The sequence below is a fragment of the Fundulus heteroclitus genome, chromosome 14 (assembly GCF_011125445.2).
Source record: "Fundulus heteroclitus isolate FHET01 chromosome 14, MU-UCD_Fhet_4.1, whole genome shotgun sequence".
Classification (NCBI taxonomy): Eukaryota; Metazoa; Chordata; class Actinopteri; order Cyprinodontiformes; family Fundulidae; genus Fundulus; species Fundulus heteroclitus.
The window spans coordinates 14,764,502-15,326,893 of NC_046374.1; the positions used below are offsets into that span (position 1 = coordinate 14,764,502).

The following is a 562,392-nucleotide window of genomic DNA, read 5'->3' on the forward strand; positions in this document are numbered from 1 at the left end:
CGGGTCCCAAGAGCCTTCCTGGCACTCCAGTCAGCCGCTGCTCCTCTGACTCCGCTGGCGTCCTTGGCTTCGATCGCCATCAGACCTGCCCACTCTCCACAGTGGAAGATGGAGGGTGGACCCTCCAGCTTAGGGCTGGACGATATATAAAAAAAAAACAACATATTGATAAAATAGAAATCATATTGATAATTATCAACAAATTCAAAATATATGTTTAAGTGCAGCCGTGGACATTTTATGCTGTTGCTTAGCGACCTATATTTACACACAAACATTGAATTCAAACTTAACCCTTTATTCAACCAACTTTTTACCAAAACTGTGTTACGAACCGAACTGAACGGGTGGACTCAGTATTCAGGCTAACAAGCAGAGATTTCAGGTTCAGATGTTTAATTGCTCTCAGACAAGCAAGACAGGAAATAAGCAGGCTCAATTGTCAAAATGGCAGTCCAAAAACCGGTACACAAAAAGCAGTCCAAAACAGGCAGAGGTACAGACAGGGATAAAGCAAGCTCGGATAATCCTGGGACAGAATCAAGTCGGTAAAACGGTAAATCAGTCAGACAGGGCAGGAAAAACAGGTTCGGGGATCAGGCTGGCTCAGAATCAAAAAAACACTCGAGTTTGCATCTACAGGTCAGTCAGAAAAGAAATGCTGGAACAAAACTCACCAAGTGGCTCGAAAATGATCTGGCAGAGAACTGAAGACCGAGGCAGAACTATATAGTGGAGTACACAGGTGAAATAGAGTGAAAACTAATTACAGGGAAGGCAGATGAAACTCATCAGGGCAAGAAAGCTGACAGATTGCTGAGGGGAGACCAAACAGAGCTGATAAAGTGACAGGTGGAAAACAGGTAACCTAAACAGAACAACATGTCTAAATCAAAACCAAACAAGAAAGACCCCAAAAGCAGAAACTTAACTAATAAATCTGATAACATAAACCAAGACAAAACCCAAATCGTGACAAACTGCAAGTTTTAAAATTGAAAAACTGAAGAACGCATGCTCTCTGAACTCTGATGGGGGCGGAGCTTGGTGACAGAGACTTCCTAGTTCTGCGTTTGTGATTGGTTGGGAGGATATAATGACTGTAATATTAACCTTCATGACTAGAAGGAACAAACAAAGGAAGGAAAACTTTATTCTATCAAGCTTTTTATTGACCCTTTTTTCTATCATCGATATACGTCTATCGATCGATATTGTTATTGAATTATCGTCCAGCCCTGCCCCAGCTCGTCGCTCATCACCCTGCCCATATGTCAGCCTCTGCCGTACAATCTTGGCAACCTGCTTGTTGTCGGTGCTCACCTCTACCCTTTCACTTCCCCACAGTCCACGACCAGAGACTTCCCAGTTCCACTTCCTCATTCCCCATCTTCCCAACCTTCAATAAAGCATTCACTTTATGCTGTTCTCTACGTGTTTGTTACTTCCAGGTCAATCATGGAAAGTATAAACATGTCAACTTCATCACTGGGTTTTTTTATCAGAATAACGATATAATATGGTCAAATCAGCAGCTCATCAGACGCAACCCATGTCCATCTCAGCCCCCAGATCCAAATCCTTTTGAAAAACTAATGTGAACAGAAGAGAAGAGAGGACACTGGACTCTTGAGTGCGTAGAGAGATTGTGCAAAGTGAAATGGTAAAATATCCAGTTCTCATAATGCTCCAACCAATGGTGGCTCTTGCACGAATGCACCTTTCCTGTACTGCCAAGCCCAGCCACTCCCGACCATCTCTGAAACATTTCACAGCGAAGCCTCAAATCAGTGGAGATACCAACCTGCACCGATCTGCCCATCTCCACCCTCTTCTAATGCCGCCCTGGGCAACTGCCCTGTTAACCATAATCAAAACCCATCTCTGGCTCCAACCTTGTCAGATATTACAGCAGAAAACTAAATGCAGTCTTGTTAATACAAATAAATTGTCCCATTGGTGTTTCTTGTTTTTATTTTTTCAAAGCAAATACTTACTTACAAATAAACACAAATAAACACAAATAAAATCTGGGGTTGGGTTTTTCTTAAATTGTCTATAAGAGTACTGCAATACAAGATTCTTGTATTTCAAGGCTTGTATCCAAATCTATGTCAGCCCTGCCTTTTAATCTGCTGCATGTGTGTCAAATGCTCGATCAGAAAGTGTTTTAGTGTAAACCAGGTGGATTTAAGATTAAATCCCCAGAGATGCTTTTAGAGCAAAATGTGTTGCACAGTGATGGTGTTGGGCTGCAGTCCTGCCGTTAAAAGCCTGTGTGCTGCTGGAGCGTCCTTGACGAAAAAAAAAAAAAATAAATAAAAGGCATTAACATAAACCCTCCCTGCTCTGGTAACTCCGGAGCCCAGCTGTGCTTTACTTAACAAGCGTATGAGATGAAAAATAAAAATAATTTAAAAAAAAAACCCCGCTGTGGGTCACTGTCCTGCTTTTGGGTGTTTTTTAAAAGTTGTTGGAGGCTATTGCTTGGTGTGACCAGAAGGGGAGGATTGCACTTCAAATTCCCCTGTGTGTACAGCTCAGTCCTCCAAAACATTGATCTGCATCTGACCTGGAATGCGCCTAGGTGGACGGTAACCTGACCAGCCAGCTTGATAATGTGTAGGAATGAAGTTCTGCACATTATCAATCTGGGACTGCTTCCATTGAATCCGTCTGGGGTAAGGAGGGACATTCAGCAATACTCTCCGAGCTGATTGGGTGAAGCAACACCTAGTGTTGGTTTTAGCCAATCACGGTATCAAATTAAAGCATAACAGTCATGAGAAACCACAATAATGTAAGCTAGTCAAGGCGTTTCTTGCTGTTCTTCTATCAAAGATGAAATCATGGATTCTGACAAAACAGACAGCTAGGTGCTGCTTCCTCCTGCGCCGCCATGTTTATGTTGGCTCGGCTGTGGGCTCCTCAGCTCTTGCTTTCCTCACACAGGTATGTCGCGCCTTAAACCACCATACTGCAACGTGATTGGCCCGAACCGTTTTTGGTTCGGACACAAACGGTTGAAGCCGGAGATGGTACGAGATGGATTCTCTTGTGTTTGTGAATGAACAAGTACCACAAGAATTCAGCTTGCAGGCAAATAAAGGGTGGGCCTCCATGTGCTTAAAAACAGCAGCGCTCCAACTGCAGGTCGCTTAGGTGTGAGTCGCCAGAACTGACAAAGACTCTTGGATAGGTGTCCAAACGTTTTCAGAAAGAACTGAGCGAATGTCCGGTTGCCTCCGATTTTAGCCTGTTTACTGTTAGATTGATTTAATGTTATATGGTAGTTTTATGAAGAACCCAGTTTTGGATTTTAATTAACTGTAAATTATATGTCAAAGAAAACAGAGACCTAAAATATATAATTTGGCACTTTGAATGAATTTGTATAATCATTTAGAGTTTTACTTTCTGAAACGAATCAATTATATTTTTGCTTATACTCTAGGGAAGTATAATCGAACAAAGTATCAACCACACTGTTAAGATAAGGATGGGCCACCTAGCAATTAGTAAAGGAAAACTCCTCTTCAGGTAAACTTTATCAGGAGTTTAACAGTAATTCATGTTGTAACAAAATGCGCCTTGCGTGAACAAGCGTGGATGGAGCAGACAGCTGTGCAGCAGGGAACGTCAGCGTTTTTTTTTTTAAAAAAAAAGGGCTAAATTTAGAAGCAGCCTTTCTGCTGCCTCCTGAATAATAAGTTCAGCCCTCCCTGACAGAAGCTGAGCTGAGACATAACGCAACGGTAAGGTGGGGAGCTGTTACATAGACAGCTCTCTCTCTCCCAGGAGGAGAGGGTACACTTCCAGCAGGAGCAGATCTGGTTCAACAGCTGCCGGTTGAGGAGGGGAGGAAACGAGAATTTATAAAAAGGGAGGGGTCAGAAAAGCTGGAAGTTGGGGTGGAAAAAGAAGAACAAGCTGAAGGAGGCAGACATGGGGCGGTGCTATAATGTTTTTATATGAAGGACAGTATGGAAATCAACCCAAACACGAGCTCTTCTCTCCCATCTCTGGAAGACTGAAGAAACAGGCCAGGCTGCTGCTTTGCTTTCTCCTTCTGCGCAAAGAGGCGATGTGTGTGCCTGTTCTCCTCACACATGGGACGAGAACGCTGCGAGAGCTTTAGATTTTTTTTTTATTGCATCTGAGAAGTGCTTTGTCGCTTTAAATCGCACAGGAAGCACTAATAAATTATAAAGCCATCGGAATATGCGCTTTTATGCCTCTCCGGTCAGTCTGCCAGTGCGTATTTACTCCAGACAGGAATATAAAAAAAATATTTCTAGTCTGGATAGTTTTGTAAAGGCCTGCGGCTTATGTTCAACCTTTCTCTGATTGCTTTTTTTTTTCTTCTTAAATTCAGTTTTTAACCCTTAACAACCGTCACCAAAGGCTGCTGACAGCGCAAAAAAAAAGGGACAATCCTTCCTCATCAGATAAAGCGCGGCACGTTTCAGTGACCGTTGTCCTCCGCGCAGGGAGGACGTTTGCGCACAAGGCGAGAGACGCGCAGGGGGGCCAGCATCAGGTGCCACGAGGAGGGGGAAAAACGACAAAACTTAGAAAAACGACAAAAAAAGAAAAATAATAACAAGAAGAAAAGCAACTGAATTTGTCAAGGACAAGATGACGGACGGGCCAAGACAGCGGAGCAGCACGGCGGGCTCCGCCAAGGATGCGGCCGCTCCGAAGGAGTCTGGCGGAGTTGCGCTCAAGAAGGAGATCGGACTTGTGAGCGCCTGTGGGATCATAGTTGGTGAGTGACTGCTTCCCCCTCGCCTGCTTTATTCTTGCTTGTGCTTCACAATAATATAAAAAAAACGAAGCTGCTGTGGACTCAGAGTAATGAAAAGTAAAGCTTTTGGTCAAAGCAGGTGTCCACACCCGTCAGATTTATTTATAAGTAAAAACTGAAATGACAACCCCTGAAAGCTTCCCTTTTATCACTAAAACTTTCATCATCTCTCTCTAACTCCCCCACCTCTGCTGTTCACACAGGAGTTTGTAGACTCACATGACTGGCACGCTTGCAGGTCTGTGGGGGTACATGTTTCCACACATATAGAGACTGAAATGTTTGGCAAATAAGAATATTTGCCGACTCCATGGGTGGTGTCTGTGGACATCAGGGTTCAGGTCTTGCAACTCAACTAGATTTAGGTGCTGCAGCCACGTTTCTGGGTGGAGATGGTGTATTCAGGATGTGTAGTGCTTGTTTTCTGCCATTGGTAGCATTTTGAATGTGTTGCCGGGTTTCTTTTTCTGAGCAATTCAACGCATCTTACTCTTCCAACAGATTTATAGACTTTTTTCCAGCTGAGCCATAGATGCATGCTGCTCCTCCAGAGCTAGCTTGGTCCTCTTGGTTGCTTCTCTGATCAATGCACTCCTGACCCAGCCTGTCGGTTTATGTAGGTGGCCACGCCTTACAGGTTCACAATTGTGCCCTTTACAGTTTTAGACCATGAACTGAACATTGCTCTGGGAGATTCATTCATGACCTAAATCTGATTTAAACTTCCCCACAACTTTCTCCTTGACCTGTCTGCTGTGTTCTTCAGTCTTCGTGATGCTGCTCGTTCCCTGATGTTCTCCAACAAACCTCTGAGGAATTCACAAAGCAGCCAGATTTACGCTGGCATTAGATTACACGCAAAACGGTCTCTTTGTAACATTTAAGCAAGACAAAATGTGAAAAAGGGCAAAGTTGTTAGGACATTTTTTTTTTTTTTTTTTTACAAGACACTGCAGTTCAAAGAGAAGGCGCTCAAAGGCAGAGATAAGACGTTCCCTGCTGGTGCCGTCGTGTTTAATAGCTTTTGAGTTGGACTAATATCAATCAATTAATTTTGGATGAGCAGGGTTAAAGTTTTAATAATGCAACAGAAAACCTGCAGCGCTTGAAACAGGACAAACAGGACATGAAACAACAGCAACAAAGCAGCGTAATGAAACAATCCAGCAAGGAACAATAAAATACCAGGAGCCTAAATACTGAAGCAGGGGAGAGGAGAATGAAATTGATTGCAGGTGAGTTAATCAGGGGATTAGGAACAGTTGTGGAAGAGACCAAACAAGGAAGGCAGAGGGAAGGTGAGCTAGACACAAAAAAACTACAAACCAAGGGGAATAGACTAACACAGATCTAAGATAAATAAATCCAAAGTCACAAAAACAGAAAATGTGAAAAAAATAAGAAACTAAACACAAATTAATGAACTAATATGGTAACAAAGAAATAGACTGAATTTGGTAAGACCTGTTGAACACAAAGAGTCCCCTGCTGGAATGCCTTTTGATTGGGGAGTTGTGGAAAGAGACGAGAACACTGGAGGCACAGGAGGCCGGCGACGACATCGTCAGGAGGCCGACCAGGAGGCGTGGAGAAGGCACAGTGGAGCTCTGGAGACTGGTCAACGTAACTCTGGAGAGTGACGTGCATGGTGGAGGGATTCTCAAAGAAGCTCAGAGCTTTAGAACAGGAATGTGAGACAGAGTCGAGCCCATCCAGTCCCCCTTGTTTAAGAACAGACATGAGATCTGAGGATCAGGAACAGAGGGAGAAGTAGAGCCACAGAAGGCTGAGGAGTAGTTCCTGGAGACATTGCAGGACTGCACAGAGAGGGTTCTACTAGCTATTGTCACAGGTGAGGAGGGAGCTGCTGTGGAAGCCGCCCTGTGCTGTAGACTACTGAGGGATGCTGGGGATGCAGATGGTGGCCCTGGAGAGACCTGGGTGGGATGAGGAGATGGTGAGGGGCTAAAACAGGCGGGGGCGGAGATGATGTGTGGACCTATGCAGTGAAGTGTCTCCTGTCTTCCACCTTAGACCGTACCTGCACTAGTTTAGTTCCCCAGCAGGCTTTCTCCTGCTCCATCTCAAGGCCGTATTTCTAGATTATCATGTACGTTTTTCTGTGCCTTGTCCAGCTGCTGCTGCTGGATCCACCGCTGCTCAGGCCCATCGTGCGCTTGGTCCATTCTTTGGCTGGGTTCTTGTCATGTTTTATACGTTGTGAGTAGGCATTGTGTCGGTTTTAATAGTAAAACATCTTGAGCAGGAGGAGCAGGACATGAAGCACGGGTGAAGTAACGGGCAGAAGAATCCAGGCAGGAACCAACTAGGAAGGCTGAGGGAAGGGTGAGAAATGAGCACAAAGGAAGCAGAGCTAGACACAGAAACTACAAACCAAGGGGCAAAACACTGATCCAACAGAAATAAACCCAAATGCATAAAGAACAGAACCAAAGAATGAACTAAGAAACTATACAAAGGAATGAACCAGTATGGCAACACCTTTAAACAACAATGAACACAGAGAAATAAGCACAAAAACAACTGAAAACCAAATAGCCGCGCATCGTATCAGTTCCTGGGAGGTCACATTGATCTGCATTGTTTCATTTACTGTTAGGATCTCTGTTTCTCCAGGCTTATCAGAAAACACTGCAGCCAAAGTACAGCCTAACAAGTTACAATCCCTTTCAGCACCTATTTTATATGAATATTCATTAAATAAAAACAATCTGCAGCATCCTATCTCTGCCATCAGCTTCTTCATTAAAGCTAACTTTGCACAGAGCCTGTGTAATGACGCAGAGAGGGTGACGGGGCGGCGCTGGGGTCGGCCAGGCTGAAACAATGCAGAGGACAAACATGTAAAGATAACTCCATCAAGCCGATCAATACTGACTCATGGGCTCAAAAACATGCAGCAGGATGTCCAGACGGAGTCAGGCTGATCGTCACTGGATGGAAGGAGGTGACTCAGTCGGGTGTTTCCAAGGTAACGGGAGGAAAGAGAGAGGGGGGGGGGGGGGACTGAAGGTGACGGCGAGAGTGCGAACAGCACAAGAATCGCTACAAGAGTACAAGCCAAAGAGGCTGGGAAAGGATAAGAAGATATGAAAAGAACCAGTTGGAGGTTTAAATCCTGCTTTTTTTTTATTATTTATGAATTAATTAATTACCGAGTCCATCTTTTAATTTTCATTTGACCAAACACTGACTGATTATCAAGCACAAATGCCCCACCTAACTAACGATCTTTTACTCTAAAATCTACTACAACAACAAAAAATTAGGTTTTATCATCAGAGCCAGAAGAAAGCTTTTGTGTCTTCTTCCAATCACACTTTCCTGTCGATCATAGCTGGTGCATAAAATAGAAAGAAAAGCTTGGTGTTTTTTTCGGCTCCCCTTTTAGTGGGCTTAGTTCAGCTTCTGTGCAGTTAGCATCGACAATCCAACCACAACAATATCACAAGATCAAAGTGTGTTAGGCAACCCCGGCACAATGTCCATAACTGAAGGTGATCAAGCCTTTCAGGCTGTGGTCGATCCACTAATTCAGTGCTTCAAAAGTCAGAATAAAGCCCACATGGGGAAAGAAACATCAGATTCATATCCAATATAGGACCACATATAAATGTTGTCTAGTTCTGATTTGTTTTTATTTTATTTTAAATCAGGTTTTAGAGAGTTATACAAAATCAGAGTTGGGTCACCTTTGGGCAAAAAAGTCAGATTTGGGACACCTTTGTTTGCAGCAAAGCAGAAAGGCCTTAGCCACAGATTGAGGTTTCTGCTATAAACGCTCCAGGTGGGGTTGGAAATGGAAATGGAGTGACTAAAAATACACGAGTTTGTGGAAAAGCACATGTTGATCACTGTTGAGTATAGTGGAGGATCTGTGATACTCTGGTCCTCTTTCTCTTTTAAAGGCCTCGGGAACTTCAGACCCTACTGACTTTACCCGTAAAGTGGGAATAGGTCATCTGGGTCTTTTAAAAGCCTGATCAACCAAAAACATAATATGTCCAAATCAACACAGAAGTGGTTCATCGGACACAAAATGACCTTCTTTCAGGGCTACATCAGTAATCAGGCTTAGAGAAAATCTGTGGGCTGAGCTGAAAAGAAAAGAAAGAATAAGGAAGCCACGACTCCAAAAAATTCAGCGATTGTGCAAAGAGGAAGATTTCTCTCAGTATGCTGCAACACTGTGAAAATGTTAGAAGAATAAATATTTTTGCTTTATTCGTCCCCCTTAAGAAATTTACAAATATCATAATTTGAATTTTTCTAAATTGTCTAGTGTGAGAGTGCCAAGTAATGTGACACAAGGAGGTCATAGCTCTGAGAAATTAAACGTATTACTACAATTCAACAGGAGATAATGATTGCATCACTTAATTACGCTCTCTCCATTCATCTTCTAAACATTAACGAAGAAGCTGGCAGAGCTGTCCCTCCAGCTCAGAGGATTTACAGCTGTTCAGAGTCCTCAAAGTCCTCAGATCGCTCACCTGCGTCGGTGCCAAGGCGCTCGTCCTTGACCGAGTAACTCATTCATGCTGTGTGAGGGACAGACGTGAGCTCGGGGGATCTGCCGGGTTCCTGTCGCTGTGAGCGCCGCCCGCTGGGTTTCCGTCACAAGGTGCCGGAGTACAGAAGGACTTCAAACGCTTTTATGGTCCATTGTACATTTTTATCTAACACATAAATCCAGTAACGTGCACCGCCACCGATTACGGATTTCTAGTGAACTTTTGGTCCGCTGAGAGAAGGACTCCACCCTGATAATGCTGTTTTATCAGCTGCCGGGGGATCACAGCGTCTTGCTGATGTACTAGTACACCTTTGTTACATTACACACCGCAAGTTCATTTTATTGGGATGGAGTGAATCATTTTAGGAAATAACATTTAAAGGTTGGTGTGCAGCTGTATTTAGCCTCCTGAGCTGACTTTCTTCCATGGGCTCCAACCCTGTCCCCTTCATCTCTGAACACCTTGGTCGCTCCCGTTGAAGAAAAGCATCCCACAGCATAATGCTCTCGTTAATTGTCTAATTGGTTTTCTACACTCAGCACTTTCCATGTTTGATGGTGGTCTCATCTAACCATTGCTTTGCTTGGTTTTGGCAACTTTTTATGGCTTTCTGTCAACCAAGGCTTGTTTGCATGATCTGTTCTTTGTGTCTTTTAATAGCACTGGTTCTTAGTCATCATTTAAGCTTAAAAATAGCCTGTTTTTACTGCTGCAAAGCCTCCCAAATGATCTTGGATGTATTAATGGCATTAAACTGTTTGTTGGCTCCCTCTTGTACTCTTTTGCCAACTATCGTCTAGTCCAATTCAAGCTCATAGGTGTGTGCCGGAGCCTGCAGACTTGGTGCTGACTCAGCTTGGTGGCTGTTTGAACACTTATTGCTGAGGAGGCAATGCGAGAATTAATCTAAGTGTGTTTTGAATGAGCTGATTAGATCTGCATAATGAGGCTCTGCACAAACAGAGCTTCTCGGTGGTTGCCGGCCTCAGCCACACGAAACAGGAAGGCCCTGACAAAAGGCGACATTTTTGGAATCAAAATGTGCATCAGCATGCACGTTTTTCACTTTGATTTTTTTTAGCATAAAAGTTCACTTAAGTTCTTCTGTATTGCTTGCAAACCCTACAAGAACTATTAACGTCCGTGCATCAGCTTTCACCTAGCCCAGATTGGGTTCAGGAGGGAACCCCAGCCACATCCTCCAGCTCATTCTGTCGAAGCGCACCCAGACCAGACGGGATATTTAAAGTCCCTCCATCAAGTTCTGGGTCATTGGGCCCACCCAATGGGATGTGTCTGGAAAACCCCTAAAGGGAAGCCACCAGGGGGCGTCCGGATCAGATGCCCAAACCACCAGAAGCCATTGCTTCTATGCATCATCTCCTTTCAATGCAGAGAAGCAGTGGCTCTACTTTGAGCTCCCTCAGGATAACGGATCCCCTCACCTTATCTCGCTGAGCCCGGCCACCCTCCTTTTATTTTGTATTCAGGATTTACCGTGATTCAATAATTACCATTCGTGTGCTTTTCTTTCTTCTTCCTATGCTTAAAAATTGGCAATAGATTACAAAATGTTGTAAATCATTTAGTAAATTTCATTGTAAAATATATGTTTTAAATGACAGGAGTTTAATGCACGACTGAGGCTGCAGGTTTCTTGCAGCCATAAAGATAAATCAAAGTTCACCAGAAGCAGATACGTGCTCTTCCTTTGTAAAACACCTGTACAGTCATAAAAAAAGAGGATACTAAAATGTGTGAAAATAGGTCCCGCTGATCTCTGCAAAAAAAAAAAAAAGGTAAGCTGATATTTCCAAAACTAAGTAATCTGATGGCTCGGGGGTTTTGTTTTGCTAATACGCTGCTTCTTAAAAGTGACGCAGGGAGTTCGGTCGCCGTTCAGAAACGGCCAGCTGGTTGGGAGCAGTCTGTGTCAATAGTAATAATCAAAAAAAGAGAGAAAAACGTCAACCTAGAGATAAATGGGAAGAAGAACAGGAAACATGAAGATTCCCTAACAGTCAGCAGTCCAGCAGACGTCTGCGCAGCAGAGCCGCACATTACGACGAATGCACAGCTTGCACATTTGATCACCTCTGCACGGGATCAGAATCAGACTGCTGGTCAGCCGACTCAGTAAACTTAACCAAAGTTTGTCTCACAGAAGAAGCTGATCTGAGAGGGTGGAAGCCGTAAAACCGAGGGCTGAGTCAGCACAGAGAAGCTTTTTTTTTTTTTTTTCTGTGGTGTTAAGGGTCGGTGCTGTAGACCCCTACTGTTATAAAAATGTCAAGGTAATCAACGGAGGGCAGGAATCTTTGTTCATTCTGCCTGTAAGTGGAGTTGCAGAATCCGACAGGTGTCCGTAAAACTGTTAGCTGGAAAGAACAGATATAAGCACATGTCAAAAGTTTTAGGCTTAATTGACCCTTAAACCTGACCAAAGGCAAGCCTTACCGCTGTCATTTCAAACTGAATCTTTGACCTGCTCATTTTATGTGTCCAGACTCTTTCAGTCATAAGATCTAATCTCATAGATTTTAAAATACATCCAAATTTTAGCACTTTGTTTCACCGACACTAATTAGTCATACTGCTTACTACGCTTTATGGGCAGCGCTAGGAGCGAAAGTAGACCAACAATGTGACACTATCATTCATAACTCTGACTTTTGTACTGTTGCATGCCCCTCAGCCGATCCTCCAGCTCGTCATGAGCCGAAGCCAGCGATCTTTGACTTCTTCCTGCCTTACGCAGAGCGACATCCCAGTAAATCCTGAGCCTGACTGGATGTTCCTGACCTCTCCTGGCCATCGTTGTATCAGAGGCAGCAGCTCTTTCATGTCGGCCAATCAGCGTTCCCTCCGACTTTCCGTGAAAACGGTCTGTCAGGACATTGTTCTCCGTCCCCCCCCCCCTTCTGCGTCCACCTCTAATCCCTCTTTGCACTCGTTCACCCCTGCTTTCTGTCTTTCTCATATCTCTGCAAAGTCAGCACAATACAACCCTATTTCTTTTTGACGCCCTCCCATCCGAGTCTGTGAGCTTTTTTCTGCTTAGTTCCCCTTTAACTGCTGTGCGCTAATGTGGCGAATAAAATGACAATCATTTGATAAATTAGGACAACATGCAAAAAGTTAGAGACACAAAAATGAGTAAATAGCCCTAGTTTAAAAAAAAAACTCACTTGATGCAGGTAGAGACAGAAAGACATTGGGGAAAGAAAATGTTACCTGAGGTGAAACAAAAATTGAAGTAAAAGCATCAGCAGGGCCTGGTGCTTCACGATCGGCTTTAAACGGCCGGTTGTTGCATTTATTCGTACTAAATTTGGCCACCGCCTTCCTGAAAACGCCACTGCCCTGCGCGCTGATCTCGGTTGATCACAGGAAAAAAAAAAAAACAATGCAAACAGAATTAGCTGGAGCACAAGCAGACTGAAAATGTGTTACTGTATGTGAGGTTTCGTCATACTGTACAGAAGCCTTGGTGTTGATTGATGAGGACAGAAGAATGCCCTAAAAACAGGGCTGTTTAAAATGGGGCCTAGGGGCAATTTGCAGCCCTTGGAAGGATTTTGTGATGTCTTTTTATTCACCGTGTATTTTTTGCTTTCATTTAAAAATTTCTAGAAAGCCAGACCACAAACACTGAGCCAGTTTTTTTTTTTTTTGTTTATTTTAAGAAAAAGACTTGGGCTCACCGATTAATTAAACTTAACAAGACAATGTCAAACAGAGACTGACCACATTCCAAACCTATTGATCACAATCATCAAAAAAATTTAAACCAACAACTAAAAAAACAGTTTACAAAACCTTAGGAAGTAGTAGGCTATTATATTAATAAGGCAAACAAGTGGTACCCTTTTTATGTCTCAGATCTACAATGATATGCAGATTAGTTTTTCACCACCGAGTGTTTTTACATTTCAAGTTTGAGCTGAGAGAAACGTTTAAAGCTCATCCAAAGCCTGCTGTATTTTACATGATTAACAGAAGAAAAAAAAACTTAATATGTGCTTAACCCACACTGAAATCGTACACCTCTCTCCACCAGGTAACATTATTGGCTCGGGTATCTTCGTCAGTCCGAAGGGAGTGCTGGAGAACGCCAGCTCCGTGGGTTTGGCCCTGATCGTCTGGATCATCACGGGCATCATCACCGCCATTGGAGCGCTGTGCTATGCAGAGCTGGGTGTCACCATCCCCAAATCAGGGGGGGACTACTCCTACGTGAAGGACATATTCGGAGGACTGGCTGGGTAAGCGTGCACGTTCAGACACCCATATGGCAGGAATAATTAAATGAGCATTCAGCCACGATTTTGCGTAATGGTGAATAGTTGGTGGGATTTCTCCTGCTTTTTAGCATCACTACAACCATAGATTGAGACGGCCGCTTATTCCTTACAGCACTGACTACTCCACAGTCACTGTTGCCCCTGTTGTTTTATTCCTATTGGTATTTTACTTGGTACACTTTAAGGCAAAATTAATCTACTAAATTCATTTTGAGATGAGATCTTATAAGTCACATTTCAATTCAATTCAATTTTATTTATATAGGGCCAATTCATGAAACATGTCATCTCAAAGCACTTTCCAAAGTCAAATTCAATCAGATTATACAGATTGGATCAGATTAAACAGATTGATAAAAAGGTTTCCTATCTAAGGAAACCCAGTTGATTGCATCAAAGTCTCGACAAGCAGCATTCACTCCTGGGGAACCGTAGAGCTACAGGGAGAGTCGTCTGCATTGTACATGGCTTTGCAGCAATCCCTCATACTGAGCAAGCATGAAGCGACAGTGGGAAGAAAAACTCCCCGTTAACAGGAAGGAAAAACCTCCAGCAGAACCGGGCTCAGTATGAACGGTCATCTGCCTCGACCGACTGGGGGTTAGAGAAGACAGAGCAGAGACACAACAAGAGAGACAAAAAAGCACAGAAGCACACATTGATCTAGTAATCTGTTCTACATTAGATGGTAATAGCAGGTGATCTGTCTTCCCTAGATGATTTCATAGATAACAGAACGCCAGACCAGGTGTACCTACTATGAAGAAAAAAATGACAGGGAACAACAAGTTAAAAGCTGAAATATAAACAAGCAATGCAAAACTGGAGAACAGTAGGAGAAGGGCCTTATGCTTATGCTTAGTTTGTTTACTCTACTACACGATGTAGGCCCACAATGCAATGCCAACCTGGCTAGGGAAAAAATGTTTGGATCGTTTTTTAATTGACTAAACACCTCAACGTAAAGTTGTAAGACTGCACCTGATCACCAGGGTTGGGGAAAGATGCAAAACTAAATGTGGTTACACATGGCTCAGGTGACATCCAGACAACAGCCTCTCTGTGTTCATCCTGAAAGCCTGTAAAAGCTTGGGAACTGAGCAAAGTAGCAAAAACAAACAACATTATAGAACAATGTGGCTTGTGAGCGTGGATTTCACACGCCGCTTGCCTGGGACCAATCTGTAAACACAGATCGGAGCATTGTGTTGTTTTTTTTTTCCCAGTTTTCAAAAGGACACATACTATCAGGGAGGAATTTAACCAGACATAACAGCCACAGATTGTTTTTTTGTGTCTTTGTAGAGCGACAATCAATACACATCAATGAGCATTTACGTCCAGGGACTTTGTAGCTCGCGGCTTCGGATGCTTGGTTTGAAGTGCTTCCCCGTGCCCCTTGTTTGACACAAATAAACCACGTTCAAATGCAGATTGTCTTTGTTGTGTTCATGTACAGCATGCGCGCATGCATGGGGGGCTGAATGCGTGTCTCCGTGTCCATGTAAATGTCAATAAATTGAAAGGCCAAAAACGTTGTTGTTGTTGTAGCCGGGCAAAGCTGCGTTCCTAGAAGCGGACAAACGAAAGGATATTAGTTCAGGTACAAAGACCCATTGTTATTTCACGCCCGTACGAGACAGGATGAAGGAAGTATTTTTGTAGAATTTGCTCAAGTTCGATGCAAATGAATAATAATCACACAAGATGAATCTTAAAATACCTCCCGTCTGTCCACGCGTACAGGGCCGTGCAAGAGAATTCATATCTGTTGAACTTTTTTTAATGTTTTTTTTACCTTAGAACCACAAACCTGAGTGTATTTCATTTGGGTGTCATGTGACAGACCAATGCAAAGTAGCACATAATTATAAAGAGAACGGGAAATTAAACATGATTTTCCGAATTTTTACAAATAAAAATTAAGAAAATGTAATTACATTCTACTGGCCTTACTCTGAGGACCTTTTAGTAAACAATCCTCTGGATCCACTTCTTGGCAGAAATCACCCTTTTTTTTTTAAAGAAAATCCAAATCTGGGAAATTTAATCTCAGTATAAATCAAGCTGTTCTTTGAAGGCCTCAGAGGTTTGTTGGAGAGTATCAGTGAACCAACAGCAACACGAAGACTAAGTCACACGGCAACAAGGTCACAGAGAAAGTAAAGCAGGTTTAGGTCATAAAACATTTGACAAAGCTCTAAATATTTCACTGGCATCAGCTCATTCCATGGCGTGAACATGTAAAAAGTGTGGAACGACTGTAAACCTACAGAGCAATGGCTGTCCACCTAAACCAGGGGTGTCAAACTCATTTCTATATGGGGCCACTTTGGCGTCATGAAGTCATTAAAAGGGCCGGTTGCACGTGTATAGACGATACTTTTCATTTCATAATTTCATTCCAGTTCACATAGAAGTAAAAAAAAATGCACAGTAACATAAAAGTAGCAACCCTAGGCCCAATTTATACAGTTTATCTGCAAAAAAAAGTTGATATTGGGGTGAGTTACACTTACAGGAGGCACAGATTTAGCCACTTTATACACTTTAAATGGATATATGCCTCTACTTTATGACACGATGTGCCTTTTTTTTTGGCTCTTGAGGGCCGGATAAATTACCTTGACCGGCCGGATTCGGCCCGCGGGCCTTGAGTTTGACACCTGTGACCTAAACTAACAGGCCAGGCAAGGAGAGCATTAATCAGAGAAGCAGCCCTCTGGAGGAGCTGCAGATATCCACAGCTCAGGTGGAATAATCTGTTGACAGGAAAACATTTGGTTGAGCAGCTCACATATCTGCACTGCAAAAACAGAATTAAAAATTTGTAACATTTTTCTTGAAATTAGTGTATTTGTCCTTGATTTGAGCAGGTAAATAAAGATTATCCGCCAATAGCAAGAGTATTTTTACCCCTAAAATAAGATAATTAGATATAATGCACTGGAAATAAGATGATGGAGATGAATTCTTCCTATTTTAAGTGCAAAAATCTTATTCCTTTGGCAGATTATCTTATTTACCTACTCAAATAAAGTACAAATACACTCATTTCAAGAAGATTTCATCTTATTTTTAGTTCTGTTTTTGCAGTGTGACCTTTGTGGAAGAAAGGCATCGTTGAAAGGAAGTCTTGTTTGCAGTTTGTCAGAACCAAAGCAAAGGACCATGTAAACACACGAAGGAAGGGGTTCTGGTCACAGTGTCACTATAATGGAGTGATTTAGATCAAGACATATTCTGTATAGCACAAATGCACACCACCCTTTTCAGATTGTTATTTGACAAACATTACCCATAATGCACCTCTCTCTGTGGCTCTCACATCAGATCTGTACAAAATAGTTTGCCGATTGTGAAAATGTGAAAATGAGTGTGAGTATTCCTGCAAACCGGTGTATATTATCTGTTTTTCAGTTTACATTTTTCCCGTTTAGGAAATATTAAGGAGAAGAATCCCAGGTTTTACCAACAATGCTTTTGCATGCGCACGGTTAAAAAGAAGCTTTAAAAACAAATAAGGTGCCTCGGTTCATAACGTCATGTTAGCGTGTGCTCAACGACTCCCCTAGAGAGTTGTCTTTGTTCGATGTAAAGTTTATTTGGTACGATGTTCAGCAGTATCAGCAGGCCCTCTGAACTTAATCTGTTTAGTGTGAAAAAAAAAATGGAACACGTCTTTGAAAAGTGAAGTTATAAAAGAAGACAAAAGGCACATCAGAATAAACAGAGCGGCTAATGTGCGTCACAGCACCCGTGTCTTTTATCTGCACTGCTCTTTAATCTACATGCATGAGAACATTCCAGGGGGCTAAAGTCCCATTAGCACAGTCAGGTGTAATGATCCCATCAGAAGATTGGAGCGGGTTTCGTGGAAGTACCGCGTTCCTGGTTTGTCCTCCTGAACTGCGATAAACCCCAGAGAGCTCTTCTGCCGTCCCTCATCCCGGCTCTGTGCATCAATCAGTCCGAGTGTCACCGTTTGTTTCCTTTGCTTTGTTCCTAGGTTCGCTTTGCTCTTATCTTAGGTGCAGGTCTTCTAGTTTGAATCAATATTCATTTCTTAACATCTGAGTCAGCTGATTTGCTGCTTTGCACAGGACTAATGAATGTCCTGCCCTGGGTCGTTTGAATATAAATAATGTCTGTCTTTTAATCCACTTTTGATGAGCGTATTGCATATTATGATGATAATGTTTCTCAGAAGAATGTGAAGCAAAGTGAGGAGTAGCCTAAATGGCCTAAGGTAAACTCTGTTGTTGCACCAGCAAACTAGGAAAAAAATGGGAGGAAGTCTTTGCTGACCACAATGAAGTAGGTCAAAAAACAAAAAGCTTATGGTGTTACAACATGGGATTTCCACCATTGTGTTTCTTTTCACAGCTCTCAGATACTCATACATTTCAATTCAATTCTATTAAATTTTATTTATATAGCGCCAATTCATGAAACATGTCATCTCAAGGCACTTTACAAAGTAAAAATCAATCAGATTATACAGATTGGTCAAAAGTTTCCTATATAAGGTAATCAGTTGATTGCATCAATTCTTGACAAGCAGCATTCACTCCTGGGGAACCGTAGAGTCACAGGGAGAGTCGTCTGCATTGTCCATGGCTTTGCTGAAATCCCTCATACTGAGCAAGCATGAAGCGACAGTGGAGAGAAAAACTCCCCATTAACGGAAGGAAACCTCCGGCAGAACCAGGCTCAGTATGAACGGTCATCTGCCTCGACCGACTGGGGGTTAGAGAAGACAGAGCAGAGACACAACAAGAGAGACAAAAAAGCACAGAAGCACACATTGATCCAGTAATCTGTTCTACATTAGATGTAGAATATGCTTTCAATTTGAGAAGTTTTCTATCTTTGCAATAAAACATAAAGAAAATTGCCTTTTTAATTTTGCTGTATTAGTGATTACTGACTGATCAAGCAATACAAGGAGCATTGTCACAGTAAATTTAGTGGATTTAAGATAAAGCAAAGCATAAAACTATAACATCTAAAAAAAAAAAATCCTTGAGCTGCAGATAGCATGTGTCTTTATTACTGTGTCTCTTTGCTTTAGGTTCCTGCGGCTGTGGATCGCCGTGTTGGTCATCTATCCGACCAACCAGGCCGTGATTGCTCTGACGTTCTCCAACTACGTCCTCCAGCCTCTGTTCCCCACCTGTTTTCCACCGGAGAACGGCCTGAGGCTGCTGGCTGGTGTCTGTCTCCGTGAGTAACATGTTGTTGGATACACATACACCCACAGACACGCACAGGCCTCTATCCAGACCTTTATACAGCTCTCTGCAACATCTACAGCCACAAGGACCAGTAGCTGTTCTTTCTATAGGGTGAAGGTGTATTGGCAGTCGCCCAGGGCGGCATCAGAAAAGGGGGTTAGTTCCCTATAAAACAATAACGTAACTCATCCTGGGACATCCTTGCTTCTTTTAGCTAAAATCTCCTGCCTTTAGCAATGTAATCAACAAGGTTGCAGGAATCCGATTTTCTCACATTAGGACTGTTCTGATGCTGTGCTTGGGGGAGAACATACTGCAAAACATGTTGTCATAATCAGGTACAATTTAAGTTACAGGTACAATTTTATACATGCATGTTCTTAACGGTCGTGTGTAGGCATATTCTTGTCAGTACTTGCATATCTATTGAACTATATGGATAATAATGAGTCAAAGCTCAAAACGCATCTATAATCTATTCTGTTGTACGCTATTTTATTAAGAGTTTATAGTCTTTTCAGTCAGACTTAAGATCTACATTGGCCTCGGATCCTGGAAAGCTGAGCTGAAAGTCACTGGAATAAACAAATACACACATTTTGGCCTTATTACGTTCCTGCCTTCCAGCTTATTTGCTGCCTTTTATGTGTTGAACAGTGTAGATCCTTGAGATGTTATCTAACGGAGAAGTAATTCCCAACAGTTCACAGACATGAGTCAAATACTGCAGGCAGGCTTCAGACACAGGGACAGACCAGCATGAATGCTTCAAAGTGAGGCGACTGTGTTGGTTTCCAACCCTGGGCCAAAACATATTTGAGCCAATTGCTGGTTGCTTTGTTCTTTTTTTAATGCATTTGATTAGGATCGAATAAATCAGATAAGATCATGGTTGTTGCATGTCTCTCCGAAACATTTGCCTGGTGTAATTGAAAGAAAAACAAGAGTGAGCACAACTGGAAAAACTGGAGCTGTCATGCTCATTTTGGCACAGTTCAGAGGTCTGATGTCTCCCTTTGCTTTCAAGGTGAAGCGCTAATTATGTGGGTTGTTTGTTTCCGACTTTTCCTCCTGAAAAGTTTTTACTGAGTTGTCCTGAGTGGATTAAATCTTTACTAATGAACAAAATAAACTCAGCAAACGGATTAAATAACATACTGCTTTGTTGTCAGTTTATAGATAAAGTTAAGTATGTGCAGGAGGCTAATTCCTGCTTCAATCAACCTTCGGAGTTGAACACAAACATGAAGTTTAACAGAGGTGGCTCAGACGACAGAAAGTTTTCTCAGAGCTAGCATATAAGGTGAAGGTGAAGGAAGGGAAGGTTTAGGTTTTATATTAATGCAGATCTGCTCTTACTGAGACTGCTTTCACCTTCATGTCAGCATAAAAATCTTTTAGAGCAAAACACAGCTACAAACAATGAGTGAAAGCCTTAAGCACACTAGGTTTTTTTGCAGTTCACTTCTTGCAACAAGCATGCTTGCATCCATGATACCAGGTTCTCTTTCTTCTAAAACTGTGGTTTTTAAATGGTGGAAATATTACAAAATTAAACAGGACACTAACTATAAAGCCATTTTTTCCCCACATATCTGTGCATAAATCTAAAATTTGGATTCCCTTACCACATACAGTACAGGTAGTGACATCAAAAGGCAAAGCATAAATGTTTCTATTGCAAGTCCCTTCTATAAAAAGAGATTTATTATATTATTTTCATTTTTCCTTTTACCAGATAAAGCAAAATGTTTGCTGGCTCTTTTTTGTCAAAACAGTGTAGAGGACGATTTGAGTACACACAGTTGTTGTTTTTTTACAATGTTCCAAAAACAATGAAACAAACTCAGCCATACCTCGTTCCATAATCCTCTGCTCAATAAAATATAATGTTTTAGAAACTTTCAGCTAAATAAATACAGTTAGAATATGTCTTCAGATTGGACAATTATTTCATTAATTTGCACCACCACAGCATCTGATTTTAGTGATGCTATTTGTGGAATAGAAGTACATATTAAATCTTTGCTGTGAACTTGCTGAATGCCTGTTTGTATTTCTAATTATTGTTTTAATCTACTTATTCCCACAAAACATTAAAGATAAACAGAAACTTTAAACCACTGTTAGTATTAAAGATTCAGTCAAAACCAGTATCAAGCTGAACACACTTTATTATCGCTCACAGCCGAGCTTTGTGCTTGGTTCTTAAAAACGGGATATGAACCGCTCAGGTTGAAAGGATGTCAACAGGCCAATTGCTCCAGGAGAGAACCGCCCACCTCATCATTTTTCTGCGCCGTCTGAACATTTTGTACTTCTTTGTACTCATGACACATTGACCCATATTTAGCTGACTGTCTTGTCCCATTTTTGAAATCCTTTTTTTTTATATTTGTCAGGTTTTGTAACATATTACCCTCAAATACCTTTAAAGCCCGATAGGTATGTCTCTCTGAGACAGAGCTTATTAAGCTGCTTTTAGAGGAAAATAAAAAACGATGCATCTCTGTCTGTCCGTTGTTGTTGTTTAGAGCAGAAGTAGGTGAGAGGTTAGTGGTTCCCGGCTCACAATGAGGTCACCCGTGTTTATAAGATTCACGAGCTGCATCCGTTTATCTCTGCATGTTTTTGCTTTGCCTAAATTTAGCCAGTTGGAGCGCTATTTATCAGGAAAAAAAATTTAATCAGTTTCCAACAGTTTTTGGCCAGTTTATTAGTTTATAGCAGCCGCCGTCAAACTTTTCATGACAAGAACTACCTTGTCAAACTTCCCGCTGTATTGTCAAGGCATTTTGATCACTAAAAAGAAAGAACAACAGCACATTTGTCAGGATGTGCCTCAGAGCATGAGGCAGACTGACGGAAGAAGCCTTAACTGAGCGAAAACAACCAGAGAGCTTATATACAGGGGATGAGTGGAGAGAGGTATAGCAAAACAGGAGGTGAGGTGAAGATGAGGGACAGCTGAGGGCAAAGAGGGAGCTGAGGAGGGGAGAGCAATGAACAGAGAGACACAGAAACACAGGGAAGGAATCAGACAATGCAAAATATACAATACAACAAGAATAAACCAAGAACATAATCACAAACAAATGAACTAAAATAGCTACAACTAGAGAATATAAACAGCAAAGAAAAACAGAGACATGAAAGAAACCCAAAAAACTCCATCGCCTAAAGATGAACATTTTGTCCATTTATAGTGCATGTCTGAATTGATAACATCCTAACTCCAAGCTGAAAAAATAAATAGGAAGGCCCTTTTGACAGGGAATGACGGGGGTTTCACCAAACCCTCCTTATATAATACAGCTCCTGTGGAGGTAAAGTTTAGCGACAACTCCAGTGCTGAACAGTTCATTTGGGATTACAAGTGGTAACATAATTGGTTTAAAGGCGTTCCTAGATCCAGTTTCTAGCACTGAAAGTTTGGTACGTAATGTGTTAATAAATAAATAAATAAAATAAAATAAGCCCATAAAATATTCAGGTTTTTAAAATGACATGTTCATGTGTTGATTTCTAATCTTTCATTTTTATATTTATTTATGAAATAAAAAGGTAAACACCACAAATCTACTTTGTTTTGATCATTTGACAAAGGATATGAACAGAAATGTTTGTTTCAACTGGGGAACAAGTTTATACACCCTAACTAAATGACTGCCACCATTTAGTTGACATACCTTCAGTGAGGAGCTTCTTTCTGCCCCGAGGAAGGTTTGCTTTCAGCTGTGAGGGGATTGAGGATTTTTTATTTTACACGTGCAGCAGGTTTCAAGTTAAACAGCGTCTGAAAGAGATCAGGATCTGGGCTTTGACTCGGCCTTGGACTTTTAACTTCTTGATTCTCAGTCAGTCCTCTGTGGTCTTGCTGCTCTGTCTTCGGTCACTGATATGATGCAGAGTCCAGTTCTGCTCCAGGTTCACAGTTACCTTGGCCAAACAGCAACATGTTTTCTCATTTTAACTTTAACCTACACACAGCTCCGAGAACATGGATGATTGCAACATCCGGTGTGGCAGCAACAAATCAACAGCTTTGTTTACAACTTGTGGATCAAAAAGGTTTAACCTGTATTTACTTTAATCAGGCCGGCTTGAGACTGAGTAAGTTCTGCTTTACTTCCCCGATCCTAGTGTAGCCACTGGCTGGTCTCAATGCTTCTAGTCACCCCCCCAACCCCCGTGAACCACAGCTGTAATTCTGTTTGGAGAGGAAAATACCTAAACATTTAAATTCCCTGCAGTTCCCCCTCACCCGCCTGGAAGCGTCTCCCACCGCAGACAACATCCGCGGCCAGCGTGCACGGCCACACTCCGTGCCGCCCTCTCGTTTTTGCACCCAACACGAGGGCGCGCTCGTACGAGTCCGGCTCGTGCGTGTGCGCTCATGTGCATCTGTCTTTGTTCCCTGTAGCGCCAGCTTCAGAGTTATTTAATGTGATGAACTTAATCCAGGCAGCCCCTCTTATTTAATGGCACCCTGTTGGCTCGAACCCAATGCCCTGCTTAACTCAGCAGCACACAACAAATCCAGTTTAGCATTGTGTGTAGAGAAATGCGGGCTGAAAGTCTGTACTAAAAAGGTACCCGGTTAGGTAAAGTGTAGCCACGCAACAACTGTGGCCTTGTATGTTTTTATAACACATAGAAAAATGTTAAGTACAGCAACAGAGTCTTATGAATGACTTAAATAACAATTGCTACAAGATCGGCATCCTAACCATAATAAATGATCCATGTACAATTCCTTTTAACAAAGCTGATGCACATCTCCCTCCACATCTGTTTGGACCCTAATTAAAGATGCCTAAAATTTAGCTTCTTGGTGACGAACACTCAGGGTGAGCCTGGACGTGCAAATAATGCTCACTGTTAAGTACGATGGAGGATCTATGATGCTTTGTTGCTGGTTCCTCTTCCAAAGGCTCTGGGAACCTTGTTAGGTTGATGAGGTTGTCCGGGAACTTTAGCTCAGAGATCCATGGCTCCTGTTTCCTGGGGCGTAAACATGATGTGACAATGAAGCTCCTTCTTCTTAAGCCACTCTTGAAAATGGGAAAGACGTGAGAGGGTTTAATTCAAATAAGGTAGATTTACACTTCATATGTCAGGAAATGACAAGAACATGGCTACTTGCCGTAGCTTGGCTACATCTAATGTTTAAGAGAGTAAACTTGTATTTTTTGCAGTCAAACCTATTCTAAACCAGGCAAAGGTAGATAATAAACATAAAACTATATATTTAGTATGCAGATTAGCTACATTAGGCACAGCTGGGCACAAGTCCAAGAGCTACTTAGCAGCACAGAGCTTCTAATATGGGTTTTGATACGTGCTGAATATGCATCGACACACTGCAAAAAGGGAACTAAAGGTAAGTAAAATCCTCTTGAAATTTGTATATTTTCCTTGATTTGAGCAGCTAAATAAGACTATGTGCCAGTGGGATAAGATATTTGCACTTAAAATAGGAACAACTCATCTCCATCATCTTATTTCAAGTGCAGGATTATCTAATCATCTTATTTTAGGGGTAAAATTACTCGTTCCATTGGCAAATAGTCTTATTTAGCTGCTCAAATCAAAGGAAAATATACTAATTTTAAGATAATTTTTACCTACTTTTAGTTCCCTTTTTGCAGTGCAGGCATTCGTCATATGCATACGCTCCTTGGCTGTTTGCTGGTTTGATGCCAATTAGTCACAATAGTCCTCAAGGGGCTAAACATCTGTTACTGTGAGAAATCAGGTACACACAGTGTGAAAGATGGTAAAAGAGATAAAAAAAAAAATATTTAAATGAGACTGTTAGAGCAGCAAATGTTTCAGTGGCATTATGCAACTGTGGTAAAATATCAGTTTTAAAGCTTTTTGCACATGTTTGCTACAGTTCCCAATAAATGTGAAGGTATTAAAACCATCTGTAGTTCTTCAGAAAACAATAGTTGCACAACCAAGCTATAATAATATTTAATTCCAGTGTTGTCATTTTAATGTTTCTGTCTCTCCGTTTAGTGCTGCTGACCTGGGTGAACTGCTCCAGCGTCAGGTGGGCCACAAGAGTGCAGGACATCTTCACCGCTGGCAAGCTGCTAGCCCTCGCCCTCATCATCATCATGGGAATCGTCCAGATCTGCAAGGGTGAGCTTACCGCTGCCGTCTGTACTCCCCAGAGACCTCAAAGCCGCAGCGTGTTTTCACGAATCTGAAACACGGCCGCACATGTCCGCGCTCAGTGGGGACATCCCCAGTGACTCCGGACCGTATAGACTCCACGTGGATTAAACTGGGGTTGTCGAGTTGCTGGGGTCCTTTAGGTTAAAACCCATACAGCTAATGTCAGCACAAGTGTGGCTGTTTGTCCTGCAAACATGGATAGGGGCCAGTAATTCTAAGGACAGCAGGAGTAGGCCCCTGAAACAACAGAGCGAGGCACTACAGTGCCCAAAGTGTCGAAAGTCTAGGAAGAAGTAATTGGAGAAATTTGTTGGAAAATTTAAAGACCTAAAAGCTTTCACACCCCTTTAAGGTTCTCACATTTTGATATGGTCAAACAAACAAAATAGAAACACTCCAGGGTGCTTTTCTGGGATTTTAAGTGTTTTCCTTCCAGTGAAGTAGAAGAAAATGTTAACAATCTGAAAATCTGGGAGCGCATTTTATCTCAAACCCATGGGGGTTCAGCTTCAGTCCTCAATAGCTGACATCTTACATATTTTAGACTGAATCAAATTAATGGTTCATGAGAGAGGACCTGATGATATCTTGAAGAGCTAATTCAGTCATTTAAATCACTTTGAATTGCCTTCAAAGTTATCTATTCAGCTAATTGCAGTCCATTTGTGTGCATCTTGATCCCAGCATAAAGCCAGCTATTCCGTGAGGCCTTCAGTGGCTCGTAAGACAAGGTCAGTGAATAGAATCTGATGACGGGACAATTATCCACTTAGTCCAAGGTTTGCAATTGGGCCCAACAAATATCTAGAAGAAGATGTTTTAGCTCTAGTAGATAAGACCAGAGAATCATGAGCAAAAATGTTAGTTTCCAGATAGTAGAGGCACATTTAAAAAAAGACCTGCAGCTGAAATTACAGTAAAAAGTTGATTATACAACATATTGATTCAAACGTACATCACACTTCTATGATTTTTATTTGTGAAGTAAATGAAACCCATGTATTATTTTGCTTTCAATATGTTCTGCTTCGGGTACATCTATCCCATAAAATTCATGGAAAGTACAGTGAAGTGTCTGGCTTTTATCCGACGGCTTCATGGTACGTGAATACTTTTAAAGGCACGGTACGCGAGACATAGAGGCATAGATTTCACCTTAATTTAAACTTAAACATGCCCCTCAAAGGTATCAACGGCTGTCTTTGTTGTCTGTTTAGACAAAAGCTTCGTGAGGAGTCGTTATAAACCATTATTTTTGCCCACGCCCTGATCGTTTTCAGCTGGAGTCCCTCACAACAAGCCTGAATAGTAATAAAAAAAAAACTGCTTGTTTACCCCTTCAGCGAAACAAGTCTATAAAACCAGACATAAATGATCAACAGCATACCCTACCACGTGTAATTGGGGGTATGTGGCTTTGTAATGTATCACAGAGATGGTTGAGTTTTTTTCTGAGGCTGCTTATTATAAAATAAAGCATCATGAGATGAAGAAGGGGTTCCTGTCCCGCTCCACCTGTAGGAGAGTACTACTGGCTGGAGCCGGCCAACGCCTTCGAGCCCTTCCAGGACTACGACGTGGGTTTGATAGCCTTGGCGTTCTTACAAGGCTCCTTCGCCTACGGAGGCTGGAACTTCCTCAACTACGTCACGGAGGAGCTGGTTGATCCCTACGTGTAAGTCGATTTTTTTTTTTTCCTGTTTTTTTTTTTTTTACCAGTACGTTTTTTTTTACTTCTGGAGTTCAGAAAAATGCCTTTGCTCAACTGGAAAAAGGCGGATGGAAAAGCAGCTTGTTGCCGTTTGGGGTGATCAGGGGTCACATTCCGACAAGGCTTCCCAAGTTTAAGCCTTTTCCCCTTTAGTTAAAGCTGCCTGACATTAATCCAGCCTAATTTAGCAGAAATGTGCTCCTTGCCGGCCGCAGATATCGAACAATGTACTCCATCTCTGTTCCTCTTTTGTCCCGCCTTTCCTTTGACTCGGCTGTGTCTGGTGTCTCCTCCAGGAACCTTCCGCGTGCCATCTTCATCTCCATCCCCCTCGTCACCTTTGTCTATGTCTTCGCCAACATCGCCTATGTCACAGCCATGAGTCCCCAGGAGCTGCTGGCCTCCAACGCTGTCGCTGTGGTGAGTGAGTCCTGGGCCTCGGTTCAGCCTGCATCTTAGCGGCTGCTGCCCTCTAGTGATCGTCGGTGGTCACTGCACGCGTCAGACTGTGTTGCTGTAGCCTCAGACCTCACCCGTCTGTTCCTGCTTCGCAGACGTTTGGTGAGAAGCTGCTGGGAGTCATGGCGTGGATCATGCCCATCTCTGTGGCTCTGTCGACCTTCGGAGGGGTCAACGGTTCCCTCTTCACCTCGTCACGGTCAGTGGGCCTGATGCAATGTTATGTGCATTTAATAATGCTCGTGTCTTATTTTCCACAGTCGACAGGTTAACAAATCCTCCTGTGTCCGTGGCTTCAGAACTCCACTCCACCAGGGCCTGCAATGAATTTGCAAACTTCTTTACTGAAAAAATCCAAAAGATTAGAGGATCTGTTTGTACATCCATACTAAGTTCAGTACCAACGTTGTCTCCTACCAGAATTGATTTTGACCAAATGTCCCAATTCAGCCAAATAAACTCCAAAAGCTTAGAGCAGATAATTCAGCAGTTAAGTTCCTCCTCAAGCTGCCTTGATGTTCTCCCCGCAGCTTTCTTTAAAAAAGTTTTACCTGTCATAGCGTCTGATTTGACTCAGATAATAAACGCGTCCCTTCTGTCAGGTGTTTTCCCCCAGTCCCTAAAAACAGCAATTATCAAACCACTGCTGAAAAAGAACAATTTAGACAAACTTCTACTCCAGAACTACAGGCCCATCTCAAACCTCCCCTTTATCAGTAAGATTATTGAAAAAGCTGTGTTTCAACAATTAAACACCTTCTTAACAACGACCAGCCGATTTGATGTTTTCCAGTCAGGTTTCCGTGCTCACCACAGTACAGAGACCGCCCTTATCAAGGTTTTTAATGACATCCATATAAATACAGACTGTGGAAGAACCACCGTGCTGGTACTATTGGACCTCAGTGCAGCATTTGATACTGTTGATCACTCCATTCTGTTAGAGCGCCTGGAGAACTGGGTCGGCCTCTCTGGTACAGCTCTCCACTGGTTTAAATCCTACTTAAAGGACAGGGACTTTTTTGTATCAGTAGGTAACTTTACATCAGAGATGACAAAAATCACATGTGGGGTTCCCCAAGGGTCCATTCTGGGTCCCCTCCTCTTCAATATCTACATGCTCCCTCTAGCCCAGATAATAAAAAATAACAACATCAGCTACCATAACTATGCAGATGACACACAGCTCTACATCACCATGTCACCAGGTGACTATGAACCAATTCAGGAACTGAGTAAATGCCTAGAAGAAATCAATGCATGGATGTGCCAAAATTTTCTCCAATTGAATAAAAACAAAACTGAAGTAATAATATTTGGACCAATAGAGGAAAGATCAAAAGTTAGCACACAGCTCCAGCTGCTTCAGCTAAAACCACCAATCAGGCCCGAAATCTGGGAGTAGTGATGGACTCAGACCTGAACCTCCAAAAGCATCTAAAGACAATTACAAGGTCAGCTTTCTATCACCTGAAGAACATTTCTAGGATTAAAGGACTAATGACTCAGAAGGATCTGGAAAAACTAATCCATGCGTTTATATTTAGTAGAATTGATTACTGCAACGGTGTTTTCACACGACTTCCTAAAAAGTGGGTCAGACAGCTGCAGCTGATCCAGAACGCTGCTGCCCGCGTCCTCACTAAGACTAAGAAAGTAGAGCACATAACCCCAGTTCTAAAGTCCTTACACTGGCTCCCTGTATCTCAGAGAATAGACTTTAAAATACTTCTGTTAGTCTATAAATCCTTAAATGGCTTAGCACCTAAATACATCACAGACTTGTTATCAGTGTATCAACCCTCCAGACCACTAAGGTCTTCTGGCTCCAGCCTACTCCACATACCTAGAACCAGAACTAAACATGGAGAAGCAGCATTTAGTTCCTATGCTCCGTTTATCTGGAACAAACTTCCAGAAACCTGTAAAAGTGCGGAAAGCCTGAGTTCTTTTAAATCAAGATTAAAAACACATCTGTTTAAAATTGCCTTTGACTGTTCTAGTTAAACAGTTTTACTGTTTTTAATGTTCTTTTTTGTTACTACATTCTATCCCTACTTGCTTTTATTCTATTTTCTATCTACATTTTATTATTTTGGTATATCTTAATCATGTAAAGCACTTTGTATTGTCTTGTGCTGAATTGTGCTATATAAATAAATTTGCCTTGCCTTGCCATGTGTTGGCTTCCTCGGAGGACTGCATCATCCCTCCGGGATTCACGTTGCATGATGTTCATTAAATCAAGACAGTATGGGGCAAAGGTTTTTGGTCGTCCATCTTTAGGGTCATTTACTGTTCCTTTTGAGGTGGTTTTAACATTTCTTTATTGTTCCTGAAGCGCATTAAAAGCTTTTCTTTAGAGTTCAGCTTCTTTTTTGCTCATTTTCGGCCCAGCGCCCGACCATTTCACTGAGCAGACATTGTAGAAGACATCATGATACGATCTAAAGAAATTCCTGTCCAGATGAGAAACACAGAAGTGATTGACGTCTATCAAAGTGATTGACGTCTATCAGTCTGGGTTGCAAAGCTATTGCTAATGCGTCGAGTCTCCAAACAAGGAAAACAGTGGTGAACCTTTGAGGAGTGACCGGTCGATCAAAATCACTGCAAGAGTGCATCAATCATTCATCAAAGAGGTTACAGGAGAACCCAGAGGAAACATCAAACATTCAAACAATTCAAAGATAGCGGCGTCGCTTTATGACTTGGATGACTTGAAGTAATAGATGGAAGCACAAATCATAAATCTGTGAAAGGAGGATTCATTTATGACCGTAAGCTCAAGCACACCTGGTTTATGATCCACACCAGTGATTCCCAAAAAAAAAGAAATAAATGAAATAAACAAAATGAATGTTTTGGAACGTCAAAGACTGGATTTAAATTCAATTTAGATGCTTTATTGCAACCTTAACCATGACACCTTTGCTCAAAAACCTTCCAAACTTGCAGAAGTAAAACAACTTTGTAAACAAGAGTGGCCAAAATTATGCTTTATATATAAAGGTTATATTGCCTTTATCAAGTTGACCTAAACACTTGATGCAAATGGTGGCAGAGCCATTTTAGGGAGAGCGTACTCTTTCATACAGGGCCAGGCTGCTTTTGATGGCTTTTCTTTCCCTTTAAGAAAGCAAATTAATTTTAAAAAACATATTTTGCATTTACTGACATAATCTTTGATAATAAAATGTGTTTGATCTAAAGTAGAAAAACAAAAGCAGAAGAAATCTGCAAAGGGGAAAATACTTTTTCACTGCCCTTTTAATACTGTAAATCAAAAATAAATATCCCCTCGAGGCTTATAGTGACTCAGGCACCCTTGTGTTACCAGTTGCTATGCAACAAAGAAAAAAAGCTGCATATCTTAGTTTTTAAAAGTGCAAAATGAATCTCAGAATCACTACACTGATAAGCTCTGTACTTCCTGAGGCCTCTGCAGTCAGATTCTCCTTCAGTGGCTGTGGCTGCATCGTAGACTTCTGTCCCTCTGTGTTTCTGTGACAGCTTGTTCTTCGCTGGAGCCAGAGAGGGACACCTCCCGAGCCTTCTGGCCATGATTCACGTGAAACGCTGCACCCCCATCCCGGCTTTGGCCTTCACTGTGAGTACAGCTCTCGTCTTCTCCACTGTTCTGTCGCCACCTTTATCCTAACGCGGCCGGTCCTAAAGTCCAAGTCGTCCCAAGCTGCAGACAGCCACAACCTGTCCGTCTCTACTCTCTTAGTGCCTGTCCACTCTGCTCATGCTGTGCACCAGCGACATGTACACGCTCATCAACTACGTGGGCTTCATCAACTACCTCTTTTATGGAGTCACTGTCGCCGGGCAGATCGTCCTGAGAATCAAACAGCCCAACATTCACCGGCCAATCAAGGTGCGTTCGTGTGTTTTATTGGCTTTTTTGTGTTTGTTAGAAACCTAAAAATAAAAATTGTAAGAGTAGCTGTCTTAGAAATAGTCTGGTAAATGTCAGAATATTTTGTGCATGGTCCCAGAAAGATGAGAATGCAACACAGGTCAGAAGCAAAAATAAATGTTATAAACCAAAAATAGATCAATTATAATTCAGAAAACCGTCCGTTCAGAGTGAGGAGGTGCCTGCCTTCAAAGCTCCTACAGCCAGATTATCAGGATGGGAATCATCGTTGTCGGACTCCCTGCCTTCGCCTGCCACACGCATAGCTCTCAATTTCAACATCCGTCCTGTGATGCGAGTGTTACTCTCCGGTTCATCAAGGTGAAGGCAGAGCTGAGCCAAAAAGCAGATCTATTGATTTACCTTCAGACTCTCGCCTACAGTCAGGAGATATGGATCTAGACTGAAAAGGGAGAACAAGGAGTCAAGTTTTTGCTTGCTCCTTTGCACCAAGAGGAGTGAGCTGATGTGGTGCAGACATCTGGTCCAGATGCCTCCTGGGAGGCTCCGTTTGGAGGCTTTCTGGACACGTCCTTCTTTGTCTCACCTGAGTTATGGAACAGGATCAAAAAACAATGATTCAATGAATTTGGAGTGGCTTAGTCAAAGTCTGGATTTTAATCCAACTTAGATGATTCAATGCAAACTTAAACATGACATAAATGCTCAAAAAACCCTAAAGTAGCAGGAATAAAACACTTCTACAGTGAAGAGTGGCCAGCCATATCAAAAGGCTATATAATCAGCTGATGTGGTGTGGACATCTGGTCCGGATGCGTCACGGGTGGCTATGTTTTTGAGGTTTTCCGGACACATCCCCCTGTGAGGTGATACCAGGGCAGACTAGGAATTTGTCTGCCGCAAAACCTCCTTAGTTCTTCTTGGCATAAATTCAACAAGGTGTTGGAGACATTTCTCAGAAATGATATGGGAGGACACCCCGGGGGAGACTCAGAACTTGCTCGGATGTTGCTGGGGACAGGGATGCCTTGGTTTCTCTCCTGGACTTGTTGCCCCAATGACTCGATCTCGATAAGCGGAGGACAATGGATGGATGTTGTTAGGATCTGAATCCTCCATCCTTCCAGTTCTGCTGAACTACACATCTGGTGACTGAGGACGTCATCGCAGTACAGTGAACTCCTTGTCTCGTTCAAGAAAGCAGCTTGAGATGCTTTGCTATCAGAAGATGGATACAATACAGCCATATAGGGATTAATATGGTCAGCTACAATACTGAAGTGATGCTAAGTTGATGCTCAGGGGCTAAAAGCGTGCCGAGCAAATATCCCCTGCAGCATTACGCATCCACCATCGAACTGAACTGTTTATCCAAGCCAGGATGGCTTTCCATGTTGTTCACATCAAATTCTCACCATCTACATACTGTAAACGCGATGCATGTCAGAAAACAACAGGCAAGACAATAATTTAACAACAGCAGGGTTCTACACAAACACATTCTGTAAGAAATAGCAGGAAAACCCATAATAGCATAAAAACTGAGCATGTCTCTCTAAATTGATGTGCTTCATATCTAAAAATGTATATAGGACGTTAAAAATGTCAGCATAATGATTTAAAACAAGTTAAAACCTGTACTTAACATTGTTTTACCAGTTTCACTTTATTATTATACCCTTAAAATGCTATTTAAGAAACTAGCAGATCACCTTTACTAGGACAATGTCTTTCCGGTTAAATATAAACAATATAAATAATATTCAAACACATGTGTTATGATATTACTACAGTACTATGAGACTGTCTCTGTGAGTTTTAAACATATAGAAATGTTCTTCTCTTTAGATCAGCCTGATCTGGCCGGTTATATACCTCATCTTCTGGGCCTTCCTGCTCATCTTCTCCCTGTACTCGGAGCCCGTGGTGTGCGGCATCGGACTTGCCATCATGCTCACTGGGGTTCCCGTCTATTTCCTGGGGGTCTACTGGGACAACAAACCTCAGTGCTTTGATGCCTTTGTTGGTAAGTGAGATTATCGCAAAGAGACTCTCTGCGTGAGACTCTGCATGTTGTCAAAGAGAAGCTGTTAGAACGTCCACCGAGATTTTACAATGTCATGTTTTCTGAACTTCAAAGATTTTCCATCATCGCACCGAACGGCCAAACATGAAAGCATGAATTGTTGTCGGGTTTTCTCAGCGAGCAGCAGGTGCTGCCGTTGTTCTCTCTCCTGTAGCAAAACACTCACAGGCAACACAGTCCTCGCTCAGCAGTCGCTCTCAGCTGCTGTCAGCAGGAGATTTTGACTCCTCTACATCCAGAACATCATGATACTGTGTCTTGTTACTCAAGGTTTAACACAGAGTGAGAATCCCCTATTGGTTCATGGTTAGTCTTGACTGGATGTCTGCGTTTTGGGGAAGAAGATGGGTTTTCGTATGTCTTATTTTCTTATTAGTCACGTTTTTAATTTTCCCTTTCAAGGACAAACAAAGGATTATTCTATTACATTCTGAATAAATTATTGTGTACACAAGTATAGACAGCGTGGGGATGTCCAGCTGGCGTAGTGTTCAGAAAGGTGACGGTTTCTGTTTCCCAGAGGTGAAAGTGGTTTCGTGTAAAATGTTCAAATCAAACGCAGAACAAAAGCAGAGCTTGTGAAGATGCTGACTGAAGCTTGGGAGAGAGTGTCATCGTTCACAAAAAGTCCTAGACCAACATGAGCTTAAAGGCCAGTCATTAAGGCAGAATCCATTACTCCACACCCAACATTAAAGGCCAGATTACAGTTTACGAGTGAACCATCCCAACGGTGGAGGCAGCATCATGTTGTGTAGGTGTTGAACTGCAGGAGGGATTGATAAACTTTACCAGATAGACGGCGTCTTGAGGAAAGAGACTTAGGTGGAAACGTTGAAGCAGCATCTCAACACATTAAACAGGAAGTTCAGGTTTGGGCAGAAATGGATCTTACAAGTGGACAATGATCCTGACATACAACCTAATTAGTTGTAAATAACAATGTCTTGGACTAACCATTACGTTGATCTCAGTCCAATTAAACAAATGGTGAAGAGCTAAAAAGGTATGTGCGCGTAGTCTATAAACCTAGCTCTGTTGCACCAAATGGGAACTATTGAAAGTATACATAAAATATTTGGATTCAATAATGTTGTTTCTAGAAAGTTCTGCCAAATATTAAAGGGGACATTTCATGCTTTTCAGTTCTTCCTTTTGACAGTGAAATAATTCAGTTGTGGCCTATATAAAGCGATGCTTTGGTCTAATTTCCTCATTAATTTACCCCCACATTACACATTTTCACCCCTGTTCAATGGACTCCAAATACACAAGAAAATGTATAAAAGGGCTAAAAAGGGGGATTTATGCATGGCATGTCCCTTTTAAGGGAATGATTATGACCTTCTGACTTTAAAGACAAGCCTTTTTTCTCTCCCTCATTATTCTGCCATTTTATCAAATAGAAACAATCTTGATAATCCTAACAGGCCTACAACAGGAATGTTTAGTCTGATTTAATGTCAGAAAGTAAGAAAAAAAAAGGTTATGCACCTTTTTATACAGTCTACATCCACATCTGGCTCCAACTAAGAGGTAATTCTTCTCTAATGTCTTATTATAGTATTTTTCATTTTCCATCCCAAGTTCTCTCAAAGTTTAAAACATGAGCTAGTTAGAAACTCAGCATGTCCCAGAATAAAATGTTTTCTGTTCGGTTAAGCTCCCTGTGACCAGCTGACGTTATTTTCACTGCTTGCCTCTTCATCCCCTTCTTCCTCTTCTTCTACCAGACAAAATGACGTACCTGGGCCAGAAGATGTGCGTGGTCGTTTATCCCGCCGAGACCGGCGGCAGCAGCGGCGGAGGCGGAGAGGAGGGGGAGGAGATGAAGGAGGCGAGGTCTCCCCTGTCGAAGGAGGACGGAGACAACCACAAAGCCGAGGACTGTTGAAGCCGACGTCGTTTTATTCCCAGCCAGCCCCTTCAACGCAAACACATCTGCAGACAGACACGCCCATGTGGGTCTGCGCTACAAGCGCGGACGCAACCCACAGCTTGTTTACTGATCAACACTTTATCTCCCAAGTGTGTCTTTTTAATCAACTACAATCTGTACCAAACGTCACGCCTCAGCCGGGTAAGTCTGAGGTCCGTCAGAAGTGCAATAAAGAAAGGCTAGCACCTTCCAGGTCCTCGGGCGCTCACACCAGCAGACACCTTTAACCTTTTTTTATTATTGTTTTTGTCCCTTTTTTTCTATTTCTAGTTCCAGAGACTGATGCTGAACCGTTTCTTTCTGGTTTATCTTTTTTTTGGTCGCTTTTGTAAATCTAGCTTTGTGTCACATTCAGCACAACGAAGCTGCGTTCTTGATCGTCGACACGCGCAAATTAAAAAAAAATCGAATTCAGATCCTTTCATGTCGCTCCATTTATGTTTTATTTCAAGATGACTCCATAATGCCTCATTTTTAAGTAATTGTTATTATTGCTCGTAAAATTATCCTCGTCTAATCATGTTTATTATTTTCTACGATGTGAATTTAAATTTCCTCGATGCTCTGTTTCTCTAATTTCCATTTCGCTTCATTTTTTTTAAATTCCTCTTTACTGCAGATGTGTATTGATTGTGAAGTCGATGTGGGTTATTGCGCTGGCAAAAAGTGCACAGCTTTTATTACCTGCCTTAATCAGAATTACAGTATTGTCTGCTGTGGTGCAATTGTAGCCGTGTTTTCAAAAGATGGCGAGAGATCGGTGTGGTTTTATTTCTTTTGTCAAAACTGCAACCTAAACGTGACACTAAGCAAACGATAAAGCGTTTTAAATGATGTTTCCTGCCGGGTGAGAAAAGAAGTCGCGGTAATTTCTGCCACACTTGCCGTACAAATGACATGCGAACATTAAAAAGTGGCTTTATAGTTTAGTTCTGTGTTGGGTTCCCCCTTTATGCTTTATTTCGATGCACAAACGAGAGCTTTACACAAAATTGTTCTTTTACAAATAACACAGTAAGCTAGAGGCCCCTTTTTTTTAGTGCAATATTCTCGTATAGACGCCAGTAAAACCCCGAACATGCACCCCATGGATGAACTCTTATGGGTTGTTTGGGTTTCTATTATGCTGTATTTTAAAGGAAACACACACTGCTGCGCACACAGAGACCGATTACTCAGTCGTTGTGTCTCAGGGCATTCCCACACACACTGCCATGAAAGCCGAGCACGTCTGAATCTAATCCAGTGTAACCGTGCTCTTAGCCTTTGCTTTTAGAGATTTATTTTTAAAGGTTTTTAATCCTAAAAGGAGATGAAAAGTGTCAAAAAAAAAAGATGAGAGCTGAGAAGATAGGATGAGAGGTTTGGCCAGTTCTGGGTGTCATTTGGTATCGTTAAACTGTAAGGGTAACAGGGCGCTGTAGGTCTCTCTTTATTAGTACAATCGTATGTATTTTTATTGGCCTGTACGGTTATTGTGAATTCACGAAATATGAAGATGTCACCGACGTTTTAAAAGTTTATAATTTGGCTCCTGGTCAGTTTGGCCCTTCTCCAATTCGTACCCACATGTCATGTTCGTGTGAGTAAACCTAGAGTGTCGCTTTATGTATTTAAATTATGGCAAAGAATTATGGAGATAAAGAGTCATAACATATTAATTATGTCCACATCTTCTGTGGTTTTGATCCAGGTATGGCCCAAATGCCTCTTCCGAATTCACATGTCCATGTAGCAGACTACACTTTGATTATATAAGATTACATTAAATCATCGGTTGTCCATGTGGGCACCAAACGTCTCCAATAGAGGAAGTAATTGAGGCATAGCCGGTACCAAATGTAATGTAGTAGACGGCTCCTTTGTATCCCCGAAACAGTCTGGAATGAAACAACCGAATCTTCAGAAGCAAGAAATGTGCTTTTGCGGTTTGGTGAAGAAATTTGACTCCACGCATTATCGGGTGAAGCAGAGGTCAGGCTTGAAAACATTCCTATCTCAGAAGTCAAATGCTGCAACCTTGATTTGAACTTAAACCAATACGGGGCTTGCTGTGCGGTGGAAGAGTTACCACCACACAACACAGCGCTGTGACAATAACCTTATTGTTCTGTATATAAAGTTCTCTCACTTCTGATGCCTCGTGCCGATTGCGGTCTCCCTGTCATGTGAGAAAATCTATCAAATATGTTTGAACTATAAATGTACACAACAGTGGTCAATGTTTGACAAGAATAAAAACCATACACAAGTGGACCCGTGTTTTCCTTTTGTTCAATCGAGAGAGTATTCATCAAGAGAGAGGCGCCAGTCGTTCTTTGGCACCAATTTGTTGTCTCTATATATCTCTATAAGTTTCTGATCTTTCTTTCAGACATTTGATATGGGAAGAAATATGAATGGAAAACCATTTTCTAATCGTTTGCCATGCAGTCAATATTTTAGAATCAGAATCAAGTTTATTGCCAAGTAAGTTTGCGCTTACAAGGAATTTGACTTGGTGTTGATGGTGCAGACAAAATAGATATATATATACAGAATCTAGAGCTCCAACTTGGAGCTCTAGATTCTGTATATATATATATCTATATATATATCTATATATATATAGATAGATATATAGATATATATATGTGCAGAATTTAGAGCTCTAACTATTTATAGTTGGAGCAGAGGTCTCCCCATACAAGAGAGCAGTTGCTGTAAAAGAGGTTTTTCTAATGTAAAACTAAGACAAGATGATGAAAATTGACTGTATTTAGCATCTAATACTAGATAGAGTTAGCAAAAGTGGGGAGTGTAGGCCTAGTGGTTAGAGCAGCACGCTTGCACTCTGAGAAGGATGCAAGTACCCGGTTCGATCCCCAGCGCGTGCACACTGGGTCCCTGAGCAAGACCCTTAACCCTAGGTTGCTCCCTGGGCGCCGCACATGGCAGCCCACTGCTCCCCAAGGGGGATGGGTTAAAAGCAGAGAACAAATTTCCTTGTAATGTATGTTTCAATGACAATAAAGATGATATTACTATTACAAAAAGAGCGGCTTTAGAGTGAACTCTCAAATGAGCGTATATCCCCTGAAATGTCCACATTCCTGTTTTTTTTAGCATGTTCCTTAACAGAGACTAAAATGCCAAAAAGGACAAGCTGAGGAACTTTGTGTGCAATCCAGCCTTTCTGTTATCTGCATAAAGTCCTGCTCTCTCTGGCAGCCTGAAGGAGCCCCTAAAATACTTCATATTGCTAAAAGTATTTAGTCACCCTGCTCATTCTAGACATTTCTGCAGGAGCAGCTCGCTTTCAGGAGCTCAGTAGACCTAAGCAGCTGCATCCAAGCCTTACATCACTAAGTGGCATTAAAATCGGGGTATGGAGTGGTGTAAAGCACACTGCCACTGGGCTCTGGAGCAAGAGACCTATTCTATGGGGCGATCAATCACGCCTCTCTGTCTGGCAACTGAAGAGCCAAATCTAGGTTTTGTGGTTCTTACAACAAGAACATTACCTCACTAACTGCATTATGTCAAGTGTAAAGTTTGGTGCAGAGGGGACCCTTTATCAGCATTGCAGCTCCCCACCGTAGCTCTAGAGAAAGGAACTGGTGATGTTTCAGCATTACAGAGTCATTTTGGATCATTTCACACCCTAAACTTTGGAGGAACCATTTGGGGATGATGCCTCCATGTTCCTACATGACCATCCACCGGTGCACAAAGACCATAAAGATGCGGATGAGAGTTTGATGTGGAAGGACTTGACTGGCCTGCACAGTCCTGATCTAAACCCAAGCAGAGAAAGCCAGGCCTGTTTGTCCCACATCAGTGTTTGACCTCACAAACTCACTCTTGGAAGAATTAACATTTCCCATTAGCACGCCTGTAAAATCTGTCTCAGAAGAGCTGAAGCTGTTATATCTACAGAGTGGACCGACATCATATTAAACCATATGGATTAAGATGTCAGTCAAGTTTATGTGTGCAAAAGCAAACCACACAGCATTATCTGGCATTAACTTTGCATGATATAGAAAACAGCTACCTTTTAAACAGCTTCTTACATGTTTGTGATTCCTCTAATTTGACCTCCCTGATCCAGAAAGAGTAAATAGGAGTCTTCTTCTCTCAGTAGCAGAGTCCACACGATAAGTGTTGTCGCCCGCTCTACATGTTGGTGTTTCACCTCCACATAAGGGTGAGACTCTGAACATCAGCGGTTTTCTCTGTGTACAGAGGACAGCAAACTCGAGGCCTTTCCAGAATCCATTTTATTTTATTTAATGACACTGGACGCGAGCGGGAGGTAACGTTAGTGCAGACAGCTACGAGAAAGGTAAACACACTGCTTTTTGTTTAATCAGAACAAGGTCATATAATACATATTCAATCTGTGACACAGATGGAAAAAGAACCACAGGGGTTCATGATGGTCTTGCTGACACTTGAGCAGCATATAAATCTTCTTTACTTGCCCTTTTCTCCAACATAGGGTCTGATTATTGGTTGTAAATGATGTCTTTGAGAGTTATTTTTGCTCTCAAAAGACAGAAAAAAGTTCAACCAAAAGCCTGCCATCTGTAGAATCGGGAGTTCTTGTGTAGTTTTGGGTTAGTCTTGGGTTTTTTAAACACCATGCGTTAGTCTGCAAACTGTTCTTCTTACACTTACATCGCTGCTTCATGAGAGCAATCTGTTGGGCTCAATCAAACCCTGTGTTACTTGGTGACAATCTAACTCTAAAAGGTAGGACATCCCTCAAAGAGCTCCAGCATGCCTTTAAGAGCAAACATTACTTGCAGAGAGTGAAAAAATAAAACATTTAAATATCAGTGTCTTAACAGCCACTCAGCCAAGTGTTAACCCCAAAAGCTTTGGCCGTTTATTTTCTGAACACAAACGCTTTGGCAAAAACACACTAAAGGCTGTAAGGAGCTGCAGAACAAAAGCAGAAACTGATTCAACTCAGTCAGTGACTCTTTGGTGCCTTCAGTGTCGCCAGGTGATTGCGCAACCGCTTCAAATAACACTGTGATTTTCAAAGGCATCGTGTCAGTTTGAGCTCGTTGTTCGACGGGGCTTAAAAGGTGAAGCGCAGCGGGCGTCCTCCTCTCAGGGCGAGTACCAGGTGAAGAACGGAGCCGCCCTGGATCTTATAGTCGGCAGCTGTTTTCTCATCGTTCCTGAGCAAGGACAAAAAATAAATAAAAAACAGGCAGAACAGTAAGCATAGACAACGAACTCACTGTGGCAAATGCAAACCATTTCAATGGAGTGTGTCCATCTTCTATCGAGATATAGAGCCAAGTTTGTTTAATGTATTAATTTAGTTATTTAAATGGTGAAGATGCACAAAGCACCAACATAAGTTTGTAAAACGACTGTCTTTAGCCCTTATCAGGAGGAACGTCCCCTAAAACTTTACTTTTAAAGCCTACAAGCTGTACTGTTTGCATTAAAAGAGCTTATTTCCTCATACTTTCATTAATGCCCCAAATCTGACGGTACCAATAAGAATAATTCATGATTGCTTTTTTTTTTTTTAACTAATAAGTCATTTTAGAAACCCAATTTGCTGACACACAGAGAGCTACTCTAAAACTGTAAGTTTGCTGAATGGACGTGGCTTTTTATTTGAAACACCGAAAGGGAAGGTGTGAGCACTCTATTACTGTTCTCTTACTCTTACTTCCCTCTAATAATTTCTTCATTCAGTCGGATTTCTGAAATTTAATAGTTGAAAAGGAAAGTTGAAATTTATCCAAACCCTCCATAAAAGGGTTTCTCTGCAAGAAACATGTTTTATCCCTGAATGATGGGGGGGAAATGGCCTCTTCAGGGGAAGGGACGACCTAGAGCTGCACAGTAGCCGGAAAACATGCCGTATGGGACAATGTTGGTGAACATTGTGATGATAGTCTGACTTGCAATGAATAAACAAACGTGTTAATGTCTTTCTGTTTTGGATTAATTGCAAACATAGACCTGAATATAACCTATCAAGCTAATGGAAAAAACTCTCCATTTCAGAAACACGGTTCAATTGAAAAGGTTGCATCCCGCTACACCTACTGTTTTGATAACGCTTCAAAAATCTTAACGCCCTCCAGGAACATTTCTCTCCCTCTAGCTGTGGCTACTACTTGTTTACCCACAATCATGCCCTTAGATCAGAGGTGTCAAACTAATTTCTATATGGGGCCACTTTGGCATCATGAAGTCATTAAAAGGGCCGCTTGCATGTGTATAGACGATACTTTTCATTTCATAATGTCATTCCAGTTCACACAGTAGTAGTATAAAAAATGCACAGTAACATAAAAGTAGCACTCTTAGGCCCAGTTTATATAGTTTATCTGCAAATAAGTTGATATTGGGGTGAGTTACACTTACAGGAGGCACAGATTCAGCCACTTTATACACTATAAAAGGATATATGCCTTTTTTTTTTGGCTCTCGAGGGCCGGAAAATTTACCTTGAAGGGCCAGATTTGGCCCACGGGCCTTGAGTTTGACACCTGTGCCTTAGATGATTGTGCAACAGTAAATGATTTTTTTTGCCAAATGGGCTAAAGATTGCATTTTAACATACAATAATAAATCACTAGCATTAGCTTGGCGTGGCTTATTAGGCCTAAACACAGGTTGTGAGAAAAGTAACAGCAGGACATATAGTAACATTATGATTCCTGCATCAGTGCAGATTCACCAGTAAACACAGTCAGAGGCCTTGCCTCACCTGTCATCATAAAGAAAATTAATAGGTTCAATAATTATCAATGCTGGTATGTATGATATGTGGTGAATGTGATGTCTGTGTGATACAGTCACATTTCTGGGTTTAAGCTAAACCTTGTGGTTAGTGACTGTATTAACTGGGATTCGGAAAACTATCAACTCACTAGGGCTGTGCATAAAAATCGATATAAAGATTAATATCGATATTTTTAAAAACGATTTAATATCGATATTCTGGCTTTCAATATCAATATACCTCCCAACCTCTAGGGGGCGTTATTACAGCGCAACCATTACAGTTCACAGCGAAGGAGAGCAAGTGAGACGAATTTGTGGAACGGCCGACAGGATTTTAGAAGCTCCTTTGTCCCTAAAATCAGATGTTTGGGCACATTTTTGGTTTCTGTGACACGTTAAATGCATTGAAGCAAATGCACTTTATTTTCCTGTTAATATGTCTGTGATCAATAAATAGAACATAAACATAATATTTGGCTGATTTTGGTGATTGAATCACTGAGCATTAATTCAAAGTAATAAATATCGATATTGGAATCAAATCAAGCTGAGCTGTGTATCGAGAATCGTATCGAATCGGCTCATCCTAGATGATACCCAGCCCTACAACTCACTATTAACAAAAAAAAAATATATAAGTAAATTTAAAAATGTTTGCATTTTCAAAAAAATAATTGTTGGAAGTCATTGCCTAAAACTGCTGTCCATGATAGATAGATAGATAGATAGATAGATAGATAGATAGATAGATAGATAGATAGATAGATCTTACATCTGTTTTCCACTGTAGATCAACCTCTGTTGTTGGGGAGGGATTCCCTCTTTCTCTTCCACTCGTTCTTTAATTCGCTCCACCTGGATTGAAATATATTGCATTAAAAAAATACCCGAGTGCTCGAAAACGCGTTAAAAAACTGAAGTTTCTAGTCTGTTAAAACATAAATGAGGATGTGAAATACCAATAAATACCTTATCTGTAGGCTCTATGTCAATCTCTATCTCCTTGCCAGTGAGAGTCTATGATAAAAACACATCGGAGGGTTACAGATAAGCTAATTACGACTGACTCGGTGAGTCCGTGGTAACAAGTAGCAGTCAAACAGTGATATTTGTTTCATGTAACTTACCTTCACTTTAATCAACATCTTTGATGAGCGACCTTTATTTAAATAAATATACACAGATGTAACAGTATAACAAGTAGCACGCGAACTGGAGCGACTATTTAACCTGCTGCGAGTTTAAAGAAAAATTATCTTTCAGCTTTTCTTACGGAATAGTAATTGTTCCTGAAATCCAATGGTTGTTTCCTGTGTGTTCACTAAATCCTCCGCCGCGGCTCGTGAGAACAACACCGTTCCGCTTAACTTGTTGCTCGTCTGCTTCGCTTTACAGTAAGAAATAAAACAAAACACTCAGTACCAGGCCTGCATTCACGCGAGCAGCACACACCTATAATACATTTCCAGATGTCCTACTACCTATTTTTTTTAAAGTATTTACGGCATCGGCGCGGCCTGACGTAAAGCGACTGTCGCGTTTGTAGTTCTCGCCGGCTCGCGGCGCGTTCGACTGGTCCCGTTAAAAACTACAGCGCGGCTGCGCAGCCGGTGTCCGGCGCCGTAAATCCTCCCGCGCGTCCAGAGGCGAGAGGAAACGGGGCTGCGCGGTTTATTTTATAACAGAGGTAGTTTTCTAACAGTAAGTGCTTTCCTTTGATAAATATGTCGCAGTTCTTGGTGTGATGGCCACCCTGTGCTTCTCGTAGCCGTCTTCCGTACATATAACGTAGAGGGAGGCGTAAGGCTGAACGCCAGCGTAACCTTGAATGTTGACGAAAGGGGGGAGTGAAGGGTGGTCTGATATGTGGAAACAGTTAGCATGCTTTATATACATGTTTCTCCATGAAAAACTACAAAACTCGCCTTTTGAGGAAGAAATGCATTTACTGCCCGTCTGTTCGCTCTCCTTTTTATCCTTTTTGGAGTTTAAAACTTGTTTTCCTACTTTAAAATAAAGGTTCTGGAAGACCTCATGTCTCTGTGTGAATATGTAGTGTGACTCTGGGAGATGGCAGATAGGAAATGAGACAGAAACACGCCTCCATCTTGACATCCGATCTCTGTTTTTATCCCCTAGACTTTCCTTCTCGGACCAACATTTGTATTTATTTTTAATTTTTTTATGAACATCCTGTTTCAACGATGCCTCGCATTGAGAATGACATCAAGCTGGACTTCAAGGACGTGCTCCTCCGGCCAAAACGGAGCACGCTCAAGTCCAGGAGTGAGGTGGGTCAGGCTCAGTGGACAGCTGTGGGTTCCTTCCTCATACACTGCCATCTTTTCAAAGTCGTTGCACATTAAAAATAGTACTGCATGCATTCGTCTTGTAGTTCCCCTGATAGTCCTAAATAAAACCCATCAAACTTTGACCAAGCTTTCCTGTCCATGGAACATAAAAACTACCCCACAGCATGATGATGCCACCACCATGTTTTTACGATGGAGAGGGTGGATTCAGAGTGATGTGTGTGTGTGTGTGTGTGTGTGTATATATATATATATATATATATATATATATATATATATATACACACACACGTGGGCATGATACGTGCAGAGTGACATGCACTGTTTTGTTTTTTCCGCCACATATTGAGTTTTGTCTGTACATGGTAGTTACTAGTAGCCTCGTGTCGCAGACAGGACATTTATTCCTTGGCCTCTCGGCTGCATCTCTGCTCAATGCTTTCCTTTTTCCAGTTAGTTTTAGCGTTAGGGTGTTCAGAGCTTGGAATATTGTTGTACATCCTAAACTTGCTTTACACTTCCCTGCAACGTTAACACGGACCTGTCTGCTGTGCGCCTTGGGCTTCATGATATGCTGGATTTATACTGTAATTAAATTACACCCATGTGGACTCTCTTTACTAAGGATGGGACTTCTGCATGCAGTTAGTTGCGCTGGACTTTTATTTGGGGGTATCAAAGGAAACTGGGTTGAATACAAACACACACGCCACACTTTTCTGATTTTTATTTGCAAAACATGTCAAACCATTCTTTATTTTTTTTTCCCCGCTTTAGAATTATGGACTACTTTGTGTTTGGTCTGTACTAAGGCTGGGTCTTTATCGTATCCTTATCGAGAAAAGTTTCTTATCATGATAAGAATTTGGATTTATCTTGACAGCAGTAAATTCCAACTCGTGGTATCTTTAAAAAAAACTCACTATTGTCAGGGTTGTTATTGTTGCTATTTTCTCCGCTGCTGGTTTATTGAGATAAATATTCACAGATATATTTAAATGCAGTTACTGTGTGCAGTCTGGTATTTAGAAAATCACATTTCTTTATAAATCCACATTTCAAATTCAGTTTTAATATAGGTTACATTTTTAAATGTTTTTTTTTTTTTTTTTTTTAGGACGGTATTTGTGCTTATTGGGCTATAACTGACATGCAGTCACAGCCACAAAGTTACCCGAAAAAGGCTGCAGGAAGCCGTAAACAGGCTGTTATCATCACTTCTGTCGTTTCTACAACTTTACCACATTATATTGGGATATTATAACGTGAAGAAATGGGGAGAAGTTCAAGGAGGAATAAACTCTGGGTTGATATGGTGTAATTCCTGAGGGCCTCTGGTAAAAAAAAAAAAAAAGGCCCGTCTGAGAAGTAAATATGCGCTCTGATTCTGTGTAGGGAGTGAGAGGTGATTATGTGGTTATAGGCTGGGTCAGAGTTCACAGAAGCTCCTTTGATGTCTTGCCCTAAAGATGGCGGCGCCAGTCCAGTTGATCCAGAACAACCAGACCAAAACAGCTTTTTTTTATTAAACGGGTTATACCGAAGTTTCACCCGAAGCTTAATTTCTTTGTTTAAAAACGGAGCATCCAGTTAAACTTATTTCTATCAATAGTGGAGTAAGGCCACTACGACTCTTTCCCATCCTGACATCTTGTTGCCTCCTCCGCTCCAGGTGGACCTCATGAGGAGCTTCAGTTTCAGGAACTCCAAGGGCAGCTATAGAGGGATTCCCATCATCGCCGCCAACATGGACACCGTGGGCACCTTCGAGATGGCCCTGGCTCTGCACCAGGTTGATGAAAATGTTCAGCACACATAGAGTCTCAATTCAATCCAATTTTATTTATATAGCGCCAATTCATGAAACATGTCATCTCAAGGCACTTTACAAAGTCAAAATCAATCAGATTATACAGATTGGTCAAAAATTTCCTATCTAAGGAAACCAGTTGATTGCTTCAAAGTCCCGACAAGCAGCATTCACTCCCGGAGAAGCGTAGAGCTACAGGGAGAATCGTCTGCATTGTCCATGGCTTTGCAGCAATCCCTCATACTAAGCAAGCATGAAGCGACAGTGGAAAGAAAAAAACACCCATTAACGGGAAGGAAAAAGACTCTAGGAACCACCAGCAGACCTGCAGTCTGAGAGCGAAGTGCTCTGTTAGGAACATACGGGGTAATCAGAGCTCTGATATATGATGGAGCTTGATTATTAAGGGCTTTATACGTTATAAGGAGAATTTTGATTTAACAGGAAGCCAATGAAGGGAAGCTAAAATTGGAGAAATATGATCTCCTCGCTGTTGTTTATCGGTACCATGACAGTCGGTTGGGGGAAATGTACTGAAGCAACGCAGAGATACTCGGTTTTATGATCAGTTGCTGGTAAATGAGGGGACTCCTTGTGAGGTCCAACGCATGTCTGCCTCAGTGATACAGAATGTTCTCTTGTCCTTCCCATATTGAGGCTAACAGAAACAAGCCGAGATGACTGGGGCACGTGGGATTTCTGTAGAAACAGATATTTCTAAACATTGTATTTTTTTCTGTAAGATGTTGGGTGTTTCCTGATTGGTTTTCTGTTCATCTTCATCTGTATTTTAATGTATTTTTTTTACTTTATCTTGTTCAGTTCACTCTCTTCACTGCAATCCACAAACATTACTCCCTCGACGACTGGTCAGAGTTTGCTTCGAAGCACCCTGAGTGCCTGGAGGTATTCCCGATTCCTCGCTCAATAGCCATCCCACGTATTTTCCGACGCCTCACCTGGGACGCGCCCTCCCTCTGTTTTGTCCCCAGAGCGTTGCCGTCAGCACGGGGACCGGAGACGGCGACTTCGACCGGATCTCGGCCATCGTGGGGGCGGTGCCGCAGCTCAAGTACATCTGTGTGGACGTGGCGAACGGCTACTCTGAGCACTTCGTTCACTTCGTCAAAGACGTCCGGCAGAAATTTCCCTCGCACACCATAATGGTCGGTGGTCCGCCTTTACGCCAAAGCGCGGCGGACTCTAAAACGGCTTGCATTTGGGAGACAATAAGGCCAAAAGCTTTGATTTTTGTCCTCAGGCAGGAAACGTGGTAACCGGAGAGATGGTGGAGGAGCTGATTCTGGCTGGAGCTGACATCATCAAAGTGGGCATCGGACCAGGTTGATCATCATCCTGAATTTTCACGGTTGCCTCTGCTTTGACGTCAACATAACATCTCAGTCAAATAAAAAAAAAAAAACTTCACGTTGCATTTAGCAGCAACTGGATTTATTCAAAGCTGCGGACGTTTCAGACTCTCTGTGCCTTCGTCTTCAGGCTCCGTGTGCACCACCCGTAAGAAGACCGGGGTGGGCTACCCGCAGCTCAGCGCTGTGATTGAGTGCGCAGACGCAGCCCACGGCCTGGGCGGCCACATCATATCCGTGAGTCTACTGTAACATTTCAATTCCTCAAGACACTCAATTGACTCCATTAGTTTTCTTCTTTATATTTTAGTTTTTACCTAAAAAAACCGATGCCATTATAAATTGTTTAAAATCTGGCATATTCGGTACAATCTCACTGAAAACGAATATGTCGTAATAACCAGGTTGCATAATAAACTAAACGTTTTGAGCAGCCTTTTGAATCTGTTTCAGCGTTCATGCTGCTTGACGATGATGCTAACAGAGACTGAATGCTGAAACTGAGTCAAAAGATCAGCAAAGTATTAGTTTGCAGTTCTTTTTATGCCTTTTACCTGAGGCGACAGCCAAAAGACACAACTTTAGCTCAGGAAAAACTGATTTGAGCAGCCTGCTGCTACAGAAACTGCAGTCTGGGTTCACAGTGACAGCCACAGCACGCCAACTTTCCAGGAACCTGTAAATCCCAAATGGTCGTTAGGAAAAAATTAGAGCTCAAACAGACAAAAAATACCAATATTCAGGAACAGTTAGCTGTTGTTGTCTATACGTTTGCACCTTAGTTTAGATTGTCTGTTTGGGTTTAAACTAAGCGACTGGATTAGGGTGTTAACCTACAGAACCGTTCTGACTCCATGTATGGGTGTGGTCCCAGTCAAACTGTGTTGTGGCTTAGTTTGGTATGAATTTTTTATTTTTTTTTGTTACTGGTTGGGAAACGTTAGCTTTGAGTGCAAGAAAAACAAACAGAGACGGCAGACAAAGGCTCTCCAGCTTAAATGATGGTCCAGATCTGCTCTTAAAACTCAGCCAAAGTCGTACCTGTTTGTTCCTAAAGGCCAAAAGAAATCTGGATTCTCATCCCCATGACGACTGTAACTATGCCTCCACGTGAGGAGCTCTCATTAGAGATGTAGAAGTGTTTCCAGTCGTCTGGTCCTGCCTTGTTTTTCTCCTGGCCTGTTCTCGTTTTGCCATGATTAAAAGGAAGCCTTGCTCACACGATGATGCATGTTGTCTCCGTTGTGTCCCGCAGGACGGAGGCTGCACCTGTCCAGGAGACGTCTCCAAGGCGTTCGGTGAGTTTCGTTGTTTTAGCTGGTCAGCTATGCTTATACAGCGCCGTCCTCAGATGAAAGCGCCATAAACATTCAAAGATCACATAAATACAAAAAGCTATTTAAATGGTACTCTGAAACTGGAAACAAGCATGAAAAGACATTTGAAAAGATCTGAAGGTTTGAATTATTATGGAAAGTGTTTTTTTCCCAAGATTTTACTGTGAAGTTTTTCTATTCATTATTGCAGTTATTCCAACATGAGCTTATCCTATGAGAGACAGATAGACATACACTGACATGATAAATTCAGTTCAGTTTAAAACGAGTCAAGACAAAGGGATTCCCACCCACTTGTCTCACGGCGTCCTGTGGGCCTCTCCAGGAGCCGGAGCGGACTTTGTGATGCTGGGGGGGATGCTGGCGGGCCACTCCGAGAGCGGCGGGGAGATCATCGAAAAGAACGGCAAGAAGTACAAGCTGTTCTACGGGATGAGCTCCGACACGGCGATGAAGAAGCACGCTGGAGGCGTGGCCGATTACAGGTGAGAGTCTGCTCTTAAATCCGGGGCTTCCTATCAGAACATCACAGAAATGTATTTATTTATGACGAATGGTTCGTTCTTTGTCGGTTTTGCGCCGGCAGAGCGTCAGAGGGGAAGACGGTGGAAGTTCCCTACAAGGGTCCGGTGGACGAAACGATACGAGACGTCCTGGGAGGCGTCCGCTCCACCTGCACCTACGTCGGAGCGGGCAAGCTGAAGGAGCTGAGCCGTAGGACCACTTTCATCCGAGTCACCCAGCAGCTCAACACCGTCTTTGGCAACAGCTGAACGCCCACCGCCGGCCTTTGACTCCGATTCACCGCCCGACGTCTGGATTCCGGTTTTGTGTTCATGTAGAAAGATAACAGAGCTGATAGGGAGCAGTTGTGAACTACTGGCCTTTTAATGCTCGATTTTTATTTAGTGTGACATTTTTAGAAACATTTTCCACACGTTTCTCTCTCTTTAGACTTAAATCATACACCAGACATGGCAGTTACCTAAAAGACCAGAGCTTATCATTCCTTGCTTTAAGTTTCTTTTATTTATGCGATCTTTGGTTTGTTCGTGACCTGAAAGCCTGACACTGTTCTGTTCCCTGTGCCGAGGTTCTGCTGCCAGCCATGTTCCCCAGCGTTATAATTTTAAAGCAAATGTCTTAAATTATTTTAAAACGATTTATATTATATTAAAATGTATTAGCAAATTAGAAAAAAATGACCTATTTTAAGAAGATTTATCATTCCAGCACCCATGTTTTGCACTTTAAAATAGCTTTTTTGGATGCTTATTGTAATATTGGACCATTTATAGTGTATGTAATAATTCAGTGTTGAATTACCGATCAGTACGAATATACTTCCAGTTTAGCTCCTGATTGGTCCCCTTTTTTCTTTTATTTAAGCACTTATTCCAGAAAATGTGTGCTTTATTATAGACTTTATAAAAATAGTTCATTCTTAGGTTTGGAAGCTCTTCAACATCATGTCTGAATAATTTTCACTCAGTTCATGAAATTAGTATTTCAGACTGTTCTCATCTTTTTCTCTGTTATGCACGACTGCCGTGTATTAAATGTGTTGCCATGATCTTGAATAAAACTGACAGGTATTTCTTTCGCAGAGAGTCAATAAAACATTTGAGGTTTCAGGATTTCTCCGGCTTTATTATTTTCTAAAGCAATTTTAGCATGAAGTAAATTGTTTACCTGCATTTGCTACCACCAGATGGAGACAAAGACTAAATGGATAGAATAAAACATTTGACAATGTTTCTACATGCAAAGCAAATCACAAACCACATTAATGTTGATTTCTCTAGCTGATGATAGTAAACGGACTACTGTTAAAAGTCTGTAATAAACATTCAAGACTTTCATGAGTCCATCTGTGATTATATTTCATAATATAGCCACATCAATCATAATTAATGCTCGCCGATTAGCAATGAAACCTGGATCCATGAGCTACAAATATTTAGCAAAGCTCACAAACAACTTCTGTGATGAACAGGTCGCTGAACTGCCCTCCACAGTAGGAGCAATTTGTCCGGTTAGACTTTAAATACCTTCCACATGAGCATTGTCGTTGAAGCTGGGAGATGTTTTGGGTATTTTCCTTTCCCACAAACAAAAGGGACCGGGTCCCAGTCGTCGTGTGTTGCCTCGATCGTCAGTATTTCCTTTCTCTGGTGCTGTTCAGTTCTGCTGGAGAAGGAGAGCCTGGAGGCCACAAAGTCCCAAATGCATTGACTATTTTCAGGGTAGAAGGACCATTTCAGACACCCACTATAACAAAAAGAAGCCAGATCTCAACAAAAGTTGTCTTTTCAAGTAAATCTTTGCTTAATCATAACCGAGACCAAAGATGCTTTATTTATGTATTTTAGTGTTGTTTCAGAAGGGCATGTTGGAGATACGCGCCATCGCAGGTATAGATGATGGATGGATGCTGCAGAAGGAGAGTTCTCCAAATTTACACTTATGTTGTTTGGAAAATAGTGTGATCATTACAGTTACGTCTTTTTTTTTTTCTTTTTTTTTGCTTTTTGTTTTTCATTCGTGATGTGAAGAGAAATCCTAATACCAACATTTAGGGGCTTTTACTTCATGTTTTCTTTTCGTTCTTTCTTTAAAAGTTTCTCTTGAACTACAAAATGATGGTCAAGTTCAGGATATCGCTAATTGCTTTGTTTGATGGTGAGACAGCTCCGTGGTAACTAGGAGAACTTGGTGGCATGTGAATCCTGCAAGACATAATATAATAAGATGGGATTTGAGATATAATAAGATGGGATTTGAAAGAGTTTTGAAGATTTCCAATTTTTTAAACTCTGTTATATCAGAATAAAGTTTAAGCTTGGTTAATAATACCAATTCCATAGGTAGGATAGACACTCTGCATCAAGTCCTCCAATTCTCTGATTGTTTGAGCAAAGGGCCTCCTAACTTAATATAAAATACGGACCTGGAATGCCCTACCTGATCATCTGAGGGAACCACAGACTATTCAGACTTTTAAAAAAGGAGTAAAAACATTTCTTTTTAGCAGGACATATGACTTTTAACATTTTACAATTATGCTATTGATTTTATTCATAAGTGATTCATAAGCGATGCTTAGTTTTAAATTTTGATTTTACCCTTCTATGATGATTTTACCTGTAGCACTTTGAGACTTTTCTTAAATGTAAAGTGCATTACAAATAAAATGTATTATTATTATTATTATTATTATAAAATACCCACATGTGTTCATTAAAAATGACACTATTTTAAACCCTTCATGAATACCACATCCCTTATCTGTCTATACCAACTACACGATGATCCTTTGTTACAACCTGTCTCAATAATGGGTTGAATTTATACACAAGCTAAGGAGAGATTAGATAAAAGAAGCGAAACAAAGAGGCCAGACCATAAAATCTGCTTTAAAGTGAGATATTTATCAATAAAAGAAAAGAACCAGAACAACTTTCCCCTCACTCTTTGTGATTGATCATAACTCAAACAGACTCCATGTGTAATCATGGTTTAATAAGTCACTGTAGTCAGGCTACTTAACAAACATTAACATGTCCTCTGATCACAAATGATGCGATGTGAGTGAACATGTTCCAATTATTCTGCTTAGCTTCACTTGTTTTATTTTTATTTTTCATTTAAAATGTCTCTACCTGTGATAGGTCAGACAATTTGACTTTTCCTCTTGTTTTTTTCTTGTTCTGTTTGATCCCATTTTCCATGGTTACCAATCAATTGATGTATGCCTGGTATTTAGTATAGAATAGCATGTGTGGTGCGATTTTATAATATGAGTAGGAGCCCCTCTCATATACGACACGTATATGAGAGGGGCTCCTATTATGAGTTTCTTTTTAGCTTCATTTATAATATGGACTTATTCTTTCCATAATTATTTCTCCCTAGTCTTGAGAAAACGCATTGAAAGAAAAATTAAACAAAAGGAAGATAATTACTTTACTTTTTTACTTTATTTTCTCTCTTACACATTAGTGTGATGTTTTTTGCTGGACGATGTTTTTTGCTGGACGATATTTTTTGCGATTCACATTGTTGTGAAGTAAAATTGCATGCATGCATTTAACTAACACTAGATGAAGACAGAGATTAAATTGATAGAATGGGGAATAAAGTATTTGTTACATAATGTGGCTGCATAAAAAAAACAATCTAAAAGCACGCTGACGCATCAGCATGATGATGAATGATTACAGATGGATGTATAAGAAAAACATTCAAGGCTTTCATTAATCCACTTCTGATTATCTTTTAGAATATATTCACAGATAATTATCAGGTATGATAATTACAGTTTCACTCACCCATTGGTATTAACAGCAAGGATGAACAAACTGCAAACAGTTTAGCAAAGCTCACAAACAACTTCTGAAGTGAACAGGTCACTAAACTTTTTTCCACAGCGGGAGCAATTTGTCTGATAAAATGGAGAAGACCTTCCACATGAGCATTTTCTATCAGGCTGGGAGGTGTTCTCAACATTTTCCTTCCCCAGGCGAACAAATGGCACTAGATCCCAGTTGTTGGGTGTCGTCTCAATCGTGATTATTGCCTTTCTCTGGTACTGTCCACTTCTGCTGAAGAAGGAGAGTCTGGAGGCCACAAAGTCCCAAAACACTTCCACCATTTCAGGTCGCTGGTCCTCCTCATCTCCATCCTTTTTCTCAGATGTGAGTGATGTGGAGCAAACTTGAAGTTGCTTTCCTGTTGTTGTGGTGTCATCATCGTTATACTCAAAAACCGATGAATTGGAAGAAGCATAAGGCCCATTATGGTACTTTGTTGTAACCCAACTCAGGCGTTTATCTTCATACCTCAGACCATAGACCGGTCCATTCTTCAGGTTTCCTGCAGACTGTTTGTCACACAAACCAATCATCCAATCAGCCTCATCAGTGAGACCGAGCATCCATCTCCGGTAGATGGGAACTGCCAGGGTGCTGCGGATTAGAAGAGTGGCAGAACATTGACCCAGGTCGCTGTTGTAGAAAACTGTCCTTTTGTCACTGGACAGAGACATGCAGCAATTGGGGGACTGGGGTTCAAAGATCAGATCTGAAGAAGCATTGAGGTCCTGCTGACTTTCTGGATCAACCAGGGACAACAATGATTCTAGAAAGTTGGACGCTTGGTTCACCATCTTCTCCCCATTCTGTCTAATCTCCAGAACCAGTTTGTCCCGATGGCTGCCAGGCTCCAAGCCTTTCCTCAGATCCACGGCCTTGGCCTTCTCCACATCCTGGTTCACCTGAGAGTACATCTGCAGGAACCTGAAGGTGTCCTTCTCGTTCTGGGCTGCCTCCATGCTGCTCCTGCTGGTTCTGATGGACACCATCCGAGCAGAGACCGAACTCTGGACGCTGGTCAGAGAAACGTCCCTCAGATTAGTCACGGCCTCGATGAGGCGCACGCTGCAGCGGGCCACCTTCTCTCGTTCACTCTTCTCCCACTTCTCCAGACTCATGTTGTCATCCTCGGTTTTCACTTGTAAGGCCTCCTGCTCAGCTTTCAGCTTCTCCAGGAGCTCTTTGTGGGCCGTGGAGAAGGTCTTCATGTTGTGTAGGCGGTGCTGGTCCTCAATGGCGCAGGAGACGCAAACACAGGTCTTGTCATCCAGGCAGTAGTACTCCAGAAGCTTGCCGTGCTGAGGACATTTGGTGTTTCCATCTATAGCCATGGGCTCAGTCAGAGGATGGGTCTGCAGCAACACAGGTGTGGTCAGGTGGGCCTGCAGGTGCTGGACGCACATGGAGATCTCACATTTCATGCAGGTCTTCCGTGCTGCTTTCCTGTCCTCCTCTGTGCACATGTCACACAGAATGCTGCTTGAAGCCTTCTGGACGTTGTCAGACATGTTCTCAGATGCAGGAAATCCCGTTAAACTTGGTGGGATGTTATTCAGAGTGAAATTTAGCAGAAGACACACTTCTTCCTTCTCTTGTGGACTGAAATGCTACCAGTGAGTCTAATTTCAAGGAGATACTTGTTTGTCGTTTGAAGGCTTGGTTATCACAGCAAGGCAGCAGTTCTGTTTCACTTCCTCTTAGTGGGTGGAGACTGGCATTTTTGTTTGCTGAGTGGTTACCCTTTCTTTCTAGGTTTCGTTTCTTAGCAAGAGTTTGTCCACAGACAGATATGTTGGAGCATCTCGCAGTGAATGAATAGGGAATGTTTTATTAAAACACAGGTTGACATAGTTAGTCCATTTTTAATTACTCCCAAATCCTTTAGGGTATGATGTGTGTTTTCTACACATTTTAAGCTTTTGTCTGCCAGATTACACCCAGTATAAAACAGCATTTAATTAAACTGCCATTAGAGGTCGTATTTCAGACTCTTGCAAAGATATTCCTATCCCCTGAACTCTTTAATTTGTTGCCATGTTTGCACAAAGTATTTTATTTGGGATATTATGTGATGAACCAACACAAAGTAACACATACTTTAATCATGAAGAGGAAGGAAAGTGATAGCGTGACATGTTTTTGTTTTCATCCCACCTGAGTGAATTTTATTGTAGATGCACATTCCTGCGTAAGTAGCTGCGAGTCTTTAGGGCCCATTCTCACACATGAAGATAGTTTGATCCGAAGTGTTTCAGTGCAGCTCTGGTTGCTTGTGTAGGGTTGCCATCCTGCTGTGATGTTTTTACAATGGGGCAAACATTATTCCACAAAATTGCTGTGTCCTCTACATAGTTCCTGACAAACTGCAAATGGGCCACCTTATGGCTTTCTTTCATCTGTTCTTCACTAAAAAATTACCTGCCCCCCAAACAGTGTACATCCATGGATATTTTTGTCACAATTTGTTGAGATGAACCCAAACACAACCACACACACACACAGCACTGTTTTGAGAGTTATTGAAGAAGGGGTGAGTTGTGGAAGATGAGAACCAGAGTCTTACTGGGCCGGAGCAAGTGGATGATGACGGCAGGAGCAGGCAGACGGGAGGAAGCTGGAGGATCGCAGATGAGCCCTGGGGCAGAACCCAGGGCCGGCAGGTGAGCTTCGAGACGGGACCCGAGCTGGCAGCGCTTAGGAGCGGGATACTAATAGGGAAATCTTTGACTGGATGACGAGGGAGAGTCAAAGCTCTGACAGGCAGACGTGGGAAAATCTCTAATTGACAGACGTGGACAGGTTGACACTCTGACAGACAGACGTGGGAAAATCTCTAATTGACAGACGTGGACAGGTTGACACTCTGACAGACAGACGTGGGAAAATCTCTGACTGGCAGGCGAGGGCTGGGTGAAGGATGATGACGATCCGGCGGGGAAGAACTGACTGTGGAGGGTTTATATGGAGAGGCTGGCAGGTGGAAAGAGTCCGGGCTGATTAGGAACTGACAGGTGTAGATGATTAGGCAGAGTGGAGACAGAGCTGGGTGGGAGAAGGAAGGTGCTGGAAAGGCTCAGGGTGCAGCAGGCAGAATTGCACCCTGACATTTTTAACCATTACATTATGCTGCCCAGTCCCCACCTCCCCTAGAAAAATGTCTAGAAAATGTATCTTCTGATGGTGCCAACATCTTTACATGAAGCACGCTTTGTGTTTCAGTTACACTTAAACACTTTGGCAGGGGGAAAAGTTATTAAGACCCAGAAAGGAGGGAGAAACAAATTTCCAACCAGACTTTGTGTTGTGTTTAAAAGTTTGTTTATTAAAGATCAGGCCCGTATTCACAAAGATTCTCAGAGTCCTCTCAGAGCGCTCCCCATCTTAGCCTAAAATTTCCAACCTGGGTGTTTCAGTTTCAGAGTGATTCAGTTAGCTGAGACTAAATAACTGTTTATCGTAGCAAGGAGGTGTGGTTGACCCCACTGATTGGAGTGATGCTGTCTTTTAAGAGCTGGGATGAGTTGATACAAGAAGAACAAAAAAAATCCCCAAACATGCTCCTAGGATTCACTGGAGAAAAGTTAACCGATTAGATTTGATTAAGAAATCTGTGACATGAGGATAAAACTTAGCAAAATTAAAAAAAATTGTCACACAACATCAAAATGTTTAAATGCACCTTATTTACATCCTCATCATTATTTTGATTTGCTTATGTTTACTCGACATACTGGTCATTTTACTACTTCATCTATTTGATATCAATATGTACTCCCCTGTCAGCATTTTTACTCTGTTTGCCTGCTTGTTTGAAGTGGCTGGACCTGACAAAACACCAGACATAAATGAAGGAAACAAGGTGAAAAATTTGAACTGGACAGAGAGCAGCTCTGGGAGGAGAATTGAGCAGTGCCGAAAGGTAAATTTGTACCACATTTACAGTGCAAAGTGAAGCGCATTTTCTCTGCTTTCACGCACCAGCCTGGAAAGTGATAATCGCTCTGTGCAGCAATCAAAAGCCAGAGAGAAGATGGCATCACAAATGCAAACTTCTCAATGACTGTTTAGGCTATGGATACTGATGTCATCATGTACAACACAGAAAATACTTGATCACCCCTTTTACATATTCCCTCCATGTATATAGAATGTATTGTAATGAGTGTGTATTTATGTATATATCTTTGTAACTATGAGATTATTTTTCAGTCTATATGTCAATAAATTCCTCTGTACTGTGCTATTTGTACATTTTCCAGTTTTATTTATCATTATATATTACTCCTATTATTTGTTTCTCTTCAGTAAAGTTACGTTGCTAGGGCCGCACCTTTAACCCGCGAGGCTGCTGAAACAAATTAATTTCCCCATATTTGGATGATAACGTTTTTCTTATCTGCATATTAATAATTGGATGATTGTTATAGAAGTTGATGCGCTCGTTTCCTGCACAGTTTAGGTGCTGGATAAGCCAACGGCTCTCTAGGTTTACCATCATATTTCCTGCTATCAAACGACAAAGGAATAAAGCAGAACAATGCCCTTCTGTCTCTTTATGATTGACCATAACATAAACAGACTATCTTTATTAATGGTTTAATAAGTCACTGTAGTAAGGCTCCTTACCAAACATTATCTCATTCTATCATCACATATGACACAATGTGAATAAACACATTTTGGTTGTTGTACAAAGCCTCATTTGTTTTATTGATTTCATTTAATTCAATTGTTTAATAAGTTGGAGACCATTTTACTTTTCCTCTTGGTTTTTATCTTGTTCTTTTTTTAATCACATTTTGCATCTTTACCGATTATTTACTGGTATTAAATATAGAATAGTGTGTGTATTGCAGTTTCACTACTTTTAATGATTGCTGCTTATATGGGGGGGCTCCCGAGAGCAGCTTATGATGAAATCCATAAATGGACATTGTGGTCCCTCGCCCAGACGCGGGTCACTGGGGCCCCACTCTGGAGCCAGGCCTGGAGGTAAGGCACATTGGCTAGCACCTGGTGGACAGGCTTTTATCCATTGAGCCTGGCCGGGCACAGCCCGAAGAGGAGACATGGGTCTCCCTTCCAATAGGATCACCACCTATAGGAAGGGCCAAAAGGGTCGGGTGCATTGCGAAATGGGTGGCAGTCGAGAGCGGGGACCTTGGCATTCCGATCCTCGGCTGCAGAAGCTGGCTCTTGGGACGTGGAATGTCACCTCTCTGGTGGGGGAGGAGCCTGAGCTAGTGCGTGAGGTTGAGAGGTTCCGAGTAGAAATAGTCGGACTCACCTTGACGCATGGCATCCACTCTGGAGTTGCCCCTGGTGAGAGGCGCCGAGCTGGAGTGGGCATACTTGTTGCCCCTCATCTCGGTGCCTGCACGTTGGGGTTCACCGCGGTGAACAAGAGGGTGGCCTCCCTCCGCATTCGTGTGGGGGGACGGGTTCTGACTGTTGTTTGTGGTTATGCGCTAAACAGAAGCTCGGATTACCCACCCTTTATGGAGTCCTTGAAGGGGGTACTGGACAGTGCCCCTCTTGTAGATTTCCTCGTTTTGCTGGGGGACTTCAACGCTCATGAAGAGAGCGGAGGAGCTCTCATCCGACCACTACCTGGTGGTGAGCTGGCTCCGATGGTGGGGGAGGAAGACGGTCAGACCTGGCAGGCCCAAACTCATTGTGAGGGTTTGCTGGGAACGTCTGGCAGAGTCCCCCGTGAAACGGACCTTTAACTCCCACCTTCGTGAGAGCTTTGAACACGTCCTTAGGGAGGCAGGGGACATTAAGTCTGAGTGGACCATGTTCCACACCTCTATTGTTGAGCCGGCAAGTCGGAGCTGTGGCCGCAAAGTTGTCGGTGCATGTCGCGGTGGCAATCCTCGAACATGCTGGTGGACACCAGCGGTGAAGGAAGCTGTCAAGCTGAAGAAGGAGTCCTGTCAGGCTTTATTGGCCTTCTGGGACTCCAAAAGCAGCTGATATGTACTGGCACTCAAAGCAGCAGGCGGCTCGGCTGGTCCCTGAGGCAAAAACCTGGGCGTGGGAAGAGTTCGGAGAGGCCATGGAGAAAGACTTACGTATAGCCTCAAAGCGATTCTGGTCCACTATCCGGCATCTCAGGAGAGGGAAGCAGTGCAGTACCAACACTGTTAATAGTGGGGGTGGGGTGCTGCTGACCTCGACTTGGGACATCGTGCATCAGTGGGTGGAATACTTCAAAGACCTCCTTAATCCCACCAACACATCTTCCATTGAGGAAGCAGAGTCTGAGGACTCTGGGTCGGGTTCTCCTATCTCTGGTGCTGAGGTTGCCGAGGTGGTTAAAAAGCTCCTCGGTGGCAAGGCCCCGGGGGTGGATGAGATTCGCCCAGAGTACCTTAAGGCTCTGGATGTTGTGGGGCTGTGTTGGTTAATGCGGCTCTGCAGCATTGCGTTGACATCGGGGGCAGTTCCCCTGGATTGGCAGACTGGGGTGGTGGTCCCCCTATTTAAAAAGGGGGGCCGGAGGGTGTGTTCCAACTACAGAGGAATCACACTCCTAAGCCTCCCTGGTAAGGTCTATTCAGGGGCTCTGGAAAGGAGGGTCCGTCGGACAGTCGAATCTCGGATTCAGGAAGAGTAGTGTGGTTTTCGTCCTGGATGGGAACACTGGACCAGCTCTACACCCTCAGCAGGATCCTGGAGGGTGCATGGGAGTTTGCCCAACCAGTCTACATGTGCTTTGTGGATCTGGAGAAGGCATTCGACCGTGTCCCTCGGGGGGTCCTGTGGGGGGAGCCCAGGGGAGTATGGAGTACTGGGCCCTTTGATAAGGGCTGTCAGGTCTCTGTATGACCGGTGTCAGAGTCTGGTCCGCATTGCCGGCAGTAAGTCGGACTCGTTTCCGGTGAGAGTTGGACTCCGCCAAGGTTGCCCTTTGTCACCAATTCTGTTCATAACTTTTATGGACAGAATTTCTAGGCACAGCCAAGGTGTTGAGGGGATCCGTTTTGGTGGCCTTAGGATTGCGTCTCTGCTATTTGCGGATGACGTGGTCCTATTGGCTTCATCAGGGCATGATCTACAGCTCTCACTGGAGCGGTTCGCAGCCGAGTGCGAAGCGGCCGGGATGAAAATCAGTGCCTCCAAATCCGAGACCATGGTTTTGAGCCGGAAAGGGGTAGAGTGCCTTCTCCGGGTTGGGGAGGATGTGCTGCCCCTAGTGGAGGAGTTCAAGTATCTTGGGGTCTTGTTCAAGAATGAGGGGAAGATGGAGCGGGAGATCGACAGGCGGATTGGTGCAGCGTCTGCTGTGAAGCGGGCGCTGTACCGATCCGTTGTGGTGAAGAGAGAGCTGAGCCAAAAGGCGAAGCTCTCGATTTACCGGTCGATCTACGTTCCTACCCTCATCTATGGTCACGAGCTTTGGGTCGTGACCGAAAGAACGAGATCCCGGATAGAAGCGGCCGAAATGAGTTTTCTCCGTAGTGTGTCTGGGCTCTCCCTTAGAGATAGGGTGAGGAGCTCAGTCATCCGGGGAGGACTCAGAGTAGAGCCGCTGCTCCTCCACGTCGAGAGGAGCCAGTTGAGGTGGCATCCTAGCCATCTGGTTAGGATGCCTCCTGGACGCCTCCCTGGTTAGGTATTCCGGGCACGTCCCACCGGGAGGAGACTCAGGACACACTGGAGGGACTATGTTTCTCGGCTGGCCTGGGAACGCCTTGGGATTCCCCCGGAGGAGCTGCCCAAAGTAGCTAGGGAGAGGGACGTCTGGGCCTCCCTACTGCTACCCCTGCAACCCGACCCCGGATAAGCGGAAGACGATGGATGGATGGATGGATGGATGGATGGATGGATGGATGGATGGATGGATGGATGGATGGATGGATGGATGGATGGATGGATGGATGGATGGATGGATGGATGGATGGATGGATGGATGGATGGATGGATGGATGGATGGATGGATGGATGGATATCTAGCTGATGATAGTAAACGGACTACAGTTAAAAGTCTGTAATAAACATTCAAGACTTTCATGAGTCCATCTGTGATTATATTTCATAATATAGCCAAAACCATCAATCATAATTTATGCTCGCCGATTAGCAATGAAACCTGGATCCATGAGCTACAAATATTTAGCAAAGCTCACAAACAACTTCTGTGATGAACAGGTCGCTAAACTGCCCTCCACATTAAGGCAAGGCAAGGCAAATTTATTTATATAGCACAATTCAGTACAGAGACAATGCAAAGTGCTTGACATGAATAAAATATAAGAATAAAAGCAAGTAGGGATAGAATGTAGAAACAAAAAAGAACATTAAAAACAGTAAAACAGTTTAACTAGAGCATTCTAGAGTAGGAGCAATTTGTCCGCTTAGACTTTAAATACCTTACACATGAGCATTGCCATTGCAGCTGGGAGATGTTTTGGGTATTTTCCTTTCCCACAAACAAAAGGGATCAGGTCCCAGTCGTCGTGTGTTGCCTCGATCGTCAGTATTAACTTTCTCTGGTGCCGTTCAATTCTGCTGGAGAAGGAGAGCCTGGAGGCCACAAAGTCCCAAATGTATTGACTACTTTCAGGATAGAAGGACCATTTCACCCAGTATGACAAAAAGAAGCCAGATCTCAACAAAAGTTGTCTTTTCAAGTAAATCTTTTCTTAATCAAAACCGAGACCAAAGATGCTTTATTTATGTATTTTAGTGTTGTTTCAGAAGGGCATGTTGGAGATACGCGCCAGAGCCCCACAACTGCGCCGTCGCAGGTATAGATGATGGATGGATGCTGCAGAAGGAGAGTTTTCCAAATGTTCACTTATGTTGTTTGGAAAATAGCTAAAATAGTATGATCATTACAATTTTCTTTTTGTTTTTCATTTTTGTGATGTGACATAAGAGCAATTCTGATACCAAAATCTAGTGGCTTTTACGTCATGTTTTCTTTTCATTTCATCTCTTGAACTACGAAATGATGGTCAAGTTCAGGATATCGCTAATTGCTTTGTTTGATGGTGAGACAGCTCCGTGGTAACTAGGAGAACTTGGTGGCATGTGAATCCTGCAAGACAGATATAATAAGATGGGATTTAAAAGAGTTTTGAAGATTTCCATTTTTTTAACGCTGTTATATCAGAATAAAGTTTAAACTTGGTTAATAATACCAATTCCATAGGTAAGATAGACACTCTGCATCAAGTCCTCCAACTCTCTGATTGTTTGAGCAAAGGGCCTCCTAACTTAATATAAAATACCCACATGTGTTGATTAAAAATGACACTATTTTAAACCCTTCATGAATACCACATCCCTTATCTGTCTATACCAACTACACGATGATCCTTTGTTACAACCTGTCTCAATAATGGGTGGAATTTATACACAAGCTAAGGAGAGATTAGATAAAAGAAGCGAAACAAAGAGGCCAGACCATAAAATCTGCTTTAAAGTGAGATATTTATCAATAAAAGAAAATAACCAGAACAACTTTCCCCTCACTCTTTGCGATTGATCATAACTCAAACAGACTCTATGTGTAATCATGGTTTAATAAGTCACTGCAGTCAGGCTACTTAACAAATATTAACATGCCCTATGATCACATATGATGCAATGTGAGTGAACATGTTCCAATTATTCTGCTTAGCTTCACTTGTTTTATTTTTATTTTTCATTTAAAATGTCTTTACCTGTAATAGGTCAGGACAGTTTGACTTTTCCTCTTGTTTTTTTCTTGTTCTGTTTGATCCCATTTTCCATGGTTACTAATCAATTGATGTATGCCTGGTATTTAGTATAGAATAGCATGTGTGGTGCGATTTTATAATAGTTGCGCCTTATATGAGAGGGACCCCTAATTGAGTTGCACTCTTTTACTGGACTGAAATAAGAAATTCAATCACTTCCAGATCATCATTTTAATATATCATGATTATGAGTTTCTATTGTTCATCTATATTCTATATTGTTCATCTATAGCTTCATCTATAATATTGACTTATTCTTTCCATAATTATTTGTCCCTAGTCTTGAGAAACAAATTGAAAGAAAAATGAAACAAAAGGAAGAAACATAAAGTTGAGGAATTGATTTGATAATTAGTTTAAACTGCAGTCATTTTTTTCTCTCCTACACAGTTTTTTGCTGTAAAATCTTTCACACTGAGTAAATGAAACGTTTTTTCTCTGGCTTTATTATTTACTTTATTAGTCACATTGTGTTTATGAAGTAACATTGCATGCATGCATTTAACTAACACTCGATGAAGACAAATATTAAATTGATAGAATGGGAATAAAGTATTTGTTACATAATTTGACTGCATAAAAAAATTATCTAAAAGCACGCTAATGCTAATGCATTAGCATGATGATGAATGATTACAGATGGATTTATAAGAAAAACATTCAAAGCTTTTATTAATCCACCCCTGATTAAGTTTCAGAATATGTTTACAAATAACAATTAGTTATAATAATTACAGTTTCACTCACCAATTGGTATTAAAACCAAGGATGAGCAAACTGCAAACAGTTTAGCAAAGCTCACAAACAACTTCTGAAGTGAACGGGTCACTAAACTTTTTTCCACAGTAGGAGCAATTTGTCTGATAAAATGGGGAATTGTTTCCACATGAGCATTTTCTTTGAGGCTGGGAGGTGTTCTCAACATTTTCCTTCCCCAGGTGAACAAAAGGCACTAGATCCCAGTTGTTGGGTAGCATCTTAATCGTGATTATTGCCTTTCTCTGGTACTGTCCACTTCTGCTGAAGAAGGAGAGTCTGGAGGCCACAAAGTCCCAAAACACTTCCACCATTTCAGGTCGCTGGTCCTCCTCATCTCCATCCTTTTTCTCAGATGTGAGTGATGTGACACAAACTTGAAGTTGCTTCCCTGTTGTGGTGTTAGTTGCTTTCTTCGTCCCAAAACCCGATGAATTGGAAGAAGCATAAGGCCCATCATGATACTTAATTGTAACACAACTCAGGCGTTTATTTTCATACCTCAGACCATAGACCGGTCCATTCATCAGGTTTCCTGCAGACTGTTTGTCACACAAACCAATCATCCAATCAGCCTCATCAGTGAGACCGAGCATCCATCTCCTGTAGGTGGGAACTGCCAGGGTGCTGCGGATTAGAAGAGTGGCAGAACATTGACCCAGGTGGCTGTTGTAGAAAACTGTCCTTTTGTCTTTGGACAGAGACATGCTGCAGTTGGAGGACTGGGGCTCAAAGATCAGATCTGAAGAAGCATTGAGGTCCTGCTGGCTTTCTGGATCAACCAGGGACAACAATGATTCTAGAAAGTTGGACGCTTGGTTCACCATCTTCTCCCCGTTCTGTCTAATCTCCAGAACCAGTTTGTCCCGATGGCTGCCAGGCTCCAAGCCTTTCCTCAGATCCACGGCCTTGGCCTTCTCCACATCCTGGTTTACCTGAGAGTACATCTGCAGGAACCTGAAGGTGTCCTTCTCGTTCTGGGCTGCCTCCATGCTGCTCCTGCTGGTTCTGATGGACACCATCCGAGCAGAGACCGAACTCTGGACGCTGGTCAGAGAAACGTCCCTCAGATTAGTCACGGCCTCGATGAGACGCACGCTGCAGCGGGCCACCTTCTCTCGTTCACTCTTCTCCCACTTCTCCAGACTCATGTTGTCATCCTCGGTTTTCACCTGTAAGGCCTCCTGCTCAGCTTTCAGCTTCTCCAGGAGCTCTTTGTGGGCCGTGGAGAAGGTCTTCATGTTGTGTAGGCGGTGCTGGTCCTCAATGGCGCAGGAGACGCAAACACAGGTCTTGTCATCCAGGCAGTAGTACTCCAGAAGCTTGCCGTGCTGAGGACATTTGGTGTTTCCATCTATAGCCATGGGCTCAGTCAGAGGATGGGTCTGCAGCAACACAGGTGTGGTCAGGTGGGCCTGCAGGTGCTGGACGCACATGGAGATCTCACATTTCATGCAGGTCTTCCGTGCTGCTTTCCTGTCCTCCTCTGTGCACATGTCACACAGAATGCTAGTTGAAGCCTTCTGGGCGTTGTCAGACATGTTCTCAGATGCAGGAAGTCCCGTTAAACTTGATGGGATGTTATTCAGAGTGAAATAAAGTAGAAGACGCACTTCTTCTTCCTCTTGTGGACTGAAATGTCACCAGCGAGTCAATTTTCCCAAACAGGAGATACTTGTTTGTCGTTCAGACAGGCTCAGATCCGACAGTGGTGAGTTTATCAAAGCAACACAGCAGTTCTAACTGTTTCACTCCCACTATGACACTGAGTGGGTGGAGACTGGCATTTTTGTTTGCTGAGTGGTTCTCCTTTCTTTCTAGGTTTCGTTTCTTAGCAAGTTTGTCTACAGACAGATATGTTGGAGCATCTCGCAATGAATGAATAGGGAATGTTGTATTAAAACACAGCTGACATAGTCCATTTGTATTTACTCCTGAGGCTTTTAGGGTATGATGAGTGTTTTCTACACACACATTTTAATTTCACCCAGTTACATAAAACAGCATTTAATTAAATTTCCAGAAGAGGTTGTATTTCAGACTCTTGCAAAGATATTCGTCGCCCATGAACTATAATATTTTGTCATGTTTGCACTAACTTTAAGGTATTTAATCTGGGATATTATGTGACAGACCAACATGAAGTCACACAAACTTTATTCGTGAAGCTGAAGGGAAGTGAAAGTGTGACATATTTGTTTTTATCCCACCTGAGGGAATATATTTGACACACTGTATCACAGTGCACTACGCTTCATCACCAAATCATCATACTGGACTGTTACGGCTGTAAGTGTTTGCTCCTAGTGGTGCAGACTGGACTCCACACATATGCAAAACTGGCTGTGGCAGCACGTGTCTGGGGTTGGCCAAATGGACTTTGGGTTCGCCTCCAGCATGCTGGGCTCCTGATTGGAAAATCACCCGAAGTAATGGACCAATCCAGACCTTCCACCACCTTCACAGACACATTCAAAGGGGAGCCGCATTAGGAACAGTTAACAATGTTTGCTCTTCCCGTGCGGCCTGGAACTTCTTTGTGACACAATTGTGTTCAGACACTAGTGGTTGGTTACCTTTTGAATACTGACTGTTTGTGAGTTAGCCAGCTGTTGATTTAGTTAAGTCCTGACTCAGATGTTTTGTTTGTTGTAGGTTTTATACCTGAAGGAGTTGGGCAGAGCGCCACTCCCAGTTCGTGTTTTTCCGTTGGGTTTGTTTTGTTCAGAAACTGTTTTATTTAAATCCCATTTGTTTGTATTAATTTGGGTAAGCAACATGTTGGATGTTGTCTCTTTTTGTTAAAAGAAACCTTATAAATAAACCTTTAATTTCATTTCCATCTATAAGACTCTTTTATTATGTTACCCCGTCTTCCTGCCTAAAGTGGACGTAACATGGACCCATCACTGTGAGCTGTACTCTCTGCTCTCATGGCCTTCTCTACACCAAAGGAGACTGAAGCACAGGCTAACGTTCATTTATAAGGCCATTTGGGGCAAACTGCCGTCTCCTGTCTCCTGCCAACAGTGGTTACAACTCAGGCTCTTCTCATTGACTTCTCCTCACTGTCCCGAGGTTCTTCACAGATCTGGGCAAAACCTCTCTTTCCATTGCTGCCCCACAGGGCAAGGAATAATATTCAAAGTTGTCTGAAGCTTCAGGATCACATTCCCCGAGTGCCTTTCAAACGATTCTAAATAGGTCCCTGACTGAAGATTGTAGGTGTTATTCTTTAGTTGAACTGTAAAATTGTTTCATCTGTGTCTGGGTGTTTTTATATGAATGTTTCTGGTGCCGCCAGGTCTCCCTCGAAAAAGAGATTTTATCTCAAGGGACTTCGTGGTAAAATAAAGGTAAAATAAATGTTCTAGATGCAGCTTTCTGTGTAAGTAGCTGTAAGTATTTAAATAACCCAGCTTCTGTGGATATTTTTAAATTAATACTTCAGGTCGGCCAGTTTTTCCCCCCATTCACCCTGGAAAAATGTCTAGAATACGTAATGGTGTCAACGCCTTAAAATGGAGCAAGTTTTACGTTTCAGGTACATTTAAACATTCATGCAGGAGGCAAAGCTAATAAGACCTAGGCATAAAGGAAGACCCCATGTCCAGCGAGTCGCCGTGTTGCCATTAAAAGTTTTATTAATAAAAATCAGGCCCGTATTCACAAAGGTTCTCAGTTCTCTCAGAGAGCTCCTGTCTTTGCTATCACCAGATGGAGACAAAGATTAAATGGATAGAATAAAGAAATGTGGCTACATACTAAGCAAATCACAAACCACATTAATGTTGATTTATCTAGCTGATAAATCAACATCGTGAATGGATGTCGTGTTCCCTCGCCCGGGCGCGGGTCACAGAGGCCCCACTGTGGAGCCAGACCTGGAGGTGGGGCACATTGGCGAGCGCCTGGTGGCCGGGCTTTTGCCCATGGAGCCCAGCCGGGCACTTACCGAAGAGGAGACACGGGTCCCCCTTCCAATAGGCTCACCACCTATAGGAGGGGCAGAAGGGGTCGGGATGCATTGCGAAATGGGTGGCAGTCGAGGGCGGGGACCTTGGCGTTCTGATCCTTGGCTGCAGAAGCTGGCTCTTGGGACGTGAAATGTCACCTCTCTGGTGGGGAAGAAGCCTGAGCTAGTGCGCGAGGTTGAGTGGTTCCGACTAGAGATAGTCGGACTCACCTCGACGCATGGCTCTGGCTCTGGAACCTGTCTCCTTGAGAGGGGGTGGACATTCTTCCACTCTGGAGTTGCCCCTAGTGAGAGGCACGGAGCTGGCCTCCCTCTGCATACGTGTGAGGGCACGGGTTCTGACTGTTTGTGCTTATGCGGCAAACAGCAGCTTGGATTACCCACCCTTTTTGGAGTCCTTGCTGGGTGACTTTAACGCTCACATGGGCAATTACAGTGGGACCTGGAGGGGCATTGTTGGGAGGAACGGCCTATCTGATCTCAACTCGAGTGGTATTCTGTTGATGGACTTCTGTGCTCGTCATGGATTGTCCATAACGGACACCTTGTTCAAGCATAAGGGTGTCCACATGTGCTCCTGGCACCAGGACACCCTAGGCCATAGTTCGATGATGGACTTTGTTGCCATTTGATCTGACCTGCAAGCCCATGTCTTGGACACTCGGGTGAAGAGAGGGGCGGAGCTCTCCACCGACCACTACCTGGTGGTGAGTTGGCTCCGATGGCGGGGGAGGAAGACGGTCAGACCGGGCAGGCCCAAACGTATTGTGAGGGTTTGCTGGGAACATCTGGCAGAGTCCCCCATGAGACGGAGCTTTAACTCCCACCTCCGGGAGAGCTTTGAACACTTCCAGAGGGAGGCGGGGAACATTGAGTCTGAATGGACCATGTTCCGTGCCTCTATTGTTGAGGCGGCTAGTCGGACCTGTGGCCGCAAGGTTGTCGGTGCATGTCGCGGCGGCAACCCTTGAACACGCTGGTTGACACCAGCGGTGAGGGAAGCCGTCAAGCTGAAGAAGGAGTCCTACCGGGCTTTTTTGGCCTGTGGGACTCCGGAAGCAGCTGATGTGTACCGGCAGTCCAAGCGGCAGGCGTACTTCCGTACGGCTTTGAAGCGATTCTGGTCCACTATCCGGCGTCTCAGGAAGGGAAAGCAGTGCAGTACCAACACTGTTAATAGTGGGGGTGGGGTGCTGCTGACCTTGACTCGGGACGTCGTGCGTCAGTGGGCAGAATACTTCGAAGACCTCCTTAATCCCACCAACACGTCTTCCATTGCAGAAGCAGAGCCTGAGGACTCTGGGTCGGGTTCTCCCATCTCTGGTGCTGAGGTTGCCGAAGTTGTTAAAAAGCTCCTTGGTGGCAAGGCCCCAGGGGTAGATGAGATTCGCCCTGAGTACCTTAAGGCTCTGAATGTTGTGGGGTTGTGTTGGTTAACGCGGCTCTGCAGCATTGCGTGGACATCGGGGGAAGTCCCCCTGGATTGGCAGACTGGGGTGGTGGTCCCCCTATTTAAAAAGGGGGACCAGAGGGTGTGTTCCAACTACAGAGGAATCACACTCTTAAGCCTCCCTGGTAACGTCTATTCAGGGGTTCTGGAAAGGAGGGTCCGTCGGAAAGTCGAATCTCGGATTCAGGAAGAGCAGTGTGGTTTTCGTCCTGGCCGTGGAACACTGGAACAGCTCTATACCCTCAGCAGGATTCTGGAGGGGGCATGGGAGTTTGCCCAACCAGTCTACATGTGCTTTGTGGATCTGGAGAAGGCATTCAACCATGTCCCCCGAGGGATCCTGTGGGGGGTACTCCGGGAGTATGGAGTACCGGGCCCTTTAATAAGGGCTGTCAGGTCTCTGTATGACCAGTGTCAGAGTCTGGTTCGCATCGCCGGCAGTAAGTCAGACTCGTTTCCGGTGAGAGTTGGACTAAACCAAGGTTGCCCTTTGTCACCGATTCTGTTCATAACTTTTATGGACAGAATTTCTAGGCGCAGCCAAAGTGTTGAGGGGATCCGTTTTGGTGGCCTTAGGATTGCGTCTCTGCTATTCGCAGAAGACGTGGTCCTATTGGCTTCATCAGGGCGTGATCTACAGCTCTCACTGGAGCGGTTCGCAGCCGAGTGCGAAGCGGCCGGGATGAGAATCAGTGCCTCCAAATCCGAGACCATGGTCTTGAACCGGAAAAGGGTAGAGTGCCTTCTCCGGGTTGGGGAGGATGTGCTGCCCCTAGTGGAGGAGTTCAAGTATCTTGGGGTCTTGTTCACGAATGAGGGGAAGATGGAGCGGGAGATCGATAGGCGGATTGGTGAAGCGTCTGCTGTGAAGCGGGTGCTGTACCGATCAGTTGTGGTGAAGAGAGAGCTGAGCCAAAAGGTGAAGCTCTCGATTTACCGGTCGATCTACGTTCCTACCCTCATCTATCGTCACGAGCTTTGGGTCGTGACCGAAAGAACGAGATCCCGGATACAAGCGGCTGAAATGAGTTTTCTCCGTAGTGTGTCTGGGCTCTCCCTTAGAGATAGGGTGAGGAGCTCAGTCATCCGGGGAGGACTCAGAGTAGAGCCGCTGCTCCTCCACGTCGAGAGGAGCCAGTTGAGGTGGCTCGGGCATCTGGTCAGGATGCCTCCTGGACGCCTCCCTGTTGAGGTGTTCCGGACACGTCCCACCGGGAGGAGGCCCAGGGGAAGATCCAGGACACGCTGGAGGGACTATGTCTCCTGGCTGGCCTGGGAACGCCTTGGGATTCCCCCTGAGGAGCTGGCCCAAGTGGCCGGGGAGAGGGACGTCTGGGCCTCCCTACTGAAGCTGCTACCCCCACGACCCGACCCCGGATAAGCGGAAGAAGACGGACGGATGGATGGATGGATGGATGGATGGATGGATGGATGGATGGATGGATGGATGGATGGATGGATGGATGGATGGATGGATGGATGGATGGATATCTAGCTGATGAGTAAACGGACTACAGTTAAAAAAAACTTTCATGAGTCCATGTTTGATTATATTTCATAATATAGCCACAACCATCAATCATAATTTATGCTCGCTGATTAGCAATGAAAGCCAGTATCCATGTGCTACAAATATTTAGCAAAGCTCACAAACAACTTCTGTGATGAACAAGTCGCTAAACTGCCCTCCACAGTAGGAGCAATTTGTCCGGTTAGACTTTAAATACCTTCCACATCAGCATTGCCATTGCAGCTGGGAGATGTTTTGGGCATTTTCCTTCTCCAGCCGAACAAAAGAGACCAGGTCTCGGTCGTCGTGTGTTGCCTCGATCGTCAGTATTTCCTTTCTCTGGTGCAGTTCAGTTCTGCTGGAGAAGGAGAGCCTGGAGGCCACAAAGTCCCAAATGTATTGACTATTTTCAGGATAGAAGGACCATTTCACCCAGTATAACAAAAAGAAGCCAGATCTCAACAAAAGTTGTCTTTTCAAGTAAATCTTTGCTTAATCAAAACCGAGACCAAAGATGCTTTATTTATGTATTTTAGTGTTGTTTCAGAAGGGCATGAATCTATAATACGGACTTATTCTTTCCATAATTCTTTCTCCATAGTCTTGAGAAAACGCATTGAAAGAAAGATGAAACAAAAAGAAGAAACACAAAGTTGAGGAATTGATTTGATAATTAGTTTACACTGTTGTAATTTTTTTCTCTCCTACACCTCAGTGTGATATTTTTTTGTTGTCAGACATGTTCTCAGCCACAATACGATCCTCACCAGAGCTGCTCTTAGCATGTTTCTCCTGGTTTTAGGAAGTTAATTAGTTAATGTGTCACTAGTTCTTTATCAGTGTTGAAGCAGCCAGAGAGCTGCGTGTCACTTTTATTTCCCACCCACAAGTTGGTTGGACGGTTGGAAAACTTTATGGCCTTACAACAGTACAGTTGTGTCCTGTTGTTTAGAAAAAAAACTTCCTGTTCTTATCAATGATGAATGGTACAACAAAATACAGCAAAAATGTATCTTTAATTAAAAATAAAGCTGTACATGCTTTGTTTAGCACAAACCTTTCCAGAATAACATTACAACCACGAACCTCATTATGTTGGATTGTGATTTTATATGAGCCCGACACATGGCATTGTGTATTGTGAAGTGAAAGAGAAATGATACATGTTTTTTACTTTGTTTTTTTGCAAACAAGCAAAAACAGCATGCATTTGTATTCTGCCCCCAGGAATCAATGCTCCATACCACCATTCACAGAATTAAACCTTTGTAGTTTTTTCGGGTGTATGTCTCCAGCAGCTTTTTATATTTAAAGACTGAAATATAGCCAATTAGACTGCAAGTGTTTCAATTTAGGTATGAACTTTGACTGGCCATTCTATCACAAGAATATACTTGAATTTGAACCATTCCCTACATATTTATTGTTGAGATTTGTCGTTCTGTTTAAAGATGAACCTCACTATCAAGTCTTTTGCACCCTCTAGTGGGTTTTCTTCATGAAATTTCCCGTATTTAGCTCAGTTCATCTCACTCCTCTGTAATAACCAGCTTTCTTCTTCCCGCCAAAGAAAATTAATCCCCAAAGGTCAACGCTGCCATCTCTATGTTTCACAACGGGGATGGACCAGAGCACCTTCTTCCATATGTTTGCTGTGACCTCTAGAGGGCTGTTGACAAACTGCAAACTGGACTTCTTATAGATTTCTTTAAACAATGACTTTACTCTTGTCACTCTTCCATGAAAGCCATAGTTGTGGAGCTTAAAAGAAAATGGTTGCCATGTATTTAGTTATGGATATCAGAGAAAAGTGGGCTGAATACAAATGCATGCCACACTTTTTAGATTTTCTTTTGCAAAACTGTTTCAACTCCCTGTGTGTCCCTTTGACTCCTCCTCTATCACAAAGAATAAGGTGAAAAATGTGAAAAAGTCACTAGCCATCAGAAGTTGATGTGCCTCGGCTATTTTTGTCTTAAATGAGCTGTAGAAAAAACAGCTCATTTTAATTTTTTTTTTTTTGGTCGCCACCAAAAAAATAAAATAAAAAACAAATATTTTGTTGGACCACCTTAAGCTTTGATTGCAGCATGCGTTCGCTGTGATGGTTTGATTTATGGCTCAGAAATTCCACTTCGGCTTTTGACGAAAAAGACGAGGAGTTTGAAGGCAGGGTTCAGGACGACCAAGTAAAGAACGAGAACAAAAAGGGAATGAAACAAGAGTGTAGTGGATACAAACAGAATTAAAATGTGGTCAATGAGTCAAATAGTGATTTCTAATATGGAGCAGGAGCAACAAAGGAAAAACAAAACATGTAGAAATGTCAAAAATGGCAGAGCCACCAGACCACAAACAAGGAAAAGAGGGGGGCAGTCATGTTGAAGAGGGAGAAGAAAAGAATGAAGCAGGAAAAACTAGGAGCAAGGATGGATACAACTGAGAAATATATGACAGCCAGTACATATGAAGGAGCAGTTCTCACCAAGAATAAGAGAAGAGCAAAGACAAAACCATCTCCAGCCCATTTAAAAATACCCATGAGCAACTTCTTGTCCCATTTGTTGCCATTTCTTCAGTCGTCCTCAAGCCTCAAACCCAAAGTCCTGCTGTTGTAACAAAAACTCAAAGCTGGTGAGGCAATTTAAAAACGTGCTTTTTTTTAACAGACAGCAGAGAGAAGCAGATGGCTCCATGGCCTGGATTATGGAGCTAGACGAGTGGGAACGTGCAAAGGGGCATCCAGAGAGTAGCTCATTCTTCCTTTAACACGTGGAAACAGTTTGATCAGATCGGTTTTACTGAAGGGTTTTGGAAAAGGCTTTTCTAAAGGTTCTTTATACATTTGTTTTGTTCCTGTCCTTTCAAAGTCTTTGCTCTGGAGCATAATCCCCTAAATGGTGATTTGTTATTTCTGAACATTTATAACTTAAAATAATTTCTACATTATCTTCGACACACATACATACACTTAATTAAAATAGAAATAACCTTGATGTTTCCCAATTTCTGATATTACTGTGAATCAAACAATTTTTCTCTGTCTTAGGTTAGTTAAGATAGCATAAATATTAGGATTTTGCAAAACGTCAACATAGTAAGAGAGAGAGAAGTTATTTAGAGATGTTTTAAAGGGTTCATTCTCAAATCTGTTAATTTTATATACATTTACTTATAATTTGAATTAAATTAGAGTAATCATTTTAACTCTACGCCTACCTTCACGCTACTAAAATAATCATATATGAGTTTGACCTGTTATAAATTAAAGATTTAATTGATGACTTGCATCTAATTATTACATATATAGTGTTGAGACATTCACATCAATGTTGATCATTCTTAATAATCGTTTTATTTGGTACATTTATTTTTTACTGTTTTATTCAAAGTATCACATGCATAAATACCTATTATATACAGATTATGTTTTTTTGGGGGGTTTGGCTTTCCCTTCTGGCCCTCCATAAGAAACACACACAGGAAATCAAAGAAAAACATACGAAAAAGAACCCAAAAGATGCAAGCATAATGAGGCACTTATTTTCTTCTTACCCAGCTACACAGTGCTGCTCAAACTGTTGTCTTTGTTTGCCCTCCAAACAAAAAAACAAACTTGTTTTTGACTTTTAGACCTGTCAAAGCAATCCTGGCACAACTCTTTATAAATGACGTAATCAGCATTCGGCCCTCAAAATGTCCTAAAACTCAAAGAGTTTTTAGAACAGGGGCCTTGAAAAGTTCTTTATGTCACTGCTTAGTTACACATCTGATTGTGATAATATGATCAGATTCCTTATTGTGACGTACCGAGTAATCATAAACAAAATCTAAAAGAGACCATGCACAATCAGAAAAAAAAGACTAAATAGCTCACTCATCAAAAAATATATATATATATTGCTTTTAATATTGTCACTGTTTGGTTTCTGGTTATTTTAAGGAGAAAATCTACTTACATTAGCAATACTGTTACCCTGTCAAATGTCTAATTGTAAGAGCAAAGTCAAAAACATCCCAAAGCAACGTCTTCATTTTTGAGTCAACAGCACCAGCCGGCTTTTAATGCCAGCTGGCTGTGTACTCGGTCCTCTGCGTCTGCCAGAGCTCAGTGCCTTCGATAATACGGCGGATCATGGATGCTGAGGTGATAAGCAGGTGCCCGGCGGCCTGAAGGAGGGTGGAGGCGACACGCAGCACTTCCCTGAAAAACAACCAACATCATAGAGTCAGTCAGAGTTAGGCTGTGCGCTATTATATGTGCAAGAAAGATTTTATGAAAGTAAGAGGGTGGAAGAGGGGGAGAGACATGCAGCAAAGGACCGCGGGTCAGATTAGAACCCGGGTCGACCACGTCAAGGACTAAGGCCTCCGTACATGGGTCGCGCTACCCGCTGCACCACAAGCGCGCCCGCAAGAAAGATTTTCACAAGCTCTATGAACGCTGTCCATGGATGAAGCTGTTTGGCCTTTGCTGTACTGACCTGTATCACCTTTCTGAAAAGGGGGACTATCAGCTAATATTTAAAAAAAAGCTAATATTTAAAAAATAAATTCTGACAGTTTTTCTAGGCTTTCAATCACAGCCTGTAGGATGACTTTGAGCTATTTTATGAGCTAAAATATCTAGTATCACCTACACTAAGAAAGGTGTTTTCATCAGTTTAACGTTTAATATTTAAGCTTAAAAATGTAATTTGCTAACTAAAACATCTTGTTTGGTTTTAGAAAAATTTGGACCGTATAAAGGGTCATACCCCTTTATACAATCCATGAACCACCTACCTGAGGACCTTCTTGGGCCCCAGACACTGAAAGTCGGCGCTCACTGAGTACAGGCCTTGGAAGGTGGCCTTCACACTCAGGGAGCCAAACACATCCTTGGGGCTTATTTTGTAGAGGTCAAAGGTGACTCGTGCGATGTCTCTACCAGTGCGAGGCTTGTCCTGGTTCCTAAGCACAACTGAACCCTATGGGGACAGACAGCATCAATCAAACCCAGAGAAACTGCTAATGGAGGAAAGATTATTTATATATATATATATATATATATATATATATATATATATATATATATATATATATATATATATATATATATATATTTATATATATATATTCTGACATATTATCAGGAGATAGGGGACTCCAGAATAGCATCCAACTTACTGCCTGAGGTTTCCATGTCTGTCCAGGCTCTAGGGCCATAAGCACGGTGTTGTCAGGTAAGGTCATGAGGAACTCATCAGTTTCCACTTCAGTCCCGTCCTCTTCACAAACCAGGTACACGGATGCTGCAGAAATGGTCAGCAGCAGCGCCTGGCATACCTAACAGACGGCATTATACTCTTACAATGAGGCTAGGTTCAGGCATCAGCACAGCTCTTCAGAGGATAAACTACAAATACAAGCTGGATTCAGTATCATTTTCTTTGAATTCAGTATTATTGATGAGGACGTTATATTTATACTTTACAAAATATTTAAGAAACATGTAATTTAAAATATATCCTTTTCCTTTAACTCTACCAGCATCCACTCAACATCCTGTGGGAAACAACTCAAAAACAATGGAACCAAACGGGAAATAGTTTCTAACAGTGTCTTAAACGGCCCTTTAATTGCACGTCTACATGGATGGTGCTGGAAAAGCCAGTCAGTAGAAAGGACTCCAGTGTCATCATTCATCAGACAACAAAGAAACGCGTGGGTCCCCAAAACAGTTAGATTACATTAAAAAGTGCATTTATTAGCGTGTCGATGGACAAACAAAGCAGAAAAGGTGACTCTATAAGAGGGATGTTTGCCTTTCACAGGTTTAGATTTGTGTGACTTATGCACAGCTGAAGTTTAAAAAAAGCTGCACAGAAGCTGAAAGTGGCTCTAAGCTTTGAATTACTGAGTGCTCTCCAAACTCGTGACAAGACCTCCTTTGACATCAACTGATCTCCATTCATGGTTTTGACCTTTAGAAGCTTTTAATGAAAGCATCCTCCACTGAATCTACCATAAATTCATCTATTGATAAAACATGAAACACACATCACTCCCTGAGCCTCCTCACAGCTCAGGCTGATGGTGCTGTACTGAGCATAACTGCAGCGTACATCTAATATATATGAATACAAATATGTTGTAAAAACAGAGATGCTGAAAAGAGGCATCCTAACCATGCACATATGCTTCAGACTGCTGAACTGCTGAAGTCACAAATGGACTCTGTACCACATTCGTATATTGCACGGTTTTAATAATACTCACCTGTACACTGTGAATCGCACACTGTCTATTTCCCCTGCATTGTTTACATTGTTTACATTTAAATTGTTGATATAAATCACTGCTGCACCTTATCCTGAAATTTACTGCAATTTACTGTGATTTTTTTAAGCTGTATGCAAATGAAATTTCGATCTGTACGCACTTTGTGCATACAAAATGACAAAAAAAGCTGTCTAAGTCTAAGTCTAAGTCATTTCACCAGACGGTATGCTGTAGTTGCAAAACATAGTTTTAAGCTGATTGAAATCTTTCCATCTGTTAATTTCTCTATCATATCTAGTATTATTAGTGAACTTCACTTATTCTCACCCTCTCTTTCAGCTCCATCAGGGTTCCTGCCGTGATCCCTTTCTTGGTCTCTCTTCTGTTACAGCAGACTCTGAAAGGTCGCTGAGGCGGGGACCAGACCCGCTTGGTCATAGATCTGACGATTTATCAGCAAGAAAAACAAATAGCTTATATTAACATTTTTTTTTAAACTTAGGTACTGATATTTTGGTTTGATATATCATAAAAAGCAGACATCTTTCTCTATCACATATAAGCTTGACTCTGATCTCACAATGAATCCAAGCTATATCTTAACAAAAACTACACTTTGTTACGACTTTCTGTTTTTTTCAGTTGTTGTCCAAAAGATCATAACAGATTTTAACAATTTTTTTTGTCATTATGGCTTTAAACAATAAGAAACAAGCTGCCGACGTACTTTAAGAGTGAAGACGTGGTATCCATTGTCCTCACTTTCTTCCTCTCTCTTCTCCCAGCCTTTCCTCGTGCCCGTCGGGTGTTTTGGTTTGACAAAATGTCCTCGCTCCTCTGTGTGTGACCTGGGAGCTGGACTTTGCCTCAGACCTGTCGATAACGCAGAAGCAGAGCGGAGAAGAGCAAAGTTCATGCTGCCTATGACTGAGTCTGGCAAAAATCCCGCTGATAACCAATACTGGGTGGGGGCTAAAGCTAATCAAGTTAGACAGTTTCTGTTTAAATTAACATTTTATAAAAGGATCCCTCCGATGTGGACAAACAGACTTCTGTTCTTGGTCTGCTTTTTGTCTCCTACGACTGCCGAGTAATTTGCATTCATTAACAGGTCGCGTCTCAAAGCAATCTGATGAAGCCCTGCTTTTGCTGACACCACCGTCTCCACCCGTACTCGCCGTTATCTGACGGATGACGATAATTTGACTTTGGGAATGAACTGATCATTGCAGCGTACCTCAAGAGATCAACACGACGTCATGCAGTCATGGGAGAAAAATTGTTAGCACCCCTCTGTTAATCAAAAGAAAATCCCTCAGTGGTCTCTGGGATAAGATGAAACTGACAGAAGTAACAATAAATGAAAATTTACTGAAAATTAACCAATGAAAATCAGACATTGCTTTTGAAATGTGATTCTACAGAATCATTACAAAAATGTAACTAAGGAAACAGGCCTGGACAGAAATGATGGCACTTTTGTTTGCAAGCTTTGGAGTCAGTCACTGCAGTCAAACTATTTATGAGATCTCTGCACCTCCCAGCTGGTATTTAGGCCTACATCTTATGAGGAAACTGCTCCAGTTGTCTCAGGTTCGTAAGGTTGCCTTCTCCAGACGGTTTGTTTCTACTCCTTCAATAGATGTTCAATAGGATTTAGATCAGGACTCACAGGAGGCCACTTCAGAATAGCCGTATAGCCGTTCTTGGGTGGTTCTAGCTGTGTGCTTTGGGTCATTATTCTGTTGGAAGACCCATGACCTGCAAATGAGACCAAGCTTTCTGACACTAGGCAGCACATTTCTCTCCAGAATGTCTTGATAATCTTGCAATTTCATTGAACCCTGCACAGATCTGAGATTCCCACGAGCAGATGCTGCAAAGCAGATCCAGAACGTAACAGAGCCTCCTCCATGTTTCACAGCAGGGACAGTGTTCTTTGCTAGGTGTGCTTTACTTTTGTGAACATGGAGCTAATATGCCTTGCCATAATAGCTCAAGTTTTGTCTTATCTGTCCAAAGGAAATTCTCCGAGAAGCTTTGTGTCTTTACAACAAGCATTGTGGCAAATTCCAGTCTTGCTTTTCTATGATCTGCTTTCCACTGCGGTGTCTTCCATGAAGTCCACTTTGCCTCAAACAGTAACAGATGGTGTGATCTGACACAGATATTAAACCTTGACCTTGGAGGTCACCTTTAATCAATTAGGTGTTTGTTCAGGGCTCTGTGCTTACCATTGGTATGATCTCTCTCTTCAATTTGTCATAAATGTTCCTCCCGCAGCCACGTCCAGGGAGGTTGGCCATAGACCTGTGGACCTTAAACTTGTGTATAATAACTGTAGTCACAGGAACACAAAGCTGCTTGGAGAGAGAGTTTTATAGCCTTTACCTTTAACTTGCTTGTCTATGTTTTCGCTTCTAATCTCCCCTTTGCTTCCTGTGATCCATGTTCAGTGTGGTGAACACCATGTCATTTTAAATAGACTTACTGACTATTTAAAAGCTTGAAGACATTTGTAATGCCAGTTAGAGGACACAGTTCAGTTTAACATGTCCCTATGGTCAAAATATTTTAAATATTTTCTAGGGGTACCATAATTTTTGACCAGGCCTGTTTCATTTGTTTATTATTTTTAAATTATTTTGTTCAACAGCGATTCAAAACCAACGTCTGGTTAATTTTCAGTATATTTTAATGTATTATTATCTTTGTCAGTTACAAGTTATTTCAGTGACCATTAATGTGATTTTCTTTGATTAACAGAGGGGTACCGACAATTTAGTCCATGACTTCCATCGTGTGGACTTAAAGACAGATTTAAGTTGTAACACGCAGACTTGAGGTCAAACAATGGTGGTTCTGCTCGTTGCAATACTTTATCAACGTGTCTTCTGTGTTGTCTTTCACAACTTAGCTATTCAGAATGATCAAAAATGTACAGTGGGAAAAAGTGAGACTGAAAAAATCACACTTATCACCAATCACTTCTGGTAGCAATTTGCATTGCTTATATAGGTTGCCATGGAGACATGGTCAAATTACATTGAACATTGAATGACATTTAAATAAAAATTCACCCAATCCCAAAACAAGAAGATGCTAATTTTGCTGCTAGTAAGATGTATCCTAAAAGAAGCATTTATTTTTTTGAAGTGAGTCACATCCTCCTAGCACTCATAAAAACATAACAGATTATCTGTCAGATTTTGGCACAGAAGCTGACATCCCGTATGCCACAGTGAATTGCAAAAATCTACAAAAAAGTGTTATAAAAAGGTCAACATTATAAATACTGACGTGTTGCAAAAACTTAAAGATTAATATATATGGTACTTGTGAAATTGGTATACCCGTTGTAATTATACCACCTGATTAAAACAGCTAACAACACCAAAGTAACAAACTGGGGAAAATAAAATTTCGATTTAAACTCATTTTATTTATTTTATCTCTAAGCACTTTTTTTTGTCTAAACACATTTTATTTTTTCATGCTTTATTTTCTCTCTCTCTCTCTTCAAAGAAAGGAGCCGCCTGGCGGGGAACGTCACATCCTGGAATTTGTTTGAGTTGCGCTCGTTTAATAAACACTGTGTACCCGCCCGAGCGGGGTTTGACGTTCTACCCGCGTTTCGGAATCAGACCCAGGGAGCACCGCCCATTCGGCACATTCCATGCAATTATTCAAACCACTCCTGACTACTCGGCGAAGGCGGGAGGCAGAGAAGCGGAACTTTTAACAGAAGCTTGTTTAGTTCGGTATGTATACGTTTAGCAACAAATAGCGCTGCGGATAAGTGTACTATAGGCACTTTAAAGCGCCATATGAGGCGGTTAAAGTTATCTTAGTTGCTTGTGCAGAATTGCGCTAGCATACGTTAATTCTGCGTCCGTTGCCTGCAGCAACCTGAAGACTGCTAAGCTAACTTTTCTTAACGTCAGTTCTATTTATCTCAACAGATTCAGTGGAATGGCTCAAAGAAAACCAAGACACGATAGTAAGTAGAAAAGTGATCTTTTAGAGTTGTTTTTTTATTATTTATTTATTTTTTTTTTTACCGCGGAGAGTGGTAAACAACGTTGACTTTTGTTAAAGTTAGACGTAACCTATTGGCAGTTTACACTGTGCTAAAGTTACACTGTGTTAAAGTTAGTTTTAAAGTTTCTCTGTAATCATCAACACTTAGGTGTTTGTGATGCTTCCCGTGCAGAACAAATGTCCCTGCGGGTAAACATGGTGTTGGCTGCATCATGCTGTGGGGCTTCTTCAGCCGCCACAGGGAAAAGCAGCTTCAGGATCATCTTTGCTCAAATGGGTTTTATACAAATACGTGTAAAGCTTCTAAGATTTCCAGTCGTATAAACGTAGAAGACCATCTGTCGCTTTTTTATATACTTGCTAGTTTGCCTTGATCTGTCACCTAAAATTCCAGTAAAATTCAAGGAAAAAGTTCAAGGAGGGTTGAAATTGCTAGGTACTTTGAAGGACTTTATAAAAAAAAAAAGTTAAAAAAACAAAACAACTGGACTTCTTTCCAGTTGTTGTTTTTTTTTTTTTTTTTTTTTACTTTTTTTGGAATGACCATGACCTGGATGACTGAGAATCTTCACCAGTACTTTGACGGACATTATGGCTTTAAAATCACTGTTTGTGAGCGCTGAACATTTGCTCGTGTCTGACTTTTGGTTTGGTTCTTCTTCACAGACGCCAGCCTTCCTTTCGCCGCTCTCCAGCTGCTGGCCCCCCCTGTGCGCCTGGTGTCGGCAGCGCTCTGGAAGGTGCTGAAGCAGAGGGACGTGATGCAGTATGGGGTTGTGGAGGAGTTTGTGACGTCCGCCTGCGAGACCGTCCCTGGGCTGCTTACCTTGCGACACCAGGGCAAGCTGGCACTGGGCCTGAGAGCGCGGGTGACTGCTTACCGAACGAATTAGTGCGGGGATTATACTTCCTCAGTCACACGCCGTTTCCTAACCGTTTTTCCTTCTTTCCTTTCAGTTAATATTAGAGTTGTGTCTCAAATCTCCAGACGTCAACGTGATTGCGCCGCATCTGAAGAGGATCCGCGCTCCTTCCTCTGCCTCTGATGTGGTAAAGTGGCGCTGGAGTCCAGACTCACTCCAAAAGTGTTTTCTTTGTTTGTTTTACTGATAACTTCCCAGCGGTAACCTGGCCAGCCACATTGACAATGCGTGGCACTCTCGGTTTATTTCTACACATTAGCAATCGGGGGCTGCTCCCAGCCAATCCCTTCAGGGAGAGGAGACGTTCACCAAAGTTTGGTCTTAGCCGATCATGGAGATCAAAAGAAAACAAGCTGTAGGGTGAAACGACAAGAAGTTTACGCTGATTGTCGCTACTTCTTGCTATTCTTCTTTCAAAGAAGAAATCGTGGATTTTGGAGTTTTATAAACATGGCAAAATAAGTTTGTACAGGCATTTGTTGTGGGCATCGTTTGCACTCTTTCTGAGGCTTTTATTTTGTTGACATCGTATCCATATTGTCAATTAATTGTATTGTATCGACCAAAATGAAGACGTACGTCGTGATATAAGCTTTGCGCATATCGCTCAGCCCTAATTACAGCCGATTGTCCCGCCTTAAATCAAAATACAGCAACGTGATTGGCCGAGCCGTGCAGAGTCAGTTCTCTAACGGGGTAAAGCGGGACAAAGTGGATTCTCGTGAGTTTGCTGAACGCACAGATATCACAGGAATTCAGCTTGCATGCAAAGTTATGCCTAGTGATGGATTGAAACAAAGCCTACATTTAAGTAAAATGCAGACTTTAGCAAAAAAAAAAAAATCAGTCCAGGCTGCATATCGCCCCTGGGCCACACTTCGGACACCCTGACTTGATTTTGAAAGAAAGAAAACAATCTTAATGTCTCAGGGGGAAAAAAAGCTGCACATGTTAATGATAATAAGGGAGTTTTTTTTAATATCTGCTTTTGTAGTGCAGGTTTTGTGTTTATTCATCATTTGAGAGCTTTGCTTTATCCATCTATATGTAAAAAGTGTGATTTGTGTTTCTTTGTCTTCCAGAAGAAAGACGTGAAAGTCCAGAAAACGGTGGAATGTTTCCACGCTTTTGTTCAAACGCTGCTAACAAACCCAGCAGAGAAGGAGCACTTCTTTAAAGTGGGTACCCATCCACCCCTGTCCGTCTGAGGGGAAATATCTGGATAATCCTCGTCGCTTTTCTCTCCGCAGGAACAGTTTCCCATAGATTACGGCCCCAAGTTTGACCAAGAGCTGGAGAAGCTGTTGTGGGAGTTTTTGATCCGACTGGACCAGTTGCTCCCGGTTCCCAACCTCGCTCAGGTAGACGCACGTCCGGCCCCCCGTGGTGTTACTGTGTTTTGCTTCAGAGAGGAAGAATGACGGTGAAAACGGTGCGTTTTGCAGACGGTGTCGTGGCTCAGCACTGCCCCTCCCGTCCTGGAGGAGTGCGCGCGAGCGGCCACTCAGCCACAGCTCCTCAAGATCTTACTCCAACACCAGACCTGTCTGGGTCACCTGGAGGCAGCAGGTAGGGTCATGTGCTCAACGCAGAACTACAAGGTTCGTCTTTACTGTTCCCCGCCTGGGGTTAGTCGTCCAGCAGAGAGGTCAAAGATTCAAAATGACTTAAGGGTGGTCTCCAAGTTCCTTTCAAATGAGTTTAAGGAGCCGTTGAGGGGAAATCTAAGCTTTTATAGTCTAATGGGCAGTAATACCTCCTTCATCCACCGGCTACGAGATGGAGGTTGATCAGATGGAACGGGGATGTGGGCAAGAACAGTCTGTGTGACTTTAGAGCTAAAAGGCTGCAGAGGGGCAGCAGACAAAATTAAGAGGGGTTCAGGGGAGAAGGTGGCGTTATATTCAGTTTAGGGCTGGGCGATATGGATTAAAAAATAAATCTCCGATTTTATCATACCAAATCCAATTAAAAGATTTTTTTTTTCCTTTTTGTTTCATAAAAAGAAATCATTTTAAAACCTTGCTTTTATGCCAAGCATTCCGTCAGGGAGTTGACCTGAATTCAAAGTGCAACTAAAAACAAGCTGTGAAACATGCTTGTAAAACAAGATGGCAGCCGTGCCATTATAAACAATGAAAATATAACAAAACATTTGCTGCTAGTGGTATTACACATTGAGCTAAGAACAGGCTTCACTGCACTTGTGAATTTCAAACTAAGTTAAAAAAAAAGGAAATAAGTAAATGAAGTACCTCGTATTATGGTAAAAAAAAGTTTCCACTTAACAATATTTTGACAATACATTTGCCTAAACATATATTCAGCATCACATGCTGTTCTCTTCATGGAAACCCAATGAGTGTATTGGCAAAATAAAATCCAGATTTTCCAAAAATGAAATCTTAAAGAATTGTAAATTCGAATTAATCGATTTATCGCCCAGCCCTAATTCAGTTTAGATTTCCCACCAGAATGTGGCAGTGCTGGGAAAGAAGCAAAACATATGGGACTGGTCGGCTGGAGACTTTTATTACCAGTTATCTATGTTGGGGTGAATCAGAGACTGCCTCTAATTGGTGTTTTCATTAATCTTTCATCGACTCTTCTGCCGCTTCATTTGTCCATCCACGTGTGCGCTGATTTATCCGGCCATCTTTCCCTCCCTCCGTCCATCCATCCACCAAATCTGACAGTGGACAAATCCAGCCATCCACAGTCATCGCTCATGCAGATTCTCTGTTTATCTGGCTCTTGTTGAAATGCCTCCCATAATTTAAAACGAGACCCCGTGCAATGCGATTTTGGAAACGTAGGGAATCTTGATGTCAAAGCAAATAATTGTACGAACCCTATCGAGTCCTCTAACGAGTGTTGTTTCTGTTTGCAGCGTCTCTGCCCCCAAACATGGGGGACTCCATCCTGGCTTCCCTTTCTCTGCCCCCATCTGGAAAACTCCCGTCAAACCAACCAACAGGAGCCGGTCTGTCGGCCGCCGAGCGGACAGACGCCTCAAAGCCAGCAGAGACGGCGCCGTTTATTACGCCCGTCATCGGACTCATTTCTAACGACAGCGTTCCAGCCATGGTCTCTGCCAGGAAAAGGGCAGCGCACGGCCACGACCAGTCCAAGTCCAAAGATGCAGCGGGGGACCGGCAGGACCCAAGCAGGGAATTCACTCTGGTCAAACAGAGACCAGAGCCCGTCGGAGGGGACCCGGGGCAGAAACGGGTGGGGGAGGGGAGGAGTTCCTTCAATCCAAGCGGTGGAGGCAAACGCAAGCGGCCGGACGCCGCAGAAACGGACTCCGAGGAGGAAGAGATGTCTGAGGGCGCACCCGGAGAAAAACGGGTCGCCGGGGACCAGAGGCCCGGCGAGACCGCGGAGGACGGATCGGAAACCGTCGAGAACAACGACCGCAGCAGAGAACTCCTAAATGTTTACGCGAGGAAGCCCGGCGTGGAAAAGCTACGCCTACCCGAAGACCCGGCCCTCCGCGCGGCCTTTGCCTCCTGCCTCAGCAGCGACCCCAGGGTTGTCATCCAAAAACTGCCATTCTGTCCCGCTAGCACCAGCTGGTCCGGAGGAGGCGGCGGGTCCTTCTACAAGGAGCAGCAGAAGAAGACGTCCTCAGCGTGGAAACCAACCAGGGGCTGTCAGACAGCTGCAAGTCCTGGCCTGGACGACAAAGAGTAAGGCTCAAAGCTCAGCCGCTGATGGAGCTCAGGATCTAAACTAACTAGGTTCTCCGTTCTCCGCCAGGGACGCTTGTTGTTATCACTAAATGTTTATTTACTGAACCGGGGACGCCATAATGGCCGTTTCCAAACTTTACAACACATCCTGTCATCTGGAGTTAAGTTAAAATTATATCAACAAAGAAATAATAAAAAAAAAATTTCTATCGATTTACTATTGAGATTGCATCTTTTATCTTTGAGCTTATACCATCAGACGAAAGGGTCAGTTTTAAGCCTCGACGTTTTCCCCGTTTTCGTAGATTTTCAGTCACGCAGGGGAATCTCTAACGGAGGGGTTTCATATTCAGACAAATGTCTTTTTTTTTTTTCCCAGAAGCCTCAGCGGTGCAACCCTTCAGCTCTTTTTTTTTGTTGTCTAGGCGGTCGATTTAGTTGTTTAGGACGCCGAAGGTAAACTCCTAAACGTTGAAAACCAGCAGCAGCGGGTCAGAGCTTTACGGGGTCTGGTCAGTACGGGGAGCCGTCTAGGGGGGGAGAAGTTAGGACAATTCCAAGAGAAAGGAAAGATTATATAAATGTATGAGCTTTTGGTTTGATTTGGATTTTATTTCCCCTCCCATGAGACCCAAAACATCTTGCAACACAACTGGGATTCAAAATCTCTGCTAGAAGAACAGTTGGACTCCAAACACTCGTAGAGATTCGCTGACGTTTGACATTTGAGAAGTTCTTTTAAAAGAGTGTAAATTAAGATTCAATTACCCTGAACAAGAAGCACTCCTTTCTTTGAGCTCCTCTTTGGTAAATGGCTTAAAGTAGAAAGTTCTCCGTCAGCCACGTGTGCTCTGCAGTCACCGAACGTTTTGTTTGTGCTCGACAGAAACCAGCCGGTGCCGTCCGGTGGGAGCGGCTCTCCTTCCCAGCAGAGGAGTCACGCAGGTGATCTCAAAACGCCGACCGACTTGGTTAGACGGTTAAAAGACGCACCTGACCGGTTAGCGGTGAGCTGAAGCGATGCCCAGGCGGCGGCGTCCAGGTTAACGTTTGTGCTTTTGTGTGGCTCCGTCAGGAGACGACTACGTAGCGGACTCTGAGGACGAGGCGTCCAAGAACTTCAAAGGGAGGGTATGTGTGCTCCAGACGTTTTTTAAAAAGTGATGCAAATGTTTCTCTGGCCGACGTTATCTACGTTTCTGCACAGTGTTCCCGCCGCCCTAGAGTAAAGAAGTACTCTCCAGGTTTGGATAAGTAGAAAAAAAAAGAAAATAGCGTTTTCAGACTATATTCCCTGTTGCAGTGTCTACATGAGAAATATCAGTTTCTGAAAATAATGTGCTCAAGGTCGAGAAGTTTAAAAAAGAAAAAAACTTCTGGCTTTTGTATAAAGTGGGCAGTAATGTAAACTTTTTTTTTCTTCGTCATCCACCTCAGGACTCGTTTGTAATTGTAGACGAAGCTCTTTGAACCAATGGTGGCCACAGTTTTACAGCTTCACTTTGGTTTTAAGTCGCTATTCAGACAGATTACTAAAATAATCGTTAGTTGCAGGCAAGATTTTTGCCTTTTAGCAAACACAAACCACAGGTTTTTAATTTTTGCTTTTTTTTCTTCTGGCCACTCTTTCATAAAGCAGAGCTCTATGGAGCATGCAGCTTATTGTGGTTCTATGGACAGGTCCTCCAGTCTCTGCTGGGGAGCTCTGCAGCTCCTCCAGAGTTACCGCTTGTCTGTGCCTCTCTGATTAAGCCCCTCCTGAGTTGTAGTGGGCGGCCCTGACTTGGCGGGTTTCTTGTGGTACCAGGTGCTTTCTATTTGAAGATCAGGGATCTGGATATTTTTTTCTAACTTCGCCTTGACTTGTACTTCTCAACCACTTTGTCCCTGACTTGTTTGGAGAGCTCCTCGGTCTTCATGGTGTGATGCCTCCTGCTTAGTGGCGCTGCAGCCTCTGGGGCCTTTCAGGAAAGGCGTGTTTATTCTGACAGGTCACTTAGATTAGACACAGGTGGACTTTATTTTTGTAATTATGGGACTTTTGAAGCTAATTGGTCAGACCAGAACATTTTAGGGGCTCCATATTAAAGGAGGTGGATTCATGTGCACTTGCTAATTTACTTTACTCATTCTTTGTTGTTTTTCTAATTTCTCTTCACCAACTCAGACTATTTTCGTCACAAAAAAGGTTAAAACATTTGAATTACAGGGGAATGAATACTTTTGCATGTCACTGTAAATCCTTCTGCGCTACCACTCGTTCATTTATGTGTCCTCCATTCTTCTTTACACTTTGGATTTTCACCGGCTCCTTATTTAAAGCCTCACTATTTAACTGCGGAACACATTACAAAATGTGAAGGAACCCTTTATACTGAGTTGTTTTTTTTAACTCAGAATACCTAATGAAAACATTTCTATTGAATCCAGATGTTAAAATGTGTTTTATTTTGTTGCCTTTGCTGACATTGGAGCCAGCAGTCGGCGCCACGCTCCGTCACCAAGCGAGTTCAAACACGTATTTCAAACGCTGAAGCAAGTTGTGACAAATCAAACCGTCTCATCTCCCCCAGCTGTTCATGAAGCGATACTACAAGACCAAACACGGCACATACGTCCCCACCCTGAGGGAGTTCTGGAAACCCGGGGTGACCCGACGAGACCTGCTCTCCGCTGCCAGGAAACGCAGGTGACGAAAGGGGCTGGGAAACCTTAACGAGGCGCGGAGTGCCACTTTCCTTTTTGTTTTCATCCTAATGCACAGACAGTTTAACAGCTGCTTGAAATGTAGATGAATTTGAAGGAGGCATCATGGGAAACCCAACACAACAGTAGCCCTGTAGCTCTTTACGGCTCTTGTGTGCGTTTTATTCGTGTGTATGTTCACTTTTAATTATCCCTCTTTAAAATGTTAGCGCTTGGAGGCAGTTAGAACCCTAACTATGAAATATTGTCCACTAATAAAGAGTTTTGATTGGAATAAAAACGTTTTTCTTTTTATTTCTTATTCCTCCATGTTACATGTCATTTGTGTGCAAAACATAAAATAAAAAAAATGATTGGAAGCATGGCTTCCACCAGTCCAGGAGATGGCGATAGATTTCAGCCTTCTGTGCTTAATGTTAAGTTTTTACATGCGTTTCAGACCTTTCACGGCCTTATTTGTAACCTAGAAACTGAAAAACATATTTGAAATCTTCAATATCTTGATTTGAATGATCAGAAAAAAACCTCATCCAGATTAGCTTTGCTCTCAATCATGTCTGCCGACGATTTAGTGGGAAGATCAAAGTACAACATGAAGCTCTGCTGCTGCCAACAGAGGGCTCAGAGTCGGCAGCCCATTCCTCCCGTCACTGTGATGGTCTCTCCTGTGATGTAGGAGGCCTCATCGGAGCACAGGAAGGCGATCGTCCCTCCAATCTCCTCAGGTTCTCCGATTCTGAAGCCGCAGATGAATAAAGAGTGACGTGTTAAACGCGTTCAGCGGCTTCAGCGTAAAAGTGTTTAAACTGAACGTCACCTTTTAATGCTGAGCTGCTTTTTGAACTCATCCACGATGTCTTCGTTTTGCCACAACTGGAACAAAAAAAACCACGCTGTAATCAAGAACCCGACAGGTCTAAACACCCAAAGCATGTGTGTGTGTGTGTGTGTTTGTGTCCTCACCGCAGAGCTAAAGCGTGTCTTGATGATCCCAGGGGCCACACAGTTCACCCTGATGTTACTCTGAGCCAGCTCTGGAGCCAGCGCCTTGGTCAGACCCAGCAGGGCCGTCTTACTCACGCTGTAGGGGCCCAGGGCCTGCAGAGAGAGACGGAGCAGGTCACATCTCCAGTAATGGTGTGTGAAAAGCATTTTTTTTTTTTATTGCAAAAACTAAATTTCACAATTAAAAAAAACAAGCTTTAATCTGAGTAGATTAGTTAAACGGAGAGAAGATCACACATCAAACAGAAAGCAAAACCTCCTGGCAGCTCCGTTAATTTCTATTAAACAACCTGACTTAAGTAAATAAACTTTTAACTGGCAAGCCGTGACTTCCTGCTTTGCCCGCAGTCTAAATTGCACGACACAGATGCCCCGTTTTAATTAAAGCCACTCTTCAAAATGGAAAAGACGAGAGAACATGGAACCACACAGGGAGGAGGATGGTGAGGGAGCTAAATAAAAAACCCTCTAAAGCGCACCGTTAAAGGGTTGCCAAAACTGTCTCATCTACTTGCTAATCCAGTTGTTTGGGAGACCCGAGAGGAGAAAAGCCATTTCTTTGCCTCCATCACAATGTGGATTTTGCTAAACTCTACCGCGACTTGAACTGGGCGTGCGTGCTTTGCTCAGATGAGCCTTAAGCCTGAGCTTTTTCACAAACACCTGGAAGGGTTGGACCGCTTCTCTTCTGAAAGCAGCAGGAACCCGGTTCCAGCGTCCGGCACAAGGAGCTCGAATTTCTGGGAGGTTTTAAGTAAAGGTCAGTGGGTGTTCTGCAGGATAATCTGAAATATGGGCCCGACCCACATAGCAGTTACCCAGACTCAGAAACAACCTTGTTTCATGGACAGCCGAGTCCCCAGACATCAGCTCTAATTATACACGGTCTGGGATTAGAGGACGAGTCCAGAGCACATGTGAAGATCCAGAACTTTATCTACAGAGTAGCCTCTAGTGTGCCATCGGTGATTTAAAATTTGGCTGACATTATTTATGCTATGGTTGTGCTTTTCTAAATGTTTCAGAACTGCAATCATTTATTAGCACTTTAAATCCGTTTCTACATCAGGGTGCCCAACAAACGCAGAGGACACCGCTTCACAGGTATCGAGTGAAGTTATAGGAAACACGGTAACTTTAATCAACAAAACCTAACAGCATCCTGTTTGTATGTTTAACGCCGATATTTCCGATCGTGCATCGTCCCCTGACCTGCATCGGTTGGTATGCAGCCACAGAAGACACGAATATGACGTTTCCTCCTCTGAAAGAGAAATTCAGACGCATCAGACCCGTCGCAGACACACTTTTCCTGGAGCCTTTTCTCCACAAACGCAGCAGCCATCACTCACCCTCTCTTCTCCATATGAGGCACCACCAGCTTAGTCAGCAGGAAGGCAGATTTTACATTTACTGACAGAATCTGAAAAGAAACAAAAATCACACCATGATTCTTTTTTTATTTTATTTTTTTGAGCGTTTGAACAAAAATGTGATAAACAGAAGTTTAGCATTTGCTTGTTTTGAAATTTGTGCACATTGTGTAGCAAAAGCACCTAAGACCCTTGATGTTTTTGATTCTTTGTCACATAAAAGGCTTTCTGGGTTTTATGTTGAAGACATAGTGGGGAAAAGAAGGAAAATGATACATGACTAGCAAAGCTTTTTACACAGAGATCTGAAAGGAGTGGCGTGCATTTATAATCACCCCTCTTTACTTTGACTTCACCTCTAAAATAAATCCCACTCAAACGATTGCTTTCAGACGGCACCTAATCGTTAAGAGTCCGCCTGTGCTTAATTTAAACTCAGTATAAATGCAGCGGTTCTGTGAAGGCCTCAGCGGTTCATTAGAGTACAAACAGCATGAAGAACGTGAAGGAACACAGCCCACAGGTCAGGGAGGAAGTGATGGAGAGGTGGCCTCACACCTAAACAGATAAGCTGGACAAGTAGAGCGTTAAAGAAGAAAGAAACCGTAGTGCCGACGGTGACTCTGGAGGAGCTTAGGTGGGAAAAGCAGCATCATACTATACTTCAGCAGGAACAGAAAAGCTAGACAGAGTTGGAGGAAAGATGGATGGCAGTGTTGTAGTCAAGTCACTATGCCTCGAGTCCGAGTCCAGGTTCCAGTCTCCAGTGTTCAAGTTGAGTCAAGTCCAAGTCATTAAAAAAAAATCTGAGTCAAGTCCGAGTCGAGTCACTATTGATCCAAGTCGAGTCCAAGTTCCGCACTAAAGCATAGCCTACATGTTTAAAAAAAAAAAGAAATTCCACACTCCACCACATTGCACTAATAATTTAGATATTAAAATCATACACCAAATAATATTCTAATGACATATTGAAATTATAGCCTAATGATATAAAAAAAGTTGAGTCTTTTTCTCAATTTCCGAGTCAGAATGATCTGAATGTAGGAGTCCGAGTCCAAGTTCGAGTCAAGTCACGAGTCTCTAAATTTAGCTAATGACTCGGGCTCGAGTTCGAGTCTCGGACTCGAGTCCTACAACACTGATGGATGGAGCAAAATACAGAAAATAAACAAATGAAACCCGTTAGAGGCCGCAAAAGCCGAGGTTCCCCTCCCAGCAGGACAGCAATCCGACACATACAGACGGAGCTAACACGGAGTGGTCCAGACCAAAGGACGTTCATGTGTTAGAATGGCCTAGTCAAAGTCCAGACAGATGCTCAGAGATGCTCTCCATCCAGCCCAAATGAACTGGAGCCAAAAGTCTCAGCTGTGACGGCGGCAGAAGCGGAGTCCGCGAGGTACAGACTCTGGGTTGCTACGTACAAATGCACGCCACACTTTTCAGATTTTCATTTGTAAAGAGTTTGAGAGCCGGGCATCGTTTGCCTTCCACTTCACCACTGTGCACTGCTTGGTGTTGGTTTGTCCTTCACGTCAACTCCCAACCGAATACAGTAAGGTTAGCCGTCACAACGGGATCAGATGTGAAATATCTTTTTAAAGGCGCCCCTAATACCTTGTCCCACACGTCCTCGGTGGAGTCCATGATGTTTCCAAAGAAAGGGTTGACCGCTGCGTTGGACACCAGGATGTCAATGCCCCCACACTGATCCACGGTCTAGACCAAACACAGCAGCATACACAGCAACGGGGTACAGGTTGACAAACGATATGCAATGCTTTTTTTTAAAAACTCAAGGTGATTCCAGTAAATCCCGGTGCAAAACGGAGCCTCAATAAGCCTAAGTGCAGATTTGCACCAGCTTGGTGAACGACTAAAATCTAATTTTAAATGGGATTAGATAGTTGTTACTTGCAGATACACAGCCCAGCAGCACAGGCCGGAGGACAGGAAGGTGAAACGGCTGTTGAAGATAAGAGCTAACTTGAACAAATGAGTCTCCCATATGTAAATTACTTGTAAAGACATGGTTTCCACACGTCACAGAGGAGTCAGGTACTCTCTAAGTCAGGGGTGTCAAACTCATTTTGGCTGAGGGGCCGCATACAGCTCAATCTGATCACAAGAGGGCCACACGAGTAAACTCATTGCAAGATTAAATAGAACTAATAAATGTGGACTTGTTGTTGTTTTTTATGTTAAATTAATTTCACTTTTACACAATATATTATGAATAACCTCAGCGTTTTTAAGAAAAGTATGTGCAATTTCAACAATACTTTTACTCAGTTAAACATTTACTTGTGCATTATGCATAAGAACTAATCAGAGTGATTATACTATGTTGAAAAATATTTATTTACATTTTTTGGAACTTAAAAACACTGTCCTACATGACAAAATACATCAAACAGATAAAAATTAAGAAATTATTTAGATTTTTCCACACCTGAAGCTTGATCTGCTAATTAAAACACAGCGCCCCTCGTGGACAATATAGGAACTGCAGATTTTCAATTAAACAAAGTACTTGTTTTTTTCAATAATTGTTTTATCATTCTCTTCCTTTTATCTCCTCTTTCTTTCACCTTATCTTTTTTTTCTTCTTGTTCTTTCTTTCCTCTCCTACTTTCCCATTGTAGTGTCCATATCATTTGAGATATTCCCTGCATGAATCATGATAAAACTATTCACATTCATAAATAAAGCGGAACACTATGGCAAAATCAGTACTGCTCCACTTGTGAAAGTCAAATCTGATGAGCTCTTTTTGGCATTTTTTTTACAATGATAATGCATTTAGCCACCGGGACGGACTAAATTGTTCGGCGGGCCGGATCCGTATGTTTGACACCCCTGCTCTAAATGAAGCACAAACGTGTGCCTGTGGTTATCCAGGATCTACCTGAAAGCGTAAGTCTACTGTGGAAACGTTTATGAGCTGCTGAGAGTGAGACTGAAATATTTAGGGAGACTATTTGGTCTTTTAATGCCCCGAGGAATAATAAGTGCCTTAAATATGAAGTGATGTGATCTTGGAAAGCTGGAAACAACACGAAACATCGGTGCAAATCATCTGAATGTCCTCAGACAAAGAAAATGTGCATCCAACCCCCTCTCCCATCAGACTGAATGAGGCCCCTTGGAACGACTTCGCCAAAGCTGTCCACATTGGGCTGCGAGAGGAGGAAGCTCAGCTGCAGCTGTGTGAGGAGGAATGGGCTTCTAATCCCCCCCAGAGCAGAACTTTCTACAGGTCTGATCCGCAGCCACAGGAAATGTCTGAGGTTGGCTCGGGGGGGAGAAAAAAAGGTTCATGCAAATAATAACCAAGAGTTCAGTCACATTTTCCATTCACTGGGTAAAAGTTATGGGCACAACAGAAGATTGTTTAACATTATCGGGGCAGTTGTTGCACCTTTCCTCCGGTTTTACTGACCAGCACCACTGAAGAAGACACTAGAACTCACCAGCTGGACCAGCTTCTCTCTGTCCTCCCCTTTGCCGACATTACATGTGGTTCCAGTTACTCGGATGCTCTGGCTCTGCAGCAAAGCCACAGCCTTGTCCACGTTGGCCTGCCGCCGGCTGCTCACGACCACATGGGCCCCTCTCCTTCCCAGAGCCTGAGCCGCCGCCAGGCCGATTCTGGGGGAAAAGGGATGAGAGGGCCAGAGGCTTATCACGAACGGACAGCGGCTCGCCAAACTTTCCGTTCCCACTTTCCCTCACCCCGACCACAAACTTCAATGTGACAGAACAACAAAAAGTAGAACACGATTGAGAGGTGGCTGGAAAGTAAAATGGAATATCTATATAGTGAGCATTTGTATTCAGCCGTTGCCTTGAACGTTATCTTAGTATGGTCCGACTATGTGTCATTTAATCTCTGCGCCTCGTCCTAAAAAACCCCACGTCCCACAGGGAAGCATGGTGGTGGCAGCATCATGCAGTGGGGGTCTTGTTCTTCAGCATGGACGGGGCTGCTGCTCAGAGTTAAGGTCATGCTGAAGGAAAAGCTACCAGGGACGGCAAACAGCGTTTCTGCAAGTTTCAGTAACTTCAGTTTAGACCAGGGGTGTCAAACATACGGCCCGCGGACCGGATCCGGCCCGCCGAACAATTTAGTCCGGCCCTGTGGCTAAATGCATTATCATTATAAAAAATGACAGTGTCCTGTCTGGCAATGTGGCAATAAGATGCCACAAAGAGCTCATCAGATTTGACTTTCACAAGTGGACAAGATAAAAGGAAAAGAATGATAAAACAATTATTGAAAAAAACATGTACTTTGTTTAATTGAAAATATGCAGTTCCTATATTGTCCACGAGGGGTGCTGTGTTTTAATTAGCAGATTAAGCTTCAGGTGTGGAAAAATTTAAATCATTTCTTAATTTTTATCTGTTTGATGTATTTTGTCATGCAGAACAGTGTTTTTAAGTTCCAGAAAATGTGAATAAATGTTTTTCAACATTGTATAATCACTGTGATCAGTTCTTATGCATAATGCACAAGTAAATGTTTAACTGAGTAAAACTATTGTTGAAATTGCACATACTTTTCTTAAAAACGCTGACATTATTCATAATATATTGTGTAAAAGTGAAATTAACTTAATATAAAAATCAACAAGTCCACATTTATTAGTTCTATTTAATCTTGCAATGAGTTAACTCGTGTGGCCCTTGTGAGATCAGATTAAGCTGTAGGCGGCCCCTCAACCAAAATGAGTTTGACACCCCTGGTTTAGACGCTCGTTAGGGCTGGACGATAATTCAATAACAATATATATCGATCGACAGACGTATATCGATTATAGAAAAAAAGCATCAAAAAAAGTTCAGTAGGATAACAGTTTTCCTTCCTTTTGCATTCTAGCCATGTAGGTTAATATTACAGTCATTATATCCTCCCAACCAATCACAACGCAGACCCAGGAACCAAGCTCCGCCTCCTTCAAAGCGTTCAGAGAGCACGCTTATTTTTTCCTTTTTAAAAACTGCCAGTTTTGGTAAAAAGTTGATTGTATAAAGGCTTGAGTTTGAATTCAGTGTTCTTCATCTAAAAATAAGTCACTAAGCATAAAATGGCCAGGGCTACACTTAAAATATATCATTTGAATTTGTTGATAATTATCGATATCAATCAATATGATTTCTATTTTATCTATGTGCTTTTTTTTTCTATATCGTCCAGCCCTAACGCTCGGTTCTGCAAAATAACTTAAACAACCTTAAAATAATTTTAAATATACACTTTTTTTTCATGACATATGACCTGGTTGCAAATAATTATGTTTTGATGTGATTTTCTTAAAGAAGCAATAATGGGCTAGGGATGGAAAGAATTTACCTGACTCCGCCAGATAGATTTGCTCCGCATATCCATCTGGAAACCTTCCGTTGAAGTAATTTTGGGAAGGGGCGAAAATACTGGTTAGCTGATTGGCCTATGTTGGTGATAGACGGGCCAAATAAACCAATCAGATTTGTGGTTGCGAAAACACAACCACAAGCCAAGCTACTCTTGCTGCTGCAGGTAAAGGCTCGTTAGCTCAGCAAAGAAATACTCTGTAATTCCGATAAAACTTGCTTGATAGCCACGCTAACGCTAGTTTCATCGGCTGAAGCCGCCATGCTGTTAAGACTGAACTGTCGCGCTTCTCGTTGCGTCACACCTCAAGCCGCCTCAAAGCCAACGCTGATTGGACGTTCGTTTGGTGAACGGCTCCAAATTTTCTTTAACGGAGAGTAGCCAGACTGATCTGCGAGTGAAACCTTGAAAGCTCGCGAGATCACGATGGTCTCACGAGGCTAGGAAAGAATGTGTAAATAAACCAATATTATATAATTCAAGCCCCAACTAAAAGTAAGGGAATTTAAGAGCTTTTTAAAAGCCTAAACTTGAGATAATGAAACGGATTGGTTTTTAACACTTATCAAAGCACAATTTGCACACTAGACTTATACCCACATCACAGTCCAGACCTAAATGTGGCAAAGCTTGAAAGCTGACATTTATAGATGCTCTCCATCCAATCTGACTGAGTTTGAGATATTTTGCAAAGAGGAATGGGTCAAAGCTTTGGTCTCTATAGGTTCAAAACCTTGGGAAGACACATCCCCAAAAGACTTTAAGCTTACAAAGTATTTATTATTTTCCTTCCACTCTACAACTATGCACTGCTTTGTGTCGGCCAGTCACAAAAAGCAAAAAAAAAAATCCCAATTAAACACAATGTAGATTTTTGTTGTAATGTGGCAACATGTCAAAAAGTCCAATGGGGGATAAAAACTTTTGCAAGACACTGGAAGTTCAGAAGTGTCACTTGAAACTTAATCCTTGATACATTTATTTGAAAAAACACAGAGAACCTGAGGCACTTCATGTGTTTTTATTTGTTTTGGAAAACCAACTCGTCAGAGCAGACCGCAGTCACGTCCCCACAGTCTCTGTCAAAGCTGAGCCAGAGCTCCACTAGCAGCTCAGTGATTCTCACCCATCCGTGGAGGCTGTAACGACAGCTACTTTCCCATCCAGACTGCTCTGGGACATGCTTCTCCGGACAGAAACAGGGCTGGACCGCAGGAACCTGGATAAACCCCGAAACATCACCTGTGAACAGAGCAGCGCGGTTACTTCACGCACACCCTGGTTAACTGGGGCAGAGGTCAGGGACTCTGACAGGACTTGTTGTCAGACGGCAGTCAGGATCATAAAAGGTCGATGGCAAACTAAACCAATTTCACATTACTTAAGACTCAAAGCGTAAGGACTCATCGCTGGATCAGGAGTGATTGCAGTGGAATGTTTGATCTGTGTCCAACGATAACTTTGCAGCCAGTGCAGGAAATAAGTCTGATATCCAAATGCCACAAAGAGAGGATCGTCTCACCATGCAAAGCGTGCAAACTTTAACCAACGAAGTCGCAACGGTGAATTTTTATGATAAAATACAAAACTCGGCTACAACTCCGGTGATAGGACCTTTGACTCTTGCTACATCGCCCATCTTCCGGATAGACATATCGATGTCAAAATAAAAGCCGCAAACGCGTTTTCCTTTTTGCAACGGTAAACTTAGTGTTTTTACAGCAGTAATGTCAATAGATAGAATAATTTAGGTGTTCGTGTTATCGCTTATTAGTAACGTTACTTAATTGTCAGTAATTTCTTTTTTTACGTTTTGGAAACTCAATTCTCTTGATATCGGTCGATATCGACGCCCCTGAACGCACCCTCAAAACAGCAGCCAATCACAGAAGAGGTGCGGTTAAGACCGCGGAGAGGTGCCAGATTTTACAACGAGCTGATAAGACTAAGTAATGGTTGCCCAAAGTATGTGTCGCTTTAAGATCAGCGCAGCCTGCCTGCACACATTCTCAGTTATCCGGGTCATCAACAGCAAACAGGCTAAAGTCTGAGGCAATCGGACTTTCGCTCAGTTTCTTTCTGAGAACGTTTCGACACCCTATCCAGTCTTTGGCTGGGAGACATGTCTGCTTAACAAGAAATTATTTTGGCTTCATTGCCCAGTAGAACGAGTGCGTGAGCGCGTCCGCCATTGTATGAGTGGCACAAAGTATTTGACAAATCTACTATTAGGCGTGGTTTTCCGAATAACAAAGGCACTAATGTTTGCTATAAACTACTTAGCAATTCTAGCTTTTATGCACAAAATTCTGTAAATATTCTAATGGACACTGAAACAGTTATTGCACAATATCTGCAAATGCATACTTACAATTCACTTAAATGTGCTTTAATTCACTTCTAAATATATACCAAATCACCCAGTAAAATATAATTTGGGTTTTGCAATGTTTTTGGCCCAAAAAGCAGCACCGTGCAACTTTTAGCCACTGGGGGCACTAGACCTCTAACTTCTAGGTTTTGCTCCCATGAAGGCCAGAGGCCACACTGCACTGTTGCAAATTAAACAGTCTCCCTCTGTGTTTTACAATCTTATAGCAGACCACTTTGTGCCAGCAGACCAAGAAGTTATGGAGTTTTAAAGAGAAGGCCACATTCATCCCACTAGGTTAAATCCTACTAACCTGACAAAAGCCAGCTGTATGTCGCTCCGCCTAGCTCCACTCACATACATCTGGGACACCGCCATAGGAATTGCCTTTACTGAAGGTTGGGCCTTATCAAAAAATCTTGCATATGATTGGATAAGCCACTTGTCTGTCATCTTTATTGACGTGCTATTTCAACCACTCACACCGAAGCCAACCCGTGACGCTGATGAGAGCGACGCAGGAAAAAAAATATTAATAATAATAATAATGTGTTTGCGGCTCTAGTGGCATGCGTTTTATTGACAGTGAGCTGACAGGAAGAGGGGGGAAGACAGGCGGAAAAGCGGCGCGGGTTGGAGTCGATTCCGGGCCGACCGCGTCGAGGACTAAAGGCCTCCTAACATGATTTGCGCTAACCGCTCCGGGGCGCGTCCGCGTCTGTAGCGGACGCGCCCGCTGGTCGGGAGAAGAGCGAAAACATGGTTTCCACCAACAAAAGCCTGCAGAGCCGTTCTCTGATGTTCTTTTAATGAAACAATATTAGGTAGATTGGACAACACGGAAGAAATAGCAGCATCAATGTTAACGCTTGCTTCCTCGACGAGCCGCCATTGCTATCAAAACAGTCTCACGTCACATCTATGAAATGCCAGTCCTGCGTCCTGATTGGCCAGACCATAAAATTGGTTGGAGAAATCACTCTCTACCGGCGGTGTCCCAGATGTATGTGAGTGGAGCTAGGCGGAGCGACATACAGCTGGCTTTTGTCAGGTTAAAATCCTACATCAGAGAACCAAAAATGCACTGGATCAGGTAAGTGCCATATCATGTTTTGTTGTCACAGACTGCCATAACTTTGTGACCTCATGTGACCTAGAACATAACTGTGGGTCACATGACCCAGTGAGCGATGGATCCGACCCTCGCAAGTTACATAAGGCACGGTTCCACTGGCCCGGCCTGTTTGGCCTGCAAAAGAGGGAGACGCTGTAGCCCCTGTCCCCGTCCCCCACCCTGAGCTGACACTAAAGAAATCTGCGAGAAATGACAAATGATAAAAGTACATCATTGTAAATGAAACATAAATAAGAGGAAAAAATAATATAAATAATGTTTCCATATCTGTACATGCAAGTCTTTTTTCTTTTTAAGGATTGATCAACCGGGATAAATATCTGGATCGTACATAAAAGCAGAACCTGTCTGATCTCTGCTTGGAAACTGTATGAGTGTTCCTGCAGGTTCCTGGGGCAAAGCGCTCATTCTTCAAGCTTTTTTCAGTGACAGAGTTAATATTTACACCTTTAAATGAGATCCGACTGCAGGCACTGGTGACAAGCCCGAGGTTGAGGTCTCAAAAGCGGCCACTCGTGCCAGTGACAGACCGCTCCTTCTTACGGGTGTAAATATATTCATATTTACAATTTATATGAGAGCTTTTGTTTCAGTCATGATGGGAGGTGGACACGTTATTTTAAAAAGATTTTAACCGCAGTGGAAATTTTTTTATTACCCCTGGCTTACTCTCCCATGTGTCTCAGGGGTGCGAGCTAACACACCTTGCCCAGGTTAAGCAAATTTCTGGGAAAGGCAGCCCACAAGGATCGATCCACGCCTAGTGCTGTATTGACCTGAAAAATCATTTAATATATTTCATATTAAGCTAATACTTGGGTCATAACATACCCAGTGCTGTTTAAGGCCTTGGCGTTTCTTAAGAAGCTTTAGAACTAACTTTAGATTACATGTAGATAAGCTTGTTTTTTTTTACTTACCATTAATTGTGTGTAACTCTATGTCTTTGCTACTGTCACACCTGAATTTCCCCATTGTGGGCATAAAATAATTTCTTATCTTTAAGGTATGGATGTGAAACCCTTTAAAACATTAGGTTTCAGTTTAAACAATGTATTATTATTATGCAAATGGCGAATGAGATGCATATTAGGACAAAGGGATGATAATGAACTAATGGCTAACCATGAAATTGTGATGTGAGCCCCTAATTGTGTGGTTTTCCTGGGCTGTAAGTACTTTATCTCTCTGTTTTGTGCATGCCCATCACTGTGTGGTTTGGCTCATCCACAAACGAGGACAGGTTCAAACTCCCATGAACAATTAGGTCTGCTGAGGGGGATCATCAGGGTTCACCTTATTCCCTCCATCCAGGTCCTGTACAGGTCTGAGGTTAGAAGAAGAGCAGGGAAGATATCTGCAGATTCCACACATTCTGGACACAAACTGCTGAGACTTTTACATTCCGGTTGGCGCTGCAGAGTATTGTTTACAAAAAATAAAATTATTTTTTGGATTATTTTGCAACATGCCTTCCTCGTTTGAAAAAAGATAAATATACACATATGCATAATATACATAAAAAAAACACATTATATATATATATATATATATATATATATATATATATATATATATATATATATATATATATATATATATATATATACATACATACATACATATATAACCCTTTAAATCTCTTCATAGAGAGCAAAGCGGAACTGAAATGAAATTCGTTGTTTGTGTGCACAAATCTTGCAAGGAATGCTGATTCTGACTGTTTAGTATCTGATCGCTGTTGACGATATGATTCGATTAAACCTAATAATTTGCTAAATGTCAGACTTAAAACCAGGAAAAATCTGCACACCCTGTACCTGGATAAATGGAATGACAATATCGGGGAAACGTTTATTTATTTCAACTATTTAAATCACGAGGAGAAGTCATTACATCAAAGGCCATAAATTGAGCTTTAATTTCTGTCAGCTTTGATAATTATGGATTAATTATGAATAAAAACCCAAAATGGAGTTGGTCAGAAAATGAACTTTTACCTAAGTCCAATACAGAAATGGATTCAGGGTCAGTTCATATATTCTGATTAACCGAGGTGAAATGCTTCTGACATGTCTAACAGTGGTTTGACTCATGGAGAAATGAATTGTTGACCACATGCTGTCCCGTGGGTGGGCTCTTGAAGCACCGATTCCATCTGCACTGATTTCCACTGATTTATGATTGACCTCTGTTGGATCTGCCCTTCTTCTGACCCTAGACCTGTGCAAGTCCTGGATGGAGGGAAGGTCATCCTTGATTAGCCTTTAAGCAGACCTGAAGGTTTGACACACATTGTCTTGTGCAAATAAATCTGTAAACGAATTTCATCTTTTTGGCCTGAATAACAGAAACAGTTCACGCGCATTCAATGGAAATCAAATTTATTAAGTCGCAGTTGCGCCTGTAACTTGACCAAAAACAACCGAAAAACGCCTCTCTCAATATGGCGGCGGCGTTGCCCTCCGATTCTGAACTGACGCGCATGCGTCGTCAACGCGCTTACGTCTGGGATCGAACCCCAATGACCAAAGATTTTCACGCCTGGGAAAAAGAAGGATTCCTCGCGTATCCCCGCTCAAAGCTGCACGCCGATGGGAAGGCAGAAGCAAGGTATTCGTTTATTAATTATTTTTTAGCTTGTTCTGAATCGACGGCGTTGCGCTGGCGCTGATTTACATGGGTAACAGCTGGGATTCGGTGCTTTTGCTCCGGGACTATTGTTTTGAATTGAGCGTTAGCAGCGAGAGGAGGCGGTGTGGCTCTACCCAGCGGCAGTGAGAGTGAATCCAGGCGGTGAGTGCAGAAAACCAGGCCTCGCTGCTGTCCTCCCAGCCCAGGACCACATGTGGTAGCGTTCATTCTTTATGCCACACACCTCAGCCATCTACGCGGTGGCGATCAGCGCCTAAACGCAGTCTGGCACAGCCGCGTGAACGCGACGCCGTCCTTCGCGGCGCGCCTCCGTGCGTCTGTGGCGATGCGTGATTTGGTATCAGGCGGCGGAACCGGTTCGGTGGTTGTATCTCGTCAATGCGTGACCAGCCTTCCCGCATGGGTTGCAGGATCCGCATGAAGCCGCCCCGCACCGCTCGGATGAGTCCCGTCCAGAGCCAGCTGTGCCCCGGCGCCCGGCCGACGACACCACCGAGGGAAGTCCCGGCAGGTCTGCTCTGATCGGATCGGATCGCCTCTGCGTGGATCCGAAGAGTTGCAGTTTACCAGCGATCTGTCCGATGAGCCTGGAGCCATGTCTGTCTCAGTAAGTAACCTACACTTCTCCCCTCACTGTGCATTTATTATAGGAAAACGCTACCCTCACCGCGGTGGACAGTGATTTAAACATGATGCACACCTTTTATTGCTTTTGTATATTTTCATTACGGTATATTGTATGAGGATCCTCACAGCCTCCATTACTGTTTTTGGGAGGAGGGGGGGCGGCTCCCACATGGCTGGTTGGAGCCTCTCGGTCCCTGAGGGGGGTTTGGTTTGGTTTAGAAAATGAAAGGGGGTCTGACTCTCTGGCTTTGGGTTGGCAATTAAACCCTAAACAGCAAGGGACAGATGTGCCTCTCATCCCCTCCCCCTTTCCTCTCATCTTGCTCATTACCATTAAGCTCCCGTGTCCATTTGATCATTGATCCACCTCCGACTGCTTCCCCTTCTCCTCTTTTGGCCATCATTACCGGCCCAGCTGGGGATTTTCAGATTTGGCTTTTCTCTCTCTCTCTCTGTTTTATTTTCCTCCTGCTGACCGATTCTCCACTCTGTTCTGATCTGATATCCTGAGCTCTTCACCATCCAGCGTCATACGCTCTCCATTGGACTGCTCTAAACTATAAACTCTGGGCCAGCGCCCCACCTTGCCTCTCCATACGTCTATGTGATGCCTTCAATAGAAGCCCTTTGTACCCATGATCTTCACCATGGGTTTTAATTTTGATTAAAATGCACCAAAAATGATACATCTGGGGTTAATATTTATTGTTTTTAAAGCTGTGACCAGTCCAATTTCTATTTAAAAACAATAAACCTTTATCACTAATTTAAAACTAAGACACAAGTATTTGCATTACCGGTTAGTTTGGTTTACGGCGCTAACTGAAGGTGTTTTTTTTCCTGCGTATCCACGCTCAGATTTCTAAAAGGACAGCCTCCATGTGCTCGTCCAACCTGTTTCCTACAGGTTCAGGTTGACAACTAGCTGAGAAAAAAATAATAAAACAGCACGACTTTGCTGTAATATTTTCAGACTTTTTGCAGTCCGACAAATCTGATCCTGGGCCGATTCCTTTCTTCAATCTGACCAAATGTCTGACAGATGTAGGTTGTCATGCCCAGAAAAGTTTTGGAGTACATGTGGAGACTTTAGAAGTAAAGTAAAGTAAGACACGGAGAGTCAGCAGAATGACCCTGTGGGGCGTGAGCCGACCGGACTGGTCGGGTAATGCTGGGGGTCAGCGGGGCTGAAAAAGGCGTACGATTCCAGTCACCAGCCAGTTTCTACGTCCATCTCTTACGCTGATGAAGCATTGCACAAATTTGAGACTTGTGTGTTCGAATATAATAGTCAGAGGGTTTTATCATGTACTTTATTTCTCCCCCCAATCAAGTCAAAAATATATTTGAGTTGCGAGTCACATAAATGCGTTTATTAACAAGCAAAAGTAGGAAATGGACATAAACAGCCTCTCGGTGTAATCGTTTGTGAGACAAAGAGCTCTGACTGTGGGCTGTGGGTGAAAGTTTCTCCTGCATGTTGTTTGAATTAGTGAACTGGAACGTGCTAAAGGTTTCCGCTGTCTCGCCTCCTCTTCTCCAGACGGTTTTGGCGAAGGCGCTGTACGACAACGCGGCAGAGAGCCCGGAGGAGCTGGCTTTCCGGAAGGGCGACATCCTGATGGTCCTGGAGCAGAAGCAGGCCGACGGGCCGGGCTGGTGGCGCTGCTCCCTGCACGGCAAGCAGGGCATCGCTCCCTCCAACCGCCTCAAGATTTTGCCGACCGCCCCGCCGCCGGGCTCCGACCCGGCTCCCGGGTCCAAGGAGGAGTCCGTGTACCTGTCCCCCGGCCCTCCATCGGCTGCCGGCGGTGATGCAGACGGGGTCTACCTGTCCCCGCCTGCCACGGGCGGGGCCGCCGCCACTCGGACCGGAGAGCTACGGCGGGTGGAGGCCGGCCGCCCGCGCTCACACTCCAGTTCCGGCACTCGGCCCAGACCGGACTGGGATATCGGGGCGGAAGGACGACCGCGGTCCCCATCTTTAAGGGGGCGGGGCTCAGAAATGTCTGGAACTCTTTACCAGAAGCCGCGAAGCGCCGTGCCCTCTGCCGCTCTCATGGCTTCGGAGTCGGTTTACCTTTCCCCCAGCGGAGCGCCGAGGGCTGCTGATGAACCGGAAGACGCTACCTACCTTATTCCAAGGGACAAACCAACCCTGGGGACTTCAGACGACTGCTACCTGGTGCCCAGGGGGACGCCGCTTGCAGGTGACGATGTTTATCAGTCCCCAACAGGTGGTGGCGTGAACAGTGGGACCCCTCAGCCCAAAGCAAGCCAGGACGCACCCGGAGTGTACCAAACCCCCACGCCCGTCGGATCGAGCCCACAGCGGCCGCCGGCCACAGTTCTGGCCCACCAGCACCCGTCTTCGCTGACCCCCACCCAAGCGTCCCCCCGACCCTTGCTCAAGGGCGTTCCTCCGAGCCCCACTGCTGCCAGGGTCAAACCGGGCACCGCTGGTCACCGGGGGTCCCCGTTGTTAGTCAGAGCAGGGCAGCCTCGGGCCCCAGGGTCTCCAAACTTCGCCCGCAAACCCCCTCCGCCAGCACCCCCCGTGAGAGGGGTCACCAAGAAAGATGCGACGGCGCCTTCGTCGGCCGCCTCTGTCCCCAAGCTGCCGGCAGGGCCTGCAGGCCGGCAGCCAGCGGAGGACAGGCAGAGCAGGACGGCCCAGGGTAACGGAGAAAAGACGAGCAGCGGTGTGCAGAACAAAGCCGGAGAAAAGCAGGATTCCTCGCACGCCGCAGCGGACCAGGTATGGGGGCGGGTTTCCAGCTCCCCGTGGAGCTCTTCCTAAGCTTTCAGGCCTCACAGCCGTTCTCCTTCAGACGCTGTGAGCTCCTGCAGATGTTGACTCCATGTTGTCCTCTGCTGCCATGTCAGGTGTACGACACGCTCCCCAGTGGCAGGTGGCAGCAGCCCGTCCAGGCCACCCGCACAGAGGACGCCGATGGCATCTATGACACCCCACGCAGCGTCCAATCACACGCTGACCCTGAGACGGAGGTAAAGCAAGCGTTTGATTTCTGGCATGGATCTGCGTGTCTTAAAAGATGGGAAATAATATTCTGTGTTTTGAAAGAGTCAGAAAAGGCGATAAAGTCCATTTTCTATTCTTACCCTCTATATGTTGAGTGCCTTTATGGTCCTTAAAGGTAAAGAACAGGATTTTCTGAGGCTGTATGGAGCAGAGAGTACTCTGACTCTGCCCCTCCTCCACCTGTTGCTGCACTTTCCCTGTGCTTACCAGTTAGACAAGCATGGCTGGTTGTCATGCTGTCATGAAAAGCATAAATTATTACAGTGGGAAAACTAAAGGAGCATTACTCTTGAGGTGCTTTCTATTTGGCATATGAGCGACTAGATTATGATTATGCATTTAAAGAATAGGAAAAGATCTTTGTCAGTATTTGACCCGCTGATCTGTAGAAAAATTGGTCTTATTCCGACTCGGTGCATCACGTCAACTAATATTTCATGTTGTTCCCAGATCCAAACTCCGACTTCCGGGTCAAAAAGGGGAAAAAAAGTCACATTTTCAGATGTATCTGGTCTAGTTTGTCGTGTAAAACATTGTTGGCCTCACTTTGTTTGGGTCTCTTATGTTGATTCTCAGTCATCCAGGTCATGATCAATCCACAAAAAGGGTTAAAGGATAAAACAGCTGGACTTCTGTTCTGGAGCTGAAGACGTTTCTGAGCGTCTGGAGTCGTGTGAAGCTCCACGCTTTATAGACCTGCTGGCGAGGCCTCGTTAGAGCTTAGATTCACATGAGGGGGTGAAGGAAGCCATTTACGTAAAGGGAGAAAAAAACAACCTTTAAACAGAGGAGGAGGGCTCAGGTTCCAACACAGCGATAGGTTATAGGTCTGATTCAGTTTCACCCCAATTCACACCTCCACTCAAAAGTGACCACAACATTCCTCCTGTGAGCCAGGCTAACCAAGGCAAGGCAAATTTATTTGTATAGCACAATTCAGTACAGAGACAATGCAAAGTGCTTTACATGATTAAAATACAGGACAATAAAACAGAATATAAGCAAGTAGGAATAAAATGTAGATACAAAATAGAACACCAATAAACAGTTGGACTAAAAAAGTTTAACTAATGATGTTTCAGTAGAACAGTTTAACTAGAACAGTCAAAACAATCCTAAACAAATGTGTTTTTAATCTTTATTTAAAAGAACTCAGGTTTTCTGCACTTTTACAGTTTTCTGGAAGTTTGTTCCAGATAAGTGGAGCATAGGAACTAAATGCTGCTTCTCCGTGTTTAGTTCTGGTTCTAGGTATGCAGAGTAGGCTGGAGCCAGTAGACCTTAGTGGTCTGGAGGGTAATACACTGATAACAAGTCTGTGATGTATTTAGGTGCTAAGCCATTTAGGGATTTATAGACTAACAGAAGTATTTTAAGGTCTATTCTCTGAGCTACAGGGAGCCAGTGTAAGGACTTTAGAACTGGGGTGATGTTCTCTACTTTCTCATGAGCCTGACGACTCTCCATTATTGGGGCGATCAGTCCCAGGTAAATCCCAGCTCTAACGAGGCCTCGCCAGCAGCTCTATAAAGCGTGCAACTCCTCACTGCTCCAGACATTTTGAACCGAGGGAAGCTTCCTGGATGGGAAGCGAAACGTCTTCAGCTCCAGAACAGAAGTCCAGCTGTTTTACTTTGGGTTGGGTTTCTTACTGCAGAAAACGCTCTGCCCCTCTACTTTAATTTAGAACCATGACTACCCTAGAGGCCTGCGAAGGTTTGGTGAAGGGACTGCTCTTTGATCCGTCGCGCTTTTAAGTGGTCACACACACACACACACACACACACACACACACACACACACACGCAGGGTTTCCACACAGCGTCCTCCTGATAGTTTGCGTCATTCATGGCAGCGATTAGTTGAGAAATTTCTGGAAGCGGTGACACGGCTCTGGTATTCGTGTCTATACAAGCGCAGCAGGTCGTGAATGCAAGAGATGACTATCGAATACCCGGCCACTATTTCTTTTCCCACATTCCACCATTGGTCTGTCTCCCTGCCCCCCCCCCCCCCTCTCTCTCCAAGGCGGGGCCACACCTGTCTCTGTCTGCTGGGGAGAGCCTGTCTTTCCGGTCCAAATGCTGTTACTATTTTCTCCCCGTCACGCCCATGTGTGAGGGCCAAGCCATGGGTGTCCCACCCGCAGCACTACCACCACCCCGACCGCAGCGGCCTCCCCCTGTAATCTTAGCCCAGAATGTGAGCCAGCTGTCGGGCCGGTCCCCCTTTGTCCTGCTCCTTCTGGTCCCAAATGTAGATCAGACACGGCTTCATCATTATTATTGAGTGTCAACAAACCCCCAAAAACAAAGGCGATCAATAACTAAATGGGCCAGTAAGTCGCGTGCTGCATATGTTTGCAGATTTTACTTTTTATGCTAATTTAAAGGTCACCAGGCTGGCTCTGGTGGTTTAATAAGTGCAGCATTTTACTAATGGGTTGCCTTTTTAATATTTTTGAAATATCTTGTATGAGTCAAATAAAAGTGTTGGGAGGGAAATGTAAAAAAAAAAAAAAAACACAGCAAAAATAATTTGATTAAGCTAATACTTTGTTGAAGCAGCTTTTGATTTCATTTTAAGCATTCAAAGCTCACACCTGCCATCAGGTTTAGTTTTTCTGATTTAAGTCCTGCAGTCCATTGGTCAAAACCTGTAGTTTTTGCAGACGTGTTGCGTGAGATTTAAAGCAGCTCATTGTGCAGAGGTGTCTGCAGACAGAAGTCCAAGCCTTGCTCAAACCTTCCAAAACCACGTGAACTTTCTTTTGTCCCTGGAAAAACTCTTCAGGTGGATGAAATGCAGTTTTGACCCAAAGCGTTCAGGTACCTGCTGGAATGCTGAAGACTGACGTAATTTTTTTTATCAAAGGGATTTTTACGGGAAGTCCAGCCACACAGCTAATCGCCACCGGAACGGCGTCGGCAGAAGATTAGAGTCCTGAAAAGAGGCGGGGCAAGAGTCCAGATCTGAATGTGACAGAAAGCCGGAGGAGTCGGGACACTTGTGGGCGAGAGATTTGGGGAATGAGGATGTGGTAAATAAAGCGAGGATGTGGCCTGCTGAGAGGCTCCTACCAAAGGAAACCAAATGTTCAAACCTGAATCAGGAGGTGCAGGTTCTCAGTTATCCGGGTCATCGCCACCAGAATTGACAAAGGCTCCTGGATAAGTGTTGAGACGTTTTCAGAAAGAACTGAGTGAGAGTCCCGTCGCCTCCGATCAATCAATGATTTATTTGCATTTCCCCATATTTCTTAGCAATTTGTCAAATTTGGCATAACCAAGTATATATGATATGCATGCCTGTCTCATAATTAAGTCTTTTATTTTAAACAATATTCCAGTAGTTTTTGCAATTTTATTTCTAATATATTCAGTATGAGGCTTCCAACTAAGTCCGATGTCTAGAATAATCCCTAAAAACTTCAACTCCATTTATCTGTAACTTTACATTATTGTAAATCCGATTACAAGGACAATAACCTAAATTTAGTTTTTCATTTAATCACAACTTATTATAATCAAACCACTTTTTTAACTCAGCTCTTTTTCTACTATTTGTATTAGTTTGTCCATGTTTTTTTCCAGGAAAAAAGTTTGTATCATCAGCAAAATTCTGGATCCTGCAAAAATATAATTTAGGTGAAGTATAAATAATTTGACTGCGCCTTGTGGAAGACCACATATCACAGTTTCAGTTTGTGACTGCGTTGTTAATTTGTACATATTTTAACCCATTACTCAATGTAAGAGCCAGTTAATGGGGAATTCATATAGAATAATAATTTAGATTAAAAATTTATAAATATGCTTAATTTAAATGTAAAAAAATTTATGATGAGTATATTTTCTAGAATATATAACTTAATATAAAAGGATGCTTTTATTGTGAAAAGTAATTTTGGCTCCCACTACGTAATGCGTAACATTAATATTACCCGTATGCACGTTTGAGGGCAGATTGCAGTTGGATACGGTGGAAGCAACACAATTATTTGACCGATCTGTACCGAGCCTTTCATTTTTTCTGTAAGCGTACTTTTTGAGTTCTTTAAGTAAACATCATAAAAGAAGACTTTTCAGTTTCAGTCAAGTGATTCAAATATTGGTTGTTGGACAAACTGCAAAGGTGGTACAACGAACTTTTGGGACGCAGAGTGCCACTACACTCATGTTACTCTAACCACTGATGTGTAACCCCCTGTAGGCCATGTTGTTCACATTTCCCCAGTAGATGTTCATTTTACATATTTATTCCCTCCCTAACACATTTCTTTGGCTGTTGATGTTGGATAGAAGTCCTTTAAATGCGTATTGTTGGAATATTCACAGACGGCTCTTTCACTGTGGAACAATGTGAAGGTCAAAGGCAAATACAGTTTGTGAAAATGTTTTTTTTCTCCTCTTGTAGGTCTACGACGTCCCTTCAATCATTCTGAACAAACCGCCGTCACCCATCAAGCCCGAGGAAGACGAGGACGATGTCTACAGCGTCCCCACGCTCCCAGGCGTTCCTCTGGGCCCCGCCGAGTCCACCTACAGCCTCCTGGCTGACGACGCCGCCCTCGTCGGACAGGTCGCCTCTGTCCCGGGGTCTGAACCGCGAGCCGGCGGCGCCGATCAGAAGCGAGACTCCTCCGAGCCGGACGGCGGCATCTACGACATGCCTACCCTGACCATCGAAGTCCTCCCCCGTTCGTCGTCCTCGTCGTCCTCCTCCGCCTCCACCCGCCGGCACTCCGTGTCCAGCAACGGCTCCGGCGACGTCCAGTGGAAAGCCTCGCTGTCCAGCGCCGTGCACTCTCTGCTGGGCACGGCCTCCTCGCTGTCGTCGCGGGACCTGGCCACCTCTCTGGCTGAGATCCTGTCGTCCTGGAAGGCCAGCCACGCGGGCGACCCCCCGCCCCCCCTCCAGCAGGCCTGGGCCCGGCTCTCTGACCTGCTCCCGGCGTTGGCCGCCGTCGGGAACGCTCCCCCCTCTGACGGGCTCCTACCGCTGGTCCAGCGCTCCCTGGAAGAGTGCGGCCTCCTCTTGCAGGCTCAGGGGCGACCTCGCCTGTCTTCCCAGGAGTCTCTGTCTCGCAGGCCTTTGCCCGCGCTGCCGGTGCCTGATGGGAAGTCGTGCGGGGGCGGGATGGGTTCCCGTAAGGGCAGCTGGATCCAGGAGCGGCCGCTGCCCCCGACGCCCCAGCCCGTGTTTTCTCTGCCTCCAGCTCCGGGCGGCATAACCCTGACAATGGGCCCCGTCAACGGAGAGGATGACCCCAGCAACGAGTACGCGGGGATAGGCTTGACCCCGGCCCCGGCGCCGGTACCCACGGGAGACAGCGTTGGATACGTCAAGCTGCAGGTCAGTCTGCCGGTAGTAGCCGCTCGTCCCGCCGCCAGTGTAAACGTGTCCATGTGCGCCCCTGACTGTCCTCTGTTCGCCACGTTAGGGGAAACCAGACCTTCCTCCCGGCGTTCTCACTGAGAACGGACAGACTTTCTCTGGAGAGCCAAGGGTGAGTGATTCCCTCAGAGTCACGGGGAAAGTGAAGGTTTCTCTAGATCCATACGGTTTATCACACAATGAAAGACATCCTCTGGTCTTTACTGGGTTAGAACAATTATTTAAATCCACTTTCGGTGATTCTACGTGATCATCTTTAATTAAACAGAGATAAAACTGTGTGGGGAAAAATTAAACCGCATGAAACAAATACCTGCACCTCACTCTTCAGGTCCCTCCACGCCGTATTAATCAGGCCGATGTCTGGCCGGTTGGATTATTTTCTGCTGTAGCTTGGGATCAATGTTCTGTTGAACGACCCGTTTTGGCCAAACTTTCTTTGCTGAACAGCTTGTTTCACATATAGAGAGGAGATCACGGGCGACTCGATGACAGCCAGGTGCTCAGGCCCTGTGGCTGCAAAACCAGCTCAAATCATAGTCCCTCCGCCACCGTGCTCCTCACACTGCAAAAACGGAACTAGAAATAAGTAAAATATTCTTTAAAATGAATGCATTTGTCCTTGATTTGAGCAGGTAAATAAGGTGATTTGCCAATGGAATAAGATGTTTGCACTTAAAATAGGAACAACTCATCTCCATCATCTTATTTCAAGTGCAGGATGTCTAATTATCTTAATTTAGGGGTCAAAATACTCATTCCATTGGCAGATAATATTATTTACCAGCTCAAATCAAGGATAAATACACAAATTTTAAGAACATTTTACTTATTTTTAGATCTGTTTTTGCGGTGTGGAGGAAACGCTTGAGTTTATTTGGCTTTCATGCCCTGAGTCCAGACCTCTCGGCTTTGGCCCAGCTCCTTGTTCCAGAGGTGTTGCTGATCTTTCTCCTATGAAGCCTCCTCAACGACCCATACACCTTCAGCTGTTTTCTGGACTTTAATATTTAACATGCTAACTTTGGCACGAGGATTCATAGGTGGAGCTCTTGTGGGTTTTTTGTTTTTGTTTTTTTTCCAATTTCTCTGAGCAAAGTCTGATCTTGGGGTAAAAATTCTGAGATGTTCAATCCTGGGAAGATTGGCAGCTGCCAATGGAGTGTTTCCCCGCTTAAGAAAAACATTTCTCGCCGTCGATTACAAGACTTTAAATGCTACAACTCTTCCCGGGTTGATGGGGGGTGACGGGTGCCTTGGTAAAGCCACCTTGATGCAGCGTTCACAGACTGCCAGCACTCCTGTTTTTATACGGGGGGGGGGGGCTCACACCCTGGACGAGCATACACGACCGGCAGCACCTGGCTGCTGCCCCCTTGTCTAAACTCAGGTTTCTTTTCCGCTCATAGCCTTTGTAGCCTGACTTCACTTCTCACTTCAGTAATGAAAGTGGAGGATCTGGTGTGTTTTCTTTACAGTTGAAGGTAGATTTAATTCCAGGGAAAACCTGAAAGACATGCCCCGATATGTGCAACTCTCAAAATCAGAGCGGGCTTTCTTTCTTTTTCTTTTTTTCCCATGACTGTGCCGTTGGGTCCTGTTGTGTCACCCTGCCGTCAGAGAGGATTTGTGCTGCACTGAAGCACAAACAGCAGCTCCGCTGGGATAAGTCACTTATTCACTGCGAGCTGACAGCAGCGCTCTGTTTACCAGTAAGCACTGTGACTCATTAATCCGGCGGGCCGCAGCCGTTTGCTTCTCCACGCACCGGGAAGAGCCAAAATATTTACCCCCGCGTTACGTTTCTTTGCATCGGCTTCTGCAGCCCCGTTGATTGCTGTTTTTAAGAAGAAGGGCGCATATAAATTAGAAGCACGTCACTAGTTTTCCTGAGCGTCCGACGTCAGGCTCTGAGCTCTTGTTGTGTTGCTGAAGCTGAAGTCACGTATTCTGTGCAGTAGTCTGCATTTTTCCCCCCCTCGCTCCTCGCAGGGTTTCCTCGTCATCGCGGCTCGAGACGAAAAACAAGAGTTCGCTTGTGAGTGGCAACAATCTGGCCTCACATGGGAAGGACGCCGGCGGACAATAAGTGACAGAAAGCACGGTCGTTCCCTCTGCAGCGTCTCTTGTTTTGATGTACTGCGCGGAGTTGTGTGTTTCACTCCTCGCTTCTCAGACAGTGGAGTTACAGCTGCGCTTCTCTCTCAGGGTTATTTAGAGGAGCTTATTAGCACATGGCAGCCATGCCACGTGCTTTTTTTCCACACTTTGAGTTAGTCCCCCTGTGAATATGCATGCCTTGCATAATTGTGGGCATTGTGCTATAATTCCAAAAGAAATTGACATAATTGGGACAGTGCCATATAGCCTTGCTTAGACATGAATAATTTACCAGGCTGATCCTAGAGTTGGATGCAAATCCAGGATGTTTTTGTCCCTCCTGCTCCATTTTTGGTTGTGTGCAAAGAAGAAGGCCGATGTTGTTGCTTTTGAAATAGTATTTCTTAGATAACAAAATAGCCAAATAGATAAATAAAAAGATTGCTCACGTTTACAAGAATATATTTTGGAGACCAGAGGCCTATTTCACAAAAGCCGGATTTTTAAATCCAGGATAAGCTCTAAAGTCAGGCTTGAGATAGCGTAATCAGTACCGTTTCACTAAACTCGATCCTGGTTCAGGAAACGCGACCATTTCAAGCCAGGTGTAAGTAATCCAGCTAAATACGCGTCCCTGCCTGTCTACAAAAGACCGCGAGGTCTTCAAACCAAAGGAGCAATGTCATTTGATGGAGCCTTATCAGGAACCAAACCCCATGATACTCTGGAATGGAAACACTGTTGCTATTATGAAGGAAAACACATTTGTTTGGAGCTACTTATAATGCAAAAAAATAAAAAATAAAAAATGTTAAAGCTATATAGCCACGTTATATGCTTAAAGGAAGGAGACAAAAACCATTTGATTGTGATAAAATAAGGTTATATACACCAAGCGTCCATCCTGACAGTGTTCTTATGGTCCTTTTCGAGGGTAGATGTGGCGCCATCTAGCGGTAGTATCGCAAAACTATCATAATGCCGGTTTGCTTAATTAATAAATCAAAATTAAATAATGCCCGACTGAGCCTGACCCTCTGCAATGCCTTGCAGTAAAGCGGCAGCTCAGTGTGATCGAAGACCATCGATCTACAACAACTTTAAGAGACTCATACCAGAACATTTACTCAACATCAGGGAACTCCGAGCCTCTGCAGGTTGAGCGTCCGCTGCAGTGAACACCAACATTCATACTGTATTTCCAGCAACATTCCTGTCTTTTCCCTCTTGGAATCATATTTTTTTTTTTTTCCCACTGGATCTTGGACCTTTCTTCATTGTTTCGCTGGGAGATGCTAATAGCCGTTAGCCGCTTCCTTGTTTCAGGCGCAGTAACATACTTCCATTGGTATCATAAATAAGCACAAAAGGCTTTATTTACTAACAAGTTGAGCAAAAAACGGCAAAAATAATAATTAATCCGCCAGCAGGACCTGACTAACCTGACTCCGCCAGATAGATTTGCTTCGCATATCCATCTGGAAACCTTCCGTTGAAGTAATTTTGGGAAGGGGCGAAAATACTGGTTAGCTGATTGGCCTATGTTGGTGATAGACGGGCCAAATAAACCAATCAGATCAACGAAGCATATGACGTACTCGTCAACATGCTTTGTCGTCGCTCTGTTACGAGCGACGACAAAAACACAACCACAAGCTAGTGCTACTCTTGCTGCTGCAGGTAAAGGCTCTTTAGCTCAGCAAAGAAATACTCTGTAATTCCGATAAAACTTGCTTGATAGCCACGCTAACGCTAGTTTCATCGGCTGAAGCCGCCATGTTCTTTAGACTGAACTGTCGCGGTTCTCGTTGCGTCACACCTCAACCCGCCTCAAAGCCAACGCTGATTGGACGTTCGTTTGGTGAACGGCTCCAAATTTTCTTTAACGGAGAGTAGCTAGACTGATCTGCGAGTGAAACCTTGAAAGCTTGCGAGATCAGGATGGTCTCACGAGGCTAGGACCTGATAATCTTGTATGAAAACTTTGTATGCAACCAAGTGTGAGCTGCTGACTTGTAAACTTAAAAAATCAAATAATGTGGCTATGCACCTTTAAGCCATTTCCTCTGATCTATCCAATTCTGACTCTAGAGGGCGCCGTTTCGCTGACCCATAACTCCTGAAGAAGTAGTAGCAGACAGCCTTTGCAAAACAATGTTCACCTCCTATCAGATTATAGTAGTGGCGTTAATATTTAATACAAACATTGTTTGCGTCTAAAACACTAAGCATAGACTCTAACGCAGATTGAAAAAAGTAGATGTAGGATATCTGATTGCAGTGAAATGACCTATTTATGATAAAAATATATAAAATAACATGAAATTCTTTCCATTAACAGTTGTTAGGTCACTGAGCCTTATGGTTTCTGTAGTTTTTTTTCCCCCCTTTGGGGCTGGGAGATCGCCTATTTCGTGCACTTGGAAGGAAACATGTTTTTACTGGAGGAGTAAGCAAAGCAACGCCCCCTAGAGTCGCAGAATTTCGTGGAAGATGGTGTAACACCTGATTTTGTTGAAAACACATTTGCTTCTTCATCAGCCATTCTCATTCCTTCAACACATGCACTAGTCTATCAAAGGCCTTTCTGTCAAACTCAGAACAACAGCAGTCTTTAAAACACAATTGAACAGTAGCAATCCCTACATGGATAATAAGCTTAATAAAAGTTGAGGCTACTATCATAATTTTAAAATGATTATAGTAGTTTACTGAATATCAATGTGTATCAGTGTTTTTTTTAATGCAGGCTGAAAGCCACAAATAAGGAAACAGCGTGACCACTGACTGAACAGATAAGGCACCAGGATTAACTAAACCTGGTCTGGAGCAGGCTAGCTGCACAGAATAAATCTGCATGGTAACTTATGTGTTACTGCTTTTCTGAAAGTCCAGGCTTAATTCAGCTAGGATACCAGGAAAATCCCAGCTCAATCCTCTATCTTGCTTTTGTGAAACAGGCCTCTGGACCAAGAACACAAGGATAATCTGCCATATCAAGCCTTTCTGATGCTCATTCAGGACTTTATTTTGCGTTGTTTGCGTTTCTTCCAGGGCATTTGCCCCAAATTCTGTGTTCCAACTATTTATCAATGCCTGTCGTGTCTTGCAAAACATCGTCATCCTGTTACATTCTCCACATTTTGCCAAGTTCAGACTATAACTATGATTTTATGTAATAGAACAACAAAAGGTATTGCATAAGTGTCAAGGGGAAGGAATCTAGCACCTGGCTTTTTAGCATTTTTCCAAGTTAAAATCTGAAAAGTGTGGCATGCATTTTTTTTTTTTTTGCTAATGCTGCTTTAAACTTTAGCACAACTTTCACCCGGTGCTGTCTGCTGTGTTTTTGGGTTTTCGTGATACTGGACTGTTTAGTAATCAGCTGACTTCTGAGGGTAATTGGTTTGCACTGGATTTTATTTAAGGGGTGTTAGAGTACCACCAACAACTTTTTAAGACTATTTGGAAATAAATTAGTAAACCATGTATAATTTTTCTCCTAATTCATAAATGTATGAAAATAAGCCTGATAAAATACAATGGCGTTTGCAGTTTTAATGTGAAAAGTGTCATGGGGTATAAATAATCTCCCCAGGCATAATGAATTTAACTCTTCTCGTTTATATCTCAGATTACAATCGGTTTCTGTCGCTCCCCCCCCCCCCCCCCCCCCCCCTACAGCTGACTCCATCTCCCCCGCTGCCGCTCACCCTCTCCCTGGAGGACTCGGAGCTGCTGTCCTTCTACTCCTCTCAGAGCCTCGCCCACCTCTCCTGCCTGGCGGACGCCGTCGACGTGCTCTACAGCAGCGTGCACGGCAACCAGCCGCCTCGCATCTTCGTCGCCAGAGGGAAGAGTCTCATCGTGACCGCGCACAAGCTGGTGTTCATCGGGGACACCCTGTCCCGCCTCCTGACCTCCGCCGACCTGCGAGCCAAGGTGGGCAACGAGCTGCAGGCTTCTCTCTTGATACTCCCGTGTTAAACATGCCAAATGTGATCAAAGCCATGTCTTAGGCTACGCTCACACTGCAGCCAAATGAGACCCAAATACCGTTGTTTCGCCCATATAAGGCCCGTTTACACTACACTTTTTTTAACCGAGCCGAGACCAGTCCGAGCTCGGTAACCGAGATAACTCTTGTGTCTAAACGGTCAGCAGACTGAACTGGTCTGCTAACTGCAGACCAGTTACTGAGCAGGTCTCGGCCTGGTTTTTTTTTCTGGCCCGGTTTTCTGATAAAGAGCGCATGAGCAGACCGCGTCATCCCCTTACAGTCAGCTGACTGTCCGCGGGTTTTCCGGCGTGTCTGGCTGCACGTCCCGATTCACACTCCATTCAGATAAATTTCAGACATTCATAATAATACTAGCTTCCCTACCGTGCCACACGATTTCCAGAGATGATTCTGCTTAGCAGCGTGATAAACCTCAGTGTCTGTTCCTGCGTCTGTAAATCCTTATTAGACATTCTTTTGTCTTATCCACGTCCCAAAAGCTGACTCTGTCTAACCATAACATCCTGAATGTTACGGGCGCCGCCCTTTTGATTTGCTCGGTCCCGCCTTCAATCCCAGAGAGCGGTAGTACCGCAGATCGCCACTAGGAGGCGAGGAGCAACCAAGGAACCCGGATAGTGTGGTGTGTAAACAGTCGTCTAGGCTTGGTTAACTGATCCAAGCTCTGACTGGTCTCGGCTCGGTTAAAATTTTTTGTATAAACGGGCCTGATGTGACCCATATCTGATTTTTTTTTTTTCTTTTTTTTACCCGCCCAAAGAAAAATCTGATTTGTGCTACTTCCATTGTGCTATTTTGTTCTTCTTCTTACCTTTCTTCGTCTTGTTATGATGTGTTCTATTTGAACAAAGCTTTATTGAGCACGTCTAGCACCGATTCAATCCGTTATCACTTCCGTAGACAGTACGGCGATGTGACGTCTAGTTTCTGCGCCTCCGGGTCCCTTTGGGGTCGTGAACTGTTCAAACGGAGGTCGCGTTTAGCTAGCTTGAACGAAAAAAAGCAACAAATCGTAAACGAGCATCAACTCGTTCGGCGTGAACTGTGACCATCTGCTCCTCCCTCGTTTCAGATCACCACTTCCGGGGGGAGACTCTGCCAGTCGTTGAAGGCGGTCGTCGTGGCAACGAAGGGCGCCGCACAAAACTACCCGTCAGGATCCGCCGCCCAGGAGATGTTGGACCGCGTCAACGAGCTCTCCCATCAAGCCGCCGGTTTCTCCGCTCTGCTGCAGCGTCTGGCTCAAATCTCTTCTTGATGTTTCATACCACTTGCGTGGAAACTATATAAACACTACACCTATATTTTAGTGTTGAAATGCCTTATTTGTCTTCACACTATTATATTTCCTTACCTTTTTGTCTGTGAGGGAAGCCATGCCCGGCACCATGTGTTTTTTGCCACATTGCAGCTGTTACTCAGCTGGGGTTTTTGTTGCATTGGTTCTTTCTACAGAGAGTGTGTGTTTTTCTTATTTTTTTTTTTTATTTTTCTTTGGTCTCTGTGAGGTTTTTTTGCTTTGATGGCGGACGGTCTTGTTATTTTAAGTGTTAACTTATTGAATACTGAAAACCCTCTGAGGTCGGAGCAGTCCGCGTGGACCTGTTATTTTGGGAGCTTTGCTTTAATATGCTTGCCATATTTCCTTTTTCTTCGCACATGATGGCTGTTTTTCTTCCTTCCTGTATTTATTTAGCAAGCCCCCCCCGTTCCAAAAATAGTCCAAAAAGAAGGCCTTGTGTTCCTGTTCTGGCCTTCCTTTTGTACAATGATACCCGATAAGCCTTTTTTCATTACCCTGAAAGCATGTTGACTTTTGTATTTCAAAGCGTGCGCTACAGGAAAGTTCACCCAGTCCGCGTCTTGATCTGTGGAGTTCTGGGTCCACTTCCATCAGAGGGCAAAGTCTACGCCGTTACTCACAATTCCCACGTTTACGTGACGCGTCACTCGGCACATTCTTCAGTCAACCGTTATGCAGGTTAATATAGTGTTTAAGGACTCGGCATGTTTCAAAGAATGACTAATGACGGTTTGGTGAGAAATTACCTAATCCCGTTCTTTCCCACAGTCGGATAGAAACCTCGCTAAGGACAAGAAACCTGTTGACTGAGTTCACCTGTCGTGACACGTCTTGTTTGGATGTGCATCTTTGCTTTGTCTTTAATCTTCATTTCCCCCAAGATACCTACCAATGAGCCGTACTTATGCCTACTTTAGTAGATAAAAGAAAAAAGGCTGAGACCTATGCATGGGCGGTATAACTTCTCTCTTTACGGTGTCAGTTTTACACCAAAACCCAGACTTTTTGAAATGGCCAATGTGACCATGTTGAAGTTCACTAGGTTGACATCACTGCAATATTAGATACACTACATCATCCGACTAAGAGAAAACAGGCATGTTTTTGAAGTTTCTGGATGACACCCGGTCATCATGAGTATTGAGTAACATGTTGGCGCTATGGAACAACTCAAAACAGTTTGAGCAACATATTACAATCAAATCAGCACAAAAGGGCTTAAAGTTGGGATATGGTTTTTGATTAAAGGTTACGTATCTTTCATCTGGTCATTCATACGACTTAATACCGGACTCCTTTTCGTGGATTTCGAAAGATTTTCCTTTAAGGGCTGTGATGACATTGTCTTGTCCACCCGCGCCACCTTGTGGTATCCTGAAGTATTGCATAAAAGCTACCTTGCCTCCCCAGTTTTATTTATGAGTAATTTGATCGATAGTTAACCATATTGTTCCTTTGTTGCTCTATACTGTCCTGTGTATGACTTTAATTATATATATATATATATATATATATATATATATATAATCTCAATCATCTGGAAGATTTGAGCGGTGGATTCCAATGTTACAATGTCAGTTTCTTATCCAATATTTTGCATAATACACAGGTATGGGATTTTCTGTCGTACAGCTTATTTCATTGTTAAGAAACCGTCTTACTTTGAACACTACGTTTGATGTACGTCTTTTGTATTTCTGTTCAGAAATAGAGTTTTTGCAAGAAACGTCTTTTGTGATCTGAAATGTTCTTATTGAAATGTGTGTTCTTCATTCAAGTTCTTTTAAGGGTCTTATTCGTGGGTTATTACCGTAAAGCAGTATAAAAAAACACTTTTTTTCTGAATAAACCTTGCTAAATGCCGGCGGCTCGGGACAGCTAAAGCCCGTCAACTGTACCGTTGTGCGTTCCGGACAAGCCGAACGTCTCCGGAAACTGCCGAGGCGTGACGCCGAGCAGCAGCCGTGGCGACGTTCGTCGGAGTTCAGAAGAGCGGAGGGAGCAAAATGGCGGACGAAGATATTACGCTTGATGGAAAACCTCTACAGTCGCTCCGAGTTGCGGATTTGAAAGCTGCCCTGGAGCAAAGGAACCTACCGAAGAGCGGGCAGAAAAACACCCTCTTAAAGCGACTTAAAGGGGTAAGTTTTCGCCCGGGGTTTTGGTGTCTATGTCGAGTCCGGCTAAGTTCGGTAAGAAGGCGAGCGACGGCATCGGGGGAAGGGGGGTGGAGGGAGGGAGGGAGGGGGGGGATCAGCGTTGGAGGCCGTAACAGTGAGTGTAGAAGCGGGAATGCATAAATGCTCCACGCACACGGTGTTGCACGTAAACAACAGTGCGCTGTAACGGCTCCAACTGACAGGCCAGCTACAGCAGCCGCCGACTGGACGCGGTGACAGTTCGGCGGGCACCGTGTTGCACACTGTTCAAGCGTGCACCTGTCAAGTCGAGGCCTAAGCGGAGAGTAGCCAACAGCCGCACAGAGTGTACAGTACATGACAGTCCCCCCGTCCGCGCGCGCTGGCGCTGCACGTCCGTGTGTATGTGGGGGGTTAGGGGGGCGCGCGCGCGCGTTGCGATGTAAACATATTTACAAGCGCCCACCAACTACCGAGGCACGCGCTCTTTTCTATCCAGGAATGCTTCCCAAATATGTCGAGAAGACGTTGTTGAGCTGGACTTTTAGCCAATTAGCGGCCGGAGACGTAGTTTGCGTAAACACGGAGGATTAAGTTCTCCCGATCCCTTCTGCTGACGGATGCTTCTGATCCTTTATCAAACAGGAGCCATGATGCACGCGCTCTGTTATTACTTAAAAAAAAGGGGGGAAAAAGTTTGGTCAAAGTTTGTTTTTATTTACAAAAGCAACTGTCGAGCTATATATTTCATTGAGAGATGCATGTAATCCTATTCAGTACCCAGTTGACACAATATCTGAAAGTCTTTTTGATGTTTAATGAAAACAATCTAAAAAAAAAGGCAGCTAAGACAACAACTTTTACAGCATGGAGATGCATATTTACACGCTGAAGCGGATCCTTTCTAAAAACAAATAGCTAAACACCATTATTAAAAGTACATATTTAAATAAACCTTATAGTGAGGAAGAATTAAGGCGTGGTGGCAGATGATGAATATTGAACAGATAATAATTTGACTCGAATTAAGAACTGGCCCAAGTAACTCTCTTTTTTCCCCCTATTGAAAGAAATATGCAGCTCTGTGTGGAAAGAAAGTAGAATTTAAATAACATTAATAAGACCTTCCATGGTCTGTACTTTCCCATAGTGCACAGGGAGCTGGAGCCCAAGTCCATTGGCACAGATTTATATTTTTAGAATAATAAAAGTCCCAAATTTAGAATAAAATGCCCAGGATGCAAAAATATTGATTTTTATATATATATATATATATATATATATATATATATATATATATATATATATATATATATATATATATATATATATATATATATATATATTTGTCCAGGACCCTGTGGGTTTTTTACTGAGTGTGTGTGAAACAAGCAGTCTATACACACTCAGTCTTCCTATCTGAAAGCTTATCTACAGGTGTGAGACTATTCACATATGGCCTACATTCTTTTTGCCAGGATAGACTGGCTTTAACTCAATAAATACATAATTGATGAACGGTGATACAGAGGAAAGATCTATATTTAACAAAGGCTGATTGCATGCACGAGCAAGACGTTGTACGGCAAAATGACTTTCAAAGTTTGATTATTTGGTGTTTTAAAGTGTTTGATACCGGCAGCTGCTGATTTATCCACAGCCGTGGACACAACTGTGGTGAAGGCTGCTCTCTCGGTGTGAATATTGTGAGATGATGGATCGGGATCAGTTCCCTTCCCCTCCACTTCGTTCTCCCACGTCGTACTTGTGTGTTCCCGCGTCGCTCTCTCCTCTTCATTTTTTGTAACCGTGTAATCACACCGGTGTGTATTAGTTCATGCTAGTTTTTCTATTTTCATCATGATTTCGACTGTTTTTGTGTAATTTACAGTGCACCGTGTAGAAGGGTTGGTATATTGCACCACAAAGTATATTATATCACATTTTTATCTGCCTTTGTAGCTACAGCATGGGTTAACCGCTTAATTTAAACCCCCTGGTTGATCCTGCAGAAAACAGAAGTAAACTTTGAGCAGGCACACCACAAATATCGATTTATTGTTTTAATTGCAATTCTGTGAAACCGTTATGTAAGACGAGTATGTAAAGCTGTCAATGTATAAACTCAGACAAAATTAATGTGGTTGAAAACGCTTTCACATTTTTAAACATCGCTCACTGATACGTTTCTTTATTTACAAATGTTCCTCTGTCCTTATTTACATTTATACAGGGTTCCTGTTCTTAAACTGTTTAGACTTATTTCACATTAGGCCCCACAGGAGGCCAGTCACTTACAATGACTTCACACATTTCCTAGCCAGCAGGTCTCTCCTGCTGCAAACAAAGGTTTTCCATTTAAATTGTCGTCCCTTGTTGGCTTATTGTGTTTTATTTCTGTCTTTTACGCTTTGTTTTTGCTCTATAAACGAAGCGCTCTTGTGTATATTTACCATAACAAGACCACGTGACCGGAGGTACAATATTGTAAACAAGGAGAAGCAATGGGAGTCTAGCGAGGAGGAGCAAAAGGAAATAGGAAAAGTGTGATGGGGTCGCTGTTGGACCACGGCGAGTTGTCTACTGCAGCAGCCGCGTCAATCGTCGCCGCCTTGTTTTCTGATAGTTCAGCGGTCGGCAGATGGAGCGCAGCGGTGCAAAGTTCTTTTCAGGCTCCAAAAAGGACCAAGTAAACACTAGAAGGGGGGGGGGCGGCGAGATGAAGCCTCCAGAGGCACCGAGGCTTTCCATCCAGTTGCTCCACTCTTGTTTCTAAGGTCAGGATGATGGTTCAGTTTGCTCTGCTGCGCCATCAAGTGGACCATAAATGCACAGCAGGCAGTGTGAAGATTATTTGACACAAATTAGGTGTGAGGCGCTTTAAACTGAATAAATCAACGGCGTGTGTGATGCCCAGGAAGGTCTGGCTATTTGTATGATTTTAATCTGTCTCATGATGCAGTAGCCCTTGGAAGCAAAAGTGGAAACAAGGGTTGAGGCTTGTGATGTGAATCTGCTACGTTACTTTGTAACTGTACTTATAATTATGACCTTTATTTAATCAGGTAAAGCCTCATCCAGTTAAAGAAATCGCTATTTCAAGCTAAAACCAAGGAAACTGTAAGTCTAAGTGGGGATCTGAACCCATGACTCAGCAGTTAAAGCGCCAAAGTTTAACCACTAAACCACCAGAAAACATTCAGTCATACCAGGCGCAGCTGGTTGATAAAATATCTTTTAACTGGGCACAGATGGACTAAGTGAGCCAGAAGAGAGACAGCAAGTTTACACGAGTTGGGTTAAACGTTTTCCTGTCTGTTACACAACTCTCCCCTCTCTTGCTCATTTCAAAGCTAAAAACAACATTTAGATATTATAAGGGTACCGATCCGATACCCAGATCGGATGTGGGATGAATGATGCCGATCCAGTCGCTTCTTTTTTTTAATTAATGTCATACACAGCAATAGTTACAGCATTCTAGTCACTGTAATTCTGTGTTTGCAGAGCAGCAGCTAGCGATGAGCAAACACACAGCAAACATGGAGCAAGTGCCGGACCGAGCCAGCTCTGCTATTTGGAAACATTTCAGACTCGATGCGCCAACAAGTCCGACTGCAACACGCAATATACGCGACGTGAAAATTGTGAGGCGTGGTGATAAAGTTGGTAAATTCAACACCGCAGACTTTAAATAAGCGTCTCCAAAAGCACCGTGCTAAAGAGCACACGGACCTTTTTTTTTTTTTTTCATAAACACTGTTTATGTCAAGACCGAAGCCTTCACTCACACGGTTAATTTAACGGTAGCATCGGATCAGAAAACACTGGATCGGTGCATCTCTGTTAAACATGCTGCAAATGATCCCAAGACGAGGAGATGTGACGGGGGAATCAGCAGAAAACCTGAAGCATCAGCTCACTGGACACATCACTAGTAAACACTATCAGTATATTGTTTTATTTGAAGACATCCATCCATCTTGTAACACGCTTATCCCTGCTGGGGTCGTGAGGGGATGCTGGTGCCTATCTCCAGCTGTCAATGGGTGAGAGGCGGGGTACAACCTGGACAGGTCGCCAGTCTGTGGCAGGGCAACACAGAGACAAACAGGACAAACAACCATTCACACACACTCACACCTAAGGACAATTTAGAGAGGCCAATTAACCTAACAGTCATGTTTTTGCACTGTGAGAGGAAGCCACGCATGCACAGGGAGAACATGCAAACTTCATATAATGCCTCCCAGTTCTTTTACATCTCATATTTTAATAATAGACCTAAATTCAACTTACTTAAACTTGCAGAATCCCTCAGCAGCGTGCACTTTGTAAGGATTAGGTGGAATATGCAAATGACTGAACGTAACAACATGTCACCGTTGGTCTCAAAATTTAGAATTGTGCACGTCCGAGCCTTGATATACTGTAACGCCATTAAACAAACAGATATTGTTTGCGCTGAAAACACCTGTAAACTGTGGAAAAGTACCGTACGGTAGGTTAGAATGGACACTCAGAGGAGGGCTGAGTCTGTGTTGTTAAAGACGAGCTTTGTTGGGTTTTGCATACATTCAAAACGTGTTTTTCTGCTGCTACAGTAGTCTGGTTCACAAGAAACTGGACTCAGACAGCAAGAGTTAGATTTTATTTAGGGATAAACAGTTGCTCTAATGGACTACGGCACTTCTTTTAAAATAAAGTACATTTGTTTCTTTTGAATTAAAAGCTTTATAGGCAAGGTTTTAGAACGTACAGGTGAATGTACAGTATTTAAAGTTTATATCAATTATTTGCCTACTAGAAACATTGGGTAAAGGACCTTTTCAAGTGCCTTGGACTGGAAAGACTAACGTATATTGCTAAGGGAAAACAGAAAGAGTTTTATAATCTCTGGGAACCATATATGAGCATTATAGAGTCTGAGATATAATGTTTATAATGTTTATTTATCCTAAGTTCTGTATTTTTTTTTAAATGTTTTATTTATTTGTTTTTCATTATAATTTTTAAGCGAGATCCTTTTTACATTTGAGTACTTGATTTCAAATGTATATATTCCTTAAGCTAAGTTGTACAAAGGTGGAATTTGCAGGGTTAGCCTAGGTCTGTGTGTATGTGTGTGTGTGTGTGTGGGGGGGGGGGGGGGGTTCGGGGGGGTGGTATGTGTTAATGTTCTATTTTGAATTGTTATGCAATGCAAAAAATCAATAAATATATTGGAAAAAAAATTATTTGCCCACTTCAAAAGTTTTCCTACATTTGTACACTTGTCGTTTAGGTAGTCTTGAGGTAAAGTTGCGCTCCATTATACCTACAAGTCTACTTGTTTTAAATGCTGTGTAATCAAGGGAATGCAGGGTCTTGATTCATTTGTCGTTTTAAATATCTTTACTGCTTTACCCCTTGTAGGCGCTGATGCTGGAAAACCTCCAGAGGTCATCGTCCTCTCACAGTGGGCTGCAGCCCAACTCCCAGGTGGGCCTTTCTTTTTAATCCGGGTCAGTGTGACAACATTTCCTGTCATTCAAAACTCTCTCTTTGCGTTGGTCCGGCTTTCAGATTGGCGAGGAGATGTGCCAGAACAGTTTCATCAAACAGTACCTGGCCCAGCAGCAAGAGCTCCTACGTCAGAGACTGGCCAGAGAGGCCCAGCAGGGAGAGGAGGCTGACGGTACGACTCTTCAGTGGACGCCCAGGAGAGCTGAACGGGCAACGTCACTGTAACGCCTAACTTGTGTCCTTGTGTGACAGAAAGCCCAGCTGGACCAGAGGAGGACGAAGAGCAGTCCGAAGACAATGACAGCCCTCCCTTCGTCAGTAAGGTCAGTAACCTGAATAAAGGTTAAATAAATCTCATTTAACTTGAATTAGGCTGCGAAGGATACGTTTATGGTGCTTCACAAAAGAATAAACAGTCACGTTTAATCAGTTACAATATTATTGAAAAGTTAGTTTATTTCAGAAATACTGCGTGAAACACATTATATAGATTAATTACACAAAGACTGATGTTTTCAAGCCTTTATGATGATTTTCTGCTCACAGCTAATGAAAACACGATGTTTAAGATTATTACATTACAACAGACTAATAAAAAACAGTTTTATTACAAAAATTTGGGCTTAAAAAGAAAGTTTGAGACCCGCTTAAAGGTGGTCATTTCTAAAATGGTGCGTTCAATCTGACAATGAGCCCAGGAAGCTTGGTGCCAAACTTTCTCTGGACCTGAGAGGCTCCTCACACATTAGGCACGGGTCAGAAAAAGGCTCAGCTTAGATGCTGCTGGTCTTCTTCTACACGTCGGCCATCGTTCAGTCGACCCGTGTTCATCCATCACTGTGTGGTTTGGCTCATCCACAAAACAGGACCGGTCCAAACTGAAACAACTAAGGCTACGTTCACACTGCAGCCTGAAGTGACCCAATTCCGATTTTTTTGCCCATATGCGACCTTTATCTGATCTTTTCATGACAGTCTGAACAATACAGATCGGATTTTTTCAAATGCGACCCAGGCCGCTTGGATATGTGGTCCTGAATCCGATACGTATCTGATCTTTTCAAATGCGACCTGTGTCTGTACGGCCAGGTCGCATTTATCTGACCTGTACGTCACCGATACTCGACAAACGTCACTATTCTGCGTCCTGCTATGCAGAAGCAGGAAGAAAGACGACACCCATAGCGGACAACAATGCAAGGAGCAGTCAATGGAGGGAAAAGCCCCGGTTAGAAAATAAATTAATGACCGCAAAATGCGCGCCAGCATTATAATCCATGTTTACTTCCACAAACACTGAGGACGCTTGCTACGTGTGACGTCATTGCGTCCTCGAGTGCGCATGCGGGACACTTAGGTTGAACGCATTCAGTTCACACAGGAGATCACACACAAGTCGCATATATTTGGAAATGTGAACGACCACGTAAAAAAATCCGATTTCACAAAAGAAAAATCAGAATTGAGCTTTAAGATCTGCAGTGTGAACGTAGCCTTGGTCTGCATAGGGGGTCATCATCCAGGACCCGTACTGGTCAAGGGTCAGAAGAAGGCCCGCTAATATCTCTGCAGACTCACACGTCCAGGATACAAACTGTTACGTTCAGGTCGGCGCTACAGAGTGTGTTTATTTATTCAGCCATAGACCGGGTGTTCCTCCTGGCTGTCAACACTCAACAGTCCACAGATCAGTATGTTTGCACCAGTCCAACTATGTCTTCCTCTTCTGTAAAAACAAAAAAAAAGTTTTTATTTCCCTTTTTATTTATTCATGCTTATTGAGAGCAAAGTCAAACTGAAGTCAAATGGCTTGTTTTTGTGCACAAACCTGCCGATTTAAAGCTGATTCTGAGCCCCGTTGGAACGCATGCTCTGATTTATTTATGACTGGAGATCCCTTGGAAATTTCCCATTTTGTCAAGAAATAAAAACTAACTCTGAAGTGGAAATAAATAGATACATGGATTGCAACATTTAGTTTTTTTTTTACATCTCTTTTTGTACAAATTTGGAACATTAACAAGAATATTGCAAAAAAAATTTACAAAGAAAAATGTCATTCATTTGCATTCATCCCCTTTACTCTGACACCGCTGGATGGATGTTGATCAACTTGTTGCGTTAAAAAGTCAGATAATCTGCAAATAGTCAACCTGTATGAGATTTAATCTCAGAATAAATGCAGCTGTTCTGTGAAGGCTTCAGAGGTTTGTTAGAGAACATTAGGGAACAGGCAGACACATGAAGACCAGGAACGCAGCAGATGGTTCAGGGAGAACATTTAAAGCCGGGTTGGGTTGTAAACAGTATCTCCACCTTTGAACATGTCGCAGAGCTCTGATCAGTCCACCATCTTAAAGTGAAAAGAGTATGGCACAAATCAAACACATCGAGTGGTTGTTTAGCTGATCTGACAGGCCAGGCAGAAAAAGCCACAGTTTAGGTGGAAGAATCTGTTGACAGGACATCTATGAAAAGGAAACCATTCATGGCTCGAGCGTACCTGAACACACCCTTCCCATGGCGAAACATGCTTCCTGCAGCATCAGGCTGGCCGAGCGCTTTTCTTCAGCCGGCTCAGGGTTGACAGGAAGATAAATGGAACTAAATGCAAGAGAAACCCCTGTTAGAAGCTACAAATGACCTGAGACTAGGGTAGAGGTTCCCCTTCCAGCAGGACAACAACAACAGCCCTAATCCTCAAGGCCCCCCTGTGCGTGAAGCGTATTCATGGGTTAGAATGGTCCAGTCAAAGCCCAGGCCTAAATCTAAATAACCCGTGGCTGGACTTGGAGCTTTTCTGTCTGCAGAGGCTCTTCAGAAACATTTCAGCGTGTAGATGTGCAGTTGATAGGGAAACTCCAAGAGACTAGCTAAAGCTGCAGTAAAAGGTGGCTCCATGGAATATGCAGATAGTCATTATACAAAAATGTTCTGCTGGTTAAAACCTTCAACCATGTAAATATTTATCTTCTTTGTCCAAAAGCAAAAAGGGCCCCGGACCCAGCCCCCAGGTCCCGATGTGGGAGGAGAAAACTCTGGACCTGCTGCTGCGTCCCGCCACAGAGAGTCCAGTGAAGCTCCCAGAGCCAGGATGCAGCGGGCCCCCTTTCAGCAAGGACACAGGGAGCCCCCAGCCTCCTCCCCTCCCCGAGCTGTTGCCTCCTTCTCAGTGCGTGTCCAGGGTCAGCCGGACAGCCATGGGTATCCGGCCCCTTTGCCCCCGGGCCAGGAGAAGGAGGCGGCTACGGTGAGCGTCCCCCGAGCAGCTCATCCCGGCCTCAATCTCAGCCGCTCCGCCCGGAGTTCAGCCGAAAACCACGTGAAGGACGACAGCGACGAAGACGACGACAGCGACGATAGCGACGAAGATGAGGACTGGGGACCCGGTCCTGGGGGGGCGCGGAGGAGAAAGGCAGCGGTTCCCTCAAAGCAGCAGGTGGCTCCCAGCGTGTCGTCAGCCGCCGCGAGATCCAAACGCAAGCTTCAGCCTCCTCAGCACATCCCGCCTCCTCAGGTACACGACACTCCCATGCAGCTGCGTCACCCCACCCCTCCTCCCTCTCCGCCCCCTAACCTGTTCCCCCTACCCGACACTCCGAAGCAAAGCCCCCCAGACGATCAGGAGAGGGAGGCCGCACGTGACGCAGGGATGGCGTCCTTCCCGCCTCCCACCGTGCAGAGGCAAGACTCTGACTCCAGCTCCGGCTCCAGCAGCCCCGAACCTCCTGTGAAGCGCAGGTCTGGCCCCCTTTCACTGCTCATGCACAAGATGGAGTCAGAGGAGGCAACCTCATCTCCCGGGTTCTCCGGAGAAACGGCACACTCGACTGCGACGTGTTCCAGCGAATCTCCTCTTCAGCCGTCCGAAACAAAGATGCAACAGGAGGTCAGAGAGAGCGAAGAAGAGAGGCCGCTGAAGGAGGAGAAGGAGAGGGGACAGCAGCAGAAGCCGGAGAGAGAGAGTCTCAAAAGCCAGGAGCAAGAAAGGGAGAAGAGCCGCTCGGAGGAAGAGAGGGAACAGGAAAGAAAGGGGCTGGAAGAGGTGAGGAAGCAGCGGCAGAAGGAGGAACAGGAAAAGGAGAAAAGACGGCAGGAAGAGGAAAAAGAGAAGAAACGCAAAGAGGAGGAGAGGAGAATAGCGGAGCAGCGGCTAAGAGAGGAAGAAGAAATGAAAAGAGAGACGGCCAAGAACGACCAGAGAGCTGCAGCCAGAGGAGAAGATTCTGGTTCCTCCTCAGATTCTGACTCCAAATCAGAGTCCTCCTCCCGCTCGTCATCGTCCTCCTCCTCCTCCTCCCCTGCCAGGGAAACACCTCAGCCTGCCAGTCAGCTGAAGGTTGGTGCTTAATTGGCTGTGGGTGTGTGTCAGTCTCACAAAACGAGCGGGTACAGAATAATCTATCGAAGGCTTTGATTCCAACACTGAGGGTCACAGCCCTTCAAATATTAACCACTAAAAGGTTTTACTCTGTAGTATTAGAAATGCATTTAATGAGAAAAACCCTTTACTTATTTACTTCTGTTAAATCTGTCCCTGTATGTATGATATAGAAAAGAAGAAGATGCTCGCTTGATTACATTTCCTGATCCTACATATTAATCTGGGTGGAAACAACAGATGTAAATTTTTTTTGTCTCCAAAAATAGAAGCGATGCCAAATGGGCTAAATCTCTGTGACGTGGAGCCCTGATAATAACTATCAACTAGGGCTGAACGATTTTGGAAAATAATCTAATTGCGATTTTTTTTTTTTCTTAATATTGCGATTTAATGCGATTTTTTTCTTTTTTTTTTTTTTTTCCCCCAATTTCATTTATCATGTCTTTTTAAACATATACAAACAACAAATAATTTTGTTTCCTCGCCGTGCAGATTAGTTGCTAAAAGACCCGCAGCATCTAAACTCAGAGCAGTAATGATTGCGTTCTGCCTACAATATATTTCAACCAAAATTGCAATTTTGACTTTTCTCTGCGTTAACCACAAGCAACAAAAATGGCGTCTAAATAAAGATGTTTGTAAACAAGGACTATTTAAAACAAGAACTTTTAATGTTTCTATTACGGTAATCAGAATATTATTCAAGAGAACAGCTTTTAGTTGATTTGGACAGCAATCCTTGTTGAACATAAAGTGCAACCAACAAGCAAGTCTATGTATTAAACTGATTGACCTGTACTTAATGCTATGTATGATTATATAAACTCTAAAACAAGTAATAAAATTAGATTATCTCACTGCTGCAACTGTCTTCCCTTCCATGTGGAGGCAAACCCACTTCAAACATTTTACCAACACCTAATGGACGTGTCTAATTCACTAATTGTTACATAGCCAAAAATTGCAGACTCTGCGATTTGGAAATTACGTTTTTTTAAATCGCGATTATATAGAAAATGCGATTAATTGTTCAGCCCTACTATCAATAAACAAGTAGTTGGAAGTCCGCTTTGCAGCAGCCACAGCCTATTGTGAACACTGCTGGCAGGTTATGCTACAGGTGGCACTGATGTTAGTGTAGAAAAGCCCCCGATCAGATACTATCGTTATCAAAATCTTCAAAGGAACTCCTAAAGATGAGCGTAGTCTCCAGCGTTGCTTTCTAACAAACGTCTCTCAAGGCTACAAGGTTGAAGGCTATTTAGCCTTAGGTGTTGCAGAGGTTTGGGTTTTATTCACTTTCTTTGAGTCCTTAAAATAAACCCAAAGTTATTTGGCTTATTCTTTGACAAGAGCGTTGTTTTTGTTTGCCTTTCATTTGTCTTCCTTTCATTCGTCTCACAGAAGGCAGACCAACGACAAGAGGCAGAGGCTCATGAAAAGACTAAGTTCAGTAACGACTCGGAGAATCCTAACCTTTCTAAAAGGTAAGTGGTCATTTTTAAATAGCAGGTAAAGATTATCCAAGCCTAATGATGTCCAAATTCAGTTAACAGATTCATTTTAAACCAGTCTTTAAAGAGTAACGCGATCATTTTCATGTGAAGAGTTAAAGAATTTGTATGCGACACAAGCAAGTTGGAGAACCAGCGGACAACACAGGGTGAATGATAGTTCAGAGGGAAACATGGCGTCTTTAATGGGTTTTTATTTATTTTATTTATTTATTTATTTATTCGAACATGATACAAATATAAAAATAAAATAGTGCACAGTAACAAGAAGTGCATAAGAAAGAAGAGAAAATACAGATTTTTGTTTCAGTTAACATATCATGCTCAAAACGGACCGATCCAAAGTAAGTTGGATTTAATAAGCTGCACCAGTAGTTTGCACCATGTTTTTTTCTACATTAGTACTTTGTTGTTTATTGTGCTGTTACATATGATGTAATGCAGGATTTTGTAGAAGATATTGCTGTAATATTCAGTAACAAGAGTGTTTTGTTTGATTTAGTGCACTTGAGGTGTATGTCCAGACTCTGTAGGTATTCCTCTGAGTGGAGGTATAGTTCTCTGAAGCGAGCTTTGAAATAGTTATAGTAGAATAGAATAGAAATATATTTTACTATCCCAAGGTTGAGGAATTTAGGTATACTAGGAGCAAAGTGAAAGGTCAATGAAAGCTTGCATATAAACACAAGGATAAAAAATATTAAAACAAAAAGATAAGAGCAAGATGATGTACAGTATGGGCATTTTTACGACAAAAAAAAAAAATACAGTATAGTTATTATGAATAGCATGCTCAAATTAAAAAAAACTGAGTGGGTGTTTAAAAAAAAAACAACCTGTGTATGCATATTTGTGCATAGAAAACAAGAGACTGTACTATAACAGCAGGGATGTACACACTTCCAGTGCCTCAGTGTCAGTTTGTGTGTCCTCACACACGATGGACCGCCAGTGATGTGGACCAGTGTCCTCTGGGACGTCTTCCACTAGTCCCTGAAGAGTCCCCGCTGGATGGTACTAAAAGGACAGGAGAAACCCAAGAACACGATCCCCACGGTGCTTCCAGGCCTCTCCAGGTGGGCCAGAGCCTGATGCAGGAGGTAGATGAAGGCATTATCCACTACAGGAATTATTCCACTGCTAGGCTAACTGCAGTGGATCCAACAAGGACCTCTCAAGGAGGCGAAGATTGTTGAGAACCAACCTCTCAAAGGTCTTCATCGGGTTTTGAGGTCAGTGCTACTGGCCTGTAGCTGCTGAGGTCCTTCAGATGTTTGTCATTTGGCGCTGGTACCACACAGGAGGCCTCGGTGTGTGAACTGTGGCACTTTTTTCAGCTTCAGGCTCGCATTGAGCCTGGAACTGAACCTGCAGCCTTTCGCACCTTGATCCTCACCTGGGGTGCCGCGCGGTGGTGGGGGAGGGCCGCTATGGATGGAGTCTCTTGAAGCAGAGGGGCCAGGTGATGTCTGAGAGCTGAGAAGAGTGAAGTTCTGGGAAGGAGAGCAGCCAGCTAATGAAGATGAGGTGGGCTGCAGCAGGAGAGTCGAGGCTGGGGATGGGAGTGTCTGATGGAACCTGCTGGAGAGCTGGTTCAGATCATTCACCCACCCTAAATCACCTACAGCCGGGAAGTTTAGTTTAGTTTGTGATATGAAATGGTTTTCAGGCTCTTCCAAACCCCGCTCAAGTTGTTCTGTGCCAGCTGGTCCTCCATCTTCATCCTGTGTAATCCTTTTTTGTCTGTGATCTTCCTTCTCCTGGAGGAGAGCCATTATTTCACGGTTGATGTGGGGCCTTCAGTAGAGGCACAGTGTTGTCCACCTAGAGGTTAATGTATGTGTCTTCTCCATGAGGAGCACAGAGCTGGAACAGTCCCTCAGTCCCTCTCTTTACTGTGCGTCTGACAGTGGGTTTATACACAGGCTGGAGATGAACCAGGTTGTGATCTGAGCCCCCCAGGGGACGGAGGGAGACAACCTGTGTGCCTTCTTTGTGTTGGCTTACAGATAGTCCAGCGGCTTATTGTCTGTTCTGCAGCAGGTGGCACACTGAGTGAAGGTGGGGAGTGTTGAGGACAGCAAGAGTTGATTAAAAACCCTGGAGATAAAAAAAGGGCCTGGAGATGTTGTTTGGAGTCTGCTGGTAACAGTATGGAGGACATTGCAGGCTGCTGCAGAGTTAGTAGAGTGGGGCGCGTACGCCTTTATCATAACGTGTGTAAACTGAGGCGGTAGATGGCATGACTTCATGCTAACATCTAGCTGTTCAATATCCATACTGGAGCCTGTCCCTGATAGTTAAATCCACAGAGTTACACCATCTATCGTTCACAAACACAACCAGAACCCCTCCTCTCTTCTCACTGCTCCCCGTGGTTCTGTTAGAACAGAATAAATGAAAACTGTCCATGTTTTACTGTGTCCAGAGTTAGCGCGGTTAGCCACGTCAGGATAATTAAGCTACTCTGCCTATACCGCCCCTGAACAGCGCTTCTGGTTTTCCACAATAATGAGTTATCGGTCGGAGACACAGCACCGTGTTCATGGTTTCTTTGCCTATAATGACACGATTAAACCTGGAATGCGGCAGATTTTCACTCAAGTATTGCACTAAGATCCCAGGAGCAGTCGCTTGCTATAAGTGGTTCATTAACAAGCCGGTGCCCCTGTGATTTAGTAGGAAGTAGACATTAATTAGACAGACTAAACAAAGTCTTAATGAATGCTATTAATTATGGGGAACTGTTTGAATCAAGGTTTACAGATGAAGCAATCTTGTGAGTGTCGTGATTATTAGTGACTGACATCACTCGATTTTTAAAGACAGTTCTGAACTTCAAGTCTTTCTGGTGTTTTTTTTTTTTTTTTTATACCTGTTTCTTTTAAAAGTGCTTGTTTAATATGCCTAGATTTAAAATATCATATTTACAGATCTTTAAGAGGTTTACTTAAAGATTACAATAAAGCCTAGTTCTGTAGTTTTAAACATTTAACAACCAAATGGGGGGTTTAAAACGTGGGAGTCTGTAATTTAAACCAGCAGAAGTTGAGCTGGTAGGGCAGCTGAAATCAGTGATACAAATATATTTAAAGGCTTATTTGTCAAAGGTGTGAGCAAGTCTCTAGATAAATGAAACAAATAGTGTTCTTATGATCTAATAATTTGCCAAGACCGAAGAAAATTAAATCAGGATTTAAGATTTTTTTTTATATAGGTAAAGCCAAAATCGTTATTATCCCTGGCTGGTTTAGGTTTAAGGAAAATGTTCAGGTTGGCCAGCAGGTTTCTATTGACCTGAAGTGATATTAACATTTTGGAGATGCCCAGTCTGAGTAGAGACTTGACTCTGATAGAGACTGTGTGGAGGGAGCCAGAGAGGAGGAGGCCCTTCAACCTCCAGGACCTGGAGCTCATCATTAAATATAAAGGGTCAAAATACCAGTCAAAGCATGCAAAGGCTGCTCAGCAGTTCTAAGAGTTGGATTGCTGCAAATGGCAGAAATCATATCCAGTTTGACATTTTTATTAGAATTTAACTGTAAAAACTGAGTCCCTTCACAATGATTAATTTTTTTTTTAGAAAGAATGCTTAGGAAAACTGTTTACAGTGTCATTTTTAAAAGTGAAGAAAGGACATACTGGATAGAGCGAAAGATGGGAATGTTTTAAGTCACATTCAAACACATGTATCTATAAACTACGCTCTGGTAGGTAACTGGTGCCAAATGTGTTGTTTTAATACTTAATTATATAGAAATGACTGCTTTATTCTAAAGACGATAATATTTTTGACTAAAGACGTGCGCCACGTTAAAGGGACGCGCCGAGCTTTTATTTTGGAAATCCCGTGGCGGAAGCCGGCCCCGCGCTCTCCCAGGCTCCGTCGTCCTAGCCAACATGGCCATCGTGCATGCACCGCATCCCTGATCCCGACGCAGCGCTCGGCTTGTGGGACCCAGGAACGGCCGCGGCAGGTTTTGCGTTGACTTCAGGCCCCATCGGAGCCAGGCAGCCCGTCGGCCCGCAGCGTCGAGTCCGCCCCCCGGGAGTCTCTCTCTGCGGCCGCTCATAATGCTGTCCGAAGGCAGCAAGAACGGGTAAGAGGGAGCCGAAAGGCCACGGCAGGCTCCGGCTCGCTGCCTGTACTTTTCCGTCGATGGTGTGGGAATGGAAAAGGGATCGGAGGGTTTCCAGGCCGCTTTTTCTCCGGCCGCATGCCGCTGATTACCCGGCAGCTAATGCCTGGCTATGGAATATCACGCCATGCATTCACGTCGGCCTGGTTAGCGTGTTGCATGTTCGCCCATGTGAGCAAGACCGGGGGTGGGGGGCGTCGGTGAAAGCCTTTTGTTGGGTGGATGAGGAGGTGGAGGGGGGGTCTCCTTTTCTTCTCATCAGTGCCTAAATTAGCTGTTCATGGAAGGAAGCGAAGGACTACCCAGTGGCCTGAGATATCATGTGAGGAGGAGGAGGGAAAAACACATTGATTTCTCTTCCTTGTCTGTGTGTAGTCTCCAAGAAGACATCCGTGGTTCTTCACGGCCGTAATGTTCTCGCACTTAGACCTTTAACCAGTCGGGTGTTGGTTTTGTGGAGTTTGTGCGGCTGCAGCTGGTCGTCAGGGGAGATCATTAAAGCAGACATCTGCTGGCTGTACAGTGGTCCCTATGCTGCCACACAGGTCTCCATCTGGCACCAGCAGTCATGATCTTCTCCTGTGGGAGGTGGCGCTTTTTGTTTCACCTCCTCTTAATGGCTGATAAACGTGTTGGGCCGTATTATTATTATTAGTAGTAGTATGGGTGTTAGATCTGAGGAATTCAGCCAAGCTGCTGTTTTTTCTCTTTTTTTTTTTTTCTCTTTGATAGTTTGAACGGGGACGTCTCAAGGCACGTTTTACAGCTTATGAAACTGCTCTTCAGCTGACAGGCGGACTTCATTGTGCTTCCTCATTCCTGCCTCGTCAGATTGAATAGAAACCCGTTTCAAAAGGGGAGCGGGGGAATTGATTCTTCACCTCTTTGTGGAGACCTTCATTCACGGAGGCAGCCGAAGTGGTCCACACGCTCTCACCCCCCGTGTGCGGCGGGGTTGACCCTCCTGACCGTAAAGGGCTGAATCTTTAGTTACAGCCGCGCAGGTGTGCCTCTGGTCCACGCTTGGAGGATTGGACATCCAATCCTTAGGAAAGGGGGGGGGGGGGAATTGTGTGCCGTGTCCCTGAAAGTGAAAAAAGAAAAAGGAGGTTGTTCTTTTGCTGAAACCAAACCTGTGACTAATCTCTGGTGGTGGAGGTTGAACAGGCTCTGCTGGAGCCTATTACTACACTTCAGGCCCTCCTCTGAAAGACACTTTGAGAGGAGGGCCTGGGAGACTTAAGTCGGCATTTTATGGCTTATTTCCAGTCTGGCAAAGCTGTGACCTGCTGATTTTAATCTAATTTTTTGATACTATGATCTAAAAATATGTAAGAACCTTTTAACCTTTCTTGCAGCGGAGACGGAGGCAACATCTCAACGTGTGAGGGAGCTGTTGTTGTGTAACGAGGTTGTACTAATATAAAAAAAAAACACTAACGGAATTTTACATTTTAATCAGTTTTAAGCGTGTTATTAGCTGTTGGCTATTAGTTAGCCTTAGTAGCTGTTAAATGTGTCTTTTTTTGGTCTAATCTCAGAGAATCTAGATCATTCTTTCACTCTGAAGTTTCCACAAAGCTGCAGTTTAGTCCAGGATGGAGGCTGATGGCTAAACAGGAGAAAGAGGAGCAACTGGCTTGTAGCCTGAGCCAGCCGATGGCATGATGTAGTAAACATGCTTCTTCTACAGAGCTTTGACATCTTGTTCTCCTCCTGATTTAATTTTCTAAACGCTCCCCCTGATGTTGACAACAGCCGACTTGGCCGTGCTCTGACGTACGGAGGCCCCAGTCTTCGACGTGGCTGACCCGGGTTCAGTCCCGGCATGTCTCCCTCTCTCAAACCCCCTTTCCTGTCAGCCTAATTTGTACAAATGAGTCACTAGTGCTACAAAAAAAACCCCCAGAAAAACGATATAAGAAAAGGAAAAGAGCTAACTTTGAGCTCAGTAACACCATCTGCACTGAAGAGTGTTGTCAGCACACCGTGGTGATGTTCATCAGGCTTGATTCACTGAGTCTCCAGCCAGGCTGCGACCAGTCGGGGACGATTCAGCAGATTTCTCTGCACTTCTGGCATTAAAGGAGGCGCATCATTGACTTTGTTCTTTTTAGATCCACGGCAGAAAGCTCGCGGTCAAAAGCACCGGATTAGACCTGTTAAAAGCTTTAAAGTCTCTCATTGACAGTGTGCTTCTTTCAGATCAAAGCTCACATTATGTTCCCATTGTAGCAACAACAAGTATAACCAGGCTGTCGCTCCAGCTCAGTAAATATCTTGTTATTCCATCTCAAGAGTTTCTTTTCTTTCTGTTGTAGTGACTAAGCAACGCTCGGTTTAGGTTATAGAAGCACCTTTAGATTTGGTAAATACCATTGGCGTTACTGTGTTTATGTGCTTCGCATCATTTCTAGACGGAACAATGAGAGGAAGAACATTTCGCCGAGTTAAAGACTAATTCTTTTGCATATTTATTACATTACGTTTCCTGTTTCCGTTATTTTCAAGCCGTGACTTCCAGCGGCAGGAGCCTTCAGGCAGCGAATGAACGGGAGCAGAGATAAGACCCGGGGTGCTGGGGGGGGGGGGCTGGTTCCATTCTCCTGTCAAAACCACGAAGACAAAGGTTTCTGACGATGCTGCCAGAGGTGGGACGAGGGTTGGCTAAAAATAAAACGTTGCTTGGGTCGTTTTTAATTCTATCTGCCACAAAAACGATTAAAACGCGGCATTAGAAGAGCAGGACTGTGTGAGGTCTGCCAGCGCGGTGAACCTACAGCCGGGTGGATCAGATAGAGACCACCCACAGACGGGTTTACGTCTAGAAGTATGAGTGGGTGACCCTGGGTGTCGGCTAGCTGGTGAGGTATTTATAGCAGCAGTGACCCAGATCACCAGCCTCCAGCAGCCTTCCTGTTTCTCCTCCGTCTTGACCCACTCGTCCTGCTGCACCAACCCTCATACGGCTCAGTGTAAGGCCGAGGGGAAACGCCAAGCTGGACACCTTTTTTGTTTGGATTTATTTACTTAAAATAGGGGATCCGATTGGTCATTCTGTAAATGTTAACCCGCAGGCTTCTGCTTTACAGTAAATAGTAGCTGAGATGGGGGTATGCAGAGAACTGGTTTGACGTAGTCTGGAGAAGCCAGCGACCATTTTCCCATTTAGTTGACTCTACAAAAAGACGGCTAACGGCCCAAACCATGCCGTCCCTGTCCAGCGGTCATTGGCCGAGAGGCGGGGTACACCTGGACAGGTCGTCCGTCCGTCACAGCGCCATCAAGCATAGCTAAGGGCAATTTGCACTTTGTTGCCGCGAGGGCCGCTAGCATGCGGCAGCGTTAAGCGTTTCAGGGGGACTGCGGTGGTAACCGGTTCGTTTTCCTGCAGGGAGGTCTCCGAGCCCAGCACAGCCGCCGTCACGGAGGTGGAGGCAGACTCTGAGAGCCCCGTGGCCCAGCAGCCGGCTTCCGGCGCCGAGCCAGAGAGCAGCGAGAGCCGCATGGAGGAGGTAAGGTCACTGGGAGGGGACGGGTGTTTTGGCTCTTGGCTCTGCGTCCCACTAACCTGCATCCTCGCTCGTGTGAAAGCATGTTTCATTAGCAGCGCTCGGGGAGGGTCGCTCAAAACCAGCTTAGCCCCGTTTGGCCTGCACAAGTCAGTTTTCTGCCTTTTTCTTTCTACCTTTGATGTCCTTCAATTCGAACGTGCTTGCACCATTTAAACAGAGAATCCTAACAAAGAATGGGTCCTGTAGGCGATTGATGCTGCAGCGAGGGGCTGAGCTGGTCTTGGGTCTTGGAGTTATTGGAGATTAACTCATTCCTTCCGCCTGCTATTAATGTGACTTTAACTTCACAGCAAGCTCGTTCATGTGGATGGTCTCACACACGTCTGTTGTCTGTCTGCACGGCACGGCGGGGCGGTAGGCGGGGCGCCGACGCTGAGTCCGAGCGGAGAGATGCTGCTCATGTTTCCGGTCAGGACTCTCCTACTCTCCTGTGAGATAAAGGAGAGCGAGAGCGTTTGATTTAAAAGCTCTCACCCTGCCAGGTAGGGACTATTACCCATCGATCACGTTCAGCAGGGCTGCGGCTTTCCGCTGCAGCAGCCTCCTCTGGACTCCCTGCTGCCAGCCGTCTCTTTAGTTTCTCTCCGCGGCTCCAGACGAGGCTTTTCAGGGAGTTTTGCTCCGCGGAGCCGACGCCTCGGCCTGAATCCTGGTTACCTGAGCGCCTTCGCTAAAACAAGGCCGCGTCAGGCATCACAGGAGGCGGGCCGCACTGCTGTCATGGTAACTTGGTGACAGCAGCTGAAGTGAAGGCCAACGATAAAAGGATCACAGGGGTGGTGAGAGGTGGCTTCTTGTGAGGTTAGGGGACGCACCGGTCAGTCAGGCCGGTATCAGAGTCGGTCGAATTGATCTCAGTCGGCTCTGATTTGTAGCCAGAAGCTCAAATGTAGATTTATTTTAATGAAAAACGTCAAAACTGAGTGCTCCCATCACTCTAGGCCTCCACCACAGCATGTGCTGTGATTGCTTATGAAATTCAGATAATGTTAGAGACATAGACTTAATGTAACATAAAAACTGCGTAGTTTTCCATTTTATTCAAAGATGCTGCCTTTTTAAAACGACCTGTGGCACTTTTGTTTACTTCCTATAAAAAGATGGAAAATGTCAGGTCAGACGCCAAAGAAACATCTTCTCTAGTTTTTATTGATTTCCACTCGTTTGAATAGAAACCCATTTAGTTTCTATTTAGTTTCTCACTTAGTGTAGCTGGATCCACTTTGTTTTTCTGAGCGCTGTAACACGTGCATGTCAGACGTAACGCTGCACTCCTCCTACTCTAATCAGGACACGTTGCAGACAATCTGCGTCTTTATTAGAATGTGCAGAAACCAGCCGGCCCTCGCTGAAATCGACCTGGGGCTCATTTAACGGCCCGGTCAGGTCTGAGGGTTCAGTCCTCGCTCGCTGTGACGAGGCGCCACGCTGCGGCGGCGGCATTCAGTGTGTGGCTGGTATTCGCTCCACCTGTGGTGGTCCTGCATGCAGGGCGGACGTTAACAGGGCGTGCTCGTTGAGATGCATGATGGGAGCTTGCTTCTGTTGTCTCTCTCTCATACAGTTGTCACTTTGTTTGCATTCCCACTCTTCTCCTCTCTTACTTTCATTCCTTCCTGCTGCTGTCTCTTCTCTCTGTCCATTATTTGCCTCTGTGTCCCATTATGATCTCTCTCTCTCTCTCTCTCTCTCTCTCTCTCTCTCTCTCTCTGACTATATATTGATGGTGTGATTGCTGTTTTAAAACCCCATTGATTGCTTTGTTATGAAGGTGCCCATGCCTCTTCCATTGCCCCTATTGGTACCTGCTGAGTACTACTACTACCACCACCACCACCAACACCACCTCTTCCACTCCTCCTCCTCCTCCTTCTGCAACTCCCGTGGTGCTATGCCAAAGTGTGCCGACGGTAGCCGAGTTAGGCCCAGAGTCTGCCAGCCCGCCGCGCCGACTTAAACCCGAGCGTGGCCCTCCACGGACGAGCCGAGCTCACGCCAGAGCTCCACTGAGCAGCAGCAACAGCCGCCGCCGTGGCAACTGCAGCAGCTCGCAGTTGTCATGGTAACCCGGCAGCCGGGGCCGAGCCGAACAAAACCGGACCGCGCTGCACCACGCGGGCTCCGAGCCTCGCTCCTCCTGCCCGCCATCTTGAGGAGAAGGGCAGACCCGCGGCGTCGTCCTCAGGCAGAGGGGGGGACACTCCTGGGCTCCGGCTTGGATTTGAACTCATAATCCCACAATGCACTCTGCTTGTGCGGTGGATCATTGACTTTGGACTGAGAATCGATGCGGGAGCTGCTGCAATTATCAGGATTACTTCTGGCTGGAAACCTCAAACGGCCTCAGAGAGAAGATCTAGAGAAAAATACTTCCAGCCTCAAAGTATTGGACTTTTTTTTTTCTTTGGTTTGTTTTTTAATGGACTCATTTCTGACCCAGGTCTGTTTTCTGTGGACCTCTCAGTGGTGTTAAAGTAAGCCTGGACACGTCATTTCAGCAGAAACTGTTGCCCCGCTTTGACCGCACGTGAAAAGGTGTCAAAGCTGCTGTGGAAAAGACTTTTGGAGCCGCCAGAGAACCCGATCGTCCAGTCTGCCTGCAGAACTGACTGAGCCCAGTAAGCTGCGCCTCCTCCACCCGCAGCCACAGCAGAGGTAAACTGAACATCTGCCCACATGGAGTGTGGCATACGCCGCCTCTGCTGCTCCTTCACGTCCATCTGGTAGCAGTCCAGAGGCGACCCGTACCAACACCACCACAAGCCTTTGTTTTGTTTTACTGCTGGCCTGGATTGTTGTTTTTAAGGACCGTTTTGTCACCTTTAAGAGACTGAAAGACTGTTGGCAAACAAAACGCGAACGCTGGAGCTGCTGACGGATCCGCAAACGAGCGAAAACACCCGGAACGGCTTGGAGAGCAGATCAGAACCTCACCGACTCGCTGCTGCTTCATCTCAAAGCTGTTTTGGGACAGTTCTAAAGAAGTCTGGCACCTTGTTTGTTTTTTTTTTCCTCTCCTTCCCCATCCATCAGAGGTCCATCACACCTCAGAGACACTGACTCCACCCTAAAAGACTGGGACGAGACTGTGTGAGCAGCAGAGAGTCGACCCTGTTCTCGTCCGGTCCAGTGATCGGTTCCCGCCTGCTGGTTAACCTGCACACTGAAACGGGGCCCTGCACTCTCTGCTCTGCCTGCTCTGATTGGATCCTTGTTTCCTAGACACAGCGCACGCTGTCGTGCGGTTGGGCCGTAGTCGAGCCAGTAAGGAATCAGGTCTTAAATGGTACCAGGAAATGACTCGTCAGTATTCCTCTATTTAAAATGTCTACAGTTTTTTTTTTTAAAGGATTTAACAGAAAATGATCTATTCACTTCCCTCTTGATTTTAATCTTTTAAAAACATGTAGAGATCTGGGTTTTTATTAATAATATAGTTCAGTTTTTAAGCTGTTAATTTAGGCTTCTCATATTTGAACACACATAGCTGTGAAGCTAGATCGGTGCTGGATTAAGTTTTTAAGAGGGGATTTTTTTTTTACCTGCATTATTAATATTCATGATAAAAGATGTTCAGACTCGGTTCTCCACCTCTGTTCAACACTTATCTGGTTCTACGCTCGGTTAACGGCACAGCGCCGTTTTACCGTCTCTGATTAAAAACAGAATTATGGCATCTTTTACTGCATATCTTGACAAATCCAAAGCTATGAGCACATTTTATTACGTTTGGCTCTTTGTTTAATGCCCATTTGTGTCGTGTTATTGTTCTTAGTACCAGTCTTAGTAAAGATAGAGCTGCTGAGCATAGGTGGACGACTGTGGTCAGCCAAAGCCCCCGACCCTTAAAGTGGCTCAGTTTTAAATCTGCAGGTCTCAGTTACTCTAACACGCCTTTCCCCCCCACCCCCCCTCTTCCACTTTTCCTCTTCACCTCCTCTGTGTTGTTACCCGTTTGGCTCTGGACTCTGGGTTCTCACCTTGCCCCACACCCCTGGGGTTTCTGTATGTTCTTTCTGTCTCCCTGTCTTTCCAGAGCACCACTCCCAAGGCTTTTGCTGCTCGCAAGATATCCCTGTCCAGTAAGTATTGCCTTTACTTTTTTTTTTCCTCATCCCCCGGAGCACCGATTACAAAGCGGCAGCGTTTTTATTCAGCTCCCTGACGCTGGCTGCATTTGATGAAGTTCTTATGCATTGGAGAACATTGGTTTTGTTACATGTAACATTTTGCTCGTGCGGAAACTTTAAATCCAGTCGAACGGAATCGAGTTAAATAATGTGGGGAGACCTGCACACTTTTTCCACCGGAAAAATTAAAGCCTGATTGTTTTGCTTTTAAGCCGTCAAAATACACCCAGAACCCCTGAAATGTTTTACCAGCCGTCCTGTTTCAATTAATGTTTGATGAGCTGTGTTTAAAACGGGTAATTTTCATGGAACAGGCTTCACAGTGAAGATGAGCAGAGCTCCGTCTCCCTTTGGTTGGTTTGCCAAACTTAACACAGCTTGCTAGACCTAAATCTGTAAACTCTGGCATGCAGATATCTTCTTTACACGTTGAGCCACTCGGCTCTAACCTACGGACTATTAGCTCATTACAAGACACTCAAAGCTGCACAGAGCAGAAAGCTCCTTCTGAATGAGTTGTTGGGTAGTAGCCTGTTAGAAAGGCCTAGTTTATTTCTTCTACAGATGAAAACATCTGTGTGGAAAAGGCCCAAATGGGATTGAACGCACCGGACAGAAACCGGCCGATGTTCAAAGTAGAGACTCATAGCAGCCGTTGTTGTTACAGTAAAGCGTGCAAACATTTTAGCACAGCCGCTCTTTGGAGTAAAACAGGATATGGTAAGAGGTCTAGGAGTTCAGCCTTACTGTAAAATTAACTGTAAACACTATAAAACAGTTGAACACGGCAGCTGATTGCTTTCTGAACCAGGACTCTGTCGGCTTTACAGCATTAGAAGGTAATTATCGGCACGTCTGTTTTTAATGTGTCCATCAGAGCCAGATCAATGGGGGGTCGGGGGAAATAAAATGTGGTCGGCGTGCGTCTGCTCTGTCTTCAGATAAATATCTTCTTTCCTCTCGCTGCGTCTGGTTTACAGGATTCATTATCTATGGAGCGGAGCGTTTTAGGAGGTTAGCGCTCTGAGCTGCTCTGGCCGGACCGCTGAGGCTAAACGGGCATTTATGAGTTGTACCGACACGAGGTCTGAAAGGAGCTTGGTGCGGTTCTTCTCTGGGTTAATCGGCGCCGCCATGAACAGATGGCAAATATTAGTCGCTGTCAGATAGGTCAGTGTGTGAAGGAGCTGAAAAATTAGGGCTTGACAAAAAGTTAAATAGAACAGCTTTGTTTCCTTTTGCATTCCAGCCTATGGTGTAGGTTAAGACCACAGTCACTACATCCTCCCAACCAATCAGAAACGCTAAGCTCCGCCTCCTTCAGATTCTTTTTCTTTTTAAAGCCCGGGTTTTGGTAAAAGGTTGAATAAAGGGTTGAGTTTGAATTCAGCGGTCCTTACCTACAAGCAGGACATTAAGCAGCAGCATACAGGGGCCAGGGCTGCACTTAGAAATACATCTCTACAGTTTTTTTTTTGTGATAATTATCAATCCGTATTTCTATTTTATCGTTTTGCTTTTTTTCTATATCGTCCAGCCTTATCAAAAGTACAGTCATGATAGGTATCTGTTAATTTACCAGCTTTAATAGCACTTGAAACATGAACTATTCTAACAATCAGACCACTAGCGTATACAAAGTAATGTCATCAAGTTTATTACAACACAGACCTTAGACGTGGGATACTTTCCATTGGTGTGGCGTTCAGGTGCTCCCCGTTCCTCCACAACTCATTGTGCCTTGGTGTCCGTATTTGAAGAACTTGCCTTCTTAAACATGTTGGCACAGCAACACAAGCTTTAATTACTTGGTGTGAAGTTAACAAAATGCCTTAAACGTCTTTATTCAAACTCATTATTCAGAAGCTGCTGCCGATCTGGCCCCCCCGACTATTTGGGTCAAATAAATCCTCCTTTAGGCCGCAGGCATGCAGCGACTCGTTTCTGCTCCCTGGGGAGTGAGCCACCGGCCTTTTCCCGACGGTAAAGTGTTGTTGGCTACCCACAGGCAGCAAGGCATCTCCAGCCAGCACAGACGGAGGAGCGGGAGAGTCCGAAACAGGAGGCGCAGCAGGGAGGAAGAGGCGATGGGGCTCCAGCACCGCAGTCACCGTTAAGAAGCCGTCGATCAGCATCACCACGGACTCCCTGAAGGTACGGACGCCTCGCAGCAGAGAGGGACGTCGTCTGAAATGACGGTGGTGTTTCTCAGGCTATAAAGTGGAAGGAGATGATTTTACTGTCTGTAAATTAAACCAGAATCTCGTTCTTTAAGCTTCTCCGTCGATTGTCTTTCCTTATTTTAGTCACCTGTTAGATTGTAGAAACAGGTTTGAATCTTTTTGAACTGCAATGTCTCTGGCCTTCTCCCTCCTTCAGTCTTTGATTCCCGACATCAAGGTGAACCAGGAGGCGGTGGTGGACCTTCATCCCGAGGAGCTGCAGATGTCCGGAGACGAGGAGAACTCCGACACCGGTCGGAGCGACCCAGACAAAGGCCTCAAGATCCGGCGCACCGTCACGCAGGTCGGGCCGGTTCCTTTTCTTTATTTCCCCCGCGTGGTTCCTTAGAGTTAATGAGGTGAATGGGCTGGATATGTTCTACTGTTTGCATCTCAGGTCGTTCCCAGTGAAAACCAGGAGAACGGGCAAACGAGCGTGGAGGAAGACGCGGAGAAAAGCGAGGGCGAAAAACAGGACAAGCCTACCAGAGAGAGAAAGAGGAGCAGCGTCTCCGAGGAGGCGCCCGAAACGCAGATATCCGTCAGCCTGGATGGAGAGGCCAAGAAAGGTAAAGTACCCGAGCAGGAAGCCTTTACCAACATTTTCCTGCTTCTCCTTTTAGCACCGCAGAGTTTTTAAACTCATTTATTTTAAAATGTAAGGTTTTTTTCCCCATTTCAGTTTAGTTTTTTGTACAAAGTGTCTCTTCAGTTTCAGAAACGTGGAGCGCTCATAATCCATAAACGACCTTCTTTGTGTCAGCAACAAAACGGTTCTTTCAGATTAAAACCCTTTTTATGTCTGGTGAGAATGTGCAGCTCTGAGTCCTCTGCAGCGATAATTGATGCTCAAACCCAGGTAGAAACAATTACTGCAGTGCTTTGGCTTCTGCTGTTAGCCATTAAATGTCTTTTCCCTACCTGATGCCTTTGTTTTGGGATCGCTAACATCAGCTAAATGCAAACTAACGGGAGGTAACGCAACATGCCTGAATTCTTCCCTTTTGATTTATGGCCTTCAAATGGCATTTCTAATTAGTCATGAGTTCAAAGTTGGCTGAAATGTGTCGGGTAACGCGTTAAAAAAAGCCCTGCAGCTAGCTTTTCTGGCCACAGCGTTCCCACACAGTCTGGAAGAGGATGAAGGTGGTGTCCACATCCGCATAAATGTATCTGCCACCAATTGGTGGTGAACGTTTTATTTTTCTCAAAATGGTTTGAAAACATTTGGGAATGTGAGTGTAGAAAAGTCTCCCACAAAGAAAAAGCCAGAATGTGGGTCTTCATCAGCAGCCCTGGAACATCCTCGCTGTTAAACCCCCAGAGAGAAGCGCCAGCTTTCATGGTCATCATCAGACGCAGCAAAACGCTGACGCCTTAAATTTCCCTTGTGAGGAGATGACCCTGCTTAGCTTAAAGTTAGTCCAGTTTTTCAGTGAATTGAGGAAGCTTCAGTCCCCCCCGGTTGACGTTTTGACTCCCGTCTGTCCTCCAGTGACTCCCAGCGACAGTCTGGTGCGACGCTCCATCAGCCAGCAGAAGTCCGGCGTTTCCGTCACCATCGACGACCCCGTTCGCACCACCAGGCAGCCGTCTCCGCCTCGAGGAAAGGTGTCCAACATCATCCATGTCATAAACCTGGTGAGTCGGCTACTCGACTTATAAAGTACAGAAAATGATTATTTTTTAGCGTTTTGTATAATGAGGTTACAGAAAAATGTCGTCCCCCTCCACATGTAAACATGTTGAGCTTGAACAGGAGAGGAAAAAAGCAGCACATATTTCAGTAATGAGGCGTATTAAGCTGATGCCAGTGGTAACCGCATCGTCTCTAGCCCCATAATTACCGGCAGGAACAATCACCCAGGTGTTTGAGCTGCAGTCAGGTGTAATCTCAGGTGGAGCGGCGCAGCCAATGACTAACCAGACGGTGACAAGATGAGACATTACACCTTTAGTCACGACATTTTTCTGCCCTGTGTCATAGAGGCAGGGTCCATCAGAGCACCTAATGAGCTTTACAGCAGCTCTTTATCATTTTACCCCCTAGATAGCACTGCAGCCTGATGGAGAAATGGGAGTTATAGGACATGGCTTGTTTTTTAGTTCTAAACACTACTGGTGGCATGAATAGATGGACAATCTTTATCTAGATTAAAGACGATATGCTGCTGAGATCTAAACATCTATAGATTCCAGCTTGAAGGGTTTGATTTCAAAAGACAAAAATTTAATGCCACCAAATAAAGCATCTACAGTAGATTGTATTTAATGCAAACTGTTATTTCAGTTTTTCTCTTCCTCTTAGACTCCATAAAGTATTTGTTTAGATCCCAGAGTTTCACACATCAGTGTCTTACTGTGTTTCTGATGCTTTTTTGTCGTCGCAGGTCCGACCCTTCACTCTGCTCCAGCTGAAGGAGCTGCTGAACAGAACCGGCAGCGTGGTGGAGGAGGGCTTCTGGATCGACAAGATCAAGTCTCACTGCTACGTCACAGTGAGTAGAAGCTGCAGCGTCTCCGCTTTGGAGGCGAGGATCAAACTGCTTGGCCCAAAACAGACGCTTCCTAATTGTTCTCCAGTCGTAATCATTTCATCGTAGATTTTTTTATCAGTCAAAACGGTAACACACCTTGGCATGTTGAGCTAGCGGATGGGTCTGGATGCTTGCTGTCGTAAAAAGCTTCAGCGTGGCTCTTTCCTAGGGCCGGGCAGCATGGCTTAAAAATAAAATCTCCCCTTTTTATCTTAACTAATCAGATTAATCGATGTTTTCTTCCTCGTTTTTGCTTTACATAACGAAATTTAAGAAATTATGTTAAAAATAAACACTTTGTCTGGGAGTTGACCTGAATTTAAAGTGCAACTAAATCCAAGCTGTAAAACAAGATGGCGGCTATGCCGTTGTAAACAATGAGAATAAAACTAAATGTTTGCTGCCGGTGGTTTTTTACACGATTAGCTGAGAACAGACTTGACGTCACTTTTGTAACTTTAAACAAACTTTAAAAAAAAAAGTAAATTAAAGTCACATATTATGGTAAACAAAGTTTCCGCTTTATGATATTTTGACAATATGTTTTCCTAATTATATATTCAGCATTGCAGCTGTTCTATCGGTAAAATATCCTGATATTTCCAGAAATTCAATCTTAAAAAACAGTAAATTAGATTTAATCAATTTATCGCTCTGCTCTTCGTTTTGTTTTAAAGGAAAATGGCCTTTTAATTTTTATTACCATATAGGCGTGGGCTGATTCTCAATGTATGAGAACTTTCAGGAAGAAAAGCACAAAATAAAACTAAATGCATGTTTTGACCTTAAGGCTTTAATTCAGCCCAGAGGGGCAACAATTATTCCTACTGGGGCCAAAGAGTGGAACATCTGGAGAACGTTATCTGTGACATTTAGGCTACGTTCACACTGCAGCCTGAAGTGACCCAATTCCGATTTTTTTGCCCATATGCGACCTGTATCTGATCTTTTTATGACAGTCTGAACAACACAGATCGGATTTTTTCAAATGCGACCCAGGTCACTTGGATATGTGGTCCTGAATCTGATACGTATCTGATCTTTTCAAATGTGACCTGTGTCTGTACGGCCGGGTCGCATTTATCCAACCTACACGTCATTGATACTCGACAAACGTCACTATTCTGCGTCCTGCTATGCAGAAGCAGGAAGAAAAACGACATCCATAGTGGACTACAATGAGGAGAGCAGTCAATGGAGAGAAAGCTCCGGTTAGAAAATAAATTAATGACCGTAAAATGCGCGCCAGCATTATAATCCATGTTTACTTCCGCAAACACTGAGGACGCTTGCTACGTGTGACGTCATCACGTCCTCGAGTGCGCATGCGGGACACTTAGGTTGAACGCATTCAGTTCACACAGGAGATCACATACAAGTCGCATATATTTGGAAATGTGAACGGACACGCAAAAAAAATCAGATTTCACAAAAAAATCTGAATTGAGCTTTAAGACCAGCAGTGTTAACGTAGCCTAAGTTTATTTAGAATGACCAGGCTGGTTAAATACCTTTCAGAGGTAATAATAGTTAGAGGGCTGAGGTGGGCGTGGCAGGAGGTGACCGTAGACCGCTCCTGCTCCTTGGTTCTGATCTGGCTCTGTGAAAGTAAAGCTCCGTCCTGTTCCTGCAGTACGCCACAACAGAGGAGGCGGTCGCCACCAGGACGGCGCTTCATGGAGTCAAATGGCCTCCCAGCAACCCCAAGGTGCTCGGCGTGGACTTCTGCCAGCAGGACGAGGTACAGAAGGCTGCGTGCCGTGCATTAAAGGAGGAGACGGTCTCCTCGTCTCTCTGGCCTAAATGTCCTGTTTGACGTTGTGTTCTTATTCCGTTTAATTTCCTCAAAAACTTTCTTTTACAGCTGGACTATCACAAAGGCATCCGGAAGCCAGAGAAGGAGCCGGAGCAGGCTGCTCCGGCGGCTCCTCCTCCTCTGCCCCGCCTGCCCCCTCTGATGCCCGTGAGAGACCGGGACAAGGAGCAGGAGCAGCGGGAGCAGAGGGAGCGGGAGCGAGACAGGGGGGTGCGGGACCTGTGGGCCGAGCGGCAGAGGGAGATGGAGCGGCGAGAACGGGCCCGGGGCGAGCGGGAGTGGGACCGGGACAAGGTCCGGGAGTTCGCCAGGCCCGGAGAGGAGGGACGGCGATCTCGGTCCAGAGAGCGGGAGAGGAGGAGGAGGGAGAGAGCCAAGAGTAAGGAGAAGAAGACCGATAAGAAAGGTAAGGCGGAGCCTCCCTGCAGACGTTTGAGCCTGTTTCATGGTGACGGACCGTCTGCTTTCTCCCCCACAGAGAAAGGAGACGAACCTCCTGCTAAACTGCTGGATGACCTGTTCCTCAAGACCAAAGCAGCCCCCTGCATCTACTGGCTCCCCCTCACCGAGGAGCAGGTCAGGCACACACCTCCTCCTACATGCTCACCGTCTCCTTTAGGCTTTACGCTTCACCCACTGAAACTGTGTACCTCTAGGCCAACCAGCGGCTCCTGGACACCGTGGAGCGGCAGAAGGAGCGCGAGCGACGGCGCAAGGAGCAGCAGGAGGAGGAGGAGAAGAAGCGTGACGAGGAGAAGAAGGAGAGGCTGAAGGTCAGGGAGAAGGAGGCCGGTGGCGCCGCAGCAGCAGCAAGCGCCGCGGCGTCCGGCAGAGGAGGCGACGCCGACAGGGAGCGGGACCGCGGCCGAGACAGGGAGGCCAACAAGAGGAGGGACAGCAGCCACCGGTCCAGGCGGCCCTCGCTAGTGTCGGGCGGCGGCCGGCGCTCCCGTAGCCGCAGCAACCCCCGGGACAGGCGCCGCTGAGACGCCTGGAGCCGCGGGGGGGGGGGAGGAGGCAGCAGACAGGAAGTCAGGAGAGGCTCCTCCCCTTCTGCCCCGCCGGGCTGTAAAGGCTTCACCATGACGCCACTTTTGTCTTCCACACGCTTCTGTCCCCGCCCTCCTTTTTATCGTTCGCCGTGTGTGTTATAGGAACGCGTCCGTTCGTCTTCATCCTTCAGCTCCTTTTCTTTTTCCGTCTCCCAGTCGCCACCCGTCCTCCTCGTCTCGTCCTGTCGGCTCTTCGTGGAGGAGAAGTAGCGGAGGGCGCCCGCTTTTCCTGCCTCCTCATTCTGTCGCCGCTGAGGTTTCGGGGACCGCCTGACTTATTTTAGTTCTGTGGCTGCACAGTTTCCTTCCTCCTCCTCCTCCTCCTCCTCAGAGCCCTGTAATAAACCTAGATCCCCGACCGTCACCCGACATTTTCTAGAAGCCATTTTACTGTTCAGCACCACGGAGGCAAATCTATCGATGTACATACAGTTAGAAATAACCCTTAGTTAAAGTGAAAGCTATTTTATTTTTGAGATGGATTTTTCTCAGCCATAGACGGTTGTGGGGTTTTAGCCGGCGAGGAGCGTTCAGCTCGTCTCGGTAGAGGAGCGGCGCTACGCCCAGCTTCCTCCAGCAGGCTCAGAGCCGCCTGGCCGCTCACCTTTAGGAGGCTTAAATGCAAAGGTTCAGCTTCTCATAGAGGAACAGTTGCATTTTTAATATTTTTCATTTTCTTTTCAGTTCCAGTTTGCTTTTTTTTTTAGTTGTTTTTGTTTTCTCTCCATCCAAGTGCTGAATGTACCAAGAATTTAAGAAATCAATAAACTGGTTTACCACACCATCTCCTCTAATGTTCTCGTTTACTCGCCGTACCATAAACATGGCAGCTGCTTAATCAGTTCTCTGGCTATAGATACGAACACGATCAGCTCAGTGGCTTTTTTTATTTTTATGTGGCATTTCCTGAATACTGCCTTATCTTTTATGGCATGTTCTCTTGTCTTTCCCATAGTGAAGAGCTGCTAAAGAGTAGGCCTGTGTCACATGTTTATTCCCCAGGGAAACTGGAAGCTATGCATCAGAGTTCCCAGATGAGCTTCAAAGTTTTTAGAGCGCAGACCCACAGCATCACTGGTCCTCCACGCTCAGTGGGCTTCAGGTGCTTTTCCCCTTATTTTTATCTAGCTTAGGTTTCAGAAACCGAATCTCTCTCATCTGACCAAAGCACAGTTTATTAAACTCCACATATGTATGTTTGTGGTGAAAAATCTAATTTCTAATTTTTTTTTCTCCAGGAAAGCCTCCAAGGCAACTTTTTGCTTTGGAAACTAATTCTCCCCATTCTGGTGAGATAAATGTCCTCAAAGTTATAGTTATATTTCAGGGGATGTTGGTCATGGGTTCATAGAAGCTAGTCTTAATATATATCCAAAAAATGGAGGTTCTACATTTATTTTATAGGACTTTGGGGGCTTGATAATAGTAATAGTAACATCTTTGTCATTAAAACATACAACGAAATTTGTTTTCTGCTTTTAACCCATCACCCCTGGGGAGCAGTTAATAAGATAAGTGGTAATCAGTATTTTAAGTACTTGTAAGGTTTATTTTTCAGTGAGTTTATGCAGCTGCAATGGAGTGTGTTTGTGTTTTTCAAGGCTTTTTGGACAACAGGGGTGCCAATACTTGTGGGGAGCCAGAGACCAACCAGGGATATTTCTGTTAATGTTCACTTTTTATTGAAATTGTGACCGATGTCTGGAAGTAGTACACAATGGAAAAATACTTTAACACACGAAGTTCCGTCGTTTCTCTTCAGCTTGCACAGATCCGCGTAACAACTTACAGTAAAGTCAAATTTAAGTGCAAAAGTTTGCTAGTCATAAGGTATATATACAACATAATTCAGCAAAAATCCCTTTTGTTCTTCTACAGCAAACAGTAGCAACACTGGGGGTTAAAAAAGCAGTAGTTCCCTTTTTTTTTTTCTTTTTAATCTATAGTACAGTAATGGTCCGAGAAGTACAGCAGGGCGGCCCGTTGTGACGAGCCAATCGGACGACGTGAAATGTGACCAATGAAATGCCTCGACGTCAGCGGTTTCAGTTCAGGGGATCGATGGCTTTCTTTAAAAGACAAACATGAGAGCTGCGCGGCGTCTGATCAGTGCGCGTTGTGCGGGGGAGCGCTGCCGTGTGCGCCGCACACCCGGCTCATGTGACAGGAGTGGCAGAGGAGATGAGAGTCCAGAGGGAAGCACTGCGAGCCGGGCTTATCGGAGAGCTGCTTGCCACACTCCTGGGAGACGGGGAAGAGAGAAATGCTCGGATAAGGACAGGAATGCACACAGGAAGCCGGCTCCTTTTAGCCATTTCATATCGTTCCTGGAAAGGAGGGGAACTCACCTCGCAGTGGTAGCACTCAAAGTGGTAGTCCTTGTTCATAGACACAACCCTGAGGATCTCCTCGCTGCCCTGGGGAACAAAAACGCAAAGGTCACGGCCTGCAGCCTCGATCTATTCAGAGAGCCTTCACTCCCTCCAGGATAATCCTTCCCTTCATGCGTTTCATGTAGCCTAAACGTGAATAACTCGCAGAAACTTGGTCAAATTTTGTTTTCCAGCGTCCGTCAGCTTTGTTCTGTTCTCCACCAGAGCAGGAAATGATCCTCGGCTCAACAACGAGAGAGGCAAATCAAATGAAAACGTAAAAGGCCTCAACTCAAAAGAAAGCAAAAGCACATAAAGGGGGCAAATGTATTTCCAGAGTCAGGAAAGAAGTTTGGAGGAAAAGTCATTTTTGGTGTTGGAATACAAAGAGAGCCTGTTCAACGAGCCTCTCAAACAGAAAATCACTACAATATATGGATGGTGACATGTCCAGACAAACAGAGCACAGCCGCCTATTGTTGTACACCAATGGATTGTTTTTACACAAGACGTCTCCGGCGGGAACAGGAGCAGAACGTTTTTAAGAACAGATGTTGACAGTAAAACACACTTGTGTCGTCCACTAATCTTTTTATTTCGTGATTTAATGGCTGCTCTCTGCAAACGTCCAGCAGCGCGTTCATCCACAGTAATCAGCAGCTGTTCATTTCCCTTCAGTGTTCACGCTGCTTTGAGACGACTACCTGAGACCCGTTTAGACAGAAGTCTGCAGAGCGCTTCAGCCCTCACAGGTGACGCAAAGACCGATCATGTGGAGGAGAGCTGGGACTTTCAGCCGCTTCCCTTCACTACTGCAGCCGCCACTGGCTGCCTCTCTAACAAAGTCTCCTTGTTCCCCTGACCAGCAGAACTAGGGCAGAAATGACATCCACCAGAATGTTTTTATTATTAAAACCACTGCTGTAACCTACAGGTGGACTGAGAGCGTCACAAGTCGCGTTTTTGTCAAAACATTTTTAAAATGCATCAGAAGGGGTTGATTGAAACGGCAAAATTCGAATTAACTCACCAAATTTTGCTAAAAAAGCTTTTACAATGTGGTTTTTACCTTTTTTCGAAAAACAGTAAATGTGCTAAAGAGGAGAAGGAGACATTTGTGGAATCAGTTCTGACGTAGTGAACGTCTACCTCACATGACCGATCAGCTGTCTCTGCTGCCCACGTCTTCTCAGATATTCCCATAACACTCAAACAGGTCTGGAAGCAACAGCTACGTGTGGACTGACGAAGAGAAGACATTTCTTTGTCTCCAACAGTAAAAAAAATAAAGAAACTCAGCACATTAAAGTCTCACTCCATTACTGATCTGCAGTCTGTGCTAGTTAGCAACATCTACTTCCTGTTTACTACAGACAACGTGACGCTGTGCGTCTCCTGCTTAATTCGCTACAAACCCGTAAACGGAAACACGTCTGATTCGCATTTTCTTTTTTGCGATATTTCAAAAGTTCGTTCAAAACTTGCATGAGAACTGGATGGAAACCACGCTGCTGAGAGCGTTTAAATCTCTGGGTAGGGTGCCGGTTTGTTGGGTCGCTGGGCTTACTGCTCCAGCTTCTGTCCACCTGGTGAACTCCTGTTCCACCTGGATAGTTTGCCATCACTACTTTGTTACGCAGCAATACCAGAGTTCAGCGTTTCAGATGTAACGCCGTCAATCTTCAACAACTTTCAGCTGCGTCCTCGGCTGCCATGAGCTCTGGTTTATTCTTTCATGCCTTTTTTCCATGTAAGAAAACGATTACGACAAGCGTGAGCTACGACACTGAACCCGGCTGAAAAGGGAAATCTGCAGAAATGATTATAAATACCCTTTAAAAAGGGCATACAGGTTCAGACGTAACGGGTTACTCATTAAAACAGATAAGAGTCTACTCACTTCAGTCGGTAGGATGGGTTGCAGACAGGCGGCGCACTTTGGAGCAAAAGTCCTGCGAACGCAAACGAGGACGTTTAGTAGCTGTGGAAACATCTGCCACAGCGAGAAGACACTTCACAGCATCTCTGGTATGCGACGCGTCCACAAAAACACACAAAGACTGGAAATCCAATAAGCTCTGCTGTGTTTCTGACGACATCTTTAGCTTGAAAGATCCGCCGACATGCTGCTACATGCTAGCGTGACCCAAAAAGGCCGACATGCAACAGTTAAATGGTGGCGACTAAAAGGACTAATAAACGGTGAGCCTCACTTGTTGTAGTCTGCGACGCAGTAGATGTTGCTGTGCTGGTCCACGGTGAAAGGAACGCCGTCCAGAGCCTTGGAGCACACCACGCATCGGAAACAGCCGGGGTGGTAGGAGTTCCCCACAGCCTGCAGGATCTGAGCAGGAACAGGAGAGCCGCCATCATTCAGCATCCAGCGATTTATTTCCCTGGTCTGACCAAGGCTCACCGCTCCCTTTGAGCCTAAATGCACGAGAAGCCGTGGAGAACCGCGCGTGGGTTTAATGAGCCGGAGCCCTGTCGAAGGTCACGTACGACCGATAAACGCGCAGAGGCTCCGCTTCCAACACACACAGCGGTACGCTTAGGAGTCAGCCTGCCCCCAACACTTTCCAGGGTTAAAGCAGAAACGTCTCAAAGCTCAAATTTACACAGATCTTATTGCTTTAGGGCTGGATTTTAAATCTTAGATACAAAGACGGACTGTGACTGTATGGCAGACATTTCTACAGGGGCTTTACATGTAGAACCTGGATGGATGGATGGATGGAGAGGAGACGTATAGAGGAAAAGGCACCATGTCATAAAGGTTGGATGGTTAGAGGGAAGGAAGGATGAAAAGCAGGAAGTATACAAGGAACTAAGGAGGAAATAAAGGAAGGTCAAAAGGAGGAGGAAAGAAGGACATAGCACCAGGAGGAAGTGTAGATAAAAGGACATAAGGGACTATGAAAGTAAGGTAAGGAAGGGAGGGAGGACAGAGTAGGAGGACACTGGGGCGGGGAAATAAAGCCTGGAAATAATTATCCTTTTCCCAGGCCGAGTAGAAAGCTAAAAACCCCGGACTGAGGGAACTTGTTGCCTTAATTGCAGCGACTTCTGGAGCGATAAACGCGTCTAGGTCTCCGGCTCCTCGTCTCTCTGCTCCTGCAGCCGGCCGTGTGAAGCCCCGTTTCCACAGGCAGCCTCCCGTTCAGACGGGTTTCTACGCACGGCGCGGTTCACGTGAGGCCAAGCGTCGGGGCCCAATCTCTGCACACAGCCTCACTTCTTTATTTACCGAAAAGCCAAGGCAAACATTCCAGGGAAAATCTTATCGTGGGAAGCCAGAGAAGTGCCAACGGGAAAGACGTCAGCGCATTGCTGCGTCCCCTCAGGAGGGCTCTTCAAAGGACTTATGGGAAATGTGTGCATTCATCAAAAAAAAAAACAACAACACACCATTACCCCAGACTAGATCGGCAGGGCTTGGGTGGGATTTTCTTTAAATCTAACATAATTGAGCGTGGATGTTGGTGTGTGTGTGTGTGTGTGGGGGCTCACCTGCTCCAGAATGAGGTGACCACACACGCTACACTTCTCAGCAGCCGCCTGGAATCCCGAAAACTGTAATTAAGAGAAGAGCAGAGCTGATTGGCTGCTCAGACGACGGCCCCCAGCAGGGGGGGTGGGGGGGTGGTTGTCAGGACCCTGACCTCTGACCCTCACCATGTAATCCTCCTTACAGTACACGGAGCCGCTGACGTTGTAGAAGTCCTTGTTCCTCAGGGTCCGCCCTGCAGAGGGGTCACAGGTTTGGTTTAAAACGTGGGGGTGGGGGTGGGGGGGGCATTAGGGTGGAAGGGTGCAGCGGCGGCGATCCTGCAGGAAACTCACCGCAGGACACGCAGGTGAAGCAGCGAGTGTGATAGAGGTGATCCAGGGCCTGGCAGGCGTTGTCCGCCCCGTACACGCCTTTCCCACACTTCACACAGGTACCTGGTGGGTATGAGAAACAGGCCGATTACACACACACACACACACACACACACACACACACACACACACACACACACACACACACACACACACACACACACACACACACACACACACAGAGCGCTCCTGTTTACGGCAGCATTCCAGGAGGACGTGTCCTGAAATCCACCTCCACACAGAGTGTCAACACGCGTAAATCCCGGGCTCCGCACCACCCGGGGGGATTTTCAGGCAGCGCGGCCCCGGCTCCCCGTGCCAGGCTGTTTGCTCATCCACCCGTGGGTCTGTTATTAGTGGGGAACTCCACCGGATCCGGCTCTGCGGGCTCACAGAAGAGCGCTCTTTCTTCGGTGGCAGGGAGCTTAAGACGCGCCTTTGAGTTTCAGTCGACCCCCCCTCCCCTGCATTTAGAGCAATTTGGGATTTTTTATAATGACAGGGCGTCTTTATTCGCATCAGGAGCCAGAAAGCGACTAAACTGGTTAATTTTCAACGATCTAGACAATGTTTCCCCTCCAACCAGCAAATCTTGACTTTAATCTCCAATTAAACTTGTAATTGTGAATGAAGAGCCTTACAGATAACCAGAAACCCAGAAACCTCCTGCGCCGGGGGGAAAATCCAGCATCACTGTCCACGATGAAGCCCGTTACACGTCGATATGGACCAAGAGGGTGCTGAGCAAGAAATTACCCCCCACCCCTTAAAATCAACACCTAACTAAACTGAAACTTCAACAAAAAAACAAACGAAGAAAAAGGTTTTCTGATCAGACAAACCCGGAGCTTCTCAACCAAACACATTGAAACGACTGAAGCCTTCAGCAATGAGCCGCGTATCAATCATCAACATGTCCGGGTCAGAGTGACCCAAAAAGACAAACTTAAAGGTGCGCTTCCTGCACCTTTAAGTGCCGTGTTAAATGTGAGGCAGAGGCCCCCGGTGGTCTGACAGTCACCCTCTCTCTGGGACCTATTTAAGGCTGCTACTGAAATCCTTTCTTCCCTCCTGCTTCTCATGTGGTTGAGGGAGTGCCACACAAATCAGCAATTCCTCCTCTCTGCTGCTTCGGGCTTTAGGCGACCTCTTTGATGTCTAAAGGCAAAAAACACAAGGCTGTGCCAAAGCCAAAGAATGAAAGAAAGAAAAAAAAGTGGGAGAGGAGGAGGCTGAAACTTTTAAAAACGCTACGTCCCAAACAGCTGCAGTGAGCTGGACGGAAAACAGCCGCCTCAGGACTGTGGTCACTTTACGCCGCGTGCTTCCATCTGTGAAGCTGAATACCTGGAAGAAAACCAGCTAGAGGCGGGGAGAGGCTTCAGAGAAGGAGGCGCAGGTTCTCCGTCCGGCAGCATCAACCACCACCACCACCCAGAACATACAACCAGAGCTATAAACGGGTTGGTGTAAAGCACTGGTGTCAAACTCAAGGACCGCGGGCCGAATCTGGCCCGTCAAGGTAAATTATCCGGCCCTCAAGAGCCAATAAAAAAAGGCATATCATGTCATAAAGTAGAGGCATATATCCTTTTAAAGTGTATAAAGTGGCTAAAACTGTGCCTCCTGTAAGTGTAACTCACCCCAATATCAACTTTTCTTGCAGATAAACTGTATAAACTGGGCCTAAGGTTGCTATTTCTATGTTACCGTGCATTTTTTATACTTCTATGTGAACTGGAATGAAATTATGAAATGAAAAGTATCGTCTACACACGTGCAGCCGGCCCTTTTAATGACGTCATGACGGCAAAGTGGCCCCATATGGAAATGAGTTTGACACCCCTGGTGTAAAGCAAAGCCATGTGGTAGAACGGCCTAGTCAAAGTCTAAAGAAGAACAGATTCACAAAGCAGCCATATGTGAAGAGACCTGCAGATGTGACCAACACGAATGTCCCCCCCCCCCTCCCCCCGCCCTCCAGCGACCCAGAGTGGCGGAATGCTAACACACGCCGCACTTTTCAGATTTTCATTTACAAAGCGTCCCTCTCCGCCTTTTCCACTTGACTCAGCTTTGTGTTGGCGTGAACGTTTTTGGCACGGAGCTGTAGTTAAGAAAGGAGCTGACTTTCTGTTTCTACTTTCTTTTTCTCTTTAATATAAAAGAAAGGAAGGGGGGGGGGGGTTCCCCCCTCGCAGGTGTGCGTGAGGCGCTCAGAAGCTGCGTCTCCTACTGGCTGAGAGGAGCACAGTGTTGTGTGTCCCCTCCGGGCACGCATACCTGAGCAGACAAACAGGCTGCAGCACCCCGCCCCTGCACACGCCACGGCCGCGTTAAGCACACGCAGATGAACCGGGCCTGCCTTCCTGTGGCCTAAAGTCACTGGAGGTGGGAGAAACACGCCCTGCCGCAGAAAAGCACGCAGCGGGGCCGTGACTCAGCGGTGACGCGCCGTCTTTATGTGGCAGCGGGTCATTTTGGGTCCTGCTATGAGGGCTCGGTGCCAAAGACACACGGAGGCACATCTGCAACACCTGCCTGGTCTTTAGCTCACACATATAACATTACACCCCCTTCTTCCCCCTCCTCCTTATTTCAAACTCCCTGTCTGGCTCTCTCCTTTCCTCTCTTTTGCGCTCGGTGCGCTGTGACCCTGCGTGTCTCTGCAGGTCCCCGTGGCACCATGCGTCTAACCAGTGCGCTCCTGCAGCCATTAATCTGCCCATCTCGCCACGCAACCCCCTCATTTGGAGGCAGGAGCTGTGATCCGACACCAGACAGCGGTAATGACACGGCGGAGGCAGACGCCGGGGTGACCCAGCATCATCAGGGCTGTGATTGGACGGCAGACGCGCCAATCAGAATCCTGCTGGCCAGACGCGCACCTCCAGTGTGCGCTCTGAGGTCTAAGATCCCATTTTTAGTTTATTTAGGGAATATGATTCACATGAGATGTAGTTTATGAAAGCTTACATCCATCAGAGGCTCTGCTGGTGGTTTACAGGCCGATAACTCTTGGTTCTGCTGCGTTAAGGCAGCAGGAATAAAGTTTGACGTCCTGCTGACCACAGAACGGGGCAGACACCCTCTGCGCGTCTCTGGCTCTGACCGTGCGCAGCTTTAGCAGAAAGAAGAACAGAAACCATCTCACCGAAGAACTCCTGCCGGGTGTCCAGGCTCTCTCTCCCGGCGGCACCTCCCGAGTCCTCCTGGGGTCTGACCGGTCCGGCCGAGGAGGGCCCCGGCGGCGCTGCGCCCCCCTTGGAGAGCGCGGCCGGCGCCAGAGGCTGGTCCTTCAGCCTCAGGCCCTCCAGCAGACCGCCGCCGTCCCGGGCGGCGTCTCTCAGCAGCAGCCGGGTCAGCTCCTCCTGGTACCGGGTGCCGGGCAGGTCCGAGTAGCGGGCCCTCTCGCCCACCGCCTCCTTGCCCCTGGCCCCCGCCTGCTGATCCTCCCACCACTCGGGGCCTCCCTGGTAGCACGCCGCCGCCGGACTCCCCACGGCGGGCGGGTACGAGTGGCGGCTGTCGTAGGGCCCCGGGCGGCCTCCTTCCTCCAGGTAGTGAGTCCAGGCCTCCGCGGAGGCCCCCGCGGCTCTGCCCGGGGCCCCGTAGCCCGCCGAGGAGCCCGCGGGCGGCTGCTGCTGCTGCTGGACGGGGAGCCCCCCGGAGGCGGAGTAGCGGGAGTCGTAGCCCAGGCTGATGCCGCTGGTCCGGTTGCTGCTGCAGCGGCTCCCCATGGGGCTCCCCCCGCCTCCGCCGCTGGCCGTGCTGGAGGCGAAGCTGGACCGGGGGCTCACCAGCACCGACTCCTGCAGGCTGAACGACGAGCAGGGGCTCAGCGTGGGCCCGGGCGGGTAGAAGAGCCCCACGCAGCCGGCCGGCATGTCGGAGGGCCGGTGCGGCGGGTGGGAGAGGGAGGCGGGGCGCGGGTTGTCCCACAGGTCGCTGCCCGTGCTCAGCCGCTTGTAGAGCAGGGCCTCCTGCAGGGAGAAGCGCTTGTGTCTCTCGGGCTCGGGTCCGTAGCCCTGCTCCGCCATCACTCCTCCTCCTGCTCCTCCTCCTCCTCCGGGTCTGGATCCGTAGTACGGCGGCGGCACCGAGTGCGGGGGAGGCTGGGAGAGGAGCTGCTCCCGCCGGACCAGCTGCTGGAGCTCCAGGGAGTACCGCCGCTGGTTGAGGGCCGCCTTGGAGCCCGACGCATCGGGAGGCGGGCCGAGGTGGGGGTCCGCTCCGTCGGTCAGGTAGTAGGAGGCCCGCTGCTGGGGGGAGGGTCGCCTCAGCTGGGCCAGGGTGGAGGGGTGGAGCGGCTGCTCGCCATCTGGAGGAGGCGCGGAGGAGGGCGCCGCCTGGGCCGCCGGTGCGTGGAGGGGAGCCATCCCCATCCCTCCTCCTGAGCCTCTTTCCGGCGCGCACGCGTCGCCCGGGGTCGCGGGGCCAAGCGAGAAGCGGGCCGCGGCGGAGGGCGGCCCGGAGGAGGCGCCGGCGTTGGCGTTGCTGTTGTTGGCGTTGGTGGCGGAGTCGTGTTTCTTCTTGGAGCTGAACTTCACGCTGCCGGCGTCGGTGAGCTTCAGCTTGCCCAGCAGCTTGCTGATCGGCCGGTCCATGGTGGGAGGTGGAGGGGAGGAGGTGGGTAGGGGGGTCAGCGACGCCCCGCCGGGTGCGCGCTCCGAGATGAACCAGGAGAAAGTCTAATACACGAGGAAATGTTCCCGAACTTAAACAAAAACTGAAAAAAAAAAACAACAACTTCTGTACGCGCAATAAATACAACGGCGGATAAATTAGAAACTGTCTTCAGACATCTCGAGATTTTCAAGTCCACGTGTGACAAACCCACAGACACGGGTGGGCCGTGGAGGGGGCGACTCCATGGAAATAAAGGACAATAAAGCGAAGGCAGTCCGGCCAGGGAGCAGGAGGAACATGGACCCTCGCTGGAGTGACCTATGGAGGCAGAGGGCTTCCTTTGTGGACCATCTGTGTGTGCGCTCCTTCCGCTCCGACTCCCCGATATAAACAAACAAACGTTTGCTAAAATAATAATATATATAAATATATATGTTCATATAAATAAAAGAAACAGTCTTCCCGGCTCCTCTGAAAGCACAAAGCGGAGGAGGTTCAGCAGGAGGCAGACCGTCGCTCCTTCATGTGGCTCCGGCGCAGACGCCTAGATCGGCCCCTCGGTGCTCCGATGCTCGCCTCGGCCGACGTCCGCCGCTCATCTCCGGCGCTCACAGCCACAGCCTCCGCATCGCGCTGCTCCGGCGGCACGGCGAGCAGGAGGCGCCGACCCACCGTCCGCTCGGCTCCGGCTCGGCTGAGGCTATCATTCCCGAATGAAAGGGGAGAAGAATCCGGTTCGGCGTTAGCAGGAGCAGGAGCAGCAGGAGGAGATAAAAGTTTGGACACCGGAGCGGAAACGAGTTACACCGGCGCCCCGTTACTCCGGGCGACCCAGCGGTCCGGTGCTGAGCGCAAACGAGTCGGTCCAGATAAACAGAATCCCTCCCCCGGTCCGCACCGCAGAGTCCACCAACTTTGTCTCTTTCTTTCCCCTCAAATAATAACTTACTTACCTCCCCCTCTTTTTTTCTCTCAATAAGTTTGCTGCTAGCGACGCAGAGAGTCGTTTCCGGTTAGCCCTTTTCAAAATAAACGCCCCATCGACGACATTTAGCTCGAGACACGCGAGAGCGCGCGACATTCTTTGTAGGTTTTGCTTTTGAAGCAACGACTATTTGTTTTAAGAGACAAAAGAGGACAGATAATGTCTCGCCTGTGTGTTTTTTGAACCCACTCGGCGTGCCTCTGCCTTTATTTTGAAGGAGTCACCGGAAGAAGGCCGTTAGGTCGCGTGGCTATTTCGTTCAAAGTGAAGCGCATTGTTCTTTCATCAGCGGCGGTGTGTCTCCCTTCCCCAGCAGGCCGGGACACCTTTCTAAGGAGCCCAAGTGACGAAAAGAAAACAGAGCGACCAGAAAATGTGTGAATTCAGTTCAGACTGTAAACAGGAAGTTACGGTTAGGGGTTCATTTTAAATTGACAGACAATTGTAGTCTCTAGTATGAGAGGAATGTTTCAAAACAAGACAAAAATAAACATTTTTATCCAAACTAGTGGGTAAATCTCGTTCATGCATTTCATCTTTGATCAACAGTTGAAATCCCCAAGCTTAAATTTGGAGAAAATTAGTCCGAATTCCAAAAGTTTCTCATCAGCCTGGCATCTAAATCCAACATGGCTGCTTGCTTAAAAGATAGTGATGGTGGAATGTAACAAATCAAAGGTTATAGCTACAACTCTTTCATCAAAAGATATATATATATATATATATATATATATATATATATAATATATATATATATATATATATATATATATATAAGTATTAATTTTATTAAAGTAATAATTTTACCAAAAAAATATATAAAGTTAAAATTGTTGTTTAATAAATGTGTAATGGGAGTTTTGCACCGAGAAGAAAAAGGTCCAAACATTGAAAACAATTTCTGTCACCCCCATCCACCCCACTGAACTTTTAGGGAACACTTTGTGTTTCTTGAAGGGTATAAAGGTTCATTTGGGGAAGTTGTAAAGATTGCTCACCCTTAACCCTGAAGGTGCATTTAAGGAAAGTTCTTGAGACCTCATTAAAAAAGTTGTGTGTGACCTTCAGAAAACAATCCTTGGCCGTTCCGTTTACTGAGATTACTGACTAAATCCAAAAGAACCACTTGGACATGTTCCCCTAAAGGTTTTTTCCTAATGTTCCTGTATGGTCTGTATTTCCTGAGAAGTTGTTTACATGTCACACAATTTCCTCTAGTTACTGTATAAACATGTTGTACTGTCATTTTGCACTAAACTATTGACAATGGTTAAAATTTTTCCGTGGTTTTTATCACATAAGTAGAGCGCCAATTTATACTAACTCATCCACCAATTGTTTGTTATACAACACAGGTAATGAGAGAAAAAACAAAATTCAGCTTTAAACCCGTTTTAAGCATACGTTCAAAGGTGAACTTTTTCCTGTTTCCTTTATGAACCAAAGAGCAACCAGGTTGTAAGGTAAATTGCCCAGGCATGCGTCGTTCAGGCAACGGGACTACTTTCTAAGACCAGGCTTTGGAATGCGCGCATGGACACGGCGGGGCGTGCTGAGGCTGCTGAATTTTTGCGGCGTTTCTGAGTTCTCCAAGGACGATTCAGAGTAAACATCCCGCCAGTGTGTGAGTGCCGCCCGGCATTAGTCAGGCCTGATTCCGGCCTTTTGGTGGCAGTTAGCGGACACGCCGTAACTCAACAAGTGCTGATAAAGTGCAACTGTGTCCGGCCTGGCGTGCTTGAATGGGCTTGTGTTGGCTCTTCGTGCCCCCCCCCCCCCCCACACACCACCTCCTCCTCCCCTCCAGAACGGGTCCGCGGTTCACCGAAGACGCGGCGGCAGCCTCTGCTCTGCCCGGGCTCAAGCGTTCCTCCCCGGCCAGCAAGTGGGAACTTGTCTGAAAAGCTAACAGAGAAATTCTTCAGGGCTTAGTCCCGGAGCTGCTCATTCAAAAGCAGCACTTTGAAGCGCTTGGAGAGCGGCAGGCCTCTGTCAGTCATTGTTCCAACACAATTCACCCAGGAACATAATATTTGCGGATGAAGTGCAGCTTCTTCCACCTGCCTCCGTTCTTGCCTGCAGTTGTCCAATTATCTTCAAAGGACAGTTATGCACGCACAATTTAACCGCACAGCCTTTAGTAATTAAACCTATGAGGAATGTTGGGTGTTTTGAACTTAGGCATTCATATTCCTGTTTGTCATTCAATACAAAAACTTTATTGCAGCTGTTTTATATGCACTTAAGCTTCCACACATACTCTAAACACATCAAAGGAAGTCCAACCCCCCTCTCCCACTGATACATCAGACAGAAAGTTTACTGTCTCAGGTCTGTCAGTAAATAATTTCCATTCATAACCCATTTGTCCAAACATATAGTTCGTTACTGTTGTAGTAAAGCTGCCTGTAGAAAACTATCAGAAAGACCAAAGTAAACGTCTACTAATATCTTTTGGTTTTTAATGTTTTTTGGGGGGATTTTTAATGTTCCTAATGATCTAATGTGCATAGACCAATAACAGTACAGTTAACATTTTGAGTTGAACAACAATTCCTTTTTATTGTGTATTTATATTTAGAACAAGGTGCACATTTATTAATTTAATGGAGAACAAATCAGTTACTAGGGAAAAGTAGATACTGGCAGATACAAATAAAAGCGCGATAGAAGAGGAGTTGCCAACAATTTGGGGTGGCCAGGACATGGCATGGGGGGGCCATGGCCACCCCAGGCCACCCCCTGGTGGCGCCCCTGGCTGCTCCAAAGCGTTGACTCTACCGTCTACTTTGGAACTAATTTCGCAGAGTGATTAGGCTCATTGTCCATTTGGAGGATCTCTTTGTGCTCCAGCTTCAACGTCCTCGCGGTCTGCTTTAATGTTCTTTCCTCAATGATGTCGTCCGTTTCATGAGGCGCACCAGTCCCTACTGCAGCAAAACACCCCACACAACATGATGCTGTCGCCATCTGCACCTTACAGCTGGAAAACTGTTCTCAGGCTTGCAAGCTTCACTCTTTATTATTTATTTATTTATATATATTAAAAATGTAACGTCGGTTTTAATTAGCCAAATGCTTTAATTTTAGTTTTATCAGACCACAGGGCTTGTCTCAAAAAAAATCAGCCGTTGTCCCTGAGTGTATTTAGAAACCTGTAATTTGGCTAATCATTTTCTGAGCGGCCTAACAACCCAGGTCGGTGCAGGACTGGGTCCACTGTAGTTAACGGACGTCCCTTACGTCCTCCAACCCGCATCATGCCAATCCTGATGTTTTTGCTTTTATTCTGGGGTTGGTGCACATACTTTGCCCTTAAATCTTTAGGACATTTGATGCTGGAGCTCCCCATGGTGTTTAAACACTGAACTAAGATGAGCCAGCCCCCCCCACAAGTTAAAAGGTAATATATCTCCAAGCAAAAGGGACACGTTCTCTAAATAAACATGCAATTCTGTGTGCAAATGTTTAATGAGCAAGCGCCAAGCAGTTTATTTTGGAAGATTTACACAGATGTGGAAGAAGGCACATCTGTAAAAGGCTGGAAAAGGGGTGAAATATCTAATCTGCAGTAGCTACTGCATTTCTGATTCTTCTAAGTGAAGCAATCGCTTGTCAGACGGCCTTAATGGACATGAGCTCGTCGCAGAATATATTTAGTAAAGATGTAAAAAGTAAGCGCAACAAAAATATCCAATACAAAGCTATCAAACCCACCTGCAACCTTGCTCCGCGGCTAAAGGGCCTCTAAGACCATCCTAACTAATCGTTTTGTGTGGCCTTGACATTCAGAAACTCACCAGGAGTATATTGCAATGAAATTTAAGCGACAACTGTCATCAGTTATTGAGCAAGTCAGAATTTATTTAAAGTTTATTCAGAGAAAATACATCGTGTGAGCGTGATGTTAACTTATGTAGCAGAATGGATGGATTTGCATGCTAAGCGCAGCCACACTCTGAGCTGTTTTACTGATGAGGAAATGTGGCACACAGCGTGGTTAGAGTTTATGGATGCTACGACGTTAGCCTAACGAGGCGACCAGCATGCTTTAGTGTGGGGCAGGTGTCAGACCTGGCTCGCAACATTTGCCTGTGCTTTCTTACGGGGGTTCTTCTGTGGGGGACATCAGAACGTGCTGAATCGTATGTAGGTCTACAGAAATGTGTAAAAGCAAAATGGTGTTTACTTTGGAGAAAAAACCCCACGCCGGGTTCAGAATGACTGCTGTGGTCATGGCTTTAGCACTGTGATCTCTGTCCAGCTCAGCCAATAGAGTGTGTCTAATATTAGTTATTCTCATATGAACGCTTAACCTTCTAGCATATCTGGGGAAAAAATGATAAAAAAGGATAAAGTAGCCTACATCTAAGGATCTGAAGGGAAGTTTGAATGCACCCTTCATCAGCATCAGCATCATATTGAGTCTGGGCTTTTAATGACAAAAGCAACCCACAACTTCAATGAATTCATCTTGTCACGTTTGATTTATAAAGTTGATTTGCTATAATCAAGACCAGGTCAAGATTATACTTACAGGCTAAAATAGTTCCATGCTCACCTATTAATATGTAAATCTCTCTAAGTAAAAGGCAGAGAAACCACACAGCCTTTGCAGCCATGAGAAAATTTGTCTGATTGTGGATAATGTTATCAGAAATGCTGGAGTTCATTTGAATTGTCTGGCTTCCTCTCACAGACCTACATTGTCAGCGTGAAGCACTTTTTTTATGGTTAGGGCCATTCTAGAAGCCTAATGTTAGCCTGCTTTTTCTTCTTTTTTTGATTTGAGGTGAAGTTTAAGACTTTGCAGGTGATCTCTGCAAGTATATGGCAGTGAAACAGCTTCTCAGCATGACGCTTCCAGCACCGTGCTTAGGAGTTGGTTCAGTGTTTGTAGGTTTGAAAGCTTCACCCCCACTCCTCCACTCGTCACTGAGGCCAAACAAATCAGTTTTTCTCTCCTCTGATGATAAAATGTTTCCTCCAGAACATCTTGTATGTGTCCACAGATGCAAATATTCATTGCTCTTAAAGGTGTTAGTTTTAGAGGAGGGGACTACTAGATGATAATGTCTAGCTTGTTCCATTGTGGCATTCCAGTCCAGTTTAGGCATTAGTGGTTCCTGAATTGTTGCTGAACATTGTAACCATTTTCCTTTCATCTGAAGAGGACACGTTGAGTCAGATGGTTGAAACTTGGAGAGAGTGGAGCGTTCAACAGATCCCGAACGCACATATAATTTGGTTTTGGAGCAAACGAAACAGACTTGAATTAATCTTTTTTATTAGTCTCTGCTCAACCCCACCAACAAAAATCTCATTCATTCGTTTTCAGTTTAAGTTCATGCAAACGTATCTAGACATTGAGCTAAAGCTGTGTGAAAAATGTCATTATGTAAAGAATAAAAATAAAAGTAATTTTCTCACAGAACAATTCCTTAAACCCATCTAAAACCATCTAAGACCAACTTTCGAAGATTTTTCTTCCTTCAACTGTGTGCATGGCCTGAGGGACAACCGATTTGTGTCACTTTCATTATTCATACATTTTCAGTGTTTATATTTACTTTGGAGATTGTTCTGTTTTATCATGACGTTCTTTGTTTCATTAAAAATGACTTGAAAGGGGAGAGGAAAAATTACGACTTACATATATTATACATTTGTACGATAAATCTTTATTTTTTATTTCTTATTCCCATTTAGATTTTGTTAAACGGACAACTAGAACCCAAGTGAGTCTTTAGCACCCCCTGGTGGTCAGTACTGAGCTGTACAAACAACATGGCGGCGCCCATCAGGACTTTGTGCTGCTCAGGTGAGACAGAGGTTAAACTTTAAATATTATGTCTGTGTCTTCAGCTTAATTTTGATAGAAGAGTTTTGTAACCGACATCAGTTTTGTTTATTGGTCGTTGCTTTTTATATTTTTTTTATTTGCGAACAATGGATGCTAATTGGCAATGCTAACGCCGATGCTAACTGTTTGGCAGCAGGTTCTGACTGAAATGTTTCGAAAAATCAGCTTTTAGAGGGTTTCAGAGCGGTGATCTGGTTTCTGTCTGTTCTCTTTAAAGCCTTCAGACTTTCCAGCAGACACTTCAGCTCCACGTGTGGAGTACAAGCCGGACAGAAATGGAGGAAAGAGTAAGTTGTCCAGCCCCTATCAAACTTCATTGAAATTTCGCTCATTCTTAAAGATAAGCGGTTCGCGTTTACAACAGCATACACAATTTCTAGTTTTAACCAGTTAACTGCCTTCTGCAACAAGTTTAACAAGTTTCGGCTTGGTGTTTGTTTTGTCATTTGTCTGAAATGCGTCTGGAAACACAATTGAGTAAATTACATTTTAGTTGAAGGAGTGTGCATAAGGCTGACATTAGGCTGACATGAACATAAAGTAGTCTTTATGAAGGTTTATGACTGTTGTCATTAAGTCATTCGGTAAATTATGAGACTTTTAATGCAAAGTTGAATATTATTATAATATTCAGATTAGAAAGATCAGTTTTTTTTCTGTGCAGCCTTTTTGTCAGCAGCACAGAAAAAAACGCAATGTTGTTACACATGTTTACGCAATCTCATCACCAATTCTGTTTCTGTGCAGTAATTTTAGAGACGCTTCCTATAAACACGAGACCATATTGAAAACCTCGTGGCCGTGTTGCTGTTAAGTTATTTTTGTGCGTGCGTTTGCAGACATGGACTGTCCAGAAGCGGCACAGAATATGGACCAATGACAGATCTGCCTGACTGGTCTTTTGAAGGTACTGTATAGTAATCCTTTAGTAGATCTATATGGGGGGGGTTTCTGTAAGTGGTGACGCGGAGGCTCACTGTGGGTCAAATGGGAGCTGGTTACTTGCTTCTGCAGCCATTGTGCACATCTGCGACTCTTGTCTCTTGCCTCTAGACTTTTTTTTGGGGGCTAAAAATATCTGAGACAGATCTCTTTGTCAAACCCCGGTCCTCGAGGGCCGGCGTCCTGCAACTTTTAGACGTGTCCCTGGTCCAACACACCAGAATCAAACGGCTGAATTAGCTCCTCAGTTATATAATTGAAGGGAGTTGTCGGATGTTGAATGCCGCGTGAAAGCTTTACACGATACATTTCCAGATTTTTTTTTACCACGTTACAACCACAAACTTCAAAGTATCTTATTGGAATTTTACTCTGCAAATCAACACAAGTTATTGCTGATTTTATTTAATTTTTTCAGATGCGATGTGTGACATGCACCTTGTAGAACCCCATTTTGCTGCAGTTAGAACGGCGGGTCTTGTTGGGGGTATTTCTCTACCCCCAAAAAATGTCCAGATTTGCACATCTATATGCAAAGCGATAAAAGTGGGCTGAATACTAATCCAGCCCAGATTCATTCCTTGTCATGATGATTTTACGGTTTGGAAGTTTTTCGAGGGGAAAGAAATAGGATTCATACTTTTTTTTTTTTCCTATTATTCCATTTATCTTTGACCTCCGTTTGTGATCAGCTTCATCGTTTCTCTGACAGATGGACGTCCTGCTCCTCCTCTGAAAGGCCAGCTGAGAAGAAGACAAGAGAAAGAAGCTTTGGCCGTAAGCACCGATGTTAAATTTTCTCCTCTTTGCTTCACTGTCACTTAATTGTCCTCCGCCCTCATCGGTTCTCTGCTGCCTTCCCTCAGAGGCGTATTGTGATGCTGAGCTCAGAAGTGGACCGAGGAATTGAAGTCTGGGAGGAGAAGCAGCAAGAGGCCAAACGACTGGAGGAGCACAAAAAGTCTCTTTTACTCAAGCCCAAAGGAAATCTGTTAATAAAGAAACCTAAGAGTTAGGGACTGATTATTCAATATTCTTTTAATAAATGCTGTGTCTGTTTTGTCACAAATGGCCATGTACTAGTGTTTTGTTTTTTTCTTGCTGAAGATGAGGAAAAGATGGTGTGCACTGTTTTGTCTGAATTACTGCCTACTTCCACTAGATGGCAGCGTTCCTCCTCCCTAAACCTGCTCATAAACAGCATTTAGCTCAGGAGGAGGTTTGTTATGCTGGGGAAGGACTGGCGAACATAAAGCATCACTCATTCAGGTCCTTTACAGCTCGGTATACTATATATCCTCAGGACAGGATTGTGATGCATGAAATGCTTTATTTATGTGTCAGTTTATTTTTCCTTCAATCATTCTGCTAAAAAAAATGGTAAAGCAGCAGAGAGGAGAACTTCCTCTGCCTGATGCCTGCAAAGACATTTAACTGTGGCTGGCAGGAAGCTCAACCCCACGTTTTCTAGTTTTTAACTAGACTTTGAATAAAAGTTGTATAACTATAAAATGTTTATTTATTTCTGGACAACACTAAAGATCTGCTTTTCAAAGACGTTCTGAGAGAAGAAGACGGCAAAGTCACGTGAAAGGATGGTTGCTTTCAAACCCACAAAGCTCAGTCATTTTGTTTAAGCTAAAGAGAGGCTGATCTTTGCAGCACATGTTTTTGTCAAAAGTGATCTCTAAGAATCTCAACAGAGCCAGAAGAGCGCGGTTGGAGGCTACCGATTCAGCTTTAAATGTTCAAAGTTTGTCTTCCACCAATGCACAGTGCAGACACAGTGAAGGGTGGCACTTAAGACCCACCCTCAAGACCTTCCTGATATTTTCCTGCACAAAAAAGTCTGACATGATACATATACGGACATCTTTTTTTTGATCAAGTCAACAGATCTTTTTAGAATAAGGACTTCAGTTGCAGCTTTAAATTTAATGGGATAGACATGCTTTGAGTGGTCCCTGTTTTCTAATACCTAAAGTTGTGGTTCCTAAACCTTTCAATCGTTACCAAAACAATGGAGGAAGGCTACACAACTGGTTCCACTGTTGCCCTGCAGCAAGAAAAGGTCCTGGGTTCAAATCCTGGCCTGGGGTCTTTGGGCGAGGAGTTTGCATGTTCTCCCTGTACATGGGTGGGTTCTCTCAGGGTACTCTGTTTTCCTCTCACGATCCAAAACCATGACTGTCAGGTTAACTGGACCCTAAATTGCTCTTCGGTGTGAGTGTGCATGACTGGTTGCTTGGTTCTGTGTGTGCGTTGCCCTGTGATGGACCTGTCGACCTGTCCGGTGTCGCCCCACCTCTCGCCCATTGACCGCTGGAGGTAGGAACCAACAAATGTGAGCATAATGAAGAAATGTCTTACCTGCTCAAACGTTATTTACAAAAAAAGTACTTTTAATCTGACAAACAAGCCCCATCAGAACGTTTGAGTGTAAACAGACTTTTACAGGTTTTTGTTTAATCTATTTCTAAATACAGTTTTATCTGTCCTAAAACTCACTGTTCATGTCCTGTTCAGTGGCAGATATGTAAGGAGGTCACGCCACACGCTGCACTATACCTGTGCAACTTGCCATACTAGATAATTCCCCTGAATAAATTAATGACCAAGTAGGATATTTGAATTGAGCTTTTTCCAGGGTTTCTTTTAATCATTATTTAGTGTTTCTTTAAAAGTCAGTTGAGTTTTTTTCTTGGGTGATCTTGGCCTCTGAAGAGGTAAGCTGAGCAGTAAAGTTTGTGGGAATGTTACTCAGCTGCGTTTTTGTGTAGTCAACATTAAATTGGTGTGACTTCAACTCATAAAGTCACTGTTTACAATCCAAACCCACCCTTATCCACCCCCAGACTCTCTCTCTCTCTCTCTCTCTCTCTCTCTCTCTCTCTCTCTCTCTCTCTCTGTCTCTCTCTCTCTGCCCTGACTTTTTGTTGCAGACTTCAGCAAAGCCTCACTGTAATTAGGGCCACTGCAGCTGCTGAGTTGCAGATTCTTTCCTGTGGATATGGGAGTGTTCTCCCCACCTCCCCTACCCCTTATTTCACTTTTTTTCTCCTTTTTTTGTTGCTCACACAGCTGACCTAAGAGAGCCGAGGTTTGTGCCGGAGAAACAAAGACAATGATCAGAGACCAGGAGAAAGACAAAGGGGGATGAATGTCATCACACCTGCACCTTCAAGGTGAGAAATGCAGCTCCCCCGGTCTCCCCCCTCCCTCCCTTCCCCAGTCCACCAACTCCTCACACGTTGCTTTTCTGTGAAGGAAGGTCCTGATTCTCAGCAACACCCCCCCCCCCTTTTTTTTCCTTTCCTCCTCGTGTTGTTTTGGTTTTGGGGAAATGAGAAGCAGATGTTGCCTATTGTGCAGAAGTCAGCGCTGAAGTGAGGTACAAGGGCAGGGGGAGTTTAGGTGAGGCTGTTCTTCTCTGGGATGAAGGATAAAAGAGGGGGGGGGGGGGGCAACAAAAATGTGGTTGCACATGAGTACTGGCCCACAGATCCAGACGCAGGGTGGCGTTCCTGGAAGATCTGAGGCTGTTGTGCCGGCGGTGCAGGGGAGGTGGTGGTAGGGGGGGTTCTGATTCAGCAGCTTGGTCACAAAGGCCTCCTCCTGACCTCGGTGTTCCTAGAATAAGCGCGGGGTTTAGCCTCTGTATGTCTGAAGAACTGCAGATTCGGGACACTTTGAACTCTACTTGACTTATGGGAGCTGGCTCTGCAGCCTGTAATTATCCAAGTTTGTTGCTTTTAATACAGAGCACTGCCTCACCATCCCTATTTTGAGACAGTTTTCAGCGACAAAGGCCAGGATTTCTTCATCGTTTTCTAAGATAATTTAATAAACCGTCATGGTTTTCCAGTCTGTCGCCGATCATTACCTCATGGACTGCTGTGGCTCCGATGCAAAGTGTTAAAACGAGACTAAACGTGCCAGTGAAGCAACAGTAGAAAGCATGCAGCGCCATAATGACCAGAGTCCCATGTTGAATTGCAAGCAGCCACTTCCTGCCTGGCGTGGGGAAGGAGCGCCAAGAGCCTGATGGTGGTTCCTGCACCGCCCAGCCACGCCGTGCCGGCTCAGAAGCAAAATGGCCGACAGTGACAGAGGGGAGGAGGATGCAGAGCAGAAAAATGGATGGTGCGAGTTTGCTGCCAAATGTCACATTGGGGGGAGACAAAAAGCAGAGCAGGACTTTTCAGGGGGATGAATATCATTCCAGATGAAAACAGACGGAGGAAAGAGAAACTGTGATGCTGGGCAGAGTTTTTATGTAGGCCGTCTGTCATTGCTGTAATATAATGAAACATGTCCACCTTGTATTTAACTGCTACTTTTAAGCTCCAAAGGCAAGAGACACACTGCAAAAGTATTCACTTATTTTGCTACATTCAAACCAATAATTTAAATGTTTTTTTTCATCTAATTCTAATGTTAAAGATCCAAAGAAAATAGCCCAAGTGTTTGAAGTGAAATGAGAAAAAAAAGAATATAATACATTTCAAATTGACAAATGAATATGCATCCACCCCCTTTGCTATGAAGCTCCTAGGAATTTATAGTGTGCTGGTTTCCTTATATAGGACATTTTTGACCAATCTGTATAATCTGACCCAATCTGTATAATATGATTGAACTTGATTTTGTAAAGTGCCTTGAGATGATATGTTTCATGATTTGGCGCTATATAAATAAATTGAATTGAATTGAACTGAATTGTTTGGAGCTCTCCAAACAAGTCAGGGACAAAGTTGTTGAGAAGTACAAGTCAGGTCGAGGTTATAAAAAATATCCACGTATTTGATGTTTCCCCGAAGCACCATCAGATCCGTCGTCTTCAAATGGAAAACACCTGGTACCACAACAAACCCGCCAAGACAGACCTACCTAAGATCACAGACGGCAGTAATCAGAGAGCCACAGAGACCAGCGGTAACTCTGGAGGAGCTGCAGAGCTCCACAGCAGAGACTGGAGGGTCTGTCCATGGAACCACAATAAGCTGCACGCTCCAAAGAGCTCTGCTTTATGAAAGAGTGGCCAGAAAAACAACAACATTACTTTGTGTTAGTAATAGGAAGGCAGGTTATGAGTTACCCCAAAGTCTTCTGTTAAATTGTTGTATTTGTAAAATGATGTGAAATGATACATCTTCAGAGTTGCACCCTGCCTCTCACCCAGTGACCACTGGAGGCAATCACTCCTCCTTACATTTTATACTTCTACTTGTCCTTCTGTGAAGGGATTAAGCTGCTCTACTCGTGATGCCTAGACCCCCCCCCCCCCCCCCCCCTCCCAGTGTCTATTCTTGACTTTCAAGCTCCTCGTAAATTTGATCAACTACAAACCACCCATCACAGGCCTGCCCGTGGACCACAGCCAAGCAGAACCATTTCTTCTGGACCAGTCTAACCTCGTCATTCAGTGTACAAACTTATACCAAATTACTGTTTCGCAGAATCCATTTTCACACGAAGCGTAAATATTTGGATGCATGTCTTGCTCTAAAACGTGCAGCGGCTGTAAGAAACTACAGGCCTGGTTTGCGATCTGTTGGATTCTAGATTCAATTCAATTAAAGGCCTGACATGTGACTTTAACAAACCACCAGGTGTCACACTGCAGCAGGAGACTCCAAAACAAACAGAGACTATTCAGACTTCAGTGTGATCTCTGCTAAAACTTAAACTGATGATATAAATGTGATTGGATTTTACTCTAAACAAGAGTAGCATTAGATAATCATATTCAGTAGGGAAAAAAGGAAGAACTAAATGCTTAACTAAAAACTGAGAACTAAATTAATGCCTTACAGAAAAATCAAAAAGATATCTAAGTTTCAGAAGTGTTGCGTTATAATAGCTAATAATCATATCGAGTGGAGAAAAGTCTCTGATTTCTCATTTTGATGTTGTGAAAAAGGTGTTTGATCAATGCAAAATGAATGTGGAGGAACGTTTCTCAACAATCACAACATGAGGATGTTTCTTGTTGTTGAGCAACAGGTTTGCGCTCATCTCCGGAGGAATTTTGGTCCTTTCCTCCTCACAGAAGATCTCCAAAGCCTTCTGGTCTCCGGTCTCCCAATAGTTCAGGAGATCCGCAGATTTTCTGGGAGCCTCTCCTCCCAGATATGGTCTGCAGCTCCATCCATCGGATGTTATAGGTGGTGAGCTCATCCTGTACCCTGAGAGGGTAGAAAAAGCCTCAAACTATAATGTTTCCACCCCTGTGTTTGACTGTGGGGGTTGTTTTTGTTGGGTTAATCTCAGGATTTTTGAGAAGTATCCAATCAACTTCTGATCCACTTCATGTAAAAGGACTCCAATTATCTAAGGTCAACGAATAGAAATGCTAATAAGCCAATTAAACACAAGCATAATGAACAGTGCACTAAACCTCACATTTTAGATCTAATTAATATTTATGTTCCTACTATTCATTTTGCAACCTGCATTTGTATAAGGACAATTCATTGATCTTAATGCTTGCATTTTCCATATATTTAACAACTAAAAAGCTTATATCAGCGCCATTATTGTTTGAGTCCTCACATTTCAGTGTTTTATTGTTAAACCACACATGACACATGAACGAATAAGCAACACTGACAGATCCAGCTAATGTCACATCATCCTGGCCCATGTACATAATCAATTAGATAATTTAGTTCTATCAAAGGAAAACGTACAGGACATGGAACACAAGGAGAACAGGAAACAAAGCGTAGGCAGAAAAACAGGGAGACATCTAATGGGAGGATCCAGCGAGGAACAATAGCCAACAGTGAAGTTATATGCTGAGGGAAGTGAGGAGAATGACATTGGAAGCTGGTGTGATGAGGTTTTTAATGAGGAGCAGATGAGGCTGAAGGTGAGCAGGGAGGCTGAGGGAAGGAGAGTAATACAGATAGAGCTGAGCTGAAAGATAAAACAAAGGGAAAAGATAACTAGAGAGCTACAAGAGAACTAAAATCCAAATGAACAAAGAACAAAACACAAAAATAAACCTGAACCACTTAAACACAACCTGAACCAGTCAAAACAGAACCACTGTTTTAATTTAATTAGATTTGTTTTCAATAGAATGACCTAAATATAATAAAATACTAACTAGATGAATGGCTGTTCTTTAAATGATCAATTTAATCTTACATTATCTGACAGTATTTTTGCATCTCTGAAAGGTTTTGCGTATAAAGACAGTATTACTGGGAAATTTCCCATGAGGGACATTCACCGAAAGAAATGGAAACACCAGGTGACAGACGTAGGGAAAGAGGGCAGGAAAGACATAAACCAGATGTTGAGAGAAAAAAGGAAACATACTATAAATGGTAGAAAGTATGAGCCTCCATAGACATTGGGGGAAAATCAGCTTTTCATTTCGATGAGTTGCACCAACCAAGCCTAGATATACTCAGATCCAAGCCAGTTTGAGTTTGTTCAATACTGGATGTGAAACAAACTATTATATTGAAGCTGGTTTCATGATTAAGGACGATATGATAAAATGGCATATACTGAATATTATTTCTTTCCGTTAGAAGTTGCCACATCCATATATGAACAATATGCAGCACATCTGCTGACGTCAGTGTCATCAATGATTTCACACATTACCTTGTAGATTTTTCTCACGACAGATTTAACATCAGTTTCAGAACGGATGACACCAAAACACATTGCTTTTTTTTTTTAGGATGACCCACTGTTTCCTTATGAGGAAGTGATAAAAACAGTGAGAATGTCGTAATGGTTTCATGTGATGGCGGTTTGTCTGTCCACAGGAATCTGTCCTTATTTGTGTCGTCTGCATCAACAAATGAAGGAAGTTGAGTCAACCTGTGCTCAACCAATGGTAGGATAGACTCAGTTATGCAAGCTCAGCTAAAAATATCCATGTGTAAAAAAAAATTAATAAAAATGACAGACTCTACCAGCAATTTTTATGTAATTTTCACAATTTCAAGAGGATGCAGTCAGTCATGAGGCGTAGATGTGTTTTTAGGAGCAGTGGTTCCTGCATTGACTTCATCTTTGAGGAGCCGTTCTGAGAAACAAACCAGAAATGGGTCCTTTGAAAACACCGAAATGCCAAATTTAACTTCATTCTTTGAAAAAAGATTCACACCCCTTGCATCTTTTCTCACTTTGTCGCGTCACAACCACAAACCTCGATAAACTGCTGTGGGAATTTGATGTGACAGACTCATGCGTAGCTGTTAAGTGAACGCAAAATAACATGTTTAAAAAAAAAAAAAGGAAAGACCATATTTTAAATAAAGTTCATATTATGTAGTTGCCATGAAAAATCCCCTATATAATAAACAGAGTCCACGTGTGTTTAATTTAACGTGGTTACAAATCCATGTGTTCTGTGAAGACCTCAGATGTTCGTTGGAGAACATTAGAGAACAGCCTTGAAGAACGAGGAACACGGCTGACAGGTTTGAGGGGAAGTTGTGGAGCTTTTTAGGAGCTGCAGAGATTTTCAGCTGTTGATTGTGTACCCTAAACATCTGGGCCTTTATGAAAGAAGAAAGCCACTTGTAGCTTCCCACCAACCATTTGAAAGGAAGTACTCTGATCAACTGGGATCAAGCTGACCTTTTTGGCCTACAGATGAAACTAAGGCAGCAGAGTGAAAGATGGTGATGGAGCCATGTTGGTCTGGGGATGTGTTTCTTCACCTGGAGGAAATCTTAAAGACAGCACAAGACTTGAGACCGGGGTGGAGGTTCACCTTCTGGCAGGACAACAACCCTAAATATACATCCAGAGCTACATCAAAAGGTTTAGATCAGACCAAAGTGTCTTGAAATTGATGCTCACAGACAGTATGATCTGATATGGGGAGTGGTGGCCTAATAGTTAGAGCATTGAGCTTGGGTCCCAGAGGTTCTGAGTTCAACTCCCACAGACTGCCACTCTGGCTCCCTGAGCAAGACCCTTAATTAACCCCTGATTGCTCCCCAGGCGCCGCACAGTGGCAGCCCACTGCTCCACAAGGAGATGGGTTAAGATGCAGAAGTGAATTTCTCCATTGTGAGATCAATAAAGTTCAATTATTATTATTATATGCAGGTTTACAAAACGTATTTTTTACAAAGTATTGAGTCAGGGGGCCGATACATCCGGCGCCGCAGCAGCAGTGGGCTTTCTCAACAGCTCTCCTCAATTTTCCCTCTGAAGGACTGTAAAAGGATACTTCTTTTCTATTCAGTCATTCATTTCCCTTTCTCTCCACAATCATACTCTACTTTATGTTGTGCAGTCACATAAAATCCTGAAATCAGCAGTTGTAATAACTTGGGGGAGGGGGGAGGATGGGCATTTTCAAGGGCAACGAATGCTTTAGCAAAACACAAAGCAGTGCATTTTCTTCCATTGTTCACAGTGTGAACAATGGTGGAGCAGGTTGTTCTTGATCCCCTGATAGACCGAATGCTGCAGGGGGAATTCAGCCATTTGACTGAGCTGTGTTGGAGCGGGGATGCATCCACAAGTTGCAGGATGGTGGCTCTCAGGGACTGAACTTGGGCACCCTCAGTCTTGCAAGAAGTAAAACCAGCTCGACAAAGATCTGCAGCATTAGACTGGTATTCCTTGTTACTGCAGTGTTGATGGAAACACATAGACACAAACTCACAGCAAAAAGCTTTACAATGCTTAACCAAGTCGTCTCAGTCCTGATCACGTGACAATCGTTTGTGCAACTCTGCCCTCGCAGCCGTCTCTTATTTAGACCTCAGATTTAGTCTCATGCTGCGTTCCATTTACCTCAGATGTCGGAAATAGGAGCCGGGAATGCCGTTCACTCGAGTTAACAGCGTTCTAGTAAACACAATCAGAGGAGTTGGGATAAAAAAAAGAAAGGTCAGGATTGTAATATGCTGGCGGTTAGGAAAGCTGTTGTTTTGTTCGTAGAACACCTTATGAGCTGTACGTTCCACATGCAAACACCACTTCTGATTTGTTTGGTTCAGAGTTGCAGCCTCCACATGTAAGATTATTTTTAGATGCACTTTTACAGCTGCTGTCTTGTAAAATAAACATGTTTTCATCCCAGCTTGCTTGTTGATGCGAGGAGCTGTCACGTTGGATCCGACCATCCGCCTTAAAGAGTTTTTCCGGCTTTCCAAGGGGAAAAGTCGACTTTAGCGACATTTCTCGTTGACTGTTTCGATCGGAAACCAGAATTCGTAGGTTCCTACTGCAACTGGACCGCAGCAGTAGCGTTAGTAGGATCCATCTTCTGATCTCATTTCAAGCTGAATAAACTGTTTTCTGTAGCGCATTAGAAACATGTCATTTTTATTATTCCTTTATTTAACCAGGAAAAGTCCCATTGAGATTAACAATCTCTTTTTCAAGGGAGTCCTGGCCAAGATAGCGGCAAAAGATTACATTACAATTTACATTACAGTTTACAATAACATGTATCTAAATTAGAATTTCATAAAACAGTTACAAACCATAGATCTCATTTCCAAACTTTTGAGCAATCGTTTAAAATGTCCGATCGGAATCAAATCCTTCAACTTCCAGTCTTTCTGAAGATTGTTCCATGCTGTGGGGGCAGAGTACTGAAAAGCTGTCTTTCCAGCTTCAGTGCGGATCATCTCACGAGACACAATCAATACTGCTTTGATAAACCTCTAATTATAAACTATTGCAGCTCCAATTGTGGAATTTTGGACAACAATCAGAGCAAGACACACCCAAGCGTTATTTATGGACGCACGACATGTATCCAGTAATATACCGCTGCTATTAAAGACTCATTCGAAGCCAAACCACAGCCTCATATTTCCTCTTGTGTTTGTGACTCCTCGCTTTGAATCTGTGGTTGTTTACTGCCTTCGCTGAGAGCACACCAAGAGTTAAAGCAGAAAGGAATGAGGGGAAGGACGAGGCAAAGACACAGAGAGCAAAAACAGACAAGACATAGTTGCGGATGGAAGGAGTGGTTTGAGGCCCGAGCTCATAAAGGGAATCGTTTTGCAGAGTGTGAGGAAATAATGGAGGGAGGGAGATGGGGGGGGGGATATCCACATAAACGTTAACTTCTGCCATCCGTCATTTGATTCTGCAGTTTCTGTTCGCAGCTTGTTTTGCTTCGTGTTTTTCAACCATCAATTTCGGTCACACACACACGTACTGTCTGCAGAGACACCGGCTGCAGCGGGCAAAGATGTTTCTAAAATACCAGATGCTTGGCTGGGGCACCTTTTTTCTTTTTCTTCCTGCAGCGTTCCATCACTTTTTCCAGCTCGGTTCTCCAACACATGACTGCTGGCTCAGAGCGCAGAGCAGCCCACAGTGTAAACTGTGTCCAGACTGCTCCTCTGTGGGCCACCGTCATCCGAGCGCTGCAGCAAACCAACACCTGGAGGCAACCTGCTGGGAACTCACATATGAAGCCTGGACATATATATATATATATATATATATATATATATATATATTTTACATTTAAACACTGAAAGGTTTGCAGGAAGATCCCATGAAGTCCAAATTATGACAAACAGGAAAGCTGAATGTGTTTTGCCAACCTTAATATTGAAATCCAACATGGCTGCCTTGGATAAACAATGTTCCTCTAAAAATGCTGACGATTTTATCTCATTGATATCTCACAGTACAATATATATATATATATATATATATATATATATATATATATATATATATATATATATATGTTGTTATGGTGTGCTGTTTGAAAGTGCAATACATTATCAGCTCATCTTGCAAATTACCAATAATATATGAACAATGTTTCTTTGGAGTATCATTTAAGGCAGCCCAGGTACCAGGTCAGGGTGACTTGGTCCACTTTAGCGTCTATCAAACATGGTGGTGGTAGCATCATGCTGCCATTGGCTGTCATGATGAGTATGGAAACGTCTGATGTGTGCTCTATGTTTTTGCTTTAAAAGGATGTGATGCGACTCTACTCGCAGCCCAAACGTTTCACCTTCATAATTTTCCACCAATTGATCGCAGTCTGAAGATTATAAACCCTGGTGATAAGCCAGTTAAACTGCTACCTTTTCCTCTATTCATTTCATGATTGCTGATTTTATTCCCTCTAACTATTATAATAGAAATGTACTGCCAGCAGTTAGACTCCTGATCCAGAGTCACTCTCAAAGGATCCTCAGCTATGTTCACAGTAATCATGTAGATGATTTTAAGTTTTAGCACTACAGACCTGTCTCTCAATGAGAATCATCTTTCCTCAGATTGTTTTCTAAGGAATTTTCAGCAATAAATTTGTGTGTGTGCTATTAAAAAAGGTTTAAAGAATGTCCTATTATGTAGATTTATCCTTTTACTTTGGTTTGTATCTATCTGGGGCTGCATTAAACATTTTGATCTGATTTAACTGTTTTTAGGGCCATGTGTGTCAGTAATCAGGACGTTCATCTTCAGGGATTCACACGATGTTAATTTTTACAATAAATATGAGCTGCATGATTGCATCCTTGTAACGACGTTGAATGTTGACTGACTTGTTAGTGGTTGCTTTAGAGTGAAGACCAATTATCGACCTGTGCTCTTTTTTTCTTTCTCGAACTAATATTGCAGTTAACGCAATATTGTGTTTGCAGTGAAGTTCAAGTGTGCAGGCAGCGACCTTGGATCTTAATCTGGTTACATCTGGTCAAATAAATCAGTGCAACCATGTGGAAAAACCAAGAAGACGATCTGAGTAATTGGACCTAAACACTCTCTTTTCCTTCTTCTTTGGACATTTTTCAGTTTCAGTCAAGTAAACATTTTGCCATGGTTGTTCTTCAAACCACAGGAGGGACCGCAAAAAAAAAGAAAAAAGGTCTGGAAAGTTTTCTACGGCCATTTCTACAGAAGAGGAGCCATTCACATTTAAAGTGAAATCTGTTGGTCATCTGGAAAAGTACTTCTCAGAATCCTTTTATTGGCCTCCTTCCCCAACAAACATGTATTTTTAATAAAAAAAAGGAAGCTGAATTAAAAAAAAATTCCCATTTCCATTGTTTACCCTTTTTTTTGGGCCGTTCATTATTTCTCTATCTGCTGCTGCGATGGAGCAATTATGTGATCCGTTTGCAGCGTGAAACCACCAGCTGGGAATGTATAATGGAAAAGCAGCAGATGTTGATCTCACGTTGAGGGGCGAGGGGAACCGAAACGATGCCGAAGTTCAATAAAAAAAAAAAAACAATTGGGAGGAAAACAGAAAAGTAGTTAAAAACCTGTTTAGTTCATTTTTTTCAAATCTAATAATAATAATAAAAAAACCAGACAAGTGAAAAATCTCATTCCATTTTATTTATACGATCATCACTATAAATATCATTACCATTATCATTGTCATTGATCACTTTCAGTTCTGGTGTAAAAAAAAATAAAAAATAAAAAAAATAAAGATTGCTGAGCACCGTCTGAGTTGTGGTTCATAAACAGGTTGTTTGATAATCTGCGGCAACATCTGAGTGAGCTTCAGGTGTTTTGCTGTTACAGAAAACTCACATTTCTCTGATGGCTTCATGTCAACATTGTCATGGCATCGCCTCTGTCCAGCAGGACTCCTAATGACAACACGTTAAAGCCAAACGAAAATTCGAAAAAGTGACTCCAACTTTTCCAACACAACAATAATAACAATAATCATACTTATAATAACAATTTAAAAATAAAATAAAAATTGCACCGTATTGTGGGAACCGTTACTAGCTCTGCTCGTGTTTAACAATAAAGCGCTGGAATTTCAAGTTAAAGCATCACATTTAAAAATCTATTTTCCATCTGACTGCTTGCACTGAATCTTTTTTGTGTGTTTGTGTGCAAATTTGAATGCCTGAAGTGTGGAAAAACATTTTAAAATTTACTGACATAAAGAAGGATTACTGAACCAGTATAAGCATGTTTTTATTCTTTGGTTGTTGTTTTAAGGCATTCTGTCTTTTGGATTCATTCTTGGCTTTTATCATCTGAAAAAAAAGACACACAAAGACGTTTGACTAATTAAAAAGTTCAAGTCTGCATAAGTTATTAATAACAATGTCCATAAGTGTCAAGCCGTTATACACAACTCCATCAAATCCACGTATCTTTTACAAATGATAATTATTATTACAATGATAATAAAAAATGAGCATTTTTAATCAGAAAACAGAGAACAGAGTAATAAAAAAAACAACATCAGTACCAATACAAAAACAATTTTAGTACCCTCTTTTGACAGATGTTTTTTTTTTTTTTTTTTTTACAAAGTGAAACATAAAACCAACTTCTAAAACATTAATTGTTGGGAAGCGTAGCCTGGAGCAAGTACAGTTGAAACCAGATATTTGCCTACAGTGTATGAAAACTGTTTTATTTCTCACTGCCCTTAAATCAGACCATCGTTTTCCTGTTTTAGATCAAGTTAGGATCACTGAAATAATTTCTAAATCATAGAATGATGACAAGAGAGATCTTGGCCTGTACCAGAATGGGCTTGAAAGGTCACTCAGTGATAAAATTTAAGTATTTAGGCATTTTTTATGGCGTAAAGAGGAAGGACTATGTGGAAATAATGAAGCAACATCTCAAGATATCAGCCAGAAAATTAAAGCTAGGGCAATGGACCAAATTACTGTTAATTAATGAACGTTGAAGTCCATTAAGCTGCCTGGACATTCATTTATAATGCTATTAGGAGGAATGGGCCAAACTTCCAACAAACTATTGTCTAAGTAAACTATTGTCAAATTAAAAGGCATTTCTACCAAACACTAAGGACATGTGTGTCATTTTTTGGAATTGAACAAAACTTTCTAAAAAGCAAAAATCTTGAAATGAGTGTATTTGCCCTCGATTTGAGCAGGCACGTTTAAATGATCAGCCACAGGAATAACATGAATGCACTTAAAATATGAACAATTCATCTCCATCTTATTTCAAGTACATCTAATTATCTTATAGTACTCATTCCATTGGCAGATAATCTTATTTACTTGCTGAAATCAAGGACAAATACGCTCATTTCAGAAGAATATTACTTACTTTTAGTTCCCTTTTTGCAGTGTTGAATTATATCTGATAATGCAAAGAGACTTACAGCAGAAAATGCTCATTCTGATTAAATATCAGACAGTGAGGGGAAAGAAAGGTTTTGCCTTTTTTTTATGGTGATACATATCTGGTTTCAGCTATATTTCTGCATCTGATTGGATGGAAATGACAAATTAGTCGTTTTTGCGCTGAGTTTCTATTAGGGGTCTAATTTTAAGCCTTTTAAAGCGACAGCATCAAGGTAAGAAGTTTCCTTTGTAAAACCTAGGAAAGAAACCCCAATGCTGAGATGCTTGATCTCTGGGCAAGGATGAACATAAACAAGTGCTTTGGTCGCGAGATGAATCAGGCAGCAGGTCAGCTGGAGTCGTCGAGATAAAAATGAAGGGTGGGGGGGTTTGTGGGAAATTGTTGATGAGGAACGGCTCTTTGATCAGTTCCCCTCGTAATGTAGGTCTGAATTTCTCAACACAAACAGAACATGTAAATAGTTAAAAATACACATATACTTTTTTTTCCTGATTTCAGTTTCGTGGGCTTCTTTTTTTTTTTTTTGTGGCACTTACAAACCTCCCAACATGATGCCCCCCTTTAATCCCCCAGTCAGTCGTTCTTCCCCACAGTTGCGTCGCTCCTCTCTTCCACCTCCCCGTCGAGTTTCGGTCTCCGCCGCGCTCTCCCTCCTTCCAGGCCCCTCCCCTCTCCCCGCTCTGTCCCTCTTTGTGCAGTCTGCCTGTCGGTCCCCCCCCCGCCGGCCCGTCTACACCTTGTCCAGCAGCGATCTCTGACAGTAGAGGAGGCGTCGGGGCGTGCCGTACTTCCTGAAGAACAAAAGCGCCCCCAGCGTGAGCAGAACCAGCACCAGCAGGAAGAGGGGGATCACCACGCCCGCCACCCAGGAGCCTCTCTCCGTTTCCTCGATGATGATCACCGTCCGGCCCTTCTTGGGCTCCTCGCTGTCGCAGCCCATCCAGTCGCGCAGCACCGACTTGGGGTAGCCGGACTCCACCTTCATGTGCTGGTTGTTGAACTTCCAGTACTTGTTGGCCTTGTAGAAGTACGTGTAAGCTGAAGGGACACAGACAACGAAGAGGACAGGTGTTAATTCCCACAGGTCGACCGGTTCTGAGAAGCGGATAAACGGGTTAAAGGAGCGGCGTCCTAAACCGAGGAACGTTTCTGCGAACAGACGGCCGCAAACGCTTACATTCATCTTCGCTCATGAACACAGCTTTAATATTATCTGGGGCTCCACTCCACTTGCTGATGGGCTTTGGGTAGTCGCTGTGCACTCTGCCGGTCAGCTCGTTGAAACGGTAGTATCTGGATGGAACGGAAACAACATCTCATTAATACAAACCCAGAAAGAAACAAGCATGGTGTAAACAAAATAAATGCATCTAAGAAAACAAGCTTTTGGAGATTAAAAGAAATACAAAGGGCTTATTTAGAGAGTAAAGGGACATCTAGTTGATATAACTTGTGTCTGGACCCACTACAACCCATTTCCAGGGAGAACCCACTCGATTTTTACTTAAAATTCCCCTGGTGTTTCAAAGAGTTCACAATGACGTGTTTCTCAGGGTCTTTGGGAGAGAACCAGCTCCACAGCATTATGGATCCACCACCATACTCCACAGAGGACACCGATTCATCCTTTGTTTCACTCCAAACCAATGGTTGCTAAGAAGCTCAAAAAGCCCAGCTTCACTTGTGTTAGCATTTAGCAAACTCTACTCATTCACGTTTGTGACGGCAGAAAGGAAAGTTAAATTTACTGGGATCACTCCCAAACAACATGTAGATCGGGTCGGCTGGTTAACACGGAGACTTGCTAACTCCTGGACGCCTCTCCTCGCTGCGGCTTTCTTAACAGTAACCGATTGATTTCCTTCCTCCTTCCTTGCCATCCTGCTCTCTGTGAGCGGTGACAGGATAAACACCTCGGTGCCAAATGATATTTGTACTTCAGGGAAACCGGGAGTCATGGATTACTACTGAAATGTTCCTACCAGGGGTGCTGGCAGGATTTTTAGGCCCCATGACGAAACAATCCAAATCATCCCAAAAGCTAATATATATTAAATATATAATAAGTAGTAAATATTTAAGGTTTTCTTTATGGGGCCTCTGTCAGTCAGGGAACCCTTGGATGACTGACCAGTCCTCACATTTCTATATACGGCGTTCCTGCGCAATGAAAGCTATAAATGAATTAAAAGCTTTAGCTACAGTCATTTTAAAGGGATTGTTAGGGTTATGAATACTGGGTGGGGGATTTTTGTTAAGTTAAATTTCAGAATGTTTCACTTTTGTGATCAAAACAAAGCTTGAACTTTTCAAAATCTTTCCCGGAGAGATTAAGCTAGGGCACTAAAATATAAATTTCTCCACATCGTTACCGGGGAGGGTGATGTACACAGACATTTGACCAAAGTCAACATCTACTTTTAGGATGCTTGGAATAAGAGCTTCAACTTAGAGTAGGTCGCTGGATGAAATCAGGACCAACACTCACTGAGTTCCTCTGAAGAAGTACGTCTGTCCTGTAGGTGTGTAAAGGAGAGCAGCATCAATCTTGTCTTTGGGGAGACCAGTGCCCAGGTCTGTCAGGCTCTTTGGGTAACCCTTGTCCAAGGTGGCCTCGCTGTAAACCCAGTATTTGTCACCTGGACACATTAAGATAAAAACGATAAAAAACAGATTAGAGGTAAACCTGTCCTCTGTTCTTTATCCTGATGTTATGTGGAAACCTACCCTTAAAGAAGACAAACTTCCCATCCTTCCTCTCGTAGGCTGCGTTGATGTTTGAAGGAAGGCCTTTCCAGAACTGAGCAATGGGCCTGGGGTAGCCGGCCAACACCTTGTCGTTACGCAGACGCCAGAACCACTTGTCCTGCAAACGCACACAGACAGGCTCATTTACATCCTTTTTTTTAACCATCAAATATGACATTTATGTTGTTTCAGTGATGATTTAAGTCTCTAAAGAACCAGAATAAGCGAGAATTGATGCAACTTGAGGTTGCTACTTATGGAGAACGAGAACTAAAGACCTCATGTACCTTAAATACAAACTTTTCTCCTCTGAGGACAGCAATGGTGTCAAAGTGTCCCTCGCATATGTCGGGGCCTTCATCGGGCTTGTCAGGCTTGGACGGCCTCGTGGGACGAGGGGGAGGAGGGGGAACTCCAGATTTGGAACCTGTGAGGAGGTTTTGTGAGAAAGAGGTGAGAGATGGTTAATCTGATCGACTCCCTGGTGACGTATGGAAGAGACGCATGCACTAAGCTGGTTCCACATAAACATAAGACAGACAGGAAGGACGCAAGGAAGGAAGGAAAGAAGGAAAGAAGGAAGGAAGGAAGGAAGGAAGGAAGGAAAGACAGGAAAGGAAGAGCAGAAATAACGAGCAAAACGAAATGAGGAAGTAAGGACACAAGGAAGATAGCAAGGGAAGGAGAGACACGTTGAGACGATAGGATAGAGAATGGAGTGTGTAAGTGCAAATATTTTCCATGCTCCTATTTCCTTTTTCTAAACTTATCCAGATCAGGAAAATACTGAAATCAAACTACCGGGACACACTTTTCCAGACTGTCTGAACCCCGTTAGTTTCATATTTTAACCCTTAATTTTAATACTGTCCATATTAACTCATAAGTGCATCATTCTGGGAGAAAACCACCAACCGTAGATAGCCTGGATGCCTCTGCGGTCGTCGTCCGGCAGCTGGAAGTTTTCTGTTTCGAACCACTGATAGAAGGGGGCCATGATGGCCGACGGGTCGTCTGAGTGCTCCAGACCCAGAGCATGACCGAGCTCATGGACCGCCACCAGAAACACGTCGTTTCCTGTACAGAGAGCGTTAACATGGCAGAAATGAGTGGATGGATTTGGTTCTTACTGCAGAAGAACTCTGTTACTGCTCTTACCTCCCGTATCCACGGTCCCGGTGGTCCACGGCTCGTCGAGGTCAAAGTGTGTGTCTCCTCCGATGCCGTTGCCAGGGAAGTAAGCATGCGCCAGGAAGCCGCCCTCTCCGTCGAACGGCGTGCTGTCTCCGTGATAGCCTTGGGCGAAGGACAGCATGATGTCTGCGTACTTGTCGACTTTTCCTCTGATCTGGCTGAAGGGGATCTCTCTGAAGGTGAGCGGGATGGCGCTCTCCCAAACTCTGAAGGCCTTGCGGATGGCCTCATACGTGGCTCTCTCGCCCACTTTGGGGGTGTAGTTCTCTATGCTGTGTGGGAGAACGGAGGAGGGATGGTGTGAGATGCAAAGCAGACACAAGTATCAGACCAAAGACCTGAAAGTGTTTAATCTAGTATTCTGCTGGGGGGAAAGTTGCATTTGGCTCCACTGTTAAGGCATCTTCAAAATTCAGATAGTAAAAACATCAAATAAGAAGATAATCAGCGACAGTTCTGACCTGAAGGTGACCTCAGACTTTTGCCACTTCAGACCTTGCCTCGCATATCTCTTCCTCCTCAGGTTGGTTTTCAGCTCCGGACCGAACTTGTCCGGGACGCCACACCGTGGCCGACTCATTGCTCTGAAAATATCATCAATATTGTTATACCCGAAATATTCAGACTAATACATATATTTGAATTCATGTATGAATTTAAAAGAACTTCAACATTTATTTTGGCTTTGCTTTCCAAGTTCCCTGTGCAAGCCCTAATCTGTCATTTATTTATCTTTTATATATATATATATATATATATATATATATATATATATATATATATATATATATATATATAAGCTCCACAAAGATACACAGATATCCTTAGTTTACAGAAATTTCTGAAAGGCCTAGTCTCTTCAGAGGTAACTTAAATTAATAAATCAGACGGATGTCCTTTATTTAAATTACTTATTTTACTAGAATATAAGAATAGTTTGCTGGTGAAGATTGTCAGTCCTCCATGTCCTGTTCAATCCAAAAAAAAAATTTAAAAAACAAAACAACTAGACTTCTATTCCTGGAACTTCACATTACTGCAGACATTTTGAATTAAGAAAACTTCCTGGATAGGAAGCAAATCATCTTCTGCTTCAGAATACGAGTCCAGTTGTTTTTGTTTTAGAACAGGTTTTGTTTTTTGATTTTGAAGTACAGTACATCTATATAGGAGTAAGAATAGGAGTGTGACCTTCTGTGGAGGAATAAACCCTTTTACAGGTATATATATCTTGCTATTTCAAATGCAACAAATAACTAATATTTTGAAAGAAAAGTATAACACCCTAAAACATTCATATGAATGATAAAAAATATCAAAATTTCTGAATGATGAAAGGATCAAAATCACTGAACACTCACTCTAACGTGTTTTCATCTATGGATCCGGTGACAGTCAGTCCGTAAAACCTCTGCATGGCCGAGATCGCCGTTTCAATAGACTGGGTGGAGCGCATGGCCTGGGCTCTGACATCACCTGGAGGCAGGTAGCCATACTGCTGCAACCACGCCTAAGAAGGTGAGGCATCAACAGCACAGCAAAGACAAGAGAAAGACTGATGAGACAGAAATCCTTTGCACTTCCTTACATTAGAATTATTAAACTTGTTTTACAGGCAGAAAATAATAATTTGCCTTTATTGTCGGCGTTAGCTGACGTAAACGTCTACAGATAAAGTTTATATGTTTGAACCTCTTGTTAAATCATGAACTAACTTTGATCAACCACATTTTTGTTTAATTTCACAAGCTATACCCAGGTCTGATTCCTGACTGACTTTAAGAATCAAGAGACCATCCACCCAGCTATGGTCTATACCTGCTTATACCTGCTGGCATCTATCTCCAGCTGTCAATGGGCGAGATGCGGGGTACACCCTGGACAGGTTGCCAGTCCATCACAGGACAAATAACCAAACATGCACACACTCATACCTAAGGACACTTAACCAATTAACCTAACACTCAACACAGACTGTGGAAGGAGTACCCGGAGAGAACCCACACACACACAAGGAGAACATGCAAACTCCATGCAAAAAGAGCCTAGACTGGGATTCTAACCCAGGACCTTCTTCCTGCAAGGCAGCAGTGCTACCGACTGTGCTAAAATCTGTCTGACAACATAAAGCAGGATAAAAGACGACAAAAAGCAACAGATCATACCCTGATCTAAAGTGTTCGAAGAATAGATCACACGCCCAGTCGTTGGTATCTATCCATCTGGAAAGGGTTACTGAGTCATCTCTAAGGCGTTGGGACTCCAGGGAATCACAGTCACAGCCATTATATGCAAATGGAGAAAACATGGTACCGTACAGACCCTTCCTGTGGCCGGACCCCATTTTGGTGGTGTTCCCAGCCTACCAAAATATCTCCATGAACATCCAGAAGGTTGCCAGAGAACCAAGATCAACATCTAGTGTTCATGATTCATTCATTCATTCATGGCACCACGAAAAAGCTCTGAGGCCAGAACCCTGACTGACCTACACAACACAAAGGGCTGTCTCCAGTTTACAAAGCAGCTGAATGAAATGAGCAATTATTTGAAATAAGGACATCATTTAATCTGCTAATTGTTTCTTTCAAACTGCTACGACAAAACTGACATTGGCATGTGTGTCACCCTAAAGTACATGATGTTCACATAAATCAACACAGTATAACATTTAGAAACTGTAGTCTTGCTGATTCAGGAAGTGCTTCCAAATAAGTCGATCACAAGGATTCGAACAGCACTAAACTATCATGTTTCTGTCATGCTTTCATTTTAAATTTGTTGTCATATATCTTGTCTTTTGTTCATCAATCATCTCTTAGGAAAGGAGAAACGCCTCCTGAAATGGAACAATTATGTTATGTTTCTGGATATATAACGGTTTGGCCTCACAAGTGAAAGGCGTGGGCGTTAGTGTGACCTTCCACTGGTCTCAGAGTTTGTCTGGACCTGCTCCTCTGAGCTCAGACAAACATCATGGAGATGCAGGGAAACAAAGTGTTTGTGTCAAAATAACTTGTTAACCAACACCAGCATGCAAACCGAGAACGCTAAATTTATAATCTTATGCCTTTCTTGTGATTCAGCCATTACCCGCTTTACAAACCCTTTAAAGCGACACCAGCTCCTAAAAGGCTTCTGGGATGGGTATTGAACTCGTTGAGGGAAACTTTATTGTGGGTTAGAATGAGACAGAGGAACTAAAGCCAGATTAAACACACGCTCTGCAAACACTGATGTCATTTTAGTCACGATGACCCAGAAATCTGTCTAGACAACCGTTGCCAAAGACAACTGGCCGGTCTGATGGTGGAAAACGTAACATTTCAGCAACATTTGAGTTCTTCAAAGCTCAACCTTAAGTTCTACCAACAGCCGTCTGCTGTCCTGTGTTGACGTGTCCGCAAAAACCACAACTATTTTGTTTAGCACGTACAATGGTTATGCCTTTTCTTTCCATCGTTTAGTGCTGGTGGTCTACCGACACACTGCCAAAGAAGAAGAGCAGCTTAGATTCAAAGAAATGCACAATTATAAAACTCTGGGACCATTTAGGACACAGTTAGCTTAGCATAAAGGCAGATCATGGCTAGCTAGGCTAGCTTACTCTTTTGTTTTATCAAATGTTAAAGTCTCTCAGAGTGATGTGTTGTATCTAATTTTGTTCACTCTGCAGGTCTCAAAAGTACACAAGAGGGATTTACGGGGGTTTGACGGGGCCAATTGTTATGCTACACATATTTAGCTAGCCTAAAAATGCTAACAAAGAAACGCTAGCTTCTTCCACATCCGCAATCTATGCAGTATACACTGCCCTAGATTTTTCTGCAGTTTGTAATATCACAACTACGAACCAAAACAAAATAGCCTAAAGCATAATTGGGAAGTAGGAGGAATGTTATACACGTTTTCACCTTTGTTTTTTTAAATTAAAATTGTGGTGTGCATTTGTATTCAGACATCCTGGGTCAACGTGTCTTTTGTTCTCGTTGCAGCAGCATGTCTTTTGGGGTATCTCTATCAGTTTTGCACATCCAGAGACGGAAAGGTCTACCCATTCTTCTTTGAAAAATAGCAAGCAAGCTCAGTCAGATTGGAGGGAGAATGTCTGTGAGTATCCATTTTAAAGTCTTGCCACAGATTCTCAATAAGCCTTAGGTCTGAACTTTGACTGGGTGATTCTAATAGATGAACATGCTTTGATATAAACTCTTCCATGGTATCTCTTGCTTTTTGTTGTAGGGTCGTCGTGGCACTGAAAGGTGAATCTGTGGTTCAGTCTCCTGCCGTCTGTAACAGGTTTTCTTCTTGGATTTCCCTAGATTTACTCCACCCATCTTCCCATTATGTCTAACCTGCAGTATGATGCTGCCACTGCACATCTCACATCCCAGAGCACTTTCTTCCACATGTTAGCTGTGGTCCCAACATGACTTGTGGGAAACTGCACACAGGACGTCTTGTGGCTTTCAGTGGCAATCTTGTCACTCCTCCATCAAGGCCAGATTTGTGGAGTGTTTCCACTGAGTTAACACATATTTGCCTCTCTACCACAAATTAACTGGTGGGATTCCGATGAATTCCTTCTTTAGCATCAGCTAAACCTCAGCTGTCTCCCTTTTCCACCCTATGTGCTGCTTTTCTCTTCAGGCCCATCTCTAAAAACAAGAAAGACGTAGCAGTAGGGGAAGGGATGGAAATGTAAAAGCTGACGGCCTGCCGGGCCAAAGAGTACACAACCTGTGCACACACAGCCACTGTTAGTCATGTGGTGGGAAGCTAGGCCAGAGAATAAGGTTCATTTATGACAGGCTGCAGAGGGGCACCTAATCCCCCTTCTCTCCATCTCTGCTCATTCCGTCTAACAAGTTTTCTGGGGATTTCTGAGGATTATTTAAGCACCTAGTAAATTTATTTCATCCACTGACTCTCACAAGTTTACTTTCTCTGTCTCCGAGCTGACTGCACCTAGTGTGTCCTGTGGCTCCAGCCTGATGACGTGTCCGCTTCTATAAAAACAGCCTTCCCACAAACCATCAAGACCTCCACTTCTCTCCACTGCTCCCAAACTACTCTGCCCACCGCCGCTACCTCCGGTTGGCCGTCCAGGTATCCCATCATGCCCCCCTCCTCTCCCTGCTCTGGAACTCCCTGCAGCCTCCATCAAAGCTCCTATTTATTCAAACTCCTACATGGCTGCCATTGTTGGCCAGATAGCCTACAACACAGCCATGTGTGGTCAAAGGGCTGGCTGCTAGTTTAGTAAACACGACGCTGGGTCTTATGGTCTACATATATATATATATATATATATATATATATATATATATATATATATATATATATATTGCACCAGCAGGAAAGAGGACCAATCAGATGTCACTCAGCTGTGTGAGGTATAGATTCTGTAACCCTGCTATAACCTTATTCTTATTTTTGTCGCTCAGCAGAAAAATCTAAATCTGAATGACTGCCCGTGCAGTCCAGAAAAATGAAAAAGCTAGCGACAAAAACAAAACTGCATAAAATATACAAAAGGAAAACTATAAAAACACTCAGAATTACTGTAAAGGTACTGAATATTGTTTGGATATAAAAAAGTTTAGAAATACATGGATCTTTTCGTGTGAGGCTACACAAAAACAAACTGCACACTGAAAAGCTGAAAGAAAGCAAAAGCTGTCATCCTTTAAAGGTTTTTCTCAATAAAAACGGAACTTCTGATTTTTTTCTGACCCCTTGATATAGCATATGCTACCCCTGATTTAATGTGTGGGAATGGTCTGATTTGCCCTTCTTGCTGCCCCTCCCCAGCTGTCGATGCACACTGCCCTTCAGCTGGATGAAAGACGAATACGACACTTTTTCCTCCATTTGCAAGACATGCAAATTTGACTTTTTGAAAATAATTCCAGTCACAAATATTATGATGAGCAAATGTTTGGAAACTAAGGGAGTGACACCCATCAGTCTAATTAAGGTAACATAATTTTTAAACTGCAGTTGCCTGTTCAGCAGCAGAATGCAGGCTGGTACCAGACTAATTGTCATAGTCCCAGTATTACTATATAAAGAGTAGAACATAAAAAGTATAATATTCCACACAAGGCCCACTTAAATACTAATTTAGCAGGTGTTTGGTATGAGTATTGTTGTTGCAAAGGAATAACAAGCCAAACCTAACTGCATTGTTTTATAACTTGGGTCGAATTGTAATTTATTTATTTGACTTTATATCGGTCTCTAAGATCTATTTCAATGGAATACATTATTCTGCATATGAATAATATTTTTAGTAAAGTACCTTCAGACATTTGTTGTGACTAGGCACTCTAAAAATAAAACAAATTTACCTTAAGTTTATTCTGTATTTTGGGTTTAGGCTACATGTCTAAAGCAAAGTAACAATGCATATCAAGGCAATATCATAATGACATTGTTCTAGACTTTCATTTAAATTTTTTTACATTATATCAATATACTGTAAATCCACCATTCTTTTACTCAAATGTACATCACTGTAGAAATCTCATACTAGCTAGTCTCCTCTTTATTTTGGTTGTGAAGCTACTTTAGACACTCTAATGGGCAAGTTTCCACTGGAGTAAAGGGGAAAAAGTCACAATTTATTCAGTCTGTTTGGCCATACACTTTCAAACTTCCTTTTCTACCTTTAATTTAATTCACTTTTAATTGTTAATTTTTGCATTAATGAAGGTTTTCTATAATTTTCCGAAGTCTTTTTCATGGGTCTGAGGTTACAGACTCTCTGAGTAAATATTTAGGGATTTAATTTGACTTTTGGGGCCTCAAATTAGTTTTTTTTTTTTCCTTTGACTTATTTCAACTGAACGTAATAGTTTGTTAGTTTAATTTATTTAGAGTCCATTTTAAATTGAGTTTGCAAAATCGAGCCGGTAAAGTTTTGTGGTCCACAAACAAAATAAATAAATAATGAACATTTGGTTGCATTAACAAAAATCAGCTCGTGTGCATTCTTTGTACCACCAGCAGCATCAAACCAACATTGCTTCATTACAATAACATATTTCTCTTAAACAAGCTGCAACACGTCCACAGTTGAATAATAAGTGAAAAACCAGGGACCTTCTTCAGGAACCGGCATTTAATCCGTCTGCCCAACAACCCTGGAGAAATAAGTCAAAGCCACAAAAATGGCATCGTGACCATGATGCCGTGCTTGAAAAATGTAATTTCCCTATCGACTATCACACATCACAGGACATGTAGGCGGATGCCATACATTCTTGCGAGAATGGTTTGTTTTCCAGATTCAAAATAAAGCCAACCACAAGTTCCTGCAAGCTTTATAGACATGTTCTGAGCACGTTTATAGTCATTGTGGAACTGAAAACGAATCAGGAAAAAAAGGCGACGCGTGGGAGGTCCCTATTTGTGCAACATTAACCATAAGAGTATGATTAAAGATGAGATAGAGATTAGCTAAGCAATTTTGGGCTTTTTTTTTTTTTTCCTAAATCTCGCTGCATCTTCTTGCACAGAAAGGAGGATGTAAAAAAAGAGGGTAACACTGGAAAGAAACAGAGGTAAAAGCGTTTTAAGGGAGAGTGGACAGAGACAGAGGGGTTGGGATTAGGGCTGTGTTTAAATTTGAGGGCCTGAGTCAGTTGTTCCTCTCCCTCTGTGCCAATGGAAAAAAAGCCCACAATTCAGCTCATGAGTGGCTGACTTCTATATTACCCTCATTTCTTGGCATCGTTCAGCTAGTTAGCACTCACATCAACACCATCCAACATGGTTTCCAGGTTTTTAAAAAAAAAAAAAAAAAATATCCTGGTCAAACAGGTCAAATACTACGCTCCCCTTGATGATTCGTTCCGCATAATGTGAAACTGCAAATATTAATGCCGCAAAAAGACACTTTTATGAGTTGCCTTTAGAAAACGGTTTCTGACCTTTTCACTCTAATGCTGCATTTAAACAGAACTTGAAGGAATTTTACATGAGAAATAGTTAATTTATCTTTACCCACAGTTAAAGGTATAATTAGGAGATTTTGTTTTCCAACTCAAAATCTTTGAATATTCCATCTAACAAAAGCCTTCAGAGTTTGGCAATTTAGTTTTAACAAGAGAAGCTAACTTTTTGCACTTGTTTCTATCAAATTAAGTCTTGCTTTTCTTTTTAGGCAAAGAAAAGACGTTCTTCTGCAGCTAATACGTCTATCTTCGATTATGAAGATGTAGCTTTCATGACTACCTTCACCATAATGCCTAAATGCTCAATGGAGCAGTCTGTCATGTAGCTCTGGGGCTAATCACAAACCATAAAAGTGGGTTTGTCCAATTCAGTTTATTTATATAGCACCAATTCACAAAACGTCGATTCTATTAAATCACCCAGGCACATTGGTTAAAGTGTTTTCTGTCAAAGGAAACCCAGTAGGTAGCGTCAAGTCACTGACTTGCAGCATTCACTCCTCCTGGAGGAGCGCCTAGCGTTACTGGACAGTTGCTTGCATTGTGTCGTTTCCCTAATAACAAGCAAGCATGTAGCAACAGTGGGGAGGAAAACTCCCCTTTAACAAGAAGAAACCTCCAGCAGAACAAGGCTCAGTGTGAACAGCCATCTGCCACGACTGACGGGGGCAGGCACACACAAAAAGAGCACGAAAGCACTGATCCAGGTGTACTTTCTACTCATCACAAATTATGAGGACGGCTGTTATGAGGAGCCTTGATCCCTCATAATATCCATCATTCTTCATCTTCACCATATTCCCTCACCAAAACCGTTCCCACTGATGGGGACAATTATTCTCCTCATGGCAGGAACTGGGTCCAAAATCAGCTCCATTTGAAGCAGATTGTTGCACTGATTCAGTGTAAACAAATATGAAACAGCTGAAGTGGTCCAACATCTAAATGCAGCTGTTTTGATTGATGGTTTATACTGTTGAACATGTCATGGTATTTTTTTTAGTTTTTTTTTAGTTTTGCCTACAGTTCAGTGGACCTTTCATAATGTGTAAAATTATTCAAGTGTGTGTTTAGTGTTTCAATACTATTTTGAGCTGCTCTAGTTTTGAGCAGGACAGCCCTTGGTAATTTGGTTTTAAGTTTCTTTGGGTCTTTCCAGGTAAAATAAAGTAGAAAAATAGAAAAATAAAAAACATTGTAGGGGGATTAAAACAAGACACTGTTAACAGAGTTCAACCTCAGAACACTTCAGTGTTAAGACACTTTAAAAAGATTTTTATATTACTACTACAAATTACTTATATTAAGTATTACTGATACTTACAGCTACAATGTTGCATATGTCTGATAAGCTTTTTGCTGCTAAAGTGATGTCAGTAAATATTTTAATACATGGAGATGAGTATTTACAGTACACATCGGTACAGCTTTATAAACCTCATTTGAAACGATGCTTTATTTTAGGCATGATACTGAAAATAGCCCTTTATATGGTAAATTTGTGCTTTATTTGGTATTTAAAATCCTAATAAAGAAACGGAAAGAGATAATCACAAATGTGCTAAAATATCTTGATAACTATTTAGCAAAGCAAACATATTTCCAATGAAAAGCAGAAAAAAAATTCCCTACCTACTTTTAAAAGCATTGGTTCATTTCCTATAATCTCATCATGGTCTACTTTAAGGAAATGTGGTAATTTCTCTTCCATAGCTAAAATCTCCCACCAGGAAGTCACTCAGAGTTGTTTTAGTTTGTTCATGGGTCATAATATTATGTTAGAAAAGGTAACTGTCTCAAATGGGGTCAGAAGCACAATCAATAGAAATAAGATATCAAGTCTTCAAACATTAATTCAGAGCTCCTTAAATTATGCACAAGATTAACACATTTCTATGGTTATTTATATTCAAAGTCCATATAAGTGCTCATGTACAAAGAGGAAAAAACCTCATATGATTAAGTTCATGGGTTTAAATCAGTTTGTTGACTTCATCAGCAGCCAATTTATGTTTCCATCAGGGAAACAAAAGCTGTTTTCATGCAGTTCTCTGCACAGCTGGTAGGCAATGTGGCAAAATGACCAAATCACCTTCTTTCTTTTAACAGTAAAATCACAAAAAAAAAAAGACAAAAACACACCAGTGGATTTTGGCCAGTGAAATATTCCTGAACCTCTTGTTTACCAATTTGTGGAACTTTGCATCTGGAACATTGGAGATTTAACTAAGCACACTGATTTTTTTTTTTTTTTTTCAGACTCGAAGTACAATCAGTCTCAGACTATTTTGCCCGATTCCGGTTTTCTTTTGAAATCTAAAAGGTAAACACCATCAATAACATCCAGATAAAGTTAACCGCTGTTGATGGAGGTGGTAAATAAACTAAAGATCAACAGACCGTGACAGTTTCACGACTTCTCGTAATCTTGAGAGGTTCATAAACAAGAAAAACAACACTTTCCTAGTTAACAAACCCTTAAAGTTAAACCAATAAACTCACTTCATTTAGCTGTATAAGATGTTTTTTTTAATATGTTCTCCATCTAGTTTTCCCTGTCAACCAGTGTTTTTCCATGCTTGTGTCATTCTAGAAGCTGAAGCAGCTAATGGAACGTGTCATCACACAGGAACGTCGCTTTTTTTTTTTTTTTTAATCAGGACTTTTGGTTTTGGGTAATTAACTTTTTTTTTTCTGTTAAGCTACTTTGAACGTGAAGCACAGACCTGTAAAGTTTTTTTTTGGGTGACATTTTTTTATTTTCCTGCTTTTAAGTCAGGCGTTCGGTCCCCACATCTGGACAATTGATGCAAATCTAACCAGCTGAGAACTTGAAACCAAAAACCCCCTCAATGAAGTTTTTGATCAAAGTCGTTCAAAAAAAAAAAAAAAGAAGAAGAAGAAAGAAAAAAGAAAGAGGCCCTCTACATTATTAGAGTCACGACAGAAACTATTTCTCTTTCATGTCCTCTGTTAGCCCAAACTGGACTATCTTTTCCAAAGATGGACCTCTCTTGAAGTGCATCGGTTTCCAATTAAGCCGGCTCCCGATGATTATTTTCACAAAGTGACAGCGGCTGCCTGTCAAATCAGCAGGAAACAGTTTCTGAGCAAAGTTTTCTTCCTTTCATGCTGCATCACCAGCTGCTCCAGTTGTGATCAATTTAATGCGCTCCAGATGTGGCCTGAACAAATCTCTGATCCACAGCTGGGATCATAACCCATGTGTCTCCAAATGCTAATAGGAAATCTCAAAATGTGTGTGTGTGTTTTGCCAGAAAAGTCAAGTTCCTGCTATAGGACGTGTTGTTTTCACGGCTGACCACTTCCTTTGCGCAAAGTCTCCAACTAAGCATTTTATTTAAGTCAATAAAGCTTACACAAGGCAGAACGGTGAATGAAAACAGATGCTGGAGGAGCCATTTTATTTTCTGAGAATCTCGGAGGCCTAATTTCTCTCTTGGTGGGGCTCCTCCTCCCACTCAACACGGATTAAGCGTGTTTACTAGTCACGATGAAGTCAGAGAGGGAACGTCTGATGTTGAGAAACGCTGATGAGCCACAAGACGTCTCTGCCCCTTGACTTAAAAAAAAAAAAAAAAAAAAGAAAGATTTTCGTTCTTTCAAACAGCCAAAAGGAGTTTCACCTCCTTCAGATGAACCTTTATTCTCCTGAATTTCTATCTGGTCGTTGTTTCTTCTGTCGCTGCAGCCCAAACAGATGCATCAAACTTTTGATTACAGGTTTAACAGTGATGTCATCCTGAAGCCATAATTAAAGCTTTTCTTCTTCCTACATCAACAGAGCGCAGCATCTGCAGACATCTAACTGCGTCTTCATCTGATATGTGCTTGAAAACCTGCATCTAGCCCTATCATCCAGCGGGGGAGATGTGTTGCTGCAGGGACGGTCTCAGGCGCTGTCCTGCAGCAACACAACCAAGCTGTTTTTTTTTTCCTCCCTCTGTTTACAGACATCCATCAGCGTGTTCTCCTCAGGCCTCTTGTAAACCGGCTGACTTATCCACCTCGTCTGGCTTGACTCACACGCCAGCCGCTTGCGGTCAGTGACTAAGGTCTCCTGTGGCCCTTTCATGCACCCTGTGTCCAGTCAGAACTGCAGGACGTCCTCTTGTAAAAGTGTCCACTAATGCTTTTTTTTTTTTTTTTTAAGTTGCAGCAACTTACCACGTTTGTCCTGTGAGACAAATTGTTGTAACTTTGGGTTTTTTTCTTTTGTGCTGAATGCTGCATTTGTCAGAAACAGCTCCCATCTAACCCTCCATGGTCTCACATCACACCATGACTGTGACCCAGTTTCAGGGTTTCCATCCATCCATCCATCCATCCATTCAATTCTCCCATCCATCCATCCATCCATCCATCCATCCATCCATCCATCCATCCATCCATCCATCCATCCATCCATCCACTCATCAATTCATCCATCCATCCATCCATCCATCCATCCATCCATCCATCCATCCATCCATCCATCCATCCATCCATCCATCCATCCATCCACATCCAGCCAGACCATCCACCATCCATCCATCAATCCAGCCATCCATCCACCATCCATCCCCACCAACAGCCATCCATTCATCCTCCACCATCCATCCTTCCCCCCAGCCAGCCGTCCGCCCGTCCGTCCGCCCACGTCCGCCGTCCAGTCTATCCACCGTCCGTCCGCCATCCACCATCCACCAGCCATCCATCCACTCATCAATTCATCCATCCATCCATCCATCCATCCATCCATCCATCCATCATCCATCCATCCATTCTTCATCCATCCATCCACTCATCAATTCATCCATCCATCCATCCATCCATCCATCCATCCATCCATCCATCCATCCATCCATCCATCCATCCATCCATCCATCCACTCATCAATTCATCCATCCATCCAACCGTCCGTCCATCCATCCACTCATCAATTCATCCATCCATCCATCCTTAATTCATCCATCCATTCATCCATCCATCCATCCATCCATTCTCCATCCATCCATCCATCCATCCACTCATCAATTCATCCATCCATCCATCCTTAATTCATCCATCCATTCATCCATCCATCCATCCATCCATTCTCCATCCATCCATCCATCCATCCATCCATCCACTCATCAATTCATCCATCCATCCATCCTTAATTCATCCATCCATTCATCCATCCATCCATCCATCCATTCTCCATCCATCCATCCATCCATCCATCCATCCATCCATCCATCCATCCATCCATCCATCCATCCATCCATCCATCCATCCATCCATCCACCGTCACATTAATATAATCTCATGTATAATCCTACCTGTTGATGCTATGAACTTACACAGGTGAATAAATTCTTCAAAACAGACCCTGATCGGAGCGCCAGTCATTGGCAACACAACACAAGGCAAGGCTTGACTGCAGAATTATGCTTAAGTGGGAACTAAACTACAACGTCTTAAAGAGGACAACTAAAGTGCAGCTTGGTGCCTCCGTGCTGAGTCCTCCATATATTTTGACAGTATCATGTTCCCTTTGTACGTGAAGGCAGCTTCCAGCCCTCCAGTTTATACTGTAAAAAGACAGATGATACCTATTACACCCCCCCCCCCCTCTTTTTCTTCTTCTTTCTCTCTCAGAACAAAGCAGCTCAGCGGACACTTCCGACTTATAAAAGCTACAAAGCGACAAGATCCGAAAGTAAAACTCCTTTATATATAATAATACGTTCATTACAATATTTCGCGTCACTTACCTCAGCTTTTAGTACATTTGCGTTGACAGAGTGGAAGCAGAAGAGGCAGCAGGCCAGGCTGAGCAGCTGCGGCAGCATTCTGGAGACTGCAAACTAACTCCCAGAAATAAAAACTTAAAAACTTAGCAGTAAAGTAACTCTCTGCACCAAACTCTCCCCAAAATACGACGAGGAAAGTTAAAAAAAAAATAGGAGGAGGCGAGGAAAAGTGGACCGACGCTGCTTCAAAACGTGGCAGGAAACTTTTGTCGTCAGACCGCGCAAGTTTTCCCCTGCGCAAAAGCGGCTCCACTGGAGTCCAAAAAAGAAAAAAAAAAAAAAACAACCCTGGAAAACAACTCAGGAAAGCGCTAAAAGCATAAGGTAACAGCTGGAACTGTAAACTGTAGCTTCACAGTTTGGCCCCCGCTCCCTTCACCAAGGCTGCCAGCAGCTTGTGTGGACGTCGTCCACGGACAGAGGGGCACCACTGAGATGGATTTTCCCTGAAGGTCCTCCTCCAGATGTGCGCACGCCGATTGCGCATATGACATCTTTACGGCGTGTCCCTATTTTACTTCACAACATCCCGCAGCAATAAAATAATGAATAAAACATGCATTTTCTATATGCGAGCACATTCTGTTGGGAAAAAAAGTTAATCATTTAAACACTCCGACGGAACTGTTTTCATTATTGTGTATTTCAGTGGCGCAAAACAAGAGCCCAGCTGTGTATCTAGGTCAGTCGGACTGACCTATATAAGGACCGACTCAGTCCATCTTCCCATCTACTTGGGCCAGTTCCCTGTTCTTGCTAAGTCAAATCACCCCCCACAGCATGATTTTGCCACCACCATGTTTCACCTGTGTCTTTTGGGTGATTTGCGTTAGATTTCCATCACACGTAGCCTTTTGCATGCAGGCCAAAACGTTTAGATTTCATCCCATCTGACCAGGGCACCTTCTCCCCCACCAGCCTTGTAGTTTGTGGTTGTACTCTGCTGTGACCAAATATGAAAAGGAATAGGGTATGGGTAGTTTTGAAAGGCACCAAATGTCACGGAGCACAAAACTTTAGGGATTCGGGTTCATTATTGTTGAATTAGAAATTATTGAAAGAGGTTTTAAACCATTTAAAAAAAAAAAGTTTTATTGTACTGAAAGGCAGAATATTCCTTAAGTGTGTGTAATTTCTGAGGTAAAAAAATCCTAAATTCATTTTGGATTGTAGTGTCGTGATGTCATATGGGCTGTAAAGGTTGTATTCAATAATGCAAAGTGAGAAAACTGAACTTGAAACTGCAATTCACATTTGCTATTGACTCTGTTTTGGAAATTTCTAACTGCTTTGAGGAAGCAGTGCAGGAAACAATGTGACGGATGAAGAAACATCTACTGGCTGGTAAGCTTCAGATTTTTGTTTTTCTACTTCGTTCAATGCCACACTTTGTTTTAAGTGTCTATTGGATATTTGTTATGTGTAAGACTGTAAGACTAGGCCGATTCCAGTCTTCCTAACTGTAAAATAACAATAATCACAGATCAATCATAATTTAAGCTGGGCTCACTGTCCAGTTGGAAGAACCCAGCTTGAGATGTTGCTTCAACTTTTCCACATGATGTTCTTTCCTCGTGATGCCATCTATTTTGTAAAGTGAGGAAGCCCTAGCTGCTGTTTTCAGCCTTGCAAGCTTCTCCCTTTTCTCTCTAAATGTAAGTCTTTGTGGCCAAACATTTCAATTTCATAGTTTCATGAGGCCACAGGACACCTCCCCAAAGATTGAGATCTATTTCTTTGAGTGCATTATTGCAAACTGTAATCTGGCTTTTGTGTTACTTTTATAGGAATGGCTTCTTCATCCCTGAGTGTTGTGTCATTCAGCTTGCTTACGTACAGGACTTGTTCCACCGTGAATCAGGACCCATGGACACATTTTGCACCTAAACATATTAATCCATATTACTGGGAGTCTAAACCAATCTTGTTTCCTAAGAGTCGCCTTATGGAGATAAATTTATCTCCATATCGCCTTCCCTTGAATTTTGCAGGTGTACTGTGCATCAGTTCAACTTGGATATTCCTTTGGTTTAGAAGCTACATAACAAAACATCATCATCTGAGCTTTTAAAATGTATTTAATCTTAGTGTGTATTCATGAAGGTAATTTTGAATCAAAACTATTTGTGTATTGTAAGTGTGAATTTGAAGTCGCAGATATAGTCACATTATAAGTTTTGTAATCGTAGAATTTTAAAATAAATTTTTGATTTAAGATCAGACAGAGAGTAAACAATGTATGTCTTCAGTATGTATATACCCATCCTCCATTGTATCTAAGACTTTCATTAGTTTGGTCCTAGGAAGGTGTTTAAAAATGTTTGATCACATTTTTGATGACGTCGTGAGATGGATATTTGTCAGTAACCCTCCCCCCCCCCACCCACACACGTACACACATACACGTACACAATATAGACTGTGACACCATAGAATTATGTGTATAGATCTACCTCACTACCACAACTTGACATGCTGAGGGTAAAAATATCTAAGAAAACTGGCCAAGATTTAGTTTTTCTTGGGGTTATGTTATTGTTAGTTTAAATATGAAAAATAGACTAAAATAACTTTTGCTAATCTGTTTTTGACCACAAAAAAACTGCATGTATTTCAGCGTAATATTCTGCATTTAAAAACCCAAAACAAATATCTCTTGTTGATAGAGTTAAGTTTAATAACTCTTTGATTCTGGAAAGAAAGCCAACACAAACAAGTTTTTTAGACTCTTCTCAAAGAGACAGAGGGCAGAAGAGCCAGAAACGTGAGGCCGTTTTCATCACAGTCTCGGCTCCATCTGCGCTGGTTACCTCTGTCCATTTGCCTTTATTATCAGACATCAAGGAAGTGGCAGGCGGAGTCAGGGGTTCACAGCATGGGGGTTAAGAAACAAAACAAAAGGCAAGGGGGGGTTTACAACATGGGGTTGGCACACACAGAGGTGTAAGATTAACATATATAGCAAGAGACTCTTGGTCTAGGAGAACCATCTGTTTCTCCTGTGTGAAGTTAAAACAGTAGAACAGTCCTTAATAAAAAGATATAAAGAAAATGATTACATTCACATTTCTTCTAACATTCCCTCCTTTTAATCATTTTTTATTTACAATTGGAGCTTAACGTAACCTTATTCAACTACTCATTTCTTGCGTTCTGCATTTTTAATGAGACTGTCATTTTGTTAAGCATTTAACAAGGGAAAAGTTAAACTACGGGGTGAACTTCTTCAAGAGGGATTTGTGAAAGCATTTGATATCGAAACATTACATTTCCCATAGTCTTAGCAATCATAGACTTTAGGCATGGGATTACACAAGCAGTAAAAACACAAAGAATAATAAAAACAATAATAATGGGTGTCATTATTTTCAGTAAAAGGTGCCACCACGATCCTGAAAAGAACCAGGGGAGGAAGTCCACACTTAGAGGAACAGCATCCCGGGACATTGCTTGTTGCAGATTCTTTAAAGCAGACATAGCTTCAGTAATATGAGTTTCATTTGCATCAGAAATGTACGTACAGCAGGAAATTCCAATCATTACACATACGCCACCTTGGCTAGCAGTTTACATGTCCAAAACCATTCTGTTTTGCAGTACCATTAAACACATTTCCAGGTGCAAACACAGGTACGAGGACAGTCCTCAGGAAACACGTTCCGTCTCCTGCAGGCATGCTCTTAGCATACAGGGTGGATTTGGGCATCACTGAGCATACATAGAAGTTACTCATGTTCTTCTCCTCAGCCAAGACCGTCACATTTATCTGCCACAAGTTCTCTGGGTGATGGTCTGGGGGATTTCCCAGCCAAATCTTCATGGCAGTGGAGTGGATGAACCTCTTTCCTCTCTCACTCAGCGGATCTGGACTCAAACAGAGTCCAGCAAACATTTTTGCTAGGTTAACAGAGATGTTAATTTTACCCAGGACTCTAAAGAACAGGGATCAGTTGATTTCTTCACCGACGTTGAGACGAGTGGCCCTAAAAAAACCAAACCCCTTTGAAGTCGGACTTCACCACAGTTCCAACCTTAAGGCACTTAACACTCTCTGTAACTTACAGTGGCTGGGGTGAATTCAGGAAGGTCTTTCAGCAATCTTCACAGCTGTTGGCGTGGTCAGGAGTACTTGGTATGGTCCTTCCCACCTTGGGCTTGCTCAGTTTTTCCTTCTGATGACTTTGACGAACACCCAGTCTCCTGGTCTCACTGTTTGTGGATCCTGTCGAGAAAAAGATTCTCCTGGCAGTAAATTTGCATTGGACACTTCTTTAGACTGCAACATTTCTCTCATGTAGTCTGCTAGAGTTTTTTTTAATTTATTTTTTTATTTTCTTCCTGTATCTTTTAACCTTCTTCTAAGATAACAGGGCTTGTTACTGTAATTGTTTCTGCACGCACTGGTCATGGTCCAATTATTCCTGCATCCTCCATCTATTTCTTTTTTTTTTTTTTTTTTATTTGGGCTGAAAGCACCCTCGGTCGCTAGGACCGCCCCTGCCTCGTCGGAAACCTCCTCAACGCCGTTGAAGGGTCCGGTGGCTTGGAAAGCAAATATTTCTTCTGAATCACACATAGTATCTGCCCAGAAAATGTGTGTCCCACCTCCATATGCACCAACTCCCTTTTTTGCGTGTTTCTCTTTTTTGACGCACATATTTCATAACTGTGGTTACATTAGACGTTGTCAGTGTAACTAAATGTTTTTTAACCCACTCATAGATATATGGCTGGAAACCTCCCATCAACATGTTTTTTAGCTGTTGTTGATATGGTGTTTCATCTCCGTCAGCGGGAGGGATGCCGCTGTGAAACCTATATTCTTTTTCAAAGCGTATTTTGAACTTGTCTACGTCTTCCCCTATTTTTTGTTTTATGGACGCCAAGTGTCCATAATCTGCTCTTCTGTGGAAAACTGCTCGTGCTGCTTTTGCTAGAGCTGTCCATTTCTGCCTTTTTTCGATCCCCATTTGTGTTTGATGTTCAAATATTCCGCCTCGTGGGGTTTTGCCTGTATGATTCGCCCTTACTTTTTCCCAATGTTTTCCCACTGACGACTGTAAGGCTTGTTCGAACTCATTTCCATTTAAACCATATGAGCTATGAATTTCCTCCATGTCTTGGGTCCATATTTCTGGATCTTCCTGTGGAGAAATGACACCTTCTACAGTCTTTCTGGTTTCCTCTAACGACCACGGACGGAAAACTGGGATTGTTTGAGGCTGCTGAGCTCCTACATTAGCATTTGCGACCTGCACCATAGGATACAAGCCTTTGGACTGGTCTGTAGATAACGAATGATCTGATTTACTCAGTCCATCCAGGTCTGGGTACAGATTTGAAACATCCTCTGGGGGATTTGAGGGATTATACGGTGGTGGTCTGTTTTCTTCAGTTGCCACCATGGTTTGCATTACTGAAGTAATGTTCGGGCGGGTTCTTTTTTGTTTAGGGCCTAAACTTGCAGGAGACCACATAGGTGATGAAGTCGGGCTTTGACGCACCGCTCCATTGGCCACCCCACTCCCTCCTTCTGGTCGGGACTGTCTCTGCCTACGGTCTGCTTTATTTTTTGCTCGTGCAGCCTGCCTTTTTTGTGCTTGATTTAACCAACAGCGTGCAATTTCAAGCTCTTTTATTTTTTCCTGTTTTTGTTTTCCTGTTTTTGCACTAGCGCTTGTTTCAAGCCGACACACAACGTTTTCCCATTTAGTCACTTTCAACACACCATTTACATTATACTTTTTCTTCCACTTCCCCAAGTATTTTAAATTAAGTGGATCAATCTGATTCATAAACTTTTCATCCCCTTTTGGATTTCCCTTTGTACTTTGTCTGGAACCCATCCTATTTTACTTTTGCGTTGTGTTTATATCATTTCCAGGACCTTAATCCTGTTTTTTTTTTTTTTTTAAATATACCTTTCAGGACTTTAACCTGGATTTCCTTTTTTTTTTTTTTTACCTCTTCAGGACTTTAACCTGGATTTCTCTTTTTTTTTTAATCTACCATTCAGGACTTTAACCTGGATTTCCTTTTTTTAATCTAATTTTCAGGACTTTAACCTGGATTTCCTTTTTTTAAATCTAATTTTCAGGACTTTAACCTGGATTTCCTTTTTTAACCTACCTTTCAGGACTTTAACCTGGATTTCTTTTTTTTTCCTACCTTTCAGGACTTTAACCTGGATTTCCTTTTTTAATCTAATTTTCAGGACTTTAACCTGGATTTCCTTTTTTTAATCTAATTTTCAGGACTTTAACCTGGGTTTCCTTTTTTTAATCTAATTTTCAGGACTTTAACCTGGATTTCCTTTTTTAATCTACCTTTCAGGACTTTAACCTGGTTTTCCTTAACTTCTGCGACGGACTCAAACCGGCAGCTTCGAGAGACTCAAACTCTCGATTAACTTTTCGGGGATTTTTTAATCACCCGTAACCCTGAACGATGGACTTTAACCGATCGCTTTAAAACTTACTTGATTTGTTTGGCTTTCTCCCCGGTCGGAATCCCGTCAATCTTCTCGTTGGCGAAAGGAGACGCTGGTCCCAGCGAGGAAATTACCTCCCGGGACTTTCACCAGGTCCTTGCCACAGACCTGCAGTGGTTTACAGCGTGTTGCTCCTGTCGTCAGCGAGTCGATATGTTGGGATCCGCGTCACGGCCCCAGCTGATAGAGTTAAGTTTAATAACTCTTTGATTCTGGAAAGAAAGCCAACACAAACAAGTTTTTTAGACTCTTCTCAAAGAGACAGAGGGCAGAAGAGCCAGAAACGTGAGGCCGTTTTCATCACAGTCTCGGCTCCATCTGCGCTGGTTACCTCTGTCCATTTGCCTTTATTATCAGACATCAAGGAAGTGGCAGGCGGAGTCAGGGGTTCACAGCATGGGGGTTAAGAAACAAAACAAAAGGCAAGGGGGGGTTTACAACATGGGGTTGGCACACACAGAGGTGTAAGATTAACATATATAGCAAGAGACTCTTGGTCTAGGAGAACCATCTGTTTCTCCTGTGTGAAGTTAAAACAGTAGAACAGTCCTTAATAAAAAGATATAAAGAAAATGATTACATTCACATTTCTTCTAACACTTGTTTTCTTTTTGTTTGCCTTTTTTTGTCTTTAATGAGAGAGCTCAAGTACCAAAACACGCATGAACCTTATTCACATACACCATGGACAGGTCACCAGTCCATCACAGGGAGACACACAGGACACACAACCATGCATGCATGCATGCACTGGGAGAACATGCAAACGGCATGTAAAAGACCCCACGTTGGGATTTGAACCCAGGAACGTCCTGCTACTAACTGCATCACACAAAATAAGTGATATTGTTACTTTTACATGAGCAAAAATAACGATTTCACAACAAAAATCTGAGTTTTGAGTAAAAGGTCTTTAGTAAACATAAAAAAGCATTGAATGCTACATTAGCAATGTAGCATTCGATGCATTTAAAAAAACGAATAAGTACAGTAAAAACCATATGAATGAATTCCTAACGAATACTACTTTAAATGTTTTCTTATTGTATTTTGCCGTTCATAAATCCCTATTATTTCTGTGAATGAAAACCTACAGGACTTTTCTCAGCTGACACTGACCCCTGGTGGTAAAAACGCAGAATTTCACCCAGATTTATCACTCGGCAGCATCCTGTCGTGTAAATAGATGAACGACCAAGGTTTGCGAATAGTTAAATCGCCGATTAACATTTGATTTTAATACAAATTAGCCTTATGGTTATTTATTTTTTTCTCATGAATGAAAACAGGCCGCGTGCGTCACAAGCCCCGCCCATCCCGTCACGGGCCGCGTCACGCACGCGGAAGTAGCTTGTCCGAACTTGACAACAAGAGAGGCCGACAGCTCGGTAACGTACTCGTTCCTCGTCGCTTTTTTGACGATTTAACATCGTTTCCGCCGCTTTTAACCGACACGCTAGGATTCCTGTGGGTACTAAAATGTTTATTGTCGTGTTAGAAACACCTGTCTTGGCGTTTTGCGTTTTATTAGTGCGGCTAAACGAGCTGTTAAAAAAACAGGATGTGAGCAGCTAAGCTAGCTTGTTGTTAATCCATCAAACCGAAACTGGGTTTTTTTTTAGTCTCGCCTGTCGGGACAGAGTTTTATCAAGTAACAAATAAATGTCGGTGGGAATTTACCCATACTAGACGAAAATTAGTTATACTGTATAAATAAATGTAGAGGCTGTTTGTTATGAGGGGATTTGGTAGCCCTTCTTTTAACCGACGTTGTTGAGAAGATTAAAGGATGGAAGTCGCTGTTTGTCTGTCGGCGCTAGCGCGACAAAAATAGCCCGGTAACGATTATCTTTATATTATAACTTTAATCATAGATCATTTTTCACTAATTAAATTTTATTAAATGTCTGTCTTTTATGACATTGATCTTAAACCAAGAACAATTTTATGATGAGTATGCTAATAATGAGCATATTGAATCTATTAAAAATGGGCTGTAGCTAAGTAGGAAAAACTGTTTACAGAAAAATTCACTTCTCAAAAACATCTATGCACCTCTATGCAGTAAAGGCTTGTACAGGTCACTTCCACTGTTCATCGTTGTGTTTGAAAGATTGGTTTATTGTCACAGCTGTAAGTCAGAGGACTTCGCAATTAAAAAGCCGCGATGGAGGAGGACAAAACAAACAAATCAAAGTCAAAAGATCTCTTCCTGTTTAACAGCAATCCGGCCCCTCCTTCCTCGGTCCACCTGTAATTATATCAGAGCTATGCCGCATATCCAGTCACTGTGGCTGCAGCAGAAACACGGTGATCACCAAGGAGCGGTAGGATGCAGTATTTATTTAGTCAAACTGTAACAGTGCTGGGTAATAAAAAGACATATTGAGGAGCCAAAGGTGATGATAACAATATAAAGCTAGGCTCTGAGATTCAGTATGGCAGCTCGTGGCGCCATGACTGTTTTTACAAGATGGCAAACAGTGGTGTAAATTTGGTTTGCGTTATTTTATGCTTGTACTGAAGCACATTTGCACTGTTCATTAGTGTTGCAAATGGGGTTTGTACATCAGTGTAATTCTGGTTGAGAACTAGTAATTTTATTACCGCATTTTTTTCGGACTATAAAACGCACCGGATTGTAAGACGCATCCTACATTTTTCAGATAATTTAAGGATTTTAAGTGCGCCTTATAGTCCGAAAAATACGGTACTTGTGATCCGCACACATTGCTGAAAGAAATTGTTTTTGTTCGTGAAAACCTTTGGAGATGTTTTTTTTTGTTTCTTCTTTCAGCTTGCAGTGAACGAAATACTGCTTCTTAAACTGTAGTATTAAATTGACTCTATACGGTGATAATTGACAAAATCGCTCACAACAAAAAGGAATATTGTGATACATTTTCTCTCCATATAACCCAGTTCTACAATCTTAATATTTCAATAATAAAACTCGACTTTTCAGAAAAAGTTCAGGGATGATGAAAATGTTTCTTATTGTTGAGGGAATGGCGGGTCAGCCCCAGTTGATATCCTCTGTGTAACATCCAACCACAATATTGCAATTATCAGGCTTCTCTGCACCGTCAGGTTAGCTCAAACTCCCTAAATGATCAACGCTACAGCTTTTATTAATCTGCATCAGGCAGAAACAAAACACACTTGTTTCACTGCGTAACTTCCTCCCAGTGGGAGCCTGCATTATTACTTTAACAACCCTGCCGTGTTTGTATGATATAGCGTAACCTGTTTGATTATTTTAATCCACTTTACCTCTGGATGATCAGTGCACATGTTAAAGCGTAAAACCCAACAACTGCCTTTGTCGTTCCTATAGTGGGTAGATTGTTTTATCGTCTTCTTAATGTGCAAACAATGTAATGTTACAAGGAGATGATCAGTTCCTGAGTCTAAATATGTCTTTTTTTATTAAGGGGTGTAGTTTTACCTGGAAGAATGTGCATATTTCTGAGATGTCGTCCACTTCTATTTGGAAAAGTCCCGTTTTTCAAGTGTGGAAATCACTAATTGTAGTTAAATATGTTGCTCAAACTTTTAGGAAATTGTTGCTTGTCATTCATTGGCACAAGCAAGCCTCTCATGTGTGTTCTCTGTCTCTTTTCACTTTGCAGGTGAAGTCTTCCTGAACCTACCCCCCCTCAAAATGGCACTTCTCTGACAGCTTTTACTTTTTTTTCTTTTAACCCTTCCAAGTCTTCTCAGTTTTAACTCGTTTTAAAGACTTTCAAAGAGCAGACGTGCAGCTATGACGCTCAGTCACACTTTAGGCGCGCTCCTGGTTTTTTCCATAACAGGTGAGTGAAACATTACAGAAGTTGTTTTGTGATTATTTTGTGTTTCCTGACTTCAGCTCGTCAGCTAAAGCTTCTGTGTTATCTGCGGCTCGCTCCGTCTGACTGGTTCTGTTTTTGCTTTTATCAGCATGCAGCCTTTTTGAGCCTGTGGACTGCTTTGGTAAGCACACAAACCAGCTCCAGGAAAAATCCTGGTCCATCCTGAGTTTGTTAAATATGTTTAGTGCTTTGTTCTGGTTGAATTAAGTCTCTGTTTTGAACATATAAACAAAAAATATTATTAATGAGTGTGATAAGAAAGCCATGTTTGTAAAACTTCGTAACTGAGATAATATGATTAAAAAAAACAAGAAAAGCAAATAAGTTTCAACCATTTTCTAATTGATAAGGAGCAGAAGGTGGGAAATTCTCATTAAGTCCCACCGCTATTTTAGGGCTGGGCAATATGTACGATTTATATAATATTGAGTTAAAAAAAAAAAAAGAGACATAAGATGAGACTATATCGTTTATATTGAGATGGTCATTGTTGCGTTAGAATTACCGTATCCTTTTGTGTTCCAGTAGGTTTTTTTTTTTAGCTGTTTGTCATATTTATCTGCAGCTGTTTGTTACAAAAATTTTACCTGTGAGACATCTGGGATAAATCTTTGATTCAGAGAGGCCGTTTTTATAATTACTTTATAAAAAGATAAACATATTGAGATAAATATCGTATATCGGCATTCAGCCTAAAAGTATTGAGATATAATTTTTGCTCCGTATCGCCCTATTTAACTCCTCCTATATGCATATCTGTCTTCTTCACAGTGTATTATCCATAACAGAATAACTAGAAATCTGACTCAAATTTCATTCTGTTTAATGCTGCCGTCCCAGAATAAATGTCGTTTAAATGCTTCTAATGTTTGTTTTTGTCTCCCAGCCCACTGTGGGCATGCCCCTCAGGTCGTGGACAGTAAAGTGGGAGAGATCAGGAGTTCTGCTTACCACAGCTGGTCCTACCGCTTCGGCTACATCTCTGACTGCTGGGTCATCAAGGGTTCAGAGGACGAGCCCATTGTTCTCAGGTACTGATGCACAGAAGATGTATTACAGCGCCCTTCATTTTATTTACCTGATGTTGTTATAGGGCTGCTTTATTATGGGACATCTTTTAGTTAATATATGGCTAAATATTTAATAGGATTATATTGCATACCTTTATATGGGATCAAAATAGAAATGTGATTAAACTGCACAGCCCTGGTTTATTTTTGGTAGAAGTGAAGTAGGGCTGAACAATTAATCGCATTTTCAATATAATCGCGATTTAAAAAAAACGCAATTTCCAAATCGCAGAGTCTGCAATTTTTGGCTATGTAACAATTAGGGAATTAGACACGTCCATTAGGTGTTGGTAAAATGTTTAAAGTGGGTTTGCCTCCACATGGAAGGGAAGACGGTTGCAGCAGTGAGATAAACTAATTTTATTACTTGTTTTAGAGTTTATATAATCATACATAGCATTAAGTACTGGTCAATCAGTTTAATACATAGACTTGCTTTATGTTCAACAAGGATTGATGTCCAAATCAACTAAAAGCTGTTCTCTTGAACAATATTCTGATTAATAGAAACATTAAAAATTCTTGTTTAAAATAGTCCTTGTTTACAAACGTCTTTATTTAGAAGCCATTTTTGTTGCTTGTGGTTAATGCAGAGAAAAGTCAAAATAGCAATTTTGGTTGAAATATATCGTAGTCAGAACACAATCATTACTGCTCTGAGTTTAGATGCTGCGGGTCTTTTAGCAACTAATCTGCACAGCGAGGAAACAAAATGATTTATTGTTTGTATATGTTTAAAAAGACATAAATTAAGCTGGAAAACAAAACGTATTGAATCGCAATATTAAGAAAAAAAAAATCGCAATTAGATTATTTTCCAAAATCGTTCAGCCCTAAAGTGAAGCTAGAGTGAATATCTAAGCTGACTTGAGAGATAAATAAATAAATTAAAGGTGCATAGTGATGGTGAAAAAAGACAGAGAAGATACATGAGAGGCTTGCTTGTGCTGATGACAGAAATGTAAAAAAAAAAAAAAGTTTTCTTCAACAGGAAACGCATTTTTGACCGTTTTGTGGCGCTGACAGATCATGGGAACGTTGTATTTGTTTTTCACTCTGCCAATTTACTTGTTCTCTTTCACCACATTTCCGCAGCTTCGCTCAGTTCTCTGTGCGCTGCGAGAAGGAATCGCTTTCTATTAAATCGTCGGCCGGAGGAGGAGAGCCGATCGTCCTCTGCGGCACCAAGCTGCCGCAGCCGTTGGAGTTTCCGGGGGGAAATATCAGCCTGGTGCACCACTTCTCTCCACACGTGTTCCCCGTGTCGTCATTTATGCTGAACTACGCCAGAGGTAAGGCACCGGAGCGCGCCGTCTTTCGCTGCTTTTAAAGTTTCTGTCTCTCTTTCAAATCTTTGCCGTGCTCGTCCAGATTCAGGGGAGTGCCCAGAGACGTCGTTCCGATGTCCCCGGGGCCGGTGCCTGCCCCCCTCCTGGCGCTGCAACGGGCAGGTGGAGTGTCTCGGTGACGGCCTCCACAACGGCCTGGACGAGGTGGGCTGCGACGATTACGTCGACTACGCAGAGGCTAAAGCCGTGACCTACACGGACAGGAACGCCGAGCTGGACAAAAGCAGGACCGTCGACAAGAGCTGGCTCCGATCAACAGAGCAGTACAACGTCCCCGACTCCTGGTCGCCGCAGAGGGAGTGGCAGCAGCCCGTTCGAGGGCAGCCCACTCAGAAAGAGCTCGTCGTCACGCCCACTCCCATGGAGTGGCCCTGCGGGGGCCTTCTCCGCACCTTCTACGGGACCTTCTCTTCTCCGTCGTCCGCCAGCGGCATGATGTCTTGCCTCTGGACTCTGGACCCCCAGGACTCCAGGCCGCTGAGACTGGACCTGCAGCAGATCTCGCTGGGGCCCTGGGACAGGCTCACCGTCTACAACCGAGAGGAGGGCAAAGGAGACATCATCAAAAACGTGAGCTGGAAAACATGGCCGAGCGTTTCTAATGACTCTATTTGTCGTCTTGATGCGCTGTAACGTCTTTCTGCTTTTTTTTTTCGCCAGATCACCTACATGTTTAACTACAAATCTGTCAAAGTGGAGTCCCACACCGGGCTCATGTCGCTGGCTTTCGAGAGAGCCGCCGACTCGATGGGGAACGGTTTCAAGGCCACGTTCCACGTGGGCAGCTACTGCCCTCCGTGGGAGGCGCGATGCGGGGGGGCGGCCGGAGGCTGCTACACCAAGGAGCAGCGCTGCGACGGGAAGTGGGACTGTCCCGAGACCGGCAAGGACGAGCAGGGCTGCCGGGGCTGCGGCGAGAACCAGTTTGCGTGCGGGTTGGGCGGGCTAAGACCGCCGCCGGCCAGCGGCTATCTAGGCATGGCGGTGTGTTACCCGGCGACGGAGAGGTGCAACTACCAGCTGTACTGTACTGACGGCAGCGACGAGAAGGACTGCAGCGTCTGTCAGCCTGGGACCTTTCATTGTGACAGCAACAGGTCAGAGAACGCTTCAAACCGTGATTTATCAAGAATGAAAAACAGAATAAAAGCTACACGTTAAGACAGATTTCCTCAGTTTGAGCTTCTACTGATGGAGGCTGTTAGTTTCTTTGGGCTTTGCCTTGTTGTCCGTTTGTTATAATTCTTCTTTTTGCAATATGTTAATTGTAGTAAAACCTCAATCAAAGAGGTATTACTAAAACCCATTTTCTAAAACCCAATTCAGTTCAGCATTAACCTGCCAGTACAAATTTTAGACAATTTAGCTTTCTCTTTCAGAGCTCTAAGTGACAAAATAAATGTTTCTAAACCTTTTTGATTAGTTCAAAGGGGATTTTCAAGGGGATTTACAGTCAAGGGATATAAAGGAGTCTTACTTGATAATAAATGTCCAACATTATATTGGTGAGAAAAGCTCAGATTTTCAATCATTCAATTCATTTATTGTAGCTAACAATGAGCCTTCAGCAGTGTTCAGACCACAGTGTGCGAGAGGGAGCAGTCAGCCTCACACAGCTCTGCAGTAAAAGCTGATTTTTGCTGTTATTTTAAAGCAGAGGCAAAATAATGACGAGCGATACACTTTAAACTGTCTTTAGCGTCTTACATTAGCAGTTAGCATGGTTAGCCATACCAACAGTTGACATTAGTGTCTGTATTTATCCTGTAGAGCCAGCAGACCTTTAGTTTTAATGTGAGGTTTTTCAAAGATTTCCTAACAGGATAAGGATGATACTGAGGCTGACGGGAGGAACGATTAGGATAAAAACACATAATGGCGCCACGTGAGGCTGTATCGACCTGTTTTTGGTCTTGTCTGGCAAAAAAAACTTTTTAATATAAATAAAAAGAAAGTTCTGCCTAAAACAAGCAAATGTCTTGAGGGTTTCTAGCTGTCAGGGCTTGTAGAGCCCAGGAACGAGGGGGAATGTTCTCTGCTGCTGCTTTAATGACACCCGGCCCTTTCTTCCTCCCTCAGGTGTGTGTTTGAGAGCTGGCGCTGCGACGGCCAGGTGGACTGCAAGGACGGCACAGACGAGCTCAACTGCACCGTCACGCTGCCCCGCAAGGTCATCACCGCCGCCACGGTGGGCAGCCTGATCTGTGGCCTGCTGCTGGTCATCGCCATGGGCTGCACGTGTAAACTGTACTCGCTCAGGACCAGAGAGTACAGGTAACGTCTGGCCTGTGACCCGCTTCCTTCTGGGCTCCGCCGAGCACGGCTCTCTGTTTCCCCCCGGCCAGGCCGAGTCAGCGCTCCTACGCAGTCTGGAAAAGTAGATAGTCAGGGTTTTCCAGATCAGGGTGGGGGGGAGAAAAAAAGCATTTATTCCATAAATGTTTAGTCCATCCAGTCCTTTTTTCCTTCCTTATGTCCTCTCTTGCGTCCTGCTGTCTTTACTTCCTGTCTTCTTGTGTCCTACCTTCCTTCCTTTTGTGGTATTCTTCTTTCTTTTCCCCTCCCTTCTCTCCTCACTTCCTCCCAGTGTTTTTTTCCCCCCTGCCAAAGGCATAGATTTTATTTCATTAACATGTGAAGGAACCTTGTGTGCGTAGTTTAAGTTGAAACAGCATCTCCTGTGCTTCGTGTTTGGGTTGGTCGGTTAAAGCAGCAGATCTGCCTTTAGTCTCCCAGTAGAACCACCAGATGAATCCTCACTCTGCAGTCAATCACCGGAGGGAAAACTAGAGACGTTTATCACGTTCTGGCTTGTCTCAGACCAATGAATCAGGCTGAGCGTGCTTATAAGAGTGGACAACGCTTCTTACTAAGTCCTTAGGGCTCGTAAAACCCTCCGAACACAGGATGAGCTGCTCAAACCAGTAATCTGACTACAGAGGGTTATAAAACAGCTAGACATGAGGATTTAGCGGTTTCTGAGTTTCATTTGCTGTAAAACGGATGAAATAAATCCCTGTGCTGTGAACCAATACTGCTCCCATTTCCTGACATTGTATGAAGGTTTCTAAAAATATCTTTTCTGTTTGCAGCAGCATGTTTGCCCCAATAAACCGCCTGGAAGCAGAGATGATCCAGCAGCAGGCTCCCCCGTCCTACGGCCAGCTGATCGCCCAGGGCATCATCCCCCCGGTGGAGGACTTCCCCACGGAGAGCCCCAATGAGGTCAGAGAACCCGACGTCGCACTTTGTCTTTGTTCTGGACCTGATTAAAACGTCTCCAGTCGTTTTTTTTTTACGCTGTGCTGAAATGAAGTTGTGGGATGATTTCAAAGGGCTTATTTCTCCTGGAGCGCAGCTGCTCAGAGGGGATTAAAGCCGTGATATTTCCATTAGTTTGTGAAACGTCCTCGTCGTTGCTCGGTGAATTGGGAGAATGCAATTTTCAGCCGCCCTGCTAATTACAGGGTTCCTGCGGATCCTTAAAAAGTCTTAAAAGGCATTGAATTCTGTAACATAAAACTAAGGCCTTAATTGGCATTAAAATGTATTAAATCAGTCTTTCTTAGGTCTTAAAATTATAATAAACAGTAAAATAATTGACACAATTTTTTTAATTTACTGAACGGCTCAATGTAACCATTATTGGTTCCGTCCCAATAGCGGAACCAATAAAAACCGGACCATAACTGGGAAAAAGAGTTGGCACTGGTTATGTTGTGGTTTTTAAAACTGATTTATAGTTTATTTTAGTAGGGAACAAAACAACGTTTGTGAATTCAGTTCAGTAGTTGTTAAAAATATATCTGTAATTTGTGTTTTTTAGCTTTCTTCCTATATTAAATGTTTTTAAAAATTTTAAACATGTCTACTGAGCCAGAAAGTAATGGTTTATGTTAAAATAAACATTTGGGTGAAGTTGTCGCAACTTTCTTGTTTATCGTGAATTTGGTCTTAACTTTTTATTTCAAGTGGCATTAAAAAGTCTTGAATTTAACTTGCCTTATGCTGTAGGAACCCTGCTAATTAATCTGCTTTTCCTCCTTTTCCCAGACCTCCTCTCTTTCTCTGAGGGGAATCCTCCAGCTGCTCCGCCAGGACGCCAGCAGCTCGCCGCACCGCCGGCGCCGGCCGCGCTTCGTCCGCCGCGTGGTCCGCCGCATGAGGAGGTGGGGCCTGATCCCCAGAACGTCCAGCAGACAGAATCAGACCTCCGGCTCCGGCCAGCAGGAGGCGGACTCCGCTCCCTCCAGCCAGGAAGCAGCCCAGTCCTCCCCCGCCAGATCCTCGTCGGCCACGGAGGCCGGCAGCCAGCCGGTGCGTCAGAAACTCGGCCTGCTGGCTCTGGTGGAGCAGCAGCTGCCACCGCCGCCGCCGGAGGAAATGGCGGCTTCTCTCCTGCCGCCGCCGCCCCTCTTCTCCGCGCCCCCGCCTCCGTACGCTCCCCCGGCTCCCCCGCTGACCACCCCTCCTGTCGCCGTCCCGCCGAGCAGCCCCTCCCTGGCCTCCATCTTCCAGACCCTGGGCCTGAGCATTTCCCTCTTCAGAGCCTCGCCCTCCACCAGCCAGAGGGCCCTCTCTGCCTCCCCTTCCTTCTCCTCTTCCTCCTCCGCCTCTTCAGACGACGAAGTGTTACTCATCCCGCTGTCCGAGGACACCGCCTCCGAGGACGACGTCCCCATGCTCACCTGAACGGCTTCCTCCCCCCCTCTCCATCCCCCCGTCTCACTCTTAACAATTCAAACCCAGTCTTTCCACGTCTGTCTGACTTCGAGCACAGGAGCGTCCTCCCTGTGCACGTCTGGTGCCTTTTTTAAATCCTTTGACACTTTAAATCATTTATTGGACTGTTTTTGAGGACACCCCTAAAAAAAAAACCTAGACGACGGCCCCCAGTTGCCAAATTATGGATTAGTTTTAGACAAGCTCTCCATTAAATAATGCTTGGCTGCACAGATGAGGGAGACTTTTGCACAGGAGGGTTTCTCCCCGTCCAGCTGCTGTCCGACTGAATTATTTGAGTTCTTAGAACGGAAATGATTGCGTCTGTGTGAATGAGATTTAGGCGGCCAAAACGCGGCGCTCGCCTCCAGCGTGGTGTTGGCAGAAAAGCGTCGTTTCTTCCTTCCTGTCTGTTTAAGTGCCTTTTTAAGGAGTTTCCTGTAGACAGTTTAAGCAAATCGAGACATCCCACCGCACACAGAGACACCCCGGCCTCGTTATTTGTTTTTCACGTGGATGCACGTATCGGCACTGTAGTGGCTTTATTATAACCTAGGAGAAAAAAAAAAAAAAACTGCATGTGTGCTCTGCAAGCTGGCAATAACTTTTCAAATGTTGTTTTAGTGCAAACTCGTTAAAGTTAGACCCTTCCCAAGTGGATGAATGTAAGCAACAAAAAGTAAATGTTTTAACGACAATCTCTTCGGTGCCTGATTTAGTGACGTGTGTGCGTGTGTGTGTGTATGTGTGGGGGGGTGCGAGGCGCTCCGCTGACGACGAGGGGCCCAAATTCTCTAAGTAACCTCAAAATGATTAGATTGCTTTCTGCACAGGAGACTTGTGACGTGCCATTCGTGATCTTATCGGACGTTTTTAAGGTGTTTTTAATTTCAGCAAGCTACAGATCTTTGTTTCATTTTGTTTCTCTCCCTCCCTTCTTGTGTTTTTTTTTTTTTTTTTTTTGCTTTGTTGAATGTATTACGGTCGACGTGGCGAGTAGCCAGAGGTTTAAATGTGTTCATTGTATTTAGGTAAATAAAAGTAAGAAGTGGTTTTTATGATTTAATAAGGTCAACTTCACTGTATATAAGTAAAAAATGTGGCTGAGATTAAACGATTTGCACTTTTCTGTGTTGTGTGATGTTTGTTTATTGGGGGCTGGGAGGGGGGGGGGGTGTATTGACCTGAAAGTCGGTGCATTGTGCTTTGTATTCAGGAGTCCTGTGGCAATAAACACAACTCTAGAGGTTTAGAAGAGAGGATCGAAGCTTCACAGGATTGACGGAGTCTGAGAAGAGGCTGCGTGCTTCACGGCTGAGCAATGAGACCATCTGCAGCCAAAACCCAGGCAAGTTGTCTTTGTCCTCTTCTAAAGCGTCAGAGTCAGCATGGCTGCAGAATCAGCCGACCGTTCCTACAGCTAAAGGCAGAGCCGCCTTCGTTTGACTGCTAAAGCCGTGAGAACAGCCTGGTGGTAGAAACGTGAAGGAAGACGTTTCAGCTTTCAAAGTCAGAGCTATTTTAACTGCAGCATTCTTATAAAGCTTGCCTTTTACATGTAAACTATGCTAATATAAGTGTCAGAGGAAAATAGGAGGTAAAGACAGGTAAAAAAAAAAATGAAATTCATCAAAAACAAGATGAACACAAAAAGGACATGTCAGATGCAAACTTTAGAAAAAGGTGAACCAGACATGAAATGAAAAAACACTTTTTGAAAAACTGAAACTCAAGAAACAAATAGAATGGATATAAGACATTTAATACATACCAGATGACTTTAATCTATTGGAAAAGACTTAGTCTCAGAAAAGGTCATTATATATATATGTTTTATGCAAAGTTGCAACAGTTGAATACAGACAGTACTACTCCTCAGGAAATCATGGGAGACTGAGCTGGAGACAATAGACACTGAAATATGGGAGGAAATTTTTACTTTTACCTTGAAAAATATCAGTATGTAACAGATTTAGAGAAATGGTATATAATATCTTACAAAATGTCCTTGTATCTCTATATGTGTAGCAAAAACAGCAGGAGCCTCTCCAAACTGCAGGATGATGATTGGGACAAGAAGTCAGCCTCTAGGAATGCGAATAGGTTGAAACGTTTAGGCAAACTATGTGCTGAGGTTTGTGTGATAATCAAACATCAATTACAATCTGATCCAGTATTAAGTCTACTGGGCTCTATCGCAGATTTACTAACATCAAATAAGGATACTGAACATTTTTTCTCATGGAAGGCTGTTATGACCAACTGGGTGGGAGATGAGCCTCCTTCAGTACATTTGTGGAAATCCTTGGTGGCAGATTATGTCTCTGCACTGCAAAAACAGACCTTAAAATAAGTAAAATGTTCTTAAAATTTGGGTTTTTGTCCTTGATTTGAGCAGGTAAATGATATTATTTGCCAATGGAATGAGTATTTTGACCCCTAAAATAAGATAATTAGACATCCTACACTTGAAATAAGATGATGGAGATGAGTTGTTCCTATTTTAAGTGCAAAAATCTTATTCCATTGGCAAATCATCTTATTTACCTGCTCAAGTCAAGGACAGATACATTAATTTTAAGAAAATTGTACTTATTTTTAGTTCAGGTTTTGCAGTGTGGAAACTAGGATTTATCATTAACCATCAACAGGACCTTTTTATAGTGAAACTAGGCAGTGCTGGAGTACCTGGGAGGCCAAAGGGCAACAACTTGGAATATTAGATCTCATAAGAACATTGCTGTGGATGTATTTTGGACCAACTATGCACCTTAAATATCTTGTATCTGTACAGTACTGGACTGGCTAATTGTGAAAATGTTCAATAAGTAGAACATTCAACCAAACAAACAGGAAACGCATCAGAAACGAGATGGCCTCATAATTTTCCAGATTAACAACAGAAAATATCATTAAAAAAGGAGCCGTCAAATGCAAATTAACAAAAAAGCTGAATCGGAAATGAAACAATAAAGCAGTCCTTGATAAAAATGTAGAACCGACTCAGTAGAAAGGAAATGAGAAGGTTGACATTTTGGCAAATCTACCTATGATGTAACCCACATTCAGTCTGTAGCGACCTGTCATTTTATTTGTCTATTTTATTTAGACATCTTCATTAAAAAGGCTGCTGGACGTTTAATTAATTGCTGTTCTTAACCTACGCAGCCACATCCAGACTTGATCAGTCTTACATACGTATGTAGGCGCATAGATATATGTATATATATAATATATATATATATATATATATATATATATATATATATATATATATATATATATATATATATATATATATATATATATATAGATAGATAGATAGATAGATAGATAGATAGATAGATATATAGATATATAGATAGATATATAGATAGATATAGACCACTATGAATGTAAATAAGACACCATATGCCCATTCCTATTTCCTTTTTTTTGTATTTTTTGGTATTCTTTTTGATCCATTGTATATATGAAGATTCACTGTATATAACTGAATGCACCTTCCCTATTCTGCACCTTCTTGTATGAGCCGATGTGACAAGTGAATTTCTCCATTGTGAGATCAATAAAGACTATCTTATCTTATCTTATCTTAAAAATCAAAGTCAGCCTAATGATGTGATGCCATCTTTTGCTCCACCTCAGAGGACCGGGGTACGGCTGCTGCTGCTGCTGCTGGTAACAGTGCTGGCGGCTGAGCTGCCCTCAGTCCAGCACCGGTGTGTCTTTGATGAGGTCCAGGCTCAGGTCAGAGTGGTCAGAGCGCCGCCCACACAGCCCAGAGCCAGAGCCTTGACCGGGCACAGGCACCAGCTCAGCCCCGGCCATCAGACCAGACATGAAGTCAACAGGAGGAGCCCTCTGGAGAACGTAGGCCAACCTCCCTCCAGCCATTTTCAGCCCATCAGGATAAAAACCTGGACTGCAAGAGAAAGTTACAACCTGCCTGCAGCGGAGAGCGAGAGGCTGGAGAAAGCTGTGGATGAGGCCGTGAGGCTGGTGTCCTCTTTGCTCTCAGGTAAAAAAGCAGACGGCACACGTCGACGCGTCCTGGTGTCTGAAGGGAACTGACCCGATCTGTGTTTTAGTGAACAGAACCGGAGGGCCGTTGCTGCTGAGCCGAGACGTCAACAAATACTGCAAGTCTGTCTGGAGGAACTCGAGCTCGCTGAACTACAACAGGTTGGCTCATCCAGTGAGCCGGTGTGCTGATCACACTCAGCTTTCAGTCGCTTTCTCTTATGCAAAATCACCCGTATTTATCATTTTTGGACATTTTCATAAATGCTCCAACGATAAATCATACTGCCACGGCAGTCTAGCAGCTGCATCCAAGCTCCGACTCCACTGGGTGCAAAGTTGGTGTTGGATGCAGTTAAAGCAGCGGAGACGTGATGAACCGTTCCTGAGCAACTCCTGCCAGGCGGCGTTGTGTCAAGTTTAAAGTTACCTGCAGAGGAGAACTTATGGTCCGCACTGCAGAAACGGAACTAAAAATAACTTAATATTTTCTTGAAATGAGTGCATCTGTCCTTGAATTGAGCAGGTAAATAAGATGATCTGCCAATGGAATCAGATTTTTGCACTTAAAATAGGAACAGCTCAACTCTATCATCTTATTTCAAGTGCAGTACATCTAATTATCTTATTTAGGGGTCATAATACTCATTCTGTTGACAGATAATCTTATTTACCTGCTCAAATCAAGGACAAACGCACTTATTTCAAGACATTTGCACTTATTTTTAGTCCTGTTTTTGCACTGCGGGCCTGTTTTCATTTATAACAGAGTTGAATTGTTTTCAGGAGTTGGACTGAGTGAAGGAAATCTAAATGCTGCAGAATCCTAAGACATTTTGGACAATTTCATGCTCCCAAATGTGAGGGAGTAGTTTGGAGACGACCCCCTTCTGTTGCAGCTTTACTGTGCATCAGTGCCCTGAAACAATGAATACCGTCATGGGTGAGAGAGTTAGGTGTGGAAGAACTGGACGAGTCTGCACAGAGTCCCAATTTAGTCCCATTTTAGTCCCATTTTAGTCCCAATTTAGCATGAAAAAAAAAACAAAAAACACCTTTGTGATAAAATAGAGGCTTCACCTCTAAAATCAGGCTGACCTCACAAAAGCCCTTCAGGAATAACCATCAGAAACATTCCTAAACCCGGTGGAACGCCTTCCCAGAGAAGAGCAAACTGCTGTCCAGCTCCTCTCTCCAAGAGTCCTGCAGGTTTTAGATGCATCGCTGCTCCAACCTCCTCAGCCTATCAGGTTCTGCAGGAGGCTGCAGCTGGGATATTTATCTCATTCAGGTACAATGATCCATCTGAGCGTCTAAAGCATGCAGGAGCCCAGAGCCCCTGAGGATTGACTTTGGACATCACTGCTGCAAAGGATGGGCCGGCACCATGTTAATCCCTGTGGATTAAGAGCAGGATTTTATTTAAACTCGTGGGTTTGACTGCCGATAAGTGAATACTTATCCCTTATAGTGTGTTTTTTTGCTTCATTACTCTATCCTTTGTTTTTTTTAATTGAGTTCACTAACAACAGTTTCCTGATCCCAGATGTGGAAGAGCCAACAAAAACTACAGAGCTGAAACTTGTCTTGATGTCACAGTAAGCAGAGATGTTTTTTTTTAATGATCAGTCCAATAACTACTGCTTCTCTCCAGATGTTATCAGACCAACCGAGTGTTTTTTTTTTTTTTTTTAACCTTTCTTCTGCATGAACAGATCCCAGATGACCACCTGTCTGGATGTTACATTTACCCAGCGGCCGATTCTCCTCACAGGACCGTCGTCAGACCGGAAGGAGCCGGACTTCCTGACACCGACTTCCTGGTTTACCTCCACGTAGAAGCCACAGACAAATGCAGGGCGGAGGTGAAGATCCATCAGGCTACATCTGATCAAAGTTACGAGCACAGAAACATTTAACGTTTTGTGGTTTCATTCAGAGTACATTTCTTTCTTTTGTTCGGTTCTATCTTTAAAAGAAGCAGGCGTCACTTTAAATCACTCCAATTAATTTTGTCTAAAGCTGCAGAATATATTGAATCATTATTGTCATCGTAAAGTCAGTGGGCACAGCATCCCAACTGCAAGGGATGCACCGTTTGGCAGTATAATATGTTATTAAGCAGCTTATATTCACACACTCCATACCAATAATATATTTGGCCAGTTAAATGGACCCTAATTGGACCCTCATCTGATATATTTATAGTGTTTAAGGCTCAGAAATGGAAGGTCTTTAGTTAAATTCACCGTTTTTTTACTCTTTGGTTCCTGTTCACTCAGTCCAACACCTTAGCTTACGCCGCCCACTGCCAGACCGACAGCTGGGGACGACCCGTGGCCGGGGTGGTGGTCCTCTGCAGGGACAGGCTGGCTGGAGCTGCATACAGCCACCAGACTACAGTGCAGGTTGAAGCTAAATCGTGTTTGATTGCCCTACTGATCGCATAAAGCAACCCTGCCTGCAATTAGCTGAACTTGATCATCTGCTCTCCAGACTGTGGTCCACGAGATGTTCCATGCGCTCGGCTTCTCTAAAGATCTCTTCAGCTCCTGGCGGGAATGCTCACCTTCTAATCAAGGTTTTTAGAGACCGTCTGACTGCCTCACATCCTTGCATCTTTTGATTTCTGGGAGGCTAGACAAGAACGATTTCATACCAGAGTGAAAAAAAAATCTTATTTATGTTGATTCTGATCTCCATTTTCTTTCCTTTGAAGTAGGCGCTTCGTGTTCTCGCAGAAATAAAGCGATCCACTCCGACGGGTCAGGCCAGATGAGGATTCACACTCCGGCCATCATCTCGGCCCTGCGGAGACACTTGGTGTCCACTGATCCGGAGCTGGGAGGGCCGCTGGAGAACCTGGTACTGAGATTGGGCCCAGCGTTGACTAACTAACACGACCCTGTGCCCGACTTTAACCTTCATTCTTCAGGGTTTACCTGCAGGCAAGGTCTCCTCTCACTGGGAGTCCCGGGTGCTGCAGGGGTCCATCATGGCGGCGGCGCTGGGGGACCCGACCACAGTCCGGATCGACCCGGTCACGTTAGCAGCGCTCCAGGACACAGGATGGTACTCTGTGGACCTGAGCCGGGCTCAGAGTCTGGTCTGGGGAGCCGGTAAGAGCCAGTGATGGTACCCAGCGTGAACACATGGATCTGCAGGTGGAGCAGAGTTAAAATGAGCTCGTTTTGTTAGGGGAAGGAGCCACATTTGGCTCTGTGTCGACCTGCAAAGACGAGTCCTCGTCCTTTTTCTGCACTGGAAGGTAGAAGCTCTAAGCTTGAGTCTGGTTGAAGCGGGAACACGGTTCAGCCGCACTTTTCACTTTTTGTTTTTCTGATTCGCTCTTAGTGGAGTTGGATGTCACTTTCTTCACCTCCACAAGGGGGAGTGTCAGACTGATCAGTACCTGGAGGGGTGTCGGGTCTACAAACCCCTGGAGAATGGAGTAAGTTGTCGCCTTTAACAGTAAGGAAGTCATTGACTTATCTTCCTCTTGCTTACTTTCATTATCGTTAAACATTCTTTTTGAAAATACACTAAATATGTGTGAAGTTTTTCCCCCCTTTCAACCCTTAAAGCTTTTTTTGTTTTGTATCATTTCCCCCCTCATCAGAGTGAATGTTGGAAGGAAGAAAACATCAAATGGTGCCCTGCAGAGAACTGGAGCGGAGAGGTTTTTGGCCCTGATAGCCGTTGCTTTTTATCCAGCCTGGTCAGAAAGGTGTACGAGTGTTTTCTGTCACTGTGAAATATTAAAACCTCACAGGACGACGGTGATAAAGGGAGGACAAAGCCACAAGTGCAAGTGATTGTTTAAGGTTAAAACTTGGTTTTAGGTTTAAATGTTTGTATTACATGTTCTGTGGGATTGTTATCTTCTAGATCAGGGGTGTCCAAACTTTGACACTCACAAATCAAAAGTACTTGTGTGCCAGAAAAATGTAATAAAATACAGAACAAAAATTACATTTTTTTTCTTACCTCCACAAAATATGAACATGTGATTTTAATTAAACAAATTTGTCAGTTTTTCTGTAGGAGAGGGGTGTAACAAATAGTTGAACCAAAACTGAAAAAAGGATTTTGCCCATTTGCTTTATTTAAAGATGATAATCCAGTTTGCAAATTCTTTGGGTTTGATTGAAAATAGAAAAAAAATGTGTTTGTTTTCTCAGCAATAAGAGCAGGATTTGGGTCAGTCTTTATTGAAAGTGCTTGCTGTATATTTAATGAATAAAAAGCAGATTTTGATGCCCCAAAGTCTGCATTAGAGTTAAAGTCGTTGTATAGTTGTGGTCCTGTTTACTATGAAATTAAAGAGAACGTAATAAGGGTGGTTCTTCAAACACAAATGCTTTGTGTTGTTGCTAACATTTTCAATTGTAAGAGTTGAACTTGTCTGTAAAAATTCTGTCTTAATTAAAAACAGAAAGTCTCTGCCTGCATCAGGTGCTGGTGGGCCAAATCATTCTCGACTTGCAGCACAGAATCAGTCCAGGGGCTGCAAATGGGCCCTGGGCTACAGTTTGGGCACCCCTGTTCTAGATGGTAGATATATGGGCTACATAAAAACAGGAAATACATTAAAATTGTATAAAAATGGACAGAAAATTATACAACAATCGATTCAAGAATTTTCCATGAATTTAAAATAAAAAATACAAAAACACGGCTCATCTTCAGTTTGATCCCTTCGTGTGTGTAAAAGGATGGAGCTGAGAGTATTTTAAAGATGTCGTTGTTTGACAGCTTGTTGTCTTCCTGCCTTTCATCCGTACCAGGGAAGTGTTGCTCAGAGCCGCAGCTCTGCTGAGGGTCGCTGTTACAGGCACAGATGTTCTGGACTGAACCGGTACCAGGTCCAGCTCTCTGGCTCTCAGTGGGTGGACTGTCCAGCAGGGGGCGCCGTTCAGGTAACATGACAACCAAAACAGCTTATGACGGTTTTGTTTTTTAATAATTTGTAAGCTAAATTCATTTTAAAATTAAATAAACAAAACCAACACAAATATGATGGTTGCAAAAATTTCATATTTCAAATTCCACATTCTTGAACAATTTAAAACATTTCTTTAAAGGCATCTCTTCCAATGAGTCTATAGCGGTAAATTAAAAACACTTAAAAATAAATAGATCAAAGAAAATGTTGGTTGGTTTTCGGCTGTGACACAAACAGCTTTCACAAACTTGTCTGCATCCATTTTCCTCTTTTTTTGGTTTTAAATAGCCCATTTAGCAATGATTCTGATCTCTGGACATAGTGATCAGATCTATATTAATTTAAGAGCTTCAATAGCTATCCATCCATTAAACAGACTGCTACAAAAGATAGGTGTGTTGCTTTGCCTCAAATAACAGCTTTGTCAATAATCAAACCAGAAGGAAAGAATTTTGGCTGCAGTATATATAAAAAAAACTTTAGGACATCCAAGAGAGTCCAACAGGCACAAAGGTGTCACCACTGCAGATCTTGCTCTGTATCAACAGAGTTAGTGGTTCCACACCCAGTAAGGTGAAAACAGGAGTCACATGACTTAAGTAACCAATAAGACAGGAAGTGCTCACCATCAGAAGAGTTTGACCCTAAAGTTTATTCCCAGAATGCAGAAAGGAAATTGTAGATGTTACAAAGCCTTTATAAGTATTATCTTCATAGAAATGTATTTCAAATGCTAATAAAAGCTTTTGTAATTTATAAAATGTTTATACCGTTCTTTAGTCATTATAGAAAATGTTTAAAATGCTGAAGCCACCAAACGTGTGTCACTACCAAGACTTTTAGGTAAAACTGTACATTGAGGAGGTGTAGGTATAAAAATATGACATAATAAACGTAGACAAGATTCCCAACAATGTTCATAAGAACAGTTTTGGCTTAACGTCAGGCTCTCATCTGAGTTTCTGTACCCATACACAGCCTTTTTATGTGTTTTTATTCTTATATTTTCAGATTGAAGGATACTGGGGGGAGGTGTTTTGCCCAGACAGACGGTTGTGTGTGTACCCTGACGTTGCTCCTCCTCCAGGAGACAGAAACCCATCCTCTGGTCGCAGCACATGGCAAGTATGACTCTAAACAGAGAACCGGTCTGCTCTGCAGCAAGATGCTCCCTGTAATGAAGGAAGGTTTCTGCTCTTTGTTCAACAGCGACCCTGATGGGACAATCACTTCAGCCCACAGCGTCCCCTGGTCTCTCGGATCAGCTACGCAGGCCGTATCCATCTGCTTCAGTGCTGCTGTGTGCTGCTGCTGCTTGGTCGCTCTGCTGGTTTCGTACTGGAAGTGTCGGACCCGTGTGGCCAGGAGCAACACCGTGGCCCCAGAGGATCATGGTCATCTGTAGAAAACCTGTCTCTGAAAAAAGCAACTGTAACGCTAAAGCTGTAGATATTTTCAAACAGGAATGAATGATTGTAGTAGTTTATTTCCCGCCTCACAGCCGGTGACTGAAAGCTCAGTGAAAACCATGTCAACCTGATCTAATTAATTTTCACTCTTTTTAGTTTACTTCCTTTGCATCTTTGTTTTAAATTTAGAAAATTTTCTAACTTCTCACCTAAAATCAAATGATCTGCTTTTTGTCATTAATATTTGCACCTTCGTTGTTAATCATAACTCAGTTGAACAGTTCCTGGAAGGAAGCAAATATAAAGTAAAAAAAGGGAACGTTTACAACTTCGCACTGAGAGGTTTGTCGCTTCTGTTTTAGTTCAGCTGTAACTCATTTTTGTTGAAGGTGATGTTAGAAGGACACGATGAACAAAAGGCATGATAAGCAAACATTTAAAAAGGATGAGGTTGGAAGGGGTGCAGCGGCCGCCTCATATACAGAGACTATAATTTCACCACGCAGCTGTCCGCGGTTCACAACAGAGGTCAGGATCCCCCCCCCCAAACAAAATACCTCTTTGATATGTTCATGGGTCATAATCCAAAGCTCGACAGCCAGTCAGAGGCCTTTTACTTTTTTAGGTTCAGTTGATTTTTTTACTAATTTTTCTCAAAGATGTGGACCACTTTCCCACTTAGCCATTCCACAGATGTTGTTTATGTTCTTTCACCCGACACTAAAGAGACGCGTCAGCTCAGAGCCCCACAATGCCCAGAGCGGCCTCTGGCTTCTCTGAAGGAGGACATGGTGACCGGACTCAGGACGTCCTCAAAGTGCTCCTTTAGACACCGAACCATATCGTCAGTCTGGGGCCACAGTTCCCCACCAAAACCAGTCACACCCTGGCAAGAGCTCTGCTTTCCTTCCAGTCGTAGAACAGATTTCCAGAACTTCCTTAAGGCAAACTGGAAGTCGTTGTACTCCTGGGTTTGGGCCTCCCAGTCCGTCTGGCCACTGGCTGCATATCCGTCACAAACCAGCTGAAATAAATATTAATTTGGATGGTTAAGCAAACTTCAATCAAATACGTCTTATTTATTTACTATAACTGTCTAGCAAAGGCTCACATTTAAAGATGAATCAATTTCACTGTTAACATCAGGCTTATTATATGTTGCCTGTTTTTGGTTGCTCCTTTACAAAATCCTGTATGCATTCATAAAATGTTACAACAGAATTAACAGAAGCATATATACAATATTCTCAGCAATAAACTGTTATGAAAATAAAATGCCTTTAAGCATTAGAAACGTTTATTTCCATTTATTATAGGTAAACAAGCTTTGGAAAACGAGGAGGAGAAATGTCCCTTTTAAAGGTCAAGAGTTTTAGTTAAAGAGTTAAAGTTATTCAATTATGTGTGATTTACATAGATTAGAAGGCTAAAATATCCATAACAGACATAACCATATACATTTTAGTGTACAGCATAGGAAATAATTTTTCCAGTGTTCTCCTATCTAGCTTTCGTTAAACTCTCCACCAGACAGACGGGCGTTTTTTTTTTTTCAGCCATTATTTGTTCCACACAGGGATGCGGGTCTGTCTCGGAGCCACGCCGCTGGGGCAGACTTGGTACGGCGAGCTGGTCTTACAGCACTCACTCTTTAGTTTCAGGCACACGAAGCAGAAGGTTGTGCGGCAGCGAGGACACGTTACGTTTTTACAGTACATTTGGTTGTGCTCCACCTTCATGCCGCACACGGGACAGGCTCGTACCGACGGGCAGCTGGTGACGCCCTCCACCTCGGGCAGGCGGATGTTTTTACAGGTGTGCAGCAGCTGCAGGTCCCCGTTGATGCAGCCGTCGTTGTCGCAGCGGTCGGACCGAGGGCCCGGGCCCTTCCACGCCCGGTGGCATTGCCAGCAGAACATGTAGGTCTTCTTCTGGTCGGCTGTGCAAATGACGCACTCGACGCACAGGTTGGACAGGTCCTTCCTCTCCACCATGGTTTTACACTCTGGACACTGGTGAGGACAGCAGAAAGTTGAGTTTCAGTGTGTTATTTAGTTTAAAAAGGAAAGTTGAGCTGCAGATGTTTTGACGACTCACCGACTGGACCTGGCAGTACTTTGAAACAGACAGGTTGGCCATCGCCTGCTCAAAATGCTCCATTTCATCAGCGCTGAGGTCCGCCAGTCTGCGGACCTCCCGGTACGACCACACTTTATTGCACTGTTTGGTGCCCTCCAACAAAGCAGGACATCTGAACACATAGTCCCCCTTAAAAAAGTAAAACATTGCTCATTTGGAGCAAGAGAACAAAACTTTACTAAGGACCAGAGGCGGACTTAGTGGTCAACAGTCATGTTGACTTTTCTCTTCATTGGTGCTGATCAATCCTGATTTATCGGTATGACGGATTGCGGCAAAGTTAACAACACAAAGCGGGTGTCACTGCCTCGATGCAATCTGCTGGGTTTCCTTAGATAGAAACGTTTCAATCAATCTGTCTGCATAATTCGACTTAACTTCACTTTTTAAACTACCTTGAGACGACCTGTTGTGAATTGGCACTATATAAATATACTGATTTGATTTAACTCAACTCTAATTGTAGTTGATTAATTTACAATGTCTTTCTAGCCATTCGATAAAAAATAATTCTGGTTCCTTTGCTCTTTAGCTATGGGTGTAAGTAACATTTTTTAATTAAAACGCTGCCAATTTATAGATATTTTAGAGAAAGTTTCTCTTTTTAAAACATATATTGCAAGATTTCCAGCCCTAGGAGTGCTCGGGACAACCATGTTTGATCTATGTAAAATCTTTGAAGTTTGTGCAGTTGCTTTTATGTGTTACAGATTTCTGTCCGTTTTCTCAACATCCAGGAACATTTCTGATTTTTCGACCTAGAATTTTATTTTATTTATTTATTTCAGTTTCTTTGAGCAAAAATACAAGTAAGATTTACATTGAAATGTTAAGACATTTTAGTAGTGCTCAAAAGGAGTAGGTAGAAGTTCTGAGAACTTATAAGAACCTACCCCCAATTACAATATTCATGTCATATAACATACGCAGTCTTTTGATAAATGGCATTACTAATCAAAGCACACTTACATGAATACGGTGTCTTATTTTAAAGCAATTGTACAGAAGAAGATATCTAGCAGTACTTATTGAAAATGTTACAAATTATCACATTTAAATGTTTGGGTTACATGCATATTTTTTAAAGATGACATATTTATACCTGCTTTTAAATTGTCTTAGCGTGGTACTCCTTTTTATTTCTATATCTAATCCATTCCACAACACAACTCCTGCTTGGCTGAGCCCCAGACTTTTAAGTGTGGTGTGAATGCCACATCTTCTCAACACATATTCTCCTCTCAAATTGTAATTCTCTTCTCTACTGTTGAACATTTTTTGTATATTGACAGGAAGTAGATCACGGCTTGCTTTGTACACCACAGCAAGAGTTTTAAATTTGATTAAGTCTTCGATTTTCATTATGTGAGATTTTAAGAAAAGTGCATTAGTATGATCTCTGAATCCAACATTATGAATGATTCGTAAGGCTTTTTTCTGAAGTTTGATAAGTGAATCTAGATTACTTTTGTACGTATTACCCCAAACCTCTATGCAATAACTAATGTATGGAAGAACTAATGAATAACCGACATCCCCTTCCACATTTATGTGAACTGAGCTTTCAGCTCCAGATGTTTGTGAAAAAATGCCTCTGTCTGAAATGGGTTTTCAGCAAAACCAAATCATATTTGTGATGCCTATTATTGTTTTATGGAACAATATAACATTAATTTTACCCTTTAACTTCTTTTCACCTTATATTTTGGGGGAAAAAAATTCTCCCTTTGCAGAAACTTGTATATTGTTTCATGTCACTACTCCAGCTTTCATCATTTGAGAACTAAACATCCCTGATTTCTGTTTTACCCATAGTGCTTTTCAAGATATTCAGAATTACATGAAAGATTGAGATATATATTGGTTTCAGATTTTAAATATGCAACTTACAACTGGGTGGATTAAAGACGTTTTTCAATGTTTCTCCTGAAAATAATTGTCCAGGCTTTGAGTTTATTTGACCTTTGAAGCGGCGGCTGTTATGTTCACGCTAGTGGTTAAGACCCTTTCTGGTCAAAGAGTTAAGATTTTCTTTTGAGTATGCATGAAGTGTGAGAAGCATACCTGTTCGAGGAGGCTGAGACACCACCGTGTCAGGGAGTCAGGAGTGACAGCGTGGCCGCAGGACATTTCGGCTCTGAGAGAGCTAAAATCAGACGCTGAGGAGGTGAAAGAATGATGGCTGTCATTCGTTTAAACAAGATAAGTGGCTAAATGAGGCCATTTATTGACCATCAATGACCACAGCTCAGCTAATACCCCCTTTATATCATTAATATTCAACCATTTCTGCATTTATACACCTCATATGATCTAATTGTCCTTACATCTTTAGTTTGGATGACAATACTCTGTGGATAGATTTAGCATAAAAGAACCTAGGGGTCTCATGGAAACTAAATCTTCATCATAATAGCTCACTTTGTAACTGGATGAATACAGGGTATATAAAACGCTGCTAACTAATAATAATTTAATAATCCAGCATTTTCTTTTGCACATCTGCTTCTGTCGTATTACATTTAGCATTTTCACGGCTTGTGTGGTGATTCTAGTGCTGCTGGGGGTTTTGGGGCCCTAAGCAGCAGCCTAGTTTGCTTGTACCTTGGGCCAGCTTTGCATGTCCTTATTGTTCTTATTGCTGAGTCACAGAGAAAGGGAAAAAAAACAACAACAAATGAATAAAATCTTACACATTGGATCCAAGTCATCTCCCCTGTCTACAAACTTCAGAGTTTTGTCGCGTGGGTCGAATTTCTTCTCCAGCGAGTCCTGTCCCCGAACGCTCATGACGATTCTGTGGAAAAATCTGTGTAAACCAAAAAGAAAACAATGCACATCATTCATTCTGTTACACCTCTGACACTCTGGACAAAAACAGGCAGATAAACAGACATTTTCCACCAAATAGACGTTAGTTTCTCCACTTGATTTGGGTTGATATAATCACACTAGTTGTCTGCCAGTAGCCGTAATGTTGTGACTGAGTTGGTGCGGACAAGCCTTCTTAGCAGCTCTCCCCATATTAAAAATGCATTTTATTAGTAGTTTCGTGTCTGGACATGTTTTTAAATGACACGTGTTTCTCACATGCAGGTAGAAACAAAGGTAAGCAGTATCTGTGTGAAACATCCACAAGACTTTATGAGTTTAAAACGTTCTGTAACCATCCCTACGTTGAGCCAAGGACTTTCCAGGTCTACGAGTTATCACACGCAAAACTGACGTGATTTCTATGCCGCTGAAAATAAAGGCTTACAGAGTTATGAGTCACAAAGTGAGCATTTATCTACTGATTCATTAATTAGCAAATTAAACTACAGTGGTGGGTATTCCTTTAAAACTTGACTATATTCTTACGGGGATAGTTTTAATCAAATGAACCGTACAACATGCAAAAAATTATTTAATTGCTGGTGTTTATAGATCTGAGTCAATCACTAAACATAGTTTGAAAGCCTCTGACATGAGTGGCTGTAAACAGACAAATAAACACATTACCAGAAACAATAAAACTGGATCAGTCAGGGAAATCCCTTCCAGCTCACCCTGACCCTGGATTACAGGAACACTTTCCTAAATGGATAAATGATTTGGATCATCTTAGTCTGGTAAAAATAAAATAAAATAGAATAAAATAAAAAAAAAGAGGGGGAGCGAAAAAATTTGGTTGTAACGGAGTTGATGAAAGATTTGAGAAACATGAGAAGAAAACCCTTAAGAAGGCTAAAATCAGGTTATCTATATGTTGCTCCTAAACATGAGACAACATGCATTAGTTCAGTCCTGGGCAGCCATGATTTAGCTTTAGAAGAGTTTATCTAATTTATGAACACATGTTAATAAGTAGAAAGGTATGTTTTTCCTACCTTTTGTTCTGCACTTCTGACAACTTCCCCTTTAAGTTAGAACCCGGAAGTAGAACAGCGACGCTGCCAAACTTAGTTCAGGAGAGGAAATATTATTATTTAACGCAGATTTAAAGGTTTCCAGTGATGTTGTCTGGTGTCTGTGTGACAGCAGACGGTTCTGTTTGTGTCTGCCTGCCTCACCTCATCCTTCCGGGTTCAGACTGGCACCGAAAGCGAAAGTCAGCAGCGTTATAACCCTCAGATAAGCAGTCCGCTCGGTGAGTATCCTCGCGTTTCCCACACCTCCCATCGCTTCTCGCTTAAAGTTACCGCGGCTGTAGGAGGGAGCGGCCGGGACTTCAATCATTTGTCGGCGCTTTGATTCGGTGCATGGAGTCAACCTGTTGGAGGAGGAATGGAGGAGAAGCGTGTTTCCATAACACCTCCAAACAAACCCAGGAGCGCCGCGTTCACCTCCAATCTGTGCTGCTTTACCCTGGAAATGCCCCAAACATCTCACCTTAGCCGTACTATGAAGGTTTGTGTCCTGTTTTATGACGCTGTTCTAATGCGTAAATGTGACGCATGGTACCTTTTAGGCGGGATAATTGTTACTGGTCGACTGCAGCAACTCTCAAAGGCCGAGGCCGATTTTTTATTTATTTATTGAAAATCAGGTCTTAGGTGGGAAGTTGATTTGCTTCCTTTCTTTTATTTTTCTCTGTGGGACTTTTGTGATTCAGTCATTTCTAACATTATGAGTTATTGCACATTAGTTAAAGAAAATGCGTCTTTTGCACATGCCTGTTTTCCACCATCATCCTTATTGATCATTTATCCATCCCTCGGACAGCATTGGGCAGCCACTGTGTGACTCCCGGGGAAGATTCTGGGGCTGAGGGTCTGTTTGGATTTGAACCGGGGAACTTGCAGCAATTACAGGATGCCCTCTATCCACTAGGTCACCACCAAAGACTTTCTATGTCATAGTTTCTAAATAGTGATTCCAAATGTTTCCCAAACAAAACATGGTTCAATATTTTGTAAAAGTTAATTTTACAAATAAAGTAATTTTTGGGATGAATAAAAAAAAATCATGTAAAAAAAAACATGTTGCTGCACATCAGCCAGAAGCAACTTACTGTAAGGGATTTCTTAAAACTTTTTCTGGATATAGTACAAGTTTGATGCCATTGGTTCCTATTGGATGGATCCAACTAAGCCAGTACCCCTCATAAAAAAAAACAGGCTACCCCTGTCTCAATTTATTAAACTTTCCTGTTTTAGATCACTTAGATTTAGATCGCCAAATTTTAAGTTTGCTGAAAGCCAGAATAGTTAGCTATTAAAAAAAAGGATTTCTTTAAATTCAGAAGATTTCATGCTGTACAATTACTTTGTCTTCCACATGGAAATGCCTAGCTGTCCCAGCTGTGCTCAGTCCCACTGCTTACTTCTTTTATGTCACAGAAAAATAAAAATTAGCCAATTTAGCTCTTTTTCCTCCTTGGGTACATCCTCCAAAGGCCACAGTTATACCCAAGTTATATAAATAACATGGGAATGTGCGGCCATCATACTGTTCAGGGATGAGATGGGCTCTGTGCTGCAGAGATCAGTGGTGCTGAAGTGTGAAATGCGCTAAACAACCACAGAATAAGAGCAAATGACCTAGTGAAGATGGTGGCCAAAGCTGGTAAGACGGCACAGTGTCGTTGTCCACAGAATAACAAGTCCTGTGCCGACCTGGACTGAAAGACAACTCGGTGAAGCTGACATTACTCCAGTTGTAACCTAAAATGCCAGCTTACAGTTACAAATGCAGTCAGGGACAAAGACCTTAAACCTTGCAGACATATCTTGTAGTCTTATTAAACTTAATTTGAAACATTTGGCCATAATGATTGTTACATATGGAGAAAAAAGGGGGAACATTGGGAGAAACCATCTCAACGGTGAAGTACAGGAGTGGCAGCATCATGCTGTGGCGTTTATTTTCCTGCAGGAGGCGCTGGTGCACCTCAGAATAGATGGAATCATGAGGACTAGAACATTATGTGGAAATATTGAAACAAAAATCTTAAGACGTCAGCCTGGAAGTTAAAGCACGGGCACAAATAGATCTTCCTCTCTGGGACAGACCCCAAGCACAACACTAGATCATTTCCAAAGTGGTTTAAGGAAAACAAAGTACATTTTTTGGAGCAACCGTCACAAAACCTTGAAATCAGACCAACGGGAAATTGACAACACATATTTCGAAATATGCTTGCCATGATCCTGTCCTGCTTGTGTGTTGTCATCATGAAACATTTTAATTGGTTCTCTGAAGGATTTTTCTTGACACGTGAAATTGTTTTATATTAAAATCCATATTGCTGTTTATTTTTTTGTCCCCTCTCAATAGGATGAACCCACACACGTCCGAGAAACATTCAAATGCAAAGATGTCAAAACCTCGATTTAAAGTCCAGAAACATGAATCGCGTCACTCTAAAGAGATTCACACAGAAACTGGAGAACTTGGCTGTCTCAGGTAGGCGAGGTGCAGATCCTCGTGGAGGGATTCAGCTGGCGGCTAAAATAGCCTGAGCGTTGTTATAATTCTGCCGTGTTTTATAGATTACCAGGGCCTGCGCAGTCCTGGTTTGACCTGCTATCTGAACAGCGTCCTGCAGGTGCTTTTCATGACTGAAGAGTTTCGGGAAGCCGTGACAAGGTTTGGAAGCCCAGCTCTGTGCTTTTGGAGAAAACCAACGTTGATTATGTTTTTTTTTTTTAGTCAGTGTTTATAGCGCGCCATGAAACGTGCTATTCAGATCCAGGGTCTCTTTTAACCAGAGAGGATTAATGATGTTGCTGTGATAATCAGAAAGCTCACAATTCTGAATGTATTTAGATAAATAAATTTAGAAGTGTTTCTTAGAGTGATTTCTAGAGGGATTCTTTTCAAGCTGTATGCAAACGAAATTTCGTTCTGTACACACTTTGTGCATGCAAAATGATAATAAAGATATCTATCTATCTATCTATCTATCTATCTATCTATCTATCTATCTATCTATCTATCTATCTATCTATCTATCTATCTATCTATCTATCTATCTATCTATCTATCTATCTATCTATCTATCTATCTATCTATCTATCTATCTATCTATCTATCTATCTATCTATCTATCTATCTATCTATCTATCTATCTATCTATCTATCTATCGTGATATAAATAAGCTCTCTAAGCGCTAATTTCCTTCTCTCCTAACTGCGGTGCAGAGATTACTGTGACAACCAGACGACCATTGATCCCCACCTGGGCGAGCTGTTCTCTGGTCTAGAAGTAGAAATGGCCAAAACACACAACATCGCAAAAAGACTGGGGATCAGAGACGGTAAGGTGGGATTCAGCAGAGGTCACGGAGGCTACGTTCACGCTGCGGGTCTTCATGCTCAGTTCCGATCTTTTACCGAAATCTGATTTATTTGTTTTTTTTCTTGAGGTGGCCGTTCACGCTGCCATTAAATGCAACCGTCATCACACTTCTGTCTGAACGGTTCAAGACCGCAGATAACAGAAGGAGACGTCACACAGCGGCGCAATGTTTACAGAAGTATTGGTGAATGAAATTGTTTCTAGAAGTGTTTTGTTAAGATAAAAACACGGATACCAACCGGCATCTCTCCTTATTATTAGAAACCTGTTGAGCAATGCAAGCCGACAATATTAAGACCCCATCGTAGTAAGACTAAATAAGGTAAGAAGAAAGCAGCGCGGCTATTAATGGTCTCCTATGAAGCGCTGACTGCTACTACCGTTTGTGGATGTGTAGTGAGTACCACACATGGAAGTGGCGCAAATCAGATTTTTTTCGGGGGTGAAAAGATCGGATTTGGGCCGTTCACCCTGTCATAAAAAAGACACATATAGGTTGCATATTTGCAAAAAGATCGGATGTGGGTTGGGTTTCCCTGCTGTGTGAACGTAGCCTAAGAGACGCAGTGATCCTCTAAGTCCTGAGAAACGATTCATCTCTCTGTTTGTCTCCCCCGCACACTTCTGCTTTTAGTTTACGAGCAACGTGACGCTGCTGAGTACTTTGAGAAGATCCTCTGTCAGACCAGTCCAGAGGCGTCTAAGGTAGAAACACGTTTCTGTTTATTAGCATAAATGGACCGAGTAGCTCTGCTGGCGTTTGGCTCAGAGGTGATCGGTGTTTTTACAAATAAAAAGGTTCTTGCTAAACTAAAGAAACTAGATCAATTTGTCATAAATTCATTACTGATAATCATGTGTAGGTGCAATAAAATAAAACAATTCAGTGAAATGTTAAAGTTTTAAATCTCATTTTTAGGGCTGGGTGAAGTGGCTTATAAATAATTGATCTAATTTTATTTGACCAAATCCAATCAATCGATCTTTCCCGCCTCCCTTTCATTTCATTAAAACAAACAACAGAAATGATTTCTAAAAAAAAAAACTGCTTTTATTTCATTCATCTCGTCCCATAGTTGACCTGAACTGAAAGTGCAACTAAATGCAAGCTGTGAACCATGCTTATTAAACAAGATGGCAGCCCTGCTGTTGTGGACGAGGAAAATATAACAAAATGTTTCGCTGCTAGCAGTTTCTCACAGTGAGCTTTTTCAGTATACGTCTAAGAACAAGCTTCACTTCAAATTGAAACTAACCTAAGCAAACAAAACAACTAGATGAATAATTAAAGTGCCTCATCTTAGGGTAAAAAAGTGTATTTTGACAATATATTGTTTATTAAACAGATGTATAACATTTAATGCTATAACAAGACTATTTGTCGCTTCAGGACTGATATTGTGCAAAGTTTAATGCTGCTGCTTCAGCATTTTTTTGCCTGACGAGTTGCACTGGCAAAAAAAATAAAAAAATAAACAAATCTAGATATTTCCAAATATTTTTTTCTTCATAAATTGCAAGTTCAAATAAATCAATGACATGGATTTATCATCCCAGCCCTACTTTAATAGAAGATGTATCTGCATAGAAGATGTATCTGAAGTAGAAACCAATAATTATTTTCTCTTTTTTAAGCCTTGAAGTGTCACAGGAGCAACAGTAACTTCCCTCTTCTCTTTAGATCTTCAGAGGCGAGCTGCATCATAAAACCACGTGCCTCAAGTGCTACCAGACGAGCCAGTCAAGCAACTTCTTCTGGGTCCTACCGCTGTCCATGGGAGATCCAAAGTCTAGAACCTTCTGTGTGGTACTACATTTCCTTTTTAACCAGAATAAGACTTCCAGCTGGTGTTTCACTCAAAAGAGAAATAATCTACAGGGTTAACCGGTCTCCCCTGTTCGCAGCTGCAAGGTTTGAAGAATTTCTTCAAGGCTCAGAGAGTCAGCGAGGACAACCAGATCTTCTGCAGCCGTTGCAACAAAAAGCAGGACGCCGACACTGTGAGTCGGGTTTCCTTTTGTCCATGATCTGTTTCTCAAACGGTAGCCGTCTCCTCTACATGCAGCTGTTTTGGTCGCACCACGCAGGAATACGAGATGACGCACCGTCCAGATGTTCTGACGCTGCTGCTGAAGAGGTTCTCCTTTGATTATCGGCGGGGCCGCTACGTCAAGCTGCACTGCAAAGCTGATGTGGCCCAGGCGCTGGAAGTCCAGGTATGTCTGTCCCAGCATCCGCACACGCAAAGCGCTTTCAGGTTCTGTTTTAAGGCGTTCCCTTCCAACCCGTCAGAGTCGCAGGTACGACCTCTACGCGGTGGTTCACCACTACGGCGATCTGATGGGAGGACATTACGTCGCAGAGATCAAATCTTTTGAAACTGGAAGCTGGTACCGCTTCGATGACAACACTGTCAGACGTGTAAGGCCAGCGTTTTTTCTTTGTTCATACGTGGCGGAGTTTTAAACGCTGCTGAACACAACTTCTTATTTTCACTCTTCCAGGTCAACAAACCTTGTCCTGAAGATGCAACTCAGGACTCAAGGTAACTAGACCCCATGGTGGATATTATCTGAAGCTGTCAGCTGATATTTTCAAATAAAAACTGCCCTGCTCCTGATTTTTAACCATGTTGCTGTTCTCACATCCCGTTAACAGCTCAGAGACAGCGTATCTCCTCATGTACAAAATGGGTAAGTTTTTTTCAAACTATTTAGGGCTAAACTTGTTCATTTCAGCACATGTTAGAATTTGAAGTTAGTGCTCTGCAAAGGTCATGAATGGCTGACTGAAAGATCGATTGAAAACGTTTACCGTATTTTTCAGACTATAAGGCGCACCATACATTTTTGAGAAAATGTAAGTATTTTAAGTGTGCTTTGTAGTCTGAAAATTCAGTAAGTGAACATAAAACAACCGGAAATAAAAAATCAATACCACTGTATCATTAATTCAATTCAATTAAATTTTATTTATATAGCGCCAATTCATGAAACATGTCATCTCAAGGCACTTTACAAAGTAAAAATCTATCATATTATACAGATTGGTCAAAAATTTTCTATATAAGGGAACCAGCAGACTGCATCAAAGTCCCGACAAGCAGCATTTACTCCTGGAGAAGCGTAGAGCTACAGAGAGAGTCGTCTGCATTGTCCATGGCTTTGCAGCAATCCCTCATACTGAGCAAGCATGAAGCGACAGTGGAAAGAAAAACCATCAGCAGAACCAGGCTCAGTATGAACGGTCATCTGCCTCGACCGACTGGGGTTACAGAAGACAGAGCAGAGACACAACAAGAGAGACAAAAAAGCACAGAAGCACACATTGATCCAGTAATCTGTTCTACATTAGATGGTAGTAGCGGGTGAGCCGTCTTCTCTGGATGATGTCACAGTTAACAGAACGTCAGACCAGGTGTACCTACTATGAAGAAAAGAAAGAGAGAGAACAGAAAGTTAAAAGCTGAAATGACGACAGTCATTTCAATGCAAAGCAAATCTGGAGAACAGTAGAAATCAGTAGAGTGAGAAAAATAGGCCCTGATGTCCTCCAGCAGCCTAAGCCTATAGCAGTAAAACTATAAAGGTAGCTCAGAGTAACATGAGCCACTCTAGTTATAAGCTTTGTCAAAAAGGAAAGTTTTAACATTAGTCTTAAAAATAGATAGGGTGTCTGCCTCACGGACCAAAACTGGGAGTTGGTTCCACAGGAGAGGAGCCTGATAGCTAAAGGATCTGCCTCCCATTCTACTTTTAGAGACTCTAGGAACCACCAGCAGACCTGCAGTCTGAGAGCGAAGTGCTCTGTTAGGAACATACGGGGTAATCAGAGCTCTGATATTAGATGGAGCTTGATTATTAAGGGCTTTATACGTTAGAAGGAGAATTTTAAATTCTATTCTTGATTTAACAGGAAGCCAATGAAGGGAAGCTAAAATAGGAGAAATATGATCCCTCTTGTTGATTTTCATCAGAACTCTTGCCACAGCATTTTGGATCAGCTGAAGACTTCGAACTGCATTTTGTGGACTTCCTGATAGTAAAGAATTACAATAGTCCAGCCTTGAAGTAACAAATGCATGGACCAGTTTTTCAGCATCACTCCTGGACAGAATGTTTCTAATTTTGGCGATATTCCGGAGGTGAAAAAAGGAAACTCTGGAAACCTGTTTAATATAGGATTTAAATGACATGTCTTGCTCAAAAATAACACCAAGATTTTTTACTTTATTACGAGAGGTCAAGTTAATGCCATCCAGATTAAGTGATTGATTAAGAGAATTTAAGTGCAGAAAATTTAAAGTCATCCACCTTTTGATGTCATCAAGACATGACTACAGTTGAAGTAATTGATTGGATTCATCAGGATTTATGGATAAATATAGCTGAGTGTCATCAGCATAACAGTTGAAATTAATCTTATGCTGTCTGATAATTTTGCCGATTGGAAGCATATATATAGTAAAGAGAATTGGTCTAAGGACTAAACCCTGTGGTACTCCACAGGTGACCCTAGAGTTTGAAGATTTATTATTAACATGAACAAACTGGAATCTGTCTGACAGATAAGATTTCTAATGCTATATGATGATGCAGCTATTGCATAACAGAAGCAGAAACTAAGAAAAATGTTCTAACATTTGACAGGAATGTGGCAGCAACCAAAAGTACATTTTATATGTACAGAAAAGTTGTGTTTCATACTATTTACAATATGTCTAACACTTTTTAGGATTTATATTGTACCAGTCACCTGGCATAACCTGTTTTCTACCACAATATGCCAATTATTGGGCATCTTTTAGACCAAATAGGAATGATATTCATGAAATGAACGACCTGCACGGATCATGTGAGAGGAGGCCCCCTACTGGCCAATCTAAAGAATGCGCCTGTGTTGCTGAAGTGGTTTGTAGGAGAAAAACTGGGCTGCATGTATTTGGGTGGACATTTTTACACACAGAAACAAATAAGTAACCATAATATTATCCAACGGAGCAGTTTAAGATGCACCCCTTTGGTTGGTTTTCGTTGCAGATTTTTGCCACATTATGAGCCCTTCTGCAGAACCTACAGCAGATAATTGGACTCTGTTACCTAAATTATTTTTTTTTAAGTGGTAAACAAAAAGATTTGCACTTCTTATCAAGCGCTGCTTGAATTTCTATAGTAATTCTGCCAAAGACCTGTTTTTTTTTGTAATAAGAGGTCCTCTGCTGTTTGTTTGTTAAAACTCTGCCTGTTTCTGTTCAAAGCGAGAGGACGGGCCAAGAAGACTGATGGAAGTGCTCCTTCGGATGAAACGGGAGACGGGTGCAATGAGGCAGAACCGAGAGAAGGTCTAGTTTCCGAACATCTCCTGAAAACCGAAAGCCAAAGAGGAGCAGGCGTTCGGCATTTAACCAACGAGCTGACGGGAGAGGATGCGTCCAAGAAGAAACGTTCAGGCTCTATCAGAAGAGGGAGGGGACCATCGAACCAAATCCCAGCGCAGGTGATGCTACAGGGAGGCCCGTGGCTTCCAGCAGACACTGATTCTATGCAGCAAATGAGCTTCAGCAACAGAGACACATCCTCATATGAGACGTTTCATCAAAGACCTGTCTCTGCTACTAACGGTATAGGAGCAAACGCGCCCAGGGGAAGAACGAGCAAGAATGCTACAAAGACCGTAACAAACAACCATCTTTATAATCGCAGTCCTATAAGAGGAAGAAAAGAGTCTGCAGAGGCTCCAGCTGTGGCAGCAATACAAAAAAACGACCCGACCAATGCTAAAACCTGGGGTGTGGACAACTATAATGCAAAGTCAACGCCTCTTTACTATTCAGCCTCATCCTCGACAAGATCCTCACCGTCTTTCAGAACAGGAACTGGACCCAGTGTCCCAAATCATAAGGCAGCAGCAGAGCAAAGATCTCTGAAAGTAAAAACACAGCGAGTCTAGGCAAGGAGACTGTCAAACCGTCCAAACCCAAAATAAACAAAACGTGTTTAAATATGAAGGTTCTGTTGAGTATTTTTGCAACAGCGAGGAGCAATGACGGCACGTCATGAGAGCTGAATAGACGAGCATGTCTGAGCATGTATGATATTTTCAGTGCCGCTAATTCTCCAGATGCTTAAACTTATCACTGTGGGGAGAATTTGTGAAGCTGATTTAGTATTTAATTGAGGCTGGCTCGATAACACCGCTCTGATTTACGTTTAACCGAAGCTGTACGTTGGTGTACTTTAATACGGGAAAAATAGTGATTGATTTACAAAACCCTATATATATAAAAAACAAACAAACTCTGAGGCCCTCACAGAACAGCAGGAATTAAACTTCAAGAGATTAAACGATACACGGATGGAGTCCATTACCAGGACAAAAAAAATGCAACATGGATACGTTACAGCTGCAAAGCAGAATTTCAAATTATTAATCAAAGTTCCGAAATGTCAAACTTAGATAAGATTTTTCCAACAAAATGAGAATGTATAATAGAACCACAACAATGGGAAGCTTGTTGATAAAGCCAGCCAGGCTTCCTGTGAACTAGGCAGGCGCCCTGGAACGATGTAAATACGGCAGGTCCCACGCAGCGATCTACTAGCAAACATACCGAGGTGTGGTAATAAAACCCATAAAGCTGAGCAGGGAGGACTAGGAACACCTGGGTTCAGAGAGACTTTAACCAGACTCAAAGCATGTTTGTAGATCAGTTTAGGTGAAACCCTCGTCTGACAGCTGGAAGGACCTCTAGAGCCTCAGACCTAAAATCCATGGATGTGGTAACGTTCTTACTCTAAATTGAGAATGTTAGATAACGGTATGATTTATTTTCTTTGTATTTCAGTGACAAACCTGGTGAACTGCAGGGTTATTGTCGGTCTGTACTAAATGGCTCCTATCCTTGTTTTTCTGATAAAAGAATGTATCAAAAATCCTCTTAGTAGGTTAAACCTGCCAACTTATCATCCATCCATCCATCCATCCATCCATCCATCCATCTTTTAACACGTCTATCACTATTGGGATCGTGAGGGATGCTGGTGCTTATCTCCAGCTGTCAAAGGGCGAGGGGCGGGGTACACCCTGGTCAGATCGGCAGTCTATCGCAGCCAACTAATCATTATATGGCTTATAAAGGAGCTCCACTTTTAAACATTGTTCAGAATTCATGGTTCCCACCGTTACAGCAAGCGAACACCACCACACCACCACCACCATGTTTGACGGCGGGTTGGATGTTCTTCTTCTGAAGTGCTGGGGTAGTTTCACTCCAGATGTAACGAGACGCACACATTCCACAAAAAAAAAAATAAAAAAAAAAATAAAAAAATAAAATAAACATTGTTCAGGGCTTTTTGCTGTTGAGGTGAAGGATTTGGAAAGTTGCCTAAAATCAAAAGTAGACTTTTTATTATCGTCTGCGTAGCAAATTAAACGGGACATTTCCCAGTCATTCAGGTTAGCCATAGTTAAATCTTTGCACCCGACTCTGAAGATGATTCAGCTTTTATCGGAACCAGAACCTCACTTCAAGATGGTAATTTTTGTAAGCCCGGTAAGGTTCTCTTTGTGGGTCTCAGATTTTACCGATGTTTTCATTGCAACGTCAGCGTCCCTTTGAATCAGGGCCGTGATTTTCCTGTTTGTTCTCTTTTTCCCCTTTTGTGTCTTATGGCCAACATTTATGTTCCTCACATGTAGCTTTTATATATTTGGCTTAGAAATGCTATTTATCTGTTGATACTCTTTGACTTAAGCTGGCAATAAATATTCACTTTAAAATCAAAATGCAGTGTCTCTGATTTTCTGTGTTTGATAACTAAGCAGTAACTCGTGTTAAATAAGTTTAATTAGACCTAAGCGTCATCAAAGGGTGATCGGAGCCTCTGCAGAACTGTTGGGTTTACTGTAGGATCTCATGCCTTGTTAACCACTGCGGTCAAGTGAGCCCTCACTTGATTTTGTTGGTCTCGCAAACACTAAGGATTACGGCACAGACGGCTGGGACTATTTTTCAAAATAAAAGCAGCATGTTCGCGGTTTATCGACTACGTCTTTTCACACATATTTACATTATTTATGATATATTTATATTCATGCTTCATGTGTCATTTTTTTTCCATTATTCTGGCCTGCTGGTGAAAATGGAAATATATACTTTGGTCACACTCTTGAGCCTCAAAGAACTTATTTTTTCCAGGTGACTACCTTCACTTACAGATGACAGATGATGATCTCCAGAAGTCCATCTACATGATTTGTGATTTAAAAATAAAAACATTTAAAAACCCTTACATTGACTCAAGTTAACCAGTTTTGACAATATTAAACCTCCTTATGTTGCTCAACAACTTACATCCAAATGTGATGTAGAATTGAACAATAAGAGCCACTTGAAATCAGTATATATTAAGTAATTATTAAATAAGTTTCTGTCGCTCTAGCAACTAAATACTAGATAATCAATTGATGATTCCACTTCAACATGATAGTAGAACACCCCCAGATGTGGCTCAACAAGTTTCAGACAATTCTGATGTGGCATTTCAAAATAAGAGCCATTTGAAACTGCTATATATTAACTCATTGTTAACAAATTTGCTGCTACTGCAGCAACCAAACCGTAGATAATCAGTGGATGCAACCACTTCAGCATGATAGTAGAACACCCCCAGATGTGGCTTAATAAGTTTCAGACAATTCTGATGTGGCATTTCAAAATAAGAGCCATTTGAAACTGCTATATATTAACTCATTGTTAACAAATTTGCTGCTACTGCAGCAACCAAACCGTAGATAATCAGTGGATGCAACCACTTCAACATGATAGTAGAACACCCCCAGATGTGGCTCAACAAGTTTCAGACAATTCTGATGTGGTATTTCAAAATAAGAGCCATTTGAAATAGCTATATATTAACAAATTATTAACAAAGTTGCTGCCACTGCAGCAACTAAACCGTAGATAATCAGTGGATGCAACCACTTCAACATGATAGTAGAACACCCCCAGATGTGGCTCAATAAGTTTCAGACAATTCTGATGTGGAATTACAAAATAAGAGCCATTTGAACTTGCTATATATTAACTAATTATTAACAAAGTTGCTGTAGCTGTAGCAACTAAACCGTAGATAATCAGTGGATGCAACCACTTCAGCATGATAGGAGAATATCCCCAGATGTGGCTCAACAGGTTTCAGACAATTCTGATGTGGCATTTCAAAATAAGAGCCATTTGAAATAGCTATATATTAACAAATTACTAACAAAGTTGCTGCCACTGCAGCAACTAAACCGTAGATAATCAGTGGATGCAACCACTTCAACATGATAGTAGAACACCCCCAGATATGGCTCAACAAGTTTCAGACAATTCTGATGTGGCATTTCAAAATAAGAGCCATTTGAACTTGCTATATATTAACAAATTATTAACAAAGTTGCTGTAGCTCTAGCAACTAAACCGTCGATAATCAGTGGATGCAACCACTTCAACATGATAGTAGAACACCCCCAGATGTGGCTCAACAAGTTTCAGACAATTCTGATGTGGAATTACAAAATAAGAGCCATTCTAAATCTCTATATATAAAGTGATTTTGACCAAAGTTGCTGTCATCATTTAGTCACTCTGAACCAAGTTGTTGTCGAGGTTGCTACTTTTGTGTACGTTTTCAGAGAAAATTTTAACATAAAAGCTATCATTGAGATTCGCTCTGGGTTGGTCAGCAGCATATTACCCCCACTATACACAGTTTTGGTACAGAGCTTTTGCCTCAGCAACCAGCCTGGCGCCTGCTGCTTGGACTGCTGGTACCTATCAGCTGCTTCCAGAGTCCCACAGGCCAGAAAGCCAGACAGCTTGACAGCTTTCCTCATCACCGGTGTACACCAGAGAGGCCCATAGGGTGGGGCCCCGGTGACCTGCGACTGGGCGAGGGAACATTGCGTTCATTAGTTTCATTCATCATAAGGGGTCTTTAGGCTGCTCTTTGTCTGGTCCCTCATCTAGGACCCGTCTGCCTTGGGTGAGCCTACTAGGGTCATTAAGCCCCTGACAGCATAGCTCCTAGGATCATTGGGACACTCAAACCCCTCCACCGTGATAAGGTGGCAGTCCAGGGGAGGGGTAGTGCAATACAGTTACTCTTAATAACAAAATTAATAGTTGTCATGGTTTAGTTTGGGTCTGACTTTGTTCCCTGTTATTTTCCAGTTCCTCTTCCTCTCACTCAGCTCACCTTCCACTCCCTCAGCAAACAGTCACACCTGTTAGACTTTAATTAGTCAGAACTCACTCCACCTGCCAGCCTCCCCACATAAGCTTCCCTCAGTCTTCTCTTCCCCGCCGGTTCGTCATCATTCTCCACTCATTCCACGTCTGTAAGCCTACTTTGCTCCCTGTTTAGTTGCTGGAGTTCCTGCCACTTCTGTGTCTCAAGTGAAGTCTCTGCTAGCTGCTGGATTTAAGGCTACCTCTCTGCTATATGTAAGGCCTCTGCTAACTGGACTGCCTGCTACCCCTGTGCCCCAGGTTTGCTCTCTGCTCTGTTGCTGGACTGTCTGCTACCCCTGTGCTCCAGCAGCCCTACATCTCAAGAACTCTCTCTGGTCCTCCAGCTCCTGCTCCCATCTACACCCCAGTACAGCCTCTCTGGTTTGCTCATCCGCTACTCATCTTTCTTTCAATAAACTCTCAGAAATAAGCTCTGTGAGTGTGTGTGTGCTCTGTCTAGGTTCATCAAGACTAATCACGACAATAGTGGTTGCTACAAAAGATAACTTACCCGAAAAAACTAAATATTTTATGTTCATAAGGAAGAATAACAGTAAACGTTTGTACACTACAGATTGTTACAGTAGATTGCAGATTGTTCCTTCTGTCATGCTTGGCCCCAATAGGGCCAAACATGACAGAAGATGGATAGATGGATGACCCCGCTCTGAAAGTTTACGTGGCCTAACACTTCGTGGCGGAGGTGCTGTCATTGCCAAACGCTTTAATTTTGTTGTGATGCAGTTGACTGAAGAATATTTAGGAGTGAGGACATTTCATGACTGGATTTGTTGCCCAGGTAGCATCCTATCACAGTTCCACGCTGGAATTCACTGAGCTTCTGAGAGCAACCCAGTCTTTCACAAATGATTGTGAAAACAGTCTGTGTGCATAGATGCTTGATTTTACATAACTGTGGCTATGGAAGTGATTGGAACACCTGATTCCAATAATCTGGATGGGTGAGCAAATATTTTTGGAAATATAGTGTATGGCCAATGCACTTAAGGTTTTAACAGTCTTTTATTTTGAAATTCCACATCAAATCTTAATGAGCTTTGTTGAGCCACATCTGGAGGTGTTGTACTGTCCTGCTAAAGTGGCAGCATCAATTGATTATCTACTATTTAGTTGCTAGAGTGACAGCAACTTAGGTGAAAATTACTTAATATGTAGAGATTTCTAATGGCTCTTATTTTTAAATTCCACATCAGAATTGACTGAAACTTACTGAGCCACATCTGGGGGTGTTCTACTATCATGTTGAAGTGGTTGCATCCACTGATTTTCTACGGTTTAGTTGCTAGAGCTACAGCAACTTTGTTAATAATTAGTTAATATATAGCAAGTTCAAAGGGCTCTTATTTTGAAATGCCACATCAGAATTGTCTGAAACTTATTGAGCCACATCTGGAGGTGTTCTCCTATCATGCTGAAGTGGTTGCATCCACTGATTATCTACGGTTTAGTTGCTAGAGCTACAGCAACTTTGTTAATAATTAGTTAATATATAGCAAGTTCAAATGGCTCTTATTTTGAAATGCCACATCAGAATTGTCTGAAACTTATTGAGCCACATCTGGAGGTCTTCTCCTATCATGTTGAAGTGGTTGCATCCACTGATTATCTACGGTTTAGTTGCTACAGCTACAGCAACTTTGGTCTAAATTAGTTAATATATAGCAAGTTCAAATGGCTCTTATTTTGAAATTCCACATCAGAATTGTCTGAAACTTATTGAGCCACATCTGGAGGTTTTCTACTACCATGCTGAAGTGGTTGCATCCACTGATTATCTACGGTTTAGTTGCTGCATTGGCAGCAACTTTGTTAATAATTAGTTAATATATAGCAATTTCAAATGGCTCTTATTTTGTAATTCCACATCAGAATTGTCTGAAACTTATTGAGCCACATCTGGGGGTGTTCTACTATCATGTTGAAGTGTTTGCATCCACTGATTATCTACGGTTTGGTTGCTGCAGTGGCAGCAACTTTGTTAATAATTAGTGAATATATAGCAAGTTCAAATGGCTCTTATTTTGAAATGCCACATCAGAATTGTCTGAAACTTATTGAGCCACATCTGGAGGTGTTCTCCTATCATGCTGAAGTGGTTGCATCCACTGATTATCTACGGTTTAGTTGCTACAGCTACAGCAACTTTGTTAATAATTAGTTAATATATAGCAATTTCAAATGGCTCTTATTTTGTAATTCCACATCAGAATTGTCTGAAACTTATTGAGCCACATCTGGAGGTGTTCTCCTATCATGCTGAAGTGGTTGCATCCACTGATTATCTACGGTTTAGTTGCTAGAGCTACAGCAACTTTGTTAATAATTAGTGAATTTATAGCAATTTCAAATGGCTCTTATTTTGAAATGCCACATCAGAATTGTCTAAAACTTATTGAGCCACATCTGGAGGTGTTCTCCTACCATGCTGAAGTGGTTGCATCCACTGATTATCTACGGTTTAGTTGCTGCATTGGCAGAAACTTTGTTAATAATTAGTTAATATATAGCAATTTCAAATGGCTCTTATTTTGTAATTCCACATCAGAATTGTCTGAAACTTATTGAGACACATCTGGGGGTGTTCTACTATCATGCTGAAGTGGTTGCATCCACTGATTATCTACGGTTTAGTTGCTACAGCTACAGCAACTTTGGTCTAAATTAGTTAATATATAGCAAGTTCAAATGGCTCTTATTTTGAAATTCCACATCAGAATTGTCTGAAACTTATTGAGCCACATCTGGAGGTGTTCTCCTACCATGCTGAAGTGGTTGCATCCACTGATTATCTACGGTTTAGTTGCTGCATTGGCAGAAACTTTGTTAATAATTAGTTAATATATAGCAATTTCAAATGGCTCTTATTTTGTAATTCCACATCAGAATTGTCTGAAACTTATTGAGACACATCTGGGGGTGTTCTACTATCATGCTGAAGTGGTTGCATCCACTGATTATCTACGGTTTAGTTGCTACAGCTACAGCAACTTTGGTCTAAATTAGTTAATATATAGCAAGTTCAAATGGCTCTTATTTTGAAATTCCACATCAGAATTGTCTGAAACTTATTGAGCCACATCTGGAGGTGTTCTCCTACCATGCTGAAGTGGTTGCATCCACTGATTATCTACGGTTTAGTTGCTGCATTGGCAGAAACTTTGTTAATAATTAGTTAATATATAGCAATTTCAAATGGCTCTTATTTTGTAATTCCACATCAGAATTGTCTGAAACTTATTGAGACACATCTGGGGGTGTTCTACTATCATGCTGAAGTGGTTGCATCCACTGATTATCTACGGTTTAGTTGCTACAGCTACAGCAACTTTGGTCTAAATTAGTTAATATATAGCAAGTTCAAATGGCTCTTATTTTGAAATTCCACATCAGAATTGTCTGAAACTTATTGAGCCACATCTGGAGGTTTTCTACTACCATGCTGAAGTGGTTGCATCCACTGATTATGTACGGTTTAGTTGCTGCAGTGGCAGCAACTTTATTAATAATTAGTTAATATATAGCAATTTCAATTAGCTCTTATTTTGTAATTCCACATCAGAAATGTCTGAAACTTATTGAGCCACATCTGGGGGTGTTCTACTGTCATGCTGAAGTGGTTGCATCCACTGATTATCTACGGTTTAGTTGCTGCAGTGGCAGCAACTTTGTTAATAATTAGTTAATACATAGCAATTTCAAATGGCTCTTATTTTGAAATGCCACATCAGAATTGTCTGAAACTTATTGAGCCACATCTGGAGGTGTTCTCCTATCATGCTGAAGTGGTTGCATCCACTGATTATCTACGGTTTAGTTGCTAGAGCTACAGCAACTTTGTTAATAATTAGTATAGCAATTTCAAATGGCTCTTATTTTGAAATGCCACATCAGAATTGTCTGAAACTTATTGAGCCACATCTGGAGGTTTTCTGCTACCATGCTGAACACCTCCAGTAGTCAGCATGGTAGTATAAAACAGCAAAAATGTAGTCAATCTAGAGATTTTTAAATGCCTTTATTTTTAAAACACAAATGATGTAGATGCAGTTTGATGAATAAGTTCTGAAGAACATCATCTGTCATCTGTAAGTAAAAGTAGTCAGCTGTGAAAGAAAACAGTGTTTTGAGAGTTTTTTAGGCTAAAGAGTGTCATATAAAGTATTGCATTAAGCATGGAAACATTTTTAATATATTTAAATATGTGTGGAAACACGTGGTCGATAAACCGCAAACATACTGCTTTTATTTTGAAAAGTAGTCTCAGCCGCCTCTGCCGTAATCCTTAGTGTTTGCGAGACCAACAAAATCAAGTGAGGGCTCACTTGACCGCAGTTAATAACCCTTACCTGCTACAGCTTGCAAAAAGAATTTTGAATTAACGTCCTGAACAATTACAGGAGACAAGTTCAGACACACGTACACAGGTTTCACTGTACACTAAAATGCCGAAGGGAGAGCTCAGATTTCTGCAGAAACCACTTCATGAGCATCAGGACAGGTTCTCAGGTAAAAACGCCACGGGTCATTTACATGCCGTGCCGAAAGCAACGGCACCATTTTTAAATTCATGCCTGTAGTACAAGGATTAGTGAAGAAAGCTAAAAGTATTTAAATAAATAAGAGTTTTTCTGTCTTTGGTTAAATCATATCTTTTCTAACAAAGAAACACAAACATCTTTTTTATTAAATTGCTAATTGAAACCTTGATGAAACCAAAAATGTATTCAGGCTGCTTCTTTTTGGTCAAAGGACAACAAAATAAACTGTCAAATAATCTGGAGCTTGTGACGGCAGGACCGCCTCCTACAGACCTATAACATTTTTTTTAAAGGTTATGCTTTGGAGTGATTTAAAAACAAGAAGGCCTCCTCAGAGGAGAAGAAAAGGAATGTCAAACAGCATAACCTAAAATAATACCATGGATATCTCCCATAAACTTTGTTTTTGAGAAATTTTAATATAAGACCACATCCAGCTACTAATGTGGAATTTTGTATTTATTGATCGCTTTAAGAATGTCTGCAATTGTTTTTGATTAAGAAGAAATAGACATCGCTCAAACTTTCTGAACCAGTTAAGTATCTTGACGGCATATAATCCTTCCAGTAAAATAATATTCATTCGCATAACTTTCAAATAGTCTCAAGGATGTGAAAAGTGCATTATTACATCTACCTATAGTTCAATGTTTGCTTGATGTGTCCCTCAGGAATACTGATGGTAGCTGCAGAGGGTTGGGGTAACATGAAGCTTCACAGTTTGTGTGTTTCAGTCTAAAACTATGGTGATACTATCTCGCAAATGGTATGAATCTTAGTAAGTAGAACCACATAGATCAGCCTTGACTTTGTTATTTTTAGTGATTTCTACCTGGGGTCATTCTTGACATCTGCATTTTCTGCCTCTCACCTCTGACATGGCCACAGTAAGCTCATCTGCCTCCATCCCACTCTATTTCCCTATTCGTAAAGCAACCTTTTTTTTTATAAGGTTACGCCTTTAAAAATGTTGCATAACATTGTCAGTAACTCCTTGGTACCAAAATGAAAAATACCTGTAAATAAATCCTTAAAAGAAAACAGACCAATAGAAAACCAATGGTGTTCTAGGTTTTACATTCGGAATATTTTATTATGAATATACACAAAACTTGTCAGATAAATTGGATGAAACAACCCAGCAAACAGGCATGGTCTTTGTTGGACTTCGATTGTACTTGTCTTCGAACATTAACAATCATATACTGACCACAATTTTTTAGGGTTCACAAAAGCAGATTTAAAACGCTCAAAGTAAACAGAATAATGATCAGTTTTCAGATCTATTAGAACAAAATAATGATGTAATTACATTATTTGGTTTCAGATGCACACATTTCTTCTTTTTTTAATGTTGTGGCACACACAAACACCCTTAAGGGGCTTATCCCAAATGTAACTTCCTGCCACTGGCATTTGGCATGCCACTCGTCTATAAAGCTTTGAAGGCCTCTTGGCCTGGTTTGGCATCCTGCCTTTGACGGACACCTAAAGTTAATATGAAAACAAGCAACACACATTGACTGTCTTTCATATTGACACCAAGCAAATAACAAGCATTCAGAATCATTGCCCGCGCAGCAGAGTGCAACAAACTAAGCAACACAATTGTGTGAAGCAGCCAGATGCACCAACATACAAGGAGTTTTGTGATCATTGGTTGCTACTCTGCTTTAGATCTGAAGGCAGGGCTTACCCCATGATTGACTGCTCAAATACAGATCAGACCCCGCCCATCCCCTCATTCCTTCAGGCAGGAGATGTGCCCTACCAAGGCGTTAAACTAACAGACCGACAAACTCTTTTAGCCATACAATCATTGGCTTTTCAAACTGTGGATGTAAAGTTCCTGATTTAAAGTTGTTTTCAAACTGCTGGGTTTTAACTTCAGCTTCAGCTCTATTTGTTCATTTCGATTTTTAGACTGATCTCTTTTTAACTTTGTGAAGTTGCCTCTTATCTTCCTGTCAATTGTCTTTGTAGTCTCCCTGCCGGCAACAATAATCCAGGATTGTTAAAAAAAGGAATTAGCAACTCACAGGTTTGGTTTCTGAGTTCTTATCCAGTTGCGTGGTTCATTTAGGCCGTAGAGAATGGGGCGTGTTGATGGAAAAGATTTTAAAGCGGGCAGAAAAGAGGCAAATTGAGAAATGTTTTTAGAGAAACCTGAGAGTGTACCTCCTGACGTGTTCGGCTTGAACTAAAACCCCCTCCTACATCCTTTTCTATTTTGGGTTAAAGCTCAGACTAGCTGGGGTTCTAATGACCTTTGAATCTAACGAGTATTACCCTGTGAGACCTTTTCAGCTAGATAAGTAGGACACAACTGACCAGCTAACCACCTCTGTCCAAGGGCCACACCCTTCTTCAGTGGACAGGTCAGGCAACCTAGTAGCCTGAGGCCACCTATTTCCACCGCCCTAGTTAACGATGGCTCCTACTTTACACAACGGCACTTGTTACACGATCAGTATTTTTTAGAAACTCAAAAGTCCCTAAGGGTGTTGTTTTAAAGTTTGGGCTACCGACAACCTTTTAAGACCTCCTAAATATTTCTAGAACCATACACCATGTATGTTTTACAATCATAGAAGAACTCCGAAAAATGTTGACTCAATAATTGAATGTCCACAACTCCTAATAAAATGTTATATACTTCTTTAATTAGTATGCTTTAGCAGGCAACAGCATTAAGCAATATAACAAATTACAAAAAAAAAAACTTTTAATCAACTTCCTATATCTTATCTAAGGCTGTGTACTAATGCGTTCAAGAGGGGATTTTAAATTCGAAGGAGCAAACTGACCCGAACCACAGATGGAATTCCAAAGTGTCTTTGATTGCTGGATAAAGGGTTTGTTCAGCCAAAAACTTCCCTTCTCTTGATGGCGACCCCGATGTCCCATTAATGTCCCATTATGGACTCACGCTCTGAGCCCCTGCTTTGATGTCTGTGGTCTGTCTCTTCGGCTCGACAAGTTGGTTCAGCTTCAGAACTGACATCTCACGGGTGCAGCTCACATCTTCAGAAAATCTAGGATCTTCTCATCAACCAGGTCAAAACCACAGCAGTTCTTCTTGACAGGATTTGCAGATCGCCGGCCCCGAATTGTGGAAAAACACGAAAAATAGATAATCTGACTCAGTCTCTGCGGTTCTCAGAGACAGGGGCGTCGTGTTCTTCCTTTGGCTCAACGATCGTCCTTCCATCTTGGGTCTTCTTTTCTTCTGCTCCGCGCTGCATGTCTTCTGAGGAGACTGAACACTGAGTACCCAAATTACCTTTCCTTTATGTGTTGAGATAGCCATTGGGAGGTTGCAAAAACCCTGAAACATCCCCCTTTACTGAACAACAGCAAAAAGTCCCTAATCACCTCATTGCCTTCACCCCAGCAGTAAGCCATTAAACCAAACTGTCTGGTTCCACTTCCTCTTTCTCCCGGGCACATTTCCTGTGGACAGCAGCTGCTCTCTCTGGACAACTCCTATATTGCTCAATACCGTCTCAACTGACCATATTCAAATCTATTTTCTCTTCAGACTGTCTGCACTAAAACAATCATTATTTCATTTATTTGATACATAAGTGCTTGATCCTTTAAAAAAGAAAAGACAATTAATCAACCATATAATTCAGTAAAGAGAAAATGATCAATTAAAACATACCATTACAGAGCTCTTATGTTATCTATTTTATGTAATACATTTAATGTCCAAATTATCTCTTAATTTGTGAGTAACAGGGAATATGGTCGGGCTCACCACACCATCGATTTTAGAGGTATTTTGACACTCCCCTTCTGAATTTGCATCCACTCCCTCCCACGGAGGAGGAACACTGGGGGAATAAAACCTGATGGACCACACCTTCTACAACTACTCCTCAAGTTCACTAAACTGCAGACAAGCAAAGTAAAAATGGCTGTTGGGGTTGTTATTATATGGGATGAAAAGGATCTGTTTGTCGAGTTGTGCGACACTGAGGAGCAGATGAGGAGCATCACTCTGAAGGAGCTAAAAGAGAAGATTCAAGACAAGCTTCAACTCCAAAACCCTGGTAAATTAATTAACCCACTGCAGTGTTTTTGTCCAATGAACAGAGGTAGATCAAGATCAAGCTAGTGCTGCTGGGGTTACTAAAGAGAACTAGAGATGTTGACTCCATTGATTTTTGTCTAATTTCATGTTAGTACATATTTTGTCTGGGTGCTGCGTCAATATCTTTACATTCAGTTTGGGACAAATCTGCAAGCAGTTGAGTTTTCTCTGTTCTATTAAATTTTTTGGACTATAACGTCACAGTGTTTGCTTCAGAGCAGCTAAACAAGGTCATGAACTTGCAGATTACTAATTTTGTCTCTCAGACCCGCCTCAAAAGAAGGGGTAAAAGAGGAGCTGTGGGGCAACAACAATGAGGAAATCAGACCTAAGCATCGCAGTTCTACTTTATACAGACCACAACTGAATGATTTAGATATGATAGAAAGCATTAAAAAGTAGGATATGACCATCTTACTGATAAAAAAAGCACTCTGGAAAGTACTCTGGAAACCGTCAAAAACTTCCTAGATCTCTTTTTAGTGAAGGTAATGTACAAACTGACATAACATGTCTCTTTTACTTCTTTGACTTACGGAGAAACAACCTCATTGCCTTTATTAAACCTACAATTCAGTTTAGATCAGAACATCATGTGACAATAAAAATCTAAGTCTGAACCAGCAGAACTAACGCTCTAAAGCTTTCGGAGAAAATGTTTCCTAAAGGCTCTGTCCATGCTGTACAGTGTTTCTTCCCGGAAACAAATCTGGGAAAAGTTTGCACATTTGCTTGAGTAGAATAATTTAGTGTACTAGAGACAATTAGAAGAGAAAAAAAGTGTAGTTGATTGTTTAAGCTAGGATGTGTTCTGACCTGTTTTACTGCTCACATGACATTTTACTCTTTGTTCTTCTTTTTAGATTGTTTTGTAAGCGTCGAGAAAATACTCTTTAAAGGAAAACCGCTGGAAGGAGACGGCACTCTGCTGTCTGACCATGGAATACAGCACATGTCTTCTGTTGACACACTCATTTGCTACATACAAACTTGTTGTGCCAGGCGCCCTTTCTGTTCTATCCGTTTATTTGAGGAAAAACCTGATGATCAAAAACGCAAAAGTTTGGAATATGCAGCTGATTTTGAGCACCAGTTTGAACTTCCAGACCAACATGCAGGAAACTAAAGAAGCGTCCTCCGACTCCTCAGCATCAACCATCAACCCGTCTGAATCTCATGGATATTAATATCAATATGCTCCAAACTGAACAGAAGCAAATCATTTTGTTTTATTCCTATATTGTAAAAGAGGTTCCAACACATGGAGTTGGTCCGTTATATTTTCCATGTTTATTCTTTCAATAAATGTTATTCCAGACAAAATATCCTCTTCTGTTTTAAGTGCAATTGGGAACTTAATGGAAAAGTAAACAAACTGATGTTACAGATAAAATTAATTTCAATGGTTACATAAATATCAATATTAAAAGAGCATTGGAAGTGGTACAAATTGTTTTTCTTGCTTTCAGTCTTTAAAAGCTGTTATCTTGTGTAGCAGATAGAGATGTAAGGAGGATTTATGATAGCGTGCAGGAAAAGTGAAAGCCAAACTTAAAAAGCTCTGCTGCTCTAAATATTTTTCACAACTATATGAAGTTGATCGCAGATTTTAAGAAGAAACATCCAACATAATCCTGGTTAAGATCTCACAAGTTGAAAACTTTGAAAACTATGAAGAATATAAACATATATAACCCAGCCCCCAACCCTGGTTGCCAGTGTTGTATAAAGTACTGAAATCTGGGAGTCAAGTAAAAGTATAAGTACCTCTCCAAAATATGACTTTGGTAAAAGTCCAAGTCACTGACTGAAATGTTACTTGAGTAAAAGTCTTAAAGTATCTAAAATGTCTTGTACTTAAGTATGAAAATTACTGTAAAAATGGATGTACTCAAGTAATGTAATAAAAAGTATAAGTAAAAGTAAAACAAAGCAAATGCAGGTTGAATTACATTTTTTAGATGTTGGTAAACTTTGAAAGTCAAATTCACTTGAAATAATATAAACGGCCAAGTGCAGGAGAAATTTAGACCAAATTTAGACAGAAAATACAACCTTTTTGTAAGCTTTCAGTTTTCCTTCTTCAAGTAAGGTCAGTACTATGCACTTAAAAACTGTACACAACCAAGTGCAGGCAAAATTTAGACCAGGGGGTGTATACTAAGAACATGGTTAAGTGATAAACCAGGTCTAGTTAACCAACAGGAAGTGGTAAACCTGCTAATAGATACACCTGCAGGTATCATTTAATTAAGAAAATTAGGACTCTCTGCTATTAGATGCTTTATACTACAAGGTTAATTTAACCTGCTTTACTACTGAATCAGCTTCATATCCTGTTAGTGGTGATGAGCAAGCCCAGGGAAGTCCTGACTTTGTCGCAGTCAATCAGTCGGTGGGGTCAAAACACTTGCGTGCGAGTCTCTCTCTCTCTTTTTGTAACGAGTAACTAAACCAAACATTGAAAATGTATTGGAGTAAAAGTATGCAATTAAGTTCAGAAATATAGTGAAGTAAAAGTAAAAGTAAAAGTTATCAAAAAATGTTATACTCGAGAAAAGTATAAAGTACTCCAAAATATACTTAAGTACAGTAGTGAAGTATTTTTACTTCATTACAATACAACACTGCTGGTTGCTCTGCTGTAGCCACTTCTCCAGATCTGCTTTCAGCTCAGTTCTAGCTGAAGTTGGGACTGTGGGCGCGGCGCTTTACTGACACCTTCCAGTTGAGAAGATGAAATAGCAATGATTGCGATTGTGATATTTGCCTTCCTAGGTAATCTACCTGTGGCTGACAATACTGTAGTTTTTTGTTCAGAGCCGTTCTGTCCCGCCACTTCTACCCTTTGTAGAACTTTGATTTAATCTCGATGACAGTCACCTAGCATAGCTGCACAGACTAACAGATCGTCCACATATTGTAGCAGAGTGCCATTTAGATCGAGACCTTCCAGATCATGTCTTAGCATTTGATTAAATATGTGTGGACTGTGCTTGAACCCTTGAGGCACCCGAGTATAGCTGAGCTTTTTTACCTGTGTATGTAAATAAATGTTGTGATTGTTCTGCCAGGGGAATGCTGAAAAATGCGAAACAGAGATCATCACTGTGAAAAACCGTGCTTCTGTTGGAATCATGCAGATTCATTGTCTCTTATTATTATGTTAATTTTGCATAAATCATGAACTAGGCGGTATTTTGATTTATCTGCTCTCAGAATGGGACAAATTGGAGTGTTGCATTGACTTCTTCTTTCTACCATTCGCCTGCTTGCATCAAGTCGATAGTTTTCTGAATGCCTTGTTCTGCTTCTGCTTTTATTGGATATTGTGGGCGAAACGGAAAGCTAGCATTTGGTTTTTATCTTAAATTTGACTGGTTCTGCAGATTATACTAATCGCACATCTGTGTCATGTTTTGACCATAATTGCTCTGGGACATGTTTTAACATATCCTGCAACAGTGGTTGTTCCTTTGAAAAACTGTCCTCCTTATTCTGATCTTTTAGATCGTCTGGCACTATTTAACCTGTGGATTTGCTGTCATTGATGCTTCACATAAAATCTTAATTATTGTTCCATAACATGATAGAAAAATGATTGGGTCATCAGTCTCTTTCCATTTTGTTTCAGTTACAGATTTGATCCTTGGTCCCAGTTATTTTGCATGAAAACCTTTATTTACAAACAACTTCATGTGTGGTTCTGATTTTGGAACATTGTACCACTCAGAAATGAAATATTTTGTTCCACGTTCATTGCTGCCCCCTGGTGTCCAATAACGATATGTTGTGTTTCAGGGTTTACACTTCTGCGTTTTGTAGAACTGTCCCATTTTTCTTCATACTCCATGCTTTTTGAGATGTCATAGAACATGGTGCAATGATAATCTAGAAAAGATTTTCTAGCTGCAGGAATTTTGTGTGTATTTACACGGGAGGGGTGGAGCAGAAAATGTGTGTGCCTTGTGCTTTAGCTGTGTGTGTGTGTGTGTGTGTGTGTGTGTGTGTGTTCACTTCTTTATTGTGTGTATGAGCTTGCTCTCTCACTGACAGGCAAACTAGCAGACAGACAAACTTCCTAACTGGCAAAAGTTTTAACAGCAGGCACAAATTCACTGCAGTACCTCTCCAACACTCAATCACACAGATAAGGACCGCACTCAAGCTCTCAATTCAGCTGAGCAGCTTTCAGTAAATGTGTGTGCCTCAGTCCAGCAACAATTTAGCCCAAAATACAAGTTTTCATCAGCGTTAAATTCAGGAAATTAGATATCCATTGATAGATTAGATACACAAATTTCTAATAGTGCAAACCAGAATTTCAGACCCAGCTCCAGTTCATCCAAAACGTCTTTGACGAGGATGAGGTCAGTGAAGTTTCTCCACACCAAATTTTATAGACCTGCAGCGGAGGAAGTGACTGGAACAACTGAATCCATTGATTTGGTGTCTTGCCCAAATACCTTTGGCAATATAGGGTTTGTTGTTGTTTACAATATCAACTGTTTACTGTATGTTCACTTAACGCCCAAATGGCTCAAAGATCTCAGCGGATTGAAAATGCCATTAAACCAACAAAGCTTGTGTACAAACAAGAAGTCTCACTTCAACATAAACTGTAGTTGTGTCTCTCTGGTGCAATTTTTGGGTTAGAACAAATCTTTATTTAATGAAGTTACTCACGATGGGTAGAATAGCCAGACCTTTTATTCAGTAAGAGTTGCGATACTTTACAATAAAATCCTTCAAATAAGAGTAAAAAACAAATACTGCGCAGTAAAACTACTCCTAAAAATAGATTTTGTTGAAAATGTCACTAAAGTAAATGTAAATGAGTGAATGTAACAAACAAACACACATACACACACACACCTTGGATATCATAATTGTTCCATTGCTATTGTGCAATTTTCTTTAAATGTTTAAAAACTTTAAAAAAATTTAATTGGTGAAATAAATCTATTTCAAATAGGAAATCATTCTTGTGTGGACACAATTAGAATAGCAAACATATTTAAAATGATTAACCTTAACCAAAATGACAGCACTAGCACAAAATACGTCTAATTTTAGACCCACTGTAGGGTCTTGTTTCTTCTGCATCTAAGGGCAACGAAGAAGTTTCTCAGGAGCCACTGGTTCAGTCTGGTTTGAGTTTTCTGGGTGCTAGCTTCCAGATTTAAGGATGTTCCTTGTTAATTATTTCTCCTGTGTCTCGTAGAATTCCTAACATGTGCATAATGAAGAGAAGTACTGGAGCATTGCTTAATAGCCATGAACCTCACTGTCAAGTTATGTTTGGATTGATGTTTCAGCTCCTGCCCAAACTTTAAAATGGCTGGTCATCACCAAGAAGGACGCTAGACACAACTCAAATCCTTTTCCTTTGCGTTTTAATTGTTGACACAGGGGATTTACAGTTAGGATTTAGGATTAGGTTGAAAACCTAAAAAACTGAAATTAAATTAGTTCCAAACAAACATTTTACATCAAACATTTCCACTGTGGCTCAACCAAAATCACAATATAAACTGAACATTATCAGGCCACAAGCCATAATTATCTTCAAAATCTTTAACTCAACTCCTACCTTTTAATAAACAACATCTTCATAACTGCAACTTAATTTCCTTCTTACCAGTTGTGTCTCTGGTGATTTGACCATGAGCTAAAACCTGCTTGGCCGAGAACCTGTCTCTTCCTTTGTCTTAAAACTGCCACACAGGTGTGCACAGATGTTTTATTTTAACCACATGAAGGCCTACACAGGAAGCTCCGCCCCCCCCCCCCCAACACAAGCTCACTGCTCCTTTCTCTTACTTTTCTTATTTTTTGACATGACACTCACACTGATTAATATTGAGACCCAACCCTATCATTTTCTATCAGGAATGCACACAAAGCAGCATTTTTTGGTTTTCATAATCTAAAACAAGAGTGGTACCATCAGCCAGTTGGTGGATGATAGCACTTCTGTCCATCAGAGAGATACCTGTAATTTCACTGGATCTAATTTGGTCTACTAATAAATGAGCGACCTGTAGGAGGAGGTGTGGAGAGGCAGTGAATTCTTGTCTGATACCTCTTGAATTATCTAAAAAAAAACAACAAAGATTTATTCCCCACCCCCCAATAGCTCATTAAAGGAAGCTACATTTTTAAACGATGTAAATCAGGGATGCTGAGGTGGTGCACAGGGTGAAGGGGAAGGCAAAAAGTTAGATGCAGCGGCCAAAAACACTCTGTTACTGAACCTTTTGTTTCATTGAAGAAATGTGCTCTAAATACATTTTATTTATTTGTATTCTTTCTCATTCAATTTTTCTCAATACAGAAAAAAAAATGAAGCTGGGAAAAATATTTGAGAAATACTGTATCTCATCGATTTTAGTGAGCAAAGAAGCTTTCCTTCACTCAATTACAGCAAAGAAACACTAGAGGGCGTCCCACACCAACCACTGTTGCGTCTCAACCATAATGAGTAACGGAACATGTAACAACTTCTTTTACTAATCAGTATATGCATGTCGCAAGTATTTGAAATAAAGCCATTATCACCTTTACATTTCTAATTGTGATGCATATTGATGTCATAATTTTGCTGCAATTCAGAACAATGTTGGGGTGAAATGAAAATAAGAAAGCAGGATAAAGACACATGTTTTTGTCAGCATTAGACAAAGGCTCTGGTTATTCACAGAAGAACATTTACTAATACAACTCATTAGCAAATATGGTCATCAAATTAGTCATCATTACAAAATAGCTCTGGCTACATGGTGAGTCCTGTTAAAAAAAGAAACCAAAGTAAGCATGCTGCTTGACAAACAAGCCAACGAACCCGGGAAGCCTTAGCCGTGATGAGGAGTAACATAAAGTTTCTCTTTAGTCACATGATTTCTTGTAAATGCTCCATAGATCACAGGGAGCAAACAAAACTGACTATTTTGCATCATGACCAATGAAACAGTTTCACTTTGTAGCACAACACTCAAAAAAGTGATCCAGGGGTGTTGTTTACTGTGTGTTAACATTTAATTTCTAGTTCACACATAAAATAGTGTTTATTGGGTTAAATAGATTTTTTTCTAGTATAACATTACATATCTGTTTGTTTCCAACCCAATAATGACCTTTTTTATGTGTTAACTGGAAATGAGATGTTAACTTAAAGTGGACAACGGAGCTGGTTCACTTTTTTGAGTGTGGAACAAACCGAGGAATTTAACAAACAAAGCACTAAAACTCGGCTGCAAATGACCGTGAACCTAACACGATGAGTGGAAGTCAATGAAGCGAAACAGAGCAAAAGAAACTCTATGTTTTCAGTGAAATGATTTCTGCTGAATAGAAACCAAAACCAACAACTGAAATTTACTTTGTTTCACAGTATTAAGGGTGAATCAGCGAAACTTACTTCAACGGTTCATTTAATGAGCTGTTGTCAACATTGGTGCAAAGATTTAGATGTACAATCACACACAGCCATGACTCTGAGCTTTGACCTGAGACCAATATTTATCTCCACCTCAGATGTAGTAAAAGTGGGCTGAGAATTAAATTTCATGTTTATGCACTGCAAAAACAAAACGGGGTCTGTACTTTACAATTTCAGCATTACGCTCATTTTCCATTAAAATAGAAATTACCATATAAAGCTGAGTTTCTAACGACCTATACAGATTTTCATTACGTTTTCATTATTGTGGAATAGTAACAAATGCAATGAAAATTTCACTTTAGCGTTGACAGCTTCCTAGGTGTGACCTTATTTGCTGTGTCCTTATTTAATCTGATTCTTTGTTCCAGGTCAGCATTGAATAGATCAACCTTTAAGTAGCAAAAAAGTGCTGTGAGGTTTCTCATTAACATTTTTATTATTTTGTTACCAATAGGTTCTGCTTATACTGGCAACTATAACGACCAGTTCTAATTTGACATGAGTTAAATTCAAGATCGTCTACACAGACATCCACAACTCATAGACCAGAGGTCATGTGGATGCTTTCTCTGTCATGTTACTCCAGTCATGTTAAAGTATTTGAGCTCAGGCTTTATAAATCTACATTATTATGACTAAGTCAAGGAGACTGAAAATGAAGTTCTTCTTTTAGTGCAGTTTTATTTGTTTCTTTGCAACCTGAAGCCGATTAGGGGTGACCCTATCTATTGTCTTCTCGGATCTACTAGTTAGTTGAAGGTAAAGGTAGAGTTTTAGAAACTTTCTGGCTCAGTGTGTTAAATAAAACCAAGCCATTGTACTCAGTGTAACAAATGAAACTTCTTTCTATAATATGCTGTTGGTTTAATATCCGGATTACAAGCAGGGCTAGTGTAAATGGTTAAAAAGGTTATGAGTTTCATTTGTTGTACTTTTAAAAAATGTATAATTCTTATGAGAAAAATTAAGAGAATGAAAGTGACATTTAAATTTAGCTGACATTTTGCAGTCTTCAACAGCTTGTCCTCATTTGTTGTATCTTCTTGGAGTTAGACTGTAAGAATGAACCAGTTGGGAAACTGAATTTGACTTTAACGAGAGCTATAGATGTTTTCTGGTGCTTTAACCATGTGCATTAACAAAGGGAGAAATGATCTAATCCTCACCTTCCCTTGGTTAATTCCTTACAGGCTGATCAAAGGCCAGAGGTGGAAAATCTGTTGAGAAGTCAATGCTCGATATCATTGAATCATGCTGCGAACCAGCAACAAAAAACACCAAAACTACTGAGGTAACGTGTGAGCGCTTTATTTTGAGAGCATGAATTGATGACTACCATGAAGACATCAAGATCAAAGTGCAAGCGCATCAATTTATTCAGGAAATACTCTGTACAATTTGTACAGAGTATTTCCTAACATGAGGCGTGCCTCTCTGGCAGAGAAGGACGTTTGTGGTTTAATGGAAAGAGAAGTTCACTGGCAATCGGACGGTTGCGAGACTGAATCTAGTTTCTAAAGGGGCACTTAACCAAAAGCTGCCCTGTGATCTGTGCTTTGGTGCATCAATATGGGAGGATTTAACAATGAATGTTAAATTCATTGTTTAAGAGCTGTTTAAGAGTGCAGCTGATTTATCATTGATCGTGCTATAGTTAGTTAAGCAGAGCTCGGTATGATGCCAATGGGTTGTGTAAATGTTTCTGTGTGATGAAGTCAGAGAATTCAGAGGCCCATCCCAGACATTTCTGTTCAAGCTGTTAAACAGATAAGAGGTTAAATTTACCACAGAGCACAAACATGACCGCGCCTCAGCGAGCACATGCCTTGAATTTGTATGAGTCAAAGTAACTCAAAGATAAAATATAAACGGAGTTCACTTTCAATTTGACTCTGTATTGGACAATAAAGTGGAAGGGGTTTCATATTGAGATCTAATCTTAGGGGACGTTTAAGGTCAAGGCAGAAAAGCGACATTTCTGGGTGCTTTCCAGGTGGAGACTCTCTTGCTGTACACTGTGTATACAGAACCAATGTGTGCTACAGAGCAAGAAAAATAGTCCGGGGAAAACCTGATCTGATCAGATCACTTTGTGCTGGAAAGCTTTCACTTCTACAAAAACGAAACCTAACATTGCAGTCGTTTGAAAGATGACATCTGGTGTTTGGATGAGAGGATAAAGTGAAAACATCACATGCCTCCTTAGTGCTGCATTTGTATAAAAGCCCAAATTAGCCAAGACTAAAAAACTGATAAAATAAATACACCAGAGAGTTACAAAAACACAAAAAAAGACGTTTTGCACAGTGGTCCATCAGAATCAACTTTATTCGTCAATTTTGTGGGTAGAAACAAGGAATTTGCCTTTTGATTCCAACACTCACATTGTGTAAAAAAAAACAGGTAATAGCAAACAGCACAGCAAACTACAATCTATAACAGAGAATACATTAATCAGGGAAAGAAGGTACGAACAGTGGCCGTATGTACAAGAGAGTGTTTTTCGTCTCCACAGCAGATCAGCTGTCTACCCGGTCTGTAAGGTGTTCAGTCACCGCCCGGGGATAGAAACTGGCTCTTTGTCAGCTTGTTTTAGAAATCAACGCTCTGCAGCTCCGACCTGAAGGTAGAGGTCTAAACAACCTGCGACCAGGACGTGTTGGGTCGACAGCCATGCTAGCTGCTCTTCCTGAGGGTCCTCTCTGCAGCTCTAATGGTTCTTTAGAGTTTGGACCTGTTGAGCTGAACCAGACAGAGATGGATGAGCACAAGCCAGACTGAATGATGGCAGTGGAGAAGACGATCAGTCGCTCCTGAGGAAGGTTATACGCAGGAAGTCCAGTCTCTGCTGGGCCCTCGTACGGATGGTGTCGATGGGTGGAGACCATCTCAGGTCCCAAGAGAGTGTGTTTCCTAGGAAAGTGGTTCGCAGTCGACAGTGTCGTCTACTGTCTACTGTTGTTCTCCTGAAGTCCACCGTCATCTCCACTGTCTTTAGCGGGCTTAATTTCAGGTGGTTCTGACCGCTCTGTTGGACCAGCTGATTGTTCTTGAGGGGGAGAAGATGCTCCCCAGCCTCAGCTCCTGCTGGTGGTCGATCAGGAAGCTGGTGATCCACTGACAGGTGGGGGGAGGCACTGAGCCAGGTGAGCTTCTGGTGAAGGAGTCAGGGTTGATCATGTTATAAGCTGAGCTGACGTCTACAAACAGGACTAATTTGTAATTGCAGTCACTTTTAATCCTCTGATTTAATTTTAATGTAAAGTCAGTACATGTGGGATTGTTGCTTTGCCCTTTACAGTGTTATTTCACAGTCTCAAACAGAATAATACTGATAAACGGGTAGATACTGAAACTCAGACAAAGCTGCAGAAGGATCCACTCTCTGCTCACTTTTCATAATTCTACAGCTTAAATAAACTTCAGGTCGCCTATATATGGCTTCATAAAGATGTTCCTATTAAATCATGTATTTTTAAGAGGACCATCTTTATTCTATATCTAAGCAGATCATATGACAAAATCATCATATAAGTTATTTAAACAAATTGGTGCTTTTGTTTTTTTATGATTACATCACGGTGGTCCAAGAGCAGAATCAGGAGCTGCTGCTTTTTTCCTCACCTTTACTTCATCTCCCGCCCATAAACTAACACATCAGTTTAGGCCTGTCAGTTTTAATGGTTAGTGCAGGAGACTACAGTTATTATCCTTGCCTGCAAAGCAAAGCTGAAGGGAGGATTGTCTGGTTTAAAGTAAGTGGAGATGCAAAGGCCTAAAACATCAACATGGGTCCTCACAATTGTATCAAAAAGCAGCCCCTAGTTGTACCAACAGCTGAACTGCATCCCAGCTGCCTGCCTGCACACAGACATACAAAGTACTGACCTCTGTCACTGGCGGGTGTCACTGGGGTGGTTTCACTTTGTGAGTACCAAGTTCCTCTAAATGTGAAGAAAGTGCTGGTATGGGGGGGGGGGGGGGGGGGGGGGGAGCTTTACTCAGGTATCACAAGTTTCCCATATTTAACCTTTTCACAATATTTTATTTTTTTGAGAAAAGGAATCTTCATTATCTGTGAGGCATGAATCTGATCATAAAATTGACAAATAAATCAGGGATTTAAACGTTTTGTTTTTCTCTGTGTGTAATGAATCTATACAATATTTGAGTTTCAATTAATGAAATTCCTCATGATATTCTATTTTTTGGTTATACCTGTATATGGCTTTATTGATTCAAGTAATATAGGAAGGAGTTTCACCATGCAGCTGCAGGAAACCAGCACAAAGAGTTTAAAACGGGACTGAGGAGAGATCCTCTACTGCAAATTGTTGATTTGTTTAGTTTTAGATGAAATGTGATTGAATTAGAACTTTAGCTTTCTTCAACAATTTCCATTTTCTTTTGAACACTGGCTCTTGATGGTCTCTTCCTGCCATCATGTCAATCACACAATCAAGAACTGAACAAGTCTCTTTTTGCCAAATTGATTCTTTCCTTTTTGATTTTATATCAACTTTGACAATACTGTATTCATCCTAAATACAACATATACTTCCATTAAGTGCAATGTCTTGTCAACTGGATAACACCCACTTGGCCTTGCAAGGGGGATTTTGTGAAATCTGCACAAAGTAGTGCATAATTGTGCATCTCAAGGAAAGTGATATTTCCTTGAGATGCACAATTATTTAATTTTATCTTACAAATAAAATAAAATAAAAATATGGTGTGTAAATACATAAGGCTTCTTTTACTCTGCCAAGGAAATCCAGTTTAACTAACCTTCATGAATAACCTACTTAATTTAATCCCACTTTACAGCCAGGGTAGCCAGTGTAATTAATCCCAGAACAACCGTCCCTGCTCTGTGGAGGCCTTTAAAAGATCAGCTAAATCATTTCATGCACAGCAGTGACACAACATCAAACTATTCAAAGGTCAGCAAGAACAATATGAGACAGAGCAACACTTTTAACACATTTATTCAGGATGTAGGATACAAATGTGTGTTTGTTTGGTCAGTGTTGAATTTAATCTGCGGTGCAGAGCAGAGAAATAATAAAAAAAAAAGCACAACATAATGCAACTAAAGTCAAATAAGAATCCGAATACTGACACTACCAGTAATTTATGTTCAAACATTTTTACAATATGCAGAAAGTAGATTAGACATACACATATTTATAATATTTTTTGGGTTTAACATAATGCTTGTGCATGTTCTCTCTGTGCATGCGTGGGTTCTCTCCGGGTGCTCCGGCTTCCTCCCACAGTCCAAAAACATGACTGTTAGGTTAATTGGCTTCTCTAAAATTCTCCTTAGGTGTGAATGGTTGTTTGTCCTGTTTGTCTCTCTGTGTTGCCCTGCGACAGACTGGCGACCTGTCCAGGTGAACCCCGCCTCTCGCCCAGTGAACGCTGGAGATAGGCACCAGCAACCCCCGCGACCCCATGAGGGATAAAGCGGGTTGGAAAATGGATGGATGGATGGATAAAGCTTGTGTTTGTTTGTTTAAAGACGTAACAAACACCCAAAATGACAAATAGAAATTATATGATACAAACCAATAAACAGAAATCTTATACAATGGTCATTTTTTTTTAACACAAGGCACAAACTGCAACCAAAAAATAACAAAAAAGCAGATAGACACCACAAAAAGCCACAATACCAGGTCATTTTAGTTTTTAAGAACCCTTAAGTTTAATATGTTATCAATATGTTATCTTTACTCATAACCATCACTTTAAACTGTCTAACCCTAACCCTTAGAGTTTATACCTACAGTTTAAAAATATTTAATCTGATGATTTGATCAATTATTATTATTAATAAAAAATAAATAAAATTGAAAGAGACACCAATCTCATAAAATAAAGCTGTTATTCCTGTTTCCCTCATTCTGACTCATAAATCTTCAGTTATTTTGAAACTGAGTTGTAAATTGTTCTGAAAAGACCAGAACACACAGCGCTGCTACTACCTTCCTCTGGTTCCTTAGTTTCTACTTGTATTTGTGTGTCAGGTTGGCCGTTTGCTTTTTTTCTGTAATCAGGCTCAGGGAAAGGTGGGCTCCCAGAACCAGTTTCTGCAGGAACCGTTTGGCCACCAGCTTTGTTCGGGTCAGAGGAATCATCCAGTTTCAAACTTCGCAAACTAGATGCCAATGTATCAACGGAGCCTTGGCCCTCTGCACCCAATGACTGCTGGAGAGCAGCACCAGAACGCCCAGAACCCTGCAAGGAGGAACAGGTTCTAGTTTGAGATGTATAACTAGATGTATGACTAGATTTTGCATCAGCCTCTCCTTTCTCTAAGGCTCTATTTGTAGTACTGCGGGTCACTCGATTTTGATCGGCAGCACACACAGGAGCAGTAATACCTTGTTCAGGTTGATTTGATGGCCTAGTTTCCTGACTCCCTTCTCTCCCATTTCTGTAACTTTCTGATGTTCCTCCTGTTTGCAGTTTTGCAACCTTTCTTTTCCTCTCACCTTCCTTTCTGTTCGGGTCCTCAGAAGAACATGTATGCTCATGAATAATTAGTTGGTTTATTTTGCACTTTAGATCATAACATTTACTCAATTTGCTAAAATCTTCTCCACTTGCCGGATGTCTTTCTTTCAGCAGTAAGTATTTTTCATTTTTATGATTTATTATTTCTTCACAGATATCATAGAATTTCCCATTGATCTCAACATAATTAGCTGACAGCTTAATTGCTCTTTTTTGTGAATCCTTGTTGGCTTCTGATGGTTTATTTAAAGAAATTGCCATCTCTGCTCTATGTTGCCCACATCGTTCTGCCTTTGCATTGTGACATGTTGGATGTTCACCCTCATTCTCCTTTCTGTTGGTCTCAGTGGGGTCATCGCTCCTGTTCCTTCGTGTTCTGGTGCTGATATCGGTACGGTTTGGATCTGTCATTTTCAATTGTTCAGTTTCTGGTCGCATCTTTGAGGTACTGCTTTGAAAGCCAACAGGTTTTTGCACTAGATCGTATCGAGTAAGAAGTTGGGCATTATTTCTGCAATCAGGTTTAATCTTCTCTTGATCCGCTTCTTGTTTGTCCATTTTATTGTTTCCCGTTTGGTTCTCTGTAATATCTAACAACTCTTTCTCTTTGCCTACCCTGCCCTCAGTCCTAGCTGCATCATCTTCATGCTCCTCTATTTTGGAGTGCTTGTATTTCTCTCTGGTTTCTGGCTTGGAAACTCCAACATCTTCATCACTTACATGTGTTGCATGTTTTTCACTTAGCTTGCCGCTGACATCTTGTTTCCTGTCTATATCCTGATGCTGCTTGTTGTGTAGATCATCAAAACTTGGTATGCTTTCTCTGCTGTCCCTGACTTCCTGTTTGTCCCCCAGTTTCATGCTGTTGCCATCATTATTTATTTCCAATGGTTTTCTAAGTTCAGAAGGCGTGTCAGTCGGGGGCAGGAAGCTGTCATTGGTTCCAGCTGTCACACTATGGTCCATTTCTCTTTTATTTTGATGAGTTTTCTCTCTGGCCCCGCTGCATTCAGGCCTAGCTGTGACCTCTCTGCTCTCCTCTCCTTTTTTTGGCTCCTCACCATTTCTGCTGCACTGATCTGACTTGGAATCTCCAGCTGTAGAAGCCCCAGCCTCATCTGCTTTACAGGGCGCTGAAGCAGAAACTGCAGTAAAAAAAAAAGCAGAGAAACGTGATGTTGGACAACATCATAACTAAAGATTAAGGGTAGAGGTTTTGCGATCTTACCTTTCCTGTAGAACAACAAGTAGGCTCTTGGGTTTCTAGGGTGAGTGATGTAGAAATAGAGTTAAATGACTGCTTGAAAATATACAGAACACCACAATGATAGATATACACTTACGTTTCATCTTTGTATCTTGTAAATGGCTGCCGATATCCCTGTAGCGGAAAATCATAGAATTGCTGAATACTTTTCCCCGTGCTTAAGTATTGATGTTTCATCAACAATATCATAAAGACGTACCAAAGACACTATGTGGTCATTGAAGAAATACCATCTGTCGTCATCCTGAGCTCTTATTGTAACAACGTAATGTCCACTTCTCAGCTCACCAGAATGCTCCACATATGCATAGAGCTGATAAATCGGACTCTGAAAACAACGAAAACATGAACTGAGAATAATGCATAACATGAATAACGTATATTTTAATAAAATTATGTGTACCTTACCGTATTTCCATAAGGAGGTATCTGTAAGAGCTCTGGGATCTTCACATGGCGTGTGACCTTCACATGTTTCATGGTGAGATAGTCAAACTTGAATCTCTTCAACAGTAGAGTCAAAACTTCAGGATGATGCTTCATTTCTACTTTCTAGTTGAGACACACACAGCATTCAAATGAGTATTATAAATATGAAAACACTATGTTTTTCTAGCAATTTAGAAGTGTAATTAATCACAGAACTCGAGCTTAGCCGTCAGTTCAGTGTTTACTTCATACAGGCAAACAGGTAAAGATAATGCATTTTTTATGTGTTTTTATTAGCTACTATGACAATAGGTTTTACCAATACAATCTTTCATAACTCTGCAAGTTATGCAGGTGATGATAACAAGAGACTAGTGAAAAACAAACTGTGTAACATGTGAAAAATTAGGTTTGACATGTGGGAAATATATTCCAAGCAAAACACTTGTTAAAATATTTCATATGTGAAAGGTATTCCATATGTGAAACAGTTACGATACAATCCCACATGTACTATGCTACATACAGTACATCATTTTCCATGTGCTTCATGAGTTACAACAGGAAACTGTATCATCACCTCCAGGCTTTTTCTTTTCCAATTGCAAAAAGAGCTGAATTAAAAAAAAACATTTTGTACTTTCTTCTTACCTTGGCTGCAGTTTACTATTACAAAAATACTATTTCCCTTTTTAATGGGATAAAATAATCCAATTTTGTATGGAATAACAAAAGCTGCAGAAGAAAATGATTTGCAACAAACCAATCACTAAGTGAACTTACAATAGTGGTATCAGATTTGGTGGAACAGTGTTCACAGTACAACTGGTTGGATTCATTGAGATGAGACTCCTTGAAGTAGTTTTCAATACCGTCCCTCTGAAAGAAAGCATTTCAGAGATTTGTTTCAGATTTTTACTGGGAAAAAAATACAAAGTTATATATTTTTTCTCCATTCAAGGTAGCTGTTAAATATTTATAAGTCATCCTATTGTGTGAGGAAATCAAAAACATTTTATGTAAATGATATTTTGTCAAGTATTTGTAAAATTCTGAATTGTACTTTGCTTTGTTTTTCTACAATCCAGTTTCAGAGCTAATTGAAAAAATTGTTTTTTCATGCTCAGGGAGAACATGACCCTAAAGTGCTGAGCTTAAAGAAGTTGTTGGCAGAATTCATTATTTGAAATATCCAATGTTGCTGATGTTGAAACTAGAAACAAGCTCTTTATTTTTTTTTTTTTTAAAGTCTATTTATTTAACATTACCCAATGATTAATATGTTAAACTGTGAAATGCAACACAAGTTTTTATTCCTTAGAAAGACTACGGAAGACTACAGAAGTCTGATTTTGTTCTGCGGGGAATAATATTCATGTATTGATATTTATACATTTTAGGAAGCACAAAATCTGATACAGTTTTGAATACCAATTTTAAAAGCCAAAACCCTCAGTAATTTAGGACAAAAACATAGAGTTCAATCCATCCATCCATCCCTTGGGGTCACGAAAGGGTGCTGGTGCCTATCTCCAGCTGTCATAGAGTTCAATCTATGCTCTGCTAATTTCCTTGCATAGAGCAGAGCTCACAAAGCCTATTTTCATTTGAATTTATAATTGTTTTGTACAAACTGGTTTAGACATACTGTAAGGTATTTTAATCCCCCCAGCTGGTATGTTTTAATCCTATTTAAATATTGTAGTTAACTCTAGTTTGCAGGACTGTACATGAATGTACACAATGATCCACAAACGCTGACTGTTTTTTCACCACAGCATTTATAACAGACCAGCATCAGTCCTAATTTAGCCCTAGGATAGCTTTGGTGGAGAAGGACTGGCAGCCTGTCTAGGTTGTTCCCTATATTTCCCCTCTCTGGCATTCAGGGTTTACTATAGCACACCAGTACAGCTAAACACAATGAGGGAAATACAGCAAACGTGTAAATGTGAGTCAGATGGAAGGAATGAAGACAGAACTTCTCCCAGGAAGAGAATCACTAACAAAATGTAAATGCAAAATACTGTAATGTACATGAGTAATCAATCTTTACCACAAGATATTCCTGAAAACAATCCTCCATTTCAAGAGGTAAACTCCAAAATGGATTTTCAGCACTGGTCTCCTTGTTACACGTGGAGCATCTGTTTTTGGTTGTCAGCGTTCCCTGGAAAAGCTAAAAACAAAACAGACTGTTAGCTTTATATTTTGATTTACAAGAGTTTGGTAACATTTATGACGACATGATATACCTGTGATGCAGCAGGATTGGTCACTCTGCTCAGAATGTTTTCAAAGCACTCCGCAGCATCACTCTGGACAAAATCTTATGGGTGTATAAAAGGAGAGGATAAAATGTTGAAGTTGTTTTCCATAACTTTTGCTTTCAAAGAGTTTAAAACGTTTCACAAAAATGGTGCATTTTTAGCAAATGTCAAATTCTTTTGGATGCTTTACAAAAAACAAAAACTTGGGTTCATAGCTTTTCTGTCAGAAGGTGGGGAATAAAAAAGAACATTTTGCATTCCTTCAATAGTAAATCTGTAGCTCTGAGGTAAAATTGTGTTCATGTTGCAGGCATAGATGCAAAGGATTGCAAACAACTCCTTCTGTCAAACAGACTAATGTATTGTATTGTATAATATAATATATCATTTTAGTCCTTAAAAAAAAAACAGTCAAAATCAGCATTTCAAAACTCAGAGAAAACCAAACACTGGTATCAGTCATACATAAAAGACGTGTGCACAACCTGCCCCCGTTGTCACTTAATGTACGCATCTTCATAAATTGGCTCCCATTGTTATATTCTTTGGGTTTTGAAGAGACTTGGCTACAGAAACTTTTACAGTACACTTCAGATGACTTACTTGGTCCTTTTATTTAAGCTTTTGCAGTTACAGTTTCTGCTCTTTCACCATGCACCACCTCTAAAGCTGTGCAAACAACTAAAGTCAGTGATTGGCCTACAAAGCACAAAGCAGTACAGCTGCATTAACAATCAAGCACTGAAACACATCCAGTCTCAGACAGACTGTGTCTATATGTTGATCTGTGATGGCTTGGCCACCGTTCGTCTCAGCGTTGTTGCTGTGATGCCCCACAACCGTACAGATAATAGATGGACAGGTGCACATATAGTTGCCTGCAGGAAAACCTTTAACAGTAAAAAAAGAAAATTATGACCTTCTAAATCTGGGTCTAAAAGATCTGATTAATCATAGTTTGTTTAATATCTCCAAAAAATGTAAAATGATTAAATATGGTTTTGATCTTCCACATAATTTCAAATCCACAAATTTTAAATAGGCTGCACAGTTGAACAGTGGGTAGTGCTGTTGCCTTGCAGCAAGAAGGTACTGGGTTCAATTACACCCCTGGGTCTTTCTGCATGGAGTTTGCATGTTCTCCCTGTGCATGTGTGGGTTCTCTCCGGGTACTCCGGCTTCCTCCCACAAGTCCAAAAACATGACTGTTAGGTTAATTGGTCTCTCTAAATTGTCCTTAAGTGTGAGTGTGTGCGAGAATGACTGTTCGTCCTGTTTGTCTCTGTGTTGCCCTGCGACAGACTGGTGACCTGGAGATAGGCACCAGCACCCCTCGTGACCCCACAAGGAGGCGTGTTTGAAAATGGATGGATGGATTTTAAAAAGTAGAAAACTTGTTAAACAAAGAGATCTGATCTCAGTGTTTTTCTAAGGTCTAGTTGACTCATTTAAATGTTTTCCACTTTACCTCGACTAATCCCCAACTCAACGGTGAGTTTGTATGTGCTGACCGTAGAGCCTTTCAACTCATTAAACAGCTCCTTAAGATGGAAATCCAGACACTTGGCGTCACAGTCGTACCTGAAAAGTCAACACATTTACCATTATAAGGGGCACATAAATAGCTGGACATTATGTCTTGCAGGGAAACGAACAACTGACCTCTCCACAGCATCTCTGAAGTCTTTGGTCATAAACAGCACCTGCAGCACACTGTTCAGGTAACATGTTGATCCTTGATTGTACAAACCGTGGTATGGCTGGTGCGTAACAGCCGAGTGAGAGCAATCTTAATGGAGACAAAAGTTAAAACGAGTCAATAAAGGTCTCCGCGCTATTCATGTAACAAGCAACGGAAGGGATATTAATCTTACCCTTATGGCTGTAGTTATATTGACTCATCGTGATTCCGCCTCAGTGGATCGAGAAGGCTGTTTTGCTGCCGCGCAGAGTGAAAAAGGCGCAGTCCTGTTCGCGTTTCTCTGCGTAATTGAGAGGTGCTGGCTAGGATGGGCTGTAGGTGGCTGGAAGCTCCGCAGAGTGAAGTCCGTGAAAGCAACGCGTCTGGATGAGCCGCTTTCTCTTTCATTTTCGCCTAAACCGCTGCAGCGCAGCTTCTTGGTAACAGGATACTGATGGCTCCCACCTTTGACTGCGCATCAGTCTTTAAGAAAACGCCTTCAGCAATAAAGCATTCACCACGGTGTTTTGTTTTGGTTTTGCTCTTTCTAAGATGCATTATTTTGTCTTCTATCGAAATAATCACCACAGCTGCACACCCAACATGTATGATTAGATGTTATTATATCTTTGAACGTCTCTACTGTTTTAGAAATGACATGATCGCCGTCTTCATCGTCAGGGACACTCAAGCACAAATCAAATCGCCCTGGAGTCATTGTGGATTACCATGAATGTGTAAATAACTGAAAGTGAAACTAGTGGACCCACAGCCAGTTTATTGTACACTGAGTTTTACTTTGAATTCAACAGAGCCTGAGCTTCAGTTTTTAAGCCTCTAAAGCAAACTCTATGATAAATACAGCCAGGATGCTTACAGTGGGTTTTTTTTTACCCCAGCTTCTGAAATACGGGCTCATAATAGCATACACCAACCAGGCATAGCATTATGACCTGTGTCCAGTGAAGCACAATGATACGGATCATCTGTCCAGCATGGCACCAAGACTGTGACCACACAGGGTATAGAAAACCCACAGAACAGTTTTTATTAAGCAAGCATGAAATGAGATGTTGGATGATAAAATTAGATCCTTTACTAACGTTATCGCTATGAAAAGCTGGGTGTTCCAGAGCAGGGGTGTCAAAATCCAGCCCTGGAGAGCTGGTGTCCTGTAATTTTTAGATATGTTCGTTTTACAACACAATGAAATCCAGTGGTTGAATTACCTCCTCAGCATAAGGTTCTACAGAGTCCAACAATGACCTCCTTGTTGGATTCAGGTGTCTTGGAGCAGAGTCACATCTGTAAATTGAGGGACACCAGTCCTCGAGGATTAGAGTTTGATATCCTTGTTACAGGCTGACAGGTGTTCAACCAGTATTCTGCATTTTAATGTATCATATTTAGTCTTAAATCTACTGATATCGTAACCTTTTTTTTTTTTTAAATTATCTTTTCTTAAAACGTCAACACCCAAACCCAAAACCATTAAGCTATCCGTACTATAAAAATAATGACGGCAGCAAAAAGCTTTCTGAAGGTCAACAGTGAGAAATGAACGTTTATTTCTTGAAAACATTTACAAAACACGAGTTGAATGGGCCACACATCTATTTAAAAGCCTCATGGTATTCATAGCAGTTACATAGAAGCACACATTAGCTGATGTTCAAAGTAATGTTTTTATTTTTTTTACCAACATGATTCTTCTGACTGAAAGTAATATATAAACAGTGATAATCAAAAATTCAAAGACAAATGGACAGAACAGTCTCTGCTCCATCCAAGAGAGGAGAGATTGTGTGCTTAGTTTGCCAGGAGGCCACTGCTATGATAAAGGTTTCCAATTTGAAGCAGCATTATGAGGGCAAGAGTGGAGATTTTTGAGATATTTCAACAACAAAAATCATCAGCAGGATTCTTGTTACATTTATGACAAAGTAACAAAAAGCAAAAAAAAAAAAAAAAAGTGTCTGACACAATGTAAAAATAATTTTTCTATCCACTTTGATTCCTGAGATTTTGATATCGGCAGTATAACAATCGCATGGAGGGGTTGATTCAGTCATGTTTTTAATCACAGCATCCCATCGCTAATCTTTGTCTTAGATTTATTGCAGGGGTCTGGTTATATTATATTGAATTTAAAGTTTTTCTTTTAATTTGCTTATTATATCGTATTTCTGTTGTTTTGAAAGGAGGATTGTCTTTGTGACCCTTCAGGATTTGTATTTCTGCCTCTAAGACATGTAAGACCCCTAGAAAACACCACACTCTCTTTTCTGTTTTGTCCCTTTTTACTTTTTTTAGTTTTCCCAGATCCATTCCCACCTTCACGTTGCATTTTGGCATCAGGGGAGACGTCCGTGGTTTTCACTAGGTTTGATTCACTCAAACTTTTATTTTCATTAACATGTTCAATGTTTTCCCTCCCTGTTGGCACGTTTCCATCGCTGTGTCTCTGTTGCTCTGACAAATTTTTCTGGCTCAGCATCAAAATACAGTCTGTCAAAGTCTCCCCACCAGTGGCTTTTGGACCATTTTGGGTGTTGGGATCCATATTTAATGGCATTTCCTGTGTCACTGGGTTGATGTTCTGCTGTGTGTCACTCTGAAGATTGTTCTGACCATCTTCATCTTGAACAGTTTTTTGGTTCCCTTCTTTCTCACCATCCAAACCTTCTGAATTTTCTCTTATTTGGCAACAGTTATCATTTTTGGGATTCACCCCTTTGCCCTCATATGATGATAAAGAACTATTTAGTCCTAATCTGTCACTGCTCTCTACTTTGTTTTCTTCTTCATCGTTTGTTTTGCTCTGTTGATGCTTATTGTGACTTCTCTCAGCTAATTCTTTAATTATCTCCTCATCTCCATATCTCTGCGCCCAATGAACTGAACTGTCATGTTTTAACACATGTTGGTTGAGTTTGGGATCATCTTCTCCTGCAGAATCCTGAACTTCAGAAATTTTATTACAACCACGATGCTCATGTTGTTCTTCCTGCAACTCAGCTCTATTTAATCCACTTTTATTAACATCTTCAATGTTTTCCCTCCCTGTTGACTCATTTTCATCGCTGTGTCTCTGTTGCTCTGACAAAGTCTCCCCACCAGTGGCTTTTGAACCGTTTTGGGTGTTGGGATCCATATTTGCTGCCATTTCCTGTGTCACTGGGTTGATGTTCTGCTGTGTGTCACTCTGAAGATTGTTCTGACCATCTTCATCTTGAACAGTTTTTTGATTCCCTTCTCTCTCACCAACCAGACCTTCTGAATTTTCTCTTATTTGGCAACATTTATCCTTTTTGGGATTCACCTCTTTCCCCTCATGAGATGACAGAGAACTATTTTGTACTAATCTGTCACTGTTCTCTACTTTGTTTTCTTCTTCATTATTTGTTTTGCTCTGTTGATGCTTATTGTGACTTCTCTCATCTGATTCTTTAATTATCTCCTCATCTCCACCTCTCTCCACACAATGATCCAAACAGACATTTTTTGACTCTTGTTGGTTGAGTTTGGGATTATCTTCTCCTGCAGAATCCTGAACTTCAGAATATTTATTACAACCACAATGCTCATGTTGTTCTTCCTGCAACTCAGCTCTATTTAATCCACTTTTATCAACAGTGGCTGAAGGCAAACTTTGGTTTTTCCCTCCAGTTTTACTACAGTGACGTTCTAGAGCTCTTATTCGCTGTGTCTGTTCATGCCCTCTTTGATCCTTCCTCTCCGTTTCCTTCAGCTCGGCACATAAAGCACCTGGACAGTTTTCACTGACATCTTGTTTGCTGTCTAAACCATGACCTTTTGTGCTTTGTTTCCCTTTTCTTTTCTTACTCTGGGCAGAATTAAGGTCCTGATTGAAATCATTCCCTGAACCATCCTGTGCCTTATATCTGCTCTGTCCGTCAAACCTTTTACTGTTGCTACATTTTGTGTTGTTTTTAATATTTCTTCCTGATGGTTTTCTAACTTCCAGACTCTCGTTGCTCGTTGACTTCAAACTGTCACCATCAGTAGTCATTTTGCTCAGATCATCTCTAGCAACCACCTCCGTCTTCATTTCTCCTTCATTCTGCGTTTCCTCTCTGACACCAAAGGAATCAGTTGCTGCCCTTTCACCTTCCCGTCTCCCTTTCGACTCGGCGTCTTTTCTGCGTGGCTCATTTGTCTTGGTGCATCCAGATGTAGATGCCCCACTGCTGTCTGGATTCAAAGGACCTGTAGCTGTTGCTAGAGGCAGAAAAACTTTGACGTTAGAAAAGTGGTCTACGGTCTTTCAGAAAACTAATCTGTGAGGACGTGAGAGATGTCTGGATTCTTACTCTTCCTGTAGAACAGCAGATAAGCGCCTGGGCTTCTATTGAGAGGGATTTGAAAGAAATCTGAATTATTTTAATGCATCTTAAACATATTTAGCCACAAAAAGAAAAAAGAGAGAAACTCACGTTTCCTTCTCCTCCAGTTGGAATAGCTGGTATTCCTGTATCAGCAGAATAAAAGTAATGAGTCAGGAATACTGTGTATAAATACTTTTTGTAAGCTGATGTGTTGGTATTTGTTAAACAAGAATACCAAAGACGTACCAATGTGACCGTGCTGTCATTGAAGGTATACCATTTGTCGTCATCCTGAGATCTAATCCTAGCGGTGTAGTGCCCACTTCTCAGCTCGCCAGAATGCTCAACAAGTGCATACAGCCGATAAGTTTGACTCTGATGAGAGGAACGGTTCAATGACTGAAATCAGCAGTGAAAAATGACTGGATTTTATTTAAAATATGCCACAAAATGTACCTCATCTTCCACAGCTGGTATCTTCAGCTTCTCTGGAATCTTCACGTGGCATTTGATCTTCACGTAATCCATGGCTTGGTAGTCAAACTTAAATCTCTTCAGCAGCAGAGTCAGAACATCTGGATGGTGATGCATGTCCAATTTCTAATGGAAACACATGAACAAAAGTAAAAAACAAAAAGCAAAACTATACCCATGGAGAAAATCAACATTAACCCTTTATTGTCAGAATTTCAAGAGCTCAAAATGAAACAAAATCCAACGCCAATAGTGCCCAATAGCTAAAAAAAATGTGTCTCTGCAATTAGTCGACCCAACGCTGCTTCAGGTTTTGTCACCCCTCCTCCTGTTAAAACATCGCCACAACTTCCAGCGTTTCAGTATAGATTTTGGGGGAACCTGACGGAGGACGCCAAGTTTGACTGGCAGACCTTCAAAGAAATCACAGGTAATTGGTTCTCAAATGCTCCAACACAAAACTTTTTACCGTGGCATCAGCTTTCTTCATGAAACCCTTATTCAGAGGCTTGAACCTTACCACATATTGTCAAATTTGTGAAAATGTTTTAATTTTATTGGAATTTTATGTGAAAGACCAACAGAAAGTGGTATATAATTGTGAAGTAGCAAGAAAATTATACATGGGTTCTTTTTTTAACAAACAAAGACTGAAAAGGGGATTGTGCAAAAGTATTCATATGCCTAATTTCTCCAGTGGTTTGATGCCACAGTTTTCATATCAACTGTTGAGGACCCATGACCTGGCTTGTTCAGTAAAATACACCTCATAGGTGCTTTTGGGCTGGCGAATCCATTGTTAAATAATGTATAAAAAAAACTAAATGTAGTGTAAGTGTTAACTTGAGTAGAATTCCCTGAGACATTTATGGCTTCTGTTATTGCTGTCGTTCTTATAAAGTGAATATTATAACATGCAGATTCTTAGGCTTAAGAGCATTCACGACCCTTTGAAGTAAATAACATCAATGGATTTAAAAAAGAGAGCGTTTATAGGTACTCACAATAGAGGAATCAGTTTTGCCACTGCACTGGCAGCAGTATAGCTGGTTCTCTCCGCAGATTTTAGATTCCTGGAAATATTTTTGGATCCCATCGCTCTGAAGAATACAATATAATTGTTTCAAGAGAGGCCCTGCTATTGAATTTTTTTTAATTAAATTAAATGAAGTAATTTTAATCTTACCACACAATAGTATTTTTTGTCACTGAGGGTTAGCGGTAAACTCCAAAATGGTGAAATCGTCCTTTTTTCTCTTTCACATTGGGAGCATTTATTCCTGACAGTCAGTTCTCCTTTAAATATCTAAAGATAAAAGACAAAAAAATATAATGTAGCTATATTAATAACAATAATAAGATCACTAATGGAAATAACAATGACCCAGACTTTTAAAACGCTATACTTTGTTATACAGTTATTCACACCCTTACCTCTGATGCTTTGGAGCTGCAGCAACTCAGGATCTTGTCAAAGCACTCTGCAGCATCTTGCTGTTCGTTCACTGGGACGTCATCAGAAACATATTTTAAGGTTACATTCTTTACTTTCACAGCTTTCTTAATTTGGTTAATTTAGGGACCTCATATGTATGGTTGACATGTTGCTACCAACTTTTTGAACTTTAAAAACAAAAACATGTCCTAATGACTAAAGGCTACTTAACCAGTGGATTTTAAGATGAAGAGCTATGAGAGCTGCTGTCCTGTTTTACCTTTCTTGATGCCCAGGTGGTTTGTGATCTCGTGAGTGGTTGCTGTTGTATTTGTTAAAGCATTAAAGATGGAGCGGAGACGATGATCAATAAATCCAGGCTCGAGTTTTGGAGAAAGTGACCTAATTAAGCACATTTTGGACGGGACATTGAAAGAAATTATTAGCTTCACTGAATGTGTGTAAATACTTATTGCATGATTGCATTTTGTATTCAAACCCTTACACTGCTTCTCTGAAGTCTTTGGTCATGTACAGCACCTGCAGCACACTGTTTAAGTAGCAGGTTGCTCCTTGGTTCTTCAGGCCATGGTACCGTTTTCCTGCTGGATGATCATAATTGGCTTTGCCTAATGAAAGATCAACAACAGGCATAATTGGACACAAACCGCTTTAAGCACAAAGTTGCTTTAAAGGCAACTATTTCCTTACCTTGTTTTCGTTTTCGTCCCATTAGCTCTGACGGGTAATTCCCCAGCTTTGCGGTGTAACGCTGCAGAAGTGTGCGGGAATTTAAAATTCTTTTTAATAATACCAAGATAACATAATTGGTATATATGTATCCTTAACTTGCAATTTATCGATGCCCGACTCTTGTTCACGCACACATCAATGTGACCCGACAGCAGAGAGAGGAGAAAAAAGTTTCTGTTTCAAATACGTCACTGTGTTGCATTCAAGACATTTGGAAAATTAGATTCTACGCTTTCATCAGGGGTTCGTTTCGATAAACGGAAAGAGCTTTTATTTTCCTACAGTGGGAAAACTGACCACCAGTACCAGTAGCAAAGAGCTAATATAAAACATAAAAATAAAAAACAAACAAACAAAAAACCACTAGGAGTACATTTGATTGAAAACATCATAGACTACTCAAACTTTTTTTAAAAAGGTTGCAATTGAGTGAGGTCATTTTAAGAAATGTGCAAAACGAGCGCGCGTTTGCATGAAAAGCACCTTTGCAGACTATTTACAAGAATGAAAAAGACATATATAACTCGTTTCACTTTGGTGGGAGTGGTCCTGGTTGCAAAGTCTAACAACCGCTGGGAGGAAAGATTTGCGCAATAACGAGACTTATTTTTTGTCGGATTAAAAGTATATTTTGGTGAACAAAATCTAACAGCCTAATTTTCATTAAGCCCCGATTTCTGAAAAATGTAGCTTTTTTGTTGCATGACATGTTTTCTTGGTTGGAGGTGGGGAAAACATATCATAATTAACATAAATAAACGCTTTAAAACATCACCAGCCTGTTTTAATCTATATAATGTAGCCTATATACTTTAGTGAGTTGAGTTACCTACATGAATGAACTCTTCAATAATATTGTGAGTTATTAAGTATGACTATATGCCTACACTGCCGCACAAACAACCCCTTTTGTGACGTGCGCTCCCGCTCACAGACAAAAGCGGCATCAGCTGCTGCTTTCATTTTACACCCACACTTGAGTCCAGGAGGAGCGCATCTATCGTCTGCGACAGGAGGCAACAGTCATGATATACCAGGTGGTTGTCACCGGCCTGGACGGCCAGAAGATAACCATCGACCTGTGCGACAACGAGAAAGACATGCAGCGAATAACCGTGCAGGAGCTGAAGACGAAAATCGCAGGGAAACTTCCAGGCAACCCAGGTAAAAGAAAGGCGCAGCATCCCTTTGCCCTGATGGTTGTTCTTCCTTAAAATCTGTTGAGTCTCCTTTATGGAGGACCAAGTCTTCCATATCTAAAAATAAATACAGAAATAAATAAATGCTCAATAAATAAATAAGAATACAATTAATTGCCACCAAATTAATAAATGTAGGTAGAAATTAAATTATACAGTGAGACATAAATGTATATATCTCTTTTAATTAGCTTATTTATTTATTTGCCTTTGTAATAATTACCTTATTTATTTATTGTGCGTTATAATCTTCAACTTTATTTATTAATTACTTATATTTTTTAAGTATTTATTTATGTGCATGTTATAATATTTTTGTCTGTTTTATTCTTCCTTTGTATTTTTTTACCCTATATATTTCTGTGATGCTATTTATTTCTGTCTCTCGTTTTTACATTTCTGCCTGTCCTTTTTACATTTCTGTATGCATTTCTGCCTCATTATGCAAATGAGGAGGGGGTGTGTCTTAAGGGCTCAACTTCTTCCCATTGGTTGGTTAGCATTTTACTGCATCGGTCAAATCTACATGGCTTTCCCCCGCACTAAAGTAATTTCAAGTAATTTCAAACTCATCAGGCAGACGTTCAGTGTCCAACCTCTTAAGGGAAGCTGCTAATAGACTGGAAGAATTAGAACACTGTACATTTGGGATTTGAATGTTTTTCTGAGGTTTCAGATTCGGCTTTTCCAGATCAATAACTATTCGGCGGATGATTTCTTCTACAAAACAGACACCTCTCTGCAACCACAGCAAGGCAGACAGTGAGCTACAACCATAGTTTCCTCAAAACGAGTCTCCCATCGCGCTGGGTGAATTACATTGGACCCTATGCAGAGCTCGCTTGATAAGAAAATACTGTAGTTGATTATAAAAGTCCCGTTGACTCCACGGAGTCATCAGGATCTAGCTCATGGTTGATCCGGTTGAGGGACTCCGATTTCGGCCAGCGTCTCTCAGCTGCTCCCTCCTCCCACACGCGGTGGTGCATTTAGGGACCGTCAAAAAACATTTGAACCAAGCACTCTTGAGAAACAAAAGTCAATAAATTCCGTATCTTGTGACCACCTATGACAAAACTAATATAAAATCAAGCCACTAAAAAACATCTGTAAGGAAAAGTCCCAATTTTTGTCTTGAAAATTGAAAATAGCTTAAAAATGAATAAAAACAAATGTGCCTTACAGATTTTATCTATTGACATCAATTTATATTAGTTTATCTTAGCTGGTCACAAGATAATACATTTATTGATTTTTATTTCTCAAGAGAGCTTGGTTCAAAAGTTTTTTGACGGTCTCTAACTGCACCACCGCGTCTGGGAGGAGGGAGCAGCTGAGAGACGCTGGCCGAAATCGGAGTCCCTCAATCGGATTAACCATGAGCTAGATCCCGTTGACTCCGTGGAGCTTGAATGTCCAATATCCAAATTCAAACCAACTTCACTGTGGTGCTGGATCATGCGTAAAGACGCAGCGTGAACCCCAAGTGTTGCAGCTGAGGGGGAAATGTTGGATCGGCTTGATGAAACTCCGCCTCCTTCACAAATTAGACCAACATGGATAGAATAATGATAATCTGTAGTGCTTTTTATTGCCAGGATGTAGCAGCTTTCCTTAAGAGGTCGGCCACTGAACGTCTGACTGCTGAGTTTGACATTACTTAACAATGCTTTAGTGCGGGGAAAAGCCATGTAGATTTGACCGATGCAGTAAAATGCTAACCAACCAATGGGAAGAAGTTGAGCCCTTAAGACACAGCCCCTCCTCATTTGCATAATGAGGCAGAAATGCATACAGAAATGTAAAAAGGACAGGCAGAAATGTAAAAAGGACAGGCAGAAATAAATAGCATCACAGAAATATATAGGGTAAAAAAATACAAAGGAAGAATAAAACAGACAAAAATATTATAACATGCACATAAATAAATACTTAAAAAATATAAGTAATTAATAAATAAAGTTGAAGATTATAAAGCACAATAAATAAATAAGGTAATTATTACAAAGGCAAATAAATAAATAAGCTAATTAAAAGAGATATATACATTTATGTCTCACTGTATAATTTAATTTCTACCTACATTTATTAATTTGGTGGCAATTAATTGTATTCTTATTTATTTATTGAGCATTTATTTATTTCTGTATTTATTTTTAGATATGGAAGACTTGGTCCTCCATACTCCTTTGTTACATCCGATTAATGATAATAATAATAAAAAAGTTGAACCTGAATACCAAAAATGCCTAACGGAACGCGTTTAGTTTCCCGGAATTAATTGGGAGGTTTTTAAAGTTTCAGTTTTGCATAAATTGGTGTGAAACGCCAATCTGATCCGGTAGGGGTAGCTGGTAAGTTTCAGTTGTTGCCAGCAGCTCCGCTCACCTGTTGCGCTTCATGGGGATTTCTCTCCCCCTGTAACCACTGTTGACGTGTTTAACACCTCTTTTGTTATTTGGGATAAAGTTCCTTACTGAATATTTTTTTTTCCTAATGTGTGTCCCAACTTCTGTGCAGGGCGGATGATGAGCGACATGAAGCTGATCTTCGGGAATAAAAGGCTGGAGGCAGATGACAAACGCCTGTTTGAATACGGAATCATGCACAAGTCCTGCATCCACATGGTGATCTCTCTCGATGGAGGACTGTCCCTCAGACCACAGAGCCACCTCGACCTTTCCTGAGTCAGCTGCTTCCATGTACAGCTACCGAGTTTGTTTGGATGTTGAATAACCGATTACTTGTAAATAATAATAATAAAGATCCTCTCATAAGTCCAGCTGTTTTCTTTGTTGTTTCATTTGGTTAATAACCAATAATAATAATAATAATAATAATAATAATAATAATAATAATAATAATAATAATAATAATAATAATAATATTTAATAATAATAATAATAATAATAATAATAATAATAATAATAATAATAATAATAATTACTACTACTACTACTACTATTATTATTATTATTATTATTATTATTATTATTATTATTATTATTATTATTATTATTATTATTATTATTGTTACTATTATTATTATTATTACTATTATTACTATAATAATAGTACAATCACTAAATATTTATGGCACTAATTTCAATTCTGCAAACAAATCACAAGTTCCCCTAATAGTAGGCTAGTGAGTCTGTATTTATGGGTAGTAAATGGTAAATAATGCTAAAAGGCTTGTACTTGTGTAGCACTTTAACTAGTCTGATAACTCTAAAGTCAGTCATTCAACAATTCACGGCCGCATTCATACCCTGACGGCATGAATGTGAAGAGGCGAGGCTGCCGTAGATTGGAGCCACCGGGCCCTCTGACCACTGCCAGCAGGTAATCTGGGTGAAGTGTCTTGCCCAAGGACACAACGACCAGAGCAACCCGACCGTTGCAGGACGAACTCCCTAACTCCTGTGTCGCTGTTGTCCTTATGACAATAATACAAAAAGCAGATTATTGCGATGCATCAGGATAAAAAACAGTAATGTATAAGCAACAAGAATAAAATGCTGATGAGTTTTGCAGGGTCCTGAGTTTATGTCTCATGTGCACAGTTTCACATATTCAGTAACTCAGGGTGGTGGAGAAGGTGTTGGTGTTGGTGGTGTAAATACATTTAAACATTAATTGTATTTAAGTGCATTCTAGGCACAAAGGAGATGGCATTTGTGGATGTAAAACTAATAAAACAAAATTTTAATCAGAACACGGCATATGCATATGTGCATGTTCTACTGTTTCATCCTCCCCACAGCGGTCACAATTTTCTGTATTATGCTTTTGTATTTTGAAAAGCTTGAAAAAAGGGGGGTTAATAACATCACAGAGGGGGTGCAGTGCCTCCTGGCACCCCCTTCTAGCTCCGCCCCTGTCAAAAACCTCAAAATGAACGCTGAATTGTGTTACTGGACTGAACTCATGAGTGTTTATGAGACTTTAGACTTTGATTGTTTCTTTTTTAATATCATTATGGAAAAGTATAAATTCTTCTTTAATAGCTTCCACGTCACGTTACCTATTGACTCCAGAACTGTGCTACCCCCTCCCCTATCTTAAATTAATATTATTTATGGGAAATTGGGGATTTTCCAATAATAACTTGCAGGTGATGACTCAAAGTCAGCCTCAGAAATGAAAATGAACCGGAATGTTTCTGCGCTGACTCGTCCCTGTGGCAGCAGCAGACCACATTAACATCCATGTCTGCTAAATATCCATAGTACCGCGGCCCCAAGGCGCACTTTTCCTCCATCAGGCGCTCCGTGGCTCTCATTGGCTCCTGTTGGTTTCGGTTAGCAATAAACCAGTGACTCCGCGCAGCAACCAGACGGAAGGGAAATCGAAACAGTTTTTAGACGCACTCGGAGCAGCGGTTCTGACGCGCTTGGTGAAGTAAAGCTAAAAAAGCCGAAAACATGAGCTCCAAACCCGAGAAGTGTTACAATCCCCGCGACCCAACTATTACCTGCGTGGACGACGAGGATGAATTTCGACTGTAAGTACTTTTGTCAGCCGCTGATTGGAGTCTAGCCGAGTCCTACCGGTTTCATCTGAGGCGGTATTCTGGGGGGTTTAGGAGATCTGAAGCTGTTGTCTGCTTGTTATAGTTGAGTGTGAAGGCTACACGTCTCCAAGAGCGCGCATGTCCTGCGGTCATGTTGTGACGCCAACTTCTCTCACCAAATACTGCGAGTACTTGTTGGAAAAGGTGGGTAATTATTAATTATTGTTTCGCATAAATGTTTACAAGATGATAGGACGAGGTTGCAGCTCGGTGTGCAGGTTATAATTTTACTCTGTGAAATGTCTCAGCCTCTAAACAGAGCAGAGGCTCCACTATACCTCTATATGCCAGTTTCTACGCTGCCCACATCTATATTGTTTAGTATGTCATAAAGACTAATCATCATCTAGCAAGACGTTGCACTATTTATTTATTTGTTTGTTTGTTTGTTTGTTTGTTTATTTGTTTATTTGAAAAATGTCTGTGACGTTCACCTGCAACCCCCCCCCCCCCCCCCTCTAGTGCCCCTACTGTTCATTTCGTTAGAACCAAAACAGCCGACACTGATTAACACCCCCCACCCCACCCCATCAATATCAAGACAAACAATCTGGATATTATTTTCTGGTTAAAAAGTACTCCTTTAATTTTTTTCTAGCAGTGTATTTGAAAACACAACAGGCAAATTTGAGCCAGAGGGATCTTGGTGAATTATTCAGCTTTATAAAACAATCTTTTTTTTCCACTTTTCAGAGCTTGTTTCAAGAGAAATTGTTTCCAAATAATATGGTGAACATAATACCAGTTCCCTCATTCTTCTTTTTGTACACAGTTGTTTACCTGCAAACTAGTTTTCCCATCCCTGCACATGTATATCCAGGATTATTTGGTCCAGATCTTAATGTGGACATTGTTAGTAAATATTTTTAATAAGGTTATTATTGATTTTACTGTTATCTTCTGTATACTACCTCTGATCTTTTTTTTTAATTTGTCACTGTTTTAATAAAGGGAGAAAGCACTTTTGTGTGCGGCCAGTTTGGCTGTAACGTCGAGTGGCCCTATGAGGAGGTCCGTAAAATGGCTCTCCTGACCGCTGAAGAAAAGGAACGCTTTGAGAAAAGCATGGCTGTCAATGCCTTCAAGTCATACTTTGACTCCAAAATAGTAAGAAGCACATTACTGTCCAACATGCTAAAAAAAATTTTAGTCCTTAAAATTGTAATTTGCATGCATTAAAAAAAGTTATGATTAACTTTGTCCTTCATTGTCCAAATAGTGTCCTGGATGCAAATACTCTGTGACAAGGAAAGTCGAGTCCAACCTGAGCGTCCGGTGCCAGATATGTACAGCTGCCAAAGGACGCACCTATGAATTCTGCTGGCAGTGTTTGAGGGAATGGAAAGGTCCACAGCCACGGATGGATCGCTGCGACAACGATGGCTGCTGTAACGATGCCCTGAAAACCCTGAGCAACTGTCCATATGCTAACTTTGAGAACGTTAAAAATGTCACTCAGTGTCCCTCCATCAGAGCCTGTCCCACCTGTGGTTTACTGGTGGAGCACACAGGGAAACAATGCAAAAACATCACATGTCGCCAGTGTAAGGTGGAGTTTTGTTTTGTGTGCCTAAGGATCACAACTGAATGCAGAAAACTACCGAACCATGATTACTACGGACCGTGCTTTAGTGGTGTTGCACCCAGACAGACCTCCATTCCTGTATGGCAGCGGGACAAATAAGATCAAAGCACAGCAAAACTCTTCTCTTTTTTTGCCTTTGCATACATTTAGTTCCCTTTTTAATTATTGTGAATTTTGTTTCACGTGGAATTTCTACAAAGAAACATGACTCTAAGTCTTTTTGGAAGTAGCTCAAAAACCAGTCTTTGCAGTTGCTGATAACATGACAAGTATGGTTTAAGCGTAAAGAGTAAAGTGGAGCTTATATCCTTTTTTTATAACTACATTAATTGCTATTCTGTGTCATCCTGTCCTCCTTTTACATGTTTTAGTTAATTGCAACTTGTAAGTAAAAAAAAAAAAAAATTATTTGGATGTAACCATGTGGTCATGTTGTTCCTAATGGGTGAGATAGTTCAAATGTTCAAATGTCATTTTCATCAAATAAGGTTTTGCTGGTCTGTTTGGAAACAATATAATCAATAAAACTTTTGTTTTCCAAAAAAAGATCTTTGGTGTTCGCTTGTGTCCCCCCCCAAAAAAAATAAAATAAAATAAATAAAAATAGATAAACATGTTTGAATCACTATTTAAAATTTTCAAACTTTATGAATATTATCGCTTTAGCTGTCATAGGTTTAGGCATAATGTTGTTTTTCTTTAGGTTTGTTTAACTTAGTGAACTATGAGTACAATATAAAAACTACTAAAATAAAAATGAATTAAAGAATTGAGAAAATGTTAATGTGTTGTATGGATGTGTGAAGAAGGTGAAAGCGAGTGTTATAATGAAAAGAAGAGTGAGCTGTTAGATTGAAGATCTAACCCTGATATACTTCATCCAGCAGCAAATTAATAATAAGGTAAATGCCCAGTGACAAGAGGGCCAGCATGGGGTGGTATACCATAAAGTTATCTCTCCGCATATTTTCACTGGCAATATACCTGTACAAGCTGGTTAAAACTAAATCAGAGCAGACATGTTTGAGGAATTATGAACAAAATCCAAATTTAGAATTCAGAAGAATATAGGATGATATAGACATTTACACTTTTAAACTTTGTGCTCTGGGGTATTTACAGGAACTCATGCAAATAGTGTGTTTCTCTGTATGCCTACACCCATTTCCCTTGTTTATTGTGTTCAGCCTATATCAGATAATCTATACTTGTAGCCTGTTAACGTATTTTTTTATTTCAGCTGAGATCATTAGAATAACAGTCTGAAAATATTAAATTTGATCTGCATGACACGCTAAAGAAAGATTTATAGCTGTTCCTCCAAGTGTGTGCTTTAACCATTTTGGGAGCATTTGCTCTTTTATATTTTGAAAAGCATTTATTCATTCGCCTACTTTCAAACTCGTGTGCTTTTGTAGTTTCGTTTTATCACGTTTCGTTGTGTCGTTAAACTGTTTCGTTGGAAGTCCACAGTCTAAGCCAGAGATTTGATTTTCCGACGAACCGTGAACGCAACACATTTGCCACCGACCGTAATTGAAAGAGAAAGCATATACCGCTAGCTGAGCCTCTCTGGAGGCAGGAACCTGTTTCTGAGTGACTGAGAACCGAGCTTGCTGCTTTTTTTTGCCGGTACAGTTCAGCGGGGAAAGATCTGCAAGCAGTTTATGGAGGAGAACTGGATCAAGGGATGCACCATGAGCGGGCAATTGGACAACTTCAACATGTTTGGGAGCAACAAGAACATCCAAGGTAGTTTTTATGGAGAAACAATCTTGATTTTGTTTATTATTACTATTGTTATTATTATTTAGATATTGGTAATTAGCTGCTCTAACAACTGGTAAAAACAAACAAACAAACAAATAGCCAATTGATTTTTTTTTTTTTTTTTTTTTTTTTTTTAGAAAAAAGAGAATACTGAATTAAGCATGCATGCACCGTTTTGGCATTTTAAGTCCAAAATGGGAAAGAACAAATTTAAACGTAATTTATATTTAGCATAAACTTGTTTTATAAATGTACAGCACAATATCAACCACCGAGTAGAGAAGACCGAAATTAGTCCTAGTTTTCATCATTGCTGCACAGTCACCTCATCATTAGTGACGATGGGAGGCGCTGTTTCTTCCGTAGACTTCAGAGGCTGTGTGTGCTGGTATTTATTCACCAGAATAAAGTATATTTATTAACAATGACATCTAAATTAAACACATCTAAAATTTTAATAACATAATTATAAAATAATTTTGAGCCTTTCAGAAATGAATGAATCATATAATTGAGGGGGTTGACTTGACAGGGTTGAAGCATGGTAGCTGTCACTAGAGGGGCTGTTTATCAGTTTCTCTTTGCAAGTGTTTTTATGTTTTGTCTTATCTGGACACCTTCCTATTTGACAAAAATCTCATGTTTATTGCTTCAAGCCCTTATTTCTAAGAGATCGGACCCTGGTGATGTAATCCAGGTGTAAAGTCATATATGAAGCTAAAGTTTCTCAATTCAGGTGTATTTAATGTCAAATACAGTATTTCTGTAATTGATAACACAAGTTAATGACAGGCTTTCCTTTCATGTTGTACAGGAATACATGACTAGTGCTCGCTGGAATCTCTCCGGCTTTAGCTGCTGCTTTTGTATATCAGTGACATTTTCCTATAACTTGAAGGAGTGACTCAACTCTTACTGCTGAACCTGTATTACATCAATTATTTGCATTATTATTATCCATTCATCCATCATCTGTACTTGGTACCTATCTAACCACTCGCTTTTGTTTTTAATTACTGGTTTCTAACAATACAATGCATTTATCAAATCATTCACAGACTGTATTTACCATGTTTCTGCTCATAACATCCACCGCTGAATCATCTCTTGCAGCCAGAGAGTATCATGGCTTGAGGAATCAGGGGTCGACGTGCTACCTGAACAGTGTGCTGCAGGTGCTGTTCATGACGGAAGACTTCAGAGAGGCAGTGGGCAGGTCTGAGAAAAACGCCCGTCGTCAGAGCTTTCTTCCTGAGAAACAAAGCTTACAATAATGTGTACTGGCGTTATAATCTCTGACAGCCCTTCTTTGAACAGGTGTCCGACTGGCCGTGATGACCGGATCGATCGTCAACTGGATGACTTGTTTGAAACCTTAAAGGAAAGAACAGGAGAAACCAACAGAGTTACTCGGAAGCTGGGAATTGATAAAGGTACAGTGATAAAAAGAGTGACAAATGTTGCCTTTGAGACCCCTCTGTTGAGTTGTTCAAGCTTTTTAAGCTATATTGGGGTAATTCAGACTGAGACAAAGTATCCTCAGCTGTAATCAGTCATGATAAGAAGAGAGCACACCCCAATTCCAACTTATTGCCCAAGGACCTTAGTGTTTTCATGCGAGATCACCCTAGAAGTAAAAGTAGCTGTACTATGAGGTGCAAATGTTGAAACGAGTGTTGATCAGTCAGAAAAGAATAACAGCAATGGTATGTCCTGTCATTGTTTTAGGCACAAACAGCATAACACTGTATGAGTTATTTAATAAAATTATAAATGTGCTATTCTCCTTTATCGTGTGCAACAAGTCAATGAACAGCGAGATGCGGCCGAGTACTTGGAGAAGATTTTAACTATGACCAGTGATGAGGCGTCAAAGGTAAAATACTCATGATATTCACCTAGTAATCGCTATGGCGACATAAACAGGAAATACAGCCGAAATGACCGTAGCGGGATTTTTCTTTTCCACATTAAATTGGATTTGCAGATATTCGAGGGGCTTCTGGTAAACAAGACCGTTTGTTTGGGCTGTGACCATGAAAGTGATGAAGAAAAGTCATTCTGGAATCTTCCTCTTCCTCTGAGGTCTTCCTCGGAGGAAAACTACAGTGTGGTGAGTATGACACGGAAGAAATAGACGCGTAAACCAATAACATTAATGGAAGCTGGAAGAGGCTTTTTGATGGAGCTGGGCAGAAAAAAGTGACTCCACACCTTTTTCAGGTGGAAGCCATTCAGGAGTTTTTCAAAGACTCGCATTGCACCGAAGACAACCAGCTGTACTGTGAGACGTGTGAAGAAAAACAGGACGCTACTATTGTAAGTAACACCAAACCACTGTCTGTGCTTGAGTGAACAAACCTCAGTCACTGGTCCAGTTTTTGAAAAATAGCAAAAAACAACAACAACTAAAAAAACCCACAAGAGATACAACAAGACCTCTGCTTTGCTCCTAGAAATGTGTGGTCAACCATCACCCAGAGGTGCTGATGTTGCTGCTTAAGAGGTTTGAGTTCAACTACTATCAAATGTCTTACGTGAAAAACGCCCGTGTGGTGGATGTTCCCCGCACTGTGCAGATACCCGAGGTACATTTGAGGATATTTACATTTTTCACTGCAAAAACCGCACCGTTTTCATTCTTAACTTGTAATGTGTATATATATCTGGGTGTGTTTTGTCGATCAGAATCAGGCGTATGAACTCTACGCATTTGTCGAACATTTTGGCACTCTGAACAGTGGACATTACACAGCAACTATCATGTCCCAGGACGACGACAGGTGGTATAACTTCAATGACTCCAGTGTCAGCGAGGTAAACATTTGCTTCTTTTTCTGTGCCATTAAGGACAGATTTCTGTTTCTTAAACAGCCAGCTCTTCTTTGTGTTAAACAAATAATAAAAACAGGCATATCCCCAGTATAATGTGACACTTACTGTAAATTTACCTATTAAATACCTTCTTTTGCAGCTACATTACCATCCATTTCAGAGAAACATGATTAAAAGGTAGGCTGTGGTCTTGTTCGTTCTTCTGTGTTCTTTTTTTTTTTTACCAACTTTTCATGACTTTGCTCACACAAGTTTTTAATTCTTCTCGCTAGATCCCAGAGCGCCTATCTTCTGTTTTACAGAAAGAAAGGTAAGACCCCAAACAACCTCTTGCTTCCTGCCGACGTGCAGCGGGAACAACTGCATAGGCTTTACGGAGACCTTTTTACAATCGCTGTTTGACTGATTGCAGGGTCTAAGGAACCAGACAACAGGAAGGTGTCCCACAAAGGAGGTCTCCTGCCAAACAGCAATGAAAACAAAGTCTGTTCTCCAAATGCCTACGAAAGCGATGAAGATGCTCTAGAAAATAATAAAATGACAGGAATAAACATGCCCAATGCCTTTCTTACAGAGGGATCATCTGACTTATCGAAAACAAGGCTTAATAACGGAGTTGACGCTAACGAACGACAATCACACCGTGGCCTCCCCTGTAACCAGGACGATGGCGAGTTCCGACAGCAAACTAAAAATGCGTCCAAAAAGCCTTTGGATGATGAGGACAGAGTGGAAAGCCAAGGTGAGCCTGATGTTCAGGTTAATACTAGAAAAGATGAAGACAATCCTCCTAAACGAAGAAAAACGAATGAGAATGCTGACAAGAGTGTTCAGGCAGGACTTAGCGGTAGGAAATCCGGTGAAATGGTTGAAGGAAACAGGGAGAAGACTGTACGAGAGGCTGAGACGTCAGGCGGTGATAAACCTGAGCAGGAAAAGCAGGAGCAAAGGGAGAGTCATGCTAAACAGGGCAAATACCAGACGAATAATCAGGCGGAAAGTGGCTCTGCAAAGCAAATTAATCCTGAGCTGAAGGGATACGTGAACGCAGATGTTCGCGGAGAGAGAAACAAACAGGTGAATAATCGCCCAGGGAAGGAAGGAAGAGGCGATGTTAAACCCAATCAGCAGGAGGTGGTAGCCAGGCAGGACCCGAAAAGTTCAAGTGATGTTCCGCAAGAAAAGAAGCGAGCTAATAAACAAGAGCATGACAGTGTGAAAAAAACAGATGGTAAGGCAGATGAAAGTGGTAAGATTACGAGGGCAACATCTTCATTGCCAGGGCAATCAGACCAATTAGACGAGAAAAAGGTTGTTCAGAGTATTAAAGAAAAACCCAAAAGCAGATTTTCTTGGCGCAATCCTTTTAAAAAGGATAAATCAAAGAAGAGGCAACCCAATGTAGTCAGTCCAAGTGGAGAAGCAGAGAACATTGAGCCGAACGGTGATTCAAGTCCCAAAAAGGAGACTGATGCAACCATCCATGATTTTCACAACAAAAAGGGTAAAGCTGAGAAAAAAGGAAGGCGACATGAGGAAAATACCACTAAAAAAGGAAAAAAGAAATCCTCTCTCAACTGTTTTAGGTAAATGAAGGATGAAGTAAAGCATTCGCACCAAGCAAAGAATACAGCTAAATACTTGAAAGACCGTGATTGTGATGAACTGCAAGATAGTTTTCTATTACTGGTTAGAGATGATAAAACATAATCACCAAAGACTGAAGTGATTATAATCTGCTTCCCACCGTGTTTCCGCCTGCATTTAGAAAACTGAACATCTACATTTTGCCTGGAACTGTGAATCACTTTCAATTTTAACACATTTAGTTGCTTCAGTGTGTACGTTGTTAATCATTTTTGTTCAGCTGGGATCAGGATGTTTAACGAAGAATTGTTTTTTAATTTAATAAATTGTTTGCAGTTTTTTTGGATCTGGGTGTGAGTGTTTAAATCTTGCTTCACTTTTCAAATGTTTCAAACTTTACTGTCCAGATAATCACATCTTTGTCATACATTTTGTGTTTACCACATTTTTTCCCTTTGTCGCATTTGCAAAATTATTTTATTTTGTTGTAAAAAAGGCACCAAAATTAGGTTAGAAAAAAAGCCCTATTTTGTGGAGAATGATTGTTTTGGTTGATATGTGAAACACAGAAAGCATACAGAACTATATAATATAATATAGTTGTCTATTTTTTTTTAAAGAGATAAAAGATAAAATACCTTATTGTCATTATACATGTGAAACAAACATTGTTAGCAACCACTGCACACAAAATAAAGGGAATAATTCCAAAACAACTTCTAAAGCATGTTTTTTCTTTAATCATTTTAGTTATAAATATGTTTAATTTACAAGCTACACTCTGTGGCTCTTAATATTTTGACCAATGGACTGAATGGTGATAATAATAATAATAATAATAATAATAATAATAATAATAATAATAATAATAATAATAATAATAATAACAACAACAACAATAACAACAACAACAACAACAACAATAATAATAATAATAATAATAATAATAATAATAATAATAATAATAATAATAATAATAATAATAACCTTTTAAAGATCCCTTCATGATTTGAAGGACTATTTTTCATATGTTTTACCTTCTAGGGTAAAGTGCTACCGAGAGTATAAGCTGTTTCCACAGCTCACTCCTAAATGTAACCATAGACTACAGTTAAATAGTTAAGTTTTTATTTTTATTCTTTACATATTTTATGTTAACTGTAGCGTGCCGAACTGTAATATGTGTTTCTCCTTTAAATTTGGTCTAAGTATTACAGAAACAGAGGTAAATGTAAAAATCCTGGCTGTAACCGGGTCAAATGAAATATTCATTTATCTTAAAATATCTGACATATATTGACATAAATGCATATTTGACTGTATAAACAACTAAATTGAAGGTTTAAGTAAAATAAATAAATAAAAACAATGGTCTTGATTTTCTGTCTTTTATTTTATCATCAGCTTGAAAGTAACTTTTGAAAATTAATCTTTTCATAGGAGACAATTTTTTTTGTATTGGTTTGATTTAATATTTATTTTTAAATATCTTGCTTTCTGTAGCTGTAAACAGAACAATAATTATTAACAGAAATAAAAGCTTGAAAACATCAGACTGTGTAATTATGATGTGTTTTTTTGTTGTGAGTTGAGTTATTAAATTAAATTTGCTTTTCAATAATAATCTTACAGTTGTAAAGGTTTGTTGCTTGTTGCCCAGGATGGAAACTTTTAATCGCCGTATTTAAAAAAAAAAATCTAATATTAGAGGCCCAAGGTTAAAGTTTAAAGTTATTGTTATTGATCAAATTAACCATTTAAGCTCAAATCTAAACATACTCCCCACTAATATTTAGTGAAATGTCCATTGTACTTGACCCACACATCAAACCTTTGGGATTTTTCTGGGAGATTTTCTGACCACTCTGCTAATCCTAAATGTTATAAGGTATTTAAATGTGTTGGGTTGTGGTTTAATACAGTGGACTTTTAAGCCAAGTCCACAGATTTTAAATAACCTTAAGCACAGGGTGTTGGAAAGGCCATTTCAGAAGCCCAATGCTGGCCTTCTTGTTTGGATCGAAACCAGTCTTGATGGTTAGTTACTTAAGGATGTTGTCATGTTGGAACTGCCTATTTGAAACATCTAACCCAAACTGCCTGGATGCCAGCTTGATCTAGGCCACGGGTTCCCAAATTTTAACGTACAACCCAAAGACACTGGTGACCCCCCTTTGGGTAGCCATATTTTTTTTGTCTTTTTTAAATATGAGAATAAAGCCAAAAGAGTAGTATTTTCTGAAGAACTCTATGAAGAAGTGCAGCTTTCCTCCTGCGTTAAAAGGAGAAATATTGAGCATATAGGTGCTGCGGTATGCTCTCTATAGAGCTGGGCTTTCAAGAGAATCTCCTCTGCTAAGCTTGCTAGGTCCATCATAACTATGGAGGTTATAACCTGATTGATGAATCTGCTGCTCAAGCCTGTAAATGTGCAATACAAGACAAGATACCTGAAATAATTTATTTTGGTTTATTTTTTTGGTCTTTGTATGATTCAAGAATTTATTTCTATACTCAACTGTTGTGGGATTCTGGAACAAAATTCAATTTGCATGCAGATTCATTAAAAAAGGTGTGAAGAAAGGAAGTCCCCAGGCTTCTTGTCTGACCTACTGTGTGTCTGAGAGCTGTTGCACAGACCAGGAGCCTAACAACTTTCAGACACCTAAGGAACCAGAAGTTTTCCTGCAGTTTGAGAACTCCTTGTTTAGGGTAGGATGGTGTTTGGCCAATATTTAAAGCTTTATGTGTAGAAGAATAAAATGTATTCTGGATATAACAAGGAGCCAACAGAGAAAAGGTAAAACGGGAATAGGATGAAATATTTATTCTCATCAGGACTCTTGTTGCATCATTTTGGATGAGTTGAAGGTTCTTTGCAGATTTCTGAACTTTCTCATAATGAAATAGTCTAATAGACTCAACCTTGATTTTTTTTTTTACTCATCTCTTACTAAATTTGACCAAACTACTGAAGAGAAGGCAAGCATTCTTTAAAAAGTATTTTGAAATCTGGGATTACCCATATTTACGGAAACCTAATGCTGAGCATCTCCATAACAGTGAAGATTTATCCAGTTTTCTGAAAAAAATCCTGCAGTTCACTGAGAAGAAAGTGACACATTGAAGGGCCACTTGTTAGGCAATGGTGCCATCTACTGGCTATCATAAGGTATTCTTGCTGTTATTTTCAGCTACACAATTTCAGCAGTTGGATTTGTACAAATCTTTGGATTTATTGTCCATATATTTAAATATTTAAGTCATTATGACTAAGAGACAAGATATATATATATATATATATATATATATATATATATATATATATATATATATATATATATATATATATCATTAAATGTTTTGCTTGATCTTGCCTGTTTCTCACCTGCAAAAAGGTCACATTTAGTAACAGTATAATTCACCGTTCATCCCTGCACTTCTCTTTAGAAGTCACTAAAGTAGATACTTTTCAGACACTGTACCTCTCCCTGTCCTTTTAAGTAGGATTTAAACCAGTTGATTGCTGTACCAGAAAGGTCGATCCAGAATGGTATTGCACAGTATTGAATGCTTCACTGAGGTCCAATAAAACCTGCACTGTGGTTCTTCCACAGTTTGTATTTATATGGATGTCATTAAACTCCTTGACAAGGGCGGTCTCTGTGGTGAATACAGAAACCTCACCTACCCCACCCCTGCCCCCTGCTCTACATCATGTCCTACACAACCTGAGGACCTCACCCCTCCCCCTACTGTCACCTCTACAGTGTCCTTCACTCCTGACCTGGTGAGAAGACAGCTGACCAGACTCCACTCCTGCAAAGCTGCAGGTCCAGATGGTGTATTAACCAGCGTGTTCAAAGCTTGTGCCCACCAGCAATGGCGGATTCAGGCAGGGGCGCGGGTGGCGCGCGCACCCCCTTTTGGAGACGAAAATGATTTTTTTAGTGCGGACGGGCATTGGGCGGAAGCTGTACTTTTTTTTTTTTTTTACCTCAGAGTGGCCATCGCTCTGGTCGTACTATCTTTGATGTGTCAATCAAACAATTCAACCAATCAAATCAACGACTGAAGACAACATGCTAGCCAATTACAGCTGGAGAGGGGCGGGTCACTTGGTCATACAAATAGCTTTCAGAGCGAAGCCGGCGGCGTGGTGGCTCGGCTGTGGTCACCATCGGTGTTGGTAGAGCGGGATGGATATTCGGTGTGATTACCAAACAATTAGAAGAAGAGACAAAGAAGCAAGCGAGAACGAGCTGGAAGCAGCGCTATTAATTTCTGTTTGAAACGTCTGTTTGAAGTCAACACTGGAGTAAACATTGATGCTAGGAGGGTTAGCTAGACAGCTAGGAGGGTTAGCTAGACAGCTAGCAGCACAAGGAGCAAAACTCAGGAGTAAAACTGCCAAACTGAAGAAACTTGGGTTACTTCAGGTAGAAGGGAACTCTGCTTTGTTCTTATTCTTGTGCTCCTAGCTGCTGTAATTACAGAACCTCTTCTAGTATGAATTTTTATTTCAGTCAGTGTTCAGCCTGACACCATTGCTCATGTTTATGTATGCTAATGCTTGGCTTTTGAGTCAAGACAGCTCTACAGGTTGCTGTATCTCACTGTTAGTTTCCATCTCAAACCAGCATAAAACCTGCCCAACTAAAAAAAAAAAAAAAAAAAAAAAAAAAAAAGCCCAAATCTCAAGCTCTTTTATGTTAAAAGCGCAGAAGTATGAAACACATGAGAACATGCCACTATGTACACAAAATGTACAATCAGTCAACCAAATAACACACAAAATCACTTTAACAACCATGATATATCAACCGGGAAAAAAAACCTTACCTTAATATAAACTTAATTTGTCTTATAGAGCTCAATAAAACATTTTTCTTTTAGTAGAACTCAACCCCTCTAGGGGGATTTTCAGAGACCAATACAATTTCATAGTGACACTTGATTAACCATTATTATTTTCTTGTTTTATTATAACAATCAATATTATTCATAATATCTATTATTCATTGATGATGTCAGATTCGACTCATTTAAAAAATAATTGACCAGTAAAATGAGTTCAATGAGATGGCATTTTATTAAAATGGTTTTAGTTTTTTTCCAGACATGGACAACCATTGTGATATATATTTTGTTAGTAATTCTTTCTAAAAGCCCAACAAATGTAAAAAGCTTCCCAAATTTTTACAACCAGCCCATAACCTATTTTAGCTCATTGTGTTCAAAAGAAGCCTAATTGGGTGGAAAGCTGCCTAATTTGGTAACACTGAATAAACTATATCTTTTTGTTTGATTTTTTTAGATTTTGGGATTTTATTGAGAGTTTGTTTCTTAACACTGTAGGAGATGTCACAGAGCCACTGTTCAGCCTAAAGCATGTAAAATGCTTTTTTTTTTTTTTTTTTTTTAAGGTGTGCCCCCCTGAAAAGTGTAATGCCCTCCTGTAATTTGTTTCTGCAGCCAGGTCTGTCCGAGCATGAATTTGAATTGCTCACAGCTCAGGTCTCGCGTTATTACAACGCGATTAAAACTATTTCAAAGCAACTTGCATATGATGAACGATGAGAGTGAGAAATAGATCTTTACATCATATAAAGATGATCTACCATCAGGATCAACATTCAGGCAGGAAATGAAGTTGTGGCACACAAAGTGGTCATCATCAGTGGAAAAACTCAGCTCTCTCCCTGAAATTCTAAGGATAACATATATGAAGTGCTACCCAAACATTTCTATGATTCGTCACCTTCTGTCAGTTATATGGAGCCAGATGGGTCTCGATATTCACAAATGCACAAATAAATCCACACACACACAGGACAAGATCCACGCAAGCACAGGCCCGATTCATGCAAGCACAAAAAAATCCACACATGCACAAAAAAATCCACACGTGCACAAAAAAATCCACACGTGCACACAAATATCCACACGTGCACACAAAAATCCACACATGCACAAAACAATCCACACGTGTACAAAAATATCCACACGTGCACAACAAAATCCACACGTGCACAAAAATATCCACACGTGCACAACAAAATCCACACGTGCACAAAAAAATCCACACATGCACAAAACAATCCACACACACACAGAACAAGACCCACACATCCACAGCTCTAGGCTTTAAACTTCACAGCATTTGTGTGTGGATTTTTGAGACTGTCCTGCCGTCTTGGGATTCACACAAGCATTTTTTTTAAACAGAGAGTGGTTTGCAACCAATCAGAAGCCTCCCTTGTATAAGCCAATCACTGGAAAGTACTCCACGTGGGCTGACTTACTCATAAGCCAATCACATACAACCTGTTCAGGAAGCGCGTAGTATGAACACAATGTGCTCTCAGGCTTCAGCGGGCAGCAGCCGTTTGTCTCCCTCTCTCTCCGCAGGTGTTTGCACATGAGCGGAGGCGCCCAGCTGCAGGTGTCCGCTTCCACCCCCCCCCCGGCCTCAGAGCCGACGTCAAAAAACGCTTCTCTGCTCCCTTCAAGTCGCTCCGGATCCGCCCGCAGCGCTCCTTGGTCTCTGAGCTCCCAACATCTAACTCCGCGGGCCTCTTTCGTCTGATCTCCAGCCGGCCAGCAGTGATTCCCTCCGTTACCTGCTTCTCCGGTGCTCTGACGATTCGCCTCTGGCGCCCATGTCCCGCCAGCCCTCTGGCGGATAGGGCGGTAAAGTTGGATATTAAAGCTCCGCGGAATCAGCGGCATCTCGCTCACGGTTGATCCGGCTGATGGACCCCGATTTCAGCCAGCATCTCTCAGCTGCTCCCTCCTCTCACACGCTGTGGGAACTAAGCACTCTTGAGAAATAAAAATCAATAAAATTCATCTCTTGGGATCAGCTAAGATAAAACGAATATAAAATCATGCCAATAAATAACATCTGTAAGGCACACTGTTTTTATTCCATTTTAATCTGTTAATTTTTTAAAGATATTTGTAAGACAAAAGTTGGGATTTTTCTTCAATAGCTCCCTGGTCATGTGACTCACTGACTCAAAACCTGTGTTAAATTGTTCTATATTAGCCTGATGGGCCACACATTTTTATTCCATTTTAAGCCTTTTTATATTTTAAGATTTATTTATAATTAAATATTTCTTCAATAGCTTCCAGGTCACTGACTCCAAATCTGTGTGAAATTGTTCTACATTAGCTAGATGAGGCACAACCTTGATGTTGAAACAAAGGACAGTTTCATTGACATAACAATTTCACACAGATTTGGAGTCAGTGAAATATTTAATGAGTCACATGACCAGGGAGCTATTGAAGAAAAATCGCAACTTTTGTCTTTACAAAGTTTTGTAAAGACAAAAGTTTTTGTCTGTACGGCGAGGCCGATGAGAGCTCGGAGGGAATCACTGCTGGCCGGCTGGAGATCAGACGAAAGAGGCCCGCGGAGTTAGATGTTGGGAGCTCAGAGACCAAGGAGCGCTGCGGGCGGATCAGAAGCGACTTGAAGGGAGCAGAGAAGCGTTTTTTGACGTCGGCTCTGAGGCCGGGGGGTGGGAGCGGACACCTGCAGCTGGGCGCCTCCGCTCATGTGCAAACACCTGCGGAGAGAGAGGGAGACAAACGGCTGCTGCCCGCTGAAGCCTGAGAGCACATTGTGTTCATACTACGCGCTTCCTGAACAGGTTGTATGTGATTGGCTTATGAGTAAGTCAGCCCACGTGGAGTACTTTCCAGTGATTGGCTTATACAAGGGAGGCTTCTGATTGGTTGCAAACCACTCTCTGTTTAAAAAAATGCTTGTGTGAATCCCAAGACGGCAGGACAGTCTCAAAAATCCACACACAAATGCTGTGAAGTTTAAAGCCTAGAGCTGTGGATGTGTGGGTCTTGTTCTGTGTGTGTGTGGATTGTTTTGTGCATGTGTGGATTTTTTTGTGCACGTGTGGATTTTGTTGTGCACGTGTGGATATTTTTGTGCACGTGTGGATTTTGTTGTGCACGTGTGGATATTTTTGTGCACGTGTGGATTTTTTTGTGCATGTGTGGATTTTTTTGTGCTTGCATGAATCGGGCCTGTGCTTGCGTGGATCTTGTCCTGTGTGTGTGTGGATTTATTTGTGCATTTGTGAATATCGAGACCCATCTGGCTCCATAAGTTATACCTGTTACGAGGTACAGCTACGTCCATTTTACTAAATAAATATAATTTCTGGAAATAAAGAAAATCTTTGTTTGATTAATTGTTGATAAGAATATTTTTTTAAGGATAATTATTTCTTCAAACTACTTTTTAACCTTGTGCATGCTGTAAAAACCAAGAAATTTTGTCTTAAAAATTCTTTTTCAATTAAAATAATATAATCATGCTAATTCCACTTATGTTCATCCATTAAAATGATTATCAATTCAAAAACCCATAGATGAATAATTAGGGTAGTGTGGAAGAGTAAAGATGGCATTCTATGGTCATTTAGCCTCACATTGTCTTGACATGACCCTTACGTGCGCACCCCCCTTTGAAAAATCCTGGATCCGCCCCTGACCAGCTGTGTAGAGTTTTTAGCCTAGTCTTCAGCCTGAGCCTGCACCTCCAGAGAGTCCCCGTGCTGTGGAAGACGTCCATCTGAAATGTATTGTACTTAAGTATGAAAATTACTGTAAAAATAGATGAACTCAAGTAATAAAAAGTATATGTAAAAAATAAAACAAAGCAAATGCAGTTTGAATGACATTTTTTCGCTTTTGGTAAACTTTGAAAGTCAAATTCACTTGAAATAATATAAACAACCAAGTGCAGGAGAAATTTAGACCAAGTTTAGACAGAAAATATAACCTTTTTGTAAGCTTTCAGTTTTCCTTCTTCAAGTAAGGTCAGTGCTATGCACTTTAAAATTGTACACAACCAAGAGTAGGCAAAGGGGGTGTATACTAAGAACATGGTTAAGTGATAAACCAGGTTTAGTTAAACTACTGGAAGTGGTAAACCTGCTAATAGATACACCTGCAGGTTATCATTTAGTTGAGAAAATTAGGACTCTCTGCTATTAGATGCTTTACCTATACTACAAGGTTAATTTAACCTGCTTTACTACTGAATCAGCTTCATATCCTGTTAGTGGTGATGAGCAAGCCCAGGGAAGTCCCGACTTTGTCGCAGTCAATCAGTAGGTGGGGTCAAAACACTTGCGTGCATGAGTCTCTCTCTCTCTTTTTGTAACGAGTAACTAAACCAAACATTGAAAATGTATTGGAGTAAAAGTATGCAATTAAGTTCAGAAATATAGTGAAGTAAAAGTAATCAAAAAATGTTATACTCGAGAAAAGTATAAAGTACTCCAAAATATACTTAAGTACAGTAGTGAAGTATTTTTACTTCGTTACTATACAACACTGCTCACGTCTAGAGACCGGTGGCACTGACGTCCCATATCATGAAGACCTTTGAGAGGCTAGTCCTGGAGCAGCTAAGGCCCATGGTCAGGCCCTTCACTGATCCACTACAGTTCACCTACCAGCCCCGCCTGGGAGTCGAGGACAGCATCATCTTCTGTCTATACTGAGTCTATACTCATCTGGACAAGCCGGCGAGCACTGTGAGAATCATGTTCTTTGATTTCTCCAGTGCCTTCAACACCATCCGTCCAGCTCTACTGGGTGAGAAGATGACCGCGATGCAGGTGGAGGCCCCCATCGTGTCCTGGATTGTTGATTACCTGACGGGCAGACCACAGTATGTACGCCTACAGAACTGTGTGTCTGACAGAGTGGTCAGCAACACTGGGGCCCCTCAATTATTAAACAGTTGTAATCAACACATATCACAGATAGGAGGTCATTAAATTGATTTATAAAGTTTGATTTGAACTTAGGAGGCCTGTCCACCTTCAAGAACATAGTTTGTACCGGTCTCTTTACCTTGAGAGCATAAAAGAGTCTAATTTTCCCAGAAAAACCTTTTTAGACTTTAATGAATCATTAAACAATGTTGCCACTCCTCCACCTTTCCTTTGCTGTCTGCTCTCACAATGAAGATTGTAGTTTGGAGGAGTCGACTCTATCAGAATAGGTGCTTTATTAAATTCATGTAACCATGTTTCTGTTAAAAACATTACATCAAGATTATTGTCAGTAATAAAGTCTTGATTAAAAATTATTTTCCTGACAGAGATCTAATGTTTAATAAAGCCAGTTTAAATGACTTGGTGGTTGATATTGTCTCTGTGGCAGGTTGCATCTGACAGTTTATGACTTTTAAGTATGATAGTTTATTCCTGTTTGTTATAATTTTAGCTTTCTTATTTCTGCCACGTATCATCAAAGATATATCACAACTATGTCCGACAAAAGGCCCAAGCTGATGCTGGAAATTATCATGTCTGATAAGGTTGCTGATAGGGCCTGGCGTGTATCCCAGAGAGGTCATCTAGAAGTAGGGGTAGGAAAATTCATATCTAAGGGTATGGAAATCTCAGTAATGATGAGAGACGGTAGGCTACTAATGGTGCTGTGGTGGCTGGTGTGTGATGGGCTTGACAAAATGTGAGACCCCAAATCAGATTTTATTTAGGGCCTGTGGGGCAGTTCTGATTATCTAACAAGAAGAACACAACACACACCTAGCTCTGCGTGCTAAAACCTGAAGTCATGGTCTTTCTGGACCAGCTTATAAAACTGCCAGTTCATCTCCGAAAGACCCACATTTGAACCAAATACCTTCATCCTATTAGAACGACACCAAAACAAATCCCTTCACCTAGCTATACAGTATTACATCCAGACTAAAGTTAAGTTTAAGATGGACAGACATATTAGAGACAGATGTCATATACCTTTAGGTAAAAATATTTATATTACTTAAACAGACAAAAGAAGAATTTGTGGTATAGGCAAAATAACTTCAGAATAAAAGTCTTGCAGATATAAGTTTGATGCTAATGAAAGACTTTTACTTTATAATGAACATGAACAAAAATAACTGTAACAATTTTGATTTCTGAGCGCTTGATTCTGCAGTTTTACTTCCTGTGCCACACAGGTATGGACGTCTGTCTGGGAGCCACGCCATCACTGCAGGGGATGAAGTAGGAACTGGTCTTCAGACACTCAGGAGTGAGCTTCAGACACACGAAGCAGAACTCCACCTGGCAGCGAGGACAGATGATGTTCTTGCAGCCCGTCTTGTCGTGCTCCACCTTATTTCCACAGGTGGGACAGGCCCGGATGGAGGGACAGGCATCGACCCCCCGCACCTCAGGAAAGGAGGTGGTCTTGCAGGTCCTGAGGAGTTCCAGGTCATGGTTGATGCAGCCGTCGTTACTGCAGCGATCAGAGCGTGGAGCTGGACCTTTCCAAGGCTTCAAGCACTGCCAGCAGAACTCGATCTCTTTCTTTTGATCTGCTTTGCACACTAGGCACTTTACACAGAGGTTAGTCAGGTCCTGTCTCTCAATGAAGGTCTTACAGCCAGGACACTGTGAGAAAAAGACACAATAGATGGTGTAGAACAGTTGCTGTCAAAGTCAATCTGAATTTAGAGACCCTTACTGCTTTAAATTCCTGGTACTCTGCAGCAGCCAGACGCGCAATGTTCTCCTCAAAGTACTGCATTTCTTCAATGCTCAGGTCTGCCAGGCGCCGCACCTCACGATAAGACCACAGAGCTCCACATTTCTCCTGGGTCTCTTCATTTATAGCAGGACACCTGAACTTGTACTGGCCCTAAGAGGTCAAGAAATACACAACATTTAACTGTAAACTTGCAGCAGAACTGATGTGGGGTTTGAACATCTGGGTTAAGACTTGGGGCGGAAGGTATATTCTGTGGCTTCATTTTAAACACACGTCACAAAGATTTGGGATTTCTATACTACAGGCAAATGTCTCTTTTTAGAAAGGCAGATGAAGAAACACCACCCAGCTTACTGAATACTGTGATGTTTTAATCAACCTTTAAACATGTTTTCCACCACTAATATCTGGTAACTTTTTCATAAGAAAAGGAAGAAAAATTAAATTCAAGGATATCTGAAATAAAAAACAAAACTTGAGAACTGTTGACAAATAGGTCTGTCTGGCTTTAAACGCCCCAAAATGTAACCATAACAGTGTCAGTGCTGAAGGTGACATGAAAAACAATGATTATCTGTCATCATGGCACCAGTTAGGGGCTCAGACATATCAAGCAGGAAGTGAACATTTTTCCTTCGTGTTTATGTGTTAGAAATGTGAAATCCGGCCAAGGATAACAGTTTGAGCAATTTTGACAAGAGCCAGATCTCTTAACTTACTTCACTGTATTTAAAGCTATAGTTGGTAATCCTGTTTAGAAACACTTTTTGTGACACTAGGTGAAATGGTCCTTCCATCCTAAAAGTAGTCAATAGATTTTGAAAAAGGAGGTTAAAAAAATCAATCTCTTTTGGATCTGCAGGCCTGTAAAAGCTCTAACCAATCCCTAGTCTTGGCATCGAAGAGCAGAGATTTGTCAGAGGATTGGTTCTGCTCTCAACCTCCTCTGTCCCACAAGTTATGGGGGTATCGCTTTATCTATTGGTTTTCCAACATGCCAATCATTCTGACACGATCATGCAACACCGATGTGCGTACCAAAGTGGTTTTGGCCAATCACATTGCAGTATTATGGTTTAAGGCAGGTGACAAAAGCAACAGTGGCAGAGCCCACAGCCAAACCAAAATAAACATACCAGCGCAGGAAGATAGACACGTAGCTGCTCATATCATATCTTTTGTCAGAATCCACTACTGTCACGAGTGTCACTATCCAAATAAGTGTGCCTTGACCAGTGCAGCTTGTTGTGGAGACTAGTCGCGTGTAAGTTCATGTGTTTTTGTGAGCATCAGTTATGTGTGTCTGTTTGGGTGAAAGTGTTTATATTTCCGTGAACACTCTCCAGAGGCCATTGTCCTTGATGTTATCAGCTGGACAACAGTTCAGAAAGCATCCGCAGCGGGGGAGTGGGTAGCCGTGGAGAGTTTCTGAGCATTCTACGCCATAACAATCCGGGAGTAGAGATAGGGAAGGCATAATCCAAATACTTTATTTGTTATGAGGACAAGTTGCACTGACTTTCCCATCAGCTTTAAGTCTTTGCTGGCTCCAAATGGCAAATCCAATATCCCAAATTGTTGGACTTTTCCGCATTTCACTTCCAGATTTTATCCCATCTCCCCTTGAGTTCAACCACCGAAGCCAGTCTGTGTTCCAGCACATACAGCTTTTCGGCTCTGCTCCTCCACCTTCCAAAACTGAACGTTCACCGCCTTAGTGAGCACGTCACATGCAGCCAGCAGCCTGATCAAGGCCAAATGGTTACCGACATCCGCTGTATTTGCTGATACATCAAAAATCCACCAAAACCAATAAGTAGAAATCCAAGTATTATGAATCCAAACATGTATACGTCTCCACGTCCAGGAATGACAAGTCGAAAGACACACCGTTTTCCATCCAAGAATATAGGGTGTTGGTGTATCCCACGAGATGAGTCAAATCGGGACAGGACGGGTCCCCCTTTCGCTGCCTACCCGTCGAAAAATTTAACAATAGCATTGAGAGACCAGCTTACCAGATCCATGTTTTTCAGAGTTCGGTGATATGAAGAAAGTGCATAGCAGCAGAAGCAGAAGAGGTGGGAGGGTGGCTGAAGAGCTGAAGAGGAGAGAAAAAACACGACCAACGAAGAGAGACAGAACACTTTGTTTCCTAAAAATCCATGTTTAATTTTTAGCTGCAAAAAGTTCCCAATAAAATATATATTTTTTTTAATTGGAAAAAGGTTATATCTGTCATGATTTTGTCTTGGATGAACCCGCACACACACACACACACACACACACACACACACACACACACACACACACACACACACACACACACACACACACACACACACACACACACACACACACACAGAGCTGGTTTCCAGAGTTTATTGAAGTAGCAGGAAGTGGATGATGAAAGCCAGAGTCATTTACCAGACGGAGGTTGCAGGGATACAGGAACTGGCAGACGGGAACAGGACCAGGAGACGAGCAGGAACAGGACAGACATGATGTTCAGAGTGGAAACGAACCGGTGACAAACTGAGGTGAGTCTTTATAGTGGTGAGAGCAGGTGGAGTGAGTCCAAAATGATTGCAGCCTGCCAGGTGTTCCCAATCAAGGCTGCACTGGGGAAGGAGCCGGAAAATGTTCAGAATGCAGCCTTCAGGCTGCATCATGATAATGCCCCCCACCCCCCTCCCTCAAGGTCGGCTTCGAGACGACCAATAATCACCTTGCCTGGGCGGGTGGAGGGGGGTATCTTTATGGCGGGCAAAAACAAAACAAAAAGCCTGGAACCTTTCGGGTGCAGGTACCTCTCGGGCGCAGAAACTCGGGAGTGCAGGATCCCTTGTCGGCGCAGGAACCAAGTGGACGTGGGGAAGGCGTCGGAACCCATGAGCGCAGGACCCTCTGTAAGCGCAGAACCTTTGAGACTGCCAGAACCTTTGACAGCGCCGGAACCAGACGAACCAGAGGCGGGCGTCGCAGCACAGCGACCCAGGCGAGACGAAACCAGAAGCGAAGCGTCGCAGAACAGCGACCCAGGCGAGATGAAACCAGAGGCGAGGTGTTGCGGCACAGCGACCCAGGTGAGTCGAACCAAAGGCGAAGGCACCCACGGAGATCTTGGGCTGAAGCGGAGACGGATCCAGAGTTTTGCCAACTCCTGCACCAAGCTCTGTGTGTGACTGAGTTCATCCTTTGACCGGTTCATTCTGTCATGATTTTGTCTTGGATCAACCCGGTCACAGCACACACACACACACACAGTTGGTTTCCAGAGTTTATTGAAGCAGCAGGAAGTGGACGATAAAAGCTAGAGTCATTTTACCAGACGGAGGGTGCAGGGGTACAGGAACTGGCAGACGAGAACAGAACGGAGCAGACAGGACCAGGACCAGGAGACGAGCAGGAACAGGACAGGCATGATGTTCAGGAGACTGAAGACGAACCGGTGATCAGGGAGAGACAAAGGTGAGTATATATAGTGGTGAGACCAGGTGGAATGAGTCCAAGATGATTGCAGCCTGCCAGGTGTTCCCAATCAAGGCTGCAGTGGGGAAGGAGCCAGAAAATGTTCAGAATGCAGCCTTCAGGCTGCATCATGACAATATCATGGCCCCTGAGTGGCGTCAACTTGGCAACGTTAGCTTGCAGAGAAGAAAATTTGGACACGCTGCTTTAAAGGATTTGATGAACCTGTAGGTCTGAGAATAATGATGCCTGGGTGTGGCTAGTGATACTGAACCAAACAAATCAGGTTCATTACATTTAATTGAAGATTTAGGAAAACTGTAATGTTCTGTTCTGGTTTATGTTATTATTTTGGTTAAAGTTAGTTTTCCTGTCTTGGATTAGTTTGTATGTTACTTTGGTTCAGTATTTTGTCTAGTTCAGTTCTGTCCTGTTTCCTGCCACTTGTCCTGTCACTCTTTCAGCCACTTCTTCTTCTTATGATTAGTTCCACCTGTTGTGTTTAATTAGCTCTCCCTCTCTCCTTTGTTCTCCTGCCTATTTATACCTGCCTCAGTTCTCTGCTCCCTGCCAGAACGTCACATATGTGTTGCTTTCCTCATTCACCTGTCCGGTAAGAGTTTCCCAGCATTCTTGTTATCTGCATGTCTGATTTCTTGTCCTTATCCCATTGCCTATTTTTTGAGTCTGCCCAGTTCGTCTATTTTTGTTTTTGCCTTCCTTGGATGTCTTCTCTGTACCTGGCTGTGGATTGTTTTCTGTATACCTGCCTAATCCTCCCTCGTCATCACTCCAATAAATCCTGTGAAGCATAAAACTCTAGTGTCTGGCTGAATACCGGGTTCATCTTCTGATCACAAATCATTACAAGAACAAGGTGGATGATTCAGTTTCCCAACGGCAAGACACAAAAGTGTAAGAAACACATAGAAAAACATATAGAAAATATGTGAGGAGGCGAAATGTTTTTCAACAGATCTGTTTCTAAAATAATAGCAAGCTTTTCTAAAATATAGTGTCAGGTTTCTGAAGTTTTGGTCTGTCTGCACTACATTTTCCTCCACCAGAGGTCGCCAGTATCCATTCTTGAAGTGGCTGATTCCTGAGCTCGTGGTTCACAAGCGTGTTTGCTTCAAACCTGAGACTGATCTTCATCAGTAGGGATCCTAGGGTGCTGTCTGCCAGTCCATCGTTGCTGAGTTATTGTGCTGCAGTGGCAAAGACTCCTGCCATCTGAGTTCTTTGAGCTAGTACTTTCAATGTTTTTCCTTGCAACTTCATACTTCTCCAGTGTTGCTCTTTGAAGGTCCTCAAGCGCTTCCTAGTGCCAATCCCTGTGTGATCCTGGCTTCATCATCATTTACTCTCAAATTATCTAATGTTTTGGATCATCCTTCCTACCTGGTAGCTTCCTGGACTCTCACCTCCCATTAATCTTTGTGCATCCCCTCCGTTCCCCAATTTATCTCCATCACAAGTCCTTTGGATCCTTCGAGCAAATTCCAGAGCCCTGGTTAAATCCTCCCTGTCTCCATCCTCATTGTCATCAGTAAGCCTTCTCTGTTTTTATTACAATATTCTCATCACCCATTCCCTCGCTCACCCGTTTCTCTCCCTTCCAGTCTCCTGAGTTGTAATCCTTAACCTGGTCACTCATAATCACTTATAATTGTCAATCAATCTTTTGTACTTCCTCCCAGTCACCCGACAGTAATGTGCACGTGGGTCAGACAACTGAACATTATGTCAGACAGATTGTTAGAAAAGTGGATACCGCTTTAACCCTCTAACCCGTCTTTAATGTGTTTCTGAAACTCAGACGTAGGCAAGAGGGTAAAACATGAGATCTTATCCATGCAAAAAGAAAAATAAATAAATGAATTCATTAGTTTGTACTTGTAATGTTTCTTTGACATGCAATGCAAGGTTTAACCACTGTTCAACCAAATGCATCATTTGAATTCCAGATCAACAGAGAAAGAGATCAACCTGGATCAAGTGAATTGGGATACACACTTGTTATAAGAATTATTATTCTGAAGTCACTATGGCCTCACACACTCGGACAGAGGAGGCCTGGAGACCTGATGTCTGTGTATAAGTTCCACTGTTTGCCGAGTGCAAGGCTGAATGCTGCGTAGAATGATTATTGTCTATGATAGACTGTCTTTGTTATGTCTCTAGCCAAGGCCATGGTGCAGTATTAGGGGAAGCCGAAAAGCGAGGCAGGCAGAGACAGGGCAGACAGAGACTGCAGCGGAACCGTGGGGTGCGATTACTTTCCATCTATGTGAATCTCTGCTCTGTTTCTCAATAAAAGTGCTGGAACGTTATTACCACCGTCTCGTCATTTAGTAAAGATGGGAACTCAGTTACTATTGTTTAGAATTCCACCCAAAACTCCGATAACAATTTGGCGTCACGAACAGGATCTCCGACCGACGAGCGAGGGAGTCCGAGGACAGGAGCTGCTTTGGCCGGCCCGGAGAGGTTATCCGGCCTCTGGTACCCCGAATGGATTTTCAAGGGATGTGGAGGAGCTCCTGGTCTCGGAGCGTCTCTGGGCGTCGGCGCGAAGATCCGAACCTTTCTTTCATGAGACGGTAAGGGGATTATTTTCCAGCTCTTTTAAAAACAAACGCAATTGGTCAAAAATGCTTGCAAGCTTTTAAAATTTTAAACCCCATTTTAAAGTATACCTCAAGTAATCTTTAAATTTAAAACTGTAAACCTAAAAGGTAGCAAAAGTAAAAGCCGGAAGAAATAATGAATTATATTTAATCCTTAAGGCAAATAAAACAGGGTTCGCAATACCGAACGGTGACTAAGGTTTAAACATCCATCCATCCATTTTCCAAACCGCTTCTCCCTCATGGGGTCGCGGGGGGTGCTGGTGCCTATCTCCAGCGTTGGTTTAAACATTAAACTAAAATTCAAAATTTAATTAAAATATGTTTTCAGCTGAAATACGGACTCTCATGCTGGGAGAAGGATGGGCAGAATGATTTTCACCTGGAGAACGGGGGACCGGCTGAGCAGGTTGCAGCTGGTCCATTAAAGTCCTCTTGTCTTGGTTTTGTGCAAGAGGCTGTCCACTTCTGTTGTGGATGAAAGCGGCAGGGATGCTTAAGTCCTTGACTGTTGCGAAGACGTTCGCGGCTTTGATAAGTGGGGACCCCGACCATTATACCAAAAAGCCGACCATCAGATGTGAGGCCTTTCATTTTAGTTGGTCGATCGTGCTAAGGACGAGTAGAAAATAATAATAAAAACACAAAAAAAGGTGAAAATAAATAAAAACAAACAAAAAAAAAGTCTGGATGCAGAAGAGTCCGTGTAATGGGTAAAAGGCAGAGTTTCTCAGGGTCAAGCCTAGCCCCAGGGTGAGACGTTCGATTTCATACTGAAAAAAGTAAGGGCCCAGAAGCATGACATGCATAAATGATTTGAAATGATTTGATTAAACATGCAGATTTCTCACATAGGGGTTATTATTATTACTATTATTTTATTTTATTGCAGTACTGCTACTATAATAAAAATAAAATTAAGAGAAAAAAGAAAAGCGAAAATCGGAAAAATTAATAAAAACAGTAAACGGAAACGAAACTAAAAAGGCGTTGCACCGGGGAAGCGTTTACCTGGGGACCGATTAGGCACTTCCGTTGTGGATAAAACTGTTCTGAACTGCTAATAACGCCTTATAACTTTCAAAAATGGGTAAGCGTCCAAGTGTCTGCGAGACAAAGAGTTGTGTCCTTGCGGGGCTGAAGCGTAAAACCGTGTGTGGACGAAACATTCGGGGGGTCGTAACCAGCGCACGCTCTCCACCTTTTAAACTAAGCGGGAACTTAACGCGTTGAAAATACATCTTTCGGCGTTGGCGTTTAAAAATTATGAAAAACATAGAACTATTTAAGATGGGGGAAAAAGCAGGCCTGCACGTGTTTGTCTGTCTGAATGTCATCGTTTGTATGTAACTATACGTATGTATGTATCTATGTAACTAAACGTTCATCTGTGTGAATTAATTCGGGGTAAAAGTAATGTTCATGGTTTCAGAATGTTCATTTGTTTTGGGAGAACTGCAGCTCCGTAATTCAAATGACATTTTAAGCATGGACTATGTTAACAATAGAGGTACAGTAAAAGAGAGATTTAAATAACAAAGTTTGTTTTTTAACATTAAATATCAGGACCAAATTAAATTGATACACGGATAGATTAACATGGCTTGAACGGAAATATTTCAGCTTTGTTAGAAATTGGAAATAAGCGTTACATAAGCTTGTTAAGTTTACTGTTTTACAAATTTAGGCTGAGATCCTATCACTTGTTTTTAGCCCTAAAGTAATTTAAAATTACTGAGATCTTATTGCTTATAATAATAATGATTCATCACAAACCAGTCCAGTTGAAAGAAGTTTAGATATACAAGATTTTTGATTTAAATAGATGAGGGAAAACTGTGCTTTGAACAAACTGTATGGAACTAAATATGGTTGCTTTTCTAAGGGTTTTCTATTCATTTATTTTATTTCTTTTTACTTGGGATTTGAATGCAACTAATGAGAAATTTTGAAAACCGTCAAAATATCAGAAGGCCACGTTACACGCGTCATCAGTTACAAAATCATCTGATGTTATTAGTTATGCTGAGCTGAGGTGAAACCTCAGAGGGACAGTATAACCTGAGAAGGACAATAGATATGATAAACGAATCTGACCATGATTTAAACATCTGAATGTTTATGGCGAGGCTGGGTCTGTGTGTTCTGGCCTGGGGCACGAAAACTGTCAGCGGGAAAAAAATAAAATAAAGCCAGCTTCTGAAGGGTTAAATTCTAATTCTAATGTTGGGTTGTTTTGGGTAGCCTTCTCAATGTGCTTACGGGGAAAACTTATCATTTACAGAGAAACACTAGAAGTTCAAAAAACTAAAAGGGAAAAATCATTGTTTTGAAGTTTCACACTAGACCAATTTAGATTGAAAAGGTATATATGAATAAAAGTATTACTAACAGCAAATACACATGGTCAAAGGACCAGAAATATATCAAAAAGATTTGTAATAAGACAAAAACCTATGTCATATTGGAAAAGATATAATTGTGCTCCTTGGAAAACAATTTTGTTTTAGTTAATTTCTTTCATTTTTTGTTTTCTTTCTTTTGGAGGCATTTTGAACAGAGTTTCAAAGGAAAGGTGAAGAATAGATACCTTCCCAGGATCAGCAAGAAAAAGCATAACAACATCACGTTAAAGGGACACTAAGGGGACCAGGGTTTTAACTGCATGCTATTAACACTCTTGTTTTTCTCTGAGTTATTGCTTTCAGATTAAAGGAGACGCCACCTTTCTGCCAACAGAAGACTCTGAAAAGACAGTGCTAGCAGTGTGGTAAGGAGTTATAATCAGATTTGGACACTAAATTATACTTAGTTTTAACCAAGTTATGCCAGATCTTCCAGCAGGAAAGGTGGTGTCTTAAAGATGTTTGTTGCTTTCTGCTATTAACAGCTCTATCTTTCTGCTTCTTTTTCTTTGCAAAGAAACCTGGTCAATATGATAGGATTGTGCTAACATAGAGATTTAGTCTCATTTTAGACATTCTCAGATGCGAGAGAATGCAGAAACAGTGCCGCAGTGCCATGGGGGCTGATCCTTGGGAGAAGGACTAAAGGTGATGTCATTGACTTCAGCCTGATCCAGTTTTGAGTTTTATTTTGTCAGAGACAAAGTTTGATTTTTATTTATTTTTTATCCTTTTATTTCTTTTATGTTTGTCATGTTAGAGGGAACACTGTAGTTAAAATGTTTGTGACTGTTTTGCTGTAATTTCTTTTCAACCTATGGAGCGTTTTCTTTGGCAAAAATGCTGTCAGAATTCATTCTGTTTGCAGGCATGAGGACTGGAGGATGGACTCTTCATGAGAAGGAGAATGTTGGGCTGCTGATATCAGACATTGGACTGAAAATGGACAATGAAGGACTATGGCTGAGGCATCGGACAACCTTCGACAAAAACACACAGATGAGTTCTGCAGACACGACTTCATGCATTTCACTTCAGATTTTCTTGTACACAATTAAAACAAAACACACATTATGAAACACATTAACATTATGTAAAGGTGAAAACGTTTAAAGAAGCACCTTGATGGAATCATGGAGCAACTTAATAAATTAAGTGAGTATTATATCAACAGTTTAATAAATAAATTAATTAATTCGTTTTCACTATATACGTAGAGTAATCTGAACTTTTAAATAGCATTTCATTTAATGAACATCTTAGAGCAAGCTGATTTCTGCCAATCCGGCAGGCATCAATAAAACGCAAAGAAAAGGTTACTGGCTAAAATGGGTAATGTTGCAATAAAATTAGCATAATGACACATCCTACTAACTAACATGGGTAAATTTAGGATTAAAGCATCAGTGTAAAATGGGTACAATATTTATGGAGATTTAATATCTTTCAACTAGAACACAAATAACTCAAAAGTCTTTTTAACCAGTTAAACATCCTAAGGGAAAAAACACATAACACTGAGTTTAGCTGTTAACCTAAGGGCTTTTAGATCAGGATAATTTAATGGTTATCGTCTTACATACAGAAAAGAAGTAAGATTAATTTAATTAGATTAAATTATGGGGACATTTTGGATCTGGTCAGGATGGTTGGGGGGCTGTGATGATAAAAGGGTAACAGCTTGAAGGTGATATCAATGAATAAAGGTTTTCTCTGAGGAACATCAAAGCAGCAAAGACATCCCACATTGGAACTCCTGTTGTGTAAAGAACATCTTGAACGGCACATAAGGTGAGATCCTTACAATGAGAGACGTTCCACACAGGGGGGTGTGGAGACCCCTGGGGCATGGCACCCAGGACGAGCTGTTGTGGACTTGACACAGCTGGTGGAACCAGAGGGACGACGAGGTGGTCCCACAGGTCACCTGACACCTTACACTGACTGTAAAGGGTTCGGGGTTTTCAGGGTTGCTGAAAACAGAAAGCTTCAGAGAACCTTAACCCTTCCTGACCAGGCACTCAGAATACATAGATCATAGATCAGATTGCAGAGGCCTAGACAAATAGGAACGCAGAGACGCGTTCATCCAAGAACTTCTTAATCAAAGTCCTTAATCCTCATTTTAAGAAGATAAATAAATAAATAATCACAATGTACACAATGTAAGGTTTACTTTATTTTAGGATTAATTTGGGAAATAATTCGGAGTTGCTTAAGTAGCTTTGGTTGTTCAACAATGTTAGAACGTTTTCAAAAGCTCCTGTTCTCTCCTGCTCTCTGCTTTGTTTTGCGTTGTAGAACCTTGGCATCCTTGAACAGTAACAGCATGGTATAAATATTTTGTCTTTTCTTTGCAGAACAGCACCTCACTTAAAAAAAAAAAAAGGGAGAGAGAGAGGGAAAAGCTTTCACATGGAAAGGCTTTCTTTTTCTCAGTTGGGTTTTCAAAATAAAATGGGAAATGTCATGAAACGAATATATTGATGAAATTATGTTGCAGAGAACTTCAACTGTCGGACAACAACAGTTAAGACACACATTGAAAGCATTATGTTAAGAATTACTATGAATTTACTGCAGATACATTTGAACTTAAAGATTACTCTTTTAACTAATAATTAAATTGCAGAATTCTGAGAGCTAAATAATTGTGGACAGAAATATCTTGGTGAAAGTGCTTGAAGGATGTTTTAATAAATGACACAGGAAAGGGGTTTTGATAAGAACACTAATTACACCTTGTTTCTGTTCTCCAGTGGAAACAAGGACTCGTGTCTGCAGACTATCTTTACAAAGTGCTTTATTAGAGAGAAATGCAAAATAAAATGCTCAGTGCCCATCCAGAACTGAACGCTTATTACCATCCAGCTCAGTCCTCCAGCCTGCGAGGAGGAACCAAGAAGAGGACTGGGGATGAAGAAGCCAGAGAACTCTGATTCCTTATTCTTCAACGGGAGGAGTTGCCTGAAGAGACCCTAAGCGCGATTAGATTATTTTCTGCCTTGTGCTTGAATGGCCTGAAGGCTTCCTTAACTTTGCGTTCTTGACGTTTAGAACTCTTCTCATATTGTGTTGCTGTTTGTTTAACTGCTCTCTTCCACTGACTCACATGTTTGATTTTTTTGTGTTATGAGATCTACACTTTAATATTACATCATGTTGATCAATATGGTTTTATGGTAAAAAATGGAAACTGTTTGCTTCAGACACACAAGGATCTATGGTTTATGCACCTTTTGATTTGATATAGGAAGAACCAGGATCGGATTGGCTCTAAAGATCCTTTAATATTAGCTGGTAATGATAACACTTAGATTCAATACAGGGTTTTCAGGCTCAGATTGGCCGAGAGCAGATCTCCCTGGGAGGGGGGCCTTGCCAGTTTTTACTACCCCCTAGGGGTAGCTTTTTCTGGGGTTCCCCTGCCCGCACTGAACCTCTCCTGCCTTTGCTCCTGGTGTTGTAAGTTTGGAGTGGTGGATTATTGTCCATCGTAGGGGTGAGTGGAGAAAGGAGTTGGAGGGTATTCAGGGTGGGGAAGAGTAGACGGATTCGACCTTGGTTACTGAACAGGTTTTAGCTTATCTAGTCTAATGTCATTTCAAAATAATGTGCGCATAGGTACCTAAAACAGGCCTTACCTAATTAGATGAATCCTAAATTGTAGACAAAAGCTAAATCTTTGATCTTGTGTGTTAAAGCTCTATGAAGCATTCATGTTGATGTGTACTAAAAGTTCCAGCACTACCCGGTTCCAACACGGGAACCCTTTGGGTCCCACTTTACGAGTTTACAGAAATGGTTCCTCTGTGCTCTGTTCACATTTTCAAGTGATGGGTCATCTTGTTTTGTCTTGATGCTGAAGACGCCATCATCAAAAAAAAAAAAAAAAAAAGAGAGGAATGTTATAAGAATTATTATTCTGAAGTCACTATGGCCTCACACCACTCGGACAGAGGAGGCCTGGAGACCTGATGTCTGTGTATAAGTTCCACTGTTTGCCGAGTGCAAGGCTGAATGCTGCATAGAATGATTATTGTCTATGATAGACTGTCTTTGTTATGTCTCTAGCCAAGGCCATGGTGCAGTATTAGGGGAAGCCGAAAAGCGAGGCAGGCAGAGACAGGGCAGACAGAGACTGCAGCGGAACCGTGGGGTGCGATTACTTTCCATCTATGTGAATCTCTGCTCTGTTTCTCAATAAAAGTGCTGGAACGTTATTACCACCGTCTCGTCATTTAGTAAAGATGGGAACTCAGTTACTATTGTTTAGAATTCCACCCAAAACTCCCATAACAACACTACAAACTTCCTTCTGGTTATAATTATTTATACATCCTTAAAAAGGTCAGGGCGGCTTACTGCTGTTACTATCATTGCATATCAGCACGTTTAATAATAATAATAATAATAATAATACATTTTATTTAAAAGGCGCCTTTCTAGACACTCAAGGTCACCATACAGAAGGGTAAAAAACAGAATGTCAGAAACAAAATCAAAACAAAAAACATTTAAAAAATACCGAGGCTGGGACAGGGAAATTGATAATCAAAGAGAACAGGCAGTCTTAAACAGATGAGTTTTGAGTTGTGATTTAAAATTTAGAAGTGAGTCCATGTTTCTAAGTAGGGGTGGTAGAGAGTTCCAGGGGCGGGGGGCAGAGCGGCTGAATGCTCCGCTCCCCATGGTGGTGAGACAGGCGGAAGGGACAGACAGGTGTAAAGCAGATGAGGATCTAAGAGCACGGGAGGGGGTGGGAATGTGCAGGAGACCTGACAGATAAGGGGGGGGCTGGGTGGTGAAGGGCCTTGAATGTCACCATGAGAATTTTATATTGAATGCGGAACTGCACGGGGAGCCAGTGAAGCTGTTGGAGGACCGGAGTGATGTGGTGGATAGAGGGAGTTCTTGTTATGATGCGAGCAGCTGAGTTCTGGACCAGTTGTAGTTTATGGAGTGATTTCTGAGGAAGGCCAAAGAGGAGAGAGTTGCTGTAATCCAGTCGGGAGGTGACAAGGCTTTGTGCAACCCCTCCATTGCACAAAGCCTTCTCTGTTTAAGATGTTTGAGACAGTTTATGGTGGCAATGACTAGGGATGGGAATCGAAAACCGTTTCCTGTTCAGAACTGGTTCCGTGTTTTCCAATTCCGTGGCACCGTTTTGGCAGCTCGCTTAACAATTCTCTTTTCGATTCCGTTGTGCCGCGGCTCTGAGCAGCACAACGTTAGCACGGCATTTTTTTATACGCAAGTTATGTCACGTTTTATACGCAAGTTACGCACACGGCATTCAGTAAGCATGTGTGCGTAACTTGTGCACGACGTGACCAGGCTTAAACCAAAACAAAACAAAAGTGGCGCCCCATCGGGTAAACGGGAAAGTTTGGCTTAATTTTAAGGAAGAGAAAGATGGCAACGAGGCGCTTTGCAATCATTGCAAAGTGGCAATTATATCCACGGGAGGAAATAGATCCAACAGGCAGAAACACCTGCGCACACAACATGGAATACATTTTAACGAATGTCGTGTTTTTGATTCTTACCGGACAGAAGCTAAAGTTACGACCGGCATGGAAGGCAGCTCTGGTGGTAAGTAGCTAGTTTTACATCACTGGCTGGTTCCTAGTAAATCATATGCCATTTCTGGAAATAAACCAATTTCCTACCTCTCTTTGGGGTTATTAAGGGAGTGTGCTTTCTCGTTAATCCGGCCCTTCATTGGTAGCATGTTTAATTTGAACTACTGGTAGCTGGAATTATTACAGGATTCTAGCTATTGCAGTGAATGTAACAAAACATGCTATGAAGTTGCTCCGCAGCTCAGGAAGCGAGAGAAAGGTGACGCTCGTTTATTTAAATCAGGGGGAGATGAGTTTATTTCCCAAAATTGTACAGTAATGCTTTTTCATTAAACGGATGCCTTCTCCGTAAGTGGTTATCTAAAGAGAGATTAATAAGCAACTGTCACAACAAACTTACATTTTCTTGTATTCTAAGCAACTCATCCACTGTATTTAAGTTTGTTCTTATATTCCTTTTTTTATTTAAACAAAGATAAATGTTACTCCAGTTGCACATTTGCTGTGGACATCTTGACCTTGTTAGTTTGTAAGGTCGTGTGATAGTTAAGTAAACAAAGTTGATGCTCATCATCAAACTGTTTGTTCTCCCTTTTCCCCCTAATTGGAATCGAAAAGAGAATCGAAAAGGAATCGAATTGTTTCACAGACTCGATAAGGGAATCGGAATCGTAAAAATCTTTTCAATTCCCAACCCTAGCAATGACATCAGGCTTTAAAGGAATATTTAGGTTGTAACATTTGAGTTTAAAATTCCCTTACATTTATACGGTGATGACGGAGAGGAATAGCAACAAAAGAAAAAAAGGGGGGGGGGGGGTTCTTCAAACAACACCTGTATGAAGTGCAACCATAGATTTCATTGGACTTTTGCAGGTTCAGTTTCTAGCCTTGTGAAAGACTATGGACATGGGGTAGTACAATTAATGCGCTGATTGATATAAATTTCTCAGTTTCTTTTGAGGCAGAAATGAATCATACTACAGAGAAATTAGACAAAATTTGACTGTATGCAACAGAAACCTTTTCTCCTTTTTAATATAAGATATAAGAACCTTAAATATAAGAATTTGAGGAACTTAAATTTCTAAATAAAAGCACATTAAAATGTATAAATACTAATACTAATAAAAGAACAAAATGTTGAGTAGAAAAAGTGAGGGATGTCAAAAGGTACCTGATCCAGCAGGCTGCGACACCACCCAGTCAGAGATTGTGGAGTGACAGCATGACCGCAGGACATCTCAGCTCGGAGACAATGGTCTTCATCGTCATCAGAGGCTAAGGACCAGAGGACAGACAGTAAACTGGACACTTTTTCAAATAGTAAATATTATAGTAAAAAAAAATAGAAAAACTGTTTTGATACACAAATATTGGCTTAATGAAAAGTATGTTTAATAAAGTAATGAAATTTTTTTTGACCACTTCTTTCTTTTTTCAAGTTTTGTTAACTTTTATGCCTAGTACAATTTGTTTGGAAAAATATAACAATAACAAAAAAAGTTCTTACATCATCAGCTATGGTATTGTACTGCCAATAACGGCACTTCCCATGTTTTCTTTTCTATCTGTTTTTGTCACATCAAACACACAGGAGTTAGCACTTGATTCCATAACCATTGTTTTTGATGACTGCATGTGGTCTCATAATTTTTTTCATGACCGTATCTACTTGAAGCTTATTTTCAAAAGACAAACGAGCCTCATCAGAACCCATGTTCCAATTTACTGAATGTGACTGTGCAGAGACATAAATAAGGTGTGTAAGCTAAAGCAAACGCATGTTGATATAGTAACAGAAGCAAAGATTTTAGTCCTTACACAGAGGGTCCAGATCATCGGGTCTGTCGACAAATCTCAACGTAGCATCTCGGGGGTCATAACCTTTCTCGTCCTCACCTGCGTTGCTCATTTCAGCTCTATTCGGTTTTCCTGCTTCGTTGCCTGTAAAACAAGGATCTGCCTGCTACCAGGAAATGATCTCTGAGGTTGCAGGCTGCTGCGTCACTCATAAAGCAAACGGTTTGTTTTTACTTTCAGTTTCTTCTGACAAATTTCTATTTACAGAATTTATATGAAATCCAACCACAAGGCATTTATTTGTAGTGTCAAAGTGCTGTTTTGTAATTTAAATGAATACTGCAAGTGGATGCTAGGATGCTATTGATTTTATTGATGACTAAATGATCTTTTAAATGTGTTTTTGCTGATTTCAATTGCAATTACTTAAATGGAGAAAACAATGTTAGTATAAGCAATTAAAATAAAAACATAATTCTTTAAGAATTTTACTGCAGAGATTTGTGGTGAATTCACCATAGTGAAACACCCACCCACCCACACCCACCCACCTACACACACACACACGCACACACACACGCACACACACGCACACACACACACACACACACACACACACACACACACACACACACACACACACACACACACACACACACACACGTCATATGATCACTGCCAGGAAATACAAGGAATTCCTGCAGTTCCCATTTAACGGCATTGAGTCATACAGATTGGTTTTCACAACTGTCAGTACAATAAAAGAAAAACTAAGCGTACCCTTGCAGCTTCCATTGGGTTTAATGGAGAAGTAGATGCCACGTGCTGATAATCACCTAATGGTCATAAATAAATGAGACAACTTCTGTGAAAGCAGTCAGTTGGTTGGTCTTGGGCATAAAGCTTCATGTTGGCCAAAAAGTCTATTGCTAAGGAAAAAAGGGGTAAAGATTTACCCTCTCCAATTCTGGTCAAATACCCATAAAATAACTAAACATACAAGGTCCCAGCTGGTATGAATATTTATATTTAGTGGACATCATATGTTTTCAGTGGTAGCCTAGTCAGTTCAATCTCACTAGTTATGAAAAATCTGATCAGAATTTGCACTCATAAGGAAAGGGAGGTTTCTTGTATTCATTGAAGGGACCTATTGTGTAATTATCTGTTTATTAAACCTCGGAAAAAAACTAAATCATCTCTAATATCTTTCGAATAATGTCTTCCCACTAAAACAGTATAAATATTAAGATTCACACCCTGGTGTCTTCATGCAGTGCCAAGATAGAAAGAGATCAGTATTTGTCACTGCCCATCAATATGGAAGGGTTAAAAGGTGATTATCAAAATATTTGACATACATAATTCTAAAGGGAAAAAAGGTTATATGCAAATTGTGATTGGAAACATTACAACTTGGGTTCTAAGGTCACCTCGCTCTGACCTATCTCCTCTTCCCCATCTGTGCAGCTACAGCTGAGTGCGAGACGTGCTTTTTCTACCTCTCCCGCTCTTCCCTGGTCTGTCGAGATCAATGCTTGTGTATTTTCTGTGTGGCATTGCAGTTTTTTTAATTATGAGTTGTTGGTATGTCTTATGTAGCCTGGTATAACAATGTGCAAGAGGCGGCGGCCTCAGATTCGGAGGAGACCAGGGCTGTAAGCAAAAAGGAAAGGCTTGTCAAGGGTGTGATTACTTTATCTCTGCTCTGGTTGTCAATAAAATGCTGGAATTTGATGGAATCACTGTGTCATTTTATTACTAAAAGTAACAGGGATCAGCCATCATTATTTCCCACTTCATTGGAGTGGATAGATCAGCACACACATGGAAAGAGCTATTAGGCGTGCTGTGCTCTGGCCGCTGTTTACTTCAGGACGGTGTAGATCAGACTAGTTAAACTGGATCCAGTCCTTATGAGTCAATCAGAGTTAAAGTGAAGCGCTGATATTCGAAGATTAAAATTTTTGCCAGAGAGAGAGGAGTTGTTGTTGAGCAATCCAAGCTCAGCACTTCAAAAACATTTGACATCAGAAATGTGGGAATTATGAACAGACACCCTGAACTACTTGAGACTATTTAAATGTATTGTACATAAAAACAAAATTCCAAAGTGAAGGAAAATTATTAGAGGTTATGAGAACATTTCATAAATTTTTGTAAACAAATGCAACATTGCATTATATCTGTGGATGTGATATGCTTGGTTATTCTGAAGGATAACTTCTGTGCCACGTCTGCCGACAGATTCACCATAAACCAAAGTGCACATATTTAGACATTAAATAAAATATGTTTAAAATGAACTTTATTCATCTAAAAAGAGACAAGATAAGGTCACTTACATATTTCAAAAGTCGGTTATAAGATAAAATAACAGATTATGGTGCTGAACATGAACAAGCAGACCTGGAACAATTTTAAACTCACTGATTAACTTTGTCAAAAAACGACTGCTGTGAGTTGGTCTGTGTACTTTTACTTCCTGTGCCACACAGGTATGGATGTCTGTCTGGGAGCCACGCCATCACTGCAGGGGATGAAGTAGGAACTGGTCTTCTGACACTCAGGAGTGAGCTTCAGACACACGAAGCAGAACTCCACCTGGCAGCGAGGACAGAGGATGTTCTTGCAGCCCGTCTTGTCGTGCTCCACCTTATGTCCACAGGTGGGACAGGCCCGGATGGAGGGACAGGCATCGACCCCCTGCACCTGAGGGAGAGAGGTGGTCTTGCAGGTACTGAGGAGTTCCAGGTCATGGTTGATGCAGCCGTCATTGCTGCAGCGATCAGAGCGGGGAGCTGGACCTTTCCAAGGCTTCAAGCACTGCCAGCAGAACTGGATCTGTGTCTTCTGATCTGCAGCGCACACTAGGCACTTTACACAGAGGTTAGTCAGGTCCTCTCTCTCAATGAAGGACTTACAGCCAGGACACTGTTAGACAAGAGAATAGAAAATATGCTAGCGTATGGCTATAATCTGCAAAACACTATTAGATGAATTAATCTGCAATTAGCAGGATGCTTACAGTTTTAAAATCACAGTACTCTGTAGCTGCCAGACGCGCAATGTTCTCTTCAAAGTGCTGCATTTCAGCTGTGGTCAGGACAGCCAGGAGGCGCACTTCCTGATAAGACCACAGAGCTCCACACTGTTGCAGGGTGCCATCCTTCAGGGCTGGGCACTTAAATTTATACTGGCCCTGAAAGGTTAAACGTAGAACAAACATATAAACGAACAGCTTAGGGAGGTTAAATAGCTGAGAAATAACATGAGCAACCTGGTGTTTCTTTTATAACCTTACACAGGAAAAAGAAAAAAACACCTTGATAACCATTACTAATATCAATCCATCAATACAATACAATAGTAGAAAAACAAGAGAATCAAGGGACCCATATTATTAACTTGGATTATATTGTTGTTATCAATATATATTTATATATATTGGGGGAAGGAGCCTGAGCTAGAGCGCGAGGTTGAGAGGTTCCGACTAGAGATAGTTGGACTCACCTCGACGCACCGCTCTGGCTCCGGAACCAGTCTCCTTGAGAGGGGCTGGGCATTCTTCCACTCTGGAGTTGCCCATGGTGAGAGGCGCCGAGCTGGGGTGGGCATACTTGTTGCCCCCCATCTCGGTGCCTGCACGTTGGGGTTTTCCCCGGTGAACGAGAGGGTGGCCTCCCTCCGCATTCATGTGGGGGTACTGGTTCTGACTGTTGTTTGCGCTTATGCGCCAAACAGCAGTTCAGATTACCCACCGTTTTTGGAGTCCTTGGAAGGGATACTGGAGAGTGCCCCTCCTGGGGACTCCCTCGTTTTGCTGGGGGACTTCAACGCTCACGTGGGCAATGACAGTGGGACCTGGAGGGGCGTGGTTGGGAGGAATGGCCCACCTGATCTGAACTCGAGTGGTGTTTTGTTGTTGGAGTTCTGTGCTCGTCATGGATTGTCCATCACAAACACCATGTTCAAGCATAAGGGTGTCCATATGTGCTCTTGGCACCAGGACACCCTAGGTCGCAGTTCAATGATCGACTTTGTTGTCGTTTCATCTGATCTGCGGCCGTATGTCTTGGACACTCGGGTGAAGAGAGGGGCGGAGCTCTCCACCAACCACTACCTGGTGGTGAGTTGGCTCCGATGGCGGGGGAGGAAGCCGGTCCGACCGGGCAGGCCCAAACGTATTGTGAGGGTTTGCTGGGAACGTCTGGCAGAGTCCCCCGCTAGACGGAGCTTTAACTCCCACCTCCGGGAGAACTTTAAACACGTCCCGAGGGAGGCGGGGGACATTGAGTCTGAATGGAACATGTTCCGTGCCTCTATTGTTAAGGCGGCTAGTCGGAGCTGTGGCCGCAAGGTTGTCGGTGCATGTCGCGGCGGCAACCCTCGAACCCGCTGGTGGACACCAGCGGTGAGGGAAGCCGTCAAGCTGAAGAAGGAGTCCTACCGGGCTTTTTTGGCCTGTGGGACTCCGGAAGCAGCTGATGTGTACCGGCAGTCGAAGCGGCAGGCGGCTCGGCTGGTCGGCGAGGCAAAAACTCGGGCGTGGGAAGAGTTCGGAGAGGCCATGGAGAAAGACTTCCATACGGCTTCGAAGCGATTCTGGTCCACTATCCGGCGTCTCAGGAGGGGGAAGCAGTGCAGTACGAACACTGTTAATAGTGGGGGTGGTGTGCTGCTGACCTCGACTCGGGACGTCGTGCGTCGGTGGGCAGAATACTTCGAAGACCTCCTTAATCCCACCAACACGTCTTCCATTGCGGAAGCAGAGCCTGATGACTCTGGGTCAGGTTCTCCCATCTCTGGTGCTGAGGTTGCCGAGGTTGTTAAAAAGCTCCTCGGTGGCAAGGCCCCGGGGGTGGATGAGATTCGCCCTGAGTACCTTAAGGCTCTGGATGTTGTGGGGCTGTGTTGGTTAACGCGGCTCTGCAACATTGCGTGGACATCGGGGGCAGTTCCCCTGGATTGGCAGACTGGGGTGGTGGTCCCCCTATTTAAAAAGGGGGACCGGAGGGTGTGTTCCAACTACAGAGGGATCACACTCTTAAGCCTCCCTGGTAAGGTCTATTCAGGGGTTCTGGAAAGGAGGGTCCGTCGGATAGTCGAATCTCGGATTCAGGAAGAGCAGTGTGGTTTTCGTCCTGGCCGTGGAACACTGGACCAGCTCTATACCCTCAGCAGGATTCTGGAGGGGGCATGGGAGTTTGCCCAACCAGTCTACATGTGCTTTGTGGATCTGGAGAAGGCATTCGACCGTGTCCCCCGAGGGATCCTGTGGGGGGTACTCCGGGAGTATGGAGTACCGGACCCTTTAATAAGGGCTGTCAGGTCTCTGTACGACCGGTGTAGGAGTCTGGTCCGCATTGCCGGCTGTAAGTCGGACTCGTTTCCGGTGAGAGTTGGACTCCGCCAAGGTTGCCCTTTGTCACCGATTCTGTTCATAACTTTTATGGACAGAATTTCTAGGCGCAGCCAAGGTGTTGAGGGGATCCGTTTTGGTGGCCTTAGGATTGCGTCTCTGCTATTCGCGGATGACGTGGTCCTATTGGCTTCATCAGGGCGTGATCTACAGCTCTCACTGGAGCGGTTCGCAGCCAAGTGTGAAGCGGCCGGGATGAGGATGAGTGCCTCCAAATCCGAGACCATGGTCTTGAACCGGAAAAGGGTAGAGTGCCTTCTCCGGGTTGGGGAGGATGTCCTGCCCCTAGTGGAGGAGTTCAAGTATCTTGGGGTCTTGTTCACGAATGAGGGGAAGATGGAGCGAGAGATCGACAGGCGGATTGGTGCAGCGTCTGCTGTGAAGCGGGCGCTGTACCGATCCGTTGTGGTGAAGAGAGAGCTGAGCCAAAAGGCGAAGCTCTCGATTTATCGGTCGATCTACGTTCCTACCCTCATCTATAGTCACGAGCTTTGGGTCGTGACCGAAAGAACGAGATCCCGGATACAAGCGGCTGAAATGAGTTTTCTCTGTAGTGTGTCTGGGCTCTCCCTTAGAGATAAGGTGAGGAGCTCAGTCATCCGGGGAGGACTTAGAGTAGAGCCGCTGCTCCTCCACGTCAAGAGGGGCCAATTGAGGTGGCTCGGGCATTCACAGTGTAGCGATATTCGTGCCTTCTGTTTTAGCGCGCAGGAACCAATCCAAGCGCGCAGTGAAACAACTCTCAACGCTCAGAACCGGTCTGGCACGGTCTGAAAAACTCTTCTCAACCCACTGTCCTCGCGGTGAGTTCCAACACCAGCTGTGCGCTCTCTCGGCTGTTAAAGCCAATCACAGACAGAGTATGGCTTGCAAATACAGAGTATGGCTTGCAAATACTGCATTCAGATGAATTAAATCAAAATGCTGCAGCCTTTGGCAGAAATTACTAAACATCACCGAGGGATTGAAGAAAAACAAATAAAAAGTGTAATATTTTAGCCTAAAATATTTAGGCTAAAGTATATAGACTAAAATATTAGAGTTAGTAAGTGAGGTGTGAAAAAAAGACGAAATGTTTTTTTCTCTTTTCTTTCCAGCTTCTGGGAGGTGATGGAAAAGTTTATTCTGATCATAATCATCATGATTGTCATCATTATTTAAAGAGCACTTTAACACGAGGTAAAACAAAGTGCCAAACATCAGAAATACATCAAATAAGAGATAACAACCAATAAAATAGCAATAGGTCTAAATTGTGTATAATTAGCCTAAAAAGTAGATTGGATTATGGAATATGTTGACGTTTGTTAAATTCAGGTTATCTTTTTTATTATTATTTCAGTTAATGTCTCCTGTTGACGTGAGTTCAGTTTGACATTGGCATCTGTTTAGTTCAGTTTGTCTGCTGTTGAAAACAATTGTTTATGAATTTGCTCTAATGACAGCTCAATTTTAAAACTAAGCCCTCTGTCCGTGATGTTTCAGTAAAAGTAGCCTGTAAGATGGAAATATTTGGATGGATATCTTATGAATAGGCCCTGACTGGAAGGCAGAAGGCGAGCACAGTGGCATACGCAAACAGAGCAAACAACGAGTTCTCGACGTATTTTTCTTCTTTAGATAATGTATCACAAGATCATTTTAAGAGTAAGTTGATGGTATCAGATTGCCAGATACCATCCAGATACCGTCCAGATAGCGAGTCTGTGAATGCTGGCCAAACGATTTAGTCCGGCCCGGTGACCAAATGCATTATCAGTATTCAACGGATAATGCATTAGATACAGCCGATACTTTAATGTATCTAATGCTGATTATTCATTGAATCATTTGAATTTAAATATTTAAAATACTTTCACAGCAAAAATTATATGCGATTAATTTAGATTAATTAATTACAGAGTATGTAATTAATTAGATTAATTTTTTTAATCGATTGACAGCCCTAATATATATATATATATATATATATATATATATATATATATATATATATATATATATATATATATATATATATATGTATCAGAGTCATGATGTTTCCAGCGGTGAAAGTGCGAAGCAGGAGGCAAGGGGGAGAGCGGCTCCCAGATGAAGCCTTCATTCAGAATCTGTCATGGCTGCCCGCTGGATCAGAAAACAGATCTGCTATCCAGATGCAGTCTAAAACGCCACTTGGTCTGTTTATAAGTTTAGTTTTTATTAGTTCTTCTTTTTGTTTAACTACGTGCGCTGTGTTTCTGTAACCTGACGCCGCCAGATAGATTTGCTTCGCATATTCATCTGGAAACCTTCCGTTGAAGTAATTTTGGGAAGGGGGAAAATACTGGTTAGCTGATTGGCCTATGTTGGTGATAGACGGGCCAAATAAACCAATCAGATCAACAAAGCATATGACGTACTCATCAACATGCTTCGTCGTCGCTCGTAACAGAGCGACGACGAAAACACAACCACAAGCCAAGCTACTCTTGCTGCTGCAGGTAAAGGCTCTTTAGCTCAGCAAAGAATTACTCTGTAATTCCAATAAAACTTGCTCGATAGCCACGCTAACGCTAGTTTCATCGGCTGAAGCCGCCATGTTCTTTAGACTGAACTGTCGCGCGTCTCGTTGCGTCACACCTCAACCCGCCTCAAAGCCAACGCTGATTGGACGTTCGTTTGGTGAACGGCTCCAAATTTTCTTTAACGGAGAGTAGCCAGACTGATCTGCGAGTGAAACCTTGAAAGCTCGCGAGATCAGGATGGTCTCACGAGGCTAGTGTTTCTGTGCCTCAACGCTCTAACTGGTCTGCTCCTCTCCCCTCCCTTCCCTCGGAATGTAGTGTTTTTGTTAACGTTGTAATGTTTTTGTTAATGTTGTAATGTTTTTGTTAATGTTGTAGTGCTTTCGTTAATGTTGTAGTACTTTGCACCTCAGGGCCACCATAGTTCTCTGATAAAAAAAAAGCACACTGTTGGTTTTTGTTACTTGTATTCTAGTCTTTTCAATTGTATTATTTAATGCCCATATTGAACTGTTAACTAAATTTGCTGATTTAAATAAATGATGAGTATAGATAAGCAATATTGGGTTAAATGACTTTACACTTCCTACACTTTGTAGGACTGGAGTTGTTAATTGCAGGGGACACTGCATTTGCAAGACATGCTTGTCAGCTTTATAACATCAAATATGAGTTTATCAACAATGCTCTCTAAAGATAATATTTAAATTACTCATGGATAATATTTATTGATCACAGTTGAGACTGGATAAGCCTCGGAAGTGCCAAAAGTAATTTTGCTGTTTATGTAATTTTGGATGAAACAAAGAGTACTTCGGTACACCCTGGTGGCTGAAAATCTTTAATTTTTGACTGTGAGCCATGAGAATGACGTTCAGCTCCACACAAAATGTGTGATCTTGATTTATCCTGGAAGTTTGAATGAACCTCTGTGTCTGAACAAGAGTTGTTAGTCTAAACTTCAACAATAAAGTGAGAAAACAAAAGTAAATGTTAAAACGGCAGAGATGTCGGAAAGTACCGCCAAGTCCGTACCTGATCCAGCAGGCTGCGGCACCACGCAGTGAGAGACTGCGGGGTTACAGCATGGCCGCAGGACATCTCAGCTCGGAGACCATCATCTCCTTCGTCGGGCGCTAAACGAGCAGAAAACACAACAAAGACCCTCCGTCATTGATGAAAACCCCGTCTTTTTTAATAGCGAGATCTTAAAAAACAACAACATTCCCTCGGTTTTTTGGGGGGAAATAAGCAAAGTGACCACTACAGCCTCATCCCAGCTCGTACCCTACCCATCAACACCATCATAAACCCAGACCAAATGACGACAGCATAGGTTTCGCTCCTTACGCATCGGATCCAGATCATCGGGTCTGTTGACGAATTTCAGGGTCGTGTCTCTTCGGTCGTATCGTTTCTCGTCTTGACCCGGTTCACTCATTTTGGATCAGCTCGGATTCTCTGCGCTGCTCCCGTCAGAACAACTCGCTTCTGTGCGCAGCCGACAGACGACGGGCTCTGGAGTAGCCGCTACTGCGTCACTTGCAAAGCATGTTTACTTTCAGTTTCTTGCCCTTTTATTTTTTTGTACACTTTCATTTACAAGAAGTCACAAGCTTAAAGAAAACGCTTTATTAAGATACATGCTTTTCAATTATTGAGTTTTAGTGTCATCTATAGATAACTTCAAAAACAATAGTCAAATATTTTTGTCTCCTTCTCTCCCTTGGGTGAAACCAGACAAAATAATATATTACATTACTAACTTTTCATCAACAACGTTTTCTGGACGCAACCATCAGCTGACTTGCAAATATAGGCCTACACACCCGCATCACGTGATCTGGTAGCAAGCAGGGTGATTTCCTGCAACCTCATCCCTGCTTAATTAGCCATGCAAGAACACAACACTTATAAGGGTAGGCCTATATGAGTGTGCAGTTACGTTTAACATTTGGTTTGCTACTGCTGTTATAAACGCTTGACTAATGCGTGTTTCAATGTGAGGCGATAAAACCTCAGAGTTCACATTTGTATGGGGTCAAATGCTGACATAGTCACTTGTGCGCTCCACAAAAACAACATGACAGCAGTGGTGGTAGATATTGTCAAATCTAGGGGAATAAGATATACCGAACAGCTGGCAGAATAAGAACAGCGACAGCTCAACAGCTTTGGGAGAAACAGAAAATAGAAAGTAAAAAAAAATATTTGTGACCTGTCTGACGTCACATCCTTCGTGCGCTGTTTTGCTCGCATTTCGGAGCCAGCTGGAGAAACGGAGCGGCAGCCGGGAGCGCAGCAGACGGTTGGAAGATGGGGAAAATCTACCAGGTAGTGGTTCATGGACTGAGAGGGCAGAAGCTGATGCTCGACCTCTGCAACACCGAGGAGCAGATGAAGACGATGACGGTGGGACAGCTGAAGGAGAGGATCGCTGAGAAGCTCCCTGAGACCGCAGGTAAATGCTTGAACGTTCAAGAGACGCGAAAGACGGCCACCCGACTCAGGGTCAGAAATAATACTGGTTTGGTGAGGGGGTGCATAATATAATATCTGGTGTCTCTGGTTTACTTCTGTCTGCCAGTTTATGGCAAATAGCTATTTTCAACTTCACCCTGATCGACGGGAAAGGCTGTTAAGTGTGACAGATTCATGTTCGTTTTTGAGATTGAAACCAGACTTTTAATTAATGTATTTAATCCAGAGCTACACCTTTCAATTAAAAGCAGATATTTTGAGCAAACAACTTCTGCGAATCAAAATTGAAAGTAAATTATTCCAGTGACTCATTTCTTTCTGTGATCACGTGTCATAATTGTAGAGCAGTTTATTTTACTTTTCTGTAAATAATGATAATTTAAAAAACGCTTAAATGTGCAAAACGGGTTTTAAACCACGCATGCAAGAGGTGTGTGTGTGTGTGTGTGTGTGTGTGTGTGTGTGTGTGTGTGTGTGTGTGTGTGTGTGGGTGGGTGTGTGGGTGCGGCTGGTGTTGTGGGGGTAATTAATTTATTCAGGGGTTAATCATTGATCTAAGGAACAAATACCGCTCCAACTTTTTCAGGAATTAATTCTGACTATATAGCATGTTATTTGTTGACAATCTATTTCTAAATCTAATTTGCATCTTTGTGTGCTTTCTTCTTTGTGTTTTTTTTTCCCAGGAGAGGAAAACCTGCGGCTGATCTTCACAGACAAGATGTTGGAAGGAGACAAGTCTCTGCTGTCTGATTATGGAATCCAGCACATGTCCGTCATCCATCTGGTGATCAGGGTGCCTGGAGGAGGGAGTCCATAACTGGGACCATCTGGACCTTCTTCTTTACCTGCTGCTGATGATGAGTGCGAGGGATCCTGTTAACTCTTGACTCTTGTTTACAAATAAGAAAGCTTTAATGATTAATAAAAAAAACATAGATAATGTTTCATATGTGTGTTAAAATGTAACAAATAATGTTTCATATGTGTGATAAAATGTAATAACCCTCCTTTATTCAGCTGTTTTCAACCAAAGTTTCTGTTGTTACATAAAATAAAGCTATTTGAGGAAATAAAAATTCTTGTGCTAATATCAGGACCCTACACCAAACACTACTGTCTCCTGGGGAGTATTTGTTGCAAGATAACAATAAAAAAGTTAATATTTAGTGTTGATCAAAGAGTGTCACAAGCTAATTTACAGTTTTATGCTGAAAATATTGTGATGTTGTTAGATCTGTGCCTTCTTGTGTGCTATATGCGCTCCAGACATATTTTGATGCAGTTCAGAGGACTTTTTGACATTTTAAATCAGTTTCCAGTGCTAAGAAACAACACTTAAGTTGTGCTCCAACTCATATTTAAAACTTCATGGTTCAGCGATCGAGTGTACTGTGTGGATGCAAATCCTCAGATTAGTGGTTTAGGTGTTGTCTTTGGCTCTAAAAGCTAAAAAAGAGTGGTCTTTCTGGTCTTCATACAAAGTACGGGAATTTACCAAAATGTACGAGTTAGAGAATAAATTATAAATATTCTCTCACCCTTTATGGAATTATCTCCAAGATCAGCTGAATCTGAATGAACGTGTCTTTCCAAGTGATTTTAAACAAATCTTATATTTTCTTCTTGAGTATTGACACTGTTGACAAACTCAAGCACCTGGACGTCAATGTTCTCTCTGCTATACAAGTTTCTTTCTTCTAAGAATGAGGCAAATAAAGCTGCCCAACACTGATTACTGCGAGCCTTCTAAACTGAAACCTATCTTTTGCTGCCATTTTTCACGTAACTCAGTTTGTTCAAATGTCTAGAGGCTGAAATATCATCTGTGAGTCAAAGTTTTACATCAATTCAAAGAGGTCCCATTATTTGGTACTTTTTGTGTTTTTCTTATTCAAAGGCAAAATGTCCGACCGCCTGTGAATGCACCACCATCTAGAAGAGAAAGAGGAAAGCTGCAGAGGTTTTTTTTTTTTTTTTATACCGACGTGTTATAGAGCACAGAGAGCGTCTAAATCAAGTCGGAGTTTTTGTTTCCCGTAGATTTCTGCAACGAATGAATATCACAACGGGAGGTACGTTCAATGCTTTGTTTTTCCTTCACGGTTTTTGTTAACCCCATAGGGACCAATTTGACTGCTGTCTATTTCGTATAGCTGCCGATGAGCTGATCACCAGGAAGTAAAACACGGCAAGAATGAGCTGGTGGTCTTCTACAGGTAAGACCTCCCAAATATTCTGAGTAATATCAGAGAAAAGAACGCCAAACATTTTAATTAAGTAAGAGTAGTGTTACTTCAATCTAATAGGACTCAAGTACAAAACGTTAACAAAGAAATGACCTAAATAAAGGTAAAGATGTTTTTTATGAGGATATAACAAGTACTGATAGTAACTTTGATTGTAATGTCAGATTTATTATAAAGAAATCAAAAATGACATCATTAAATAATGTGCAATTGGTGGTATGTTCATATGGCAAAATTTAAAAAATTACCAAAAAAAACCAAAAAAAACAACAACTTTACAGACAAAACAAAAAAGTCTCACTTTTTCACAACATAAAGCAAATACAAAGATTCATGGTTTCAAAGGTTTGAGCTAATAAAATGTTGCATTTGTAATAACAAGTAAGCCTTCTCTTTGCAATATCAAGTCTTTTTTCAGTTGTGCCTCTACCGACTTCACTCTGTTCTTTCATTTCTTTTTGCAAAATAGTCTCAAGACTTTTGCAGCCTCTAGCAGGTCTTCTGCAACATGTATCTGTATTTATGTCCAGCTGTCTTCCCCTCAGGTCTGAGTCTGACCAGCTCCCCTGTTCTTAAGAAAAACATTACCACAGAATGATGCTGGCAACCAGAATTAGAGGATGAGTTGTCATAGAGTTAATTTTCCTCCACATAGCATTGTGAATGTAGACAGAGAGTTTAATTCAATAGTCATCTGACCAGAGTGTCTTCTTCCACATATTTACTGTTTCATACATGACTTGTGTGAAAAACTTCTTTTTATGCTAATGACTTTCAGTTTGCCGCACTTCTGCAGAGGCCAGATTAATGGAGTTTGTGACTAACAGACCCCTTCAAAATGTTGAAGGGGTCTACAACTATTTTAAACCCGTGTGAATGAATAGACCCCTTGCAACCACGTGACTCCGTTACCCAGAACCCCTTGCGTGGCGGCCATATTGGTTGGCACGCCATTTGACATCATTTACATTTTTTATCTAAATCTTCCAGAGGCTAAGTACCACGGCCTGGTCAACCATGGGGCAACGTGTTACCTGAACAGTGTGCTGCAGGTTCTGTTCATGACTGAAGAATTCAGAGAAGCTGTGAACAGGTTTGTTTTTAAAGGTTTGTGCGTTTAACTTTTAGCCAAGGTAACATCTTCAAGTGCTGGACATTTATTTGCATTTTGTTTGTGGTTTTCCAGTCCTGATGATAATCGTATTGATCGTCATCTTAAAGAATTGTTTGAGAAATTACCGAAACGGACAGCGTCTACACGTGACATATTGAAAGCCCTTGATGTCGACAACGGTACGGCATGAAACAGAGCAGTTTGATCCCTTTTTACTTTTTAGCAAATGTCTTTCAAATTATGATGATAATAGATGGCAACAAATTAAAAATACTAAACTGTATTTTATAGGTTCTGGCCTATTTTATAAGTCATTCATTTAAATCTTTTGAATTTCCTTCCTTCTTCCAGTGTATGAACAGAAAGACGCTGCAGAGTACTTTGAAAGAATCTTAAAGAAGACCAGTGAAAATGCAGCACAGGTACCGTTATTACTTACAAAGCATACACTGTAGAAGGCATAAAAGTAAATATAAAAGCATGCTGTTATATATATACACATGGTGTTTATTTGTGTGTTCAAGATCTTCCATGGACAGCTGACTCACAGGACCACCTGTTTAAAATGTCAGACAGAGACTAACAGTGAAGGGCCATTCTGGCATCTTCCTCTTGAACTGGGAGATTCCTGTGGCGGAAACTACAGCGTGGTGAGGATCTGATAAGCTGTGAAGTTCATATTTTACTGTTTCAAGGGGTCAATGTTCAATTAAATAGATACAATCTTTTTACACATAAACTACACTTAAAGGAGCAATAAGTAAGAAATGTACTGTAAAAATTAACAAAAATCATTCTTATTTCTCACCCTGGATTGAAGTAACACTCCCGATAAACAATTGATCCTCTCCATCAAAAATGTCTTTGTCACGTTGTGGAACTATTTCGGTTCAGAGTGTAAACCTGTGTTTACTTCCTGGTTCCTGAGCCATGAGAGCTCAAACAGCGACTGACAGTTAACAGATGAGTTTAACAGGAAATAAAACTAGTATTGATTTATCACAAAGTTTATTGTTCCATTCCTTATCACAGGGTGTCACTTTTAAACGTCTTTATAGCCTGAACAACTGAGCGAAGTACAGTACCTGTAATAACTTCTCCACTTTACCATCTAAACGCTAGGAATCCATGAAGCTCTCTTTTGGCTATTTGAGGTTGACCAATCACTGTTTCTATTTAGTTCACACATAATGTATGTTGAAATAGGACTTTTTTTTAACCCATAAAATAACAAACAAAAGTATTTACTCCTCTGGAACCTTTTAACGTGTGATTTTATGTGATAGACCAGTAAAAAAATAGTGCATAACTATGATGTGGAAAGGAAAATTCTATTTCATAATCACTATTTTGTTAAGAACAGGATTTGCAGAACCCGGTACTCAGCTAGACAAGCAGAGGTTTGGATAAAAGGCAACAGATGACAAATAGGTGGAAACAAAAACAGCATCAAGTCAAAAACAGGACGACAACGTCCAAAAATAAAAAATAGTCCCGAGCCGACAAATGGCAAACTTAAAGGTATACTATGCAACCGGGGTTGATTTTCCAGCGAGGCTCCCCCCAGAGGGCGAAAGTAAAAGTGTACTGTCGTAAAGATGCTCAGCTGTTCTGGTTTCTCTGTTAAGCCAGGCGCGGTTGTTTTGAGCTTAGCAGACAGGCGAACGCAACGAAAAGTGGAAAAAACGGCAGTACAAACAATGACTAACACAGTGAAAGTATGAACATCAAGCTTCCCGCAGCGCTATCTTGGCGAGGCGGCCGCCAAAAAAAATAAAATAAAATAATAATAATAATAACAATAAAAAAACTCGATATGCTTGCATGTTTATTTGACGTTAACACACGGTTCTTTGTTGCTTTCGCGCGTGCATATAGTGAATGGCAGGGCAAAAACACATGGAGTTCTCGCCATAAAGCAAGACCGACTCTCGCGGTCTCGCAGAGACTTCTGAGCCTGTGGGTGCAGGCCGAGAGCTCCTGCAATGCGGTACCGCGCACGTGACGTCACCGTCTCAAGAGCAACGCCCCTTTTGCCGCTTAGGTAGGACATACAGGAGAGAACGCATACAGGAGAGAACGCACGGATAACGGATATGACCGACTTTACAGCCGTTAAACTTTCCCAAGACGATGTTCCAGGCACACGGATTACTGGTCGAACTGTCGAAGAACACACCAACCTTCAGCTCAAACGATGGCTTGAGGTTCGAGGGCTTAAAAAGACTAGCCTTGTGAGACCATCCTGATCTCGCGAGCTTTCAAGGTTTCACTCGCAGATCAGTCTGGCTACTCTCCGTTAAAGAAAATTTGGAGCCGTTCACCAAACGAACGTCCAATCAGCGTTGGCTTTGAGGCGGGTTGAGGTGTGACGCAACGGGAAGCGCGTCAGTCCAGTCTAAAGAACATGGCGGCTTCAGCCGATGAAACTAGCGTTAGCGTGGCTATCGAGCAAGTTTTATCGGAATTACAGAGTATTTCTTTGCTGAGCTAACGAGCCTTTACCTGCAGCAGCAAGAGCAGCTTGGCTTGTGGTTGTGTTTTCGTCGTCGCTCTGTTACGTGCGACGACGAATCTGATTGGTTCATTTGGCCCGTCTATCACCAACATAGGCCAATCAGCTAACCAGTATTTTCGCCCCTTCCCAAAATTACTTTAATGGAAGGTTTCCAGATGGATATGCGGAGCAAATCTATCTGGCGGAGTCAGGTAATAAAAAGACTGGAAAACTGGCCGAGTTGATGAACGGTAAGCTTTGTTTTTTTTTTTTCCTGTGCGGCGGTCATGGCAGCGTCGGCCGTTTTTTTTTTTTGTTGTTGTTTGCAATCACCGTCCAGGAATGGGTATATGTTTAATGTTTGTCTCATTTGAAATGTTTTTGAGTAAGCTATCCTGGTAGCAGGGTATCATGTTAGCGCCTGCTACCATGATAGCCTATATGCTGTCATGGTAGCAGGCGCTACTTTATTAACATGTCGGCCACCAAAATACTCTTACCTTGACTTGATGTCACTGGAATTGGGTCAGGATGTTCTTCGGTTGGGCCCTTTCCCCCGACAAAATGCTTGCTACATATGTACTTGAATTTGGTAACTTTTTCCGGGTTGAACTGTTGTGTAGGCCGACCGCCCCGGTGTTCCAAGCGTACACATTTCTCCTTGGCAGTCTTGAAGAAAACATCCTTCATATGCGGCCGATCAGCGTAACTCGAGTCGCTGTTGCACGTTCCATAGCAACAATGTTTAAAAACCATGGTCTTAGATTTGGAAAAAGCAGTCGTTTACCGAGTAAAACCAAGGCTAACGCACGTATCTTTTACAGCAAAACAACGGCGGCTTTCCGGAGTTTGCCCCACTGCGTACCACGTGATGTGACGTCATCGTGACGTTGTGTTTCTAAAAATAGCTCGCGCGCGGTACCCCATTGCAAGTACGGTATTTCCCCCACAGACCACCAGGGCGGCCGAGAAAACCTTTGTTCGACCTGAAATGACTCATTTAATCATCCAAAACGGTATGGAGCACATTAATTAACTGAAAAATGTTGCATAGTATGCCTTTAATCATCAAAACAGGGGACAGGCGAGCACTAATGCACAAAAAAAACAGATCCGGTGAGGCAACAAGGAGGCAGTCAGAACAGACAGGGGTCAGACAGGTAAACAAGTAAATCAGGGGTCAGGCTGGCTCAGAAATCCGGAGGCTAATTGTTTCTTTGAAAACAGTTAAAGTAGGTGCTCCCAGGTCTACATTTGAGTAAAAGTTGCCAGATATTTGTGTTTATAATATTATTAAAAAATAAAAAATCTGGTTGATAAAAGAAATATGTTTTGTATTGTATCTAACATTTCTATTACAGGAAGATTTCAGTTTATCTGGATTTTTTTTTAAAGGCCTCGTATCAATGCAAATCGTTTTATTATAGAGTTATTACTTATTGAATAACATGATAATTGCTTGTCTGAACATATAACTTGTTAAAGACAGCTTAAAATCTTTTTAAACTGATAAGTGCTTTTTAAAAAAAAAAAAAAAATCCTAAGGAGTAAATATAATAAATTTTTTTAGGAATATGGCATCAAGACGTTTTTCACACCAACAACGTTTGAGGGAGAAAACCAGATGTACTGTGAGGAATGTGATGCCAAAGTTGATGCCACCACAGTGAGTAAATATTTGGTGTTTTCAGGTGTTGATGAGAGAATTGAAAAATGCTAATTTTGCAATATTTTAGATTTCTTTATACTGTGTGGTATCTGTTGTGTTCTTCAGAAATATGTAATAACTCACCATCCAGATGTCCTGCTTCTTCTGCTGAAGAGGTTTGACTTCAGCTACAAGTACATGTCATACATCAAAATCAACTGTGATGCTGATGTTCCCCACACCTTAAAGATACCAGAGGTAAAAGTATTCTATGTAAAACTGGTTATAATGCACAATGTTTTTTTTTATTTCTTTTATTTATTTATTTTTCTCTCTTTCTGCTTCTAACAAATATTCTTCCATGTGGATCAGAATCAGACATATGAGCTCTATGCAGTCGTGGAGCATGTTGGGGATCTCAGAGGTGGGCATTACACTGCCATAATCAAACCCAAGGATGAGGAACCACAGTGGTACACCTTTAATGACACTCGTGTCACACCGGTAAAACTATTTCAACCTTTTTTTACCATCAAATAATTTTGCTCAACGTTTGAGTTGTACAAGAATGTGTTAGAGAACAATTAATCAGATCATTTCTTTGCTCTTTTCTCCTCTCTGCTTTGCCAGAATCCTTTTCTTGAAAATAGAAACACTGAAAAGTAAGTTTAAAAGACTGATGACTGCTGTTTTTATCGTGCTGCATGAACGATGCAGTCACAAATTGTCAGTTTTTATTCATCCAGCATCACAGCCCTACATTAAAGTGACATGAGGATAATCTGAGCTCAACTTCTCATTGTCATTAAAGTCAGGCATCTTTTACCAATAAATCATCAGTAACTCTGATATTTCATGTAAAATCTGAAATACACTCAGTTACCAGCATTTGCTTTTTTAGACACTGTTTAGATTTTTCTTTTAATATTTAAAGATGCGGTAAGAGTTAAGGTCAGGTTAGAGTCAAAAGCTCACTGCCAGTGCAGCTCTAATCACCAACGACAGACATATTTTCTCTGGGCAATTCATAAAAACAGAATTAGCTTTATCAGTTAATCTTTTCTTCCTGTAATTTGACATGAATTGTGTGGTTGAAGCAGGGCCACATTGCAGATAAGAGTGTAGGAGCAGCATGGTGAATTATAGGCATTGATAATTAATAGTAATACGTTATTGGCCCAAAATAGGGAAATTCGAGTGTGGTAAAAAATCCCATAGACAGAGTTACACACTAGGTTAAGTAATATGAATAACAAGCTCATTTAAAGTTAACTTCTAAAGCAAAAGAGAATAAACTTATCAGAAAGTGGGGTGGGAAAAAGAAAATATTGCAAAATTATTGATAATACAGCATTTGCAGGTGAAAATGCATAGATTGCGTAAAAATGCAATATTCAAATTAAATAGAGGAAAGCTAACAGCCAATTTACAGAACGATGTGAGGAGAATATGTATTACGAATGATTGTACCAGCAAACACCTCAGAGAAGCTAAAGCGTGTGTGAATGGACATCATCTTCTGAGAGACAGTGTTAATGACAGTGTACATTGCATTTTAAACATTTCACAATCTAAAATGCAAGCACTGTGATTACAGTAAAACCACAGAATGTAATAATTTAAGATTTGAAACATAGGATTACTGTTGTCGGTTTCTTAAGATGAAACACAAAGCTTTCAGTGAAACGACTTTTGACAGCTTCAGTTCAGACTGAAGCTGTAATATACAAAATTACAATAATCAATTCCACAACAACCTGCCTTCATAAGACAATTGAAACATTTTCTGGAAAGTAAAACAAACACTACAAGACTGCAGGCCCAAAACTGTTCAGCATCTTTAATACTCAAATGCTGTAGGGGGGTTCAAAGACAAGTTTGCTCAAGAGAGCGGCAAAAAGGTAACCTGACTCTCCCAGATGGATTTCGTGCCGCAGAGCTCCACACTGCGCTCACATCCATCTGGGACTGCTCCACTAAAGATGTATTTCAGAAAGAGGGGTCTTATCAAAAATCCTTGCATATGATTGAATAAACCACTTGTCCATCATCTTTAGTGACGTGATACTTCAACCACTCACACTGAAACAAACCCGTGACGCTGACGTTAGGGAAGATCAAGCTCTTGGCAAACCCGGTCGGGAGAAGGGCGAAAACATCGTTTCCACTAACAAAAGCCTTCAAAGCCGTTCTCTGGTGTTCTTTTAAAGAATTAATATTCGGTAGATTGGACAACACTGGTAAAATAGCATTAGGGTCACCACTGGCTTCCTTCGCTGCGAGCCGCCATTGTTGTCTGAAATAAAACAAACACTTCTCTGAGACGTAAAATCTATGAAAATCCTGCCCGGCGATCCTGATTGGCTCGTCCATTTTATTAAAATCCCTCCCAGTGGCAGTGAGTCCAGATGGATGTGTGGGGCCGTGTGGAGATCAGCGGAACTACATCCATCTGGCGAGAGTCAGGTTAGCAACAAGGGGCATCACAGTTTGTAATTCCCCCTCAAGTCGAAATCACGAAACCAAGTCGTTCTTAAAGTTACGGGCTTTAATCACACAAGGAGCATGATAGTGTGCCATGAGAACTGTTTGATATACAGACAGAAAGCAAATAAAAAACAAATAATTTCAATGTAAAGACATCAAAGAAACAACGCGACCATACATACATGACGCAACAGAAATTTGTCATGTTACATCTTAACGATCAAACAAATATAACATTAACAAACATAAATGTACCTCATTGGCCGCTTTCCCTTGAGAAAAAAATTGAAATCTTCTGTCCTTCAATGCACTTTGCACCTTATCCAACCTTCTTTAATTATTATTGCACAGTCTTAGCCAGAGGAATCAACCAGGTGTCTGTCTGCTAGCTTGGTCCAGAATGTTCTTAATGAACAGGTAGCAACACTCAAAAAAGTTAACACCCCGTCAACACGCGGCAGCAAACTTTGGTTCCCCCCTTAATTAAGACATGTTCCCCTATATCAAAACAAACAATATACATGAAATACACGAAATTAAGACTTTAATATTAAACTATTTTTTTTTACTAGAAATGTATGTATTTATGAACTCTATATTTTTAACCTAATATGTATTAATCTATTATTTATTTATTTATTCTGACTTTGATGGCAGCTACACAGTTTGCTTTATTGTTTATACAAATATTAAATAAAAAATGGGTTTACATTGAAATCCTCAAATAAATTATTTATTGGTTCTATTTTTTAATACATTTTTCTGTGCAATGTGTTTTTGGAATTAGTTGATTTGTTGAATAAAAATGTTCTCTTTTAAATATTTCTCCTTCAAGATCCTCGGGTGCCTATCTTCTTTTTTACAGAAAGAAAGGTGAGAATCAACTTATATTTTTTATTAGATATTTTCAAAGTGCTTAACACTGCATTAGATTCATTTGAAAAATAACTTGATATAATATGTTTTTATTGTTGCAGTAATTGTTGCAGAATCTGGCATGATGGATCATAACCCATGTACCACTCGGGACAAAACAGAAATACCTAATGAAAATTCATATTGCATGGGTAGTAGAGCTCAAAATGGGTCTAATATAACAGAAATTACAGATGAGGATATATTGGATTCTTTGTCCACTGAAGTTAAGCCTGAGGCCACGGATCCTGGGTCAGGAGAACTAATTGAGTCTGAAGAGATCACACAAGTAAAGATAGAAATAGATTTACAAAACAAGGAGAGTGGTGAGCAGAGATTGAAACAGGCTGATGAGAAGATCAATAATTGTAAAGAAGACTCAGATTTATCTGCACAGATTTCTGACAGTAAAGGATTCAATAATCATTCACAAAGTTCATTGAATCAAGATCGCCCTCATCTGGATGATGATCCCCAAAGGAGAAATGAAATGACGACTGATGCTTCTGAAACACAGACACAAGAAAGGGATGACGATGGAGAAGCAGGTTTTCATCGAGACAATTCAAAGACAGATGACAGGGGAGAAAGTAGACAAAAGGTGGATCAGAGTCAGATTACCGAAAATAGTGTGAGGAATAAAAAAGGTCAAGGAAAGAAAGAGAACAAAGACAACACTATCAGCACAGGAAAGGATCTGTCGAGTCAGCGTAAACGTAAACATGGAGATGTAGGAGAGGACAGCCAGGCAGGAACAAAGGTAAGGCAAATGGAAGAGAACGCTGACAATCCTGCACAGACATACAATGATGGAAATGCAGAGGATACACAGAAGAGACACACTAGACAAAAAAGACGTACTAGCCATGAGACACAAAAGAAGCTAGACTTGAAGAAAACTCCAAAATACAAAAGCTATCCAATAAGGGCAACACTGACAGGAGACCATGGGGCTGAGAGAGACAAAGAAACAAATCAACAAAAAGTTCAAGCTGACACAAGTAAAGGATCAGAGGTCGCCGTAGCCACAGGAGATCATTCAAACCAGTCAGCACTTTATTTCACGACTGTAGGAGGAGATAGCTTGGATGTTTCTGCTAATAGTAAAGGCGATAATGAAATAAAGATAGAATCTGTTCAGGAAAAGTCACATGACAGCCTCAAAAGAAAGGAAATGAACAATGACGGAAACGGTACCAGAGGATCAGACCATCATTTATTGCTTTTTGCAAAAGAAGAGGAGAGGCCCGTCTCTGAACCCCTTTTACCTGAAAAACAAAATCACACATCAAAGGAAGTCACCAGAGAAGCAAATGAAGACGAATGCTGTGTGAGAATTGTCCCTGGTGCTGAGCTTGAAACGCTTCAACAAGAGGGTGCTCTGAAAAAAGTATCTTTATGTAAGCCATCTGTTCTGTTTCTCCTGTTTCTAGCCCTGATGTGTTGTGTTTTGGCCCCACTGGCTGTGTGGCTGCTCTGCTCTGCTCTCCTCCCCATGTAATTAGTGGAAACAGAGACACCTGCAATGGTCCTGCTTACCTCCATTGGGTTCACCTGTGATCATGCCTATAAATGCAATGAAGCCTTCTAGCCCATTGCTTTGCCCAAAGGTTGTGTGCATCAGTTGCTGCAGTTATACCACAATTGTCTAGTAACTTCAATAAACCACCTCAAAAAACAAAATAACATAGCAGTGTGTGCAATGCTGTCACAAGTTTTTTGTCCAACCATATCAAATAACTACATCTTTTGGTTTCCATTTATATCTGCCATCTGTTTTCAGTTCCTAAAATGATTTGCATCCAAAGTGATCCATCTCATATGCTGGCCGTCATTGGTGACTGTGTTTTCTTTTGTGGCATAGTCTAAGAAAATTTTCAATAAATATACTTGGTGTAATTGTGTTTTAGGAATGCATGCTTATCATATTATTGTTCCTAAATTAACATTACCTCTGTAATAAATACAACATGAATAAACGTGGATATCAAACTGTCACGTTTACTGTTTACGTTTCCGTCAAAATCTTTTGTCTTGATTTGTTCTTAAACTGTGTTTTATTTAACCTGTTTCACCAGCCAGTTATTCAGTCAGCAATATCTACATGCTCCCTCTTGCTCAGATAATAAAAAACAACAACATCAGCTACCATAACTATGCAGACGACATACAGCTTTACATCACCATGTCACCAGGTGACTATTAACCCATTCAAGCACTAAGTAAATGTTTAGAAGAAATCAATACGAGGATGTGCCAAAATTTTCTTCAGTTGAATAAAAACAAAACAGAAGTAATAATACTTGGACCGACAGAGGAGAGATCAAAGGTTAGCACACAGCTTCAGTCGCTTCAGCTAGAAACCACTGATCAGGCCCGAAATCTGGGTGTAGTGATGGACTCAGACCTGAACCTCCAAAAGCATCTAAAGACAGTTACAAGGTCGGCTGAGGAACATTTCTAGGATTAAAGGACTAATGTCTCAGCAGGATCTGGAAAAACTAATCCATGCATTTATTTTTAATTCAATTCAATTCAATTTTATTTATATAGCGCCAAATCATGAAACATGTCATCTCAAGGCACTTTACAAAGTCAAGTTCAATCATATTATACAGATTGGGTCAGATTATACAGATTGGTCAAAAATGTCCTATTTAAGGAAACCAGTTGATTGCATCGAAGTCCCGACAAGCAGCATTCACTCCTGGGGAAGCGTAGAGCCACAGGAAGAGTCATCTGCATTGTACATGGCTTTGCTGCAATCCCTCATACTGAGCAAGCATGAAGCAACAGTGGGAAGAAAAACCACCCATTAACGGGAAGGAAAAACCTCCGGCAGAACCGGGCTCAGTATGAACAGTCATCTGCCTCGACCGACTGGGGTTACAGAAGACAGAACAGAGACACAACAAGAGAAACAAAAAAGCACAGAAGCACACATTGATCTAGTAATCTGTTCTACATTAGATGGAAGTAGCGGGTGAGCCGTCTTCTCTGGATGATGTCACAGTTAACAGAACGCCAGACCAGGTGTACCTACTATGAAGAAAAAGAGAGAGAGCAAAAAGTTAAAAGCTGAAATGACGACAGTCATTTCAATGTAATACAATGCAAAACTGGAGAACAGTAGAAATCAGTAGAGTGAGAAAATTAGACCCTGATGTCCTCCAGCAGCCTAGGCCTATCACAGCACAACTATAGAGATAGCTCAGGGTAACATGAGCCACTCTAGTTATAAGCTTTGTCAAAAAGGAAAGTTTTAACATTAGTCTTAAAAATAGATAGGGTGTCTGCCTCACGGACCAAAACTGGGAGTTGGTTCCACAGGAGAGGAGCCTGATAGCTAAAGGATCTGCCTCCCATTCTACTTTTAGAGACTCTAGGAACCACCAGCAGACCTGCAGTCTGAGAGCGAAGTGCTCTGTTGGGAACATACGGGGTAATCAGAGCTCTGATATATGATGGAGCTTGATTATTAAGGGCTTTATACGTAAGAAGGAGAATTTTAAATTCTATTCTTGATTTAACAGGAAGCCAATAAAGGGAAGCTAAAATTGGAGAAATATGATCCCTCTTGTTGATTGTCATCAGAACTCTTGCTGCAGCATTTTGGATCAGCTGAAGACTTCGAACTACATTTTGTGGACTTCCTGATAGTAAAGAATTACAATAGTCCAGCCTTGAAGTAACAAATGCATGGACTAGTTTTTCAGCATCACTCCTGGACAGAATGTTTCTAATTTTGGCGATATTCCGGAGGTGAAAAAAGGAAACTCTGGAAACCTGTTTAATATGGGATTTAAATGACATGTCTTGGTCGAAAACAACACCAAGATTTTTAACTTTATTACCAGAGGCCAAGTTAATGCCATCCAGATTAAGGGATTGATTAAGAACTTTATTTTTTGAAGACTCTGGCCCAAAGATTACAACTTCTGTCTTGTCAGAATTTAAATGCAGGAAATTTAAAGTCATCCAGCTTTTGATGTCATCAAGACATGACTGCAGTCAAAGTAACTGATTGGATTCATCAGGATTTATGGATAAATATAGCTGAGTGTCATCAGCATAACAGTGGAAATTAATCCCATGCTGTCTGATAATTTTGCCAATCGGAAGCATATATATAGTAAATAGAATTGGTCCAAGGACTGAACCCTGTGGTACTCCACAAGTGACCCATAGAGTTTGAGGAAGATTTATTATTAACATGAACAAACTGGAATCTGTCCGACAGATAAGATTTAAACCAGCCTAATGCTTTTCCCTTAATCCCTACAGTATGCTCAAGTCTTTGTAGGAGAATATTGTGATCAACTGTATCAAATGCAGCACTGAGATCTAACAGGACAAGTATAGACACAAGTCCATTATCTGAGGCCATGAGAATATCATTGGTGACCTTCACCAGAGCTGTTTCAGTGCTATGATGAGCTCTGAAGCCTGACTGAAACTCCTCAAGTAGGTCATTACTTTGTAAATGTTCACATAGTTGATTAGCAACTACTTTCTCAAGAATTTTAGATAAGAAAAGAAGATTAGATATAGGTCTGTAATTTACTAACTCATCTTGATCAAGAGATGGTTTCTTAAGTAAAGGTTTAATAACAAATAGATTACTGCAACGGTGTTTTCACAGGCCTGCCTAAAAAGTGGATCAGACAGCTGCAGCTGATCCAGAACGCTGCTGCCCGCGTCCTCACTAAGACTAAGAAAGTAGAGCACATAACCCCAGTTCTAAAGTCCTTACACTGGCTCCCTGTATCTCAGAGAATAGACTTTAAAATACTTCTGTTAGTCTATAAATCCCTGAATGGCTTAGCACCTAAATACATCACAGACTTGTTATCAGTGTATTAACCATCTAGAACACTAAGGTCTTCTGGCTCCAGCCTTCTCTGCATACCTAGAACCAGAACTAAACAAGGAGAAGCAGCATTTAGTTCCTATGCTCCAATTATCTGGAACAAACTTCCAAAAAACTGTAAAGGTGTGGAAAGCCTGAGTTCCTTTAAATCAAGATTAAAAACACATTTGTTTAGGATTGCCTTCAACTGTTCTAGTTAACTGAAACACCACTTGTTTTTTTTTAATGTTCTATTTTCTATCTACATTTTATTCCTACTTGCTTTTATTCTGTTTTATTTTTCTATTTTTTAATTATGTAAAGCACTTTGCATTGTCTTTGTACTGAATTGTGCTATATAAGTAAATTTGCCTTGCCTTGCCTTGCCTTGCCTAGCTCTGTTCACCTTGCGTCACCAGCCACTCCCCCGTCACCTGTCACCCGCAATTAGTTCTTAACTCCGGTCACCTGTCCAGTCCTCTATTTATACTTGCCTCACTCCTCCGTTCTTTGCCGGATCATTTTGAGCCTTTCGGTGAGTCATATCCAGCGTTCTTTATTCTGATTGCCCTGTTGTTATCGACCTGATTGGTCTCTGGATATCTGAGCCAGCCTGACCCCTGTTTACCTGTTTCTCCTGCCTGATTCTGACTGCTAACCTGTGTGCCCGATCTAGCCTGTTCCTAGACTTTCTGAGCTTGCCTGACCCCTTTCTGTTTACCTTACTGGCCTGTGTACCGAACTTGGATTCAACTCTGAGCTTGGATACTGCTCTGGACTGTCCTGCCCTTCAGATTTCCCAGTATTTGACTAAGGACTGTTCTTGTGACTACGAGCTTTGCTTTTTCTTACCCTTCATACTGTCTGCCTTTAGTCTCGGTTCATACCCACCACCTGTTTTTTAATAAACCTTCTAATTCATATCTCCTGCTTGTCTGGTTGAATACTGGGTCTTTCAGTTTTGTTTTTGACATCAAACAACATTTTAAAGGGGCAGTAAGCAACATTTCAATATTTTAGAGAGAACTAAAAAAAATTGTGAAGAACTAAGGGTAATATTTCAGATGAACTATAGTTTGATGTCACACTGCATCTCTTTGCATTGTTCTCCAGTTGCTTGTTTACATAGCCGGACTGGACCGTGCATGAACTGTACGTGCATGCGAACAGCTGGCACTCAGGGCCTTCCCTGCCCTAAAATGCCTCCGTCACAGCAGTGCAGTGTTGGAGCAACATGGTGGAGAGCACCCCCAGCAGGAAAGGTTCTCTTAACAGCATTATCAAGTTATGAGTTACTTACTTTTACACTAGAAATGTTCCAACAGTGACAGTTTGTTTTTGTCCTTTGCAAATATGCGCACAGAGGCGTTGCGTGAGCAGGGAAATCAGGGGCTGGGTTGCTGCTTGGAGCGAGGTAGAGGCACGGCTTGTTATACATCTTGTTTTGGTCTGCAGACATTGCTCAAGCACTACCTAGTGGTGCTTGAGCTGGGGGGGCAGGGGGTGGTCGTGGCCGAGTGGTTAGAGCAGCGCGCTTGCAGTCAGAGAAGGTTGCAAGCAGACCCGGCGGCATGGGCGGGCATTGGGGGGCCGTGCCCGCCCTGTGAGCCAGCTGTGCCCGCCCTGGACTGGAAGCTGTCTTTTGTTTTTATATATATACCTCGGAGTGGCCATCGTTCTATTAGTACTATCTTTGATGTGTCAATCATACAATTTAACCAATCAAATCAACGACTGAAGGCAACATGCTAGCCAATCACAGATGGAGTGGGGCGGGACACTGAGTTATAGCCTTCAGTCGCCGACGCGGACGCGGTGTTCGGCTGTAGTCACCGTTGGTGTCGGTAGAGCGGGATGGAAATTTGGTCTAATTACCAAAAAATTACAAGAAGTGACAACGAAGCAGACAAGAGCAAGCTGGAAGCAGCGCGATTAATTACTGTTTGAAATGTCAGCACTAATGTCTAAAGTGGAGTAAACATTGACGCTAGGAGGGTTAGCTACGACAGCTAGCAGCACCAGGAGCAGATCTACTGCCAAACTGGAGAAACTTGGGTTACTGCAGACAGAAGGGAACTCTGCTTTGTTCCGCTCCTTGCGCTCCATACCTGCTGTAATTACAGAACCTCTTTTAGTGTGAATTTTTACTTCAGTCAGTGTTCAGCCTGATCTCATGCTAATAAGCATGTAGCTTATGCTGGACTTTGAGTCAAGACACAGCACTACAGGTTATCCTATCTCACTGATAGTTTCCAGTAACCCAACATAAAACCTGCCCAACTTAAAAGAAAAAAAAAGCCCAAATCTCAAACTCTCACGTTTAAAGCACAGAACTATTAAACACATAAGAACTATTAAACATAAGAATATGCCATTAGCACACAACTGCACTGAAGCAAAGAAAAAAACTGCATACGGCCTCCGAACAAAATATGCAATCAGACAACCAAATAACACACACGATCTCTTTAACAATTATGATATATCAACCGGAAAAAAATTATTTATAAATAGCTTCCCAACATGAGTTGTAAATCTACCTTAATATAAACTTAATTTCTCTCAGTATAGGTCAATTAAACATTTCTCTTACACGCAGTCATGAAATATTTTTAAGTTGATAAGTAGAACTCAACCCCTCCTGGGCGTTTACATTGACCAAACACTTGATTAACCATTATTCCTTTCTTGTTTTATCATACCAATCAATATTATTCATTATAACTACTATTCAATGATGATGTCAGATCGACAGATTCGACTTATTTAAAAAATAAATTGACCAGTATGAGTTGGAGATGGCATTTTATTAAAATGTTTTGGTTTCCTGTCCGACATTGACAACTATTTTGATATATTTTGTTAGTAATTCTTTCTAAAAGCCCAACAAATGTTGTGAAAAGCTTCCCAATTTTTTTACAACCTGCCCATTAACTATTTTTGTTCCAGCTAATTGGAACAAAAATTAGGCTTTTGTGTTCAAAAGCCTAATTGGTTGGAAGCCTGCCTAATTTGACAAAACTGACTACACTATTGCTATATATATATATATATATATATATATATATATATATATATATATATATATATATATATATATATATATATATATATATATATATAGCAATACATACACATATATATATATAGCAATACATACACATATATATATATATATATATAGCAATACATACACATATATATATATATATATATATATATATATATATATATATCAATACATACACATATATATATATATATATATATAGCAATACATACACATATATATATATATATATATATATATATATATATATATATATATATATATATACATACACAAAGTGTGCCCCCCTAAAAAAATGGAATGCCCCCCCTGTGATTTGTTTCTGCAGCCGGGTCTGGTTGCAAGTACCCAGTTCAATCCCCGGTCCCGTCACTCTGGGTCCCTGAGCAAGACCCTTAACTCCAGCTTGTTCCCCGGGCGCCACACATGGCAGTCCACTGCTCCCCAAGGGGATGGGTTAAAAGCAGAGAACAAATTTCATTTTAATGTATGTTTCAATGTATGTTTCAATGACAATAAAGATGATATCACTATTACTATATTAAATACTGCTTATTGCTCCTTAAAATTATGTTAATAAGTGGCCTTCTTTTCAGTTTTTAATAGTGATGGTGAGATAAGACCTCATGAGGCATTGAACCACTTAAGCCCAATGGGGTATTCCTCAAATGACATCAGATTACTAAATTTAGCACAGAGTGATAAAATCGCACAGTGTGCTTAAATCACCACCATCTTGTGGTAAGAGATAACCAGCTTTCCCTTGGAGTAATTCAACTGCTCCCAACTGGATGCCCAAAGTGAACCGAACCGACTCAGAGGCACCGACAGCTTTGGAAGAAGAAATAAACAGGGAAAGTTAAATGGTTCATTTAGAATAGTTTGCTTAATGCGTTTTCACTGTGTTTGTAAAACACATGGAGAAACCGCGCGATGCTGATGTAATTCAAGTGTGTTTTTACAATTATAACAAACGTTCTCTCCACAAGGGTTTTATACATTAATGGGATATTGATGTTTGTGTTTTCCGGTCCACTCATTATGACCAGATTCAAGCTTAAACCTTTTTAAAGGAATGTCTTGCCTTATCCAGCTGTGCATCTCGCAGGTGACTGATTACTAACCCCTATGAACCTGCATCCCTCTTTCTATACCAACCCACATGTAACCTCCTGACCCTTCTTTGAAGTCCGATAATAAAGGCAGAAGAGAGAAATGTCCCGGCAGGAGTAGTGCACAGACATTCAAGGGAGTATGATTCTCCGTTCGGCGCTATTTCTCCTTCTCTGCAGAAAAGTCTAAACTTGTGTTTGTGTGGTTTTCTTTGAAGGATAATAAGTGGTTATTTTTAATAACCCTATCAATACGGAACATTAATGTCGATTTAATGGTGTTTTTGTATAACTTTAGGATTAACTGATTTTAGCAATCGATCACTACAGCGTCTCCAAGCTTGTCAAAGGAAGAATTGCATTAATAAAATCAAGCCTCTCTAAAGTTTACTGTCCAAATCATTTTTAAAATGTTATTTTATCAAATAATGTTTGGTTAACTCAGGATTTGCATTGTGAATGGGTTGAAACACACACCAAATGTTGTTCTGAATAGTTAGCTAATTTAACTTCATTACACATTCTTCAAGATTAACTTTAGTTCTTTGACTTAGATCTGCAGTGACCCAGGATTCACTGAATCATTCTGATGATGGTGATCAACCATTTTATTTTGTCTTTTTGTTTCTTTCGTTTGTACGTAGTTCCTTAGCATCTTTTTTATCTTCATTTGGCTTAGTAGTTTTAGTTAAGTTTCACTAGCCTAGTAGAGAGGATTTGATTAAAATATAATGTTATTTATTAAATATTAAATAATTTTAAACAGTGTGTAATAGCACAACATAATATTTAAAATTTTGCCAGTGAGAGGAGTTGTTGCATTAAAAAACTGACGGATAAATCTGTGCCATGTAAATTGAGGATATCATCCACCTTTGACAACGGAAATTTGTAAATGATGAATAGAAAGCCTGAACTACTTAAGACTATTTAATGGCTGGTGACCAATACTAAGTCTTAAACGTGTCAGAAACTTCTTTGTGGTTGTGAGAAACATTCATCGGTTTATGTAAGTGAATGTATATTTGCACATATGGCATGCTTGGTTATTCTGAATGACTCCTGGGCCACGCCTGCCAACAGATTAATTATGAACCAAAATGCACATATGTAGATCAGGTATCAAGCAATTTTAAATTTTCTTTTACTTAATTCATATTAACAGAAACAAAATCACTTAGTTTTCTGAAAAAACAATTAAAAGATTACAAATGAATGAAAAATAACAGTTTATGGTGCTGAACATGAACATGCAGACCTGGAACAATTTTAATCTCACTGATTAACCTTGTCAAAAACGACTGCTGTGAGTTGGTCTGTGTACTTTTACTTCCTGTGCCACACAGGTATGGATGTCTGTCTGGGAGCCACGCCATCACTGCAGGGGATGAAGTAGGAACTGGTCTTCAGACACTCAGGAGTGAGCTTCAGACACACGAAGCAGAACTCCACCTGGCAGCGAGGACAGATGATGTTCTTGCTGCCTGTCTTGTTGTGCTCCACCTTATTTCCACAGGTGGGACAGGCCCGGATGGAGGGACAGGCATCGACCCCCCGCACCTGAGGGAGAGAGGTGGTCTTGCAGGTCCTGAGGAGTTCCAGGTCCTGGTTGATGCAGCCGTCGTTGCAGCAGCGATCAAAGCGTGGAGCTGGACCTTTCCAAGGCTTCAAGCACTGCCAGCAGAACCTGATCTCTTTCTTCTTATCTCCAGCGCACACTAGGCACTTTATACAGAGGTTAGTCAGGTCCTCTCTCTCAATGTAGGACTTACAGCCAGGACACTGTTAGACAAGAGAACAGATAAGATGCTAGCGTATGGCTATAATCTGCAGAACACTATTAGATGAATTAATCTGCAATTAGCAGGATGCTTACAGTTTTAAAATCACAGTACTCTGTAGCTGCCAGACGGGCAATGTTCTCTTCAAAGTGCTGTGTTTCAGCGGCGGTCAGGACGGCCAGGTGACGCACTTCCTGATAAGACCACAGAGCTCCACACTGTTGCAGGGTGCCATCCTTCAGAGCCGGGCACTTAAATTTGTACTGGCCCTGAAAGGTTAAACGTAGAACAAACATATAAACAAACAGCTTAGGGAGGTTAAATAGCTAGGAAATAACATGCACAACCTGGTGTTTCTTTACTAACCTAAACAGGGGGAAAAAACCCTGAAAACCATAATTAATGGTAGGTATGGCTATCAAGAGAAAATGAGTAAAACAGCAGTATTGAGAGACCCAGATTATTAACTTTAATTATATTATTTCTATTAAGCTTTATATTTGCATGTATGACATATATATCTGATTTTGGAGAGAATCATATCCTGCAAGATGAATTTTAGGAGGTGAGAGTCCCACTGACCAGATCTCAGATTTTTTTTTAGTATAGGGCAAGTCATTTTATTTATTTGACTGCAGTTGCAACCTGTGGCATTGAAATTTTACGTTCCTGTTCCTGACTTCAGCGGTTAAAGCTACTTTTAGGTAATAGAAATTTCACTGCTGGTTGTCAAGGAGAGCAGATCATCGCTGTCCTGATGAGAACCTGTGGAAAGAATTCAGTCATGTGTCGGGTCTCCTTGTGCAGTCCTTCGAATATACACAGCCCCTTCTACCCAATGATAACGCTCACTCTGTTACAGGCTCGGTTCCTAAGATTGATCAGCCGCTGTCAGAACCGGACTGGACTGGCCTCTTCAGGAACCAAAAGCAACAAGAGACAGATGCCTTTTACAGGGATTCCTGTTTTATGTGGTTCTTCTATCCTCTCTTGAAAAGATGTGTAATGTACAGTTAAGACCAAAAGTGTTCATACACAAAGGTGTCTGTTTTTGTTAGGAAAAGAGACAGGCGTCTCATAAAAAAATAATCAAACAAGCCAAGGAAAAAGGAGTATTGTGTCTGAAAATAATAATTTATCAGTTTTCATTTATATTTGATTATAAAAACGGTATATTGGAAACAATCCACATCCGTTTAAATAATGAATAGAAAAATCATTATTGGCGTCACAGAAATTTAACCCTTCTTGCTGAACAGCTTTTTCATGTCTCTACCGGTATTTTGATGATTTGTGTTTGGTCATAAGCTTTTGTTTTTGAAGTAGTCAAGGCATCTTTGCCATGATCCTAATTTTTAGCTCCATCCACAGCTTATTATTATTATTATTATTATTATTATTATTATTATTATTATTATTATTATTATTATTATTATTATTATTATTATTATTATTATTATTTATATCCTAGTCTTTTTCATTTGTATTGTTTGTAGTCCAATAAACTGTTAAGTAAATTTGCTGATTTGAGTAAAATCTGAGTACAGATAAGCAATATTGGGTTAAATTAAACAAATTCTAAATAAAAAGTTTTATTGGGTTAAAGTTGAATAACTTCAGGGGACACTGCACTTGCAAGACATGCTTGTCAGCTTTATAACATTAAATGTGAGTTTGATAACTGTGCTTTCAAAAGATAATATTTATATGGATAATATTAGTTGATTACAGTTGAGACTGGATAAGCCTCGGATGTGCAAAATAAAAGTATTGTTGCTGTTTATGTAATTTTGGATGAAACACCCTGGTGGCTGAAAATCTTTAATTTTTGACTGTGAGCCATGAGAATGACGTTCAGCTCCACACAAAATGTGTGATCTTGATTTATCCTGGAAGTTTGCATGAACCTCTGTGTCTGAACAAGAGTTGTTTGTCTAAACTTCAACAATAAATGTCCTTGTGAGAAAACAAAAGTAAATGTTACGGCAGAGATGTCGGAAAGTACCGCCAAGTCCGTACCTGATCCAGCAGGCTGCGGCACCACGCAGTGAGAGACTGCGGGGTTACAGCATGACCGCAGGACATCTCAGCTCGGAGACCATCATCTCCTTCGTCGGGCGCTAAAAGAGCAGAAAACACAATAAAGACCCTCTAATATTGATGAAAACCCTGTATTTTTAATAGCGAGATCTTAAAAACAACAACATTCCCTCGGTTTTTTGGGGGGAAATAAGCAAAGTGACCACTACAGCCTCATCCCAGCTCGTACCCTACCCATCAACACCATCATAAACCCAGACCAAATGACGACAGCATAGGTTTCGCTCCTTACGCATCGGATCCAGATCATCGGGTCTGTTGACGAATTTCAGGGTCGTGTCTCTTCGGTCGTATCGTTTCTCGTCTTGACCCGGTTCACTCATTTTGGATCAGCTCGGATTCTCTGCGCTGCTCCCGTCAGAACAACTCGCTTCTGTGCGCAGCCGACAGACGACGGGCTCTGGAGTAACCGCTGCTGCGTCACTTGCAAAGCATGTTTACTTTCAGTTTCTTGCCCTTTTATTTTTTGTACACTTTCATTTACAAGAAGTCACAAGCTTAAAGAAAACGCTTTATTAAGATACATGCTTTTCAATTATTGAGTTTTAGTGCAAGAATGTATTTGCATCAACATCTATAGATAACTTCAAAAACAATAGTCAAATATTTTGTCTCCTTCTCTCCCTTGGGTGAAACCAGACAAAATAATACATTACATTACTAACTTTTCATCAACAACGTTTTCTGGACGCAACCATCAGCTGACTTGCAAATATAGGCCTACACACCCGCATCACGTGATCTGGTAGCAAGCAGGGTGATTTCCTGCAACCTCATCCCTGCTTAATTAGCCATGCAAGAACACAACACTTATAAGGGTAGGCCTATATAAGTGTGCAGTTACGTTTAACATTTGGTTTGCTACTGCTGTTATAAACGCTTGACTAATGCGTGTTTTAATGTGAGGCGATAAAACCTCAGAGTTCACATTTGTATGGGGTCAAATGCTGACAAAGGCACTTGTGCGCTCCACAAAAACAACATGACAGCAGTGGTGGTCGATACTGTCAAATCTGGGGAACAAGATATACTGAACAGCTGGCAGAATAAGAACAGCGACAGCTCAACAGCTTTGGGAGAAACAGAAAATAGAAAGTAAAAAAAAAATATTTGTGACCTGTCTGACGTCACATCCTTCGTGCGCTGTTTTGCTCGCATTTCGGAGCCAGTTGGAGAAACGGAGCGGCAGCCGGGAGCGCAGCAGACGGTTGGAAGATGGGGAAAATCTACCAGGTTGTGGTTCATGGACTGAGAGGGCAGAAGCTGATGCTCGACCTCTGCAACACCGAGGAGCAGATGAAGACGATGACGGTGGGACAGCTGAAGGAGAGGATCGCTGAGAAGCTCCCTGAGACCGCAGGTAAATGCTTGAACGTTCAAGAGACGCGCAAGACGGCCACACGACTCAGGGTCAGAAATAATACTGGTTTGGTGAGGGGGTGCATAATATAATATCTGGTGTCTCTGGTTTACTTCTGTCTGCCAGTTTATGGCAAATAGCTATTTTCAACTTCACCCTGATCGACGGGAAAGGCTGTTAAGTGTGACAGATTCATGTTCGTTTTTGAGATTGAAACCAGACTTTTAATTAATGTATTTAATCCAGAGCTACACCTTTCAATTAAAAGCAGATATTTGGAGCAAACAACTTCTGCGAATCAAAATTGAAAGTAAATTATTCCAGTGACTCATTTCTTTCTGTGATCACGTGTCATAATTGTAGAGCAGTTTATTTTACTTTTCTGTAAATAATGATAATTTAAAAAACGCTTAAATGTGCAAAACGGGTTTTAAACCACGCATGCAAGAGGTGTGTGTGTGTGTGTGTGTGTGTGTGTGTGTGTGTGTGTGTGTGTGTGTGTGGGTGGGTGTGTGGGTGCGGCTGGTGTTGTGGGGGTAATTAATTTATTCAGGGGTTAATCATTGATCTAAGGAACAAATACCGCTCCAACTTTTTCAGGAATTAATTCTGACTATATAGCATGTTATTTGTTGACAATCTATTTCTAAATCTAATTTGCATCTTTGTGTGCTTTCTTCTTTGTGTTTTTTTTTTTCCCAGGAGAGGAAAACCTGCGGCTGATCTTCACAGACAAGATGTTGGAAGGAGACAAGTCTCTGCTGTCTGATTATGGAATCCAGCACATGTCCGTCATCCATCTGGTGATCAGGGTGCCTGGAGGAGGGAGTCCATAACTGGGACCATCTGGACCTTCTTCTTTACCTGCTGCTGCTGATGACTGCGAGGGATCCTGTTAACTCTTGACTCTTGTTTACAAATAAGAAAGCTTTAATGATTAATAAAAAAAACATAGATAATGTTTCATATGTGTGTTAAAATGTAACAAATAATGTTTCATATGTGTGATAAAATGTAATAACCCTCTTTTATTCAGCTGTTTTCAACCAAAGTTTCTGTTGTTACATAAAATAAAGCTATTTGAGGAAATAAAAATTCTTGTGCTAATATCAGGACCCTACACCAAACACCACTGCCTCCTGGGGAGTATTTGTTGCAAGATAACAATAAAAAAGTTAATATTTAGTGTTGATCAAAGAGTGTCACAAGCTAATTTACAGTTTTATGCTGAAAATATTGTGATGTTGTTAGATCTGTGCCTTCTTGTGTGCTATATGCGCTCCAGACATATTTTGATGCATTTCAGAGGACTTTTTGACATTTTAAGTCAGTTTCCAGTGCTAAGAAACAACACTTAAGTTGTGCTCCAACTCATATTTAAAACTTCATGGTTCAGCGATCGAGTGTACTGTGTGGATGCAAATCCTCAGATTAGTGATTTAGGTGTTGTCTTTTGCTCTACAATCTAAAAAAGAGTGGTCTTTCTTGTCTTCATACAAAGTACGTGAATTTACAAAAACGTACGAGTTAGAGAATAAATTATAAATATTCTCTCGCCCCTTATGGAATTATCTCCAAGATCAGCTGAATCTGAATGAACGTGTCTTTCCAAGTGATTTTAAACAAATCTTATATTTTCTTCTTGAGTATTGACACTGTTGACAAACTCAAGCACCTGGACGTCAATGTTTTCTCTGTTATACAAGTTTCTTTCTTCTAAGAATGAGGCAAATAAAGCTGCCCAACACTGATTACTGCGAGCCTTCTAAACTGAAACCTTTTGCTGCCATTTTCACGTTATTCAGTTTGTTCAAATGCTTAGAGGCTGAAATATCATCTGTGAGTCAAAGTTTTACATCAATTCAAAGAGGTCCCATTATTTGGTCCTTTTTGTGTTTTTCTTATTCAAAGGCAAAATGTCCGACCACCTTTGAATGCACCACCATCTAGAAGAGAAAGAGAAAGCTGCAGAGGTTTTTTTTTTTTTTTTTTTTTTTTTTTTATAGAGCACAGAGAGCGTCTAAATCAAGTCGGAGTTTTTGTTTCCCGTAGATTTCTGCAACGAATGAATATCACAACGGGAGGTACGTTCAATGCTTTGTTTTTCCTTTACGGTTTTTTTGTTAACCCCATAGGGACCCATTTGACTGCTGTCTATTTCGTATAGCTGCCGATGAGCTGATTACCAGGAAGTAAAACACGGCAAGAATGAGCTGGTGGTCTTCTACAGGTAAGACCTCCCAAATATTCTGAGTAATATCAGAGAAAAGAAAGCCAAACATTTTAATTAAGTAAGAGTAGTGTTACTTCAATCTAATAGGACTCAAGTAGAAAACGTTAACAAAGAAATGACCTAAATAAAGGTAAATATGTTTTTTATGAGGATATAACAAGTACTGATAGTAACTTTGATTGTAATGTCAGATTTATTATAAAGAAATCAAAAATGACATCATTAAATAATGTGCAATTGGTGGTATGTTCATATGGCAAAATTAAAAAAATTACCAAAAAAACAAACAAAAAAACAACAACTTTACAGACAAAACAAAAAAGTCTCACTTTTTCACAACATAAAGCAAATACAAAGATTCATAAAGCAAATACAAAGATTCATGGTTTCCAAAGGTTTGAGCGAGTAAAATGTTGCATTTGTAATAACAAGTAAGCCTTCTCTTTGCAATATCAAGTCTTTTTTCAGTTGTGCCTCTACCGACTTCACTCTGTTCTTTCATTTCTTTTTGCAAAATACTCTCAAGACTTTTGCAGCCTCTAGCAGGTCTTCTGCAACATGTATCTTATGTCCAGCTGTCTTCTCCTCAGGTCTGAGTCTGACCAGCTCCCCTGTTCTTAAGAAAAACATTACCACAGGATGATGCTGGCAACCAGAATTAGAGGATGAGTTGTCATAGAGTTAATTTTCCTCCACATAGCATTGTGAATGTAGACAGAGAGTTTAATTCAATTGTCATCTGACCAGAGTGTCTTCTTCCACATATTTACTGTTTCATACATGACTTGTGTGAAAAACTTCCTTTTATGCTAATGACTTTCAGTTTGCCGCACTTCTGCAGAGGCCAGATTAATGGAGTTTGTGACTAACAGTCCCCTTCAAAACGTTGAAGGGGTCTACAACTATTTTAAACCCGTGTGAATGAATTGAGAGCAATGATGTTTCTGCCATTTAACTTAAACATACTGATCGTATAATCATTGGGTTAAAACCAGCTAGAACCAAAAACATTTTCTTCTTTTGTGGTGTGAACAAAACAATTTAGCTCATTTGGGACCACTTTAAAAAGGCTTTACCATTGTTTCCAAATAGATGTTTAATCAAAAATCAATGTTTACCGTCAATCTGTTGTTTTCTTAGGGTAAAATAGTCTAACACAGCAAAATATGCAACAGACGATCATTGAATGTTGTCTAACATTAGCCAGTTCTGCCATTTACATTTTTAATGTTTGTCTTCCAGAGGCTAAGTACCACGGCCTGGTCAACCATGGGGCAACGTGTTACCTGAACAGTGTGCTGCAGGTTCTGTTCATGACTGAAGAATTCAGAGAAGCTGTGAACAGGTTTGTTTTTAAAGGTTTGTGCATTTAACTTTTAGCCAAGGTAACATCTTCAAGTGCTGGACATTCATTTGCATTTTGTTTGTGGTTTTCCAGTCCTGATGATAATCGTATTGATCGTCATCTTAAAGAATTGTTTGAGAAATTACCGAAACGGACAGCGTCTACACGTGACATATTGAAAGCCCTTGATGTTGACAACGGTACGGCATGAAACAGAGCAGTTTGATCCCTTTTTACATTTTAGCAAATGTCTTTCAAATTATCATGATAATAGATGGCAACAAATTAAAAATACTAAACTGTATTTTATAGGTTCTGGCCTATTTTATAAGTCATTCATTTAAATCTTTTGAATTTCCTTCCTTCTTCCAGTGTATGAACAGAAAGACGCTGCAGAGTACTTTGAAAGGATCTTAAAGAAGACCAGTGAAAATGCAGCACAGGTACCGTTATTACTTACAAAGAATACACTGTACAAGGCATAAAAGTAAATATGAAAGCATGCTGTTTTACATATATATACATGGTGTTTATTTGTGTGTTTAAGATCTTCCATGGACAGCTGACTTACAGGATCACCTGTTTAAAATGTCAGACAGAGACTAACAGTGAAGGGCCATTCTGGCATCTTCCTCTTGAACTGGGAGATTCCTGTGGTGGAAACTACAGCGTGGTGAGGATCTGATAAGCTGTGAAGTTCATATTTTACTGATGCAAGGGGTCAATGTTCAATTAAATAGATACGATCTTTTTACACATAAACTACACTTAAAGGAGCAATAAGTAAGAAATGTACTGTAAAAATTAACAAAAATCATTCTTATTTCTCACCCGGGATTGAAGTAACACTCCCGATAAACAATTGATCCTCTCCATCAAAAATGTCTTTGTCACGTTGTGGAACTACTTCGGTTCAGAGTGTAAACCTGTGTTTATTTCCTGGTTCCTGAGCCATGAGAGCTCAAACAGCGACTGACAGTTAACAGATGAGTTTAACAGGAAATAAAACTAGTATTGATTTATCACAAAGTTTATTGTTCCATTCCTTATCACAGGGTGTCACTTTTAAACGTCTTTATAGCCTGAACAACTGAGCGAAGTACAGTACCTGTAATAACTTCTCCACTTTACCATCTAAACGCTAGGAATCCATGAAGCTCTCTTTTGGCTGTTTGAGGTTGACCAATCACTGTTTCTATTTAGTTCACACATAATGTATGTTGAAATAGGACTTTTTTTTAACCCATAAAATAACAAACAAAAGTATTTACTCCTCTGGAACCTTTTAACGTGTGATTTTATGTGATAGACCAGTAAAAAAATAGTGCATAACTATGATGTGGAAAGGAAAATTCTATTTCATAATCACTATTTTGTTAAGAACAGGATTTGCAGAACCCGGTACTCAGCTAGACAAGCAGAGGTTTGGATAAAAGGCAACAGATGACAAATAGGTGGAAACAAAAACAGCATCAAGTCAAAAACAGGACGACAACGTCCAAAAATAAAAAATAGTCCCGAGCCGACAAATGGCAAACTTAAAGGTATACTATGCAACCGGGGTTGATTTTCCAGCAAGGCTCCCCCCAGAGGGCGAAAGTAAAACTGCACTGTCATAAAGATGCTCAGCTGTTCTGGTTTCTCCGTCAAGCCAGGCGCGGTTGTTTTGAGCTTAGCAGACAGGCGAACGCAACGAAAAGTCGAAAAAACGGCAGTACAAACAATGACTAACACAGTGAAAGTATGAACATCAGAGTTTCCCGCAGCGCTATCTTGGCCAAGGCGGTCGGCAAAAAAAAAATAAAATAAATAAAATAATAATAATAAAAAAAACTCAATATGCTTGCATGTTTATTTGACGTTAACACGCGGTTCTTTGTTGTTGCTTTCGCGCATGCATATAGTGAATGGCAAAAACACATGGAGTTCTCGCCGTAAAGCGAGACTTCTGAGCCTGTGGGTGCAGGACGAGAGCTCCTGCAATTGGAAGTGCGGTATTTCCCCCACAGACCCCCAAGGCGGCCGTGAAAACCTTTGTTCGACCTGAAATGACTCATTTAATCATCCAAAACGGTATGGAGCACATTAATTAACTGAAAAATGTTGCATAGTATGCCTTTAATCATCAAAACAGGGGACAGGCGAGCACTAATACCAAAAAAACAGATCCGGTGAGGCAACAAGGAGGCAGTCAGAACAGACAGGGGTCAGACAGGTAAACAAGTAAATCAGGGGTCAGGCTGGCTCAGAAATCCGGAGGCTAATTGTTTATTTGAAAACAGTTAAAGTAGATGTGTCCAGGTCTACATTTCAGTAAAAGTTGCCAGATATTTGTGTTTATAAAATTAATAAAAAATAAAAAATCTGGTTGATAAAAGAAATATGTTTTGTATTGTATCTAACATTTCTATTACAGGAAGGTTTCAGTTTGTCTGGATTTTTTTTGAAAGGCCTCGTATTAATGGAAATCGTTTTATTATAGAGTTATTACTTATTGAATAACATGATGATTGCTTGTCTGAACATATAACTTGTTAAAGACAGCTTAAAATCTTTTTAAACTGATAAGTGCTTTTTTAAAAAAAAGAAAGAATCCTAAGGAGTAAATATAATAACATTTTTTAGGAGAATGGCATCAAGACGTTTTTCACACCAACAACGTTTGTTGGAGAAAACCAGATGTACTGTGAGGAATGTGATGCTAAAGTTGATGCCACCACAGTGAGTAAATATTTGGTGTTTTTAGGTGTTAATGAGAGAATCGAAAAATGCAGATTTTGCAATATTTTAGCTAGATTTCTTTATACTGTGTGGTATCTGTTGTGTTCTTCAGAAATATGTAATAACTCACCATCCAGATGTCCTGCTTCTTCTGCTGAAGAGGTTTGACTTCAGCTACGAGTACATGTCATACATCAAAATCAACTGTGATGCTGATGTTCCCCACACCTTAAAGATACCAGAGGTAAAAGTATTCTATGTAAAACTGGTTATAATGCACAATGTTTATTTATTTATTTATTTTTCTCTCTTCCTGCTTCGAACAAATATTCTTCCATGTGGATCAGAATCAGACATATGAGCTCTATGCAGTCGTGGAGCATGTTGGGGATCTCAGAGGTGGGCATTACACAGCCATAATCAAGCCCAAGGTCGAGAAACCACAGTGGTACACCTTTGATGACACTTATGTCACACCGGTAAAACTATATTCAACATTTTTTCAACATCAAATAATTTTGCTCAACGTTTGAGTTGTACAAGAATGTGTTAGAGAACTATTAATCAGATCATTTCTTTGCTCTTTTCTCCTCTCTGCTTTGCCAGAATCCTTTTCTTGAAAATAGAAACACTGAAAAGTAAGTTTAAAAGACTGATGACTGCTGTTTTTATCGTGCTGCATGAACGATGCAGTCACAAATTGTCAGTTTTTATTCATCCAGCATCACAGCCCTACATTAAAGTGACATGAGGATAATCTGAGCTCAACTTCTTATTGTCATTAAAGTCAGGCATCTTTTACCAATAAATCATCAGTAACTCTAATGATATTTCATGTAAAATCTGAAATACACTCAGTTACCAGCATTTGCTTTTTTAGACACATTTTAGATTTTTCTTTTAATATTTAAAGATGCGGTAAGAGTTAAGGTCAGGTTAGAGTCAAAAGCTCACTGCCAGTGCAGCTCTAATCACCAACGACAGACATATTTTCTCTGGGCAATTCATAAAAACAGAATTAGCTTTATCAGTTAATCTTTTCTTCCTGTAATTTGACATGAATTGTGTGGTTGAAGCTGGGCCACATTGCAGATAAGAGTGTAGGAGCAGCATGGTGAATTATAGGCATTGATAATTAATAGTAATACGTTATTGGCCCAAAATAGGGAAATTCGAGTGTGGTAAAAAATCCCATAGACAGAGTTACACACTAGGTTAAGTAATATGAATAACAAGCTCATTTAAAGTTAACTTCTAAAGCAAAAGAGAATAAACTTATCAGAAAGTGGGGTGGGAAAAAAGAAAATATTGCAAAATTATTGATAATACAGCATTTGCAGGTGAAAATGCATAGATTGCGTAAAAATGCAATATTCAAATTAAATAGAGGAAAGCTAACAGCCAATTTACAGAACGATGTGAGGATAATATGTATTACGAATGATTGTACCAGCAAACACCTCAGAGAAGCTAAAGCGTGTGTGAATGAACATCATCTTCTGAGAGACAGTGTTAATGACAGTGTACATTGCATTTTAAACATTTCACAATCTAAAATGCAAGCACTGTGATTACAGTAAAACCACAGAATGTAATAATTTAAGATTTGAAACATAGGATTACTGTTGTCGGTTTCTTAAGATGAAACACAAAGCTTTCAGTGAAACGACTTTTGACAGCTTCAGTTCAGACTGAAGCTGTAATATACAAAATTACAATAATCAATTCCACAACAACCTGCCTTCATATGACAATTGAAACATTTTCTGGAAAGTAAAACAAACACTACAAGACTACAGGCCCAAAACTGTTCAGCATCTTTAATACTCAAATGCTGTAGGGGGTTCAAAGACAAGTTTGCTCAACAGAGCGGCAAAAAGGTAACCTGACTCTCGGCTCCACACTACGCCACACATCCATCTGGGACTGCTCCACTAAAGATGTATTTCAGAAAGAGGGGCTTATCAAAAATCCTTGCATATGATTGGATAAACCACTTGTCCATCATCTTAAGTGGCGTGATACTTCAACCACTCACACTGAAACAAACCCGTGACGCTGACGTTAGGGAAGATCAAGCTCTTGGCAAAACCCGGTCGGGAGAAGGGCGAAAACATCGTTTCCACTAACAAAAGCCTTCAAAGCCATTCTCTGGTGTTCTTTTAAAGAAGTAATATTCGGTAGATTGGACAACACTGGTAAAATAGCATTAGAGTCACCACTGGCTTCCTCGCTGCGAGCTGCCATTGTTGTCTGAAATAAAACAAACACTTCTCTGAGACGTTAAATCTATGAAAATCCTGCCCGGCGATCCTGATTGGCTCGTCCATTTTATGTGGTATTAAAATCCCTCCCAGTGGCAGCGAGTCCAGATAGATGTGTGGGGCCGTGTGGAGATCAGCGGAACTACATCCATCTGGCGAGAGTCAGGTTAGCAACAAGGGGCATCACAGTTTGTAATTCCCCCTCAAGTCGAAATCACGAAACCAAGTCGTTCTTAAAGTTACGGGCTTTAATCACACACGGAGCATGATAGTGTGCCATGAGAACTGTTTGATATACAGACAGAAAGCAAATAAAAAACAAATAATTTCAATGTAAAGACATCAAAGAAACAACGTGACCATACATACATGACGCAACAGAAATTTGTCACGTTACATCTTAACGATCAAACAAATATAACAGTAACAAACATAAATGTACCTCATTGGCCGCTTTCCCTTGAGAAAAAATTTGAAATCTTCTGTCCTTCAATGCACTTTGCACCTTATCCAACCTTCTTTAATTATTATTGCACAGTCTTAGCCAGAGGAATCAATCAGGTGTCTGTCTGCTAGCTTGGTCCAGAATGTTCTTAATGAACAGGTAGCAACACTCAAAAAAGTTAACACCCCGTCAACACGCGGCAGCAAACTTTGGTTCCCCCCTTAATTAAGACATGTTCCCCCATATCAAAACAAACAATATACATGAAATACACGAAATTAAGACTTTAATATTAAACTATTTTTTTACTAGAAATGTATGTATTTATGAACTCTATATTTTTAACCTAATATGTATTAATCTATTATTTATTTATTTATTCTGACTTTGATGGCAGCTACACAGTTTGCTTTATTGTTTATACAAATATTAAATAAAAAATGGGTTTACATTGAAATCCTCAAATAAACTATTTATTGGTTCTATTTTTTAATAAATTTTTCTGTGCAATGTGTTTTTGGAATTAGTTGATTTGTTGAATAAAAATTTTCTCTTTTAAATATTTCTCCTTCAAGATCCTCGGGTGCCTATCTTCTTTTTTACAGAAAGAAAGGTGAGAATCAACTTATATTTTTTATTAGATATTTTCAAAGTGCTTAACACTGCATTGGATTCATTTGAAAAATAACTTGATATAATATGTTTTTATTGTTGCAGTAATTGTTGCAGAATCTGGCATGATGGATCATAACCCATGTACCACTCAGGACAAAACAGAAATACCTAATGAAAATTCATATTGCATGGATAGTAGAGCTCAAAATGGGTCTAATATAACAGAAATTACAGATGAGGATATATTGGATTCTTTGTCCACTGAAGTTAAGCCTGAGGCCACGGATCCTGGGTCAGGAGAACTAATTGAGTCTGAAGAGATCACACAAGTAAAGATAGAAATAGATTTACAAAACCAGGAGAGTGGTGAGCAGAGATTGAAACAGGATGACGAGAAGATCAATAATTGTAAAGAAGACTCAGATTTATCTGCACAGATTTCTGACAGTAAAGGATTCAATAATCATTCACAAAGTTCATTGAATCAAGATCACCCTCATCTGGATGATGATCCACAAAGGAGAAATGAAATGACAACTGATGCTTCTGAAACACAGAAACAAGAAAGGGATGACGATGGAGAAGCAAGTTTTCATCGAGACAATTCAAAGACAGATGACAGGAGAGAAAGTAGACAAAAGGTGGATCAGAGTCAGATTACCGAAAATAGTGTGAGGAATAAAAAAGGTCAAGGAAAGAAAGAGAACAAAGACAACACTATCAGCACAGGAAAGGATCTGTCGAGTCAGCGTAAACGTAAACATGGAGATGTAGGAGAGGACAGCCAGGCAGGAACAAAGGTAAGGCAAATGGAAGAGAACGCTGACAATCCTGCACAGACCTACAATGATGGAAATGCAGAGGATAAACAGAAGAGACACACTAGACAAAAAAGACGTACTAGCCATGAGACACAAAAGAAGCTAGACTTGAAGAAAACTCCAAAATACAAAAGCTATCCAATAAGGGCGACACTGACAGGAGACCATGGGGCTGAGAGAGACAAAGAAACAAATCAACAAAAAGTTCAAGCTGACACAAGTAAAGGATCAGAGGTCGCCGTAGCCACAGGAGATCATTCAAACCAGTCAGCACTTTATTTCACGACTGTAGGAGGAGATAGCTTGGATGTTTCTGCTAATAGTAAAGGCGATAATGAAATAAAGATAGAATCTGTTCAGGAAAAGTCACATGACAGCCTCAAAAGAAAGGAAATGAACAATGACGGAAACGGTACCAGAGGATCAGACCATCATTTATTGCTTTTTGCAAAAGAAGAGGAGAGGCCCGTCTCTGAACCACTTTTACCTGAACAACAAAATCACACATCAAAGGAAGTCACCAGAGAAGCAAATGAAGACGAATGCTGTGTGAGAATTGTCCCTGGTGCTGAGCTTGAAACGCTTCAACAAGAGGGTGCTCTGAAAAAAGTATCTTTATGTAAGCTATCTGTTCTGTTTCTCCTGTTTCTCGCCCTGATGTGTTGTGTTTTGGCCCCACTGGCTGTGTGGCTGCTCTGCTCTGCTCTCCTCCCCATGTAATTAGTGGAAACAGAGACACCTGCAATGGTCCTGTTTACCTCCATTGGGTTCACCTGCGATCATGCCTATAAATGCAATGAAGCCTTCTAGCCCATTGCTTTGCCCAAAGGTTAATTACGCTGTGCCCTATTTTCTGTGTAAACCAGTTGCTGCAGTTATACCACAATCGTCTAGTAACTTCAATAAACCACCTCAAAAAACAAAATAACATAGCAGTGTGTGCAATGCTGTCACAAGTTTTTTGTCCAACCATATCAAATAACTACATCTTTTGGTTTCCATTTATATCTGCCATCTGTTTTCAGTTCCTAAAATGATTTGCATCCAAAGTGATCCATCTCATATGTTGGCCGTCATTGGTGACTGTGTTTTCTTTTGTGGCATAGTCTAAGAAAAATTTCAATGAATATACTTGGTGTAATTGTGTCTCAGGAATGCATGCTTATCATATTTTTGTTCATTAATTAACATTATCTCTGTAATAAATACAACATGAATAAACATGGATATCAAACTGTCACGGTTTACGTTTCTGTCAAAATCTTAGTTTCTGTCATAGTTTGGTTTTGTCTTGATTTGTTCTTAAACTGTGTTTTTATTTAACTTGTTTCACCAGCCAGTTATTCTGTCAGCAATATCTACATGCTCCCTCTTGCTCAGATAATAAAAAACAACAACATCAGCTACCATAACTATGCAGACGACACACAGCTTTACATCACCATGTCACCAGGTGACTATTAACCCATTCAAGCACTAAGTAAATGCCTAGAAGAAATCCATACGTGGATGTGCCAAAATTTTCTTCAGTTGAATAAAAACAAAACAGAAGTAATAATATTTGGACCAATAGAGGAGAGATCAAAAGTTAGCACACAGCTTCAGTCGCTTCAGCTAGGAACCACTGATCAAGCCTGAAATCTGGGTGTAGTGATGGACTCAGACCTGAACCTCCAAAAGCATCTAAAGACAATTACAAGGTCAGCTGAGGAACATTTCTGGGATTAAAGGACTAATGTCTCAGCAGGATCTGTAAAAACTAATTCATGCGTTTATTTTTAGTAGAATTGATTACTGCAACGGTTTTTTCACAGGTCTGCCTAAAAAGTGGATCAGACAGCTGCAGCTGATCCAGAACGCTGCTGCACGTGTCCTCACTAAGACTAAAAAAGTAGAGCACATAACCCCAGTTCTAAAGTCCTTACACTGGCTCCCTGTATCTCAGAGAATAGACTTTAAAATCCTTCTGTTAGTCTATAAATCCCTGAATGGCTTAGCACCTAAATACATTAAAGACTTGTTATCAGTGTATAAACCCTCCAGACCACTAAGGTCTTCTGGCTCCAGCCTACTCTGCATACCTAGAACCAGAACCAAATATGGAGAAGCAGCTTTTAGTTCCTATGCTCCACTTATCTGGAACAAACTTCCAGAAAACTGTAAAGGTGTGGAAAGCCTGAGTTCCTTTAAATCAACATTAAAAACAAATTTGTTTAGGATTGCCTTCAACTGTTCTAGTTAAACTGTTCTACTGAAACACCACTTGTGTGTTTTTTTTTAAAAAAATGTTCTATTTTCTCTATTTGCTCTGTTTGTCAGGACTCAGCTGGCAGGGCCGTACAGCCTGTTGCCGTCTCTGCTCTGTCCACAGGTGTTCGCGGTTGGCTGGTGGGCGGAGTAGGCGCACCTGCAGCTCGTCAGCAGCACCGGAGCTGCACTATAAGATCTGCACTCGAACAGCGGATGGATGCCAGAGTGTTACCGTTGTGGTATGCCTACCAGCTTCGACCTCTCGCCTCTAGACTTAGCTCCCACGCTAACTGCCACCCTTTGTGTCTCCCAGGTACCTCCTCGTGCTCCTTCGTCCACCCTCAAGCTCCTCAATCCTCCTCGTGTCTCCTCCTGGGATTCTCCCGTTCCTCTCGAGTTGATCCTCGCTTCTCGGACGTAAGGCTTTCCCGACGACTCCCTGGTTCCATCCGCTGTTCTGGATTCTCCGGTGCTGCTCGGACCTCTCGCCTCGCTCTCCAGCTGCCCGGACACCTACGACCAACATCCAGCTGAGTCCACACTGCCGTCCTCCCCGGTTGGGTTATTGCACCTCGTGGTAAGCTTACGCCCCCCTAGTTACTTTACTTTAGGTTTCCCCTCCGTGAATTAATTGTCTTCCCTTACCTCCAGATCGACCCGGTTACCTGCTACCCGAGTTCCTGCCCGAGCCTCCTCCAGTCCGTGGATTAGCTCCGCCGCCTAGCATTCGCCCGCGTAAAAATAAACTCTTTAAAACTTACCTGTTGTCACCGAGTGTGTTTCTGCATGTGGGCCCGACATCTTAAGGCAAACATGACACTGTTCACCTTGCGTCACCAGCCACTCCCCCGTCACCTGTCACCCGCAATCAGTGCTTATCTCCGGTCACCTGTCCAGTCCTCTATTTATACTTGCCTCACTCCTCCGTTCTTTGCTAGATCATTTCGATCCTTTCGGTGAGTCATATCCAGCGTTCTTTATTCTGATTGCCCTGTTGTTATCGACCTGATTGGTTTCAGGATATCTAAACCAGCCTGACCCCTGTTTACCTGTTTCTCCTGCCTGATTCTGACTGCTAACCTGTGTGCCCGATCAAGTTCCTGGACTTTCTGAGCTTGCCTGACCCCTGAGCTTGCCTGACCCCTTTCTGTTTACCTTACTGGCATGTGTACCGAACTTGGATTCAACTCTGAGCTTGGATACTGCTTTGGACGGTCCTGCCCTTCGGATTTCCCGGTTTTTGACTAAGGACTGTTTTTGTGACTACGAGCTTTGTTTAGTCTTACCCTTCATACTTTCTGCCTTTAGTCTCGGTTCATACCCACCACCTGTTTTTTAATAAACCTTCTTATTCATATCTCCTGCTTGTCTGGTTGAATACTGGGTCTTTCAGTTCTGTTTTTGACATCAAACAACATTTTAAAGGGGCAATAAGCAACATTTCAATATTTTAGAGAGAACTAAAAAAAACATTGTGAAGAACTAAGGGTAGTATTTCAGATGAACTATAGTTTGATGTCACACTGCATCTCTTTGTATTGTTCTCCAGTTGCTTGTTTACATAGGCGGACTGGACCGTGCATGAACTGTACGTGCATGTGAACAGCTGCCACTCAGGGCCTTCCCTGCCCTAAAATGCCTCCGTCAGAGCAGTGCAGTGTTGGAGCAACATGGTGGAGAGCAACCCAGCAGGAAAAGTTCTCTTAACAGCATTATCAAGTTATGAGTTACTTACTTTTACACTAGAAATGTTCCATCAGGTGAGGCTGTGTTTTTGTCCTTTGCAAATATGCGCACAGAGGCGTTGTGTGAGCAGGAAAATCAGGGGCTGGGTTGCTGCTTGGAGCGAGGTAGAGGCACGGCTTGTTTTACATCTTGTTTTGGTCTGCAGACATTGCTCAAGCACTACCTAGTGGTGCTTGAGCTGGGGGGGGTCGTGGCCAAGTTAGGGGGGGTCGTGGCCGAGTGGTTAGAGCAGCGCGCTTGCAGTCAGAGAAGGTTGCAAGTACCCGGTTCGATCCCCGGTCCCGGCACTCTGGGTCCCTGAGCAAGACACTTAACCCCAGATTGTTTGCTGGGCGCCGCACATGGCAGCCCACTGCTCCCCAAGGGTGATGGGTTAAAAGCAGAGAACAAATTTCATTGTAATGTATGTTTCAATGACAATAAAGATGATATTACTATTACTATTACTATATTAAATACTGCTTATTGCTCCTTAAAATTATGTTAATTGGTGGCCTTCTTTTCAGTTTTTAATAGTGATGGTGAGATAAGACCTCATGAGGCATTGAACCACTTGAGCCCAATGGGGTATTCCTCAAATGACGTCAGATTACTAAATTTAGCACAGAGTGATAAAATCGTACAGTGTGCTTAAATCACAACCATCTTGTGGTAAGTGATAACCAGCTTTCCCTTGGAGTAATTCAACTGCTTCCAACTGGATGCCCAAAGTGAACCGAACCGACTCAGAGGCACCGATAGGTTTGGAAGAAGAAATAAACAGGGAAAGTTAAATGGTTCATTTAGAATGGTTTGCTTAATGAGTTTTCATTGTGTTTGTAATACAGATGGAGAAACCGCGCGTTGCTGATGTAATTCAAATTTGTTTTTACAATTATAACAAACGCTATCTCCACAAGGGTTTTATACTTTGATGGGATCTTGATGTTTGTGTTTTCCGGTCCGCTCATTACAACCAGATTCAAGCTTAAACCCTTTTAAAGGAATGTCTTGCCTTATCCAGCTGTGCATTTCGCAGGTGACTGATTACTAACCCCAATAAACCTGCACCCCTCTTTCTATACCAACCCACATGTAACCTCCCGACCCTTCTTTGAAGTCAGATAATAAAGGCAGAGGAGAGAAATGTCCCGGCAGGTGTAGTGCAGACATTCAAGGGAGTATGATTCTCCGTTCGGCGCTATTTCTCCTTCTCTGCAGAAAAGTCTAAACTTGTGTTTGTGGGGTTTTCTTTGAAGGATAATAAGTGGTTATTTATAATAACCCTATCAACATGGAACATTAATGTCGATTTAATGGTGTTTTTGTATAACTTTAGGATTAACTGATTTTAGCAATCGATCACTACAGCGTCTCCAAGCTTCTCAAAGGAAGAATTGCATTAATAAAATCAAGCCTCTCTAAAGTTTACAGTCCAAATCATTCTTCAAAATGTTATTTTATCAGATAATGTTTGGTTAACTCAGGATTTGCATTGTGAATGGGTTGAAACACACACCAAATGTTGTTCTGAATTAGTTAGCTAATTTAACTTCATTACACATTCTTCAAGATTAACTTTAGTTCTTTGGCTTAGATCTGCAGTGAACCAGGATTCACTGAATCATTCTGATGATGGTGATCAACCATTTTATTTTGTCTTTTTGTTTCTTTCGTTTGTACGTAGTTCCTTAGCATCTTTTTTATCTTCATTTTGCTTAGTAGTTTTAGTTAAGTTTCACTAGCCTAGTAGAAAGGATCTGTTGATTGAAACATAATGTTATTTATTAAACATTAAATAATTTTAAACAGTGTGTAATAGCACAACATCAGATTTAAAAATCTGTCAGCATTAAAAAACTGACAGATAAATCTGTGCCATGTAAATTGAGGACATCATCCACTTTTGACAACAGAAATTTGTAAATGATGAATAGAAAGCCTGAACTACTTAAGACTATTTAATGGCTGGTGCCCAATACTAAGTTTTAAACGTGTCAAACTTCTTTGTGGTTATGAGAAACATTAATCGGTTTATGTAAGTGAATGTATATTTGCACATATGGCATGCTTGGTTATTCTGAATGACTCCTGGGCCACACCTGTCAACAGATTAATTATGAAGCAAAATGCACATATGTAGGTATCAAGCAAATTTAAATTTTCTTTTACTTTATTCATATTAACAGAGACAAAATCACTTAATTTTCTGAAAAAACAATTAAAAGATTACAAATGAATGAAAAATAACAGATTATGGTTCTGAACATGAACAAGCAGACCTGGAACAATTTCAATCTCAGTTAACCAAGTTAATCTCTGATTAACTTGGTTAAAAACGACTGCTGTGAGTTGGTCTGTGTACTTTTAGTTTCTGTGCCACACAGGTATGGACGTCTGTCTGGGAGCCACGCCATCACTGCAGGGGATGAAGTAGGAACTGGTCTTCAGACACTCAGGAGTGAGCTTCAGACACACGAAGCAGAACTCCACCTGGCAGCGAGGACAGATGATGTTCTTGCAGCCCGTCTTGTCGTGCTCCACCTTATGTCCACAGGTGGGACAGGCCCGGATGGAGGGACAGGCATCGACCCCCTGCACCTGAGGGAGGGAGGTGGTCTTGCAGGTCCTGAGGAGTTCCAGGTCATGGTTGATGCAGCCGTCGTTACTGCAGCGATCAGAGCATGGAGCTGGACCTTTCCAAGGCTTCAAGCACTGCCAGCAGAACTGGATCTCTTCCTTCTGATCTGCAGCGCACACTAGGCACTCTATACAAAGGTTAGTCAGGTCCTCTCTCTCAATGAAGGACTTACAGCCAGGACACTGTTAGACAAGAGAATAGAAAAGATGCTAGCGTATGGCTATAATCTGCAGAACATTGTTAGATGAATTAATCTGCAGTTAGCAGGATGCTTACAGTTTTAAAATCACAGTACTCTGTAGCTGCCAGACGCGCAATGTTCTCTTCAAAGTGCTGCATTTCAGCGGCGGTCAGGACGGCCAGGCGGCGCACTTCCTGATAAGACCACAGAGCTCCACATTGTTGCAGGGTGCCATCCTTCAGGGCTGGGCACTTAAATTTGTACTGGCCCTGAAAGGTTAAACGTAGAATGAACATATAAACAAACAGCTTAGGGAGGTTAAATAACTAGGAAATAACATGAGCAACCTACAGCTTCACAGCTTCTCCATCAGATGGAAATTGGGACCCTGTCTGAACCTCTCTAAAACATGCTTCTTACTGTTGAAATTAAAATAAGATGCACAAAAATCTGCCAAAGGTATGAATAATTTTGGCCCTGCCTGATGTACTTCAGTATCAGTTCCTATTTCACAGCCTGGCCGGAGAGCATATTATTATTATTATTATTATTATTATTATTATTATTATTATTATTATTATTATTATTATTATTATTATTATTATTATTATTATTTAGATCCTAGTCTTTTCATTTGTATTGTTTGTAGTCCAATAAACTTTTAAGTAAATTTGCTGATTTGAGTAAAATCTGAGTACAGATAAGCAATATTGGGTTAAATTAAAAAAAAATTCTAAATAAAAAGTTTTATTGGGTTAAAGTTGAATAACTTCAGGGGACACTGCACTTGCAAGAGATGCTTGTCGGCTTTATAACATTAAATGTGAGTTTCTCAACTGTGCTTTTAAAAGATAATATTTATATGGATAATATTAGTTGATTACAGTTGAGACTGGATAAGCCTCGGAAGTGCCAAATAAAAGTAATTTTGCTGTTTATGTAATTTTGGATGAAACAAAGAGTACTTCGGTACACCCTGGTGGCTGAAAATCTTTCATTTTTGACTGTGAGCCATGAGAATGACGTTCAGCTCCACACAAAATGTGTGATCTTGATTTATCCTGGAAGTTTGCATGAACCTCTGTGTCTGAACAAGAGTTGTTAGTCTACACTTCAACAACAAATGTCCTTGTGAGAAAACAAAAGTAAATGTTAAAACGGCAGAGATGTCGGAAAGTACCGCCAAGTCCGTACCTGATCCAGCAGGCTGCGGCACCACGCAGTGAGAGACTGCGGGGTTACAGCATGACCGCAGGACATCTCAGCTCGGAGACCATCATCTCCTTCGTCGGGCGCTAAAAGAGCAGAAAACACAATAAAGACCCTCCAACATTGATGAAAACACTGTATTTTTAAAGCGGGATCTTAAAACACAACAGTTGAATTTCATTCCTTACGCATCGGATCCAGAGCATCGGGTCTGTTGACGAATTTCAGGGTCGTGTCTCTTCGGTCGTATCGTTTCTCGTCCTGACCCGGTCTACTCATTTTGGATCAGCTCGGAACCTCTGCGCTGCTGCCCGTCAGAACAACTCGCTTCTGTGCGCAGCCGACAGACGACGGGCTCTGGAGTAACCGCTACTGCGTCACCAGCAGGAAAAGTATTTTACTTTCAGTTTCTCGCCTTTTGTTTATTTAGTTTTTTTTGTGCATTTTCACTTACAAGAAGCACATGAAAGTAAACCCTTAACCTCACCTAACCGTGTTCTTGTTTTCTTGAGTCTTGTCCCATTTTGAACACGATTGTGCCGAGCGCATTGTGCCTTTTTTTTAAACCCATTTTTTTTTTTACAAATACATATTTACTTGCATTGAGTTATGCATGAACAAACAGGAGCAGAAGGAAGATAAATATTGTATTATCTACTCCAATAATAATAATAATTAAGAATGACAAAGATTATATGCAAAACTAAAAACGCAGGCCCTATAATTTCTAACCCACTCTCCACACCCATTCACCAAATGTCTTCTGCACGTCTATAATTGTAATACAGCTGTCACAAATTTCAAAAATTATCATAAATTGTTTTCTAATTGTATGGATTCGTTTAAAAAGTTTGTTCTTGAACAACTTTTTAAAGTGACAATCTTTTTTTACAGCACTTATATTCATTCAAAGCATTCCACAGTTCAACTCCATACACCAATGGACACTTTCTGTGTTGTTGTTCATGCGAACATAGTACGGACATTATCTCTTTTTTCTCTGTAACCTTTTTTATTAGTGCAATAACTGAAGTAAGGGAGAATTATTGAGCAATATAACATGCCTAAAGAGCTACAGTCAAACAAATATTTTACTTTAAATAAAATAGGCCTACCAACACTTTTCATTCAAAAACAACAGTAGCTGAAATGTGTTTTTTTTTTTCTTCTTGGCGCTCTCTCCCTTGGGTAAAACCAGGAAAAATAATAAATGAAATGACTAACTTTTCATCAAAAAGTGGTCTGAGTTTAAGGAAGCACGCATAAAAATCAGCTCGCTGGCAAATGCAGGCATACACGCCCGCATCACGTGATTTCGCAGACAGCAGGGTGATTTCCTGCAAAAAAAATAATCCCTGCTTAATTAACGTTAATGAGCACTTATATCAATTACAACGCTATATACGTGTGCAATTACGTAAAACACGTACGTATAACTCTTGGGTTACTACTATATGTTACAAAAAAATATTTATGGGTGTTTAAAATCAAGGCGCTCAGAGTGCATGGGCTCAATTGCTGCACATATTGGGCGCTCCGCAAAAGACGTTATCTGAAAACAGTAATAAGAACAGCGACAGCTCAACAGCTTAGGGTGAAACAGAAAATAGAAAGTAAAAAAAATATTTTTGTGACCTGCCTGACGTCACATCCTTCGTGCGTTGTTTTGCCCGCATTTCGGAGCCAGCTGGAGAAACGGAGCGGTAGACGGGAGCGCAGCAGACGGTTAGAAGATGGGGAAAATCTACCAGGTAGTGGTTCATGGACTGAGAGGACAGAAGCTGATGCTCGACCTCTGCAACACCGAGGAGCAGATGAAGACGATGACGGTGGGACAGCTGAAGGAGAGGATCGCTGAGAAGCTCCCTGAGACCGCAGGTAAATGCTTGAACGTTCAAGAGACGCGCAAGACGGCCACCCGACTCATGGTCAGAAATAATATTGTAGATGGCAGCTACATATTACATCTTATCTTACTTCTGGATATGGCAATTATTTCCAACTCTATGTTTATTTTTAATGAAAGTGGGTTGTTAAGTAACTTTAATTCAGATACCTTTCAATATTAAACATTATTATTAGACATTTTTTGACAGCCAACTACTCACGTGAATCAAAATTGAAAGTAAAATTTTCAGAATGACTAATGTTTTCCTGTAATCGGTTCAGCTTGTCAGTGCCATAAGCTCAAAGCCCATTATCACCTGTTGTTACCTTTATTTAAATTACTTAATCAAATTCACTGTTTGGCTGTTTTGTTTGTCAGTTGTTTTAATATGTGAAAGTACTTGGTGTTGCAAAAAAGTTACAGACAAGATTCATTTGTTGATCATTGATCAAACAAACACCTCTCCAAGTTGTCCAGGAATTCATTCTAATTATAGAAAATGGTATTTGTAAAAAAAAAAAAAAAAAAAAAAAAAAAAAAAATCTAAATCTAAATCTAATTTGCATCTGTGTGTGCTTTCTTCTTTGTGTTTTTTCCAGGACAGGAGAACCTGCGGCTGATCTTCACGGACAAGGAGCTGGAAGGAGAAAACTCTCTGCTGTCTGATTATGGAATCCAGCACATGTCTGTCGTCCATCTGGTGATCAGGGTCCCTGGAGGACAGACAGCATAACTGGGACCATCTGGACCTTCTTCTTCTACCGCCGTTGCTGCTGCCCACGGCTACAGGGGATGCTGTTAATGCCCGACTCTTGTTTACAAATCATAAAGCTTTAATCAATGATAAAAATACTGATCATATTTCATATCTTTGTAAAAATGTAATAACCCACTTGTAATAAGCTGTTTTCAAAGTTTGTTGCCGCAAATAAAATTATTTGATGACAAAAACATATTGTGGTAATATTGGGACATGCATCAAACATAAGTGTTGCCTGGGGAGTATTTGCTGCAAGATAACAGTAAAAAAGTTAATATTCAGTGTTGATCAATGAGTATCAAAAGCTAATTTACAGCTTTATGGTGATAATATGGTGATGTTCTCTCTTATGGTGCTTTCACACCGAACGCAATTCCAGCTAAATCTTTGCCTGATTGGGTTAGCTTGTTTGACATCTCGCCAGTCAGTCATGTGGCCAATGGGGACAACGCTCCATTCGCTTCAGTTGCTTTACCACGTCATGAAACAGGAGGAACTTCTATCCGTTTGCCTGTTGCCTGTTCAACTCAAAAGGGCAGACCGGGATTTTACAGAGTCACGATAATGTATTTATTGTGAAAGACCAAACAACGGTGCCGGTGTTCCTGGGTCCACCAGATCCTCTGAAGATGCTCCCAGATCGGGGAGTTCAGGAGCTTTGGCTAGATCACTGTCACTTCCCGCAGTACGTCCGTCTATCCAGGATCTGAAACTTTTATCCAGCTTGGAGATGTATCACTCGTACAACAGAGGTAAGGCAAGGATACGGTCTGGAGCTCAGACAGGAGCAGCAAGAGAGCAGACCATGGGGCTGGGAAGAGAGCACCAGAGCCACTGCAGAGGCGGCGGCTGGCTAGGACCAGCTCTGGAGCTACAAGAGGACGACGAATGCGGAATGATTTAGGAGTCTTTCTATGGGCTGACGTAAAACAGCTTTTTTTAAAAAGCCACCCACAAATTTTTAAAGGGCCTTCCTCACTCCATGCTATGTCAACATTCTTTTTTCTGTCTTTCATTTTGATTGAAAAAAGCCTTGTCTTCTGCTCTGCTCCTTCACAACAACGACCAGTCTCTCATTGGTTAATGTGATTGCTTAGCGTCGTTTTGCTCCTGAATGAGCCTCTACATTGGGATTACATGTAAACTACACCCTACGGTAGCCTCGTTCATGTTTGGTGTAAATGCACTATTATATCGGCACCTTCTCAGGTGCTCTACAGAGGACTTCTTGCTGTTTTAAAGCAGGAGAATGAGTCCTGGGTTCAAGACCCCTGATCTATATGCTCTCAAAACCATGGCCCATCACTCAATGTTGCATTGGGTTACACTAACACTGGATTATCTGTTTTATTGGTGTGAAGATGGGATCATGGGATATTCTCAGTTCTCAAAGCAATTCTCTGCATTTATCTTAACACCTAGTATCCTACATCTTCCAAAAAAGTACAGGAAGTTACCATACAAGTAAGAGAATACATGTGTACAAATATTCTGAATGTTCTAAATATTCCCTCCAGCGGAATCTAAATCAGTGTGTCTTTCGAAGGGAGTTTAAACAAATCTTACATTTTCTTGTTAACAAACTCAAGGATCTGGACCTATAAAAGTCTCCTTTTTAAAACAGCAACCCAGTATGAGGCAAAATAAACAATTTATATCTGCACACCACCAATTACTTTCAAGCTAAACTGAAACTTTGCTTTTTCTGCCATTTTAAAATCATTCAGTTTGTCCAAGTGTTAATAGAGGTTGACTCGACTCTATGTATCAAAGTTTTAAATAATTTCAACAAGGTCCGATTATTATTTTATCTTTATCTTTTTTTTATTTTATTTTTTTTTTATTTTTTACACAAAGCCAAAATGCCCGACCGCCTGTGAATGCACCACCATTTCGGGTGTAATGAGAAGAGAAAGCGAAAGTTGGAGAGGTTCTTATACCGACGTCAAAGAGAGGACAGAGAGCATTTTAAAACAACTTGGAGATTTTGTTTCAGCAGCGTGTGCATCTCACACCGGAAGGTACGCTCAATGCTTTGTTTTTCCTTCACGTTTTATTTTTATTCATTTTTACCCAAAAATTAGACCCGCTTTTTTGATTGCTTTCAATTTCATATAGCCGCCACTGCCGATGAGCTGATTACCCGAAGGAAGTAAAAACATGAGCTTGGGCTGTTCTCCAGGTGAGACCTCCCAATATTCTTGAGTAAATAAGATCAGAGAAGTATAGCGAAACCAAACATTGCAATTAAGTAAGAGAAGCGTTACTTCAGTTTAACGTTATTCAAGTAAAAAAATAAAAGTCAACAAAAATCACCTAAATAAACGAAAATAAGTATTTTATGAGGTTAATGAGCAATAACAGAAACTTTGATTGTAATTCATTTTAAATAAATTATCCAATCAGACATGACAAACCCATAAAATAATGTGCAATTTGTAGTATTTTCAAATAGCAAAATAGTCTTTACAAAAAAAGATTAAGGGAAAAGAGACACAAATACCTCACTTTTTTAAAGCACTAAGCGTAAAAACCATCGCAAACAGTGGAAACTGCAGTGAAAAGACGTCAAATTGATATCACCATATATGCAGGTGCATTTGGTGAGATGCACCTACATCTCACCAAATACACCTGCAGAGGTGGGCAACAGACCACCCACCTCTGGTTATAATTGAACAATGTGCAGTGTGCAACTCATGCTCCTTTAACTTTTCCTCATTTTGTCTCATTAAAACTTTGATGTATTTTATTGAGAGTTGTGGAAGATATGATAAACCAACATAAAGTAGTGTGTAATTGTTTAGTGGAAGGAAAATGATTCATGGCTTTCAAAATTTTGTATGACTAAAATGTTGCATTTGTAATAATGAGTAAGCCTGCTCTTTCCTCCAGTTGCAATATTTCCTTTCGTTCCTTTTAGCAAAATAGTCTCAAACCTTTTGCAGCCTCTAGCAGGTCTTCTGCAACATTTCTCTGTATTTATGTACATTGTACTTCCCCTCAGGTCTGAGTCTGACCAGCTCCCCTGTCCTTAAGAAAAACATTACCACAGGATGATGCTGGCAACCAGAATTTGAGGATAGGTTGTAATACAGTTCATTTTCCTCCACATACCATTGTGAATGTAGACATCTGACCAGGGTGTCTTCTGCCACATATTTACTGTTTCCTACATGACTTGCGTGAAAAACGTCCTCTTTTGTTACTGACATTCAGTTTGCCGCACTTCTATAAAGGCCAGATTAATGGAGTTTGCGACTAACAGTTGTCTTCTCAGCAGACTCTTCCACCTGAGCTGTGGATCTCTGCAGCTCCTCCAGAGTCATTGCCTCTTAGCTGCTTCTCTGATTAATGCTGTCCTTGCCTGACCTGTTTGTTCAGGCAGACGGCCATGTCCTAGGTCCTAGGATATTGTTGCATATCATGCAGCATTCTCCACATCTAATTCTTCTTTTATTGTGTGAACAAAACAACATGCCTTATTTGGGACCACTTCAAAAGTGCCTTATCATTGTTGCCAAAGAGCTGTTTCATTAAAAATCAATGTTTGGCATCAATCTGTTGTTTATTAGGGTAAAATAGTCTAACCCAGCAATATATGCAACAGCCGATCATTGAATGTTGTCTAACATTAGTCAGTTCTGCCATTTACATTTTTAATGTTTGTCTTCCAGAGGCTAAGTACCACGGCCTGTTCAACTATGGGGCAACGTGTTACCTGAACAGTGTGCTGCAGGTTCTGTTCATGACTGAAGAATTCAGAGAAGCTGTGAACAGGTTTGTTTTTAAAGGTTTGTGCGTTTAACTTTTTGCCAAGATAACATCTTCAAGTGCTGGACATTGATTTGCATTTTGCTTTAGGTCTTCTCGTCCTAATAAAAATTATATTGATCATCATCTTAAAGAATTGTTTAGAGATTTACTGACACGGACAGCATCTACACATGACATATTGACAACACTAGAAGTCAACAACGGTACAGTATGATAAGGGTGAACCCTTTTTACTTTTTAGCATATCTAAATCAGGTTGTGTGAATCTGGATCCTTGCAGTAATGACGTAGTCTTCTAATTATCATAAATGATGATTCTGAATTAGGAAAACAAATTGTATTTTATAGTTTCTGTCTTATTTTATTAAAGTCGTTGAAATAAATCTTATAAATGTCTTCCCTTTTTCCAGTGAATGTACAGCAAGATGCTGCTGAGTACTTTGAGAGGATCTTAAATAAGACCAGTGAAAATGCAGCACAGGTACCGTTATTAGCTGCAAATAATAAATTGTACATGGCACCACAGTAAATATATAAGCATTCTTATCTGTGTGTGTTTAAGATCTTCCATGGACAGCTGACTCACAGGACCACCTGTTTAAAATGTCAGAGAGAGGCTGACAATGAAGGGCCATTCTGGCATCTTCCTCTTGAACTGGGAGCTTCCAGTGGTGAAAACTACAGCGTGGTGAGGATCTGATAAGCTATGAAGTTAATATTTTACTGATGCGAGGGGTCAATGTTCAATGAAACAGTCAGAGTAACTATTTTCACCATAGAGCAATATAGCAATAGACAATACTTAGCTAAATAGGTCAGAGAAGAGGAGAAGTTTATTTTTCACTTTAAACTTCACAAGACAGCTTAAAAGCACTTTGGTCAAACAAAGGTACAGGAGCCGAGAGCTGACCGTCAATATATGAGTTTAACAAGAAAGAAAGCCTGCCTGCAGTGACTCACTGCAATGACGAATTATCACAAAGTTTATTGCTGCGCTCTCTATTACAGGGTGTCACTTTTAAACTTGGGTATAGCCTGAACAACTAAACCAGGCACAATACCTGTAATGACTTCCCCATTTTACCATCCAAATGCCGCAGAAGCATGGACATCTCTCTTTTGGCTATTTGAAGTTGACCAAGCTTTGTCCTAGCTCATAAATATACATGGAAATCTAACTTTCTAAACCCAGTTAATGCTTTGCAAAAGTATTCACTCCCCTGGAACTCATTGACATTTGTGATTTTTCAAGCATAAAGTAATTGCCTGCCCTGTTCTGCAAAGTATCTCAAGCTCAGTCTGATTGGATAGAGAGCATTGTTTAATTAAAAATCTGAAACATGTAAAACTATTAAAAATAAAATAATTTAACTATACATATTTTTATTGCTGCCTGCGGAACAATAATCAAGCAATATTTTAGTGTAACACAGAAAGGTTTGTGGAAAGAGGCACTTATCTATATGAAGGGAATACAATGTTTCCGGTTATTTTCCATTTTCTTGATATGCTTTTCATTGTCTACCATCAGGAACAAGTACGGGATATGGGACTCTCTTTGAACAAGTTTAAGCAGTAGCTGCACCCTGGTCAGCCTTTAAGTAAATTTGCCAGATATTTTTGTTTATGAAATTAATAGAAAAGCAAAAACTTGGCTGAAAAAAAGAAAAATGTTGTACTGTATTTAACATTTCCGTATAGGAAGATTTCCATTTGTTTGCATTCTTTCAGAAAGGCCTCATATCAGTGGAAATCTTGTCCTAAATAATTAAAATAATCCGTCTGCATCAGCTGCTTGCGTTGGCGGGCCAAACTTATGCTGTGGCTAAACTGTTGATGCAAGCCGGACAAAATCATACTGAAAAGCTGCAGAGTACGTTGAGAGTTTAAGCTTTTAAACTGGTGAGTGCTTCTTTTTTTTTTATTTCAACCCAGTTTCTTTTTATTTTAGGAGAATGGCATCAACATGTTTTTTACACCAATGACGTTTGAGGGAGAAAACCAGATGTACTGTGAGAATTGTGATGCTAAAGTTGATGCCACCACAGTGAGTAACTATTAGGTGTTTTAAAGTGTTGGTGAAATAATTGAAACATGCAAACATTTTAATTATTTTAGCAATGTATTTTTATATCTTGACATATCTATTTTGTTCTTCAGAAATATGTAATAACTCACCATCCAGATGTCCTGCTTCTTCTGCTGAAGAGGTTTGACTTCAGCTACAAGTACATGTCATACATCAAAATCAACTGTGACGTCGATATTCCCCACACCTTAAAGATACCAGAGGTAAACATCTTCTGCATTAGAACTTGTTATGATGCTGAAGTGTTGTTTTTTTAAACCTCTTCCTAATTCTAACAAATATTCTTCCATGTGGATCAGAATCAGACATATGAGCTCTATGCAGTTGTGGAGCATGTTGGGGATCTCAGAGGTGGGCATTACACTGCCATAATCAAACCGAAAGATGAGGAAGCACGGTGGTACACCTTTAATGACACTCATGTCACACCGGTAAAACTAATTCAACATTTTTTCACCATCAAATAATTTTGCTCAACATATTAGAGAACAAAAACAATTAATCAGATCATTTATTTGCTTTTTTCTCCTCTCAGCTTTGCCAGATTCCTTTTCTTAACAACAGAAACACTGAAAAGTAAGTTTAAAAGAATGCTGACTGCTATTTTTATTGTGTTGCATGAACGATGCAGTCACAAACTGTCAGCTTTACAAATTGAAAGCAGGACCGAATCATCCTGTTACAGAAACAAACTCAACAACGGCTGCTATTTTGAGCTTCTGATTGCGTATGTTAGTGCTGTAAACTGTGCTGCATGTTATCCCCTGACAGAGCACCCGATATTCGAAGTGGACACGGTGTCTTAAATAAGTTTATTATGGAAAGTTTAAGGAGCTGATGCAGGAAAAAAACCTTGGCAAATGTGAGCATGAGCTTGACAATCATGACAGCAGGCTGTTCTCAGGAGGTGACAGCCTGAAGGGCTGAGGCTGGAATCAGGTCCATGAGGGGGTCATACGGGGCAGGACTGACAGGCAGAGCGATCCGATGCTCTGAGCAAGGATCATGGTCTGAAAACAGTCCAGGTCGATGTCCAGAAAAACAGAAAGCTGATGAGGTGTCCTCAGAGACAAGGCGGGACAAGGAAATCCAGAAACTTGAACTTAATCAAAGCAAAGGCCAGAACATGACCCCTGCACATGTTTTTGCCAGAGCTGTCGAGTTTTCAAGGCCCAAACATTCATAGGCCGAGAGAGAAGATAGATAGAGAGGAGAGAGAAAGAGATTTCAATCACAGTCAGGTACCGGCCGTGTCAAGTTGGACCAACCACTAGGAACATACCGATAAGCATAGGTGAACTTGATTACACCAATCAAAATGGAGAACAGTTTAAAAACAATGTAATGTCTAAGGTTTCTTTCTTTCTTTTTTTCCCTGCAATGTGTTTTTAGTTGATTTGTTTAATACTATGGTCTGCTTTCATATATTTCTCCTTCTAGATCCTCAAATGCCTATCTTCTATTTTACAGGAAGAAAGGTGAGAACAAACAAAATATTGAATTAGATGTTTTCCAATTGTTTTACACCGTATTTGATTAATTTGCAAAATGACTTGATTTAATTAGTTATGCTATGTAATTGTTGCAGGCTCAGGCACAATGGAGGCGTGCTCAATCAGAGATCAAAACCTCTGCACCACTCAGGACTCTGGGGGTCAGTGGAAGGGTGACAACACAGAAACAGCTATTGGGAATTTGTATAAGATGAATGGTAGCACCCAAAACAGCTGTAATAAAACACAAATGAAGCCTGAGGCCAGGGGTCCTGGCAAGGGAGAACTGAATCAGCCTGAGGAGATCGTGTCAGTAGAAAAAGAAATAGATTCACAAAACAAGTGGAGCGATGAGCAGAGATTAATTGAAGGGAGTAAACAGCCTGATAAGGAGGTCAGTTATCGTAAAGAAGACCGTTCTTCAGAAAGAGATTGTTCTGCACAGTGTCCTGAAAGTAAAAGGTTCAATAATCCTCCGCAAAAGTCATTGAATCAAGATGGCCCTCATCTTGATGATTATCACCAAAGGAGAAATAAGAGGACGGCTGATGCTTCTAAAACACAGAAACAAGAAAGAAATGATGATGGTGGAGCCAATCTACATCAAGACAGTCCAAAGGTAGATGGAAGTGGAGAAGGCAAACAACAGGAAGATCAGAGACAGACAACAGGAAATAGTGAGAGGGATAAAAATGGCACAGAAAAGAAAGGGGACAAAGATTATGCATTTAGGACAAGAAAGGATCTGTCCAGTAGCAGTAAATATAAACATGTAAACGCAGAAGAGGACAGCCAGGCAGGAAAAAGGGGAAAACCTGGGGCAGAGTATTCTGACAGCCCTACACAGCCCTACCACCATGAAAGTCTGAAGGATACACAGAAGAGACAAATTAGACAAAAAGGACAGACTAGCCATCCGACACAAAACGAGCTTGACTTGAAGAAAACTGCAAAACCTAGTGATAAAAGAGGAGCGCCATTTACAGAACACCAGTGGGCTGAGAGAGACAAAGAAACAAGTCAACAAAAACTTCAAGTTGACACAAGTGAAGGATCGCAGGTCGCCGCAGCCACAGGGCATCATTCAAAACAGTCACTACTTGATGTCAAGACTGTGGACGAAAAGATCCTCAATGTTTATTCCAGTGGAAAAAAGAAAAAGAAAATACAAATAATAACAACTATTGAGGAAACATTATATGGCAGCATTAAAAGAAACAACAAAAACAACGAGGATAATATTACCAGAAAATTTAGCATGGCAGATCATTTTCTGAACCCTTTTCACCAGAAAAACAACATCACACATCAAAGGAAGCCGTCAGAGGAGCAAATGAAGACAGATACAGTCCGAGAATGATCCCTGATGCTGACTTTGAAACGTTTCAAAACAGGCACGTTATGAAGAGGAAAAAAGTTTCATGCAAGTGCACATGTGTGTTTATGAGCACAATGGAAGCAGCAAAGAAAAGTGACATTTTTGTGTTTCTCTACTGAAAAATTCAGACCAGGACTCACATTCAGCTTAAAAGGTAATCAAAATGGTTTTATTAGCATTATATGTTTTTGTTGATATTGCAGCTTCTTAAACTGTTCAGTCTGGCCTATTTAGGTCTGGATGCATTGAACTATAGAGAGATTCAGTGAAAGCACATCTTTACCAAATTATCAGTCCAGCAAAAGATTTAGGTTTAGTTTGGGACTAAATTTAGCTAGCTAAAATAGCAATGCCATGTTTTTATTTTAACGTGTGCTTGAAGCATTGTGATATTTGGCAATAAAATGTCTAAAAATACCACAGATGAGTTTCTTTATTTTTATTTGGTCATATTATGTTGTACACAACAGTCACCTGAGATTATTCAAAGCAATATAAAACATACAAACTAATACATACTGCTAAAAAAATAAAGGGAACACTTGGAGTTACATTGTGTTGTTTGAGTGTTCCCTTTATTTTTTTGAGTAGCATACAAACTACGTTTTTGATTTAGCCACACAGCTGAATGGCTGTTGACTAATATTTAACATGTGCTGTTTATTCAAGCCATAAATTGAGTGCACAGTGCACAATGAGCCCAATGCCTGCAAATGAAAAAGGAGATGCTACTTTTTCTTTTGTACAGTCAACTACAAATAGACCCATCCTGATTCAAGGGAAATAAAAACACAAAAGCTGCGCTGTCAAGTTCTTTAAAAATATTCTTACCACAGTTTTGCTCCTCGATGTTTTTCCACCACTCACAAATGACCTCTCTTCAACAAAGACGGTGTCTCTCTAGAGAAGAAAAGCTAAAAGGATAAAAAGCAGAAATAAACAGTCTAACTTGGAAGTCATAAATAATTTGATACAACTAGCCTCAGAGACAATATCAACCACTAAGTCACATAAACTGGCTTTATTAAAGATAAGGTCTCTGTCAGGAAAATCACCTTTAACTAGTGACTTTATTACCGAGTCTTGATGTTATGTTTTTTAACAGAAACATGGTTACATGAATTTAATGAAGCACCTATTCTGATGGAGTCGACTCCTCCAAACTGCAATTTTCTTTGTGAGAGCAGACAGCAAAGGAAAGGTGGAGGAGTGGCAACATTGTTTAATGTTTCACTAAAGTGTAAAAAAGTGTTTTTGGGAAAATTCGACTCTTTTGAACATTTGGCTCTCCAGGTAAAGAGCCCGGTACGAACTATGTTTCTGAATATTTACAGGCCTCCTAAGTCCAAATCAAACTTTATAAATTAATTTAATGACCTCGTATCTGTGATATGTGTTGATTACGACTGTTTAATAATTGTGGGAAATTTCAACATCCACGTTGACAACCCTGAAGACAGAAGTGCAAAAGAACTGTGTGACACACTTAGAAACTTTGGTTTAACTCAACATGTTAAACATCCAAAGCACAAACAGGGACATATTTTAGACCTGATCATCACTAAAGGTCTAAAGATTTCTAACTTTTCTGTTACCTTTGTTCTACTTCAACATTGAGCTGTAATTCATTAGATGAACTAGTAGATAACTTTCAGTCTAAAGTCTCAGATATCACTGACTGCATTGCTCCAATTAAATAATAATATTAAGAGAGACTTTACAGATATAACTTACAACTGAAAAATTCAAGGGAATCTTTCTTGTCTGAGATCATCAACAAAAACATTAATAATACTCGTGCCACAGTCAACAGGTTAACAAATGGCCCTCGTGGTTTCTGAACTCTACTCCACCAGGGCTTGCAATAAAATTTCTAACTTCTTTACTGAGAAAATCCAAAAGATTAGAGGGGTGGTCTGTTAATTCGTGTCATGTTCAGTTCCAAAGTTTTCTCCAACAAGAACTGATCTCAGCAAAGGGTCCCAATTCAGCCAAATAAACAACAAAATCTTAGAGGAAATTGTTCACCAGCTAAGTTCCCTCTCCTGCTGCCTTGATGTTCTACGTGCAGCTTTCTTTAACTGGTTTAAATCCTACTTAAAGGACAGGGACATTTTTGTATCAGTAGGTAACTTTACACCAGAGATGACAAAAATCACATGTGGGGTTCCCCAAGGGTCCATCCTGGGTCCCCTCCTCTTCAATATCTACATGCTCCCTCTAGCTCAGATAATAAAAAACAACAACATCAGCTACCATAACTATGCAGACGACACACAGCTCTACATCTCCATGTCACCAGGTGACTATGAACCAGTTCAAGCGCTGAGTAAATGCCTAGAAGAAATCAATGTATGGTTTTGTCAACATTTTCTTCAATTGAATAAAAACAAAACTGAAGTAATAATCTTTGGACAATAGAGGAGAGATCAAAAGTTAGCACACTGCTTCAGCTAAGAACCACTGATCAGCCCCGAAATCTGGGAGTAGTAATGGACTCAGACCTGAACCTCCAAAAGCACCTGAAGACAATTACAAGGTCGGCCTTTAATCACCTGAAGAACATTTCTAGGATTAAAGGACTGGTGTCTCAGTAGAATGTGAAAAAACTAATCCATGCATTTATTTTTAGTTGAATCGATTACTGCAACTCTGTTTTCACAGGTCTTTTTAAAAAAGTTTATAAAAGTTTTTATACACCGGTATCATGAATGCAGAGGATGGTATATTGTTAGCGCCACCTGGTGGCAAAGGAGTACTGACACTGAAAAGCAGCAGATCAGAGATAAGGCTGACTGTGTGGAGCTACTTAGAATTTCGCCATTTTCCAGCGATCCAGTAATCTCTATTAAAGAACAGAAACAGATCTCTCTGTCCAAGTGGCCTTGATTCTCTAACAGGAATCATACTCCATAATCTGTCGCCTTGACCAGTGATTCTGGTCTTTGAGAGTCACTTCTCAAACACATACAGTAGAGTTGTCAATATAATCAATGCCTCAATAAAATTAAAACTGAAAGAATTAAGAAGATAAAGATTTATGTTCAAACTTATATAAACTGACCCATTCACATCAGCCCAAAATTGCACTTCTCCCGGTAACAATGCAATGCAGCCTGAGCCTGACCCAAATAATGAGCTTAAAGTCTGCTTACATGTGGAGAAGAGCCAGATGAAAACATGCGACAAGATGAACACAAAAGTGTTTGGAGAAACTTTCCCTGGCAGACAGACAAGAAAAACAAAATGTTGAATGGTGCTACATGCTAAGCTAACAGTATGACACGGAGGTTTTAGAACATCTTAAAAGGATCAACAAAGCTCCTTTATCTGTAACGGTGTTGCAGTAAACCTCCAATAAGCCAGGAGTTCTCAAATTTCTTCTGCTGGATCACCCTTTTAAAAAGGAAATATTTTCAGACCCCTTCAACAAAATTGACCAAATCTAGGCCCAGTTCCACCGGCTCTTATTTGCTGCGCACGGCATTGCTCTGCTTTCTGTCAAGTGTTACAGGAACAGTTTTTTTCATGACCAGCCTGGGTCCCTTTGGCTCTGATAAATACCAGGGCCAAATCGAGCTGACTCGAGACGAGCTTTGAGTGAACACACCTTTTAGGTGACTGGCTGTGGGGTGAGGAGAAATGAGAAAGTTTTTCTCCAAGGAAATTCAGAAAAACTGAAAAGCAATGACATTCATTTTAAGGACCACTATGAACAGCGTAGGTCAAACCAAAATATAATTTTATTATTTATAAACCATGAATGACGCCTAAAGGAAAAAAAGAAAAGAAGAAGGACACCTCAGCCTCCTATACCTAGACGCGCTGTGCCAGATCCATAGATTTATGGAGGCTTTCTTTCATTTTACACTGAAAGCTGTTAAGTTGTCTCTCTGAATCGTCCATCCATCCACCTCATGAGATACAAGGGAGCAGCTGTCTGCCTTTCCCTGCTGCCGGCTCAGGAAGAGAAAACGTCTGTGAAGCGTTTTTCTCTTCCATGCCTTTCTAGGCCCGATGAGCCACTACACGAAAATAATCTGAGCGGGGAGGAGCGGGGAGGAGCTGAGTAGAGCGGCGAACATGGGCGGGTCAGTGGGTCTGCGCCTAACGTAACCAATCATTTTCTGTTTTAATGCCGTAAAGCTGTCATTTTGAAGATTAACCAGAATCCCATTTAAGATGTATAACACATAAATGGGTTCATTTCTAACATATAACAATGGTTTCTAACAACTATAATGTTTCAACATTGCCTCACTTTTTTAACATTATAATATTAACTTTTAACCTGACTCGTACCTGCAGTCTACTTTTAACTACCTATGAACCTCATATAGTCAATATCAAGCCATTAATATTAAAGATACATTTCATTTACATTAAGTTTTGTACTTTTTATGAGTTTATGAAGTATTCATAAAGTATAGGGAAGTTTGGTATTCATCATACTACTGACAGCAGGTATACACCAAACAGCAGGGGTTGCTGCTGTCACAGCAAGAATGATTTAGAAGGCCTCTATTTTCTGGACAAAAGAGGCAAGGCTTTTTTAGCGCCCCTCCTACGTTGAGGCGGTACAGATCAGCACATGAAAATGTTAATCAAAGGATGCCTTAGTGAAATGATGAATAGTGAAGCAATGAAACAACAAACAAGTTTATCTACAAATTATATATAGCTCAGCAGACATTTGTGCATCTGCAACAATATTAGTTTTGTAATCTTTGCATCACAAATATGACAATTTGTCTCCAAATGTGGTTTCTTGTTCTTATTTCACAAGATAACTCAACAAATAAAGTGATAAGCCACAGTGAGACAGGGTGTGGGTGTAAACAAGTAGAATGACTTGTTTCTCAAAAAACATTATTTATTTTACAGTAAATATCGTGCTTCAGGTATAGGCTCATAATTTGACATGTTCTAAATTATTGAATTGTACAGTTTGTCTCATAATGAGTTAATTAGCACTAATTCTTCAATTAGCTGTTTCATTGTAGCTGCTAGTTCGGCCTAAATTAGCTGACTGTCAGACTGATCTGAACATAAGGAAAACTATGCTTGTCCATGATGTTTTTATGCCATCAGGGAAGACAAGCTTGAAACTTAAACGTGTTCATTTATTTAGCGGATTTTAATGTGGTCTAGACACCTCAACTTCAATTCAACTCAGTTCAAAAATACTTCATTATTCACACAGGAAAAATATACATTGACTTTCACATCGCTTATTGGAGTGCACATTCTTTTCGTGTTTGTTCCAGCACATAAGAATTGAAAATTTAGGTTATCCCTGTAATTATTAAAAAGAGCTGTTGGATGCTGTTTGGTAGCTGTTTATTTCTGGCATTATACATTAACTGTGAGATTTGAAATTCTACCAGATCTGAGAATTTTAGCCAGCAAAAATGAATGAAAAATGGGTTAATGTGGTTGTAATAGCCTTATGAATCATCCTAATGGCTCTTTCCTGCACCTTGCATAGAGGTTTGAGTGATCTCCTGTAGGTGTTACCCCAGACTTCTACACTATCTCAAGTATGGTCAAATCAATGACCAGTAGAGAATGTGCAATGCTTTGTAAATCAGAAGATATACAAAGCTAACCAATATATAAGGATATGTAGTAATTAATATAACAGTATAATATCAGAGGGATTTGGGACATAAAGGGTAATATTAAAATAGGCTCTAAGCAACTGAGCTACCCTCAATGTTTTATTGATAATATTAAGAAAGACAATATGAATGGTGTGGTTAACAGCCTTAATCAGAGCACAGGTAGACACTAGGTGGTGCTAGAGCCCCTGCCCTTTTTCCTCCTGACAGAAAAAGTGCCCTCCAGAATTTTTTTATTACCAGGGTCTTATATATTTTTTTTACTTTTCCTGACAACCCCCCCCCCACACACACACACACACACACACACAAACACACAGACGACCACCACCTTTAATACAGCAGAAATGTTTTCTCTGTCTTTGAAACGCGCCAACATCAGTAAAATAAAATCAACTTTAAAAGCTGTGGTCATACCTGTCCTTTTTGCACATTTTCGTACCACCCAACAGTCTTTTTTTTATACCTGTGTGCAGTCAGCTTCTTTGAAAGGGACATGTTATGACTTCTTTGTGAGGATTGTAGCCTCGCGGCACTAAATTAGAAACACAATTAAACAGGGAGGTAGGGCATTAAGCTTTTAAGTTAACATTTAGTGTATCTCTTATTTGTAAAAGCCATGTTGACGGTAAACACCAAACCTGCATATCATGTCGCCCTCGAGGAAATACCCGTAGATTTCTGATGTTTTATCTTTCAGTTTCTCTCTTGCAACGATACAAACTTACACGACTAGAGAAGAAGGACATGCATGATAAGATTGTATTGCCAAATTATACCTGTTGGTTTCTATTGCTCCTAATCCAGACATATTTCACTGAGGCTTTCAGCTGCACTTCTGCACTCTATAAAAATCAGTGGAAAGTACCAGACGTGATCCAACAGGCACAGAGAAACCACTGTTAGCACAACAACAAAGGCTGGTGAATTAGGTAGTTTCCAGTTATCATTTGGTTCGTGCCAAATGGGGACTATTAGAATAAGGAACTACAGCAAGTAAAAATATATTATAACGCCTCCTGGTTGTGCTACGTTTAATATTCTCTTGCTGATAAGGAAGTATTGTCCTCCAGCTTTCAAAGTTTTGACCGGAGCTGAATAAAATTTCCCAGTTATGGACAACCATCTTCTCTCTGAATCTCAAATGTTTTCTTTGTTAAAATGAATAAGTTCATGGAAGATTTTAAAGTATTCAGTACAAACAATAAAATGTTTCACCTGCATTTCCAAACTTAAATAAAAAAAACACTACACTCAGCTCATTTAAGAAAACTTAAATGACTTGCTTCAAAAGGTAACACATAGTTGAATTAGGTTTACCCAACTTATTTTATTTTATGTATAAGTTGACAAGTTATAAATAAATTGTAAATAAATTAAGTTAGGTCAACTTAATTCAATTACTTGTTACTGATTGAAGCAAGTTATTTAAGTTGTTTCAACATTCTCTTTTGAGAGTGTATTTCTTTTCTGTGGTTGCAATACGATTATCAGTTTAGTTCACATAACAGATGGTTGGCTTGCTAATGTTTACAGCACCAGCTTAATAAAATCCCCTTGACTGCACACAAAAAATGGGACTTGTAGCTGAATTAAAATTTCCCCACTGATATTTAATTTTTAAGTCAACTCTGGGATGATATATTTGGGTCAGCAAAATTAACCCACTCTGTTTTTTCTTTTCTTTTCTTTTTTTAACTCAACAGCTTTCATATAACAGATACCTTCAGATCCAAAGCAGTTTACACAACATTTTAGTATCACATGCTCACTTTTGTACATGTTTAAATAAATAGTTTACATTCTTTCTTGTGTTAGATCTGGACATCGAGCAACAGAAGATGGAGACAATTTGCAGTTAGTATGACACAGACTACACAAAAGAGAACCGAAGATGACAATAATAAAAACAAAAGACAGAACATCAATATGCATCATCATAGTTGCAGAGATTTATTTGTATGACTTATTTCAGTAAGGGATGTAATTACAATTTCGTAGGCAGAACAGATGAGACAATGAAGATTAACTGAAATTAGACTGACATCACACTACTGTACAATAAAAACAATATCAAGATAATTTTAACTGGATTAATCTCAAATACATAAATTCCTAACTATAGCTTTTAAATTGTGAAATAGCTGTACTATGAATGAAAGCGATCTTTACTTGTGTCTCGCAAAGAAAATCCATGAATTCATATCCAGTGTCATGCAATATCTTTGCAGACTGATTCATAGAAGTGGGTGGATCAAAGATTCTTACTTTCAGAACTAAACCAGACTAACTGGAGATTTGGAACATCCAAAACTGGCATATAGTTTTCTGCGTGCTGTCCAGGTTTCTGAACCATTAATTCACAATACATCTTCTATGCCTTTCCTACTGCTGAGAATGCATAAAAAATGGCCTGTTTCTTTTTTTCTGTGAAGAGAAAAACTAATGAAAGGTTTGAGAAAGAACATTAAAATCCAAAGAAACAGAGGTTCACAGTCGTGTTATAATATTTTCTTTTCTCCACACAGGGATAACTGTCTGTCTGGGAGCAACTCCACTGGAGCACGGTGCTGAAATGCCGCTTGTTTTTGAACATTCAGCAAAAGTCTTCAAACACACAAAACAGAACTTGATCTTACACTGAGGACAGGTGAGATGTTTGCAGTGATTTCGTTTATGCTCCAGCAGTGATCCACAGGTGGGACAGGCCCGGATGGAGGGACACCCAGTGATTCCTTTCACCGTATCAAAGACGATATCTGGGCAGGTTTTCAGAGTCTGCAGCGCCGTGTTGCAGCAGCCATCATTCTCACAGCGGTCCAGCCGCGGCTTTGGACCTTTCCATTCCCTCTGGCACTGCCAGCAGAACTCATAGAGCCGTCCTCTCTTTTCTGTGCACGTTTTGCAGCTGACACAAAGATTAAATTCATTTTGTCTCGCAACAGGGGCCTTGCATCCAGGACACTGTAAAGGTGAGATTTATGTTTAATTATTTCCTAAAAAATGTTTAGGTGAACAATTAAAAATCCCATCTTTGATGAAGCATACCCTCCTTGTATCAGAAGCATTGAGGTCCATGGTTTTCTTAAAGTGCTTCATTTCCTCAGTGGTCAGCAGAGCCATCTTGCAGACCTCCTCATACGACCACACAGCATTACAGCCAGACGCTCCACACACAAAGGAGCTTTTTCCCTTTGTTAAAAGGGTGGAAAAAAGCTAATTAATTAACATGGTCTCTCATCAGGGATGAATTATTTTACAAATTCTGATTATTTGCAGGATCTTACATCTTCGAGCAACTTAAGGCACCAGTTAGTAAGAGACGTCGGGGTCACAGCATGACCACAGGACATCTCAGCTCTTGGAGACGTGAAGTCCTCACATAAAACTGAGCGACAGTACAGAAATAAATCAACACCAAATGTAGCTTCAATATCTGCTGATCAGGCAAAACATTATGACCTGTGACTCCATTGGACAGGTATCTAGCACCAAGGTGGTGGCAGCAGATCTCTTAATTCCTGTAAAATGTGGGGATGGATCCTCCATAGATTAAACTTGTTTCTCCACCACATCCCACCGCTGCTTTATTAGGTTAAAAGGTGGGGAACTTGGAGGCCAAGTCAACATCTTAAACTCATTGTGCTCCTCAAACCATTGAATGTTTAGCCATACTTTAATAAATTTGTCAGAGTACCTCCGACAAATGTTCCTCAGTGTTATTACCGTCACATGCAGCTAGTCATAATGTTATGCCTGATCGGTGTGCATACGCCGCATCAATTCTCAGCAGAGTTAAGATATAAGATAATTTAACTTAAATTAGTCCTCAGTGGTTACGTACAGTCCAGATCATCCTCTCGGTCGACAAATTTCAGTGAAGGATCCTTGGGATCATAGCATTTCCTCTGTGGAGTGGATTTATTCGAGCCCATGCTGAGTCGCAGGGTAAACCTGGAAAGAAGTAAATGACAAAACCTAGGATTTCCGGAGCACAAACTGCGTCTGTGTAAAATTCGTAAAGCATTTAACAACGCAGGTCGAAGCGAAATTGTAATGGATGTCGTTAGTTTTCTTATTGCGCGCACAAGTTATTGGGAGAGCGCACAGCCAACTTTACGCAGAAAAAGACACAACCAAACAAAACGCAACCCAATGAACAAAGTAATGTTTACCTGCGCAGTGCAGATCGTGGTGAGGGGTGTTTAGACATTTCTGCTTCTGGACGCGCTTCATCCAAGACGAGCCGAGCTCAGAGGTGCGCAGTTCAGACTGAAGCTGTCAGGGTGACGTCAGAGCTGTTCCTTGTTCTGATTCTGCACGTTACGCTTTCCTCTTTCTAACGCGTCAGCATATAATGAAAAAACAAATATTCATTTTAGACTTGGTTGTTCCTGCAGTTGGCTCTTGAAAATGGTGCGCTTGTGTTGATTAAAATAATCTGGCGAGATGACAGGGATTTTAACGCGGTACGCTTAAAATGGTGGAGAAACTACATTAGAAAATAGGGTATATATTTATTGGTTGGATAAAACAAAATCTTGAAGAGGCATATAAAAGCTGTGAGATTCAAATGTTGTCTTGTGTTTTTTCACGAGTCCTGGGCTCCTGGAAACCCCCCACTGTTTGCTTTCTCTTTGCTTTGATAAAAAGACGCACCACCAGCGAAAGACAACCCACTTGTTTCTGTAAAAGGCTGAGCAGCAGGGAAGTCTTTTCAAAGCGAGCATCGAGTAGTATCTGAAACAAAGCCATCATGTGCAGAACAGACCAGATCGTTCTTTGCTCCAACAACGGAGAGCTCAGCTATCTGAACACCAAGGGGCCTCTGTCGACGATGACCGTTCTGGACTTGAAGAAGCGTGCGATGGAAACGTTCCCTAAATCAGGTAAATGTTTTCATGGAGCGGCTTTTAGGAGTGTTTCCAAATTAAAATACGGATTATAGAGGACAAGTCATGCAGGGTTTCTTAAGTAAGAGATTTCTTAAAACGGATCACATTTAATTTTAACATCTACATCATGAAATAAATTCATGTCTGCGTGCAAAAAAATTGCAGTGATGCATCCATCCCCTCTTGGATTTCCTGACCAACAAAACGAACTCTCATTTTTTACACAGAGAAATTGATGCAGGTTTGCTTACATAAGAATTTTCTTGAAAGTAAACTAATTTTAACATCTACACTACAGTACAGCGTATATCTGCGCGCAAAAAAAAGGACAGTGATGTGTTTCCTGACTGATCCTGGACAACAAAACCAACTCTCATGTTTTTTCTCATGTTCTTTGTTTCAGGATCGACTTTGGGCGACATCAAGCTGATCGTCGCGGACAGGCCTCTGGACAACGACTCTGCTTCCCTGTCTGACTGCGGCATCAAACCACACACTAAGGTCCAGATGGTGACCAAGGTGAACGGAGGCTGACATCAGCAGCAAACAGAGACACCTGCAGGATGATTTACATCATAACAGACGCCATTGCTGCCAGCTGCACTCAAATGACTCATAATGGTTTTGCTTTCACTTTAGAACTAATAAAAAAAAAAAACGTTATTTTTTTTAGAAGCATTAAATCTAATTTCCCATTCATTCAATACAATAACAATTCTTTGCTCGTTGCAGATTTTGTGCAGATTAAGAACACGTCCTTGTAAAGTAATTTATATATATATATATATATTTGGTATGTAATTGTTGTATAAAGTTTGTAAATAAGGAATGACAAATTCAAATTATTTTTCAGCATTGTTGTCGGTAAATCCGTCTGAATACCACAGATTTGTGACTGAATTTTAGATTAGTACCAATTGTTCCAGACATGATCAGAAAGACTTCAATAAAATGTGTTTTATAAATCTCCCCTTACTATGTTGTATATATTTATTTAGTAAATTGCTCACTTAACTGTCTTTAATTGATTGGCATTCGTTATATTTATTTTTTCTGGAAGTATGCACACTTTATTGGCTTATTTAGTAATTTATTTTTTTCCTTGACAATTTTTTCACGCATTTTTATATTTATGCATTTTCTTTAAGTTTTATTTTGGGCTGATTTACTCAATTATTTTTTTGTGTTATCAGCTTGATGAATATGGAGGACCAAGTCTTCCATATCTAAAAATAAATACAGAAATAAATAAATGCTCAATAAATAAATAAGCATACAATTAATTGCCACCAAATTAATAAATGTAGGTAGAAATTAAATTATACAGTGAGACATAAATGTATATATCTCTTTTAATTAGCTTATTTATTTATTTGCTATTGTAATAATTACCTTATTTATTTATTGTGCGTTATAATCTTCAACTTTATTTATTAATTACTTATATTTTTTAAGTATTTATTTATGTGCATGTTATAATATTTTTGTCTGTTTTATTCTTCCTTTGTATTTTTTTACCCTATATATTTCTGTGATGCTATTTATTTCTGCCTGTCCTTTTTACATTTCTGCCTGTCCTTTTTACATTTCTGTATGCATTTCTGCCTCATTATGCAAATGAGGAGGGGCTGTGTCTTAAGGGCTCAACGTCTTCCCATTGGTTGGTTAGCATTTTACTGCATCGGTCAAATCTACATGGCTTTTCCCCGCACTAAAGCATTGTTAAGTAATGTCAAACTTAGCAGTCAGACGTTCAGTGTCAGACCTCTTAAGGAAAGCTGCTAATAGACTGGAAGAATTAGAACGCTGTACATTTGGGATCTGAATGTTTTTTTATGGTTTAAGATTCGGCTTTTCCAGATCAATAACTCATCGGCAGATGATTTATTCTACAAAACAGACACCTCTCCGCAACCACAGCAAGGCAGACACTGAGCTACAACCATAGTTTCCTCAAAACGAGTCTCCCATCGCGCTGGGTGAATTACATTGGACCCAATGCAGAGCTCGCTTGATAAGAAAATACTGTAGTTGATTATAAAAGGCACAATATGAATTATCAGATTCACATCCAGGCAATAAAAAGCACTACATATTATCATTATTCTATCCATGTTGGTCTAATTTGTGAAGAAGGCGGAGTTTCATCAAGCCGATCCAACATTTCCCCCTCAGCTGCAACACTTGGGGTTCACCCTGCGTCTTTAAGCATGATCCAGCACCGCAGAGTTGGTTTGAAGTTGAATGTTGGACATTCAAGCTCCGCAGAGTCAGCGGGATCTAGCTCATGGTTAATCCGATTGAGGGACTCCGATTTCGTCCAGCGTCTCTCAGCTGCTCCCTCCTCCCACACGCGGTGGTGCAGTTAGAGACTGTCAAAAAACTTTTGAACCAAGCTCTCTTGAGAAATAAAAAACAATAAATGTATTATCTTGTGACCAGCTAAGGTAAACTAATATAAATTGATGTCAATAGGTAAAATCTGTAAGGCACATTTGTTTTTATTCATTTTTAAGCTATTTTCAATTTTCAAGACAAAAATTGGGACTTTTCCTTACAGATGTTTTTTAGTGGCTTGATTTTATATTAGTTTTGTCATAGGTGGTCACAAGATACGGAATTTATTGACTTTTGTTTCTCAAGAGTGCTTGGTTCAAATGTTTTTTGACGGTCCCTAAATGCACCACCGCGTGTGGGAGGAGGGAGCATCTGAGAGACGCTGGCCGAAATCGGAGTCCCTCAACCGGATCAACCATGAGCTAGATCCTGTTGACTCCGTGGAGTCAACGGGACTTTTATAATCAACTACAGTATTTTCTTATCAAGCGAGCTCTGCATTGGGTCCAATGTAATTCACCCAGCGCGATGGGAGACTCGTTTTGAGGAAACTATGGTTGTAGCTCAGTGTCTGCCTTGCTGTGGTTGCGGAGAGGTGTCTGTTTTGTAGAAGAAATCATCCGCCGATGAGTTATTGATCTGGAAAAGCCGAATCTTAAACCATAAAAAAACATTCAGATCCCAAATGTACAGCGTTCTAATTCTTCCAGTCTATTAGCAGCTTTCCTTAAGAGGTCTGACACTGAACGTCTGACTGCTAAGTTTGACATTACTTAACAATGCTTTAGTGCGGGGGAAAGCCATGTAGATTTGACCGATGCAGTAAAATGCTAACCAACCAATGGGAAGACGTTGAGCCCTTAAGACACAGCCCCTCCTCATTTGCATAATGAGGCAGAAATGCATACAGAAATGTAAAAAGGACAGGCAGAAATGTAAAAAGGACAGGCAGAAATAAATAGCATCACAGAAATATATAGGGTAAAAAAATACAAAGGAAGAATAAAACAGACAAAAATATTATAACATGCACATAAATAAATACTTAAAAATATAAGTAATTAATAAATAAAGTTGAAGATTATAACGCACAATAAATAAATAAGGTAATTATTACAATAGCAAATAAATAAATAAGCTAATTAAAAGAGATATATACATTTATGTCTCACTGTATAATTTAATTTCTACCTACATTTATTAATTTGGTGGCAATTAATTGTATGCTTATTTATTTATTGAGCATTTATTTATTTCTGTATTTATTTTTAGATATGGAAGACTTGGTCCTCCATAGTATGAAGAGCCAAAGGATAAAGCTCATGTAAATATTGACTAAAAAGCTTCTAGAATTTGTGACAGCATATTTCATAAATATAGCCTTAAATAGATGTCACTATAGCAATAAAAAAAAAATCATTCATCATAAAGTTCTGCGATTAATAATGAGTGCAATTAAAATCAGCCCAATAGTTGCTTTCGACGTGGGTGTAATGTCCTTAAAACTGAAAAATCCCATTTTCTATGCCAATCTACAGAGCCAAAAACAACACCATCTCATAGGGCAATTGACGAGGGGCGCATGGGCACGCTGCAACCGGCCGTAAAAGTTTGGCTGACAACAGTGGCGTGTTCAGGCCATTTTAGGGGTGCTTGAGCACCCCTAAAAATAATAAATTTTTACATTGAATTATACATTGAAGTATAATACATTTTATCAACAAAAACCTAATCCCTTTTATAAAACTAAGTATTCTGTGCCAGGCAGGAGTTCTGAAGACTGCTGGAAAGATGGAAAAGCAAAGACTGTAGGCTATTAAAAATTCAGATTCTTAGCCACAGCCGTCTGAAAAAGTATAGGTGAGGGTTTTCCTTTTACCAATATTTCGTTGCTATTATTGCTTTCATTTTTTTTTTTTTTTTGTCGACCCTTTGAGGCAGTTCAGGCATAAATAGCAGGTATAATTTATTTTACATAAAATACAGTATAAGAACACTAGATGCCGCCTAAACAACTGCTATTTTTTGTTTAGACTTTTGCTTAGTTATAATATTATGATTAGGGTTCCACAAAATAATAGTGCTATTTATTTGACTATTTCTACTTCTAGAATTAGGATAAAGACAAATAAAACCGAGGAACGCTATTTACATTGGTTTTATTGTACATAGATTTCCATACTGTCCATTAGTAAATTAGTACAAACCAGGGGCGGAGCTAGACATTCTCATCACATGGGGCTTAGCCCATAAACTATTACATCATTATGAGGGTAATTTGGTACATCCAAAAAGTAAGAAATTATTTAATCTGTTGATGTGGTCGCAAAATTAATTTAATATAGGCCTTTACATATCTTAAACTTTAATCTGCTGTTCTTTAATAGTTGTACTAGTATATACAAATAGTATATTAATATGTTCTCATTTCAATGATGAAATGGACAACCACTCATGTGACAACTCAGTCTTGGTGTCACCAATCTTACTTAAATTACAGTATTGGGTCCTCCATGCTGCTTATGTATTAAGGTTTACTGCAAATCTAAACATCGACAACTCACTATTGTTAGGGAAATAATTAGTTATCTGAGAAGATGTAGGTAAGGAGAAGCTGTTATTTACACTTCAGATGTATGATGTAAGAAATGTGTTTGGAATGTTAAGATAAATTACATTAAATGGGCTACAACTACAACCAAGTTGTACATTTCTTGAAATTTAAATTTAATATTTGAAATGCTGTTAGTATCAGTTACACTTCTACTTTCAGTGCAGAGTAAATACAAGAAATTTATTTGCAGTCACTTGAATGTAATATTTTGCTGTGTTTTATGATGCAGTATCTTATCAGTATCTTAGATAAAAACAAAATAAGGGTGGGGTTAATCTCTGCGCATTTCTATATCTTCAAAAGAAAATACAGGATAAATCTAGACAACAGACATATTTTGACTATATTTGGTTTAATAGGCACGTATTTATTGTCTGTCTCTGTTGCTGTTAGTTCAAATGGAAAAAAGTCCAGATTTGACAGGCATCAGATCCTGCGATGCTTTAAACGTTAACAAACAGCATCTAGTGTGTGTCGTGGTGATAAACTTTGTATAAATGTAGCCAGGCCAGCTGACAGCTTTGCTATAGGGCCTGGGACAACGCAGTCTTTTTGCCCCTAGATCACTCTTAACACACCACACATAACAGGAATGTCTCTTAAGATTATGTTAAGTGCTATCCCAATAATCAGCATTTCATAAGGGAAAGATCAAAGGCAAAAATCAGGCTAATTATCCTGCTGTGTGAACCAGGCTTAAAGGTAGAGTGCAATTTTTCCAGAAGTTTCCCCAGGTCCCGTTTTGAATAACTGCACATGCGCAAGACCATCTTACCTGCTTTTCTGCTCAGGGGGATTGTGTGAAAAAATCTCCCAAATCCATTCTGATCTTATGGTCCATCCTAATACCCTTAATAATAGCTTCTAGCCCCTGTTCTTAGCTCCTGTTCCTTGAACTTTCATGGGGTCAAGAACTCTATCATGGGGAGGAAAGGAGATTTGGACTGCTGTGCCAAATTTGGACAGCCTTTCACACAATGTCATTACGTGTTAAATGTATGTAGATGCCTTTTGAAAATGAACTACAAGATGCGCAAATTCTTCTCTCTGGAAATTTTCATTGATTTCCGTGAGGGGTCAGTGTGTCAGGATTCTGTGTACCGTGCTCCACTAACTCTCTTCCACATGTGGCTGTTCTTGACATGTGGGCATGGCCCGCACCTGCAGTTCATTACGGCTACTCTACTCAAGCTTAAAAGGAGTGTTTAGTCAGCTGGAGGACACCAGAGTGTTAGCCCATTATGGTATGCCTAGGCCATTGTCCTGTCGACAGATCTCCGTTTCTGTAAGCTTTGATGTTCCTGATTCCAAGCTCTAACTCTGTCTCCTGTCTTCTTCAGTTCGTTGTGCTCTGGATTTACTCACCCGTGTTGTCTCCGTGCGCCGAAGACGGGTTCCTGAATCCCTGCTGCTCAGATTTTGCTCTGGCGTTCCCCTCGAGCCCACTTGGTGGTACCAAGCCGGACAAGAGACCCCCCTTCCTAGATTCACTCTGGTTCCTTCAGCTGCTCCTCCTGTCTGCCTCCGCTGTGGTGCTGCTCGGGCTCCCCGCCTGCGTTCCATCTGCCAGCTCACCTGTCGCTCATCCATCTCCCTCCATCAGAAAGCATAAGGTCACACAACTCCTTCCACTCACCCTCCCCGAATAGGGTCTCCATACCTAGGCAAGGCGAGGCAAAGGCAAGGCAAATTTATTTATATAGCACAATTCAGTACAGGGACAATGCAAAGTGCTTTACATGATTAAAATATAGCAAATTAAACAGAATAAAAGCAAGTAGGAATAAAATGTAGATAGAAATTAGAACAAAGAAGTGGTGATTCAGTTAACTAGAACAGTTGAAGGCAATCCTAAACAAATGTGTTTTTAATCGTGATTTAAAGGAACTCAGGCTTTCCGAACCTTTACAATTTTCTGGAAGTTTGTTTCAGATAAGTGGAGCATAGGAACTAAATGCTGCTCCTCCTTGTTTAGTTCTTGTTCTAGGTATGCAGAGTAGGCTGGAGCCAGAAGACCTTAGTGGTCTGGATGGTTGATACACCGATAACAAGTCTGTGATGTATTTAGGTGCTAAGCCATTTAGGGATTTATAGACTAACAGAAGTATTTTAAAGTCTATTCTCTGAGATACAGGGAGCCAGTGTAGTGACTTTAGAAATGAAGCCTAGGCGCAAATTCAAGCTGGAAGACTTCCGCCTACCTGTTACAGCGTCATCTTCATTTCCGGACCTCGACCCGCTTTCTCCAATCTTCAATCAAGCTTCCGTTTAAAAGGCTCCACACCCACGCCGCCTGACGCTTTCCAGCCGTGCTCGACCCACCTCCTCCCCTTCTCCACCAGCATCCCAAGACGTCATCTTTTCCAACCTCCACCACCAGTGTCGGGCCCCGGGGGAGCATCCCTATTCAGCGTTGATGGGCTCATCTGAATTCGTCGGAATTCACTGCTCAAATCTTCAGCCGGGGCCCGAGCGCCAAAGAACTGTTATTCATTTTGTCAAATAAATTTGTTAATCATTTTCTCTTTCTCCGTCTGAGTCTCTCCAGATTGAACTGGGGTTATGTGCTCTACTTTCTTAGTCTTGGTGAGGACGCGGGCAGCAGCGTTCTGGATCAGCTGCAGCTGTCTGACCCACTTTTTAGGCAGACCAGTGAAAACACCGTTGCAGTAATCTATTCGACTAAAAATAAACGCATGGATTAGTTTTTCCAGATCCTGCTGAGACATCAGTCCTTTAATCCTAGAAATGTTCTTCAGGTGATAGAAAGCCGACCTTGTAACTGTCTTTAGATGCTTTTGGAGGTTCAGGTCTGAGTGCATCACTACTCCCAGATTTCGGGCCTGATTAGTGGTTTTTAGCTGAAGCAGCTGGAGCTGTGTGCTAACTTTTGATCTTTCCTCTATTGGTCCAAATGTTATTACTTCTGTTTTGTTTTTATTCAACTGAAGAAAATTTTGGCACATCCACGTATTGATTTCTTCTAGGCATTTACTCAGTGCTTGAACTGGTCCATAGTCACCTGGTGACATGGTGATGTAGAGCTGTGTGTCGTCGGCATAGTTATGGTAGCTGATGTTGTTATTTTTTATTATCTGAGCAAGAGGGAGCATGTAGATATTGAAAAGGAGGGGACCCAGGATGGACCCTTGGGGAACCCCACATGTGATTTTTGTCATCTCTGATGTAAAGTTACCTACTGATACAAAAAATTCCCTGTCCTTTAAGTAGGATTTAAACCAGTTGAGAGCTGTACCAGAGAGACCGACCCAGTTCTCCAGGCGCTTTAACAGAATGGAGTGATCGACAGTATCAAATGCTGCACTGAGGTCCAATAGAACCAGCACAGTGGTTCTTCCACAATCTGTATTTATATGGATGTCATTAAAAACCTTGATAAGGGCGGTCTCTGTACTGTGGTGAGCATGGAAGCCAGACTGGAAAACGTCAAAGCGGCTAGTCGTTGTTAAGAAGGTGTTTAATTGTTGAAATACAGCTTTTTCAATAATCTTACTGATAAAGGGGAGGTTTGAGATGGGCCTGTAGTTCTGGAGTAGAAGTTTGTCTAAATTGTTCTTTTTCAGCAGTGGTTTGATAATTGCTGTTTTTAGGGACTGGGGGAAAACACCTGACAGGAGGGACGTGTTTATTATCTGAGTCAAATCAGCCGCTATGACAGGTAAAACTTTCTTAAGGAAAACTGTGGGTAGAACATCAAGGCAGCATGAAGAGGAACTTAGCTGCTGAATGATCTGCTCTAAGCTTTTGTGGTTTATTTGGCTGAATTGGGACATTTTGTCAGGATAAGTTCCAGCTGAATACGGCTTTGGTTCTGGAGCTGGTGTGGATGTACAAACTGATCCTTCAATTTTTAGGATTTTTTCAGTAAAGAAGTTAGCAAATTCATTGCAGGCCCTGGTGGAGTGGAGTTCGGAAGCCACGGACACAGGAGGATTTGTTAACCTGTCGACTGTGGAAAATAAGACACGAGCATTATTAATGTTTTTCTTGATGATCTCTGAGAAGAAAGATTCTCTTGCATTTTTCAGTTGTGAGTTATATCTGTAAAGTCTCTCTTTATAGATGTCATAGTGAACCTGGAGTCTATTCTTTCTCCACCTGCGTTCAGCTTTCCGGCACTCCCTTTTTTCACTTCTAGCTGCTGGAGCATTTCTCCAAGGAGATTTTTTCTTCCCGGAAACAACTTTCACTTTAACTGGAGCAATGCAGTCAATGATGTCTGAGACTTTAGAATGAAAGTTATCTACTAGCTCATCTACTGAGTTGCAGCCCAAGGTTGAAGTAGCAGAGTAAGCTTGAATACAATTTTTTGTGACATTGTCCTTAAAGGTGCGTTTTCTTACGATGTCCCTTTTGCTATATGAGTCACTGGTAATGATACATTCAAAGGTAACGGAGAAGTGATCGGATAAGGCAACATCAGTTACATTGACCTGTGAAATGTTTAGACCTTTAGTGATGATCAAGTCTAAAATAGTGGTAAGCAGAGCAGCATCTGTGCAGATTTCTCTAGTTCGACTCGTAATTATCTTTCTTCCCGCAGTACTCCTTGCTTTGACATTCTGAATCTCGCCTGCTGCTCACGTTGTGTGCATTAGATCCGTGTATAGCCTCAAACATCTTTAACTGTCTCTTGTTCTCCGACTGTGTCTGCATTTGGGCCAAACACCTTAAAACCATGACATGCTTATGTCATGTCACCCGAAGGATTGTAGGATACCTTTAGGCTTCTTAGCCCTGTGAAAGGAGCTAGGAACAGGCTGCTGTTCCTTGCCGCCTTTCGGATCGAACTGGAGGGCTTGGTCAGAGTTTTTACAGGCTTGCTGCTTTCACAGAGATCTTTTTAACCTCCCTTTTCTGAATAGTGTATTTTCTGTCAGGATGGGAGAACCATTTCTGAATAAGATTACCACCTATAGCTTTAACTCTATCCTGTTCCAGTTTGTGACAAGAGCTCTGCCGGTTTCCTCTGGCTCTCCAATAAACTCACTTCCTGTAAATTTGCCTCCACATACAGAGTATTTATGGAAAAGCAAAACCTGATGGAAATAGTATAAAACTAAGGATGCTGTATTTTTTGTCTGCACCATAAACAGCAAGTCAAATTCCTTGTAAGTGCAAACCTACTTGATCCTGACAACAAAATCTTTCATGATTTGCAATTATAGACAGTTGAGGTGCATTTACGCTGCTAAGCCAGGAGTAGAAGGGAAATGAAAGTGTCACAAAATGAGATGAAATAAAAAGAAACATTTATTTAAGACTACAAGCTTAGGATGACACGTTGTGGGAGGCGTCGCTTGACACGTTGTGGGAGGCGTCGCTTGACACGTTGTGGGAGGATTGTAGGATACCTTTAGGCTTCTTAGCCCTGTGAAAGGAGCTAGGAACAGGCTGCTGTTCCTTGCCGCCTTTCGGATCGAACTGGAGGGCTTGGTCAGAGTTTTTACAGGCTTGCTGCTTTCACAGAGATCTTTTTAACCTCCCTTTTCTGAATAGTGTATTTTCTGTCAGGATGGGAGAACCATTTCTGAATAAGATTACCAGCTATAGCTTTAACTCTATCCTGTTCCAGTTTGTGACAAGAGCTCTGCCGGTTTCCTCTGGCTCTCCAATAAACTCACTTCCTGTAAATTTGCCTCCACATACAGAGTATTTATGGAAAAGCAAAACCTGATGGAAATAGTATAAAACTAAGGATAAGACATTTCCAAAAACTATATAGCATCTCATTCTCAAAGGCCAGGGGAAATGTTGAGATAAATTATTCTATGCTCTAACAGGTAGAGCTAGGGTATTCCATACTAGAGTAAGGTGCACTACATTCCTTTGGGCAGAAACAGCAAATGCTTGAGCAACTCAATTCTTTGTACATTGCAGAAAAGTTTGATTTGACCAAAGTGTGGCTGCTTAAGATCATGTGGTTATCTTTAAAAAAAAAAAAAAAAAAAAAAAAAATCAGCTCTTTTATCCACTGAAACCAGTAAGCCCACACAGTTTTTGGTCCACTACCAAAGACCAGATTGTCCATCAAGGACAAGGCCTATGAAAGGCCATCAAGTTGAGCAGCAAGGTACCCTTTAGTGACCTAGGGGTATTAGACCTATACCTTCCAGATGTAGTGGCACTGAAAACACTGCACTGTCAGTGCAGTGAAGAGAAGGTGATTGGATGCAATCTTCCATCTCTCCAGGACCTGTATAACTTCCAGGACACAGAGGTATGCAAGGAAGGTTGTGGCTGATCCCACGCACCTCAGTCAGACCATTTCAGTCACTTCCCTCTGGCAGGAGGCTGCAGTCCATCAGGACAACAACCTCACACCACAAGAACAGTCCCCCCCAATTCATCTACCAGCCTTATGAACAAGGCCATGAGCCGCCCGTGAAACAGGGCACCGTCTCTCCCCCGTTCAGGACTTACAAGCTTCTGCATCTATCCTCTACTGTATTTTTTGTCTGCACCATAAACAGCAAGTCAAATTATTTGTAAGTGCAAACCTACTTGATCCTGACAACAAAATCTTTCATGATTTGTAATTATAGACAGTTGAGGTGCATTTACGCTGCTAAGCCAGGAGTAGAAGGGAAATGAAAGTGTCACAAAATGAGATGAAATAAAAAGAAACATTTATTTAAGACTACAAGCTTAGGATGACACGTTGTGGGAGGCGTCGCTTGACACGTTGTGGGAGGCGTCGCTTGACACGTTGTGGGAGGCGTCGCTTGACACGTTGTGGAGGGTCGTGACACGTTGTTGGAGGCGTCGCTTTGACACGTTGTGGGAGGGCGGTCGCTTGACCGGTTGTGGGAGGCGTCGCTTGACACGTGTGGGAGGCGTCGCTTGACACGTTGTGGGAGGCGTCGGCTTGACCACGTTGTGGGGAGGCGTCGCTTGAAACGTTGTGGGAGGGCGTCGCTTGGACACGTTGTGGGAGGCGTCCGCTTGACACGGTGTGAGGGCCGTCGCTTGGACACGTTGTGGGAGGCGTCGCTTGACACGTTGTGGGACGGTCGTCCCGGCTTGACACGTTTGTTGGGAAGGTCCGTTCGCTTGACACGTTGTGGGAGGCGTGCGCTTGACGCGTTGTGGGAGGCGGTCCGATTTGACACACGTTGGTGGGAGGCGTCGCTTGACACGTTTTGGGAGGCGTCGCTTGACACGTTTTGGGAGGCGTCGCTTGACACGTTGTGGGAGGCGGTCGCTTGACACGTTGTGGGAGGCGTCGCTTGACACGTTGTGGGAGGCGTCGCTTGACACGTTGTGGGAGGCGTCGCTTGACACGTGTGGAGGCGTCGCTTGACACGTTGTGGGAGGCGTCGCTTGACACGTTGTGGGAGGCGTCGCTTGACACGTTGTGGGAGGCGTCGCTTGACACGTTGTGGGAGGCGTCGCTTGACACGTTGTGGGAGGCGTCGCTTGACACGTTGTGGGAGGCGTCGCTTGACCACGTTGTGGGAGGCGTCGCTTGACACGTTGTGGGAGGCGTCGCTTGACACGTTGTGGGAGGCCGTCGCTTGACACGTTGTGGGAGGCGTCGCTTGACACGTTGTGGGAGGCGTCGCTTGACACGTTGTGGGAGGCGTCGCTTGACACGTTGTGGGAGGCGTCGCTTGACACGTTGTGGGAGGCGTCGCTTGACACGTTGTGGGAGGCGTCGCTTGACACGTTGTGGGAGGCGTCGCTTGACACGTTGTGGGAGGCGCCGCTTGACACGTTGTGGGAGGCGTCGCTTGACACGTTGTGGGAGGCGTCGCTTGACACGTTGTGGGAGGCCGTCGCTTGACACGTTGTGGGAGGCGTCGCTTGACACGTTGTGGGAGGCGTCGCTTGACACGTTGTGGGAGGCGTCGCTTGACACGTTGTGGGAGGCGTCGCTTGACACGTTGTGGGAGGCGTCGCTTGACACGTTGTGGGAGGCGTCGCTTGACACGTTGTGGGAGGAGCGTCGCTTGACACGTTGTGGGAGGCGTCGCTTGACACGTTGGGAGGCGTCGCTTGACACGTTGTGGGAGGCGTCGCTTGACACGTTGTGGGAGGCGTCGCTTGACACGTTGTGGGAGGCGTCCGCTTGACACGTTGTGGGAGGCGTCGCTTGACACGTTGTGGGAGGCGTCGCTTGACACGTTGTGGGAGGCGTCGCTTGACACGTGTGGGAGGCGTCGCTTGACACGTTGTGGGAGGCGTCGCTTGACACGTTGTGGGAGGCGTCGCTGACACGTTGTGGGAGGCGTCGCTTGACACGTTGTGGGAGGCCGTCGCTTGACACGTTGTGGGAGGCGTCGCTTGCACGTTGTGGAGGCGTCGCTTGACCACGTTGTGGGAGGCGTCGCTTGACACGTTGTGGGAGGGCGTCGCTTGAACACGTTGTGGGAGGCGTCGCTTGACACGTTGTGGGAGGCGTCGCTTGAACACGTTGTGGGAGGCGTCGCTTGACAACGTTGTGGGAGGCGTCGCTTGACACGTTGTGGGAGGCGTCGCTTGACACGTTGTGGGAGGCGTCCGCTTGACACGTGTGGGAGGCGTCGCTTGAACACGTTGTGGGAGGCGTCGCTTGACACGTTGTGGAGGCGGCCGCTTGACACGTTGTGGGAGGCGTCGCTTGACACGTTGTTGGAGGCGTCGCTTGACACGTTGTGGGAGGCGTCGCTTGAACACGTTGTGGGAGGCGTCGCTTGACACGTTGTGGGAGGCGTCGCTTGACACGTTGTGGGAGGCGTCGCTTGACACGTTGTGGGAGGCGTCGCTTGAACACGTTGTGGGAGGCGTCGCTTGACACGTTGTGGGAGGCGTCGCTTGACACGTTGTGGGAGGCGTCGCTTGACACGTTGTGGGAGGCGTCGCTTGACACGTTGTGGGAGGCGTCGCTTGACACGTTGTGGGAGGCGTCGCTTGACACGTTGTGGGAGGCGTCGCTTGACACGTTGTGGGAGGCGTCGCTTGACACGTTGTGGGAGGCGTCGCTTGACACGTTGTGGGAGGCGTCGCTCGCTTGACACGTTGTGGGAGGCGTCGCTGTGACACGTTTGGGAGGCGTCGCGGGATTGATCACGTTGTGGGAGGCGTCGCTTGACCGTTGTGGAGGGCGTCGCTTGACACGTTGTGGAGGCGTCCGCTTGACACGTTGTGGGAGGCGTCGCTTGACACTTTTGTGGGAGGCGTCGCTTGACACGTTGTGGGAGGCGTCGCTTGACCGTTGTGGGAGGCTTCGCTTGACACGTTGTGGGAGGCGTCGCTTGACACGTTGTGGAGGCGTCGCTTGACACGTTGTGGGGAGGCGTCGCGTGACACGTTGTGGGAGCGTCGCTTGACACGTTGTGGGAGGCGCTCGCTTGACACGTTGTGGGAGGGCGTCCGCTTGACACGTTGTGGAGGCGTCGCTTGACACGTTGTGGGAGGCGTCGCTTGACACGGTGTGGGAGGCGTCGCTTGAACACGTTGTGGGAGGCGTCGCTTGACACGTTGTGGGAGGCGTCGCTTGACACGTTGTGGGAGGCGTCGCTTGACACGTTGTGGGAGGCGTCGCTTGACAACGTTGTGGAGCGTCGCTTGACACGTTGTGGGAGGCGTCGCTTGACACGTTGTGGGAGGCGTCGCTTGAACACGTTGTGGGAGGCGTCGCTTGACACGTTGTGGGAGGCGTCGCTTGACAACGTTGTGGGAGGACGCTCTTGACACGTTTGTGGGAGGCGTCGCTTGACACGTTGTGGGAGGGCGTCGCTTGACACGTTGTGGGAGGCGTCGCTTGACAACGTGTGGGAGCGTCGCCTGACACGTTTGGGGGAGGCGTCGCTTGACACGTTGTGGGGAGGCGTCGCTTGACACGTTGTGGGAGGCGTCGCTTGACACGTTGTGGGAGGCGTCGCTTGACACGTTGTGGAGGCTTCGCTTGACACGTGTGTGGGAGGCGTCGCTTGACACGTTGTGGGAGGCGTCGCTTGACCGTTGTGGGGAGGCGTCGCTTGACACGTTGTGGGAGGCGTCGCTTGACACGTTGTGGGAGGCGTCGACTTGACACGTTGTGGGAGGCGTCGCTTGACACGTTGTGGGAGGCGTCGCTTGACACGTTTGTGGAGGCCGTCGCTTGACACGTTGTGGGAGGCGTCGCTTGGACACGTTGTGGGATGCGTCGCTTGACACGTTGTGGGAGGCGTCGCTTGACACGTTGTGGGAGGCGTCGCTTGAGCACGTTGTTGGGAGGCGTCCTTGACACGTTGTGGGAGGCGTCGCTTGACACGTTGTGGGAGGCGTCGCTTGACACGTTGTGGGAGGCGTCGCGTTGACACGTTGTGGGAGGCGTCGCTTGACACGTTGTTGGGAGGCGTCGCTTGACACGTTGTGGGAGGCGTCGCTTGACACGTGTGGGAGGCGTCGCTTGACACGTTGTGGAGGGCGTCGCTTGACACGTTGTGGGAGGCGTCGCTTGACACGTTGTGGGAGGCGTCGCTTGACACGTTGTGGGAGGCGTCGCTTGACACGTTGTGGGAGGCGTCGCTTGACACGTTGTGGGAGGCGTCGCGTGACACGTTGTGGGAGGCGTCGCTTGACACGTTGTGGGAGGCGTCGCTTGACACGTTGTGGGAGGCGTCGCTTGACACGTTGTGGGAGGCGTCGCTTGACACGTTGTGGGAGGCGTCGCTTGACACGTTGTGGGAGGCGTCGCTTGACACGTTGTGGGAGGCGTCGCTTGACACGTTGTGGGAGGCGTCGCTTGACACGTGTGGGAGGCGTCGCTTGACACGTTGTGGGAGGCGTCGCTTGACACGTTGTGGGAGGCGTCGCTTGACACGTTGTGGGAGGCGTCGCTTGACACGTGGTGGGAGGCGTCGCTTGACACGTTGTGGGAGGCGTCGCTTGACACGTTGTGGGAGGCGTCGCTTGACACGTTGTGGGAGGCGTCGCTTGACACGTTGTGGGAGCGGTCGCTTGACACGTTGTGGGAGGCGTCGCTTGACACTTGTGGGGAGGCTCGCTTGACACGTTGTGGGAGGCGTCGCTTGACACGTTGTGGAGGCGTCGCTTGACACGTTGTGGGAGGCGTCGCTTGACACGTTGTGGGAGGCGTCGCTTGACACTTGTGGAGGCGTCGCTTGACACGTTGTGGGAGGCGTCGCTTGACACGTTGTGGGGAGGCGTCGCTTGACACGTTGTGGGAGGCGTCGCTTGACACGTTGTGGGAAGGCGTCGCTTGACACGTTGTGAGGCGTCGCTTGACACGTTGTGGGAGGCGTCGCGTGACACGTTGTGGAGGCGTCGCTTGACACGTTGTGGGAAGGGCGTCGCTTGACACGTTTGGGAGGCGTCCGCTTGACACGTTGTGGGAGGGCGTCGCTTGACACGTTGTGGGAGCGTCGCTTGACACGTTGTGGGAGGCGTCGCTTGACACTTTGTGGGAGGCGTCGCTTGACACGTTGACACTTGTGGGAGGCGTCGCTTGACACGTTGTGGGAGGCGTCGCTTGACACGTTGTGGGAGGCGTCGCTTGACACGTTGTGGGAGCGTCGTGCTTGACACGTTGTGGGAGGCGTCGCTTGACACGTTTGTGGGAGGCGTCGCTTGAACACGTTGTGGGAGGCGTCGCTTGACACGTTGTGGGAGGCGTCGCTTGACACGTTGGTGGGAGCGTCGCTTGACACGTTGTTGGGAGGCGTCGCTTGACACGTTGTGGGAGCGTCGCTTGACACGTTGTGGGGAGCTCGCTTGACACGTTGTGGGAGGCGTCGCTTGACAACGTTGTGGAGGCGTCGCTTGACACGTTGTGGGAGGCGTCGCTTGACACGTTGTGGGAGCGTCGCTTGACACGTTGTTGGGAGGCGTCGCTTGACACGTTGTGGGAGGCGTCGCTTGACACTTGTGGGAGGCGTCGCTTGACACGTTGTGGGAGGCGTCGCTTGACACGTTGTGGGAGCGTCGCTTGACACGTTGTGGGAGGCGTCGCTGACACGTTGTGGAGGCGTCGCTTGACACGTTGTGGGAGGCGTCGCTTGACACGTTGTGGGGAGGCGTCGCTTGAACACGTTGTGGGAGGCGTCGCGTGAACACGTTGTGGGAGGCGTCGCTTGACACGTTGTGGGAGGCGTCGCTTGAACACGTTGTGGGAGGCGTCGCTTGACACGTTGTGGGAGGCGTCCGCGTGAACACGTTGTGGGAGGCGTCGCTTGGACACGTTGTGGGAGGCGTCGCTTGACACGTTGTGGAGGCGGCGCTTGACACGTTGTGGGAGGCGTCGCTTGACACGTTGTGGGAGGCGTCGCTTGACACGTTTTGGGAGGCGTCGCTGACACGGTGGAGGCTCGCTGAACCGTTGTGGGAGGCGTCGCTTGACACGTTGGGTGGGGAGGCGTCCGCTTGACACGTTGTGGGAGGCGTCGCTTGACACGTTTGTGGGAGGCGTCGCTTGACAGTTGTGGGAGGCGTCGCTTGACACGTTGTGGGAGGCGTCGCTTGACACGTTGTGGGAGGCGTCGCTTGACACGTTGTGGGAGGCGTCGCTTGACACGTTGTGGGAGGCGTCGCTTGACACGTTGTGGAGGGCGTCGCTTGACACGTTTGTGGGAGGCGCTTGACACGTGTGGGAGGCGTCGCTTGACACGTTGTGGGAGGCGTCGGCTTGACACGTTGTGGGAGGCGTCGCTTGACACGTTGTGGGAGGCGTCGCTTGACACGTTGTGGGAGGCGTCGCTTGACACGTTGTGGGAGGCGTCGCTTGACACGTTGTGGGAGGCGTCGCTTGACACGTTGTGGGAGGCGTCGCTTGACACGTTGTGGGAGGCGTCGCTTGACACGTTGTGGGAGGCGTCGCTTGACACGTTGTGGGAGGCGTCGCTTGACACGTTGTGGGAGGCGTCGCTTGACACGTTGTGGGACGGCGTCGCTTGACACGTTGTGGGAGGCGTCGCTTGACACGTTGTGGGAAGGCGTCGCTTGACACGTTGTGGGAGGCGTCGCTTGACACGTTGTGGGAGGCGTCGCTTGACACGTTGTGGAGGCGTCGCTTGACACGTTGTGGGAGGCGTCGCTTGACACGTTGTGGGAGGCGTCGCTTGACACGTTGTGGGAGGCGTCGCTTGGACACGTTGTGGGAGGCGTCGCTTGACACGTTGTGGGAGGCGTCGCTTGACACGTTGGTGGGAGGCGTCGCTTGACACGTTGTGGGAGGCGTCGCTTGACACGTTGTGGGAGGCGTCGCTTGACACGTTGTGGGAGGCCGTCGCTTGACACGTTGTGGGAGGCGTCGCTTGACACGTTGTGGGAGGCGTCGCTTGAACACGTTGTGGGAGGCGTCGCTTGACACGTTGTGGGAGGCGTCGCTTGACACGTTGTGGGAGGCGTCGCTTGACACGTTGTGGGAGGCGTCGCTTGACAACGTTGTGGGAGGCGTCGCTTGACACGTTGTGGGAGGCGTCGCTTGACACGTTGTGGGAGGCGTCGCTTGACACGTTGTGGGAGGCGTCGCTTGACACGTTGTGGGAGGCGTCGCTTGACACGTTGTGGGAGGCGTCGCTTGACAACGTTGTGGGAGGCGTCGCTTGACACGTTGTGGGAGGCGTCGCTTGACACGTTGTGGGAGGCGTCGCTTGACACGTTGTGGGAGGCGTCGCTTGACACGTTGTGGGAGGCGTCGCTTGACACGTTGTGGGGAGGCGTCGCTTGACACGTTGTGGGAGGCGTCGCTTGCACGTTGTGGGAGGCGTCGCTTGACACGTTGTGGGAGGCGTCGCTTGACACGTTTGGGAGGCGTCGCTGACACGTTGTGGGAGGCGTCGCTTGACACGTTGTGGGAGGCGTCGCTTGACACGTTGTGGGAGGCGTCGCTTGACACGTTGTGGGAGGCGTCGCTTGACACGTTGTGGGAGGCGTCGCTTGACACGTTGTGGGAGGCGTCGCTTGACACGTTGTGGGAGGCGTCCGCTTGACACGTTGTGGGAGGCGTCGCTTGACACGTTGTGGGAGGCGTCGCTTGACACGTTGTGGGGAGGCGTCGCTTGACACGTTGTGGGGAGGCGTCGCTTGACACGGTTGTGGGAGGCGTCGCTTGGACACGTTGTGGGAGGCGTCGCTTGACACGTTGTGGGAGGCGTCGCTTGACCGTTGTGGGAGGCGGTCGCTTGACACGTTGTGGGAGGCGTCGCTTGACACGTTGTGGGAGGCGTCGCTTGACACGTTGTGGGATGGCGTCGCTTGACACGTTGTGGGAGGCGTCGCTTGACACGTTGTGGGAGGCGTCGCTTGACACGTTGTGGGAGGCGTCGCTTGACACGTTGTGGGAGGCGTCGCTTGACACGTTGTGGGAGGCGTCGCTTGACACGTTGTGGGAGGCGTCGCTTGACACTTGTGGGAGCGTCGCTTGACACGTTGTGGGAGGCGTCGCTTGACACGTTGTGGGAGGCGTCGCTTGACACGTTGTGGGAGGCGTCGCTTGACACGTTGTGGGAGGCGTCGCTTGACACGTTGTGGGAGGCGTCGCTTGACACGTTGTGGGAGGCGTCGCTTGACACGTTGTGGGAGGCGTCGCTTGACACGTTGTGGGAGGCGTCGCTTGACACGTTGTGGGAGGCGTCGCTTGACACGTTTGTGGGAGGCGTCGCTTGACACGTTGTGGGAGGCGTCGCTTGACACGTTGTGGGAGGCGTCGCTTGACACGTTGTGGGAGGCGTCGCTTGACACGTTGTGGGAGGCGTCGCTTGACACGTTGTGGGAGGCGTCGCTTGACACGTTGTGGGAGGCGTCGCTTGACACGTTGTGGGAGGCGTCGCTTGACACGTTGTGGGAGGCGTCGCTTGACACGTTGTGGGAGGCGTCGCTTGACACGTTGTGGGAGGCGTCGCTGACACGTTGTGGGAGGCGTCGCTTGACACGTGTGGGAGGCGTCGCTTGACACGTTGTGGGAGGCGTCGCTTGACACGTTGTGGGAGGCGTCGCTTGACACGTTGTGGGAGGCGTCGCTTGACACGTTTGTGGGAGGCGTCGCTTGACACGTTGTGGGAGGCGTCGCTTGACACGTTGTGGGAGGCGTCGCTTGACACGTTGTGGGAGGCGTCGCTTGACACGTTGTGGGAGGCGTCGCTTGACACGTTGTGGGAGGCGTCGCTTGACACGTTGTGGGAGGCGTCGCTTGACACGTTGTGGGAGGCGTCGCTGACACGTTGTGGGAGGCGTCGCTTGACACGTTGTGGGAGGCGTCGCTGACACGTTGTGGAGGCGTCGCTTGACACTTTGTGGGAGGCGTCGCTTGACACGTTGTGGGAGGCGTCGCTTGACACGTTGTGGGAGGCGTCGCTTGACACGTTGTGGGAGGCGTCGCTTGACACGTTTGTGGGAGGCGTCGCTTGACACGTTGTGGGAGGCGTCGCTTGACACGTTGTGGGAGGCGTCGCTTGACACGTTGTGGGAGGCGTCGCTTGACACGTTGTGGGAGGCGTCGCTTGACACGTTGTGGAGGCGTCGCTTGACACGTTGTGGGAGGCGTCGCTTGACACGTTGTGGGAGGCGTCGCTTGACACGGACATTGTGGGAGGCGTCGCTTGACACGTTGTGGGAGGCGTCGCTTGACACGTTGTGGGAGGCGTCGCTTGACACGTTGTGGGAGGCGTCGCTTGACACGTTGTGGAGGCGTCGCTTGACACGTTGTGGGAGGCGTCGCTTGACACGTTGTGGGAGGCGTCGCTTGACACGTTGTGGGAGGCGTCGCTTGACACGTTGTGGGAGGCGTCGCTTGACACGTTTGTGGGAGGCGTCGCTTGACACGTTGTGGGAGGCGTCGCTTGACACGTTGTGGGAGGCGTCGCTTGACACGTTGTGGGAGGCGTCGCTGACACGTTGTGGGAGGCGTCGCTTGACACGTTGTGGGAGGCCGTCGCTTGACACGTTGTGGGAGGCGTCGCTTGACACGTTGTGGGAGGCGTCGCTTGGCACGTTGTGGGAGGCGTCGCTTGACACGTTGTGGGAGGCGTCGCTTGACACGTTGTGGGAGGCGTCGCTTGACACGTTGTGGGAGGCGTCGCTTGGACACGTTGTGGGAGGCGTCGCTTGACACGTTGTGGGAGGCGTCGCTCTGACACGTTGGGGAGGCGTCGCTTGACACGTTGTGGGAGGCGTCGCTTGACCAACGTGTGGCGAGGCGTCGCTTGACACGTTGTGGGAGGCGTCGCTTGACACGTTGTGGGAGGCGTCGCTTGACACGTTGTGGGAGGCGTCGCTTGACACGTTGTGGGAGGCGTCGCTTGACACGTTGTGGGAGGCGTCGCTTGACACGTTGTGGGAGGCGTCGCTTGACACGTTGTGGGAGGCGTCGCTTGACACGTTGTGGGAGGCGTCGCTTGACAACGTTGTGGGAGGCGTGGCTTTGACACGTTGTGGGACGGCGTCGTGACACGTTGTGGGAGCGGCGTAGCTTGACACGTTGTGGGAGCGTCGCTTGACACGTTGTGGGAGGCGTCGCTTGACACGTTGTGGGAGGCGTCGCTTGACACGTTGTGGGAGGCGTCGCTTGACACGTTGTGGGAGGCGTCGCTTGACACGTTGTGGGAGGCGTCGCTTGACACGTTGTGGGAGGCGTCGCTTGACACGTTGTGGGAGGCGTCGCTTGACACGTTGTGGGAGGCGTCGCTTGACACGTTGTGGGAGGCGTCGCTTGACACGTTGTGGGAGGCGTCGCTTGACACGTTGTGGGAGGCGTCGCTTGACACGTTGTGGGAGGCGGTCGCTTGACAGCGTTGTGGGAGGCGTCGCTTGACACGTTGTGGGAGGCGTCGCTTGACACGTTGTGGGAGGCGTCGCTTGACACGTTGTGGGAGGCGTCGCTTTGACCACGTTGTGGGAGGCGTCGCTTGACACGTTGTGGGAGGCGCGCTTGACACGTTGTGGGAAGGCGTCGCTTGACACGTTGTGGGAGGCGTCGCTTGACACGTTGTGGGAGGCGTCGCTTGACAGTTGTGGAGGCGTCCGCTGACACGTGTGGGGGCGTCGTTGACACGTTGTGGGAGGCGTCGCTTGACACGTTGTGGGAGGCGTCGCTTGACACGTGTGGGAGGCGTCGCTTGACACGTTGTGGAGGCGTCGCTTGACACGTTGTGGGAGGCGTCGCTTGAACACGTTGTGGAGGCGTCGCTGGACACGTTGTGGGAGGCGTCGCTTGACCACGTTGTGGGAGGCGTCGCTTGACACGTTGTGGGAGGCGTCGCTTGACCGTTGTGGGAGGCGTCGCTTGACACGTTTGTGGGAGGCGTCGCTTGACACGTTGTTGGGAGGCGTCGCTTGACACGTTGTGGGAGGCGTCGCTTGACACGTTGTGGGAGGCGTCGCTTGACACGTTGGGGAGGCGTCGCTTGACACGTTGTGGGAGCGTCGCTTGACACTTGTGGGAGGCGTCGCTTGACACGTTGTGGGAGGCGTCGCTTGACACGTTGTGGGAGGCGTCGCTTGACACGTTGTGGGAGGCGTCGCTTGACACGTTGTGGGAGGCGTCGCTTGACACGTTGTGGGAGGCGTCGCTTGACACGTGTGGGAAGGCGTCGCTTGACACGTTGTGGGAGGCGTCGCTTGACACGTTGTGGGAGGCGTCGCTTGACACGTTGTGGGAGGCGTCGCTTGACACGTTGTGGGAGGCGTCGCTTGACACGTTGTTGGGAGGCGTCGCTTGACACGTTGTGGGAGGCGTCGCTTGACACGTTGTGGGAGGCGTCGCTTGACACGTTGTGGGAGGCGTCGCTTGACACGTTGTGGGAGGGTCGCTTGACACGTTGTGGGAGGCGTCGCTTGACCACGTTGTGGGAGGCGTCGCTTGACACGTTGTGGAGGCGTCGCTGACACGTTGCCTGGGAGGCGTCGCTTGAACACGTTGTGGGAGGCGCTCGCTTGACACGTTGTGGGAGGCGTCGCTTGACACGTTGTGGGAGGCGTCCGCTTGACACGTTGTGGGAGGCGTCGCTTGACACGTTGTGGGAGGCGTCGCTTGACACGTTGTGGGAGGCGTCGCTTGACACGTTGTGGGAGGCGTCGCTTGACACGTTGTGGGAGGGTCGCTTGACACGTTGTGGGAGGCGTCGCTTGACACGTTGTGGGAGGCGTCGCTTGACACGTTGTGGGAGGCGTCGCTTGACACGTTGTTGGGAGGCGTCGCTTGACACGTTGTGGGAGGCGTCGCTTGACACGTTGTGGGAGGCGTCGCTTGACACGTTGTGGGAGGCGTCGCTTGACACGTTGTGGGAGGCGTCGCTTGACACGTTGTGGGAGGCGTCGCTTGACACGTTGTGGGAGGCGTCGCTTGACCCGTTGTGGGAGGCGTCGCTTGACACGTTGTGGGAGGCGTCGCTTGACACGTTGTGGGAGGCGTCGCTTGACACGTTGTGGGAGGCGTCGCTTGACACGTTGTGGGAGGCGTCGCTTGACACGTTGTGGGAGGCGTCGCTTGACACGTTGTGGGAGGCGTCGCTTGACACGTTGTGGGAGGCGTCGCTTGACACGGTTGTGGGAGGCGTCGCTTGACACGTTGTGGGAGGCGTCGCTTGACACGTTGTGGGAGGCGTCGCTTGACACGTTGTGGGAGGCGTCGCTTGACACGTTGTGGGAGGCGTCGCTTGACACGTTGTGGGAGGCGTCGCTTGACACGTTGTGGGAGGCGTCGCTTGACACGTTGTGGGAGCGGTCGCTTGACACGTTGTGGGAGGCGTCGCTTGACACGTTGTGGGAGGCGTCGCTTGACACGTTGTGGGAGGCGTCGCTTGACACGTTGTGGGAGGCGTCGCTTGACACGTTTGTGGGAGGCGTCGCCTTGACACGTTGTGGGAGGCGTCGCATTGACACGTTCGTGGGAGGGCGTCCGCTTGACACGTTGTGGGAGCGTCGCTTGACACGTTGGAGTCGCTTGACACGTTGTGGAGGCGTCGCTTGACACGTTGTGGGAGCGTCGCCTTGACCCGTTGTGGAGGGCGTCGCTTGACACGTTGGTAGGAGGCGTGCTTGACACGTTGTGGGATATGCGTCGCTTGACACGTTGTGGGGTCGCTGCAAGTTGTGGGACGGCGCGCTCGCCCCACTCACAGTATCGCGGACGGCTTCGCGACACGTTGTGGGAGGCGTCGCTTGACACATTGTGGGAGGCGTCGCTTGACACGTTGTGGGAGGCGTCGCTTGACACGTTGTGGGAGGCCGTCGCTTGAACGTTTGTGGGAGGCGTCGCTTTGACACGTGTGGGAGGCGTCAGTTGACACGTTGTGGGAGGCGTCGGTGGCTTGACACGTTGTGGGATGGCGTCGCTTGACACGTTGTGGGAGGCGTCGCTTGACCCGTTTGTGGGAGGCGTCGCTTGCCACGTCGTGTGGGAGGCGTCGCTTGACACGTTGTGTGAGGCGTCGCTGACAACGTTGTGGGAGGCGTCGGCTTGACACTTGTTGGGGGGACCGTGTGGGAGCGTCGATTCTTGACACCGTTGTGGGTAGGCGTCGCTTGACACGTTGTGGGAGTCGTCGCATTGACACGTTGTGAGGAGGCGTTCGCTTGACAACGTTGTGGGAGGCGTCGCTTGACACGTTGTGGGAGGCGTCGCTTGACACGTTGTGGGGAGGCGTCGCTTGACACGTTGTGGGAGGCGTCGCTTGACACGTTGTGGGAGGCGTCGCTTGACACGTTGTGGGAGGCGTCGCTTGACACGTTGTGGGAGGCGTCGCTTGACCACGTTGTGGGAGGCGTCGCTTGACACGATTGTGGGAGGCGTCGCTTGACACGTTGTGGGAGGCGTCGCTTGACACGTTGTGGGAGGCGTCGCTTGACACGTTGTGGGGAGGCGTCGCTTGACACGTTGTGGGAGGGCGTCGCTTGACACGTTGTGGGAGGCGTCGCTTGACACGTTGTGGGAGGCGTCGCTTGACACGTTGTGGGAGGCGTCGCTTGACACGTTGTGGGAGGCGTCGCTTGACACGTTGTGGGAGGCGTCGCTTGGACACGTTGTGGGAGCGCTCTTTACCGTTTTGGAGCGGGCTTACGTTGTGGGAGGCGTCGGCTTGACACGTTGTGGGAGGCGTCGCTTGACACGTTGTGGGGAGGCGTCGCTTGACACGTTGTGGGAGGCGTCGCTTGACACGTTGTGGGAGGCGTCGCTTGACACGTTGTGGGAGGCGTCGCTTGACACGTTGTGGGAGGCGTCGCTTGACACGTTGTGGGAGGCGTCGCTTGACACGTTGTGGGAGGCGTCGCTTGACACGTTGTGGGAGGCGTCGCTTGACACGTTGTGGGAGGCGTCGCTTGACACGTTGTGGGAGGCGTCGCTTGACACGTTGTGGGAGGCGTCGCTTGACACGTTGTGGGAGGCGTCGCTTGACACGTTGTGGGAGGCGTCGCTTGACACGTTGTGGGAGGCGTCGCTTGACACGTTGTGGGAGGCGTCGCTTGACACGTTGTGGGAGGCGTCGCTTGACACGTTGTGGGAGGCGTCGCTTGACACGTTGTGGGAGGCGTCGCTTGACACGTTGTGGGAGGCGTCGCTTGACACGTTGTGGGAGGCGTCGCTTGACACGTTGTGGGAGGCGTCGCTTGACACGTTGTGGGAGGCGTCGCTTGACACGTTGTGGGAGGCGTCGCTTGACACGTTGTGGGAGGCGTCGCTTGACACGTTGTGGGAGGCGTCGCTTGGACCACGTGTGGGAGGCGTCGCTTGACACGTTGTGGGAGGCGTCGCTTGACACGTTGTGGGAGGCGTCGCTTGACACGTTGTGGGAGGCTCCCGCTTGACAACGTGCCTTGGGAGGCGTCGCTTGTACACGTTGTGGGAGGCGTCGCTTGGACACGTTGTGGGCGGCGTCGCTTGACACGTTGTGGGAGGGTCGCTGACCGTTGTGGCGCAGGCGTCGCTTGACACCGTTGTGGGAGGCGTTCGCTTCTGACACGTTGTGGGAGGCGTCGCTTGACACGTTGTGGGAGGCGTCGCTTGACACGTTGTGGGAGGCGTCGCTTGACACGTTGTGGGGAGGCGTCCTCTTGACACGTTGTGGGAGGCGTCGCTTGACACGTTGTGGGAGGCGTCGCTTGACACGTTGTGGGGAGGCGTCGCTTGACACGTTGTGGAGGCGTCGCTTGACACGTTGTGGGAGGGCGTCGCTTGGACACGTTGTGGGAGGCGTCGCTTGACACGTTGTGGGAGGCGTCGCTTGACACGTTGTGGGGAGGCGTCGCTTGACACTTTGTGGGAGGCGTCGCTTGACACGTTGTGGGAGGCGTCGCTTGACACGTTGTGGGAGGCGTCGCTTGACACGTTGTGGGAGGCGTCGCTTGACACGTGTGGGAGGCGTCGCTTGACACGTTGTGGGAGGCGTCGCTTGACACGTTGTGGGAGGCGTCGCTTGACACGTTGTGGGAGGCGTCGCTGACACGTTGTGGGAGGCGTCGCTTGACACGTTGTGGGAGGGCGTCGCTTGACACGTTGTGGGAGGCGTCGCTTGACACGTTGTGGGAGGCGTCGCTTGACACGTTGTGGGAGGCGTCGCTTGACACGTTGTGGGAGGCGTCGCTTGACACGTTGTGGGAGGCGTCGCTTGACACGTTGTGGGAGGCGTCGCTTGACACGTTGTGGGAGGCGTCGCTTGACACGTGTGGGAGGCGTCGCTTGACACGTTTGTGGGAGGGCGTCGCTTGACACGTTGTGGGAGGCGTCGCTTGACACGTTGTGGGAGGCGTCGCTTGACACGTTGATGGGAGGCGTCGCTTGACACGTTGTGGGAGGCGTCGCTTGACACGTTGTGGGAGGCGTCGCTTGACACGTTGTGGGAGGCGTCGCTTGACACGTTGTGGGAGGCGTCGCTTGACACGTTGTGGGAGGCGTCGCTTGACACGTTGTGGGAGGCGTCGCTTGACACGTTGTGGGAGGCGTCGCTTGACACGTTGTGGGAGGCGTCGCTTGACACGTTGTGGGAGGCGTCGCTTGACACGTTGTGGGAGGCGTCGCTTGACACGTTGTGGGAGGCGTCGCTTGACACGTTGTGGGAGGCGTCGCTTGACACGTTGTGGGAGGCGTCGCTTGACAATTCCACTTCATTGGTTTCCAGTTGCTCTTAAGGAACAAGTCATTGTTAGATATTCACATACCTTTTAGTCTTGATTCTAATAAGTGTCCATGTAATGAAAAGCTTGACAGAATTTAACAAATAATTACCGTCTTTTGAATTTCTCAGCAACCTGGAATCCATTGACTGGAGCAAAGCAACTTCTCTTTTCAGAAGAATCTCATTTTGGGATAATGCTGAAACAAACGGACATCAGTTTAGCCAGAAGTAAGCTTGTTTAACAATTTGCATATCCAAACACTTTTAGCTTACAGTTTCCAGTCCCTTTTGGTTCATAGTGTATTCCTCCATTATGATCAATCGGTAAACAAGACCCTGTGAATTGAATAGCATATTTGTTTTTCATAGCATCTTTTCACAACTCTAGCAGCAACTTTCTGGGATCACAAATTGACTACTGAATCACCCATTGTTTTTTAAATATACACAAAAAATATTTTAACTAAAGAAACTACACAAACCTTTAAGCCACAATGCGACTGCACAAAAACCCAGAAGCCAAATTCCTCCCATAGTTCCTACCACAACTGAATGGTCAACCAGCACCTGAGGCTTAAATAGAGCTCTCTGCAGGCGCTACAGCTGTGGCTCATCAGCTCCTAATTGTTTTGTTTATATCAGACAACCAAAGTCTTACTTAGTATTTATTTACTGAGATCAAGGCAATTTTTTACATGAACATAGTGTAGCTTTGTTTTGTTTTTTGAAGTTTTTTGAAGTTTTCCTTACCATCTTTTTCTCAGCAATTCTAATTAAAGAACATTGTGGCTTAATATACAACTCTCATCCAATAACAAGCCAAATAAATGGAAATACAATGAAAAAATGTTTCATTTGACCAGTAAGAGCTTCTATCTTATTTCATCTAAATTATGATTTTTTTTTTTCTTGGGGAAAACTCTTCTCCTGCGATTTTGTTCATTCTCTCCATAATGGCTGTTTCATAGTATTAACATTTCAACTAAGGAAAGTTATGCTGAGTCTTAATCTTCTGAACCTTATTTTCTATATTAAGAACCATACTGATTAGAGAATATTGCAACCTCGTCAGCAAGAGGTTATGAGGCATCATTTTAATTTAATTTTTCTCTCAGTATTTTCTTTTCTTTAATATTAGATGCATCTAGCAAAGAACTAGACTTGGGCATATAAGCTTTTGCTTCTGAACTTTTTTTGTTCACTTTTTATTGCTTTTGTGTATCTGTTATGGAAATATGTATTTTGTGACTGAAAAAAAAAACCTCCAAACAAACAAACAAACAAAGATGAATGTAATATTCCAATGTCTTTGTCTTTTGATCGTGGCCCCATCTTGCTAGTTACTGCTGTTCAAATTAATCTGACATGGAATCACAAAAAAGTCAGTTAGAAAAAAGCTATTCAACATCTATCTTTCCATCCATTGTCTCTTATTTCCCAAGATTAGTTTGACAGATTAGAAAACCCCTACGATGGACATACAGACATCCCTCTATCTAGGAACTATACCAAGCTCTTTCTGTAGAAATCCCAAGGGGGTTTCATGTTAACAGGGATATTTTGAATCCTGCAGCTTTCCTGAGGTTACTTCCCAGAGGGATGTACCTGATGCTTAAGATCAGAGACTACAGTCATTGAAATAATTTCTGTGGAGAGGACCAGTTGCTCTGCTCTCATCTTCTTCCTATGAACAACCTTCCTTTAAAACTGATCCTGGTCACCCTCCCCTGCAGAGCAATGCAATTCATGGCAGTCATGTTTAGTGAATTTCTATTTGCAGCAGTCAACATTAGAGAGGAAGAGTCAGTTAACTCCCTGTGAGCTATAGACCTCTGCCCGTATTCAAAAAGATTCCTAAATATATTTCTTAGAATTTTACCTCGGTAAGTCAAAAGTTATTCACAAAGCACCCTAAGCCTTAAGAGAGCTCCTAAAGTAAAAAAAAATGTTTAGAGTAGTGAGGAGTGCCTGTATTCATAAAGATTCCCAAGACTAAAAGTAGCTTTTAGTGACGTAATTTCAGGCAAAATCTTAGAATTTCCCGAATTCTTAGAATTTTACTTTGGTAAAATAAAAGTTATTCACAAAGCATCTTAGGCCTTATGAAAGCTCCTGAATTGAAAAAATGTTAGGAGTAGTGAGGAGGACTTTTAACGAGTCTGACAAAGTGGGTGAGAACACCATTTGCCTCAGTTCATATAATTTTAGGTAACATTCTTGTTTTGATTTAACCATATTTTATTTAGTTTGTAGTCTGCAAACGTATACTATCCCATGTTTTTGTATGTTTTGCATTTCTACAGATTATTTACTACAACATCTTGGTTTAAATCAATTTACAGTTCCAGTTTGTATTTATTGTTTGATCATTTAACTTGTGCATTTTATTTTGGTGAACTTACCTTACTTATCTGTGTTTCAGGAGGAAGTGTTACCTCACTTCCTGTAATTATAGCTTCCTGTTAGAGCTGAGGTCACAGGAAGGGACCAGATGAAGATGGGGGAAAAAACAACTATTTAAATTTGATCAAATAGGCATTGGGTAAAATCATTCTGTGTGGATTTAATTTGACATTGTTATAGCCATAAAACACCCACAGAGAACACCCCATCGTGGGGTGGTCTCTGGTTGGCTGGCCCATTCAGTTCATGTTGGCCCCATCTCCGGGTGGATGGGCTCGTGGGTCGTCTGGGCTGGGATCAGGGTGGGGTGTTAGGACCAGAGTATGGTAAGTCGGGTTGTGGTGGTCCCCCCTTGTGCCCCATCTTGATGTTGGGGTTAACCTCACAGGTCTGGGGGCTGGATGGGGTGCCAGTGCCTCAAAGAAAAGGATGTGTGTGGTGAGTGCATGTGTGTGGTGATTGCATGTTTTTGTGTATAGTTATTTATATATTTATAAATGTTATACATATATATTTAAATAAATAAATAAAATGCAAAATATTTCAGCACAGGACTTTCTCAGTACTCGATAGTTTTACAGTACGTGCACAAACCCCTAGTGCACGTTAAACATATATATTTGTTGTGTATGGTTTTTGGTTGAGGTTACAAATTACTTATTATCATTTTAAATAATAATTTTCATATTTATAATCAGAAATCAAAGTTGCATAACATCACCAAACAAAAAACAACTGTTTTTGTTGTTTAACCATAAATAAAGTTGTTTCATGTTTGTTTGTTTTTATTAATGTTCACCAGACCTTCAAGAGACGCTTACCAAATGTTAGAATAAATGCAATACATTTGTCCAGGAAAGGATAATAGAAATATAGATATTAAAATAGGACCTTCCTTTGTACATGGGCACGTTTTATAAAACTATATTTCATAAAAATGTCCACCGTATGCTCAGAAAGCATCTGGTGCACGTCAGAAGTGCACGCTTTTTTGAGCAAGATAAAAAATTATGATTTAATTAAAAATAGTTAATAACCACCATAAAGGTTTAAGGTGTATTAAAGTCGATTAAATAAAATCCCAGCAAAAAATAGATAAATAAATAAAATTCATACGACCAGTGACTTGCTTATTGGTTCATTTGAAAGGTCCTTATTTGTAGTTTATGGCTTACCAGCACAACCATGAATAAAACTTTGGTTTTGAATGCTTACGATAAACTTGATCTAGTCTGATGTACAGCGAAATTGAACATCGGAGAGTGTGGCTGCAATTACCCACTTCTCTATCAGCAGCACCAATTTTTCCCATTTCCAAAAGTAGCATATGCTGAGAGTTTGTGTGAGGACTATAGATTCTAATGTCGTTTTTCTTTATACAGACTGCCTTTGCATGGAAAGTGACGTTGGCAAGATTTGGTTCTCGTTTTGACACAAGCTTTATAAATAAAACCCATGGACTGTTGTGGCTACTCTTGAAGCTGGTGTTCATGTGTGCAGCAGAATGTTTACTGGGATGATATTGTGCCTACACTGCACCCTTTAAGTCTTCTTTTTCCAGCTGTTAAATGAACTTTAGGTCCATTGCTGCCAGCTGCTGAAGTAGAGTGTGTGCCTAAGTTTTCTGATCGGAAATGAGCAAAAATAAGATATGTTATTTTTTAAAGCCCTTTTTTGTAGTTCATTCATAGAAAATATTGCATTAGTTAAGTAAAAACAAATTAAAAAGCTTTGGTTATAACTGTTCCTTTTGCACATTTTCCTACCACTCAACTTTCTGTTTTTATACCTGGATGCGGTCAGCTTCTTTGAAAGAGATATGTCTTAGTGAGGGTTGTCAGTGACTGTCTGCTTAAAAACTTTCAACTCCGCTGTGTAAACCAGCAGTCATGGTCTATGCTGTTACATTTCATTGGTCCTGCGTGATTTTCTGAGAAACTGTATTTTGGGGTTTCCTTAACTGCAAGCCATTATCATCAAAATTAAGAGATTTAAATCCTTGAAATAAATCCTTTGTAGCCTCACAGAAATAAATAAAGACTTACAAGAAAGTTGTTAGATAGGACTCTAAGCTTTTAAGATACTTTTAGCGTTGCTTTTACTGTAAAAGGCATGTTGACGGTAGGTTGCAGGTGTATCTCTCCCTTTGCAAAGGCGAACCTGAATTCTGCGTCCTGGCTGAGTTATTGTTGCACTTTTGATTAAGTCCTGCACAACGAATCAACGAAGAAGCAAGACGGCTTCAACAATACCATGTCACCTTCAAGGAAATTCCCTTAGATTTCTGATATTTTGTCTTTCAGTTTCCCTCTGGCGACTAAAATAAATCACATGATTAAAGAACGAGGACATGTTTGACCAGATTTAATGGTCCAGTTATGCCCGTTGGTGTGCAGTGTTCTTAAACTGGGCATGTTTTACGGTGATGTTTAGCTGGACTTCTGCCCTCCACAATAAATCAGTGGAAAATACCAGATGTGAGCCGACAAGCAAACAGAAACCACTCTGGTTACATAACAACAAAGACTGGTGAGTTATGTGGTTTCCAGTAATCGTTTGGTTTCTGCCAAATGGGGACAGTTAAAATAAGCAAATACATGTTACAGGAAGTAAGATGATGTTATAAAGGTTACTGGTTGTGCTAAATTTAATATTCTCTTGGGTTTAAGGAAGTGTTGTCCTCCATCTTGCAAAGCTTTTACCTATGAGATGAAGAAAATTTACCAATTATGGGAAACCATTTTCTCTGTGAATCTTAAACTAATAAGATTTGCTTTGCTAAAATAAATAAGTTTGTGCAAGATTTCCAAAGTTCTCAGTACAAACAAGGAAATGTTTTGGATGCATTTCCAAACTTTTGTTGAAGAACATCATTTCTTTTCTATGGTTTCATTGTTAAATTTTCTGTTTAAATAACTAATAAATAAAACGGTTGGTTCCCCAGTGTTTACAGCACCAGTCTAATAAAATCCTTCTAACTACACAAATATTGGAGGGTGGGCCTGTGACTGGCTCGGCCTTAAGGCCCCACTGTTGTAATTGTTCCAACAGCAGCGTATAAGCCTGACACGTCTGATCGATGTCTAGACCTGAAAGATGACTTTTGGAGGGTTAGAAAGTAATAGTAATAGTAATTAATAAGAGACAAATTCTTCTGTTTTTACCCAACAGCTTGTATATTTGTGACAGCTTTTTTTATTGCCTTTAGATTTGAAACATTTTAAACAACATTTTTGTCTCACCTGGTCACTTTTGTAAATGATCTATAGCCTTATCTTAGATCTAGACATAGTAATAGAAAATGAAGACGACTTGCAGTTAGTATAAAGTAACTCTACGTGATGAGGGCTAAAGATGACAATAACAAAAACAAATACAAAAGAAAGAACATCAATACCCATCATTACAGCTGTAGTGATTTATTTGTATGACTTATTTCAAAAGTGGTGTAACATTTTCATAAGCAGAACAGATGAAAAAAAGGAGAAGAAACTGAAATTTGGTTGACTTCATACTTCTGTACAATAAAACATATCAGGATAATTTTAACTGGATATATCTCAAATGAACAAAGTCTTAAAGACAGCTTTTAAAATTAACAATAGCTGTAGTACGAATGAAAGTGATCTTTAGCTGCATCCCTGAAAGAAAGTAAATGAATTCATGTCCACTGTCATGCGATATCTTTGTTCCTTGAAGTCGGGAGGATCAAATATGTTAGTTTAGACTCTTACTTACAAACTAAACCAGGAAAAATCCCATTCCCAAAACCTGGAAATAAAATGTGCATGCTGTGTAGGTTTCTGAACTAGTATGATTGAAAAGAATAATCTAACACACCAGTAAAGCTTGAGAAAGAACATTAAAATCCAAAGAAACAGAGGTTCACAGTTGTGTGGAGAAAAATTATTTTTTTCTCCACACAGGTATAACTGTCTGTCTGGGAGCGACTCCACTCGAACACTTTGTGTTTAAACATTCAGCAAAAGTCTTCAAACACACAAAACAGAACATGACGTTACACCGAGGACAGGAAATGTTTTTGCAGCCATTTCGTTTATGCTCCAGCAGTGATCCACAGGTGGGACAGGCTCGGATGGAGGGACACCCAGTGATTCCTATCACTGGGCTAGAGAGGATATCTGGGCAGGTTTTCAGAGTCTGCAGCGCCGTGTTGCAGCAGCCATCATTCTCACAGCGGTCCAGCTGCGGCTTTGGACCTTTCCATTCCCTCTGGCACTGCCAGCAGAACTCATAGAGCCGTCCTCCCTTTTCTGTGCACATTTTGCAGCTGACACAAAGATTAAATTCATTTTTTCTCGCAACAGGGGACTTGCATCCAGGACACTGTGAAGGTGAGACTTATGTTTAATTATTTCCAAAAAACAATTTTGATTGAAAAATTAAAAAAAATCCCATCTTTGATGAAGCATACCCTCCTTCTAGTAGCAGCATTGATGTCCATGGTTTTCTTAAAGTGCTTCATTTCCTCAGTGGTCAGCAGAGCCATCTTGCAGACCTCCTCATACGGCCACACAGCATTACAGCCAGACGCTCCACACACAAAGGAGCCTTTTCCCTTTGTTAAAAAGGTGGGAAAAAAGCTAATTAATTAATATAGTCTATCATCAGGGATGAATTATTTTACAAATTCTAATTATTTGCAGGATCTTACATCTTCCAACAACTTAAGGCACCAGTTAGTAAGAGACGTCGGGGTCACAGCATGACCACAGGACATCTCAGCTCTTGGAGACGCAAAGTCCTCACATAAAACTGAGCGACAGTACAGAAATACATCAACACCAAATGTAGGTTTATCATCTGCTGATCAGGCAAAACATTATGACCTGTGACTCCATTGAACTGGTGTGGTGTCTGGCACCAAGACGGTGGCAGCAGATCTCTCAGTTCCTGTAAGATGTGGGGTGGGTCCTCCATAGATCAAACTTGTTTCTCCACCACATCCCAAAGGTGCTTTATTAAATTAAAATGTGGGGAATTTGGAGGCAAAGTCAGCATCTCAAACTTGTGCTCCTCAAGCCATTACTGAATGTTTAGCCTTACTTTTGTTTAACGATTCTCTGTTTGGTTAAAGTTTCACTGCTGTACCCTAATACCCATTCCATAATACATGTTGTCTTTTTCCCACAGTCACATCTTCCCAGCTCCCTGCTTCCCTGTAGTTGCAGTCTGATGTTCATTAGTTTTACTGGATCCTCATCAAGCAGTCACCTCCACAGCTTCAATTGTGTTGTATGTGTACTTTTCCAGATCCTCCCATTTAGCTATACCTAACTATATATGTCATAGTTTGAGTTTCTGCCTTAGTTTAAGTTTCTGTTTTGGGTTCTTTCTTGTTTGGTTTATGTTATAGTTTATGTTCTGTCTCAGTTGTGGTTTGATTTCTGTCTGGATCTCGGCACTGATGCCTGGTCTGATCACCTATTGCACACACCTGCTTAGCTCTGCCCTGTTTCTCATTACCTCTTACCTGATCCACCTGCACATGCCAGTATTTATTCAGCCTTCAGACCCGACATTAGTGCCAGATCATTTACAGGCCAATTGGTGAGTTTTGTCCAGCGTTCTCTCTGTCTGATTAACCTGTCAATATTACCCCGATTGCCTCTTGACGTCTGAAACAGCCTGATTCTGTTTTTCCTGCCTGATCTGAATGCCTGCCTGTTTTACCTGACCTGTTTCTGTTTGTTGGAGTATCTGAGTTTTCCTGATCCCTGCCTGTTTATTCTGCTCTTCTGTGTACCGTTCTGGACTGAATCTGACCACCGAATCTGCCTATCCTCATCTAGCCAGTCCGCCTGTTTGTATGCCGACCTTGGATTGTAACTCTGACCACCAAGCCTGCCCGTTCCTGTATTGCCAACCCGCCTCTAATAAGCCCACTTAATCTTATCTGCTTGTCCAGCCTGAATACTGGGTCCTCTGCTTGTTCCGATCGTGACACCTAACCTAATCTTAATTCCTTAACTTCAAAGTGCCTTCAGGTTTTACCCTTTTTATTTGATCAAAGTTTCCTTTAAGCCTGATTCTGTCTTCATCCTACTTGCTCTTGGATCTTCCATCACTACCATCATGGTATAGTTAGGTGGCAAATGTCAAAGTAAAATCCAAAGCAGCACCTAAAGGAAAACATTGCTCCTGCTGCTGGCTTGCCTTATTACCGTAGTACATCCTTCTCTATGTAACCACGTGATGGACAAACATCTTTAGATCATGTCCTATTCTTTTCCCCATGGTCTCGTTCCGATGCTCACCTGTCAATTTTGGTGGACATTGGTCAGCATGAACTTTTTCAACAGAGCTACACTCCATCAATGTGCATCAATGACCTTGTGAGAAGACTATCTAAAACCAGCAGATTTGGAGATGCTCTCATCCAGCCTTCTCATCTGAGAGCCTTGTATAGGCTTAATATATCAGACTCCCTCAGACACATTAACCTGAAGAACATGTTCATCAGTGTTACTTCCCACACATGTAGCCAGTCATAATGTTATGCCTGATCAGTGTGCATACCTTACTTCAATTCTCAGCAGTTAAGAAATGAGCTGATTTAGTCTAAATTAGTCCTCAGTGGTTACGTACAGTCCAGATCGTCCTCTCGGTCGACAAATTTCAGCGAAGGATCCTTGGGATCATAACATTTCCTCTGTGGAGTGGATTTATTCAAGCCGATGCTCGTTAGCAGTCTAAAGCTGAGGAGAAATAAACAACAAAAACCTTGAATTTCCTCCCTAGAGCACAAACTGTGTGTAATTAATAAAGAAGCGAAACTGTGAAGGAATGGTTGTTAGTTTTCCTCTTGCGCGCATACGGGCAGGGAGAGTCAGCGCATTCAGCAAAATGACTTCCACTGGATACGTGAAAAAAAGATAAATGACAAAACCTCGGATATCCGGAGCACAAACTGCGTCTGCGTAAAATTCGTAAAGCGTTCATTAACGCAGGTCGAAGCGAAATTATAATGGATGTCGTTAGTTTTTCTTGCTGCGCGCACAAGTTATTGGGGGAGTCAGCGCATTCAGCAAATCTGTTTCCTCTGGATACGTCACAGGCAATGTTATGCAGAAAAACCCACAACCAAATAAAACACAATCCAATGAACAAAGTCATGTTTACCTGCGCAGTGCAGATCGTGGTGTGGGGTCGTTGGACATTTCTGCTTCTGAACGCGGTTCATCCAAGACGAGCCCTCGAGCTCAGAGGTGCGCAGTTCAGCCTAAACCAATCGGGATGACGTCAGAGCTGATCTGCTCTGAATGTTCCTCATTCCGTCTGGGCCAAGGACGCACATGTTCATTAAGGTTTTAGGTTCAAGAGCTGAAGAAGAGAAAACACAACTGTGATGACAGAAAAAAACTGACGCGCACACACAAACATCAATTTTGTGCGGAAAATGAGCCATTGAGCACTAAGATTCTGAAAAGCCGACCAGACAAAAGTGGGGTTCAGGAATCATTATTAGGGAAATATCAAATAGAGGAGGAAATATGTGTAAGTATTGATAAAAGAGCCAATCTGACCCAGACCCATTTTGTTTTTATTCATTTACTAAATTTCTTGCTTTATTGATTATTTTTTTCAGCAGATCCTCCAAAACGCCCTAGTAAAATAACTACTGCAAAACTTTTTACAGAGATTTATTTTTACCTGTTAAGTTTTAGAAATAATACATATCTATTGGTATGTTAATCAATTTTAATTCAATTAATATGTAGGCTATAAGCTCTTCCTGCAGCTGGCTCTGGAGACTGACGCCCTTCGTTTTGATCTAAGCTGACAAGATGAAATCGATTTTAAGGCGGTATACGCTTAAAATTATGGCGCAAAATAAAATTTTAAAATAAGCCAAATCTTTTGGTGAAGGGGCGTATAAAAACTGCGAGATTAAAATGTGGTTACCTGATTCCCGGGCTCTTGGAAACCCCCACTTGTATTGCTTTCACTTTGCGCTGATATAAAGACGGACTATCAGCCAGACAAGTCACTTGTTTCTTTGAAACACTGAGCAGCTCAGGAAAGTCTCATCAAAGTGAGGATCTGAAACAACGCCATCATGTGCCGGACGGACCAGATCGCCATTTGCTCCAGCATTGGAGAGGTTGGCTATCTGAACCCCAAGAGGCCTCTGGCGACGATGACCGTTCGCGATCTGAAGGAGCATGCGATGAAAATGTTCCCTAAATCAGGTAAATGATTTGAATAGAAAAAAACTTTTGATCTGCAGAAGGTTGTCATGGAGTGGCTTTTAGGTATATTTCCAAATTAAAAACACACATTTTACAGAGAAAATCGTGCAGGTTTGCTTACATAAGAATTGTCTTAAAATTAAACTCATCTAATTTTAACATCTACATAAATGTCTGCGTGCAAAAAAAAAAGGACAGTGAGGCGTCTCCTGTTTGATTTCCTGCCCAACAAAACGAACTCTCATGTTTTTTCTCATATTCTTTGTTTCAGGATCGACTTTGGGCGACATCAAGCTGATCGTCGTGGACAGGCCTCTGGACAACGACTCTGCTTCCCTGTCTGACTGCGGCATCAAACCACACACTAAGGTCCAGATGGTGACCAAGGTGAACGGAGGCTGAACATCAGCAGCAGACAGAGACACCTGCAGGATGATTTACATCATAACAGACGCCATTGCTGCCAGCTGCACTCAAACGACTCATAATGGTTTTGCTTTCACTTTAGAGCCAATAAAAAAAAATCTTTCTTTTTTTTTTTGAGAAGCATCAAATCAAATTTCCCATTTATTCAATACAATAACAATACTTTGCTTGTTGCAGATATTGTGCAAATTATGAGCACATCCTTGTAAAGTTATTTATATATATTTGGTATGCAGTTATTGTATAAAGTTTGTAAATAAAGAATAACAAATACAAATTATTTTTCAGCATTGTTTTGGGTAAATCCGTCTAAAGAACCATAGGAGTTGTAGATATGAAATAATACATAATTTTAACTTCCTCCCACACAGGAGGGGGTGAAAACTGCTCATGCAGATTTGTTACTGAGGTTTAGATTAGCACCAGTTGTTCCAGACATGATTAGACAAACTTCAATAAAATGTGTTTTATAAATCTCACTCACTTTGTATTTATTTATTTACTAAATTACTCGCTTAACTTTCTTTAATTGATTGCTATTTATTATTTTATTTTGTTTAGAAGTATGCACATATTTATTTACCTATTTAGACATTCTGTACTGTGTTAGCTTACTGCACATATTTAGTAATTTTAAATTTTTTTAGTTGACAATTTTTCACGCATTTTTAATTTATTTATTTATGTATTTATTTTAAGTTTTTGTTTGGATTGATTTTCTAATTTATTTGTTTGTGTTATCAGCTTGAGCAAGAGCCAAAGGATAAATCTGATGTAAAATTGACTAAAACATTTCTTCTATTTTGACAACATATTTCACAAATATAGCCTTAAACAGAAGCCTTACATTGCAAAGCAACAAAAGAAGCATTACTTCTTTTTCCACACAGGGATAACTGTCTGTCTGGGAGCAACTCCACTGGAGCACGGAGCTGAAATGCCGCTTGTTTTTGAACATTCAGCAAAAGTCTTCAAACACACAAAACAGAACTTGATCTTACACTGAGGACAGGTGAGATGTTTGCAGTGATTTCGTTTATGCTCCAGCAGTGATCCACAGGTGGGACAGGCCCGGTTGGAGGGACACCCAGAGATTCCTGTCACCGTATCAAAGATGATATCTGGGCAGGTTTTCAGAGTCTGCAGCGCCGTGTTGCAGCAGCCATCATTCTCACAGCGGTCCAGCCGCGGCTTTGGACCTTTCCATTCCCTCTGGCACTGCCAGCAGAACTCATAGAGCCGTCCTCCCTTTTCTGTGCACGTTTTGCAGCTGACACAAAGATTAAATTCATTTTGTCTCGCAACAGGGGACTTGCATCCAGGACACCAGAGGCAGATGGAGATTTAGAGTAAATTTTAAAAAAAAGCAAGGAATAAAAGACTTTTCTAGTAACAGCAGCATTGATGTTCCTCATTTTCTTGAAGTGCGTTGTTTCTTCAGGGGCCAGCTTCTCAACTTCCTTATAATCCCACACAGCACATATATTTCAATTTCTCAGCTCTTTTGTCACTGTCAGATTATTTAATTTATAAAAATTATGAATGTTGGATGAAGGGCTGAGGTAATCTTTGCCCTACAGGCACCAAAGACACCCTGGAACTGCCTCTGATTATGTAGATTAATAATTAAACACAGAGTAAGTTAAGATGTTTATTTTTGCTTACTTTCATGATGAAGGCTCACAGCTAAAGAAAACCCCAAATTCAGGATAGACAGACCTTTGTAGAAGACCAAAAACAACAACAACAAAAGACTGTGCTTCTTCATGTTGCTTGTGCACACTTTTTCTTCCACTCAACTTTCCACTAACCTGCTTGGATATAACACTCTGAACATTAATGTTTCTTAATAAGAGTATTGAGGGAGGAACATAACATTTCAGCAATTACACGCCATTTTTTTAATAATTATATTTTTAAACAATCTGACATTTATATGGATTCCACACATGTCTATGTTTAAACGGAGTTTGTAATTGCTGAAGAAAATGGAATTAGATTTAAATATATTATTTTAAGCACAAATTTAGGAAAATGCCCCAAGTCCCAGTCCCCAGTACTGGCATTGACAGGTGACAGTTTGACAGCCATCAAGATTTGACAGGTGTCCCCCGTGTGTCCTGACCCCTTTTCGGCCCCTTTCCTCCTCCTTCTAGAACGCTCTGATTACGTCAGCAGGATATTTCCCATCACATCCTGTAAAAATGTCTTATAATACAAAATGAAAATAAATGAATAGTTAAAGAACAGTGAACAGACACCCTGTCTACTTTTAAGACTAGGCTTAAAACTTTTCTTTTTGACAAAAATTATAACTAGTGGCTCATGTTACTCTCAGCTACCTTTATAGTTTTACTGCTATAGGCTTAGGCTACTGGAGTATATCAGGATCTAATTTTCTCACTCTATTGAGTTCTACTGTTCTTCAATTATGCATTATGTGTTGTCATTTCTGCTTTAACTTTCTGTTCTCTCTCTTTTCTCTTCATAGTAGGTACACCTGGTCTGGCGTTCTGTTAACTGTGACATCATCCAGAGAAGACGGCTCACCCGCTACTACCATCTAATGTAGAACAGATTACTAGATCAATGTGTGCTTCTGTGGTTTTTTGTTTCTCTTGTTGTGTCTCTGTTCTGTCTTCTGTAACCCCAGTCGGTCGAGGCAGATGACCGTTCATACTGAGCCCGGTTCTGCTGGAGGTTTTCCTTCCCGCTAATGGGTGGTCTTTCTTCCCACTGTCGCTTCATGCTTGCTCAGTATGAGGGATTGCAGCAAAGCCATGTACAATGCAGACGACTCTCCCTGTGGCTCTACGCTTCCCCGGGAGTGAATGCTGCTTGTCGGGACTTTGATGCAATCAACTGGTTTCCTTATATAGGACATTTTTGACCAATCTGTATAATCTGACCCAATCTGTATAATATGATTGAACTTGACTTTGTAAAGTGCCTTGAGATGACATGTTTCATGATTTGGCGCTATATAAATAAAATTGAATTGAATTGAATTGAATTGAATTGAATTTACTTATAAACAAACTTGAATCAGGTGGATAAATTAATAAATCCTCCAGTGTCCTGTTTCTGCAGGTCTGTCATGGAGCAAACTTCAAGCCACAGACACAGCACTGACATCCCGTCATGCAGAGCTTGCAGTTCAGCTCTCTCCAAACAATCTTTTTTCTGTCAGGTCATCCCTGAGTAAAAATGAAAAGCAGATATCCATTCAATGACCAGCTCCATCAGACTAGGGTATTAGGCAACTCTAAATAACTCAACTTACTTCACTGATTAAAATCATTTTGTGTCTGTATGTCACTGCAGCTCAGAAACTACTTTTTATACATCTTCTCGCTTGCCTGTTCCATCAAACATATCAAAGGCAGGGGGGTGTCTAAAGTAAGACTTGAAAGAGTTCTTCTCCCACCCCGTTCAGAACGATGTAGATGTCCGGTTGGTGTCCAAATACTCAGACAGGGGAAGGGCTGTCACCTCAGCAGATGAGTAACCTTAGCGTGAATGTTTATTGAAAATTGACCAATGTCCCCAAATAGTGAGAACCAGTTGCCCGTTTGGTGTCCAAATACTGAAGCTCAGAATCTTTGTGACAACTGGCTCGGCATTTGTGAGTGAAAAGTTGTTTTTTCCCCATGTCAAGAAGAGCCCTTACTCAGCATCAACTTTTCTTTTCCTCATCTGATAGATACCAAATAAACAAAGAGCTGCACTCCCTCGACAAATTGGCTGGAAAATATTGAATTATTAAAAAAGGAACTAACAATGTTTAGCAGATTTTTTCTTTCAGTTTTTACCTCCCTTCAACGTTGCTTTGGTTCCCATCATATATTCAGAAAAATAAAGACAATAGAAATGTAAACTGGTTCAATAATAAAAAGTTTAGTAATTCCCCCCACTTTCAAAAAATCTAACAAAATGATCCGGACAGTCCATGAACTGCTGTAGTCACGGTACGCCTATCCATCCTTGCAGTTTTTTTCACAAGTGAACAACACCAACTCTATCTTGATTTAAAACTAGCTACATGCAGTTACTAGACCAATAACATTTGTTCAAACCTCATGAAAATAGCTATACAGTAATTCTACTGATTTAATATTATAAAAAGATCGACTACTAAATAGGTCTTGGTGTCTTTTATTTAGAGTTCATAGCGTGATAAATTTGGACACACCAAACTTCAGATATGTTAAAAAACATATCCTGCATGTTCTAATCTGTATTTCTATCCCTGTTTTTTTATTTACCAGAATTATAAAACATATTAAATTACTTTTACACTAGGGCAGAAAGCTAAAGATACTTTCAGTGCTGCTGTGGAAACCATGATTGTGTTCAGTGTTACATTGTATTAGTTGTGTGATTTTGTTGGGGTTTCCTTAACTGCAAACCACAATCATCAAAATTGACAGAGATAAATCCGTGAAATAAATAATTTGTTGCCTCACAAAAATAAATAAAATTCCGACCAGAAGTTAGATGAGACATTAAGCTTTTAGGATACCTTTTAGCGTTGCTTTTTTGTAAAAGACATGTTGACGGTAAACACCAAACGAGGACATGTTTGACCAGATTTTATGGTCCAGTTATGCCCGTTGGATTCCATTGCTCTTAATCTGGGCATGTTTTACGGTGACGTTTAGCTGGACTTCTGCCCTCCACAATAAATCAGTGGAAAATACCAGATGTGAGCCAACAAGCAAACAGAAACCACTCTGGTTACATAACAACAAAGGCTAGCGAGTTATGTGGTTTCCAGTAATCATTTGGTTTCTGCCAAATGGGGACAGTTAAAATAAGCAAATACATGTTACAGGAAGTAAGAATATGTTGTAAAGGTCACTGGTTGTGCTAAATTTAATATTCTCTTTTGTTTAAGGAAGTGTTGTCCTCCAGCTTCCAAAGTTTTTACCTATGAGCTGAAGAAAATTTCCCAGTTCCAGGAAACCATTTTCTCTGTGAATCTCAAATAGGTAATGTTTGCTTTAATAAAATGAATACGTTTTTGCAAATTTTCAAAGTACCCAGTACAAACAAGGAAATGTTTTGCCTGCATTTCCAAAGTTTTGTAGAAGAACATTATTTATTTTCTATGGTTTCAGTGTTTATTTTATGTTTAAATAACTAATAAATAAAATGATTGCCTCGCCAGTGTTTACAGCTCCAGTCGGAGTCTGAGAGGTCTGAAGATTAGAACGTCCCAGTAAAATCTCCTTAACACTTCTGTATAGGCTAGAAATATAATTTTCTACCTTTAGACACCAGTCTTGATTTGGCTTTTGGCTCATTTTGGCGAGATCGTACTGTCACGGATTTAGTAAAGAGCCAGAACCCAACACGCTGCCAAATCAAAGATTGAGTTAAAGATTTACTTAAAAAACAACAAGGAGTGGGTGTTGAAATGATCCAGTTTAATTCGGGGGACTCTGGTGGTTCTGGAACACAAAAACATAGGTGAGAGTCCGAACTGGAGTAAAAACCAGAAAACAATAAAGACAAACTGGAATTACCAGAAGTAAAAGGTCCAGCTCCAACAGGACAGGGTCCGATTGAGAATGGGGGCGTTGAGGTCTTGGGGAGGTTTACAGAAAGCGGGGCACTGATGTTCACAATCCAACAGGCTTGAGGTCCATAGACAGTCCATGGTCATGCACGGAAGATTACTCAGGCAAAGAATTTCGAGAATCCGTTGGGCTTAATCAGGGTCAGAGTTAGGCAAGGTTCAGCAACATTCAGGAAGAAAAGCTCACCTCACTCCAAGGTAAGGTCTGGGCAAAGGCAGCGGTCAGGGACAGGCAGGGTCAAAGAACAGGGTACACATGGCCATTATTCTAACTATTTTTATTTGTTTACCTTTGTGGGAACCTGCCTGCTACAATTTGCCTTTCACTTTGCTGCTGGTATACCTGAAGTTCCCCACTTGAATTTATTTCCCCACTTATGTTTATGCCAGCGTTTAGTTTATCTAGTGATTTATTTTGTCATGTTCTGTTTATCCATTGTTAGGTCCTGTTTTCCTCCTGTGTATTGCCACCTCATTGCTATCCCTCTCCTTCAGCTCGTTCTCTCATTTCTGTCACCTGTGGTAAATATTCTCACCTGTACTTCTCTTTCTTCTTTCCCCTATCACCCTTTGTTCTTTTCTCCATTTGTTGGATCATCGGCTATGCCTAATCTTTTCTTGTCAGCTCCTTGTTCCGTGCCTGGTCCTTGTTCTCACATATACATTGCCTGTTAGTTTGTTGCCTTTGGATTCAATAAACCTAATCTCAATTATGTGGCTCCCCAGCTGTTGTCTGCGTTTCGGTCCAGCTTCAAACACCTAAAACCTAACAGCATAATCCGACAAAGGGAGAGAGGAGACTGGCAGGTTAAATAGGGGAGAGAACAAAAGGAAAGATAGGTGACACCAATTAGCACAGGTGACAAAAATGAGAGAGAATAATTTTTGTTTTTACCCAACAGCTTGTATATTTGTGACAGCTTTTTTAATGCCTTTAGATTTAAAACATTTCAAACAACATTTTCGTCTCACCTGGTCACTTTTGTAAATGATCTATAGCCTTATCTTAGATCTAGACATAGTAATAGAAAATGAAGACAACTTGCAGTTAGTATAAAGTAACTCTACATGATGAGGGCTGAAGATGACAATAACAAAAACAAATACAAAAGAAAGAACATCAATACCCATCATTACAGCTGTAGTGATTTATTTGTATGACTTGTTTCAAAAAGTGGTGTAACAATTTCATAAGCAGAACAGATGAAACAAGAAACTGAAATTTGGTTGACTTCATACTTCTGTATAATAAAAACATCAGGATAATTTTAACTGGATATATCTCAAATGAACAAAGTCTTAAAGACAGCTTTTAAAATTAACAATAGCTGTAGTATGAATGAAAGTGATCTTTAGCTGCATCCCTGAAAGAAAATAAATGAATTCATGTCCACTGTCATGCGATATCTTTGTTCCTTGAAGTCGGGAGGATCAAATATGTTAGTTTAGACTCTTACTTACAAACTAAACCAGGAAAAATCCCTGTCCCAAAACCTGGAAATAAAATGTGCATGCTGTGTAGGTTTCTGAACTAGTATGATTGAAAAAAATAATCTAACACACCAGTAAAGCTTGAGAAAGAACATTAAAATCCAAAGAAACTGTAGTTCACAGTTGTGTTACAATTATTAATTATTAATTCACAATACATCTTCTATGCTTTTCCTACTGATGAGAATGCATAAAAAACGCCCTGTTTCTATTCCTCTGTTATGATGACGTCGGTAAAGAAGAACATTAAAATCCAAAGAAACAGAGGTTCACAGTTCTGTTAAAATTATTTTTTTCTCCACACAGGTATAACTGTCTGTCTGGGAGCAACTCCACTCGAACACTTTGTTTTTGAACATTCAACAAAAGTCTTCAGACACACAAAACAGAACTTGATCTTACACTGAGTACAGGAAATGTTTTTGCAGTGATTTTGTTTATACTCCAGCAGTGATCCACAGGTGGGACAGGATCGGATGGAGGGACACCCAGAGATTCCTATCACTGAGCTAGAGAGTATGTCTGGGCAGGTTTTCAGAGTCTGCAGCGCCGTGTTGCAGCAGCCATCATTCTCACAGCGGTCCAGCCGCGGCTTTGGACCTTTCCATTCCCTCTGGCACTGCCAGCAGAACTCATAGAGCCGTCCTCCCTTTTCTGTGCACGTTTTGCAGTTGACACAAAGATTAAATTCATTTTGTCTCGCAACAGGGGCCTTGCATCCAGGGCACTGTGAAGGTGAGATTTATGTTTAATTATTTCCTAAAAAATGTTTAGGTGAACAATTAAAAAATCCCATCTTTGATGAAGCATACCATCCTTGTATCAGAAGCATTGAGGTCCATGGTTTTCTTAAAGTGCTTCATTTCCTCAGTGGTCAGCAGAGCCATCTTGCAGACCTCCTCATACGGCCACACTGCATTACAGCCAGACGCTCCACACACAAAGGAGCTTTGTCCCTATGTTAAAAAGGTGGAAAAAGCTAATTAATTAATATGGTCTCCTATCAGGGATGAATTATTTTAGATATTCTGATTATTTGCAGGATCTTACATCTTCCAACAGCTTAAGGTACCGGTTAGTAAGAGAGGTTGGGGTCACAGCATGACCACAGGACATCTCAGCTCTTGGAGACGCGAAGTCCTCACATAAAACTGAGCGACAGTACAGAAATAAATCAACACCAAATGTAGGTTGAAAATCTGCTGATCAGGCAAAACATTATGAGATTGTGACTCCATTGAACAGGTGTGGTATCGTGAACCAAGGTGGTGGCAGCAGATATCTTAATTCCTGTAAACTGTAGGGTGTGTCCTCATTAAACAGTCACCTCCACAGCTTCAATACTTTCTGTTTTATTGGTACTATTCCAGATCCTCCCATTTAGTTATATTTAACAACATCATAATCCCTTAACTACCTACCAGGTTTTACCCTTTTATTTGATTAAAGTTTCCTCTAAGCCTGATTCTGTCATCATCCTACTTGCTCTTGGATCTTCCATCACTATCATCGTGATGTAGTTAAGTGTCAAAGCAAAATCCAGAGTAGCACCTAAAGGAAAACATTGCTCCTGCTGCTGGCTTGCCTTATTACCGTAGTACATCCATCTCTATGTAACCATGTGATGGACAAACATCTTTAGATCATGTCCTATTCTTTTCCCCATGGTCTCGTTCCAATGCTCACCTGTCAATTTTGGTGGACATTGGTCAGCATGAACTTTTTCAACAGAGCTACACTCCATCAATGTGCATCAATGACCTTGTGAGAAATCATTGATGACCGCAGACAGAAAACTATCTAAAACCAGCAGATTTGGAGATGCTCTCATCCAGCCTTCTTGTCCAGGAGCCTTGTATAGGCTTAATATATCAGACTCCCTCAGACACATTAACCTGAAGAACATGTTCATCAGTGTTACTTCACACACATGTAGCCAGTCATAATGTTATGCCTGATCAGTGTGCATACCTTACTTCAATTCTCAGCAGTTAAGAAATGAGCTGATTTAGTCTAAATTAATCCTCAGTGGTTACGTACAGTCCAGATTGTCCTCTCGGTCGACAAATTTCAGCGAAGGATCCTTGGGATCATAACATTTCCTCTGTGGAGTGGATTTATTCAAGCCGATGCTCGTGAGCAGTCTAAAGTTGAGGAGAAATAAACAACAAAAACCTTGAATTTCCTCACTAGAGCACAAACTGTGTGTAATTAATAAAGAAGCGAAACTGTAAAGGGATGGCTGTTAGTTTTCCTCTTGCACGCATACGGTTTGGGAGAGTCAGCGCATTCAGCAAAATGACTTCCACTGGATACGTAAAAAAAGATAAATGAAAAAACCTAGGCTATCCGGAGCACAAACTGCGTCTGCGTAAAATTCGTAAAGCGTTCATTAACGCAGGAAATTGTAATGGATGTCGTTAGTTTTCTTATTGCGCGCACAAGTGGGAAGGCGCATTCAGCAAATCTGTTTTCTCTGGATACGTCACAGCCAACGTTACGCAGAAAAAAACCCACAACCAAATAAAACGCAACCCAATGAACAAAGTCATGTTTACTTGCGCAGTGCAGCTCGTGGTGAGGGGTATTTGGACATTTCTGGACGCGCTTCATCCAAGACGAGCCGAGCTCAGAGGTGCGCAGTTCAGACTGAAGCAGTCAGGATGACGTCAGAGCTGATCTGATCTGAAACTTCCTCATTCTGTCTGCGCCAAGGACGCACATGTTCATTAAGGGTTTAGGTTCAAGTGCTGAAAAATAGAACAGAAACAACTGTGATAAAAGAAAAAACAGACAGACACACACACACACACACACATTTAGCTAAAGGAGAGAAGCAGGTCACTCTTTTACTCTCTTTTACTTTTGCAAGTTATTGTTAGAGAAATATCAAATATTCCTGTCTCATATTTTTCAGTACATGGATAGGAATGGAAGTAAATTTTGATGAAATGGCAAGAGAAGGAAATATGTTTAAGTATTGATAAAAGAAGCCCACTGACCCAGTCCCATTTTGTTTTTATACATTTACTTCTTTTTATGCTTTATTTTTATTGTTTTCTTCAGCAGATCCCCCAAAACGCCCCAATAAAACAACCACTGCAAAACCTTTTCCAGAGATTTGTTTTTACCTGTAAGTTGCGTTTTTAAATAATACACATCTATCGGTATGTTAATCAGTTTTAATTTAAGTAGATTTCTTATTTTACGTTCTTTTGTACAACTGCGACACACTTTATGCGTACAACTTCCTCATGCGCCATAAGCAAATATTTAGTTCTGACTGTAGGCTCTTCCTGCGGCTGACTCTGGAGACTGACGCCCTTTGTTTCGATCTAAATAACCTGGACTAGATGAAAGCGATTTTAACGCGGTACGCTTAAAATTATGACGAAAATAAATTTTAAAAGTAGGGCGAATCTTTGGTATAAAAAAAAATCTTGAAGAGGTGTATAAATGATGCGAGATTAAAATGGACTCTTGGAAACCCCCACTTGTATTGCTTTCACTTTGCGTGATATAAAGCGAGCTGTCAGCCAGACAAGCCACTTGTTTCTTTGAAACGCTGAGCAGCTCAGGAAAGTCTCATCAAAGTGAGGATCTGAAACAACGCCATCATGTGCCGGACGGACCAGATCGCCATTTGCTCCAGCATTGGAGAGGTTGGCTATCTGAACCCCAAGAGGTCTCTGTCGACGATGACCGTTCTTGATCTGAAGGAGCATGCGATGAAAATGTTCACTAAATCAGGTAAATAATTTGAATAGAAAAAAAATAACTTTTGATCTGCAGAATGTTGTCAAGGAGTGGCTTTTCGGTATATTTCCAAATTAAAACACTAATTTTTATCGTCCAGGTTTGCCTACATAACAATTTTCTTGAAACTAAACTCTTCTAATTTTAACATATACATAAATGTCTGCGTGCAAAAAAGGACAGCGATGCGTTTCCTGTTTGATTTCCTGCCCAACAAAACGAACTCTCATGTTTTTCCTCATGTTCTTTGTTTCAGGATCGACTTTGGGCGACATCAAGCTGATCGTCGTGGACAGGCCTCTGGACAACGACTCTGCTTCCCTGTCTGACTGCGGCATCAAACCACACACTAAGGTCCAGATGGTGACCAAGGTGAACGCAGGCTGAACATCAGCAGCAGACAGAGACACCTGCAGGATGATTTACATCACGACAGACGCCATTGCTGTCAGCTCAACTCAAACGACTCATAATGGTTTTGCTTTCACTTTTTTGAAAAAAGCCAGCTCAGTTTTTTTTTTTTGTTCATTTAATACAATAACAACCTTTGCCCATTGTAGACGTTTGGAAGATTAAGAACACAGCTTTGTAAAGTTATTTGTAAATATTTTTTGGTATACTATTGTGTAAAGTATGTACAGGTATATAAGATATACCAACAAACCCAAATGATTCTATGAATTAAATAATATGTAGCTACTGTCTCCATTCGAGGTGAAAACTCCGGGAGTTTCTGTAATATCTCACATAAATGTGTTACTGAGCTTTAGATCAGCACTAAATGTTTTTCATATGTATCAGGAAAAATTTAATAAAATGTTTCTGCCTTACTCTGTTGTATTTATTTGCAAAATTACTCACTTAACTGTTTTTGATTGATGGGCATTTGAATATTGTTCTTTTCATTTCCAAAAGTGGGTGTACATTTGTTTACTTATTTAGAAATTTTTTCAGGGTTTTAATTTTATGCGCTCCTTTAGTAATTAGACTTCATATTTGTCTTTTTTATTTATATACTTATTCATTTATTCACGATTTTATTTTGGATTTATGCCCTTGTGTATACAATGCCTATCAGCTGGATGAAGGGTCAAAAGATAAATCTGAACTAAATATTGACTAAAAAGCTTCTAGAATTTGTGACAACATATTTCATAAATATAGCCTCAAACAGGAGTCACTATAGCTGCAAAACAAGTTTCTAAAATGTAGAAATATTGACTTTTTTTATATACATTTTTGTAATTGCCAAATAGGCTGAAGGGATGAACATTTCAGTGCTGCATGAAAAAAAAAATCCTACGCGGATGACAATACAGACGTTTAAGTGTAATTTTCAGTTCAAATGCATAGAAACCTTTTATTGAGCCTTCTCACATTGTGGAAAGCTGCCTAAAAGCTGGAAGGAGGCCATGCTGGTGTAAATACATGCGTCATAGAAAATGGAGCATTGCAAGGTAGTATAGTCAGTCCTTTATTATCCTTTATCATACAAAATGTATTAAATCATAGACAGTAATATTGCTTCATTTGTTGCTGATCATGAAAGTGTGTGAGAAATGTAGGTCAAATGATCAAAAAGATGCAATTTCAAAGACTGAAAAAGTGTTTTAGATACCATTTAAAATCTTCTGCCGATAGAACAATAATAGGAAATCAGGAGGAAATACTATTAAACATTTGAGAGCTTGAAAAAGTGGTGCATGCTACATTTTTGGGATGATTGCTTGATGAACCACTCCCCCATCTAGTCCTTGATTAAAATACCTTTTACCAATGCTTGGTGTAGCCAGGTGTTTAGTAAGAGCTGCAGGGATTACCAATCAGCTTCTGAGAGCTCTTAATGATGAATGAAATTCACCATTAAGCTCTGCAATTAATAACAAGTGCAATTAAAACAAGCCCAACAGTGGCTGTATTGAAAGAAGTGAGTGAAATGTCCTTAAAACTAAAAAAAAAACATTTGGTATGAAATGACAAATACCACCCAGTACATACAGGTCACATTAAAAGCCTGCTGGCAAAATGAAATACAGGAAATAAGACATGTGTGTGGACAGTAATACAGCAGCAGAGGACTATTGGTCTTTAGTTTACATGGTTTTCCTTTTTAACTCAGAAAACCGACTGCGTCAGACTTCTTGGTAATTTTCTCTCCCATCAAAGCTGGGAATATCATGCAGATAATCTTTTATTGATGTGAGTTTAAAAAATAAAATAAAAACTTTGGTATCTAGATGTAATTATTTGTACACATTAAAGCCAAGAAAGTAAATTAATTGCATTTCCTAACCTAAAAACTAAAACATTACCGATTTACACCTTTCTATTTTGTTAAGCAAAACAAAACTATGTGTAATTTCCTGTCACTCCACATACCTGCAGTACATATTGTCAGTTTATGACATAACATACCAGTAAAATAAATTGTAATGGGTGTGCTTTGTGACAAAAGTGGAAAGGTTCACGGGGTTCTGCAAGGTAGTATGTAGATGCGGAGGTCTGTCCATGGTCCTGAACTAGCAAAGGATTTTAAATTTAGGTTTTTACTCTGTTCTGATTCTGATAAACACTTCTTATATTCTGACATTTCAGATCAAAAATATTATCTACCATATCATTAAGAGAAGGTTCTGAAAATGCAGTCGGCTACATCTGTATTTTTTAGGGGAGCACCATTAAATTGCAAAGCAACAGAAGAAAAATTACTTCTTTTTCCACTTAGGGATAAATGTCTGTCTGGGAGCAACTCCACTGGAGCACAGATCATAAAAGTCACTTGTTTTTGAACATTCAGCAGAAGTCTTCAGACACATAAAACAGAAGTTGGTCTTACACTGAGGACAGGAAATGTTTTTACAGCCATTTCGTTTATGCTCCAACAGTGATCCACAGGTGGGACAGGCCCGGATGGAGGGACACCCAGAGATTCTTAACACTGGGCCAAAGAGGATATCTGGGCAGGTTTTCAGAGTCTGCAGTGCCGTGTTGCAGCAGCCATCATTCTCACAGCGGTCCAGCCGCGGCTTTGGACCTTTCCATTCCCTCTGGCACTGCCAGCAGAACTCATAGAGCCGTCCTCTTTTTTCTGTGCACGTTTTGCAGCTGACACAAAGATTAAATTCATTCTGTCTCGCTACAGGGGACTTGCATCCAGGACACTGTGAAGGTGAGATTTATGTTTAATTATTTCCAAAAAACCATTTTGGGTGAAAAATGTAAAAAGAAATCCCATTTTTGATTAAGCATACCATCCTTGTAATAGAAGCATTGAGGTCCATGGTTTTCTTAAAGTGCTTCATTTCCTCAGTGGTCAGCAGAGCCATCTTGCAGACCTCCTCATACGGCCACACAGCATTACAGCCAGACGCTCCACACACAAAGGAGCTTTTTCCCTTTGTTAAAAGGGTGGAGAAAAGCTAATTAATTAATATGGTCTCTCATCAGGGATGAATTATTTTACATATTCTGATTATTTGCAGGATCTTACATCTTCCAGCAACTTAAGGCACCAGTTAGTAAGAGACATCGGGGTCACAGCATGACCACAGGACATCTCAGCTCTTGGAGACGCGAAGTCCTCACATAAAACTGAGCGAAAGTACAGAAATAAATTAACACCAAATGTAGCTTTAATATGTGCTGATCAGGCAAAACATTATGACCTGTGACTCTATTGGACAGGTATCTGGCACCAAGGTGGTGCATGGCAGATCTCTTAGTTCCTGTAAGATGTGGGGTGGGTCCTCCATGGATCAAATGTTTTTCTCCACCACATCCCAAAGGTGCTTTATTAGGTTAAAAGGTGGGGAACTTGGAGGCCAAGTCAACATCTTAAACTCATTGTGCTCCTCAAACCATTCCTGAATGTTTAGCCTTGCTTTTGTTTAATGATTCTCTGTTTGGTTAAAGTTTCACTGCTGTACCCTAATACCCATTCCAAAATAAATGTTGTTATTTTTCCAGTTAGATCTTCCCAGCTCCCTGCTTCCCTATAGTTGCTGTCTGATGTTCATTAGTTTTACTAGATCCTCATCAAGCAGTCACCTCCACAGCTTCAATACTTCTTTGTTTTATCTGTACTTTTCCAGATCCACCCCTTTAGCTATACTTAGCAACATCCTAATCCCTTAACTTCCTTGTGCCTTCAGGTTTTATCCTTTTATTTGATTAAAGTTTCTGTTAAGTCTGTATCTGTCTTCATTCTACTTGCTCGTTCTGATGCTCACCTGTCCATTTTGGTAAACATCGGTCAGCAAAAATGTCTTAAACAACTAGAGCTACAATAGCTAAACAGTTGGATCAGTTCTCATGGATCAGCCTTCACTCCCCAGGTGCATCAGTGACTTTGTGACTGATGGGTATGCACACTCTACTTCAATATTCAGCAGAGTTAAAATATAAGCTGATTTAGTCTAAATTAGTCCTCAGTGACTACGTACAGTCCAGATCGTCCTCTCGGTCGACAAATTTCAGCGAAGGATCCTTGGGATCATAACATTTCCCCCGTGGAGTGGATTTATTCGAGCCCATGCTCGTTGTCAGAGTAAAGCTGGAGAGAAAACACACTGTAAAATAACAATGTAAATAAATTGTAAAAAAGTTGTTTGTTTTTTCATATCTCAGCAATAAATTTTGAGGATACTTGTCAAGAAATGTAATCGTTGTGTTTTTTGTTGACTTTAAATAGAAACAGTTTCTTTAAGTGGAGCAATCACAGTCTGTGTTTTTCTTTACTTTCCCTAATAATTTACCATATTGAAAGGTTTACAAACTACAATCCTTTCTGTGTTGTGATGTATTTTTTTACAGCACAAATCTGGCAACCACAGCTTCTGGTAATGTCTTCACAATAACTGTATCATACAGTTCTTCCGTGCTTTTTACTGATGTAGACTAATTACGTTTACAATATGTCTGTTGTTTTTATAGAAGTTTTCTGTAAACAGTTAAATGTTCTCAGCTGTTAATGTGACGATTGGCAATACACATTACCGTAATGTCTTGTACACTACGGCTGCATTTACTAAGGTAAAGTACAAGTGACCACAGCTGCCAGTATTTTACTTTAAATTATTTTACGGTTAAATGTGCAGGTGTTTTTGCCGTAAATTATACATTATTTTTTACAGTACGCGACAAAAAACAATTAAATGCCGTCCCAGAGCGCAAACAGCGTCTGTGTGTAGTTCGTAAAGCATTCGCAGGTTGAAGCGAAAGTGTGACGGAATTGGATGTCGATAGTTTTCTTATTGCGCACAAACGTTTTGGGAGAGTATCGCATTCAGCGAAATTATTTCCACTGGACAGCAAACGTTACGCAGAACAAGGCACAACCAAAAAAACAAAACAAAACCGCAACCCAATTGTTAAAGTCATGTTTACCTGCAGTTCGAGGGGCTTTGGGACGCGCTTTCAACTCAAGCCGAGCTCAGAAGTGCGCATTTCAGACTGAATCCGTCAGGATGACGTAAGCGCGCAGCTCATCTGAACATTTCTCATTCTGAGTCTGCGCCGCTCTAGGTTTTAAAGCTTAAGAGCACAACGAAACAAATGTGATAATATGGTTACAATGAGAGATCATATAAAAAAGGAGCCCCCCTGGTGTTGTTTTGGTTGGATCACTATTAGCGGAAATATAAAATCTGCCTGTCTCATTCAAAAGCATTTTGGAGAAGAAAAATACACTTATACAATTCCCTACATGTGCATAAAATGGAAGTAAATGGCAAGTGTGGGTAGGAAATATGGGGAAAGGGCCAAAGTGACCCAGTCCCATTTTATGTTTATTTATTTTTTCTCAAGCTTTTGTAAGCATATTCTCCAAAGCGTTCTAATATAAAAACAAGCCAAAACTGAAAGTATTCTACATTAAATAGCAAATAATTATTTCTGAATAGGCTCTTCCTGTATTGAATGGGCCTGATGAGACTGATGCGCTTGACTTGATCTAAACAATCTGACAAAATAAAAGCAGTGTTGACGCGCTATGCTTAGAATAATGGAGAAAGGCATAAAAACAGTCGATATTTTGGGTCAGAAAACAGCAAAATCTCGAAGAGGCATATAAAAGCTATGAGGTTGTAATCTGTTTTTTTAAGAGACTTTGACTTTGTAAAGACCGTATTTTTGCGCCCTGGAGGGCGTGGCTTCCCAGTGGCAGGTGGCACACCTGTGTGTCATTCCAAGCATCTACTGCAATGCTTTTAAGAAGCAGTGTTGCAGTCATTCTTCACCTGATGGTCCCACACAGTTGGGACCATCACAGTTCGCTGTGTCTCACTGGTGGTTTTCTGCATGTGGGTCAAGAAAATTCCCCCGATCATGTCAATTTTTGGGTATGTAGTTATTGCATAACGATTGTAAATAAGGTATAACAACAAATCCAAATGATTCTTCTGCATTATTAGCGGTGAATCAGAGTAAAGACCAGGAGTAGTAGTAAATAAGAACGATATAATATGTAGGCATTGTTCCCACATGAAGGGAAAACTCCTGTAATCCTTTAAATATTTATGCTATGAGAGCAAGATCATGTAAAAGTAAACTTGTTACTGAACATTGGATCAGAACCAAATATTCTACATATGTATCAGAATATATTTAATAAATGTTTATATGAATCTTCATTACTTTGTTGTATTTATGTGTTTATTGAATTACTCACAAAACTGTTTAGAATTGATTTTAAAATTATTTAAATTTTTCAAAAGTATGTGCATATTTATTTGATAATTTAGACATTTTTTCACTGTATTCATTTAACGCTCTTCTTCTGTAATTTTCTTTTTTTATTTGACCATTGGTGTATGTGATTTATTTAATTGCTTATTTATATACGTATATATTTGATCATTATATTGGTTTGGATATATTTTCTCATTTAGTCAATGTGTATCAGCTTGATGAAGGGCAAAAAGCTCAATTAAATATTGACTAAAAAGCTTGTAGAATTGTGCAACAACATATGTTTGTTTTTGGTTTTTTTTAAATAGCTTAAAACATGAGTTTCTGAAACATAGGTTGGGTAACTATAGGTTTTTAAAATGTGGCAGTTGTCACTTATATTATATTGTTGTCCATATATTTTTCCTATATGTTTTTGTAATTGATAACCAACTATGCTGAATGCTTGGATGAACATTTTAGTGCTGCATGAAACATTCCTATGCAGTTAACAATTCTACATTTAGAGTAAATAGAGATACTAAGGTTCAGAAGTTAAAGTGTAATTTTCAGTTCAAATGCATAGAACCCTTTTATTGAGCCTTCTTGGCTTGTGGAAAGCTGCCTAAGAGCTTGAAAGAGGCCATTCTGATGTAAATATCTGTGTTATAAAAAATGGACCACCACAAGGTAGTATAGTAAGTCCTTTATTATTCTTTATCATAAAAATGGCTCAAATAATGGACAATAAGACTAGTTGTTCATTTGTTGCTGATGTTTGGAAGTGTGGAAGAAATGTATGTCAAATCATCAAGAAGACACCATTTCTAAGACTGAAAAGGTGTCTCATAAATAGTGTTTCGAATTTTCTGTCAATAATACAATGATAAGAAATCATTTATTAAAGGGAAAACAATCAAGACTTAAAAGAGAGTTGCATGATACATTTTTGGGAAGTTTCCTTAATTCCCTATTCCTTGATTAAATCACTGTTGACAAATGTAAAGTAATGCTGGCTGTAGCAAGTTGTACTGTATTGTATTGCATTTCCAAACCTTTGTAAAGAAAGAACAAAAAAAAAAAAAAACATTAACACTTTACAGATTTCTATTTTTTTAAAGGGGACATATCATGCTTTTTAATTGTTCTGTTCCACATTTAAATAATTCAATTGTGGTTTCTATAAAGTGGCACTGCAATGGTTTTGTCTGAATTCCTCGTTATTGTTGCCCCACATGCTCCTCTTTTACCCCTGTTCTGTTCTGCATCTGAGAACAACTCGTTTTGGTGCCGTTTCTTTAAAATCTAAAGAATGAACCTCACACCCTGCCCTCCTCTAGGGCTGTTTGGACAATTTTGTAGTATGCTGGGGGAATGTGTAAAGATCAATCCAACATTTTGACTTTTTCACTAGTTGCTTTGTCATCCTTGAGCTTGGGCTAAAAAATCCCTTTGAGTAAGAAAAATGGTGGATAGTAATCTGGACCCCAATCATCTTATTTAGCAGCCTTCTAGAGACTCCATGTACCAAAATGTATATAAATGTAGAGTTAGATTTTGGATGATATGTCTTTTAAAAAAAACACACAATTGTGTATCATTCTCTTTCCACTCCACATTCCTGTAGTACATACTGTCAATGTATGACATAACATACCAGTAAAATAAATTGTAATGGGTGTGCTTTGTGACAAAAGTGGAAAGGTTCACGGGGTTCTGCAAGGTAGTATGTAGATGCAGAGGTCTGTCCATGGTCCTGAACTAGCAAAGGATTTTAAATTTAGGTTTTTAACTTATATTGATTCCGCTCAACATTGTTGTTGAAAAATATTATCTACAGCATTGCTAAGATAAGGTTCTGAAAATGCAGTCGGCCACACAGTATTTTTTAAGGAGCGCCATTAAATTGCAAAGCAACAGAAGAAGCATTACTTCTTTTTCCACACAGGGATAAATGTCTGTCTGGGAGCAACTCCACTGGAGCACGGAGCTGAAATGCCGCTTGTTTTTGAACATTCAGCAAAAGTCTTCAAACACACGAAACAGAACTTGATCTTACACTGAGGACAGGTGAGATGTTTGCAGTGATTTTGTTTATGCTCCAGCAGTGATCCACAGGTGGGACAGGCCCGGATGGAGGGACACCCAGTGATTCCTTTCACCTTGTCAAAGACGATATCTGGGCAGGTTTCCAGAGTCTGCAGCGCCGTGTTGCAGCAGCCATCATTCTCACAGCGGTCCAGCCGCGGCTTTGGACCTTTCCATTCCCTCTGGCACTGCCAGCAGAACTCATAGAGCCGTCCTCCCTTTTCTGTGCACGTTTTGCAGCTGACACAAAGATTAAATTCATCCTGTCTCGCTACAGGGGACTTGCATCCAGGACACTGTTTGGAGACAGATGGAGATTTAGAATACATTTTAAAAAGTGTTCTAAACAAACTTCAAAGCAAGGCATAAAACATATACTTTTCTGGTAACAGCAGCATTGATGGTCCTCATTTTCTTGAAGTGCTGTATTTCTTCAGGGGTCAGGAGGGCCATCTTCTCAACTTCCTTATAACGCCACACAGTATTACAGCCATATACGCCACAAACAAACTTCCTTTGTCCCTTAAAAACAATGAAAAAAAGAAAAACAGCCTAATTTCACATCAATCAACTCTGCAAACACGTCTGAACCTCGCAGGTTTAGTGTCCGCTTCAGTGAACACCAATATTCATACTGTATTCCCAACAACGTTCCAGTATTTTCCTCTTGGAATTACATATTTTTTTTGCACATTTTTTACACTAGATCTTGGACCTTTCTTCATTGTTTCGTTGGGAGATGCTAATAGCCATTAGCACTTCCTTTTTTTAACTCGTGCTGCGCATGCGCAATAGGTGTTTCCATTAATGTCGTAAATAAATAAAAAAGGCTTTATTTGCTAACAAAGTGAGCAAAAACAACACATAAAACGGCAAAATAACAACTAGTACGCCAGCAGGACGTGGAGCGCCTCCGCAGGTCATTCATCCCTGCTGCCATCAGACTTTACAATGCCGCACTATAACTGCAATAACTTGTGCAATAACCAATGTGCAATTATTGTTTAATAACCTGTTACATAATCCTGTTAAATAAGAAACTTCAGCTGGTATAGTTATCTCACTACCTCACTGTTGTTCTGTATCTGGTACCACTTTAATGTACAACGCCAAATCCATATGTTTACAAGTCACCTTAAATGTTCTTTCTTTCTTTTCTTTCTTTTCTCGATCCACTGTATATATGTGGATGCACTGTATATACCTCATGCACATTTTCCTCCTTTTGGGACCTTCTTTTGATTATTGAGCCGATGTGACAAGTGAATTTCTCCACTGTGAGATCAATAAAGTGTATCTTATCTTATCTTAATCTTTCATAAAACCTTTGTATGTAACCAGAGTGAGCTACTGATGTATAGATTTGAAAACTGTCAAATAATGTGGCTATGCACCTTTAAAAGAGGCACATCATTATATTTAAACTGTTTATTGTGCCTCCTGTGGTAAATACTGACTGAATAAACAAACATTGTGGTTTTCTCACACATTATTAAACTTGGACATAGTTATAAAATATAACAAAACAGAAACCTGTTAGGTTACTGAATAGAAACTATTTAAAACACCTATTATCCCTACGAAAGCTCTCAATATCAGCTAAATGGAACAACTTTAACTAACCATTAATCGACAATTAATCATAAGTTGTTTATTTGTTAGCATCCCTAATATATACTTAAGAAAAAAAGTTAAAATAAATTATAATTAATAGATACAATTGTTGTTTCAACGTGTGATGTTAAATTAGTTTAGGGTTTTACCAAGATTTGGTAAAGACTACATCATTAAGAAGAAGGCAGTGAATATTATACCAAACCGGAGGATTAATTATCAAAATCATGTTGTTTGTGACATTTTACCTCTTCCAGCTGCTTCAGACACCAGTTAGTGAGAGACATCGGGGTCACAGCGTGACCACAGGACATTTGCGCTCTTGGTGATGCGAAGCCTTCACACAAAACTGCGCAATAACACAAACAAATAGTAGGTGAGCAAATACTTTTAGGTCAATTTCCGGCAAAACTACAGATTAGTTAAAGTAAGTCACCATTAGCGACCTACTTACAGTCCAAGTCATCGTCTCCGTCGACAAATGTCAACGAAGTGTCGTTGGGATCATAGCACTTCTCCTTCGGTGTAGATTTCCCCACACCCATTTTCATTCGCAGCAAAAACCTGAAGGGAAATAATAAAAAAGAAAAAGGAGAGCAAAAACTTTCGATTTCATTCTCCGGAGCTCAAACTGTCTGAGAGTAACTACTTTATAGAGCCGAGATCAAAGCGAAACTGTGCCTTTAAGACATCACGTTTGGCAAAGTCAGCTAAATGTTACGCAGAGCAAAAACACGGCCGATGAAGCTGCAGCCCAGCGTTCCTGTGACTGAATAAAACCACGTCTTACCTGTCTAGTTTAGCGAAAGCCGTGTGATCGATGAACTTGGACATCTCTCCACTTGGACGAGTTGCGTTCAAAACAACCAAAACAAAGACGCAGTTCAGATCAACTCCAATCAAAACCCAGGTCGCTACTGAGTGTGCGCCGAGGACTACGTTTTTACAGACCTGTTTATGTATTTTTTTGTTTTTATTCAAGATCCGATCAATGGAGCACAAAAAGTTATGTCTGTATGCAGACAAAAAAAATGAGGAAGCATTTCCTAACAAACACACGGAGAGACATTTTTTATTTTTTTATTTTATTTTATTTTATTTATTTTTTTGTTTAGAAATGTGTGTTACCGGGAATTTTTAGGACACATTTGTACGTTTAAAATCAAACATTACAGATCACAAAGACACTTATATCCAGAATCTTTCTTTCTATCCTAATAATTAAAATAAATTATGAAAATATGCTTTCCTGCGCTGCGATAATGAAAGTGAAAGTATATGGCAAAAACTACTGGAATTTCCCCCGGCAGAAAAACGCTTAACTAAAACTGGATTAATGTTACCATGGTGACATTAATGTGACTTTATTATAGCTGTAAGCAATACTTAGTAATTTAAAAAATATATGCACAAGTATTTTATTTAAACTTAGAAATCAAGACCCACACACAGGCGCTACGAGCAATAAAACAAGATTTTTAATGCAATTATAAAACATACTTATATTATTTTGATCTTGTGTCAAAGGACTTGTAAAAGTAAATAAAACACAACAATTGAACATTCACATATCGTACAAACCCCTGGCAAACTGTCATGTTTCCATCAACAAGCCAACTTTGAAGCAAAAGTAAATTTGGAACTTACTGGATGAACGTGAAAATATTGGAAATAGAGACAAATAAGTGTAAAATTTATTTTTTAGCTAATACGCTTACTTTTGTATATTAAGCCTAATGAATCTAGTTTTTACACAGCATGAGGCTGTGTTTTGCATTTTTATCATGGAAACTTATTTTTAACTAGACAAAACCCATTGACATCAAGACCTCTTTGACAAGACTGACCCACGTCATTTGGGACAATAAAACAAAACAACCTGGTACACTAAGAAAAAATATTGAAGAGTATTGAAGCGTTATGTCACAACATATTAAACTAAGAGGTTGTTGTTTCACAATGTAACATTAGCCTGGAATAGTTTACACCGGAGACCATGAACAGAACAGGCTCACCAAGCCTCCATAACACATTCACGTAGAGCAAATGTGGTTTGAAGGGGATCATTAATGTAACTACTGCAAATTCATTAAATAAATCCTTAATTGCAAAATTACATTAACATTTGGGGGCGAGGTTTGTTTATAATCAGATCTTATGTCCAGGTATGACGGGATGTTAATGCACCTGACTATAAATTAGGTTCTGTAAAATGCAGGAGTATGGTTAAAATGTGTAAGTGTCACGTTTTAATAATTTAAACGCAAGCTGCATTTCTCACGAAAAAAAAAAAAAAAAAAAAAAAAAAAAAAAAAAAACACCTTCGCGGTTTGACGAATTGACCCTTTTCACCTTCCGTAGGTCTCCTCCCCCCTTCCCAACATGGCTGCCTTCAGGAGCGGGGTGACTCCGAGCTGCTTAGCAAGATGTTTCCTGAGGCAGACTGGGAAACCGAGCCGGGGCAGCTCCGCTCTCCCGACCCTCCAGAACCAGGTGGGTCCGGCCTGCAGCCCTGCTGCTGTCGCCTGGTTCCTGCTTCTAAAGCGGCGACAGAAACGGCGGCTTCCCGCTGCTAGCATGCTAGCCGGTTAGCGTCCTCACTGCGTTACGAGAGTGACTTTGACACAGGAGACGTCAATATAAGTCAATTTAATACTGAAATTAACATTTTCAGGTCGGAGCATCGCTGTGGTTTAGTCGGCGGTTCTATATCTTGTTGTTAGGATGTTATTTAGCGCATTTATCGCCGCAGCAGCGTGGCTTCAGAGATGCTCTATCAATTTTCTGCAGATCTGAGATAAAAGTGGCGTCTGAGCTTTTCTTCTGGGGTAAAATGCGTCATTTAGATTAGGTTAAATGTTTTGGTTCAGAACAAAGGAAGCTGCCAGACGTGTCCTATGAAACGTGAACTGCATTTAAACATCACAGCTATTATCGTGTAATATTAATAATAATAATAATAAAGCACAAGTTTTTTTTATTTAATTTTTTTTACTTTTATTAAACAAATTCAAAGTACAATTCCCAAACAGCAAAAGCACAATTGAACGTATGCCATCCATAAGTTTTCATAAGACATTAAAAAAATAAAACAATATAAACTTAAACAGACAGTCAAATTAAAAGAAACAAAAGGGGAAAAAAATGAAACAAGCACCACAGGGGTTTAGCTAAGGTATACTGCTATCAAATCTAAAAACTTTAAGGCTTTGTTATTTTCAATAATCAACACAAGTTCCAGTTAGACGCGCCACTTTATTAAATGTCTGAACATGAAACGAAGTGCTTTCAGGGATGTCCTCTATCCAGCAGGCGCTGATGTTCATTAAAAAGGGGAAATCTGCGTAACTTCCAGCAAAATTCAATAAGGTTATCGCTGTATAGGCTTAAAAAATGTAAAAAATTATGAAGGATGGACAGCTTTATAGATAGTAAAAGCTTTCAACATGAATCCTTGCTATGTATGTTTCAAATCTGGAGGGGAAAAAAAGAAATGTTGCATGTTCATCTTTCTGCTTCAGAAACTGTTTACCACATTTTGAACCTGTTGTTGTTTTCCTCCTCGCAGCTGTTGCTTCACAGCTCCAGCCTGCACACGCTGCTGGGCTGCAGCAGTCCCCTCAGCAGGTCCCAGGTCAGCCGCAGGCACCGTGGAAAGTTCCTCTGGGTCGGCTCTGTGGCCGTTAGACACAACAGCTCACAGGTAAACTAACACACGTGTTAGAAAGAAATATATATATTTTAAAAAAAGAGCTGAAATGATTATTTCTGTTCATGTTCATGTTGAACAGGACGGTTGTTGTAACAAGCTGCATTTTGGCAAAGTCCTTTCTGTCTTCGGTACCAATCTGCTAGCCTCGTGAGACCATCCTGATCTCGCGAGCTTTCAAGGTTTCACTCGCAGATCAGTCTGGCTACTCTCCGTTAAAGAAAATTTGGAGCCGTTCACCAAACGAACGTCCAATCAGCGTTGGCTTTGAGGCGGGTTGAGGTGTGACGCAACGAGAAGCGCGACAGTTCAGTCTAAACAACATGGCGGCTTCAGCCGATGAAACTAGCGTTAGCGTGGCTATGGAGCAAGTTTTATCGGAATTACAGAGTATTTCTCTGCTGAGCTAACGAGCCTTTACCTGCAGCAGCAAGAGTAGCTTGGCTTGCGGTTGTGTTTTCGTCGTCGCTCTGTTACGAAGCATGTTGACGAGTACGTCATATGCTTCGTTGATCTGATTGGTTTATTTGGCCCGTCTATCACCAACATAGGCCAATCAGCTAACCAGTATTTTCGCCCCTTCCCAAAATTACTTCAATGGAAGGTTTCCAGATGGATATGCGGAGCAAATCCATCTGGCGGAGTCAGGTAACCAATCTGCAGCCAATAGATTAAACATCCGTTACCTTTTTAGCTTGTAGAGTAAAACTAAACTCTGAGAAGCAGGATACTGTCAGAGCTACCATAATAGCTTCCTTGCGAGTTGTTGTTAGTTTTAAGTTACATTTTTGAATAAATGAAGTGACATGAATTTGATTTAGTCTCTGTTCTGCAACAGAGAATTTAAAACAGACAACAGGAGAATATTTTTGCTCTTATGAATCTTTTTTTTTTTTTAGGCTTTTGCTGATCATTTGTCTCTGAATCTTATGTTAATGTTCTAAATTATTACATGCACTGGTAAAACTTTGCCCTGTAGCTCCAAAATGTATTTGAAAGATCCATTTCAGAGGTAAAGTGTCTTAGCTGTGAAGCTCATCTCACGTTGTTTGCAGATTTCTCTTTAAAATTCATTTTGAGTGAGAAATCCTGGTTGCCGTCACTGTTGCACATAGATGATATTTAGTCGATGTTGTCCATCTGAGCTTTTTTTATTCATATTTTAATCTTAAGATGAACTCTGTCATATTCAGGGAGCAATGAGCTGACTTTATCGTGGTTGTTGCAGATCCCGCCTGCCGATGGAGCGACACCGCCTCCTGCGCTGGAGTCCTCAGCATCTCTGCCTGCTGACTCCGTCCCCGTCGTCACACAGACGGTCTCCCAACAGGTCAGCGGAAAATAAAACGCATTTCACTGACAGGCTTTCGTCTGGTCTCCCACCCTAACGCTCTCCTGAACCGGTCGCTCCAGATCCCGGCTGAAAGCGTTTCGGCGGCGGCCTCGGCGGCGGACGGCGCTGCCTCGCCCGTTCTAGCGCCGCCGGTCATGGAGCAGCTGGCCGAAGTGGCGCCGGTCGCAGCAGACATCCTGCAGGCCGTGGCTGCAGAGCCCAGGCTGGTAGAACTGGGACTGGCCGGCTACACTCCTGTGGGTCTGATCCAGAGCCTGTTGGAGTTCTTTCACGTGGATCTGGGCCTGCCCTGGTGGGGAGCTATAGTCGTAGGTGAGCAAAATGAGACTTTTATGGCCATTTATTCCTGCTTTTAGGGAATTTAAGGTTTATTTTATGAAATTCTGACTAAACACTCTGTTTGACTTTTTGTCGTTGGCTGTAGGAACGGTTCTGGCCCGTTTGGCTGTGTTTCCCGTCATAGTGAAGGGTCAGAGAGAGGCGGCCAAGCTGAACAACGTCCTGCCTGAGATGACGAAACTAACCAACAAAATGAACGAGGCCAAGCAGAGCGGGAATAAATACGAATGTACGTCTTGTCTCCACAGTCTCTGCCCTGTTGGCTGTCCTTCTCTGTCCCACTCAGTCTGCTGGTTAATTTTTATTGCAGTTGCCAAAGCGTACTCTGATCTGAACCTGTTCCAGAAGAAACACGACGTGAATCCTCTGCGCGGCTTCCTGGTCCCTTTGGTCCAGGTAGGCTCGCCTCTTTAAGCGCATAAGTGTTTATGGTTGAAAGCACACGGTGGAGGGCTTTAATAATCTATGATCCTGGGGGCTATATTGTTTTAATATTCACACCCTGATAGGATCTAACACGGCAAGCTGGGTTTAGGGGGAGGGGTCAGGATAAGAGTCACATTTATTCGTTACATCCACATGCAGAAATAATGACTCCAGATCAATTAACAGACGTCAGAACTTGATTAGTTTATTGTTAATTTATAAGCTAAATGTATTCTAATAATAATAATACATCAAACTTATATAGCCCTTTTTCTAGACACTCAAAGGCTCTTTCCAACAAAAAAAAAAAGAATACTTCAAGAGTCCCACCCCTACTGGGTGTCATAATTTTAGATGCACCGATCGGCATTTGTGGGCCGATTTTCAGACAGCAGATATCACATAGCTTTGATTTTGTAGATTCACATTTCTCTTTAACGTTAGCTTTAATATTAGCCGTGAAAAGAGCATTAAAATCTGTTTTTAGTGCCTTCCCGGTTGAGCCGTGGTTGGTTAGTTTATGTTGGGAGCAGATGTGACGTCGCAGCATGTATGTAAGCGGTAGCTGCAACACCTTTAACTAGAAAATGAGCTTGACGAAGTTAAGCCCAGTTACATAAAGAAGTGTGATTTTTTTTTTTTTTATCACCAAACTGCACAAAGTGACTGCATTTAATTAGATTTTTATATTTATTGATGCTCTCAAGAACCCAACAGTGAAGAAAATAGCAAAACCAACCATCTGGACCATACTGGCAGTTTTTGAGGGTTTTCAGACGCCACTAGGTGGAATTTATCGTTGTCCCAACTATCAAGCTAAGAAATTTTTCCCGATAACGATAAAACGATGCAATACAGGCCCACCCCTAATGTTTTTATGTGCTTTGTTTCCATCCTTCCTGTCTGCTTGCTCCTGGTACCTCTCTCTCACGTTGATCTCCCCCCAGGCACCAGTCTTCATCTCGTTCTTCATCGCTCTGAGGAAGATGGCGTATCTGCCGGTGCCCAGCTTGCAGACGGGAGGCGTGCTCTGGTTCACCGACCTGAGTGCAGCAGATCCCTTTTATATCCTTCCTCTTGTTGTCACTGGGACCATGTTCTTCATCCTGGAGGTGAGGCAAGCCTTTTAGCTCCACAGACTCCATTTTCCTCCCATGTCAACTGAATCAGAGCAACAGTTCGGCTAAAACCCGTCACACTGATCTGCGTCTTTCAGCTCGGAGCAGAGTCCGGCATCGACAACCCAAATCTGCGAGCCATGAAGACGGTTTTCAGAATCATGCCTTTCGTCATCCTCCCTCTCACCATCAATTTCCCCACGGTTCGTATGGATTCGTCCCAGAACCTAACGCTGTGCTACCAAGATGTCATAAAGCTCTGCCGCTCACGGTCTGGGCTGAAAACGTCTGTTCCCAGGCGGTGTTTACCTACTGGCTGACCTCCAACTGCTTCTCCCTGGGTCAAGTGGCTCTGCTCAAGCATCCTGCAGTCAGGGAGAAGCTTAAGATCCCAGAGAGGATGAAACACCCGGCGGCGGCGCTGCCTCAGAACGAAGGACTTATCGAGAGCATAAAGAAAGGTCAGCGTTCAGTCCAAGGAGTTTTTAGTCAGCGGTTTTAGTAAAGGCGTGAATTGATTTTATCCGTGTGGTGACTGCTTTCCAGGATGGAAGAACGCCCAGCTGGCTCACCAGCTGGAAGAGAGGGAGAAAAGAATAAAGAACCACCTGGACCTCGCTGCCAAAGGTCAGATTCAACATGTTGGTCCTTCATAAATTAGCTTTTTTTGAAGGATTAAATGTCTGATCCCACTGAGATCAGACATCTCTTTGGCTGAAATAGCAGCAACACTTCTGACACAATAAATGAGAGAAAACATGCCCTAAAAACTCCATTAAGTTGACAGACCCAAATATTAGTTAACTCAGTAGAAAATAGTGAATAGAGGTAAAATGTATGTGACTATGTATTCTAGTTGTAAACTGTGCTTTCAGTAGTGTACAACGACCTCACAATGTCAATAAGTCAAATTATTTAAACCACTCAATCAAAGTAAACGGGAGTTTATATTATGAAATGGAGACAAAATCTATTTTTAATGGGTACGGTGTGCCTCCTGAAACTTTTAGTTTTGACCAACTAAAGTAAAGCTTATTCAGGGACTACTGCAAACTTTAAGGGCGCCCTCTTGTGGTTAGTTTGACTTATTGCAAACAAATAAAAGATGAAGCATCTGGAGGTCCCTGAAGGAATTTTAACTGTTTGCAGATATTTTTTTATTTAAAGCTACATATAAATAAACTGTCAACATTTTATTTTTAAGAACCATTTTCCATTAATACTATTGATGTGTAGACTCTGCATAGCCAAACACCCGTGTTGCCATTTTGTTCCTTCCTACTTGGTTATTTAAATGGTTATTTAAAAAAAAGCTAAAATCATGCTTACATTAGATTTAATTGTATACCATTTTCTGTAGACTTGTATATTTAACACTGTTCTTATAGAGGTTATTATTTTTGCAAGAAACAGAATTTTTATAAAACATGAAAGATTAAGACTGCTGACCAAACCCAAATCACTCTGATCAACTTCCTCTGGGTCGATGTTTATTAGAGCCTGAAAACCATATTTTCATAGAAAAGATTTAATAAGGCCTTTCTTGTATAATCCAGGGAAACTGGACTAATAATTAGACTTTTAGCAGGAAAATATTTAGGAGCAACACCCAGAAGCATCTTGAGAATGAAAAAATAATTTTGGAACAAAGTTCTTCAGTTAAACACTTAGATAAACTGATTTTCAGTCATTCTGCTCCAACGTTTTGTGGACCTGGAAATGGTGACCAATTTCTTTGAAGATACACAAACTTCACTTCTGTGCTGTTATTTTTTTATAATCTTCATCTTTTACTTGTAGGATTTCTATTTAAACATCCCAGTGTTGCTAAACATTTCACCATCAGTGCTGGGAGTGTTTTCAGTTTATTGATATAGCATCACTTTACATCAAGGAGTGCTGTAGAACATGTTTTAACTTCTCCTGTTTTGCCCTACAGGTCCACTGAGGCAGACTTTTACCCACAATCCTCTGCAGCAGATACCTCGGGATGCTGCAACATCAAGTAAACAAAAGGAAGCTGGAGTCAAAGCGAAGCCATGGAAGGAAACGATCGGATGAATCCAGTCGGCTTTTAGCTCCTCTGCGTAGAGAATTATGTACATATTTATAAACAGAAGGAGGGGGGGTTATGTGTCCTAAACAAATATAAACTCTGCTTTAAAGTGTGTGATATTGTTTTATTGTGCTCACAAGCAAATTCTGCTTATCATATACAAACCTGAGTCATAAAGTCGTTTTATTATAAATAAGTCTCTGCAGCTGAACATGATCAAAATCTAACAGACCTACTATTCAGCATTTGAGTCAGACTCTGCAGCTTTAGCGTAAAAATAGCCCTTTACTCTGGCAGACGTCACGGCCGACAGTGTAAAACATCTAAACGTCTTCATGAACGCCAAGTCAAACACTTTATTTTATTGCTCTTCCTTCAGTGTGCAAATAACGTTAAGGCAGGGTGGATGGTCAGCAGTGCTTTCAGTTTCAAAAGATGCCCGCTTAAAGAAATTCATCGATAATCTTCAGTCTTTAAGTAAAATAAAACATTTCCATGATTTCACGCAAAATAGGTGGCATAATTAAATGTCTGGACTGAGATGCTCAGGCACACGAGGACTCCTGGGGTTCATTTTATCATTGTCCCTGAAGCCACGGCTGCCACCACGAGAAATAAGTTCCCAGTCTCCTGGAGGTGATTGGCAGGCCAATCCGGCTCGGGGCGCAGATGTTTGTCCTCCGGGGCCCTTCAGTAGCAGCAGCTGGTGGACCCGAGTTCAGACACGGTGTCTTCAGTCTCTGCCAGTGTGCGAAAAACAACCGCCTCTACTCCGACTTGTCCATCTCCGTCAAAACTGAGTAGCACACCTTCTGAATCAGGATGCCGCACTTAGCTGAAAGAAAGGTACAAGAGGAAGGTTTCAGTCCCGCATTAATAATTATAAACAAAACATTTAGGTTTTGTCTGTAAACAATTATTTTACAGAGATGTGATCAGCTAAGACTGCTAGCAGGATAATTAGCCATTTGGATAATATTGAGCGGAGATCTGTTGGGTATAAATTTAACAAATCCGGCCTTTTTGACAGAGCGGCTAGAAGAAAGCAGATATAGAAAACCAGAGCACAGCATCCCCATAGCAAAGCATGGTGATGGCAGCATCATGCTGTGGGGATGCTGCTCAGAGCTAAATACATAGAAATCTAGGACGAAAACCTCTTTTTGAGGCTGCGACAAAAACGTGTCTGAGGCGACGTTTCACCAGTAGCAGGACAACTACTTTAAAAAACACACAACAATGGGTAAAATGGTCTGAACACTTCAGATCAAGATCCATTCAGAGTTGAGACATAAAACCTATCTGCGGTAAAACTGGAAAGTTGCTGTTCAGAACTACTCTCCATGCGCCCTGGGATTGGGTTAATTTGCAAAAAGACAGAGAAAACATTTCTACGTCTAGATGTGCAACGTCAGTAAGGACATAAGTCTCAAAATGCTCTCCATTGTAGTCGCATTGAAAAGTCCTACAAAGTATCAGGTGGGGGTACAGATGGAGGCTACCACAACCAAGCCACTCCAATAAGCAGCTACAATCCTTGGGTTTATGGCGGTGGGCTTCCTTAAAGGAGGTCATCCGGCCTTACCGATGAAGCTGCGCAGCCACAGCGGCCTCTTGCTGGCCGGGGTGTAGCAGCAGAGGAAGTAGACGGGCACCCCTGACACGGCGATGCCGATCCCGATCAGGGAGTTGACGGTGTCGCTGTAGAGGGGCACCACCACCAGGAAGATGGTGAGGAGGCAGAAAATGATGGGGTAGAAGAGGCTGAGCTGTGAGCAGGAGAGGAGAGAAGGGGGGGGGGACAAGTCGAGGTGAAGACCTGAAATCTGAACATTCAAACTCCGTCTGGACTTTGACTAGGCTACCTTCAGCGGCCTCTCTCTGTCGGGCTGCTTCCAGCGGAGATAGAGCTGCCCTAAGATAGACAAGCCGACGAAGAACCAGTAGCTGAAGCTGTAATAGTTGATCAGCCTGAAGACGTCCTCCACGCACAGATATATCAGAGCCATGAAGCCCTGGGGAGAAGAAAACCCGGTCAGATGAGGAGGTTAGGCGACGAGTGGAGTTTAAAAGACCTGGGAGGCGACTGACGTTGAAGAGGAGGGCGGGGATGGGAGTGTATCTGAAGACGTGGATCATGCACAGGAAGTCAGGCAGGTGGCCCTCTCTGGAGCCCACGAAGAACAACCTTCAACCGGGAACAGAAAGCAGAGACGGTTTGCAGCAGGACATTTGATGGTGAGGTTTGGTCCTCGCCTGGAGCCTGAATCCCTCACCTGGAGGCCGCCACGATGGAGGCGTTCAGCCCGCCGAAGCAGGAAAGAGCCACGGCCAAGGGAATGGTCCAGTTCATCACCCCAAACACCTGATCCGCAAAGGTCTGTAGAGACACAGCAGGTTTTAAAGCACAGCCCATCCCCACCCAGGAAGGCAAAGGTTTACCGAAAACCCCTGCAGGAACTCACCACGGCAACAGCGTCGCTGTCCAGGATGTCGTTGATGGGGAGGACGGTGTAGTAAGCCACGTTGGTCAGGATGTAGATCACTGTCACGATGGGCATGGAGATGGCGATGGCCAGGGGCAGGTTCCTGCAGTTCACAGAGACAGTCAGCAGAGGGCAGCAGATCAGAGGAGACGCTCATTAGAGTCAGAGGGGGGACACCTGATCTGCCTGGGAACCCTGAGGGTCTGGAGATCCAGACACAATCAGACCAGGCTTTGTCCAAAAATTAAAGCAGCGACTCAGCAAGAACATTCAGACACGCGTCTTTCCTTTCATTGTAAAAAAGGTTTCTTTGCAGTTTAGACAAAAGCTCTTTGAATAGCTCTTCTTGACAAATATTTAGCCAGAACAATGCAACAGATTCAGATTAGACGGCATCAGAACAGAGCCTAGTATTATTGATAAGGCACCTAATCAGTGCAATATTTAGTCTGATTTTTCAGATTACTCTTTAAACAAAGCAACACAAAACAGGACGACACAAATATGTTAGATTACTTTAGATATGTTGAATGTGAATGCAGATACATAAAAAACACAGCGAGCAGCTTATATATGTGAGCCACCTGATTATTTAAACAGCTCATGGTCATGATGATCAGATAAAATAATAATTTATTCAGTCTACTTATGTGTCACTGTTTAAGGAGGGTGATTGAATGAGGAGATCTGGATATGTTTCAGGTTCAGTCTGCAGAACTGACATCATTTTTTTTAGGGCTGGCCTGTGGCGCCTTCATGAAACTGGTCCATACTTCCAGCAAATATGAGAACTTAATGTTCCTTGGAAAGGCCTAATATGAAACAGGAGCCATTTTTGTCTGAAAAGAAAATCCTGGCCAACAGCTGGCACCTGCCTTGCTCGTGAGACCTACAGTAAGAAAACAACGCTCACATACAGAGGAGTACTGGTTTGACTTCCAATCATCATGGAGCCTCCCACCGCCACTGCTTTCACTCGTGTTTGAATAAAATCCTGTCTTTAAGTTGGTCCCTCAACGTCCTGACTGGTATAAAATATTTTAAGCTTTTAGAACGAGATTAAACCTAGCAGTATATTGTGTTTATGCTGAAATTAAGGTTTGAAATGGGGCAGGGTTGAGTAATTAAGATCCTTATGCAAATGAACCATGAATCAAAGCAAAACAAAAAAAAGATACTATAAACAATCGCTGCAGGTATGGATTCAAATTCTCACTTTTTAATTAGATTTATTGAAAAAAATCATTTTATTCAGTCAAGGATCTATTTAAAATGCTAACGCATTATAATTATGATAAAAAGAATGGAAATTCTCTTTAAACACCAGGGTTTTATGTATCTTTTGTATTTCTACAGATTTAGGGATGTTCCTTTCCAATGTGGATTCATCCTTGTTTTATAAATAATAAAACAGTGGGATTTCAGATAAACAGGTTTACACACTGGAGGTTAGATTGATGTTCTTTTAGAATCTGGTGAGTACTTTTTTTTAACACTGGCGCCTGCATAAAGATGGAAAGAAATGCTCCCTTAAAGGTTGAGGGAGTTTGTGTGAAAATATCTTGTATGAGAACCAGAGGAGGAAAACTAATGTTAGAGTGATCGTATGAAGAAACTACATCAATGCCAAGGAGTATTTGAGATCATGGAAAATTTAAGTCACACAGAAGTACAATAATTTGACATTATCTATTAAATAACTACAATTTGGGCCAATTATATTTTATTTACAGGTATGTTATTTATTTTGGCCTTGATTTGTGAAAGATATTCTACAATGAGGATGGATTCTGCTGTTATATACATTTAAATAGGTAAAACTGTGAAAAAAGGGCTTTGGCCAGTGATTTTCTTTGTGTTCCCTTAATATGGGAATTTTTGTTAGACTGGATCCAAACCACTAAGTTTCTGGCATCAGACGTTTGTCCCTTTCCTCAGCACGGGAGAACAGATCTAAAACGTGTCTCGGTGTGTTTTATTACTCCGACTCTGTCCAATGTTAGCTGCAGTTGTGATCGGACTTGTCTGGGAGGGATCAAATGGAAATCTAGTTAAACTCCAGGTTGGGACAGAGATGTTCTTCTGGAGCAAATGTCCAACTCATCCGATCGCCTGAAGCTTAACCATCCTCAAAATCTCTCCAAGGCAGTAGCTGCACGCCCAGGCTGTAGGTGCATCAAGTCTGCATCTCCTCAGGGGGCGGCACAATAGATAACAAACATATCGTTATTTACACACGCAACGTGCAAATTGCCATGAGCTGCTTGGACTACAATAAGTGTAAGCAAATTTTTTAGGTACCCTGCATTCAGACTCTCTGTGCCTGTAACATGTTTTCTGACACGCATTTAATGCAAAAGAGGGTGTAAATCCTTTAAGAGACAAAAACAAAGTTGTTCCATAACCATAACAGCTAATATTGGTTAGAAGCCACTATTTGAAATGAGACTTTGCTGTTTCGGTGGAAAGAAATGTAATTTTAATGTATTTCCAGCAGCTGTACAGACTAGTCATTGTCTGTGATGTATATTTCCTATGAACCAGAAGCAGAAAGAAAATTTTTAACTATTGATTCATCACAGTTTATATCTTTATCATAACAATGACCAGTATAATTGCCTGTTGTTTGTTTTACCGATTTTTTGTGCAACCCTACTTCATGTCATACCAGCCACTAGGACTTTATTTTCAGGGTAATGATGGAAGGTGAAACCTAAAAATCCAATTTTTGTTAAACACTTTATACACTGTGAATTTGTCTGAGTACAATTTACAATTTTTTAGCGAAGGACCAAAGGTTTAATGAGTTTCTGAGCAAAATTTTCTTCAATTTGAGTAAATTTCAAATTTCCAAAATTCATTTTTACAAAAATGCTCCTTTGATACTAATATGAAGCTCAAGAAATCTAACTTAAAATAGTTTAAAAATGATCAGTTCAGTTGCTAATCGGAGCTTAAGGTTGGACTTTCCTGCTTAAAGTGTCATAGTGTCATGTGGATTTAGGAAGAACATGTTGGATTTAGCTGTTTTAATTAATGCCGACAGTCCCGCTGAAGCGAGTGAACTTACTGTCGACCTCTGACCATAAGCACATATGTGTCCAATCAGAGGTTTATGTAGTTCACTCACCATGGTCATGCTGTTAATATAACATTTTCAACAAGTATTTTCCCAGGGTTTCATAACCATACAAAACACAGCTGAAGTGATAGTAAAAGCAAGAATTAGGTGGAAAAGTTTGAATTTACCACGGGTTTCTTTCATCCACACAGCATCTGATATGTAACCTGTAATATTGGATCGCATGACCCAAAGTATCACCCTCAGATGAAGAGAAAACGGTTTGGACGTTCAGGAACATCCCAGGGATCACCAAGGCTCTATGACCTGGGAACACTCCCATGGTGAAGGAAAATAAATTATTATAAAAAACTGAAAGGCGCTGAACAGGATAGAAGCTTTTGCTCCGGGGGTCAACATCTTCAATCTCAGCGGAAATGAACAGCTGAAAAATCCAGCTGTCCTCTTTGGAAAGGTTTTATGTGTGTATCAGATAAGGATTGGGACAAGAACCATGCTTAGAGGAGGCCTGCGAACCCACAAACGCTCTCCTAGCTGTCAGGCACGGTGGTGGTAGCATCACGCTATTTTGCTGCCACGGGTACTGCTTCACTGTATGGCATGTATAGAATAACGAATTAAGAGGACTACCTCCATCACCTCAAATAATCAGCTGGACAGATACAACCTAAAAGATGTTATTCCAGCAAAACAATGATGTGAAATACCCAGGAAAACTGGTTCTAACATGGATAAAGCCCGGCTGAAATATAACAACTAGGTTTAATCGGGTGAGTAACAGGAATCTGATCTAAATTAGACTTTATTGCTCTGCCGGGAAGAGTGGCCAGAGCTTAAGTGCATAAAACAGAGGTATAATGAAATATGTGTGGTGCTGCCACCACACAAGGTGTTTCTTCTACATGAGGGTAAGGGACTGGAAGGAGAAACTGAACATCCACCACGGACCCAGGTGCTCCACGCGGACCGTCTCACCTCTCTGGGTTTTTGATCTCCTCTGTGACGAAGTTGAGCGTGTCCCATCCGGAGTAGGAAAACAGAGCGGAGTACAGAGCCAGAGCGATGTGCCCCGGATCCTGAGACGAGCCGTCAAACATGCCGTCAAAGTTCTGGGTGTGACCTGAAACACAAAAATATATTCATATAAAAAACAAAAAACACTTTGAGTAATCATTAAGCTGTTTTAATGAGCTAAGAGCAGGCGAGCAGCAGAATATTCTGCTCATCGACTAATCATTGACATGCATTGGTTCCTCGGTGACGGCGTGATGGGCACCTTGTCCAATCTTCACCAGGCCCGTGATGATGACCGCGATGAGGGCGATGACCTTGGCGTAGGTGAAGAAGTCCTGCACCCTGGTCCCCCACTTCACGTAGGCGCAGTTCACGAAGGTCAGCAAACCTGCGGGGAGGCCACCAAACAGCGCTTTTGTTAGGGACAGAGAGTGGCGTGCAGAACCATCCGACCCAGACAGGGGTCTCAGTGGAGACGTGTGCTCGGTGAACCTCAGCGTGTGCCAGCGTGTTTCCGCGCGGCTGATCTGAGGAAACGCTGCTGCTGCTGACTCAGGCGGAGCGGCCTGTTGTTTGTCAGACGAGGAAACAGCTGAGAGCAGCACATGCGGCCGGACGCTCGTATCCTCAGGGCCACGCAGGTACAGCGCCTTGCAGCAGGACCCGGAGCCTTAGATCTTCTCACGGTTCGTCACGTTACGGCCACAAACTTCAGTGCATTTAGCATTTTAGGCCACATGCCAACACAAAGCGTGGAAGAAAAACCATGCAGGGCTTTCAAAAAAAAAAAAATAAAGATCTATAAAGTTGCCATTCTGAGGTCAAGCTCAGTCAGGTTGGATAGAAAGCATTGGGGAACATCAAGGTTCACATGTTTGAACATGTTCTATATGGAGTTAAGGTTTGAACTTTGACTGGACCACTAACAAATGCACATACATTGATTTAAACTTTCCCATTGCATGATGCTGCCACCACCATGCCTCGCCCTGAGGATCTCATGTACAGAGGATAGTCCTCTACAAAGTTTCCACTGACCAGAGCACCTTTATCACAGCTTCGCTGATCCCCCTACATGGTTAGAGCCAACATTTCTTTTAACAGTAGCTCTTTTCTTCCTGCCTCTTTTCCACCAAGGCCAGGTTTGTGTTTGTCTTGAATTTTAAAAAACCACATATCCCTTTCCTTCTACTTCACGACTGTGTTCTTTATATTGGCTGATTGCATAAAATCCCGTCGCAGTATGCTGGGGTTTTGGTGACGTGAGGTGAAGTGTGAAAAAGTTCAAGGCGACCGAATGCTGCCGCCCGGCCGTGGGGGAAAAGAGGGACGTCTCAGAAGGTCAGCAGGAAGATTTGTAAACCCAAACAGACCCCACTGAGTTTACATATCAGCTCACTGTTGAAGATTGGCAACTATTTACCCTCCTAACGAACTAGCGATAGCAGCAATTGATTTCAGCAGCTTTCCTCTGACATGCTTATCCTGATTTAACCTTGAGCAAAGTCACTTCTTCGCTGCCTTATCTGCTTCTAATAACCATAAAAGCAGAAACTGGACGATCTCTGCAGCTGCATAGAAGCAAATCAAAGCTCCACATTGTTATCCTTTTTGTGGCTGTCCTCTTTTCTTTTCTTTTTTATCTCACGCAACTCTTCAGCAGGTTGTAGTTGTTGTGCAAGTCTTTCTAATGACTCCACAACTTTTATGAACGCTGATAAAATACGATCCCCTGCAAAGCAGCTGACGGAGCAAGTTGCGTCTCAGCATTCCCACTTTATCACGCCTCAGCGGTCACGTCAGACGCTTAGAGAAGAGTCTGAGGCGTGATTGCATTAACCCGGCCTCTGGTTTAACAGGCTTAATGGGAAAAAAAATGTTTGTTTCTTTAAACGGTTAGAGGATCACAACAGGACTGATCTCAACAGGACATCCGCTCAAACACAATAAAATACCAAGCAGCACGCATTACCTCCCCACACAGAGGCGGGGTTAGCTTTTAGCGTACGCTTAAAGGCCAAGATCCTGAAGAACTGTGCAGGGTTCTGACATTACATCCCAAACAGTGGGATATAATCTATATAAAATCAACATAAATAAAAATACATATTGTCCAACTTCTTTAAAAGATAGAAAAAGGTTTTGAACCGATATATAATTAATTTTATAGAAATTGGAGGCCGACCTTTTCTTTAAAAACAGTCGGGACCAAAAACACTAAGATAAGTCGTGTTAAAGGAAAATAAATCCTGACAATATGGCTGAACCTTTTAAATCCAATGTAAACACAAATTAGGTCTGTCCATTTGTGTTTACGCACAAGCTTTAGCTTCTCTGTGGTGTTTGCTGGTATGATCATGCATATTGCATAGTTTTATCACATTGTTCTGTAGTCTTTCCTCTAATTTATACATTACATTTCTTTTTTTATATTATGCACGCTTTTCACCTGAAAATGCTGTAATATCAATTCATATTTGCACAATTTCGACTTTTTCCTCTCTCTGATAAGTTAACTCTCATTTGCTTTAGAGCTTAACTTTAAATGAGCTGTTTTATTTATTTTATTTAATCTCATGTGTAAATCTGGTATATCTAGAGTTACACACTATTGTGGGACAGTAAAGATGTTTTTTATTTTATTCTGTATACTGCAAACAAGAAACTGGACTACGCTGCCAGTCCAAAATAGAAAATCACACACTGATAATTCTCTTTAGCTCTGATTGCAGTAAGCTTCCGCTGCTTTAATAATCCTCTGTCATGTCACAACATTTATTTGCATCCAGACTTTTTCAGCTAGATCTTGTAGAGACTGACAAGGGTTAAAGCCGATCTATGTGCGAAACTGATGTTTCATATTCCTATTTGAGCCCGGAGAATCCTGGCGTCGTCATCTGAGGCATGCCTGTGCTTTCAGGGGAAAAGAAATCCCTGATGGTAAAACCTGCTAATCCAGAATATTCAGGCAGTCAGGCAACCTCATTCTTTGGCCAAAGATTCCTGAACCAGGACATGACCAACTGGACCAACCCCAGATCATAGCACTGACCACTTCATCTTCTTCCATTGCTCCAGAGAGCAGTCTCTCTATCGAACTGAAGTATTTCTCTGCCTGTTAGCTTCACCGATCGGTGGTTTTCTGAAGGCCATCCAGCTGTTCAGTCTCAATCCATTCACTTCCAGCAGACAGTTTTAAATCCCAGTTTCGGTGGCTTCACCGGTCTCCTGAGAAGTTTTTTTTTATTTTTTCTGCTTAATGCCTGGATACATTTTGACCGCTCTGAAACGTCTTCACAGCAACAGGATGTTTTACAGCGTGGTTGTTTGAGAAATTAAAAGCGACTGCCTGCATCGGTTAGGGTTGGATAACTTGTTTCCAGCTGAAACGTATTCCTCCATGAAGTAATTAACCAACAGGAAGCTGCTGCCTATTTGTTTTTGTTAAATCCAGGAGAGGAGCTCTTTAAACCCAGAGGTAAAGGGGAAAACAACACCTTTGAGGCTAACTGGTGAAGATGCATCTGCTTTAAAGTAACTCCGTTTTAATGTTTTTTTTTCCATGGGATTGAATGCATTATACATGGAATAACAATTGTCCAAATCAGTATGCAAAAGTAGTTGCATCAGCTGTTGGGTTAGGGTGTGCCATGCTTTCCCGCTTTGCATTGTATTAACATCATTTTGTTTGACCAGTAGGGTCAACGTCTGATTGATACTTTCTACATTTAGTTTCCAACAGAGATGAATAAAAACATATTTGAACTGAATTAAATAAAAAATATATACACTGGCCAAGATGTTAAAGTACTAAAACCAGAGTAATGTAAGACATGATGGCAGAGACCATGCAGGAAATCCTGACTTTATCGCTGGAAATGTTGACTTCTTGATTTCTTAATATTGTGCAGCCAAAAATTCAATCAAAACCGGCCAAGTGGTAACAGGTTGGAAACGTCAACCACTCCTCATCAGTAGATCCCAAAACGAAAGAATATCATATGTAAAAGACAACAGGGAGTGTGTTGATAACAGCAGAATAACCTTTGTGATAAACTTTCTAAAACTGGACAGGATGGCCATGTTTAACAGAGTAGCATCAACCGTGTAGCTTAAAAACCACCAGGATCACCTTACACAAATACTTCTTAAGGCTGCCTTTGACATAACGAGCTGATGCACAACTGGTCACGTCAGAACATTTTCCACCTTTAATATGACATAAACCATGTACAATTTCACTGGGAAAAAAATCATTTGGTGGAGGGGCATTGTTAAAAAAAAACTAAAAATGCTTCAATAACCCTGAGTGTGCAAAACTTTAAACTAACCCTGTAATGAAGAACCTTCTGCTTTTATATAAACATTAATAGTTCTGTGTCTGGCGCTGGAAGCCCAGAGCATAATGCTGCCACCGCCATGCTTCACTCTGGGTATGAACTGGATCGATGCCCAGACGTTCTGGCTTGGTTTCAGGATACCAAAACATGTTCTCGCTTGAGGGATTTTAACATTTAGTGAAGCTATGTGGAGAATTCAGGAGTTTGTAATTAAGTAGATAACTAAGTTGTCTGTGCAGCTCTTTGACTGTTGCTGTCTGCCTCCCTGACCGGCTCCTTTAAACATAAACCTGTTTTCTCTCATTTACTCCAATGACTGATGATCTAATTCACCACCATATAGTCCTATATAAGACAGCTGAACGTTGTTCAGGTAACCAGAGTCAATATGGGAGATGGGAGGTGTGAACCAAAAAGGGAAATCAATCAAAGTTTAATGTGCTATAAAGTGTAAGGTTAAGTTTTTGCACGTTTATGCTGTCCGGTTATTAAAGCCGATTAATTTCCACACACCTCTGACAGATTTGCTCGTTTTCCCAGATGACTTCTGCCGGATATTTTTCACATTAAAGGTTTTTAATACAGGCTCGTTTTCTTATTTATTTTTTTAAATCATAAAACCTGGATCTTTTTACTGCGCTGTATAGATTTTGTGGATGCCCAGTCTTGATCATATAATTTTCAGTGGGACCAACAGGAAGCATTTTTTTTTTTTTTTTTTTTTTATGGCTTACAGTCGTGCTGAGCTGTCAGCCGCCTGTCAGCCTCCCAGGTCAGAGTCTCCCTGCGGCGAGGACTTTAGCTCGCAGCTATCAGCTCCTCCTCTAAGGCTGCTTATCGCTGAATGGACCGTGTGTGTGTGTGTGTGTGTGCTCGTATTTAAAAAGTGTGTGTTCGTTAATGCATTCCTTTCAGGTGGGGGGGGGGTGGCTGAGGGAGTGATACTTGGGTGCAAATGAGCACAGCGTGAGCATATCTTATCTTGAATCCAAGGGTTTATCTATGAGGCAATGTATTAAGGAGCCCACAGGTACCAGTTCCCTCTCAGCCTGCGCTCCCAGGTGAGCGACACGACGAGTTATTGATACATTTATTAACCGTTTGGCTCTGGTCACCTTGAACAAACATTCATGGGGAATCTCGCGCTGTTTCTGCTTCGGTTAAAAACTTCAGACATGAAAGATTTTTTGCATAAATTTCTAAAATTGAGTAAAACAACTTTTCCCCTGATTACTCCTCACCGAGGCTTCAGGGAGGCTCAGTTCCCCTTTTTGTCTAAACTCAGCAAGAATTTCTGCTGCAGACTTGCTGACTGCAGCCTTGGTGTCACCATCTTTCACTTCTCCACTCCCCAGAGCTCACATGATTTCAGTCCAATGTGAAACCACAGTTGGGGAAAAAAAAATCTTTAACACAGTTCCAGCGTCTACTTACATATGCATGCGGCAGCCAGCAGCCTGTTGGCCACGTAGGGCGCTATGCAGGTGGGGAAGATGGGCTGCACCATGTAGTTGGAGAACGTGATGGCGATCACCGCCTGGCTGGTCGGCTCGATGATCAGCAGGGACGTCCACAGACGGATGAAGGCCAGGAACCCGCCGAAGGCCTCCAGGATGTAGGCGTAGGAGGCCCCCGATTTGGTGATGGTGGTCCCCAGCTCGGCGTAGCACAGGGCCCCGAAGACGGAGAAGATCCCCCCGACGGTCCACACCACCAGGGACAGGCCGTAGGAGGCGCTGTGGATGAGGACGCCCTTGGGGGAGACGAAGATCCCTGAGCCGATCATGTTGCCCACGATGAGGCAGACCCCGTTCAGGAGGGAGATCTCCTTCTTCAGCTTCATGGACTCCTGGGAGCTTTCAGATTTCATGGACGCGGGGCCCCCGTTGGTCCCTTCCTGTGTGGGAGCTGGGCTGTAGGACGCCATTTTTCAAAGTTCAAAGTCAACAGTTTTCAGAGGTTGGTATCAAAAGTCGCTCTTTTCGTCTCAATATGGGGCTGAAGATGAAAAGTTTCCCTTCAGTTATCTGTTTTTATCGCCCTCCATCTGGTGAAGGAAGCACACAAGGACACATCAGCGACGCCGTAACCATGGGGACCGAGAAAAACACGTGCCTTCCTTCGAAAAACCTGCCCACGTAAATACATATTTTACACACCAAGGACACCCGGCGAAGACCGACATACATGAAAACATGTTACGTCGCTGCTGTGGACTCTGCTGGATTGGAGAGCAGCCTTTGTGCATTGGAGAGCCATTAGGCGCGCGCTGCAAATGGCCTTTTAAGGTTGAGTGTATTGACAGAGAGACGGGGAGGGGAAGCAAACACGCTCCTCGTTGGCAACCAAAAGCTGAGGAGGCAACACTGACCGAGACGCACGTTCCAGCCTCAGAGCTGGCCGGGCAGGCACGCACGGTCTGAGTGTGTCAGCAGGGTGGGCTGCAGGTCACATGATTTCCAAAGTTCATCATCCTCAGGCCGCACCGAGTCTGATGATGAGGAGGCGGGCGTCATCCCAGGCAGCGTGCTTCTTCCCCTTTCTGACACCCAGCAAATGATTTGCCTTAATTCTGCTAAATTTGGAATGACGAAAACTTACTCTGCCTTCTAAAACAATCTGTCGAATTACAACCACAAACCTCCATATGTTTTCACTGGATTGTATGTCACAGACTAACATAAAGGAGTAAATAGCTGTGAAGAGATAGAAAGTTCAACCATTCTCTGTTTTAAAGGATTAGGAAACTGGAGTCCTAATTTGTATGTGATTCAGTCTCATTCTGTGAAGGCATCAGAGGTTTGTTGGAGAGCATCAGCGAACAAACAGCCACGCGAAGAGGTAACCCACCATAGGGCCCAGGGAGAAAATTGTGGAAAAGTCTAAAGGAGGGTTACGTTCTAAATGTATATCCTAAGATTGTGGGACAACCTGAAACCCACAAAGACACAGCCGCTCAGGCCGGCAGGCCGGAGGAGCAGAGCATTAGTCAGAGAATTAGCTGGAATTAGCTGAGAGACCCACGGTAACTCTGGAGGAGCTGCAGAGATCCACAGCTCAGGGGAGAGAATCTGTTGTCAGGACAGATACTACTAATCTGACCTTTATGGAAGAAATGGAAGTCCAGTTTTCCATTTACCAAAATCCACCTAGGAACACTGCAAACAACTGGAAGGAGGCGCTCTTGTCAGATGAAACCAAAATCAAACTTCCTGGTCTACATGCATGCTATGGAAGAGCGGAAGACTAACAGAGTTACAGAACACAGCACCACCGCCACAGTGAAACAGGGTGGAGGCAGCATCATGCTGTGGTGATGCTGTTCTTTAGCGGGGACAGGGAGGCTGTTCAGAGCGCCTTAATTGATGGATGGGTTGAGAAGTACATACCATTTTACTTCCACTTCACTGTCCTGTCCTAATTTTGTTGGTCCGTCACATAAAATCCCGTTAATATCCAATAAGATACGTGGTTACAATCTGATAAAGTTGATATGTGATAAGTTCAAGGGGTGTAAATACTTTAGCAAGCTGTCTGGTATGTCTAATTTAACCTTGATTTCCTCATGAACGAATCAGAAGTGCATTCAAAATGATACAAAATAAGGCACTTCAGAAAGTTATCAGACAGATGAAGGTTTCCAGAGTCATTCAAAGACGGTAAACCAAACACATATAGCGAGGAACTGTTTGATCAGCTATTAGAGAGGATGATCAGACCTGATTTGAACCATGATAACGACAGACTCCTTACTCAACGCACGTGAACGTCAGAAAGAGAAGCCCTTTGAGAGAAAGTAAACGGCTCAGATGTGGACGGCTCAGGTACCTCGGCGAAGCAGCAGCTCGGCAGCACGTGGCTTCATGAAGGAGTCTCTGCGAAGAAGAAGAAGGACGGTGCGTGGAGCGCCCGCTCATGTGCCAAAGACAGAGACAGGTGAGGCTCTCACAGAAACAAGAGAGCAAGGGTCAAAAGCTGCCGATAAGTAAGTGATCTGGACTCAGACAAAGTCGCATCCTGGATCCACAAACATCCCTCTCCGGTCAGCTATTTCCACACATCTGCACATGGGACGTCTTACGCGTAAAAGCAACACAGATCCAAAGATTAACCCTGTAATTCTCAGCAACGCATGAGCAGAAATCTTCCAAGTACGCGACACTACGGGTTAATGAATGATGGGCTGAATGGAGGCAGCGTTGTAAACTACGATCCTCTATCAGATACTCCTGTTTGAATCATTAGGGGAAAGGTTCAATACAGCTGATTACAGACAGCCATTCAGAGGAAGACTCACCTTCTGCCTCTAGGCCGGTCCTAGAGTCCTGCTCCTCTCTGGTGTCCTGGAGGAGTGCGGACCCTGGTCATAAATGAGGTATCGTCCTGTTTCTGTTCAGTAATGGGAGCCAGCTTGAGATATCATTGTTCCTCCTCGGTGTTGCAGTCAATAATAAGCTCCCCCCCTCCTGTGTCTTCCTCCTCTCTGCCTTCGTTCTGCTGTTTCCTCTTGTTTTGACTCTGCCTGCAGCAGCTCCTCTGGCCAGCTGATGAGGCACTTGCGTCTTTTATATGCACTTCTGCTTTCTGACTCATTACCGCCTAGGAAGAATGACACACTGTGCCCTCTTCCAGTGAGCTTTGGGGAGACATGAAAAGGCCTGTGATGAGATTATCATTCCATCAAATAGGTGTTTACATGATCATCAGCGAGGAAGCTGGGCTGTTACCAGAGAAAGCCAAACAGCTACACTGTTATATAACCAAGGGGTGATTTAATAATGAGCTTCTGTGGTTTTTAAAATGTTTCAATACATTATTTGAAGGTGGGTTTTTTTTCCCCAGAATTGTTCTAATCATGAAAACATTGGACAAAACAAAAAAATTGGAATAAATGCCACAAAATACAAATATATTTAACCTAGCTGTATAAAAAGTAAATTCCCGAGCCTCAACTTTGTTCACTGATCATATTTTATGACGTAGTCAACGTAGCGTCACATTTTACTCTAAAACTCTTCCTGTTTTTTTTTTTTTTTTTACTAACAGTAGGTGTAAAAATAGGTGTACAGTGGCTCCCTCTGGTGGTTTTAAGGTGAAGGTTAAACTCTAAGTCAGATCTGCTTATTTATTTACTTTTTAATGTGGTTCTTTTGCACTTATTAACTTCGTAACTAGCAGATTTTTCAAGTTTAACAAGACCATTTAAATAAATAAACCAATGGGACTTTCTCGATTGTTGTGTTATGTCATAAAAATTATGACAATAATAATAAATACATAATTAAGTAATCTAAATGTATTTTTGATCCATTAGCGCTAAAATATTGGATAACGGATAAAGTGAAATTATTTTCAAAATTAAATTTCTAGTTTTGAAATAAAATAAATGAACAGTAAAGTCGTAAAGTCGGACGCTTATATGGAAAGTCGCTCATTTTACACCAACTCAGACCTCAAAATCTAATATGGCTGCATTGCATCCAAAACTAGTTGTTCTTTTACAACCATCCTTAGTTTCGACAGGGTTTGAAAGTGCAATGAGTGCAATTAAACTGAAGTATTAGCTTGTATTGCTAAAAAGCTGTTAGCTTTACCCATGAGCACATCAATTAGCAGATCCCAGTGGTTTTGAATTTAAGTTGCTGAACTTTTACTTGTACTTGATTTAATTAAATTTAGTCTAACTTAGTAATTGACTCAGTTACATTTAACATCACATCTGTTCCTTAGTAAAATAAAGAAGAAACAAAAAAACAAACAAACAAAAAGAAAAGAAAACACCACAAGCGAAGGTGGTAATCCATCGGCTGGGTTTGCGGTCAGAGTTATCAGATTAATCTGACGTTAGTGGTGGCAGCAAAAACACATCCACCACAGCTGAAGCTTATAAAAGTTTAAAAAGCTCCTGTAATAAAGTTTGAGATCAATATCTCCTCGTTTCCTTTGTGAAATGCATAAGGGAATTTCTTCTGGTCATAAAAAAGTAACTAAGTGACTTCTACTTAAGGTAAAATTTCAATGAGGTACTTTCACTTCATTTTACACTGGTAACTCTACTTGTACTTAAGGACCATTTTTTATCAAAGTAACTATACTTTTACCTGAGTACATTATTTTGGTGCTCTTTCCACCTCTGATAATGAATAAACAAGTTTCCAACTGCATCAGCCTAAGAAACGCTGGTGAATAATAATAATAATTTCAAATAACATTTATTCTTCATACACAGCTTAAAATATGCTTTTAAGGGACTAGGCCAAAGTAATCCCGTTGATCACCTCGCTTTCAATGATTTTGTGCAAATAATGCTGTCTTTGAATATGACAAATTTCATATGTTTCAGAACAAAAAATATAAGATTACAGAATAGCACACCAAATATACTTGTTTATATTGTTTATTCACTAAGAAACGACGGACGGATGGATGGATGGATGGATGGATGGATGGATGGATGGATGGATGGACGGACGGACGGACGGACGGATGGATGGACGGACGGACGGACGGATGGATGGATGGATGGATGGATGGATGGACGGATGGACGGACGGACGGACGGACGGATGGATGGACGGATGGATGGATGAAGAATGGATGGATGGATGGATGGATGGATGGATGGACGGATGGACGGACGGACGGATGGATGGACGGATGGATGGATGAAGAATGGATGGATGGATGGATGGATGGATGGATGGACGGACGGACGGACGGACGGACGGACGGACGGACGGACGGACGGACGGACGGACGGACGGACGGACGGACGGACGGACGGATGGATGGACGGACGGACGGATGGATGGATGGATGGATGGATGGATGGATGGATGGATGGATGGATGGATGGATGGATGGACGGACGGACGGATGGATGGACGGATGGATGGATGGATGGACGGATGGATGGACGGATGGATGGATGGATGGATGGATGGATAGTTGGATGGATGGATGGATGGATGGATGGATGGATGGATCGGCAAATTGCTGAATGGATATTTACAGAATCTACTGTTTGGGCATGGAAATATAGTTGTTATTTTTTCACTGTTAAAACTTTTTAATAGTGAAACTTCTTCATTAACTTTAATCTATTTACTTTTTTAGAAACAACTGTTCATCAACGCGAATGACAGGATAAAGAAAATCCAAATTAAGGCAGTGTGTAAATTACTTTTTACCCTTTTACGACTAGCTGTTCTCATAGGAGGTATTCACTGATATCTAGTCTGTGTCAATCCTGTCAGCATATCCGACGAGATTAAGACATCAAAGGCATCCGCAACTCAATTGATCAGTCTGGACAAGTTAATACACTTCAGGACTTCTGTCACCAATCATCTGAATTCATGTGGTCCAGTTTAACTTAGGTGAAATTTTACATTTTTTCTGAAGAGATGTCTCATTTTCCTGTTTCGCGAAACATCTGCATTTTTATAACATTGATTATAGTTATATCTCTGGATTTTTCCTAACATTGGATGTAGTTTTCAAAATGTTTCTTTATTTGTTTGTAAGTTTTGTTGTTCATTAATTTTCCTAATCACATCTTGGCTTGCTCCGGTCAGACTGAGACTTATGTTTTAAAAAGCTGGATTTAATGTTAGAGAAGTTAAGATCATGACACAGAAAGATGATAACACAATTAGGTCTTCTTCTAAGTAGAGATATCTGTGTAATCTTTCTGTAATTTACAATAGCTTGTTGTAATAGCAGTAGAAGAGATTGTTTTATGTACTTATGCATCTTTTTGAAAGACGAGTTGCTGTGACCGGTGCAACATCCGGAGCCCCCTGCTTTTCCAAATGGAAATAAGTAAGTGAGCCTTTGGAGCACGCGGCCTCTACCTTATCTGTAACCGATCTGAGGATGTGCTCAGTCTTGCTTGAATGGCAGCTTTAATTACTGTGATCAAATGAATTAGACACCAATGAAGAGATAGCAGACTCTTTGTCCTCCAAATGGGGGTTGATTCATCATTAATGGGCTCTAACTGTGTCCTTCAAGACCTTTAAAAGGTTTTTTACTGTGAAGATGACGGACGGTCTAAGGCTGGTGATTAATGTTTATTGATGAGTCATGACTGGGTTACATGTGATCAAAGATGGGACACCTGAGGCCCCTCGGTAGCAACCTTCTCTGGGATTCTCACACAACCACCGACTTTCTCACTCCGGGCCGTTTGATTGAGACACGTCTCTTGTCACTCATCAACGCATGTGGACAAACTTCTCACACATGGCTCCTTTCACTGCTTTTGTCCCGCTCTCTGCTCTCGGCCATTCTTTCCCCCTGGTTACCAGTCGTCATGGTTTCTGGATCCCCTGCAGGCTCCCAAAAAAAAAAAAAAAAAGCTAGTAGGGAGGGGAGGGGGCACGGATTAAAGGCAGCCATTTTGGGGACAGCTGGACCAGGTTGGTCCCTGTTGCCCCCTGTCCCGCTTCCAGTCACTTTTTTTTTGAGGGGGGGGGAGAGGGGGAGGCTTTGTGAGAGGATTAGAGCTTCCTGTGTGTCAGCTCATTACATGGGGTGGGAAGGAGGGGATGATGGGGTGAATGCAGAGAGCGATGGAGGGAAATGAAAGAGAAAATGAAAGAGACTGCGTATGAAAGAGAGAATGACACGGGGAGAGGGAGGGAGGGGAGGGAGGGAGGTGGCTGCCTCTACAGCTGCACCCTCAATAACACTCATACAGGCTCTGATTATTCTTTTCACACACACACACACACACACACACACACACAGCGCAGGGGAACTGAAACATATTATAAGACATTGAGGGCTTAAAAGACAGAATTAGGAGACAGCCAGCCCAGCTCCTCAGACAAAGGACACCCTCCCTGCACCCGGGCCCCCCCTCCACCAATCCAGACACACACAGAGACCTGGAACAAACAAGGGAAAACTGACCAACAAGGTGCATACAGGCTCACAGAGAACAAGAGTCATGCAAGCAGAATGCTTAAACAGATAAATGAATTCACAGAGGCAGAGGCTTAAACAAGAACAGACACTCACACATGCATACAAAAAAAAAGCAACAAACCAGTCTCCACTTCGCATTGCCATTGTTTTATTTACTTTTTTTTTTTTACATCACATGGGAAGCGTGGGAACACATTCTGTCATTGCTACAAGAAAGAGAGAGGGGGGGCTTCAGAGAGAAGGCAAAGCATACAAATACTAAACTGAGCAAAGCGGGAGAATCTAGTGAGTGCATACGATTTGCGAAGGAGTGAAGCACCCTCGAGTGCGCTGAGAGAACAGCGGAACGAGTGGAGGGAGCAGTGAGCGGCTCATCCTTGTTCGGGGTTTCAGATAGCACCACAGACACACACACAGAGAAAATAAAAATAACGGGGGGGGGGGGAAGACATTCAGCATCATCAAAAAGGTTTTACTGTAACCACACGGAACTGACAATACAGCCATCGTACTCGCAACCATCGCAGGGGCGAGTTTGTTCAGCAGATGTTTTAGCAGCGTGGGACACAGTGCAACTCACAGTGCAACTCAGCACATCGGAAAACACGCGTTAAGCAGCATCAAAACAAAGGAGAGAAAACGGTAGCGAATAAAAAAAAAAAAGAAAAAGGCAACCGCAGCTTGTATGTACAGTTCAATGGCCATTAATAACTTGGCCTGTTTTGGTATGAAACGTCTGGACACTCCCTTAAAAAAAAAAAAAAAAAGAAAACAACGTATACTACTCATAAGAAATTATACAGTACATGCTGAAATGTGTCAGCAAAGCACAAGTGGACAATGCGTCGAAGGGTGTAAGATAAGGCCTCACTGTGGTCTTTGAAGTACAAAAATAGACAGCGGAAATACTACATTCACAATTTTCCTGTCATAGTACTAAAAATAATCTATACCTATTTGTCTTATACTAAATATGAGTTAGAATTACAGAATCTACAAAACCAACCTTACTCTATTAAGAATACATTCCCTTTGTCAGGATCTAGTGAAACACTTTCTATTTTGTAGCGTCCGTAGTTTCAGTGGTCACATCGGAGCCGCCGCTGGCTGGGGGCAGGTCTGTGCTGTCGCCTTTCTCGGGGACCAGTCCCTGCTTCTCCTCCTGCTGCCCAGAGGTTTTAGTTGCTGCGCTGCGATCCTCCGATGGGTCACTTTCATTGGTTTGAGCCTTGCCTGGGGCATTCGTTGAAACTCCAGGGTGCATTTTCATATGACCCTGTTGGTGAGACGTAGCAAAAGCAGCCGGTTACCATTAGGTTTAAATGAACCAATTCAAAGATAATGTGGCTAAAGTTGAATTGTTTAACCTTACCTTAAGTCCACTCCGGCTGGCATATGCCTTTCCACAGTGGGCGCAGCTGTAGGGCTTGTCAGGTCGAGCAGGCTGAGCAGGTGGTGCTGATGCTGCTGTAGAGGTCTCTGGGCTATCAGACGGCTTTTTTAGGGCAGCACAGTCCTCCTTTACAGGTGCTTCTTTACTCTCCGGTTCAGCCATGGACAGAGACTCTCTGGGTGTGGTGACGTCATTCTTCCCTTTACTATTAGGAATGTTTCTCCCTCGCGTCTCCTGTGAAACACTGCTAGCAGCCTCCTCTGCTTCCAGGGTAGCTCCGGGGCTGGCAGGAGGCGTCAGTGAAGGTACAGGATTTGCGGCTGGGGCGTTTGTGGTATGACCGGGACTGGCTGCACGCTCGCTTGTGGAAAGTTTTACATCGCTGTTAACTAGTCTGGGTGTAGCATTTTCAATGGCAGGCTTTGCAATGCAGAGGGAGAGAGGAGTGTCCTCAGAGACAGAGTCTAACTTGTCTACAACCGAATGAACGCTAGGTAAGGGCGCTTTAAACGGGCTGTCAGTGCCCAGATCTGCGTGGGTTTTCTCCTCCGTGGGACTTTCAGCTGGGGCAAGATCTGCAAGCTGCAGAGTCTTTTCAGCTCCCAGTGAGGGGGGATTACAGCTCAGAGGTGGACTAACGCTTGGAGTTGAACGCTCAGATTCCTCAGTCTTCACAGAGTCTGAGTCAGTAGCTTTGGACAGCTTAAAACAGGATGCTGAGGTGAGAGCCTCCACTGGAGACTTGGACCCTGTTGTTAAGGCAAGTGGAAGTATTTGCACCTTTGATAGGGCGCTAATAGGCTCGCTGTGACTGTCTTTAAATGCAGCACTTTCTGTTTCTGCCCCATCTTCAGGTGGCATATCCTCATCAGGTGGTATTTGGCCCCCAAGGTGCAGGCGAATGTGGTGCTGGAGAACTAAGGCATTGGTGAACTTGCGTGGGCACAGAGGGCAAGAATTGAGGGCGCGGGCATTTGGTGGCCTTGCACGATGAGTGGCCAGATGTGCTCTCAGGCTGCCCTTTGTGGAGAAAGAACGTCCGCAAAGCTTACAGGGAAAGGGACGCTCTCCCAGATGTGTGGCCTGGTGCAAGCGAAGAGCTCTGGGGCAGCTAAGAACACGCATACACACGCCACACTGATTAGCAACTGGGGCTGTGGGCAGGGAGGAAGTGGTGGTTGTAGGGCCCGAACCTGAGACTCCCTGACCAGTCATCGCAGCACTAACACTAGGGCTTAGTCCGAGAGCAGCCAGCATCTCTCTGCGATAGGCACTTGAGGTGGTGGTCAGGTCACGGACATTTGTATCCCCATTAACCTCAGCGGAGTTTTGTGAGGAGGTGGAAGGAGAGGATGCAGAAGAGCAGGAGGAGGCACCGCCTTGTGGCTGCTTTTCCAGCTTCTGCACCAGCCGCTGCAGCTTGGAAGTGTCTGAAGTCTGGGTGGAGGTCGTGGGAGCGGAGGAGGAGGGGGAGGAGGCGGATGGCTTGGGAAAAGGAGGGAAGGGGAAGGGTAGCTGATGAGGTAAAGAGAGGTGGGAAGTGGATGGGTGGCCTGGCGGCCTTAGAAGTGCAAGGTGGTGGGGGGAAGCACCTCCAGGGAAAAGTATCTTAGGGAGATGGGCAAGCTGGGAGTAGGGTGAAGTAGGGTGGAGAGCAGAGTGGGGAGGAGTGTTTTCATCAAACCGCTGCTGTTTAGCTCCTTTATACTGACTAGAAGTAGAAGAGGAAGAAGGAGATGACGACGACAGAGCAGTGCTGGTTGTGCTGGCAGCAGCTGCTGAGGCTCTGTTTAACTGTAGCAGGGAATGAGCTGTGGAGAGAAGAGCCATGTCCACCGAGGGGGGCAGAGGTAGAGAGGACGGCGAGGGCCGAGTCGAGCCACCAGACAGTAGTCCTAAAGCCATGCTCTCTGTTATGCCGGGAACACTTCCTTTCACGCCGTTATATGCCTCGTCATCATCAGCCCGCCGTTTTCGCCTCCTTGGACCTGCACCTGGAGCTGAGCCACTCTGTGTCTGCTCTGAAAGTGCGGGGGGCAGCAGAGAGAGGGACAACTCCGGGTTCTGCTCTCTGTGTCTCAGGAAATGGGCTTTGAGGTTCCCTCTGGTTGTAAAACGACTCAGGCACACCGGACACTGGTAGGGCCTTTCCCCCGTATGCGACCTCAGATGAATCTGGAGGGAGGAATCGCTGCTTAGGACTTTCCCACAGAACCTGCAGACATGCTGAGGGCGGCCTGACGAGGAGGCAGAGGAGAGGGACGAGCTGGACTGAAGATCCTGCGAGTGACTGGTCGTGGAGAGGGGAGGAGTTTGGAAGCTGATGGCGCTGCTGTGACCAAACGAAGAGCCGTTGGATGATTTCTCATGGAGGTAGCGTGGCGACAGACCCAGAGACAGCGATAGCGGATGCAGGGAGGCAACAGATGAATTGATGCTTGAGGAAATAGCTAAGGCAGAGGACGATGACAATGAGCTGGAAGTGGAGGAGGATTGGAGCATTTCTCCATTGATAAGTGAAGCACCTGATTTGGAGACGGCTGGCTGAGGGAAGAGGGAAGATGGAAGTCCAGTCAAAAGGGATGAAGCCGTGGTTACTGGAGTATTGGTTGAAGGATGTGTAGGTGATGAAGATGTATTTCCAGTGGACTTCTGGTTGCTGTCTGCCCCACTGGCTTGTGCGCCGTTATCTTGGCCAAAGACAGCTCCTCCGAGCCTGAGGACGTGCCGACAGATCTCCTCTGTTATCTGCATCTGGTGGATTTGCCGCTGCTGGAGGACCCTCAGTTCTTCTAAGAGCACCGCCAGGGTTGGAGGCACCTGGATCTGCCCCTGCTCCCCTGTCGAGAGGGAAGACTGCTGCTGACCAGGACTGGAGCTGTCTGGCTGAGGTTGCTGAGTGGAGGAGGAAGAAGAAGAGGAGGAAGAGGTAGTAGTGGTGGCAGAGCTGCCCATTGGGGGAGAGGTCATGGTGGCGTGTGTGTTGACTTGGTGGTTCAGGCTGTGGGTACCAGAGGATTGATCCAGGGGAGGAGGTGACTGAGTCTGGGAAGACAGCGATGGGTGAGGGAAGTCTGGCGAGAGGGAGGAGTGGGTGTTGGGGAGGGACGTGGTGAAGGGAGCGATGTGGCTGGGCCAGTGGGGAGGAGGTGAGCTCTCGCTGGGCAAGGAAGGCGCGTGGAGCCCTCCAGGGGACGGGCGAGTGGCCAGGGGAGGCTGGCAGTCTTGCAGCGAGGTGGGAGATGAGGAGGAGGAACCTGACGAGGTTAGGTCTGATCCCAGGGAGGTGGATGGTGACTTTAGGCTGAGATGGTCATCTGAAGATTGACAGAAAAACAAAAATATTATTTAATCAACCGGGACCAAAAAAAAAAAAGGGTATTTATTCACAAAGAAACTGTTTTGTAAAACTCTGTTCCCAATACCAAGCAACACGTCAAGTCCCTTTCAAAGACTGTTTACCTCGCTGACTTTAGTTATTGTTTACAAAATTTAGTTTGCAAACTTGTCCGCATACCAGAAGATACAGTTACAGCTTCAAAAGAAAACACCCGCCTGGAAATGACCTCCAACAAGCAAATAAACAAGTGGACGAGACTCGCAGTCCACCAGTCTTTGAAATGTCTCGTCTCAATCTGTGCTCTCTGGAGCAAAACTCTTCAAACATCTTGCGCACACAAAAAAAAAGCTCACAGACCACCTTGTTGCTATGGCAGCACATTTTAAAGGACAATGGACATCACCTAGACAACCCATAACCCCTCTTAACCCAGCCCCCCTCCCGGCAGCAGTTACGTCTTTCATCTCCCTATTCACCCTCCCCCCTTACGTCACACTGGCGGTCGAGGGTCAGGCCATGCTAAGGGTTCTGGGTACTGTCCACATGCTCTGATTGGTCAACTAATCTGACCTCTGCCGCCCAGGGGTCAAATTCTTTCAGAATCTTGAGCACAGAGTGAGAAAGAGTAAAAAGAAGAAGAAAAAAAGAAGGGGGAGGGTAACAACAAAGGAGAGACAAACTAACTACTCCCTCCTGGAGAGGTATAGTGATGGAATGAAAGACTGTACCTTGAAGAAATTCCCTCCCTGTTATTTAGAAACAAACACGCACCTGCGGGGAAACATACAGCAAACTAAACACGCCGAACACACACGTCTATTTCTGATGGTTTCTACCTGCAGAGCGTTGTGCCTGCACAGTACATGGGATTACGAAGCTTAACTTGGCAATAGTGCGTGAAACCCTTTTCTCAACCCCCTGAACCCCCCAGCTGTGCAGAAGTATACAGTCAATGGAGCTGGGAAAGAAAGGGGGAGGGAGGAGGCATTGTTAGGGTGAAAAATCGGGGGAAAGAGAGCTGCATAAGGGAGAAAAGTATGGATGAAAAGCAAAAGACGAAGACAATGCAAGAGTGGAAGATTAATCTTTAGCCCAAAATAAAAAGCACTGCCTTCCCTTCCCCCTGACCATGCAGGTTATTGTGAGTGCTCCATGCGGATCGTAGAGCTTCAGAGTTAAGGGAATGCAGCCTGTTGGTTTTCTTAAAGATGGGCAGCTTGTGAAATTGACCAACATACCTTTGTGGTCAGGAGGGAACTTTGTAGGCATCCACCAAAGTGCCTCAGGCTATTTTTGGTGTGAGGAAGTGCGCAAAATGGTCAAACGGCTTTAAATCAGGAAGACTATTTTAATTGTTTAAACTTTTCTTGGTCTATGAACTGAGATGCATTCTTTGTAAAGTGATCATGCAAACATAAATGCATTAGTAACAACCATACATTTTCCTTCTATTGTTTTTTTTTTTTTTTTATCTCAAAAAGTGAATTACTAGTAGAGCCTCTTCATTTCTCAGAAACAGAACAGGTTTTAAACGAAAATCCAATTTAAATGTGGATTCTCACCTTGCATGAGCTTCGGGCCCCCCGGATCTGCGTTGACGAGTTGCTGGGGTCTCTTCTGTTTCCGGCGTGACATGATTCACGGCGAGTCAGACAGAGAGGGGGGCATCAGCCGCTCCAACGGCACCAGACACGTTTTTTTGCGCACTTGAACGAGCCCCTGCGCGCATTCAATATCCCAAAGGAGCGCAGGTCTCGCAGGTTCTCGGGTAAACCCTTAGACGAGAAGAAGGGGAAATCTCTGCAGCGCGGGATTTCATGGAAGAAAGTTGAAAAAGGACAACAAAAAAAGAAGAGTTGCTGTATGGAAATCCGCCTGGCAGCACCGTGTCATATGGAGCTTCGGTGTGTGTGTGGCTGTTTTCTAAAGTCCCTTCTCCCCCCCCCCCCCCCCCCCAGCTTCAAAAAGAAAAAAAAAAAACTTGTCCAATTTGTGCCCCTCCTCTCCTACTGCTGCATGCATACACACACACACACACACACACACACACACACACACACACACTGAACCACTCCTTGTTCAATGATATTTGCATCTCAATAGCGTGTAACACACAACCTCCCTGGGTCTCTTTTCCCTTCCCTCTCAGCTTTATTTTTTTTTCTCCCTTTACACTCACACAGAAGCTATAAACTTTTTTTAAAAAAAAAACGCGACAATGGGCGTTAAGGCTGCTGGACGCCCTAAAAACAAATTTAAGAGGACATAAGTGCTGACTTTTTTTAATGGGGGTAAAAAAAAAGAAAACGCTTTGATGAGTTCATAGGGTAATTAAGTGATAATTGATCAAACTACAACAAAGAGTAAACAAATCTAACAATTGACTCCCGGTTTAAACAATGATTAAGGGAAGAAAATGGAGTCATATTATGTGCGTGGCAGGTGGCGTTGTAAAAAAAAAAAATTCCGACTTTTCGGTGTGGTTATGGCGCAAGAGGCGCTCTTTCTAATGTTTGATTTCCATAGGGCCAATTATCAACAGCAGCGCTGTGCGCAAAGTGAGGCCATTCCACATCCAAGCATGTAATTCGTGTGTTATCACCGAGAGCATAATACAACTCCCCACTCCACCCCTTCAAAAAAAAAAAAAAAAAAAAGCCCGCATCTTACACTGGAGCTCTATTTAAAAGGAAGAGAATAGATGGGGAATCACTGACAATGGCGAGCTGGACACAGTTGAGTGAGCATCTCCCCTCTCTCACTGTGAACCCCCGGATCCACGGCTGCACAGCACAATGCCCCTCTTTCACCCCCTGCCTTTACTCCTGTACCACGTGGAGAGATGGATAAAAGAGCTACAGAGAGAGAGAGAGGGAGAGAGAGAGGAGGAGGTGGTGGAGGTACCATGTTTAAGTAACGTTTAAAACATACAGGGCAACTATTACAGTTTAACCTACCCTTCACTACAAAGTGCTGCTGAATTAAATTAAATTTAATTAAAATAACAAATAGAACATCATTTATTTATTTTTGTAACCATCAAAGCTAACACTCACCATTTATAGTGTTTGAAAGAGAAATATTTTTTTCTTCACTGTCCCACATTAAAAAAGAAGAAACTTTTCATGTTTAATGTCTTGTAGAATTTCCAGAATCATTTCTATTCCCTAAATGCCAGGATTTTGTAGAAAATGTCTTATAATTGACTTTCCTTCCTTAAAGTCTGTTTTAACATGCCCACAGCGGACATGCTCCTCTATGGAAATAATTGTGTATCAGCGTGAGAATGTCCCACCATTGTACCTTTCTCTGCGTCCCAGGAATTCAAACTCAGGAGAAAAAAAAAGCTAAAGATCCTGGGCACTCAGAGGGGAAGAAGCCATTACGCTAATGCCAACTTACAACATCTAGACCAGGGGTGTCCAACCCCAGTCCTCCAGAGCCGGTGTCCTGAAACTTTTAGAGGTTTCCCTGGCCCCACACACCTGAATCAAATAGCACAATTAGCTCCTCAGTATGCAGTCAGGTTGTTCAGAGTCCTGCTAATTAACTGATTATTTGACTCAGGTGTGTCAGACCAGGGACACATCTAAAGGTTGCAGGACACCGGCTCTCGAGGACTGGAGGTGGGACACCCTTGATCTAGACTATAGCTTGCAAATGCAATCAAGCCCTTCATTTTCTGGAGACATGTCCTGTGGTCTAATGACTTAGAAAAAGTGTCTCTGCGTTTGACCCTTAGGGAGCACCGGGGTGCCGTTGTACACATTCTGGGGCTAAGGGTCCACTCTGCCTGTCTGTGGGAATCAAACCCAGAAACTTGCAGCCCTTCCAGGATGCAAGCACCCTGTTCTAACCACTAGGCCGCTACCATATATATATAGTATATATATATATATATATATATATATATATATAGATATATCTTATATATAAGATATATATATCTATATATATATATATATATATAATATAGAGAGAGAGAGATAGAGAGAGAGAGCGGGAAGAGAGAGAGAGAGAGAGAGCGGGAGAGAGAGAGAGAGAGATCTGGAAGAGAGAGAGAGAGAGAGAGAGAGCGGGAAGAGAGAGAGAGAGCGGGAAGAGAGAGAGAGAGAGAGAGAGAGAGAGAGAGAGAGAGGAAAGAGAGAGAGAGAGAGAGAGCTGAAAGAGAGAGAGAGAGAGAGAGAGAGAGAGAGAGAGAGAAAGAGAGAAGAGAGAGAGAGGAGAGAGAGAGAGAGAGAGAGAGAGAGAGAGAGAGAGAGAGAGAGAGAGAAGAGAGAGAGAGAGAGAAGAGAAGAGAGAGAGAGAGAGAGAGAGAGAGATCTCTCTAGAGAGAGATAGATCTCTACTCTCTCTATCTCTCTCTCTAATAGATCTATATATATATATCTCTCTCTAAAGATATAATAATCTATATATATATATATATATATATATATATATATATATATATATATATATATATATATATATATATATATATTAAAGATATATATATTAAAGAGAATTTTAATACACAAATTATTTTCAGGTATATGGGTACAATGACCCAGCATTACTGCTTTACGTTTCTTATTCTTGTCATTTGTTATTGGTCACATTGTCCATTTTACTTATAGTGCATAAGATCAAAGTTATTCCTTTGAAGGTTACAGTACTGAGGTACTTTACCATCATAGTGCTACTCAGTCGTTTTTAGTGCCGGAGTCTTGCTTATTTTTGCTGAGCTGTTACCAACCAGTCAGATTGAAGCTTTGCTTCCTCGTCACCTGTTGCTAACAGCTGCCAGAGGAAGGATAAAGTGGGGAAAGCTAGCCGTTGACTGGTAAAAGTTGAGTTTTTTATGTAGAGGAGGAGAGTATTATAGAGAAGTCAAATTGTTAAATAGAGAGAAAAAAAAAAAACGACTTTAATAAACCCAGACAGGGGATATGAAAACAGAACAAAGCCAATTTAGCTTTAGTTAGTGGGTAAAGCTAAACGTTATTAGCTAAACGTTATTAGCTAAACGTTTATTAGCTAAACTTTATTAGCTCTCTCTCTAGTTTTTAGCATCAGCTGGAAATGTAGCTTAATTTCAAATGTTTACACTGCAGAAAAACTTATATGAATTTATTATGCAGCATTCCTACTTTAGAAAAACAAAACTGATAGATAAGATTGTGTTAAGAAACAAAGTATTTTGGGTTCAAAGTGAAGTTAGCATTTATTAGGAGCCGAAGTAGCCGCACACTTGGTCAGAATAAACCCTCTAATGTCCTTATTTGATGTACAATAGTTTGAAAAATGCTTTTCAAGAAGATTAATTAGCACAGTTTTTAGTACTTATTGAATTACTTCCTAATTTAAAATACATATAAGTTTTAATTTCATTTTGTTTAAATGTAGACATAAACCTAGGCCAGTTTAGGAGGATAGACAGTGTTATATTACTAGAATTGGGTGAAATTGTGACAATTCTTTCAAAAGAAACACATAAACATACTAAAACTCTACATCCTAAATCTTTTAAAAGTTGAACCTGTTGCTATTGAGCTGTCATAATTCACCATGTAGTGCCCTGAACTCAGGTACCCCAGGTGTCCATGGTGTTAACAGGTTGAGTTTGTTTTGACAGTTTTGCTCCTTTTTTTTCTCCAGAGTGATGGCCATGTCTCTCGGTGATGACACGCTGCTGTGCAACTACCCAAAGTGTCGGGCCAAGCTGAGCGGCTTCGCCTGGGTCACAGCCTGCTCTCACGTTTTCTGCGACCAGCACGGCTCTGGGGAGTTCAGCCGCTCTCCTGCCATCTGCCCGGCGTGCTCCTCTGCCCTGTCCGGCAAGCTGGACATTGTGAGGACAGAGCTGTCGCCCTCTGAGGAATACAAAGCCATGGTGCTGGCAGGTCTGCGACCAGACATAGTCCTGGACATCACTTCTCGCGCTCTTGCCTTCTGGAGCTATCAGGTCAACCACCTCCCTGTACATGCGTGCATTTCACACTAATGCAATCTTGGTTTTACAATGTCCACCGTTGCTCTGTGTCCTCCCTGAAAGCAGCGCCTAAGTTGCCAGGTCTTTATGAGTACAGGTCCATCAGGAGCGTATGTATCAAGAGTACAGCCTGTCCCGCGCCGACACACAGCTGAAGCAGATGGAGAAGGTTCTGACCCAGCAGAACCAGAGCAGAGAACTAGAACTCACCGCCATGAGGGGAGAGATTACCTCACTGAAGAAAGTAAGTAAGCTGCCGCTCTGCGTCACCTTTTGACGCGATCATCCAGGTAGGCTCGTATTAAAGCAATGTCAGGACGAAGTTTTCGTCGCACAGAGAGAAACAGCATCAAGTTTCTGTCTAATGGGAAAAGAAAATATATATATAAAGCAGGGTTCCCGCGGATCCTTAAAAAGTCTTAAAAGGCATTGAATTCTGTAGCTTAAAACTAAGGCCTTCATTGGCATTAAAATGTCTTAAATCAGTCTTTCTTAGGTCTTAAAATTGTTACCAGGTCATAAATAGGATTTAATTTTTGTAATCCTTACCAAACAGTAAAATAATTGACACAATTATATTTTTTTAAATATACTGAACGGCTCAATGTAACCATTATTGGTTCCGTCCCAATAGCAGAACCAATAAAAACCGGACCATAACTGGGAAAAAGAGTTGGCACTGGTTATGTTGTGGTTTTTAAAACTGATTTATAGTTTATTTTAGTAGGGAACAAAACAAAGTTTGTGAATTCAGTTCAGTAGTTGTTAAAAAATATATCTGTAATTTGTGTTTTTTAGCTTTCTTCCTATATGAAATGTTTTTCAAAATTTTAAACATGTCTACTGAGCCAGAAAGTAATGGTTTATGTTAAAATAAACATTTGGGTGAAGTTGTCGCAACCAGGTTTTTCTTGTTTATCGTGAATTTGGTCTTAACTTTTTATTTCAAGTGGCATTAAAAAGTCTTGAATTTAACTTGCCTTATGCTGTAGGAACCCTGATAAAGGTACTTATGCTTAAGGGTTCATAGGAATCACTGTCATCATGACTTTACCCAACTTCGCTGTCTGAACCCTTTTGCTCAGGTGATGGAAGAGTACAAGAGGAAGTACAGTGAGGTGTCGGAGAGGCTGATGGAGAGGAACAGGCAGTACCAGAAGCTGCAGGGGTTGTATGACTCCCTGAGGCTGCGTAACATGGTGGTGGGAGCCGGGGACCGAGAGATGCCCCAAGCACATGGAAATCCAAACTCAAGCATCGGTATTCCTGATACGCTACTCTTTGTTTCACGTTTTCAAACGGTTGTCTGATAGTTGGCTTGGAAACATTCACAAAGAACGGCCATTTATTTTTATTAAGTCCACCTACCTGCTCTGAATCAATAGGCACAAAATGACGGGACGCGAACACGCGTTTTGCTAGAGCTGGTCCCAACATTCGAAGCACGTCATACAAAGTCATTACAATGAGAGAAAAAAATGATTACTAGAATCACCCGTCCATCGCCTACACCCATTTGTCTGTGCAGGGTCACGGCAGGGGGGGGCTGGTGCCTGTCTCCAGCGGTCATTGCACTCCAACACAGCCCAGTCATCCTAACACGTTCAAGTGCATATAACTCAATTCAATACTAGTTATAATAAATAAGTCAAACTAAACTGATCATTAAATGCCAATTGGTTACAAACTATGTAAGAATTATGCCCTGTTGATTGGATCCAATCCTTGACGTTTCAGCAATCCCTTATTCTGAGCAAGCATGTTGCGTCATGTTGTCGTTTCCCCTCTTCGGTTGTGAGGACAGAACACAGACAGAATAATCATTGGAGTATTGGGTCAGGGGTACTTTCTATCGGAGAGAGCAATAGTTTAGTTAAGGATAACACTAGGTTTTGCTGTAATGTAGGAGAAGGAGCTAAATGTAGGAATGTCGGCCAGGGATACTTTCTATAGGAAAAAATAAATAGTACATAAAATTAATGGCAACATTTTCCTCAGTCTAGGGAATAGATGCGTCTAAACTAAGTGGTACTAGGCCAGTTGTAAGATTAAGGAAAAAAGGAGAGTTTACACAGTTAATGGCAGCAGTAGCGCTCTCAATTGAATGGAAGATACACAGCTAAACAAAGAAGGGCTGGACCAGGAGTACTTTCTGTTGGAAATGAAAACAAAGAGATATGTCATTATTTTTAATTACACCCGTTAGAAAACAAGTGGCAGCAACATTTCCCGATCCCGTTTGTGCCTACCTGGTTTGTGCCCGCATGTGTTGAGTGTTAGCTAACAGTTCTGCACTTTGATCAAAGACTGCGTATTAGATCCTTCCTGATGTCGTGCAGTAAAGTCACAGCATGGTCCTCTGAGTGTGCTGCTTCCTGCCCCGCTGAACACCAGAGCCATTAAATTGTGGTTTTCAGCCTCTTTAAAGCAAAGATGCAGGATTCGACTTTAACATCATGTGTAGCAGGTGTAAAGTCAAAACCTGAGCAGATATGTTTGCACATGGTGGTAAAGCTATTTCCATCTGTTCTCTATTCTGACGGCTTTATTATCTTCTATATAATCCACTGTCTGTTTAAAAAGAGTAAGCAACAATGTCATAAGTAGCGTTTCAAACAGCGTAACAATACCGCTGGATGCAGGCAGTAGTTAAAGGTGGCTCACTTTTAAGGGGTAAAAATTATAAGCGATGACCAAAATCACCAGCCAAGGGGTTAAGAGAAGATATTAACATTATATCCGCACTGGTAAAAAAAGAAGAGGTTTGTAAACTGTGTTTTAAAGACATTGTCTTCAGGAATAAATCTAGAGGTCATGTTGATCAGTCCCAATAAATAAAACATCTGACTGTATCCTGTTTCGCCCAGCGATGGCTCAGCAGGCGACCCCTCAGAGAAGCCCTCACTTCCTCGCCGCTGGCCCCGCCGGTGACGGCCGCTTCTTCTCCTGCCTGGAGTCTGAAGGAGCCAAGGCCTTCTTCCAGTTCAGCTCCCCGGCCAGGGACAACAGCCGGCCCTTCCTCACCAAGCACTGAAAGCAAAACTTTACTTCCACGCTCGCCGTTGTTCCTGCCGAGCCCTGATGGCTTCTAAATACTGGAAGTGTATTTATTGAATGTACTATTATAGTAATTCTTGCATTTGTTGACTATATTATATGTTTTAGTAACTTACCTTGAAGTTAGGGGTAAAACTGTTAACTTGGACTTGTTTGTGTAGTTCTTCTAGTTCGTGTTGACTAAGGTGATTCAGCAGCTGCACTGATATTTTTTTTCTTTTTCTGCCACTGAAAAGCACTTCAATAGACTGATAGATTCCTTACTGAAGATCCAGAATGTTTACCAGGACACCTTAATAAACAACCAGAGCTGGCGACTAAGCGGTAAATCTAGGCTGACCAAAGGTTTGGCTGAGCAGCAATGAAATGACAGCTTTACAGAACAAAACAGAGCTGGATTCCACTTAGCTTTATAACTTCTTTATGTCCTATTGTCATCCGTAACAACTGACAACTAACAACTGTTAACCTTGCAAACCTCTGTGCAACATCTGGAGCCGTCTTTAAGGGTGTCTGACTTGGCAGCGATTCCCCTGGGAGAGTTTCTCTAAGAAAAGGGTCCAGGAAAAAGTAATTTTTTTCCCCTCTCCGGTAAACAATATTAACTCATTACACGCTCATTCATTCATGAAACAACCCTGTTGTGGAACAAAATCAGAACATCATAAATATAAAAACAACAACAAAAAGTGAGGGGTATTTACAACGGAAATGTTGAAAACAGGAACAGATCTTGAAAACATGTCAAAAAAACCCTAAAGGAAACAAACAGATGAACTCCAGCCAGGGGGTCTCAGTCCGTTTCTCTGAGCCTTCAGTGGCCCTGGTAGCTGATGGAGGTAGGGATTTGACTCTGGACGTTCTGCTTCTTGCCGTTGACGAAGAGGAGCAGGGGAGAGTCCACGCGTATGCTTTTAAAGTCGTACGACTGTCGGAGAGAAAACACAAAAAAAAGAGGTCAGACCCATGTTGAGGCAGGCGACGGCGTGAAACGACAAAACGCCACGCGGGACCTGCCGACCTTGTCCTTGTGTTCGATGAGGTGGCGCTTGACGTTGGGTTCGGGGATGACCACGGAGTCGCCGATCAGGACGCCCCAGGAGTTCGCCGTGTTGTACACCATCACCGCCATGCACGTCTCCTCGCTGTCAACCATGCCGAACGTGCTGCGGGCCGAAAATGGAGGGCGTCAAAAACCGCGAACGCTCTTGTTTGTGTTCGACGTGAAAACATTAAGAGGGGGAACGTTTTTTCTTCACCGTCTGTGGAGGCTGAGACTTTTCTCAGTTCATGTTTAACAAGGTCTCCATGGTGACTAGACGGCGCTCGACAGGAAACGGATTTAATAAACTCAGACAGGGGTTATGAAAACTGTTTATCATGTTTATTATGCTCTTAGCAGACAGACCGACACAAATCAGCGCATAACTGTGAAGCGGAGGGAACACGGTTCAACCTTTTTTTTTACAAATTAAAATTCTGAAATGTGCGACGTGTGCGTCTGCATGCAGCCCCCGTATAAAATGCAATGCAGCCACTTCCCATCCAGTGGGAAAATTACTTAGACTTAGACTTAGACTTTCTTTATTGTCATTTTGTATACACAGAGTGCATACAGAACGAAATTTCGTTTTCACACAGCTCAGAAATATTGCAGTAACTCTACAGGATACCTTGCAGTGAATTACAGTACAGGATAAAGTGCAGTGATCAATCGCAGTCACTTACAGGATAAATTTCAATTTACTTCCGGATAAAGTGCAGCAGTGAACAGTAGGCAGTTGAAATGTAAACAATGTAAACCAAATGTAGACAAATATGCAGTAAGGTGCAGCAGTGATTTAAAAGTAGACTTTAAAAATAAAGTCCATCTGTGTTCAATCTCTGCTGGGTTATAAAACAACATCCCAAGCTTTGACCATCTCACAGATCTGAGCTGTGTGACGAGGCCCATGGTACCTTTGGAGGAGCTGCAGAGGCCTACAGCTCAGGTGGGAGAATCTGCTGACAAGGCAATAAACCTGGCTTAAATAGGAGAGTCAACGTAGAAAGAAAGCCTTAAGGGGTTTACAGTTTTCCTCAAGCCATGTAGGGGACAGAAAATACGACGAAGATCATTTGTAACAGAAATTAAACTTTCTTGCCTACAGGCAAAATATTATGTGTAGGGGCTATGGCCCCTGAACGCACCACGGTGCAGTGGGCGTGGCGGCATCATGCTGCGGGGATGCTTCTCTTCTGCAGGGACAACGAAGCTGCTCAGAGTTGTTGGGAAGATAAAAACGAAGTAATTCAGCATGAAAACACTTTGGAGGCAGCAGAAGACTTGAGACTGGGGCGGAGGTCCCCCCTTCCTACAATGGAACGGTTCAGATCGGTGCATATTCATGCGGTAGGGTGGCCTAGTCAAAGTCCCGACCAAACTCTACTTATCTGTGTCAAGAAAGCTGACGCCCACAGATGCTCTCCATCCAGTCTGACTTAGCCGGAGCCATTTTGAACGGTCTAAAATGGGGATTCTGCGAAGTATTAACTCGGAGGGTTGTGTACAGAAATGTGAAGAAGTTTAAAGGGCACGAACGGTTACGCAAGGCGCTGCATCTCAGCCCCTTTTCAAGTCTGCCGACACATTTATGAACTGAGGTTCATAAAAGGAGAGAGTGCCATTTAACTAGAGGGGGAAGTGCTTGGCAGCAGCAGGAGGGGATAACCTGTCAGGGCAATGAGGGTCGGCCATGCTGTGGGATCTGTTCCACTACAGAGAGGGGCTACACGTACACGGAGCAGCATTACTCGCAGCACACGTCACATTAGAAACACAAGGAACTGACTGATAAGGACAGAAGGAAACACAGAAATCAAACTTTTTTTGAAAGCTAACATGGAAAAGAAAAGAAGACGTTTTGCAGTGAAGCTCAAAATCCGCTGCACTTACAAGGCCACGTGACCCTGGGAGGCCAGGCTGAACACCACCTTCCCCATGGCGGCCACCCCGGCATTGTGGCCCTGCGCGAGGGAGGAGAGGGGCCGCGGCTCCAGGCTGCCCACGCGGCCGGACGGAGAGCTGAACTGCGGGGACGAGCACGGCCCCAGAGCCGACGTGTTGAGGCTCGACAGCATCGTCCTCAGCCGACGCGTTTTCACCTTGCCCTGGACGCACAAGACAAGGCCCAGGGTGATCAACGGGCGGCTGCCCTGTGCTGCCACCTTGTGGTCAAAAACGCCTGTCCGTGGCGCTGTTCATTTTAAATTAACAGGTCGACACAAGAAGATGTTTGGGATTTTTGCTTTCAGGAAATAAAACCAGCTGGATAGATGGACAAATAGAAGCACCAAGCTACAGAAACCTAAGTGCCTACTACTTTATGTGTTAGAAACTAGGACTGCACAATTAATCGCATTTGCAATATAATCGCAATTTAAAAAAAACGCAATTTCCAAATCGTAGAATCCTGCAAATTTTGGCTATGTAACAATTAGTGACAATCAGACGTGTCCTTTAGGTGTCAGTAATATGTTTAAAGTGGGTTTGCCTCCACATGGAGGGGAAGACAGTTGCAGCAGTGAGATAATCTAACTTTATTACTTGTTTTAGAGTTTATATAATCACCATAGCTGATTTACCGGCATTAAGTACTGGTCAATCAGTTTAATCAATTAAAAGCTGTTCTCTTGAATAATATTCTGATTAATAAAAACATTAAAAGTTCTTGTTTTAAATAGTCCTCGTTTACAAACATTATTATCTAGAGGCCATTTTTGTGGCAGAGAAAAGTCAAAAATCAAATCTCAATTTTGATTGAAATATATCGTAGGCAGAACGAAATAATTTCTGCTCAAAGTTGAGACGCAGCGGCTCTTTCAGCACCTAATCTGCACAGCGATGAAACAGATTGATTTGTTTTTTGTATATGTTTAAAAAGACATGATAAATTAAACTGAAAAAAAAAAAAAAATCGCATTGAATCGCAATATTAAGATAAAGAAAAAAAAAAATTGCAATTAGATTATTTTCCAAAATCGTTCAGCCCTATTAGAAACCCTGTGATAACTTGAAGGAGCAACTTAAAATACCTTTAGAACTACAGAAATGTATGTTAAAAACAACATTCGTACCTTGTTCCGGGTGAGTTCTGTCACCTTGTCCAGATGCTCCAGCAGCTGCTTCTCTTTCTCCGGCGGCTCCTTCCAGTTGGGGTCCAGCGCCGCCGCCCGGCTGTAGCCCTCCAGCGCGCAGCCGAACAGCTCCTCGTATTGGAACAGGTTGGCCCTGTTGAAGTGCAGGTCCGGCGTGCTGGAGGCGATCCTGTCTGCCGCCTCCGACAGAAGGGGGCGCGCCGGCGAGGGCGAAAAAGGGATATCAGCGCAGGTGTTGGGCTTCGACAGCGGGAACGAAAACATGAGCGCGCGCGTTTCTTAGACTCACAGATTTCGCGTAGGCACTTAGAGCTTGTTGAGAGAACTGGGGGTTCTGTCCGCAGAGGAAAAACATAGACAAGTAGGCGTTTCCAAGAATACCTGCAAAACATTTTTGTTTTTAAAAAAAAAAAAAAAACGACGCTTTTAAAGAAGCATATGTCTCCAAATCTCTAAGAGCTTCTTCTTTCTAATTCTACTCACACCACGAAGTGCCGTCGCTGAGATCCAGCTGCACGGCGTCCCGGGCCAGGTCCACGCTCTCCAGCACGTGCTTACCGTGCTCGTCGTCGCTGGCTGCGGGCAGCTGCCTCAGCAGCATGGACAGGTTGCGTAGAGACACCTTGTTCTTCTCCTGCAGCAGATTAAAAACAATCAAGAAGCAATCAAGTGAAACGTTCCAGAGGGGGGAAAAAAAACCAAAAGGCTGCTCCAGGCTTCTCTCCCCGGCCGCCGTACCCGCTGCAGGGCGCCGGTGAAGCAGTTCTTGGAAGCGATCAGGTCTCCCTTCTTCCAGTACTGGTCCCCCAGTATGTTCCAGGCCTCCACCAGGCGGGGATCCAGCTTCACAGCCTGGGACAGGCACTCCTCGGCGTCGGCGCTGAAGTCCGCGGCCACGTTCAGACACCTGCCTTTCTGCAGCAGGAACTCTGCTTTGTGTTTTAGGCCGTCTGTTTTAGGACGACAACGACAAGAGTAAGCTCTGTTTTACGGTATTTTTATTGTTATGGTTGGGGTTTCTGAAAGACGGCGCCCACCTTCTTTCTCCTCCAGCTTCTTCAGCGTCTGCTCCATCTTCTGTTTGACGTCGCCGTCTTTGCGCACGGCCTCCTCCACGCCGTGCGTCTCAAAGTAGCAGTCTCTGAAGGTGTAGAGTTCATCCACCAGCTCCTGTGTTGGTCAGAGGGCAGAGCGCTGGGCTAAAATGACACTTCGAAAATGCTGGCTTGGCCGCTGCTAGTTGGTAAACAACAGCAAACAGAGCTCCACACTGCAAAAGCGGATCTAAAAATAAGTCAAATGTTCTTAAAGTTAGTGCATTTATCCTTGATTTGAGTAGGTAAAATGGATTATCTGCCAATGGAATGAGTATTTTTACCTCTAAAATAAGATAATTAGCTATACTGCACTTCAAATAAGATGATGGAGATGAATTGTTCCTATTTTAAGTGCAAAAATCTTATTCCAGTGGCAAATAGTCTTATTGACCTGCTCAAATTCAATTCAGTTAAATTTATTTATATAGCGCCAAATCATGAAACATGTCATCTCAAGGCACTTTACAAAATCAAGTTCAATCATATTATACAGATTGGGTCAGATTATACAGATTGGTCAAAAATGTCCTATATAAGGAAACCAGTTGATTGCATCAAAGTTCCGACAAGCAGCATTCACTCCAGGAGAACCGTAGAGCCACAGGGAGAGTCGTCTGCATTGTACATGGCTTGCTCAAATCAAGGACAAATACGCTCATTTTAAGAATATTTTACTTATTTCTAGTTCTGTTCGTCTTTAGGCTGTTGTTCCGTTTCAATGTTTGCTGTGTCAATGTATTTTATTTATCATGTGATTTGACGTTTAGCGTTTCTTTAGAATCTCCTCCTTTAAAGTAGGTTTTAGCCACTAAAGGAACCCTGTGGTGACATGATGTGGGGGGGGGGAGCCTGAGTCAGCGATCTAGTTCATAAGCTATGACCCATTTGATGGTAAAAATGCCTGTTTTGATGCCTACACCTTACAATTATACACTTCAATGCATCTTTTTGAAACAGTGACAGACCCTCACTAATTAGTCCAAGAACGTTAAGTGGAAGAAACTGATGCAAAATTCTCTCTTTTCTTTCAACAGTAACAGGAAAAATATCTGTGCTGTGTTCGCTGAATAAATAACCAAGGTTTGAACATGTCCCTAAGCCAAGGACCGTGGAGCCGGTAGGGCTGCGGCCCGACCTACTTTTGATCATTAAACATGTACAATAAAATTTAAAATATATATAAATAAAATTAAACTCTTGACTGTCTTTTTATGCGCAGTAGACAATGGCGCCAGCAGCAGCATTCTTCTCCAATGAGTGATAAACTATTATATCTAAAAATGTATTGGCTGATTGGGTCATGTGACGTATGTCAGAACAGAAAAAAACCCTCTGTGATTATAACGTCTTTGGCAGCCACATTTATCCCGCTCAGGGACCACAGCCGACGAGAAAGCAACACAATCTGGTGTCTAAAAATGGTTTAGCTTGTATCATGTGACGCAAAGTTAGCTGTGTGATCAGGGGATGGCGGGTGGTTTATCAGAACCGGCTTTATTTGCCAGGTATGTGTACACATACGTGGAATTTGACTGTGGATTATGTGTGCGTGGGTGACGGATGGTGGCATCGATGGGCTTGACCGATTTCATATGCGCTCCGCGGCACATGCCCTGAGCAATACTTCATCTATTGCCTGAAATTGGAAACAGGATGCCGACGGCAAACCTACAAGGACATGGTGTTCCAGCCACACTGCCAAGCCAGCTTAGCAAAGCATCAATCAGAGAAGCAGCCAAGAGGCGCATGGTAACTCTGGAGGAGCTGCAGAGATCCAAAACTCAAGTCGGAGTTGGCAGGCAAACGACACATTGTTGAAAGAAAGCCATAAAAAGTCAAAAATCACAGTTTCTCACAAGCCATGAGTGGTGACCCCATGAAAACACCATCCTCGTGATTGAACATGGTGGCGTGAGCATCGTGCCTGTAGCGAAGCCAAGTCAGAGAAGGGACAGAGAAGCTGTTCAGAGTTAATGGAGATATGAAAGGCGCAAAAAAAGAGCAATCCTTGATCTATTAGAGGATCCAAAAGGCTTGAGACTGGTAGAGCTTGTTGTCATTGGGATTGCAATGAAACTGGGTATTAAGCTTTTGGTAATATATGGCAAAGGGGGAGCAGATCTAATAACAGGAAGTAAGGGGCCCAAGAACAGATCCTTGGGCGACACCAGAAGAAAAGGAGGGATGGCTTGGATGTAAATGTTTCTGAATGGATGAAACAAGCACGGTAGGAGAGATATGACGAGAACCAGTTTAGGAGAGTATCTGAGAAACCAATAGATGCCGGAGGGGGAGGAAGGGGGAATGGGATATGGTAACAAGAGCTGCACTCAGGTAGAGGAGGACGACGATGGACAGGAGGAAATTGAAGAGGTTAGAATGAACCTGGGCTGGATCTTTGAGAGGAAGGGGAGGCTGGAGATGGGATGAAGGTTGATGAAAACGTCGGGGTCTGAACCAGGTTTCTTGGAGCAGGAGTAACTGCACCAGATTCGAGTGGTGAAGAAATGGACCCAGAGACGAGAAGGGAGCTGACCAGAGCGGTAGGAAGAGGGTCGAATCGGCAGGTAGATGATTTAGGTTTCCAGATAACTTGAGTTATTTCAGAAACTGATCAGACCGGGTCAACTTTAGCCCTGAAAAATGAGGGAGTCTCAGTGGTCCTGCTAAGGATTCTGAGATTACAGGTGCTGGAGCTGCAGAAAGCAGTTAACAGGGAGACAACAGATATGTCACAAACACTGGGGACTCAGAGGCTGAAATACTTACCGTAGGTTGGACAGATTATGGAGAAGGAGTCAGCAACACTGATATCAAACGGTACACGCCTTGCAGGGGTGTACATACTTGGTTCTATACAAGTGATAATGGTGGCTCTCCATTTCCTGATTTTATCCTTCCCTCATGGTTTTTATGTATGAGACTCCAGTACTGAAGCGGTAGCAATACCTCAGGCTTGTTAGAATAAATATGGTAAACTATGGTTTCTGTTTAAAGAGTCTCTTTATTGCTACAGAAGTCTACAATAAAGAAGACTCCTTTTTCAGGGTAAATAACCTGGAAGAACTGCAACTGGGTGCAGGTAATCTTTTACAAAATGGTGTTTTACGCCCGGTTTCTAACCGGGGACCTTTCGTGTGTGAGGCAAACGTAGTAACCACTTCACTTTGGAAGTATAATAGAAGTGTGGATACTGCAAAAACAGAACTAAAAATAAGTAATTTTTTCTTGAAAGTAGTGTATTTGTACTTTATTTAAGCAGGTAAATAAGATCATTTGCCAATGGAATAAGATTTTTGCACTTAAAGTAGGAACAACTCATCTCCATCAACTTATTTCAAGGGCAGTACATCTAATTATCTTATTTTAGGGGTAAAAATACTCTTTCCATTGGCAGATAATCTTATTTACCTGCTCAAATCAGGGGCAAATACACTAATTTCAAGAAAATTTTACTTATTTTTAGATCTGTTTTTGCAGTGGAGGGAGAGAGTCAGGTTGGCACAGGGTGTCGGTAGACCTGTCACTTTAATCAATAAATCAATTAACCACACATGATTGATTAAAATAAGCACGATCATTTGGGTAGGCATGGTTGCTTATTTCCCCTTGTGTTTTCGTCTCCTCTTTCTGAGGCGGGATAGCAAAGGTTTTCAGTGCGCGGCATCGGTGTCTGCTCAACCCTCCCTTCTCGTTTCCTCAGTGTATGAAGGGTTGAATCTTGCCAGGGTTTCCCACAGAAAATGGGCTAATCCTGGCGGTAGTGCTCTGGTAACCCGCGGTAGGTGCTTGAGGAAGCTTTTAATTCGGTGGGGGGAACCCAGCTTGTGTCAGGTAGGGACATGATCAAAAGTTAAAACGAAAGCCTGGTTAGGGTGAGACACAGAAACGCTAGTTTGAAAAGAAATTAAAGGGGGAGTTTTTGGGATTTAAACCAAATGACGCCACCTGCTGTCTGAGCTGGTAGGTCGAGAGGATATACTTATCATATATTAGTTGAAAAAGGTCTCCAAATGACAAAAATCACCAGCTGGAGAATTTGTGAAGGAGACATTCCGGGTTTTTAAGTGGAGCAAGAGAAACCAGCCGGGAGTTATAGACTGGAGTTAAAAACGGTAAACCTGTTCATCTGGAGCGACTGAGAGGTTGGTGCTAGCAAGACTGGCCATCCTCGATGTGAGGGACGTTAGATGAAGGTTTCTGATGTTGGGGTATACCATGTGACATTTAGGGTTTAGATGCTGTCACATTATTAGCGAATGAGATGAGAATACGGTCAGAGAAGGGGAGTTCAGTGGCGACGCAGTTACCAGGAGTGGCACCAGAGCAGCAGGTCAGGTCCAAAACATGTCCTTCACCAGGGGTTGGTAAATTAGTGCACTGCTGGAGATCAAAGCTATTCAGGGATCCAGATGTGGCATGAAATCTTGAGCAGCAGAATGATTTATGATCCTGTCATCCAGTGAAACAATGTTAGGGGAAAGTGAGCATAGCTGGGTGAGAGGTCGTTAATAAAGTCGTTGTTAGGCTTTGGAAGATTAACAGTGACCAGCAGAGTTAGAGCTGCACTATTCTATTAATTATTCAATTTTAACGTTGTTAAATTAGCAATTTTTATGTATTCAACCGAAGATCTTTATTTTTTTTAACTGTTATTAAAATGTATGCTTGAGGGAGGAACAACCAGAAATATGTCTATCAGCATTTGGTTATAGTCTAGTTGTTAAAAGCAAACCATGAATCCACATTATATGAACGACAGGCAGGAGGACAGAGGCTCTGCTTGTTTGTAACAAACTCGGCGATTTTGACACAGGATGGCTTACCTTGATGATCTGCAGCTCAGTTTTGTCTTCCCCAGCTTCCCCACTCTCCTCTTTCTCCGCCATCTTTGCTACGCTTTGAGCAGAAGAAGCAGCTCTGGTCTGGAGGAACCAAACGAGTAACGGAACAAAACGTTATCCGATGTTTTTTTTTTTTTAAACGAAGTTATAAATTTAAAGCTTAATATAGTCTGTCTCGACAAAACCTAACATTTTCTTAAAATGCAGGACCGGAACGGCGAAAAGTTTTTACACAAAGGGAGAAGGCTTTTAATTTTAGGGACGCCGGAAGTTACAGTTGTCCGTACTCTAAATTATTCCGACCAACAGAATACTCTGTGGGATTATTTTAGAAAACGTTGTAGTGTTGTGCTGAAAAGCTATTCCTACAGCCAACAAAATTAAGAAATCTTATTTCAAGACATTAATTTGTTATTTATATATTTTTACATTTAATTGTTAAAATAAGAACGAGAAAAACAACACGATTCAACATTTTAAATTACCGTGATCAATAAAAAGACAAATAAAAGCAGTGGGATTCATTGGTCCGGGATTTTTCAGTCTAAGAAGAGTCTAATTATAGTCTAATTAATCCAAGAATAACTAAAAAGAAGAAGGAAACAGACGAGGCATGTAGTTCTTGTCCGGCCTCCAACGGTTAATTTTACTGTACGTGCTGCGTGCGCATCACAACTACTGTCTCCGTCTGCCCCCTAGTGGTGCTTCTCGGAACAACATCATAATTTTACTGAGTGAAATCGAAATGCGAATACATAGATAGAAATACGTTGAAAAATGGAACTGAGAACAAAGACAACTGGTCAAAAGAGTATATTTTTCACGCATTCATAAATTAAGATTTTTAAAGTCCTGTGTTTTGATTTTTGGTTTATTTGAAATTGTTGTGTTGGTTTAGGAATTGGTATAGATTCAAATTTCAAGAGTTGATCGGATTCTGATTATCAAGATTTAGATTTTATTATTTTCTATCCGATCCGATCCGATCTCAAGTTTGATTGCTGATATAATTTTTTCAGCTTTTTCTTGAATTACATGACAGGAGTAGTTGTGGAATATATTGATACTAGTATATTAACCTCCATCAGCAAATTAATAAAGCAGTGGTAGTTAATAGCGGCTGTAAGGATCAAACCCTTTCCCTGAATGTTGAGACAAGATCGATACATCTGACAGAATACCCAACCAGATCCAGGGTAGAAAACGGACAATGCTAGAGATATCTACAGTTGCTATTTCAATTCAATTAAACAATTTAATAGAATTGAATTGAATTGTTTATTCATGGGGGCACAGGTTGCAGACCACTGATCCCATCTCAATACGGCTGGAGCTAAACATGAAACTGAACGTAGAACTTATTACATTGTATTATTACATTGTAGGAAATAGTGTGACGAAAGGATGAGCTTTAAAAAAAAAGATAAGACAGATAGGAAGGGAGTGGAATCATAAAGGTTTAATAGGGACATCAGGAGAGGGGATAAATGAAACACAGAAAGGTGGTAGACATCATCTTAGAAATGTATGTCAGTTTATATATAAAATCAGCTTGGGACATGATACGCAACACATACTCCGATATGGTAGGTGGCGCTATGCACCTAAAAGTCATCGCCATAGAAGACGAAGAAGAAGACTCCGGCGACTATTCGCCATGCTCCACGGATACGTCGCTGCTTGGAGGGAGGATTGTTTACAGCTTTGGTTCACTGTTAGCAGCTTCTGCGCTCGCACTGCTCGGTGATCGAGCTCATCATGTCAGACACATGGAGCAACATCCAAGCCCACAAGAAGCAGCTGGACTCGCTGCGGGAGCGGCTGCAGCGGAGGCGGAAGGACCCGGCGCAGCTGTCCGGAGCGGGTACGTGAAGCGGCGGCGGCGGGGGGGTCTGCAGCAGCCCGCCGTCATTGTTGCTGTTCTGGGTATCATCACGATGCTAAAGCATTAAGAGATCAGTCACTGGACAGATTGATGCAGCAGAAACACGCACAAAATGTTAAAACCCGTAAAAAGCAAGCGAAGAAGAAATCATCAGGCATTTAAAAAGCCTCCTCATTCATCATGTGTTTATTGTAACCTTATGCTACTGCTACAGAATTGATGTAAACTTGCATACAGCTTGAAAAAAACACAGTATATTGCATTAAATATTAGCTCATATAACATGTGTAGATGGTCTCTCTCTCTCTCTCTCTCTCTCGCTCGCTCTCTCTCTCTCTCTCTCTCTCTCTCTATCTATATATATATATATATATATATATATATATATATATATATATATATATATATATATATATATATATATATAGCTATATATAGCTATATAGATATATATCTATATCTATTATATTTATATATATATATATATATATATATAGATATAGATATAGATATAGATAGATAGATATATAGATATATATATATATATATATATATATATATATATATATATATATATAGATATATATCTATATAGCTATATATATATATATATATATATATAGATATAGATATAGATATAGATAGATAGATATGTATAGATATATATATATATATATATATATATATATATATATATATATATATATATATATAGATATGTATATGTATGTGTAGTATATGTAATATACTTGATTTTTTTCAAGCTGTATGCAAACAAAATTTCGTTCTGTACGCACTTTGTGCATACAAAATGACAAATAAAGCTGTCTAAGTCTCTAACACTGATTAGGAATTAGGGTGTTGAAAATTACACAGTCCTTTATAAATAATGCCCTGTTCCATCCATCCATTCAGGCTCAATATTTAGATTCTAACCTAGAAAATAGGCAACATTTTCTTATTTTCATTCAAACATTTAAAACTGGTGACAACCTCTCGCAGAGTTTGAAACAACCCAACATTTGTTGTTCTTGTGTTTTAAAAACTTTGCACATTCGCACACTCGATTTGAGAGTGTTCTTTTACGTTCACAAGGACTCAGGGTTCGACTGAACAAGGACCCCCCCCCCTCTACACATGCTGAGGCGTACACAGCATCCTGAAGTGGAGGTGATGAGCATATAAGTACATTGTTGTTTTCTGCACTAGATAAGGTGTGACTAAATTACACTGATTGGATATAGAAAGGTGAGATGGAACGTCTATGCAACCTCTAGGTCATATTATGTCATGCACAATTCTTTTTATCTCCTGAACCAACACGCATCTCACTGCATGTACTCACCACCTTCATCTCCCTTTCCAAGTCAAAAGTTTCCACCTCAACATTTACACAGTAATTGGCATAAGAAACGTCAAGGATCCCTACGTGTGCTCCTTGGGATTCCTCTCCTACAAATTCCATGAATGTTGTTCTCCGCTCAGACGGTGGGATGAGCGCCGACGGTTCCACAGCCAGGAGCGACAGCCCAGCCCCATCGGCTCCCTCCACTTCTCAGGAGGAGACGGAGAAACCGCCGGACCCTGAGCTGGAGAAGAGGCTGCTGGAGTATCTGTCCGATCTGAGCCTCTCTCTGCCCACAGACTCGCTGGCCATCACCAATCAGCTTAACGGTGTAAGTCTCTCTACAGTCAGGGGAACTTTTACCTCTGCTTCGCTCCTTTTGTTTATTTTGTCCATCTTGCGTTCACCATCTCAGGCTGAAGGCGCCGTTACTCACGGATGCATCCAGAGCCTGCTGCTCAAGTTCTCTGCCCAGGAGCTCATCGAGGTCCGACAGTCTACCCCCATTTCCTCCTCCGCTGCGACCTCCTCCCCCACCGCCGCCACGGTCGTCATAGCCGTGGACCACACGAAACTCTGGGCCATGATCGGCTCCGTGTCTGGAGCCCAGAGGGCCGGAGTGAAGCGGAAAGCTGAAGACCAGACGCTCGGCGGCTTCTCGCCCAAACTGCAGAGCTCTGCGTCTCCTCCGCACTCTTCCACCTCCTCCCTGACGCCGGCCTCCTCCTCCTCCTCGCAGCTCGCGGGATCCTCGGCGTCGGGGAGCGGAGCTGAGAAGAAGGGCCGCAGCAGTAAGAGCCAGTCGTCTCACGTTGACATGGAGATCGAGAGTCTCCTGAACCAGCAGTCTACCAAGGAGCAGCAGAGCAAGAAGGTAAGGACTAAAGCTAAATAGGCAGGCGAGTGGCTGGAGGAGGCTAATGGCAATTCTTTTATTTATTTTTTTCCTTTTTTTTTTTTTTTTAAAGATGAGTCAGGAGATTCTGGCGCTCCTGAATGCCAGCACAGCCAAGGAGCAGTCCATTGTGGAGAAGTTCAGGTCTCGCGGCAGAGCCCAGGTCATGGAGTTCTGCGACCACGGGACCAAAGAGGAGTGTCTCCACTCCGGAGACACGCCGCAGCCGTGCACCAAGCTACATTTCCGGTAACCTTCTAAGCTTTCAAGTAGGGCTGGGCGATAAATCGATTTAATCGATTAATTCGAATTTACAATTCTTTAAGATTTCATTTTTGGAAAATCTGGATTTTATTTTGCCAATACACTCATTGGGTTTCCATGAAGAGAACAGCGTGTGATGCTGAATATATGTTTAGGCAAATATATTGTCAAAATATTGTTAAGTGGAAACTTTTTTTTACCATAATACAAGGTACTTCATTTACTTATTTTTTTAACTTTTTTTTTAACTTAGTTTGAAGTTCACAAGTGCAGTGAAGCCTGTTCTTAGCTCAATGTGTAATACCACTAGCAGCAAATGTTTTGTTATATTTTCATTGTTTATAATGGCACGGCTGCCATCTTGTTTTACAAGCATGTTTCACAGCTTGTTTTTAGTTGCACTTTGAATTCAGGTCAACTCCCTGACGAAATGCTTGACATAAAAGCAAGGTTTTAAAATAATTTCTTTAATTTCTTTTTATGAAACAAAGAGGAAAACAAAATCGATTAATCGGATTTGGTATGATAAAATCGGAGATTTATTTTTTCAATCCATATCGTCCAGCCCTACTTTCAAACATCTTACTTTGCTATAAAGGTCAGTTTACATTTCAAACACGTTGTTTTCAGATCCCAGTGAACTGTTTTCAGCTTGTTCTAATGGTTTCCGTCTCTGTTTATTAACCGTCTCCTACAACATTAAGTGCTAACATAAATGGCTTTCCTGCCTCCATAAAGCTTCTGTTCAAAAGGGATAAAACATTGCATGTTGGCATTCTGTGATATAGATTCAACAATGCCTCTTTTAGTCAGTAGATGGTGCTATAATTGCGGTTTAATGCTCTACACGTCTGCTGTACCTTTGCTGTCTGTTCATGATGACAAAAACATCTTTAGATCTTTAGCTGGATGCAAATCCTAATGTCAGGCATTTAGTTGGACAAAAAAGTCTGACTTCAAAGCAAAGCAAAACAGAATTTAACCCAATAAGAGGCTTTATTTTAAAGCCATGTAGTTTGCAGAGGTAAACCAATAAGAAAATTAGTTTTTTTAAATGGATACAGCCATAGTTTATCATGATTTATCGGTTAAAAACTCCATCCAGTAGTCTGGTAAATATTACTTATCAGAGTTTAAACTCAGGTTAAACGGAGTTTATTTTTTAGAGATTCTGTATGATTTAATGACTTAGTGATTCAGCTTTAATGTGTTTTTTAAAAAAAATTATGCTTACGTTTGTCACAATACAAATACAGTATCATCAGTTGTTCCTCAGCATTGTTTATTGTTGCAGTTAACTTGTACTTTTATTTATTATTTACTTCTTTATTTAGGCAAAATGTCTAGGACCTTGCAAACTATACGCAAGTTACTATTCAGTAGATAAGTGCTCAGCAAAGAACAATTCTGGAAAAATACGTTATCCTATCAGACATTGTGCCGTTTTCTATGACTTTACCAAAAATTATTAGAAATAAATAATATTACTGTAAGCTGTTGAAAGGAGGTCTGCTGTTGGCTGGTTTTAAAAAGGAAGTATTTAAGATGATCCTTTAAAAGCTGCGTTTGACCTCTAACTAGGTTGTCTTGTCTTATATAACAATAACTTACTTCCGAAACATTTATGTGTGACAAAAAACAAAACAGAAGAAACATTAAAGGAGTGGGAATGTATTCTTCACGCATCTTCTCCGGTCCAGATGTTTAGTCATGGAGCCGTTTCCAACTCTTGCCCTGCAGCCGCATCATCAACAAGCACACAGACGAGAGCCTCGGTGACTGCTCCTTCCTCAACACCTGCTTCCACATGGACACCTGTAAATACGTGCACTACGAGATCGACAGCCCCCCAGAGACGGAGAGCAGCCTGGCGGGGCCCCAGGCGGGGACCCCCGAGATCGGCCTCCACGCCGAAGATGCAGACAGCAACGTGGGCAAACTCTTCCCCTCACAGGTGAGCGACCGGGACGGCCGCCGCTGGAAACGGGCAGAGGGATTTTTCCTCTGCAGATTGTGAAACCTTCTGTCTAATCCTCAGTGGATCTGCTGCGATATCCGCTACCTGGACATGTCCATCCTGGGGAAGTTTTCCGTGGTGATGGCCGACCCCCCCTGGGACATCCACATGGAGCTGCCGTACGGTACCCTGACCGATGACGAGATGAGGAAGCTCAACATTCCCGCCCTGCAGGATGATGGTTTCCTCTTCCTCTGGGTCACTGGAAGGTAGATGAACGAGGAAAACGCACTCCTTTATGTGACTACCCCTGTAATGTCTGTCAGTTTTATATCTAATCCCTGCTTTGGCCAGCTAACTCTTATTAAACTCGACAGATTATGACTTCTGATCAACCAAAAACATGTTGGTAAGCAAAACAAGACAAAAGAGACAAAAAGTACTGTATTCATCTTAATATATGTTGCCCTGCTTTGTCAGGAATTTTTATAGTTAGGTTTAATTTCTTAAAAACTAATGTGGCTTAAAATGTTCACAGCTGGTAAAAGAGGCTTATTTTGTCCTTTTAAAATACATTGAAACCTTTAAACATGGTTCTATACCTCCAATATGTTTTTAGGAATTTCTAATTTGATACGATTCTTGACACATAGCTCACGATACAATACGATTCTCAGTATAGCTCTGCTTGATAGGATTTGACTCCAGTATTGATATTTATTACTTTCAAAATAATGTTCAAAGTCATTCAATCAACAAAACCAGCCAAATATTTGTTAAATTTATTGAACACTGATATATTATTAAAATAAAGTGCATTTGGTTCAATGCATTTAAACCAAAAATGTGGCCAAACGTCTGATTTTAGGGACAAAGTCGCTTCTAAAATCCTGTCGGCCATCCTGTAAATTTGTTTAACTTGCACTTCCTCACTGTGGACGGTAATGGCGCGTTGTAATAACGCCCCCTAGGGGTTGGGAGGTATATCGATATTAAAAGCCAGAATATCCATATTAAATTGTTTTTTAAAAACATCGATATTAATCTTTGTATGGATTTTTATGCACAGCCCTACCTTTAAAGGTGCCAAATTCCTACATCACTCCCATAAAAACCAACGGCAATTATAGATAACAAGTCTGACCACCAGTCAAGCAGATTCAAGGCTAATATTTTGTACAAAAACTTTTTTAAAGAAGAAAAGCTAGGATTTTGAAATGTGCTGAAAATGTGGAGGAACCTTGGCTTAGCTGGAGATCGGAGTGTGCGTGCTGCGTGATCAAACGTGCAGAAAGGAGATGCTGCAGCATCATTTACTCAACGCTACACAAAGACACGCAGTAGTGTGGCAGTGATTAAAAAGGAGATTATATTTGAATTCATTTGATCAAGACAACCTTTTGTTGTTGTAGTAATTGTAAAGAATCCTGATTTGTTTGGCTGGTTTCTGTCGTTTAACTTTATATATAACTCCAGACTGATTGTCAGTGTCCTCTCACAGGGCCATGGAGCTGGGCCGGGAGTGTCTCAGCCTATGGGGGTAAGTCTTGCCGCCTCTTATGTCAACCCCCCTCTTATTTTTCACCTGCTCATCGCTTCGCTGTGGTGTTTTCTCAGCTATGAACGCGTTGATGAAATCATTTGGGTGAAAACCAACCAGCTGCAGCGAATCATCCGCACAGGCAGGACGGGTCACTGGTTGAACCACGGGAAGGAGCACTGCCTGGTATGTTTAAAGCCATCATCATCATCATCATCTCATCCAGTCTTTACGCCGCCGCCGAAGTTAAACGTCTGAAAACCATGCTCGGTTGTCTTCAGGTGGGCGTGAAGGGAAGCACCCAGGGGTTCAACAGAGGCCTGGACTGCGACGTCATCGTGGCCGAGGTAAAGCCTTAATCGCCTACGACAACGGGTCGTCGTTTCTGATTCCTTTCGGCTTGTAATTGCCCGCCTTCTCTGCCTCAGGTCCGCTCCACCAGCCACAAACCAGACGAGATCTACGGCATGATAGAGCGCCTGTCGCCCGGCACCCGGAAGATCGAGCTGTTCGGGCGACCTCACAACGTCCAGCCCAACTGGTAACCGCTGATATAGGCAGATGTTCAAGCAGTGGCTGGCCAGAGTGTTATTGGTTCGATTGTGTTTGCTTGGTTTATTACCTTTACCCTGAGTTTCTTTAGCAAGGCAGTGGTATTCTTGGAGGTGTGTTTGCGGTTGTTGTCGTGTTGGAAAACTGCCCTGCTGGCCCAGTTTCTGAAGGGAGGCTTTCAGAGAGTTGTTGAAGATCTGAGTGAAGATGGGGGACCAGTTGGTCAGCGCCGGCTCTCAGGCTGTAGAGGGAGACATTTATTTCAGGTTCTGGAGCTTTCCTGCTCTTCTGACTCTGAAGGAGTCTATTTACATCTTCCTCAGTGATCCTAGATCCAGGGAGGAGGTCTGGGAGGACCAGGGTTGGTGCATGGGGAGTTTTTCTGTCAGGGTGAGATGTGGATGAGTTGGTGGGAGGCGTGAATTTATGTCTTTGTCCTCTTTGCTTTGCCTCCAGATAAAAGTTAACCTCCACTGGGCTCATTCGACTGTAGACCACCTCAGATGAGAGTTTTTCACTAAACCAAAGCATTGAAAGCCCTATTTTAGTTATTTTGTTAAGAACAGATATGAAACAGTGCTTCAAAAAGGGAGTTAACTAGACATAGAGCTGATCTAATTCAGTCCAGAGAGTCCTTAAAACCATGAAATAAGCCTCTAGCATGCTGCTGGAATTGGACGCTAGTTTCAGTGATTTCTGGGATTTTAGGTAAATGTTTTCCACTCAAATGGCAAGAATTTTATCAAATCTGCCAAAGTTATGTCAAAATGGAAGTGTAGAAATTTCGAAATGTAAGATTGGTGGGAATTCCTGCTAAAATCTGTGGCGTGGACCCCTAAATGTCGGCTTTCTCGCTTTCTGTCCAGGATAACGCTCGGAAACCAGCTTGACGGCATTCACCTCTTGGATCCAGAGGTCGTGGCCCGCTTTAAGGACCGATATCCTGACGGAGTCATCTCCAAGCCACACCCGTAGCGAGGACACCAGCTTGGAGTTTGACTCTGCTTGGATTTTTATACCTGTGAATATTTTTTTTTAATAAATATTTTGGAACCAGGTGTACCGTCTCTGTTTTGCCTGAGAATGAATAAAACAAGGTGGAGAGATGTCGTTATGTTAAAATTTTTTAATGTAACCCAAATATTTCATATTTATTTTTAGGTTTTTAAAAAAAATTGGATTTGGGGTGAAGTAAACAAAAAAAAAAAAAGGCTGTTCTATTGATCTGGTCGGTTGAGTAGTAGAAGGTACCGTGGAGCTCTGCTGGTATTTGCCAGTAAACACCAGAATAGGGTGTTTTCAGCTGACGTCACGCTCACGTGACTACTCAGCGCGTCCGCCATATTGGGTGGCAGTCGTTTCGCACCGTTGACCTGCATTGTATGACGCCTTAGGCAGTATTGGAAGTGAACAATGGGGAAAACGTGTTTAATGGTTGGTTGCACGGCCCGTGGAGGTGGAGATCAACGCTCTTTCTATCGGCTCGGTGGCACTGGTGGGAGCAGCCTCACTCTGAGCTCATGTTACAGAGGTTTAAAGGCCTGGAGAAGCTGTGCACTGCAAAAACCGAACTTAAAATAAGTAAAAATGCTCTTAAAAGTAGTGTATTTGTCCTTGATTTGAGCAAGTAAATAGGATGATTTGCCAATTAATTAAGATTTTTGCACTTAAAATAGGAACAACTCATTTCCATCATCTCATTTCACATGCAGGATGTCTAATTATCTTATTTTAGGGGTGAAAATACTCATTCCATTGGTAAATAATTTTATTCACCTGCTCAAATGAAGGACAAATGCACTAACTTTAAGAACATTTTACTTATTTTTAGACCCGTTTTTGCAGTGTGGTGAACGTTGTGCTGCCTACAGCATTGTTCAGCACAATCTCTCTGGTGGTGGGTCAGTGTTGCCATGGGGACCTGTAGAGGATAAATGATGGCACCCTGACTACCATTAGGTAGCTGGGTTCAACCTTTAGACCATTTGCTAGTGCAGTGGGTCCCGGGTTCCTCCTGGTGCATCATGTTTCAAGACTACACAGGCAGCTTCTAGAGGATGAAAGAATTGATACCGCCGGCTGGCCTCCATGCTTCCTGACCTAAATCCAGTAGAACATCTCTGGGACATCGTGTTCAGGTCCATTCGACACCACCAGGTTGCGCCTCAGACGGTCCAGGATCTCAGTCATCTTATAAGGAGAGCCCTCTGACGCTGTCAGGCATGTATGCAGGCACACAGCGAGCGGCCTGCCTCATCTGGTTCACTTTGACTTTCTCTGTGACCGTGGATTAAATCCTCTGTGGGTTAATAATGTTCATCATTTTGTTCCTAACATGTTGCCCGTTCCATATCGGTACGATATCCAGCAGGATTTAGTTTCCAGGTAAGATCTGATGTGAAGTATCACGTACACACAGGAAGAAGGAACAATTAAAAATTTATCTTTGAAGGCCCACAATGAACATTATTGGTCATGAATGAATTTAAACTTCTCACTGAAACCCAGAGGCGGCTAGTAAGTAGTTGCTTTTACTCCGTTACTTTTACTTGAGTCATATTATTACTCAAGTAGCACAACTCTTACTTGAGTAAAATTTCTGGCTACCCTATTGGCTGCAAGTAACATCTATCATAAATAAAGAACAAAACTTGTGTTAATGAAAAATGCACCAGAGAGACAAAAAAACGAGTTTATGTTAGAGTAAAACTTCTTACTGGTACAAAAACGTTGTTATTTTAAAGTTATTTTCCATCTGCTGAGCTCATTGAGCCATCTGGAGGTCAAATAAACATACAGTAAACAGTAGATAATGTCATTGGAGGTACTTTGCACTGTTCTATAATAGTTTATACACATTAACTGCTGTAAGTATTGCTTTCAAGTTTAATGTTGAAATTAATTATCAAGAAAAGTGTTTCTTCTGCCTGAATTAGTTGTTTTGTAATGTTATTTGTATTTTTTTATTTTTATATTTTTGTCTGTCTGATTACATCATTTTTAAATATTAAATCATCAGCTATTAAGATTAGTTACTCAGTACTTAAGTAGCCTTCTAACTGAATACTTTTCTACTCTTAAGTAATTTCTTAGCTAACTACTTTTTACTTTTACTGGAGTACAGATTTTTCCTACTCAACCCACCTCTGCTGAAACCACATAAAGTAAAACATCACACTCACTGCTGATATAAAAAAAGAGCGACATTTTATTATAAATGTGGTTGTTAGAACACTACAGATGGGAATATTTTAGGTAAGGGAATTATCACCTGGTATAATCTCAGTTTATTGTAGGTAAGTACGTTAAACAACCTTAGTATCAAAGCATTTTTATTACAAAAAAAAACGTTTAAAGGGGTGAAAGTTAAATCACAGCAGAAACACATAAAGGTTGAAGTGTGGCTCAGTTTACGTCATCCTTTTTTAAAACTACACGAAACAGTGGCGGTGCAAGTTTTCAAACATCATCTCTAGGGTTATCGTCTGCTGTTCCAAAAAAATAAAAATAAAGAAGCACTTTTTATTTTTTTTTAGTAAATCACTGTAAGGTCTTGGATGTAGAAGGTTAAACTACTACTGGGAAAAAAAGGTAACAGTGCTGTGATTCAGAGTGAATTACTCATGAAGTAAAAATACCCTTTGTGAGGTTCTGTTGGAGCATAGACTAATTTAAAATCAGCCGTTGTCTGGTGAACAAAGAGAAAACATGCATTTTCCCCCCTTCATGAATGTGAAAACAAAAAGAGCAGAATAGAAAACTTGCAAAATAAAAAATAAAAATGGTAATGCACTTGTTGGTGAAGAAAGCTGTAAACAACATTCTTCTGCTCTTTCTCTCTTCCGTCTGTCCGTCCACACACAGCGAGTCCTCTCCTCTCAGAGTTAAGCTGACCACATCAGTCCGTTTCCCTCCCACTTTTTGAAACCGTTCAAACATCAAGTATGCGGCAGGCACAGGAGACCGGGGCGAAGCGCGGCGCACGGCTGAAGAGGCCGGCCTTTTTTGGGAACGTGTGACGGAGTCTGTTTGGCTCCTCTGCGCTCAGTAGGTGGCGTCCACGGCGTTGATGTTGCTGTCCAGCTGGTGCCTGAAGGAAAGCCGGGCCTTGGTGGAGAAATAGATCTGGGAGCCCCGGCTGAGGCTCCCCGCTCCTTCGCTGTCGCTGCTCCAGGACGTGGTGGAGCACAGACGAGGCTTCGTCTCCTCTGTGGGAACTGTGGGGCGTAGAGGCAAAGAGTTCAGCTACAGCAGATTTTACACTCATAAAACGGCTTTCAGGCTTTCAATATTTGTAAGTATTCATACGTGGTTTTTTCTTTATATTTTGTCACTTTGCAGCCACTGACTTCAGTATATTTACTGCAATTGTATGTGGACACATAGAGGTACGTATTATGAAGGCGAAAGGAAAAAAATGCTACATGGATTATTTTCAGCAACCCCGAGTCAATACTTTGTAGACTGGATAGAGCGCATCTGTGATCAGTTTTCAAATATTTTCACATGTTCTCCTTTTGACCGAAGTCAGGACTTGGACCGGCCCGTTTTTACCCACTGATGCGCTTTCTTCTGAACCCATTTCATCGTAGCTCTGTTTCAGGTCATTATCCTGCTGGAAGCGGCCTCTAACGCACAGGTGTCAAACTCAAGGCCCGCCGGCCGAATCCGGCCCGTCAAGGTAAATAATCCGGCCCTCAAGAGCCAAAAAAAAAGGCATCATGTCATAAAGTAGAGGCATATATCCTTTTAAAGTGTATAAAGTGGCTAAATCTGTGCCTCCTGTAAGTGTAACTCACCCCAATATCAACTTTTTTTTGCAGATAAACTGTATAAACTGGGCCTAAGGTTGCTACTTTTATGTTACTGTGCATTTTTTATACTTCTATGTGAACTGGAATAAAATTATGAAATGAAAAGTATCGTCTATACACCTGCAACCGGCCCTTTTAATGACTTCATGACGCCAAAGTGGCCCCATATAGAAATGAGTTTGACACCCCTGCTCTAACGGGTTTTCTTTAAGGATTGTCTGCCGTTTAGCTGCAGCCATATTCCCAATAATAATAGCTCTCATTTCATTGCTAAATAAGACCATCCCTGTGTCATAATGCTACCACCAGAACTGACCAAAGCGTATAGTGGTTATTATTCTTACAAAGCACCCTGAATGGGCTAAAAAAAAAGGTGCAGTTTTGGTGCCCTGTTACCAGAGCAGCTGTTTAGCATGTTGGCTGTGCTTCAAACATGGCCTGTGGCAAACTTAAAAAACTGGACTTTGACTTTAGTTCTCCTTGCCACGGTTCAATAAAGGCCAGATTTAAGGAGTGCATGGCTAATAGTTGTCCTATTGCAAGATTTTATTCACTGGAGCTCCATCAAAAGCTTTGTTTCCCCACCTGCTGCTGGGGGGGCCTCCCTGCTCTTGCAGCGCTCTTTGCAGCGTCGGTAGAAAGGGAAGCACTGCAGCATCTTCACGCCCATGACAGAGCAGTCTGGGGACAGAGGAGAAGGAACAAACATGAGTATAAAAGCACCGATAGGGAGAACTCGGCGGCGACTTCCCCTCCGGCTCTCATTAAAGCGTCTTTATCTTCCTGCAGCTCCGCTCACAGTTCCTCATCTCCTCACCTGGTCACCCTTTAATGGGATTATGATGGTGCACTCCAGAGCCACCATAGCTTAATGCGAGCTTGACAGTATCAATGAATGGCTTGCGTGGCCCGGGCAACCAGCCGCTCAGTCAGTGTTTGCTGTGCCATCATCATCATCATCATCATCAGCAGCATCAGCATCACCACCGCCGCCTGCTCCCTAATCCTAGCATAGGGACGTCAGCGCTCTAATGCACCTCAAGGAACGGATCAACTACCCAGTCAGTCAGCTCCAGATTACAGCGAGGAGCCGTGATGTAAACATGCCCCAGCTAATGCAGGCAGACAGGTCCAAACACAAACCCTCCTGTCACCCAGCTTATTTCCTTCATACGAGCCTGGTTTTAAACATTTGGTTTTACGCCATGCAGTCGGCATAGTTTCCGTCTCCACACCAGGAAGAAGTCAGTCACGTTCTGTAGCGTCCATCTGACTGAAGTCCATTTGCTCAGGTATAAGCTGCCTTTGCTTTGAGACACGGAGGGACTTTTTTTTAATTTTAGTCTAATTAGGTTAACAAATGGGTCGTTAGAAATGGAGCAGAGGGAGGAAATGAGTCTTTATCGTGTCCTTTCAGAGTCTGCAGAGACATGCAGGGATTGTCACGGAGTCGACAGCTCTCCAGTAAATCACCATCAAATGTAACATTGACGGTAAATAGTTACAGAGTTTATGGGACGGTACTTATTATACAAGAGAACCGTTTCTGCACAGAGGTTCCTGTTTAGAGTAAAGTAATAAAATATCAGTGACATGATTGGAGAAAGGGTTTGACTCTAGTGAATCAGAGCTAAATGCCAAACGGCTCCAGTCTTATTTTCTTATTCTATATATTCAGGAGCTTTTACAGTGTATTTTTTTTACTGTTCTTGTTTTAAGTGAGGTTTTATAAGATAATTATGTGCAATCAGTATCTTAAAAAGCCCAAAGCCATGTTCAAAACACTAACTGACAGCTAGCTTTGAACACATTAGCAAGTAATAGTTCAGTGCTTAAAATAAGAAACTTAAAGGAGGAAGAAGCTCCATCGGAGCTACGAGCTGAAGAGAAGTGATCAGGAAGTGGTATAAAATGTCTCTTTTTTTAAAGTGAGGCCACTCAGCCGTTTGGTGGTATGCTAGGTCAGCGATATAAAGTTTTGCCATGTTTCTGTCCTAAGTAAAGCCGGCAAACATTTTCTCTAACTCACAGTATCTTCAGGTAAGCTCAGGCGCAACATTTTGGAGGACGAGTTCAGAATTTCTCCTCATGAATTTAAAAAACCACGAGGGACGCTCCTGGATTTCTTGTCTAGATTTCAGCTTGAAAAGCGGAGGTATCTTCACCAAGCACAACCTCAGAATCCAAGAAAAGAAAAGAGAGAAAGATGGAGGATAAACAGTTCGTTTGCCCATCTGATGGATTATATCTCGTTAAATCTTTGGTATATACATAATACTGTACAGCCCCTGCTTATTGACATGTTCCTGTGGTGTTTGAACGTTTTTCTGTAGAGAGGTAGGTTGTTGCTGGCTTTTGTTGTTTCGTGTTTTTTCCCCTTCATAGAAGCTACACAGACCTGGAGTTCCTCTGTTCAACAGTGTCTCCTCTCTAGAAAGGACCACCGGTTCATCTACCGCAGCCAACAATGTCCCATTTTCTCACCACATATGATTTTCATCCCATATGGCTCCGAGTTCATCTGTTTACCAGAGCCACTGCTGCCCTTAACTTGGTGTACTTTTCCTTAACATTTATCAAGCTTTTCCACAGAAAGAGTCTGTGTCTATGCGTCTGCCCTGTTCTCTCAGTGCCGAGTCAGTCGGACCAGGAAGTCGCTCTCATCGGATTCTGCTGGAGGTTTCTTCTTGTTATAGGGAAGAAACGTGTTTCCCATGTATGAGGGACTGCTGCAAGGACTCCCTGCAATCAGCTGGACTTTACCAACTGGCAAAATGAACTAAATTTGACTGTGTTGTACTATAACTTGGGTCGAAACAAAATGTATCTTTAAAATGTATTGGACTGGCTGAATTATATGTTTTTAATCTTGAATGGATCTGTTTACCTTGTTCGCTGATCAGCGTTGACTACAACGGTGAGCGAATCACACTGACTTTCTACAAGATCAAATTTCTGACGTAGGTAGATGGCACATATCATTTCATTGAAGGGACTTAGTGTTGCCCTTCAGTTGGATGTAAGGATGTCCAAAACTCGGCCCCTGGGCCAATTGTGGCCTTTGGAAAACTTGTGTGGCCCCTGAACCCAGTTCAGTAATGGTACAAATTTGGCCCTCCACCAAATGGAGCAGAAGCAGACGGACACTTTTTGCACTTTTTCAGAACTAGATTTTCAATGATTAATGTATCTTTAATAAATATATTATACACAACCCAAAGTATTTTTATTATCTTTTATCTGCCTTCATTTTAATATCATAGTAAGTGGGGCCAAAAACATCCAGTGGCTTTTTACTCAAAAGAGACGCTCACGTCCGTTCATTAAACTCGGCAAACCATTTTCTAGACCAACAAAATAAAAAACTTTTGACCCAAACACTTTTTTTATTGATATAAACGTTTGAGCCACTTCTTTGGACCTAATAACTTATTCCTTTCTTCTCCGTTTCTTTAAACTTTTGTCCAATCTATTGCTGAGCACCTAAAAAGAAAACAATACACGGTAAAATTATTTTCTGCTGTATGTTGGGGGGAAAAAAGCCCCTCCGAGTACGTTCAGCTTGCCGATTGCGGCCTGTGGTGGAAAAAGTTTGGACACCCCTGGCCTAATGAATAACAATCATGCATGGGATCGCTTGATTTCTAACAAGCTTTTGAGGGAACCCTTACTGATAAAACACATTTAAAAACACTGCTAAAACTTTCATATGAAAGTTTCAAATTTGTAGTCATGTCATGAAAATAGCTGATCACAAAAGGCTGGCAGATCCTTGCACATAAGTGTGAGACATTTTACACCACAGTGACCTTGTTGATAAACCTTTTGCCCACAAATCTACTGTTTTTAAATTGCTGGACACAGATCCATAAAAGAAGATCCCGCATAAAGCCTAGAATATCTTTAAAGTGACGAAACATCTGAAAAAGCCCAAAGGCAGATGCAAACGACATGCAAATGATTAGAGGCTTGCTGTTACATTGGGACACTTGAAGGGAGCGTTTCGAGGGATGTTGGGACGAATACCAACCTGAAAACTTACAGTAAGCTGTGATGTATAATATTGTTTCCATAAAATGCTCTTAAAGGGATGTTAATTATTTGGTTGGAATAAATAAAAAAAAATACATTTGCCCCTTTTATGCAGCAAAACACTTGTGAAAACTCACTTTGAGCTCTCCCAGAGCTGTCTGAAATAAAACGCCCACCTCAGCGCTGTTCTGTGAGAAACCCTTGGAGTGGGTTAATCCCCTGAGCCCCATTGTTCACAGAGGGACAGATTTGGATATCTAATGACAAACACTAAAGTGTGATTGCAACATGAAGGAGGCCAGTGTGGTTCCCCCCCCCCCCCCCCCCCTCCTCTCTGTTTGCTGGTGCTTTGCTCACTGCCGCTGCTCCACTGGAGACGTGACGACAGGCACACAAACTCTAAATGCTGCTGGCATTACAGACATTTCTCCACTAAAGAGACTTATTCCATGTGTCATTTTCGGCAGTAAAAAAGCTGCTTTTCATCCTCACTTTCTTGCCGTTTAATGGCCCTCCTCTCTTTTTCACCCAGGTGTGGCTCTGTAACTCGGTCCTCTCTGCAGACAGTGAGTGCTTTATGTTTAGCTGAACTTATGTCTCTTTCCTGAGAAACACGGGGCCCAAAAAGTATGGCACTTATTTTTAAAAGATGAGAAATTACAGGGGCAATACAGAGCATGTATTTGTCTGAGGACAAAACAGAGAAACGCTAAGGCCCTGGTCGGTGGTTGAGGAATTTTGGACCCAGATCTGGATTGGCTGTGGGGGCCTGGCAGCACACGCAGGACTGGGATTTTGGAGGGGAAAAACAACATCAGATGGCAAACACACACACACACACACACACACACACTGACCACAGAGGGAGGGAGAAAAAGAGAAGCAGTCGGAGAAAAAGATACAAAACAGAAAGGAGGTAGAGTACGGAAGATATCAGAATATAGAATATAAACGCTTAGGCCCGTGTGACTTTACATGTTCAGCCAGCAGCTGCTTGCTGATTGAGCTGAAAAATGTGCAACCTGTCGTAGAAAACACAGGTTGGAGGCTTGATTATGATGCCAGCGCGGTGTCACAGGTTTTCCTCTTTCTAATAACATGTCCTTGCACGTCTGCAGGGATGTTCTGCGGAGTCGTCCGACCGCTTTCTGTTCAGCCTGTCTACTATTGTTATTTTTCAAATTCAGTTACAGTTTCCTCTAAACGTTTCGCGCCGTGTGCCTGTATACCAGCACTGAGGGACGGACCCGCTTAATGAAATCCAGAGATTAGAGGCAAAACTCCAATCTTCAGTTTTTATAATGGTAAAGATTGTAGCCGATTCTGATTTTTATTTAACAAGCTGTAACGCGATAAGCCTTCTTGCTGTGAGCAGCCATTAGTTATTTATATTAGAAGCAGAGGACTCGCGCTATGTGGGTAAGACCCTGTTTAAGCGACAAACGACCCATTAAAAACAGGACTGTTTTTCTCTTTCTGTCATCATATCGACATATCAATATTTTAACTGCGATCTCCGTACGAAAACATGAGCACAAACGTTAAGCACGGTGTAATTTCACTAACATGCCACTAGTGGGGGGTATGTTCTGCAAAACTCGGAAACTTCCACCTGTACAAACACTCATCGCTTTTAAAGGCGTCACCACCATACAAACCTCTGCAATGGAGGGACGCTAGTGTTCATACGGACATACGATAAGGTTGAACTTCTGCTTCAGGGGACTTTTGATTATAAAACCACTTTTAAACTGCTCAGCATCCGTTATGCTGTGGGCGTGCCCATTGATTTCTACTGAATGCAGTCATACTGAGTACTGAGCATGCTCCAGGGCTTCCCCATGCTGTTTTGCATCTTGCGATTAGCATTCCTAAAACATCCGTTTCTGTGTGTATCTGCTGGACAATGTAAAATGTTACTTTGAAATTTCCAAAGGCCTGCCAACATCCCAGAATCCAACATGTTTCACAACAGATGTTGAAAGTTCAAACAGATCGAATCGAGTCAACTTTGCAATAGCACATTCAACCTTCCTGTTATCTGCTGAAAGTGTTGTTCTCTCTCACACCTTAACAAACCAACCATATGAAGCAGAAAATACAGCTTCTGACATTTCTGTGTTTCCGTTGGTTACGTTTTTAAACACCTCACTGATACTAATGGTTATTACATTTTCGTCTTCTTCACTCCATGACAACTTCAGCACCGAAGAAGGGTGCTGTTTGTTTTAATGATTGGGAAATATCAGATTTTTTTTTTTAGATCCTGACTATCGCCGAGGAGGGTAGCTCAAGATGAGAATCGTCCAGTTCTGGAGATTAGTCTGTTTCGTGGAGACGGAGTTATTTTTCTTGCTCCGTTGTCTAACGTACAGTTGTGTTTACAGGTAACAAGCGGTGGTTCCAACAATAGTGGTACCCCTCTTTCCGCCGCTCCGACCAGTTAAAATGAGAAAAGAAGATTTGCTGGAAAGATAAAATTCAGCGTAGTTCCACACAAAGCATGTAAGCCAACGTCACTCCGCAGCAAGAAGGGGATGCCTACAGAACCCACGGGAATGCAAAAAAAATAAAAATAAATAGAAAACTCGTTCAGGGCACAAGTGATAATTAAGTTATATGTTTTTTTTCTCTGGTGCTATTATGACCCTGATTTAGCGCCATACTTGTGTGCGTCCTTTACTCATGTTGGCCTGGACATCTACCCAAACTCTATAACACATAAAAAAACACCACTGCAGGTAAAACATGTAGAATTGCCTTTGACCTGAGAACCAAATTAAATGTGGAAGCCCCCTTGATTGTCTGGAGGCCCTAAGAAGCGCCTTCATTCGCTTGTTCAGACCAACTGTCCTGGTTTCTTATTAATTCACACTAAGATCTTTTTAAGATGGTAAAAGATTCTTTGCACCCAAAGTTTTATAAAAGTACATCTTTAACATTTTTGGTTTGTATCTCTTTGATGAACACGTAACACCTCTGAATCCTAGGTGGAGCGCCCCTTCATGACATAACCAAAAGAAGAACATTTCACACCTTCCCTCTCTTCCGCTCTCCATACGCCTCCTTTCTAACCTACAGGTTCGTACTTTTACATAAAGATTCAACACTTTTACTTAAGAGATACAATTAAAACAAAGATTCGTCCTTTGCGTCAGGAATTAGCCATGCAGATCTTTAGTTGATGTTAAATGCCAGCGTTTGCTATATTCTGGTACACTGATGTCGATTTTAGGAGGTCATTCTTTGCTCTGGGTAAAGCATGGGGGAGCTTCTCGTTCAGGAAGTGCAGGCGTCAATCAAACACTGTTACACCAATCTCTTCATCTGCATGAATAAACACTGAAATAAATGTCTGTGTTTACATGTTGAGCTTTCAGGAAGGGAGAGCATTCACGTCTGCTTATTCAAGAGAGGCGTGCTGCCTAAATCTGACAGTGGAGAGCTAAACATCTATAAAAAAGTGTCAACGTTGCCTACGGACAGTTAACTGGGACAATAAGTGACCCATTCAGGCGTAAAGAATAAAGCTTGACAGAGTCTTCAACAAAAGAAGCCCTCGAAGGGCTTTCAATGCTAGATATTCAAAACCAGGAACCTCCTGGAGACACTCCTCCTTCTTTAAAAAAAAAAAAACAATCAACAAATAATCTTACATTAAATTAGTTTGGCAGCAAAACTTTACACCTTCAGCTTTACAAAATTACAACAACCACTATTTCTTACTTATCTTACATAGGAAAAGTGGTGCTAAACTGTTCTCTAACAGCAAAACCAAGCAAGTTGCTTTTTCCTACCTGGTTTATTTAATGTGCAGAGAGGGAGAGAGAGGAAGAGAAAAAGGAGGGAGTATTTTTGTGGTTTTCCAGCTGAAACGCCACTGATCAGTCCTGCTCTGTCTTCCCTTTCGCACACAGGCTCTAAATAAAAAGCCCTCCAGAGTGTCCCAGCAGCTCTGCCTCGTCTTGCACGTCCTGGGCTCTGCCTCCTGTCCTCTTAGCGTGGGGGGGAGCTTCCGTGGCGCTGAACTTTAAATAGGCTTCTGTAATCCCTGGAGCATGCTGAATGGGCACGCCTGCTCCACCCCGCCTCCCTCTAAACTGTTTTCGTCATGTGCCGCAGACCTGCATGCTTCCTCCTGCATGCTCGGCATTGTTTTGCCTGCATGTGATCTGAAATAGCATTATAAATAGCAGTCCTATGCGTTAGCGTTTCTTTTTATACGAAAGAACCCAGGCATGTTACTATGCAAAGAGCGATTAGTGTGAGACATCAAAGTTTCCGTAAGTGATCATTTGGAGAGGCCAAAGGTCGAAATTAACTGAAATGACTTAGCCCTGATGAAGAAATAAAGCATAGATAGCAAAAAGGTTGAGATCTGAATATTTGCACAAAACTGATAATGGTAATAACTCATAATGAAATACATAAGGAAGACATCTAAAAGCCACAGCAGGACCTCTACCTCCCTAGGACAGCACTTTCAGTCGTGCAGGTAACTTCAATTTAACCTCAAACAGAGAGTCAGCATGACTTTCATTGTAATGACTAACTATTGGCCAACCACCTGTTGAATAATGTGGGTGTTCATAACACACAATGGAGACTTTTTCTAAAAAATTATAATCATCACGTTGATGGCAGTAGAATGAGCTTCAAATCTATATATAAGCATATTTCTCGTCTATGCAAATGTACCAGCATAGTACTCGTTTAGCCCATAAGGAAACATTGTTTCCTTATGGGCTCATGACGCAAAGCTTAATTGGAAACCAGTTTTAAAGGGACCTAGTCATCACGTCATATGTCTTTACGAATATTTACACCATTAGCTCACTCTGGTTGCGTACGGTGGTTTTCTATTATTTATATAAAATTATCATGCCCTGTTGGCTTTTATTTTATCTCTGAGTTTTACACTTTGTTTTTGTTCCGTTTCTTCCCAAACCCAGTGTGTCTGTGTATATTTGCCATACCAAGACCACAAGGAGGACGATATTGCACGTGCAATGAATTAACGAGGAGAAGCAATGGAGCCGAGCGAGTTAGTGACGTCCAGAGGAGGTGCGAAAAGAAAGAGTAAGTAGCCCTGACCCTGTAGATTGGGCTGGCCTTCCACCATGCTGAGCTGAATAGTTTTATTTTTGCTAAAAAGTTTGGTGGTACGGTAGCTATGTCACTTGTCGCATTGTTGCCTTCTGATAGCTCCACAGTGCTGCCAGCAGATGGCACAACAAGGGAGAGGCGCCCTACTGCAGGCACAAGGTGGCGCCGCATTTACAATCAATGCCGGAAGTTCACACTGGAGGTTTCGGACATTATAATTTGCGGAAACCAAAAGCTGAACCTAAGTTCAGTGGGATTTAATACCTAAACTTAATTTAAAGAACAATAAGTAATCATGACACTTGGTTGTTAAAATCTGAGCAACACATACACAATGCCTTTCACAGAAGCCCGCGGTTTACCCAACGGTCCTGGGGCTGTGAAACTCCTCTGAATTTTTACTTCCACAGGACAGGTATGTGATGTTGTGTTCTGTTGTTTTCCTGGTCCGCTTCTCTTATTGGCTTCCATGTTAGAAGCCTGCTGGTCTTTTGCCAAAATAAAATACCAAACGCTGCGCTCTGTTTTAGGAATGCTGGGAATTCTCATATGATTGGCTCAGGAACCAGGAAGTAAACACTGACTGCACACTGTAGTTCCAGACCGTACCTCTAGGTTTGAAAGGTGAAAAACTTGACCAAGACATTGTTGATGGAGAAATTGATTGTTTATAGGGAATATTACTTCCATCCTTGGTGACAAATGATAATGATTTATGTTCATTTTACAGTAAATATCTTTCTTATAGCCCCTTTAATACCTGTGGTTTATCCCCTCCACTGAGAGCTAAACCTAACCATAACATCGGTGGATGAGAAACCTAAACCTAACGTCAGTGGATTTAATACAACTTCATTAACTTCGTCTTAGGACTTCCTGTTGGAACTGACTTACTGTTAAGGCCGACTTTTGGCAATTCTGGGAGCAACTTCTTTCTTTTTTTTCAAGTCAAGAACAACATGAGTTACACTCAGGCGATCCTGCATATCAAAACATTAAACATTTTGGGAGCGACTTGCAGCGACTTCGCTGGATATCCGGTGTGTACTTCCAGCATTGATTGTAAAAATGGCGGTGCCCGGCCACTGCTGTAAGACACTCTTACAAAAAGGGCTAAGTAACCACCATCAGGGCGAACACTTGGTGAATATTGTTTTATCTGAAGATTAATATATGTTTTTTGTGCTTTTTTATGGTCAAAATACATAACTAGGCCCCTTTAAGTTTTACAAAAATGCAGTCTCAGTAGTTTAAAAAAAAAGGCTCTTCAGAACTGGAGGCTGTCTAGGAATAAATGAGCCAGTTCCTGCTTCTCTGAATATTGTCAGAAGCAGCCCAGCAGGTTTTGTGCTTCCTACCAAGTACAAGCAGCAGGAGCAGAGAATTTCTACAAACTGCCTCATCATCTGTGGATTTCACCGCGGCTCAAACCAAAACCAGAATGTGGGCTGCTGGTAGCTGGTCATTTCACTCCTTCTCTATTCTGTACTTTAACAGTTTAGATGGTTTCCTACCCGACTCTTCTGGGTAGAAAATCTAATCTAATGTGAGTGGAAAAACTAGGATATGGTTATGTGATTGCAAAAAATAATGCATATTAATGGAGTTATTTTGGTTTGTTTTCGTGACAAAATAAATTTTCTACTGGCCAAAACAAGGATCAAAACAGAAAGTCAATAGAAATAGTGTTTACAATAAAACATCTTCAGAACGAATGTTATATGCAGTTAAACTAAAACATACGTGAGATTTTTTTTCATTGCCACAATTAGTTATTTGAATTTTTCATCAAAATACTTATTTTCCAGGATAACAACAGTGGTACATACGTGGGTATGAAATGGTTTAGTTACAGATGTAAGGTGAATGTCTGCTGGGATGAAATGACAAGGAGGTAAAAATCAACATTTCCAAAAGTAACAGAGCTTTTATGAAGCTGTCAATGGTCTATTGGTGGTTCATTTTAATTTCATAACAATATTTAGTTCACAAAAAACCCTTATTAGTGAAAGAAAAAGAACTCATAATGTGTGCCGATGAGACGAAGCGAAGTTGAACAGTGAATCAGTACAGCTATTGAAGGTGGAGGGTTTCTATCAGCCAAGCAAACAGGCAAGAGAGAGGCGGAGAAAAGGGTGGAGTGCCTGGAGACGACAGTCAGTCGACACTTCTGGAAAAAAAAAAAAAAAAGAAAATCGCGCCTGCGTGAGTGGAAGAGAGTATTTACCTAACGAGGATCCTTTGCGAGGCACAGAAACTACTAAGAGACTCCAGGCTTTGATTGAGGATCTGTTTACTTGTCCTTAGATTAAACATCAACAGTAAAAGTCCAGTGAGTTGCTCTAGTTTCAGCTTCCTCATGCACTAACCTTACCCACAGAATCAACCAATGGCATAACAGAGTCAATGACTGTCACCTATCTTATTCCAAGAACTTGAGACGCGATAGTTTTCTAGTTATACGTCCTGGGTCCATTCAGCTATGTCTCAGGTTATGCCCTGAAGCAGCCTAATAAAAATCAGGTGGCAGGGAATGAAATAGACATGAAAGATTACCATACAAAGGTACAGAAAATTTTTAGATTAATAGTTTACTTGATGGTGTTGAGAGCTGCTATGATTTGTGGTCTGGAGATGACAGCAAAGGAAGTGGGTTCAAACTAGAGGTGATAGAGCAGAAGATGTTCAGATTTGCCTTAGGAACGAATAGACAGGACTCGCAAGGCGTATACATATAAAGTAACCCTATAACTACAAATGCATAATTTTCTTATACAAATCTTTCTGAAACCTCTACCTCTTCAACAAAATCAGTATTTTTCTGAACATGTAATTCACAACATACAAATAAATATATTTTACACACCATGTAAAAATGCAGAAAACCGACAGAAAGGTTACGACGCAACGAAAGTATGAACAGCAGATGTTTTTTTGTTTGTTTGTCTTTTTAAAGCAACCGAAATGTTTTCTTTAAAAATATGACGTTTCCTCATAATTACCTGCACCAGGCTTTAAAGGGTTAAGGTCAGAGGCTTTAAGAAGGCAAGGCTGAGATGGTCTGGTCGTGAGCAGAAGAAGACTTCAGTGTGGAGCTGCCAGCAAGTACGAAAGAGAGGAAGAGCACGGGGAGGCTTCATGGACGTCATGAAGAAGAATATGCAGAGGGTTGATGAAGAGGAGGATGTGGAGACAAGATAAACACGGAGGATCTGATGGGGCCCGCCCTATAAAAGAGACACAACTCAGTAGCACAGTAAAAGTTTGCACGGATTAAAATGCTCTGTTTAAACAGCCATATTTTTAACAAACAGCAAGAGGTGGTTGTTTTTTCTTTGCGGAGCTGTGTAAGTGGTCTTGGTTTAGTCACTGTCTACACCACCAAACTTTTTAGATAAAACTTTTCTGCTGCGCGAACACATCTTATTAAGTCTGCAGATATCTTACAACGGGATATTTCCAGAGAAAAATTATGTCACAGTTTAGTTCATACCTACCCACTGTTGCTTTGTGTGCTGAGTTTTAGCTGGAGACACAGATAAATTACGTTAGTTTAACCATCAGCCGATATTGATCTCGTCGCAGTGACATTGCAGTTGCATGCTGAATAAGAGTTGATGAATAAACTCACAAAATAAACAAGCTGTGATGACTCTGAGACAATCCGCCGCTGTGCTGCAATACTCGGATTTAACAAACAAACGTTGTGCCAGAGAAAAGGTGTTAAGAGGCGTAGAGCAATCAGTGGCATCGGCTCAAGGGTTGACATTTGATTGGAGACTATTGATCCTGTCAATGAAGAACTCTGGTAAAGTGTTTCCGTCTATCAGTGGAGATGATTGGTTTCTAGCGTTAAAAGGAAAGCCGATTGTTATCCTGCTTTTGCTCATTAAGACAAACAGATGCAGCGGTTTTTTAGTATGTGGGTTGTTGTGATCAACACAGAAGCCCGTGGCCTGCATTGAGAAGGTATTGAGGGCAGGCAGCTAATGGTCGCAGGGCTGTGGCCCAGTGGAAATTGACCCAACCGATGTCTCAGAGTGAGTGTGATCCTGTTGGTCTGAAATCAGAGGAACCAAAGCGGGGGGAAAGCAGACTCAGCGCAGAAAGCTGCTCCCTTTCTGTGACCTGCAAGAGCGATTAATCCATGTGTAGACTTTCACTTGTGCACCTTTGTTCACCTTAATCCAACCACGCAAAGATGCATTTTGTGTAGTTACGTCAAGTTATTTGATTCAGCAAATCGTTATGATTAAAAAAAAAATTCAAAAAATAAAAAAAATTCACTTTTTATCCATTCTGTTTTACATTCACGATGTAAAAATCGCCGACACGTGCTTATAGCTACCTTTTTTATTGGTCTAATAATAAGCGCAGAGGGATTGGTCAGGTTTAGCGTACATCTGCAGAGACACTCAGGCTAAATGTGTAATTTGGGCCAACAGTGATACACTGCCTTGTAAAACTGTCCACACCCCGTTTGAACCTTTCCACATTTTGTGACAATACATCCACAAACTTCAGGAGCACTTTTTTTATCTGGATTTTATGTATCAGGCTAACACAAAGGTCTGAACTTTGACTAGGCCATTCTAACACATGAATATGCTCATTACAGCTCTGGTTGTATGTTCAGGGTCGTTGTCATGTTGGAAGGTGAGCCTCTACCCCAGACAGTCTCAATGTTTTAAAATGCTGACAGCTTTTGTTCAAGGCCTCTCTGCTCCTTCAGGAAAAGAAAAGCATCATGCTGCCGCTGCCATGGTGTGATCAGTTTTCCTCTGATCAGTGCACCGTGTCTCCTTCATGTCTATTAGCAAACTGCACATTTGACTGTTTGTGGCTTTCTTTCCAAACTAGGCTAGTCATTGCCATCCCCTCAACGAGGCCAGGTTTGTGGCTCGCACACATCACTGTGCTGTTGGCGGATGGTTTCCCCTGAGCTGTGGATGACAGCAGCTCCTCCAGTTGCCATGGGAGGCTCGGCTGCGTTTCTCGGTAACGCTCTCCCTGCCAGGCCTGCCTGTTCAGGTGGACAGCTGTGTCCTGGCGGGTTTACAGTCGCCACGGCCTTTTCATGTTCAGATGATGGATTGAGCTGTGCTCCGGGAGAGCTTCAAAGCTTGGGACATTGGTTTTATAACCTAACACTGCTTTGATCTCCTCCACAATTTTGTTCCTGGCCTCCCTGTCATGGCCCCTTTGTCTTCATTAGGCTGCGTGTTCGCTGATCTTCTCCTCACAGACCCGCTGGATTTAGACCGGCAATCAGTTACACACAGGGGGACCTGTTCACTAATTAATTGATTTCTGAATGCTTGGTTGAGCTGGAGTCTATTAAGGGGAATAAAGGGACAACTATGCCCTAGTCCATGGGTCTTCAACGTTTTCCAGGCCAAGGACCCCCAAACTGATGGCGAGATGGAGCGGGGACCCCCTAATTATATATATTGTATAAAATTGTGTTACATCAAACTGGTCCTATAGTGCCATGTGTAAATGTACCTTGTTATTGTGCATTCAGTACTAAGATACTCAAATAATACACAGGTTCATATATTCATGTTTTTATTTTAAACATGTGAGAGGCACAGTGAGTAGGGTGGCCATGCCACTGCCATTTATAAACATAACATAACACAATAAACTGATACCTGCCAAAATCAACAATGTCTGTCAATTGCATGCAATCATGCATAAAAGCTATTTAAATGGACATTTTTAAAACATAAATGTGAAAAGGAAAATAAGTGATGCTTGTTAGTGCCACTGGCATGCATAAACATACCTGTTACATTGCATACAATACCAAACTATTAACATAACTGACAGATTCATGTTTTAATTTTTTTTATTTTATTTTTTTTAATTCAACCAAAACTTTTGCGACCCCCATGCAGTACCTCTGCGGACCCCCTAGGGGTCGCGGACCCCCTGTTGAAGACCCCTGCCCTAGTCGATTACACAAAATCCCAATAAAACACGATGCTATTTCAGATTGATGTAAGAAAATGTGAAAAAAAAACAGGCACAGACGTTGCTGCAAGGCCAGATCAGAGAGAACGTGTCTTGCTGATTGTTTATTGTACTCTCAGATCCATGTTTTAGCTCTTGAGTACGTGCATGGGCTCTCCGTAACCCCACAGTTTTATACCTGTGGATGTGGGTGAAGGACAGGCATGCTTCAGTGACATATTGTCTCTAATTTTAAATCTGCTGGTGTGATGATTAACCGCAGGCCGGTACATCTGGTCAAGATTCAAATGAGCTAAACTTATCATGATCCCCGAAAAGAAAAAAAAGGCAAATTTAATGGAAAAAAAAACGTATTTACTAAACAAATATTAAGGGTCAATCTAATTTTTTCATTTGATTTCCAAAGTTTCACCAACTTTGTTGCCAAGTGGTTTTATTTTTTTTAATGGAAATCTCACCTTGATGCATTCATCCACTTCCTTCCTCTCCTTGTAGGGCAATAAGTGTTGCTGTGGGTCTGCCGGAGGCTGGAACGTCACCATGAGGCAACAGCCTACAGCTTCCCGTGCGTCTCTGGATACATATCACGGATATCAGGAGCTAAAGCCGCCTCCACTGAACCACCGGCCTTAAGCGCCCTTGTGATATCAGACACCCGTGGGCTAAAAGTGGAAACTGGCCTTGTTACATTTCTGAAACCCCAACCTGAGTGGGTTAATGGCCCTCTGGTAATTAAATATGTGTGTGCTCCTGCTCAGCTGACCAGGACGCTGGAATGTAAGAGAGATCTTCAAAATATCGATCAAAGCAACGCGTGCGCAGCTGAAGCGAAGGAGCTAAAGAAGATTTAGCTCCTTCGCTTTAACATTTAGACCAATGTTGTTCTGGGGCTAAACCTTTAAAGTACGGTGTCCCCCAAGGCTCAATTTTAGGTCCCATTTTGTTTATTTTGTATCTATTACCTCTTGGTCAGATTTTCCATAGGTTTAACGTTTCATTTCATTGCTTTGCAGATGATGTCCAAATTTATATGCCCCTCAAACTACAAAATGGCAAAAGTGAATCTCTTCAACTATTGAACAATTGTTTAACAGAAGTCAAATCTTGGATGGAACAAAACTTTCTTCACGTCAATCAAAGTAAAACGCAAGTTATACTATTTGGTCAGAGTCCTCACACAACAGATCCAGATCTGATTCTTGGTTCTTTAGCTCGGTTTTGTCAGACCTCTGCTAGGAATCTTGGTTTTACTTTTGATAGTTGTTTAAAGCTAGATAAACAAATTAGCTCTGTCGTCAGATCAAGTTTTTATCACCTGCGTATTTTAGCTAAAGTTAAATCCTATTTTTGTTTAAAAGACTTTGAAGGACTTATCCATGCCTTCATCACATCTGGTTTGGACTATTGTAATTCATTATATAGAGGCCTGGATAAATCACAGATGCAGCGACTTCAAATGATCCAGAACGCAGCGGCTCGGCTTCTTACAGGAACCAGGAAGCGTGACCATATAAGGCCCATACTGGCCTCTTTACACTGGCTGCCTGTTTTTTATTGAATAGATTTTAAGATTCTCTTATTAACTTATAAAGCTTTAAATGGATTAGCTCCCCCTTATCTTCTGGAACTTTTACAATTTCAGCCCGTGTCCAGAACCCTACGTTCTAATAATCAGCTTTTACTAACAGTTCCTCGGACCAGACTTAAGAGGAAAGGAGATCGGGCTTTTTCTGCTGTTGCTCCTTCTCTATGGAACAATCTACCTTTCCAAATTAGTTCTGCCCACAGCCTGGATCATTTTAAATTGCTTCTTAAAACTTATTTTTATTCTTTGGCATTTAATTAAACTAGTGTTTGATACTTTGTTTTTATTCATTTGTGTTGTTGTCACTCTTGTACAGCACTTTGGTGCAGTTCTATGCCTGTTTCAAAGTGCTATATAAATAAATTTGACATTGACATTGACAAGATATTTGTAGCTGTAAACCTTCTGCTTATCTTCTCTGCACTGAATGCACGTGAAGCGCGTCAGGCTTGGATTGAAAATGTTTGATTTAATATAAAGGGGTGATCCCCTAATCTACTCAATAGTCTCATAGCGGATTCAAATCCTGAGTGATCAGCTTTAATAGGACCGTAGCTTGTGGAGGAGCCTCTTTGTGCCACGACACACAATAGATACACTGACATTCCTCTAACATCACAGACACATCCATTCCCTTCACCTGTACTCTCATTCACTCCTTCGCCCAGCTCCCTAATCACTAGGCCACCTCTCCCACTATATAAGTAAAGGAGAATGAATGATGCAGGACTTCCCCGAGCTCAGCATCACTGCACAGACACTAAAACCTGCAGCTATGAACTCATCGTACAGCATTAGAACCACTCCAGACAACCTTATAGCGCTATTGAGCTATAAATGTGCTGAATGTGCTTTAAATGAGACGTTTCACAATGCAGTGAGCACAGCAGGTACAGCCATGTCCACAGAGCATAACAAAGATGCATAGGCCTACTGCTGAGGCCTAGTGATCTGTTGTGTGCATCAGAACAGATTGTAATCTGACTGCTAAACTAATGTAGAAAAGTGTAATTTGAACCATCTTCAAATGTGGTTTGAGGGAAACTGTCTTCAGTGCATCCTCATCTGTCTTTGGCCTTGTATGATTGGATCAGGACAGATGCCTGCGTCAGACCCGGTGAGCCCGGTGTGTCAGGATTGTTCAAAAGGCCTCAAACTAATTCCTGACTCTATGATCTATCGCGGCGTTAAATGAAATGCTTTCTTTGTGTGAAGCTCACTCCTCATTTATAAAGCTAATCCTGTAATTCTCCCTCATTTCTAACATCCTTCGTCCTCCAAATAAGTACAGAAACCGTCCCAAATGGTTCCTATAATCTGCTCATACTAGGTTAAGGTGGACTGAAGGCTGAACACGTCTCATCCGACCATTTAGGTTCACTGGCTACTGGTTCCTCTTAATGTTTTATAACGTGTGTGTGTGTCAAACTGAAGTGTCTACATGAATTTAAAAATTAATCAAAACAGTTACTAAGAAACCTCCCTCTGCGTTTAAATTAAAATCAGACACAAATGAATTTTCATCCAGATGAAGCAAAATAATGTCTTGTGAGGATCAGGATCAAACCAGTCGTCTCTGTTTACCCGCCCCTAGCCATATGTCCCCCTCCTGCTCCCCCCCCCCCCCCCCAGCCTGTTCCCACACTCACAGCTCGCTGTTCTTCAGGCCCGCTCCTACCAGGCCGGGTCGAACTGGTTGAGGTCGCCAGACGCTGGTTCCAACAATCGTTTCACCCTCGGGGCAATTCCTCCGCAGACTCCACCCCACTCAATACATTATGTCACCTGCGTCAGGTATCCGGAACATTCTGGTATATATCGGTACGCTGTCTGTGTAATCATTTTTCACTGATTTAATTAAATGCGAAAAAAAGAAAGTGATGTAGTCCTATCATGACACCATAAACACGTTGTCTGCTGTCTTTACCGTCTCATTTTCATTTCTCAGACACTTCTGATAGTTGGGGGATTTGTTTTGTTTGTTCCTAAAGTAAGAAATCCGATCATATTTGACTTTATGAGTTGAACGGTCACAGAAAAGTAAATGTACGATGTTACACAATTCGATTGTTGTCTATGAAAGATAAATCCTTTTATAGAAAAGGAAGCCTTGACCTCATGTAAAGGCGCTGTTCAGGTCAACAGATGCTCCCACAGAGATGACTAACCAAAGCTATCATGCAGTGTAGTGTACGATAAATGAGCATTTAAAAAAAACCTAATAAAGCGGAAATATAAGTCAAATCCCGAAATAAAAGTTGTTGCGGTAAACATTTTGGCTGCTCAAACACAGACTCCCCTGGTTAGTGCTCACCTCAGGATGTCTGGGCATTGAAAACAAAGTCAGGTCACTTTTACTGCTGTTAGTTAGTTAACATTTTCTCCACTTTTGTTATCAAAAAGTGCAAACTATCCAATTTAGTGTGTGCTAAGTCCCATTTTGACCAAAGGTTTGCATAATCTGTGACTGAATGTACTTGTTTTGGTCATTTGGCCACTCTGTGGCTCAGCGTGAGCCACTCACAGGGAGGCTGAGAGCTAATTACTGGGTGGTGGACGCTGCTGAGCAATCAGATATGAGCGTCTTGGTCAGAATGTGTGTAAAGCCACAGGTTACAGCATGACTGAGAAACAAGATTTCATCCAAAACACAAAACAGAAGTAGCAGGGGAACGGTGCAGATCTCTACTGGCATTAATTAAAGTTCATGGTGTTTTCCTTTTTGAAGACATCCTGCTCTAATGGTTTTTACCGCTCTGGTTCAAACCGGTCAGTTCTTCACTGGCTTTTCAATCTGACTTGAAAAGCTCCCGAAAAGGACCCCCGTTCCCATTTTCCTCCTTTTGTCCCACTGTCCTTTTATTCCAGATTCTTCACACTTCCTCCTTTCTCGCCTTAGGCAGCACATTATGTAAGAGGGCTGCACAAAACAGGCTGGTCAGTGAGAAACACTGATCACCCTGTTTGACTAGCAAGTAAAACCCTCTTACTGTCATCAAACAGCGCAAAAACAGCATCTAACAAAATTTACTTTCTCATTTTTTCATAATTGTAAAAGTTTACAACCTAAACCAATGTTTTTACTAACATAACTGCATTGAGGCTGTGACTTGCATGTAAAACATGCTGGTTAAAAAAACCTAAACAGAACAGTATGAACAGCACATCCGTCAGGAACTTTTAATGATGGATTTGAACAGTTGACTTAATCAGGCTGAAACTATGATGCAATAATATGAATACATTTTAACAACAGCGCTGTGTGTAGCCATTGAGAAGCTTCTGGCATGATTCTGGGTGGATAGTTGAACCATTCTTCTTGGTGTATTCAGATATTTGTTTCATGCCATAAACCTGACTCTAAGGCAAATTCTATAATTTTTTAATGGGGTTGTGGTCTGGGCCACTTCAGAGGATTAATATTGAGCATTTCCAAACTACTTCACCCTCAGTTTTAAGTCTATATGTATATATATATATATATATATATATATATATATATATATATATATATATATATATATATATATATATATATATATATATATATATATATATATATACTGCAAAAATTAAATGATAAAACGATTATTAGGAGATAGTCAGAGAGATGCTTCCAGATCTAAGAATATTATCACTGTCAAACATGGTGGTGGCAACATTATGCTGCGGGGTACTTTCCCTATCAGTGCTCCTGCAGCATTGCACAAAGTGTATGGAATGATGAAAAAGGAAAATCACCACCTAAATCCCTAATTCAACCTCAAATGAACTGCTAGATAACTACTTTCAACTTGAACAGAGCTGGGTTTTCCGGCAAGATAATGATTCAACACACAAATCAAAACTGTTTTAAAGATGGATAAACTGGTGAATATAAAGGTCCAGTCACCGTCAGCTCTAATAGAAATGTCAGTCTGCAACATTGGGGATGACTCCTGGTCTGGGTCTGGGTTGGCGTATTGGATGACCAGCAGTCGTCTGCTATGCTGTGGGAGTTTCAGAGAAACTGAGACACTCATTTTCTAACCAATCTGTTACCAGTGGCTTCAAGACTGGTTCACCCCAAAGATCCAGTCCTCCAGCACAAACAGAGCAATGTTGTGTGTGCTGTGAAGTGCCAGGAGGACTGGGATCAGTTATACGTCGGGGAAACAAAGCAGCCTCAGGCCAAAAGGATGGTTCAGCACTGAAGAGCATCAGGCCAAGACTCATGCGCTCATGTCCAGGCTGGCTGTCACGCTTTCAGGGATGAAGATGATCTGATCCTGGATAGAGAGAAACGTTGGTTTAAAAGGGGGTAAAGGAAGCCATTTTTGTGAAGAGAAACCTGCAGGGCACTAACAACCGGCTGGTAGCCTGATGGTCCTCTTTTGCATGTGAGCAGCCAGTTTTGATCGTCACCGTTAAAGTTACAACGGCACTGCTTATAAGGCTGAGTTTACCTGATATCCCCAGACCAAAGAAGTCTCTTTGGGTGGACCAAAGAAGAGACGAAACGTTTCAACAGAAAATAACCCGTCCAGAGGACCTACTCAATTTCTGTTTTTCTTTTTTTTTTGTTGTTGTATTGAAAACTTGTGCACCCGTTTCTTGTTTTCTGGCCAGCGTTGTAAATTAGACACGTCAACTGAATCAAACATTTGCCTTAGTTATTGCATTTGAGCTTAATACAAAGGATAACATTTCTCTTAAATTGTGAAACATGGGGACTTTGTTTTGGTTTAATTTGTTTTAGAGAATGTTAAAAATATCCTGTGGATACATTATTAAAGAAGAAATTAGGTTCTGGCGAGCAGTCATCTGTATTCCCAGAGCGGAGTCTCTTTCTTTCTGAAAGCTTCGGCTTATTCGGCCTCCCAGCAGACTGCTGTCTATATTTATCTCCATGCAGCTTTATAACAGGGTTTTAACTTGAAAGTTAGGTAACAATTACCAAGAAGCTGCTCCATGGCAACAAAAGATTAGGAGCTTAACCTGCACCTAAACTAACAGGAACCGCCTGTTCAGACGCGATGTTGGGTGGTTTGTGCAGCTGCACTGCCCACGGTGGCCACGGGGGGCGCTCTGACCTTTTGACCCTGTCTCGATCAGTAATCCTGTTAGAGCTGGCTGTCTAGCAGCGGGGGCACAGCAGGGGATGAGTAATTGACAGAGATTCCTCTGCGTGAAGGAGCAGAACGTCCCAGACTGGATAATCACAGTTTGGGAACAGTACAGATGGGACAAAGGCTTCATGGCTGCATCTGCAATTGTGTTCATTAATGGGTTTGTGTGTGTGTGTGTGCACGTCTGTGTGTCACGGGGATTAATCTGTGCACCGTGCATGCTGCTGGGTCCAAACCCCAGTGTTAGTGCCCAGGCAAAAAGAACGTGTCAAAGCTGTGTTAAATCTGCCTTTTATTCCACAAAAAAAACATTTTTACATAAAAAAAAATTTACAGGTGATGTTTGATATTGCTTTGAAAGGGGAAGATAAATGGCTTTTCTATCTCTATCACACCTACTTTGTGTGAGTTTTGGACAATGTGGGAATCCTCCAAATATCAGTGACATTTTTTTTGCTCAAATTTCTGCAACATTAAAAAAACGATGAGGGAAACGTGTTTGAGTATGCAGCTATGTGACAATCTTTCCTGGTGAGGCGTTTAAAATCCACACATTTCTTAATCTTTATCATTGTAGCATAATGATTCGGCCCTGGTCAGTCTGGCTATTTGTCATGCCGCGCTGTTGTAATTTTGGTATTTCCGTCCCCAACTTTTTCATATAAAGGGACATTTCGTACCAAACATTTGTCAGTTTATGTCCCCCCTTCGGGATGTCGCGTACAGTTGAAGGAGGAGCTAAATGCAGAACGTAGTCGTGGCAAAATAAAGATCTTTTAATAAGAACAATAAGGAGAACTAACAAGTAATCCACACACGGGGAATCACGCAAGACATACAAGAACTGAAATAGATCTGGCAGGGAGAACCAAGGTGGCAATAGGAATGAATCTGAATTTCCCCATTGAGGGACAATACAGGAGTTACTTATCTTATCTGATCTTATCTTATCTCTTATCTTAAACCCACAAGAGAAAGCAAAGGAGACCAGCGCAGAGTGAGGAAACCAGGGAGTTTAAATACAGAGGAAGGTGTGGTGAAAACTGAGGCAGATCCCCCACTGCCCTACACACTTGAATCAAATGGCTAAAGTACATCACTAGGATGCAGTCAAGCTCTGCAGAGCTCTGCTAATTAGCTCATATTGGAGTCTGGCGTGTTGAAGCGGAGATGCGTGTAAAATTTGCAGGACACAGGCCATGAAGGACTGGAGTTTGAGAAATTAGAAGCAGCCTAGAACAAGGAGGCCAGAGAGATGAGGGAGAATAATTGACAGGGCAGACAGGGAGGAAGGCAGAACATAAATCTGACCAAATAAACAAGAAAGAATCAAGATCCAAATCTACAATGATACAAATACAATAGCTGCAATAAGCAAACAGGAAATAAAAACACAGATAAGGATCATGACAGGGGATGCTTTGCATCTGCTTTGACAACCAACGAATGAATGTAAAAGTCAAAGTAGTTCCAGTTGGGACCAAATGTTGAAATAAATTGCAAAGAAAGAGGCAGCAGCTTTTTTCCTCACTGACTTTGAATCAGGCTCAGTCTTGTCTGTTTTAAGTAGGGCTGGACGATGTAAAAAAATAAAGCATATTCATGAAATAGAAATCATATTGATCGATATGTTATCAACAAATTCAAAACACATATTTTAAGTGCAGCCCTGGCCATTTTATGCTGTTGCTTAGCGACCTATTTTTAGATACAGAAAACACAAACTCTGAATTCAAACTCAAACATTTATTCAACCATCTTTTTGCCAAAACTGTGAGATTTAAAAAAAACCAAAAATGAACATGTGCTCTCTGAACTGTTTGAAGGGGGAGGAGCTTGGTGACGGAGCATTCCTGGATCTGTGCTGTGATTGGTTTGGAGGATGTAATGATGTAATATTAACCTACATGACTAGAATGCATAAGGAAGGAAAACTGTATTTCTATTGAACTTTTTATTTACTATCGGTCGTTATGTATTTTTATTGAAATATCGTCCAGCCCTAGTTTTAGTTCATTTGAGATTGTCAAAATTTGCTCTGTTTACTAAATGTCAGAATAATGAGTGTTATATAGTTTTTTTTCAACAGAGTGGTAAAGCTCACTTCATGAAACTGAGGGTCTTAAGAAGAGAGAAAAATCTAAAAATACATCACACAAACGGTTCTTCAAAATGGACAAGGACCCAAAGATTACCTCCAGATTAATTACAGTGTCTTGATGACTACGGAGTCAACTTTTTGGGGCGACCATCACAAAATCCTCATCTCAGTCCCATAGTAAAATTGTGGTCAGCGCTACAAAGGTCTGCCCGAGCAAGTTGGCCTCCGAACCTGCCTCAGTTGCATCAGTTCTGTCAGGAGGAAAAAGCCAAAATACCAGCAAAACACCGTGGGTAGCATGTGGAAGGATACCCAAAACTAATTCTCTCATCCATTGTTATGACATTTAGCAAATAGAAAACATTTTGATGATCAAAACTGACCTAAAATGGGAAGTTTTATGATTTAATATCTGAAAGTGAGAAGAAAAAGGTGAAAGATTTTTGTATATGCCGCACGTTTGCTGGCTTCAGCAGCAACTAGCAGGTAAAAATAAACTGATCCACTATGTTAACGTAAAGCTGACCAGTAGGAAATTGTTGTTTATGAGTACAAAACGGCACAGGTATTCAATGGCGCTACTACCTGGTGATGGGATTCATAGCTTGATGTCTTTCACTGCCAAATCACGTTTCATTGGGTTCAGCAGGACCTCAGATGTTATTTTTCAGATCAAAAATCCACAGAGACCCAAATCTTGAGCAAAGGAGATCCAAGCCCATTAAATGAAGCACGATGGCAATGAGTCAAAAGTCATCACAGTGGCTTGAAATGAACAAATGACTGTTTAGAGCAGATCTATAGTTTAAAGCATGCACATAAAACTTACAATGTTTTTTTCAATCAATGAGTCATAAAAAGCAACCGCACTGAGACTGAGATGTCCTTTGAATAAAATAAAATAAACGGTTCATATTAAATATTTTAGTGGAGCTCGAGCTTTGACTCAAATGTGATTCTATCTACATTTTAGAAACACCTTTTTTTTGTACGAGTTTGGTTTTGTTTTCTTGCCCTCCTAGATGCAGGGCGGCGATGACGTTGATACGCTGTTTGTACACAATAAGTGTTTTGTCTGGGTCGGTAAACACACAACACGACCTTCTAACACCATAATCTTACAAACTGACCTCATTTTGGACTCTTTGACACGCACACCTGCTTCAGACTTGTAGCTCAGACCTCAGTGTGGCTTCAGGGACTCTGGGATAAAACGGGTTGACTGCGAATAAGTAGTCTGCATTTTGATCAAAACTTTAAATTTCTGTTAGCATGGTTAGAGAAGGATACAACTTTATTCTGATGACTTTATGACTTTATTCTTAGAATTTAAATAAAATACAATAAAAAATCCCAAACAGTCTCTGCCACTGTTATTTTGGTCGCAGGCTGAAAAGTTTGGGAACTCCTGCGTTAAGGAACGGGTTAAAAGCAGAGGGCAGATTTCATAGGAAAGTACAATGACAAAAAAAAAACATGATTATTGTTTGATTTTGTTGGGAATGGTTCCAAAGCTCTTGTCTTGTCACACAATCCCATGGATCAAGCGAAGTATGAAAATGTTTTGGGCTTTGTGTCAGTTGAGGAATCATTTCTGCACTTTTACTATTTTCATAACATCTTAATTGGAATTAATTTAAGATTTTCACAAAAATTAAAGTTATCATAGTATTCGTTACTCACTATAAGGATATCTCATACTGTAAAAAAAATAGCTATAAAGAAAAAGCTATGAACTATATTTTGTAAAAAAGATAAAAAAGAAAAAGAAAAAAAAGGTTGCAGCCTTTGATTTAGTTTCTGATTTTGGTTTTCCAGGTTCCTCTCTGCCTTGATCAATAAACTAACAAGAAAAAAAGTTTCTTCAAGCATGAATATGTGTGAATATCTATTTTGGACCATCCATAAAGTGTTTTAACTCGACCGGTCATGCAGGAAACAGAACCAGGAGGGAAACCCAGATACCCCTCTGATAAGCAGCTCTCTCCCAAAGCTTTCCCAGTCCAGTAGAAATATATACTTTATATCCACATAGGGTGTGTCAGGAAGACCTCCAATATTAGGTATCCATTAGGCATCCTGATCTGATGCCCAAAGCACCTCAGCTGACTCCCTTCGGAGTGGAGAAGCAGCTACTCTACTCTTGTCTCCCACTGGATGATGGAGCTCCTAATCCTGAATCTTAAGATAAAAACGTCCAGCTCATTTGTTGGCGAGGAGTCTTGAAATATCTTAGTATCGTGACATGCTGAGTTTCAAAGTTACTCGTGAATGGATTCTTCTGAAAGGAAACCTGATCTAACGTAAACCTTGTTGTGTTTTATGAATCCTGCGCCTCAGGTAATTATATAACATTTTTAAATACAGCTGAGCTCAAGTCCCATCAGAATTGTCATTAATGAGACCAGCCTAAAACAACCGGATGCATTTTTAACTCTTTTTTTTCTTCTTGTGTATCACATTCAACTGATAAATACTGAGGTACAAAGCTAAAACCAAAACCGTTTGATTCTAACATGTGGAGTCTTTATTGAGTTCAGTAATGATCTTCCACCAAACCACCGATGCATACGAGGCGCTGAAAGGCCACGAAAAACAAAACTTACAAAATGGAGTAAAGGCAGAACATTTTCTGCAAAACGAAACAATCAAAAAAAAAAAAAGGACAGACGATCATCAAAGGGCGTCAGCAGAGAAATCTGAGCACATTTATTCCCAGCGTTATCAGAGCATTCCCAGGGGCGTTTCTCTCCTGATGACGGACGGTCTCAGCAGGATTGTCTTCCTCACCTTCACAGACCGCTGTCACTCTGCAACGGCACAAAAGTCACAGGTTTAATTTAGCCGTCGACAGGAGGGAGGTTTGCAGTTCATCCTGAGAGCTGTTAATAAATGTGAGTCGGTGTTAATGTGTAGACCATTGATGGTAGAGTTCACCCATGAATGTGTCGGCAGTCCATGATCATGATCACCACTGTAGCACGTCACTACGTGACGGTTTGGACACTAATGTCAGCGAGAGCCGGAAGGTGACTGTTAATCTTGAAGCTGCGCAGACCGCTTTGTTTGTGAAGGTGCATCTGAACGCGATCAATATTTGACTTCGCTCTGACGCGTTTCTTCAAAGTTACAAAATTACTTTGAATTATTTGGTGGCATGGAAAGAAATTCTTCACAATAGTTTACCAGTATCTGTCAGTATTTGAGCTAATATATATCGGAGTAAGTTTCATTCATAGTAATGAAAATGAAGCAGAAAAATGTTTTAATCTTCGTTTATGAATGCAATGAAAGATGTCACTTTTCAAAATGCACAGCAACAACTCCCACAAAAAAAAAACAAAAAAACACCCTTATTAGTTTGTTCATACCAAAATATGACCCATGCCACCGTCATTTTGGGGTTGGTAAGTTTTTCAGCTTCTGACTCATAAAGCAGCACTGCTCGCAACTCATGGTAAAAACAGCCCCAGGCTGAAGTTTACAAACTTTGGGGTCAACTGGACATTACCATAAAGAGAATCGGCCAATATGACCATTATTATTTGTTTTTATATTTAGAAAGGCAGTTTTTTCCTTAAATCTTATAATCTTATATGAAAATAGCAAGCCTTTTTAAAGTTAAAGTTAATGTCTGTGGGGTTGTGCATGGTGAAGCGGCAGAGAGGGCCCCCCCTGTATGGAGGCTAGCTGTCAACACAGCCGTCCAAAGTTAGACACCCAACATTGGGCCGTTCTGTGCATGTCTTTTTTTCTGTCTGTCTGTTTGCTGTGAATAAAAGCCTCTACTACAAAAAAAATCTTTAAAAAGAAAATCTATCGTCAGATCATCTCTACAACCCCTACTTGGTCTGTAGGATCACAACTCAGAGTGATCCCAACCAAATCAGCACCCATCCCTCCAAATACTGGACATCTGTGTCTTCATTTAAGTCAATGTGTGGGAACTGTGACTTTTTAAGCTTGTATAGGTTAACTGTACAGCTCAGTGCATTATACCAAAGCTACTTCTCTTGGCTGGAGCTTAAGATAAAACTAAAACAGGCTACATCCATTCCAAATGCCAACACTGTTTTACAGGAAACAGTGTTGCTAAAACTCTCCTTCTTTTCAGTTTTAGGAAAGTGGTATTTGCATTTGGAAAAGAGAATTCACAAGTTGAAAAAAATATGTTGAGACTGCCGGAGGGTCCTCGCTAAACCCGAGCTCAAAATGCAACATGGCTGCTGAATAGGTCAGTGGTAGTTGCAGTAAAAAGCTGTTTGTTTACTCCAGAATTCACTTCTATGATAGTACCGAACACTCTGTGTAAGTGAAAGTGTTTGAATGTCTAAACTGGTAAGAAGTTTGTTGTTATTGACTTGTGTTGCTTATAGTAGCTAGCCTAGTCCCAGAGTCCCACAGTCTTCAGCCTTGTTACTGGCACCCAGTGAACTTGGGTGGGGAACCAGTCTCTGATCTGATTTCTGACAAATTAATGCCACAGAATGTTATTTAGGTTATGACTGCAAAATTGCGGAGTTAGGGGCAAATAAATGTGATGTTTAGAGCCAAAACAAGCTATGCTGTCTGGCAATGCTAATCCTGTTTTTAATAGTGTTATTTTAGGGACTCAACAAGATTTTATACATTTTGAAACGTACTGATGGGTTAAAATGTCTGCTTGAAAAAAGCGCCGCATAATCTTGTTTGTCAATGGGCAGCAACTTTGACCAAACATAATTAAAGTTTTATTTATTTATTTACTTATCTAACATATTTAAATTGCATACTTTTAAAGACAAAACTCTAGGTTGCTAATATGTTTATGTGCTGTTTGAATATCAATGAAATTCTAATACTTTGTAATTTTGTACCTGTAAACGAGACTCACATTCTACCCGAGTACTTTACCAATGCTTATTAATTAATTAATTTTATCAGACAGGTAATTTTGATCATTATAGAGACAAACATTCAATACAAATATATATAATTCAACTGTATATTGCTTTCATAAAATTTTATATCACCCATTATTTTGAATTATTTTATTGATATTCCCTATTAGGCGGCTTTTGTAGTTGTGGTGGTTTGCTGAACTGTTCTTCTGAATAATGTGCATGGATTGTGTGTGTGTACATAATGCTTAAACTGTAATTTGTTTTGGGTAGTGTCATCATCGAACACTTGTACGTATTCAAATTTAAAGTTGTTCAGATCTGATCTAGGGCTATGCTGACAGGCTGTGTTAGCTCTTCAAAAAATAAAATTGGACAACAGGTTAAAGTGTATTCTGCAATGTATTTCCTCCCTGACGTATTTAATTTGCTACAGACTAATTTGTTAACAGGTTTACATTCACTAGACATTTAAAGGATAAATGCTGGCCCATACTTTCAGAGCAGAGTTTCGTAGTCCTTCTGTGTAAATCACAGCAGTTCTGGCGTCTTTTTTCCTGCTTAGTGGAACAACAAGTTGCTAAAACCCCTGAACAACCGTTTCATTGACTTTCTTTCATAAACACACACAAAATTAGCCTTTTTCTTTGTTTTTCTTGTTTCCCTTCAGAGCAGATTTGATTCGAACTCAAAATGAATCACGACAGAAGCAAAGAAACACAGCAGCTCTCCTGACTCACTGTTACAAATAAACAAACACATGAAAAGTATTTTGATGGTCCTCGCCCTATTAAACCTTTTATCACCTCTGATGCACAGAAATGTTTTTCAGTGATAAGAAGATGGCAAAAAAAAATGCATTAACGTGCTTTCAAACCTATTCAAGGCTTTTGTTTCAGTGCAGATTTCACCTACATCGTTGCTGTCCCGACAGTCGCCGCAGATGCATCCTATGCAGCCGTTGACCACCTGGATGCCACAGAGCACAATCTGCAGCACGCCCATTCCCAGCAGTATGGAGAACAGCACGACGTGCCACAGTACTATATCTTTAGGCCGCTCGCAGATTGTCCACATGGTCTGGTTTACAAGGTAGCTGCCGTTCCCACTGAGAAAGAGAAAAGCAGAGGACCGTTCAGGATACATAACACTGGTGCAAGTATGTGCTTAACAGGTGAGGGTTGGGATGCGGAGGGAAGCGTTGCAAGGGTTGGTTTGAAGACAATGTTGTGCAAGGGACATCAATGGAAATAAATCAATAAAAATAAAAACCTAAAAATGAGGAAAAATTGTCCTTCATTGATGTCTAAAATACAGTAATCAGAGAAATAGTTTGGCATATTAGGAGATGTGTTCATCTTGGCGTTTCCTTACGCCCTCCTGTTCCCCCAGCGTTTCCATGAGCTCTTTGTTTGTCTACATTTTTTACGCTCTCTGCTTGCCAGTGTTCTCTATTTTTGGTTCACTCTGGTTAGGTTTGTTTTTGTTTTGAGTCTATCCCTCCATCCTGAGCCTCCCTCCGCCCACCCTGGTTAGGTTAGGTTAGTTTGAGTTTGTTTTAGGCCGTCCGGAGTTCGGCTTTGAGGGGGGGGTGGGGGGGGGGTCTTTGTCTAGCTTTTTCTCTGTTGTTTTTCGGCTCCTTCTCCTGTCACTTAGCTCACCATCCGCTCCTTCAGCAACTAGTTACACCTGTTGGACATTAATAGACCAGTTCATTGTCATTGTTTTGATCCGTGTTTTCGCGCATGTGCACAGGACTGGTAGGCAAAAGGCACAACACAATAACGGACGCAAACAAAGGAAACGACAAGTTCTCGGCGTATTTTTGTTCTTTAGATAACGTATCCCAAGATCGTTATAAGAGTAAAGCAATGGTTGAGGGTATCAGATTGCCAGATCCACACAGCAAAGCCTGAAGGGACGGAGCGAGTCTGTGAAATGCTGGCCAAGGGTTGCGTACGGCGACATATACATCTGCTTTGTAAACACGCCAGTACACACGAGAGAGCACGAAAGCCATGAAATCACTGGGCGGCCACAATTATTTTATATCGGGACATGTTCAGACATGTTTGTGTAACAGCATAAAGCGGAGTCGGACACAGACGGCGCCTCAGCAAAGAGGAAGACCCGCCACCGGTAGGTTAAAAAAACATTGTTCACTAAGGATTATTTTGGTGTTTTTGTCCTATTAATCCTTTTCACAGACTCATGCAAGAGGATTTGCATACATTGTACATGTACATATATTATTACGAAACGAACGTTTACGTCTTGACTTAAGTATATATCCTATTTTTTATTTATATAATTATTTAAGTAGAACAATGACTAGTGCAAAATTAAGTTGTATTTACTGGAGATGAAGTGTAGACTGCAAATTCTGTCGTGGTATGATGGCTCCCACAGTCGATTGGGATTGTCTGCCTGCATCGTTTTTATTTAAATTATCCATTTCTTTCTTCGTCCTTCGGTAAACGAAAGAAACGTACATCCGACGATTTGGAATGCCTCTGTGTGCAACCGGGAGCACAACAAGTCATAGGCATTGTTTAGATTCCAAAAAACCAACTAAAAGTACGCTCTAATTCACCCGTTTTGTCATGGAAGTAGACGAGAACAGTACTGTTTTTGCCTACCAGCGGGACCCGGATGTAGCGTGGATGTAGCTCGTGACGTCACGCGTGAACTGCTCTATTAGTCAGGATTCACGTCACCTGCCAGGCTCCCTACATAAGCCCACCTTAGTCTGTTCCTCGTCGTCGGCTCGTCTTCAGTCAATCCAACACCACGCTCTGTGTGTGTGTGTGCTGCGTCCGGGTTCATCCAAGACATATCATGACAACTCTAAGCCTTAATATTTTCCCCCCATGCTGTAAACTGTATTAGTGCTTAAAAATGTAACATTTTGACGTTTGTTTTGTTTTGGACTTTTTCTGGACTTTTCTTAATTGGCCTTCATCTCAAATTCATCATCCAATCAGCTCAGTCTCCCTCCAGCCACCACTCTGCTCTAGATCAGCTCCACCTGTTGCCACAAATTAGTCAACTCGGCTCACCTGTGCACCTGTCTACTTATACCTGCCTCAGCCAACTCTTCCCTGCCAGAACCTCTCTTCTCATCTCGTCTAGTCCGATGTGTCCTGCTTCTACCAGTTCCTGTGTGCTCAGCCAGGTGACCTCTTCTGATAAAAGTTCCCTGTGTCTGCATGCTGCAGTTCTGCCTGTTTCCCCATGAGTTCCAGCCGCTTCAGCACCCCAGGATAATAATGATAGAAATAATAATAATTAGTTTTAGTTAAAAGCCCCCTTCATTAAAGCCAAGGTCACTGTACAAATTATAAATAAAAAAACAACAAAAAAACCTAATTAAAAAAAAAACGTTAGCAGGTAACCCAGGTGCACAACCATAAGTACCAGGATCCTGACTGCAGCTCGTTTATGGCCAGTCAAACAGTGTTTTTAAGGGTTTGACCAAAGTTCAGCTCTCTATACACTGATAACACTGAATAGCATTTTTTTTCTATAAGAGTCACAAATGTACAAGTTCTATCAATGAATAATTTGTATTATTTGATAACAAGTCATATAATAATAAATTACATTCTTCTAATGTGTATCCTGGGTATGTTTTTTTAAATCATTCATTGAATAGTAAACGGCAAAAGGGCTTTATATAAAGAAAATGGCAATTATCAATTCATCTTTAAAATCAACTGACAGTCAAAGAGACTGCTTCTCATATTTCAATTCCATTCAATTCAATTTTATTTATATAGCGCCAATTCATGATACAAGTTATCTCAAGGCACTTTACAAACTCAAATTCAATCATATCATCCAGACAGATTGGTAAAAAAAATCCTATCTAAGCAAACCCAGTAGATTGCATCAAGTCTTGACAAGCAGCATTCACTCCTCATGAAAGAGCGTAGAGGCACAGGGAGAGTCGTCTGCAATGTCCATTGCTTTGCAACAATCCCTCATACTGAGCAAGCATGAAGCAACAGTGGAGAGGAAAACTCCCCTTTAACGGGAAGGAAAAACCTCCAGCAGAACCAGGCTCAGTGTGAACGGTCATCTGCCCAACCTACTGGGTCGAGGCAGAGCAGAGACAGAAGCACATATTGATCTATAAATGTTATATGGTAATGGCAGATGATCTGCCCCCCTGGATGATGTCACAGCTAACAGAACGTCAGACCAGGTATACCTACTATGAACAGAAAAATGACAGAGAACAAAAAGGTAAAAGGTGAAATAACAACAAACAATGCAAAACTGGAGAACAGTAGAAATCAGTAGAGTGAGAAAAATAGGCCCTGATGTTCTCCAGTAGCCTAAGCCTATAGCAGCACAACTATAGAGGTAGCTCAGGGTAACATAAGCCACTCTAACTATAAGCTTTGTTAAAAAGGAAAGTTTTAAGCCTAATCTTAAAAGTAGACAGGGTGTCTGCCTCACGGACCAAAACTAGGAGTTGGTTCCACAGGAGAGGAGCCTGATAGCTAAAGGATCTGCCTCCCATTTTACTTTTAGAGACTCTAGGAACCACCAGCAGACCTGCAGTCTGTGAGCGAAGTGCTCTGTTAGGAACATACGGGGTAATCAGAGCTCTGATATATGATGGAGCTTGATTATTAAGGGCTTTATACGTTAGAAGGAGAATTTTAAATTCTATTCTTGATTTAACAGGAAGCCAATGAAGGGAAGCTAAAATAGGAGAAATACATGATTCTCTGTCAGAACCACACTTATTAGTAAAGCTGGTAAAGATATGCAAAAACCCATTAAATGACTAAATCTTTTGTTGCCGTATGCTCATTTAATTCTGAACAAATACATACTTTGACTTCATGGTGTCCCTGTTTTCATGCTGTCAACTAGAAAGCACTTAATCTTCTCCCATAACATTTCACAAAGTTGGAGCACAGAGAAAGAAGGACTTTTGACCTTTTCTGTTTGCACAGTCTCTCTAGATCACCCAGACTCCTGGGTCTTTAATGCTCTGCTCTCTCCAGACGACCTCAGAGGGTTTCTATCATATTTAGGGCTGACGACCAATTTTATCCACGGAGGAGGGTTGATTTCACAACATGTTAACCATTCACTCCAGTGAGCTCCCCTCAGATCTTTGGACAGGAAATAGACCCACAGCATCACAGATCCTCCACCATACCTAACAGAGGGGCTTACCCTCATTTCCATTCTTTGTTTTATGCCAGACCCACCTGGAGACTTCGGTCTCATCTAATTTCAAATGTTTAGGTGAGTGATGGTAAAGACTCAATAGGCCAGCCTGCATTTAGACGGAGTCTGGTGATTACTATGGAGACTTGGTGATGCTAAGATGCCCCTCTTTTGCAATTCGCTAACAACTTTGGCTAACTATTCCCTCTCTTGCCATCCTGTTGATTATGCATAACGTTGGGATAAACTTGCGTCCTTGCCCAGCCTTGTTTGTCAGAGTTCCAACTTTTTAAATTGTTGCTCTGACCGTAGATGTGGGCAAATTTAGACGAGCAGCATACATCTGACTGACTTGAATGGCATGGTGTTCTCTTGTCTTTTCTATACTGAAGAGTGGTGAAGGGAA

The 562,392-nt window shown here is 42.2% G+C and overlaps 44 protein-coding genes and 3 long non-coding RNA genes across 58 annotated transcripts in view; 21 read left to right on the plus strand and 26 right to left on the minus strand.

Annotated features, from left to right (window-relative positions):
• Positions 1 to 3,757: 3,757 nt before the first annotated feature.
• Positions 3,758 to 37,409, plus strand: slc7a8a (solute carrier family 7 member 8a). The gene is made up of 11 exons (XM_012851442.3): positions 3,758 to 4,768; positions 13,406 to 13,610; positions 18,724 to 18,875; positions 24,911 to 25,036; positions 26,594 to 26,747; positions 27,080 to 27,203; positions 27,338 to 27,441; positions 30,756 to 30,852; positions 30,976 to 31,125; positions 32,977 to 33,154; positions 34,948 to 37,409. Exons 1-11 carry the CDS (start codon positions 4,639 to 4,641, stop codon positions 35,106 to 35,108), a joined length of 1,581 nt encoding a protein of 526 aa, XP_012706896.2. The 5' UTR covers positions 3,758 to 4,638; the 3' UTR covers positions 35,109 to 37,409.
• Positions 37,410 to 39,397: 1,988 nt separating this feature from the next.
• nedd8 (NEDD8 ubiquitin like modifier) lies at positions 39,398 to 43,243 on the minus strand. Its single transcript, XM_012851443.3, has 4 exons — positions 43,028 to 43,243; positions 42,870 to 42,917; positions 42,673 to 42,755; positions 39,398 to 40,327 (listed from the first exon to the last, which is right to left on the minus strand). The coding sequence occupies exons 1-4, from the start codon at positions 43,043 to 43,045 to the stop codon at positions 40,225 to 40,227; spliced, it is 252 nt and encodes an 83-aa protein (XP_012706897.1). The 5' UTR covers positions 43,046 to 43,243; the 3' UTR covers positions 39,398 to 40,224.
• A 236-nt stretch (positions 43,244 to 43,479) lies between these two features.
• On the plus strand, positions 43,480 to 50,367 carry gmpr2 (guanosine monophosphate reductase 2). The gene is made up of 10 exons (XM_021309980.2): positions 43,480 to 43,601; positions 44,040 to 44,191; positions 45,885 to 46,004; positions 46,845 to 46,928; positions 47,015 to 47,188; positions 47,284 to 47,365; positions 47,523 to 47,629; positions 48,648 to 48,690; positions 49,055 to 49,214; positions 49,316 to 50,367. The coding sequence occupies exons 2-10, from the start codon at positions 44,105 to 44,107 to the stop codon at positions 49,500 to 49,502; spliced, it is 1,044 nt and encodes a 347-aa protein (XP_021165655.2). The 5' UTR covers positions 43,480 to 43,601; positions 44,040 to 44,104; the 3' UTR covers positions 49,503 to 50,367.
• Positions 50,368 to 52,583: 2,216 nt separating this feature from the next.
• si:dkey-183c6.9 (tripartite motif-containing protein 16) lies at positions 52,584 to 71,414 on the minus strand. Its single transcript, XM_036146349.1, has 2 exons — positions 71,267 to 71,414; positions 52,584 to 54,610 (listed from the first exon to the last, which is right to left on the minus strand). Exon 2 carries the CDS (start codon positions 54,608 to 54,610, stop codon positions 53,102 to 53,104), a length of 1,509 nt encoding a protein of 502 aa, XP_036002242.1. The 5' UTR covers positions 71,267 to 71,414; the 3' UTR covers positions 52,584 to 53,101.
• LOC105916821 (tripartite motif-containing protein 16) lies at positions 63,530 to 65,504 on the minus strand. The gene has a single exon (XM_036146348.1). It carries the CDS (start codon positions 65,128 to 65,130, stop codon positions 63,622 to 63,624), a length of 1,509 nt encoding a protein of 502 aa, XP_036002241.1. The 5' UTR covers positions 65,131 to 65,504; the 3' UTR covers positions 63,530 to 63,621.
• A 2,165-nt stretch (positions 71,415 to 73,579) lies between the features above and the next one.
• Positions 73,580 to 77,651, minus strand: cideb (cell death inducing DFFA like effector b). The gene is made up of 5 exons (XM_012851448.3): positions 77,517 to 77,651; positions 77,117 to 77,231; positions 75,695 to 75,853; positions 75,311 to 75,495; positions 73,580 to 74,729 (listed from the first exon to the last, which is right to left on the minus strand). Exons 1-5 carry the CDS (start codon positions 77,540 to 77,542, stop codon positions 74,588 to 74,590), a joined length of 627 nt encoding a protein of 208 aa, XP_012706902.2. The 5' UTR covers positions 77,543 to 77,651; the 3' UTR covers positions 73,580 to 74,587.
• A 2,697-nt stretch (positions 77,652 to 80,348) lies between these two features.
• Positions 80,349 to 88,314, plus strand: tinf2 (TERF1 (TRF1)-interacting nuclear factor 2). Its single transcript, XM_021309982.2, has 11 exons — positions 80,349 to 80,550; positions 80,752 to 80,789; positions 81,497 to 81,699; positions 81,788 to 81,880; positions 82,836 to 82,931; positions 83,004 to 83,114; positions 83,199 to 83,322; positions 84,644 to 85,445; positions 86,335 to 86,393; positions 86,524 to 86,579; positions 88,022 to 88,314. Exons 2-11 carry the CDS (start codon positions 80,762 to 80,764, stop codon positions 88,139 to 88,141), a joined length of 1,692 nt encoding a protein of 563 aa, XP_021165657.2. The 5' UTR covers positions 80,349 to 80,550; positions 80,752 to 80,761; the 3' UTR covers positions 88,142 to 88,314.
• A 122-nt stretch (positions 88,315 to 88,436) lies between these two features.
• On the minus strand, positions 88,437 to 97,571 carry dhrs4 (dehydrogenase/reductase (SDR family) member 4). Its single transcript, XM_036146350.1, has 9 exons — positions 97,435 to 97,571; positions 97,039 to 97,154; positions 94,009 to 94,186; positions 92,153 to 92,254; positions 90,512 to 90,582; positions 90,372 to 90,423; positions 89,118 to 89,252; positions 88,972 to 89,027; positions 88,437 to 88,890 (listed from the first exon to the last, which is right to left on the minus strand). The coding sequence occupies exons 1-9, from the start codon at positions 97,435 to 97,437 to the stop codon at positions 88,776 to 88,778; spliced, it is 828 nt and encodes a 275-aa protein (XP_036002243.1). The 5' UTR covers positions 97,438 to 97,571; the 3' UTR covers positions 88,437 to 88,775.
• A 4,268-nt stretch (positions 97,572 to 101,839) lies between these two features.
• efs (embryonal Fyn-associated substrate) lies at positions 101,840 to 120,290 on the plus strand. 2 transcript variants are annotated; one of them, XM_012851449.3, is made up of 8 exons: positions 101,848 to 102,031; positions 102,484 to 102,680; positions 104,244 to 105,458; positions 105,587 to 105,709; positions 110,160 to 111,098; positions 111,187 to 111,252; positions 116,925 to 117,182; positions 118,334 to 120,290. In XM_012851449.3, the coding sequence occupies exons 2-8, from the start codon at positions 102,669 to 102,671 to the stop codon at positions 118,517 to 118,519; spliced, it is 2,799 nt and encodes a 932-aa protein (XP_012706903.2). In that variant the 5' UTR covers positions 101,848 to 102,031; positions 102,484 to 102,668; the 3' UTR covers positions 118,520 to 120,290. The 2 variants fall into 2 exon arrangements, with proteins under 2 accessions (XP_021165661.2, XP_012706903.2); XM_021309986.2 differs by lacking the exon at positions 111,187 to 111,252 and having other exon boundaries at positions 101,840 to 102,031.
• Positions 120,291 to 120,530: 240 nt separating this feature from the next.
• Positions 120,531 to 152,360, plus strand: acin1b (apoptotic chromatin condensation inducer 1b). Its single transcript, XM_036146351.1, has 17 exons — positions 120,531 to 120,705; positions 126,118 to 126,183; positions 126,268 to 126,379; positions 126,460 to 126,530; positions 129,194 to 130,546; positions 131,996 to 132,078; positions 139,639 to 139,759; positions 143,856 to 143,901; positions 145,958 to 146,103; positions 146,329 to 146,475; positions 146,569 to 146,740; positions 147,667 to 147,812; positions 148,562 to 148,669; positions 150,342 to 150,449; positions 150,573 to 150,930; positions 151,003 to 151,100; positions 151,181 to 152,360. Exons 1-17 carry the CDS (start codon positions 120,571 to 120,573, stop codon positions 151,508 to 151,510), a joined length of 3,600 nt encoding a protein of 1,199 aa, XP_036002244.1. The 5' UTR covers positions 120,531 to 120,570; the 3' UTR covers positions 151,511 to 152,360.
• Positions 152,361 to 153,233: 873 nt separating this feature from the next.
• Positions 153,234 to 163,465, minus strand: ajuba (ajuba LIM protein). The gene is made up of 8 exons (XM_012851452.3): positions 160,985 to 163,465; positions 157,792 to 157,893; positions 157,624 to 157,691; positions 157,459 to 157,521; positions 156,162 to 156,292; positions 155,849 to 155,900; positions 153,925 to 153,993; positions 153,234 to 153,817 (listed from the first exon to the last, which is right to left on the minus strand). Exons 1-8 carry the CDS (start codon positions 162,435 to 162,437, stop codon positions 153,683 to 153,685), a joined length of 2,073 nt encoding a protein of 690 aa, XP_012706906.2. The 5' UTR covers positions 162,438 to 163,465; the 3' UTR covers positions 153,234 to 153,682.
• Positions 163,466 to 169,153: 5,688 nt separating this feature from the next.
• On the plus strand, positions 169,154 to 171,325 carry mrpl52 (mitochondrial ribosomal protein L52). Its single transcript, XM_012851440.3, has 5 exons — positions 169,154 to 169,265; positions 169,525 to 169,594; positions 170,147 to 170,214; positions 170,962 to 171,026; positions 171,116 to 171,325. Exons 1-5 carry the CDS (start codon positions 169,232 to 169,234, stop codon positions 171,263 to 171,265), a joined length of 387 nt encoding a protein of 128 aa, XP_012706894.2. The 5' UTR covers positions 169,154 to 169,231; the 3' UTR covers positions 171,266 to 171,325.
• A 12,222-nt stretch (positions 171,326 to 183,547) lies between these two features.
• mmp14a (matrix metallopeptidase 14a (membrane-inserted)) lies at positions 183,548 to 203,465 on the minus strand. Its single transcript, XM_012851453.3, has 10 exons — positions 202,990 to 203,465; positions 190,631 to 190,779; positions 189,731 to 189,853; positions 189,234 to 189,541; positions 188,991 to 189,152; positions 188,363 to 188,502; positions 188,055 to 188,193; positions 187,816 to 187,966; positions 186,505 to 186,620; positions 183,548 to 186,365 (listed from the first exon to the last, which is right to left on the minus strand). The coding sequence occupies exons 1-10, from the start codon at positions 203,065 to 203,067 to the stop codon at positions 186,058 to 186,060; spliced, it is 1,674 nt and encodes a 557-aa protein (XP_012706907.2). The 5' UTR covers positions 203,068 to 203,465; the 3' UTR covers positions 183,548 to 186,057.
• Positions 203,466 to 210,808: 7,343 nt separating this feature from the next.
• lrp10 (low density lipoprotein receptor-related protein 10) lies at positions 210,809 to 221,642 on the plus strand. Of its 4 annotated transcripts, none has more exons than XM_036146352.1 (10): positions 210,809 to 210,906; positions 213,151 to 213,333; positions 213,461 to 213,493; positions 214,259 to 214,403; positions 215,538 to 215,734; positions 215,814 to 216,361; positions 216,452 to 216,888; positions 217,871 to 218,065; positions 218,884 to 219,016; positions 219,845 to 221,642. In XM_036146352.1, the coding sequence occupies exons 2-10, from the start codon at positions 213,285 to 213,287 to the stop codon at positions 220,481 to 220,483; spliced, it is 2,376 nt and encodes a 791-aa protein (XP_036002245.1). In that variant the 5' UTR covers positions 210,809 to 210,906; positions 213,151 to 213,284; the 3' UTR covers positions 220,484 to 221,642. The 4 variants fall into 4 exon arrangements, with proteins under 4 accessions (XP_036002245.1, XP_036002248.1, XP_036002246.1 ...); XM_036146355.1 differs by having other exon boundaries at positions 218,887 to 219,016; XM_036146353.1 differs by having other exon boundaries at positions 210,905 to 210,985.
• Positions 221,643 to 224,137: 2,495 nt separating this feature from the next.
• LOC105916811 (leishmanolysin-like peptidase 2) lies at positions 224,138 to 231,033 on the plus strand. The gene is made up of 14 exons (XM_036147013.1): positions 224,138 to 224,534; positions 224,605 to 224,698; positions 226,083 to 226,134; positions 226,252 to 226,401; positions 226,819 to 226,944; positions 227,033 to 227,117; positions 227,259 to 227,401; positions 227,472 to 227,655; positions 227,735 to 227,804; positions 227,891 to 227,987; positions 228,156 to 228,263; positions 229,324 to 229,455; positions 230,493 to 230,602; positions 230,691 to 231,033. Exons 1-14 carry the CDS (start codon positions 224,138 to 224,140, stop codon positions 230,884 to 230,886), a joined length of 1,944 nt encoding a protein of 647 aa, XP_036002906.1. The 3' UTR covers positions 230,887 to 231,033.
• A 216-nt stretch (positions 231,034 to 231,249) lies between these two features.
• On the minus strand, positions 231,250 to 237,178 carry LOC105916831 (probable E3 ubiquitin-protein ligase RNF217). Of its 2 annotated transcripts, none has more exons than XM_012851455.3 (6): positions 237,082 to 237,178; positions 236,899 to 236,969; positions 235,723 to 235,838; positions 235,094 to 235,188; positions 232,988 to 233,158; positions 231,250 to 232,902 (listed from the first exon to the last, which is right to left on the minus strand). In XM_012851455.3, exons 3-6 carry the CDS (start codon positions 235,817 to 235,819, stop codon positions 232,450 to 232,452), a joined length of 816 nt encoding a protein of 271 aa, XP_012706909.2. In that variant the 5' UTR covers positions 235,820 to 235,838; positions 236,899 to 236,969; positions 237,082 to 237,178; the 3' UTR covers positions 231,250 to 232,449. The 2 variants fall into 2 exon arrangements, with proteins under 2 accessions (XP_012706909.2, XP_021165664.2); XM_021309989.2 differs by lacking the exon at positions 237,082 to 237,178 and adding an exon at positions 236,531 to 236,605 and having other exon boundaries at positions 236,899 to 236,971.
• A 117-nt stretch (positions 237,179 to 237,295) lies between these two features.
• LOC105916830 (ubiquitin carboxyl-terminal hydrolase 47) lies at positions 237,296 to 246,319 on the plus strand. The gene is made up of 12 exons (XM_012851454.3): positions 237,296 to 237,418; positions 239,288 to 239,416; positions 239,503 to 239,599; positions 240,155 to 240,270; positions 240,946 to 241,016; positions 241,993 to 242,118; positions 242,217 to 242,312; positions 242,400 to 242,528; positions 242,605 to 242,733; positions 242,817 to 242,857; positions 242,971 to 243,005; positions 245,570 to 246,319. The coding sequence occupies exons 2-12, from the start codon at positions 239,320 to 239,322 to the stop codon at positions 246,259 to 246,261; spliced, it is 1,629 nt and encodes a 542-aa protein (XP_012706908.2). The 5' UTR covers positions 237,296 to 237,418; positions 239,288 to 239,319; the 3' UTR covers positions 246,262 to 246,319.
• Positions 246,320 to 254,608: 8,289 nt separating this feature from the next.
• Positions 254,609 to 254,939, minus strand: LOC118565680. The gene is made up of 2 exons (XR_004932526.1): positions 254,850 to 254,939; positions 254,609 to 254,715 (listed from the first exon to the last, which is right to left on the minus strand). It is a non-coding gene; the product is annotated as an uncharacterized LOC118565680 (long non-coding RNA).
• A 19,516-nt stretch (positions 254,940 to 274,455) lies between these two features.
• LOC105916812 (ubiquitin carboxyl-terminal hydrolase 48) lies at positions 274,456 to 279,417 on the minus strand. Of its 2 annotated transcripts, none has more exons than XM_036146356.1 (9): positions 279,056 to 279,417; positions 278,844 to 278,970; positions 278,650 to 278,762; positions 277,167 to 277,240; positions 276,968 to 277,090; positions 275,695 to 275,790; positions 274,891 to 275,034; positions 274,683 to 274,810; positions 274,456 to 274,603 (listed from the first exon to the last, which is right to left on the minus strand). In XM_036146356.1, the coding sequence occupies exons 1-9, from the start codon at positions 279,081 to 279,083 to the stop codon at positions 274,555 to 274,557; spliced, it is 882 nt and encodes a 293-aa protein (XP_036002249.1). In that variant the 5' UTR covers positions 279,084 to 279,417; the 3' UTR covers positions 274,456 to 274,554. The 2 variants fall into 2 exon arrangements, with proteins under 2 accessions (XP_036002249.1, XP_036002250.1); XM_036146357.1 differs by having other exon boundaries at positions 274,456 to 274,596; positions 274,682 to 274,810.
• A 989-nt stretch (positions 279,418 to 280,406) lies between these two features.
• LOC105916813 (probable ubiquitin carboxyl-terminal hydrolase creB) lies at positions 280,407 to 296,102 on the minus strand. The gene is made up of 13 exons (XM_036146358.1): positions 296,073 to 296,102; positions 285,832 to 285,892; positions 285,626 to 285,749; positions 285,401 to 285,522; positions 285,120 to 285,190; positions 284,872 to 284,991; positions 284,690 to 284,785; positions 283,668 to 283,811; positions 283,458 to 283,586; positions 283,320 to 283,354; positions 283,197 to 283,231; positions 281,908 to 283,104; positions 280,407 to 281,280 (listed from the first exon to the last, which is right to left on the minus strand). Exons 1-13 carry the CDS (start codon positions 296,085 to 296,087, stop codon positions 281,036 to 281,038), a joined length of 2,394 nt encoding a protein of 797 aa, XP_036002251.1. The 5' UTR covers positions 296,088 to 296,102; the 3' UTR covers positions 280,407 to 281,035.
• On the plus strand, positions 291,402 to 293,779 carry LOC105916832 (E3 ubiquitin-protein ligase ARIH2). Its single transcript, XM_012851459.3, has 4 exons — positions 291,402 to 291,579; positions 291,692 to 291,792; positions 292,600 to 292,755; positions 292,868 to 293,779. Exons 1-4 carry the CDS (start codon positions 291,567 to 291,569, stop codon positions 293,330 to 293,332), a joined length of 735 nt encoding a protein of 244 aa, XP_012706913.2. The 5' UTR covers positions 291,402 to 291,566; the 3' UTR covers positions 293,333 to 293,779.
• Positions 294,768 to 300,141, plus strand: LOC105916833 (ubiquitin carboxyl-terminal hydrolase 25). Its single transcript, XM_012851461.3, has 11 exons — positions 294,768 to 294,985; positions 296,117 to 296,219; positions 296,321 to 296,436; positions 296,809 to 296,879; positions 296,991 to 297,116; positions 297,227 to 297,322; positions 297,460 to 297,591; positions 297,692 to 297,820; positions 297,978 to 298,015; positions 298,111 to 298,148; positions 298,251 to 300,141. Exons 1-11 carry the CDS (start codon positions 294,901 to 294,903, stop codon positions 299,426 to 299,428), a joined length of 2,112 nt encoding a protein of 703 aa, XP_012706915.2. The 5' UTR covers positions 294,768 to 294,900; the 3' UTR covers positions 299,429 to 300,141.
• A 9,802-nt stretch (positions 300,142 to 309,943) lies between these two features.
• LOC105916834 lies at positions 309,944 to 327,023 on the minus strand. Its single transcript, XM_012851463.3, has 4 exons — positions 326,891 to 327,023; positions 326,244 to 326,347; positions 310,952 to 311,125; positions 309,944 to 310,878 (listed from the first exon to the last, which is right to left on the minus strand). The coding sequence occupies exons 1-4, from the start codon at positions 326,979 to 326,981 to the stop codon at positions 310,423 to 310,425; spliced, it is 825 nt and encodes a 274-aa protein (XP_012706917.2). The 5' UTR covers positions 326,982 to 327,023; the 3' UTR covers positions 309,944 to 310,422.
• Positions 327,024 to 329,169: 2,146 nt separating this feature from the next.
• On the minus strand, positions 329,170 to 336,327 carry LOC105916814 (probable E3 ubiquitin-protein ligase RNF144A-A). The gene is made up of 4 exons (XM_036146361.1): positions 336,149 to 336,327; positions 335,834 to 335,934; positions 329,898 to 330,071; positions 329,170 to 329,803 (listed from the first exon to the last, which is right to left on the minus strand). Exons 1-4 carry the CDS (start codon positions 336,237 to 336,239, stop codon positions 329,348 to 329,350), a joined length of 822 nt encoding a protein of 273 aa, XP_036002254.1. The 5' UTR covers positions 336,240 to 336,327; the 3' UTR covers positions 329,170 to 329,347.
• A 679-nt stretch (positions 336,328 to 337,006) lies between these two features.
• Positions 337,007 to 338,129, plus strand: LOC118565683 (polyubiquitin-like). The gene is made up of 2 exons (XM_036146363.1): positions 337,007 to 337,259; positions 337,966 to 338,129. The coding sequence occupies exons 1-2, from the start codon at positions 337,115 to 337,117 to the stop codon at positions 338,097 to 338,099; spliced, it is 279 nt and encodes a 92-aa protein (XP_036002256.1). The 5' UTR covers positions 337,007 to 337,114; the 3' UTR covers positions 338,100 to 338,129.
• Positions 338,130 to 339,264: 1,135 nt separating this feature from the next.
• On the plus strand, positions 339,265 to 344,859 carry LOC118556152 (ubiquitin carboxyl-terminal hydrolase 47-like). The gene is made up of 7 exons (XM_036147014.1): positions 339,265 to 339,354; positions 339,436 to 339,498; positions 340,519 to 340,621; positions 340,715 to 340,821; positions 340,994 to 341,064; positions 341,167 to 341,292; positions 344,710 to 344,859. Exons 2-7 carry the CDS (start codon positions 339,477 to 339,479, stop codon positions 344,857 to 344,859), a joined length of 579 nt encoding a protein of 192 aa, XP_036002907.1. The 5' UTR covers positions 339,265 to 339,354; positions 339,436 to 339,476.
• Positions 344,860 to 345,422: 563 nt separating this feature from the next.
• Positions 345,423 to 374,131, plus strand: LOC118565681. Its single transcript, XM_036146360.1, has 4 exons — positions 345,423 to 345,449; positions 348,110 to 348,147; positions 348,252 to 349,799; positions 373,735 to 374,131. The coding sequence occupies exon 3, from the start codon at positions 348,272 to 348,274 to the stop codon at positions 349,688 to 349,690; it is 1,419 nt and encodes a 472-aa protein (XP_036002253.1). The 5' UTR covers positions 345,423 to 345,449; positions 348,110 to 348,147; positions 348,252 to 348,271; the 3' UTR covers positions 349,691 to 349,799; positions 373,735 to 374,131.
• On the minus strand, positions 358,520 to 361,500 carry LOC118565682. Its single transcript, XM_036146362.1, has 4 exons — positions 361,334 to 361,500; positions 361,021 to 361,121; positions 359,097 to 359,270; positions 358,520 to 359,002 (listed from the first exon to the last, which is right to left on the minus strand). The coding sequence occupies exons 1-4, from the start codon at positions 361,422 to 361,424 to the stop codon at positions 358,547 to 358,549; spliced, it is 822 nt and encodes a 273-aa protein (XP_036002255.1). The 5' UTR covers positions 361,425 to 361,500; the 3' UTR covers positions 358,520 to 358,546.
• LOC105929767 (polyubiquitin) lies at positions 362,141 to 363,556 on the plus strand. Its single transcript, XM_012867668.3, has 2 exons — positions 362,141 to 362,461; positions 363,164 to 363,556. Exons 1-2 carry the CDS (start codon positions 362,317 to 362,319, stop codon positions 363,295 to 363,297), a joined length of 279 nt encoding a protein of 92 aa, XP_012723122.2. The 5' UTR covers positions 362,141 to 362,316; the 3' UTR covers positions 363,298 to 363,556.
• On the plus strand, positions 364,473 to 392,713 carry LOC105929785 (ubiquitin carboxyl-terminal hydrolase 26). Of its 2 annotated transcripts, none has more exons than XM_012867691.3 (12): positions 364,473 to 364,545; positions 364,629 to 364,691; positions 365,937 to 366,039; positions 366,133 to 366,239; positions 366,412 to 366,482; positions 387,899 to 388,024; positions 389,288 to 389,383; positions 389,497 to 389,628; positions 389,725 to 389,856; positions 389,961 to 390,001; positions 390,866 to 390,903; positions 391,014 to 392,713. In XM_012867691.3, exons 2-12 carry the CDS (start codon positions 364,670 to 364,672, stop codon positions 392,276 to 392,278), a joined length of 2,133 nt encoding a protein of 710 aa, XP_012723145.3. In that variant the 5' UTR covers positions 364,473 to 364,545; positions 364,629 to 364,669; the 3' UTR covers positions 392,279 to 392,713. The 2 variants fall into 2 exon arrangements, with proteins under 2 accessions (XP_012723145.3, XP_036002252.1); XM_036146359.1 differs by lacking the exons at positions 364,473 to 364,545; positions 364,629 to 364,691; positions 365,937 to 366,039; positions 366,133 to 366,239; positions 366,412 to 366,482 and adding exons at positions 385,493 to 385,580; positions 385,678 to 385,741; positions 387,237 to 387,339; positions 387,424 to 387,539; positions 387,747 to 387,817.
• si:ch211-212k18.15 lies at positions 379,073 to 381,408 on the minus strand. The gene is made up of 4 exons (XM_012867692.3): positions 381,100 to 381,408; positions 380,897 to 380,997; positions 379,798 to 379,971; positions 379,073 to 379,703 (listed from the first exon to the last, which is right to left on the minus strand). Exons 1-4 carry the CDS (start codon positions 381,188 to 381,190, stop codon positions 379,248 to 379,250), a joined length of 822 nt encoding a protein of 273 aa, XP_012723146.2. The 5' UTR covers positions 381,191 to 381,408; the 3' UTR covers positions 379,073 to 379,247.
• Positions 382,481 to 383,755, plus strand: LOC105929787 (polyubiquitin-like). Its single transcript, XM_012867693.3, has 2 exons — positions 382,481 to 382,789; positions 383,399 to 383,755. Exons 1-2 carry the CDS (start codon positions 382,645 to 382,647, stop codon positions 383,530 to 383,532), a joined length of 279 nt encoding a protein of 92 aa, XP_012723147.2. The 5' UTR covers positions 382,481 to 382,644; the 3' UTR covers positions 383,533 to 383,755.
• A 7,141-nt stretch (positions 392,714 to 399,854) lies between the features above and the next one.
• Positions 399,855 to 409,399, minus strand: LOC118565684 (probable E3 ubiquitin-protein ligase ARI7). Its single transcript, XM_036146364.1, has 6 exons — positions 409,129 to 409,399; positions 402,093 to 402,256; positions 401,762 to 401,871; positions 401,205 to 401,305; positions 400,966 to 401,109; positions 399,855 to 400,881 (listed from the first exon to the last, which is right to left on the minus strand). The coding sequence occupies exons 2-6, from the start codon at positions 402,128 to 402,130 to the stop codon at positions 400,408 to 400,410; spliced, it is 867 nt and encodes a 288-aa protein (XP_036002257.1). The 5' UTR covers positions 402,131 to 402,256; positions 409,129 to 409,399; the 3' UTR covers positions 399,855 to 400,407.
• Positions 409,400 to 429,990: 20,591 nt separating this feature from the next.
• LOC105925158 lies at positions 429,991 to 430,377 on the minus strand. The gene is made up of 3 exons (XR_004932527.1): positions 430,301 to 430,377; positions 430,092 to 430,154; positions 429,991 to 430,015 (listed from the first exon to the last, which is right to left on the minus strand). It is a non-coding gene; the product is annotated as an uncharacterized LOC105925158 (long non-coding RNA).
• A 5,635-nt stretch (positions 430,378 to 436,012) lies between these two features.
• LOC118565686 (uncharacterized protein DDB_G0292642-like) lies at positions 436,013 to 439,469 on the minus strand. The gene is made up of 5 exons (XM_036146367.1): positions 439,365 to 439,469; positions 438,831 to 438,940; positions 436,897 to 436,997; positions 436,657 to 436,800; positions 436,013 to 436,568 (listed from the first exon to the last, which is right to left on the minus strand). The coding sequence occupies exons 1-5, from the start codon at positions 439,400 to 439,402 to the stop codon at positions 436,128 to 436,130; spliced, it is 834 nt and encodes a 277-aa protein (XP_036002260.1). The 5' UTR covers positions 439,403 to 439,469; the 3' UTR covers positions 436,013 to 436,127.
• An 8,035-nt stretch (positions 439,470 to 447,504) lies between these two features.
• Positions 447,505 to 450,528, minus strand: LOC118565926 (uncharacterized protein DDB_G0292642-like). The gene is made up of 5 exons (XM_036147015.1): positions 450,491 to 450,528; positions 449,973 to 450,160; positions 448,983 to 449,083; positions 448,745 to 448,888; positions 447,505 to 448,659 (listed from the first exon to the last, which is right to left on the minus strand). Exons 1-5 carry the CDS (start codon positions 450,526 to 450,528, stop codon positions 448,219 to 448,221), a joined length of 912 nt encoding a protein of 303 aa, XP_036002908.1. The 3' UTR covers positions 447,505 to 448,218.
• A 1,111-nt stretch (positions 450,529 to 451,639) lies between these two features.
• LOC118565688 lies at positions 451,640 to 452,518 on the plus strand. The gene is made up of 2 exons (XR_004932528.1): positions 451,640 to 451,682; positions 451,945 to 452,518. It is a non-coding gene; the product is annotated as an uncharacterized LOC118565688 (long non-coding RNA).
• Positions 452,519 to 453,161: 643 nt separating this feature from the next.
• Positions 453,162 to 457,168, minus strand: LOC118565687 (uncharacterized protein DDB_G0292642-like). The gene is made up of 5 exons (XM_036146368.1): positions 457,074 to 457,168; positions 456,131 to 456,256; positions 455,179 to 455,279; positions 454,940 to 455,083; positions 453,162 to 454,849 (listed from the first exon to the last, which is right to left on the minus strand). Exons 2-5 carry the CDS (start codon positions 456,219 to 456,221, stop codon positions 454,394 to 454,396), a joined length of 792 nt encoding a protein of 263 aa, XP_036002261.1. The 5' UTR covers positions 456,222 to 456,256; positions 457,074 to 457,168; the 3' UTR covers positions 453,162 to 454,393.
• Positions 457,169 to 459,058: 1,890 nt separating this feature from the next.
• Positions 459,059 to 462,960, minus strand: LOC118565685 (uncharacterized protein DDB_G0292642-like). 2 transcript variants are annotated; one of them, XM_036146365.1, is made up of 5 exons: positions 462,847 to 462,960; positions 462,511 to 462,620; positions 462,305 to 462,405; positions 460,821 to 460,964; positions 459,059 to 460,738 (listed from the first exon to the last, which is right to left on the minus strand). In XM_036146365.1, exons 1-5 carry the CDS (start codon positions 462,888 to 462,890, stop codon positions 460,283 to 460,285), a joined length of 855 nt encoding a protein of 284 aa, XP_036002258.1. In that variant the 5' UTR covers positions 462,891 to 462,960; the 3' UTR covers positions 459,059 to 460,282. The 2 variants fall into 2 exon arrangements, with proteins under 2 accessions (XP_036002258.1, XP_036002259.1); XM_036146366.1 differs by lacking the exon at positions 462,847 to 462,960 and having other exon boundaries at positions 462,507 to 462,670.
• Positions 462,961 to 464,410: 1,450 nt separating this feature from the next.
• Positions 464,411 to 471,170, plus strand: oxa1l (OXA1L mitochondrial inner membrane protein). The gene is made up of 11 exons (XM_012867684.3): positions 464,411 to 464,549; positions 465,625 to 465,759; positions 466,994 to 467,095; positions 467,179 to 467,431; positions 467,544 to 467,687; positions 467,769 to 467,854; positions 468,832 to 468,996; positions 469,101 to 469,205; positions 469,301 to 469,463; positions 469,549 to 469,629; positions 470,942 to 471,170. The coding sequence occupies exons 1-11, from the start codon at positions 464,439 to 464,441 to the stop codon at positions 471,061 to 471,063; spliced, it is 1,467 nt and encodes a 488-aa protein (XP_012723138.2). The 5' UTR covers positions 464,411 to 464,438; the 3' UTR covers positions 471,064 to 471,170.
• slc7a7 (solute carrier family 7 member 7) lies at positions 471,162 to 486,526 on the minus strand. Of its 2 annotated transcripts, XM_036146370.1 has the most exons (11): positions 486,278 to 486,526; positions 485,809 to 485,924; positions 483,415 to 484,027; positions 477,903 to 478,028; positions 477,602 to 477,746; positions 473,524 to 473,647; positions 473,335 to 473,438; positions 473,150 to 473,246; positions 472,924 to 473,073; positions 472,644 to 472,827; positions 471,162 to 471,893 (listed from the first exon to the last, which is right to left on the minus strand). In XM_036146370.1, the coding sequence occupies exons 3-11, from the start codon at positions 483,905 to 483,907 to the stop codon at positions 471,826 to 471,828; spliced, it is 1,491 nt and encodes a 496-aa protein (XP_036002263.1). In that variant the 5' UTR covers positions 483,908 to 484,027; positions 485,809 to 485,924; positions 486,278 to 486,526; the 3' UTR covers positions 471,162 to 471,825. The 2 variants fall into 2 exon arrangements, with proteins under 2 accessions (XP_036002263.1, XP_012723136.2); XM_012867682.3 differs by lacking the exon at positions 485,809 to 485,924.
• Positions 486,527 to 491,045: 4,519 nt separating this feature from the next.
• On the minus strand, positions 491,046 to 498,474 carry si:ch211-212k18.5 (sal-like protein 4). Its single transcript, XM_036146371.1, has 4 exons — positions 498,365 to 498,474; positions 497,210 to 497,447; positions 492,287 to 495,624; positions 491,046 to 492,190 (listed from the first exon to the last, which is right to left on the minus strand). Exons 2-4 carry the CDS (start codon positions 497,280 to 497,282, stop codon positions 491,972 to 491,974), a joined length of 3,630 nt encoding a protein of 1,209 aa, XP_036002264.1. The 5' UTR covers positions 497,283 to 497,447; positions 498,365 to 498,474; the 3' UTR covers positions 491,046 to 491,971.
• A 1,913-nt stretch (positions 498,475 to 500,387) lies between these two features.
• Positions 500,388 to 505,081, plus strand: LOC105929759 (E3 ubiquitin-protein ligase CCNB1IP1). 2 transcript variants are annotated; one of them, XM_012867659.3, is made up of 5 exons: positions 500,388 to 500,472; positions 501,288 to 501,594; positions 501,719 to 501,865; positions 502,707 to 502,881; positions 504,489 to 505,081. In XM_012867659.3, exons 2-5 carry the CDS (start codon positions 501,292 to 501,294, stop codon positions 504,653 to 504,655), a joined length of 792 nt encoding a protein of 263 aa, XP_012723113.1. In that variant the 5' UTR covers positions 500,388 to 500,472; positions 501,288 to 501,291; the 3' UTR covers positions 504,656 to 505,081. The 2 variants fall into 2 exon arrangements, with proteins under 2 accessions (XP_012723113.1, XP_021174738.1); XM_021319063.2 differs by having other exon boundaries at positions 500,432 to 500,479.
• A 1-nt stretch (position 505,082) lies between these two features.
• ttc5 (tetratricopeptide repeat domain 5) lies at positions 505,083 to 515,260 on the minus strand. 2 transcript variants are annotated; one of them, XM_036146374.1, is made up of 10 exons: positions 515,242 to 515,260; positions 514,739 to 514,837; positions 509,853 to 509,985; positions 509,554 to 509,765; positions 509,299 to 509,449; positions 509,105 to 509,196; positions 508,795 to 508,995; positions 507,614 to 507,828; positions 505,700 to 505,844; positions 505,083 to 505,606 (listed from the first exon to the last, which is right to left on the minus strand). In XM_036146374.1, the coding sequence occupies exons 2-10, from the start codon at positions 514,799 to 514,801 to the stop codon at positions 505,493 to 505,495; spliced, it is 1,326 nt and encodes a 441-aa protein (XP_036002267.1). In that variant the 5' UTR covers positions 514,802 to 514,837; positions 515,242 to 515,260; the 3' UTR covers positions 505,083 to 505,492. The 2 variants fall into 2 exon arrangements, with proteins under 2 accessions (XP_036002267.1, XP_036002266.1); XM_036146373.1 differs by lacking the exon at positions 515,242 to 515,260 and having other exon boundaries at positions 514,739 to 515,044.
• Positions 515,261 to 516,375: 1,115 nt separating this feature from the next.
• Positions 516,376 to 524,254, plus strand: mettl3 (methyltransferase like 3). The gene is made up of 11 exons (XM_036146375.1): positions 516,376 to 516,620; positions 518,127 to 518,317; positions 518,402 to 518,860; positions 518,955 to 519,130; positions 520,886 to 521,099; positions 521,184 to 521,371; positions 522,604 to 522,642; positions 522,720 to 522,828; positions 522,924 to 522,989; positions 523,071 to 523,183; positions 524,061 to 524,254. Exons 1-11 carry the CDS (start codon positions 516,515 to 516,517, stop codon positions 524,167 to 524,169), a joined length of 1,770 nt encoding a protein of 589 aa, XP_036002268.1. The 5' UTR covers positions 516,376 to 516,514; the 3' UTR covers positions 524,170 to 524,254.
• Positions 524,255 to 526,379: 2,125 nt separating this feature from the next.
• On the minus strand, positions 526,380 to 536,058 carry si:ch211-237l4.6 (uncharacterized protein LOC446130 homolog). The gene is made up of 3 exons (XM_036146376.1): positions 535,838 to 536,058; positions 528,594 to 528,689; positions 526,380 to 527,411 (listed from the first exon to the last, which is right to left on the minus strand). The coding sequence occupies exons 2-3, from the start codon at positions 528,676 to 528,678 to the stop codon at positions 527,239 to 527,241; spliced, it is 258 nt and encodes an 85-aa protein (XP_036002269.1). The 5' UTR covers positions 528,679 to 528,689; positions 535,838 to 536,058; the 3' UTR covers positions 526,380 to 527,238.
• Positions 536,059 to 554,420: 18,362 nt separating this feature from the next.
• Positions 554,421 to 562,392, minus strand: part of tm4sf5 (transmembrane 4 L six family member 5) — a 13,396-nt gene continuing 5,424 nt past the window's right edge. Inside the window, exons 4-5 of the mRNA XM_012867656.3 lie at positions 557,712 to 557,904; positions 554,421 to 554,726 (exon numbers count right to left, since the gene is read on the minus strand). Of these exons, the coding sequence (XP_012723110.2) occupies positions 554,709 to 554,726; positions 557,712 to 557,904 (211 nt within the window). The 3' untranslated portion in view covers positions 554,421 to 554,708. The remainder of the gene's footprint in view (positions 554,727 to 557,711; positions 557,905 to 562,392) is intronic.

Coding starts and splice junctions, on each gene's coding strand:
- slc7a8a (XM_012851442.3), top strand. CDS start 4,639: ATGACGGACGGGCCAAGACAGCGGAGCAGCACGGCGGGCTCCGCCAAG. Junction 18,876..24,910: donor GCTGGCTGGTGTCTGTCTCC/GTGAGTAACATG, acceptor CTCTCCGTTTAG/TGCTGCTGACCTGGGTGAAC. Junction 27,204..27,337: donor CCTCCAACGCTGTCGCTGTG/GTGAGTGAGTCC, acceptor CCTGCTTCGCAG/ACGTTTGGTGAGAAGCTGCT.
- nedd8 (XM_012851443.3), bottom strand. Junction 42,756..42,869: donor ACATAGAGCCTACAGATAAG/GTATTTATTGGT, acceptor ATTTCAATCCAG/GTGGAGCGAATTAAAGAACG. Junction 40,328..42,672: donor ATCTACAGTGGAAAACAGAT/GTAAGATCTATC, acceptor GTCCTTGCTCAG/GAACGATGAGAAAACAGCTG.
- gmpr2 (XM_021309980.2), top strand. CDS start 44,105: ATGCCTCGCATTGAGAATGACATCAAGCTGGACTTCAAGGACGTGCTC. Junction 46,929..47,014: donor AGCACCCTGAGTGCCTGGAG/GTATTCCCGATT, acceptor TTTTGTCCCCAG/AGCGTTGCCGTCAGCACGGG. Junction 49,215..49,315: donor GGAGGCGTGGCCGATTACAG/GTGAGAGTCTGC, acceptor TTGCGCCGGCAG/AGCGTCAGAGGGGAAGACGG.
- si:dkey-183c6.9 (XM_036146349.1), bottom strand. CDS start 54,610: ATGTCTGACAACGTCCAGAAGGCTTCAAGCAGCATTCTGTGTGACATG.
- LOC105916821 (XM_036146348.1), bottom strand. CDS start 65,130: ATGTCTGACAACGCCCAGAAGGCTTCAACTAGCATTCTGTGTGACATG.
- cideb (XM_012851448.3), bottom strand. CDS start 77,542: ATGGATACCACGTCTTCACTCTTAAA. Junction 75,854..77,116: donor TGATGGAGCTGAAAGAGAGG/GTGAGAATAAGT, acceptor GCCGTCTGTTAG/GTATGCCAGGCGCTGCTGCT. Junction 75,496..75,694: donor AGACATGGAAACCTCAGGCA/GTAAGTTGGATG, acceptor CTGTCCCCATAG/GGTTCAGTTGTGCTTAGGAA.
- tinf2 (XM_021309982.2), top strand. CDS start 80,762: ATGGCTCAAAGAAAACCAAGACACGATA. Junction 80,790..81,496: donor AAGAAAACCAAGACACGATA/GTAAGTAGAAAA, acceptor TCTTCTTCACAG/ACGCCAGCCTTCCTTTCGCC. Junction 81,881..82,835: donor CTTCCTCTGCCTCTGATGTG/GTAAAGTGGCGC, acceptor TTTGTCTTCCAG/AAGAAAGACGTGAAAGTCCA.
- dhrs4 (XM_036146350.1), bottom strand. Junction 90,424..90,511: donor CCTCATATGGAGAAGAGAGG/GTGAGTGATGGC, acceptor TTTCTCTTTCAG/AGGAGGAAACGTCATATTCG. Junction 89,028..89,117: donor AGACACGCTTTAGCTCTGCG/GTGAGGACACAA, acceptor TTTTTGTTCCAG/TTGTGGCAAAACGAAGACAT.
- efs (XM_012851449.3), top strand. Junction 111,253..116,924: donor CTTTCTCTGGAGAGCCAAGG/GTGAGTGATTCC, acceptor CCCCCCCTACAG/CTGACTCCATCTCCCCCGCT. Junction 117,183..118,333: donor CCGCCGACCTGCGAGCCAAG/GTGGGCAACGAG, acceptor CCCTCGTTTCAG/ATCACCACTTCCGGGGGGAG.
- acin1b (XM_036146351.1), top strand. CDS start 120,571: ATGGCGGACGAAGATATTACGCTTGATGGAAAACCTCTACAGTCGCTC. Junction 146,476..146,568: donor TCCGGCGCACCGTCACGCAG/GTCGGGCCGGTT, acceptor TTTGCATCTCAG/GTCGTTCCCAGTGAAAACCA. Junction 150,931..151,002: donor GAAGAAGACCGATAAGAAAG/GTAAGGCGGAGC, acceptor TCTCCCCCACAG/AGAAAGGAGACGAACCTCCT.
- ajuba (XM_012851452.3), bottom strand. CDS start 162,437: ATGGACCGGCCGATCAGCAAGCTGCTGGGCAAGCTGAAGCTCACCGAC. Junction 156,293..157,458: donor GTCACCTCATTCTGGAGCAG/GTGAGCCCCCAC, acceptor GTTCCTGCTCAG/ATCCTGCAGGCTGTGGGGAA. Junction 153,818..153,924: donor TTGAGTGCTACCACTGCGAG/GTGAGTTCCCCT, acceptor CCCGTCTCCCAG/GAGTGTGGCAAGCAGCTCTC.
- mrpl52 (XM_012851440.3), top strand. CDS start 169,232: ATGGCGGCGCCCATCAGGACTTTGTGCTGCTCAG. Junction 169,595..170,146: donor GGACAGAAATGGAGGAAAGA/GTAAGTTGTCCA, acceptor GTGCGTTTGCAG/ACATGGACTGTCCAGAAGCG. Junction 171,027..171,115: donor AAGAGAAAGAAGCTTTGGCC/GTAAGCACCGAT, acceptor GCCTTCCCTCAG/AGGCGTATTGTGATGCTGAG.
- mmp14a (XM_012851453.3), bottom strand. CDS start 203,067: ATGCTGCCGCAGCTGCTCAGCCTGGCCTGCTGCCTCTTCTGCTTCCAC. Junction 189,542..189,730: donor AAGTCTGAGGTCACCTTCAG/GTCAGAACTGTC, acceptor TCTCCCACACAG/CATAGAGAACTACACCCCCA. Junction 189,153..189,233: donor CGGGACCGTGGATACGGGAG/GTAAGAGCAGTA, acceptor CTCTCTGTACAG/GAAACGACGTGTTTCTGGTG.
- lrp10 (XM_036146352.1), top strand. CDS start 213,285: ATGACGCTCAGTCACACTTTAGGCGCGCTCCTGGTTTTTTCCATAACA. Junction 213,334..213,460: donor CCTGGTTTTTTCCATAACAG/GTGAGTGAAACA, acceptor TGCTTTTATCAG/CATGCAGCCTTTTTGAGCCT. Junction 216,889..217,870: donor TTTCATTGTGACAGCAACAG/GTCAGAGAACGC, acceptor TTCCTCCCTCAG/GTGTGTGTTTGAGAGCTGGC.
- LOC105916811 (XM_036147013.1), top strand. CDS start 224,138: ATGCCATCTTTTGCTCCACCTCAGAGGACCGGGGTACGGCTGCTGCTG. Junction 226,945..227,032: donor GCCACCAGACTACAGTGCAG/GTTGAAGCTAAA, acceptor TCTGCTCTCCAG/ACTGTGGTCCACGAGATGTT. Junction 229,456..230,492: donor CAGCAGGGGGCGCCGTTCAG/GTAACATGACAA, acceptor TTATATTTTCAG/ATTGAAGGATACTGGGGGGA.
- LOC105916831 (XM_012851455.3), bottom strand. CDS start 235,819: ATGAGCGTTCGGGGACAGGACTCGCTGGAGAAGAAATTCGACCCACGC. Junction 235,189..235,722: donor AGATGACTTGGATCCAATGT/GTAAGATTTTAT, acceptor TCACCTCCTCAG/CGTCTGATTTTAGCTCTCTC. Junction 233,159..235,093: donor GTCTCAGCCTCCTCGAACAG/GTATGCTTCTCA, acceptor TACTTTTTTAAG/GGGGACTATGTGTTCAGATG.
- LOC105916830 (XM_012851454.3), top strand. CDS start 239,320: ATGCAAAGATGTCAAAACCTCGATTTAAAGTCCAGAAACATGAATCGC. Junction 242,734..242,816: donor ATGACAACACTGTCAGACGT/GTAAGGCCAGCG, acceptor TCACTCTTCCAG/GTCAACAAACCTTGTCCTGA. Junction 243,006..245,569: donor TCTCCTCATGTACAAAATGG/GTAAGTTTTTTT, acceptor TTCTGTTCAAAG/CGAGAGGACGGGCCAAGAAG.
- LOC105916812 (XM_036146356.1), bottom strand. CDS start 279,083: ATGAGTCAATATAACTACAGCCATAAGG. Junction 277,241..278,649: donor TGAGTTGGGGATTAGTCGAG/GTAAAGTGGAAA, acceptor TACACCCATAAG/ATTTTGTCCAGAGTGATGCT. Junction 274,604..274,682: donor AATGACCACATAGTGTCTTT/GGTACGTCTTTA, acceptor CTATGATTTTCC/GCTACAGGGATATCGGCAGC.
- LOC105916832 (XM_012851459.3), top strand. Junction 291,793..292,599: donor GCGAGTACTTGTTGGAAAAG/GTGGGTAATTAT, acceptor GTTTTAATAAAG/GGAGAAAGCACTTTTGTGTG. Junction 292,756..292,867: donor CATACTTTGACTCCAAAATA/GTAAGAAGCACA, acceptor TTGTCCAAATAG/TGTCCTGGATGCAAATACTC.
- LOC105916833 (XM_012851461.3), top strand. CDS start 294,901: ATGGAGGAGAACTGGATCAAGGGATGCACCATGAGCGGGCAATTGGAC. Junction 294,986..296,116: donor GAGCAACAAGAACATCCAAG/GTAGTTTTTATG, acceptor CATCTCTTGCAG/CCAGAGAGTATCATGGCTTG. Junction 298,149..298,250: donor TCTGTTTTACAGAAAGAAAG/GTAAGACCCCAA, acceptor GACTGATTGCAG/GGTCTAAGGAACCAGACAAC.
- LOC105916813 (XM_036146358.1), bottom strand. Junction 285,750..285,831: donor GGGACGAAAACGAAAACAAG/GTAAGGAAATAG, acceptor ATCTTTCATTAG/GCAAAGCCAATTATGATCAT. Junction 285,191..285,400: donor CCACCTGGGCATCAAGAAAG/GTAAAACAGGAC, acceptor ATGACGTCCCAG/TGAACGAACAGCAAGATGCT.
- LOC105916834 (XM_012851463.3), bottom strand. CDS start 326,981: ATGAGCAACGCAGGTGAGGACGAGAAAGGTTATGACCCCCGAGATGCT. Junction 326,348..326,890: donor CGATGATCTGGACCCTCTGT/GTAAGGACTAAA, acceptor TCTGGTCCTTAG/CCTCTGATGACGATGAAGAC. Junction 311,126..326,243: donor GTCGCAGCCTGCTGGATCAG/GTACCTTTTGAC, acceptor TTGACCTCTTAG/GGCCAGTACAAGTTCAGGTG.
- LOC105916814 (XM_036146361.1), bottom strand. CDS start 336,239: ATGAGTGAACCGGGTCAAGACGAGAAACGATACGACCGAAGAGACACG. Junction 330,072..335,833: donor GCCGCAGCCTGCTGGATCAG/GTACGGACTTGG, acceptor TTAACCTTTCAG/GGCCAGTATAAATTTAAGTG. Junction 329,804..329,897: donor AGTACTGTGATTTTAAAACT/GTAAGCATCCTG, acceptor CTTGTCTAACAG/TGTCCTGGCTGTAAGTCCTT.
- LOC118565683 (XM_036146363.1), top strand. CDS start 337,115: ATGGGGAAAATCTACCAGGTAGTGGTTCATGGACTGAGAGGGCAGAAG. Junction 337,260..337,965: donor GAAGCTCCCTGAGACCGCAG/GTAAATGCTTGA, acceptor TTTTTTTCCCAG/GAGAGGAAAACCTGCGGCTG.
- LOC118556152 (XM_036147014.1), top strand. CDS start 339,477: ATGAGCTGGTGGTCTTCTACAG. Junction 340,822..340,993: donor AGCCCTTGATGTCGACAACG/GTACGGCATGAA, acceptor TCCTTCTTCCAG/TGTATGAACAGAAAGACGCT. Junction 341,065..341,166: donor CCAGTGAAAATGCAGCACAG/GTACCGTTATTA, acceptor TGTGTGTTCAAG/ATCTTCCATGGACAGCTGAC.
- LOC118565681 (XM_036146360.1), top strand. CDS start 348,272: ATGATGGATCATAACCCATGTACCACTCGGGACAAAACAGAAATACCT.
- LOC118565682 (XM_036146362.1), bottom strand. CDS start 361,424: ATGAGTGAACCGGGTCAAGACGAGAAACGATACGACCGAAGAGACACG. Junction 361,122..361,333: donor CGATGATCTGGATCCGATGC/GTAAGGAGCGAA, acceptor CTGCTCTTTTAG/CGCCCGACGAAGGAGATGAT. Junction 359,003..359,096: donor AGTACTGTGATTTTAAAACT/GTAAGCATCCTG, acceptor CTTGTCTAACAG/TGTCCTGGCTGTAAGTCCTA.
- LOC105929767 (XM_012867668.3), top strand. CDS start 362,317: ATGGGGAAAATCTACCAGGTTGTGGTTCATGGACTGAGAGGGCAGAAG. Junction 362,462..363,163: donor GAAGCTCCCTGAGACCGCAG/GTAAATGCTTGA, acceptor TTTTTTTCCCAG/GAGAGGAAAACCTGCGGCTG.
- si:ch211-212k18.15 (XM_012867692.3), bottom strand. CDS start 381,190: ATGAGTAGACCGGGTCAGGACGAGAAACGATACGACCGAAGAGACACG. Junction 380,998..381,099: donor CGATGCTCTGGATCCGATGC/GTAAGGAATGAA, acceptor CTGCTCTTTTAG/CGCCCGACGAAGGAGATGAT. Junction 379,972..380,896: donor GCCGCAGCCTGCTGGATCAG/GTACGGACTTGG, acceptor TTAACCTTTCAG/GGCCAGTACAAATTTAAGTG.
- LOC105929787 (XM_012867693.3), top strand. CDS start 382,645: ATGGGGAAAATCTACCAGGTAGTGGTTCATGGACTGAGAGGACAGAAG. Junction 382,790..383,398: donor GAAGCTCCCTGAGACCGCAG/GTAAATGCTTGA, acceptor TGTTTTTTCCAG/GACAGGAGAACCTGCGGCTG.
- LOC105929785 (XM_036146359.1), top strand. CDS start 385,720: ATGAGCTTGGGCTGTTCTCCAG. Junction 387,340..387,423: donor TTCAGAGAAGCTGTGAACAG/GTTTGTTTTTAA, acceptor ATTTTGCTTTAG/GTCTTCTCGTCCTAATAAAA. Junction 389,384..389,496: donor CTAAAGTTGATGCCACCACA/GTGAGTAACTAT, acceptor TTTGTTCTTCAG/AAATATGTAATAACTCACCA.
- LOC118565684 (XM_036146364.1), bottom strand. CDS start 402,130: ATGTCTAAACACCCCTCACCACGATCTGCACTGCGCAG. Junction 401,306..401,761: donor CCGAGAGGATGATCTGGACT/GTACGTAACCAC, acceptor ACTGTCGCTCAG/TTTTATGTGAGGACTTCACG. Junction 400,882..400,965: donor ATGCTTCTGATACAAGGAGG/GTATGCTTCATC, acceptor TCACCTTTACAG/TGTCCTGGATGCAAGGCCCC.
- LOC118565686 (XM_036146367.1), bottom strand. CDS start 439,402: ATGTCCAACGACCCCACACCACGATCTGCACTGCGCAG. Junction 436,998..438,830: donor CCGAGAGGACGATCTGGACT/GTACGTAACCAC, acceptor ACTGTCGCTCAG/TTTTATGTGAGGACTTTGCG. Junction 436,801..436,896: donor GCCTTAAGTTGTTGGAAGAT/GTAAGATCCTGC, acceptor TTTTTAACAAAG/GGAAAAGGCTCCTTTGTGTG.
- LOC118565926 (XM_036147015.1), bottom strand. CDS start 450,528: ATGTCCAAATACCCCTCACCACGAGCTGCACTGCGCAA. Junction 450,161..450,490: donor CCACGAGCTGCACTGCGCAA/GTAAACATGACT, acceptor ATCCCTTTACAG/TTTCGCTTCTTTATTAATTA. Junction 448,660..448,744: donor ATGCTTCTGATACAAGGATG/GTATGCTTCATC, acceptor TCACCTTCACAG/TGCCCTGGATGCAAGGCCCC.
- LOC118565687 (XM_036146368.1), bottom strand. CDS start 456,221: ATGGGCTCGAATAAATCCACTCCACGGGGGAAATGTTATGATCCCAAG. Junction 455,280..456,130: donor CCGAGAGGACGATCTGGACT/GTACGTAGTCAC, acceptor ACTTTCGCTCAG/TTTTATGTGAGGACTTCGCG. Junction 455,084..455,178: donor GCCTTAAGTTGCTGGAAGAT/GTAAGATCCTGC, acceptor CTTTTAACAAAG/GGAAAAAGCTCCTTTGTGTG.
- LOC118565685 (XM_036146365.1), bottom strand. CDS start 462,890: ATGTCCAAGTTCATCGATCACACGGCTTTCGCTAAACTAGACAG. Junction 462,621..462,846: donor GCTTTCGCTAAACTAGACAG/GTAAGACGTGGT, acceptor ATTTCCCTTCAG/GTTTTTGCTGCGAATGAAAA. Junction 460,965..462,304: donor GTCTGAAGCAGCTGGAAGAG/GTAAAATGTCAC, acceptor ATTGTTTTTAAG/GGACAAAGGAAGTTTGTTTG.
- oxa1l (XM_012867684.3), top strand. CDS start 464,439: ATGGCTGCCTTCAGGAGCGGGGTGACTCCGAGCTGCTTAGCAAGATGT. Junction 464,550..465,624: donor TCCCGACCCTCCAGAACCAG/GTGGGTCCGGCC, acceptor TCCTCCTCGCAG/CTGTTGCTTCACAGCTCCAG. Junction 467,855..468,831: donor TCCTGGTCCCTTTGGTCCAG/GTAGGCTCGCCT, acceptor ATCTCCCCCCAG/GCACCAGTCTTCATCTCGTT.
- slc7a7 (XM_012867682.3), bottom strand. CDS start 483,907: ATGGCGTCCTACAGCCCAGCTCCCACACAGGAAGGGACCAACGGGGGC. Junction 477,747..477,902: donor CCTGGTGAAGATTGGACAAG/GTGCCCATCACG, acceptor TTTGTGTTTCAG/GTCACACCCAGAACTTTGAC. Junction 473,247..473,334: donor TCCATCGTGGCGGCCTCCAG/GTGAGGGATTCA, acceptor TCCCGGTTGAAG/GTTGTTCTTCGTGGGCTCCA.
- si:ch211-212k18.5 (XM_036146371.1), bottom strand. CDS start 497,282: ATGTCACGCCGGAAACAGAAGAGACCCCAGCAACTCGTCAACGCAGAT. Junction 495,625..497,209: donor GGGCCCGAAGCTCATGCAAG/GTGAGAATCCAC, acceptor GTCAATCTTCAG/ATGACCATCTCAGCCTAAAG. Junction 492,191..492,286: donor CCAGCCGGAGTGGACTTAAG/GTAAGGTTAAAC, acceptor TCTCACCAACAG/GGTCATATGAAAATGCACCC.
- LOC105929759 (XM_012867659.3), top strand. CDS start 501,292: ATGGCCATGTCTCTCGGTGATGACACGCTGCTGTGCAACTACCCAAAG. Junction 501,866..502,706: donor AGATTACCTCACTGAAGAAA/GTAAGTAAGCTG, acceptor CCTTTTGCTCAG/GTGATGGAAGAGTACAAGAG. Junction 502,882..504,488: donor AAATCCAAACTCAAGCATCG/GTATTCCTGATA, acceptor TGTTTCGCCCAG/CGATGGCTCAGCAGGCGACC.
- ttc5 (XM_036146374.1), bottom strand. CDS start 514,801: ATGGCGGAGAAAGAGGAGAGTGGGGAAGCTGGGGAAGACAAAACTGAG. Junction 509,766..509,852: donor GAAGCTGGAGGAGAAAGAAG/GTGGGCGCCGTC, acceptor GTCCTAAAACAG/ACGGCCTAAAACACAAAGCA. Junction 508,996..509,104: donor TAAGTGCCTACGCGAAATCT/GTGAGTCTAAGA, acceptor CTTCTGTCGGAG/GCGGCAGACAGGATCGCCTC.
- mettl3 (XM_036146375.1), top strand. CDS start 516,515: ATGTCAGACACATGGAGCAACATCCAAGCCCACAAGAAGCAGCTGGAC. Junction 516,621..518,126: donor GGCGCAGCTGTCCGGAGCGG/GTACGTGAAGCG, acceptor TTCTCCGCTCAG/ACGGTGGGATGAGCGCCGAC. Junction 518,861..518,954: donor AGGAGCAGCAGAGCAAGAAG/GTAAGGACTAAA, acceptor TTTTTTTTAAAG/ATGAGTCAGGAGATTCTGGC.
- si:ch211-237l4.6 (XM_036146376.1), bottom strand. CDS start 528,678: ATGGGCGTGAAGATGCTGCAGTGCTTCCCTTTCTACCGACGCTGCAAA. Junction 527,412..528,593: donor GGAGGCCCCCCCAGCAGCAG/GTGGGGAAACAA, acceptor TACGCCCCACAG/TTCCCACAGAGGAGACGAAG.